The 498,371-nt window shown below is 44.2% G+C and overlaps 5 protein-coding genes and 5 non-coding genes across 18 annotated transcripts; 5 read left to right on the top strand and 5 right to left on the bottom strand.

Moving 5' to 3' along the window:
• Window positions 1-10,631: 10,631 nt before the first annotated feature.
• LOC139550913 (G-protein coupled receptor 55-like) lies at window positions 10,632-15,801 on the bottom strand. Its single transcript, XM_071362178.1, has 3 exons — window positions 15,681-15,801; window positions 14,092-14,824; window positions 10,632-12,358 (listed from the first exon to the last, which is right to left on the bottom strand). Exons 1-3 carry the CDS (start codon window positions 15,692-15,694, stop codon window positions 12,149-12,151), a joined length of 957 nt encoding a protein of 318 aa, XP_071218279.1. The 5' UTR covers window positions 15,695-15,801; the 3' UTR covers window positions 10,632-12,148.
• A 2,187-nt stretch (window positions 15,802-17,988) lies between these two features.
• On the bottom strand, window positions 17,989-28,639 carry LOC139550912 (protein SNORC-like). Its single transcript, XM_071362177.1, has 3 exons — window positions 28,431-28,639; window positions 19,628-19,798; window positions 17,989-19,283 (listed from the first exon to the last, which is right to left on the bottom strand). Exons 1-3 carry the CDS (start codon window positions 28,504-28,506, stop codon window positions 19,174-19,176), a joined length of 357 nt encoding a protein of 118 aa, XP_071218278.1. The 5' UTR covers window positions 28,507-28,639; the 3' UTR covers window positions 17,989-19,173.
• Window positions 28,640-29,295: 656 nt separating this feature from the next.
• LOC139550911 (GRB10-interacting GYF protein 2-like) lies at window positions 29,296-65,589 on the bottom strand. Of its 7 annotated transcripts, none has more exons than XM_071362173.1 (28): window positions 65,443-65,589; window positions 62,589-62,640; window positions 62,226-62,379; window positions 61,894-61,989; window positions 61,587-61,698; window positions 61,023-61,131; window positions 60,540-60,580; window positions 60,377-60,409; window positions 58,386-58,574; window positions 57,798-58,021; window positions 56,839-56,986; window positions 56,471-56,722; window positions 55,999-56,237; window positions 46,668-46,812; window positions 46,167-46,333; window positions 45,585-45,826; window positions 44,552-44,685; window positions 44,271-44,371; window positions 43,731-43,892; window positions 43,353-43,505; window positions 40,045-40,368; window positions 39,627-39,758; window positions 39,108-39,353; window positions 38,171-38,400; window positions 34,148-34,287; window positions 33,730-33,938; window positions 30,449-30,599; window positions 29,296-30,248 (listed from the first exon to the last, which is right to left on the bottom strand). In XM_071362173.1, the coding sequence occupies exons 2-28, from the start codon at window positions 62,624-62,626 to the stop codon at window positions 30,181-30,183; spliced, it is 4,239 nt and encodes a 1,412-aa protein (XP_071218274.1). In that variant the 5' UTR covers window positions 62,627-62,640; window positions 65,443-65,589; the 3' UTR covers window positions 29,296-30,180. The 7 variants fall into 7 exon arrangements, with proteins under 7 accessions (XP_071218274.1, XP_071218270.1, XP_071218271.1 ...); XM_071362169.1 differs by having other exon boundaries at window positions 57,792-58,021; window positions 60,540-60,610; window positions 65,443-65,588; XM_071362170.1 differs by having other exon boundaries at window positions 60,540-60,610; window positions 65,443-65,588.
• A 6,110-nt stretch (window positions 65,590-71,699) lies between these two features.
• On the top strand, window positions 71,700-71,771 carry trnap-agg (transfer RNA proline (anticodon AGG)). Its single transcript has one exon. It is a non-coding gene; the product is annotated as a tRNA-Pro (tRNA).
• Window positions 71,772-76,596: 4,825 nt separating this feature from the next.
• Window positions 76,597-76,668, bottom strand: trnaw-cca (transfer RNA tryptophan (anticodon CCA)). The gene has a single exon. It is a non-coding gene; the product is annotated as a tRNA-Trp (tRNA).
• A 5,704-nt stretch (window positions 76,669-82,372) lies between these two features.
• On the top strand, window positions 82,373-82,446 carry trnai-aau (transfer RNA isoleucine (anticodon AAU)). Its single transcript has one exon. It is a non-coding gene; the product is annotated as a tRNA-Ile (tRNA).
• Window positions 82,447-88,961: 6,515 nt separating this feature from the next.
• Window positions 88,962-89,034, bottom strand: trnav-aac (transfer RNA valine (anticodon AAC)). The gene has a single exon. It is a non-coding gene; the product is annotated as a tRNA-Val (tRNA).
• A 4,098-nt stretch (window positions 89,035-93,132) lies between these two features.
• trnag-ucc (transfer RNA glycine (anticodon UCC)) lies at window positions 93,133-93,204 on the top strand. The gene has a single exon. It is a non-coding gene; the product is annotated as a tRNA-Gly (tRNA).
• A 3,302-nt stretch (window positions 93,205-96,506) lies between these two features.
• LOC139550910 (glypican-5-like) lies at window positions 96,507-342,315 on the top strand. Of its 2 annotated transcripts, XM_071362167.1 has the most exons (9): window positions 96,507-96,979; window positions 125,192-125,353; window positions 168,079-168,782; window positions 194,118-194,287; window positions 197,047-197,106; window positions 198,007-198,129; window positions 241,001-241,121; window positions 282,943-283,081; window positions 339,331-342,315. In XM_071362167.1, exons 1-9 carry the CDS (start codon window positions 96,811-96,813, stop codon window positions 339,504-339,506), a joined length of 1,824 nt encoding a protein of 607 aa, XP_071218268.1. In that variant the 5' UTR covers window positions 96,507-96,810; the 3' UTR covers window positions 339,507-342,315. The 2 variants fall into 2 exon arrangements, with proteins under 2 accessions (XP_071218268.1, XP_071218269.1); XM_071362168.1 differs by lacking the exon at window positions 197,047-197,106.
• A 21,693-nt stretch (window positions 342,316-364,008) lies between these two features.
• On the top strand, window positions 364,009-475,864 carry LOC139550908 (glypican-1-like). Of its 2 annotated transcripts, XM_071362165.1 has the most exons (11): window positions 364,009-364,290; window positions 364,400-364,922; window positions 425,417-425,575; window positions 459,473-459,700; window positions 461,305-461,468; window positions 468,173-468,338; window positions 468,572-468,702; window positions 473,248-473,373; window positions 473,955-474,088; window positions 474,269-474,444; window positions 475,479-475,864. In XM_071362165.1, exons 2-11 carry the CDS (start codon window positions 364,760-364,762, stop codon window positions 475,685-475,687), a joined length of 1,656 nt encoding a protein of 551 aa, XP_071218266.1. In that variant the 5' UTR covers window positions 364,009-364,290; window positions 364,400-364,759; the 3' UTR covers window positions 475,688-475,864. The 2 variants fall into 2 exon arrangements, with proteins under 2 accessions (XP_071218266.1, XP_071218267.1); XM_071362166.1 differs by lacking the exons at window positions 364,009-364,290; window positions 364,400-364,922; window positions 425,417-425,575 and adding an exon at window positions 453,265-453,402.
• Window positions 475,865-498,371: the final 22,507 nt, after the last annotated feature.

Here is a 498,371-nt window from a genome sequence, read left to right as displayed (position 1 = left end):
GAGGGCAACAGATGCTACTGAGTCAGATGTCTGTGTGTCAGGGGAGAAGCTCCAGGTGGTATCTGATTTTAAGTACCTTGGCATCATACTTGATTCCAACCTCTCTATTAAAAAGCATGTGAAAAAGGTAATTCAGATAACCAAATTCAACCTAGCTAATTTCCGATTTATAAGAAATTGTTTGACTACAGAGGTAGCAAAACTGTACTTCAAATCTATGATACTCCTCCACTTAACATACTGCTTGACTATTTGGGCCCAAGCTTGCTGTACAACATTAAAACCTATTCAGTCTATCTACAAACAGGCTCTCAAAGTGCTTGATAGGAAGCGCAATAGCCATCATCACTGTTACATCCTCAGAAAGCATGAGCTCCTGAGTTGGGAAAATCTTGTGCAATACACTGACGCATGTCTTTTATTCAAGATCCTAAATGGCCTGGCTCCCCCTCCACTCAGTACTTTTGTTAAACAGAAAACCCAAACATACGGCAGCCGATCCACAAGGTCTGCCATGAGAGGTGACTGTATAGTTCCCTTAAGAAAAAGCACCTTTAGTAAATCCGCTTTCTCTGTGAGAGCTTCCCATGTCTGGAATACACTGCCGTCAGACATATCACACTTTCACAAAATGCATGAAGACATGGCTAAAGGTCAATCAGATTTGTGAACATAATCCCTAGCTGTGTATTGCCGCTTTCCATGTTGTCTGTTGTCTGTAGCTTGTGAGGTGTGGAAACACTGTTGCTTTTATGAATTTTGTCTTGCTGCTTTTTGTTCTATGTTGCTCTCTCTGTATGCTATGTCTTGCTTGTCCTATGTTGCTCTGTCTGTATGCTATGTCTTGCTTGTCCTATGTTGCTCTGCGTGTGCTCACTGCTCAATGATTGTCTATATTGTAATTGTTTTTAATAACCTGTCCAGGGACTGCGGTTGAAAATTAGCCGGCTGGCTAAAACCGGCACTTACTGAAACGTTGATTAATGTGCACTGTCCCAGTAAAAAATAGTTTTTTACTCAAACATACAACAACACAGAGTTACACATGAAGAAACAAACATACAATCAATAATACAGTAGGAAAATGTATATACAGCATGTGCAAACGAGGTAGGATAAGAGAGGTAAGGCAATAAATAGGCCATGGTGGCAAAGTAACTACATTATAGCAAATAAACACTGGAATGGTAGGATGTGCAGAGGATGAATGTGCAAGTTGAGATACTGGGGTGCGAAGGAGCAAGATAAATAAATAAATACATATAGTTTGGGGATGAGGTAGATTGGATGGGCTATTTACAGATGAGCTATGTACAGATGCAGTGATCTGTGAGCTGCTCTGACAGCAGGTGCTTAAAGCTAGTGAGGGATGTAAGCTCCAGCTTCAGAGATTTTTGCAGTTCGTTCTAGTCATTGGCAGCAGAGAACTGGAAGGAGAGGCAGCCATAGGAAGAATTGGCTAAGGGGGTGACCAGTGAGATATAGCTACTGGAGCGCGTGCTATGGGTGGGTGCTGCTACGGTGACCAGTGAGCTGAGATAAGGCGGGGCTTTACCTAGCAGATGCTTGTAGATGACCTGGAGCCAGTGGGTTTGGCGACGAGTATGAAGCGAGGGCCAGCCAATGAGAGCATACAGGTCGCAGTGGTGGGTAGTATATAGGGCTTTGGTGACAAAACGGATGGCACTGTGATAGACTGCATCCAATTTGCTGAGTAGAGTGTTGGAGGCTATTTTGTAAATGACATCGCCGAAGTCGTGGATCGGTAGGATGGTCAGTTTTACGAGGGTATGTTTTGCAGCATGAGTGAAGGAGGCTTTGTTGCGAAATAGGAAGCACGTTTCTAGATTTAATTTAGGAATGGAGATGTTTAATGTGAGACTGGAAGGAGAGTTTATAGTCTAACCAGACACCTAGGTATTTGTAGTTGTCCACATATTCTAAGTCAGAACCGTCCAGAGTAGTGATGCTGGACGGGCGGGCAGCGATCGGTTGAAGAGCATGCATTTAGTTTTACTTGCATTTAAGAGCAGTTGGAGGCCACGGAAGGAGAGTTGTATGGCATTGAAGCTCATCTGGAGGTTAGTTAACTTCTTGCGGATCATTGGGACGCTAGCGCCCCATCTGGCCAACATCCGGTGAAATTGCAGAGCCGGAAAATCAAATTAAATTACTATAAATATTTAACTTTCATGAAATCACAAGTGCAATACATCAAAATAAAGCTTAACTTGTTGTTAATCCAGCCGCCATGTCAGATTTCAAAAAGGCTTTACGGCGAAAGCAAACCATGCGATTATCTGAGGACAGCGCCCAGCACACAAATGCATAACAAATCATTTTCAACCAGGGAGTTGCGACACGAAAGTCAGAAATAGCGATATAATATATGCCTTAACTTTGAAGATCTTCTTCTGTTGGCACTCCAAAAGGTCCCAGTTACATTACAAATGGTCCTTTTGTTCGATGAAGTCCTTCTTTATATCCATAAAAACTCAGTTTAGCTGGCGCGCTTCAGTCAATAATCCACTCGGTTTCCTTCCTTCAAAATGCATACAAAATGAATCCCAAACGTTACCAATAAACTTATCCAAACAAGTCAATCAACGTTTATAATCAAACCTTAGGTTCCCTAATACGCAAATAAATGATCAAATTTAAGACGGAGAATCGTTGTTGTCTTTACCGGAGATAAACAAAAAGAACGCGCTCTCTCGGCCATGCGCTTGGAAACACTACAGCCAAAATGGGAGCCACATAGAAAAACTACAACTTCTCCCTCATTTTTCCAAAAACCAGCCTGAAACTCTTTCTTTCTTTCTCTTTCACATCCAATGGAAGCCCTGGGAACTGCAATCGGGGACAATTTCACCCTACTATAAAGGTGCCAGCCATTGAAATCAGTGGTATGCTGATTTATTTTAAATTTTTTATGGTTTGTCCTTGGGGTTTCACCTGTCATTTCAGTTCTGTTATACTCACAGACATTATTTTAACAGTTTTAGAAACTTTAGAGTGAGAGAAACTTTCTATCCAAATCGACAAATTATTGGCATATCCTAGCTTCTGGGCCTGAGTAGCAGGCAGTTTACTTTGGGCACGCTTTTCATCCGGACGTCAAAATACCGCCCCCTATCCCAAAGAAGTTAACACAGTGTCCAACAAAGGGCCAGAGGTATACAGAATGGTGTCATCTGCGTAGAGGTGGATCAAAGAATCACCAGCAGAGAGAGCGACATCATTGATGAGAAGAGAGTCGGCCCGAGAATTGAACTCTGTGGCACCCCCATAGAGACTGCCAGAGGTCCGGACAACAGGCCCTCCGATTTGACATACTGAACTCTATCGAAGAAGTAGTTGGTGAACCAAGCGAGGCCATCATTTGAGAAACCAAGGTTGTTGAGTCTGCCAATAAGAATGTTGTGATTGACAGAGTCGAAAGCCTTAGCCAGGTCGATGAATACGGCTGCACAGTAATGTCTCTTATCGATGGCGGTTATGATATCGTTTAGGACCTTGAGCGTGGCTGAGGTGCACCCATGACCAGCTCTGAAACCAGATTGCATAGCGGAGAAGGTATGGTGAGATTCAAAATGGTGGGTAATATGTTTGTTAACTTGGCTTTCAAAGACCTTAGAAAGGCAGGGTAGAATAGATATTGGTCTGTAGCAGTTTGGGTCTAGAGTGTCTCCCCTTTGAAGAGGGGGATGACCGCGGCAGCTTTCCAATCTATGGGAATCTCAGACGATACGAAAGAGAGGTTGAACTTTTCTAATTTTAGAAAGAGAGGGTCCAGATTGTCTAGTCCGGCTGATTTGTAGGGGTCCAGATTTTGCAGTTCTTTAAGAACATCGGCTATCTGGATTTGGGTGAAGGAGAAGTGGGGAGGTTTGGGCGAGTTGCTGTGGGGAGCGCAGAGCTGTTGACCGGGTCATATTATGTATATATATAGTGTTGTAACGATGTAGAAATGGTTAAAGTACAAAAGGGAAAATAAATAAGCATAAATATGGGCTGTATTTGTTTGTTCTTCACTGGTTGACCTTTTCTTATGGCAACAGGTCACAAATCTTGCTGCTGTAATGGCACACTGTGGTGTTTCACCCAGTAGATATGGGAGTTTATCAAAATCGGGTTTGTTTTCGATTTGTTTTGTGGATCTGTGTAATCTGATGGAAATATGTGTCTCTAATATGGTCATACATTTGGCAGGAGGTTAGGAAGTGCAGCTCAGTTTCCACCTCATTTTGTGGGCAGTGTGCACATAACCTGTCTTCTCTTGAGAGCCAGGTCTGCCTACGGCGGCCTTTCTCAATAGCAAGGCTATGCTCACTGAGTCTGTACACAGTGGTCAGGTATTCTGGCACTGTGTACTCTCTGTCTAGGGCCAAATAGCATTATAGTTTGCTCTGTTTTTTTGTTAATTCTTTCCAATGTGTCAAGTAATTATCTTTTTGTTTTCTCATGATTTGGTTGGGTCTAATTGTGTTGCTGTCCTGGGGCTCTGTGGGGTGTGTTTGTGTTTGTGAACAGAGCCCCTGGACCAGCTTGCTTAGGGGACTTCTGCAGGTTCATCTCTCTGTTGGTGATGGCTTTGATATGGAAGGTTTGGGAATCGCTTCATTTTAGGTAGTTGTAGAATTTAAAAGCTCTTTTCTGTATTTTGATAATTAGTGGGTATCGGCCTAATTCTGCTCTGCATACATTATCTGGTGTTCTACGTTGTACACGGAGGATAATTTTGCAGAATTCTGCATGCAGAATCTCAATTTGGTGTTTGTCCCATTTTGTGAATTCTTGGTTGGTGAGCGGACCCCAGACCTCACAACCATAAAGGGCAATGGGTTTTATAACTGATTCAAGTATTTTTTGAATTGGTATGTTGAATTTTATGTTCCTTTTGATGGTATAGAATGCCCTTCTTGCCTTGTCTCTCAGATCGTTCACAGCTTTGTGGAAGTTACATGTGGTGCTGAGGAGGCCAAGGTATGTATAGTTTTTTGTGTGCTCTAGGGCAACGGTGTCTAGATGGAATTTGCATTTGTGGTCCTGGCGACTGGACCTTTTTTGGAACACCATTATTTTGGTCTTACTGAGATTTACTGTCAGGGCCCAGGTCTGGCAGAATCTGTGCAGAATATCTAGGTGCTGCTGTAGGCCCTCCTTTGCTGGTGACAGAAGCACCAGATCATCACCAAATAGTAGACATTTGACTTCAGATTTTAGTAGGGTGAGGCCGGGTGCCGCAGACTTTTCTAGTGCCTGCGCCAATTCGTTGATATATATGTTGAAGATATATGTTGAAGAGAGTTTTTTTTGCCTATTTTAACCACACACTTGTTTGTGTACATGGATTTGATCATGTTGTATGTTTTTCCCCCAACACCACTTTCCATCAATTTGTATAGCAGACCCTCATGTCCCCTCGAAGCCTACCATTGACTATGTACATACCCAGCGTGCTATGTACAGTACATATCTATCTATTCCTCAGAGATCCTAGAAGGTAACAAGACTTCACAATTTCATTAGGGGTGTAGTATATCCTATAGGACACCATATTTGGTCAGAGAGCGACGCCTTCATGACACGCCGATGACGCGGGCGGCCATCTCTTGAACGACTGTATCTTTCTCAAATAAGCAACAATTTGGGTCTAACAAAGCTAGCTCGATAGCCAATGAGCTGGGCTTTACGGGAATACCCGTAAACAATGTATATGTTGTCAAATGTAGCTTCTAACCTTGTACGATAGCATGCCTTTTCATTTTGGACAAAAATTATAAGGATATTCAGAGTTATGAAGTTATGAAAACTGGTTATTTTGCAAATGTTGAACTTATAATATGGCTACTAATACTTGGAAAGCTAAATCAAAGTCCAAGTATACAGATTTGACGATATTCTTGCAGAAAAATTGAATATGAATGCGAATGTGTTTTTCATGATTTGCCCAAATGTACCTGGGGACTTCATACTAAAAGTCTTGAGGATCAGTCATACTCGAAGTTATCCATCTGAAACTTTGCACATACACTGCTGCCATCTTGTGGACACTATCGGAATTACAACCAGAGTGATGGCTTTAACAGAGACCTTTCTCTTGCATTTCAAAGATGGTGGTAAAAAAACACAGGTTGGTTTTTTCTTTGTATTTTCTTCTACCAGATCTATTGTGTTATATTCTCCTACTTTCAATTCACATTTCCACAAACTTCAAAGTGTTTCCTTTCAAATGGTAGGCCCACTGCAATTTGCATACAGCCCCAATAGATCCACGGATGATGCAATCGCCGTCGCACTCCACACTGCCCTATCCTATCTGGACAAGACGAATACCTATGTAAGAATGCTCGTCATTGACTACAGCTCAGCCTTCAACACCATAGTACTCTCCATGCTCATCATTAAGTTTGGGGCCCTGGGTCTGAACCCCGCCCTGTGAAACTGGGTCCGGGACTTCCTAACGGGCCGCCCCCAGGTGGTGAAGGTAGGTAACAATGCCAAGAGTGTGCAAAGCTGTCATCAAGGCATGTATTTTTTTTTTTTTATAACCTTTATATAACTAGGAAAGTCAGTTAAGAACAAATTCTTATTTACAATGACGCCCTACTCCGGCCAAACCCAGACGACGCTGTGTCAATTGTGTGCCGCCCTATGGGACTCCAAATCACTGCCGGATTTGATGCAGCCTGGATGGCAAAGGGTGGCTACTTTAAAGAATCTCAAATATAAAATATATTTTGATTTGTTTAATCCTTTTTGGTTACTACATGATTCCATGTGTGTTATTTTATAGTGTTGATGTCTTCATTATTATTCCACAATGTAGAAAATAGTAAAAATAAAGAAAAACCCTGGAATGAGTAGGTGTGTCCAAACTTTTGACTGGTACTGTATATATGTATATATATTTATACTCCGGACTCCGACATTGCACGTCCTAATATTTATATATTTCTCAATTCCATTATATTACTTTTAGATGTGTGTATTGTTAGATATTACTGCACAATTGGAGCTAGGAACACAAGCATTTCGCTACACCCACAATAACATCTGCTAAAGATGTGTATGCGACCAATACAATTTTAATTGATTTGATTTTTGGTTTTGATTTGACAGAGAAGAAGTCAATAAAGGACAGGGTAATGTTCATAAGGCACAACACAAAAGACAACACAGTGAAACCGGGAGGTAGAATAGTATCTCAAGTTGTGCAATATCAAATGTTTTTGTTCGTCGTTGCAACAGGTTTTGTTATGGTCTGTGCTCTAATGAGCACAACCCAGGTTCAATAAAGAACATGTTCAAATCATTAGAGGACAGCATCAAGATGGTTGAGTTTAGATGGATGACATTGTATATGTTTAGTGTTTGTGAGTGAATGAATGGACAATGGAGGAGCATCCTAAGTTGGATGCTCGGCTGGCGGGAACAGGGGACACACACACACACACACACACACACACACACACACACACACACACACACACACACACACACACACACACACACACACACACACACACACACACACACACACACACACACACACACGTGCACACACACACACACACACACACACACACACACACACACACACACACACACACACACACACACACACACACACACACACACACACACACACACAGCCTCTCCATTGAGTGTATACTGTCACGTCTGCTCCCGCTCTTCCCTTCCCCTGGCGCTTGACGGCGCCAGATTACCCTGCATCACACGCTCCTGCCATCATCACTCACACCTGCCCTCCCTCGTCACTCGCTTCAGCGTTATTGGACTCACCTGGACTCACTTATCACCTGTTATTTCCTCCCCTATATTTGTCAGTTCCCCAGCTCGGTTCCCCGCTGCTGCAGTGATTGTTTTTGTCTTTGTTTCTGACGCTGTTCCTGTCTCGTCTATGTCAGTTGTTAATTAAATGTTAACTCCCCGTACCTGCTTCGTCTCTCCAGTGTCATTCCGCGTGACTGATACAATACAAAGGAGTTAGTAGAGCCACACAATGGACATAATCATAAAGCAAAACCATGTAGCTAGTTAGTAAGACTAAGATGTGTACCTTGATTACTGAAGGAGCAGGAAAGGGATGGAAAGGTGCCACCACTGTCACGCTCAACTTAGTAGAGCAAATGAATAAGAACATGAAGCAACTGCTTTCGGGACTTACGTTTTTCAATGGATAACACTAGATGGAAAGTTCAATGTAATAGCCTACCACACATTCTTACCTTGGAAAGCAGCACATGCATGTTGTGTGTCAGTTGTCCTGTGTGTGTTCCTGTTGGTCGGAGTTCAGGAATGGGTGGTGGTTGAGATTGTCTCCCTAGCCTTCATGCACAGGTTTTAGTAATTTGTGAGCATGTTTTATCATTCGTGAGCTCGTTTTATAAATCATGAGCATGTTTATTATCAATTCATGCACGTTTTAGTAATATTGTGAGCTTGTTAAAAAAAGATCTCAGTCAATGTCACCTCCTGGGCTCCGTAGGAAACAGACAGAAAGGATTCCTTAATGATTTTGTTGAATCCACTAATTCAAATAAACGTGCACTGAGTTGCTCAAAAGCCTGTAGTGTGCAACTGAAATCATGGTTTTGGTTAATTCTGCTGCAATTACAACCCCTGCCACCGGGTGCCATTGTTATACCAAGGTTGAGGCACGAGAAATGCAGTATGGAAAACATCACAACTTTGAAGTGGCTTACACAACAACCATCCAAGCAGTTAAATGACATTGCTCATCATTATGGACGTACAGTTTGCTCACAAACAACCCCTTTCAACAGCTAGATGAAAGAGGAATCCCTCTGTATAATTCCATTAATTCCTAAAGACTGTGGGTCAGATTGGCTTAGCTAAGCATTTGCAACTGCTTTGCACCTGTGTTTTTATAATGGAATCAATAAACATTAAAGGTGCACTATGCAGAAATTACTCCGCCATTTCCTGGTTGCTATAATTCTAATAGTTTGCCTAATTTCAGTTTATGTGAGCAAGTAGGCCGTCATTGTGAATAAGAATTTGTTCTTAACTGACTTGCCTAGTTAAATAAAGGTTAAATAAAATCAATAAAAAATTGTGTTGAGAATCATTGTTCCAACTAAACCGCTGTGAAATATATTTTCCAGAACCAAAAATATTGTATTTGCAAGTGTTTGAAGCTGGTGTACAAAACCGAAAGTAAAAGACGCAAAAAACAAATTTAAGAATGGGAGGCATAGAAATAACGCTTCTTAGACTTGCTTTCAATGAGTGACAGGTCTATAACTCACATTTCTATGTGGATTTGGTCGGTTCGCCCGAAAAGTTACATATTGCAGCTTTAAGGACAGAAGAAAAACATAAAATAAAGCTTTAAGTTACAGTTAATTTTCTTACATTTCAGAAAAGTTAACTATACCTTTAAACTGACTGATGTTAAAGGTTTTTTCCCATTATGTTACTTAGATTGATGCTTGGGTGTGTCAACAGACCTTTAAGGCTTAAGAGAAAGAATAATACAGTTACAGAAAGGTTAAGAACGTTTTAGCCTTGTTTTATGTGTTAAATCCCTTACTGAAAAAACAGGTGCAAAGTGTGACCTGATCTGAGACCTTTTCTTTATGTTTTACATGAGATCTATAGTAGAAGTCCCATATACTGTATGGATCTATATATATATATATATATACACACACTATATATATACACACACTATATATAAATATATACACTATATATATACACTATACATACACACTATATATATATATATATATATATATATATATATATATATATATATATATATATATATATATATATATATATATACACTTTAAAATGATGAACTTGGATTAGATAACACAACGTGCCATTGGAACACAGGAGTGATGGTTGCTGATAATGGGCCTCTGTACGCCTATGTAGATATTCCATTAAAAAATCAACCATTTCCAGCTACAACATGAACAATGTCTACACTGTATTTCTGATCAATTTGATGTTATTTTAATGGACAAAAAAAAGAAGCTTTTCTTTCAAAAACAAGGACATTTCTAAGTGACGGCAAACTTTTGAACAGTAGTGTATGTATATGGTTATTACTTTGATTCTGATTCTGTGTAAAGTAAGTCACAAGAAAGTGAGTCATAGTAGAGGCTCATGTGGCCAACCTAGTCGGGCCTCAAAGGGAAATGGATCAGGGGTTTATTCGGAAGTGTTTATCACTGTGTTCCATTTGCGTTCTCTTTTTTCACCATGAGGGTTTAAACTGACTTTCCTTCAAAGCCAGACTAAATCAAGATCCTGAGAGTTCAGCCAGACAGCAGTCTACATTTCTGTTCATCCTCCTATCACTTTCAAAACACCAGTTAAAGGTACATGTAACGTACTGATAAGGACTGTTTTGAACAACTGTTTTTAGAAAACAGATCAAACAACACTGTTTACTTTTTACATTTGATTTCATCTAATGACAGAACAAAACATATTTTAGCGGTCAGTAACATAGGTTGCTGTTATATGAATAGACAGCTTTAATAATGTTTACTCCTGTTTGGACTGGTGTCTAACAAAGCAGTCATTAATTTACACAAAAGGGTAAATGAATGCAGCTAAAACAATAATGGGCAGGATTTTTATGCAATTTAGCAGGGTTGGGGTTAATTCCATTACAATTCACCTAAATCACATATACTAATCGTATCCATCCTGTACACTACATATGTATTTTAAATAGACTACTTTTACCTTAATTACAGACATGAACAAAACTATGATCATATAATAATGTAATACAATTATAATACACAATATTCAATACAGAACATAATATATAGTTGATGAACATATGTTTAATTATAACTCCACAGTAACATTCAGCATACTGTATACACAGATAAGGGAGATTTTTTCCCCGTATGACGGCAGTTGAAACCAGTGGCGTGCTGTCTTAGCCCACATACAGTGGAGTCCAAAATGATTGGATCCCTTGATAAAGCTGAGCAAAAAAGACTGTATAAAATAAAATATGTCATATGACCGGTTCCAATCTAAGTGCCAATGCCATTTAGCAAACTATGATCAGATGACATGAAAATAGAAGTATATGGCCACGCACGCCACTGGTCGGTTTGGCCTTCGAAGGAACAACGCATATGCAGAAAATACCTCATCTCGACTGTAAAATATGGTGGTGGATCTTTGATGTTATGGGGCTACTTTGATTCCACCGGTCCTGGGGCACTTGTTAAGGTCAATGGCATCATGAACTTTCCCAATTACCAGGACATTTTAGCCAAAAACCTGGTTGCCTCTGCTAGGAGGCTAAAACTTGGCCGCAAGTGGATCTTCCAGCAAGACAATAAACTCAAGCACACATCAAAGTCCACAAAGAAATGGTTAACTGACCACAAAATCTACATTTTGCAATGGCCAACTCAGTTTCTGGACTTGAACCCCATTGAAAACCTATGGTTTGAATTGAAGAGGGTATTCCATAAGCGCAGACCAAGGAAAGATTCTGGAAAGATTCTGTTTAGAGGAATGGTCAAAGATCCCTCCCAATGTGTTCTCCAATCTCATAAAACATTTTAGAAAAAGGCTCAGTGTCATTATCTTTGCAAGGGGAGGGTGCTGGAGTATTGAAAAATGGGGATCCATATCTTTTTGAGATTTCAAAAAAATGACTTGTGAAACAAAATCTCTTTCTCTGAGCAATTGTATTAGCATAAAATAATATAATTGTCTTTTTTTTTAAATTGAGCATACAATACAGCTCAGTATTTGTATAATTTATTTTATACAGTCTTTTTTGATCGTCTATATCAAGGGATCCAATCATTTTGGACCTGACTGTATGTCTTAGCCCACGTGCTGTATGACTTATAGAGCTCATGAATGCCTATTGTAAGCAAACTGACTTCTCCTATTCAACCTACAGTACCTTGTTGTCCTTCAACCTACCTTGTTTTCAACAATAAACACTCCTTTTTCCTTGTCGACGTCCCTTGTCCTCCAACAGTGGCAGAATGTCTCACAAACTTAGTCAGATTACAGCCAGTAACTTCCCAGTGGGCGAAAATGGTTAAAACGTCATTTCAACCAGTTTGGCTCAGTGTTTTTTCCTCCATGGGTCTCATTAGAGCTCTGAGGTGCTGGTGGTTGCTCTCTTCTGGCTCATGGACCTCCTGAAGGTGAAGGTCTGCTTGGAGCTCCTCACCTCCGTGGTGATGAAGTAGTAACACAGAGCGTCCAGACAGCATGTGATGTTGGCCAGACTCATGGTCACCTGAATGTACAAGCTGATCCTCGTCTTGGCCAAGCAGTCCTCGATCAGGCTTTGATGCACCTGGGAGGACATAGAGGATTAGATAGAGGTTATGCCTGTCAGGTCAGGTCACATGGCCAGGAAAAACTCTGGTTCTTAGCAATAACAGACCAGAGCGAAAGGATGAAGATGCCCCCAGACAATTACAGTACCAGTCAAAAGTTTGGACACACCTACTCATTCAAGAGTTTTTCTTTATTTTAAATTTTTTTTACATTGTAGAATAATAGTGAAGACATCAAAACTATGAAATAACTCATTTGGAATCATGTAGTTACCAAAAAAGTGTAAAACATTTTTTTTTTTTTTTAGATTCTTCAAAGTAGTCACCCTTTGCCTTGATGACAGCTTTGCGAACTCTTGGCATTCTCTCAACCAGCTTCATGAAGAATGCTTTTCCAACAGTCTTGAAGGAGTTCCCACATATGCTGAGCACATGTTGGCTGCTTTTCCTTCACTCTGCAGTCCAACTCATCCCAAACCATCTCAATTGGGTTGAGGTCGGGTGATTGTGGAGGCCAGGTCATCTGATGCAACACTCCACTCTCCTTGGTCAAATATTCCTTACACAGCCTGGAGGTGTGTTTTGGATCATTGTCCTGTTGAAAAACAAATGATTGTCCCACTAAGTGCAAACCAGATCGCTGCAGAATGCTGTGGTAGCCATGCTAGTTAAGTGTGCCTTGAATTCTAAATAAATCACTGACAGTGTCACCAGCAAAGCACCCGCACACCTCCTCTTCATGCTTCCCGGTGGGAACCACACATGCAGAGATCATTTGTTCACCTACTCTGCGTCTCACAAAGACAAGGCGTTTGGAACCAAAAATCTCATATCTGAACAGATTTCTACCGGTCTAATGTCCATTGCTCGTGTTTCTTGGCCCAAGCAAGTCTCTTCTTCTTATTGGTGTCCTTTAGTAGTGGTTTCTTTGCAGCAATTCGACCATGAAGGCCTGATTCACGCAGTCTCCTCTGAACAGTTGATGTTGAGATGTGTCTGTTACTTGAACTCTGTGAAGCATTTATTTGGGATGCAATCTGAGGTGCAGCTAACTCTAATGAACTTATCATCCGCAGTAGAGTTAACTCTGGGTCTTCCTTTCCTGTGGCAGTCCTCATGAGAGCCAGTTTCATCATTGCGCTTGATGGTTTTTGCGACTGCACTTGAAGGAACTTTCAAAGTTCTTGAAATGGTCCGTATTGACTGATCTTCATGTCTTAAAGTAATGATGGACTGTAATTTCTTTGTACTTATTTGAGCTGTCCTTGCCATAATATGGACTTGGTCTTTTACCAAATAGGGCTATCTTTTGTATACCACCCTTACCTTGTCACAACACAACTGATTGTCTCAAACGCATTAAGAAATAAATAAATCCCACAAATTAACTTTTTTTAAAGGCACACCTGTTAATTGAAATGCCTTCCAGGTGACTACCTCATGAAGCTGGTTGAGAGAATGCCAAAAGTGTGCAAAGCTGTCATCAAGGCAAAGTGTGGCTACTTCGAAGAATCTCAAATATAAATAGATTTTGATTTGTTTAACACTTTTTTGGATACTACATTATTCCATATGTGTTATTTAATAGTTTTGGTGTCTTCACTATTATTCTACAATGAGGAAAATAGTAAAAATCAAGAACAACCCTGGAATGACTAGGTGGGTCCAAACTTTTGACTGGTACTGTATGTGCACAAAAGATAACCGTAAGAAAGTATTTATGGCATTTCTAGCCGTATTATTAACTCACCAGGAACTGCAGCAGGATGCCCAGGTGGCTGGGCGTGAACGGGACCAGGAAGGCACAGAGACTACTGTAAATGATCTTCACGCAGCTTCTGCTTTTAGGGCTCTCCTGGCCCGACTGCCTCAGTGTCCGGATGCTTTGGGCTGAACACACCACCAGCACCAGGGCCGGCCCCACGAACCCGAAGCTCAACAGGCAGCCGATCACCTTTGGATGCCAGCCCTCCTTTGAGAACGTGTGGAAGCAGTGGAAGTACCCCGTTTCCTCCTTGCGGAACCCATAGATGGGGGAGATGCCCCCCAGCACCACCACCCAGACCAGGATGCAGGTCCCCAAGGCAGCCCGGGGGGAACGGAGCTGCTTGGCGCGGAATGGGTGGCATATGGCCACCCAGCGGTCCACAGCAATGCAGGCGATGGTATAGATGCTGCCGTACATCCCCACGAAGTACAAGCTCTCCAGGAGGGAGCATAGGAAGCGGTGGTGGGCCGCCCATTGGTGGTTGGTGGCGTGCATCTTGAAGGGGAGCAGGAGGAGGAGAAGGAGGTCCATGAGGGCTAGGTTGGTCATGTAGATGGTGGACTCGCTCCACTTGCGGAGGAAGATGCAGAAGACAACCAGGGCGAGGACGTTGAGGATAAGGCCAAACACGAAGATGGGCACGTAGATGACGAGCTCCAGTGATGTCATCAGGCGGTCCACCTCGTCGAAGGAGCAGTTGGGTCCCATGGTGTCGCTGAGGGGTCAAAGGGAGAAACTGGTTGGTGCTTTATATAGTTAATGAAGGCATACTGTAATGTATTATTGTTATGTGATTGCTTTTTAATAAAGTACCATGTATGTAAAATGTGTATGCAAAATGTATATGGAAAATGTAGCAGAAAAGCTGTAAAAAACAAACAAGATATGTGTCCTCCGAAGAGGGGGGGGTGGTGGATGGGTTAATAAAGCATAAAGAAATGTACAAAATAAAACATCTTAAGGGAAGACTTCAAAAAGGAATTAAGGTATTTTGATTGTGGATTAATTATACATAAAGGTAATAGCCATACTATCTTATAATTGTTTAGCTTTTTTCCTCAAAATCATTTTTCCACTACCGTAATATTTAGAAAGCTTGTCCCTATATACCCCAGATACCATTTGAATGGCAAGTGAAACACCCACCCACGCGCTCGCACACATACACACACGCATCATTATGCAAAACCACATTCCCTTACTTGTGCGAGCACAGTATCTGTACCCTTCTCACGTACAGAATCAGTGCCTGCCTGATTTAATGTGAGAATCCTTAACCTCTTCACTACCCGTCTGCTCGCCAAACAGACAGTATTCCAAACAAAAATGCTATTTTGGCTGGCTCTCTCTTGTAAAGAGCTCTCAATGAAAGTAAATAGGTAAAATAAAGGGTTGAAAAATGTGAACACAATTCAGACTCTTCGAATTTGAATGGGTTACGCTTTAAAGGAGTTAAAGATGACTTCTGGTTTTGTTTATTACATTGTTGTAGATAAAGTAATGAAAGCAAAAAATATTGCGCCAATTCTGTTGTAATGATGAAATAGAATACAGTACAAGTGAAACCTTACCTTATAGATGCCATTCTGCTGGTTCGTCTGTCTATCAGTCTGTCTATCTGTCTGTTCCAGACACAGTAGTTTCACAGTTCTGTTTTTTTCCCCCCATGACCACTTCCTATATGTGACATAGCCACAGTAGTCTACTGTAGCTAGATAGAGGTTCTATGCAGCAGAACATTGGGTGAAGTCTGTGACATCCTTAAGACAAAGAGATAACAGACCATAACAAACAATGTAAACAGTCACTTGAGAACATAGTATCATCCTGCTATCACATATATGAAAACATATTAATGCTGATTTTTAAAATGTGCTTATTTCTTATAGAAATATTAAAACTAAGTCAGTCTGTCTGCAGTAGTGTAGCCACACAAGGCTCCCGAGTGGCACAGTGGTCTAAGGCAATGCATCTCAGTGCTTGAGGCGTCACTACAGACACCCTGGTTTGAATCCAGGCTGTATCACAATCGGCCGTGATTGGGAGTCCCATATGGCGCCGCACAATTGGCCCAGCGTTGTCCAGGTTTGGCCGGTGTAGGCCGTCATTGTAAATAAGAATTTGTTCTTAACGGACTTGCCTAGTTAAATAAAGGTAAAAAAATAGGTCAAACAGCCACATTCCTTTGAACAAAAGGTGTGAAAACTTTTAACGTGAAAAATGAAGATGACTTAGAAACGGAGGTGCTTTTTACAATGTCTCTAATGTTGAATTCAAATGTATAGTTTATTCTTGTGGAAAAACTCTTGGTCACACCATACGTATGAAGGTTATGTTGAAATGAAGTCTGAGACACTTTGATGGCACAACAGACATGAAAGGGCTCATGATTGCGTGACAGCAGTCTGATCTTGTGTACAGTAATTGAGGATTTCCTGGTTTCGACTGGAGGCATAGAAACAATGTTGAATCAAGGTTTTCATCTCTCTCATCAAAGGGATTGAAGATGAATGATCATAATTTTATATGTTATACAAAGCTATTAGTCTCATTTTTACTGATGATACTGTAAACCATACTCATTCATGAAAAGATCATTGATGGTCAAAAATGAACGATTTAATCAACATTATTCTCCAATCATGTTGAACGTTTCTGGACAGCATTCTACTATCAATCAATCAAAAGTATTTATAAAGCCCTTTTTACATCAGCCGATGTCAAAAAGTGCTATACAGAAACCCAGCCTAGAACCCCAAACAGCGAGCGATGCAGATGTAGAAGCTACAGTGATATGAGCTATATAGAACATACCGCACCATATCAACTTTCTTATGACAACTTTGAGGAAGCACCCGATTTTGATCAAGATAACTTCAATGTTTTTACAGGGAAATAAATGTGCTTTTACTCCCCCTAGTGGAATGTTGTATTTATTATGGATCCAGCCAAATTAAGTTTTTCAATTTTAAAAACAGAATACATTCACAGATTTCACAACACACTGTGTGCCCTCAGGCCCCTACTCCAACACTACCACAGTACTAAATCCATGTGTACGTGTGTATAGTGCGTATGCTATTGTGTGTGTGTCTGTGCCTATGTTTGTGTTGCATCACAGTCCCCGCTGTTCCATAAGGTTTGTTTTTTAAATCTAATTTTACTGCTTGCGTCAGTTACTTGATGTGGAGTAGAGTTCCATGAAGTCATGGCTCTATGCAGTACTGTGCGCCTCCCATAGTCAGTTCTGGACTTGGGGACTGTGAAGAGACCTTTGGTGGCATGTCTTGTGGGGTATGCATGGGTGTCCGAGCTGTGTGGCAGTAATTCAAACAGACAGCTCGGTACATTCAACATGTCAATACCGCTCATAAATACAAGTAGTGACAAAGTCAATCTCTCCTGTTCCACTGCTCAACTTTACCACTGGTTGACTTTGAATGATAAACCATTACTATTTCCCTTTTGAGGAGCAACTGGTGTGCCATTCTAACCTTTGATCCTTGTCTGTGTCCTGATCATATACAATTGATTATATTTCCATGTTCCTGATGACATGGGTCTTTTCCAAACCAGAACCCATAGAGACAGTTCTAATCTGGAACAATGATGGAAGTTTAACATTTTTATTGTGCTCCCATGACTCATTTGTTCCAGTTTCGCTAAGAGTCAAACATGTGCTGCTGACTAGCACATCCGGCACCTGTGAGTGAGTGACTTCCACTCGTCAGTGGGTATTGTGTCAGTCCAACACAATAACTTGACACCACCTGTTTGTATTATGATTGGATGAATGAAGCCCTCTATTCTGCCTTACTGATAAACTTAGTGTACCAGTATATTACCCATAAACATTTTAAATAAATGACCAGACTAATATTTGGTTGTAGGAAGTGATTTATACAATATAAAACATAGTTCAAACAGGTGATATTACCTTAAAGAATATTTGTTTTACATAAGCATTAGTTAGTTGATTGGTAAAACGCAAGAGTAATACAGAGAAAATCGAAAATATTATACAATGCTTCCCATCAATCCCCCCCAAAAACACATCAAACACACAAACACAACAGCCATTCTGTCATTTTATACGCAAGGTTAATATTTGCTTTGCAGGTAAAAACAAACAAATTACCCTGTTTATTTATTGACGACGCCAGCATTTTCATCTTAAAATATTATAGTTTTGGGTCACTATCAATATGTTCGTTCCAATGGAAAATGGCAAACGTTTCTTAAATAAATAAAAACTACTTGCCAATAAAAGGTAGCACATTGTGTGCATTGTGAAAATATTCTCTCATGAGATATGATCATTCAAAATAACATTTGATCATATAAGTGAATTCTGTATAGTACATTTGGTAAATCATTTCATTTTTCATTCTACTGTTAATAACACTTCACTTTTAACCAAATGAGTAGGCACTCAGCAACGTAATGAACATGGTGGATTCATCTTCACAAAGACACTCATCACACCCGTTCATACACAAAGACAGACAGACAGACAGACAGGATACAGCAACACACAACATAACCGTCAGGAAAAAATTACTTCTACAAAAATCAGCAAAAACAAATCAAAGCTCGACAAAACATTTGGGCACACAATTATCAACTACAGATCATTACAAGTAAAGTAAATAAAAAGGGATTTTATTTTTCACTATTCAATCGTATTAGAGCTATGACTTTACACTGGAAGAACCTGCCAGTCTCTAATGTCCTCTTAGGGGCAAATTCTAACTTCCACTTAAGGTACATTTTCACATAGCCTCCAATTGACAATGTAATAGTGGACATGTGCGCCAACAAGAACAGCATGATTATAGTAGCTAGAGTCTGAAGGTATTTCATTGTCAGTTGCTCTTCAAGGCCAAAGGGACCTGCCACATACCATTATAGCATCCAAGGTTGTAGAGGGTTTCACTTTCACAATATGTGTGTATAAGGGAAACGGAGGGAACGTGAGAACATTTAGAGAATGGGAAAAACAATAAAGATAGATGAATGGAAGTGACAAAGTGAAAGAGAGATTGAAAGAAAGAGGAAGTGGCTCTAGGAAGCAGTAAACTTCCTGAGTGTGATGACGATGAGGGCGAGGAGGACTGAAGCCCCCAGGACGACTGCGATGACGATGGCTGTGATGGCGCCAGGGCCCAGAACACCTGGATACAGAGGCACACAGAGAACACACAACGAGCAAAGGTCAGAGGTTAGGCCACCAACCTGACACTCGAGTAGAAAGCAGGATTGTCAAGACAAGGTCGAATTTGATTTAAAATGCATCATCACAGACTCGATACACTTTACAATGGTGTGGTTTACCAATTCAGGGGTTGTGGTGTGGATTTACAGACACAAATAACCCCACCAGTGAGCTTTGGCCAATGGCTCTTCACGTGCAAATGTTTGCGGAATATACTGTTTTCTAAATCCTCTGGGTATAACCCATATTCTTTATATTAATAACATTTCTATATTATTTAACTGGTGATGGGAAATGTCTCACTTTCCTCCTCGTCCACGGCCTGTGAGTGGGTGGTGTCCTCGTATTCGAAGGTCAACACACTCTCTGTCATATCCTGGAAGGGGTCTTTGGTGGTGACTTCATATGCCCCCTCTCCGGACAGCGTGTCCTGGTTGTCTCCTTGTAAAGTGGGTGTGGGGTCTGCCACAGTCTCTGTGAACAACAGCAGTGCAACAGTGTGTGTGTGTGTTTACAATTTGGGCTCGTTCAAATAGTTAAAGAGTCTATAACTGTTTAAATGTAGCATTTTGTACATATTTGTAGTGCAAAAGTGTGGGAAACATGAGTCCATTGGAAAACAGACATTCTGACCTCAATGGGACTAACTGGTTAAACAAAACATTTCACTGAGGATAACACAACAAGCTCAGTCATACATGCAACTCCCTACACTTTCAGTTTCAGCTATTCAGATACTTTTAGTTACATAAAAAAACAACCCCGAGGTAAAAGTGTGAACTGAAAATATGACAAACGTTATACTACACGTAATAGTTTGTCTAAGGAGTAGCTTTGCTGGTTTGGCAGCTGCTAATGTGAGGGACAGAGCTGTGAATGTAAGCTAGAGTACTTACAGAGCTACATGTTAGCCCTAGTCTTTGACGCTGCAGTGGAAAGAGGCTAAGCTAGTGGTTCATTCCACGAAATAGTGCCTATGATTTGCGTCTGATATTTTAAGTAGAAATTGTGCATGAATATTTAAATTCATGATATTAAATGGCGTGCCCTTTTATAGACCACGGAAAATTCAATAAATCTGCATTTGGACAAGTCCCTCTTCAACCCTATCACTTCGAGGAAGATTTTTGACCTACTTAATCCCAAAATGACTCCAAGTTTCACCATCATTGTAAAGCTCTAGTTATTGTGTTGCTTTGACAAAAGTCATTTCGGAAGATTGATTTCAGATGAGCTGGTTCTACCATTTCCTGGTGTTTTGTGGTGGAAAACTGAGCGGTTCTAGAACAACAAGTCAACCCTGTTACCCATAGATAGACAGGCTGGAAAAATGTTAACAAAGTCATTTGGTTTGTGAAGCTTGCATTAATTTGCCACTCCCTGTTGCACACAAGCTTCCATTCCCACTGTCACAGGGGGATTTAAGAAACAAAGAGTCAACCCTGTTACTTTATTTGGCACTTACTACTGTAATTGTATTATTTAACCTCTTGAAAAGGGATAACATTTCTTATGAAGGTGAACATGTGCTCTATGACAGAATATTAAAATGAGGTGAAATTAAGTTTCTTTTTTTAACCCTTTTACACTTCTCAAAAGGCACAGAATTGGTGGAACAACTAATAGCTTTTCTGTGCTGCTCTGCTAGCAGCCTTAGACCCTGAAAGGAAGTCTTTGTAGGGGATCAGCACTATCTGTACACAGTACAGGTAGCCTCCACTGTGTGCTCGCTCAACTCCTCCGCACACCTCGCTCTTCTCTCCACCCTCCATCTCCCCTCTCTCCTCAGTCTCTCCTGCGTCTCTCACTCCTCTCACCTACATTCCACAGGTCCTAGCATTGAGGTGGTACGTGACTTTTCACACCTTCATAGTACCCATGGAATCCCGATCTCTTAAAAAAAGCTGTCTCTCACGCTACCCCAGGAGAAGGGAAGGCTCAAGAGTACTAAGAGTGGATTCTGGATACGGCCAATTAAATTGACTAAACTGCGACATGATTCTCTCCAAAGATCTGAGAAACACTGTGTCCTCGATGGCTTGTGTTAAAGGGGAATGGAAACACTAGGATTTAGAACGCCAGCTAACTGTAAACCACCGTTCCCCTTCAAATCGCACAGCTGAGCGACCTTGCTTTTGTGAATCTACGGAACGGGGAAAATTCGATCCCAATCACCAAAGAAAAACAAACCGTCCACACACACACACACACACGCATGTATGATGCACACACAAGCCCACCCATTCACTCACTGACTCAACCTACCCAAGCTCACGCTTCACATACCAACAAAACCATACAAACATATTTACACCTAGGCTATTTACAACAGACATATTTACCTTCCAGCTATGAAGACACCCACTCTAAACTTCATAACCTTACTGAACTCTGAAAATCTCCCAACCAAACATTCCCACTCACCATAGCTAATAAGTTTTATCTTGAAAATACACATAACCAAACACATCACTTCAAAAGATTGAACGTTCTTATGGGGAAGAGAATTCCAACTATCAACGATAAATACAGAATAATGTCCAACAATATGTCCATTGCGGCCCATCATTACGACTTATAATTCCAACACCACACACAAACTCGTGATAGATAACCCTGTTGGTGCTGGCCTTTGTACTCCGGTCTGTACATAGACAATCTTTTGAACTGATACGTTTGGTTGTGTATTTTCAAGATGATCAAATAAAAGGTATTAGCTATGGTGAGTGGGAATGGTTGGTTGGGAGATTTTCAGAGTTCAGTGATGGCCTGTGTACTGCGGCCTTTACCCAGGCGGGGGTACAGGCCGGGCAAGTGGGTGGGGTGAGTATTTTTGCTGCGTGTGTTGACTTGTGTTAGCATGTGGCTTCCTGTGCAGGGGCTGGCTGCAGGTACAGAGCCCTGGGCCTCTGGCCAGCCCTGCCATCAATGAGGCCTTCAGCCCATGGCACAAAAGGCAACTTGTGCGTTCAGGGAGGGCGGCTGCAGTAGAGGCAGGCTCCAACCGGTAACGGCCAGCCAGCCCCAAACCTACAGTAGCGTCAGCCCCTAGAATGGCCGGGCACTGGACGTCAAACAAGGATGTTTATCAAATAGTCTGTGTGTGTGTGTAAAAAGGCTGTGCCTCCTTGGACAGCTTTGTTTAATGAGGACGGGGAGAGAAAAAAGCGCTGTGATGTTTTTTCCGTTGGTGTTTGTTTGCCTCATCAAGGAGGGCAGGAGAAATTTGCTTCTTCGTAATTTCCAGTAATGGCTCCCAGATTTGACCGCAGTGCTACCGTTGACCAGCTGAATCCTCTGTCTTTCATCTTCCACAGATCAACACTGAGCTTCATCTATTCTCATGACGCAGTTTCCAAAGGTGTTCTCACTACCAGTTTCAGGTAATACCAGTCTACCAAACTCTTCTACCTGGGTCTACACACAACCAATCTGTGACAAGACACTAACATGGGTATCACGGGGCCTCCCGGGTGGCACAGTGGTCTAGGGCACTGCATCGCAGTGCTAGCTGCGCCACCAGAGTCTCTGGGTTCGCGCCCAGGCTCTGTCGCAACCGGCCGCGACCGGGAGGTCCGTGGGGCGACGCACAATTGGGCTAGCGTCGTCCTGGTTAGGGAGGGTTTGGCCGGTAGGGATATCCTTGTCTCATCGCGCTCCAGCGACTCCTGTGGCGGGCCGGGCGCAGTGCGCGCTAACCAAGGGGGCCAGGTGCACGGTGTTTCCTCCGACACATTGGTGCGGCTGACTTCTGGGTTGGAGGCGCGCTGTGTTAAGAAGCAGTGCGGCTTGGTTGGGTTGTGCTTCGGAGGACGCATGGCTTTCGACCTTCGTCTCTCCCGAGCCCGTACGGGAGTTGTAGCGATGAGACAAGATAGTAATTACTAGCGATTGGATACCACGAAAATTGGGGAGAAAAGGGGATAAAAAAATATAAAAAAAACATGGGTATCACATCTAGTATGAGTGAGCCCATAGGCTCTCTGTCACTCATTGACAATATGTGAACATATACATGGTTTTGCAGTTAAGTTAGGGCATCCCTCCATGTCTCATTCGCCCAGAGGAACAGGTCCAAACTCCACTAAACTACACAGCTAATCTGCCTCACATTCGAAGTCTAGCTCACTGAAAACCCATGATGATGGAACGTGCCATCTCAGTCTTATGTGCCTCTTGTCCCTGTGAGCTACTGTAGTGTGACATAGACACAGACACAGACATTAGGAAAAGGCTGATCTCAGACACTAAAAACAAAGACAGACGTTGGTGGCTTTGACCTCTCCAGTCCAGTCAGGATTTCACACGGCCCAGAGAGATGACAGAGCTTGCAAACGGGCGTATGTGAACACCACACCGCCCGGGCACCTGGTCCTGCGGCTGTGCCCACCTCCAAAAGGGGCATTGCCTGTGCCCGTGTCCTCGCCTCACCTCTTTGACTGCCTCCCAGGTGGGGTTTGCTCCACCTTCCTCCACACACCTTCTGACAAATCCCAGGGCGATAGCTACAAATATCCTGTTTGTTTGTGAGGTTCAGAATTTATAGCAGACCTGTAGGCAGGTGAAGGCCACAAGTTGGCCAGGAAGGTGTACTATGGCTGGGTCCCATTACTGTAAAACAGCTTCCTTTTCTTGTGTACTTTACTTCAGTGATCACTGGACTATAAATACATTATAGTCTAAATATTGGACTATTAATTGTGCCTTCCTGTATTATGCTGCCTTTCTGTATTATACTTACGCTAAAAAATGTATTATATTCTACTGAGCCATTTACCTTGTGTTCATATTATTTTTACTATTTCTTATTGTTGTTGTATTGTTGAGAAGGAACTAAGCATGTAATTGGACTATGTATACCATGTGTATCCTGTACAGTTGAAGTCGGGAAGTTTACATACACCTTAGCCAAATACATTTAAACTCAGTTTCCCAATTCCTGACATTTAATCCTAGGAAAAAATCCCTGTCTTACTTCAGTTAGGATCACCACTTTATTTTAAGAATGAGAAATGTCAGAATAATAGTAGAGAAAATGATTTATTTCAGCTTTTCTTTCTTTCATTACATTCCCAGTAGGTCAGAAGTTTCCATACTCAATTAGTATTTGGTAGCATTGCCTTTAAATTGTTTAACATGGGAGAAACAATACGGGTAGCCTTCCACAAGCTTCCCACAATAAGTTGGGTGAATTTTGACTCATTCCTCCTGACAGAGCTGGTGTAACTGAGTCAGTTTTGTAGGCCTCCTTGCTCGCATACGCTTTTTCAGTTCTGCCCACAAATGTTCTACAGGATTGAGGTCAGAGCTTTGTGATGGCCACTCCAATATCTTGACTTTGTTGTCCTTAAGCCGTTTTGCCACAACTTTGGAAGTATGCTTGGGGCCATTGCCCATTTGGAAGTCCCATTTGTGACCAAGCTTTAACTTCCTGACTGATGTCTTGAGATGTTGCTTCAATATATCCACATCATTTTCCAACCTCATGATGCCATCTATTTTGTGAAGTGCACCAGTCCCTCCTGCAGCAAAGCACCCCCACAACATGATGTTGCCACCCCCGTACTTCACGGTTGGGATGGTGTTCTTCGGCTTGCAAGCCTCCCCATTTCCTCCAAACATAACAATGGTCATTATAGCCAAACAGTTCCTTTTTTGTTTCATCAGACCAGAGGACATTTCTCCAAAAAGTACAATCTTTGTCCCCATGTGCAGTTGCAAACTGCAGTCTGGCTTTTTTTTATTTTTATGGTGGTTTTGGAGCAGTGCCTTCTTCCTTGCTGAGCAGCCTTTCAGGTTATGTCGCTATAGGACTTGTTTTACTGTGGATATAGATACTTTTGTACCCATTTCCACCAGCATCTTCACAAGGTCCTTTGCTGTTGTTCTGGGATTGATTTGCACTTTTAAAAAATTAATTATAGGAGACAGAACACGTCTCCTTCCTGAGCGGTATGACGGCTGCATGGTCCCATGGTGTTTATACTTGCGCACTATTGTTTGTACAGATGAACGTGGTACCTTCAGACGTTTGGAAATTGCTCCCAAGGATGAACCAGACTTGTGGAGGTCTACAATTGTTTTTCCTGATGTCTTTGCTAAATTCTTTTGATTTTCCCATGATGTCAAGTAAAGAGGCACTGAGTTTGAAGGTAGGCCTTGAAATACAGCCATAGGTACACCTCCAATTGACTCAAATGATGTCAATTAGCCTATCAGAAGCTTCTAAAGCCATGACATCATTTTATGGAATTTTCTAAGCTTTTTAAAGGCACAGTCAACTTAGTGTATGTAAACTTCTGACCCACTGTAATTGTGATACAGTGAATTATAAGTGAAATAATCTGTCTGTAAACAATTGTTGGAAAAATGACAAAGTAGATGTCCTAACCGACTTGCCAAAACTATAGTTTGTTAACAAGAAATTTGTGGAGTGGTTGAAAAATGAGTTTTAATGACTCCAACCTCAGTGTACGTAAACTTCCGACTTCAACTGTACATACGACTAATACAACTTGAAACACAGATGAGGTCTCTGGGAGGTTAGTACGGAGGCAGTGTACTATGGCTGCGTCCAAACAATTCGAAACAGCTTTCTGTCCTTATCTACATCCCTTCCGTGACCACTAAGAGATGAGGGCTTGGGTCTCTGGAGAACAGGAGTACTTTTGTTTGGGTCCAAATACTGTTAAACTGTTTTCTTTCCTCGTCTTCTTTTGTTCATGATCCCTAGGAGAAGAACGACCTGGATAGGCCATGAGTTAGAGCAGAAATAAAAATGAGAAAAGGAAGATTTTGGTGGAAACGGTTTAGTAAGCAGCTTGTTCCGGCCATGATAGAAGTCATGTGGGTGCAAAACGAGATCATGGGTTATCTTTGAGATTGTCAAATACAGATTGTGGTGGTGCTGATACTGAATCTTATGCTTGTGAGACCATAGACATATCATTGGTACAGGAAATACAAAATTATCAAAAGAACAAATCATAAATGGAAGTGCCATTTAAAAAAGGAGAATGCACAAGGTTCCAAGTTGAAATGCAAAACTGAAAATTATGATCATGTAAACATAGATCAAAGAAACGGTGAGCTCAGTAACACCTCAACACTTGTCTACAAAACCTCTCTTTATCAAACCATCCAGCTCATCCTACGATGATACAGGTGTGTAACAAATCATTCTAGCGATAGACAACGCCACCCTCGCGCTACATTCTCCGGCATGACATTGATGTCAAAAGCTCAGCCTGGTCACAAAAACGGGACGGCAGGGTAGCCTAGTGGTTAGAGCGTTGGACTAGTAACCAGAAGGTTGCAAGATCGAATCCCCGAGCTGACAAGGTACAAATCTGTCGTTCTGCCCCTGAACGAGGCAGTTAACCCACTGTTCCTTGGCCATCATTGAAAATAAGAATTTGTTCTTAACTGACTTGCCTAGTTAAATAAAGGTTAAATAAAAAACATTGTCCAGGGCATGCCAAGCAAGTGTTGTACAGGTCACCGTTTCGAGGAAGACTTCATCAAACCAACCAGCTCAACCTAAAAATCCTTCAGGTGTGTAACTATCATTCTAGCGTTAGACTCTCCGACAAGACATTGACGTCTCAAGCGCACTGCTGTCACTGCTTACTGACAGTTGTGTACAGGTCATTGTTTGGAGGAAAAAGTGGCATGCTATGGCTTTAACCCTTGCCCTGACCCGTAGGGCCTTAGGAAAGCAGCACTAAGGCCCTCACAATCCCTGGCTTTGTGAAATCCCCTTCATTCCCATGCCTCGCCTTTGGCTTATCACTTAGGTGTGAGAGTAGGAGAACGAGAGCGAATTGAAGAAAGAAAGAGAGAAGTAAACAGAGAGGAAGAGGTAAACCGAGAGAGAACTAGAAAGAAAAATAGACAGAAAGAAATGGGAGGGATATAGAGCTAGAGACAGAGAAATGGAGGGAGAGAAAATGAGAAATTGAGAAAGCAAAGGAGGGAGAAAGATTGAAAGAGAAAAACTAAACGAGAGGGTGAGACTTCCTGCTGATCAACATACAGAATCAGCAGATTCGCTGGAAGACCACACGCACAGAGGGTTCTTGTAAAAAAAACAACTCTTACACTTAAGAGGGACATCAAATAAATTCCAAGTACTTGCTCTCATTTTTAACCATTTCATCAGTGCAAGTAATTAAAATGTCAGCGGTCAGCTTTACTTTGATAAGCTCCTCTCACATTTAACAATTTTCTCTATAAAAAATGACAAAACCTTATAAAGAAGCACATAGAAAAGGTTGACGACACCTGGCAGAGCGAAACCACATCCAGATTGAGCCAATATTCAGTTTCAGAAAGGTTCTAAACACGAGGTATATATGAAAGCAAGTGAGTCACCGTGTTTGTCAAAGACTAGCTTTCAGTCTCTAAATGTCCTTTTTCTCGAACAACTGCATCATTTAGAGTGCAAGGCCTCTCGCAACAGGGCCTCTAGGTCAATAGTGGGGGGAAATGACACGTACACACACTCACCTTGAGCACAGCTAAATATGACTATACTTACCCAATGCCCACTCAAATGAGAAACATTCAGAAACAAAAACTAGAATATTCTGATTATTTGTCCACTGAAATAAAGTAGAACGTCGATTTGAATAAAATTTTAATGTCACTGAAATTGCACATAATATTAGACTACTTGTTGATGTGCTTGTTGGAGCAAAAGAAAAAGCAGGGAGTATATTTTTGCCTTTCAACTTTCCAACAAATGATCTTCAACAACCCCTGCATCTCTGGTGGCAAATCTTGAGTCTGTTTTTCACAAGCACACCCCACTTATTTCTAATCCACATCTCTACAGGTGACTAAACAACCAAACCAGTGTTCTACCCTTGCCCCTTCAATCTTTTCAACCCTTGTGCTCTTGCGGTGAGGTCTAAAGGCAACGTCTAAACACACTCATAACATTGTAATAAATACATTTACTGTAGCGTGAACTTTTTTATGATGCATTCAGACTTGGGATATTCGAAACGTGAAGACCAAATAGACGTATGTATCATATATTACACTCCTTCCCATGGCTAATACAAGGAAAACCAGGAGAGACACTGTCCGGCAGGGAGCTTACCTGAGTGGAGGGTGGCTACCCAGAGGCCGAGGAGGGCCACGAGGACGAGTCTGGAGACGCTGCTGCAGTTGGCCATGATGTTTCCTGTGTCTGTGAGGAGGATGACTGGACTGGGAGTCTCCAGAGCTCCTGATGCATGGGCTAGTGAGGGCTGGAGCGAAGGAAAAAGGGGAAGAGAGGTGAAAGAGGGGGAGGAGGGACTGTGTATGGAGACAGAAGTGTCTGGACAGTGCAGACTTTGTCAACACCTCTGATGAGGGTCCACCCACTTCATACTCCTCAGAAAAACAAGGAAATACCCCTAGATGCTGATTAAAGGTTCAACCATTTCCACCTGAACAGTTAGGGTTAGGACTGGGGCAGGGTACGCTGATCCTAGATCTACCTACAGGAAACTTCTACTTGGAGAGGAAGACTCACCATCCCAACACCTTCCCAGGCCTCTCAGTCCATCGTCCCATGCTTTCCAGTTGGTAGACATCATCGATACAGACTCAGGTATTTTTTCACAAAAGTTCGTATTGGGGGTAGTATTATCTGTGGTACTGGTAAGAGGTTATGGGGGGTCAGGTTGCCAATTGGAGATAGCTATAGGTTGTGAGAAGATATGAGCTTTGCTTCACCAGAGGCTGGTTAGAGTAGTATTGGAACTCAATGACTGGGATGAGATAAATGCACAACGTTGAATCTTACGCAGGATAACAAATTTCCTAAAAAGTGTCAATGTTTTTTTTTTTTTTTTTTTTTTTAATCTGTCTACAGTGCATCAGCATCAGAGGGGGTTGGGAGTACAAACATTGTGCAGGCAAGAAGGCAAAATGATACACTTTCATTATTTTGAAGTTGTTCATTCATACAAAAGACAGAAGTGTGAACAGCCCACACAAGAGACTGTTTTATTTCATACCGCAATAGAAAAGTATGACTCCAGTAGTTCATCATTTTCATATATTATAATACAGATGCAGAATTGAAAGTTTATTCTTTAAACAGCCTAGTATTTTACAAGAAATGGATAACTACTTGGAACTTTCGAACATGTCCTTAAAACAGGACATCAGCGGCCACACATCCTTAGCTTCTACAATGCAACCATCATCCACAAACAACTGGCAGAAAACAGGAGAGAAAATTTAACAAAATGGAAGGGGGAGGAAAAACTTTCAATAAATAAAAAACAAAAAAAAAGGTTTAACTGCCAATTTTTTTTCACCGAAAATCCCCCCGCATCCTCACCCTTATGTCCACGCATTAAAAAATTCCATGGGGAGATGATTGCATCAGGAAGTGGCCTCTCTTTTTGGGCACTTTCAGACACCAGAGACTAGAAGGGAATTGAACAGCCAACCATAGACGGGGAGAGACATCCACATCCTCCTCATCCCCTTAGCTCTGCTCTCTTCTCCGAGAGAAGTCAGATTTCAATTCATAGATTTTTTTGGTCAGTTCGTTCAATGTTTCATTGCGTGAATGTTCCGTTTGATTGTCTGGCTGCGTCATTAGCCTTCTCCCGGTCTCCCATAGGGCAAAATACTCATTAGGGATGTTTTTTGGGTGGGGGTCCTTTGGCACTGGAAAGCATCCCCAGCTTCCAATGACAAACATTAAATTAACTTAAACAGAACAGAAAGAGGATGCATTTTCAAAAAAGAAAAGGGATTGGGACGGGGAGGTGGGGGACGGGACGCGTGGGCGGGTAAAATGACAGCTGTTCAAAACGGATTGAGTCAGTGGCGGCAGAGCAGTCCCTTTAAAAGTCCTCCACCGTCTCTATCTCGCCCATATTCAACCTCTCAGACGCCGCGTTCACAGAAAAACCTGGGGAGAGGAGAGAACAGGAAAAGTTACGTTAGATTCAATGTCAAACATTTAAACGATAGAGTACTTCTTATCAACTGATGCTGTGAGTTGCCAGGTAAGGCTGTATCAGTGGTGATATAGGAATGAAGGTGATACAATAACAAATGACTCTCATACTCTTAACTCCTTAAAAAATGCAGAATTGTATTTGTCCTCACCTAGCAGGCTGGGGTCTGCCCGGACCATCTTCTGCTTTTTCTTCTTCTTCCCTGAGGTGACGGTCTCGAAACGTGCCTGCTGCTGGAGGCTTGTGTGGTTCGACTGGTACCGAGTCTGAGAGCCCGTCCCGCTCACGCCCCATACTGAATCCTGGGAAATGGAGTCACAGGGGAAATGAGGGGTGAGATAATTACTAACTAGTGGTGTTGCACAGTATACTGGTACCAAAACGTCATAATACATTTGATTCCAACATTTTTTAATACTGTTAACGTTACATATAATAATAGCCATATCTAGGAAAACCAAAGTTCCAAAGGCTGGGCCTAATATAGTGTATAAGAAGTCATACAAGAAGTTTTGTAGTGATTCATATGTTGATGATGTAAAGAATATTTGCTGGTCTGTGGTGTGTAATGAGGAGTAACCAGACGCTGCACTTGACGCATTTATGAAACTACTTACTCCAGTTACTAATAAGCACGCACCCATTAAGAAAATGACTGTAAAAACTGTTAAATCCCCTTGGATTGATGAGGAATTGAAAAATTGTATGGTTGAGAGGGATGAGGCAAAAGGTATGGCAATTAAGTCTGGCAGCCCAACTGATTGGCAAAAGAACTGCAAATTAAGAAATCATGTGACTAAACTAAATAAAAAGAAATGAAACAAATAAATTATATAAAGAATGATATTAAAAAGCTTTGGGGCACCTTAACTTAAATTTTGGGGAAAAAAGCCAACTCGGCTCCTTCATTTATTGAATCAGATGACACTCAAAAAGCACAGCACTTACACAAATGACTGATGATTGGCTGAGAGAAATTGATAAAATGATTGTGGGGGCTGTCTTGTTAGACTTCAGTGCAGCTTTTGACATTACTGATCAGTCTGCTGCTGGAAAAACTTGTGTTATGGCTTTACACCCCCTGCTATAATGTGGATAAATAGTTAATTGTCAAACAGAACACAGAAGTTTTCTTTAATGGAAGCCTATCAAATATAATCCAGTTAGAATCAGGAATTCCCCAGGTTAGCTGTTTAGGCCCCTTGCATTTTTCACTAACGACAAGCCACTGAGTAAAGCCAGAGTTTCTATGTATGCGGATGACTCAACACTATACACGACAGCTACTACAGCGACTGAAACGACTGCAACAATCAACAAAGAGCTGCAGTCAGTTTTAGAGTAGGTGGCAAGGAATGAGTTAGCCCTAAATATTTCTAAAACTTAAAGCTTGTATTTGGAACAAAACATTCACTAAACCTCAACTAAATCTTGTAATAAATAATGTGGAAATTGAGCAAGTTGAGACGACTAAACTGCTTGGAGTAACCCTAGATTGTAAACTGTCATGGTCAAAACATATTGATGCAGTAGTAGCTAAGATGGGAAGAAGTCTGTCTATAATAAAGCGTTGCTCTGCCTTAACAATACTATCAACAAGGCAGGTCCTACAGGCCCTAGTTTTGTCACACCTTGACTACTGTTCAGTCGTGTGGTCAGGTGCCACAAAAAAGGACTTAGGAAAATGGCAAAATGGCTCAGAACAGGGCAGCACGGCTGGCCCTTGGATGTACACAGAGAGCTAATATTAATAATATGCATGTCAATCTCTCCTGGCTGAAAGTGGAGGAGAGATTGCCTTCATCACTCCTTTTATTCATGAGAGGTATTGACATGTTGAATGCACCGAGCTGTCTGTCTAAACTACTGGCACACAGCTCGGACACCCATCCATACCCCACAAGAGGTCTCTTCACAGTCCAAGTCCAGAACAGACTATGGGAGGCACACAGTACTACATAGAGCCATGACTACATGGAACTCTATTCCACATCAAGTAACTGACACAAGCAGTAAAATTAGATTTAAAAAACGGATTAAAAAAACACCTTATGGAACAGCGGGGACTGTGAAGCAACATAAACATTGGCACACACACACGATAACATACACACTATACATACACATGGATTTAGTACTGTAGATATGTGGTAGTGGTGGAGTAGGGGCCTGAGGGCACACAGTGTGTTGTGAAATCTGTTAATGTGTTGTAATGTTTTAAAATTGTATAAACTGCCTTAATTTCGCTGGACCCCAGGAAGAGTAGCTGCTGCTTTGGCAACACTAGCCTATTTTACACACGGGTCCAATAACTTCCACTTCACTTCCATGCACATATTACGTGTGGCAGCTGTAATCCGCCAGCCGCATCCCCTTCCAGCCCTCACTCACCTGCTTCTCTCTGTCCGCTCTTCATGCACATCTAATCCTCCATCAGATTTGAAAATATAATTTAGCTATGACGGCGAGGGCGGACCCTGATCAGTCTTCTGTGATACATTGGAGCAGCGCGAACATAGTTGATACATTGTATATCATTTCACCACCAGAGTTGTTGCCAGATAATTGAATTTTTATTCTACCATAATGTCGTTTTAGAGAATTTGACAGTATGTCCAACCGGCCTCAAACGCAGACGATGTGTAATCACGCCAGCCCAGGACCTCCACATCCGAGTATTTCTGTCTGTAATAAAGCCCTTTTGTAGGGGAAGAAAACTCACTGATTGGCTGGGCCTGGCGCCCCAATTGACTGATTTCCTTATATGAACTGTAACTCCGCAAAAATGCATGTGGCATTTATATTTGTGTTCAGTATATATTCCTTCCTCCATTCTTCCAGCCAAATCACAGGTGGGCCTTTGCAAATATGAGCAAATTAGCCATTCTATGCAGTATTCTATCATAAAGTGAACAGTGTAAAGTAATATGTGTTGTTTTGAGTAGAAGTGTGAATATCAGTGACAGGTGTTGTATAGCACATGAGCATAACGTTAAGAAAATGTGAACAAGTGTCAGGGGACAAGGTGAACAGGACGCCAGGCATATCTGAAATGTTTCCCCGGTTGTATCGCGTTACTTGACCTTCTATTGTATCGATAATAAAATGTTACCAACGTGACAACACTAGGTAGTTCAACTATTGGTGGTGGATGAGGTGAGCATCCCCCTACTATTTAAAGCTCTTTGGGTGTTTTGAAAAGCGCAATATAAGTCCAATCGATTATCATACAACAACAAAACGGCAAACCAGGGGAGTATTCATTAGTGCACACCAAAGCAAAAGGTTTTGCAATGGAAAACAGATTGTAACAAAAACAAGTTTCTTTTGGACAAAATCAGGAAGTTCCTTCTCCGTTTTTGTCTCGTTTGGTTACTAAAAGATAGCTACACCCCAGTTGTCCAATGAACTGCTGTGCCATGTTTCTCTCACCTGCTGTTGCTGTCGCTGTTTGAGAGTCGGCTGCTGGTTCTGTGGGGCCTGGGGCTCTTTCTGTTGGTTGGCCTTCTGCTTGGCACGGCGTTCCAGGAACTGCTTGGCAAACTCCTTAGCCTCGGATGTGTCCCCCAAGTAGGCGCGCACGTAGTCGTGCACCTCGTACGGACTGTCCACCTCCTTCAGGAAAGACGCAAATGTCGGGACTAGAGGAAGAGGGTCGGGTGAGTTTTAAAGATGGGGTCACACACAGTCACGGTTACTTTAGGTTCAAGGTATCTTTAGCGTGCGTCCGAATTGACACCTTTTCCCTATATAGTGCACTATTTTGGACCAGGGCCCCTAAGGAATAGGGGGTGCCATTTCGGACGCACCTAGGTTGTTGGCGGTGTGTGTGCGTATATTATATACTCACCGTCCAGGTTGTTGGCGGTGTTGAGGGTGTGCAGGGTCTGCTCACACCACTGCATGAAGCCATCCTGCTGGCTCTTATTAACCCCCTGGAACAACTTCAGCAGCTTCTCCTCCTCCTCCACCTTCTTATTGGCCCGACTGCTGCTCACAGTTACCACACATACACACACGATTAGATACACTGGCCCCAAAACTTTATAGACTTCCTGTTAAACCATCATCCTATTTATAAGTGATTCATCATATTCAGGGATGCAAACTGGTAAGGGCCCGAAAAATGTGAAACTTGTGGAAAGTTCATATGAAGTGCAAGAATATTTGCTTATTTTCAGAGAATAACATGTACATAATACACATATTTCAAAATAGTGTCCTGTGGTAGGGGGGAGTAGGGCTCCTTGGTCTGGACTGAAAGTTTATCATGACATGCTCCTGTCTCCCCAGACAGGAATACATCAGTATTCAATGCACCTGTATTTGACAAGTTGTTCTATAGAGGTGTATAAAGACAAGTAAAACACAAATCCGGTCTCACATCCCTAATACTATATACTAATACTATAACTATTTTTATGCACTTCAGCACTCAGCTGAGTGCTGAAGCTCATAAAAATAGTTTGTCCTCGGCTGAAATACTCATTACAGAGTTCCAAACTGCCTCGGGAAGCAGCGTCAGCACAAGAACTGTTCGTCAGGAGCTTCATGAAATGGGTTTCCATGGCCGAGCAGCCGCACACAAGCCTAAGATCACCATGCACAATGTCAAGCGTAGGCTGGAGTGGTGTAAACCTCGCCGCCATTGAACTTTGGAGCAGTGGAAACGCGTTCTCTGGAGTGATGAATCTCGTTTCACCATTTGGCAGTGTAACGGACAAATCTGAGTTTGGCGGATGCCAGGATAACACTACCTGCCCGAATGCATAGTGCCAACCGTAACATTTGGTGGAGGACGAATAATGGTCTGGAGCTGTTTTTCATGGTTCGAGCTAGGCCCCTTAGTTCCAGTGAAGGGAAATCTTAACGCTACAGCATACAATGACATTCTAGATGATTCTCTGCTTCCAACTTTGTGGCAACACTTTGGGGAAGGCCCTTTCCGGTTTCAGCATGACAACGCCCCGGGCACATAGCGAGGTCCATACAGAAATGGTTTGTCGAGATCGGTGTGGAAGAAGTTGACTGGTCTGCACAGAGCCCTGACCTCAACTCCATCGAACACCTTTAGGATGAATTGGAAAGCCGAATGCGAGCTAGGCCTCACGTGTTCGTGAGAGTCTCACCTTTCCACAAAGGGTTCATATTAGTGTGTAGACCAAACTGTTCGGACGCTACAGACAGAAGTTGGCAGATTGGCTGTACCGACTTCAAACGAGTCCCAAGACGCTTGTGGGGGTCGTAGAGCAAGTGTCATACACTGTTACCCCAGGAAATCTTAAGTCTCATTAAATACAGCCGGGAGGAACTATTGGATATAAGAACAACGCTAACTTACCAACATTACGACCAGGAATATGACTTTCCCGAAGCGGATCCTCTGTTTGGTCCACCACCCAGGATAATGGGTCGGATCCCAGCAGGCGACCCAAAACAACGGTGCCGCAGAAGGGGCAGACGGAGCGGTCTTCTGGTCAGGCTCCGTAGACGGGCACATCGCCCACCGCTCACGAGTATACTACTAGCCAACGTCCAGTCTCTTGACAACAAGATAGATGAAATCCGAGCAAGGGTTGCCTTCCAGAGAGACAGAGATTGTACCGGAAACATGGCTCACTCAGGATACATTATCAAAGTCGGTACAGCCACCTGTTTTCTTCTCGCATCGCGCCGACAAACAAAAATCTCTCTGGTATAAGAAGAAGGGTGGGGGTGTATGCCTTATGATTAACCAGTCGTGGTGTGATCATAACAACATACAGGAACTCAAGACCTTTTGTTCACCTGACCTAGAATTCCTTACAATCAAATGTCGACCGCATTATCTACCAAGAGAATTCAATTAGAATATAATCACAGTCGTGTACATCCCCCCAAAGCAGACACCTCGACGGCCCTGAAAGCACTTAATTGGACTCTATGTAAACTGGACACCACATATCCTGAGGCTGAATTTATTGTAGCTGGGGATTTTAACAAGGCTAATCTGAAAACAAGGCTCCCTAAATTTTATCAGCATATTGAATGTGCGACCCGGGCTGGGAAATTCTGGATCATTGTTAGTCTAACTTCCGCAACGCATACAACGCCATCCCTCGCCCTCCTTTCGGCAAATCTGACCACGACTGCATTTTGTTGCTCCCAGCCTATAGACAGAAACTAAAACAGGAAACACCCGTGCTCAGGTCTGTTCAACGCTGGTCCGACAAATCTGATTCCACGCTTCAAGATTGCTTCAATCACATGGACTGGGATATGTTCCGGGCAGCCTCAGACAACAACATTGACGTGTACGCTGATTTGGTGAGCGAGTTTATTAGCAAGTGCATCGGTGATGTTGTACCAACAGCGACTATTAAAACCTTACCCAACCAGAAACCGTGGATTGATGGCAGCATTCGCTCAAAACTGAAAGCGTGAACAACTGCTTTTAAATCAGGGAAGGCGACCGGAAACATGACAGAATACAAACAGTGTAGCTATTCCCTCCGCAAGGCAATCAAACAAGGTAAGCGTCAGTAAAGAGACAAAGTAGAGTCGCAATTCAACAGCTCAGACACGAGAGGAATGTGGCAAGGTCTACAGTCAATCACGGACTACAAAAAGAAAACCAACCCCGTCGCGGACCACGATGTCTTGGTCCCAGACAAACTAAACTAATTCGCTCGCTTTGAGGACAATACAGTGCCACCGACACGGTCCGCTACCAAAACCTGCGGGCTCTCCTTCACCGCAGCCAACGTGAGTAAAACATTTAAAGGTGTTAACCCTCGCAAGGCTGCTGGCCCAGACGGCATCCCTAGCCGCATCCTCAGAGCATGCGCAGACCAGCTGGCTGGTGTGTTTACGGACATATTCAATAAATCCCTATCCCAGTCTGCTGTCCCCACATGCTTAAAGATGTCCACCATTGTTGCTGTACCCAAGAAAGCTAAGGTAACTGAACTAAATTACTATTGCCCCGTAGCACTCACTTCCGTCATCATGAAGTGCTTTGAGAGACTAGTTAAGAATCACACCTTACCCGATACCCTAGACCCACTCCAATTTGCTTACCGCCCCAATAGGTCCACAGACAACGCAATCACACTGCCCTAAGCGTAGTGAGGTCTGCACAACGCATCACGCAAACTACCTGCCCTCCAAGACACCTACACCACCCGATGTCACAGGAAGGCCAAAAAGATCAAGGACAACAACCACCCGAGCCACTGCCTGTTCACCCTGCTATCATCCAGAAGGTGAGGTCAGTACAGGTGCATCAAATCTGGGACCGAGAGACTGAAAAACAGCTTCAATCTCAAGGCCATCAGACTGTTAAACAGCCATCACTAACATTTGAGTGGCTGCTGCCAACATACTGAATCAAATCTCTAGCCACTTTAATAATTAAAAATTTGATGTAATAAATGTATCACTAGTCACTTTAAACAATGCCACTTTATATAAGGTCTACATACCCTACATTCCCCATCTCATATGTATATACTGTATTCTATACCATCTACTGCATCTTGCCTACGCCGTTCGGCCATCGCTCATCCATATATTTATATGTACATACTCTTATTCATTCCTTTACACTTGTGTGTATAAGGTAGTTGTTGTGAAACTGTTAGATTAATTGTTAGATATTACTGCATGGTCGGAACTAGAAGCACAAGCATTTCGCTACACTCGCATCTGCTAACCATGTGTACGGGACTAATAAAATTTGATTTGAGTAAGTGGAAAAATAGGCTTCTCCCCTTAATACCTCAAACGTAAAAAATAGCCATGTGGTAGAGAATTGTCCTGACCACGACCTTTCGAGTCAAGCAGCCAAAATAGACAAGCAGGTGTGAGCTGTAAAAGTGTCCTGAGGTCGTACCTGAGGTTGGCGTTGGCCTTGTTGTTCTTCTGAGCGTTGGGCTTCCTGGTGGGGGGTGGGGCCTGTGGCGGGGGCTGGGCCGCCTCCTTCACCGCCTCGTCCCAGAAGCCCATGTTGGAGTTTGTGCTGTCGCCCCAGATGCTGCTGCTTTCCCCGCCCCAGTTAGGAGCCCCGCCGCCCATGCTGCTGGTGGCCACCGAGCCCCACACTGAGGAACTCAGAGCAGTGGTCTGGGGGAAAAGAGATCCATGTACAAAGCCATGTCATCGTGGAATGCTCTGCTACTAGAGGTTAAAAAACAGATTAAAAAAACATCTGGCATCAGAGTGCCTATCCTCTATTGAAAGATCTAATTTAACTGTACTGTATATAAGAATATGAAGTGTGTAAATAGTATTTCTGTTGTCTTTCCTATATATAACTTATTTTACTTTCATTATTTTATTTTTAATGTAATATCTTATGTTGTTCTTGTCTATTACTGTGTTTGTCATGTATTTGTACGTTTTATGTGGTCCTCAGGAAGAGTAGCTGCTGTATGTACAGTAGCTAATGGGGATCCTAATAAACTTAACTAAAGTAAACCTGTGTCATTACGGCAAATAATGAAGGGAAGTTTTCCAACAGAGTAGTCTGATTTAGAGCAGTGTTTGCCCGACCTCTTCTCCAGGGCCCCCCAGACGTTCAATGTATTTGATTTATTCCAGCCCTAGAACACCTGATTCAGCTTGTCAACTAATCATCAAAGCCCTTGATTAGATGAATCAGGTGGGCTAATCTTTGAAACATCTGGGGGTCCTCAAAGAAAGGTTTGAGAAACACCGTTTTAGACACCACTATCAACACATAGTCAAATAAATGACATGGAAGACCTACCCAGAATGAACGCAGACGAATTAAATGAATGAACGAAATAACAAACCAACGAGTGACTCACAGCTCTGTTCTGGGCGCGGTTCTGCTGGGTGACGGTGGGGTGACTGGGCTGCTGGCTCCCACCCCCCTGCTCCTTCCTCTGCTTCACCTGCTGGGCCTCCTCCCTCTGGATCTCCAGCAGGGACTTGGTGGCGGCCGGCTGCTTGGCCACGCTGCCCCAACCAGAGAGCTTGGCCTGAGGCTGCAGGGCCTCCTGCAGGGCCTGCTGCTGCTGGAGCTTTAGGAGCTCTGCTTGCTGGCGCCGCTGCTGCATGGAGGGAGGGGAGAGTGAGATTTACTGCGCTCCTTATAAACATAGCAGGAAAACAAGTTCGGTGATTGACAGGTGATTGAGGCGAGAAAAACTAATAGTAAAGTTGGGTTGAGAAGGATTTTTAACAATTTAGAGCCTTTTTAAACAATAGATATCTAGTGAAATTGTATTATGCTATCCAAAATGCTGTTAAGCATTGTCCAGATTGGTAGCACTATACTGCAGTGCCTCCGTATCCCTCTACGAACTCAGCCCCTATGCTCACACCTCTTCTCGTGCTTGTCGTTCCCTCTCCTCCTCCACTTTCTGGATCTCAGCAAGCGACAAGGCGTTCTGGGACTGGGAGATGGCTGCTGCCGTGACTGCTGACTGCTGGCCCCACTTAGAGGACGACGGCAGCTACGAGACAGGGAAAAGGAGCAAAGGTAGTCTGGTAACCAGTACATTTTTCATGCTAAATTACAGGTACCTTAAAACACAGTATTCAGTGATGTTCTGACTTCAAAGTTACTTTGGTAGTTATATATGGTGTGTAGTTTATAAGGTACCTTCACCTGGGCTAGTGTAGTGGTAGGTGTGTATAGTGTGTGCATACTAAGTATGTTACCCTTACCTGTGCTAGTTGTTGCTGCTGCTGCAGTGTAAGGTGTATTTTGTGTTGTGTTAGTGTTATAATATTAGTCACCTTCATCTGGGCTAGCTGTTGCTGCTGCTGTTGCAGCTGTAGTCGGCGGAGCGCCTCCTGCTGCTGTTGCCTCTGTCTGGCTAGCTCCTGCTGCCTCGCCGCCTCCTGCTCCCTCCTCTTCGCCTCCTCCTGCTGTTGCCGTGCCAACGCCACCGCGGCCGCCACCGCCTCCTCCTCCAGCCGCTTCTCCTCCTCGCACCTCCTCAGGGCCTCCAGCTCCTTCTGCATCCGGCGCTCCTCCTCCTGCTTCCGGCGCTCCTCCTCCCGGCGCTCCTCCTCCTGCTGCTTCCGGCGCTCCTCCTCCTGCTTCCGGCGCTCCTCCTCCTGGGGAGAAATGTGGTTGTTAGAACATGGTCAACTTCAGTATTAACATTATGTAGCAATATGCCTTTTAGCCTTAGCAGTATTCACAAAGCAACTAAGAGTAGGAGTACTCATCTAGGATCAGGTCCCCCCTGACCATATTACTTTAAAGGAAAAAAAATCCCCATGACTGAAACTTAAGTCGATCTCCCCTTTCATGCTTTTAGGGAACAATAATAATTTTGTACATGCATTAAACTGCAAATGTAACCAATTCCAGTCCCCTTGCTTAGGGAGTACAGATTCCGATGTAGAAGTACAGAGAAACTCAGTTCCGGTAACTTTAAAAAATGTACATTCTACTCCAAAATGAATATAATTTTAGATGGTCAGAATAAATGTTTCACTCTCATGTTGTGAAGAGCCATAGGATGCGTCTAGAGAGGAATATTTATCTGGGCTATACTCGGCCTTGTCTCAGGCTGGTAAGTTGGTGGTTGAAGGTATCCCTCTAGTGGGGGCTGTCCTTTGGCAAAGTGGGTGGGGTTATATCCTGCCTGTTTGGCCCTGTCCGGAGGTATCATCGGATGGGGCCACAGTGTCTCCTGACCCCTCCTGTCTCAGCCTCCAGTATTTATGCTGCAGTAGTTTATGTGTCGGGGGGCTAGGGTCAGTCTGTTATATCTATAGTACTTCTCCTGTCTTATCCAGTGTCCTGTGTGAATTTAAGTATGCTCTCTCTCTCTCTTTCTTTCTCTCTCTCTCTCTCTCGGAGGACCTGAGCCCTAGGACCATGCCTCAGGACTACCTGGCACGATGACTCCTTGTTGTCCCCAGTCCACCTGGCCGTGCTGCTGCTCCATTTTCAACTGTTCTGCCTGCGGCTATGGAACACTGACCTGTTCACCGGACGTGCTACCTGTCCCAGACCTGCTGTTTTCAACTCTCTAGAGACAGCAGGAGCGGTAGAGATACTCTTCATGATCGGCTATGAAAAGCCAACTGACATTTACTCCTGAGGTGCTGACCTGTTGCACCCATGACAACTACTGTGATTATTATTATTTGACCATGCTGGTCATTTATGAACATTTGAACATCTTGGCCATGTTCTGTTATAATCTCCACCCTGCACAGCCAGAAGAGGACTGGCCACCCCTCATAGCCTGGTTCCTCTCTAGGTTTCTTCCTAGGTTTTGGCCTTTCAAGGAGTTTTTCCTAGCCACCATGCTTCTACACCTGCATTGCTTGCTGTTTGGGGTTTTAGGCTGAGTTTATGTATAGCACTTTGAGATATCAGCTGATGTAAGAAGGGCTGTATAAATACATTTGAGGTAAATATTTTACAATGGGGTTGTCTGTCTGTTTTAACATTACATGGCAAAAACAGTATAACTGTAAATAAAGTTACATCCTGAGTGATAAAGTACAGGATTTAAATTACTTTGCCAGCAGCAACAGTAGGCTACACACTGCTGTTTAAGTTGAGCGTCGCAGTTTAATTCACTTCTTCTAAACATCGGAGTGTCAGCAACAATCATGCACGTCAGTTCAGTGCACACAGCGTTAAGAGAGAAAATACAACCTTTGAGAATAGATTTATTTAAGAATGTATTTCGTAGAACAGACATGCTTCTGTTTTAAGGCTTTCAGCATGCTTCGCAGCTGAAACAGTTCAGTAGAGTTCGTATATACACACCGTTCAGAAGTTTGGGGTCACTTAAAAAGACATTTTTTATCCATTAAAATAACATCAAATTGATCAGAAATACAGTGTACACATTGTTAATGTTGTAAATGACTATTGTAGCTGGAAACGGCCCATTATCTTTGCGCTGTTCTTTGAAGGGAGTAGTACACAGCGTTTAAGAGCTCTTCAGTTTCTTGGCAATTTCTCACAACTAATAGCCTTCATTTCTCAGAACAAGAATAGACTGACGAGTTTCAGAAGAAAGTTCTTTGTTTCTGGCCATTTTGAGCCTGTAACCGAACCAACAAATGCTGATACTCAACTAATCTAAAGAAGGCCAGTTTTATTGCTTCTTTTAATCATAACAGTTTTCAGCTGTGCTAACATAACTGCAAAAGGGTTTAATGATCAATTAGCCTTTTAAAATGATAAACTTGGATTAGCTAACACAACGTGCCATTGGAACACAGCAGTGATGGCTGCTGATAATGGGCCTCTGTACGCCCATGTAGATATTCCATTAAAAATCAGCCGTTTCCAGCTACAATAGTAATTTACAATGTCTACACTGTATTTCTGATCAATTTGATGTTATTTTAAATGGACAAAAATGTGTTTTCTTTCAAAAACAAGGACATTTCTAAGTGACCCCAAACTTTTGAACGGTAGTGTACATTATAACAACATTTAGTGACGCTTTTGTTCGTTTTGGACTTCGGTGAGTTTTCCCCCCCGGTTGTTAAAGGCACAAAACATTTTTTCTGGAGGCAAGCTGAAGTTCGGAGCCGAAGTCTACGCCCCTTCATCGGTGATTGGTCAACAGTAGGGATTCTTCAGTAAAGTCTTTGTTGTCATTCAACGAGACGCGACTCGTGCTAAATACTGCACCAAACACCTTAGTCTGGCAATTTTACATCTAATTAAGATCTCTTCGGCAAAAACGGCAAAATTAATGACATATCTTGAGTTACCTTAGATTCATTATGACTATTTTGAGGAAGTGTATTCTGCCAACGGCGTCCCATAATGGACAAACAGTACTATTGCCATTTTTTTCAAGCTACGGTCTTAAGGGAGTATGTGAGCAGAGTTCGGCTAGGGACCAGCCGAACTGAAGCATGCTGACGCCATTTTAGGCCATGTCATCTCCAAACCATTACTGCGGATCTACAATGATCTTGAAAATAACCGTCGCAGCGAGGGAGTACTTTTACACGTGATCTAAAAATGAAAACTAATCCTAGATCAGCACTCCTACTTTGAGACGCTTCATGATTATGGGCCCTGATACTGTCTTTATTCTGAAGCCCAGTACCTGTTTATGGAGAAACTCTTCCCTTTGCTTCCGCTCTTCCTCCTCCCTCCTCCTTTCCTCCAGTCTGCGGAGGGCCTCCTCCTGTGCCTGCCGTTCCTCTTCCTCCTTCTGTCTGCGCTGTGCCTCCTGCTCCCGCTGCCTCAACTCCTCCTCCTGTGTATAGTAAAAATCCATCAAATGCATTGCATTAAACAGAAAACAAGGCCTATTTCTAGGAATTGACCGGCTACTGGGTCAAACTTGCAACTCTAGGCAAACATGTACTGAACATCAACAAAGACTAGGTGTGGTGCAGCTGAAATTCATAACGTTTCATACCAACTTCTCTAAAGCATGGTATTATGACCGTCTTATTCCAGCAGGACCACCCCCCCTAACCTGTTTATGACGTGATAGCTCCTCCTCCAGGCGTTTGCGTTCCGCCTCCTGTCGGGCCCGTAACGCTTCCTCCAGTCTTTTCCTCTCCTTCTCCTCCTCTTCCCTCTTGGCCCTCAGCTCAGCCTCACGCCGCTCCATCTCCAGTAGATGAGGAGGAGAGACCTTCAAAAAGCAAATCACATTGTATCATTTTCATAGCATTGTTTAAAAAGTAGATTCAGCGAGATACTAATTAAACAGCAATATCGGGCTGATTTCCCAAAAACTAAGAGCGTTGAAATCGCAAGGCCAAACTTCACCGCTGTTTTGCTCCGGTAGTTAACACATTGTAGCCGAGGTGAGCTGATACTCTGTGTGACTGTGTGAGAGCAAAGGGTTGAGTCGCACTCATCTCAGTATCTGTGGTGCTGAATCTAGTCTAGCTTTTATAAAAAGTGTTTAAAATGTCCCAATTCCCCCCGAATTGAGCCCAACCCCTGAGCACTACGTCTAGATCTGAAACGAAGGATTGCGTAAGTATAGACAATACAGTGCGCTTACCTTAGCAGCCTTGCTCTTCTCCAGCTGTTGCATCTGTTCTATGGTGGGGGCCTGGGCCATGGAGTCTATGGGCAGATCCCACACACTGCTGCCCTCCCACGCTACACAGGACACAAAACAGACAGTCAGGCCAGATGGCCATTATAGATCATACGATTGAGGTTTCTCTTCTTTTTGTAAATTGAGGTTCAGATCCTCAAACTACCAAAAGCTCTATATGCTATAAAACATCAGCCAAAACAAATTCTGTGCAAGTTCCTGTGTTCTGGGTTGAGACGTACCACTTGGGGCAGGTTGCTGGATGTTTGGTGTGCAAGAGACCTGAGAGGTGGGGTGCTGCATTTCCCACACAGAACCCTGGGAGTCTGGTACAGACATGGACCGCGTCACCGGAGGTAAGAGATTCTCGGATGTTCTAGACAGGGAGACCGACACAGAAACAAGTTACATTACCAACATTAACATGATCGACATTGCATTATCTGTATGTGTGATGTCATCTTGAGGGGGGGTATTGAGGTATTGCTGTGTGTGGTGTGTGTGTGTGTGTGTTCTACAAAATGACGTTTCACCTAACTACAGATCTCGGATCAGTTTCCTCTCCCCCAATTCTAAACTTAACCATTAGTGGGGAAAATGCTATACTGACCCAAGATTAGTGTCTAGGGGCAACTTCACCCTACTCTGTGTTAATGTGTGCCTGGCCTGACATGTTCTCGGACACTGGGATTACTGTAGGTGTGTGTGTGTGTGTGTGTGTGTGCTTACGTACAGTATGCCCCGCTGACCTCATCTTAAGGGCCGGGTACTGCATTAGAGGTGTGTGTGTGCTTACGTACAGTATGCCCCGCTGACCTCATCTTAACGGCCGGGTACTGCAGTAGAGGTCTGTGTGTGTGCTTACGTACAGTATGCCCCGCTGACCTCATCTTAAGGGCCGGGTACTGCAGTAGAGGTGTGTGTGTGCTTACGTACAGTATGCCCCGCTGACCTCATCTTAAGGGCCGGGTAATGCAGTAGAGGTGTGTGTGTGCTTACGTACAGTATGCCCCGCTGACCTCATCTTAAGGGCCGGGTACTGCAGTAGAGGTGTGTGTGTGCTTACGTACAGTATGCCCCGCTGACCTCATCTTAAGGGCCGGGTAATGCAGTAGAGGTGTGTGTGTGCTTACGTACAGTATGCCCCGCTGACCTCATCTTAAGGGCCGGGTACTGCAGTAGAGGTGTGTGTGTGCTTACGTACAGTATGCCCCGCTGACCTCATCTTAAGGGCCGGGTAATGCAGTAGAGGTGTGGGCGCACGGGTACGCTTACGTGTGTTCCGCTGACCTCATCTTGAGGGCCTGGTATTGCTGGAGGAGCAGGTTGATCTGCTGCTGCTGCTGCTGCTGCTGCTGGTGTGGTGCTGAGCTGAGGGCCTGGGCTTTCTGCTGGGCCAGGGCCTGGGCGTACTGCTGCCTCAACAGGTACTGGTACTGCAGCTGCTGCAGCTGGTACAGGTTGAGGGCAGTCAGCTCCTGCTGCAGTTTCAGACGCTCCTGGTCCCCAGCGTCACCCTGTGAACACAGACGGCGAGTTAGACATGGGGATCGGCAGGCGGACGACCACCTTGGATGCGTTCAACATGGCACAGCGTTGTGGAGCGCAATACATGTACAGCTAACACGCCTCTGACTTGTAGAATAAATAATTGTAACATTCACAACATTTTCCTTCTGAAGTGCAGGCGGCCAACACAAACTTGCTTTGTCTTGACAATGAGTAGACTAAAGTGGTCGAGGGTGAGTACGAATAATTTTGAATTGACTATGGAATTATCAAGATTATTTGACAATATTTCAAAGGAGGAGCGAATGCTAGAATGCTCGATGGAGCTCAGGTGTGTGTGATGGTTACCAGTAAGGGTGGCGGTGCTGGTCCAGGGGCGAAGGGGACCCTGCCCCACATTTTGATGATCTCCCCCAGGGGTTGGAAGACCTCGTCACAGCCTCTCTTCACCAGCAGGGTCATTGTGAAGTAGCCTGCCTGGAACCACTCTGTCATCTCCGGGTTACTGAACGGACCTGGAGAGGGGGAGATAATTACATTTGACAATGTCACTTTTACATGTGTCCATTAAAAAAAATATTTAAAAATATTTAAAAAGTTGCTCTGAATCTGACTATTTGAAATTATATTCCTTGGCTGTACAACCCCTTCGAATCACAGATTAATAATTTACTTCAGAACAGGAAATACAGGTGTATGCACTCTGAGCAGTCCGTGCCATTGATAACAGATAAAGAACCCAGTCTCTCTCCAGCAGTGGTGACTAGTTGAAATGATACTGGTTGCAGAGCACGCAGATTTCCATTCAAAGAAGCCCCCCCCTCCCTTCATTCTCTCCCTCTGTCTTACCCTGCATCTCTCCCTGGGGGTCTTTATAGAACCACTTCAGAGCAGCCTCGTGTGTGAGCGGCAGGCCAGCTGGTTTGGGTGCTGAGCTCTTGGCAGCCAGCCGGTTGTCACTGTCCTGTAGATACGCCACCATCTTCTCTGCTTCCTTCACAAGTAGAGAAAGTGAAAACAGGAAGTGAGAGAGATGGGGGTGAACGTAGACACCTTTATTGTACATTCAAGGGGTACAAGTAGAGCAGGGCTCGACATAATTAACACTTGTCCGGAACAAGTGAAACAAATTGTTGGACAAGTAGAATATAGATTTAAGTTATATACACTGCTCAAAAAAATAAAGGGAACACTAAAATAACACATCCTAGATCTGAATGAATGAAATATTCTTATTAAATACTTTTTTCTTTACATAGCTGAATGTGCTGACAACAAAATCACACAAAAATTATCAATGGAAATCAAATTTATCAACCCATGGAGGTCTGGATTTGGAGTCACACTCAAAATTAAAGTGGAAAACGACACTACAGGCTGATCCAACTTTGATGTAATGTCCTTAAAACAAGTCAAAATGAGGCTCAGTAGTGTGTGTGGACTCCACGTGCATGTATGACCTCCCTTCAACGCCTGGGCATGCTCCTGATGAGGTGGCGGATGGTCTCCTGAGGGATCTCCTCCCAGACCTGGACTAAAGCATCCGCCAACTCCTGGACAGTCTGTGGTGCAACGTGGCGTTGGTGGATGGAGCGAGACATGATGTCCCAGATGTGCTCAATTGGATTCAGGTCTGGGGAACGGGCGGGCCAGTCCATAGCATCAATGCCTTCCTCTTGCAGGAACTGCTGACACACTCCAGCCACATGAGGTCTAGCATTGTCTTGCATTAGGAGGAACCCAGGGCCAACCGCACCAGCATATGGTCTCACAAGGGGTCTGAGGATCTCATCTCGGTACCTAATGGCAGTCAGGCTACCTCTGGCGAGCACTTGGAGGGCTGTGCGGCCCCCAAAGAAATGCCACCCCACACCATGAGTGACCCACCGCCAAATCGGTCATGCTGGAGGATGTTGCAGGCAGCAGAACGTTCTCCACGGCGTCTCCAGACTCTGTCACGTGCTCAGTGTGAACCTGCTTTCATCTGTGAAGAGCACAGGGCGCCAGTGGCGAATTTGCCAATCTTGGTGTTCTCTGGCAAATGCCAAACGTCCTGCACGGTGTTGGGCTGTAAGCACAACCCCCACCTGTGGACGTCGGGCCCTCATATCACCCTCATGGAGTCTGTTTCTGACCGTTTGAGCAGACACATGCACATTTGTGGCCTGCTGGAGGTCATTTTGCAGGGCTCTGGCAGTGCTCCACCTGCTCCTCCTTGCACAAAGGTGGAGGTAGCGGTCCTGCTGCTGGGTTGTTGCCCTCCTACGGCCTCCTCCACGTCTCCTGATGTACTGGCCTGTCTCCTGGTAGCGCCTCCATGCTCTGGACACTATGCTGACAGACACAGCAAACCTTCTTGCCACAGCTCGCATTGATGTGCCATCCTGGATGAGCTGCACTACCTGAGCCACTTGTGTGGGTTGTAGACTCCATCTCATGCTACCACTAGAGTGAAAGCACCGCCAGCATTCAAAAGTGACCAAAACATCAGCCAGGAAGCATAGGAACTGAGAAGTGGTCTGTGGTCACCACCTGCAGAACCACTCCTTTATTGGGGGTGTCTTGCTAATTGCCTATAATTTCCACCTTTTGTCTATTCCATTTGCACAACAGCATGTGAAATGTATTGTCAATCAGTGTTGCTTCCTAAGTGGACAGTTTGATTTCACAAAAGTGTGATTGACTTGGAGTTACATTGTGTTGTTTAAGTGTTCCCTTTATTTTTTTGAGCAGTGTATATATATATACATATATATACATATATATATATATATATATATATATATAAATAAAACTACTTTGATCAGAGTTATATCAAAAGGTGTCCTCCAAATGCAATGTGCTGTGCACTGTACTCCCAATCTCTGCAGAGCGCATCAGAGTAGAATCATGTATTGTATCTACAGGCACCGCTTAGGCCAGAGAAAAAAAATATTGTAATGATGCTATTCTGTAGTCCAGGGGTATTCAACTGTTACCCTATGAGGTCCGGAACCTACTGGTTTTCAGTTCTACCTGATAATTAATTGCACACACGCCACCTGGTGTCCCAGGTCTAACAATGGTGAACAATGAAAAAACTGCAGTGGAACTGGCTTCTAAATCCAGAGTGGAGATTGAGGGCTGTAGTCTATGTAATAGTTTAAAAACCAGATTAGATCCCGAAGATGTTAATGAGCTATTTTGTTTAATTATCACACGCACATATAGCCTAGTTTGAGCGGAACGTCAACTGTAGGGCGGCAAGAGAGTGCAACTCCTCATATAGCCGATTGCTGCGTGGAAAGCAATGTGTTCAAGTAAGTCCAGTCACTGCGCAACATTCCTAAATGCAATCTCGGGAAGAGGCCGCCATCGCTTGAAAAGAACGGGATCCCAGCTTTCCAGTGCTGTATGATTTATTTCTCAACTCCAAATACTGAGCAATTGGCAGCGTTTCACAACTCAATGTCTGGCACATCGTCCATTCGCCATTCGACTGAATAAAGGCTAGGCCTATATCCACTGTAAAATTCACACAATTACACCATTTATAAATACAATTATTATTATTTATTTTTTTATCACAATTTTATTAGTGTCAGTGGTATTTATTTTTAAGCACATTAAAAACTAGCAACAAGTTCATATTTAGTGTTTGATCGAGCTTAGGGGTTCCCAAACTTTTTCCCTTGCGGCTCCCCTTCCAGCATGGGAACACTCCAGCGCACCCCCTGCACCCCCTGCGCGTGGGCCCACGCACCATGTCTATTTCTATGGTCACAGGCACTGTTCATGATACAAACTGTTAACACCCCTCTTGGTGGTGGAGAGACTTTTGCAGGGTTAAAGCTTATTTCCTGCAATTGTACCCATTTTGTCATGGGGTGCAAAGAAAATGTTGCCGTTTTAAAGCACATTTTCTTGACATTCTATACATTTTGCCATGTCTAATATGATTTCATGTGACTTGAGTGACAAAAAAAAAGACAATATCTAAAACCTTAACGTTAGCTGATATGGGCTAGTTGATCTGGACATATCTGACAAGTTATAAATAGAAGTTTGTTGTCATAAGCACATCCTTAAAAACATCAATAGTGCATTTGGAAAGTGACCCCTTCACTTATCCCACATTGTTACGTTAAAGGCATATTCTAAAATGGATTAAATAGTTTTTTCCCCCTCATCAATCTACACACAATACCCCATAAAGCAAAAACAGGTTTCTAACTTAAATATCACAATTACATAAGTATTCAGACCCTTTTTTCAGTACTTTGCTGAAGCACCTTTGGCAGCGATTACAGCCTCGAGTCTTCTTGGGTATGACGCTACAAGCTTGGCACTAGAGGTCGCCCGATTAATCGGAATGGCCGATTAATTAGGGCCGATTTCAAGTTTTCATAACAATTGGAAATCGGGTTTTTTGCACCTTTATTTTTTACACCTTTATTTAACTAGGCAAGTCAGTTAATTAAGAACACATTCTTATTTTCAATGACAGCATAGGAACGGTGGGTTAACTGCCTTGTTCAGGCGCAGAACGACAGATTTTTACTTTGTCAGCTCAGGGATTCGTTTTTGCAACCTTCCGGTTACTAGTCCAACGCTCTAACCACTTGCCTTACATTGCAATCCACGAGGAGCCTGCATGGCAGGCTGACTACCTGTTACACGAGGGCAGCAAGAAGCCAAGGTAAGTTGCTAGCTAGCATTAAACTTATAAAAAACAATCAATCTTCACATAATCACTAGTTAACTACACATGGTTGATGATATTACTAGTTTATCTAGCGTGTCCTGCGTTCCATATAATCAATGCGGTGCCTGTTAATTTCTCATCGAATCACAGCCAACTTTGCCAAACGGGTGATGATTTAGCACTGTCGTTGCACCAAACCTAACCATAAACATCAATGCCTTTCTTTAAAATCAATACACAAGTACATATTTTTAAACCTGCATATTTCGTTAATATTGCCTGCTAACATGAATTTCTTATAACTAGGGAAATTGTGTCACTTCTCTTGCGTTCCGTGCAAGCAGTCAGGGTATGTGCAGCAGTTTGGGCCGCCTGGCTCGTTGCGAACTGTGTGAAGTCCATTTATTCCTAACAAAGACCGTAATTAATTTGCCAGAATTGTACATAATTATGACATAACATTGAAGGTTGTACAATGTAACAGCAATATTTAGACTTAAGGATGGCACCCGTTAGATAAAATACGAAACAGTTCCGTATTTCACTGAAAGAATAAACGTTTTGTTTTCAAAATTATAATTTCCGGATTCGACCATATTAATGACCAAAGGCTCGTATTTCTGTGTGTTCTTATGTTATAATTAAGTCTATGATTTGATAATTGATAGAGCAGTCTGACTGAGCGATGGTAGGCAGCAGCAGACTCGTAAGCATTCATTCAAACAGCACTTTCGTGCGTTTGCCAGCAGCTCTTCGTAATGCTTCAAGCATTGAGCTGTTTATGACTTCAAGCCTATCAACTCCCGAGATTAGGCTGGTGTAACCGAAGTGAAATGGCTAGCTAGTTAGCGGGGTGCGCGCTAATAGCATTTCAAACGTCACTCGCTCTGAGACTTGGAGTAGTTGTTCCCCTTGCGGCTTTTGTGGAGCGATGGGTAACGATGCTTCGAGGGTGGCTGTTGTCGATGTGCTCCTGGTTCGAGCCCAGGTAGGGGCGAGGAGAGGGACGGAAGCTACACTGTTACACTGGCAATACTAAAGTGCCTATAAGAACATCCAATAGTCAAAGGTATATGAAATACAAATGGTATAGAGAGAAATAGTCCTATAATTCCTATAATAACTACAACCTAAAACTTCTTACCTGGGATTATTGAAGACTCATGTTAAAAGGAACCACCAGCTTTCATATGTTCTCATGTTCTGAGCAAGGAACTTAAACATTAGCTTTTTTACATGGCACATATTGCACTTTTACTTTCTATTCCAACACTTTGTTTTTGCATTATTTTAACCAAATTGAACATGTTTCATTATTTATTTGAGGCTAAATTGATTTTATTGATGTATTATATTAAGTTAAAATAAGTGTTCATTCAGTATTGTTGTAATTGTAATTATTAAAAAAATTAAAAAATTGGCCGATTAATCTGTTTCGGCTTTTTTTGGTCCTCCAATAACCGGTATCAGTATCGGCGTTGAAAAATAATAATCGGTCGACCTCTACTTGGCACACCACGACTCCAACACCATCATTAAATTTGCCGATGACAACAGTGGTAGGCCTGATCACCGACAACGAGACAGCCTACAGTGAGGAGGTCAGAGACCTGGCCGTGTGGTGCCAGGACAACAACCTCTCCCTCAACGTGATCAAGACAAAGGCGATGATTGTGGACTACAGGAAAAAGGAGGACCGAGCACGCCCCCATTCTCATCATCGGGGCTGTAGTGGAGCAGGTTGAGAGCTTCAAGTTCCTTGGTGTCCACATTACCAACAAACTAACATGGTCCCCCTCAGGAGACTGAAAAGATTTGGCATGGGTCCTCAGATCCTCAAAAGTTTCTACAGCTGCAACATCGAGAGCATCCTGACTGGTTGCATCACTGCCTGGTATGGCAACTGCTCAGCCTCCGAGGCACTACAGAGGGTAGTGCGAAAGGCCCAGTACATCACTGGGGCCAAGCTTCCTGCCATCCAGGACCTCTACACCAGGCAGTGTCAGAGGAAGGCCCTAAAAATTGTCAAAGACTCCGGCCACCCTAGTCATAGACTGTTCTGCCTGCTACCACACGGCAAGCGGTACCGGAGCGCCAAGTGTAGGTCCAAGAGGCTTCTAAACAGCTTCTACCCCCAAGCCATAAGACTCCTGCACATCTAGTCAATTGGCTACCCAGACTATTTGCATCCCCCCTCCCCACTGCCACTCTCTGTTGTCATCTATGCATAGTCTCTTTAATTAACTCTACCTACATGTACATACTACCTCAACTAACCGGTGGCCCCGCACATTGCACCGGCACCCCCCCTGTATGTATGTATGTATGTATGTATGTAGTTTTTTCTCTTCTGCTCCCCTTTAATTACTTGTTACTTTAATCTCTATTTCTTATCCGTATGTTTTGAAACTACACTGTCGGTTAGGGGCTCGTAAGTAAGCATTTCACTGTATGGTCCATACCGGTTGTATTCGGCCCATGTGACTAATACAATTTGGAGAGTTTCTCCCAATCTTCTCTGCAGATCCTCTTAAGCTCTGTCAGGTTGGATGGGGAGCATCCCTGCACAGCAATTTTCAGGTCTCCCCAGAGATGTCTGATCGGGTTCAAGTCCGGGCTCTGGCTGGGCCACTCAAGGACATTCAGACTTGTCCCAAAGTCACTCCTGCATTGTCTTGGCTGTGTGCTTAGGGTCATTGTCCTGTTGGAAGGTGAACCTTTGCCCAGGTATGAGGTCCTGAGCGCTGTGGAGCAGGTTTTCATCAAGGATCTCTCTGTACTTTGCTCTGTTCATCTTTCATCCAGATGTGACGCTTGGCATTCAGGCCAAAGAGTTCAAATCTTGGTTTCATCAGACAAGAGAATCTTGTTCGTCATGGCTGAGCGTTTCCCGCTCAGCCCAGTTAAAACTGTTCGCTGCTCTGGCACCCCAATGGTGGAACAAACTCCCTCACGACGCCAGGTCAGCGGAGTCAATCACCACCTTCCGGAGACACCTGAAACCCCACCTCTTTAAGGAATACCTAGGATAGGATAAAGTAATCCTTCTAACCCCCCCCCCCCCTTAAAAGAGTTAGATGCACTATTGTAAAGTGGTTGTTCCACTGGATATCATAAGGTGAATGCACCAATTTGTAAGTCGCTCTGGATAAGAGCGTCTGCTAAATGACTTAAATGTAAATGTAAATGTTTAGGTGCCTTTTTACCAAACTCCAAAATGAGCTGTCATGTGCCTTTTACTAAAGAGTGGCTTTTACTGAGGAGTGACTTCCATCTGACCACTCTACCATAAAGGCCTGATTGGTGGAGTGCTGCAGAGATGGTTGTCCTTCTGGAAAGTTCTCCCATCTCTACAGAGGAACTCTGGAGCTCTGTCAGAGTGACCATCGGGTTCTTGGTCACCTCCCTGACCAAGGCCCTTCTCCCCTGATTGCTCCGTTTGGCCGGGCGGCCAGCTCTAGGAAGAGTCTTGGTGGTTCCTAAATTCTTCCATTTAAGAATGATGAAAGCCACTGTGTTCTTGGGGACCTTCAATGCTGCAGAAATGTTTTGGTACCCTTCCCCAGAACTGTGCCTTGACACAATCCTGTCTTGGAGCTCTACGAACAATTCCTTCAACCTCATGGCTTGGTTTTTGCTCTGACATGCACTGTCAACTGTGGGACCTTAAGTAGACAGGTGTGCCTTTCCAAATCATGTCCAATCAATTGGATTTACCACAGGTGGACTCCAATCAAGTTGTAGAAACATCTCAAGAATGATCAATGGAAACAGGATGCACCCGAGCTCAATTTCGAGTCTCAGCAAAATGTCTGAATACTTATGCAAATAAGGTTTGTTTTTTATTAATACATTTGCAAAAATTTCTAAAAACCTGTATTGGGGGTATTGTGTGTAGATTGATGAAAACATTTATTTTAGAATAACGCTGTAATGTAACAAAACGTGGAAAAGGTGAACGGGTCTAAAATACTTTACAAATGCACTGTAAATATGATATTGGAACTGACCCATATAGAGTATGCTTCCTTAGTGTCCTTCATATTTCTTATTTCTCGTAGGGTTTTTCGGAGTATTACATTGTTATTGATTATTGCATTTGGTTGGTAATTATGTTTACATCCTCCAGGAAAGCTACTGGGTAGGCAGGCTTTTGTTTGTGCCCCACTCATTGTTTTTTAAAGCAGCAGCTCAACATGACCTTGATAAGCGGACTCTGGTGTTTGAGCAGTGCTGTATCCAAAGCCTGTACACCCAGTAGCTCTCCAGATGGCTTGACCACGTGTTTTATACATTAGCCTAACAGTGCAATTATTTTACATAATGGGGGTAAAGCTCCTTGCTTAAGGGCACAACAGCAGGAGATTGTACCTGGGATCCCAAAATGTTTGTCTAGTCCTGTAGAGCTTCATGATAGTATACAGTATCACAAAACAAACATCACTAGCTCAGCTTATCCAAGAGGAATATACAGAATGGCAATAAGGTGTTTTCGATTTCATTACAATTCAATGAACATCCTCTCCATATTCTTGACGTGTTTCAGAAGTGAACCCACACTGCACTTTTCATATCCAAAGATGCTCCAATTTCAGTTTCACCAAAGCCAGCTTGTTAACTTTCAGTACCCTGCTCAACACGCAGCTCTGCAACCAACTAACTACTAGAAACCGTCATTAGCTTTCCATTTACTTGTCCAGTCATTTCTTTTGTCAACATTTAGAAAGTCCGGATGGAAAGTAGATGTGACAATTGGCTGCCACAGTGAGTTTCCATTGAACTGTCATGTAGATCAAAACAGTTGGACGTAATGTCACACCTAAAATAAAAAAATATGCTAAAATGTTTTTGAATTTAAATAAAAATGAAGTGGTTGAAGTGTTTCCATTATCCATATAGACAAATTGTTTATTAATAAAGTGACAGCCTATATGCCCTGCCCACCCATCTGTTTCATGTCTCAAGTAGCCTGCAAAAGCCAGCATGGATAGAATGCAGGAATTTACTAATATTTGCCATACCTTATTCTAATAATTCCCATATGCCTACTTATTATGGCCAGAGTCTGTGCCATAGTGTAACTTGCAGTCATAGTAGAGATCTCAAACAATTTGATGGTCAAACTTCAAATTGCAATTCAAAGCAATTCAGGCATTCTTGAAAGTCATGATAATCGTCGTCTAAACATTATTATAGTTTAATAAATAGATTTTGCAAGCAACAGGCTTTTATAATTACATGTGTGGTGGAGCTTTATAGTTACGTGATAACATCACGTGCCCCGCTTACCTTCAAAATTATTCACCAATCAATTTGTTAGAAAAACACAATTTCCATCATTTGTCGCAATAAACTTAGACAAAAGAAATGATTCTTCTGAAAAATAATCCTACGTCTGCCGTGTCCATTACAAATGCCGCAATAATTTTACTTGCTGCACAGCTTTTGTCAAATAAACCTGGGTCAATAACAACCTGCCTACTGTTGTCTACTTACCTGTTCAAAGTGCTTCAGTCTCTCATCTTCAACCATGGTGTGGTGTGGCGGCATGACCGTGGGCCTTCCAATAGGAGCCATGAGGCCCGTGCTGGGGGCCATAATGTTGGGGGTCATGATAGACGTGTTCTGAGCCATGAGGCTGGTGCTGAAGGGCAGCGGGACGGGCATAGCCACGGGCACGTCCGGGGGCTTCTGCTGCATCTGGATGGTGGACGACTTGGCCGACACTGGAGACACTGGACAGGACAGAGGGTGTAGGGTTAGTCTGTCACAGATGGAGGTGGAGCTTCTAGATACTATGTGCAGGTGACAACCTCAAACTACAAGCAATCCTGAGTCTGTATATTTGAAGCACAAGGTGACTGGAGGAAATGCCATTGTCATTTACAATGTGTCATCAATCAGCCTTTAGCGCGCACAAATGTGGCAGATTTGACTGTACTCCTCCCCTGCTCTTGTGTAAGCCTACCTGTGAGAGTGTGTGCTGCGGTGTGGGGGATGGGGAGGGACTCCAGCATTGTGTTGGACATGGGCATCGACATGGGGACGTGCAGGGGGACTTTGTTGACCTCTGGCCTGTGTTCCGGGCCTGGGGTTCGCTCAAGTGGCCTCTCAGGCTCCTCTGCTCTGTCGGGCTGGCTGGGGGGCAGCAGAGGGGCGGAGGGCTGGGGTTCTGGAGGCGAGGGAGCAGGCGGCGCCTCCACTACCCCTCTCCCCACATCTGGGAAAAAAACCAAGACAAGATACATTCATTGATGTTCTCTCTCCACAGTCTACTATTGGGAGAAAAAATATATACAGTATGCCAGACATAGTTTCTACTCCTCTTAAACTCACCCTGTTTTCTGTCGGGGTCTCTTCTTGCCTCTCCGTCTGGGTTTTTGGTCTCCCGGGGCTGTCCGTCCTCCTCAAGGCCCTCGTCACACTCCTCCAGGGGTCTGAAGTCCAGCTCTGCCTCCTCCAGGATGGGCTCCTTGGGAGCTTTCTGTGGAGGAGAAATATATACTGTATACACACGAATTGTCATGAAAGTCTCCATATGTCCTTCGCATAGCAGCTTTGCATTCACAGTGCTCCATGTGCCACAGTGTTCCATGTGCCACAGTGTTCCATGTGCCACAGTGTTCCATGTGCCACAGTGTTCCGATGCCATACTTTTTGTAATAGCTGCAAACAAATTGACCATCGGGGAAAACAAATAATCATTGCATATCTACTCAAGACCTCAAACATGTGTGCAGGTCCTACTTAATTTCTTCAACCTTTATTTGTCCCAGCATCCATTAAAGGAATACTATGGGATTTTGGCAATGAGGCTCTTTAACAGCTTCCCAGGAGTCAGATTAACACGTGGATACCATTTATTAATGTCTCTGCGTGTGGTTTGAAGGAAGTTGCTAATTAGCGTTAGCACAATGACAAAGTCTATGGGTATCTGCTAGCAGCTCCCGAGTTGCGCAGCGGTCTAAGGCACTGCATCTCAGTGCTAGAGGCTTCACTAGACCCTGGTTCGAAAAATAAGTAAAATAATAATTTGTTCTTAACTTACTTGCCTAGTTAAATAAAAGGTCAAATAAAATTACAATAATTAAAGTCATTGTGCTAACGCTAGTTAGCATTGGCTCACGAAACTACCTCTAACTTTCTTCATACTAGACACAGAAACAATCAAAATGGTATCCACAAGTTCCTCTGATGCTGGGGAAGTAGATAAAGGGCATCATTGCAAAAATCCCGAAGCATCCCTTTAACAAGTGACGTTTGTTTGACTATATGAAGTTCACACTCACTCGAACCTTGAGCGAGAGGAAGGCTCCAGAGGAATCAAAGGTGCCCGTCTCCTCCTCAGCATCCTCCAGGCACCACTCTGGCAGGCTGCCCCCATCCTCCTCCAGGCTGCCACTGCCTGACCGGGGACGCCTGTAGCCGCGCTCGTCCTCTCTGGCGTCGAACGGGAACCGGCGCTGCCGTGGCTGCTCCCCCGGGTGCACCTCTCGCCGCACTGCCGACCGCAGCACGTCTGAGGAGAGGAGCGGTTTAGAGACACTGTCACTCAGCTTTACCCCAGCCATTCTCTCATATTGAAGCCCACTACTTTAGATCAATGTGATGCTTTTTTGGGGGGGGGGTGTTATTGTGTGTCTGAATGGATTCCAGTACTCCCTGTTGAAAACCCATTCTCTTAGGTGTCCTAAACAAGAGACATATTGACAAGCTATTTTACAGGACTGTAGTAGGATTTGAGGTGTCCGTTGTGATTTAAGAGTTCAGAATAAGACTGCCTTTTTAAAATCAACCTGTAGCGCGTTAGGCCTGCAATTAAAACCTCCGCCTGCCAACGGGACAATATGGTGGCAGCAGTGTAGGATCACTACAGGGCACACCTGGACTCGGGGGGCACCACCGGTCGCGTCGCGAGGCACCCGCCAGGAGCCAGCCCCCCTCGTCACCGTCCTCACCATTTGCTTCGTCACGGGACGTGCGCCAGTTCTCGCTCTCCGAGCGTGTAAAATCGTGCTTCCTCACAGGCAGGCATCCCACGCCGGTCCCAACATCCTCGTAGTTAGCACGGACTGGAGAGGGAAAACAATTGAATAACTTGAATTTAATTCATAACAAGGGGAACATCAAGTTCAACATGTATTTATTTTTTACTAAATTACATATGTAGGAATACATCATCTTTTAGCCTGATACTGTCTTTGATGACAATAAATAAGTGATGAGATTGTCTAAACATTTGTAGCGCTGTATCGTTGCCTGATTAAGCAAAGTACAGCGTTACAGTTAGGCCCTTGTGAAGTACACATTTACCCTCAGTTTTAGCATAGAAAATATAAACAAAAAAAAATAGAAACGTCCCTTTTTCAGGACCCTGTCTTTCAAAGATAATTGGTAAAAATCCAAATAACTTCACAGATCTTCATTGTAAAGGGTTTAAACACCGTTTCCCATGCTTGTTCAAGGAACAATAAACAATTAATGAACATGCACCTGTGGAACGGTCGTTAAGACACTAACAGCTTACAGACGGTAGGCAATTAAGGTCACAGTTATGAAAACTTAGGACACTAAAGAGGCCTATCTACTGACTCTGAAAAACACCAAAAGAAAGATGCCCAGGGTCCCTGCTCATCTGCGTAAACATGCCGTAGGCATGCTGCAAGGAGGCATGCAGATGTGGCCAGGGCGATAAATTGCAATGTCGGTGCTGTGAGGCGCCTAAGACAGCGCTACAGGGAGACAGGACGGACAGCTGATCGTCCTCGCAGTGGCAGACCATGTGTAACAACACCTGCACAGGATCAGTACAACCGAACATCACACCTGCGGGACAGGTACAGGATGGCAACAACAACTGCCCGAGTTACACCAGGAACACACAATCCCTCCATCAGTGCTCAGACTGTCCGCAATAGGCTGAGAGAGGCTGGACTGAGGGCTTGTAAGACTGTTGTAAGGCAGGTCATCACCAGACATCACCGGCAACGTCGTCACCTACGGGCACAAACCCACCGTCGCTGGACCAGACAGGACGAGTCACGGTTTTGTCTCACATGGGGTGATGGTTGCATTTATCGTCGAAGGAATGAGCGTTACACCAAGGCCTGTACTCTGGAGCGGGATCAATTTGGAGGTGGAGGGTCCGTCATGGTCTGGGGCGGTGTGTCACAGCATCATCGGACTGAGCTTGTTGTCATTGCAGGCAATCTCAACGCTGTGCGTTACAGGGAAGACCTTCTCCTCCCTCATGAGGTACCCTTCCTGCATGCTCATCCTGACATGACCCTCCAGCATGACAATGCCACCAGCCATACTGCTCGTTCGGTGCGTGATTTCCTGCAAGACAGGAATGTCAGTGTTCTGCCATGGCCAGCTAGGAGCCCAGATCTCAATCGCATTGAGCACCTCTGGGACTTGTTGGATCGGAGGGTGAGGGCTAGGGCCATTCCCCCCAGAAATGTCCGGGAATTTGCAGGTGCCTTGGTGGAAGAGAGGGGTAACATCTCACAGCAAGAACTGGCAAATCTGGTGCAGTCCATGAGGAGGAGATGCACTGCAGTACTTAATGCAGCTGGTAGCCACACTAGATATTGACTGTTACTTTTGATTTTGACCACCCTTTGTTCAGGGACACATTATTCCATTTCTGTTAGTCACATGTCTGTGGAACATGTTCAGTTTATGTCTCAGTTGTTGAATCTTATGTTCACACAAATATTTACACATGTTAAGTTTGCTGAAAATAAACGCAGTTGACAGTGAGAGGACGTTTCTTTTTTTGCTGAGTTTATATTCTTTGGAGAAACAACATCTAGTTCCCCTTGACAAGAAAGGGTGTGTATAAGTGCAAGGGCGTGGAGGGCAAACTTACTATGATTCATCGGAAAGTGGGCAGGAGCAACTTCTGCCAAGTCAATGGAGACAGAGGAGCGACAAAGAAAAATAAATGATTACCTGTAAATGCTGTAACTGGCATTTAAGTACATTACATTCATACTGCATTGATTACTTGATTAGAAAGTATTGACACAAACCTGAATCTTTTCGACCTGGCTTTTCAAACCTTCTGTCTCCCCTAGATGGGGAGAAAATAGACTCAGCGTGACTTTGAAAAAAGAAAAGGAAAAAAGACAAAAAGGATGACTGAGCATGCAGGTAAAAACAGACATAAAGCAACATGACAATACGTAAATCTCATAAAACAAATGGGTTTAGACCAGGGCTCTCAAACCCTGTTCCTTCAGAGATACCTTCCTGTTGTAACTGACCTGATTGTGCATCAACCAGCTAACTATTAGAATCAGGCTAGAATAGGGTTTGAGTGAAAACCTACATGATGGTAGATCTCCTAGAACAGGGTTGGAAAGCCATGGTCCAGACCATTCTCATTCCACTAGCCTGGAACCCAACTTAAGATGCGCCCACTCAACATTTGCATAAATCATCCAATGAAGTCAAAGGTTAATGTGCATAAAATTCCAGTTGCGCTTGTGTCTCTAGTGAGGGTAGTCCATTACCTCTCCTCCCAGCTTTGGGAGCGGTGCATCTCCCTGCCTCCGCGGCCAAAGCCTCCCTCCACGTCATCAAAACTTCTTTGGTAAAACCCTCCGTCTCCTCTACCCCGTCCTGCCAGACACACATTTTAAATACTTTATTTGAATCCACAAATCACACTACACTCGAGAAGGATTCAAACACACACACACACACACTACACTTTAATGTTGGCGCTAGCTGTTGATGATGAATTCAACCAGCTGCGATAGCTTCTACTGACAGAGGCATAATCAAGCGTAGAAACAGAGTGATACTGTTAATTCCCTTCTGTGAGGCTGGCACAAGATAGTTAACATTCTTAAGGGTGGGTCTCAGTCAATATAATCTAAAGTGGGTTCCTCTCCTCATCTCCTTTCCTTAAAATCAGCACTGACTGAAATATTTTAACAAGTTTAAAGCAACTGTATGCTTTGCCTCCTCCATACCACTTTCACCGAGACTGTTTTCAGATGAAGAAGAGACAAGCAAAGTCACATTAGACTATTGGGATGCACACATTGACACAACAAGACACTCCACCTCACCTCTTCCCCGTGAAGTACTTCGACCCCTCGGTGCCCCTGGCCCCACCGGACCCCCTCCTCTTCCCATCAGCCTGAGCACCGCTGCACTGTTTACAGACATGGAGAAATTTCTCTGTGGGGGAGATAGAGGGAAGAGGGGGATGAAGAAAGAGGGAGACACACAAGACTTTAAAAAGACATGTCTATGGCCATCAATTATACTTACTAGGTTAGCAACAAAATGGCTAAGAACACTGGGAAAGTCATAGTTGTAATTTTGCATATTCATTCTAGCATGGCCTCCTATATGAACAGTGAAAGCACCAACCTGCTCTTCCTCTGTAAAAGCTACAAGTGCCAGCGGTGGCAGGGGCTCCTCTTGTAAAATGGGCAGAAAATCTTTATCATGTAGGTCTACAGGGATCTGATGCGATGGCAAAAAAAGAAAGTCTATGAGCCATTGCAATGTCAGGTTTTAATACACAAATTACAGGAAATGGCCATTATATATTTGATTAAAAATAATAATAATAATGAATGACTCCACAGAAGGATACATCTAAATGTCACACTTTATAGAACATGGGTAAGAACTTTATTTGTATGTCAATCATATATTTCTGTATCCTTTTAGAACACATCAGAATTCCTTTGCCTCACCTCCCTATCCTTGACATAAAGTGCTAGCATTTCTTCTCTCCCGTAGCGGTAGTCCGCAAGTTTATACTTTGGCAATGCAGGAGAGAGTGGTGGTGAGGTGGCAACGCTACTGCTGCTACCACCCCCATGGCCACCCCCAGACAGGGCCCGGAGCCTGGGGAAAAGGGAGTGGGGGAGGGGAGGAATAGGAAAAGGGACAGAAGGAGAAAGACAAAAGTGAAGTTTAGAGGACAACTGACAGGCCTCAAAATGTGAGGCTCCACTGCACCTGGTGTCAAACGAAAAACCAGCCTAACAACCCAGATCCCTGTTAAATCAACCTGATACAACATTTCAGCTCAACAAGTATTCATATTTACTAACCATTCTGGTCCAAAGTTGAGTGTCTGAGTTTCTGCCATTCTTTCTAGAACTTCTATGGGGAGGAAAGGGACAACATTATTAGCCTATTACAACAAACACCACACTTCAGGTTAAATATTCTTGGAGATGTATTCAGTAATCAATCTGCCAATGCAACTGAAAATCGTATATCAATTTCTAGTCAAAGATTACAGACCCAAATTATGGTTAAAAAGTGTTTTGATGGTGTAACAAATATTGCATCAGCCAATCAATTCCCTAAACGATTCATGTTTTAGACGTAGTCCGATTGGATCTTACAGTGAGTTTGTGGTATTTCAACTCATTACAGAGGATAGCCCCATCCCTCCCTTACACAAGGAGTACAATTTCAATCGACTGAAGCCATTTTAGGAAGTTGCCCAGTTAGGAAAGAGGTTCCTCAGACACCAATAATTGACAACAGTGTCTCCTTTTCCCTGCCCAGAGAGGCTTTATTCTGGAAATACTACAATAAACTTGGATGTTTGCATGCAAATTACCATAATCACAAACAAGTAATTGTATGCTGTATACAGGCTACCTAGTTAAGGTTTACAGACCAGTTAGATAATGACCCTAGGTTAGCTGAATAAACTCCACAGTGAAGGAAGTTTCTGATTAACTCCACCAATGGAGTGGAGCAGAGACCAGGCATTGTGGAATTCAGCTCCGACTACATCAATTTGCTCAAGGTCAACACTTCAAATTATGTTAACTATGAAACTCTAACCTTGGACCTACAGTATGTTTTTCCTCTGTAGTTGCGTGCCTATGTTTGCGGCAATCCATACTTTTCCAATAAACGAGGGTGGTGGTTGCATTTTATTAAAGGAATACTTCGGGATTTTGGCAATGAGGCACTTTATCATCTTCCCCAGTCAGATGAACTCACGGATACCATGTTTATGTCTCTGCGTGTATTTTGAAGGGAGTTGCTAACTAGTCCTAGCGCAATTGCTAACTAGCGTTAGTGCAATGACTGGCGGTATTGGGGATCTGCTAACATTGAATCTGGGGAAGTAGATAAAGGGCTTCATTGCCAAAATCCCAAAGTATTCCTTTAATAAAATGCAACCACTGACTGTTTGCTCATTGCTGTTGCTCTAAAATGGCAACTCTGCACAAATGCGCCAATTAAGTCAACAAGGAAACAGGTGGTGGTTGTATTTGATTAACATTTATAGAAAAGGTATGGATTTCAGTAAACATACGTACAAGGTGAGCTTTCATAATAGATTTATTTTTAATATTGACCTTGGTTCAGTCAATGTAGTCTGATCTGAATTCCACAAAGCCTGGTCTCTGTGCCACTCCGTTGTTGATGGAGTTGATCAGAAACTTCCTTCACTGTGGAGTTTAGTCAGCTACCTAAAGGTATGTTCAAACTGCAATCTGTCTACCTATAGGATAAACAGGAAGCATGCATGGGATGGACTTTTCACCCGTTGCAAGCCACATGCGGGCTACATCCAATCAACATTCGAATTTGATTGATTATTTGTAGTAAAAAAAGAAAACTGCCAACTCCTGTAAAAAAAAATAAAAAAAATGAATCCTACACCAAAACACCCGTCACAAATTATTTATTACATTCAAAACAGTATGTCACTGTCAGTACTGTAGCCTGTGACCTCGGGTTGTGAATAGGAACAAATTGCGGCCCAAAAAATCAATTGTAAGGAAAATATTCAAGTTTCAACCTACACATTTCAAGTAGCCAAGACTATTGGACTTTTAATGTTTCATGCAGACACAATGTACTAGGCTTAGATGAAGTCTAACTATTAAACTCAAATTACTTTATATGCATGTCTATGTCTGATCAATTTTGTATAACGTTGTTATAAGACAAGGAATTTTCGCAAATGAGCTACCTGGCTAACAACAAACTTTTCTAGTGACATAACGCACCGTCATTTCATTTCAAACACATGAACTACAGTAGCTAGCTAACTTCCCATTTGGCTGACCATAATTAGCTTGCTAATCCGACTGACTCACGCACGTTCCCCATACGTAACTTTAGCTAGATGCTAACTAGCAATACTGCTGTTCATTAGCTAATGTTAGATAGTGAAACTAACCTGACAGTTAACATTTAAAAAACAACTATCGGTAACTAGCTAGCCAATGTGCAACTGTGCTGCCAAGTTGGTTGGCAAACTAACGTATCTAAACTAGTTTAATAGGTAGTAACATGCTAGCTAGCTAAGTAACAGCATGACAGCTACTGTACAGTAGATAATCAAACCGTTTTCAGAATCATTGACGTTGTAACTACTGTATTTAACCACCAATAATGATACCATGTTCAAACATTATAAGACAGTTAGCTAACTATTGGACCAGCTATCTAACGTTATATCGATAAGGTTAGCGAGGTTAGTTTGCTAGCTATAGTAGCTAACTGTTTAGCATAACTACTGTTAACCAGCTAGCGAACTTAGTTTTACAAAGCTTTAAGCAACAATCGATCATTGATGCTCAGTCATTTCTACAAAAATGCTAAGTTTCTCGAAAGGAAAACAATCAAAAAGGCATACTGTCACAAAATCGCACAGAAGTAATGAACTGACAAGTTAATCCTTAACCCCCAAACCTCCGTGCGGCCTCCGCCACAACGCTGAAATACCTCCCACCTCGCTCCAATCCAATGCGGTGCTCCCACATACTTTAGTCCCAAGCCTCAAGGCCAAGCAAACATGCTGCTATAACAACCCTCATAAACGCAATCAAATCGCTAAAACTGGGCTCTTTAACATCGTGAATGCTTGTTTCGATAGTTTAGCTTTATTTTATAGCAAAACTGTGCAATTAATTTTCGCTGTCTTACCTCTGCTTTTACTGACAGCACAGGGTTTATATTCGAGGTGTGTGGCTCTCTCCGTTTCAACAAGATGGCTGAGAATGGGTGACGACAACACATATCCCGATAAAGACCCGTATGCAGGCGCGTTCGTAAATTTACTCTGGCTATCTACTCCGATTTCAGAGCACTCTCGTCTGAGTGTGTCAGAGCACAGAATAACTGATTAATTTACAAACGCTCAACACCAGTTGAATATGGTTGTGTCGGCAAAGAAGCGTAATTAAATTGTTGCCAGCAGCACAGTTGCAGTCACCAACGCTCTGGATAACATGAAAACAGCCTAACCAGCTCTGCTAGGGCGAGTATTTGTGTCTGGAAGTAGCTAGCCAATGTTAGCTTGGGTAACGTTACCGTTCTTTATTTATTTTGTATTGAACCTTTACTTAACTAGGCAAGTCAGTTATGAACAAATTCTTATTTACAATGACGGCCTAACCCGCACGACGTTGGGCCAATTGTGCCCCGCACTATGATACTCCCAATCACGGCCGGTTGTGATACAGCCTGGAATCGAACCAGGGTCTGTAGTGACACCTCTAGCACTGAGATGCAGTGCCGTAGACGCAGTGGAACGCTCGGATCAATCCTACTCCTCGGCCAGAGGGTCCAGTCTGGCTCTGAATTTATAAATGGACAATCTGGCGACGCTCTGAATTTACGAACGCTCAGAGCGCTCTCTGGCACTCCAGATTGAATTTACGAACACGCCCTCCATATGTCAATAATATTTGCAGACTGGCATATTTTAAAAAGTACAAATCGCGCTGAAATCATCTGTATGATTTCTGTAAGTGGAATGTTAGACTTGTATGGCAGAAGAACACGTTATTGGCCTTATTCTAACCAAATGTTGAAATGTTGTAGAAGATTAAGAATTAGCTACCACCTTCAGATTTGATTACATGCATCATTGTAAACATCATACATACATACATACATGCAGGTAACTGCCAGTACCAAAATAATGGAAACAGTTGAATAAATGAGGGGATACCAAGTGTATTGAAAGCAAGTGCTTTCACCATGGTTCTGGCCCCATCCACAGGGCACAAGTTGTCACTGAATGGTTTGATGAGCATGACAATTATGTAAACCATATGCCATGGCCATCTCAGTCACCAGATCGCAACCCAACTGAACATATGGGAGATTGTGGAGCGGTGCATGAGCCAGCATTTTCCACCACCATCAACAAAACACCAAATAATGGAATTTCTTGTGGAAGAATGGTGTCACAATGCTCCAATAGAATGCCAGGCACTTGTTGAATCTATGCCCCTATGAAAAAAGATTAGTCAGAGAGCAGTATTACTTACTGCAGTTAGAGTGCAGTACAACTGCAGTATGCTGCAAATACTGTCCAAAATAACACAGTTTTTTTGTGCGGTAACTTTGCTGTGTAACTGCAGTTGCAGTGCAGTATAACTGTAGTTCAACTGCAGTTATTATGCAAGTACTGCATCCAAAACACCACATTCAACAGCAGTTACTGCAGTTTCGAAACTAAGCTTTTTAGGTGCATTGAAGCTATTAAGACACTTTATGTTGGTGTTTCCTTTATTTTGGCAGTTAGCTGTACATACCATTATCAAATACATTATGCATGACATTTACAGATTAAATACCCTATCATGATCTTCTGAACCAAAACTTAAATGAAAAGTAAAATATTTATGATTGGTGTGGGCTACAATGCAAAAATGACAAAAATAGTATCAACATTTTCCTTATGTTATGTAAAACTTTAGCCCTAGCTATCAAATATAGTCAAATCAAATCAAAGTTTATTTGTCACGTGCATCGAATGTGTAGACCGGGTGTAGACCTTACAGTGAAATGCTTACTTACAGGCTCTAACCAATAGTGCAAAAATGGTGTTAGGTGAACAATAGGTAAGTAATGAAATAAAACAACAGTAAAAAGACAGGCTATATACAGTAGCGAGGCTAGAAAAGTAGCGAGGCTACATGCAGACACCGGTTAGTCAGGCTGATTGAGGTAGTATGTACATGTAGATATGGTTAAAGTGACTATGCATATATGATGAACAGAGAGTAGCAGTAGCGTAAAAGAGGGGTTGGTGGGTGGTGGGTGGCGGGACACAATGCAGATAGCCCGGTTAGCCAATGTGCGGGAGCACTGGTTGATCGGCCCAATTGAGGTAGTATGTACATGAATGTATAGTTAAAGTGACTATGCATAACAGAGAGTAGCAGCAGCGTAAAAAGAGGGTTTGGTGGGGGGCACACAATGCACCGAGCACGCCCCCATTCTCATCGACGGGCTGTAGTGGAGCAGGTTGACAGCTTCAAGTTCCTTGGTGTCCACATCAATAACAAACTAGAATGGTCCAAACACACCAAGACAGTCGTGAAGAGGGCACGACAAAGCCTATTCCCCCTCAGGAAACGAAAAGGATTTGGCATGGGTCCTGACATCCTCAAAAGGTTCTACAGCTGCAACATCGAGAGCATCCTGACCGGTTGCATCACTGCCTGGTACGGCAATTGCTCGGCCTCCGACCGCAAGGCACTTCAGAGGGTAATGTGTAAGGCCCAAAAAATTGTCAAAGACCCCAGCCGCCCCAATCATAGACTGTTCTCTCTACTACCACATGGCAAGCGGTACCGGAGTGCCAGGTCTAGGACAAAAAGGCTTCTCAACAGTTTTTACCCCCAAGCCATAAGACTCCTGAACAGGTAACCAAATGGTTACCCGGACTATTTGCATTGTGTGCCCCTCCCCCAACCCATATTTTATGCTGCTACTCTCTGTTTATCATATATGCATAGTCACTTTCTAACTATACATTCATGTACATACTACCTGAATTGGCCCGACCAACCAGTGCTCCCGCACATTGGCTAACCGGGCTATCTGCATTGTGTTCCACCACCCGCCAACCCCTCTTTTTACGCTGCTGCTACTCTCTGTTCATCATATATGCATAGTCACTTTAACCATATCTACATGTACATACTACCTCAATAAGCCTGACTAACCGGTGTCTGTATATAGCCTTGCTACTGTTATTTTCAAATGTCTTTTTACTGTTGTTTTATTTCTTTACTTACCTACACACACACACATACATACCTTTTTTTCGCACTATTGGTTTGAGCCTGTAAGTAAGCATTTCACTGTAAGGTTTACTACACTTGTTTTATTCGGCACACATGACAAATAAACTTTGAGAAAGGGCCTTTAAGGCTATGTTCATCATTAGAACGTTCGTAGGAGCATCGTTAAGGGTGGGTTGCACCAACATGGTGTAAATTAGAGCTAATCTAGGTTTTGTAAATCTAGGTTTATAATTAATCAGAGATGTGTTGCACCACTTCATTTTAAATCTGGATCAACGGTTTTAAACTATGATTAGTGACATGTTACACCAATATATGAGGTATTTCGTGAGTTGAAACTAAGTATCTAGCCTACTTGACAAATGAGGCCACAAAGTTGCTGTTATAATATACAATGTAACATTAGACCTACTGCAACTCCATCGTGAAAGGTTCTCATGGGTTGGCTGATGTGAATTAAAATCTGTTATTTGCCAGTACTAGACAGAAAACTAATTTGTTAGCTAACATTAGCTACTGTATCTAGCTAGTTTATAAACCAAGTTAGCTAGCATACAATATTATTTATTATTGTCATTACTTAAAGTTATTTAACTATGTTTTATTTGTCCGCTTGCCACCTGATCATGGCACATCAAAGAAGTTCACATTTCTCTGCTTATGAAAAAAAACTATTGTCGGAGCTGACGATGGATGAATTTAGTAACGTACTGGAGGATAAAAAGACAGACAACATGACTGTCAAAAAGAAGGAAGACACCTGGGCCATTTTATGCGACAAATGTAATGGCTTAATGAGAAGAGGGACCCAAATCAGATGAAAGCTTGCTGGAAAAAAGATGACTGTATGAATAGATGAATACAGCAGGCTACATACAGTTAAGCCAATACCTCAGAAAAAAAATTGTAGACCTCCACAAGTCTGGTTCATCCTTGGGAGCAATTTTCAAATGCCTGAAGGTACCACGTTCATCTGTACAAACAATAGTACGCAAGTATAAACACCATGGGACCACGCAGCCGTCATACCGCTCAGGAAGGAGACACGTTCTGTCTCCTAGAGATGAACGTACTTTGGTGCGAAAAGTGCAAATCAATCCCAGAACAACAGCGAAGGACCTTGTGAAGATGCTGGAGGAAACAGGTACAAAAGTATCTATATCCACAGTAAAAGGAGTCCTATATCGACATAACCTGAAAGGCCGCTCAGCAAGGAAGAAGCCACTGCTCCAAAACCGCCATAAAAAAGCCAGACGACGGATTGCAACTGCACATGGGAACATTTTGGAGAAATGCCCTCTGGTCTGATGAAATAAAAATAGAACTGTTTGGCCGTAATGACCATCGTTATGTTTGGAGGAAAAAGGGGGAGGCTTGCAAGCCGAAGAACACCATCCCAACCATGAAGCACGGGGTGGCAGCGTTATGTTGTGGGGGTGCTTTGCTGCAGGAGGGACTGGTGCACTTCACAAAATAGATGGCATCATGAGGACGGAAAATTATGTGGATATATTGAAACAACATCTCAAGACATCGGTCAGGAGGTTAAAGCTTGGTCGCAAATGGGTCTTCCAAATGGACAATGACCACAAGCATACTTCCAAATGTTGTAGCAAAATGGCTTAAGGACAAAAAAGTCAAGGTATTGGAGTGGCCATCACAAAGCCCTGACCTCAATCCCATAGAAAATTTGTGGGCAGAACTGAAAAAGTGTGTGCGAGCAAGGAGGCCTACAAACCTGACTCAGTTTCACCAGCTCTGTCAGGAGGAATGGGCCAAAATTCACCCAACTTTTTGTGGGAAGCTTGTGGAAGGCTACCCAAAACGTTTGACTCAAGTTAAACAATTTAAAGGCAATGCTACCAAATACTAATTGAGTGTATGTAAACTTCTGACCAACTGGGAATGTGATGAAATAAATAAAACCGGAAGTAAATCATTCTCTCTACTCTTATTCTGACATTTCACATTCTTAAAATAAAGTGGTGATCCTAACTGACCTAAGCCAGGGAATTTTTACTCGGGATAAATGTCAGGAATTGTGCAAAACTGAGTTTAAATGTATTTGGCTAAGGTGTATGTAAACTTCCGACTTCCACAGTATACCTATATATTTAAATTATATTGAAATACATTTCTTGTTAATTCAAATTAGTTTTATTTAGCGTAGCTATTTGTATGTTACTGTCTGTTATTTTTGCTTCAATATATTTCATGATGTGTAGCCTACATGTGCGCAATGATGTGTCAAGTCTTTATTTAGTGTATTATTATAGGGTAAACATTAGAATAAGCCGCCTCAATAGTTATAGCCATATGTGATAATATCTCATAGGAGCTGGTCCGTTGTCAGTATTGTGGAATAATTCAAATGTTACCGTAAGATTTGAAAGGGAGAACGCTGATCTAAGAGCGGCACTGTCTTTCTTTAAATTTTATCTGTATTCCTACCATGTTGTTGTTTTGCTACCATGCTACCATGTTGTTGTCATGTTGTGTTGCTGCCATGCTATGTTGCTGTCTTAGGTCTCTCTTTCTGTCGTGTTGTGTTGTCTCTCTTTTCATGATGTGGGTTTTGTCCTATATTGTTATTTAATTTATTAAGGAGGACTTTTGCCTTTTGGTAAAAATTGTAAATAAGAATTTGTTCTTAACTGACTTGCCTAGTTAAATAAAGGTTAAATAAAAATAAATAAATAAAAGACACACTTAGCGAACGTTCTCTCTGTATGGTGCTTTGGGAAACGCGCTGCTACTCTGTTGTTATCATCTATGCATAATCACTTTAATAACTCTACCTACATGTACATATTACCTCAACTAACCGGTTCCCCCCGCACGATGACTCGGTCGCTGTACTCCCCTGTATATAGTCTCACTATTGTTATTTTACTGCTGCACTTTAATTACTTGTTACTTTTATTTCTTATTCTTATTTAACTGCATTTTTGGTTAGGGGCGCCTAAGTAAACATTTCACTGTAAGGTATACCTGTTGTATTCGGCGCATGTGACTAAAAACATTTTATTTGTTTTAATCGCTATCGGGAAACCAGGCCTAGATAATCAAAAGTATGGAAGTCAGTACGCCATTGTTGTGGCATGAAGAAAACTACATAAATCCAGGAACGTGTATCTTGGCTCGTTGGTCTAGGGGTATGATTCTCGCTTAGGGTGCGAGAGGTCCCGGGTTCAAATCCCGGACGAGCCCTCCTTTTTCAAAGGATACGTTCGTAAATATATTCTGGTTTCTACTCCGATTTCAGAGCGCTCTCGTCTGAGTGTGCCAGAGCGCAAGATAATTTATATGATTGTACGAACGCACAACACCCGTTGAAATTGGCCGGTGTCAGTAAACGTCGGCAAAAAAGCGTAATTAAATTGTTGCCAGCAGCACAGTTACAGTCACCAACGCTCTAGATGACATGAAAACAGCCTAACCAGCTCTGCTAGGGCGAGTAAAATGGTCAGAGTGAGATGTTCTCTCATTTGTGTCTGGAAGTAGTTAGCAAGCTAGCCAACGTTAGCCAGTTAGCTTAGGTGCTTCACTGCAGTTGTAATGGCAGAACGCTCGGATCAACCCTACTCTATGGGGGGTGATAAGGGACATATATAAGCCTAGGCAACCATACCACCTGAAATGACATGATACCAACGACTTACGAACTAACAACTGCATCGCGTGTTAATGAAAGTTAAAATGTGCATAGTTTATATTTATATTAATTAAATCGCAACCATAAATGTTAGAAACTTAAAAATGTTCCCTGAAAGCAGACATTCCGATGTAGCCTACGGCTTGTGTATTTCCTGTTATCCCTAATGGCCTAGAAAATATTATATCCAATCTATAGATAATCTGTCTTTCCCTCAACACCTCATGGTATAATATCTTATCCCGCTGTATACAGATCTAAATGTTGTTAGCCAATCATAGACTGTGTTGTTACCAGTTCAACATCAGACAACCAATAAGAGTTGTGTCCATGACTTTCAGAGGAGTTCATAGTTCATAGCTATTCGGGATCCTTGGGATGTCCCTTCGGTTGAATAGAGCATTTCATAGACTTTTCCAGAGGGTCCGTGCTATTCGGAATCCTTGGGCTGTCCACACCTCTATCAAGTATAAATGTAAATTGGTTAAGTTTAGTGTTAGTTTAGGGTTTAGGGTAAGGATGTCCCAAGGAATCCTGATTGCAGTGACCATTCATAGAGTGAGAGACTGGCACGGTATTTGAGAGCTCGGTGGCGACACAGACATTCATTTGTTTTTTTCAAGCGGCAGAAGCGATTTTCGAGTGTCTGCCCCAGATAGGTTCCTTATTCGAGACAATGAAAATAATTATCAAGATGTCCTTGATCCAATTTAGGAGTAAGTAGGCTATATTTAAGTTGTGATATCGTTAGAAAATATTTAGGTCTACAGTGTTAAGGGAAATTTGGTTTATTTGAAAACAATACTTTTTTGTTGATAACGTATTGTCAAAAGCACGTAGGCAATATTATTTACAGTGTCGATAGCAGAGTAGGCTAGTGTATAATAATGTAATTTGATGTGCTAGTATTATTTATTTAATGGATTAATTCAATTGTAAATGAAATAACTACTTTTCACTGAAGGGAAACGAGGTACAACATGCAACTTCGATCGAAGACCTAAAATCATGCCTGACAATATCACGACGGTATCCTAATATAGTGTGGATACAGTAGTAGCCTATTCTACAACAATGTACCTGTATGTGCTTGCTAGTATTATTTATCTAATTGATCAATTAAATTGTAAATGTGGATGGGTACGCTATTTCATTCAATGATTACGTTATTGTAAAAGGTAGATACAGGAGTAGTCTACAATAATAATGTAATTGAATGTGCTATAGTATCATTTATTTCATGGATGAATACAATTGTAAATGGGGATGGGTAGGCTACTTCATTCAGTGAATACTGAATATATTGCCATCTCTGGGAGTATGTTAATGACGGCTTTTCAGCTGTTGAACTATGGCAATGTCAAACTAATTTCTAAATCTCTTTCTTTTAGTCAAGATGTGAGCCAGAGCAACCAATCAGATTCACTGCAGGTGCTCAACCCACCACCCTCACTGTTCTCCCTCCACAAATAACCACAGAGCTTGACGAAAACCTTCAAAGGTTGTGGTGCTATGTTGCATGTTATCATGAATACCAGGCAGATGTTTGAGTACAGAATCAAATGGTGTAAACTTAACAGTCTAAACTTGTTGAGTACACTCTGTGAGAAAGGCTTTCCAACAGGGTTGTTTGGCTATCAGGAGATAACTTTTTGGTTCCAGGTAGAACCCTCTGTGGAATGTAGCCCAAAAGGGTTCTACCTAGACACAGAAGAGGTTCTACCTGGAACTAAAAAGGGTTATCCTATGGGGACAGCGGACGAATCCTGTTAGTTTGTAGATAGCACCTTTTTATCTGAGTGTAGGCCTATATTGCAGTCGGTTCCGTGGATATCTGTGAAAAATAAAATTCATTGGTGGTGGTGAGTTTTTCAGAAATACTTTGAAGCATCCCCACTTTTAGCACACATTTGCATGCAGGCAAAGTAACCTATGTGTGCTGAGGCATGTGTGCTCACTCAACATTGACAGAACCAACAAAAAAGCCATGCTTGGGACTCCTAAGCTGTGCAGCGGTCTAAGGCACTGCATCTCAGTGCGAGAGGCATCACTACAGACCCTGGTTTGTTTCCAGGCTGTATCACAACCGGCCGTGATTGGGAGTCCCATAGGACAGCGCACAATTGGCCCAGCGTCGTCCGGGTTAGGGTTTGGCCAGGGTAGGTTGTCATTGTAAATAAGAATTTGTTCTTAATTGACTTTTCTAGTTAAATAAATGTTCAATAAAAAAACATGCAAACAAGAAGATGACGTGTATAACTTGCACCGTTATGCAATTGTTAGGAGACGAGATACGCTCTTGCTGCTACATTGACCCCCCCTCCATTTGTTTTGTACACTGCTGCTACTCACTGTTTATTATCTATGCATAGTCACTTCACCCCTACTTACATGTACAAATTACCTCAACTAACCTGTACCCCTGCTCACTGACTCAGTACCGGTACCCCCTGTATATAGCCTCGTTATTGTGTTACTTTTTTATTATTTTTTATTAAATGTTTTACTTTAGTTTATTTGGTAAATATTTTCTTAAATTTCTGTAACTGCACTGTTGGTTAAAGGCTTGTAAGTATGCGTTTCACGGTAAGGTCTACACTTGTTGTATTCTGCACATATTTGAAATAGCTAATCCTGGCTACCAATGTTCTAGTATTAATTTATCGAGGCAAGCAGATCAGAGATGTCAAGGTGGTACTCAAGCATATGCCATGTGTATGTGACACACATATGCATGGTCATATTTTTTATGTTTTATTTCGTTTATTTTGCCTCCCAGGTATTTGCATTTAATGTATGTATATAATTACTGCTGCTAGGGGAGCTGTGACGTCAATGAAGTAAGTTAGTGAGATCTTTAACATTTCTTCTTCCTTATGGAGAATGACTAGTTCTGAAAACGAACGTTTCTCCGTCTCATCGTTTTACCCTATTCATTCAGGTATGTAATGTGCAAAAATGCAATATGACTAAAAATATTGAGGTAACATGGTTAATTACACAGTCCATGAGTTTGGTAATTTTTGAAGGCAGTTTTAACTGAGTGAAAAACTGCTTGGTATTTTCCCCATTGTAAGTAAGTTAATTGAGTTAGGCTAGGTTGCTAACGTTAATGGTTTACATGAACGAGAAGGGATTAACAGGGTGTCCAAACTTTCTGTATTTTTTTAAACGTTTTATATCCATTTTGTTTTATTTTCTATTAACAAAGGCTCAGTTTACTTTAGGTAATATATGTAAATATGTGATGTCACGATAAAATGTGTTAGTGTTAATATTTGTACGAAAATAAAAGTGATTGTCTGTTAATCCAGTAAATTGGGAAGTGGGTGGAAATCGAGGTCAAATCATGACATCAGTGATTTTCAGGTCAGAGAAAGATGCAGGAAATTCCGAGTTGGATGACTGTTCAAAACAAAAATCCTAGTCTGAGTTCGTTTTTTTCAGAGTTCCCAGTTGTCTTGAACGCACTGAAGTCGGAAGATCAGAAATTGCAGACTTCCGAGTTGTTTTGAATGCGCCACTAGAGACCTAGACTACCCCCAACAAAGAAAAGGAAAGGGGGATACCTAGTCAGTTGTACAACTGAATGCATTCAACTGAAATGTGTTTTCCGCATTTAACCCAACCCCTCTGAATCAGCAGGGGCTGCCTTAATCGAAATCCACGTATTCGTTGCCCAGGGAACAGTGGGTTAACTGCCTTGCCCGGGCATGTGACGTGTCAGTTACACGTTACGTGACGTGAACACCACTTGAACACTACGTCTACATGACATGTCACGTGACATGAATGCGTCGGCAGTTGTCTCTATTGACAGTCAATGTTAATTAATGGCGTTATTTTATGGCGCTAGGAAGACGTTGGGTGACTTGGTGAGAGGTATCAGTAGCTTCACGAGGCTTAATTCTGGCATGAATCACCCCCCATACCACTCCTCGACCAGCGCGTCTAGCGTGCGCTCTGAACACTCTGAGAGCAAAACGCTCTGAATTTACAAACGCCCAGAGCGCTCTCTGGTACTCCAGATTGAATTTACTAACACACCCAAAGTGTTATAATTTTATCCAAAATATTTAACAATATTTCAGATTGAATACGGCCGAAATGTGTCTATTCATATTGTTATAGATCCTTTGTAAACAGAGTACCCATTACACAGGTGCAAGCAGAGACAAATATGAGGTTGTTAAATATTTAAATATTGTCCTGGCAATGGCATGTTGTTTGCTTACGTTTGTCTGGGGCTTACATTTTGAATGTTAGATTAAATATTAAAACAGTTTTAACTTTAGTTCACGACATACTCACTGATTCTATAGTTTGGAGCTATGTGGCAACAATTCTAGTTTTTCAATTACAACAGACTTTTAAAAGATTTGACCCCGACGTGATTTGAACACGCAACCTTCTGATCTGGAGTCAGACGCGCTACCGTTGCGCCACGAGGTCTGAAACCACAGGATGGCCTTTCACGTATGTGACTGTGTTCTAACACAATACATATTCTATTGGTATGTCTAGATTGTCACAGTTTGCTATCACTAAACAGAGAATGGTGGCAGACTACAAACGAGAAGTGAAATCGACTGTTTGCTACAGCAATATACTGTTATAATTTGCTTGGAGCAACTGCAGTTTCCCACTCACTACAGATTGTAGTGTTTAGCGACTATTGCTTTTTGAGGTCTGTTCGGTTTCGGTTCAATTCTAAAAAAAATAATCACGGTTTTTGATTTCGGTTTTGATCTTTTTTTTAATATGAAATGCATTATGAAATAAATTCCAAAGCCAAAAATAGTGACCATTCAATTGCCAAAACGTTCCATTGTCTCTGTCCGGTCCACATTGGGTAGACAGCCATAGAAAAATTGGAAATGACTATGAAATAATAAAATATTTAAGTTGTGTATATAATTTATGACTTTATTATTTTTCCTTCATTAAATTAATCATCTCAGCTCAGGCAGTAGCAGTCAGCCAGCCAGGTCATCTAACATTGTGCTCCCCATACTGTACTGTCTTCAGTCATGCTATTTAGCTAGCCTGCCTAAGTATGCTGCAGAGCTGTCTGACGAAATCATTTACTAGTTCTTCAAAGTAGATAAGGTATACTTTCACAACTCATTGTGTTGTGTACATTCCTCTCTTATGCAATCTATGCGCTGTGTGTGTATCTAACCAAATGTAGCAGGCGTAAAAGTTGATTGTTTATATTTATTTATTTGTATTAACCCCTATTTCTCCCCAATAGTGTAAAAGTGTATCCGTCCAGAGACCTGTTGACGAGATTCTCATATCTATGCCCTAACAATGGGAGTAGTTGTCGCTAAAGTGGGAAGGCAGGCTACAAATTTAGGTCCAAATTAAACCCAACGAAAACGCATTGGGTATATTTTGGACAGATTTTGGCTCTCGTTTAGCCTCCTCCTCGCTGATCCCGAAAAAAATGGCGCAATGCAATATGGTCATTATAGTTAATTACCACGTTTCTGCGAAGGACTATATTGAATATTTGCGTAATGAAAACTACAACTCCCTTCAGCCCAGTGTCCCACATAGGTCTTGACTAGATTTCTCTCGTGAATTATTTGATTTCTCTTTAGAGAAATGACGCGTCAGGCTCACAAAAAAACCCGAGTTGAATTGAATTCCAAGTAATTGAACCGCCGTTTGTCAATTAGTTGTTTAATAACCCCCCCCAAAATCACTCGGCGCTAACAGATTGAAGGGTTGGCAATGAGAGAGGTTGCTGAATTTAATCCGCAGCCATGTATATAAACTGTGCAATAGGTACACAAATTCATTAGGCTCGTATGAGGGTCAAGATAACTAAAGGTGTTTTTTTGTCCTTCATGAAAGTAGAAGCATAATGACATAGACTTCAAAGTAAATTTTATGCTATTTTATTTCAGTGGAATGAGACAATTTTTCAATGTCCCAAATGCTGCTCAATCAACTTCAACGAAATTTTCATTAAATGTTATCTTAGTTTTAGTCTTTTTATGTTAAATTCTGCACTTTTTGTAAATATATTAACTATTTTCTGTACATCCTCAAAGTTGTTGTTCACTCTGTTACATTGTGGTTACTGCCACTTTAAGAAAATATATATTTTCTACAATGATATTACAAACAGGAAATTATGTCACTTCCTTGGCGGGAAAACAACTGTGGTGAACCTGCGGATTATCTAGATTTCATACTATTACATTTTCATCATTATATGTTGGTGAAGTGATGTGGGAAAGCATAACATGTCCACCCTGTTAAGCAAAAATACAAAAGATGTTAATTGAATTCCATAATTTCAAAATACATTTCTCAAACAATGCAAATTCCTTTTCAAGTGGCAGCCATTATCCTAGCTTCATCATGATGACTTGGAGCATAGTTGCTCATTTTAGCTAAAAATGTCCACCCTGTTATCCATGTACATGTAACAGGGTGGACATGCACTCAACAGGGTGGACACGTGGATGTCTTGCAGTAATGTATTGCAAAAAGTGTTTTTTGTTCATAAATTGTATTACATAATTACAGTATGTATAGCATGTGTAGTATTTTAAGAATAAATAAATATCAATTGAATCAGGTCTTTCTGAAGGAATGGCACCTCCTTTTAGTGCAGCTGAAAGACAGCGGCAATACAGAGAACGACGTAATGCTGACCCAGAAAGAAGGAGAGAGTATCTAGAGAAAGAGAGGGAGAAATGGAGGAAAGATAAAGAGACAGGGAAGAAGAAGGCAATAGTTGAACTCAGTGACAGAGTGCAGCGTGCAGACAGGAAGAAATGGAGAGATTCAAAAAGGATACTCAGAGCCAGGGCCAAGGCTAGTGCGTTGCTGCAGTGCCAAACACCCCCGCAACTCCTGAAAATCAGCCTGGGCCTTCAATGTTAGAATATGCTTAAAATAAGGCATTTAAGATTATAAATTGCTAAACTTTCTACTAACTCTAACCGTAATCCCTAACCATAACCCATAACCCTAATCCCGATCTACTAACCCTTATCCTTAACTTTATCGCTGACTCTACCCATAGAACCCTAACCATTCATTTAATGTGTTTTAGGCAACGCCAGCAAGGGGAACGCATTAGAAAAAAAACACACAGAAGACTCCAAAAAGAGAGAGAGCATTTAATATCAGAAGTGGCAAAGGAGAGGAGAAAAAAAAGGAAAAATACAGGAAGAGGTATGCAAGGGTTAGGGGAGAACAGGCATCTGTAGCGCCTCGTTCAACAGTCAAAGCATTGCTGAGACATCAGAATGTGACATCATCTATTAAGAGGGCTCTTCTCTTTCACACATCTCTCATTAAAGATATCAAAACAAAATACAGATATGCAAGGAAACAGAAGAACAAGCAAATCATTGTGAAAGTGACCTCTGTGAATATACTGAATAAGTATAAACTTCAGAAGCATGCCCAGACGGTGTTGGGCTTTTCAAATAAGAGAGCGAAGATGGAAGGGGACCTTTGCTATTTTTGACGAGGAAGGGAAGCAGAACAGAAACAGAAATCAAAAGGAAAGTGAAGGATTTCTTTCTCCGTGATGACATAAGTTGTATAACGACCGTCAGCAAACAAACCATCACATGACTAAAGAACAAAATGCAGAAGAGGCTTCTGGCTGACACAATGAAAAATCTGCACAGGAAGGTCCTGTCTGAGGAACTAGGTCAGTTGTCCTATACCTCCTTCTGCCGCCTCAGGCCATTTTGGGTTGTTACGCCCAATGACACTGATTGTGAACTTGTCAGTGTAAAAACCATGAGAATTTACAGTTCATGGTAAATTCTCTTCACAGCCTTGGGCTTTTGTCGACCAAAAACCTTGAGGACATGGTCGACCCAAGTATGTGTGACCCGAAATTGAAGCTACAGTCAAAGTCGGAAGTTTACATACACTTAGGTTGGAGTCATTAAAACTCGTTTTTCAACCACTACACAAATTTCTTGTTAGCAAACTATAGTTTTGGCAAGTCGGTTAGGACATATACTTTGTGCATGACACAAGTCATTTTCCCAACAATTGTTTACAGACAGATTATTTCACTTATAATTCACTGTATCACAATTCCAGTGGGCCAGAAGTTTACATACATTAAGTTGACTGTGTCTTTAAACAGCTTGGAAAATTCCAAAAAATGATGTCATGGCTTTAGAAGCTTCTGATAGGCTAATTTACATAATTTAAATCAATTGGAGGTGTACCTGTGGATGTATTTCAAGGCCTACCTTCAAACTCAGTGCCTCTTTCCTTGACATCATGGGGAAATCAAAATAAATCAGCCAATACCTCAGAAAAAAAATTGTAGACCTCCACAAGTCTGGTTCATCCTTGGAAGCAATTTCCAAATGCCTGAAGGTACCACGTTCATCTGTACAAACAATAAACATCAAGTATAAACACCATGGGACCACACAGCCGTCATACCCCTCAGGAAGGAGATGAGTTCTGTCTCCTAGAGATTAACGTACTTTGGTGCGAAAAGTGCAAATCAATCCCAGAACAACAGCAAAGGACCTTGTGAAGATGCTGGAGGAAACAGGTACAAAAGTATCTATATCCACAGTAAAACAAGTCCTATATCGACATAACCTGAAAGGCCGCTCAGCAAGGAAGAAGCCACTGCTCCAAAACCGCCATAAAAAAGCCAGACTACGGTTTGAAACTGCACATGGGGACAAAGATTGTACTTTTTGGAGAAATGTCCTCCGGTCTGATGAAACAAAAATAGAACTGTTTGGCCATAATGACCATCGTTATGTTTGGAGGGAAAAGGGGGAGGCTTGCAAGCCGAAGAACACCATCCCAACCGTGAAGCACGGGGTGGCAGCATCATGTTGTGGGAGTGCTTTGCTGCAGGAGGGACTGGTGCACTTCACAAAATAGATGGCATCATAAGGACGAAAAATTATGTGGATATATTGAAGCATCTCAAGACATCAGTCAGGAAGTTAAAGCTTGGTCGCAAATGGGTCTTCCAAATGGACAATGACCCCAAGCATACTTCCAAAGTTGTGGCAAAATGGCTTAAGAACAACAAAGTCAAGGTATTGGAGTGGCCATCACAAAGCCCTGACCTCAATCCTATAGAAAATGTGTGGGCAGAACTGAAAAAGTGTGTGCGAGCAAGGAGGCCTACAGACCTGACTCAGTTACACCAGCTCTGTCAGGAGGAATGGGCCAAAATTCACCCAACTTATTGTGGGAATCTTGTGGAAGGCTACACAAACATTTGACCCAAGTTAAATAATTTAAAGGCAATGCTACCAAATACAAATTGAGTGTATGTAAACTTCTGAACCACTGGGAATGTGATGAAAGAAATAAAAGCTGAAATAAATCACTCTCTCCACTATTATTCTGACATTTCACATTCTTAAAATAAAGTGGTGATCCTAACTGACCTAAAACAGGGAATTTTTACTAGGATTAAATGTCAGAAATTGTGAAAAACTGAGTTTAAATGTATTTGGCTAAGGTGTATGTAAACTTCCGACTTCAATTGTATGTGCTTATGGTGAATGTAAGGATTGCTTCCTCACCACTCATCCAACTCTGAAACCTCCTGGGAATGTAGAAGTTCCTCTGACACCTTGGAGAAGATCCAAAAAGATGAAGAGAAGTGCTCCATGATAACCGTGAAGAGGGAGGTCACAATAACAGGAACCGAACTGGTCAGTCAGTTTCAAGATAGGCTCGCCAAGTTTAGGCAACATCTTTAATATCAAGTGGCAATACAGGGCCTATAAGGAGCTTAGGGAGAGTCTGAAGAACAATGAATGCTTGCTGCACATTGACTTCAGCGAAAACTATTCATGCAAATACAGTCAAGAGATCCAGTCTGTGCATTTTGGATGATCTCACCAGCAAGCCACTCTCCACATTGGAGTGCTCTACACTGCTGCAGACCAACCACCAATTGCTTTTTGCTCCATTTCACCATCACAAAGACATGATCCACCTGCTATTTGGGCCCACCTTGATCCGGTTCTTGCTATGTTGAGCAGATTGCATGATACAAATGGTACTGTTTTGTAATATTGACCGATGCCCATTGCGTAAAACGGTAAAATTAGCCATAGCACTCAACTATGTCTGCTGAGAAGGTTCTAATCCATAACTGTTGTCCCACTACATATATGGCCGGTTAGCTCAGTTGGTTAGAGCGTCGTGCTAATAACGCGAAGGTCGCGGGTTCGATACCCGTACTGGCCACAGATTTTTCTTTTATTGTATTACTAGTTAAGGCTTTCGTGCATTTGGTACCATATGCCAATGTGTATGTGTCATTAAATGTTAAAAGCAAACGTATACAAGTTGTCCTACTAAGTGACATTGGCGAGTGATATTTGCAATAATTTATTGTTTCATTTAGAATAGATTTATTGTTTCATTTAGAATAGATCTCTCAAATTCAAATCTGGACCTTGAAGCCAGTTCCACTGCTTTTTTTCATTCTTCTCATCTAATCAAGGACTGATTTAGACCTGGGACACCAGGTGGGTGCAGATTGGCAGTCTAAGCAGTAATGTTATTTTTTACTGCTTTTTAGACAGCTACAACATAGATTACATTAATTGATGGGGAGTTCAGACATCATAAAACCAACATAGATTTACACGACTGATGTCCAGGCGATGCATTAGTCGCTTCAGTCAGGGTTCGCATCAAATCATGAATGTAAAAGGACTAATTTTGTACTTCAGTTGCACTTTTCCACACGGATGAAATACACTATATGACCAAAAGTATGTGGACACTTGCTTGTCAAACATCTAATTCCAAAATCATGGGCTTTAATATGGAGTTGGTCCCCCCTCTTTGCTGCTATAACACTCTTCTGGGAAGGCTTTCCACCAGATGTTGTAACATTGCAGCAGGGACTTGCTTCCATTCAGCCACAAGAGCATAGATTCAAGCTGACATTCACAACAGACCTGGAGAAATGCAAGGAAAACACCAACCTCACATGGCTGAAGGTCGCCACAGCACTCGACACAAGGTTTAAGCACCTGAAGTGCCTTCGCAGATTTGAGAGGGGTGAGGTGTGGGCTTTGGTCAGCAACTTGCTGAAGGAAGAGAGGCCTGCACAGCAACCTGATAAAGCAACGGAGTCAGAGCCAGCAAAGAAGGTAGCTGCCCTCTTGTTGAGTATGAGTCTGATGAAGAGGAGGAGTCAATCGAGAAACGTGTGGAGCATTACAAAGCAGAGCCCAGCATCAACACGGAGGACTGTCCACTGTAGTGGTGGTCACAGCATGCAGGTGCACACACCAGGCTTGCTTGCATTGTACCGGTACCTGGCAACGCCTGCCACATCTTTACCTTGTGAGAGGTTGTTTTCACACTCTGGGCATATCGTACAGAAGAAGAGAAGCTTTATCATCTGGAAATGTCAACAGGCTTGTCTGTCTTTGCAACTGGCTCAGTGAAGAGAAATGGGAGGACGACTGAAGTGTATGGTCACAGGTTTATGTTCTGTGGAATTCATGACATTGTTGTACAGGTTTATGCTTATTTTATCTTATGGCTGAAGCTTTAATTAACATTGTTTATGTTGATATGGCGTGCGTGCGCAGCGAGGGGAGAGCATCCAAGGTGGCTTAGCAGTTCAGACGTCTTTTTCTGTTCCGTATTGTTCGTGTCCTGTATATATATATATTTACACCTTTCTTCGCATATCTTTTATCTATTTTATTATCCAAGAACTCAACTACAAATGCTTTCCTGCAAAAGCTTTCCTGCAACCCGCTTCACCAATTACAAAAAGTATTACTTACCTCAATCTGAAAATCCATCGTGGAAGCTAGCCAGGGGCTAATTCAGAAGCTAGCCTGAAAGCTTAACCAGAAGCTACTCCGATAGCTAGCCAGAAGCTAATCTGTAGCTGCCCCGAAATTAGCCGGTTTGCTGGCTAGCGTTGGTGTTTCAGCTGCCCACGTTTAGTGGTCATCAGCTATTCCTTTAGCTCGATAATCTACCGGCACTTTTGTGCTACGCGACTCGGACCGGAGCATTCCGGGACTCTTTTTTTCTCTCAGTTTCCCCGGATTCCAGCCGCAGGCTCTGGACACTTGTACCTTGATTTCGCAGCTAGCTAGCTGCAAACCGTGTGACTATTGGCTTACGTCGACCCCGGAGCAAACTCTAATCATTCTGGAGCTAGCCAGCTGAGGAGTTCCATCACCATCCGGACCCGTTTCTTTTGTTGCTGCTGCAGATACGGAACCCCACCGGGCCTTCACGACTGACTGCCGCGACTGATTGCCGACGTTATCTGCCCGAGGGATTTATCCAACTGGCACCTCCGTCCCGACGTTACCTGAACGCTCATCTGAGGCCCGCTAATCGTTAGCTGTCTTATCGGCTGCTATTTGAACAAGTATATTGGACAACTATTATTATTATTATTATTTATTTATTTTATTTTTCCTTGGGTCACTATATCTATTTTGCCAATTTGGATTGATCCCCTCTACCATACGGAACCCCACTACACGGAACCCCACTAACCTACCGACGGAAACGCACGAGGTATCTACAAACAGACCTCCATCCTATGCTGCTACCGATAGCCATATACCCGGCCAGCTGTCTGGATCGCCACGACCCCAACCAACCTCTACTCACTGGACCCTTATTGATCACTCGATTAGCATGCCTCTCCTTAATGTAAATATGCCTTGTCCATTGCTGTTCTGGTTAGTGTTTATTGGCTTATTTCACTGTAGAGATTCTAGCCCTGCTCTCCATACCATATCCAACCTCTCAGTTCCACCACCCACATATGCGATGACATCACCTGGTTTCAATGATGTTTCTAGAGACAATATCTCTCTCATCATCACTCAATACCTAGGTTTACCTCCACTGTATTCACATCCTACCATACCTTTGTCTGTACATTATTCCTTTAAACTATTTTATCGCCCCCAGAAACCTCCTTTTACTCTCTGCTCTAGTAGCTCTAGGCGACCAATTCTCATAGCTTTTAGCCGTACCCTTATCCTACTCCTCCTCTGTTCCTCTGGTGATGTAGAGGTGAATCCAGGCCCTGCAGTACCTGGCTCCACTCCTATTCCCCAGGCGCTCTCTTTTGATGACTTCTGTAACCGTAATAGCCTTGGCTTCATGCATGTTAACATTAGAAGCCTCCTCCCTAAGTTTGTTTTGTTCACTGCTTTAGCACACTCTGCCAACCCGGATGTTTTAGCCGTGTCTGAATCCTGGCTTAGAAAGACCACCAAAAATTCAGACATTTTCATCCCCAATTACAAGATTTTCAGACAAGATAGAACGGCCAAAGGGGGCGGTGTTGCAATCTACTGCAAAGACTGCCTGCAGAGTTCTGTTATACTATCCAGGTCTGTTCCCAAACAATTTGAACTTCTACTTTTAAAAATCCACCTCTCTAAAAACAAGTCTCTCACCGTTGCCGCCTGCTATAGACCACCCTCTGCCCCCAGCTGTGCTCTGGACACTATATGTGAACTGATTGCCCCCCATCTATCTTCAGAGCTCGTGCTGCTAGGCGACCTAAATTTGAACATGCTCAACACCCCAGCCACCCTACAATCTAAGCTTGATGCCCTCAATCTCACACAAATTATAAATGAACCTACCAGGTACCACCCCAATTCCGTAAACACGGGTACCCTCATAGATATCATCCTAACAAACTTGCCCTCCAAATACACCTCTGCTGTTTTCAACCAAGATCTCAGCGATCACTGCCTCATTGCCTGCATCCGTAATGGGTCAGCGGTCAAACGACCTCCACTCATCACTGTCAAACGCTCCCTGAAACACTTCAGCGAGCAGGCCTTTCTAATCGACCTGGCCGGGGTATCCTGGAAGGATATTGATCTCATCCCGTCAGTAGAGGATGCCTGGTCATTTTTTAAAAATGCCTTCCTCACCATCTTGAATAAGCATGCCCCATTCAAGAAATTTAGAACCAGGAACAGATATAGCCCTTGGTTCTCTCCTGACCTGACTGCCCTTAACCAACAGAAAAACATCCTATGGCGTTCTGCATTAGCATCGAACAGCCCCCGTGATATGCAACTTTTCAGGGAAGCCAGAAACCAATATACACAGGCAGTTAGAACAGCCAAGGCTAGCTTTTTCAAGCAGAAATTTGCTTCCTGCAACACAAATTCAAAAAAGTTCTGGGACACCGTAAAGTCCATGGAGAATAAGAACACCTCCTCCCAGCTTCCAACCGCTCTGAAGATAGGAAACACTGTCACCACCGACAAATCCACTATAATTGAGAATTTCAATAAGCATTTTTCTACGGCTGGCCATGCCTTCCACCTGGCTACCCCTACCCCGGACAACAGCACTGCCCTCCCCTCTGCTACTCGCCCAAGCCTTCCCCATTTCTCTTTCTCCCAAATACAGTCAGCTGATGTTCTAAATGAGCTGCAAAATCTGGACCCTTACAAATCAGCCGGGCTAGATAATCTGGACCCTTTCTTTCTAAAACTATCTGCTGAAATTGTTGCCACCCCTATTACTAGCCTCTTCAACCTCTCTTTCGTGTCGTCTGAGATCCCCAAAGATTGGAAAGCAGCTGCGGTTATCCCCCTCTTCAAAGGGGGGGACACCCTTGACCCTAACTGCTACAGACCTATATCTATCCTACCCTGCCTTTCTAAGGTCTTCGAAAGCCAAGTCAACAAACAGATTACCGACCATTTCGAATCCCACCACACCTTCTCCGCAATGCAATCTGGTTTCAGAGCTGGTCATGGGTGCACCTCAGCCACGCTCAAGGTCATAAACGATATCGTAACCGCCATCGATAGGAAACAATACTGTGCAGCCGTATTCATTGACCTGGCCAAGGCCTTTGACTCTGTCAATCACCACATCCTCATTGGCAGACTCGACAGCCTTGGTTTCTCTAATGATTGCCTCGCCTGGTTCACCAACTACTTCTCTGATCGAGTTCAGTGTGTCAAATCGGAGGGTCTGTTGTCCGGGCCTCTGGCAGTCTCTATGGGGGTGCCACAGGGTTCAATTCTTGGACCGACTCTCTTCTCTGTTTACATCAATGATGTCGCTCTTGCTGCTGGTGATTCTCTGATCCACCTCTACGCAGACGACACTATTCTGTATACTTCTGGCCCTTCTTTTGACACTGTGTTAACAACCCTCCAGGCGAGCTTCAATGCCATACAACTCTCCTTCCGTGGCCTCCAACTGCTCTTAAATACAAGTAAAACCAAATGCATGCTCTTCAACCGATCACTGCCTGCTCCTGCCCGCCTGTCCAACATCACTACTTTGGACGGCTCTGACTTAGAATATGTGAACACCTACAAATACCTAGGTGTCTGGTTAGACTGTAAACTCTCCTTCCAGACTCACATCAAACATCTCCAATCCAAAGTCAAATCTAGAATTGGCTTCCTATTCCGCAACAAAGCATCCTTTACTCATGCTGCCAAACATACCCTTGTAAAACTGACCATCCTACCAATCCTCGACTTCGGTGATGTCATTTACAAAATAGCCTCCAAAACCCTACTCAATAAATTGGATGCAGTCTATCACAGTGCCATCCGTTTTGTCACCAAAGCCCCATATACTACCCACCACTGCGACCTGTACACTCTCGTTGGCTGGCCCTCGCTTCATACTCGTCGCCAAACCCACTGGTTCCAGGTCATCTACAAGACCCTGCTAGGTAAAGTCCCCCCTTATCTCAGCTCGCTGGTCACCATAGCAGCACCTACCTGTAGCACGCGCTCCAGCAGGTATATCTCTCTAGTCACCCCCAAAACCAATTCTTCCTTTGGACGCCTCTCCTTCCAGTTCTCTGCTGCCAATGACTGGAACGAACTACAAAAATCTCTGAAACTGGAAACACCTATCTCCCTCACTAGCTTTAAGCACCAGCTGTCAGAGCAGCTCATAGATTACTGCACCTGTACATAACCCATCTACAATTTAGCCCAAACAACTACCTCTTTACCTACTGTATTTATTTATTAATTTATTTTGCTCCTTTGCACCCCATTATTTCTGTCTCTACTTTGCACTTTCTTCCACTGCAAACCAACCATTCCATTGTTTTATTTTTATTTATTTTTTATTTATTATTATTATTTTTTTATTTTTTATTTTTAATTTTTTTTTTTTTTACTTGCTGTGTTGTACTCACTTCGCCTCCATGGCCTTTTATATTTTTATTTATTTATACATATATTTGTTTGCCTTCACCTCCCTTATCTCACCTCACTTGCTCACATTGTATATAGACTTATTTTTTTTTTTTCACTGTATTATTGACTATATGTTTGTTTTACTCCATGTGTTGTTGTATGTGTCGAACTGCTTTGCTTTATCTTGGCCAGGTCGCAATTGTAAATGAGAACGTGTTCTCAATTTGCCTACCTGGTTAAATAAAGGTTAAATAAAAAAAAATAAAAAAATATGGTTGTTTAGCTCTGGGGAAGAGGTGTCCAGGGGGCGGAGTGGGATTGTTTATTGCGGTCATGCAGACTTGTCCAATTAGTTATTTGGTAGAACAGAAAACGAGCAGTACTCCAGACCTCCAGGGTAGGATTTGAATACCCCAAGGAATAGATTTTTTTTCCTAGGGTGATGTAAAAAGTGTTTCCGCCCGGTCTCGAACCGGAGACCTTTTGCGTGTTAGGCGAGGGGTAGGATTTGAATACCCCAAGGAATAGATTTTTTTCCTAGGGTGATGTAAAAATTGTTTCCGCCCGGTCTCGAACCGGGGACCTTTCGCGTGTTAGGCGAACGTGATAACCACTACACTACGGAAACTGGAAATATTTGGTTAGAAGTAATTGTAATGAATGGGATTCGCAAAAATCTTGCAAACGGTTTATAGGATAGGTACATTAAGTAATTGATCTAGATTATACTGTTATTAGCCTATTGGACATGTTATTTAAAGAAATGGTCTAGGATTACTATTTGCACTCACATACATTTTCAATCTCAATCCTTTGTATCACAAGGTTAGAGAAGGCCTGCTTAGCATTTTCATGTTGCACACTAACATCAAATCAAATCAAATTTAATTATATTTGTCACATACACATGGTTAGCAGATGTTAATGCGAGTGTAGCGAAATGCTTGTGCTTCTAGTTCCGACAATGCAGTAATAACCAACGAGTAATCTGACCTAACAATTTCACAACAACTACCTCATACACACAAGTGTAAAGGGATGAAGAACATGTACATAAAGATATATGAATGAGTGATGGTACAGAACGGCATAGGCAAGATGCAGTAGATGGTATCGAGTACAGTATATACATATGAGATGAGTAATGTAGGGTATGTAAACATATAAAAGTGGCATTGTTTAAAGTGGCTAGTGATACATGTATTACATAAAGATGGCAAGATGCAGTAGATGGTATAGAGTACAGTATATACATATGAGATGAGTAGTGTAGGGTATGTAAACATTATATTAAGTGACATTGTTTAAAGTGGCTAGTGATACATTTTTCGGCTTTCTAGCCACCGCCGATCCACTTTTCATTTTCCATTTGTTCTGTCTCTCTTTTTACACCTGGTTTCACTCAACTAATGACTTGTTTATATTTAACCCTCTGTTCCCCATGTGGTATTTTGTGAGTGATTGTTTATTGTATTTTCGTTCTGTCATGGTGTGCGTGTATTTGTTATGTATATTTGACATTTTGAGTAAAAGTACGTTGATTACTCATATCTGCTGTCCTGCGCCTGACTCTACACCAGCTATACCTAGGACCCATTACACTCAGTTTGATGCAAGCCTCCTTGGCGCCCCCTGACAACCGTGCGTCGAGGAAATTTCTGGTTGCAACAACCAATCATATCGCCGTCCGCAACATAGACGTTGCAAAGAATTCCACTCGCCAACCAATCCGAGACGCCAGTGCAACCAAGAAGTAATCAATAATTAACCAATGAGGATATAGCTATAGCGGGACCTTTAAACTCTAGAAGAGGACCATGGAAAAATATATTTCCTCTCAGGTAATTTTGTTCGGGAGTTATCTTTATTTTCTGAAGTAACGTTTACTATGAGCTATGGCGGGACCTTTAAACGCTAGAATATAATCATGGAAAAACATATTTCCTCTCAGGTTATTTTGGCGAGATATCTTTCTTTTCTGGAGTAACGTTAGCTACAATTATTGTTGTCTGCCGTTTTCATTCATCATCATCATCGATCGGAATATCTAGCAGGTAAAATCAGTGTATTAGGCTACAGTACTATGTTAGCACGGTTATCAAGAGTTACAGTGTCGCTACAGTAACGCTATCTAACGCGTTAGTGAACTGGTGTTTTGACACTGACACATGTTATCGAAGTAACGTCAGCTAGCTTAACGTCCGATGACTCTGACCATCAAAATATTCTGTTAACCCAACTATTTCCATACTAAACTGGAGTTATTATTTGCTTATTACAATAGCTAGCAATCTAAACAACGTGTATTTTTATTTTTTTATGTTTATTTTATTTTATAGCTAATAGTTGTTTTTCAAACCTCTTATTTTCTCTTTTAATTTAGGTATTTGGACTAGACATAGCTATAGGGCAAACACTGTCTTGATATCAAATAGGCTAGGGTCATCATGTTAATTATGAATCAAAAGGCACAAGCCATATCCCATGCTCTTGCTTATGCTGGTGTGTCTGTTTGTGGTATAAATGTCCTTTAGCAAGTAGCTTAAGATAACACAAGTAGCTAGAGTTTATATACTTCATTTTATTGTTCCATCTATTAATCCAGTCTGCTCACTGATTAAAATGTATATTCTTTATGCTTATTAAATACAAACTTTCCCCTTTATGTTCACAGCAGACATGGAGCCCAGGTTCAGAAAACTGCCAAATGGAAGCCTTGTCTTAAAGGACAGTAAGGATTCCAGGAGTTACAGGACAAAAACGACTAAAAGTGCATAGAGCAGGGCTGTGTCTCCAGTCAAAGTGGTGGATTCAGCCAGGAGGGCTGTACTGCTCAGAGGTGGCAACCCAGCAAGCAGGGCACATTTGCTGGGTCAGCATGAGATGCAGTTTGCTCTTTAAAAGGGGCAGACCTTCAAGTGGGTGGTTGAAAATGTGCTGGCCTGGGTATTTGGTGACATCGATGCAGAAAGAATCTGCCTCAGCCAGTGAGGAGTGATTTCAAAAACCATGCTGCTAATAAGATGGCTTTCAAGGAATACATGGAGCTCTTCCCTGAGGGCCGGTTGCGACAACCAATCATAACCAAGTCCACCACCCAGCCATCCTCCACCACCCAGCCATCCTCCAACACCCAGCCATCCTCCACCACCCAGCCATCCTCTACCACCCAGCTAAAAAGACCAGATGACCACTTGTTCCCAGAGGTCCTCAACATCCTCACTCAGGTCATTGCTGGTTGGAAAACTACGCCTCTCCCAGAATCTCGACAGCACAATAAGGAAGCTCATTGTTAGCCGTGAATCCTCCGAAACACAACCCAGCCAAGCTGCACTGCTTCTTGACACAATGCTTAACCCTGAAGCCAGCCGCACCAATGTGTCGGAGGAAACGCCGTGCACCTGGCGACCGTGTCAGCGAGTACTTCGCTCGGCCCGCCACAGGAGTTACTAGTGCCGGATGGGACAAGAACAACCCTGCTGGCAAAACCCTCCCCTAACCCAGATGACGTAGGCAATTGTGCGCCGCCCCATGGGTCTCCCGGTCGCGGCCGGCTGTGACAGAGCCTGGACATAAAAGAGCCTGAACTTAAAACATGATCTCTAGCGGCACAGCTAGCCTTAGACCACTGCGCCCCTCCGGAGGCACGGTAGGATAGTCTTAATCGTAGATCGTCCATTTTATTTTCCAGTGATTGCACGTTGGCCAATAGAACGGATGCTAGTGGAGGTTTACTCACTCGCCTACGAATTCTCATAAGGCAGCCTGATCTCCGCTCCTTTTTTTGCCGTCTTCATGCAAATTATGAGGATTTGGGCTTGTTCTCGAGAAAGCAGTATATCCTTCGAGTCGAAATATATTAGCAGCAACATTATGTACAAAATAAGTTACAAACAACACAAACAAAAAAGCACAGTTGGTTAGGAGCCCGTAAAACAGCAGCTATCCCCTCCGGCGCCATGGGTTACACATGGTGTACACGGTCCAACGAAATGCTTACATGCTAATTATTACAGGGACAGGGCTAGGGGTTGAATTATTCTTTATCACAACGATCATACTCTCAGTTATGATAATTGCTTTGATGTTCAATTAATGGTCTATATGTACATGATAATAAATTGACCAATATTGAATTGACCAGTCAAAAACATTCTTGTATGATATAATTATCAGTTCTAACAGAAGCCTCCTTAGCGCAGTAGGTAGCGCGTCAGTCTCATAATCTGAAGGTCGTGAGTTCGATCCTCACAGGGGGCAGTGATTTTACCAACAGTCTCTTTAGCCCACGCGAGAGTAAAATGTAGGCAAGATAATTGAGTGTTTGTAGTTTGCCGAATGTAATTTTTTTTAAATATCAAATTCAAACACTTCAATTGGCTAATGTTAGGTTGTAGAGCTGCTATAATGCAAAGTGTTTGTTACAATGCAAAGATTGTTTAGCCTAACATTAAAATGAAATTGATCTGGTAATGTAAGACATAGGCTTTCTTTCACTTTCACTTTCAAAAGCGGACAGTTACATCTAGATACGCAGTCAAGCGTTGGTGGTATAGTGTTTCGCGTAGTTGTATTCTGATGTATGGACTCGGGTTCGATTCCCGGCCAGTGAAATACGATATTTTGTTTGAATCACCCTTTGAAATTAATCTCTTCATGTAGCTTGTTAGGCATATATTTTATGTCACTTTCAAAAACTGGATACTCCAAGTTAATTTTCAGCCAAGCGTTGGTGGTATAGTGGTGAGCATAGCTGCCTTCCAAGCAGTTGACCCGGGTTCGATTCCCGGCCAACGCAGCTGATTTTTGTGTTAATAAAATATTGAAGTTTTATTCTATTCATGTGATTTTTACTCTCTTTTACTTTGTTCTGTTGTTCTATCGCTTTCTTTTTATCCATCCAGCCCTGAGTTCTGTTTCATTGACATGGCATGCGGTGTATTCAAAGGGCGAGGATGGGGTGGCCTGAAACTACTCTGCCATGCGTTCTCTCAATGATTCAGGCTGCAGCATGTTTTTCTTTCGGTAAACAGACTTTATTTTTATTTGGACTAATAACAGTGTATCACTAACGCACATATATTCAATATTAATTTTTTAAACATAAAATGTTGATAGTCAAAAGCCCCTTGCAGGTATAGGATGTGTCTCGTTGCCCCTGACAACGGTGAGTCGAGGAAATCTCTGGTTGCGAAAACCAATCATATCGCCGTCTGCAACCAAGAGCCCGCCTGCCCGACTACTCTGCCTGTCCTGACCCTGAGCCCACCCGCCTGCTGTCCTGTACCTTTGCCCCACCTCTGGATTACTGACCTATGGCTGATTTGACCTGTTGTTACCTGCCCCTGTTGCTATAACAAATATTGTTACTTTGACAATCTGCATCTGGGTCTTACCTTGATTCCTAATAGATATAGATGATATCTGCATTTTCTGCTAAAAAGAAAGTGAAAATCTGACTAACTTATTCTATGAATGTAAATCTGTGATAGAAAAACCTTGCAAAATACTTATTTACCATTATGAACACTATCCATGTTTTTGACATGAAGGATATAATATGTTACTATTGCAATGATAACAAGACCATTGAAATTATTGGGATTTTAAACAATTATTTTTGCCAAATACTTTATTTACAACATTTTTAAATTCTATACCAAAATTACAAATATTTTGGATTGAATTTAATAATCTTAAAACATTATCCATAGTGAATAACATCTTCCTGAATCATTATGATATTTTTTTCTGAGTGAATACAATTGCACTAGAATTGTCTTTTTTTTTTTAAATAATTTTTAAATATATTTTTTAAAATGTTATTTATATGTATTTATTACTTTCTTGTTTATACCTGTGTTTTGTTTTGTTAAATGTTTGATGTAGGGATGTAAATTGTTTATTTTGTATGATGAATAAATAAAAAAATAAAAAAATATCAGAGTACAATTATTGTAGGCATTGACAGGCACAGGCGGTCTTTCAATCATCAAAGGGAGCCGCGTTTGCACTGTGTTGATAATTTCTGGTGAGTTATTTGCCAAGTTATATCATATATTTGTTCATCAATTAAAATTCTGGAAAGTTCATGGTGTGTGCATCACCTGCGTGTGCGCCAGTGGGCTGTTGTCAGAGGAGAGAGAGAGAGAGACATTTGCGCAGCAGGTCAAATAATGATATACAGACTACAGTAACTAGATAGCCAATTCAAATCATATTGTGTAGTTTGGCAGGGTTATTTCGATAGTTAACTATTTAGCTATTAGCATGTATTCATGTCGTGTCCGATGTCCTAAAATAACTTTTAACCGCAAATGGCCAACACACAGTTGATATGGGTGGCAGTTGATGAAACCAACGCTGCATACCCGGTTGTAAAACCGTCTCTCAAGCGCTCAAAATTTGCTAGGATTCTCTTCTATTCAATACTGGCCATGTAATTCTGATAAAGTTAAAAGAATATATGATTAGAATAGCCTAATTGAGAAGTAACTCCTATGCTGTCATGATCTCCCCTGAACACTGAATATTTTAACCTTACAAATAGATAAACGTCTTAGTTCGCTACCTCGCCCACCCTAGCCATTTAATCTCTGGTTCATTGAATGAGGGAATCATTTTTTATAAAGACATAAAATGTATTTGGTTGTAATTGTAGTGTTGCAGGGTGGCCAACCCTCCTGGAGAGTCCTCGGGAGATATTTGATGTGCAGGCTTTTGTTCCAACCCGGCTTGAAACCCACATTGTAAAAAAATAAAATAATCAGCTGCTCAGCAGGACCTTAAAAACTGACTCTGGTGTGTTTTGAGCAGGGTTGGATGAAAAGCCTGCACACCCAGTAGCTCTGCAGATGGAGGATTGACGGACCACATGTGTTTTAATCAGTAGCCTATCAGTGCAGTATTTTACTTTGTGGGGGGTTAAGTGCCTTGCTGGCCACAACGCAGGACATATATAATACATGGTATCAGAGACCAGCAGCCTTCCATTGTCAGTACCAGTGATAATAATTCATGTTATTTTGCGAAGTGGTTCTTTGCATCATATCACACAATTTGAAGTTACCTTTTTGGCCCATGGTGTCACAGATTTTTGTTTTTAGGGGGGGAGTGACTTGAGTTTTCGGACATGTAAAGAATCAGTCCTACTTGCCCGAATGACAAGTGGCGAAAAAAGTTAATGTAGAGCCCTGGTCTAAAGGGATAGTCCATGGTAGGCCGTCATTATGAATAAGAATTTGTTCTTAACTGACTTTCCTAGTTAAATAAAATACATTGTGTGTTTTGCTGCAATTTCACCAGCAGAGAGCAGTATAGTACACTAAACAGTCCTGTATTTGCTCCAGCACGGTTGTCAGAAAGTTCGTTTATTCCTTAATCACAGGCAAAATAGCCATTTACAGCTGCGTGTTCGGGTAAGTTTTTCACTGTCACCATTCACCAAAATATTATTCAGTCATCTGGAATTTGATTCCTAAGACCAAATAGGCCTATTTGCATAATACATCATTGTTTAAAATATTTTTATGAAAGTTGTTTTATAAAGAGCCTGATATGTCAGATTGTCAAACTCAAGTGACACTTTGAAATCCATTAAATATGTAAATGTTGAATTGATCAACCATGCACTTTATTGAATAGGATGTCATTATCTATACTGTTTTATAAACTGGGTGTTTCGAGCCCTGAATGCTGATCGGCTGAAAGCCATGGTGTATCAGACCATATACCACCGGTATGCCGCAATATTACTTCTTACTGTTCTAATTAAGTTGGTAACCAGTGTATAAAAGCATTAAAGGACCTCGGGGGTTTGTGGTATATGGCCAATATACCATGGCTAACGGCTGTATCCAGGCACTGTGTCGTGCATAAAAACAGCCCTTAGCCATTGTATATTGGCCATATACCAAATATACCAAATATAAATATGCAACCCACTGGGCATAGACGTTAAATGAACGTTTGTCCCACGTTGGTTTAACCTATTAAATGATTAAATGAAATAGCCCAACCTGAAAATGAGATATTATTTATTCATATCTGACACCCGTTAACTGATCAAAGAGGGTGGGGGGAGAGTGAACGCGTATGCATAGCTTCGGAGAGAGAAGCGCATGGCTTGGGGGAGAGAAGCATGCACGCAGTCGAACAGCGCCAGTTGAGTGTGGGACGTCTACCAATCTTCGTCTACTACAATACCGTCTCTCCCCTCCTCAAGACAATATCCTATAGGCCTTTATGCATTAAAACCAATAATGTGAGAACCCGATGCAGACCTCGTGTCATGGACGTTTAATTGTAACAACCGTTCCATTTTATTTGTGTCGTACATTTTCTTAACCGGCGGTGGAATCATCGATTTACACTAACCTACTGACACCTGGATTGAGATGCGGCAATGTTCAGAGCAGTATGCACACGTGTAAACTTCTGCTGGTTTTGGCTGGCTGTTCTGTTTCTGCTGAAAGTAGAGGATGTTGGCGCGTACAGCTGTCATGAGGTGAAGACCGCTTTCCAGGTGCGACAGATCGGTCCGCTGAAGTGGGTACCGGAGACACCTGGAACAGGTAACTAACTGTCTGCCTTTCCCGCGGGTCAACAGTGACAGGCTACGTTTACATTTAGTTCTGCACATTGCAGCGAGATCATGCCGACTGATAGTTTTGCACTCAAATAGAAAAGCATTTCTATTGCATTGCTTTCTAGTAGTGTTAGTTCATTGTAGCCTATTCACATCTAAACGCTGTTGCTCTTGTACGCTTAGCCTATTGAAATTACAATTCTGTAGGTACATGAGAAGTGTTACGCATGTTAGAAGGCTAACACAGCTCATTTGTCAACACTTTCGATCAAGAAAATGCACAGGTATGGAAAAGGAGTTCGTGAAATTTAGATTCACAGTCGGTATTGTCATTCATCATGCTCATGTCAAGAGCGCACGTGTTTGAGAGGAGTCATATGCTGAGAGTCGGTGTAAAGGAATACTAATTGACAGACACCTCCACGGTTTTGACTCAGCCCTGACAGGCGAACAGCTACAGGATGGTGTTATGAAAACATACAGTGATCTCGCCGATTAGACAGGCCTACAAACGTATAATCTGCTCATACATGTTGCACTAGAGGAGAAGGTTCTTCTAGGGCCTTTGAACAGGTGTTTTGCCATAGGCATTTGTCACTTTATCAAGAATTACCATACTGTATAAAGCACAAACATTTGGATTTCTTATTGTAAGAGCATGCAATGCAACTAACTGCTACAGAGGTATTATATAGCCTACTGAGAATTGTTTTAATTAGAATGTTTTGATATCACAGCCAAGCATCCCTGTATCAATTTGGCAATAATATTGAATAAATAACTACAATCTTAAAATATTAAAATATTTCACAGGCCCAACCAGCTGCTTACCAAGCAAACATTCTGCCTTGAGACATGAATGAATCATTTTGCTAATTTCGTTGTCAGAGCGCTCAGCAGTGAGACACATGTGACTTCTGAAGCTCAAGCTTTGAGCTGGAGAAAACCAGAGGGAGGAGAGAGTTTCTCATAGACTAGACCGCTTTTCCCAAACTCGGTCCTGCGGAACCCCAAGGGGTGCATCTTTTGGTTTTTGTCCTAGCAGTACACAGCTGATTCAAATAATTAACTCATCATCAAGCTTTGATTATTTGAATCAGCTGTGTAGTGCTGGGGCAAAAACCAAAACATGCACCTCTTGGGTTCCCTGGGACCGAGTTTTTGGAAACGCTGGACTAGAACCTCTCTAGAGACAAGGTTACTGATGTTTTCCTCCGATTTCTCCTCAGAAGTCAGATTTCTCTTAATAATTTCATGCCTGCGTGATGCTGAGATCTGATACTTTTGGACCTATTCAGAACAAATACGAAACAGATAATTGGAAGCGAAGTTGAGTGCAAGTTTGAGGCTGATACAGGATAGGCTTGTGGACATCATCTACCGTATGTCTTCATATCTGTATGGGACATCAGGCAGACAGTAGCAGTAGGGCCAATATCGTCTTATAGAGGTTTGGCTACACCACAGGTCCACGGTCAGCTTTCTTGGTTAGCATATAATGACTAAGATTAGGAAACCTGATCCTAGATCTGTTTTTTGAGGCATAAACTATCTGGTGCTCTTAAAGGGATACTTCGGGATTATGGCAATGATGCCCTTTATCTATTTCCCCATAGTCCGATTAACACGTTGCTACTTTTTTTTTATGTCTCTGTGTCAAGTATTAAGGAAGTTAGAGGTAGCTTTGTGAGCAAATGCTAACTAGCTTTAGCGTAATGACTGGAAGTCTATGCAGATACTCATAGACTTCCAGTCATTGGGCTAACGCTAGTTAGCAATTGTGCTAGCGCAGTTAGCAACTTCCTGCAAACTGCACGCAGAGACATAATAATGGTAACCACAAGTTCATCTGACTCTGGCCCAGATCTCTTAAGAAGCAAGTGGTGAAGACTGTGGTTTGGGCTTCTATCCAGCAGCTATGCTGATTTGATTCAAAACTCATTCCCTGGGGAGAGCTGGTGGTTTGAACCCAAGGATCCCCAATTGGTAGCGGCTAATTTGGGATCCTGGGGGTCAAACAGGAAACAAAACACAACAAATAATATACATAACATTACATCATCTCTGTCTCACGCTTCAGAAATAGCAGATGTCTCTTCACAGTCCCTGTTGTTCCATAAGGTGTTGCTTTATCTGTTATTTTAATCTGTTTGTATTGCTAGCTTGAGTTAGCTGGGGTGGCAGAGAGTTCCATGTAGTCATGACTCTATTTAACGCTGTGCATTTCCCAGATTCTGTTCTGGACTGGGGACTGTGAAGAGACCTCTGATTGCGTGTTTTGTGTTGTACCGATGAGTGTCTGAACTGTGTGCCAACTGCTTGAACAGACAGGTCGGTGCCTTCAACACATCAACAGCTCGCACAAAGACCAATAGTGATGCAGTCAATCTCTCCTCAACTTTGAGCCATTAGAGACTGACGTGCATGTTGTTGACATCGCCCTCCGTGTACAATTTAAGTGCAATACGTGCTTTTCTGTTCTGGACCAACTGCATTTTACCTATGTCCCTCTTTGCTGCACATGACCACACTACTGGGCAGTAGTCCAGGTGCGACAAAACTGGGGCCTGTAGGACCTGGCTGGTCGATTGAGATGTCAAGAAAGCAGAGCAACGTTTTATCATGGATAGATCTCTTCCCATTTTAGCAACCATTGAGTCTATATGTTTTGACCATGACAGCTTGCTATCTAGGGCTACGCCCAGCAATTTAGTGTCCTCAACTTGCTCAATCGCCACATTATTCAATACATGATCTAAATGAGGTTTAGCATTGAGCGAGTGATTTGTCCCATAAACAATGCTTCTCGTTTTTGAGATATTTAGCACCAGCCTATTGCTAGTTTATCCATTCTGAAACTGACTGGAGCTTTCTGTTAAGGGTGTCAGTTATTTATTTTACTGTCGTAGCTGACGTGTATACTGTTGAGTTGTCAGAGTACATAAACACACAGGCTTTATTCAAGGTCAGTGGAAGGTCATTAGTAAAAACAAAACAATTGTCCAAGACGGCTGCCCTGCGGTACACCACACTCAAACGAATTTGAATTAGAGGGTTCCATTAAAGAAAACCCTCTGTGTTCTATTCGATAGGTAACTCTCAATCCATGAATAGGCAAAGGATGCAAATCCATAACACCTACGTTTTTTCCAGCAATAGGTTGTGATCAATGATATTCAAAAGCTGAATTGAACAAAACAGCTCCCACAATCTTCTCACTATCAATTTCTTTCAGCCAATCATCAGTCATTTGTGTCAGTGCTGAGCATGTTGAGTGCCCTTTCCTATAAGCATGCTGACAGTCTGTAGTTAATTTGTTTTCTGTAAAATAACTTTGGTTTTGCTCAAACACATTTTTTCCCAACGTTTGCTAAGCACTGGTAACACGTTAATCTTGTCAACAAAAAATGCATTAAAGTGGTTGGTAATATCAAAGGGTTTTGTTATGAACAAGCCATCTGCCTCAATAAAAAATGTAGAGCACATTTCTGCAGCATTAGTAAAGATGTGATCAATACATGTGGATGACTTAGTTCCTGTTCTGTTTGTAAATACCCTGGTAGGTTGACTGAATTGCAGGCACTGGTTACAGTTTGAAGCTTCTTTTTGAGTGGACAGCTTGATGACAACCAGTCAATATTTAGGTCACCCCAAAAATATACCTCTCTGTTGATATCACATACATTATCGAGCATTTCACACATATAGTCCAAATACTGACTTTTAGCACTCAGTGGTCTATAGCAACTTCTTACGAGAATAAGCTTTAGGTGAGGCAGATGAACCTGTAGCAATATTACTTCCAAATAATCTGACATGAGACCCTCTCAGCCTAACAGGAATATGAATCTGGACATGCATGGCAACACCTCCACCATTTGCATTTCTATCTTTCCTATATATTCTACGATCATGTATAGCTACTACTGCATCATCAAAGGAATTATCTAAGTGTTTCAGATATGGACAGAAAGTACGTTGTAACTTTCAAGAACCTTGTTTCTCAGGCTATATATGTTAATATGGGCTATTTTTAATCCTTTTCTGGGTTGCTTGTATGTTATTAGTGCTATTCTGACGGGCTGATCCGAGGTAGACATGTCAGTGACATTTATATTTGAGCCGAGGAACAGGAACATAGGAACATAGATTAGGTTACTTACATTGACTGCACTTATATTTCTCTGGGATATAATACGATATCCATGTCCTCTGTTGCTTATTATGTCAGGGAGGACTGGTGCGCTACCAAACCCAGACCGTCAGTCTCTTACGCAGGCCGCAATGTTGATGTGGATAATCCCGGGAACCCCTGCGGTTAAGGTGAATCCCGTCTCTTTTAAAGAGAGTTGGTTGTTCCCACAGCAAGTCAAAATTGTCACAAAAGGAGACATTCCTGTCTTTGCATAGTTTCTTCAGGAACTCATTTAGTGCAGCGAGGCGGCTGTAACGTTCCGAACCCATTCTAAAGCACAGCAGGGGGCCAGAGAAGATTATTCTCTTCCCTCTGCCAACAAGGGTGTTCAAGAGAGTGTTGTAGTCTTTCATCAGTTCCCCAGATTGCCTAAAGCGAATGTAGTTAAAGCCAATGTGAGTGACGATGTTGCCAATACTAGAGTAGTTGGCTAGAACTGTGGGCAGGAGGGCGCACACGCGCTTGGTTGGGGCACAGGCACCTGGTTGACAGTGGACCTTGGTCGGCCCTAGGGCTGTTGTAGTGACCGTATGATTAACGCCACACCGGCGGTCACCAGTTATGAAGGCAGTCAAATTCCACATGACCGTTTAGTCACGGTAATTAGGCATCTCCAAGCTCTGAGGCTGCTTGTCATTAGTAGTCTACCAAACTTGCTAACTGCCTTGTACTCAGCACTCTATTGTTCTTTTAATCACTCTTACATCAGTGCAAATGTAATCGAAAATCGAATCAAACACTTCATGAGAGCCCATGTCTCATTTTGCGCAACATTTCTATAGGCTATGCAGTTGCGGGAGAAAACAGAGTGATGGCCTCTAATAAAAAGAGGAGGTTTTCATCAGCTTTCTATTGGCTAGGCCTACTATATTTATTACTCAACTTTCCTATTATTAAGCACATTGCTTATATTTACAACAGGAGTATAGTCTACCTGGCTGGGATGAAAATAAACCACGGGGAAAAGCGTCCTCCATTCGCTATTGAAGTGCATTGATGACATTTTTCTGCTTCCCCTGTTTTGTTACAGGTGCATGATAATGGTCCATTCTAAATCAAAATAAATGTCACACATATTATTTAGTATATGTAAAGACAAGATTAGTCAAGAATAGTCTGATGGGTGACAATACTAGCCTATGAATTATATATTATCACTTGTGAATGATGCCCAGCATAAGAAACACATTTTTTTTTTATGCGACTTGTTTGAATCATAGTCACACACCTCATGTAGCCTACCCCATAGGCCTAATCATTTTGATAAGGTTTGTATCACAACTAAAGTGGCCAAATAACTTCTTAAAATTAAGCACATTCATCTGCTTTACAAGGGGTGTAGAGCCTCACTGGCATACATAAGCAGCATGTGAGTTTCAAGTTTAGGGAAGATCATTTTCACCATAAAAATGCACCTTTATAATAAAAGCATTACATGCATAATCACATTTGCAGTCACTTTTCATAATGGTGTTTTCCGCTAATGGAACATTCACGCTTGTAGCCTACTGCCATGTGCACATTGCTGCGCTTATAATGTGAAGAAATAGTCTAATAGCTTATCAACATTTTAAGCTAAACGTTCTGATCAGTTGCGTCAGGCTCTTAGCATAAAAAAAGTTTTTGTTGATGCTAGTGGTTGTATTCATTTGGGCTCTATCGCTTCCCACAACTTTTTTGTCCCAGACTATGTTTGGAATATTTATTTCTCGCACAGAATAGAATAGGTAAACTTTTGTACTATGGGGGATAGTAGATTGACATAGGCTAGTGCTTTTGCTGTTCGTTAGGCCTACTCATCTTGTTGGCTGACGAAAAGTAAATGTGGACAGTTCTTCCAATATCTTCAATATGTACCTCGGAATTGGATGAGGACGCATGCAGTTGGGTCCCCGATGTGTCTGTCTTAACTTGTAGCCTGTGAGAAAGACCCGATCACATGACGAAGAGCCATGTGAGTGAGAGACACTTTGGATTGCACAGCATACTCAGGGAGATTTACACAAAGCAGCACTCCGGGCCGCAAAAGGCATGGATTAAAAAAATTATAATAATTTGAAACTCTGTTTATTCAGTTTTACACACAAGACAACACAGAAAAATATAAATAATATACTCAACTAGAAAAAATACAAATAAAAAAATTGCTTTAAAGATACCGTACTTTAGACAAGTTAAACACACCGGGCAGAATGCTACACAGATTAAAGGGCAATCTGTAGTACAGTGACAGAGCAGACACCTCATCATTGTTCCTGTAAACAGACAAGGTATAGGGGTGGAGAAATGCAACCACTCACAGACAGTCAAGACCACAGACCGACCATCCACTGGGCCAAAAATAAAGTTTACAATGCTTTAAATAATAATATTTTTAATTTTATGTAAGCATGAAAAAAAAACAACAAAAAAACAGGGCAAAACAAGCTCACATTTTAGTCTCTGACCCGGCAAGATGAACGAGGCATCCGCAGGTCACAATCAATAAGCACATCAACCTTAATGCCCCCCCCCAGAAAAAACACAAAGAAATGCTCATCCAGCCCTTAAGTCGCAGGGGAGTCAAATACAGACTTATTTTGGTTTTAATATGAATGCCATCAGAGGATGGACTGTTTAAAGTAAGACCGGAATGGAGCCCAAGCCTCAAAACAGTTTGGGGTTCCCACGTGAATTGAATTACATTTTTTCTAGTTTCAGAGAGCATAACACATTTCTCATAACACAATATTTATAAGACGGGGGAGCTGCCATCTTCCAGTTCTGTAGTATTAGCCATCTAGCTAAAAGAGTTGAATAAGCAACAGTGTCCAACTGGATTCGTGACAGGGGGGTACCTATGGGCAGGACTCCAAAAAGGGCTGTAAGGGGAGACGGATCTACAGTGGGGCAAAAAAGTATTTAGTCAGCCATCAATTGTGCAAGTTCTCCCACTTAAAAAGATGAGAGAGGCCTGTAATTTTCATCATAGGTACACTTCAACTATGACAGACAAAATGAGAAAAAAAATCCTGAAAATCACATTGTAGGATGTTTTATGAATTTATTTGCAAATGATGGTGGAAAATAAGTATTTGGTCACCTACAAACAAGCAAGATTTCTGGCTCTCACAGACCTGTAACTTCTTCTTTAAGAGGCTCCTCTGTCCTCCACTCGTTACCTGTATTAATGGCACCTGTTTGAACTTGTTATCAGTATAAAAGACACCTGTCCACAACCTCAAACAGTCACACTCCAAACTCCACTATGGCCAAGACCAAAGAGCTGTCAAAGGACACCAGAAACAAAATTGTAGACCTGCACCAGGCTGGGAAGACTGAATCTGCAATAGGTAAGCTGCTTGGTTTGAAGAAATCAACTGTGGGAGCAATTATTAGGAAATGGAAGACATACAAGACCACTGATAATCTCCCTCGATCTGGGGCTCCACGCAAGATCTCACCCGTGGGGTCAAAATGATCACAAGAACGGTGAGCAAAAATCCCAGAACCACACGGGGGGGGGACCTAGTGAATGACCTGCAGAGAGCTGGGACCAAAGTAACAAAGCCTACCATCAGTAACACACTACGCCGCCAGGGACTCAAATCCTGCAGTGCCAGACGTGTCCCCCTGCTTAAGCCAGTACATGTCCAGGCCCGTCTGAAGTTTGCTAGAGAGCATTTGGATGATCCAGAAGAAGATTGGGAGAATGTCATATGGTCAGATGAAACCAAAATAGAACTTTTTGGTAAAAACTCAACTCGTCGTGTTTGGAGGACAAAGAATGCTGAGTTGCATCCAAAGAACACCATACCTACTGTGAAGCATGGGGGTGGAAACATCATGCTTTGGGGCTGTTTTTCTGCAAAGGGACCAGGACGACTGATCCGTGTAAAGGAAAGAATGAATGGGGCCATGTATCGTGAGATTTTGGTGAAAACCTCCTTCCATCAGCAAGGGCATTGAAGATGAAACGTGGCTGGGTCTTTCAGCATGACAATGATCCCAAACACACCGCCCGGGCAACGAAGGAGTGGCTTCGTAAGAAGCATTTCAAGTTCCTGGAGTGGCCTAGCCAGTCTCCAGATCTCAACCCCATAGAAAATCTTTGGAGGGAGTTGAAAGTCTGTGTTGCCCAGCAACAGCCCCAAAACATCACTGCTCTAGAGGAGATCTGCATGGAGGAATGGGCCAAAATACCAGCAACAGTGTGTGAAAACCTTGTGAAGACTTACAGAAAACGTTTGACCTCTGTCATTGCCAACAAAGGGTATATAACAAAGTATTGAGATAAACTTTTGTTATTGACCAAATACTTATTTTCAACCATAATTTGCAAATAAATTCAGTAAAAATACTACAATGTGATTTTCTGGATTTTTTTTCTCATTTTGTCTGTCATAGTTGAAGTGTACCTATGATGAAAATTACAGGCCTCTCTCATCTTTTTAAGTGGGAGAACTTGCACAATTGGTGGCTGACTAAATACTTTTTTTGCCCCACTGTATATCAGTGTCATATATATCAGAGAAACATTTAAATATTAATTCCCAGAAACCTGACGGTTTGTGACAGCCCCAAAACATATGATACAGTGTGGGTTGGTTCCGTTTTACATCAGACACAGGTAGGATCAAAATCAGAGAATATTCTTCCTAGTTTGGCCCCGGACCAGTGGATGCGGTGAACCACCTTGAATTGAATGAGGCTGTGTTTAGTGCTTAAAAGAGGACGAATGCACCCTGTGCAGCACAGATTCCCAGGTGTCTTCCCCAAGTTCCTCCCCTAAATCCTTTTCCAATCGAGTCTTTAAAGGCACCAAAGAAGGGTTCTGTAAGTCATTAATGATTGCATATACATCTGAAATTGCATCCCTAGGAAGCTTGTTCAGCTCAAAGATGCTCTCTATAGCTGTATTCGCAGGTCTATGGGGAAATTCATGTGTGTTAGCTCTGACAAAGTTCCTAGTCTGGAGATAGCGGAAAAAGTGGTGTTGGGGGAGGTTGAACTTTTCCTGTAGCTGAGCAAAAGAGGCAAATGTATCATCAAATAATAATTGGGCTAGTGAGGAGAGGCCTAGTGAGTGCCAGATGCCAAAAGCCCCATAATTCAAAGATGGAGGAAATAAAATGTTCTGATTGATTGGGCCTGATAGAGAAAAGCCTCGGAGGCCAAAGGCTAAACGGAACTGATTCCAAATTTTAAGAGACCGCTTTACAATTGGGTTGACACACCTTTTGCCTAGGGACACTGGGAGAGACGAGCACAACACAGAAGAAAGTGCAGCAGGTTTACACGAATCAGACTCTATCTGGACCCAGAGTGGTCTAGAGCCAGTAGGATCAGTCTGCAGCCAGTACAAAAGGGCTCTGAAATTTGCAGCCCGATAGTATGTCTGAAAATTTGGTAGAGCTAAACCCCCCAATGCCTTAGGCTTCTGAAAATGTTTTCTACCAATCCGTGGTACCTTACCATCCCAAATAAAATAGATGAATGTTTGATCCAGTGAATTAAAAAAGATTTTGGAATAAAAATGGGTAAACATTGAAAAAAATAAACACATTTGGGCAAAACACTCATTTTAATGACATTAATCCTTCCGATAAGAGAAAGAGGTAGCGAATTCCAAAAAGTAAAAGATTGTTTCAAACGGTCTGCTAGAGCAACAATGTTTTCCTAAAACAAATTTGAATATTTCCTTGTCACTTTAACTCCCAAGTAGGTGAATTGATCCTGGACAATCCTAAACTGAAAACTTGTAAAAGAGCACTTTAAAGCAGCCTTATTTACAGGAAAAAGCTCACTCTTGCCTAGATTCAGCTTGTACCCTGAGATTGATCCAAACCTTTTAAGAACAGATAAGGCACGTGGCAATGAGGTATTGAGGTATTGTGGTCCTGGGCTGGCGTGGTTACACGTGGTCTGCGGTTGAGAGGCCGGTTGGACGTACTGCCAAATTCTCTAAAACGATGCCTTATGGTAGAGAAATGAACATTCAATTATCTGGCAACAGCTCTGTTGGACATTCTTACAGTCAGCATGCAAATTGCACGCTCCGTCAAAACTTGAGACATCTGTGGCATTGTGTTTTGTTACAAAACGGCACATTTTATAGTGGTCTTTTATTGTCCCCAGCACAAGGTGCACCTGTGTAATGATCATGCTTTTTAATCAGCTTCTTGATATGCTACACCAGTCAGGTGGATGGATTATCTTGGCAAATGAGAAATGCTCACTAACGGATGTAAACAAATTTGTGCACAAAATTTGAGCGAAATAAGCTTTTTGTAAATATGGAACATTTCTGGGATCTTTTATTTCAACTCATGAAACATGGGACCAACACTTTACATGTTGCATTTATAGTTTTGTTCAGTATATTAACAGTATTGCATTTTTCATGTAGCCTAATTTTGGCCAGCTAATAGCCTAACCTCAGATCAAGCAACTTCACGGACTGAACGTTCAAATCCTGTTGCTACAGGATTATTCTGCTGCGACAATACTGGTCAAACTAAGATCATACATCTGTATCATCACCAGGGCTAACTGCACTCCTGTCTCTTTTCTCTTCCCTGTGGTTCTGTTTCTCTTCGTGACGTGTGTGGTAACATTTGTCTGTCTTTCCTTCTCATTCCTCTTTCCTTCTCATGCCTTCACATGTGAAAATAACACAAAGGAATGTTTAGACGACAAGGTGGTTATCATCACCAAGGCCAACCCGAGCCGCTCTACTCTTTATTCTACTCTTATTAGCTATTCCATTTTTCAAATATCTGCGGTTTGGGAAACAGAAATAATGTTTGCCGTCTTGAGAAACCCCGACTGTTCTGTGTTTCTACGCCCGGATTGATTCCTATTTAAATTGAATAAGAACATTGTGGATGTAAAAAAGAGTTTTGATCTCAGGCTTGCCCTATCCTAGAAACCGTTGTGTGTCCTTTGAAACGGAGCAGATGACTAGCTGCTTCCAGAGATGACTCAGATTCATGTGACATCTAATACCGATGTGGACACAAACCACAGCCACTGGCAGGCTGTGTCTCGCTCTGCGCCACATCCAGGGGTAGAGGCCACTGCCACTTAATGTTGTCTGACTCGGTTTGCTGTAACAGGGAGAAGAGCAACAGATAGCCTCCCGCCGAACATACCTAGAGGTGCATCCAAACCACTCAATATGTTTGTTTTGGTGGCGATGGCGTCGTCCCGGGCAACGGAAGTTGCATGTAATTTCCAGGCAGAGCTCCTTGTGAGACAACGCAGGGGGACTGGGCCTTGTGAAGATGTCACTAGTCTGAGTGGAAGCATTTGAGCCGCTGCATGACAAGCGTTTACAGCATGCAGTGAAAGTGCAGCAGGCAGGGTATAGACAGCAGCTGACAGGCCTAGAGGATAGAGTGAGGTTTGGACTGATATGTGTGTTTGTGATTGGGGACAAAGTGAGAGCAGAGGCATAAGGTTGGAATGACTGGCATGTGTTGCTGTGTTTCCATCCATACTGTACTGTAGAGAGGGAAAGTCTACTGGTCTGGGTTTCCATCCATACTGTAGAGAGGGAAAGTCTACTGGTCTGGGTTTCCATCAGGCCTCTAGGTCTGACTGTCCTCTTAAATTGAGTGCTCTACATGTTTCTCCTTTAGTTTTCCATCTAATTGGTCACCTTCTATTTTTCTATCTCTCTCACTCACTTCCTCCACCTCGCCCTCAACTCCACTACCCCCAGCTAATTCAACACAACCATATTTGCTCTAAACTCTTGTTTGTTTCTTTTTATTTGGAGTGGTCCAGAAGAGATTGCTTTGGGTCAGGCCCGTTCCCTCTTCAAAGTGCTGACCAGGGGATGGGGGGGAGAATATGAGGGTGTGTGTGTGTGTACAACTAAGACTCTCAGATCAAATGCCAAGCATAGCGACGCTTGATATTTGAAGTGCCGAAACCTTCGCTTTTTTAATAATTCTGTGTTTGCTTTAGGTTTACAGTGCTGCGTTTCATTCACGTGTGGTGAACTGATTTCTCATCAAGCGCCGTAGGAGTCTGGCTGCGGGGAACATTAGAGCCAGCCAATTGGACACGGGGTAGGGATGCGCGGGCTAGCTTGTTTGTTCACTCGCACCCGTCCGCAATTGCAATAACCCGTCTGCAACCGCCCGACTATAAGTGAAAATCTGAGGCCTGCACCCGACACTGATCCACAAAAATAGAAAATGTGTCGTACAGTCAGAGATAGCGCAGCAATTTTCTTTACAGACCTTTTAAGACAGGCCTATGTTTCTGCATATCATTTCCGACATTTTGGTAGGCTATTTGTTAGTCAACTTGAATATAATTAGGTACATGCAGCTTCTCTTCTGTCATTACTTGTTGCCCTAGAATACAAAATAATCCCTTGCTCACCAGAATAATGTCATAAATCAGTAGAATGAATGCTTCAATCTAGTTGACATTGGTAAGGTTTTTCTCTTTCATCTCTGCTTCTCTCCTGCAGCAAAGACATTTAGGGACCAACGAGAAAATGCAATACATTCCAAATTACATCATTTTTAAGGAAATGAAAAGCTGTGAAAACATGTTTCTGGAAAGATTTCAGGTCAGTTTGGATGCATATTTAATGTGGTTGAAATACTATCAGCTTTTATGACGCTGATAAGGATAGAATCTTTACAGACGGTCCCTAACTGCGCATTCATTCTCTCAAGATGCTGAAAGAAAGAAATATTAGTTCCCCACTCCTGTTCCCGATTAAAAATGTACATTTGGTGTATCATTTTACTGCAAGAAATGATTAATTCTGCAGGAGTTAATATTATATTAGGCTATATGAGAGGTTACAGACCTATTGTCAGTGTCCAGATTTCATTTAACCCATCTGAACAGTAGCCTACAGTTCCCTTGACGTGCCATTTCGAAGTCCCCATCTTGTGACTGTTGAATTTGTTTAGCGCCTCACAATCATTACGCATAACGTAGCCAGCACTGCTATCATCCTCTTTTACCACTTCACCAAATCTTTCCCAATCATTAGGCTAATGTTCTGGCCCTTATTTTCAACTCTCCATTTTGAAAGATTTTCTAAAAATCCGACATTGTCCCTTTTTTCCTCAGTGGATTGACATGATCTTTTTCTGCCCAAGTTCCCAAAAGCAATTGGCAATTGGAGTGTGGCGCGGCGGTCTAAGGCAATGCATCTCAGTGCAAGAATCCAAGCTGTATCACATCCGGACGTGATTGGGAGTCCCATAGGGCGGCGCACAATTGGCCCAGCGTCGTCTGGGTTTGGCTGGAGTAGGCTGTCATTGTAAATAAGAATTTGTTCTCAACTAACTTGCCTAGTTAAATAGAAAAACACATAAAAACTAAAAAAATATTTGGCATGCTACAATAAGGCCCTAAAGCTTAGGCTTAGACTACGCACTAATGCCAGATAAAAAATAATGAAAGAAAACCCTCAATGTAGCCTATAGATATGAATTGCACAAGAATTAGACATTTATACATTTTTTATGCATTGTTTACTCTTTATTCAACCCGCCCGCCACCCACCCACTCTTCATACACAAAATATTTCATTAGCCTAAACACGCCCCGCAAAGCGCTCCATATCGATATTACGAGGGCTTGCTGATCTAGCGCTTTGGAGATATATCAATTAGAGGTCAGGCGTGGAGCCGCTCCATTCATAAGCACACACGCGCTACAGTTGGCAGCTGCTTCCTTGGCCTGTTTAGATATGGCACCTCTCATCACTGTGTGGCTCAAATAATGAAATTCTGCGGTCTACCCAGGCTGCTCAGATCACAACACAGTTGCATTTTTATTATCAGTTATGATAATGTAATATGAGAATGCAACTTACAGTCTACTTACACATTCAGTCTATGTGGTACCATGTGGGACTCAAACCCTCAACTTTGTTGCTGCAAGCACTAGTGTTCCTATCAACCGAGCCATCGGAAGTCATTGTTTAAAAAAAAAAAAATTTGAGTTTAGCATCTCTCCAACACAAAGACGGGGCACGTCATGTGTTTATGGGAAGGTATTGGGATGGGAACGCAACATGTTATCACATGTTGCCACATCTTTGCCTGGTTACAACATCAAAGCATCTGGCAGCGACGCAAAGCTAATGATGCCCTTTTATTGGCTGCAGTTATTTTAGGCTCGTTACAATAGGCCTTCTTACACATTGTGCACACACATCCCCTCCCACCCCACCCTCCTCTATACTCAATATAAAGCCTCAGTCTTCTTTGGTATGTTTTTCTCTACCCCAACTTACTGACCACCTGCTCAGTAATTATCCCAGAAATGTCTCAGCTTTATCTTTCATAAAAGAGGAGATGTGTGGCTGTAGGAAGACAACACAACAAACAAACTGCCATGAGATCGAGTTGGAGATACAGAAGCACTTCAAAAGTGTTCAATGAAAGTATCTCCACTGCCACACATTACCATCTCACATACTGTAGATACAACTTTACAGCGTCATTTGGTCAAAGGCAATATTGTTTGTTCACTGTCTGTAGTCTTCACAACGTACGTTTGGCATGTCCTCAGCAGGTCTGTTGCAGAAACAAAGGTCATGTGGTTTGGTAAGAAGAATGCCCCTCTCCCCACAGGTGTGATTACTACCTCTGAGGGTTTAGAGCTTGAGGTAGTCACCTCATACAAGTACTTGGGTGTATGGCTAGGCGGTACACTGTCCTTCTCTCAGCACATATCAAAGCTGCAGGCTGAAGATAAATCTAGACTTGGTTTCCTCTATCGTAATCGCTCCTCTTTCACCCAGCTGCCAAACTAACCCTGATTCAGATGATCATCCTACCCATGCTAGATTACGGAGACGTAATTTATAGATCGGCAGGTAAGGGTGCTCTCAAGCGGCTAGATGTTATTTACCATTCGGCCATCAGATTTGCCACCAATGCTCCTTATAGGACACATCACTACATTCTATACTCTGTAAACTGGTCATCTCTGTATACCCGTCGCAAGACCCACTGGTTGATGCTTATTTATAAAACCCTCTTAGGCCTCACTCCCCCCTATCTGAGATATCTACTGGTCTATTTTTATGTAGTTTTGTGTTGTCTCTCTTGTCGTGATGTGTGTTTTGTCCTATATTTATATTTATATTTTATATTTTTTTTATCCCAGACCCCATCCCCGCAGGAGGCCTTTTGCCTTTTGGTAGGCCATCATTGTAAATAAGAATTTGACTTGCCTAATTAAATAAATGTTAAATACAAAATAAAAATGAATTAAAAAGGACTGCCCTCAGCCCTTCTAATGTCCTCAGTCCAATCCCTGTCCCAACAGTGTCATCCCATTCTGAATCTGCTTAATAGAGTCGGGCTAGACTCAGGATCTCTTATTGGATTTCAGTCTAAGTCGGGCTGGTCTGATGGGTGCTTATTGGATACTAGCCTCTGCCGAGTCCCCAACAATCGGATGTTCTGTTTTTTAGGGGAAATGGAAAGAGAGCCTGTGACGTGACTTCCGCTTTTGGACGTTAACAAGGCGACACTCCATCTTAACTCCTCCACATTTACCAGATTGGTTGAACAGTGTAGAACAGAACCTCCCCCCAACAGTTGTTTTCTTCTTGTCAAGACCAGTATGTAGGGGATCTAGTTTCAGGCAATTCTTTTACATCTGCTACGTTAGGTTTATTGATTTACCACCCAGGCTACCTTATTGGGTGTCTGTTCTGAAGTGTGAACTGGCCAATTATTTTCCTTTGTTAAACTTGTTCCATAACATCAAACAGGCAACGACTACCAGGTAGATTTGCTTTTGTGTCATTGTCATAAGCTCCTTGTCATAACCGTTGTCGTAACGGCTGGATTTGATGGAAAGGCTGGGGTTGAAGTGATCTTTTGTTGCGTATGCTCCTTTGCTCCTCATGCAAAGGCATTATGACAGGATGAAGGTGTCGGCTGTAGAGCCTAGCAGGTCATCTGGGAGAGTAAGCCCAGTTGTAAGGCACCTCCCCCTTATGAAAAAAAAACGACTGAATTACTGCACAAACACTTTAGTGCAGTAGTGACTATGTAGAGACTTGTAGGGATTGTTTAGTGAATGTGTAGTTTATGCACTACTCAGGATACGCAAGTAGAGTTTTGTAGTGTTCAGTAGGAAAACAGTGTTTCCAGTAGTAAATAGGTAGATCTTTACTACTTGATGTTGGTAGTAAATAAGTAGTCACAAAAGAGTACACTGGCTTTTCGCGACCGCAGAAGACAATGAAGGAAGTAGTTGGTTGTTGTTAGCGAGCTACTGTTTTTGACGATCCGGAATGTAATCATCTTCCATCCTTTTATCATCCTGTCTTTCATAGCCCTTATGCTGGCAACATCTGTACGTTTAACTTTCCTTTATGTTTTATGAATACTGTCATGTCGTTGCATAGCCGTAAATCCAAGATAGCGTAGCAGTCAGGCGTCTTTGTCTTCGTCTTGTCGTGTCCCGTGTATATATCTTTTTATATCCTTTTTCTTCGCATATGTTTTTAAAAATGTTCTTAACCTCAACTTCAACATAGTCTCCTGCAACCCGCCTCACCCAATGTGGTATGGATCTGCTATTTTCTTTACTTTAGAACCGGAACCCCCAAAAAAAGCTAGCCAGCTAACTAGCTACTAGCTAGTAGTCAGTTAGCCACTGCTAGCAGTCATCAGCTAACAATTAGCCCGGACAACTCCTGCCAGTCTGCACAGCGCGCGCAGACTCCATATCTCCATATCTCCATACCTACCACAAGCTCTGAACCTTTTCACCTGGATCATCGCAGCTAGCTAGCTGCTATCCGAGTGGCTACTCCTGGCTAACGTCTCTGTCCCGAAGCAAGCACCAATTAGCCTGGAGCTAGCCTATGCTAGGCCCATCTCCCGGCTAGCTGAAGAGGTGCATCAGCCACTCCTTGGGATACAATACCTATTTTGCCAATAGGCCTGGACCGCTTTTACTGCCGATACGGAGCCCCGCCGATTCATCACGACTGGACTATCGACGTAATCCGCCCGAGTTTTTTTTTCAACAGGCTCCTCCGTCGCGACGTCCCCTGAATGCCCATCTGCGGCCCGCTGGCTGTCTAGAGCATATCAGACTGTTAGCTGAAGAGGTCCATCAGCCAATTTCTTGGGCTACTATACCTATTTTGCCAATTGGCCTGGACCCTTTTACTGCACGGAGCCCTGCTGATCCATCACGACTGGTCTGCCGACGTAACCGCACGAGGGGCCTACAGCAGACTTCTTCCGTCGCAACATCCCACTAAGGCCCTTCTGCTTGCCCAGGCCCGCTAGCTGTCTGAATCGCCGTGTCTGCAGCCCGCCTAGCTACTCACTGGACCCTATGATCACTCAGCTATGCATGCCTCTCCCTAATGTCAATATGCCTTGTCCATTGCTGTTTTCGTTAGTGATTATTGTCTTATTTCACTGTAGAGCCTCCAGCCCTGCTCAATATGCCTTAGCTAACCCTTTTGTTCCACCTCCCACACATGCGGTGACCTCACCTGGTTTAAATGGTGTCTTTAGAGACAATACCTCTCTCATCGTCACTCAATGCCTAGGTTTACCTCCACTGTATTCACATCCTACCACACCTTTGTCTGTACCTTATGCTTTGAATCTATTCTACCGTGCCCAGAAACCTGCTCCTCTTACTCTCTGTTCACGAACGTACTACACGGCCAGTTCTTATAGCCTTTAGCCGTACCCTTATCCTACTCCTCCTCTGTTCTTCTGGTGATGTAGAGTTTAATCCAGGCCCTGCAGTGCCTAGCTCCACTCCCATTCCCCAGGCACTCTCATTTGTTGACTTCTGTAACCGTGAAAGCCTTGGTTTCATGCATGTTAACATTAGAAGCCTCCTCCCTAAGTTTGTTTAATTCACTGCTTTAGCACACTCTGCCAACCCGGATGTCCTGGCTTAGGAAGGCCACCAAAAACCCTGAAATTTCCATCCCTAACTATAACATTTCCCGACAAGATAGAACTGCCAAAGGGGGCGGAGTTGCAATCTACTGCAGAGATAGCCTGCAGAGTTCTGTCTTACTATCCAGGTCTGTGCCCAAACAATTTGAGCTTCTACTTTTAAAAATCCACCTTTCCAGAAACGATCTCTCACCGTTGCCGCTTGCTATAAACCACCTTCTGCCCCCAGCCCTGGACACCACATGTGAATTGAATGCCCCCCATCTATCTTCAGAGCCTGTGCTGTTAGGTGACGTAAACAGGGACATGCTTAACACCCCAGCCATCCTACAATCCAAGCTTGATGCCCTCAATCTCACACAAATGATCAATGAACCTACCAGGTACAACCCCAAATCCGTAAACACGGGCACCCTCATAGATATCATCCTAACCAACCTGCCCTCCAAATACACCTCTGCTGTCTTCAACCAGGATCTCAGCGATCACTGCCTCATTGCCTGCGTCCGTAATGGGTCTGCGGTCAAACATCCACCCCTCATCACTGTCAAACGCTCCCTAAAACACTTCAGCGAGCAGGCCTTTCTAATCAACCTGGCCCGGGTATCCTGGAAGGATATTGATCTCATTCCGTCAGTAGAGGATGCCTGGTTATTCTTTAAAAGTGCTTTCCTCACCATCTTAAATAAGCATGCCCCATTCAAAAAATGTAGAACCAGGAACAGATATAGCCCTTGGTTTACTCCAGACCTGACTGCCCTTGACCAGCACAAAAAACATCCTGTAGCATACTGAATTAGCATTGAATAGCCCCCGCGATATGCAACTTTTCAGGGAAGTTAGGAACCAATATGCAAAGGCTAGCTTTTTCAAACATAAATTTGCATCCTGTAGCACAAACTCCAAAAAGTTCTGGGACACTGTAAAGTCCATGGAGAATATGAGCACCTCCTCACAGCTGCCCACTGCACTGGGGGTAGGAAACACTGCCACCACCAATAAATCCACAATAATTGAGAATTTCAATAAGCATTATTCTACGGCTGGACATGCTTTCCACCTGGCTACCCCTACCCCGGTCAACAGCCCTGCACCCCCCACAGAAACTTGCCCCAGCCTCCCCATTTCTCCATCACCCAAATCCAGATAGCAGATGTTCTTAAAGAACTGCAAAATCTGGATCCCTACAAATCAGCCGGACTAGACAATCTTTACCCTCCCTTTCTAAAAATTATCGCAAATTGTTGCAACCCCTATTACTAGCCTATTCAACCTCTCTTTCGTATCGTCTGAGATCCCCAAAGATTGGAAAGCTGGTGCGGTCATCCCCCTCTTCAAAGGGGGAGACACTCTAGAGCCAAACTGCTACAGACCTATATCTATCCTACCCTGCCTTTCTAAGATCTTCGAAAGACAAGTTAACAAACAGATCCCCGACCATTTCGAATCCCACCGTACCTTCTCCGCTATGCAATCTGGTTTCCGAGCTGGTCATGGGTGCACCTCAGCCACGCTCAAGGTCCTAAACGATATCATAACCGCCATCGATAAGAGACAATACTGTGCAGCTGTATTCATCGACCTGGCTAAGGCTTTCGACTCTGTCAATCACCACATTCTTATCGGCAGACTCAACAGCCTTTGTTTCTCAAATGACTGCCTCGCCTGGTTCACCAACTACTTCTCAGACAGAGTTCAGTGTGTCAAATCGGAGGGCCTATTGTCCGGGCCTCTGGCAGTCTCTATGGGGGTGCCACAGGGTTCAATTCTCGGGCCGACTCTTTTCTCTGTATACATCAATGATGTCTCTCTTGCTGCTGGTGATTCTCTGATCGACCTCTACGCAGACGACACCATTCGGTTTACTTCTGGCCCTTTTTTGGACACTGTGTTAACTAACCTCCAGACAAGCTTCAATGTCATACAACTCTCCTTCCGTGGCCTCCAACTGCTCTTAAATGCAAGTAAAACTAAATGCATGCTCTTCAACCGATCGCTGCCCGCACGTCCAGCATCACTACTCTGGACGGTTCTGACTTAGAATATGTGGACAACTACAAATACCTAGGTGTCTGGTTAGACTGTAAACTCTCCTTCCAGACTCACATTAAGCATCTCCAATCCAAAATTAAATCTAGAATCGACTTCCTATTTCGCAACAAAGCATCCTTAATTCATGCTGCCAAACATACCCTCGTAAAACTGACTATCCTGCCAATCCTTGACTTCGGCGATGTAATTTACAAAATAGCCTCCAACACTCTACTCAGCAAATTGGATGCAGTCTATCACAGTGCCATCCGTTTTGTCACCAAAGCCCCATATACTACCCACCACTGCGACCTGTATGCTCTCGTTGGCTGGCCCTCACTTCATATTCACCGCCAAACCCACTGGCTCCAGATCATCTATTAATCTTTGCTAGGTGAAGCCCCGCCTTATCTCAGCTCACTGGTCACCATAGCAGCACCCACCCATAGCACGCGCTCCAGCAGGTATATTTCACTGGTCACCCCCAAAGCCAATTCCCCCTTTGGCCGCCTGTCCTTCCAGTTCTCTGCTGCAATGGCTGGAACGAATTGCAAAAATCACTGAAGCTGGAGACTCATATCTCCCTCACTAACTTTAAGCACTAGCTGTCAGAGCAGCTCACAGATCACTGCACCTGTACATAGCCCATCTGTAAATAGCCCATCCCACCTCATCCCCATACTGTTATTTATTTATTTTGCTCCTTTTTACCCCAGTATCTCTACTTGCACATTCATCTTCTGCACATCTACCACTCCAGTGTTTAATTGCTAAATTGTAATTATTTCGCCACTACGGCCTATTTATTCCCTTACCTCCCTTATCTTACCTCATTTGCACACACTGTATATAGACTTTTTCTATTGTGTTATTGACTGTATGTTTGTTTATTCCATGTGTAACTCTGTGTTGTTGTATGTGTCGCACTGCTTTGCTTTATCTTGGCCAGGTCGCAGTTGTAAATGAGAACTTGTTCTCAACTAGCCTACCTGGTTAAAAACAACAACAACAAAAAAAAAACTTTTTACCACATTTAAAAGTTTGCTAGCCAAAATGGTATTGTGTTTAGGAGGTAGGTCCATTGAAATGTAACTATGTAACCTCTGTTCTTGTCATGCTAGCAGTCTTGTGTGTTTGTATGCAAATGTACAGTATGTTCATATTAGTATACTTACCCATTCTACTTACCTCTTTTGACCTGTTGCCAAGGAGGCCCTTGACATAAGACTGCAGGTTTTTCTGTGTTGTCTTACGCGATTTCTGTTAGCAGATGATTGACAATGACTTATAATTGGCTGTCTCTTGTGCTTGTCTTTATTTTCTAAAAGGTTCAAAGGTGGAGAAATGTGGCTGCAACAAAAAAGAGGATCTGAAGATAGTTATGTCAAAGCTGAATGAAGACTAGTCCTCAAAGGGATTAACAAAAAAGTACAAATATGTAATATAATGTCATTAATTTAATAATAATAAAAATGTGAGTGAGACTGTCATTTCTTCAAACAATCGTCTTTATTTAATAACAATTGCAATAATGGAGAGGTTAATAAATCAGATGGAGTGGTAAGAGCCCAACGAATGGCGTTGGGTCTCAGCTTATATAGCCAAGTATTCTTATGGAACGATATAACACGTGATTATAGCTTACCATAGCCTCACATCTCTCAAGCAGTTTAACTGTTGCTATGTGTGTGTGTCAAAAGAAGATATGGGTTGGGACGAGGTGGCCTTAGCTGACTGTAACGAGTGCGCTGAGAGTGGGGAAGCAAGTTCAGGGAGTGAGTGTTTCAATAAATGAACACAACTAGATACAAAACAAGAAACACGAACAACGCACAGACATGACACAGAAACAATGACGCCTGGGGAAGGAACCAAAAGGGAGTGACATATATAGGGAAGGTAATCAGGGAAGTGATGGAGTCCAGGTGAGTCTGATGACGCGCAGGTGCGTGTAACGATGGTGACAGGTGTGCACCATAATGAGCAGCCTGGTGACCTAGAGGCCGGAGAGGGAGCACACGTGAAACTGACATTGTATTCAGCTAATAGTATGAGACCAAACTCAATTCTCAGTTCTTATTTTCTAAAGAACATCTTGTTCTTGTTTCTTCGATAATGGGAAGCTACATATGGATAAGATTGTAGCTTGTGACAGCTGGCCTAGACCTTTCACATGACAACACCCCCACAGCAACTGCCACTTAGAACAACATTAAAGAGGTTGTTCTACACTTTTCCGATTTTTACAAGCTTAAAGAAGTTTAACGAGAGTTTTCCCTCACAGTTTGTATAAACGTATTATTTATTGTTTGATGATATAACTACAGTCAGAAACTTTAGGAATTAACATGTCCAATAGTCTAGTAGTGACACAGTAGTGAAACAAGAAGATGTCAATAGTGATTTTGAAGAGGCAAACAGTAATTCTAATAGTAATTCTAAAGTGAAATGAAAATGATCAGGAGCAATTCAGTAGTGATCAGTAGTGACATAACACTACACAGACAAATGGCAGTAGTAATTGAGTAGGCATACAGCAGTAACATGTTGGCATTATATAGTAATTCAATAGTGAACATGTAGGTATGTGTAGGTTTTAAGTAGTAAATAGCCAAAAGCTCAGTAGTTACACACTAGTCATTAAGGGAGACTTATGTCGTGATTTGTTCACCAGTAGTGAAATATCCCAATTTATCACTCATTACTACTTAAAAAAATGACATAAATCACTTCTGGTTAACTACACATCTCAGTAGCAATCAAGTAGTAAAACCAGTAGGTTTTGTGTAGATCTTGTGTAGTAGTGATGAGTAGTAATTCAGTAGTACTTTTTCATGAGGCCATGGTCAGTCAAACAGCTGTTTGGCAGACAGTCAGAGTGCTGTAGATAGGCAAGGCCTGTGGCTGAAGCTAAACCCTCTAACTGTTTTAATTTGTGTAGATCTTGTGTAGTAGTGATGAGTAGTAATTCAGTAGTACTTTTTCATGAGGCCATGGTCAGTCAAACAGCTGTTTGGCAGACAGTCAGAGTGCTGTAGATAGGCAAGGCCTGTGGCTGAAGCTAAACCCTCTAACTGTTTTAAAGCACCCTCTTCGCAAACCTCTCAGCCTCCACATCCAACAACCCAATCCCCTATCCCTCAACTCCTTTGACCCACATCCAACATTCCCTAGTTCCCTCTGACTCTGTCCTCAAACCCTCTACCCCCACATCCACAATTCCACCAGTCCACTAAGCCTCAAGTGGCCCCTCTACTTGAGCCCATCTGCCCCTCCCCCTCCTTCGCAATCCTCTAACCCACATCCAACTGCCCCCAGTGCCCCATAACCCTGCCCTCAACCTCTTTTGCCCCCAAATCCAATAATCCACTAGACCTCTAGCGCCCCACATCCAACAACCCAACAGTCTACCAAGCCCCAAGTGCCCCTTGGCCTCAACCCGTCTGAACCACATCCAAGCCTGCCCTGCCCCCTGGCCCTAGCCTCTGGCTCTGGACCCCTGCGCCAGTCACTGTGGGCGCTGCCAGCTCGTATGCCTGGAGAAGCCTGACATTCCAGGCGCGATTCAGGGCCGTCCAAAAATGCAGGTATGCGGCAAAGCCCCTTTTGAGCTGTGTTTTCTTTAAACACGGTCCTGCCCAAGCACAGCAAATCAATACAGAGTAAATATCCTGCAGGTTCACTGGATGGGACGACTTCAAAAGGATAGCGCTTCCTGAGGTGGAAGAGTCTAGTAGAGAGAGAGGCAGCAATATGTAGAGGACTAAACTCCTGCATTAATGACCTGCTTTCCCACAGAGTTATTCCTGCTCTCTGAAAAACATATCCAAACAGCAGCGTCAGGAAATCGCCGGCCTCCCCGCCAATACCCTATCCAAATCAAAACAACATTTCCACTCAAAACTAAATGTCCACTCCTTTTTTGATGAGATGTGTGATGCAAAAAAATTGTGCCTGGGATGTTTTTTTTAAAGGAAGTCTGGCTGCTAACCAAGGGCGCTTTTCTACCGTCAAGACTTTCTCCCGTTTTTACCCACAGGGTACCCAATGGCACTGAGACGTGGCGGAAGTAATCATGACCAACAAGTTGAGACTTTGTGAATGGAGCGGTGGCTTAATACGCCCAATTAGTCCGGAGGTATTTGTCACCTGAGGCCAATTAGGGAATTAAAGGGCTGAGTTCTGACTCGGCACTCTGAGCTGTGTGTGAATGTCTGGCCAGGCAGAACGAGCGGAGCGACGCACACACTAATCGCTAATTTACCACCAGGACCTGTGGAGTTGGGCCTTGCCCCACCAACTCTCTTGGGTCTGTATCAAATTACATTAGTGCTAAGGAACTGTAGGTATGCCCTGCAAGAGACTGAAGCATTGTTGTATAAGGGGCAGGAGTTTTGCCCTATAAGGGACTTAAGCCACATCGAGACCATGAGCTACGATGGCTGTTACCATAAAAACATTTACCATGAATGCTTTTGTTGAAAGGAAAATATTTTGTTGAGAGGAAATGTATCATAGTAACTGACTATATCTTAGATTCATCCTAGAGATTGCAGTGTTTTCAAGCTTTTGTTCGTACTACAGTATGTCTCAGATATTACGTTTACACAAAGGGAGGATTAGCAAAGGTCACTTCAATAGGCTGTGAATCACTTGCTATTGTGCAGTTCCCTTTGACGTTGGACTCTTTGCGAATTGCAAGACCTGTCCAATATTAAAGCACTTGCAACAATCTGTTCGTTACTTCACCCCACAAAATACTGGTTCTTCTCATCAGCGTTCAATAAAGTCCATAACAGCAATCTACCCACCATATGGACAACATAGATAAGACTTTGGTTATAATCAATGTTCTGGAATATTCCTGACACCGTTGACCTGTCCTGATAGCAGCGGTTGGTGGCTGTGGCTGCCAAAGTCTTTATGGGTATCTCTTCCTCCCCCGTCGCTAGACATGAAGGACTGGGAGGCCAAGCTGGATTCCACTGTGAGTCTGTGGCCTGGATATTAGTTTCATATTGGAGATAAACAGAGTGGTGAGCCAGCCAGGAGAGAAAGGGTCAGGGGCATAGAGAGAAGAGCATGGTGAAGGGTTCTGGGAAAGAGACAGAAGGAGACATGGGGTCAGGAACAGAGTGAGAGATCTGGGACAGAGGGTCAGCAACACATAAACAGGGCTTGGAGCCGAGAACAAGGACCTGGAGACAGACGGAGAAAACAGATAAAGGCAGAGGGGCAGTCTGAGACAGAGTACAGGTGGAAAGAAATAACCAGACATAAGAAGGAAGGGTGTTCTGGGACAGAAGAAAAAGGAGGGAGACAGTCAGACAGATAGAGGGAGAGCCGTGTGGAGGTCAGTCCAGTTGTGACTCCATTCCTAGGTGATTGGAAAAGATGGGGGCTCAGTGGACTCTCTCTCCCTCTGGGTAAATAAGTGACAGCCATGTGGCGCTAGGGGCATGTCAAACAAATGAACGAGAGAGGGAATGAGACAAGTGCAACCCTATTGTGTTTCAGGGGTGGATTTGGACGAGGGAAGCACTCGGCCTGGCGTATAGGCCCACACCACCCTTCCCCACTCCCCTCGCCTCTCCAACCAACCCCCAAAATGAGTTATCGTATCAGGACACAGCCTTATGAGTACCCGGCCGGAGGGGACGAGAGTGGTGGGGGACAGCAAGGGGGACGAGGGGGTGGGGGGCAGCGAAGAGGGGAACGGCAGAGGGGGAGAGTTTTAGTATTACACGTTCTGCTAACTGTGGCCAGCCTCGGTGATGTCATGGTCGTGTTTATATATGGAACTGACAGTATGAGAGTGGTAGAGGAGGGTGTCAGGCAGCGTGACACGACAGGGTGGACTGACTAATGTGGGAACTGTGTTGATGTCATGGTGCCTGATTGAGCCTCACTCAGGATCATATTAGATTACTCTTTATGTGGTTTATTATGGGCCAAGATATTATGGTTAGTGCGAGTCCAGTTTATACAGTGATGTAAAAGTGTCTCACATAGTGTGTGTGTCTGTGTGTGTGTGTGCGTGTGTGTGTGTGTGTGCGTGCGTGCGTGTCTGCGTGTGCTTGCATAGGCTATATGATCTAACACATTCACCAGCACTATTTATACTCCAAGCAGAGCTTGTGTTTTTAGTGGTAAGCTAAGCATGTATGAAATTCTACATAATCTTATATACTTTCTCTCGTTCTCTCTCCTCTTGTTCTATGCTCAGGTTGTACAGTGCATTCGGAAAGTATTCAGACCACTTCCCTTTCTCCAAATTCTGTTACGTTACAGCCTTCTAAAATTGATTAAATAATTTCCTCCCGTCATCAATACGCCATAATGACAAAGCGAAAACAGGTTTTTAGAACTTTTTGCAAATGTATTAAAAATTAAAAACAGAAATACCTTATTTGCATAAGTATTCAGACCCTTTTCTATAAGACTCGAAATTGAGCTCAGGTTTATCCTGTTTCCATTGATCATCCTTGAGATGTTTCTATAACTTAATTGGAGTCCACCTGTGGTAAATTCAGTTGATTGGACATGATTTGGAGAGGCACACCTGTCTATACAAGGTTCCACAGTTGACAGTGCATGTCAGAGCAAAAATCAAGCCATGAGGTCGAAGGAATTTTCCGTAGAGCTCCGAGACAGGACTGTCTCGAGGCACAGATCTGAAGATCCCCCCCCCCCAATAATACAATGGCCTCCATCATTCTTAAATGGAAGAAGATGGAACCATCAAGACTCTTCTCAGAGCTGTCTGTCCAGCCAAACTGAGCTTTCGGGGGAGAAGGGCCTTGGTCAGGGAGGTGACCAAGAACCCGATGGTCACTCTGACAAGATGGGAGAACCTTCCAGAAGGACAACTATCTCTGCAGAACTCCACCAATCAGGCCTTTATGGTAGAGTGGCTATGAGGAAGGTCTTGGTGGTCCAATGGTGAAGTTGCCATATGATACACCATATCCAGTCAATAATTGCTGTAGATATATATACACACAAGCAACAAAGCCCAACAATTTGCCTCTGAATTAGGCTTAACCTGTTCTATGTGAATGGACACAGGTAGAGCAAGACTGCACAGCCTCTCCTTGAGAAACCAAGTAGGATCTGCCTCACTGCACCCATAATTAAATAATGAATGTGTCGAGTTGGCGGGAGGCCGTGGCAGAGAGTGATGAGGGGAGCCGAGCGCTCACTTCACCATATATAGTCCAGTCCTCCAGTACCCCCGACTGCACACCGTGTTTGTTGTAGCCCCGAACAAAAACACCTGATTCAACCTGTCAAGGGCTTGATGATTGGTTGACAAGTAGAATAGGTATAAGACCAGAGTTGGGTAACAGTGCTCTATATGGTGATGTGAGACATGTTCTGTTTTGTAAAAACTTTCCTGCAGTCAAATGAACAAATCGCCCTATGGTGGCCTCATGGGTGGAATATTATTTATATTTTGGATAATTTCACAATGAATACAAATATTTTACCTGCTGAAGATCTGGTGTTTAACGATTTTGTTATATTTCAGTATTCTGTGTTGTATATAAAGTGTAATATTGTGATGCAAACTCTAAATGTAATACATTTCAACTCTATATCTGACATGGTACACGTGTGTTCTTTTTTTAAGCCCATAACCATCTGTGTGAGGTGTATACTCTTGTTTCAAAGTAGATTTGTTTAAGACTTACCAAGAAACACTTTTTATGACCCAGATTTAGCCCACTGCAGTAAAATGCTCACCCTGATGTGTTCTGGCTACATGATGAACAAAGGCTAGAATTTCTTTTTCAGAAAGGATTTCGATATTGCTCAATTTCTTTTTTTTAAAGCCTGAGGGAGAAGGATACGTGTATTGTTTTGTATTGTAACGTGACAAGGTAATCGATACCTGTACTTTGTTGATTTGTTAAATGTCATTTTGTTTTGTATTTTGTGCTCACGAAATAGCATCTTATAAGCCCATAAGGGCTATGCAGTGTATGACACAGAAATAAAATCAATTAAATATAGACCTAACCCTGTCCTCTCTCTCCCTCTGTCCCATCAGATGTGGACCTGTTGGTGTGCAAGCACCAGGGCCCGTCCTGCTGCACCCGCAAGATGGAGGAGAGCTACCAGGTGGCGGTGAGACGAGAGACCCTCCAGAATGTCCGCTCCTACAGCTTCGAGCTGAAGTACCTCATCTCCGGCCACGCCACCGCCTTCCAGGGTAAGGAGAGGGGAAAAGTGGGATGGGATGGGAAGGCCTTTTAGGGAATGGAGTGATAGTGGGACAGGTACGGGATTTTAACCAGGTTAGAGATAGAGGAACTCTTTCCATTTGTAAACCAATTTGGCCAAAATGTCACTGTCCTAAACCACAAGAAAGGAAATGGAACAGAGGAAGCTACTTCATAGTACTTGGATGAGGCCTGTAAACGAATCTCTTTGCTGACATACAGTTGAACTTGTCTATATTTTCCACCAGCATAAACAGTTGAAAACCAAACAGTTTTATTTGTTTTGCTAGTTATTTGTAAAAAATATATATATTTGTTGAGGAATTCATTAAAATGTTTTTATTCCAATCCTCTTGGGCCACTGTTGCTGGCTCCAGCTCTAGTTCCTGACTCTTGCTCTGGCTAGTTTTTGATTGGTCAAGAGGGCACAGCTATCTTCTTTTCCCCTCAGTGGTTTTGGCAGTAGCTGGGTTGTGGAGAGGTAGACTAGGGAGGGTAGAGAGTGGAATGGGTGGTGGGTAGGTAATGTTGGCAGTTAGCTGTATTGTGGAGAGGCAGTGGGAGCATGGAGACTAGGGAGGGTATAGCAGAGGGAGACGTTAACGCAGGATTCTGTTTTTTCAGGCAGAAAAGGAAAGATAAAATGCAGAAAAAAATATCTTGCTGCGTTTTATACACGCAGATCTAAAATGCTTATTTTTGTAAATTCTGCTCGGCTTCAGTCAAGGTTCGCTCCAAATCATGAATGTAAAAGGACAAATGATGTGCTTCAGTTGCACTTCTCCACTTGGATGAAATATCTTTGCCCTTGCCATTGGATCACCAGAAAGCACTCTGACTGATCTGTGAAGGCTACTTTTCTCCGGTACTTTCCTCCTGTGTAGTTTTTCTTCGGTAGCAAGTTAAAATGCAAGATTAACTTCAAGCAAAACATTAGGAAATGTAGCTGGCTACTACTTTTTCTCCCCAATTTCGTGATATCCAATTGGTAGTTACAGTCTTGTCCCATCGCTGTAACTCCCATACAGACTCGGGAGAGGCGAAGGTTGAGAGCCAAGCGTTCTCCAAAATGACTCTGCCAAGCAGCACCTCTTCTTGACATACTGCTTGCTTAACTCCGAAGCAAGCCACAACAATGTGTCAGAGGAAACACCGTACAACTGGCGGTCTGCTTCAGCTTGCAGGCATCTGGCCCGCCACAAGGAGTCAGTAGAGCGCGATGGGACAAGGCCATCCCGGCCGGCCAAACCCTCCCATAGCCTGGACGACGCTGGGCCAATTGTGCGCTGCCTCATGGGTCACCCGGTCACGGCCGGCTGTGACACAGCCTGGGATCAATCCCGGCTCTGTAGTGACGTCTCAAGCACCTTAGACCACTCGAGAGGCCCTAAACATGAGAAATATGATGGCCATGCATCGTTTTTTTGCAAAAAATACCTTGCTTTTTCACCGCAAGCCAATTTACTTATCTATGTGTGGCTGCTAGCCAAATAGCATTGCACTTCTGTTGTCATCTGATGATAACTATTTTCCCGGCAAATGTGTTGGTTGCACTAATGTATTTTGTTAAGTAAAACTATAGTATCACGTCCCTTATCATTCTATTGAAGCAAAACACCACGGTTGACCTTCAATATAAAACGCAGGTAAAATGGTTTATACGGCATTTTATGGTCTGCAGTTTGAAAATGCAGATTTCTGAAAGTTATGTGACCTCTGGTACCCTCTGACCCTCTGGGCTTCTGAGCCTCTGGGCTGCAGTAGTTTATGAGCGGAAGTCTGTCTACTGTGCCACTTTCTGCCTGCTTGGCTTTCTCTGAGGGCAGCAGTAGATGGATGGATGGATGGTTGGCAGGTCTGCCTGAGGGGCTAGTTCGGCTGCCAGAGGGGCCTTTACTGGGCCAAGCAAGGCCAGCTCCGGTCCAGCCCCCCCAGCCTTGTCCTCTCCGATTGGGGTGACTGGTAATTGCAATGTCGTTTGAAATTTCCTAAACTGACAGATTTTTCTCTGTAAACCTCCAGTGCTATCCCGCAAAGTCTACTGGCGAGCGGTTCTGAATGTTTTTGGTGCTCCAGGAATTTGTGTACCATGCAATTTGTTTTATAAGACAATGTACTGTGTGCATAGGCATTATGCTGGCCAGTTTTGTTTTATATGATTGTTGTTCGGATACCAGTGGTTTGTTGGACTCCTTCATGGAAATATGTGTGCATGATATATGCAAGTACGTGAGAGTGAGTCAAGTTGAGCCAATGGGTTTGTTGAGCCACCGCTTGTTTCTAGGAAACCATACACAAAATGTATCATGTGACCAAATATTTAGGAAGAGTTCATCATTTCATGGAGTCTGATGGAAGAAATCACATGGAAAAAGTGATTAGCAAGTTAGGTCCTAAAAACAGATTTTCACCACACCAAATGAATGTGTTGTTATAGGTTTCATGATGCTTGTATCTAAACCAAAGTATACTTTTTATACATAATGTAGGGTCTCTATAAGCTTCAATATGAGGTCCTAAACCTAGCATGAAAAGGCATCCTTGTAGCTGTGTGGGCTAATATAGTCAAAATGTTTGCCTTTGGGTAAGTTGAACCAATGGCATAATATGCAGATTATTTTTGCAATGTGTCATGCATATGAACTCAAGATAGTCTAGTAAAACAAGGAGTCTAGCCACCCTTGAGGTTCTTGAAAGAGCAGCCAAGGAAGTGAGAGAAGGGAAGCAGCAGCAAGGGAGGAACAAATAGACTGAAGGACACTGAAGAGGTACATTGACAATAAAGACAATGAACATGTACCTGTGTGAAAGAGGCTATGACAGAGTAGCAGAGGACATGGAGTCTCAGCTTGATAAAGAGAGGCTATGACAGAGTAGCAGAGGACATGGAGTCCGAGCTTGATAAAGAGAGGCTATGACAGAGTAGCAGAGGACATGGAGTCTCAGCTTGATAAAGAGAGGCTATGACAGAGTAGCAGAGGACATGGAGTCCGAGCTTGATAAAGAGAGGCTATGACAGAGTAGCAGAGGACATGGAGTCTCAGCTTGATAAAGAGAGGCTATGACAGAGTAGCAGAGGACATGGAGTCCGAGCTTGATAAAGAGAGGCTATGACAGAGTAGCAGAGGACATGGAGTCCGAGCTTGATAAAGAGAGGCTATGACAGAGTAGCAGAGGACATGGAGTCTCAGCTTGATAAAGAGAGGCTATGACAGAGTAGCAGAGGACATGGAGTCTGAGCTTGATAAAGAGAGGCTATGACAGAGTAACAGAGGACATGGAGTCTCAGCTTGATAAAGAGAGGCTATGACAGAGTAGCAGAGGACATGGAGTCTGAGCTTGATAAAGAGAGGCTATGACAGAGTAGCAGAGGACATGGAGTCTGAGCTTGATAAAGAGAGGCTATGACAGAGTAGCAGAGGACATGGAGTCTGAGCTTGATAAAGAGAGGCTATGACAGAGTAACAGAGGACATGGAGTCTCAGCTTGATAAAGAGAGGCTATGACAGAGTAGCAGAGGACATGAAGTCTGAGCTTGATAAAGAGAGGCTATGACAGAGTAGCAGAGGACATGGAGTCTTAGCTTGATAAAGAGAGGCTATGACAGAGTAACAGAGGACATGGAGTCTCAGCTTGATAAAGAGAGGCTATGACAGAGTAGCAGAGGACATGAAGTCTGAGCTTGATAAAGAGAGGCTATGACAGAGTAGCAGAGGACATGAAGTCTGAGCTTGATAAAGAGAGGCTATGACAGAGTAACAGAGGACATGGAGTCTTAGCTTGATAAACATGTCAAGAATCATTGGCTTAGTAGCCTCAAATGCAGAGAACTTGCCTATGGGTTGGCACATCAAAACAACATTCCTGTCCCAGACAACTGCTCAAGAAGGGCAAGTGATATCGAACAGAGAGATTGAATGTAGGCATACATTTAAGATATACAGTGAGATGATCAAGTGAATACATAATAAAGGTCTCAGTACAATATTCTAGCGGGTGGATTCATTTGTCATTATGAACATAACTTCCTGCTTACCTCATGTCTGGAGCCTTCTGAAGCAAGGTCAGGTGCTCAACATGTCTCGACAGAAATAGATTTAATCAACTATGGAACAACAATAGAAGACATGATGATGTTGGTGATGATGATGTCAGTTGCCTCGGTTCTAAGCTCAACTTGTCCCGTTGGCGTGCTGTGTGGAGATTTGGCGTGTGTTGCTGTGGAGAAAGTCAAGTAGGGGAGCGACGTCTCGCGAGGTGTTTTAAATATCCTAGGAAGTCACTGTTATGACATGACGGTGGAGCGGAGACGTGCTTGCAATGGTGACATCGGCCCCTTTCTAATTGGTGTGTGCTTATGTGTGTGTGTGTGTTTCAGACTGATTTGAAGATACTTGTGTGTTGTGTATCTATGACCCTACTGTATCAGAATAATAGACTAGAACATGTTCACCCCTCTCTCATCATCTCATCCAGTTTCAGATCTCGAAGGCGTCCTACCCCCACACACACACGCACTCACACAAATACTCCCTCAGTGCCTCAGCCTCTCCCCAGCCTGCTGCTTCAGCCTCTCCCCAGTCTGCTGCCTCAGCCTCTCCCCAGCCTGCTGCCTCAGCCTCTCCCCAGCCTGCTGCCTCTCCCCAGCCTGCTGCCTCAGCCTCTCCCCAGTCTGCTGCCTCAGCCTCTCCCCAGCCTGCTGCCTCAGCCTCTCTCCAGCCTGCTGCCTCTCCCCAGCCTGCTGCCTCAGCCTCTCCCCAGCCTGCTGCCTCAGCCTCTCCCCAGCCTGCTGCCTCAGCCTCTCCCCAGCCTGCTGCCTCAGCCTGCTGCCTCAGCCTCTCCCCAGCCTGCTGCCTCAGCCTCTCCCCAGCCTGCTGCCTCAGCCTCTCCCCAGCCTGCTGCCTCAGCCTCTCCCCAGCCTGCTGCCTCAGCCTCTCCCCAGCCTGCTGCCTGAGCCTCTCCCCAGCCTGCTGCCTCAGCCTCTCCCCCGCCTGCTGCCTCAGCCTCTCCCCCGCCTGCTGCCTCAGCCTCTCCCCAGCCTGCTGCCTGAGCCTCTCCCCAGCCTGCTGCCTGAGCCTCTCCCCAGCCTGCTGCCTGAGCCTCTCCCCAGCCTGCTGCCTGAGCCTCTCCCCAGTCTGCTGCCTCAGCGGGGTATCCTGCTCTGCTGGAGTGTTTATTTGATCATCACACTCCTCCAGGCCTCCAGGGTGTGGCCTCTGTTTATGTTCCCTTGCTTCTGGTCACTCACAGGCCAAACACTGAGGGAGATGGCTTTTGGATCTCTCTCTCTCTCTCTCTTTATCTCACACTTGCTCACTCAATCACTCTCTCTCTCTCTGTCTCTCTCTCGCACTTTCTCACTCTCTCTGGACTCATTGTTAATGTCACACTGACTAACGATCGAGACTCAGCCAAAGATTTGACAGGCCCACCCATAGGCAGATGTGAGTGTGTTTTGTTTGGCGGTTGTGTGTTTTGTTAGCCCAAACAGCCTACTGTGTCATGTCATGTATAGGTGGTGACATGTCACGAGTGTGACCCCATAAAAACGAATGTCCCATCCCGTTGACACAAATCAATTAAACCGTTTCACATCTTTTTCTCCTGTTTATGGCTAGTGAACAGAACTCGCTCCTCCTGGCCTCCTCCCTTTACCTTTAACATCGGATAGCTAAACCTCTCTCTGCCAGGCATGTCTGAATGTTCTGGTCACATGAGGAGGACTGACCAGGCCAACTTAACCCCCTAGTGACGTTTTTTAACCCTGTAATAGAGCTGGGACTATAAACCGAAAATGATCGAAGACCATTGCGATCAGTTATTGCCGGCATTTTGCTGATATCGTTTAATACAATACGTACCCTATACTAGAGAAATATGACGTTTCAAATGAATACGTTTGATAATATGTGTGATTGTTTAAAGGGTAATTGTTGGCTACAACCATCAAACTAGTTGTAGTAGTTTAAAGGATAATTGTGTGGTGCACATGAATGTTATTAATGTATCGTTCTATTTATCATTAATCGCATCAATTGAAGCAATTTATCGAAGTATGGATATTTCGTCCATATCACCCTGCTCTACCTTGTAGTCTTTCCCTCGTTTCTGGACACCACTGAGTTTATTCTCCCTTCTGACATCCCTTCTGTCCTTTAACATCAGACAGACAGGTCACCTAAATCCCACAGAGACAGGTCACACTAACTAGAGGTCAGGAGGCTAGGGGTCAGGTACTTACACACACACACAGACAGGTCACACTCAGACCGGGGGGTCAGGAGCGGTCAGGATCCGTACATAATATGCTAATTGATAGTGAGTGTTGGGACTAGAGGGAATGGGGTTTAGCCCCAGTCTAGTCTAAGTCTGAGCCGGACCAGATTAGACCCAAAGGGGCTTTAGTAGACAAGATGACCAGCCTGACCGTTAAAGTGCTCCAGCCAATCAGATCTGGACTAATCTCAAGCTTTTTATTGGCTGAGCTAGGCTGGAGCAGATGGACCAGACACTTATAGAACAGGCCTCTGTGTGATATCTGTGAGAGTGTGTGCTGGTTCCAGGAGGGTCAAGGAGTTTCAGCCACCATGTCAGACAGAGGAGTCCATCAGTGATTACTGTCCAATCACCTCTTCTTACTCTGCTTGTTTACTTGTTTACCATTAACTCTGGTAGGTTTGGCTGGACTGTGCTTCTAGGACTATAGTACAGGTGTGTGTGTGTGTGTGTGTGTGTGTGTGTGTGTGTGTGTGTGTGTGTGTGAATGACTGTGTGTGTGTGAAGATTGAGTGTGAATGATCAGATTTCCCTAACCCAGACCTTAACCTTATCCATGAGGTTGATGAAACATAGCTTACCCTATATCAGTGGCCAGGGGCATGGGGACTGGACACTCAGCTAAATGCCATTCTGCGTCCCAAATAGCACCCTATTCCTATATCGTGCACTACATTTGACGAGAGCTCTATAGGCACTGGTCAAAAATAGTGCACTATATATGAAATAGGGTGCTATTGTGGATGCAACCCATGTCAACGTATGAGTCCTGGAGTTGAAGAGCTGTTGTTTACACACTCCGCCATCACCATGGATACATACTAACACACAGGTGACATTTATTGGTTGCGTAGACAGATTTGCAGATGTTTTTGCAAGTGCAGTGAAATGCTTGTGTTTCTAGCTCCAACAGTGCAGTAATACCTAGGAATATATATATATTTTTTAAATACACACATCATCCCTTTATAATCCGTGATTTTCTGGTGTCCCTGCTACATATGTCTCGTGTCTGAGTCGTTGAAATGCGAGCTACAGTAAATGCTGCATCAGGATATGCGGTTTCCAATTTGTACATAGCCCAGAGAAGTTCCTTGAGAGCCTTTGAGATGTCGGCTTGGAGGGGAAAATACACGGTATTGTTATTGACCGAAGAAAATTCTTGCCGGAGGTAATGCAGTCGGCATTTGATGGTGAGAGATTGCAGATCGGGAGAACAAAAGGACTTGAGTTTCTGTACGTTACCACAGTCACACAATGATCATTAGCCAAAGTGTATTGGCAGCAGACCAACTTTTAATGCCATGACATTTTCAGGTTATTAATGTGTGCCTGCATATTTAGTATTTTATTTAAAAAAATGTAAATAATTTCTATTAAACTAGGCAAGTCAGTTAAGAACAAATTCTTATGCCCAATGACAGTTTAGGAACAGTGGGTTAACTGCATGTCTTGTGGGGTATGTATGAGTGTCTGAGCTGTGTTTTAACGATTGAACGTGCTGTTCGGTACTATTAACACGTCAGTACCTCTCACAAAGACCAGTAGCAATGCAGTCAATCTCTCCTCTACTTTGATCCAGGAGAGATTGATGTGCATGTTGTTGATATTTGTGCCAGAAAATGTAGCCAAACTTGAATGAGACTTTTAATTACATAAACATAGGCTGACACCAGTCATGTTTGACAAATATCATGTAAGATAGTTAACATTAATGTCTAAAGACTTGATTCTGCCGACAAAGTTGAGGCACGGTTCATTCGGATCAAATGGTCAGAAGACCAGAGCGTGAAGGACAGTGCTTGTTTTGCACCGCACATTACCCACCTTGAATCTGCGCGGAGGCGGTCAGCATTTTGAAACTTTTTAATCATAAACTTAATTATTTAAAACCTAGAAGTTTTATGTCATTTTATGAAGCATGTCTTACTTTGTTTCAAAGTAGCCTAGCCAAAATACGACCATAGAAATGTTAAGAGAAATATTTTATAAACACTTAATAGGACATTGAAACCAGCATTTTTTTTCTTCATGTTTTATTGGTTTTCAAATCAACGTTCTTTTATTGTCCAGCAGCCAAAGGCATACTCCTAGTCATATTAGTAGGCCTAACCCATGCTAGTTGATGCATGTTTATATCCCCTCTCTTTCTTCATTTCTAACTGCCTGTGTGTGCAGTGGCCTTTTTGAGAAATGTGTTTTCCCGCTAATTGCATTTTGAAACATTTGCATGTAGCCTACAGCCATGTGCGCATTGTTGAGCTTATAATAGGAAGAAATACAACTTAATCAACATTTAAGTTAAATGGTCTGATCTTTTGCATCAGACTCATTGATTCAAAAAACATTATTGTGCAGTGGTTGTATGAATTTTGAATCTGTCGTCCTAGAACTGTCCTAGAGTCTGTTTTGAACTGTAGACATATTTTTGGTTGGCCCAGGGACGATGGGACGCCCTTAATTTCGGGCCCTGGAGGGAGCTATTTTATAAAGACAAAAAGTATTTGGTTGTAGCCTAACTGTATTATTGCAATATTTTATAGGCTACCAAGAGTGGCTAACCATCCTCCAGGAGAGCCTTAAAAGGGCAGTGTTGTATTTTGAGACAGGCTTGAATATGCAAAGAAGCCAATTGACAAAGGGTAGGCTCCATTTTTGTCTGATTCACTATGGTAAAATATAGTAATACATTTTATTTTGTAAAGTGGTTCCTTGCATAATACAATTATGTAAAAATGGTGTTACGGACAATTTTTTCTTTTTTGACAAGGAAAAAGTCTGTCCTACTTGTCCGAAGGACAAGTAAAAAAAAAAAAAAAAAAGCCCTGTAAGGGTTGCAGTGATTTCACTTCCTGTGTTGGCTGACGTGTATAATGTTGTCATCTGTGTAAATAGACACAGGCTTTACTCAATCCGTTACTCCCCAATGGGTCAAAATAATGAATTTTTTTATTATATATTTTTTTACCCCCTTTTTCAATTTTGTCTCATCGCTGCAACTCTCCGAAGGCTTGGGAGGAGAAGGCCGACTCATGCATTCTCCGAAACATGACCCGCCAAATTTTGCTTCTTAACACCCGCCGCATTGAAAGATGGGACGCCCACAAGCCTGAAGTCGGTATAGCCTCTTCTGCCAACTTCTGTCTGTAGCGTACGAACGGTTTGGGCTACACACTAATATGACCCCTTTGTGGAAAGCTGAGACTCTCACGAACACAACGTTTTGCTCTAGGACGCCCACAAGCCTCACAAGACTAATCTGAAGGTCCCCGGTAGCAGTTAAAAAAGTTAATGGAAGTCAGTCGCGGTCGGTGCCGTTTAAGATGAGGGAGGCCAATTTCTTTTTCATGAGCATGGCCTTATTTCTTTTACAGCATATTGGATGACTGTCATTCATATTCCATTCACCCAGTTCATTGTAACAGCGATAGCTTTAGGCTACTAAAATGATACTTGAATTTTCCCTATACCCATCATGAGGTTGCTACATACAACCTAGCCTATGAATTAAAGTTTACAACGTAGGTACACAGGTCGAGAGAAAATGTTGTTTACAGACAGTGACGCATGGACAGACAGTGAGACAATCAATGCCGCCTTGCACACTCGTCTTCATCTAGCTGATCTAGGGTGTAATCATTAGTCCAACAGTTGCGAAAACTAGTTTCTGTTGGACAATTCAGATATGTTTATCCCTGTTTTGTTCCATTTGCTTCCGTTTAAGAAATGTTTTTTTCAACAGGATCGGCGGAATGAATACACCTCTGATCACGAGTAAACACAGTTCACTTTCATAGCAGCCAAGTTGTATTCTTTCTCACATCTATGTGCTCTCCTCCTCTCACCTTTTCCCTTCGCTTGTGGACTTCAATACACAACACATCAGCTGTGTGTGACAAGGTGAAAAACCTTTCCAAGCCAAACCAAATCATAATCGCTACAGATAGCCTACATCGTTGTCACCATATTAGCTAAAGTAACATCCTAGTCAACATAGCTAATTGAACTAATGCGTTAGTAAAACCGCTAAAATCATGCAGTACATCGTTACAGTGTACAGCCATTAAGCAGTTTAGCACTTACACCGGCCCCGGTGGCAATAAATTAGTAAAACCAAAAGTTTACCTTGACTTGGAAGAGTACCAGTGTTGTGTTGGATAGTCAGAGTCAGCTAGCTAACATAGCATCCCTCTGTTTGAGCAGGGTGTTTGCATAGGCTAAAGGATAAACTATCTAAGTAAGTGAAACTGAAAAAAAATCTCTTGCTTCTCCTTCATTTTAGAAGAAATTAATTTGTTCAAAACTGTTCAACTATTGTCTTTCTCTCTCATTGAGTCAACTACTCACCACATTTTTTTGCAGTGCTAGCTAGCTGTAGCTTATACTTTCAGTACTAGATTCATTCGGTGATCCTTTGATTGGGTGGACAACATGTCAGTTCATACTACAAGAGCTCTGATAAGTTGGAGTACGTCCTCTTGAAGTTGTCATAATTACTGTGCAAATCTATGGAAGGGGGTGAGAACCAAGAGCTTTCTAGGTTTTGTATTGAAGTCAATGTACCCAGAGGAGGACGGAAGCTAGCTGTACTCCGGCTACACTATCCTACAGAGTGCTGTTGAGGCTACTGTAGACCTTGCAAAACAGTTTGTTTTAATCAATTATTTGGTGACGTGAATATATTTAGTATAGTTTTAGCTAATAAGTATAACTTTTAAAATGTTTTACAATTTACATTTTTATGAAATTCACTGAGGAGGATGGTCCTCCACTTCCTCCTCTGAGGGGCCTCCACTGATGTTGAAGTCGGAAGTTTACATACACCTTAGCCAAACACATTTAAACTCAGTTTTTCACAATTCCTGACATTTAATCCGAGTAAAAATTCCCTATATTAGGTTAGTTAGGATCACCACTTTATTTTAAGAATGTGAAATGTCAGAATAATAGTAGAGAGAATGATTTATTTCAGCTTTTATTTCTTTCATCCCATTCCCAGTGGGTCAGAAGTTTACATACACTCAATTCGTATTTGGTAGCATTGCCTTTAAATTGTTTAACTTGGGTCATACATACCTTTAACTTCCTGACTGATGTCTTGAGATGTTGCTTCAATATATCCACATAATTTCCCCTCCTCATGAAGCCATCTATTTTGTGAAGTGTACCAGTTCCTCCTGCAGCAAAGCACCCCCACAACATGATGCTGCCACCCCCGTTCTTCACGGTTGGGATGGTGTTCTTTGGCTTGCAAGCCTCCCCCCTTTTCCTCCAAACATAACGATGGTCATTATTGCCAATAAGTTCTATTTTTGTTTCATCAGACCGGAGGACATTTCTCCAAAAAGTACAATCTTTGTCCCCATGTGCAGCTGCAAACCGTCGTCTGGCTTTTTTATGGCGGTTTTGGAGCAGTGGCTTCTTCCTTGCTGAGCGGCCTTTCAGGTTATGTCGAGATAGGACTCGTTTTACTGTGGATATAGATACTTATATGCATGCTTCCTCCAGCATCTTCACAGGGTCCTTTGCTTTTGTTCTGGGATTGATTTGCACTTTTCATACCACAGTACGTTAATCTCTAGGAGACAGAACGCGTCTCCTTCCTGAGCGGTATGACGACGGCGGGGTCCCATGGTGTTTATACTTGTATACTATTGTTTGTACAGATGAACGTGGTACCTTCAGGCATTTGGAAATTGCTCCCAAGGATGAACCAGACTTGTGGAGGTCTCCAATTTTTTTTCTGAGGTCTTGGCTGATTTCTTTTGATTTTCCCATGATGTCAAGCAAAGAGGCACTGAGTTTGAAGGTAGGCCTTGAAATACATCCACAGGTACACACACCTCCAATTGACTCAAATGATGTTTAGTAGCCTATTAGAACCTTCTAAAGCCATGACATAATTTTCTTGAATTTTCCAAGCTGTTTAAAAGCACAGTCAACTTAGTGTATGTAAACTTCTGACCCACTGGAATTGTGATAAAGTGAATTATAAGTGAAATAATCTGTCTGTAAACAATTGTTGGAAAAACAACTTGTGTCATGCACAAAGTAGATGTCCTAACCGACTTGCCAAAACTATAGTTTGTTAACAAGAAATTTGTGGAGTGGTTGAAAAACTAGTTTTAATGACTCCAACCTAAGTGTATGTAAACTTCTGACTTCAACTGTATATATGAAGATCGTTTAGTGCCTACATTTTTTTTATAAATACATACAAAAATTAATTTAAAAAGTTGCCTGATCTTTCTTTCTAATATATATATATTTTTTACTATCTTGTGCCATGTAGTGAATCTGTTATTCAATGCGTTTCTATTGGCCATTAGCATTAATGCCATATTCAATGTTTCATCCAATAATTTTTTTATATACACTAACGTTCACAAGTTTGGGGTCACTTAGAAATGTCCTTGTTTTCCATATGTTCTTGTTTTCCATATTTCCATATGAGTTGCAAATGAGTTGCAAAATGAATAGGGAATATAGTCAAGATATACACAAGGTTATGAATATAGATTTTTAATTGAAATAATAATTGTGTCCTTAGCTCCACTTACTTTGCTTTTGTCAAAGAATCCTCCATTTGCAGCAATTACGGCCTTGCAGACCTTTGGCATTCTAGTTGTCAATTTGTTGAGGTAATCTCAAGAGATTTCACCCCATGCCTCCTGAAGCACCTCCCACACATTGGATTGGCTTGATGGGCACTTCTTACGTACCATACGGTCAAGCTGCTCCCACAACACCTCAGTAGGGTTGAGATCCGGTGACTGTCCTGGACACTCCATTATAGACAGACTACCAGCTGACTGATTCATCCCTAAATAGTTATTGCATAGTTTGTAGCTCTGCTTTGGGTCATTGTCCTGTTGTAGGAGGAAATTGGCTCCAATTAAGCACCGTCCACAGGGTATGGCATGGCGTTGAAAAATGGAGTGATAGCCTTCCTTTTTCAAGATCCCTTTTACCTTGTACAAATCTCCCACTTTACCACTACCAAAGCACCCCCAGACCATCACATTGCCTTCACCATGCTTGACAGATGGTGTCAAGCACTTCTCCAGCATCTTTTCATTTTTTCTGTATCTCACGAATGTTCTTCTTTGTGATCTGAACACCTCAAACTTAGATTAGTCTGTCCATAACACTTTTTTCCAATCTTCCTCTGTCCAGTGTCTATGTTCTTTTGCCCATCTTAATCTTTTATTTTTATTGGCCAGTCTGAGATATGGCTTTTCGTTTGCAACTCTGCCTAGAAGGCCAGCATCCCGGAGTCGCCTCTTCGCTGTTGACGTTAAGACTGGTGTTATGCCGGTACTATTTAATGAAGCTGCCAGTTGAGGACTTGTGAGGTGTCTGTTTCTCAAACTAGACGCTCTAATGTACTTGTCCTCTTGCTCAGTTGTGCACCGGGGCTTCCCACTCCTCTTTCTATTCTGGTTAGGGCCAGTTTGCACTGTTCTATGAAGGGAGTAGTACACTGTGTTGTACGAGATCGTCCGTTTCTTGGCAATTTCTTGCATGGAATAGCCTTCATTTCTCAGAACAAGAATAGACTGATGAGTTGCAGAAGAAAGTTCTTTGTTTCTGGACATTTTGAGCCTGTAATCAAACCCACAAATGCTGATGCTCCAGATACTCAACTAGTCTAAAGCAGGTCAGTTTTATTGCTTCTTTAATCATGACAATAGTTTTCAGCTTTGCTAACATAATTGCAAAATGATTTTCTAATGATCAATTAGCCATTTAAAATGATAAACTTGGATTAGCTGACATTGGAACACAGGAGTGATGGTTGCTGATAATGGGCCTCTGTATGCCTATGTAGATATTCCCCCAAAAAATCAGCCGTTTACAGCTACAATAGTCATTTACATGATTAACAATGTCTACACTGTATTTCTGATCAATTTGATGTTATTTTATTTCAAAAACTAGGACATTTCTAAGTGACCCCAAACGTTTGAACGGTAGTGTATTTTTTGATACCTTAAGGGGTCTTACATTTCAAAATCAAATAGCTAAATGGTTATTGGTATGACCATCTTAACATATGTTAGCTGATAACACCCCTTCCCCGGCACTAAGACCTCTCTCAACAAACTCTATAAGGCCATAAGCAAAGAAGAAAATGCTCACCCAGAACCGGCGCTCCTAGTGGCCGGGGACTTTAATGCAGGCAAACTTGTGCAACCAGGGGAAAAAAATTCTAGACCACCTTTACTCCACACACAGGATACATACAAAGCTCTCCCCCGCCCTCCATTTGGCAAATCTGAATACAATTCTATCCTCATGATTCCTGCTTACAAGAAAAAACTAAAGCAGGAAGTACCAGTGACTCGCTCAATACGGAAGTTGTCAGATGACGCGGATGCTACACTACAGGACTGTTTTGCCAGCACAGACTGGAATATGTTCCGGGATTCATCCAATGGCATTGAGGAATACACCACCTCAGTCATCGACTTCATCAATAAGTGCATCGATGACGTCATCCCCATAGTGACTGTACGTACATATCCCAACTAGAAGCCATGGATTACAGGCAACATCCGCATCGAGTTAAAGGCTAGAGCTGCCGCTTTCAAGGAGCGGGACACTAATCCCGCTATGCCCTCAGACGAACCATCAAACAAGCAAAGCGTCAATACAGGATTAAGATTGAATCCTACTACACCGGCTCTGACGCTCGTCGGATGTGGCAGGGCTTGAAAACTATTACTGACTACAAAGGGAAACCCAGACGTGAGCTGCCCAGTGACGCAAGCCTACCAGACGAGCTAAATGCCTTTTATGCTCGATTCAAGGCAAGCAACACTGAAGCATGCACGAGAGCAACAGCTGTTCTGAATAACTGTGTGATCACGCTCTCGGTAGCCGATGTGAACAAAACCTTTAAACAGGTCAACATTCACAAAGCTGCTGGGCCATACGGATTACCAGGATGTGTACTCAAAGCATGCGCGGACCAACTGTCAAGTGTCTTCACTGACATTTTCAACCTCTCACTGACCGAGTCTGTAATACCTACATGTCTCAAGCAGACCACCATAGTCCCTGTGCCCAAGGAAGCGAAGGTAACCTGCCTAAATGATTACCGCCCCGTGGCACTCACGTCCATAGCTATGAAGTGCTTTGAAAGGCTGGTCATGGCTCACATCAACAGTATTCTCCCGGACACCCTAGACCAACTCCAATTCGCATACCGCTCCAACAGATCCACAGATGACGCAATCTCAATCGAACTCCACACCGCCCTTTCTCACCTGGACAAAAGGAACACTTATGTGAGAATGCTGTTCATCGACTACAGTTAGCGTGCTACACCATAGTGCCCACGAAGCTCATCACTAAGCCAAGGACTCTGGGACTAAACATCACCCTCTGCAACTGGATCCTGGACTTCCTGACAAGCCTCCAACCAGGGGAAAGAGTAGGCAAAAACATGTCTGCCGCACTGATCCTTAACACTGGGGCCCCTCAGGGGTGTGTACTTAGTTCCCCCCTGTATTCCCTGTTCACCCACAACTGCGTGGCCAAACACGAGTCCAACACCATCATTAAGTTTGCTGATGACACAACAGTGGTAGGCCTGATCACCGACAATGATGAGACGACCTATAGGGAGTAGGTCAGAGAACTGGCAGTATGGTGCCAGGACAACAACCTCTCCCTCAATGTGAGCAAGACAAAGGACCTAATCGTGGACTACAGGAAAAGGCGGGCCGAACAGGCCCCCACATTAACATCAACTGGGCTGTAGTGGGGGGGGTCAAGTGTGGTGCCAGGACAACAACCTCTCCCTCAATGTGAGCAAGACAAAGGACCTAATCTGTAGTGGAGCGGGTCGAGAGTTTCACGTTCCTTGGTGTCCACATCACCAACAAACTATCATGGTCCAAACACACCAAGACAGTCGTGAAGAGGGCACGACAACACAAAAGATTTGGCATGGGCCCCCAGATCCTCAAAAGGTTTTACAACTGCACCCTCGAGAGCATCCTGCCGGGTGCATCACCGCCTGGAATGGCAACTGCTCGGCATCTGACCATGAGGCACTACAGACCATGAGGCACTACATCCAGAACCTATATAATAGGCGGTGTCAGAGGAAAGCCCATAAAATTGTCAGAGACTCCAGTCACCCAAGTTATAGACTGTTTTCTCTGCTACCGCACGGCAAGCGGTACCGGAGTGCCAAGTCAAGGACCAAAAGGCAGCTTCTACCACCACAGCGTCTACCTCCAAGCCATTAGACTGCTGAACAATTCATAAAAATTGCCACTGGACAATTTACATTGACCCCTCTGTTGGCCACTGCTGCTACTTACTGTTTGTTTGTTATTACCTATGCATAGTCACTTCGCCCCCACTTACATGTACAGATTGCCTCAACTAGCCTGTACCCCTGCACACTGACACGGTACCGGTGCCCCCTGTATATAGCCTCGTTATTGTTATTCTTATTGTGTTACTTTTTATTATACATTTTTATTTTAGCCTTGGTAAATATTTTATTCTTCTTTAACTGCACTGTTGGTTTTAATTTTTTAAATATTTTTTATTTAACCAGTTTAGGCCAGTTGAGAACAAGTTCTCATTTACAACTGCGACGTGGACAAGATAAAGCAAAGCAGTGCGACAAAAACAACAACCCAGAGTTACATATAAACAAACGTACAGTCAATAACACAATAGAAAAATGTATATACAGTGTGTGCAAATATAGTAAGATTAGGGAGGTAAGGCAATAAATAGGCCATAGTGGCGAAATAATTACAATTTAGATGTGCAGAAGATGAATGTGCAAGTAGAGATACTGGGGTGCAAAGGAGCAAAAAAAATAATAACAATATGGGGATGAGGTAGTTGGGTGGGCTTATTTACAGATGGGCTTTGGTGGCAAAACGGATGGCACTGTGATAGACTACATCCAATTTGCTGAGTAGAGTGTTGGAGGCTATTTTGTAAATGACATCGCCGAAATCAAGGATTGGTAGGATAATCAGTTTGACAAGGGTATGTTTGGCAGCATGAGTGAAGGATGCTTTGTTGCGAAATAGCAACGGTGCAGATTTGTTAAGGCTCTACAGTGCCGGTGGAAAGGCGACAATGAAATGAATGCTTAGTTAGCTATATTTAACTAGCGAGATAACGGCTACAAGTTATGTTTTGAATTGGTGATCTAATTAGTCTGTCTGACATTATTTTATACCTGCTGCTGAAATACCGGCTCTCTCTCCTCGGGCAACGGCCCACTCGTACTGGTACACACGCAGCACCGCAGACATGCACTGAAGGATCAATCCGATAATGGCAGATATGTAGTTTCATATTTAAAAGTGTGCTTTCATGAATTACATTATCAACAATTATGAAACTAATTTCCATGACTTTTCATGACCTTTCAACCCTTAATTTGACAACTTGGAACAGCTCATCGTGCCATTCAGGCTGGCACATTTTCAATCTGTGCAATCTCGAACATTCTACTGTCACCCACAGATTCACAGATAAACGTGAACAAAGCAGAATCGGAAAATGATTGCCCACTCTCCATTGCTATTCAATTAAGCATTCTGCTTTGATCAAACTTTTTTGCCTCTGTGTGTGAATCTGGGCCAGCGATAGGTTACTTTGTTTTTATAGAGGAGCTTGTACGCAATTCCCCAAAAATGTGAAGTGCCAGTACCGCATTCCAGACAGCTCCGGCCCAAGTCGAGCACTTTCTATCGCAATGTCCCTCAAGAATAGGCCTTAGATGAGGCAGGTGAACCTGTAGCCATATTACTTCTACAGCGTTTGACATGAGATCCTCTCTAAGCTTTACAGGAATACGACTCTGAATATATACAGCAACACCACCCCCGTTGCCATTCCTGTCTCTTCTACCGTTGTGTCATCAAATGAATTATCTAAGTGAGTTTCAGAGATGACCAGTATATGAATGTTGTCTGATGTTAGCAAGTTAGCGATTTGATGAACCTTGTTTATCAGGCCACATATGTTAATGTGGGCTAGTTTGAGCCCTTTTCTGGGTTGCTGGTTAGTATTTAGTGCTTTCCTGGGAAGCTTATCAGAGGTAGACATGTCAGTGAGATTTACATTTGAGCTAACAAGGAGAGCTGCCCAGAGTGGGCTTCCTAGTAGGGCAAACAGACTCAGTGCTAACAGTGTTACTCAGGTTTATAGGTACAAGATCACTGATAACAACAATGCTTTAAAATCAAAACTCTGCGCGTTTAAGTGCAACAGCCCAAGCCCCTTAACTGATTTGAAAGAGAGGTCATGTGATGGTGAGACTCTTGTTAAGGTCGGGTAATGAGCTGATCTTCGTCTGTGTATGATGGGTTTGGGAACTCTCGTGTTTGTGTGTCTCCTGAGATCCTGTGAGACACAGATAAACCTATCTAGGCCGTCCCCCTGTGAACGTCTTTCTTCCTGGGCTCCCACACAGGGTGTTCAGTGTTCAGTTCAACTCCAGTGTCTTGTCTGTCATTCCCTCAGGAAGTTTCTGTCTGTGTGTCTGTCTGTCTCTGTTTCGCTCTCTGTCTCTTTCTGAGGAGCCTGTGTGTCTGTATCCTCAACAGCGGTTGTAACTCTGTTGTAGCTCTCTCTTTCTCTCTTCTCCCTCTCCCTCTCTCTCCCATCGTCTTTCCTAGGCTCCAATCTGCGGAGATAGAGACAGGCAGTCAGGCAGAGACAAAATCTCTCCCCATCCAAAGCTCTCCTCAGTCTCTGTTTACACACCTTTCTCCATCCACTATTAAGCCCAGGGGAAATTCCATTAGTATTATTGTGTGTGTGTGTTTTTGTGTGTGTGTGTGCGCAAGTGTGTGTGTGTGTTTCTGTATTTCCCGCTGGACCAATTATGATCTGCCCGGGTGGCATAGGAACAAACACATATTTTATGAGTTGGAGATGATAACAAATGATAATAAAATTATGGTGTGTGTGTGTGTGTGTGTGTGTGTGTGTGTGTGTGTGTGTGTGTGTGTGTGTGTGTGTGTGTGTGTGTGTGTGTGTGTGTGTGTGTGTGTGTGTATATATATACGAGGTTGTGAATCATCATAGGCTCTGTGTTTTGTCTTGTCTGCTGTTTTGTATTTTGTATTTTTTTTTACATAAACAGTGTTATCTTGATGGTAATCTCTCTGTCTCTTACCTTTCCTTCCCTCTGATGTGGCTCTCACGCTCTCTCTTTCTCTCTCTCTCCCTCTCTCCTTAGTTCTCTCTCTGTGTGTGGATGCTTTGAGGGGTCATAGTTATGGCGCCAGAGGACATTATGAGGTCGATATGATGACATTATTACTCGTCTACACCATGTCATGTTCAAATTAGGACTGATTTCCGGCTCCAACCCTTCATGTCCCATCCAATCATAATGGTGTGTGTGTGTGTGTGTGTGTGTGTGTGTGTGTGTGTGTGTGTGTGTGTGTGTGTGTGTGTGGGGGTGGGGGTGGGGGGGGTTGGGACCAGAAGTCCTCACAAGGATATTAAAACATGGACAATTCGGACTAGTGGAGCCATTTCGCCGGTTTAGGCTTAGGGTTTAGGTTAAGGGTTAGGGTTTAGGGTTTAGGTTAAGGGTTAGGGTTGGAATTAGGGTTTAGGTTAAGGGTTAGGGTTTAGGTCCCCAAAGAGAGAGGGAAGACTCAGTCCCCCTAGAGAACAGAGGGATGAGGGAAAGAACAAAGAGAGTGAGAGAGGAGGATAGAGGGAAAGCTGAAAGCTTCTCCCCATCATACAATTTCACTAAAGCCCTTCACAATTACCTCTCCTTTTCATTCCCCTCTCACCTCACTGAGAACGTGTGAAAACTCAGCAATATGGGAGATAGAGGGAGAGTGCCTGCCTATAGGGAGTGAGTTAGGGAGTAAGAGCGATGGGGAGGAGGGAGGGAAGGAAGGTGAGGTGTGTGTGTGCACCCATCTCATGTTATTATTTGAGTGTTTGCACAACCGACAAAGTCTGACTAACAACTAAAGGCGTCTGTGTGCTTCCCAGCCAAAACAGTTCAGAAGAGTTCATGCATATATTATGACTACATTTTGTGACGTTTCTGTTAGTTTTAGACTTCGGTGGGTTTTGTCGGCTGTTCGGTCACCCACATTTTCTCCGAGAGGCAAACTGAAGTTCAGAGCCGGAGTCTACGCCCCTTCGTCAGTGGTTGGTCAACAGTAGGGCCCTTCGTTAGGGGTTGGTCAACAGTAGGGCCCTTTGTCAGTGGTTGGTCAACAGTAGGGCCCTTCGTCAGGGGTTGGTCAACAGTAGGGCCCTTCGTCAGTGGTTGGTCAACAGTAGGGCCCTTCGTCAGGGGTTGGTCAACAGTAGGGCCCTTCGTCAGTGGTTGGTCAACAGTAGGGCCCTTCGTCAGTGGTTGGTCAACAGTAGGGCCCTTCGTCAGGGGTTGGTCAACAGTAGGGCCCTTCGTCAGGGGTTGGTCAACAGTAGGGCCCTTCGTCAGTGGTTGGTCAACAGTAGGGCCCTTCGTCAGTGGTTGGTCAACAGTAGGGCCCTTCGTCAGTGGTTGGTCAACAGTAGGGCCCTTCGTCAGTGGTTGGTCAACAGTAGGGCCCTTCGTCAGTGGTTGGTCAACAGTAGGGCCCTTCGTCAGTGGTTGGTCAACAGTAGGGCCCTTCGTCAGTGGTTGGTCAACAGTAGGGCCCTTCGTCAGTGGTTGGTCAACAGTAGGGCCCTTCGTCAGTGGTTGGTCAACAGTAGGGCCCTTCGTCAGTGGTTGGTCAACAGTAGGGCCCTTCGTCAGTGGTTTTTCAACAGTAGGGATTTCTTGTCATTCAACGAGAGAGGACTTGTTTTCATGCACATTTTTTCATTGAGAAATACTGCACCAAACATCTTAGTTTGATGTAAAATTGCACGAATAAGATCTCCTTGTCAAAAACGTAAAAATTAGTGACCGATTTCTTGAGTTATTTTGGATTAATTCTGACTATTTTGAGGAAGCACATTCTGTCTACGGCATCTCAAAATGGACAAACGGTACAATTGCCACTTTTTTCTCGTCTCTCAAGCGAAGGTCTTTTAAGGTTTTATGTGAGCGCATGCGTTCAGTTGGGCTAGCCGAGTTGAGCTAGACGCCAGCCGAACTGAAGCATGCTGACGCCTTTACTCACTAAGTCCTCTTGACTCCAGTGTCTGGATTGGCTCTTTGATGTTGTCGACACAATGCGTCGATAATGAAGGGGGCTGTGCTTCTACTGGTTGGCTCGCCTTTCTCACTCAAACACCCCCACACACAGCTACACACAGCCCCCGAGCCCCACCCCTTTCATCTTCTTATCCAAACATTTGAGAGAACCAATCAAATCCGTTGCACAATATCTGAGCGAATAATGCATTAACAAACGGCCTCTTTTCCGGACCAGTGTGGTCACAGTTCTCCCTGCCCTGTGAGCCACATGGGTCGTGTCAGCCAGGCTGGGGGCATTGTAAGTTACTGTTACTGAGTTCAGTGCTGTGTGGCACTGCAGTTGCCACTGGTAACCCCCCTACAAACACACACACACACACACACACACACACACACAGACACAGACACAGACACAGACACAGACACAGACACACGCACATGCACACACACAAACCCTATGCCCCCAACACACTCACTCTATACCCTCCTGCTTAGTCAGATCCTTGCCTCCCTATAACGAGACCAAGCTGTATCAGGCCTGGCTGGGCGAGGCAGGCATCATGCCAGCTGCTCTCCCTGGCGCGACGGGAAACCTCACGTCTCAAAGACACTGCCGCAGCCAAGATTGGCACGCCGCAAAGTAAAACTGTAAGACAAATTATTTTCCCTCCTCTCGCTCGCTCCCCGATCCCCCTCTTTTAATGTTTCTCATCATTGTTATTCTGTTGTGCCTCCAGTCGTGCTCAGCAACCGCCCAGCAGGCCAATTGTTCTGCTCTCTCCAGCCAGGCACAACTTAGGGAAGGGCCGAGAAAAACACTGTCCCGTTCACACATAGAATAGAGTTGAGTAGAATAGAATAGGATAGGATAGAATCTCAGGATTCTATTGTCCACTGTTATCCCCTCCACACCTCTCCACCTCCTCCCATCCCCTCCACACCTCTCCACCTCCTCCCATCCCCGCCACACCTCTCCACCTCCTCCCATCCCCACCACACCTCTCCACCTCCTCCCATCCCCTCCACACCTCTCCACTTCCTCCCATCCCCACCACACCTCTCCACCTCCTCCCATCCCCACCACACCTCTCCACCTCCTCCCATCCCCACCACACCTCTCCACCTCCTCCCATCCCCACCACACCTCTCCACCTCCTCCCATCCCCACCACACCTCTCCACCTCCTCCCATCCCCGCCACACCTCTCCACCCCCTCCCATCCCCACCACACCTCTCCACCTCCTCCCATCCCCTCCACACCTCTCCACTTCCTCCCATCCCGCCACACCTCTCCACCTCCTCCCATCCCCTCCACACCTCTCCACCTCCTCCCATCCCCGCCACACCTCTCCACCTCCTCCCATCCCACTGCCACACCTCTCCACCTCCTCCATCCATCCCCTCCACACCTCTCCACCTCCTCCCATCCCCGTCCCACACCTCTCCACCTCCTCCCATCCCCGCCACACCTCTCCACCTCCTCCCGCCACCCTCCCACCTCCTCCCATCCCCTCCACACCTCTCCACCTCCTCCCATCCCCTCCAGACCTCTCCACCTCCTCCCATCCCCTCCACACCTCTCCACCTCCTCCCATCCCCGCCACACCTCTCCACCTCCTCCCATCCCTCCACACCTCTCCACTTCCTCCCATCCACTCCACACCTCTCCACCTCCTCCCATCCCCTCCACACCTCTCCTTCTCCTCCCATCCCCTCCACACCTCTCCACCTCCTCCCATCCCCGCCACACCTCTCCACCTCCTCCTATCCCCTCCACACCTCTCCACCTCCTCCCATCCCCGCCACACCTCTCCACCTCCTCCCATCCCTCCACACCTCTCCACCTCCTCCCATCCCGCCACACCTCTCCACCTCCTCCCATCCCCTCCACACCTCTCCACCTTCTCCCATCCCCACCACACCTCTCCACCTCCTCCCATCCCCACCACACCTCTCCACCTCATCCCATCCCCTCCACACCTCTCCACCTCCTCCCAACCCCTCCACACCTCTCCACCTCCTCCCATCCCCTCCACACCTCTCCACCTCCTCCCATCCCCGCCACACCTCTCCACCTCCTCCCATCCCGCCACACCTCTCCACCTCCTCCCATCCCTGCCACACCTCTCCACCTCCTCCCATCCCCGCCACACCTCTCCACCTCCTCCCATCCCCGCCACACCTCTCCACCTCCTCCCATCCCCGCCACACCTCTCCACCTCTCCATGTTCCCCTTCCCCTCGATATTATATAATATTATACTCTATTCTACACTTTTATCCAAAGCCACTTAGTCATGTGTGAAATATATATGTATGTGTGGGTGGCCTCTCCCCTCTATATCCACCCAGGAGTATTAGGGGAAGCACAACAGTGAACATCAGACTGAAAAAATACACATCTTTTCAATTTCACAATTCCAATGATCTAAGAAATAGATAACGATCAAGAGGAATTTCCTGATTAATCAGGAGAAGGTCACCTCCCTGTCTAATCCTCACCCTCCTCTCATCCCCCACTTCTCTCTTTCCTCTCATCCCTCCATCCCTTCCTATAATCTGATCCCTCGATGCACGATTGTCCGCCCCATTGATGAGAGTCATCCTGTAGTTAATTAGTCCGGGCTAGGCCTCTTCCTGGAGCCTGGTCCCAGATCAGTTCTTGCCAACTCCTACGGTCATTGTCACGCCAATGGCAAGTAGAGCACAAACATATCTGAGACCAGTTCTCTTCCTGTGTCCAGCAGGACAGACCTTTGGTGCCGTCATTCACTCCCAGTTATTCCCACCAGTCCCTGTGCATTTCCTGTCCTTTCTGTCAGGAGCCAGGGAGAGGAGAGACTGGTGTGAACACTATGAGAAGAGAAAAGGGTCAGAGTCGGGGGTTATATAAAGAATGGCCAGGATGTCTGAGCAGGGAGAGGTGTTGTCTGGAAGTGTGTGTACAGTGGGGAGAACAAGTATTTGATACACTGCCGATTTTGCAGGTTTTCCTATTTACAAAGCATGTAGAGGTCTGTAATTGTTATCATAGGTACACTTCAACTGTGAGAGACAGAATCTAAAACAAAATTCCAGAAAATCACATTGTATGATTTTTAAGTAATTAATTTGCATTTTATTGCATGACATAAGTATTTGATCACCTACCAACCAGTAAGAATTCCGGCTCTCACAGACCTAGTTAGTTTTTCTTTAAGAAGCTCTCCTGTTCTCCACTCATTACCTGTATTAACTGCACCTGTTTGAACTCGTTACCTGTATAAAAGACACCTGTCCACACACTCAATCAAACAGACTCCAACCTCTCCACAATGGCCAAGACCAAAGAGCTGTGTAAGGACATCAGGGATAAAATTGTAGACCTGCACAAGGCTGGGATGGGCTACAGGACAATAGGCAAGCAGCTTGGTGAGAAGGCAACAACTGTTGGCGCAATTATTAGAAAATGGAAGAAGTTCAAGATGACGGTCAATCACCCTCGGTCTGGGGCTCCATGCAAGATCTCACCTCGTGGGGCATCAATGATCATGAGGAAGGTGAGGGATCAGCCCAGAACTACACGGCAGGACCTGGTCAATGACCTGAAGAGAGCTGGGACCACAGTCTCAAAGAAAACCATTAGTAACACACTACGCCGTCATGGATTAAAATCCTGCAGCGCACGCAAGGTCCCCCTGCTCAAGCCAGCGCATGTCCAGGCCCGTCTGAAGTTTGCCAATGACCATCTGGATGATCCAGAGGAGGAATGGGAGAAGGTCATGTGGTCTGATGAGACAAAAATAGAGCTTTTTGGTCTAAACTCCACTCGCCGTGTTTGGAGGAAGAAGAAGGATGAGTACAACCCCAAGAACACCATCCCAACCGTGAAGCATGGAGGTGGAAACATCATTCTTTGGGGATGCTTTTCTGCAAAGGGGACAGGACGACTGCACCGTATTGAGGGGAGGATGGATGGGGCCATGTATCGCGAGATCTTGGCCAACAACCTCCTTCCCTCAGTAAGAGCATTGAAGATGGGTCGTGGCTGGGTCTTCCAGCATGACAATGACCCGAAACACACAGCCAGGGCAACTAAGGAGTGGCTCCGTAAGAAGCATCTCAAGGTCCTGGAGTGGCCTAGCCAGTCTCCAGACCTGAACCCAATAGAAAATCTTTGGAGGGAGCTGAAAGTCCGTATTGCCTAGCGACAGCCCCGAAACCTGAAGGATCTGGAGAAGGTCTGTATGGAGCAGTGGGCCAAAATCCCTGCTGCAGTGTGTGCAAACCTGGTCAAGAACTACAGGAAACGTATGATCTCTGTAATTGCAAACAAAGGTTTCTGTACCAAATATTAAGTCCTGCTTTTCTGATGTATCAAATACTTATGTCATGCAATAAAATGCAAATTATTTACTTAAAAATCATACAATGTGATTTTCTGGATTTTTGTTTTAGATTCCGTCTCTCACAGTTGAAGTGTACCTATGATAAAAATTACAGACCTCTACATGCTTTGTAAGTAGGAAAACCTGCAAAATCGTCAGTGTATCAAATACTTGTTCTCCCCACTGTATGTGTACTGGAATCAGGGGTCACACTCAATCCCCATACCAGAGATAGATAATCAATCAGTGTCAGGCATGATCCGGCCCAGAGTCATTAACATCACATTAAATTGACCGAATTCCCTGTGAACCTCCGTCTATGTGGACATGGAACACTGAGAGAGAGGAGAGAGGGAGGGAGAGAGATGGAGCGAAAGAGGGAGAGATGGAGAGCTGAATGTACAGAGAGCGAGACAGGTAGGAGAGAGAGGAGGAGGGAGAGCTGGAGAGCTGGCCATACAGAAAAAGAGAGAGGAAGGAGAGCAAACGAGAGATTGAGAGACAGATTATAGCAGAGAGGGAGCGAGAGAGTGAGAGAGATGGCTGGCCAACAGCGGACGTCAGTAAAGAATGAGTGAATTAGAAAATAAAAGAAAGAAGGAGAGATGTCTGGCCAGTAGTGGACGTCAGTGGAGAGCTGTTCAGAGGCAGTTCTCTAGAAGGTGGAAGGGAGTGCCTCTGTCTCCAGAGTGTTGTTCAAGTGACTTTCACACGGTCCACTCGCAGTGTGTGTGTGTGCATTAATGCCTTTGCATGCGTGTGTATGTGTGTGTGCCTTCACGTGTATTTGTGTGTGTGTGGCCAGTATAACTATGGGTAGTGAGTCACATCATTACCTCAACTCTGTCTCAGTTGGTAGGCTCGGGAGTTGGCCCACTCTCTCTACCCCTCACCCCTCTCTCTCCCTCTCTCTCTCCTGCTCTCACCCCTCTCCCTTGCTCTCATCCCTCTGCCCCCTTCTCCCCACTCTAACCCCTCCCTCTCCCACATTTCTCCCCCTCTCTCGTGTTCTGTCTTTCTCCCCTATCCCCATCACTCTCCTCCCTCCTTCCCCCATCCAAACCCACTCACTTCCCCCATTATATTAAGCCCTGTGTCATTCCTCCTCCTCCCTCTCCCCTTTGTGACTCCGACCGTGCCGTTAAAGAGTCCCCCTGGCCTGCTTTATGCATCTGGTCATCCCCTCGTTCCGCTCCGGAGAGAGAGAAAGTGAGAGAGATGGAAAACCCCAGTTATTCGTCCCCCATGTTGATGTGTGTGGCGGGATGCTTGGTGGTTTTAGTGGCGTCCAGGGTAGATTATGATCTCTCTCTCTCTCTCTCTCTCTCTCTCTCTCTCTCTCTCTCTCTCTCTCTCTCTCTCTCTCTCTCTCTCTCTCTCTCTCTCTCTCTCTCTCTCTCTCTCTCTCTCTCTCTCTCTCTCTCTCTCTCTGCTCTCTCTCTCTCTCTCTCTCTCTCTCTCTCTCTCTCTCTCTCTCTCTCTCTCTCTCTCTCTCTCTCTCTCTCTCTCTCTCTCTCTCTGTCTATCTTCTCTGTCTCTCTGTCTCTCTCTCTCTCTATCTGTCTCTGTCTCTCTCAATTCAATTCAATTCGCTTTATTGGCATGACGTAACAATGTACATATTGCCAAAGCTTATTTTGGATATTTACAAAATGAATAAAAATGAGAATCAAAAATGTCAACAGGACAACAGTAACAACAATAACCAAGGGTCAAAATAACCATACATTCAACAATAACAATAAGCATACAGTAGAGGACATGTGCAGGTTGATTGGTCTGTCAGACACTGTCCCTCAATTTATGGCAGGCAGCAATGTAGTGCGCTGCCAACCCACAGATCTCTGCGTCCTCCCTCAACAAGACGGGTAGCCTATCCTCATCAGAGAGGTCTTTGAAACTTTGAATAAGGGTTTCAAATTTGGGAAAATGACACTCTCTAACTGTTTTATATTTTTGACATTTTGTCATGAAATGCAGCTCCGTCTCAGGTTCTGCTGTTGTGCAGTGGTTGCACAGCCTTTCCTCTACAGGGAGCCAGGTTTTCCTGTGTCTACCCTTCTCAATGTTAAGGCTGTGCTCACTGAGCCTGTACTTTGTCAAGGTTTTTCTAAGGTTTTGATCAGTAACCATGGTCAAATATTTAGCCACAGTGTACTGTTGATTTAGGGCCAGATAGCACTGCATTTTGCTTTGTGTTTGTGCTTGTGTTTCCCAATAAGCAATATAGTTTTGTTTTGACTGTGTTGTAATTTGGTTTATTCTGATTGATTGGATATTCTGGTCCTGAGGCTTCAGTGTGTTAGTAGAACAAGTTGGTGAATTCAGCCCCAGGACCAGCTGGATGAGGGGACTCTTTTCTTTGCTCAGCTCTTGGCATTGCAGGGCTTGGTAATGATATGAGAGGGGGTCACTGTATTTTAGATGTTTCCAAAACTGAATTGCTCTTTTTTGAGTTTTTATTACTAGTGGATATTGACCTAATTCTGCCCTGCATGCATTGTTTGTAGTTTTCCTCTGGACATGTAGGATAATCTTACAGAACTCTGCATGCAGGGTTTCAATGGGGTGTTTGTCACATTTAATGATATCTTGTTTTGCAAGTGGACCCCACACCTCGCTGCCATAAAGTGCAATTGGTTCAATGACATATTCAATTCGTTTTTGCCACATTTTAATAGGTATTTCAATTTGAATTTGCTATTTAATGGCGTAGAATGCCCTGCGTGCTTTCTCTCTCTCAGTTCATTCACTGCCTCATTAAGGTGTCCAGTTGAGCTTATTTTTAAACCTAAGTAATTGTAGTGTGTACAGTACTCTATATATTTGGTACAAATTGAGAACTTGGGTCTAATTCCCTGAGATCTGGATCTTCTCTGGAAAATCATTATTTTAGTCTTTTTGGGGTTTACTGCCAGGGCCCAGGTCTGGCAGTACTGCTCTAGCAGGTCCAGGCTCTGCTGTAGGCCATGTGCTGTGGTTGACAGCAGGCATAGGTCATCTGCGAAGAGTAGGCATTTAACTTCTGAATTGTGGAGACTAACACCAGGGGCTGAGGATTTTTCTAGACTAGTGGCCAATTCGTTAATGTAAATATTGAAGAGTGCAGGGCTCAGATTGCAACCCTGGCGAAGGCCCCGCCCCTGGTTAAAGAATTCTGTTCTTTCTTACCAATTTTAATGCTGCACGTATTGCCAGTATACATTGATTTAATTATGTCATATGTTTTACCCCCTACACCACTTTCAATAACTTTGTAGAACAGTCCTGTATGCCAAATAGAATCAAATGCTTTGGTATAAATCCAATTTGGCTTTTACTCAAGACATTGTGCTTATTAAGGAAGTTTAGAACTCTTACATTGATAATACTACAGAAAACCTTCCCCAGGTTACTGTTCACACAAATGCCTCTGTAATTGTTAGGGTCAAATTTGTCTCCGTTCTTAAAGATTGGGGTTATGAGTCCTTGATTCCAGATGTCAGGGAAATAACCTACACTCAGGATCAAATTAAACAGTTTTAATATAGCCAATTGAAATGTTGCACTAGTGAGTTTGAGCATCTCATTTAGGATGCCATCAGGTCCGCATGCTTTTATAAATTTGAGGGCCTGAAGTTTCTTATAGAGCTCCTGGTCAGTAATTGGGGAGTCCAATGGATTTTGATTGTCCTTCATAGCTTTTTCTAATAGCTTTTTCTCAATTAGTGTCAGCTGCTTGCTGTTGTACTGTGCTTTTTTGGTTCTGAGTGTACGTTTATAGAGTTTTAAAGTCTCACAGTAATGAAGGCGTAATGCACCATTATTTGGGTCTCTGTGCTTTTGGTTGGATAGTGTTCTAAGTTTTTTCCTTATAATTTTACAATCTGCATCAAACCAGTTGTCATCTGTGATCTTTTTTGGTTTGTTTTTTATCAATTTCAATTGTGCTTCTTTTGCCATTTGCCTGAATATATAGTTGATGTTTTGTACTGCTAGATTGATGCCTTCTTTACTGTGAGTGAATGTTGTATCCAGAAAGTTATCTAAGAGTGTTTGGATATTTTGGTTCCAACAACAAGGGTCAGATGACAATTAGGGGAAAGAAAAAATAAATCTATTGAAGCTTCCTCTGAGGAGATCTGTGGTGCTCTCCATATTATTCTGTGCTGGTTTGGGCCCATCTGTATGAATGTCTGATGTTGTACAGCTTACTGGGCTGTGAATGTCTGGTTGTTTCCATGTCTGTTCTTTTGAGGAACAAAGTCATTTGGCTGTGATCAGACAAAGGTGTTAGTGGCTTGAAAGGGAATGAGCTGAGAGAGAAGGGGTCAATGTCTGTGATCATATAGTCTACTGTACTGTGGCCAAGAGGTGAGCAGTAGGTAAATCTCCCCAAAGAGTCCCCCCGTAACCTACCATTGACAAAGTACAGACCCAGGCTTCTACAGAGCTGCAAAAGATCCCTTCCGTTTTTGTTGACGGTGCTGTCTCTGTTGTTTCTATGGGGGAGATTAAGACAGTATGGCCTGTAATAAAGCTGTCTCTCTATCTGTCTCTGTCTCTCTCTCTACCTGTCTCTCTCTCTCTCTCTCTCTCTACCTGTCTCTCTCTGTCTCTGTCTCTCTCTGTCTCTCTCTGTCTTTCTCTGTCTCTCTGTCTCTGTCTCTGTCTCTCTCTGTCTCTCTCTGTCTCTCTCTGTCTCTCTCTGTCTCTCGCTCTATCTGTCTCTCTCTCTCTGTCTGAATGCTCTGGTCACATAAGGTGGACTGATCAAGTCAACTACACCCCGTAGTGACTTTGGAGACTGTAGACTTGTAGTGAACCTAAGATGACTGAAGGGATACATCAGTTACTAGTTTGTCTGTCAGTGTGTTTCATCTACAACACCTAGCTTAATCAACATCATTGCGATGACAAAAAGGGAAACACTGTTGGAATTTTGGTTGAAATATATTTTTACAAAATGAAAAGGGTTACACACCTGTATGAACGAGTGGAAACTCCTCCATTAGGCTTCGTCACTTTCCTTTCATCTTAACTAAGTAACAGGCTTTCCCGACTTCAAACTCCTCCACTTGACAGGTCCTGTTCTGTGTTACTCCCTCTCTTTTCTCTCTCTCCCTCTTTCTCTTCACACGCACACACACACACACACACACACACACACACACACACACACACACACACACACACACACACACACACACACACACACACACACACACACACACACACACACACACACACACACACACACACACACACACACACTCTCTCTCTCTTTCTGGAGTCCAGGCAGTGCTCTGATGCCAGCCTCTCCCTGTACTGTGCTGGCCCTTCCTGAGTTAGTAGTGTCCACTCCCTGCTAGCGTTGTACAGAGTCAGCCAGTCTGCTAGCTGGCCTCTTGTCACATCTTACAGTTAGGATATGACAAAACCTGGCTGTTTGTCATAAAGGGTTACGACCTACAGCGACAACGTTTTGACATGTTTATGACAGCCTTCATCAAGTTATAGCGCAGTATTGTGTTACCTGACTTTCTACAAGGCCTTCTTAATGTCTAGATTTCCAGAGTAGAGCGTGTCCAAGTTGTGTAAAGTTATTTCTTCGTAATCTGCCTCCTGTTCAGATCCTACCCTGTCAGCAGAGTGACACCACACTACCAGAGATGGACTAGGATCCATCATATGCCAATACAGGGAAGAGTAATTGAGGTCACTTTGACCTTGTGCCATGCCACCAATCATGCCATGAGGCCAAAGCCATGACCCTGACGGTGGGTGCCTGTCGTCTGACGTCATACATTACAGACGACCCTCAGTGGTCTCTCCCTCAGTGGTCTCTCCCTCAGTGGTCTCTCCCTCAGTGGTCTCTCCCTCAGTGGAATGCCCCAGTCGCCGCCTTACCTACCCCTCCCCTCCCACGTACCTCGTCCCTCTGCTCATCCCTCTCCCCCACTAACCCCTAGCCCTTTGATCATGTCACCACGCTCCTCCCAGCCAGTGCACCTCATGTGTAGATGGGTGGACAGTCTTTGTTGCTGTTGATAATCATCATATTGTTGTTTTGTTATCTCCCTAACTGTGGCATATTAACGTATTTATTCAGTGATCTATTTCTAGCCACTGCTTTTGCTGAGTAGGTGACGGGGTGGCAGGACAGGCTACCAGAGACGCATGGCTGCGTACCAAATGGAACCCTATTCCCTATTTAGTGCACTACCATTGACCACGGCCCTTAGGGTCATGTACAGTAGGGAATAGGGTGCCATTTGGGATGCACCCCTAGATAGAATGAGTGCTGGGAAAAGACTAGTGTCTCCTAGTGTCTCCTTCCTCGTTATCACATTATTGCCGCCACCGACTCACACACACAGTCATGCAGGCTTACCTGTACACCAGTGGGGGCTGGTGGGAGGACGGGCTCATTGTAATGGCTGGAATGGAATGAATAGAACGGTATAAACAGATCAAACATATGGAAACCGCTTTTGACTCCGTTACATTGATCCCATTCCAGCCGTTACAATGAGCCCGTCCTGCTATAGCTCCTCCCACCATGCTGGCACGTGCACACATGGACGCGCACGAGATCATGTAGGTACACACACACACACACACACACACACACACACACACACACACACACACACACACACACACACACACACACACACACACACACACACACACACACACACACACACACAGATCTGTGATGCCACGTGTCTGGGCTGGCACCCCTACCATGAAGGTTTGGCCCTGGATCTTACCCCTCTCTCCCCTGTCTGTTCCCCCAGACAGGTCTGCTCCCGTTGGGGAAGTGGCTAGGAGCTCCGCGCCACACTGGGGGAGGGATGCCATAGTTGTGGTCAAAACCCATACAACTCACTGCCACTGACTGTGGTTACTTTGACCCATTTGTTATTGTGGCTGCACTGCAGAGTACGAGCCACGACACTTTAGGCGTTATTACCTCAGAAAAAGCCCTTGGTCGCCGGGCAGAATAGAAAGTAGGAAATAGCTCTAGCAGTGAATAAAGTGGAGTTGTTTATAAGAGGCTCGGCGAGGCCAGCGCTGGTATAAGACGCTGTATAATGTCTCATTGCAACGTCGTAAATATGAACTCTGTTTGGGCTACGGTGGTTGTGGTGGTGGTGGCAGTCTCCTTCATATGCACTCAATGTGGAACCACCCCTTTAACTCACTGCCCGACCAACCCTTTAAAGGGGTAAACCACCCATTTAACTCACTGCCCGGCCAACACTTTAAAGGGGTAAACCACCCCTTTAACTCACTGCCCGGCCAACCCTTTAAAGGGGTAAACCACCCATTTAACTCACTGCCCGGCCAACACTTTAAAGGGGTAAACCACCCCTTTAACTCACTGCCCGATCAACCCTTTAAAGGGGTAAACCACCACTTTAACTCACTGCCCGGCCAACACTTTAAAGGGGTAAACCACCCATTTAACTCACTGCCCGGCCAACACTTTAAAGGGGTAAACCACCCCTTTAACTCACTGCCCGATCAACCCTTTAAAGGGGTAAACCACCACTTTAACTCACTGCCCGGCCAACACTTTAAAGGGGTAAACCACCACTTTAACTCACTGCCCGGCCAACACTTTAAAGGGGTAAACCACCACTTTAACTCACTGCCCGGCCAACACTTTAAAGGGGTAAACCATCACTTTAACTCACTGCCCGGCCAACACTTTAAAGGGGTAAACCACCCCTTTAACTCACTGCCCGATCAACCCTTTAAAGGGGTAAACCACCACTTTAACTCACTGCCCGGCCAACACTTTAAAGGGGTAAACCACCACTTTAACTCACTGCCCGGCCAACACTTTAAAGGGGTAAACCACCACTTTAACTCACTGCCCGGCCAACACTTTAAAGGGGTAAACCATCACTTTAACTCACTGCCCGGCCAACACTTTAAAGGGGTAAACCACCACTTTAACTCACTGCCCGGCCAACACTTTAAAGGGGTAAACCACCACTTTAACTCACTCCCCGACCAACACTTTAAAGGGGTAAACCACCACTTTAACTCACTGCCCGGCCAACACTTTAAAGGGGTAAACCACCACTTTAACTCACTCCCCGACCAACACTTTAAAGGGGTAAACCACCACTTTAACTCACTGCCCGGCCAACACTTTAAAGGGGTAAACCACCACTTTAACTCACTCCCCGACCAACACTTTAAAGGGGTAAACCACCACTTTAACTCACTGCCCGGCCAACACTTTAAAGGGGTAAACCACCACTTTAACTCACTCCCCGACCAACACTTTAAAGGGGTAAACCACCACTTTAACTCACTGCCCGGCCAACACTTTAAAGGGGTAAACCACCACTTTAACTCACTCCCCGACCGACACTTTAAAGGGGTAAACCACCACTTTAACTCACTGCCCGGCCAACACTTTAAAGGGGTAAACCACCACTTTAACTCACTGCCCGGCCAACACTTTAAAGGGGTAAACCACCACTTTAACTCACTCCCCGACCAACACTTTAAAGGGGTAAACCACCACTTTAACTCACTGCCCGGCCAACACTTTAAAGGGGTAAACCACCACTTTAACTCACTGCCCGGCCAACACTTTAAAGGGGTAAACCACCACTTTAACTCACTGCCCGGCCAACACTTTAAAGGGGTAAACCACCACTTTAACTCACTGCCCGGCCAACACTTTAAAGGGGTAAACCACCACCTTAACTCACTGCCCGACCAGCCCTTTAAAGGGGGCTAAACTACCCCTTTAACATGGTTTAATATTGTGTTCATGACACGTTTTGGCTCCAGCCCTATTGCTGTAAACCGTGGAGTGCCACAAAAATGCAGGCGCTAGAGTTCTGTGGTGTACGGAAGCAGAAAAGGTTTGCTAGGGTCATGCTATGTGTCCAGGACTCAAAGACTGCTTGACAAATTGCTAATCATAGCTAATCATGGCCTCACATAAAAACTGATGATTACGACTTAAAGGTATTTCACCATATCCCAGAGTTCTTTCTGGTGAGAGACAGTGAAGGCATAATGATCGCCACCCAGGGAGGGATGTTTGTGTCCTAGAACGGCAGACACAGCTGTCAGACAGTGGTCAAACACAAGTTGACCGTGATGACCACTTGGTGGAGTTCTCACTGGTATTGGGTTTATATTCCCCTACTATATTCCCCTGCTCCAGAAGATGGAGGAGAGGATCAACAATGTGATTTAACACAAAGACTACAGCCAAATCCGTTAGAAGAAAGAGACAGAGACGAACTAAAGAAGAGACTAGGCCTAGTGTGCGTCTGGACTTCGTCAGAGCAGTGCCTGAGAGGTGGACAGTTGTCCCAGAGCGGTGTTTTGAGAGGGAAGTGTTTGAGCTAACAGCCGTGGAGACACAGAGACCGGTTCAGGACCCGGGGTCCTATTCAAGCCAGATGTATAGTATCCCGGTGTGGTTCAATAGGTGGAGTCCACTACGTTATACAGTAGTTGTTTTTCTCCATGTTCAGAAGTTGTTCTGGTCTCTCTAGTCTTGTTTCATTCCCCCGGAGGTGGATCGAGTGAAAACACGCACCTCTAATTTAATACAACACAGGATGTCCTCACAAAGTGTAGACCTAAATATCGAAAGGGAGTAGCCTAGATTGGTTCGCTTACTATTCCTAGCTCCCGAGAGAGTGGTCGTAAATTGTACTTTTTATATAGATTGTTCAGGTCATCTTGCTACAACCTTACCGTGGTTGGCATGTTGCGAGCAGGCTGCAGGCTTTTGTTTCAAACCAGCACTAACACTCCCGATTGAACTAGCAATCATCAAGACCTTGATTAGCTGAAGGGTATCACTACCAGAACAAAAGCTTGCACATCATGGCTTGGTGAACTAACATGTTCCTATTTTACTGGGTCGGCCTGCCTCCCTGTCTAACTAGCCCTGCTTTGAGCTGTTTGACTGAGGGTCTGTGTCACGACTGGTCTCTGCCTCCTGAAGACTACAGCTCTGTAACGCTGTAACCCAACCCTGCTGGCACGTAGTGGGGCTGAGTGCCCTGTGGGTTTCATCCCGCTGGCCAGGCCAACCAGCCTGGCCTGTAACATACTGGCACTGCCGCTGCAGCTCAACTCAACGGGCTGGGGAGGGGAGGGGAGGCTTTGAGCTGGTTACAGAGAGTTTCTCTCTCTGCTTTTTCCCTTGATCCCTTCCTCCGTTTCATCAATCTTCTTCCTGTCGTTTTCTCTCCGTCACTCTGTTTAGTTATTCTCTCTCTTTCCCTCTTTCTCTAGCTATCTTCTGATTTAGACCTCTCTCTTTCCTTCTCTCGCTTTGCTTCTCTTTCTTCCTCTACCCTTTTCATCCCATCTCTGCCCCTCCCCTCTCACATTCTTTCTCTCTCCCCCTCTCTATCCCAACGATGTATTGTTTGACTATTATCCCCAGCCCTCTCACCTTTGACTTTTAACTTTATTAATCTTCCTGATCGGGTACAGTGACAGACACAGCCCTGCCTGTCTGTCAGTCACATTCACACGACCTCAACTGTCTATCTGGTCACCTCACTGTGGCTGTTAAACCAGAGACAGAATATGACTCATTGGACGCTTGATGTGCGTCACACACACACCCACGTGCACGGATATACATGCAAAAGCATGTGCATGTACACGCATGCATATACACACACATACACACACACACACAGCCATGCAGACAGTCACATATGCATGCACTCAAGCACGCACACACACACACCCTCCCCGAAACACACACACCAAACGCCAACGCCTGATTGTGTGTGTGCGTGCTTGTATGTATATGTGACTGTTTGCTTGTGCACAGAGCTGCTGTGGTGATGATGCGGTGGAACGTTATAAACTTGGCCTTGTGGTTTTCTAGGGCCGTAGAGGAGAGTCCCTGGTGGGGTGTCCCTGTCCCTAACAGCACACTGGTATTAGGTTATGCAGCTGTTGACTGGGAGAGATGACTGTTGTTCGGTTTCACTCTGTGTGTGTGTGTGTGTGTGTGTGTGTGTGTGTGTGTGTGTGTGTGTGTGTGTGTGTGTGTGTGTGTGTGTGTGTGTGTGTGTGTGTGTGTGTGTGTGTGTGTGTGTGTGTGTGTGTGTGTGTGTGTGTGTGTGTGTGTGTGTGTGTGTGTGGGTACTGGCTTGGCAGGAAAGTGTCTGATTTAGTGTGTGTGGACACACACACAAACATGCAAGCACATACAAACATTAACAAGATATTGAGTACTGTATGTGTGTTTTTACTACAACCCCAGATCATCTATTCATCTCCTTGTAAGTGTGTTTAGTATCTTTATGTCATATTTTGCGAGTGTGTGTGTCTGTGTGATTACATGTGCTGGGTTGGCACCGTGTCTCAGTTTCTCTACAGTTGCATCTGCTGGCATGCAATATATATATATATATATATATATATATATATATATATATATATATATATATAGAGAGAGAGAGAGAGTAGAGAGAGAGAGAGAGAGAGAGAGAGAGAGAGAGAGAGAGAGAGAGAGAGAGAGAGAGAGAGAGAGAGAGAGAGAGAGAGAGAGAGAGAGAGAGAGAGATATTTCCCTCAGATTACACAGATCCACAAAGAATTTGAAAACAAATCCAATTTTGATAAACTCCCATATCTACTGGGAGAAATTCCACAGTGTGCCATCACAGCAGCAAGATTTGTGACCTGTTGCCACAAGAAAAGGGCAACCAGTGAAGAACAAACACCATTGTAAATACAACCCATATTTATGCTTATTTATTTTAACTTGTGTGCTTTATCCATTTGTACATTGTTACAACACTGTATATATATAATATAACATTTGTAATGTCTTTATTGTTTTGAAACTTCTGTATGTGTAATGTTTACTGTTAATTTGTATTGTTTATTTCACTTTTGTATAATATCTACCTCACTTGCTTTGGCAATGTTAACACATGTTTCCCATGCCAATAAAGCCCATTGAATTGAAAATTGAATTGAGAGAGAGAGAGAGCATGTACCAGCCAACGGCATGTACCAGATGCTCAGCAGGCTCTGCTCACACTTACTGGCCTGAGGCCAAACCACACGGCCAACAACATTGGACACTTTATGGAACAAAAAGCCTTCACTATATCATCCTGGAATATCCAAGGCCTGAGGTCATCTGCCTTTGGCCTAAAGAGCAGGAACCCGGACTTCACCAAAGAAATCGGTAATGCAGACATTGTCATCCTGCAAGAAACCTGGTACAGAGGAGACGGACCCACTGGTTGCCCTCTAGGTTACAGAGAACTGGTAGTCCCATCCACCAAACTACCAGGTGTGAAACAGGGAAGGGACTCAGGGGGAATGCTAATTTGGTATAGAGCAGACCTAACTCACTCCATTAAACTAATCAAAACAGGAACATTTTACATTTGGCTAGAAATTCAAAAGGAAATTATCTTAACAGAGAAAAATGTCCTCCTGTGTGCTACCTATATCCCCCCACTAGAATCCCCATACTTTAATGAAGACAGCTTCTCCATCCTGAATGAGGAAATCAATCATTTCCAGGCCCAGGGACATGTATTAGTCTGTGGCGACCTAAATGCCAGAACTGGACAAGAACCTGACACCCTCAGCACACAGGGGGACAAACACCTACCTGGAGGTGACAGCATTCCCTCCCCCATATGCCCCCCTAGGCACAACTATGACAACATAACCAACAAAAACGGGTCACAACTCCTGCAGCTCTGTCGCACGCTGGGTATGTACATAGTCAATGGTAGGCTTCGAGGGGACTCCTATGGTAGGTTCACCTATAGCTCATCTCTTGGCAGTAGCACTGTAGACTACTTTATCACTGACCTCAACCCAGAGTCTCTCAGAGCGTTCACAGTCAGCCCACTGACACCCCTATCAGACCACAGCAAAATCACAGTCTACTTGAACAGAGCAATACTCAATCACGAGGCATCAAAGCCAAAGGAACTGAGTAACATTAAGAAATGCTATAGATGGAAGGAATGCAGTTTGGAAATCTACCAAAAAACAATTAGACAACAGCAAATTCAATCCCTTTTAGACAACTTCCTGGGTAAAACGTTCCACTGCAATAGTGAAGGTGTAAACTTGGCAGTAGAAAATCTTAACAGTATATTTGACCTCTCAGCTTCCCTATCAAACCTAAAAATCTCAAATAGAAAACCGAAGAAAATGAACAACAATGACAAATGGTTTGATGACGAATGCAAAAATCTAAGAAATAAATTGAGAAACCTGTCCAACCAAAAACATAGAGACCCGGAAAACCTGAGTCTACGCCTTCACTATGGTGAATCACTAAAACAATACAGAAATACACTACGGAAAAAGAAGGAACAGCACGTCAGAAATCAGCTCAATGTAATTGAAGAATCCATAGACTCTAACCACTTCTGGGAAAATTGGAAAACACTAAACAAACAACAACACGAAGAATTATCTATCCAAAATGGAGATGTATGGGTAAACCACTTCTCCAATCTTTTTGGCTCTATAACAAAGAATAAAGAGCAAAAACATATACATGATCAAATACAAATCCTTGAATCAACTATTAAAGACTACCAGAACCCACTGGATTCTCCAATTACCTTGAACGAGTTACAGGACAAAATAAAAACCCTCCAACCCAAAAAGGCCTGTGGTGTTGATGGTATCCTTAATGAAATGATCAAATATACAGACAACAAATTCCAATTGGCTATACTAAAACTCTTTAACATCGTCCTTAGCTCTGGCATCTTCCCCAATATTTGGAACCAAGGACTGATCACCCCAATCCACAAAAGTGGAGACAAATTTGACCCCAATAACTACCGTGGAATATGCGTCAACAGTAACCTTGGGAAAATACTCTGCATTATCATTAACAGCAGACTCGTACATTTCCTCAATGAAAACAATGTACTGAGCAAATGTCAAATTGGCTTTTTACCAAATTACCGTACAACAGACCATGTATTCACCCTACACACCCTAATTGACAACCAAACAAACCAAAACAAAGGCAAAGTCTTCTCATGCTTTGTTGATTTCAAAAAAGCCTTCGACTCAATTTGGCATGAGGGTCTGCTATACAAATTGATGGAAAGTGGTGTTGGGGGAAAAACATACGACATTATAAAATCCATGTACACAAACAACAAGTGTGCGGTTAAAATTGGCAAAAAACACACACATTTCTTCACACAGGGTCCCCACGACCCTGTGTGAAGAAATGTGTGTGTTTTTTGCCAATTTTAGACAGGGATGCAGCTTAAGCCCCACCCTCTTCAACATATATATCAACGAATTGGCGAGGGCATTAGAACAGTCTGCAGCACCTGGCCTCACCCTACTAGAATCCGAAGTCAAATGTCTACTGTTTGCTGATGATCTGGTGCTTCTGTCACCAACCAAGGAGGGCCTACAGCAGCACCTAGATCTTCTGCACAGATTCTGTCAGACCTGGGCCCTGACAGTAAATCTCAGTAAGACCAAAATAATGGTGTTCCAAAAAAGGTCCAGTCGCCAGGACCACAAATTCCATCTAGACACCGTTGCCCTAGAGCACACAAAAAACTATACATACCTCGGCCTAAACCTCAGCACCACAGGTAACTTCCACAAAGCTGTGAACGATCTGAGAGAGAAGGCAAGAAGGGCATTCTATGCCATCAAAAGGAACATAAATTTCAACATACCAATTAGGATCTGGCTAAAAATACTTGAATCAGTCATAGAGCCCATTGCCCTTTATGGTTGTGAGGTCTGGGGTCCGCTCACCAACCAAGATTTCACAAAATGGGACAAACATCAAATTGAGACTCTGCATGCAGAATTCTGCAAAAATATCCTCCGTGTACAACGTAGAACACCAAATAATGCATGCAGAGCAGAATTAGGCCGATACCCACTAATTATCAAAATCCAGAAAAGAGCCGTTAAATTCTACAACCACCTAAAAGGAAGCGATTCCCAAACCTTCCATAACAAAGCAATCACCTACAGAGAGATGAACCTGGAGAAGAGTCCCCTAAGCAAGCTGGTCCTGGGGCTCTGTTCACAAACACACCCCACAGAGCCCCAGGACAACAGCACAATTAGACCCAACCAAATCATGAGAAAACAAAAAGATAATTACTTGACACATTGGAAAGAATTAACAAACAAACAGAGCAAACTAGAATGCTATTTGGCCCTAAACAGAGAGTACACAGTGGCAGAATACCTGACCACTGTGACTGACCCAAACTTAAGGAAAGCTTTGACTATGTACAGACTCAGTGAGCATAGCCTTGCTATTGAGAAAGGCCGCCGTAGGCAGACATGGCTCTCAAGAGAAGACAGGCTATGTGCTCACTGCCCACAAAATGAGGTGGAAACTGAGCTGCACTTCCTAACCTCCTGCCCAATGTATGACCATATTAGAGACACATATTTCCCTCAGATCACACAGATCCACAAAGAATTCGAAAACAAATCCAATTTTGATAAACTCCCATATCTACTGGGTGAAATTCCACAGTGTGCCATCACAGCAGCAAGATTTGTGACCTGTTGCCACAAGAAAAGGGCAACCAGTGAAGAACAAACACCATTGTAAATACAACCCATATTTATGTTTATTTATTTTAACTTGTGTGCTTTAACCATTTATACATTGCTACAACACTGTATATATATAATATGGCATTTGTAATGTCTTTATTGCTTTGAAACTTCTGTATGTGTAATGTTTACTGTTAATTTTTATTGTTTATTTCACTTTTGTATATTATCTACCTCACTTGCTTTGGCAATGTTAACACATGTTTCCCATGCCAATAAAGCCCCTTGAATTGAATTGCTCCAGATAAGAGCACACAATTGAATTGAATTGAATTGAGAGAGAGAGCACACACTCCAAGAGACTGATACACACAAGCTTAGTCGGGAAAGAGATGAGGTAGAAAGGATCCTCTCTGACCTCTTTTCTGCACGGCAGACTTGTGTTATTATTAGATAGACAGTTTAAATGAAAGTAGTGCAAAGATAAACTTATGGTGCGTTTGAATATACAGTACCTTCGGAAAGTATTCAGACCCCTTGACTTTTTCCACATTTTGTTACGTTACACCCGTGTTCTAAAATGGGTTAAATAAATAAAAAATCCTCAGCAATTTAAACACACTTCCCCATAATGTCAAAGTGAAAACAGGCTTTTCGAAATGTTTGCTAATTTATAGAAAATAAAAAACAGAAATACCTTATTTATACCCTTTGCTATAACACTCCAAATTGAGCTCAGGTGCATCCTGTTTCCATTGATCATCTTTGAGATGTTTCTACAACTACATTGCTCCAGAGTGCTCAGGACCTCAGACTGGGTCGAAGGTTCATCTTCAAGTCTCTGAATGTCCTTGAGTGGCCCAGCCAGAGCCCGGACTTGAACCCGATCGAACATCTCTGGAGAGACCTGAAAATAGCTGTGCAGTGACGCTCCACATCCAACCTGACAGAGCTTGAGAAGATCTGCAGAGAGGAATGGGAGAAACTTCCCAAATACAGGTGTGCCAAGTCATACCCAAGAAGAATTGAGGCTGTAATCGCTGCCAAAGTTGCTTCAACAAAGTACTGAGTAAAGGGTCTGAATACTTAAAAAAAAAATATATACATTTGCAAAAAAATCTAAAAAAAGTTTTTGCTTTGTCACTATGTGGTATTGTTGAGATTGATGTAGGAAAAAAACGATTTAATCCATTTCAGAATAAGGCTGTAATGTAACAAGATGTGGAAAAATTCAAGGGGTCTGAATACTTTCTGAATGCGCTCTATACTACACTGCCTAAATACTCTGTTTTGTCATTATTTTATTAACGTAAATGTAACCAGGCCCTGATGTCTTCTCCCCCCCTTTCTCCCTCCCCTCCCTCCAGACACCTTCCAGTACCTGCTCTCCTTCTCCCAGGGCCACCTCTCCTCCCTGCTGGAAGACACCTACTCTCCCCTCTCCCGGGAGGCCCTCCCCCATGTCAACGCCCTGTTCTCCTCCCTCTCCCTCTACATCGGCGGACACAACCTCTCCCTCGAAGCTGCCGTGGCCCGTTTCCACGACAACCTCTTCCCGCTCGTCTACGGGCGCCTGGTCAACCCGGGCGTGGGCGTCCATGGTGGCTTGTCCGGCGAGCGGGGCGAGTGTCTCCGCGCCACACGGCAGGACGTCAACCCATTCGGCCCCCACCCCGAAACGCTCGCTCAGGAATTGGGGCGCACCCTGGGCGCCGGGCGAGCCTTATCCCTGGCCCTCGCCGAGGGCACCGAAGTCATGAACGCCACCGAACACGTTTCCTTCACCAAAGAGTGTTTACGTGGCTTGACCAAGATGCAGTACTGCTCGCACTGCCGTGGGCTGACGCTGATCAAGCCGTGCGTGGGCTACTGCCTGAACGTGATGCGCGGGTGCTTGGCGAGCGTGGCCGAGCTGGACGGGCCCTGGCGGAGGTATGTGGCGGCTCTGGAGGAACTGACCAATGCTGTGGCCGGACAACACAGCCTGGAACTGGCCCTGCTTGGAGTCAGGGGGCACGTGAATGAGGCCATACTACACGCTCAGCTCCATGGGCCCACGCTGACCGCTACGGTGAGTAGAAGCACACACTCCCTGTGGTGTTAGCTGAGTGGTTTTACGTGAATGAGGCCATCCCACCCGAAGCGAAGTCCTTGAGTTTCTCTCACACGATCACACGAGATAAACATCAGTATTCAACGTTTGTCCAGGTCCCAAGCATCGCGGGTTCAATCCCGGTGCTAGGCACTCATTTTTATTTTTTCTGTTTTAACTTTATCCCAAACCTTAACCCTAACCTTAAACAGTTGGAATTATTGCCTAAACTTAACTGTCATTTTTTAAATGCTTAACAGTCAAGTTTTTTTCTGTTTTAACAACCTTAACCCTTACCTACTATCACTTTACCCATAGACGTTTATCCCCCCATGGACAAACGTTGAATAATGAAGTGAGTCCGGGAGATCTTGTTGCTATAACACCATTCATATGTCCAGTCTGTCTCTGGCTGCACCCTCAGGACCAGAACCACCAGACTGTCTTTATGTGGTCTGAATACCACACTGCTCCAGCAACCTTTACTGGTAACTTTTACTGTCTGACTACTGGCTTTACTGGGTCTCATATGGAGTTACATTTAGTTATACACTGAACTCTCTGTCTCTCTCCCTTCCTCTTTCTCTTCGTCTCACTGAGTTTCTATGGAGGGTGTTAGCCAACAGCTATAGTCTGTTGTGATGTGGTGTATTGGGAGTCTGGGGTTGCAGTAGGGAGAGACTGTGATTCAGACAGAGCATATGATCCTGTCTGGCTCTGACTTGAACTACAGATATCTTGACTGAACTAGCGGAGAGGAAGGAAACTGGCGGAGAAAAAGAACTGAAGTCCTTGAACTGGACATGCAGGGTAGCCTTTGTCTAAATTGCCCCCAGAGAGAGTGAAGTGGGTGAGTTGCCAGGTTTAGAGGCAGGGTCCGTCCAAGTATGCAGACCCAGAACCTGGGGTCTGGCTGCCTGCTTGGTATTCATGAGGCAACACATGCATGCACTCACACACACACACAGCCCAGCTAAGGGACAAATTGTTTCTGGCAAAGTGGCATGCCCCAATGGGACAATGACTTTGGGTCCTCGGCTCTATACACACGCACAAGATACACACGCATACTGTATATGCACATGTACACACACACACAAACACACACATACACACACAGTGGACACACAGACACAATCACTCACCCCTCTCACACACACTATGTCCCCCCCACACTCCTACGTACAGTGGGGACCCGGGGAGAGTGGAACTGTAAGGGTAGCACAAAGCGCTGGACTGTATAAAGGACTGTCCCATGTCTTTATAGAACACAACGATAAAGACCCAAACCACACGACTACCATGCCGGGTCACCTTTCACTGACACCTTTTAACCCCCCCCCCTCCCCTCCCCCTCCCACTCTTCAATATCACCCCCATCTCTCTATCCCTTCTTTTAAACATTCCTCTGTTCACCTCTATTCATTTTGCAGTGAAAAGCAAAACAATTAGAACGTTTTGTACAGGGGTTTCTGGAAGATTCACTCTGGTTTTTCTTTTCCCTCACATATCTTTCTTGATTCATTCGTACTGCAGACTGGACTGTAGACTGGACTGTAAATGTGTACTGTAAATGTGTACTATAGACTGTACTGTAGACTGTACTATAGACTGTACTGTAGACTATACTGTAGACGTGTACTGTAGACTGTACTGTAGACTGTACTGTAAATGTGTACTATAGACTGGACTGTAGACGTATACTGTAGACGTGTACTGTAGACTGGACTGTAGACTGTACTGTAAATGTGTACTATAGACTGTACTGTAGACTGTACTGTAGACTGTACTTTAGACTACTGCAGACGTGTACCGTAGACGGTACTGTAGACTGTACTGTAGACTGTACTATAGACTGTACTGTAGACTGTACTGTAGACTGGCCTGTAGACTAGACTGTACTGTAGACTGGACTGTAGACTGAACTGTAGACATGTACTGTAGACTATACTATAGACTATACTGTAGACTGTACTGTAGACGTGTATTGTAGACTATACTGTAGACTACTGCAGACGTGTACCGTAGACGTGTACCGTAGACTGTACTGTAGACTGTACTGTAGACTATACTGTTAACTGTACTGTAGACTGTACTGTAGACTATACTGTAGACTGTACTGTAGACTATACTGTAGATGTGTACCGTAGACGTGTACTGTCTACTGTAGACTGTACTGTAGACTATACTGTCAAATGTGCTGTAAACGTGTACCGTAGACTATACTGTAGACTGTACTGTAGACTACTGTAGACATGTACCGTAGATGTGTACTGTAGACTGTACTGTAGACTGTACTGTCGACGTACCAGTAGCTATGTCTCTGGGATTTCTGCCGACTCGTGTGTTATGTAGAGTTGTTATTAAATTAATTATTGTGATGCTGTGGTTTTACACTGGGAAGTTATCCCAAACGGTTTAGTAGTTGACTCACACACCACGGGCTCTCTCTCTGTCTCTCTCTCTTTCTCTCTCTAATCTCTCTTCTCTCTCCTCTCGTCTCTCTCTGTTTTACTGCTGTCTCTTCTCCCTCTCTGTTTTCTCTCTCTGCTCTTGCTCTCTCCTCTCACTCTCTGCTCTCTCACTCTCTCCTCTTTCTCTCTGCTCTCTCTCTCTCTCTCTCTCTCTGTCTCTCTCTCTTTCTCTCTCTAATCTCTCTTCTCTCTCCTCTCCTCTCTCTCTGTCTTACTGCTGTCTCTTCTCCCTCTCTGTTCTCTCCTCTCTCTCTCTGCTCTCACTCTCTCCTCTTTCTCTCTGCTCTCTCTCTCTCCTATCTCTCTCCCCTCTCTCCCCTCTCTCTCTCTCTCTCTCTCTCTCTCTCTCTCTCTCTCTCTCTCTCTCTCTCTCTCTCTCTCTCTCTCTCTCTCTCTCTCTCTCTCTCTCTCTCTCTCTCTCTCTCTCTCTCTCTCTCTCTCTCTCTCTCTCTCTCTCTCTCTAACTCTCTAACTCTCTCTCTTCTCTCTCTCTCTCTCTCTCTCTCTCTCTCTCTCTCTCTCTCTCTCTCTCTCTCTCTCTCTCTCTCTCTCTCTCTCTCTCTCTCTCTCTCTCTCTCTCTCTCTCTCTCTCTCTCTCTCTCTCTCTCTCTTTATTGGCATGACGTAGCAATGTACATATTGCCAAAGCTTACTTTGGATATTTACAATATGAAAATAATAAGAATCAAAATTGTCAACGGGACAACAGTAACAACAATAACCAATGGTCAAAATAACCATACTTTGAACAATAACAATAAACATACAGTAGAGGACATGTGTAGGTTGATTGGTCTGTCAGACACTGTCCCTCATCTTATGGCAGGCAGCAATGTAGTGCGCTGCCAACCCACAGCTCTCTGCGTCCTCCCCCAACAGGGTGGTAGCCTACTCTCATCAGAGAGGTCTTTGAAACCTTGAATAAGGGTTTCAAATTTGGGGAAATGACACTCTCTCTAATTGTTTTATATTTTTGACATTTTGTCATGAAATGCAGCTCCGTCTCAGGTTCTGCTGTTGTGCAGTGGTTGCACAGCCTTTTCTCTGCAGGGAGCCATGTTTTCCTGTGTCTACCCTTCCCCTCTCTGTCTCTCTAATCTCTCTCTTCTCTCTCTGCTCTCTCTCTGTTCTCTCTCTCTCTGTTCTCTCTCTTCTCTCTCACCCCTCTCTCTCTCCTCTCTCTCTGCTCTCTCTTCTCTCTCTCCTCTCTCTGCTCTCTCTCCGCTCTCTCTCTCTGCTCTCTCTCTCTGCTCTCTCTCTCTGCTCTCTCCCCTCTCTGTTCTCTCTCTGCTCTCTCCCCTCTCTCCCCTCTCTGTTCTCTCTCTGCTCTCTCCCCTCTCTCTCTCTCTCTCTCTCTCTCTCTCTGCTCTCTCCCCTCTCTGTTCTCTCTTCTCTCTCTCCCCTCTCTGTTCGCGGGATTTTTTTTTTTACACATTCCCTCTCTTATTGAGACTGGGGAGATGAGGAAGTGACCCTTCTGGTCCCCACAAGGATAGTAAAACTATCACCCCCCATCCACTTAATTGAAATCTTCTCCAAAATATGACAGACAGGCATCCTAGTCCTCCCCCCCATCCACTCACACAGCCCCACACTTATTTTAGACTATACAGATGACCCCCTAGCATAGTGAATAGAATCCCTCTCCTAGTCCCACTGGCCATAGTTTCCATTATCTTCAGTCCCAGCAGTTTGTTATTAGCATTCCCCCATAAGGCAGTAATGACAAGACAGGCTAAAACCATGAGGGGAGAAGGTAGACAACCACATTACACTGGCTGGCTTCATCCACACCACAGTTATTGATCTTTCTTATGTGTGTGTGTGTGTGTGCCTGCGTGTGGAGGGGTGTGTGTGTGTGGGGGGGGGGCTGTCATATTTTGGAGTACATTTAAATTGCCTCCAGACTGTGGTCTAAGGTCAGTTATGCGTTTTTCACTCTAGTGGTTGAGATGAGGATTTGGGAGGGTAAGCTGTTCCTAGATCTGTGTCTTAAGGACAACTCAACATGTTTTTCACCTTGGCAGGGAGTCGATCCCCGTCAACGATTGGTTGCTAACTCAGCAAGACTGATCTTCATTAGCTGATGATGTTGCTCTCTGACACAGGGAACATTCCTCTCCTCCATTCAGCCCTCTTCCCCCCCCCCCCACTCCTCTCTGTCTTTCTTTCCAGGTCTTCATAATGTGCTGATAGCAGCATTACCGCTGAGCAACACAAGCATTCTTCTCACACACACACACACACACACACACACACACACACACACACACACACACACACACACACACACACACACACACACACACACACACACACACACACACACACACACACACACACACCATGGAAACACAGTGTAATTGTCAACCATCATGGCTGCACTATTACTTTATAGTCCAAGTATCCATGACTGGGATCGCAGGAATTTCACAATTCGTATAATTTTCACAAATGGCATAATTTCTCAGATGCTGTTTTTAATGTCATAGAGGCACTATGATACGGCTATAGTCATTTCCCCCCTTGATATCAAGGTGAAAGCGGCCCTAAAAGGATTGTACGCTGTACTCAGTTGAAATAGCAGACAACAGCTACTGGGAGAGTAGATCCCAACCTGTCCTATCCCCAAGTCACCTCCTTGTCATTACATGACCCTTTCTCTTCATTTCCCTCTGTCCTCTCCACGCCCTGTGGCTTCACCTGGTGCCCACTAGACTGCCAACATACAATCCCCACTGTCCTCAAAAAGGCGCCAACTGAACAACCGTTAGTGTGCTTCTGGCATTGTTTTAATGTTTATAGGCATTGTTTTAATGTTTATGTTTATATTTCTTTAGTATTGCAGTTCATTCATAAGGAATTTGAGTGCAGTGGGTGCATCCATTGTGACTCAAATATGATTGGTGGTCTTTGGCGACTGTTCACTTCCTCTTTCTGATTGTGTGTGAGCCTCAGATACCGGATCACACACAGCGGCATGATGGACTCAATTGACCTCCCTCTCCCCTCTCTCTATCGCTCACTCATGCTCACTTCCCCCCTCACTCTCTCTCGGTCTCTGTCTCTCTCTCTCTCTCGGTCTCTGTCTCTCTCTCTCTGTCTCTCTCTCTCTCTGCCTCTGTCTCTCTCTCTCTCTCTCTCTCTCTCGGTCTCTGTCTCTCTCTCTCTGTCTCTCTCTCTCTCGGTCTCTGTCTCTCTCTCTCGGTCTCTGTCTCTGTCTCTCTCTCTCTCGGTCTCTGTCTCTCTCTCTCGCGGTCTCTGTCTCTCTGTCATTAAGTGCATCCCATCCTCTGAGAACCTCTGCCACGTGTATAGTTTAGGCCAAATGTGTTTACAGTCGTGGGATTGGATGACAATCCACGCAACAACAAACTCCAAAGCAACATCCGTATTTATAAAAATAAATAAAAATAAACGAGCATTTTGAAATCAAATGTGAATAATTGAATGATTACAGGATTACAGCGGAGAAAAACAGCGTCCCTTCAAGTTGTGACAAAGTTAGAGCTAGAGACTAAGACAGTTAAAGTTAGAGACTAAGACAGTCCACTGTAGTATATGAGGGGCTGGATCTGTCTTAGTCTCTCTCTCTGTTTAATTAGCCCTGACATCACTTGGTATGCAATAAGAAGAGAGACAGGGATAGATATAGAACGGGAGCGGAGGAAGTGGAGAGAGAGACATGGACAGATGTAGAAAGTGAGAGACAGTGAAAGAGAGGAGGAAGAAGAGCGGGAGAGAAGTCAAGAGTGTTGGTTGTGGAAAGAGAGGGATGGGGAAAGCTGGTAAAGATGGAACAGAAAGCTGTCTCCTAGGAGAAGTGTGGGGAGACATCCAGGCCACAGGCTGAATGGAGGAAACCCCAAGGGGTCATTTGGGTTTGCGGGCTGTACTCTACATGTACCATTCTTAGTCTATCATGGCCTCTTTCTTTCGGGTAAATCACATTTGGGAGCATATCAGACATTATTTTCTCCTTCCCTTCCATGTCATACACTTCAGTCTGATGATATACAGTGTCTTGACATGTTGTGTCACTGGCCTACACACAATAACCCATCAAGTCAAAGTGGAATTATGTGAGAAAAAAAAATGCAGTACATCAGTATATATTGTAGAAGGCTCAAGGGTGTGGGGTTTCCACGTCACCAAGTTCAATAACCGAACACGCACAAGGAGCACAACTACAATGCAAATTAGGAATTTATTAGTGACATTTGCAACGGGTAATTCTCCCGCTTCTTACCCTCTTTGTGCAGCCCGCGTCCTCTCTTATCCTCAATGGGTTAATGATCCACCGGCTTGCCTCGTTGTGGCAGGAAGTCCATTTAAGACTCTGGGGGTGGAGCCAGCGAGCTGCAAGATATCTCCCTTCAATCACCACTCCCCTCACCTCTCTCTGCCATCTGCCACAATATTAATAAAACATTTAAAGCGCAAATGTTTTGAGTCAATAAGTATAGTGGTGTACACTGTGGACGTGTCATAATACCCATAAAACCTAGCGGTCATACACAGGGAAAGGGTTCCAATCGTTTTTCCACCATTCAGTTTTCCCACGGGGGATTTAAGAAACACTTAAAATAAGAGCTGTGTTTTGTGTATACTTACCCTGGTGTAACGTTTTAATAACCGTGTAAATCTTTCTAGGACAAGGTGACTTTTATCAATATATTTAGCTCCATTTACTCTCAGATTAAAAAAAGAAATGCTAATTAGCATCAAAGTAGACTACAAATCCCTGCAAGCCCCTGCATGTCATCTTTAGCTGACACCTTTGCTAACAGGTATTGTGTACATTTAAAACTTGACCAAGAGCGTTAACAGAATTTTCAATTTAAGGAAATGTTGACAATTTATTCAATACTAAATTTAGGTAACATTAGATAGTTAATCCAGAGATTCTTACCTTTTACTCAATTTGGCAGTCTCATTCAGAACATCATGGCATTTGTAGTTCTGTATGATAGCTACATTAGCAGCTAATTAGAATTTCATTTTTGTGGAGTAAATACAGGCAAATATATTGATATATTTGATATATCCAGATTCAACCACAAAAAACAGGGAGGTTTTCCAATACCTCGCAAAAGAAGGGCACCTATTGGTAAAAAAAAGCAGACATTGAATATCCCTTTGAGAGTGGTGAAGTCATTAATTACACTTTGGATGGTATATCAATACCCCAATTACTACAAAGATACAGGCATCCTTCCTAACTCAGTTGCCGGAGAGGGAAAAAAACGCTCAGGGATTTCACCATGAGGCCAATAGGGACTTTAAAACAGTAAAAGAGTTGAATGGCTGTGAGAGGAGATAACTGAGGATGGATCAACAACATTGTAGTTACTCCACAATACTAACCTAAATGAGTAAAAAGAATGAAGCCTGTACAGAATAAAAATATTCCAAAACATGCATCCTTTTTGCAATAAGGCACTAAAGTAAAATTGGCAAAAATGTGGCAAAGAAAATAACTTTATGTCCTGAATACAAAGCGCTATGTTTGGGGCAAATCCTACACAACACATCACTGAGTACCACTCTTCATATTTTCAAGCATGGTGGAGGCTGCATTATGTTATGGGTATGCTTGTCATCGGCATGGAGTAGGGAGTTTAGGATAAAAAGAAACGGAATGGAGCTAAGAGGCAAAATCCTAGAGAAAACCTTGTTCAGTCTGCTTTCCAGAAGACACTGGGAGCCAAATTCACCTTTCAACAGGACAATAACCTAAATACAAGGCCAAATCTACGCTGGAGTTGTTTACAAAGAAGACATTGAATGTTCCTGAGTGGCCTAGTTACAGTTTTGACTTAAATCGGCTTGAAAATATATGGCAAGAATTGAAAATGGCTGTCTAGCAATGATCAACAACTAACTTGACAGAGCTTGAAGAATTGTAATAATGCGCAAATATTGTACAATCGAGGCATGCAAAGCTCTTAGAGACTTACCCAGAAAGATTCACAACTCTTATTGCTGCCAAAGGTGATTCTAACATGTATTGACTCAGGGATGTCAATCAATATGCAACGATTTCTATAAACATGTTTTCACTCTGTCATTATGGGGTATTATATGTAGATGGGTGAGAGAAAATACAGTATATTTAATACATTTTGAATTCAGGCTGTAACACAACAAAATGTAGAACAAATCAAGGGGTGTGATGATCTCATCAATGGCCTGTAAGAGGGAATGGCAATCATACCTCTTCCACCTGTATTGTAATCGCGTATTATATTTAACAGTATTGTATTGTACTTATGCATCGAAGTGGTCCTGTACATGGCTCAGTTCATAAGAGCATGGTGTTAGCAACAACAGAGTTGTGGGTTCGATTACCACTGCGGTCACATATCAAAATGTGTGGACTGTTGGCACTTTGTATAAAATTGTCTGCTACGTAAATAGCATATATTTTGGTATTACAATACTGTATTGGCCAATGCAATTTTAGTGTGAACCCACCCCCATCAAAAACACCCCAGCAACTTAATTTGGGATGTTTACTGCATAGGGATATATTTCCTTCTTGTTTTGGACTTTCTGGAGTATCGTATTTGTATTGTATTGCTATTGTATTACTGCACTGTAGGAGCTAGAAACACAAGAGTTTCACTGCACGTTCTGTGACATCTGTGTACGTGACCAATAAACATTGATTTGTTACATACAGTACATTTCTGTGCTTGTCAATATCAGATTTTTTTTAAACGTACTGTGAAGTGAAATCATAATAGTCATCATCATAGTAGTACATTCGAGTGTATATTATAAGTTTTATGTGTCTACTTTACAGACATACAAATCTGAGGGGGCACGTACCCCTGTGCCCCCTATGTGCCCCCTAAGTGTTACCAGTTTGGAGTTTCGAAAATTCACCACATACTTGTGAAAATAGTCCCAAAGAGATTACATTTTTTTATTGCTTGTTAAAATAACTAAATTGAGAAGATATCATTATGTTATGTTTCGTGACGAGAAACCAATGTACTCATTATATTTCACAGTAAACATATATTTTGGGTCAATGCGCAATGAAAGATTTTGAATGGAAGACTGGCTGGGTTACAAGTGTTACCAGTTTGGAGTTTTGTACAAAGAGTTTTGAAAATTCATCACATACTTGTGAAAATAGTACCATAGCGATTAAAATTGCATTGCCACTGAACTGAATGTATTCCAAATACATAGGAGGAAAAAGGATTCTACTTGGTAAATATAAATATTGTGTGTGTGTGTGTATGACCTCACCAAGGGGACCAGTACTTAACATCGTCGGGGCTGTAGTGGTGCGGGTCAAGAGTTTCAAGTGTCCACATCACCAACCAACTATCATGGTCCAAACACACCAAGACAGTCATGAAGAGGGCATGACAAATCCTTTTCCCCCTCAGGAGACTGAAAAGATTTGGCATGGGTCCCCAGATCCTCAAAAAGTTATACAGCTGCACCATCGAGAGCATCCTGACCAGTTGCATCACCGCCTTGAATGGCGACTGCTTGACATCTGACCATAAGGCGCTACAGAGGCTAGTGCGTACGGCCCAGTACGTCACTGAGGCCAAGCTTCCTGCCATCCAGGACCTATATAATAGGCGGTGTCAAAGGAAAGCCCATAAAATTGACAGAGACTCCAGTCACCCAAGTCATAGACTGTTCTCTCTGTTACCGCACGGCAAGCGGTACCGGAACGCCAAGTATAGGACCAAAAGGCTCCTTAACAGCTTCCACCCCCAAGCCATTAGACTACTGAACAATTATTCAAATGGCCATCGAACTATTTACATTGAACATTGAACCCCCCCCCCAGCCTGTCCATCCATCCGTCCATTTGTTTTGTACACTGCTGCTACTCGCTGTTAATTATCAATGCATTGTCACTTCACCCCCACCTACAGTGGGGAGAACAAGTATTTGATACACTGCCGACTTTGCAGGTTTTCCTACTTACAAAGCATATAGAGGTCTGTAATTTTTATCATAGGTACACTTCAACTGTGAGAGACGGAATCTAAAACAAAAATCCAGAACATCACATTGTATGATTTTTAAGTAATGAATTTGCATTTTATTGCATGACATAAGTATTTGATACATCAGAAAAGCAGAACTTAATATTTGGTACAGAAACCTTTGTTTGCAATTACAGAGATCATACGTTTCCTGTAGTTCTTGACCAGGTTTGCACACACTGCAGCAGGGATTTTGGCCCACTCCTCTATACAGACCTTCTCCAGATCCTTCAGGTTTTGGGGCTGTCGCTGGGCAATACGGACTTTCAGCTCCCTCCAAAGATTTTCTATTGGGTTCAGGTCTGGAGACTGGCTAGGCCACTCCAGGACCTTGAGATGCTTCTAACGGAGCCACTCCTTAGTTGCCCTGGCTGTGTGTTTCGGGTCGTTGTCATGCTGGAAGACCCAGCCACGACCCATCTTCAATGCTCTTACTGAGGGAAGGAGGTTGTTGGCCAAGATCTCGCGATACATGGCCCCATCCATCCTCCCCTCAATATGGTGCAGTCGTCCTGTCCCCTTTGCAGAAAAGCATCCCCAAAGAATGATGTTTCCACCTCCATGCTTCACGGTTGGGATGGTGTTCTTGGGGTTGTACTCATTCTTCTTCTTCCTCCAAACACGGCGAGTGGAGTTTAGACCAAAAAGCTCTATTTTTGTCTCATCAGACCACATGACCTTCTCCCATTCCTCCTCTGGATCATCCAGATGGTCATTGGCAAACTTCAGACGGGCCTGGACATGCGCTGGCTTGAGCAGGGGGACCTTGCGTGCGCTGCAGGATTTTAATCCATGACGGCGTAGTGTGTTACTAATGAATTTCTTTGAGACTGTGGTCCCAGCTCTCTTCAGGTCATTGACCAGGTCCTGCCGTGTAGTTCTGGGCTCATCCCTCACCTTCCTCATGATCATTGATGCCCCACGAGGTGAGATCTTGCATGGAGCCCCAGACCGAGGGTGATTGACCGTCATCTTGAACTTCTTCCATTTTCTAATAATTGCGCCAACAGTTGTTGCCTTCTCACCAAGCTGCTTGCCTATTGTCCTGTAGCCCATCCCAGCCTTGTGCAGGTCTACAATTTTATCCCTGATGTCCTTACACAGCTCTCTGGTCTTGGCCATTGTGGAGAGGTTGGAGTCTGTTTGATTGAGTGTGTGGACAGGTGTCTTTTATACAGGTAACGAGTTCAAACAGGTGCAGTTAATACAGGTAATGAGTGGAGAACAGGAGGGCTTCTTAAAGAAAAACTAACAGGTCTGTGAGAGCCGGAATTCTTACTGGTTGGTAGGTGATCAAATACTTATGTCATGCAATAAAATGCAAATTAATTACTTAAAAATCATTCAATGGGATTTTCTGGATTTTTGTTTTAGATTCCGTCTCTCACAGTTGAAGTGTACCTATGATAAAAATTACAGACCTCTACATGCTTTGTAAGTAGGAAAACCTGCAAAATCGGCAGTGTATCAAATACTTGTTCTCCCCACTGTATGTGGTTATACCACATTGGTTTGACCTGTAAATGAGTCATGATGCAAGTGTGTTCTGTTATTCTGTGCAAGATGGATTATTGTTAAAAAGGTAATTAGCAAATGGTTTTATCCAATGTGAAATACAGTAAGCACATATTCAGTATGTGACTTTAAGTGGCATGGGGAATAACCCCACAACCCTGATATTAGCAACAAATGATCCAACCAACTGAGCTATTGGATGCAGGAAAACTTTCCCTTTGAACCAGCAACCTAAGGATTGCGGTTGTATCAGCTACAGTCCTCCGCTCTAGACAGGTGAGGAACATAGCTCAGAGGTGTATGTGAAAGAGTATGTTCCTGTGTCCAAATCAAAAGTAGATGGCTGTAATTCCTACCATGAAGCCTTGAAAACATCTACCAAAGCTTGAGGATAAGGTTCTCTCCTTCGAGACCGATTTCAGCTTTTTCACCTACAGTCCTCTGCTCTACCCACTGAGCAATCAAAGGGGTGTTTGTGTGACTGTGTTTACAATCAGCATTATTGACTGTGAGCATTGAGTTGTGAGTGGCATGTGGACTTTGGCAGAGCTGGCACAGATGGGTGTTCTCATGGTTGAACACACTGGCAGTGTATGCATGGATACGGTGTGTGTGTGTGTATCCGTGCATGAGTGTGACATCTTTCCAGAATGCAAAACAGCCGTAGACAATAGGGGGCCAAACTGTCCTGAGAGCAGTGCATTTGGGGTTGAGAGGGGGCTGCACAGTGATTCCTGCAATAAGACCATCAAAAAGTCAGCCAAAAGCTGGAGGAAAAGGTTTCCTCCTTTGAGACGGATTTGAATCAGCAACCTAAGGATCTCTGTTTTCCCACATTCAGTTCTCCACTCTAACAACTGAGCTATCAAAGGGGTGATGGTGGGGGTAGTCAAAAATGTGAGCTGTGAGTGGACAATAGGGGGCAATCACTAGTGGACAATGGAGCCAAACTGTCCAGACATCCCCACCCAAAACTGAACAATGGATTACAGTTTCCCCTGGTCCATAGACTACTTTCAGGGTGAGGAACCATCTAGCATCATGTTGTGAAATACATTACGTCCCCTTCAATATGCTCTGGTCGGTCAGGTTGAAATTGTACATATAATTCAAATGAACAAGATCCAGAAAAAGGTTTTCCCCTTAGAGACAGATTTGAACCAGTGACCTAAGGAACTCTGCTTTTGTAACTACAGTCCGCCGCTCTACCAATTGAGCTATCGAAGGGGTGATTGTGAGTTAGTCAACAGAAAAAATGAAAGCGTCAACAGTATTATGTGTGCGTTGGGAGTGAACCATTGGCAGTAGACTATAGGGGCCCAAACACCCCCCACCCCTTCACCGAATGCAGTGTGTTGGGGTTGAAAGGGGGCTAGAGTTTAGATTTTTGGCCTGATCCCAGCGGGACCTGTCAGCCCAACGGGGCTGAACATCCTTGGGCTATGGGCCAGTCAGGCTTCAATTTTCAGGCCCAATCAAAACTCTACACATGATCCAAAAAAGAGCCATTGGACGCAGGAAAAAGTCTCCTCCCTGGCTCAGATGTGCTGCTGAAGGATGATGTTCCTGTGTGTCCAATTCAAAGATGGCTGGATGCGATTAATGCAGTGAAGCCATGGAAAAAGTCTCCTCCTTCAAACCAGCAACATAAAGATCCCTGCTCTTGCGCCTACAGTCCTCCGCTCTATCAACTGAGCAATTGAAAGGGTGTTTGTGACTGTGCATTTAGAGTTAGCAGTATTATAGAACGGGGTTTCCCAAACTTGGTCCTGCCCCCCTGTGTGCACGTTTTGGTTTTCTCTGCTATTGCGCCTACAGTCCTCTGCTCTACCAACTGAGCTTTCAAAGGGGTAGCTGGGCTTGAGTGACTGTGTGTTTAAGGTCAGCAGTATCATCTGAGCTCTATTGTAAAGCTCTTTAAAAGCTGTGAGTGGCCTATGCACTGGTGCACCATTCCCATGGTTTCACACACACTGGCAGAGGATGTGTGTGCAAGCACACACATGGAGCGTTAACACTGTTCAAAATGTGATAAGTGTGATAAGAGGCGCCGACAGAGATGGTCGCCTTAGGTCCTTAGGAAACTATGCAGTAATTCATTTTTTAATGTATTATTTCTTACATTGTTAGCCCAGAAAATCTCAAGTGTTGAGAGAACTACTGGATATATCAAGAACTACTGGATATAAAAGCGACGTCACCTCACCAACAGTACGACCAGGAATACGACTTTCCTGAAGCGGATCCTTTGTTTGGACCTCTACCCTGGACATGGGATTTAATCCCAGAGGCCGACCCAAAACAACGCGGTCGCCGCAGGAGAGGCAGACGGAGCGGCCTACTGGTCAGACTTAGAAGGCGAGCACACAATCCACCGCTTCCGAGCATATTACTCGCCAATGTTTTCTTCACGCATCGCGCCGACAGAAACAAACATCTCTCTGGTAAGAAGAAGGGCGGGGGTGTATGCCTTATGATTAACGACTCATGGTGTAATCATAACAACATACAGGAACTCAAGTCCTTTTGTTCATCTGACCTAGAATTCCTTACAATCAAATGCCGACAGCATTATCTACCAAGAGAATTCTCTTCGATTATAGTCACAGCCGTGTATATCCCCCCCAAGCAGAAACCTCGACGGCACTGAAAGAACTTCACTGGACACTATGTAAACTGGAAACCATATATCCTGAGTAGAGGTCGATCGATTAATCGGAATGGCCGATTTCAAGTTTTCATAACAATCGGAAATCGGTATTTTTGGGCGCCAAACTTTTTATTTTATTTTATTTTTTTACACCTTTTATTTAATCTTTATTTAACTAGGCAAGTCAGTTAAGAACACATTCTTATTTTCAATGACGGCCTAGGATCGCCTCGGCAGAAGATTTTTAACCTTGTCAGCTCGGGGGATCCAATCTTGCAACTTACAGTTAACTAGTCCAATGCTCTAACACCTGATTACATTGCACTCCACGAGGAGCCTGCCTGTTACGCGAATGCAGTAAGCTAAGGTAAGTTGCTAGCTAGCATTAAACTTATCTTATAAAAAACAATCAATCAATGACTGTCATTGCTCCAATGTGTACTTAACCATAAACATCAATGCCTTTCTTAAAATCAATACACAAGTATATATGTTTAAACCTGCATATTTAGCTAAAAGAAATGCAGGTTAGCAGGCAATATTAACCAGGTGAAATTGTGTCATTTCTCTTGCGTTCATTGCACGCAGAGTCAGGGTATATGCAACAGTTTGGGCCGCCTGGCTCTTTGCGAACTAATTTGCCAGAATTTTACGTAATTATGACATAACATTGAAGGTTGTGCAATGTAACAGGAATATTTAGACTCATGGATGCCACCCGTTAGAAAAATACGGAACTGAATAAACGTTTTGTTTTTGAGGTGATAGTTTCCGGATTAGTCAAAGGTATATGGTTTAGAGAGAAATAGTCGACGCGTTATAATTCCTGTAATAACTTGCGGCTGAACTTGAAAGGGGTTCCTTCGTTATTTTACCGTTCATGACTTCCATAGAGAAGGTCTTGATCTACTTCAAATAAGGTCTGTGTTTCGCGGAGGAGCAGACTGACAGGGGACCATGCAGACAAGCTCTGCTTTCTGCACAACCTAAAACTTCTTAACTGGGAATATTGAAGACCCATGAAAGCTGGTGATTCGTTTTAACATATGTTCTCATGTTATTTGAGACTAAATTTATTTTATTTATGTATTATATTAAGTTAAAATAAAAGTGTTCATTGTTCATTCAGTATTGTTGCAATTGTCATTATTACAAAATTGTGTGTTATTACAAAATTATTACAAAATGATATATATATATAAATACATATTTTTTATTTTATTTTTTTAATCGCCGATTAATCGGTATCGGCTTTTTTTGTCCTCCAATAATCGGTATCGGTATCGGCGTTGAAAAATCATAATCGGTCGACCTCTAATCCTGAGGCTGCATTTATTGTAGCTGGGGATTTTAACAAAGCTAATCTGAGAACAAGGCTTCCTAAATTCTATCAGCATATGTGCGACACGAGCCGGTAGCATTCTGGACCATTGCTACTCTAACTTCCGCCCTGCATACAAAGCCCTCCCCCGCCCTCCCCCACCCTCCCTTCAGCAAATCTGACCATGAGTCAATTTTGTTGCTCCCAGCATATAGACAGAAACTAAAACAGGAAACGCCCATGCTCAGGTCAATCCAACGCTGGTCTGACCAATTGGATTCCACGCTTCAAGATTGCTTTGATTACGTGGACTGGAATATGTTCCGGGTAGCCTCAGACAACAACATTGACGTGTACGCTGACTTGGTGAGCGAGTTTATTAGCAAGTGCATCGGTGATGTTGTACCCACTGTGACCATTAAAACCTTCCCTAACCAGAAACCGTGTATTGATGGCAGCATTCGCGCAAAACTGAAAGTGCGAACCACCTCTTTTAATCATGGCAAGGTGACCGGAAACATGACGAAATACAAACAGTGTAGCTATTCCCTCCGCAAGGCAGTCAAACAAGCAAAGCGTCAGTATAGCGACAAAGTAGAGTCGCAATTCAATTACTCAAAACACGAGACATATGTGGCAGAGTCTACAGTCAATCACGGATTACAAAAAGAAAACCAGCCCCATTGCGGACATTGACGTCTTGCTCCCAGACAAATTAAACAACTTCTTTGCTCGCTATGAAGACAATACAGTGCCACTGACACGGCCCGCTACCAAAGCCTGTGGGCTTTCCTTCACCGTGGCCAATGTGAGTAAAACATTTAAACGTGTTAACCCTCACAAGGCTGCCGGCCCAGACGGCATCCCCGGCCGCGTCCTCAGAGCATGGGCAGACCAGCTGGCTGGTGTGTTTACGGACATATTCAATCAATCCCTATCCCAGTCTGCTGTGCCAACATGCTTCAAGATGACCACCATTGTTCCTGTACCCAAGAAAGCTAAGGTAACTGAACTAAATTACTATTGCCCCGTAGCACTCACTTCTGTCATCATGAAGTGCTTTGAGAGAGTCAAGGATCACATCACCTCCCCCCTACCTGATACCCTAGACCCACTCCAATTTGCTTACTGCCCCAATAGGTCCACAGACGACGCAATCGCCATCACACTGCACACTGCCCTATCCCATCTGGACAAGAGGAATACATATGTAAGAATGCTGTTCATTGACTACAGCTCAGCATTTAACACCATAGAACCCTCCGAACTCGTCACTAAGCTCGAGACCCTGGGTCTCGACCCCACCCTGTGCAACTGGGTCCTGGACTTTCTGACGGGCCGCCCCCAGGTGGTGAGGGTAGGAAACAACATCTCCACCCCGCTGATCCTCAACACTGGGGCCCCACAAGGGTGCGTTCTCAGCCCTCTCCTGTACTCCCTGTTCACCCTTGACTGTGTGGCCATGCACGCCTCCAACTCTATCATCAAGTTTGCAGACAACACTGCAGTGGTAGGTTTGATTACCAACAACGACGAGACGGCCGACAGGGAGGAGGTGAGGGCCTTCGGAGTGTGGTGTCAGGAAAACTTCAGGAAACAGCAGAGGGAGCATCCCCCTATCCACATCAACAGGACCGCAGTGGAGAAGGTGGAAAGTTTAAGTTCCTTGGTGTACACATCACGGACAAACTGAAATGGTCCACCCACACAGACAGCGTGGTGAAGAAGGCGCAACTGTGCCTCTTCAACTTCAGGAGGCTGAAGAAATTTTGCTTGTCACCTAAAACACTCACAAACTTTTACAGATGCACAATAGAGAGCATCCTGTTGGGCTGTATCACCGCCTGGTATGGCAACTGCTCCGCCCACAACCGCCACAAGGCTCTCCAGACGGTAGTGCGGTCTACACAACGCATCACCGGGGGCAAACTACCTGCCCTCCAGGACACCTACAGCACCCGATGTCACAGGAAGGCCAAAAAGATCATCAAGGACAACAACCACCCGAGCCACTGCCTGTTCACCACACTATCATCCAGAAGGTGAGGTCAGTACAAGTGCATCAAAACTGGGTACAATTGCATCAAAGCTGGGACCGAGAGACTGAAAAACAGCTTCTATCACAAAGCCATCAGACTGTTAAACAGCCATCACTAACACAGAGAGGCTGCTGCCAACATACAGACTCAAATCTCTGGCCACTTTAATAAATGTAATAAATATATTTAATAAAAGTATCACTAGTCACTTTAAATAAAGCCACTTTAGTAATGTCTACATACCCTACATTCCTCATCTCACATGTATATACTGTATTCTATAACATCTACTGCATCTTGCCGATGCCGTTCGGCCATCGCTCATCCATCTTATTCATCCCTTTACATTTGTGTGTATAAGGTAGTCATGGTGAATTTGTTAGATTATTTGTTAGATATTACTGCACTGTTGGAACTAGACGCCCAAGCATTTCGCTACACTCGCATTAACATCTGCTAACCATGTGTATGTGACCAATAACATCTGATTTGATTTGAAATGCAAACCAATAGTGGACAAAATGTAAAGAGAACATCCCCAGAATGCAGTGCCATCAGGTAGATGCAGTACAACATTTCTTCTCTCAAGCCAGATTTTGAACCAGCAACCTAAAGATTGCTGTTATTTAATCTACACACCACCACTCTACCGACTGAGCTATTGAAGGGTAGCTCTGTGAGTAGTGTCAGCAGTAGGCTATTGTCTGTGCTGCCTATGCATTGGCAGATACAGGTACTCCGTTCCTATGGTTTAAAAAGTCGGTCAACCAAAAAAACTACTTCTCTGGTTGAAAGTGGCATTGATTGACCCTAGTGCCAAAATTGACTACAAAGTGTAAATAATAGAATTTTGTTCATAAAGTGAGTTTTTTTCCAAACCTCAGATTTTCTAGATTTAAGGAAAACAATTATGTTCCTAAATCATTGGATATTTGATGGTGTTGGCTTTTGATTTCAGCCATGCCTAATCATGTCCACTTGCCCACTATCACGTGATGGTAGCGCCTTGGGAGAATTGTCACGCGCGCAGAAAACAGCTGTGCTGTGGGAGTTCTGTCCAACCTTAGTAGCAGAATCAACCTGCAGCCTTCCCATTAACAGACGGCAGGAAATGACGTGGAAATAGCCATTCGCACGCATCACCTCGGACTTGTTAACGGGACAAAACAATACATAGACAGAAGGAGACTTGGTGTTTATAAAAAGGGCTTGGGGTTTTTCCAACTCAAGCATCCTCATGTTCGTCAGCTAACGTAAGCGTCGCAAACACAACTGGCATCAAAGACACTGATGCTCTTAGAAAGCAGGACATTGTCAGAGCTTTTGGGATTCTTGATCAATCACATTCGCGTTGTCCAGCCGCCTCACGCGGTTGCTAAGCCATTCGTCATGCGTATGGTGGCTGTTTGGGATATGTAGTAAAGAGGAACACACAACGGTGACGAACATAACAAACCCACTTCAAGCTCTTGTTGCTTCTAGCATTTCTCAATCGGGACGTGGAAAAGCAAGACGAAATGAGTTCAGCCCCCCTGTAACACACAAGTAACAGTGGACAAACTAACAGTGGACAATAAGGAGCCAAATTAGCCAGAAAACAACCCCACCCCGCACCCCTGAAAAGACCTTGGGAGAGTCGGCCAAAAGCAAGAGAACAGGGTTTCCTCCTTCGTACCAGCAACCTAAGGATCTGTGTTTTCCCACAGTCCTCTGCTCTACCAACTGAGCTATCCGAGAGGTTTGTGAGTGGCTGTCCAGAATGTTTGTGAGTGGCTGTCCAGAATTCAAACCAGCAGTGGACAATAGGGGGCCAAACTCGCTGGACAACCCCCCCCACCTACCCAGAATGCAATCGGAGAGGGAGGCTGAGAAAGTTACCCTGGCTGATCCCTAGATAAACAAACCAAGATGACAGCCTGGGACCACCACTGTTTTCTGTAAGGCAATACTCCCCTAGAGCCTGGGATGGCCTGGGACGGCCTGGGATGGACTGGGATAGGTCGGACACTCTCTAGTTCATTCCCTCGCTCTCTGCTCCTCTCGTCTCAACTCTCTGGCCCCGGAGTAGACCAGGGATATATGAGATGGAGACGATACATAAACACAAGTGTGGGGGATTATAGACATATAGATACACGCACGCACGCACGCACACACACACACACACACACACACACACACACGCAGGCAGGCATACAAATGCAGGCAGGCATACAAATGCGAACACACACATATGCAGGCATACAAAGGCGAACACACACACACACATATGCAGGCATACAAATGCGAACACACACACACATGCAGGCATACAAATGTGAACACACAGGTACAGAAGCATATACAGAACTTATAGTAACACACACATGCTCCCGTCACCAATTTCATCGCCCTCTTCCCAAATGTATAGAGAACGCAAGTCTTTGTTTTCCCCATAGGCTGAACAGTTTGGCATAGGGCATCAGACCATGGCATCCTATGCCATCATTCTCCAGGAAGTCACCGGAGGAATGCCTGAAATGGAATAGCTGCCATTTGAAAGATTTAACAAGGACAAACAGGTGGTTAAACACACACACGCACTCGGGCTTCCATTCCCATGCCATCACTGAGGTCGGGAGATAATTGACTTATTGTTGCATTGTAGTCTGTGCCATCCGTCAAGCTGTCCTCTGATTGGGCAATGGGATTATGAGGTCAATCCGGACATCATATCTAGCTTCTAAGGCTATTTCTCTCTGTTTGTCCCTGTTGTGGCCCCAAACTCTCTTAATATTTATTTTCCGTATCATTTCTGTTTTTAGTGGATTATGTTTATTCTCCCTACCATTACTTTTTGTTTTGTTTAAATAGCTACATGTTTAGTTAGGCGTCCGACTGATTTGTGCCCATGTTATTGTTTTGAAATGACGACCTCAGCCCGTCTCTACAGGACACTTCACTGACAGAAACCCCTTGTCTTGATCTCCTGAACTGGGTGGTATTTATTAGGGTACACCGTGGCAAAATGTTTTGTAACGGAAAGGCAAAACGAGCATTTCTTTTTGGACAAGTTCAGGCAGTTCCTCCCTGTTTCAGTCCTTTTTCCCTCAGTTTGGCGCCCAATGAACACAGCCCAGGTTTTGTTGTGAAAGAGAAAGAACAGAACACACACACGTGTTATCGACTTTCTCTTCCAACTCATATTTTGGAGGGAACGTTTACATATTTGTCTCTACAAAACAAACTTTTCATTCTGGAGACAGGCGAGACATGGCGTTTGATTCCGCCAAATTTCAACACTTATGAAAGAATGAGAAAAAAGCGAATCCCAAAAGTTATAATAAATCACTTTGATATAAATATTTACATATATATAAACATATATTGAAGATATACACTGAGTGTACAAAACATTAGGAACACCTGCTCTTTCCATGACATTGACTGACCAGGTAAATCCAGGATAAAGCTATGATCCCTTATTGATGTCACTTGTTAAATCCACTTCAATCAGTCTAGATGAAGGGGAGGAGACGGGCTAAAGAAGGATTTTTAAGCCTTGAGACAATTGACACATGCATTGTGTCTGTGTGCCATTCAGAGGGTGAATGGACAAGACAAAAGATGTAGGTGCCTTTTGAATGGGGTATGGTAGTAGGTGCCAGGCACACCAGTTTGTGTCAAGAACTGCAATGCTGTGTGATTCCTGTGTGTATCACGGAAATCCAGCCAACTTGACACAACTGTGGGAAGCATTGGAGTCTACATGGGCCAGCAACCCTGTGAATCGCTTTCGACACCTTGTAGAGTCCATGCCCCGACAAATTGAGGCTGTTCTGAGGGAAAAAGGGGGTGCAACTCAATATTAGGAAGGTGTCCCGAATGTTTTGTACACTCGGTGTATGCTTTTGGTAACCAATGATAACGTCCCTTAGTGTAGTCTAGTCTGCATAGATACATGTACAGTATTGGCTTGACTATGCCACTCTGTTCAGCTTAGCTAGGAAGTGTTGCTGTGTACGAGACTGTGTATTCAGCTGTGTTGTCTGTTTGGTTTAGTCTTTTAGTAGCTTGTCAAACTCCCTCCAGTTCCCTCTGATGGTGTCTGCGACAGATCCCCAGGCTCTTGTCCCTGTCTGGATCTGCTGTTGGACAATATTGTCCAATCGTGTGTGTGTGTGGGCGTCAGGAGAATGCCAGTCCTGTAATAGCGATGGGTATTAATACTGGGGAGTCTGGGTGCTCCTGCCCTGCCCCTCCACACACCTGCCCAGTCTGCCAGGCAAGCCAACTAGACACACACACAGGCCCAGTCTGCCAGGCAGGCCCAGACCTCCCTGGCAGTTTGAATATGTCACAACAGGACCCTGTGGTGTCTGAATACGACCCAAACTGGTCTAGAGGGATATAATCAGTAGAAAGAGGGGGTTGGTGTGTCCGTGTGTCTGTCTGTGTCTGTGCGTGTGTTTGAGCCGTAGTGGTTGGTTTGAATCCAACATGAATTAGCATGGATTTTTATAGTTCTACTGCTTGGAAAGACAAGACTTTTTACATTGTTCGTTTCAACTTGGCTTAAGAAACGATCTGGCAGTACGGCAACTGCAACAAAACCATGTGCTAATCAACAAAGAATTAAAAGTGTCTCGATCAGTACACATTAGCTTCCCTCAAGTGTTCTAGCTTGGATTATTTCATAAAACAAACAGTTTACAAGTTTACAATTTACAAGTGTTCCAACAAATGTTTGCCTTGCGGAGCGCGTGGGGGCGGTCAGTATGTAAATTGTTTTGACATTTTAATTGTTTGAAAAACTGCATGGAATAATACAAACAGAATACAATTTTAGCATTTTTGGCTCCTCCACCGTTGTTCGCCGTAAAATGGTTGCTACCTTGCATGTCGTTTGATTGCCCCTGCAGCTCTATAGTCTGTGTGTGTATGGGTGTGTGCATGCCAGTGAGTGTGCATGTCTGTGTTTGTGTGTGTGTGTGTGTGTGTCTCTGTGTGTGTGCATGTGTGCATGCTAGTGAGTGTGTGTGTGTGTGTGTGTGTGTGTGTGTGTGTGTGTGTGTGTGTGTGTGTGTGTGTGTGTGTGTGTGTGTGTGTGTGTGTGTGTGTGTGTGTGTGTGTGTGTGTGTGTGTGTGTGTGTGTGTGTGTGTGTGTGTGCTATATTTTATGGGTCCAGGGGACTTCAAGGGTAATGTAATAACACAATCATCTCCCCAATGGCCCAAGTCTGCCTCTCTTTGCTGCTCCACAGCTGCTCCTGTGTGTGTATTGACTGAAAGAGAGGGGGAGAGAAAGGCGCGGGGGAGGTAGAGAAGGGGGGGGGGGGAGAGAGAGAAAGGGGGAGAGAGAGAGAGAGAGGAGAGAGGGGGGGAGAGATAAGGGGGGAGAGAGAGGGGAGGAGAGAGAGAGAAAGGGGGAGAGTTGAAGAAAGAGAGATACAGAGAGAGGGAGAGAAGAGAGAGAAGAGTTGTAGAGAGGTAGACAATGTGCCAGTACTGTATAACTCCGTCTCTCAGTGACTCACTCCCTCACCAGGACATGGCCTGTGTCGCTCAGCAGGTCTCTGGTAGAGGCCTGCATGGTCCAGTGTTCTCAGTCAGGAATAGCCCTGCTGTTATGCAGAAACCTCCATTTCAATTGCCTTTATAGGGCACATGTGCTGACTTATATTCATAACACACACACACACGCACACACACACACATCCTCCTAGCCCCAGAGGCTAACGCTATTTATAAGCCGCCCCGTTGGCACATATGGGCTCTGACGACCTGCGGTTTTGAAGTTGTTACGCATATTTCTCCTTTTCCCCTCTCTGTTTGGTATGGAAGAAAGTGCATGTTTATGTTTTGTACATTCCATTGTTTAGTTTTCCGATAGGCACACAGTGTCTGGGAGGTCTGGGCTGGCTGGTGTGAAGAAGTGTATGTGTGTTTGTGTGTTTGCGCCTGGAGTGTTCACTAGCTCTCCTAAACAGGTCCCGTACTGTAGGAGTGAAGCGTAAATACTTCAGCAGTGTCTTTGATGTTCCCGCATCACATGCATATTGCATTAGAAAAGCCATTGCTGAAGTCCACTTAAGACGTTATTACACTTACTCTGCTCCAAGAGCAGTGATGCAAGTTTCTTCTTATGTAACAAAGAGCTGAGGCATTTATGTAAACCTACGCCAGGTGTCCGGCTTGCTTCGTCATTTGTAAGTTACAGAGCCTTGTCGTAAGGCTGTCGGAAGTGTGAGATCTGCCGTACCTCATTTTGAAAGTACACATTCAGTATAGGCGATGTATGACAGGAGGCAAGGAGAGCAGTAAGTTATAGCCTAATGACATTGGGTTGTCAGGACAGCGATAGAATGACCCCTCCAGACAGAGACAGACAGTGAGGATGATGAGGTGCTTCTCTGTACTCCACCAGACGTGGTGTTGGTGCAGCTCACCATTAGACTGTCCATCTACCTAATAGAATAACATTTAATAACACCCAAGTCTTTTAAGCCAATAAGACACCATTGATTTGGATTGTGGGGGCGGTCACTGCATGACCTGTCTGTCTCATAGAGCCATTCAGAGTTTTAATGGCCCAGTGGAGATATACTCATCGTTAACAGCACACACACACGCACGCACACACACACACACACACACACATACACACATGTCAGTCTTGGCAATAACTCTCTCATTTGTCCTTGTCCCCCTCCAACGTCTCCGTGTCTCCATGAGCCCTATGTTCATTCTGTCCCCATCGTTCTTTCTCCAACTTCCAACTCTCTGTTCTCTGCTTCCCAGTATGTGTGTGTGGTTTAGACACCATTCCCTTTATAAAGCCACTTGTTTTTTTTCTGTGACACCCGCAGGTGGACAAGGGTGTGTAGACATTGTGCCGTGTGTCAACCCCCGTGTGTTTCTCCCTCCTGCAGGTGGACAAGGGTGTGTAGACATTGTGCCGTGTGTCAACCCCCGTGTGTTTCTCCCTCCTGCAGGTGGACAAGGGTGTGTAGACATTGTGCCGTGGGTCAACCCCCGTGTGTTTCTCCCTCCTGCAGGTGGACAAGGGTGTGTAGACATTGTGCCGTGTGTCAACCCCCGTGTGTTTCTCCCTCCTGCAGGTGGACAAGGGTGTGTAGACATTGTGCCGTGTGTCAACCCTCGTGTGTTTCTCCCTTCCTGCAGGTGGACAAGGGTGTGTAGACATTGTGCCGTGTGTCAACCCCCGTGTGTTTCTCCCTCCTGCAGGTGGACAAGGGTGTGTAGACATTGTGCCGTGTGTCAACCCCCGTGTGTTTCTCCCTCCCTGCAGGTGGACAAAGTGTGTGGTCGGTCAGCCAAGGAGCCCCGCACCAGCGTCCACCCTGACCCCGCCCCAGATGTCACGACCTCCACGGTGACATCATCGACCGTCCCTCCCTCCGACCCCCCCTCCATCCCCCCACCAGAACAGCTGATGGGACAACTTGCCCACCTGAGGAGGTAAGGCCGGGCCAGACAGCTGGGACAAAAGTTCTTTTCAGATCCGAAACACCTGGGAAATCAGATTCTTTCTTCGACATTAGATTTGCAACTTTTCGGTTTCCATTATCCTCGTGTGAGTCACATTCTCACTGCATGTTAAATAGGCAGAATAACCTATTGGTTTTCTGTCAAATACTTGACATGCACTTGATTTAACCCAGTGTGCTGGGATGGCGGAGCTGTGCACGTTAAATCAAGCACATCTAATGTTTTTGAAAGGAAAACGATAGGTACTTGATCTAAGTCTGGTGACAGATGAACATCATGTGACCGTCATAAATAAACGTAAAGAAATGTACATCATGTGATAGCCAAGGGAATTATGGACTTTGAGATTCTTGGCGCGATCTTAAATGACAATTTATTCATCTATACAGTACATATAGTATAGTGATTCTGCCACATACACACTCACACAGACATACTGTGTGTTACACACTCCTCTCACACGGTCCGATTCCCCCTCTACCTCGTCCTTTGAGGCACCCGGTGCCCACAGCAGCTGGCAGGGCAGTGCCCACAGGGAGGGGGGAAGATTAATACTGACAGACCGCTTCCTGTTTACCCAGACTACCATAGCCCCAGCTCAGATCAGCTGCCCACCTCAGTGCTATCACATAGACATAGACATAGGCACACACAGACACACAGTCACACAGTCACATATTAGGCATTAAGGCACACTCACTCACTCACTCACTCACTCACTCACTCACTCACTCACCCACTCACTCACTGACACAGACACCCAGGTATTGTCACAACCGTCGTCAGGGAAATGACCGGACCAAGGTGCAGCGTGGTACATTTCTTTTTATTTATGAATGTCACCAACAAAAACAACAAAAACGAACGTGAAGCTGACTAGGGCTATACAGGCCACTAACACAGACAACTACCCACAACTAAGGTGGAAAAACAGGCTGCCTAAGTATGATTCCCAATCAGAGACAACGATAGACAGCTGTCCCTGATTGAGAACCATACCCAGCCAAAACATAGAAACAGAAAACATAGAAATAAAGAAACTAGAATGCCCACCCTAGTCACACACTGGCCTAACCAAAATAGAGAATAAAAGCCTCTCTATGGCCAGGGCGTGACAGGTATTGTGGTGCCAGTCTAGCTGACGGTCTTGCCCTGGCGCTGCCACCCTGCTCCATGCCAACAGTATCCAGCACCCAGCCCTCTGCCAGCCTACCCACAGCCCAGTGGGCAGTATCCTCATCACACACAGCAGTTTACACTGGCAGAGGCACAAGGCCAGTAGCCACTGGAGGGAATGGAAAGGAATATGATATAGTGGAATAACAAGGAAAATGGAATTTGACATAAATATATTGTAGTTTAATTGTATTATGATAACACAGAATGGAGTAGAGAGGAGTGGACACTCATTTTATGACTTATACTTTGTTTCCAGTTAAGTTTAATATATTTGTTTGTCGAATGGGATAGTTCCCTTGGTTGAAAATTAAAGGACATTTTCATTTCAGACAACAATCTAATTTCCAGACAACAATCTAATTTCCAGACAACAATCTAATTTCCAGACAACAATCTAATTTCCAGACAATCTAATTTCCAGACAATCTAATTTCCAGACAATCTAATTTCCAGACAACAATCTGATTTCCAGACAACAATCTGATTTCCAGACAACAATCTGATTTCCAGACAACAATCTGATTTCAAGACAACAATCTAATTTTCAGACAACAATCTAATTTCCAGACAACAATCTAATTTACAGACAACAATCTAATTTCAAGACAACAATCTGATTTCAAGACAACAATCTAATTTCCAGACAACAATCTAATTTCCAGACAGTAATCTAATTTCCAGACAACAATCTAATTTCCAGACAGTAATCTAATTTCCAGACAAGAATCTAATTTCCAGACAACAATCTAATTTCCAGACAAGAATCTAATTTCCAGACAGTAATCTAATTTCCAGACAGTAATCTAATTCCCAGACAACAATCTGATTTCCAGACAACAATCTAATTTCCAGACAACAATCTGATTTCCAGACAACAATCTAATTTCCAGACAACAATCTAATTTCCAGACAGTAATCTAATTTCCAGACAACAATCTAATTTCCAGACAACAATCTAATTTCCAGACAGTAATCTAATTTCCAGACAGTAATCTAATTTCCAGACAACAATCTAATTTCCAGACAACAATCTAATTTCCAGACAGTAATCTAATTTCCAGACAACAATCTAATTTCCAGACAGTAATCTAATTTCCAGACAACAATCTAATTTCCAGACAACAACCAAATTTCCAGACAACAATATCAATTTACTTTGTGAAAAAGGGGTAGTACACACATACAGTTGTGTTGTATTCTCAAATTTGAATTGAATTGCTCACTTGTATGACTTTCAATAGCTGTTTTAACATTGTCACGTGGGACAACAAATGAGTGTCTCAACCTACTGTGCGGGGTGTGTGGGAGGGGTGTGTGTGGTGTGTTTGGTGGGTTTTTTGGGGTGTTTCCCACCCTGACCTCTGACCTCTGCATGTGCATGACTCACCCTTATCCAGGGTCGTAAACTGACTATGTCTTCCTCTCCCTCCCCTCCTTGTTTTGTCTTGCCCTCATTTTGTCCCTCCCCCCGTTTTCTTTGTTTTCTCTCCCTGCACCTTTCCTGCTTGTGTCATCCCCCCCTCCCCCCCCCGGACTCCTTCCATCCTCAGTTCATTCCCCCTGAAACCCTCCAAGAACGATAAACCTAGAAGTCTGAAAAAGATCTCTAGGTAAGCATGACCAAACAACCCACCCACCCGGTGAATGACAACTACCTTTCTCTGTCTCTGCTTCTCAGTCTCACATATGTATGTCTGTCTTTGTCTTTGTCCGTGTGTCTTTCTGTCTGTGCCCTCTGTTTCTATATCTCTGTCTCTGTCTCTGTCTCTGTCTCTGTCTCTGTCTCTCTCTCTCTCTCTCTCTCTCTCTCTCTCTCTCTCTCTCTCTCTCTCTCTCTCTCTCTCTCTCTCTCTCTCTCTCTCTCTGTGTGTGACAGCACTATGTTGTCATCAGTATTGGATCAGGCTATGATGTCTCTCAACATATGTGTGTGTGTCTGTCTGTCTATCTGGCTAGTGACAGGTGATTAATGATATGGTTTAACCCTTCATAATCCCCTCGTCATTCATTAGGATCCCATTCGCGGCCCACCCCTAACGGGGGGCTCTGATACTATCATCATGACAGCCCTGACTGATGGGGTCCTAACAGCATGTGACCTCACATGACCCCTCCTATTGGAGTTCCCCTGTCTCTTGGGTGGCCGTAACAGGTGCCTGATCAGAATTATTCTCTTGTTTGGCCACCAGTCACTACAGCATATATATTATTTTCAATGTGTTTAAAGATCTATGGGAACTATATTTCTTTAGGTTCGACAGTATTCCTTTAGGTTCTGTCTATGCACCTGTCATTCTATTAACACATTCATATCATGATTACATATCATATGTAGTTGGGTGGTAACCATAGACGTTACAGTATGCTGTGTTTCTTATAACATAGCTTATAACATACCCTGACTCTCACCCCTCTGTCCTCTGTCCTCTTTCCCACCTCTCTATCCATCCTTTCTCTATTCTGTCGCTCTCCGTCCTTTCTGTTCTCTCCATCCTCTCTTTCCCTCTCAGGGAGTTTCTGAGCTACATCCAGCGCTATAAGTCATTCTTTGCAGTGCTTCCAGAGATGCTGTGTGAGGGAGAGATGGTGGTGGACGACTTTACCTGCTGGAGCGGAGACGACGTGGTGGAGAGGTAAGACTGAAGAGAAGGAAAGAGGGATGGGGGATGAGAGAGGAGGATAAAGGAGTATAGGTGATGTGTGAGACGACGTGGTGGAGAGGGCTATCTGTTATCTGGAGAGATACGACTGGAGGAAAAAAAAATACCGGGAGAGGGGGGGGGGGGGGGGGGTTAGAGAGAGGAAGGAAAGAGAGAGGGGGTCGAAGAGGTAAGACAGGGAAGATGACCACTCAGTGTTGTTTAGAAGCTCATACGCTGCCCTACTCTACTGGGTCTGCTGGTAGAGTGTGTGTTTGTGGGTGTGTTGTGTGTTGGTGTAATAAGCCTGTGTGTGGTATTATGAGGCTGTTGTTGATTAGCGAGGGAATGTGGAAGTCATAAGGAACATCTTTCCCTGTTGGACGAAGGATAGCACTGGCTTGCTTTTTGTCTGTCTGTCTGTCTGTCTGTCTGTCTGTCTGTCTGTCTGTCTGTCTGTCTGTCTGTCTGTCTGTCTGTCTGTCTGTCTGTCTGTCTGTCTGTCTGTCTGTCTGTCTGTCTGTCTGTCTGTCTGTCTCTCTCTCTCTCTCTCTCTCTCTCGTTCTTATTTATGAGCTGTTTGTTTGGTGCTGATCTTCCTGTACGTGGCTGTGTGGGATCCACTCATCACCTGGACATTAAACCACTGCCATGTGTGTCTTTGCACGTGTGTATGCATTTGTGTGAGAGAGTGTACATACGTGTGTGTGTATGAGCAAACGCTGATCTGTAACTTATTCCATCTCTGGAACGGCTTCATAAGCGTTTCTAGAACGTTCTCTTCCCTATGCAATTATGACAACACTGGGGCCTGCGGTGGCCCCTGCCTGGCTTCAGTTACCATGGTACACACACACACACACACCACACACACACACACACACACACACACACACACACACACACACACACACACACACACACACACACACACACACACACACACACACACACACACACACACACACACACACACACACACACACAGACAGACAACCCTGGCCATCCATCTGATAGTGTTTGTCCTTGCTATGCTATTGTTTTAGTTTGGCCTCGTCGTCCATACTGCTTGTCTCTTAGTCTGTCCCATGGGGATTGTGGGAGTAGAGGGCACTGTGCTTCTGATGAAAGGAACTCTTATTTTTTGTCTCTACTCTCCCCTTCTCCACTCTCCCCTTCTTTTCTCTCTTTTTTTCTTCTCTGGCACTGAGAGAGACCAAAAGAGAGAGAGAGAGAGAATGACAAAGGGAGGGAGGGAGAGAGAGAGGCAGAGAGACAGAGAGAGAGACAGAGAAAAGAGGCCCAGTTCCTGACTTTATGCACTTAAAAATGTATCATTGGCTCTTAGAGAGACCACACATTCATCATGTCAAGCATTCTGACACAGCATGTCTCTCAGTGAAAACAACCCTGGTGTTCTCTGTTACCACGAACATATGAGAGGAGAAGAGAGGGGTAGAGAGGAGAAGAGAGGGGTAGAGAGGAGAAGAGAGAGGTGGAGAGGAGGCACATAGAGTGCTGGAACACAACACCAGGCTAAACAAATGAAATCATCCCTCAGCTTTGAGAAGACATGGTTCATCTGACACTTTGAGAAGACATGGTTCATCCGACACTTTGAGAAGGCATGGTTCATCTGACAATTTGAGAAGACATGGTTCATCTGACACTTTGAGAAGACATGGTTCATCTGACACTTTGAGAAGACATGGTTCATCTGACACTTTGAGAAGACATGGTTCATCTGACACTTTGAGAAGGCATGGTTCATCTGACACTTTGAGAAGACATGATTCATCTGACATTTTGAGAAGGCATGGTTCATCTGACACTTTGAGAAGACATGGTTCATCTGACACTTTGAGAAGGCATGGTTCATCTGACACTTTGAGAAGACATGGTTCATCTGACACTTTGAGAAGGCATGGTTCATCTGACACTTTGAGAAGACATGGTTCATCTGACACTTTGAGAAGACATGGTTTATCTGACACTTTGAGAAGACATGATTCATCTGACATTTTAAGAAGACATGGTTCATCTGACACTTTGAGAAGACATGGTTCATCTGACACTTTGAGAAGACATGGTTTATCTGACACTTTGAGAAGACATGGTTCATCTGACACTTTGAGAAGACATGATTCATCTGACATTTTAAGAAGACATGGTTCATCTGACACTTTGAGAAGACATGGTTCATCCGACACTTTGAGAAGACATGGTTCATCTGACACTTTGAGAAGACATGGTTCATCTGACACTTTGAGAAGACATGGTTCATCTGACACTTTGAGAAGACATGGTTCATCTGACACTTTGAGAAGACATGGTTCATCTGACACTTTGAGAAGACATGATTCATCTGACATTTTAAGAAGACATGGTTCATCTGACACTTTGAGAAGACATGGTTCATCCGACACTTTGAGAAGACATGGTTTATCTGACACTTTGAGAAGACATGATTCATCTGACATTTTAAGAAGACATGGTTCATCTGACACTTTGAGAAGACATGGTTCATCTGACACTTTGAGAAGACATGGTTTATCTGACACTTTGAGAAGACATGGTTCATCTGACACTTTGAGAAGACATGATTCATCTGACATTTTAAGAAGACATGGTTCATCTGACACTTTGAGAAGACATGGTTCATCCGACACTTTGAGAAGACATGGTTCATCTGACACTTTGAGAAGACATGGTTCATCTGACACTTTGAGAAGACATGGTTCATCTGACACTTTGAGAAGACATGGTTCATCTGACACTTTGAGAAGACATGGTTCATCTGACACTTTGAGAAGACATGATTCATCTGACATTTTAAGAAGACATGGTTCATCTGACACTTTGAGAAGACATGGTTCATCCGACACTTTGAGAAGACATGGTTCATCTGACACTTTGAGAAGACATGGTTCATCTGACACTTTGAGAAGACATGGTTCATCTGACACTTTGAGAAGACATGGTTCATCTGACACTTTGAGAAGACATGGTTTATCTGACACTTTGAGAAGACATGGTTCATCTGACACTTTGAGAAGACATGATTCATCTGACACTTTGAGAAGACATGGTTCATCTGACACTTTGAGAAGACATGGTTCATCTGACACTTTTCAAGGCCAGCGGCACTCAGCAGTCTGTGTGTGTGTCGGTATGTGTGTGCATGCGTGTGTGTTTGTGAGAAAGAGAGTAACAGAGAGAAAAGAATGAGAGTCTTTGTGAGATTACAGACGTATCCTTTGGTTCAGTGAGCCACTATATTTATTGAAAAATGTGTGAAATTGAGTCGGCACGGCTCACCCCATGGTGCACTGTTATCCAACATCTTCTAAGTCAGCAACCTCTCGTGTGTGTGTGTGTGTGTGTGTGTGTGTGTGTGTGTGTGTGTGTGTGTGTGTGTGTGTGTGTGTGTGTGTGTGTGTGAGAGAGCAACAGGACAGGGCATGAAAGGGGGTTGCACTGTGCCCCTCTCTCGCCCCTGTGCCCCTCTCTCACCCCTGTGCCCCTCTCTCGCCCCTGTGCCCCTCTCTCGCCCCGTGCCCGTCTCTCGCCCCTGTTCCCGTCTCTCGCCCCTGTGCCCGTCTCTCGCCCCTGTGCCCCTCTCTCGCCCCTGTGCCCCTCTCTCGCCCCTGTGCCCCTCTCTCGCCCCTGTGCCCCTCTCTCGCCCCTGTGCCCCTCTCTCGCCCCTGTGCCCCTCTCTCACCCCTGTGCCCCTCTCTCGCCCCTGTGCCCCTCTCTCGCCCCGTGCCCGTCTCTCGCCCCTGTGCCCCTGGTCGGGGTAGGTAGCAGTGTGGAGGAGAGAGGGACCGGGGGGGGCAGGGAGGCCTTGGCAGGATAAAGGCCCATTGTTGGGAGAGCAGAGTGAGGCACAGCCCTGCATTGGGGACCCCCAAACCCTGAAGGGTAGAAACAAAGACCCTCCTATGAGGCTGTATGGGAAATGCTGGAGCCCTGAGGCCCTGTACTCACTGTAGGCCTGTTAGCCTGCATCTACCCTGCCTGGGAATGTCCTAGCCTACCCTGACAAAAAAGAGAGGAGAGGAGAGGAGAGGAGAGGAGAGGAGAGGAGAGGAGAGGAGAGGAGAGGAGAGGAGAGGCGAAGGGAGGAAGGGAGGAGGAAAATATATGAGAGAGGAGAGGATAGGAAGAGAGGTGAGGGAAGAGGAGAGGAGCGAAGTAGAGGAGGGGAGAAGAGGAGTCCAGATTTGAGAAAAGAGGCCAGGATGGTGTTACATGTCCAAAACAAATGGCACCGAATCCCAGTGGAGCTACAGTAAAAATGCTTCCCCATTCTATATTCTGGAGAATGGTGTTGCAGTAGGAATGGTGTTGCAGTAGGAATGGTGTTGCAGTAGGAATGGTGTTGCAGTAGGAATGGTGTTGCAGTAGGAATGGTGTTGCAGTAGGAATGGTGCTTCAGTAGGAATGGTGTTGCAGTAGGAATGGTGTTGCAGTAGGAATGGTGTCGCAGTAGGAATGGTGCTTCAGTAGGAATGGTGTTGCAGTAGGAATGGTGTTGCAGTAGGAATGGTGTTGCAGTAGGAATGGTGTTGCAGTAGGAATGGTGTTGCAGTAGGAATGGTGCTTCAGTAGGAATGGTGTTGCAGTAGGAATGGTGTTGCAGTAGGAATGGTGTTGCAGTAGGAATGGTGTTGCAGTAGGAATGGTACTTCAGTAGGAATGGTGTTGCAGTAGGAATGGTGCTGCAGTAGGAATGGTGCTGCAGTAGGAATGGTGCTGCAGTAGGAATGGTGCTGCAGTAGGAAAGGTGCTGCAATTGGAATGGTGCTGCAGTAGGAAAGGTGCTGCAGTAGGAATGGTGCTGCAGTAGGAATGGTGCTGCAGTAGGAATGGTGCTGCAGTAGGAATGGTGCTGCAGTAGGAATGGTGCTGCAGTAGGAATGGTGCTGCATTAGGAATGGTGCTGCAGTAGGAATGGTCTTGCAGTAGGAAAGGTACACTGTCCTAGTAGAGTTGTATTTCCTGGAGAGGGGCGGGTCTCACAGAGGATCTGTGGGTATGGTGCATTCCCAGAAAGCAGCAGGAAAATAACACACACTGTCCCATATCACTCTATACTCTCCAAATGCAGTACAACAGCTGGGACACCTATTCATTCACATACATACAGTATTTGTGTGTGTGTGTGTGTGTGCGTGTGCGTGTGCGTGTGCGTGTGCGTGCGTGCGTGATAATGTCCCAATGGACTAATAAAATGACATAGATGTGAATGTTTCACACCACACTCCAGAAAGGGAGAATGTACAAAGCAGATAGACTCCAAATAGATTGTACAGATGTAGGATCTTAATTTGCAGGACATGTAATATTTGTAGTGCATTCTGAGGTTTAAAAAGGCTTCTGATGTTTGTAATTTCCAGTTATAAAACGAAAAATATATGAACTCCTACAAAAATGGCCATTAATTATAATCCGCATAATAATTCACATGTCCTGTTGCTGCAGGATTATTTTCCTGCTGTATCAAACTGGCTCAAATTAAGATTAAGATCTGTACACATACATTTTATTCTTATCACTAGTATCATGACATTGTTCATCCTCATCGTCATTATTATCATCAACATCAACAACACCAACATGTACTTACTGTTTGAAGAATGTATTTCCATTTTTTTTTGTATTTTTTTAAATGTGTCACGTTCAACACCAGCACTTTCACTCAGGATAACAAGGGTTGTCAGTCCGACCACTCTCTCTGTCATCCAGAAATCCAAACACAGCATCTGGCATGGTCTGTGTGAGTTAGTTTGAGTACACTATCTTTTTTTCTACTTTCTTGTTGTATACTTTATGAGAGAGAGAGAGAGACATTCTTCTCCAAGCCATGTTCTCCAAGAGAGGGTATTTGTGCGTGCGTGTGTGTGTATGTGTATTTGTGTGTGTGGTACAGTAAGGCCAGCGAGAGGTGAGATATCTCAGAGCTGATTCCTAAACCATGTGGAGGAGGACAATGCATCTGTAGTGCTTCTGAATGCCTCACATAACTGGAAGGTTATGGCACTCTGTTTGTTTATCATCCTCACATCTGGAATCCTGATGTCAGAATCGCGGGGAGAGGCAGAGAGGGCTGCACTCTGTACTGGGTGAAGGCGTCACCCCTTTCTCCTTCCCACTGGGCACAGACGTCAATTGGTTCCATTGAAAACAACATTGATTTAACACACACACACACACACACACACACACACACACACACACACACACACACACACACACACACACACACACACACACACACACACACACACACACACACACACACACACACACACACACACACACACACACACACACACACACACACACACACACAGTAACAGATAGACCTATGTATCACACTCACAGTAACAGAAAGGCCTACATATACTGTAAACCCAAACAGCTGTGTCACCAACAGTGCCTTCACATCACTCAACATGTGGGTTCGACCTGTAGAGGAGAGGACTGCAGCCTGGCTTGCTTTGTGGTGACGGAGAGAGAGAGAAAGAGAGAGACAGTTGTTTAGGGTGGGAGAAAGAGAAGGAGAGAGAAAGAGAGAGGTTGAGAGAGCGAGACGGGGAGAGGGAGAGAGAGGTTGAGAGGGAGAGGTTGAAAGGGAGAGAGAGAGAGACAGGGAGAGGGAGAGAGAGGTTGAAAGGGAGAGAGAGAGACAGGGAGAGGGAGGTTGAGAGGGAGAGAGAGGTTGAGAGGGAGAGATAGAGACGGGAAGAGGGAGAGAGAGGTTGAGAGGGTGAGAGAGGTTGAGAGAAAGAGTGAGAGAGAGAGAGAGAGAGGGACTTTGAGAGAGTGATAGAGAGAGAGTGGGGAGGGGGGGTGTGTGGTGACGACTGAGGGACTGACAGTCAGATATATTAAGGGGGGACCTCGCCAGAGTGTGTGTGGCTGAGGCTTGCGTCTTGGCAGTGAAATTCCCTTTCATACCAGCTCTGACCAGAAGCCTGTTCTGAGACGAACTACCATGTCTGTCTGTCTGTCCACCCAGAGACACAGTCAGGCTGTCTGCAGTGTGTGTGATTTTTGGGACTGCCCCATAGTGAACTCTCTCCTCGCCCCTTCTTTTGTTCCCCCTCCGTTATCCTCCTCCCTTATCCTCCCCCTGCTTTTAACCCCTCTCCTACTCTCCGTCTCCCCATATGTGGTTGTCTTACCTAACTTAGTTGAATGCACTTACTTTAAGTTACTCTGGATAAGAGTGTCTGCTAACAGTGACGTGTCCAGAGCGTTTTGAATGGGGCGGCCAAGGTGGAGGACAGACCCAGTTTAGGGGGACAATAACATTTTAAACCGTAATCGACGGTGGATTTTTCAATATAATTCTGATGGTTCAGAGTGTGAACTGCTTCAGCTTAGGTCTGGTACCAGGATTTTATATAAGGGTATTAGCATACAGAAGTAAATTCACGTGAAAGTGCCATCCAGAATGCGAATTGTACCGCGACGTTCGGAGGGGGGTCTCTATTTTATTTACGAGACCTCCTACGCTTTTTATAGTAATGACCTGTCATTTAACTGTACAAATGTTTGACTTTTCAATGTGTCATGAACCCAGGCGGTGACGTTTTCATCTGATCGTCCAAAGAATCACTTCAAAACAAAGGCTAAGTAGGTTCGCTGCGCATTGTGCCCCCACCATTTGAATGAAAAAGGGTATCTATTACAAACACCATCAGTGTCATGGCATTCAGCCAAGAAAGTGGCGTGTGCGTACATGGATGCCAAGGGAAGCCAGGCTTCCCCCAAAATTGTAACATTTAAAAAAAGAAACAAACATATAAAATGATTTCTCATTCGTGTCTATCAGTGTTTCAATCTGTTTCACCAGCAAACAGCGCCCCTCTGTCTTACTATCTGTAGCCCATGTATCTGATGCTGTCTGGCCAAAAAGAATAATGACATGTGGTAATATTTTTGGCCAGACAGCATCAGATACATGGACTCAACATACTAAGACAGAGGGGCGCTGTTTGCCTTGCTCGAATGCTTTCTCCGGTGAGATTTACGAATCTTGCTGTTGGTGTGCGTCTTGATCAAAACTAACTTGAGGGGGGGGGGGGGGGGGGCACTAGGGTGACCAATAACATTTCCCCCTGGACACGTCACTGTCTGCTAAATGACTCAAATGTAGATGAAGTATCTTATACACAGTGGGATCAGTCATTGTCATGTTAATCGTCATGTAACTTGCGACACCAGTCAGTCTGTCATTCAGTGAGTCGATGAGACCATTCTCTCATTGTTTGGCAGAGCCCCACACACAGCCCCGTCTCAGACAAAAGTCTAGGACATACTCTCCCCCCGAACCCCTCCAACCCTCCACACTTCCTAGATCTCACCCTGCCTAACCTCGCCCTCACCTTTCATCCTTGCATCACCCCTCATCCCAACGTTGTCAACCTCATCCTAACGTAACACTTCTGCATCTCCACCCCCTATCTCCGTTCCTCTCTCCTTCCTCCCCTCCTTCCATCCCACTTTCCTTTCCAGTTATCCTCAGAGCCAGCGGCCTATCCCTTTCCCATAACCCTTAGCTGTTGGCTAGGACCCCACCATGACCTACACTGCTCACTGACAACACTCTTTCTCAGTGTGTGTGTGTGTGTGTCAGCGGAGTGCACTGTCGTTGGCCGTGGGCGAAAGAGAGGAGAGACAATGGAATGTGTGTGTGTGTGTGTGTGTGTGTGTGTGTGTGTGTGTGTGTGTGTGTGTGTGTGTGTGTGTGTGTGTGTGTTTATACACAGGACCTGCACATGTGTGTGTGGGGTGGTTTATGATGTTTTAATGATTGTGTAAGTGTGTGCATGTGTTATTGTAGGCTTGCAAACCATTTTTATATTACGTTTTTATGTTAAGTTTGTGCGGGTTCCCATAGTGTTTATGTGTGTTTGTGGGTTCCCATAGTGTTTGTGTGTGTTTGTGGGTTCCCATAGTGTTTGTCAGTCTGTAAATTTGACTATGTGCAGTATGTCTGCATGATTTGTCTGAGCGTGTTGACTCTTGGTAATAAATTAATCTACAAGCTCGTATAATGTGATGACTTGTATCTCCCTGTATAGAACCTGTATGGAGAATGTTGTAGCGTTCCGTTGAGCAGTATGCAAAGTTAGTTAGATGTGCTCAGGAAATGTAATCAACAGTATTTAATGGACCGTCAATTATATATATTTTACTAGAACATTTTACATGGGACTGAGATGCACTCACAATGTTTCACACTGTTCTCATTGGCAAGGCTTCAAACTAGTGAGGAGGGCTGGGAGGGAGTAACAGAGGGAGGGAGCGTGGAAGAGAGGCAGAGAGAGAGAGTCAGGGAGGGAGAGAGAGAGTCAGGGAGGGAGAGAGAGAGTCAGGGAGGGAGAGAGAGAGTCAGGGAGGGAGAGAGAGAGTCAGGGAGGGAGAGAGAGAGTCAGGGAGGGAGAGAGAGAGTCAGGGAGGGAGAGAGAGAGTCAGGGAGGGAGAGAGAGAGTCAGGGATGGAGAGAGAGAGTCAGGGAGGGAGAGAGAGACAGGGAGGGAGAGAGAGACAGGGAGGGAGAGAGAGACAGGGAGGGAGGGAGAGAGAGAGAGAGATACAGGGAGGGAGAGAGAGAGACAGGGAGGGAGAGAGAGAGAGACAGGGAGGGAGAGAGAGACAGGGAGGGAGAGAGACACAGCGAGGGAGAGAGAGACAGGGAGGGAGAGAGAGGGAGGGCGAGAGAGACAGGGAGGGAGAGAGAGACAGGGAGGGAGAGAGAGACAGGGAGGGAGAGAGAGACAGGGAGGGAGAGAGAGAGAGACAGGGAGGGAAGGATGGAGGCAGGAAGAGATGGAGAGATGGGTAGAAGAAGAGAAAAGGGAGAGAGATGTAAGTAGGTGGGAGGGAGGGAAAGGGATCGAGAGAGGAATGAGAGAGATGAATGGATGGAGGGAGGAATAGAGGGCTGGATGGATGGAGGGGGTGATGGGGTGGCTCAGTAACAGTAGCTATAGAGGAAGGCTGTGTCTTTGGGGTTTCATTTTGTCTATGACGTGGTTTGAAGAGCCTCACTTTGAGTCCAAGGACTCCAAGCTGCTAGCATGCCCAGGGTGCCAGCCATTGTGTGTGTGTGTGTGTGTGCGTGCGTGCGTGCGTGCGAGCGAGCGTGAGTATTTGTGCACAAGCAGTGATTGTGTGTGTGCATGTGTGCATACGTGATTGTGTGTGTGACTGTGTGTGTGTGACTGTGTGACTGTGTGTGTGACTGTGTGTGACTGTGTGTGTGTGTCCATATGTGTGTGTGCACGCAGCTCACTCTGTACTCTCATCTTTGTCTCCCCAATACACGCTACTGGAGACTGGAGAGGGGACAAACCCCCAAATATGTCCCTCTGAATGTCCCTCTGAATGGGACACAAAAGGACAGTTGGAACCACAAGACTTCTCCATCATGTCCGTAAGGGGTAATCAACGAGGGGGCTATGTGTTCTATGGAAAATAATGAACCATGTGGAAGGTGTGTTCCCCGACGCGCTAGCGGAGTGGAACCGACCTTCCACGGATTTGCATTATTTTCCAGAGAACGCATACAGTAGAGCCCAGATTTCATTATCCCTTTCATACCATGGCTATAATTGAACACATTTGTGGGAGAAGATGGAAGGAGATGGATTTTGGACGACATTCTGCTAATGTTCTCATCGAAGGAACATCTGATCTCAATACAGTTTTCTGTTCCCCAAACTAGAATCTGTTACAAACAGAGGGGACTAAGTTTTCTAGACGTTAACCTGCCAAAGTAAAAAAAAATATGGCGTTGTTTAGAACGAGTGCAAATTGAGTTATTGCACACGCCCACTTCACAGAGTAGATGTATTTCCCTTAGGGAAATATGCAAACATGTGCTAGAACGTGCCAATAGGATCTCGTTAGCTCGTGCTTGACTCTGCCCACCTTGCTTGTTCTGCCCACTATGACTCATTTGTTCCCATTTGAAACGACAGGCTGTGGTCTGTCTTGGTGTAGTTATTAAACATATTTGCTTTAGCTAACCAAACCATCAGTCCTAGCTTGTAATGCCAATAATGTTTTATAAGGAAATAATGCACGCTCTAGAATGCCCTTCAGGCCAATCAGAAACAAGTATTCAACAATGCTACTGTCACGATCGTCGTAATGTGAAAGAGAAGAGGACCAAGGCGCAGCGTGAAATGAATACATCTTCTTTATTATCAGACGAAGACGAAACTAAACGAACACTATACAAACTAATCAAAACAATAAACCGACGAACGTGAAGTTATACAAACAATAAGTGCAGACACTGGCAACTTACACATAGACAATCACCCACGAACTACCTAATGAATATGGCTGCCTAAATATGGTTCCCAATCAGAGACAACGATAGACAGCTGTCTCTAATTGAGAACCAATCTAGGCAACAATAGACCTACATAATGACTAGGATCTAGGATCCGGGTGGGCCTTCTTACGGCGGCGGCTCGGGTGCGGGACGTGGACCCCACTCCACCATAGTCATTACCCGCTTTGGTAGCGCCTCTGGAGTGGGAACCCTCGCAGCGGGTCCCGGACTGAAGACCATCGCAGAGAGCGCTACTGGACGGAGGGGTGCCTCTGGACTGAGGGGCAGCTCCGGACTGAGGGGTGCCTCTGGACTGAGGGGCAGCTCCGGACTGAGGGGCAGCTCCGGACTGAGTGGCAGCTCCGGACTGAGGGGCAGCTCCGGACTGAGGGGCAGCTCCGGACTGAAAGGCAGCTCCGGACTGAGGGGTAGCTCCGGACTGAGTGGTAGCTCATGACTGAAGGGCAGCTCATGACTTAAGGGCAGCTCATGACTGACTGGCGGCTCTGGCAGGTCATGGCTGACTGACGGCTCTGGCAGGTCATGGCTGACTGACGGCTCTGGCAGGTCATGGCTGACTGACGACTCTGGCAGGTCATGGCTGACTGACGACTCTGGCAGGTCATGGCTGACTGACGACTCTGGCAGGTCATGGCTGACTGACGACTCTGGCAGGTCATGGCTGACTGACGACTGTTGCAGGTCATGGCTGACTGACGACTCTGGCAGCTCCTGACTGGCGGGCGGCTCTGGCAGCTCCTGACTGGCGGGCGGCTCTGGCAACTCCTGACTGGCGGGCGGCTCTGGCAGCTCCTGACTGGCGGGCGGCTCTGGCAGCTCCTAGATGGCGCTGGGCAGGCGGGCAGCTCAGATGGCGCTGGGCAGGCGGGCAGCTCAGATGGCGCTGGGCAGGCAGGCAGCTCAGATGGAGCTGGGCAGACGGGCAGCTCAGACGGCGCTGGGCAGATGGGCAGCTCAGACGGCGCTGGGCAGACGGGCAGCTCAGACGGCTCTGGGCAGACGGGCAGCACAGGCGGCGTTGGGCAGACGGGCAGTGCAGGCGGCACTGGGCAGACGGCCGACTCTGACCTGCTGAGGCGCATAGTAGGCCTGGTGCGTGGTGCCGGAACTGGTGGTACCGGACTGGAGACACGCACCACTAGGCGAGTGCGGGGAGCAGGAACAATGCACACTGGACTCTCAAGGCGCACTATAGGCCTGGTGCGTGGTATTGGCACTGGTGGTACTGGGCTGGGAACACTCACCACTGGGCGAGTGCGAGGGGCTGCCACAGGAGAGCTGGTGCGTGGGGCTGCCACAGGAGAGCTGGTGCGCTGAGCTGGCACAGGACGTGCAGGGCTAGGGAGGCGCACAGGAGGCCTGGTGCGTGGTGCTGGCACAGTCTTCACCAGACTGCTAGCACGCACCTCAGGACGAGTATGGAGAGCTGACTCAGGTGACATCAAATCTCGCACACGCTCCTTCAAGCGGATGCGGTGCTTTATGCTCCACACCAGCAAATCCCTAATTTCTCTCTCCTCCAATTTCCCCATTAATTCATCCACAGTCTCAGCTTCACTCCCCTTACTCACCTCCAATTCCACCTCGACTGGCTCTGGTTCCATCTTCGGCTCCTCACAGTAAGCACGGGGAGCTGGCTCAAGTCTCCTACTTGACCCAGCTACACTCCCCGAGAGCCCCCCCCCAAGAAATGTTTGGGGTTGCCAGCCGCTCTGCCGTGCTAGCTCCTCATACCGGCGCCTCTCTGCTTTCGCTGCCTCCAGCTCTGCCTTGGGGCGGCGATTTTCCCCTGGTTGTGCCCAGGGTCCTCCGCCGTCTAATATTTCCTCCCAATTCCAATAGTCCTGCGATCGCTGCTGCTGCCTTGTATCACGCTGCTTGGTCCGGTTTTGGTGGGTGATTCTGTCACGATCGTCGTAATGTGGAAGAGAAGAGGACCAAGGCGCAGCGTGAAATGAATACATCTTCTTTATTATCAGACGAAGACGAAACGAAACGAACACTATACAAACTAATCAAAACAATAAACCGACGAACGTGAAGTTATACAAACAATAAGTGCAGACACTGGCAACTTACACATAGACAATCACCCACGAACTACCTAATGAATATGGCTGCCTAAATATGGTTCCCAATCAGAGACAACGATAGACAGCTGTCTCTAATTGAGAACCAATCTAGGCAACCATAGACCTACATACACCTAGACTGAACAAAACCCCATAAACATACAAAACCCCTAGACAATACAAAACACATACATCCCCTATGTCACACCCTGACCTAACTAAAAATAATAAAGAAAACAAAGATAACTAAGGCCAGGGCGTGACAGCTACTGTATAATGTGTTATAACACACACACACACACACACACACACACACACACACACACACACACACACACACACACACACACACACACACACACACACACACACACACACACACACACACACACACACACACACACACACACACACACACACACAAAGATGATAGTCAGCAAGGATGAAAGCCACTTTGCCTTGGATCAGTTTTATCTTCTATCAAAACAAGACATTGGAACTGTAGTTGTTCCAGTGAAATGAAGAGATGATTATAATACTTAAGTCTGAATCTTATCTAGTGTCAGAGTAGTGTGTGTGTGTGAGTGGTTCACTATAGCAAAGACAATAAAACAGGGACTTTAATAACTTACTGCTGATAAGCCATAGGAGGTTTTGTGGGTTGGGACAGACCTGAGTCAAATACAAGTACAAATAAAAATATATGAGCTGGTGTGCTTGATTTAGTTTGACCGGTACATTGGAACCAATGAAATGTCCCTAAAGTGCAAATTCCAAGCTAAATCAAGCACATCTCAAAGACGTTCAAGTATCGTATTTATTACGTATTTGACCAAGTTCTACTGGGGAATAGAGGGATTTGACATGACATTATACATTCGTGATTGCATACGTCATGGGGCTATAGGGCCAGGAGTTTTTCTGGGTCATAGCTCCCTATGTCTCGCCACGTATAGCTTGGCTCATTTCCATCGTCATGAACAATTTAGAAACCAAGACTCAGTGGTCTAGGCCCAGGGTTAGGCAGGTTGATCTGCTCAAACAGGCCCAGGCAGGGAAGCCCAACCCAGGCCTGAGATCTGGGGTGAGAGCGTTGGAGCTGGGGTTGAGCTCATCTTTTCCATAGAACACCATACATGAGCCACAATACATGATGATGTCACTTTTTTAGGACTATTTCATATGGCTCTTCTCTTCATTGGTTAGGCATGCTCCGTGAATCTATATGGTCTATGACTGTAATCGAACCAAATTATCAGGCCCCTATTGAGTGTGTGTAATTGTGTGTGGAAACGGGTGGTGGTGTGTGTGTGTGTGGGTGCTTTCACTGCGTTGATGTGCTTGGCAGCAGGGAGGGAGCCAGCAGGAGTTTGTGTGTGTGTGTGTGTGTGCGTGTGTGCGTGCGTGTGTGTGTGTGTGTGTGACGGGGACGTGACTCTACCGGCATTCCGTAGCTCATACACACACCACCCCAAACTGGCCTGGAATCCTTGGAACGCTTTCCCTGTGGGTTCGGGTTACTGTACACACGCACGCACACACACACAGACACACACAGACACACACACAGTACTCCTTCCTATGTCCCTCACACGATAACAGTGGCCCGGTGAATAGTGGTCATCGAGTAGGGTAAGTCAGATATAACTTTATTGTAAAGGTGTGTGTGTGCCTTCTTATGCGCTTTTCCCTATGACGTGCCAGGCAGTAGCCCAGAAATAGTCTATAGCCATCTATAGGGCCATAATCCCGTGTCCACCCGGCTACACACACACTCCGTGTTTGGATCAAAGCAGAGGTTTGGGAGAGCATTTGCCCAGCCCTTAGAACTGCATTAGAGGGGGTTAGAGATGTAGAGCTGTAGTGAAGTCGTACGGATCAGGGTTGTATTCATTAGGTACGAAACAGAAGACAACCGACTGCAACAGGGAGGGATCTACCTGGAGTTGTCCAATAAGAAATGCTTGCTTTCCTTTTCCGTCACTAAAACCTTTGCTGCGATTTGAAATGTGCACACTAACGAATACAACCCAGTCCTCTCATACCTGTGACTGTATTTTCCACGTCCCTGTGTGGATCACACGTGGCCTCAGCTGTTATCTTTAGCCAGGGGTAAAGTTATCTAGCCTGAGTGCAAATCTGTTTCTGCTAAAACACTTAAACACGTTTGGCTTGACAATGGCAGCAAGGAGTTGGCAAGAGCACAGGCAAATCTGGCACCAGACTTTAGGCAATACCTGACTGTGGTACTACAGGACCAGAGTTACCTGCCCATGTCATGCTATACATGCAAAAAAGCTCCCAGGTACAATGGTTAGTTGAAGTATTCAATTGATTGATTGACAGACAGACAGAGATAGTATAATATCCTCGTCTGATAAGGCCAGTCCAGGAGGACAGACAGCCTGTAAATTGGCTTTATAACAATAGTTTGCCCTTTAACAATGTACTGTCAATTGAGTCTTTTGGCCAAGTGTACATTACACTCACACAAGTTCACATTATGTCTATATAAAGTGTTGTAACGATGTGCAAATTTCTCAATATAAAAAAAGGGGAAAATAAATCAACATAAATATGGGTTGTATTTACAATGGTGTTTGTTCTTCACTGGTTGCCCTTTTCTTGTGGCAACAGGTCACACATTTTGCTGCTGTGATGGCACACTGTGGTGTTTCACCCAATAGATATGGGAGTTTATCAAAATTGGATTTGTTTTCGAATTCTGTGTGGGTCTGTGTAATCTGAGGGAAATATGTGTCTCTAATATGGTCATACATTTGGCAGGAGGTTAGGAAGTGCAGCTCAGTTTCCACCTCATTTTGTGGGCAGTGTGCACATAGCCTGTCTCCTCTCTCTATAGCAAGGCTATGCTCACTGAGTCTGTACATAGTCAAAGCTTTCCTTAATTTTGTGTCAGTCACAGTGATCATTTAACATCTCTTTTCTGCATTTTGTTAATTAGCAGGTACCGGCCAAATTCTGCTACTGCATGCATTATTTGGTGTTTTACGAGTCTCAATTTGGTATTTGTCACATTTTGTGAATTCTTGGTTGGTGAGCTGACCTCAGACCTCACAACCATGAAGGGCAATGGGTTCTATAACTGATTCAAGTATTTTTAGCTAGATCTTAATTGGTATGTCGAATTTTATGTTCCTTTTGATGGCATAGAAGGCCTTTCTTGCCTTGTCTCTCAGATCGTTCACAGCTTTGTGGAAGTTAGGCCGAGGTATGTATAGTTTTGTGTGTGCTCTAGGACAACGGTGTCAAGATGGAATTTGTGTTTGTGGTCCTGGCAACTGGACCTTTTTTGTAACACCATTATTTCTGTCTTACTGAGATTTACTGTAAGGGCCCAGGTCTGACAGAATATGTTATGAATTTCCCCAAGGTTGCTGTTGACGCATATCCCACGGTAGTTATTGGGGTCAAATTTGTCTCCACTTTTGTTGATTGGGGTGATCAGTCCTTGGTTCCAAATATTAGGGAAGGTGCCAAAGCTGAGGATGATGTTAAACAGTTTAAGTATAGCCAGTTGGAATTTGTGGTCTGTGTATTTTATTATTTCATTTAGGATACCATCAACACCACATTCCTTTTTTGGGTTGAAAGGTTTGTATTTTGTCCTGTAGTTCATTCAATGTAATTGGAGAATCCAGTGGGTTCTGGTAGTCTTTAATAGTTGATTCTAAGATTTTGTATTTGACCATGTATATATTTTTGCTATTTGTTATTTATTGTAGAACCGAAAAGATTGGAGAAGTGGTTTATCCATACATCTCCGTTTTGGATAGATAACTCTTCGTGTTGTTGTTTGTTTATTGTGTTGCAATTTTCCCAGAAGTGGTTTGATTCTATGGATTCTTCAATTACATTGAGTTGACTTCTGACGTGCTGTTCCTTCTTTTTCCGTAGTGTATTTCTGTATTGTTTTAGTGATTCACCATAGTGAAGGCGTAGGCTCAGGTTTTTTGGGTCTCTATGTTTTTGATTGGATAGGTTTCTCAATTTCTTTCTTAGGTTTTTGCATTCTTCATCAAACCATTTGTCATTGTTGTTCATTTTCTTAGGTTGTCTGCTTGACATTTATAGAATTGATAGGGAAGCTGAGAGGTCAGATATACTGTTTAGGTGTTCTACTGCCAAGTTTAACCTTTACTATTAAAGTGAAACGTTTTACCCAGGAAGTTGTCTAAAAGGGATTGAATTTGTTGTTGCCTAATAGTTTTTTGCTAGGTTTCTACACTACTTTGATTCCATCTATAGCATTTCTTAATATTACGCAGTTCCTTTGGCTTTGATGCCCCTCATGACTGAGTATTGCTTTGTTCAAGTAGACAGTGATTTTGCTGTGATCTGATAGGGGTGTCAGTGGTCTGACTGTGAACGCTCTGAGAGACTCCGGGTTGAGGTCAGTGATAAAGTCATCTACAGTGCTACTGCCACGGGATGAGCTGTAGGTGTACCCTCGAAGCCCTACCATTGACTATGTACGGACCCAGCGTGTGACAGAGCTACAGGCGTTGTGACCCGTTTTTGTTATTTGTTTTGTCATAGTTGTGTCTAGGGGGGCATATTTGAGAGGTAATATTGTCACCTCCAGGCAGGTGTTTGTCTCCCTGTGTGCTAACAGTGTCAGGTTCTTGTCCAGTTCTGGCACTTAGGTCACCACAGACTAGTACATGTCTCTGGACCTGTGTCTGTTTCTTTCTTTCTTTCTTTCTCTCTCTCTCTCTCTCTCTCTCTCTCTCTCTCTCTCTCTCTCTCTCTCTCTCTCTCTCTCTCTCTCTCTCTCTCTCTCTCTCTCTCTCTCTCTCTCTCTCTCTCTCTCTCTCTCTCTCTCTCTCTCTCTCTCTCTCTCTCTCTCTCTCTCTCTCTCTCTCTCTCTCTCTCTCTCTGGTATAGTGCTACTGGGGTGTCATGTAGCTGTGGTTATGATTCTAGATTTCCTATCTGGTATCAAATGTCCACCTCCTGCTTGCTTATCTTGGGGAGTGAGTGTGTGCGTGTGCGATCGTGCACAGGCGTGTGTTTGTGCCTATGTACATGTGTGTGCGTATGTGTGTGTGCATGCTTGGCTGATGTAGTGTGTGAAACACTAGAACTGGGCTCCCCTGTGCCTTTACAGTTGCTGAGTTACAGCGCGCACACACACACACACACACACACACACATACACACAGAGGCCTGGGGCAGACAGTTAGACAGGTGGTCCAACCACAACAGGTATTTAGTGACACCCCACCCACACATGCCCCATCTGCCCCCTCTTGGCCCCGGCTGCCTCCGCTAACCTCAGCTATACGCAGGCTGATCACTAGAAATAGACTTACATTTCAGACGTTTGAAAAGGTCCTGAGAACATCGATGGATGCCTCCCTCCACGCTCACCCCCCAAAATGAAAGAAACTATTGACCAGCACTGGTGCAAACTCTTGATGCTCAGAAGCACACTGCTCTGACCACTGCACAACCACAGTTCACAATGCAGTAGCAAGCCGGGAGAATCCTTGATGATTCCTGATGGAAACAGCGCATTGTTTGTAGTTATTAGTCCTAACCCATTTCAGTTGTTTCTATTTTAACCCTGTATCCACAGAATGAATGTGTCAAAAATCCATTTAGCTTCGAATTTCGAAGTGAAACTATGAGATCTTGTTGCTATATGTGGGCTTCTGAGTGGCGCAGTGGTCTAAAGCACGGCATCTCAGTGCTTGAGGCATCACTACAGAAACTGGTTCAATTCCAGTCTGTATCACAACCGGCCGTGTTTGGGAGTCCCATAGGGTGGCGCACAGTGCCGTTAGGGTTAGGGTTAGGGTTTTGCCGGGGTAGGCCTTCATTGTAAATAAGAATTTGTTCTTAACTGACTTGCCTAGTTAAATAAATAGAACATGTCCCCTCCTTGGCATGTGGGTGGAAGAGGCTGATGGGGGGGATAAGGGCTAGAGAGGGTGTGGGGTGGGATCTGCTCCTATAATCTCTGCTTTAGTGGGTCTCACCTGTTGCATCATGCCAATGCTGCCACCTGCTGGTAAGTTAGTAGAAACAGCCAGAAAAGAGGTGTGTGGTGAAGTTGCCCCTATACGCTGATCCTGGGTCAGTTTAGCATTTTTGGTTAGGATTGGGGGAGGAGAAGCTGATCCCAGATCTGTCATGGAAACTTCACCCCAGAACCAGTGGTTTTCCATTCACTTTCATTCGACAAAGCAGGAGAAAAACTATCTGTAAACCCAGCCCACTTCCTAAAGCTCGTCTGTCTATGTGACACACTGGCAATCGTTTTCATTTCCTCCCTCTGTTCCTCTCCTCCTCTGAGTCTAACCCTCCCACCCATCCTTCTTTCTCTCCCACCCTGTTATAATGAGGATGAAGCCTGTGCGTGAGTGCTAGTGAGTGTGTGTGTGAGTGAGTGCGTGCGTGTGCACGTGCATGTGTTTAGAGTGTTTATATGTGTGTATGTGGTTGCCTGCACAGTATGTGGTCCTGTCTGTTTATGAACATATGGGATGCGGGTGAGGAAGCTATAATGACAGCGAACGAGGGGTTAGGAGAGGGTGAAGATGTGGTTTTGGGGATGTCGTCTTTCCCTACATGGCTTTTCCCAGGAGTGTGTGTGGCCTGTAGGCTGTTGGCTCATGCTCCACTGGTATGGTCGTGCAGCTGGTGGCTTTCACAGTGAGTTGACAGTACACACCCAGAACCACAGGAGGTTGGTGGCACCTTTATTGGGAAGGACGGGCTCGTGGTAATGGCTGGAGCGGAATGAGTGGAATGGTATCAAAGACACTCCAGGAAGTACCTGCTACTTCTGCTCATGACGATCCAAAAGTATTTTTTTTATTTCATTGAACCTTAATTTAACTAGGCAAGTCAATTAAGAACAAATTCTTATTTACAATGACGGCCTACCAAAAGGCAAAATGCGTCCTGCAGGGACGGGGGCCTGGGATAAAAAATAAATAAATGATACAATATAAATATAGGACAAAACACACATCACAACAAGAGAGACAACACAACACTACATAAAGAGAGACCTAAAGACAACAACATAGCACGGCAGCAACACATGACAACACAGCATGGTAGCAACACAACATAACAACAACATGGTAGCAACACAACATGGTAGCAGCACAAAACATGGTACAAACATTAATGGGTACAGACAACAGCACAAAGAGCAAGAAGTTAGAGACAACAATACATCACACAAAGCAGCCACAACTGTCAGTAAGAGTGTCCATGATTGAGTCTTTGAATGAAGAGATTGAGATAAAACTGTCCAGTTTGAGTGTTTGTTGCAGCTCCTTCCAGTCGATAGCTGCAGCGAACTGAAAAGAGGAGTGACCCAGGGATGTGTGTGCTTTGGTGACTTTAACAGAATGTGATTGGCAGAACGGGTGTTGTATGTGGAGGATGAGGGCTGCAGTAGATATCTCAGATAGGGGGGAGTGAGGCCTAAGAGGGTTTTATAAATAAGCATCAACCAATGGGTCTTGTGAAGGGGATACAAAGATGACCAGTTTACAGAGGAGAATAGAGTGCAGTGATGTGTCCTATAAGGATCATTGGTGGCAAATCTGATGGCCGAATGGTAAAGAACATCTAGAGGCTCAAAGAGCACCCTTACCTGCTGATCTAGGAATTATGTTTACGTAATCTAGCATGGGTAGGATGGTCATCTGAATCAGGGTTAGTTTGGCAGCTGGGGTGAAAGAGGAGCGATTACGATAGAGGAAACCAAGTCTAGATTTAACTTTAGCCTGCAGCTTTGATATGTGCTGAGAGAAGGACAGTGGACCATCTAGCCATACTCCCAAGTACTAGGATTGAGCCTTGGGGTACTCCCTTTGTGACAGGCAGTGGCTGAGACAGCAGATTTTCTGACTTTATACACTGCACTCTTTGAGAGAGGTAGTTAGCAAACCAGGCCAAAGACCCCTCAAAGACGCCAATACTCCTTAGCCGGCCCACAAGAATGGAATGGTCTACCGTATCAAAAGCTTTGGCAAAGTCAATAAAAATAGCAGCACAATAAAGCTTAGAATCAAGGGCAATGGTGACATCATTGAGGACCTTTAAGGTTGCAGTGACACTCTTTTACGCTGCTGCTACTCTCTGTTTATCATGTATGCATAGTCACTTTAACTATACATTCATGTACATACTACCTCAATTGGCACGACCAACCAGTGTTCCCGCACATTGGCTAACCGGGCTATCTGCATTGTGTCCAGCCACCCGCCAACCCCTCTTTTACGCTACTGCTACTCTCTGTTCATCATATATGCATAGTCACTTTAACCATACCTACATGTACATACTATCTCAATCAGCCCGACTAACCGGTGTCTGTATGCAGCCTCGCTACTGTTATAGCCTCGCTAATGTATATAGCCTCGCTACTGTTATTTTTCACTGTCTTTTAACTGTTGTTTTTATTTCTTTACTTACCAATTGTTCACCTAATTCCTTTTTTTGCACTATTGGTTAGAGCCTGTAAGTAAGCATTTCACTGTAAGGTCTACACCTGTTGTATTCGGCGCATGTGACAAATACACTTTGAATTGATTTGATTTGACATCCATTGCCTGAGCGGAAACCAGATTGCATACCCGAGAGAATACTATAGACATCAAGATAGTCAGTCAGTTGATTATTGACAAGTTTTTCCAACACTTTCGATAAACAGGGCAAAATAGAAATAGGCCTATAACAGTTAGGATCAGCTTGATCTCCCCCTTTAAATAAAGGACAAACCGTGGCTGCCTTCCAAGCAATGGGAACCTCTCCAGAAAGGAGAGACAGGTTAAAAAGTTTGGAGATAGGCTTGGCGATGATAGGGGCAGCAACCTTAAAGAAGAAAGGGTCTAAACCATCTGACCCAGATGTTTTTTTGGGGTCAAGTTTCAGGAGCTCCTTTAGCACCTCGGTCTCAGTGACTATCTGCAGGGAGGAACTTTGTAGAAGAGCAGGGGGAAAAAAGGGAGAAGCATCAGGGATAGCGGCATTAGAAGGGGTGGGAGATGAGGAAATGTTGGACAGGCAAGGAGGCATGGCTGAGTCAAATAGGAATCCTGATTTAATGAAGTGGTGATTAAAGAGCTCAGCCATGTGCTTCTTGTCAGTAACACCCACATCATCAATGTTAAGGGACATGGGCAGCTGTGAGGAGGAGGGTTTATTCTCCAGGTCTTTAACCGTTTTCCAGAACTTCTTGGGGTTAGACCCACTGAGAGAGAACTGCTCCTTAAAGTAACTAACTTTGCCCTTCCGGATAGCCTGAGTGCACTTATTTCTCATTTGCCTGAACAATAGCCAGTCAGCCTGAGTATGCGTGTGCCGAGCCTTTCGCCAAATGCAATTCTTGAGGTGGAGTAACTCTGCAATATCACTGTCGAACAAGGGGCTGAACCTGTTTTTAATGATACTTTTCTTTATGGGGGTGTGTTTGTTAACAATACCACTGAAAATATCCAAAAAGAAGGTCCAAGCGTCTTCGATAGATTAAGCTGATTCTATACCATTTTACAGAGGCCAGTTCATGAAGGAAACACTTGCTCATTAAAGTTCAGGACAGATCGTTTCACTGAGCAGCCATTACGAACACAGGCTGTAAAACAGTGATCACTAAGGTCATTACAGAAAACACCAGACTGATACCTATCAGGATTATTTGTGAGGATAACATTGAGGAGAGTGACCTTTTCTGGGTGTTTGGAGTCATACCTTGTGGGATTGGTAATAATCTGAGAAAGATTTAGGGAGTCCAATTGGTTTAGGACCTGGTCTGGTGGTCTAAGCATGTCCCAGTTTATGTCACCTAGCAGGACAAATTCAGACTTAGTGTAAGGGGCCAGGAGAGAGCTTAGGGCAGGTAAGGTACAGGCCGGTGCTGATGGAGGACGATAGCACCCAGCAACAATCAACAAAGAGCTATTTGAAAGTGTAATGCTTAAAACCAGCAAATAAAATTGTTTGGGGGCAGACTTGGTGGAGACAACCAAGGACTGAAGGTGATCCTTGGTTAAGATTGTCACTCCCCCACCTTCGGAAGATCTGTCTTGCCAAAAACGATTATAACCAGAAAGGTTAACATCAGTATTCAAAACACTCTTTCTTTACCACGTCTCAGTAATGACCAACACATCTGGATTGGAGCTGTGAACCCACACTTTCAATGGATCCATTTTAGGTAATAAGATTCTATGTCACGCCCTGGCCATAGAGAGGCTTTTATTCTCTATTTTGGTTCGGCCAGGGTGTGACTAGGGTGGGCATTCTAGTTTCTTTATTTCTATGTTTTCTATTTCTTTGTGTTTGGCCGGGTGTGGTTCTCAATCAGAGGCAGCTGTCTATCGTTGTCTCTGATTGAGAACCATACTTAGGTAACCCTTTTTTCCACATGTCTTTGTGGGAAGTTTACTTTGTTTAGGGCACATAGCCTATAGCTTCACGGTTTGTTTTTGTAGTGTCTATTGTTTTGTTCGGCGTCATTTTTTAACCTTTTTTCCACATGTCTTTGTGGGAAGTTTACTTTGTTTAGGGCACATAGCCTATAGCTTCACGGTTTGTTTTTGTAGTGTCTATTGTTTTGTTCGGCGTCATTTTTTATTAATAAAAGAAAATGTACGCTCACCACGCTGCACCTTGGTCCTCTTCTTATAACATTCGTTAACACATTCTAGTGTTAACGTGCAGAAAACCCAGCATTTTACGGGAGCAGAAATCAGTGAAGCAGATATCAGAGCACAAGTCAGAATTGGGGCTAGGAACAGTAGATGGCCAGGGTGTACAGTCATGGCCAAAAGTTTTGAGAATGACACAAATATTAATTTCCACAAAGTTTGCTGCTTCAGTGTCTTTAGATATTTTTGTCAGATGTTACTATGGAATACTGAAGTATAATTACAAGCATTTCATAAGTGTCAAAGGCTTTTATTGACAATTACATGAAGTTGATGCAAAGAGTCAATATTTGCAGTGTTGACCCTTCTTTTTCAAGACCTCTGCAATCCGCCCTGGCATGCTGTCAATTAACTTCTGGCCCACATCCTGACTGATGGCAGCCCATTCTTGCATAATCAATGCTTGGAGTTTGTGGGTTTTTGTTTGTCCACCCGCCTCTTGAGGATTGACCACAAGTTCTCAATGGGATTAAGGTCTGGGGAGTTTCCTGGCCATGGACCCAAAATATCAATGTTTTGTTCCCTGAGCTACTTAGTTATCACTTTTGCCTTATGGCAAGGTGCTCCATCATGTTGGAAAAGGCATTGTTCGTCACCAAACTGTTCCTGGATGGTTGGGAGAAGTTGCTCTCGGAGGATGTGTTGGTACCATTCTTTATTCATGGCTGTGTTCTTAGGCGAAATTGTGAGTTAACCCACTCCCTCGGCTGAGAAGCAACCCCACACATGAATGGTCTCAGAATGCTTTACTGTTGGCATGACACAAGACTGACGGTAGCGCTCACCTTGTCTTCTCCGGACAAGCTTTTTTCCAGATGCCCCAAACAATCGGAAAGGGGATTCATCAGAGAAAATGACTTTACCCCAGTCCTCTGCAGTCCAATCCCTGTACCTTTTTCAGAATATCAGTCTGTCCCTGATGTTTTTCCAGGAGAGAAGTGGCTTCTTTGCTGCCCTTCTTGACCTCAGGCCATCCTCCAAAAGTCTTCGCCTCACTGTGCAGATGCACGCACACCTGCCAGGTGCCATTCCGTAGCAGGCTCTGTACCGGTGGTGCCCCGATCCCGCAGCTGAATCAACTTTAGGAGACAGTCCTGGTGCTTGCTGGACTTGCTTGGGCGCCCTGAAGCCTTCTTCACAACAATTGAACCGCTCTCCTTGAAGTTCTTAATGATCTAATAAATGGTTGATTTAGGTGCAATCTTACTGGCAGCAATGTCCTTGCCTGTGAAGCCCTTTTTGTGCAAAGCAATGATGGCATGTGTTTCCTTGCAGGTAACCAAGGTTGACAGAGGAAGAACAATGATTCCAAGCTCCTTTTGAAGCTTCCAGTCTGTTATTCAAACGCAATCAGCATGACAGAGTGATCTCCAGCCTTGTCCTCGTCAACACTCACACCTGTGTTAAAACCTCTCTAGGGGGTGTGGGACGCTACCGTCCCACCTGGCCAACATCCAGTGAAATTGCAGAGCGCCAAATTCAAAAACAGAAATACTCATTATAAACATTCATAAAACATACAAGTGTTATACATCGGTTTAAAGATTAACTTCTTGTTAATCTAACCACGGAGTCAGATTTTCAAAAAGGCTTTACGGCGAAAGCATACCATGCGATTATCTGAGAACAGCGCCCAGCAGACAAATCATTACAAACAGTTACCAGCCAAGTAGAGGAGTTACACAAGTCAGAAATAATGATCAAATGAATCACTTACCTTTGATGATCTTCATATGGTTGCACTCACAAGACTCCCATTTACTCAATAAATGTTTGTTTTGTTCGATAAAGTCCCTCTTTATATCCAAAAACTTCAATTTTGTTCAGTAATCCACAGGCTCAAAGGCAGTCACAACAGACAGATGAAAAATCCGAAAGTATCAGTAAAGTTCGTAGAAACATGTCAAACGATGTTTATAATCAATCCTCAGGTTGTTTTTAGTCATAATAATCAATAACATTTCAACCGGACAAAAGCTTCGTCAATATAAAAGGAAAACAAGAAAGGGGTGCTCTCGGTCGTGCGCATGAAAAACCTCTGGGACACTGCAGTGTCCACTCATTCAAAGTGGTCTTACTCCCTCATTTTTCAGAATACAAGCCTGAAACAATTTCTAAAGACTGTTGACATCTAGTGGAAGCCATAGGAAGTGCAATTTGAGTCCTAAGTCAATGGATACTGTAATGGCATTCAATAGAAAACTACAAACATTAAAAAATCCCACTTCCTGGATGGATTTTTCTCAGGTTTTCGCCTGCCATATCAGTTCCGTTATACACACAGACACTATTTTAACACTTCTGGAAACTTTAGAGTGTTTTCTATCCAAATCTACCAATTATATGCATATCTTAGCTTCTGGGCCTGAGTAGCAGGCAATTTACTTTGGGCTCGCTTTTCATCCGGAGGTGAAAATAGTGCCCCCTACCCTAGTGAGGTTAACGAGAGAATCACTGACATGATGTCTGCTGGTCCTTTTGTGGCAGGGCTGAAATGCAGTGGAAATGTTTTTGGGGGATTCAGTTCATTTGCATGGCAAAGAGGGACTTTGCAATTAATTGCAATTCATCTGATCACTCTTCATAACATTCTGGAGTATATGCAAATTGCCATCATACAAACTGAGGCAGCAGACTTTGTGAAAAATAATATTTGTGTCATTCTCAAAACTTTTGGCCACGACTGTACATGCACATTTCCAGATATCATCAACAGTAATACAATCAAGGCACGGCAGAGGACAGGGAGATCTCTGCAGTGCTGATTTATGACATCTGAATGTGCATCAGATGGCAACAAGATCATATTGTACAGCAATTTCATCAGGTAACATGATTACAAAGCCAGCGAGAGGTTGTTAGGATAGGATGGGAGCCCAAAAGTCTGTGTAACCTATAGAGAGTCAGAGTCCCAAGTGTGGGAACAAACATAGTCTGTCCCACGGTTGGGTAAAGAAAGTTTGTAGTCAACAAAGTATGCAGGAGTCATGAGGCAAATAGCAAAATGTACAATCATTTTTTAAATATTTAACAACTTGGGGCTAGCCAGTGTAAGCAACTGGTATGGCTACAGCACATTGACACAATGTCTGTGTTATATCTACTCACCACCAGAGGGCATCAATGTACTAGAATTACACCAGGCTTCATTCATACAGTCTTCAACCTACTGTGTCTTGACACTGGCTTCATTCTCACCACTCTGTAAATTATGCTCTTAAAGTAGGTATGATGGAATGATCCATACTGTCTAGGGATGTTACAATCCTTTAGTCCTGTCAGTACATGTGTTAGTGTGCAACCTTTGCGGGACAGGATATGTGTTAATTTTTATTTAACCTTTATTTAACTAGGCAAGTCAGTTAAGAACAAATTATTATTTACAATGACAGTTTAGGAACAGTGGGTTAACTGCCTTGTTCAGGGGCAGAACGCCAGATTTCTACCTTGTCAGTTCAGGGATTCAATCTAGCAACCTGGCAGTTACTGGCCCAACGCTCCAAACACTAGGCTACCTGCCGCCCCAATATGAGGACACTATACTCTAAAAGAACAGTGCTATCTAGAACCTAAAATGGTTATTCGGCTGTCCCCCATAGGAGAACCCTTTGAAGAACATTTTTTGGTTCCAGGTAGAACCCTCTAACTGAAAAAACCCTTTTTTCCTAAGATTGTACAGAAATGATTGTTTTCTTCTACCTCTGTCTCTTATAACCTCTAACAAGAGAGTGGTTTATTCCATCATGTTAACAAGCTGGGCATGACTAATGTTCAGCCACTTCAGAAGTGACTCTGCTGCTGCTGCTTGGGACAAATAAAGTCTCCTCTTGCTCCCAGGCTCATTTGGGGAGAGGCAATGAGATAGGTTATCAGGCTTCTCTACCGAATAGGGAGTGTGGGGGTGTGTGTGTGTGCATTATTTTATTGTCATTACTCTGTGTAAAGTCATTAGAGTTACCTGGTGGGGGTGTGATTATTCTTTCTCTCTTTTGTGCTACCTGCTGTGAGTTTGTGTGCTGCAATCATTTTTCTGTTTAATAGAGAGAGAGAAAGAAAACGATTGAAAGAGAGAAACTGAAATCTGTCTCCGTGGCTGCTATTCTGTTCTGCTCTGTACTGGGCTGAGGTGGAGTGAATGTCAACAGTAACCCACAGTTAACCGGAGTGAGCTATTGCCAAGGCGAGATGGAGCCAGCCCTAATAACCACACTGTACCATAACAGAGGCAGAACCTCCTCTCCTCTCTCTCCCTCCCCAATCTCCCTCCTACCCTCGCTCCCTCCATCTTTCTCCTTCCATCTCCCTCCCCCTCTCCCTCCCCCACTCTGGCACTAGGAGGGTTGACCACCTCACTTTCTCTGCCCCTCCTAGCTTGGATGGATTAGTGTGGTTGAGTCATAATGGGACAGAAGTTCGGATTTCCGTCTATACCTAGTCTCAGTCTGTCTGTCGATATGGGTGGATTACAGAGAGGAAGAATAGCAACCATCTAATACACTTGTATTACCTCCTAAAGCCTAGTGTGTGTGTGTGTGTGTGTGTGTGTGTGTGTGTGTGTGTGTGTGTGTGTGTGTGTGTGTGTGTGTGTGTGTGTGTGTGTGTGTGTGTGTGTGTGTGTGTGTGTGTGTGTGTGTGTGTGTGTGTGTGTGTGTGTGTGTGTGTGTGTGTGTGTGGTTTCATTGTCCCAAGCTATAAAAGGATCCTCGTTTCTGTCATGTCACCCCCAGGGCATCTCATCACTCATTACTATGATAGATGAGGGGTGTAAGGCAAGCCAGGGGCAGCACACACACACACACACACACCGCCCATTCCTCCCTAGGGGACCTTTCCAAGCCTTTTATGAGACCACATCGGGCAATGAGTCAGACATTTAACCTAGAATAAGTTTAAAGCACAGTCAAGGCATTATGGAATAGAAATAGAATATATAGAACAACCAATTCGAGTCATTTTAATTCTATAGCATTAGGGTCCCTGGTTACTCTCCCACATACTCATAGGTTCACAGGCCAGTGGCTTTTGAAAGAGACTATCACTCGCGACTTTCAATGTGTATCCAGTAGGAGGCTGTATTACCTTGTTAGAACCACAGGGGAGCAGTGTGGGAGCAGACTTTCTTTAACCTTTATTTAACTAGGCAAGTCAGTTAAGAAAGAAATATTATTTTACAATGTCTGCCTACCCCAGCCAAACCCGGAAGACGCTGGGCCAATTGTGTGCCGCCCTATGGGACTCCCAATCACAGCCGGTTGTGATATAGCCCAGGATCAAACCAGGGTCTGTAGTGGCACTGCTAGCACTAAGATGCAGTGCCTTAGACTGCTGCGCCACTCGGGAGCCCCAGACTAGCTCCTATTTCCCCACTGTGGTACCAGAAAGGAAACTAAAGCTTGTTCACACATTCGTAAAGTACTCTACATTACACGTACACGCACACACAAACACACACACACCTCTTACCCTACAAACCTGTTGCAAGGAGTACGTCACTTACACCAAATTAATTTAGCTTTTTCCAGTGGTGGAGAGTGGTGGATAAATCGATACTTGTTCGTTAGCCTGGAGTACACTCTTAGAAAAAAGGTGCCATACAACCTTAACGGGTTCTTCGGGTGTCCCCATAGGAGAACCTTTTGAAGAACCCTTTTGGATTCCACAAGGGTTCTACCTGGAACCAAAAAGGGTTCACCTATGGGTCTATGGGGACAGCTAAAGAACCCTTTTTTGTAGTGGTGTAGTGTTGAAATGAAACATATTCAAATCAAATCAAATGTAAATTTGTCACATGCGCCAAAAATGCAGTTTTAAGAAAAATACCTAAAAAAATAAGAAATAAAAGTAACAAATCATTAAAGAGCAGCAGTAAAATAACAATAGCAAGGCTATATACAGAAGGTACCGGTACAGAGTCAATGTGCGGGGGCAACGGTTAGTCGAGGTATTTAAGGTAATATATACATGTGGGTAGAGTTATTAAAGTGACTTATGCATAGATAATACAGAGAGTAGCAGCGGTGTAAAAGGGGGGGGGGGGGCACTGCAAGTAGTCTGTGTAGCCATTTGATTAGATGTTCAGGAGTCTTATGGCTTGGGGGTAGAAGCTGTTTAGAAGCCTCTTGGTCCTAGACTTGGCACTCCTGTACCACTTGCCGTGCGGTAGCAGAGAGAACAGTCTATGACTGGAGTGGCTGGAGTCTTTGACAATTTTCAGGGCCTTCCTCTGAAACCGCTTGGTATAGAGGTCCTGGATGGCAGGAAGCTTGTCCCCAGTGATGTACTGGGCCGTACACACTACACTCTGTAGTGCCTTGCGGTCGGAGGCCGAGCAGTTGCCATATCAGGCAGTGATGCAACCAGTCAGGATGCTCTCGTTGGTGCAGCTGTAGAGCAGCTCCCTGCAGAGCAGCTCCCTTTGTGTTGAGAGAGAAAGAGAATGGATTCTCCAATTACATTGAATGAACTACAGGACAAAATACAAATCCTCTAACCCAAAAAGGCCTGTGGTGTTGATGGTATCCTAAATGAAATTATAAAATATGCAGACCACAAATTCCAATTGGCTATACTTAAACTCTTTAACATCATCCTTAGTGCTGGCATGTTCCCCAATATTTGGAACCAAGAACTGATCAGCCCAATCCACAAAATTGCCGACAAATTTGACCCCAATAACTACCGGGGGATATGTGTAAGGATTGTCGTCTGGAGAAGGAGAGGACCAAAACGCAGCGTGGTAAGTGTTCGTCATTTTAATGGTAAACTGAACACTACAAAGCAAAACAAAGTGACAACCGAAAACAGCTCCGTCAGGTGCAACACACACTAAACAGAAATGAATCACCCACAACACACAATGGAAAACAGGCTACCTAAATATGGCTCCCAATCAGAGACAAGGATAGACAGCTGCCTCTGATTGGGAACCACACCAGGCCAAACACATAGAAAACCAATAACCTAGAAAAAAGAACATAGACTGCCCACCCTAGTCGCACCCTGGCCTAACCAAAATAGAGAATAAAAACCCTCTCTATAGCCAGGGCGTGACAGTACCCCCCCCCACCCAAAGGTGCGGACTCCGGCCGCAAAACCTGACTCTAAAGGGGAGGGTCCGGGTGGGCCTTCCTTACGGCGGCGGCTCGGGTGCGGGACGTGGACCCCTCTCCACCTCCGTCTTGGCCCACTTAGGTGGCGCCTCTGGAGCGGGGACCCTCGCAGCGGGCCCCGGACTGAAGACCCTCGTAGAGGGCACCACTGGACTGAGGGGCGGCTCCGGACTGACGGGCGGCTCTGGCAGCTCCGGACTGACGGGCGACTCTGGCGGCTCCGGACTGACGGGCGACTCTGGCGGCTCCGGACTGACGGGCGACTCTGGCGGCTCCGGACTGACGGGCGACTCTGGCGGCTCCGGACTGACGGGTGACTCTGGCGGCTCTGGACTGACGGGCGACTCTTGCGGCTCCGGACTGACGGGCGGCTCCGGACTGACGGGCGGCTCTGGCGGCTCCGGACTGACGGGCGGCTCTGGCGGCTCCGGACTGACGGGCGGCTCTGGCGGCTCCGGACTGACGGGCGGCTCTGGAGGCTCCGGACTAGAGGGCGTCGCTGGAGGCTCCGGACTAGAGGGCGTCGCTGGAGGCTCCGGACTGACGTCCTTCGTTGGAGGCTTCGTGCCATGGATCCTCACAGGAGGCTTCGTGCCATGGATCATCACTGGAGGCTTCGTGCCATGGATCATCACTGCAGGCTCCGGGCCATGGATCATCACTGGTGGCTTTGTGCCATGGATTATCACTGGAGGCTTCGGACCATGGATCATCACTGGAGGCTTCGTGCCATGGAACATCACTGCAGGCTCCGGGCCATGGATCATCACTGGTGGCTTTGTGCCATGGATTATCACTACAGGCTCCGTGCCATGGATCATCACTGGAGGCTTCGTGCCATGGATTATCACTGGAGGCTTCGGACCATGAATCATCACTGGAGGCTTCGTACGTGGAGCCGGCCAGAACAGGTCTCACCGGACTGAGGAGACGTACGAACCGGTCACATGCTCCCCACGGTAAGCACAGGGAGTTGGCTCAGGTCTTAAACCCTGACTCCGCCAATCTCCCCGTGTGCCTCCCCCCCCCCAAAACATTTTTGGAGCTGCCTCTCGGGCTTCTGTGACCGGGTCTTGTCCCCTGCCAATATCTCCTCCCCGGTCCAGCTCGTCCTCCAAGTTGGGGCACGCTGCTTGGTCTTTTTGTGGTGGGTAATTCTGTCACGTTCACTGTCTTCAAACTCCCTGTCATAGATGAGCCAAGGCGCAGCGTGCATATAATTCCACATTTCTTTTAATCGTAGTGAAACCTTCACATAAAAGAACAGGTAAACAGAAACAAACGTGACGCAACCGTGGCACACACAAAACACACACAGAAAATAAATAATTACCCACAACATAGGTGGGAAAAAGGCTGCCTAAGTATGATTCCCAATCAGAGACAACGATAGACAGCTGCCTCTGATTGGGAACCACACTCGGCCAAAAGCAAAGAAATAGAAAACATAGAATGCCCACCCAAATCACACCCTGACCTAACCAAATCGAGAAATAAAACGGCTCTCTAAGGTCAGGGCATGACAGCTATAATCTGAGTACATCGCTCAGAGCCCAAACAAGCTATACAGATATCCGCCATGCTGTGGAGTAAACAGAAGCCAGAAATAGTATTATAAATATTCACTTACCTTTGATGATCTTCATCAGAATGCACTCCCAGGAATCCCAGTTCCACAATAAATGATTGTTTTGTTCGATAACGTCCATAATTTATGTCCAAATACCTCCTTTTTGTTTGCGTGTTTAGTACAGTAATCCAAATGCGCAGGCACTAGGTCCAGACAAAGTCAAAAAATTCCATTACAGTTCGTAGAAACATGTCAAACGATGTATAGAATCAATCTTTAGGATGTTTTTAACATAAATCTTCAATAATGTTTCAACCAGAGAATTCCTTTGTCTTCAGAAATGTGATGGAATGCAGGTCGCTCTCACGGGAGCGTGCGTGTTCAGCTCATGCCAGACACCTGACTCAAAGAGCTCTCCTTCCCTAATTCTTCACAGGAGAAGCATCAAACAAGGTTCTAAAGACTGTTGACATCTAGTGGAAGCCTTAGGAAGTGCAATATGACCCCAAAGACACTGTATATTCGATAGGCAAACCTACAAACCTCAGATTTCCCACTTCCTGGTTGGATTTTTTCTCAGGTTTTTGCCTGCCATATGAGTTCTGTTATACTCACAGACATCATTCAAACAGTTTTAGAAACTTCAGAGTGTTTTCTATCTGAATCTACTAATAATATGCATATCTTAGCTTCTGACTGAGTAGCAGGCAGTTTAATCTGGGCACCTTATTCATTAAAGCTACTCAATACTGCCCCCACCCATAAGAAAATAACAGGAGCCTCGTACATTTTCTCAGTGAAAACAATGTTCTACGCAAATGTCAAATTGGCTTTAAACCAAATTACCATACGACAGACCACGTATTCACTCTGCACACCCTAATTGATAAACAAACAAACCAAAATGAAGTCAAAGTCTTGTCATGCTTTGTTGATTTAAAAAAAGCTTTTGACTCAGTTTGGCATGAGGGTCTGCTATACAAATTGATGGAAAGTGGTGTTGGGGGAAAAACATACAACATTATAAAATCCATGTACACAAACAACAAGTGTGCGGTTAAAATTGGCAAAAAACACATTTCTTCCCACAGGGCTGTGGGGTGAAACAGGGATGCAGCTTAAGCCCCACCCTCTTCGACATATATATCAACGAATTGGCGAGGGCACTAGAACAGTCTAGAGCAGCACCCAGCCTCACCCTACTAGAATCTGAAGTCAAATGTCTACTGTTTGCTGATGACCTGGTGCTTTTGTCCCCAACCAAGGAGGGCCTGGAGGGCCTACAGCAGCACCTAGATCTTTTGCATAGATTATGTCAAACTTGGGCACTGAATCTCAGTAAGACAAAAATAACGGTGTTCCAAAAAGGGTTCAGTTGCCAGGACCACAAATACAAATTCCATCTAGACACCGTTGCCCTAGAGCACACAAAACTGTACATACACTACCGTTCAAAAGTTTGGGGTCACTTTCCTTATTTTTGAAAGAAAAGCTTCTTTTTTTTGTCCATTAAAATAACATAAAATTGATCAGAAATACAGTGTAGACATTGTTAATGTTGTAAATGACTATTGTAGCTGGAAATAGCAGATTTTTTAATGGAATATCTACATAGGCGTACAGAGGCCCATTATCAGCTACCAGCCTTTTAAAATTATGAACTTGGATTAGCTAACACAACTTGCCATTGGAACACAGGAGTGATGGTTGCTGATAATGGGCCACTGTATGCCTATGTAGATATTCCATTAAAAAAACTGCAGTTTCCAGCTACAATATAAAAATAAAAAAACGTTTTTTATTCAACTAGGCAAGTCAGTTAAGAACAAATTCCTATTTTCAATGACAGCCTAGGAACAGTGGGTTAACTGCCTTGTTCAGTGGCAGAATAATAGATTTGTACCTTGTCAGCTCGGGGATTTGATCTTGCAACCTTTCGGTTACTAGTCCAACACTCTAACCACTAGGCTACGCTGCCGCCCAAGTACATTAACAATGTCTACACTGTATTTCTGATCAATTTGATGTTATTTTAATGGACCAAAAAATGTGCTTTTCTTTCAAAAACAAGGACATTTCTAAGTGACCCCAAACTTTTGAACGGTAGTGTACCTCGGCCTAAACATCAGCGCCACAGGTAACTTCCACAAAGCTGTGGAAGAGCTGAGAGACAAGGCAACAAGGGCCTTCTATGCCATCAAAAGGAACATAAAATTCGACATACCAATCAAGATCTGGCTAAAAATACTTGATTCAGTTATAGAACCCGTTGCCCTTATTATTGTGAGGTCTGTGGTCCGCTCACCAACCAAGAATTCACAAAATGGGACAGACACCAAATTGAGACTGCATGCAGAATTCTGCAAAAAGATCCTCCGTATACAACGTAAAACACCAAATAATGCATGCAGAGCAGAATTAGGCTGATACCCGCTAATGATCAAAATCTAGAAAAGAGACGTTAAATTCTACAACCACCTAAAAGGAAGCGATTCCCAAACCTTCCATAACAAAGCCATCACCTACAGAGAGATGGACCTGGGGAAGAGTCCCCTAAGCAAGCTGGTCCTGGGGCTCTGTTCACAAATACAAACAGACCCCACAGAGCCCCATAACAGCAACACAATTAGACAACCAAATAATGAGAAAACAAAAAGATAATTACTTGACACATTGGAAAGAATTAACAAAAAAAACAGAGCAAACTAGAATGCTATTTGGCCCTAAACAGAGAGTACACAGTGGCAGAATACCTGACTACTGTGACTGACCCAAACTTAAGGAAAGCTTTGACTATGTACAGACTCAGCGAGCATAGCCTTGCTATTGAGAAAGGCCGCCGTAGGCAGTCTCAAGAGAAGACAGACTATGTGAACACTGCCCACAAAATGAGATGGAAACTGACCTGTACTTCCCAACCTCCTGCCAAGTGTATGGCCATATTAGAGACACATATTTCCCTCAGATTACACAGATCTACAAAAAATAAAAATAAATACAATTTTGTTCTACTGGGTGAAATACCACAGTGTGCCGTCCCAGCATCAAGATTTGTGACCTGTTGCCACAAGAAAAGGGCAACCAGTGAAGACAAACACCATTGTAAATACAACCCATATTTATGTTTATTTTTTCCCCCTTTTGTACTTAAACTATTTGCACATCATAACAACACTGTATATATACATAATATGACATTTGAAATGTCTTTATTCTTTTAGAACTTCTGTGAGTGTAATGTTTACTGTTAATTTTTATTTCACTTTTGTTTATTATCTACTTCACTTGCTTTGGCAATGTAAACATATGTTTCCCATGCCAATAACGCCCTTAGATTGAAATTGAAATTGAGAGAGAAAGTAAGAGAGAGAGAGAGAGAGAGAGAGTAAAGAGAGAGAGAGAGTAAAGAGAGAGAGAGAGAGGGTAAAGAGAGAGAGAGAGAGTAAAGAGAGAGAGAGAGAGGGTAAAGAGAGAGAGAGGATGTGTTAATTGGCATTAATGAAGCCCAGAGGAACACATGGGTTTAGAAATCCTGAGTGAGTGAGTGAGTGAGTGAGTGAGTGAGGGAGTGAGGGAGTGAGGGAGGGAGGGAGGGAGGGAGGGAGGGAGGGAGGGAGGGAGGGAAAGACTGAGAAAGAGAGAGAGAGAGAGAGGGTAAAGAGAGAGAGAGGATGTGTTAATTGGCATTAATGATGAGAGCTGAGCTATAGCAGACACATCTAGCTTGCGGAGAGAGGGAGGGAAAGAGAGAGATAAATAAAAGGAAAGAATTGGTGTATAGAGGTGTATATAATTGTAGGTTATCCGACTTGATATAGAGACAAGGTAATTACAGCCTCAGAAAAAGGTGTGTGTTCATAATTATTTGTGATTAAGCAGTCATTAATATCTGGCTGTATTTAAAGAAATCTATTTCTTGGTTGGTTCCCTTCTCTCCTTGTCTCTCTCCATCTCTCTTTCCATCTCTCCTCCCTCACTCCCTTTACCACACAGCCGTAACCACATGGGACATGTACCACTGCCACCAGAAGTCTCAGTAATTCCTCCTTGTCCCAGCAGCCTTTGGGGAATGTGAAGTCGGCATGCCATCTTTCTACCCATGGGTCCACACCCTCCATCACGCCCCATACCCCACCCTCTTACCCCGTCTGCCTCTCGTCTCATCCGTCTACCTTCATCTCTCCTTATCTCTCCCTGTCTTTCCTCTTCTCACCCCATTTAGCTCAACCCTACCCCTCCCTGCTGAAATTGGAGGCAGACTTTAGGCTCTGAGAGAGCTGCAACGGTGTGTTTGGAACATTTGAAACTGGTTCAACAATTGTCTCACCTCCTACCCCTTCCTGCTTTCCCATTGATCGATTTAGCAAATCTAAACAGCAATATAGAACATCTTCTCAGTTCTAAATATCTCCCTCTCTCTTCCTCTCTCTCTTCCTCTCTCCCTCTTCCTCTCTCTCTTTCCCTCTCTCCCTTTCCCTCCCTTCTCTATCTCTGAGTTCATGCAAATGGTTGTGTTTGCTCCCAGTATGTGAGGGTTGAGTAGCGGCCATGTCCCTGTTTGTGATGTCCTGTGCTGCCTCCTTGCCCAAATGAAGATGGCAATGTTCTGCTGTCTGTATGTCCTGTACCTGTTAGTACTGCTGCTGGCCACTGCCCCTGTGGGGCTGAAGTCAGTCTACCCGGTGACTGATGAGTCAGAGATAGAGACAGCCCGGGACACAGCAGACATGTCATGTTATCACTCCAGACAAGAACAGAATCCCCGGACAGAATGACGACAAGCTCCTAACACTGCATCCTCAGGAGAACTGACGGCCTCAATGCGATAGCTCCTAATCCTGATGTCGGATATCATTGGAATGTTACCTGACGTTGTAGGAACGTTCACTGTTTGCTGGGATCGATGCTGTTAGCTACGTAGCAGTACTGTCACATGTCTCTCAGCTGGATCACATTTGATTTGATTATTATCTATGCTCGTATTATCCCTATTATCAGCTAGTTCAGGAGTCTTTGGTGATGTACAGTAAGCTAGGGGCCATCCTCATTACATAGGGTTCTTGCTAGACTTGCGTTGTCATACTGTATTCTCTTGTAGAGGACTGTCTGGGGGCGAGGCTAGTTCTTGTTGATGATTGGATGGTATAGGTTATAACTATAGTGCCTGGAATGTTTCCTGATCAGGTCAACCTCTCTCCCACCCCCTCGACCCCCTCAACTCACACCCCCATGTCCACAGGGTCCACCTGACTACAGTTACACTTCTTTTGTCCCACAGCTTTTCTCTGCAGCTTCTGTCTCTGTCTCCTGGCTGGGTTATGTGTTTCACCTGGGGCTAGGCACCTGTGCTGGCTTGGTTCTGTACTTCTCATGGGGAGTAAGGGTCCTCTTGAAATATAATGCCAGGGTGGCCCTGTCTAGTTGAGTGAGTAGCAGTGCTAGGCTAGCTAGAGGCTAGGTTCTAGGCTAGCTAGCGGCTGGGTGCTAGGCTAGCTAGAGGCTAGGTGCTATGCTAGCTGGAGGCTAGGTGCTAGGCTAGCATCAGTGACATCCATCCATCACTTCATTCCTCCATTCCTTTGTCATCCCTCTTGCCCACTCATTGCCATTATACATCACGAATGGGTGCGGCAGGTAGCCTAGCCGTTAAGAGCGTTAGGCCAGTAAGGTCACTGGTTGAAATCGACACGCTTGTATCCCATAGGGCGGCACACAATTGGCCCAGCATCGTCCGGGTTTGGCCGGTGGTAGGCCGTCATTGTAAATAAGAATTTGTTCTTAACTGGCTTGCTTAGTTAAATAAAGGTTAAAAAAAATGTCATAAAATAAAGAGATAAAAATCCCTGAGCCGATGAATTGCTCCTTTAAGCATCTGCTAATTGACTCAACTGTAAAAGGGAAGGTAAGAGTGAGATGGGGAATAGCTAGACATGTCTTTATTTCTTCATATCTTCACAGTGCAACCCACTCACAGTATGAACATCACTTTAAACCTAGATCGCCATTGGGCCTAAGATCTGTGGTGCCGTGGAAACAGCCTACAATTGTTGTTTGTTTGTTTGTATGTTTATGTGTTGGACGTGGTCGTGGTGGTCATGCTAGCTGTTGGCTGACCGGAGCGTATCTGATTGGCCGATAGAAACCGATTAAAGCCGAACTCGGCCCACTCTCGGCCAATAGACCGTGGTCTAGCGGAGATCGTCGCCACTGCACACAGCATGCCGGTACTTGCTCTATCCCCCATTTCATCCAGACTCAAGTGTTTGTTTGTTTGTTTCTAGCTAAAGCGCTAGAGTCATTGAGTGGAATTAAGCTTTGCTTGTGCATTGTTGTCAATTGGCCGTACACTGCTGCTGCTATCACAGCATCTACATTACAGCAGCCCAAACCCTGATAGCGCATGTGGTGTTGAGATTCTTTGAACCCGACCCTGGTCCAACCCAACCCAAGTCCAGCCACAGCCCAGCTTTGGTATGGAGCTCCACGAAAACTCTGGGTTCAGCCCAAGACCTAACACATGTTAGTGATGAGGGCTAGGATTCTGTGGGTCCATCCCAGCCCCTCTTCGGTATGCTTTAGGCCTCTTTGACTCAACTTAGCCCCAGAGAGAGACTAGGAGAAAGAGCAGAATGAGAGAAAGATAGAGAGAGAGAGCGCACCTTGTTCAGGCTCGCCTACGCATGACCTCTGGCAGCTCTCCCTCTTCTCCTTCCCCCTCTCCTTCCCCACCTCTCTCCTCTATTAAACGTCCCAGAACACTTTGACTGGAACAGTGGGGTCTTTGAAGTACTCACATTCTAGGCTGTATTGTCATTATAAGTGCATGTGTTTGTGTACGGGATGTGGCATTTTTTTAAATATTTGACTGAGTGCGTCTGAAAGAATGTATGTGTGTGTTTCGACTGTGTGTGTGTGTGTGGACTGTATGCGTGTGTGTATGTGTGTGTTTACCGTGTTATTACAGGCCTGTCTGGGGATCTTTGTTTATTAAATACTTGTCTGAGTGTCTCTTCTGCATTAGCGACTAACTTCATTTGTTTAATGTTACTGGAAGTCGCTGTGAGTGTGGTTCAGTTATCAGTGTGTGAGAACAGTGTGGCCTTTCCTAAACAAAGACTTCATTTCAGACCAGAGTATTTCAACATGTCCAACCTCCTCATAAACCCTTATAAGTCTCTCTCTCTCTCTCTCTCTCTCTCTCTCTCTCTCTCTCTCTCTCTCTCTCTCTCTCTCTCTCTCTCTCTCTCTCTCTCTCTCTCTCTCTCTCTCTCTCTCTCTCTCTCTCTCTCTCTCTCTCTCTCTCTCTCTCTCTCTCTCTCTCTCTCTCTCTCTCTCTCTGTCATTCCCTCTCCTCTCCATCTCTCTCTTGCTCTCTCTCTCCCTCTCATCTCCATCTCTCCATCTCTCTCTCTCGCTCTCTCTGTCTTTCCCTCTCCTCTCCATCTCTCTCTTTCCATCTCTCCATCTCTTTCTCTCTCTCTCTCTCTCTCTCTCTCTCTCTCTCTCTCTCTCTCTCTCTCTCTCTCTCTCTCTCTCTCTCTCTCTCTCTCTCTCACTCTCTCTCTTTCTCAGTCTTTCCCTCCCTCCCTCCCTCCCTCCCTCCCTCCCTCCCTCCCTCCCTCCCTCCCTCCCTCCCTCCCTCCCTCCCTCCCTCCCTCCCTCCCTCCCTCCCTCCCTCCCTCCCTCCCTCTCCTCTACATCTCTCTCACTCAGGACTTCTAAACCCATGTGTTCCTCTGGGCTCCTTAAACTCTTAATAGTCATATATCATAGTGACCAGAGTTTATTGCTGTGGCGAGTGCCAGAGGAGAATGGAGAAGAATTGTGTGTGTGTGTGTGTGTTTAAATGGAGACATGGTCAACAACACTCCACACTCGTTTTCAACAACCCTCCACACTCGTTTTCAACAACTCTCCACACTCGTTGCCAAGGTGACAGTAAGAGTTGACAAGCGTCATCTACTGGGAAGTAGACCCAAACAACGATAAAGGAACCCTCCATTTCAAGACCTCAGTGCCCTTCAGTGTTTCAGCGTTTTTCCCTCCCTCCATGTTGTGTGTGTGTGTGTGTGTGTGTGCACCAGGTTCCGCGAAGCCACATTTCACTCTTTCCTCCAGCCATGGCCTTTGGGTCTCCCTGTTAGCTTATAGACTTCACAGCAGCGCCATCATTAGTGAAGTGTGTGTGTGGTGGTTGTGGGTGAATGTCTTGGCCTGAGGCTATAGCTTGAAGCTTACATGGCTCAGTAGTTGAAAGGTCCAGGGGCAGGGTATCGCCAGAAAGACATCATTAGTGAGTGGTGTGTGTGTGTGTGTGTGGAGGTTAAGGTTAGATCAATAAGGCCTTTAAGTCTGTATCCAAATATAGTCTATGATGCAGCACACACACACACACACACACACACACACACACACACACACACACACACACACACACACACACACACACACACTGATTCTCTCATACAATTGCCCATTCACGCTCTTACATACATAAAGGCATCTCCCTCTCTTCACTAGTACTGTAATACTCAGTTATATAAACTATAGCTGGCAGATGTTGAGATGAATCTGATGGACTGGCCATGTAATATACTGTAGAAGATGAGATAAGATAGGACTTTATGTGAACTTATCTTTAATGATGTTTATTTGTCCATTGAAGATCATTCAAAAAGCCTACAAAAGTTGAAAACTACAAGGCTGAGGGGCAGTCACTTCCTGGTAACTTTCATAGGGTATTACACACACACACACACACACACACACACACACACACACACACACACACACACACACACACACACACACACACACACACACACACACACACACACACACACACACACACACACACACACACACACACACACACACACACACACACACACACACACACACCAACCAATCCCATCACCCCCAACTCTCATTGATACCCTATTCTACACTCTAAAATATTCCTGTTTAATTAGCTTTGTCTATCAGAATACAACCTCGTCAATACTCCCACCCCCTCCCCAGCCAATAATCCCACCCCCTCCCCCAACCAAGTCAAAGCCCAGTCTGACACTCTCTTTACCTTTCAACCCAAGCAAAGGAAGGCATTTGTCTTTTCAATTCATAATTGATGTCAGGGGAAGTGGGGATAAGTCAGACAGGCTTCAGGACCTGCAGGTGCAATTAGAGAGAGAGAGACCGAGGGGGAGGAGAGAGCGATGCAGAGAGAAGTAAGGAGAGGGTCACAGAGGGAGAGAGAAAGCGAGAGAGAGAGGGAGGGCATTAGCAATGCAAACCACTCTGAGGAGAGATGAAGGGAAGAGCGAAGTGGAGCTAGGGGAGGTTTAATACTTCTGTTGCGACTCTGTGAATCACTGTTCCATCTAGAGGAAGAGGAGGTAGAGATGCACCTTATCAAGACGTCACTGCTAAGATCACAAACCATAATCCAGTTCACCTTGATAATAGGCTTTTATTTTGGAGTACATTCTTAGGTGAACTCACCCATACGCTATACACACACAACCGGAACTTGAAGAAAAACACCATATGATTTGATGCCAGCACATATGGGAGTTTCTCTACCCAAACCCCCATAACCCTGTTAAGTTGTTTTGGATCGCTCCACCTGCTTCTCTGAGAAGGCAGGGTTGCTGACAATGTGCTGGACAAACTGTCCTCATCACTTTGAGTGGATCCAAAGTGCTTTTGTTCTACTTTAGATTTTAAAACAGACTTGAAGGGCTAAGTTGGAGAATGTTATGAATAATATAGCGGAGACATGATCATTTATTCTACAGTGTTATGCACTTTGAATGTTTAGGTTTTGATGTATATTGAATGAGGGTTGGTTGTTTGTAGACATATAATCCCGATTGTAATGTGATGCAATGTCGCTGTTTTTATTGCACACGTTCAACAAGCGAACGATCAATTAAATCACTCTCTCTCTCTTTCTCTCTCTCTCTCTCTCTCTCTCTCTCTCTCTCTCTCTCTCTCTCCCTCTCCCTCTGCCCCCTCCATCCTCTCTCTCTCTCCAGTTATACAGGCAGAGTGGTGGAGAACGGTCTCCAGGCCCAGAAGCAGAACCCAGAGGTCAAAGTTCGCAGCCCAAACCCCGAACTGGCCGAGGTGAAGAAGAGGCTGGAGCGATTCAACCAGGTAGGCCTCACACCGTTACCATGGTTACGCTAACACACAGGCGCACCACTGCCGGGCTGGCTATAGTCACATAGAGCACAAACAGATCTGGGACCGGGCAAAAGTAGTCGGTTGATACTCAACAGGTTTATACTCTTGTCATTGAGTTTCCATGTGAGACGATGGGAATTAGATTTACACGTGTAAAGGAACATGTTTTTGTTGTGTGTTGGGTGTGTTGTACTAGTATGCGTGTAGACTGTACGCTCTCTAAAGGTACCGTGCATAACTAGTCCCCTAGTGATATCTACAGAACAAACCTTCATTCGGTGGAAGTGGGGCGAGATTATTGTAGGTGGATCCAGGTCTCCTACAACAGTGTTCCATCAATGAGAGCAAAGCAGATTCCTACTGTACTGTAAATCTAACCTCGGGGCAGTTGTTGAAGAGGAGCGGAGGAACGTGTGAAACATCATACAGATGCTACAATCTATAGGTAAAACTGGAGAAAATGGTTTGGTCCTATTGGATGGTTCTGGTTATACTGTAGCCCATTTATAGTACGTTTGATTCTGTTATGTGATTATTGAACACACCGTGACATGGCGTCTGAGGCGTAGTATTTTGTCAGCTGACCTCTGGTTTACTGTCTTTCTCTCTTAAACCAACATTGTTTTGGGAGCAAACGATGAATGAGGGAGATGGAAAGATAGACAGAGAGAGAGAGAGAGAGAGAGAGAAGAAATGAACGGCAGAGAGAGAGAGCAAGCCAGACATCGGGAGAGAGCGACACTCAGAGAGCAAAAGGTCAGTAGTGAGTGACGGCCAGGCGGAGATGACACAGCGCAGCTTCCAAGTGACACTGTTGTTATGTAGATGAGGATTAGGTCCTGAAAAGGCCCCGGCATAAAGGACCCATTACCCAGGGGTCCCTAGGGGCCATTTGAGGGGACAAACGGGACAGATTCTGTTGCGCCGCTGCCCGCCAGGCCTTTTGTGGCCCCGCATTCGATACCCTCAGATAGTACACACACTGCCTATCTCTCTCCTTTTATCTCTCTCTCCCTCGCTCACTTTGTCCCCTCCTTTCTCCTTCTCCTTCTATCACTGTCCCTCTCTCTCTTCGTCTGTTTTATGACCATCTCTCTTTTCTCTCACTCTCTGTGCCTCTCACTCTCGCCCTCGCTCGTTCTCTCAATTCAATTTCAATTTAAGAGGCTTTGGGAAACATATGTTTACATTGCCAAAGCAAGTGAAATAGATAATGAACAAAAGTGAAATAAACAATAATAAAATAACAGTAAACATCACACTCACAAAAGTTCCAAATGAATAAAGACATTTCAAATGTCATATTATGTCTATATACAGTGTTGTAATGATGTGCAAATAGTTAAAGTACCAAAAAATGTATAAGCATAAATATAAGTTGTATTTACAATGGTGTTTGTTCTTCACTGGTTGCCTTTTTCTTGTGGAAACAGGTCACAAATATTGCTGCTGTGATGGCACACTGTGGTGTTTCATCCAATAGATATGGGAGTTTATCCAAATTTGATTTGTTTTCGAATTCTTTGTGGGTCTGTGTAATCTGAGGGAAATATGTGTCTCTAATATGGTCATATATTTGGCAGAAGGTTAGGAAGGGCAGTGTGCACATAGCCTGTCTTCTTTCTCAATAGCAAGGCCATGCTCACTGAGTCTGTACATACTGTAGTCAAGGATTTCCTGAAGTTTGGGTCAGTTGTGCGTTGAAGAAAGTGGAAGAAGCTTTTTCAATCACTCCCTTGAGTGCTGTTGCCACCCTTTCCTGCTGGGTCATTTGTGCCCGTGTGATTTATGATGTGGCTGGGGCACCTTAGTCTATTCTCTGACAACAGCTCCAGGGCATGCCTGGTGTTTGGGCACCAGAGTTTAGCCACTTTGTGTTTGGGATAAAGTTTATCCTCTTGAATGTATTTGCCATTTGAGTCAATGAGGTGCACAATCTCAATCAGACAGCCGTCCATCTCCACCTTCTGCCCTCCAGGTCTTGTGTGGGAGGTGTTGTTGTGCTGGTCTGTTTTGTGGGCTTGTTCTGTCTGGGTTGTGTGGACCAGCTCTCTGAGCTCCACCACGTCTCTCTCCAGCTCTGTGAACGTATCCCTCTCAATGATGGAGGAGCAGTGCAGTTGTGGGACCTGGGTGTGTTCAGTGCTGGGGGGGTGACTATCCTCGTCTGCAGGACAGGTTGAAGAGGTGTGATCAGACTTACTCAGGATGGAGGAGTCGTCACAGAGAGAGAGCTTTTCCTGCTCTGCTCTCTCTATGATCCTGTAAAAGTCCTGCTGGAACTGCATGAGGATGCCCTGCACCATTACTGTCCCAGACTTGTACACATTGACAGAGGTTGTTTCACTTTCCTCAATGTCTAGTATTCTGAGTTTCCACCCTGGGACAATACCCTCTCTCTTGACATAGGGTTAGTGTGCTCTTATAGCACTGTGGGGATGGTCTGTTCCCCTCTTTGTAGCAGTCAGCAAATAGTGTCAATGGATTGTCCTTGAGGAGCTTTTTTTTGTACTTATTCCGTGCGGTGTTATTTTTAATATCCATGGGGTACTGTATTGTAATGACCTCTGGACAGGGATAAGCCATTGGGGCTTCAAAGTCCTCTGCATTTGGGTTTTCACACATCTGACTTCACACTTCAGTGTTAATTGAAGGTGCCGCTAGGTCCGTTCTGTCCAAGCAGCTTGGTAGCTTAGTATACTTATTTACTAAGCTTTATGTAACAAAATGACCCAGAGATTAATGTCTTTTACTTTTTGGCTTCAGAAGTAGCTTCAGACTGGATATTACTCACTCAGATGTGTGTTTCTTCTGCTGGTTTTGGTTTGTTAGAAGCAATGCATTCTGGAGTGGCGAGAGGTCATTGCCATGGCAGCCCATGATAGAGCCACGATGCTGTTGACATTTAAAGAGATTAAAGAAATTCTTCCTTGATCGAGAGAGAGAGAGAGAGAGAGAGAGAGAGAGAGAGAGAGAGAGAGAGAGAGAGAGAGAGAGAGAGAGAGAGAGAGAGAGAGAGAGAGAGAGAGAGAGAGAGAGAGAGAGAGAGAGAGAGAGAGAGAGAGAGAGAGAGAGAGAGAGAGAGAGAGAACGAACAAGGGTCTGGGCTTCAGTGTTTACTCCAGATAAGAGCACAGGCAGGGTCACCCTGTTTAATCTGCCCAGTGGCAAACTGTTTAATCTACCCATAGCCACTTTCCAGGATTCACTCAGCATGTATAAACACATATGCTTAGGCACGGACACACACACATTTACGCACGCACACACATAGAAACACACACTCACCCACACACACGTGGGAGGAGAGACACATGCGAACACACACAAATGAGGGTGCACACACATACACACACAGACTTTTACAAGCCTGTCCATATCTGAGATGTGTAAGTCATTATCACAAGGCAACCTGTAGGGCTGTGTATGTTGCTAAGAGGATTGTACAGAGTGGTGCTGTGAAGTGACAGTGTATGGAACCTCCAGACCTCCACATGACATTCTCCTATTAGAGCCCACTGAGTTGGCATCAGCTGGCATCACAGGGGGCACTGTTTACACCCGGGGCACAGACACACACACACACTATTACACACACTCTGTCATTCACTTTCTCTTCACTTTCTCAGAGGAGCGTCCGCGGAGGCAAGCATTGAGCCTTCTAATCCTCTGACCCCACATAAAAAGGTCCATTAAATGCCTCGCCCATTCCAGCCCTCCTTTCTCTCTCTCTGAGGATCATCCCCCTCTCCCTTCTCTCTCTCTCTCTGAGGATCATCCTCCTCTCCCTTCTCTCTCTCTGAAGGTCACCTCACTCTCTCTCCCTTTCCTCTCCCCTCCACTCAGTAAATCCAGCTAATGTCTCTTGAAGCAGCTCTGAGAGGGTTCTGATTGCAGGCCACCAGCCCAGCTGTTTTTGGGTGGAGATGCATTCACACTGCTCTATATATCTCCCTATAGCAGCATGACCATGTCAATGTGTCTCCCTATAACAGCATTACCATGTTTCATGTGTCTCCCTATAACAGCATGACCATGTCAATGTGTCTCCCTATAACAGCATTACCATGTTTCATGTGTCTCCCTATAACAGCATGACCATGTCAATGTGTCTCCCTATAACAGCATTACCATGTTTCATGTGTCTCCCTATAACAGCATGACCATGTCAATGTGTCTCCCTATAACAGCATTACCATGTTTCATGTGTCTCCCTATAACAGCATGACCATGTCAATGTGTCTCCCTATAACAGCATTACCATGTTTCATGTGTCTCCCTATAACAGCATGACCATGTCAATGTGTCTCCCTATAGCAGCATTACCATGTTTCATGTGTCTCCATATAGCAGCATTTCCATGTCAATGTGTCTCCCTATAGCAGCATTACCATGTTTCATGTGTCTCCCTATAACAGCATGACCATGTCAATGTGTCTCCCTATAGCAGCATTACCATGTTTCATGTGTCTCCCTATAGCAGCATTTCCATGTCAATGTGTCTCCCTATAGCAGCATTACCATGTTTCATGTGTCTCCCTATAGCAGCATGACCATGTCAATGTGTCTCCCTATAGCAGCATTACCATGTTTCATGTGTCTCCCTATAGCAGCATTTCCATGTCAATGTGTCTCCCTATAACAGCATTACCATGTTTCATGTGTCTCCCTATAGCAGCATGACCATGTCAATGTGTCTCCCTATAGCAGCATTACCATGTTTCATGTGTCTCCCTATAGCAGCATTTCCATGTCAATGTGTCTCCCTATAACAGCATTACCATGTTTCATGTGTCTCCCTATAGCAGCATTACCATGTAAATGTGTCTCCCTATATCAGCATTACCATGTCAATGTGTCTCCCTATAGCAGCATTACCATGTCACTGTTCTCCCTATAGCAGCATTACCATGACACTGTGTCTCCCTATAGCAGCATTACCATGTTAATGTGTCTCCCTATAGCAGCATTACCATGTCAATGTGTCTCCCTATAACAGCATTGCCATGTTTCATGTGTCTCCCTATAGCAGCATTACCATGTAAATGTGTCTCCCTATAGCAGCATTACCATGTCAATGTGTCTCCCTATAGCAGCATTACCATGTCAATGTGTCTCCCTATAGCAGCATTACCATGTTTCATGTGTCTCCCTATAGCAGCATTACCATGTTTCATGTGTCTCCCTATAGCAGCATTTCCATGTCAATGTGTCTCCCTATTGCAGCATCACCATGTCAATGTGTCTCCCTATAACAGCATTACCATGTTTCATGTGTCTCCCTATGGCAGCATTACCATGTAAATGTGTATCCCTATAGCAGCATTACCATGTCAATGTGTCTCCCTATAGCAGCATTATCATGTCAATGTGTCTCCCTATAGCAGCATTACCATGTTTCATGTGTCTCCCTATAGCAGCATTACCATGTCAATGTGTCTCCCTATAGCAGCATTACCATGTCAATGTGTCTCCCTCCCTGCCTGTCGTCAGTACACTTCATTGGGAAGTGGAACACACATACACACACATGCGTGTGTGAGCAAACGAACAAACGAACACACACACACACAGTTTGGTGATTAGCGAGGTTGATGAAAGCAGTGCTTAGTGAGATGGACTGGGATGAAAGGATGGGATAGGTCTGTGTATCGACTCCAAGGCTCTGACAAGAAAGGGAGAGGTCTGTTAGCTATATGAATGATTAATAGACTTCTGGTCTACTGTCTGTTGGGTCTCCTCAAAATTGGATCTACTGTCTATTGACTTATGGCTCATTCACTTCTTAGCTTCTAGGTCCACAATATATAGCACACATTTAAGTACAGAGAGCAAATATCTATTTATCAATCAGTCAGTTTATCAGGGTAACTAAACTGAAAGTTACATATAGCAAATCTGATTGGAGTATGGTTCTTGCAATACCACCATCGTTTTGGGTTGTATTTCTGTACGGCAGACATACTGAATACTGCTTATAGGTTAAACATTGTTAACCCTACGGTAGGTCACCCTGACTGAACAAAAGCCTCCTCCACCGTAAATGATCGTATTGTTATTAAACCTTTTATTATAGTAAACCTCAAATGCCTTGAGGCCCGAGATGTGACAAATAGACTGTAACGTTAGTTGAGCTGGCAGCCAGTCGAAGGGAGGGACAGATTCTTTCCATTTGATGATTGAGCTAGCCTTTACAGTAGAACTAGTGCTTCTGAAACCCTGCAGCCCCGGAGTGGATCATATGAGACATTCACTGGCACCGGGAGTTCAAAGGTCTCCGAGAAATATCTGCATCTGTGATGTACTGTCCCAGTGGGTTATTGGAGACACAAAAACAGACAATGTTTCACTCCCCGTTTTTATCCACTGTCGACGTTTTTGTGTGTTTGTGTGTTTTAATAAACCTCAGTGGGAGTATATTAGAGTCCTCCTTCTTTTGTTTCTGTTATTTGTCTGTTCCAACACCTGAACCAGTGGCATGTGCCAATATGTTATTTTATTTTCATAAAGTTAATATTCTGTTGCTCAGAGCAGCAGCAGGTAGGCAGTGTATATTGAAGCCAAGAGAGGCTTGTGTGGGTTTTGGGATCATGAATAGGCAAATAGCAGTGAGGGCGTCAGCACTCCATATCAGAAATATATCCCGATTTCACTTGTTTGTGTCTGATTTTAGAATTCAGTTGTATACAATCTCAGTTGTATACAAAAATATAAACGCAACCGGCGTTCAACGATTTTACTGAGTTACAGTTCATATCAGGAAATCAGTCAATTTAAATATTTAATTAGGCCCTAATCTATGGATTTCACATGACTGGACAGGGGCTCAGCCATGGGTGGGCTTGGAAGGGCATAGGTCCACCCAATTGGGAACCAGGCCCAGCCAATTAGAATTTGTTTTTCTTTATTACAGACAGAAATACTCCTCAGTTTCATCAACTGTCCGGGTGACTGGTCTCAGAACATCCCGCAGGTGAAGAAGCCGGATGTGTAGGTCCTGGGGCTGGCGTGGTTACTGGTGAGGCCGGTTGGACGTACTACATTCCTGCAGTCAGCATGTCGATTGCACGCTCCCTCAAATCTTGAGACATCTGTGAGAGTGGGAGAGAGAAGGGAATACCTAGTCAGTTGTGCAACTGAATGCATTTAACTGAAATGTGTCTTCCGCATTTAACCTCTCTGGGATATTCGGGACGCTAGCGTCCCACCTCAACAACAGCCAGTGAAATTGCAGGGCGCCAAATTCAAAACAACCGAAATCCCGTAATTAAAATTCCTCAAACATACAAGTATTTTTCACCATTTTAAAGATAAACTTGTTGTAAATCCAGCCACAGTGTCCGATTTCAAAAAGGCTTTACGACGAAAGCACACCAAACGATTATGTTAGGTCAGTACCTAGTCACAGAAAAACACAGCCATTTTTCCAGCCAAAGAGAGGAGTCACAAAAAGCAGAAATAGAGATAAAATGAATCACTAACCTTTGATGATCTTCATCAGATGACACTCATAGGAATTCATGTTACACAATACATGTATGTTTTGTTCGATAAAGTTCATATTTCTATCCAAAAGTCTCAGTTTACATTTGCGCGTTATGTTCAGTAGTTCCAAAACATCCGGTGATTTTGCAGAGAGCCACATCAATTTACAGAATTACTCATAATAAACATTGCTAAAAGATACAACTGTTATGCATGGAATTTTAGATCCACTTCTCCTTAATGCAACCGCTGTGTTAGATTTCAAAAAAGCTTTACCGAAAAAGCACACCATGCAATAATCTGAGTACAGCGCTCAGACAACAAAACAAGCCATACAGATATCCGCCATGTTGTGGAGTCAACAGAAGTCAGAAATAGCATTATAAATATTCACTTAGGTTTGATGATCTTCATCAGAATGCACTCCCAGGAATCCCAGTACCACAATAAATGTTTGATTTGTTCGATAAAGTCCATAATTTATGTCCAAATACCTCCTTTTTGTTCGCGCGTTTAGTACACAATCCAAACTCACGAGGCGCGGGCAAGTCCAGGCGAAATTTCAGACGAAAAGTCATATTACAGTTCGTAGAAACATGTCAAACGAAGTATAAAATCAATCTTTAGGATGTTTTTTTTATCATAAATCTTCAATAATGTTTCAATGTTTGTCTGTAGAAATGCGATTGAACGCAGCTAACTCTCACGTGAGCGCCCTGACTCAATCAGCTCTTATTCCCTCATCCTTCACAGTAGAAGCATCAAACAAGGTTCTAAAGACTGTTGACATCTAGTGGAAACCTTAGGAAGTGCAATATGACCCCATAGACACTGTATATTCGATAGGCAATGACTTGAAAAACTACAAACCTCAGATTTCGCACTTCCTGGTTGGATTTTTTCTCAGGTTTTTGCCTGCCATATGAGTTATGTTATACTCACAGACATCATTCAAACAGTTTTAGAAACTTCATAGTGTTTTCTATCCAAATCTACTAATTATATGCATATTCTAGCTTTTAGGACTGAGTAGCAGGCAGTTTACTCTGGGCACCTTTTTATCTAAGCTACTCAATACTGCCCCCAGTCCCAAAGAAGTTAACCCAACCCCTCTGAAAAAGTGGCATTGTGTTGTGTGACAAAACATTTTAGAGTGGCCTTTTATTGTCCTCAGCACAAGGTGCACCTGTGTAATGATCATGCTGTTTAATCAGTTTCTTGATATACCACACCTGTCAGGTGGATGGATTATCTTGGAAAAGGAGAAATGCTCACTAACAGGGATGTAAACAAATTTGTTCACAACATTTGAGAGAAATAAGGTTTTGTGCATCTGGAACATTTCTGGGATCTTTTATTTCAGCTCATGAAACATGGGACCAACACTTTACATGTTGCGTATATATTTTTGTTCAGTATATAAGCGGTTTGTTCTAGTGTGAGGTTCGCTATCGATGCTTATTAAATGCCACTTAGACATCATAGAAAGGGATAGAGAGATTGGAGAGAGGGATAGATACACACTAACACACACCCGACCAGGGTTCAAACCAAGGTCACCTGTGCAAGTCTTCAGGTGTCAGGCAAGCTTACTCATCATGCGAGCTAGCAAAGTTCACACACACAAACTCCAGCCTCATTAAAAGAGATAAAAGCAGAGAGCCATCTCCTCTTCATATTCCCAGCCTGCCCCTAGGGTCTGAATAGAAGACACCCAGAGGGGCGACCATAAACCCCCTGTCCCTTCATCACCCCCTCAGTGACCGCCCGGCAGTATTCCATGTCAGGGGCCCCTTGGAATCCCAGCCTCAGGGAATACCATCTCTCTGTTTGAAGTCAGGCCTGAAATCTATAGCCTGCTGTGGACAGCAGCAGAGAGCATTGCATGTATTATTAACAGGGATACTTAGAGATTTTGACAACAAGGCCCTTTATCTGCTAGCATGCATAGTTAGCATTGGCTCGCAAAACTAGCTCAAACTTCCTTCGTACTGGACACAGAGACATACAAATGGTATGCACAAGTTTATCTGACTCCTGGGAAGTAGATAAAGGGCCTCATTGCCAAAATCCCGAAGTATCCCTTTGGCTAAATCCCAATGTGGGCCTCATACTACCCTGGCTACCTAAATCATCCACAGCTTCCTTCTATCCTCTGGGGTCGTATGTATCTAACGTCTCAGAGTAGCAGTGCAGATTTAGGATCAGTTTAGCCTTTTTAGATAACAATGAATAAGAACTTGGACAGAGGGGAACTGATGGCTTGATATACTGCCCCTGCTCCAAGTCTTTCTACTGTAGCAGTGTTAAATTGTCCCTGGTGGCCCCCTGGCCATATTCGAGTGTATTACATAGCATTAATCCACTGAGCCAACATTAAATCTAATTACACACACCCACGCCCACACATGCATGGAAAATATGATTCTGTTGGCCGTCTCTCTTTGGTCAGGCTTCCACACACACACACACACACACACACACACACACACACACACACACACACACACACACACACACACACACACACACACACACACACACACACACACACACACACACACACACACACTACACACACTTTTCATTTTTTTATCATGGAGACAGTGGCGTCAGGGCAATAGAATCTGTCCCTGAGAAAATGGAGAGAATGTGAGAATAGATGAGGGAAGAGAGGAAGCCAGGGAAGAAAGGACTTCTGCAGACTTTTTTAGGGATTATTATTGTCACTTTTTCCCTTTTTATCCTTCTCTCCTTCTACCCTTTCTTCCACTTGTTTCTTTGGCGGGCCAAACCGGGTCATTCCCTGCTCCTGATGAGGTGATGGTGCTGAAGTTATCAGGGCGGTCTTGTCATACACTCACATACACAGCCTGTGATAAAAGCCAGTATTCGATGTCCATCCTTTTTTGAGGACGCCGGGAGGTGACTTGGAAACCGGCCACTAGGGGCAACAGTGAGTGCTGTTACCTTCAAGTAGGTTTCAGTTTTTCTAGTGCGTTGTGGATGGGGATGGCGGATGGGCTAAGCATCTGCCTCTGTCTGTGTGTGTGTGTGTGTGTGTGTGTGTGTGTGTGTGTGTGTGTGTGTGTGTGTGTGTGTGTGTGTGTGTGTGTGTGTGTGTGTGTGTGTGTGTGTGTGTGTGTGTGTGTGTGTGTGTGTGTGTGTGTAATTAGATTTAATCCAGCGATAGAAAGTTGTTTTTGAGATTTTTGTTTTAAGCCTTTCCCAAACGTTAACCCTAACCTTAAAAATTCTGACTTAATGCCTAAACTTAACCTTAAGTAAACACTTTGACATTTGACGTTTGCAGCGACTTTGACAATTGGATGTTTGAGAAACATGGATGAACGTGTAATTCTGATGTGAGACTGTGAGAGCTACAGTTGAAGTCGGAAGTTTACATATGTAACCGATGTGAAATGGCTAGCTAGTTAGCGGTGGTGCACGCTAATAGCGTTTCAATCGGTGACGTCCCTCGCTCTGAGACCTGAAGTAGTTGTTCCCCTTGCTCTGCAAGGGCCGTGGCTTTTGTGGCGCAATGGGTAACGATGCTTCGTGGGTGACTGTTGTTGATGTGTGCATAGGGTCCCTGGTTCGAGCCCAGGTTGGGGCGAGGAGAGGGACGGAAGCTATACTGTTACATTGATGCTGTTGACCCGGATCACTGGTTGCTGCGGTCAAAAGGTGTAACCGATGTGGGGACGGAAGCTATACTGTTACACATACATCTCAGCCCAATACATTTAAACTCAGTTTTTCACAATTCCTGACATTTAATCCTAGTAAGAATTCCCTGTCTTAGGTCAGTTAGGATCACCAATTTATTTTAAGAATGTGAAATGTCAGAATATTAGTAGAGAGAATGATTTATTTTAGCTTTTCTTTCTTTCATCACATTCCCAGTGGGTTAGAAGTTAACATACACTCAATTCATATTTGGTAGCATTGCCTTTAAATTGTTTAACTTGGGTCAACCATTTCGGGTAGCCTTCCACAAGCTTCCCACAATAAGTTGGGTGAATTTTGGACCATTCCTCCTGACAGAGCTGGTGTAACTGAGTCAGGTTTGTAAGCCTCCTTGTTCGCACACACTTTTTCAGTTCTGCCCGCAAATGTTCTATAGGATTGAGGTCAGGGCTTTGTGATGGCCACTCCAATACCTTGACTTTGTTGTCCTTAAGCCATTTTGCAACAACTTTGGAAGTATGCTTGTGGTTATTGTCCATTTGGAAGACCCATTTGCGACCAAGCTTTAACTTCCTGACTGATATCTTGCGATGTTGCTTCAATCTATCCACATAATTTCCCGTCCTTATGAAGCCATCTATTTTGTGAAGTGCACAATACCCTCCTGCAGCAAAGCACCCCCACAACATGATGCTGCCACCCCTGTGCTTCACGGTTGGGATGGTGTTCTTCGGCTTGCAAACCTCCCCCCTTTTCCTCCAAACATAACGATGGTCATTATGGCCAAACAGTTCTATTTTTGTTTCATCAGACCAGAGGACATTTCTCCAACATGTACGATCTTTGTCCCTATGTGCATTTGCAAACTGTAGTCTGGCTTTTTTATGGTGGTTTTGGAGCAGTGGCTTCTTCCGTGCTGAGCGGCCTTACAGGTTATGTCGATATAGGACTCGTTTTACTGTGGATATAGATACTTTTGTACCGGTTTCCTCCAGCATCTTCACAAGGTCCTTCGCTGTTGTTCTGGGATTGATTTGCACTTTTCGCACCAAAGTACGTTCATCTCTAGGAGACAGAACGCGTCTCCTTCCTGAGTGGTACGACGGCTGCATGGTCCCATGATGTTTATACTTGCGTACTATTGTTTGTACAGATGAACGTGGTACCTTAAGGCATTTGGAAATTGCTCGCCAGGATGAACCAGACTTGTGGAGGTCTACAATTCTTTTTTGAGGTCTTGGCTGATTTCTTTTGATTTTGCCATGATGTCAAGCGAAGAGGCACTGAGTTTGAAGGTAGGCCTTGAAATACATCCACAGGTACACCTCCAATTGACTCAAATTATGTCAATTAGCCTATCAGAAGCTTCTAAAGCCATGACATCATTTTCTGGAATTTTCCAAGCTGTTTAAAGGCACAGTCAACTTAGTGTATGTAAACTCCTGACCCACTGGAATTGATACAGTGAATTTTAAGTGAAATAATCTGTCTGTAAACAATTGTTGGAAAAATGACTTCATGCACGAAGTAGATGTCCTAACCGACTTGCCAAAACTATAGTTTGTTAACAAAAAATTTGTGGAGTGGTTGAAAAACGAGTTCAATTGACTCCAAGCGTAAGTGTATGAAAACTTCTGACTTCAACTGTAGTTGTGCGTACAAACACACACACACACACTTTATGTGGGAAGTTCAGATCACTCACACCCTGTTGAAATACCAGTCATGACTTTAGGATGTCTGTAGAACTACAGCCTGACTCCCTGCTCTGCCATTGTCCCTGTGATGTGGGGTGGGAAACCCCTCCCTCTGCTGTTCTCTACCCTCACTGTGTGAAGTAGGGCCTGCTTTGGCCTGCTACCCGCTGAGCCTGGTCACAATATCAATATTCTCTGCCCGTTTCTCATAAAAAACTGGAATGTGTCTTTAGCCCCCCGCTGGGGTGCTTTAGAGTGATTTACACACACACACACTTGCGTTAGCATGCGCACACACACGAGCGCATACACACACCCACCCACACCCCCCCCCCCACACACACACACACACACACACACACACACACACACACACACACACACACACACACACACACACACACACACACACACACACACACACATCGAGTCAGCATCTTTCTCTGTCAGTCCCCTCCTCTCACCATGTAAACTCTTCTTAAGAAGGGGATTGGTAACTCCTGGCAACGCAGTCTTCAGTCTGAATAGGATAAACACACTCTCACACACACACACACACACACATACATTTCTCCGGAGCTGCCTGTTCATCTCAGACTAAAGAATGTTTTTGAAGAAAAGAGAGATGGAGAGGGTGGGGGGGGTACAGAGTGAATGAGAATATATTGCATATTTGTGAGGAGTTAGCTCTAAATTGAAAGCCCTTATGAGACTAAATACCTGATTTGTCCTCGGATGCCAGGGTATTTCTACTGGGGGGGAGAGAGACAGACTGACATGTTTTTTGTTTCCACTCTTCCACCCTCTCTCACCCACCTTTGGGCCCTTATTTTCTGTTCTCCTCTCCTCCTTTTCTTCTCCTCTTCTCCTTATCTCTCTCTCTCCTCTCTTCCCACCATTCTCTTTCCCTCCTCTATGTGTTGGTCGTCATGGTAGCCATGGTGGAGTGCAGAGCAACAGGACAGGCAACTTTTACGGCATATAAAAGCGATTATGTCCACTCTGCCATGTCATAGACTGGCCCTAGATACATACACTGGCTGTCTAAGACTGGCACAATTATTGTATATTAGGCATGTCCAAGCAAATGTTCAAAGATGCATTATGATGCATTACAAGATCAAGACATTTTTCAACAAAAATCACAATTATTACAATAACCTTTCCCATTTGCATGACAATGAATCATTCCACCTAATTCCATAATCGTCACAGCCCTAGCTGTCTCAATACTCTAAAGAGGCTTCATATCCTTCAGCTTGTGGATCATATGGGATTAAATCTTCCCACTGGGCAAAAACTGATTGAATCAACGTTGCTTCCACGTCATCTCATAGATTTGCAAAAAGTCATCAACGTAAGGGCTTTTAATCTTTTAACCTAAATCCAATGACATGGTGAATTTTTTTTGTTGATTTCACATTGAATTCACGTTAGTTGACAACTCAACCAAATGCAATTCAAAGCTAGATGTTGAACGGACGTCTGTGCCCAGCGGGTTGGCTTGCACTGATAGCTAAGAGTCGACGCAGAAGATCGCCACGTGTTAGTAACGCGTTTAACAGTTATGTAATATTCATTAAAACAGTTTGCGAACCAAGAGCCAATCCCACGGCCAAGATCTAAAAAGTACAAACACATCATAGCAAGTGAGTCACTGTGATCAGACAGATGAACACACCCACCCCTGCAGCTCTGACCGTGCTGCATCTCTCTCCAACATCCTCATCACTGATTCACTCATAACACTCTGCTAACATTGCTCTGCCCTGTGCTCTACATGGCCCGCGTCCCAAATGAAGCCCTATTCCCTGTATAGACCACTCCTTTTTACCACAGCCCTATGGGCCCCGGTCAAGTACGCCACAGGGTGCCATTTGGGACGTAGTGATGGAGAAGGCTGCATACATAACAGCAAGGAACAGTAAACCGTGTCCACAGCCAACTTGAGTCAAGATCAGAACAACTGGAGCATTGTCTGTTATGCCAAGAACAGGAGCAGGGAGAAACATGTTGGAACAGAACAGAGTAGAGCAGAACAGATCCCATGTTGTAGGTGCTGCTGACGCTTGGCATGAGATCTAAGGGCTAAAGCTAAGCATGAGGATCTCAGTCTCGCCCATGTGGTATACACTTTGTTTCCAGGGTGGCCGGCGCACTATAGCTGCACCTTACAGAGTGACCAATCAGAAGAATGCATTTTTGATTCCTCTGAAGTCTATTGGTGCGCAACTTAGGTGCACCTTGCAGCATGACCAATCGGGAGATTCATATTTGTGGTTTGTTACTTTTGAAGATTGTCGTTGACGACATCAAACAGGAAGTAAGCCCTCTATTTCCTATCCCTCCTTCACAGTGGCGTTGAATCCAAATAGCTTTATTGATCCATCGCCAAAGTAGAAATTGTTCCCTGTCCTTTGGAATGTAGCACCACATTGCCTAGCGCTAGTTCTTGTTTTTTTCTTGGAATTGTCCTTGTCATGATACACATGAGAAGGGACTGGAGTTTTTCCCAGTAAGATCTTGTGGTCAGGGAAAACTCCTCACCTTATAATGTCTGAGGAAGACTGGGGACTTGTAGTTGGCATCAAACTGGGCATCGTGGGCAGCAAACTGATGTCATGGGCATGAAATGTTACTTTCTAGTACTTCCACAGTCCCTTTTCAGAACAGGGCACATAGGCAGAGGGAAGCCTATCCCGTCAATAATACCATATAAAAGCCCCTATAAAATCATATTATTGAAAGGCTTTATCTAGAATATTCCTCACACCCGAATACAGTTTAGGTGGAATGAGAATATGGGCCTTGCCTCCACATAGCTGCTATATCACGATGAACTTTACTGCGCTTTCAAACCAGTCCTGCTCCATTGAGATTGGGACGGTAATAAACAACCATGCATCCCGACACAAACAAAAACACAACATTTTGGAATGCCGCCAGTTAACGAGTCGCCACCGTCATTGTGAAGGCGGTTGCCACGGCGTTTAATTAATTTACTTGATTTTCTCATTAATTAAAGGGGGCTTTAAAGACGACTGGGCCAAACGGTGTTGTAACACACACGCACACACACATTAGCAGGAATAGTGTTGTGTATAATGTCTTCGGAAGTTGTAGGGATATTAAAGGTCGACTTTGGACAATAACGGCTTTAAACTGATCAATGCACCATCATACCAGTTCATTTAATGCAAAAAAAATTCCCAAAATTTATGAGTAAGATATTTGGCTACAGAAGTGCCATGTCTTACCGATATCTACAGCTTCCATCCAAAAACAAATCCTGTGAAATTACATCAACATTACTGGCTAGCTAAAGTGGCTGGCTTAGCTAACGAACTAGCTACGTCAGTCGTGGCGCGCATGACCAGAATGATACATCGTGGAACCACCAAAGGCACACCCCATTTCGGGCGGAGTTGGATAGTTTTTCGTGCCTAAAGTCGACCTTTACGATAATACCTGGTCGGTGGGTTATCTCAGCCAGGTTACCTGTGATACAAGTCAGTATTAGACGTCCATCCATGTCTGAGGACGTTGGGAGATGACGTAGAAACTGGCCACTAGAGGCAACAGTGAGCGCTGTTACCTTCAAGTCGGTTTTAGTTTTGCTAGGGTGTTGTGGACGGGGATGGTGCATGAGTGGAACAATCTGCCTTTGATTCCAAAGGTTGCAAGTTCTAATCCAGCAAGAGAAAGTTTTTATATTTGTTTTAACCCTATCCCAAACATTAACCCTTACCTTAACCATTCAGAGTTAATACCTAACCTTAAGATTTCAGGGTTAATGCCTAAACTTAACCATAACCTTAAGCATTCATAGTTAATGCCTAAACTTAAGCTTAAACACTTTGACATTTGACGTTTGCAGCGACTTTGACAATGGGATGTTTGAGAAACATGGATGAACGTGTAATTCTGATGTGAGACTGTGAGAGCTAGTTGGTTATCTAGCTATATGCTGTTCAGCCCCAGACGCTTGTTTCCTCATCAACTCATGAATAGGGCTATTGAATTAGCAGTTTGATTTGGTTACTTTGCATAATTACAGGTTAATGGGTTTATTGCGCTTCCCACCACCAAGGAAGAAAAGTATATTTCTTAGTCTCTCTCTCTCTCTTGCTCTGTCTCTTACTCTCTCGCTCTAATCTACTAACAGGTTGTCCTTGCTGCTGCCAAGGTATATCACTATATCTGCATCAGTTCAGAGGAGATACAATTGACTTGAGTGTAGTTTGTAAGTTGTTTCTGGCGAGGTGTTAGTAAACTTGCCCTTGCTCAATTAACATTACCGTACAGGTTAAACCACTCTATCCCTTTAGATCCATCTCATTTTCACTCTAAATAAAGTGATTTGATTCGATAAATCTGGAACTTGGTAAATAGACAGAGTAGACCGAAAGTAGTTGAGTGTCCATTTGATAAATGACCATAAAAAACTTTACACCCACTACCCAATCTCAATAGCTTCAACCCCAGCCAAGAACGTGACTACTGCAGTGCAGTTCACAATCACCAGTATACAGTCAAGGCTGGCCCTAGCTTTTTGGGGGCCCTTAGCGAGATGTGGTTGGGGGTCTCCCACCTCACGGGCAAAACAAGTTAGTGACCTCTCTTGGTTAGGTGCCCCCTACTGGCCCACGGGGCCCTAAGCAGCCGCTTATGTCGCTTATTGGCTGGGCCGGCACTGCATACAGTACAGAGTACAGTACATGTGACTTCTGTGACAATGCAGAGACCGAGGAAATACAGACAGACAATGAAGCACCGGAGTGCCTATTATGAGTTATTATCCCTCTGGCCATGTGTGCACCTGATGCTACTCATGTTAGCCTAGCCAAGCACTTCTCACCCTGGCCTCAAAATAGGCAGGACAAAGGGACACAAGGGGACACAAATGCCACTGTCAACAGCATGCAACATGATCTGGTGCCATTACTCATTACCATAGAAACACATATCGCTAGTGATTTATATGTTACCCTTGCTTATCCTTATAGCTACTGCCTATATAACAAGCTAACGTATGATCTGGGAACTATTGTGTGCAACTTTCACCTTTGCGGGAAAAGCTGTGAAGTGAGAAGTGAAGTTTACCGTAGGTGTTACCTGATCTGATGGAAAGACTGTGGGTTAGGTGTATATAGGGTGTAGGGGTAGGACTTTTTCCTAACTATTTGACTTCACCAGGAAAACTCTGGGGCCTGAGTTATATCGTAAACAGGGCTCTAAACATTGCATATGCTCCTAAATATTTTGCTTTGCAACCTGGATTTTTTGGGGGGAGGAACACTGTGTGCCAATAAAAAAAAATCTCCCAGACAATAATTGTTGGACCATTACTACAGCGGAAACTACTTGTTTCTAACCCAAACAGTTCAAATTATCTGACCCATATTACCGGCACAACGTTTTTTTTCTTCCTATAGCGGATCGACAGGCCCGCATTTTGCCTTTATAAACCGTGTCATGGGCCGTTCTAAAACTATTCACGGGTCGTTTATCATTTATTGACACTTTGTTCAGTCGCGTTACCTCATTGGCTAGCTAGCTAACAACCTGGTAACTTTACCAGTATATCCAAACAACAGGAAGAAAGGAAAGGCCTATATTGGGCCTATATGAATTCTAGCTACTTTTGAAGCACATGTTGTCCCATATAAACTAATATATAACACCTTAAAGACATTAGAACTCATAGTCCTTAAGAACTCCTCAAATCTCCCCTCTCCCCTGTCTCCTTCTCTCTGTCTCTCCCCTCTCCCTCTCTCTGTCGCTCTCTCTCTCTCTATTGTATTGTTATCTAGTACAGAGGGAGAATAATAAGAACTTGCATTAAGTAGCTTCTTGTCTCCTGATGACTTTGAAACCTATGTCTGAAGAGAGAGAGAGAGAGAGAGAGAGAGAGAGAGAGAGAGTTGGAGTGAGAGAGAGAGGTGCTGGTGAATTCCTAATGAAAAGCTAATATTTGCCCTATAAGAATGAAACAGACTTAGATGAGGGGCAGCACTGTCATCTCTATGCTTATGGATTCTCTGTGTTTAGTCAAGTGTGGCTTTTCATTCCATTCTGGCCTCTTTCCTTTTATATTTGACATTGCCTTGTCTTGAGCAATGTACAATGTCTCAAAAAAGAAGATTAGACTACTGTCATTACATAAAGATACAGAACTGTCATATGAAGCCTTAGAGTTTGTGTGAAACCATGCATAAATTAGGAAATGGTCAGAGACTAAAATTCCTTTTGAAATACTATGTGCTTTCTTGAGTTTTTGAAGTGGTCTGATGAAGAAAGCATTGTTTGACACCAGCAGCCATTTTTCTAAATGTCACAATCGACCAAGATGTCACCTCCAGTGTCAAAGGTGTTGAGTGACCGACAGATCCCTAGTGTCATTGTGTCAAGGACGAGTGTCTCTAACACTTTGTGTCACTCCACTGTCCACTCAAACCTTCATCTCTGTGACTGGTCCAACTGCTACCAAGGTCACCTGCGTCTATGGACTGATGCTCTCAGCTCACATAAGTGTGTGTGTGTGTGTGTGTGTGTGTGTGTGTGTGTGTGTGTGTGTGTGTGTGTGTGTGTGTGTGTGTGTGTGTGTGTGTGTGCAGTACATACTTTTTATTTATTTATTTTATTTTATTTAACTTTTATTTAACTAGGCAAGTCAGTTAAGAAAAAAATCTTATTTACAATGACAGCCTACCAAATGACAAAAAGGCCCCCTGCTGGGTTGGGGGCAGGGATTAAAAATATAAATAAATTAAATAAAAATATAGGACAAAACACACATCACAACAAGAGAGACAACACAACACTACATAAAGAGAGACCTAAAGACAACAACATAGCACGACAGCAACACATGACAACACAGCATGGTAGCAACACAACATAACAACAACATGGTAGCAACACAACATGGTAGCAGCACAAAACAGCAGAGGTGGGACCAAGTCATTGTTTTACAAGTCACAAGTAAGTCTCAAGTCTTAGCACTCAAGTCCCAGTTCAAGTCCCAAGTCAAGACCGCCAAGTGTCAAGTCGAGTCTCAAGTCCTAAACTTTGAGTTTCGAGTCCGAAACAAGTCATAATGTGTTCTTCACCAGATGTAATACCATTTCATATTTACCAAGAGTAATAGTATATTAAATTTACGCAAATCATGAATGCTTTTAAAACTATATATATTTATTACTTTCCAAATAAACTTTATATTTCCATGGAAATACATGGTTAGCCATGAGAAAGAGTCATCAATATGACAACAAAAACAAAATATTCTAGTGCTCTCTCTCTCTCTCTCTCTCTGTTTTTGGTTGGACAGGTTCCTCAATTTATTTCTTAGATTTTTGCATTCTTTATCAAACCATTTGTCATTGTTGTTCATTTTCTTCGGTTTTCTATTTGAGATTTTTAGATTTGATAGGGAAGCTGAGAGGTCAAATATACTGTTAAGATTTTCTACTGCCAAGTTTACACCTTCACTATTGCAGTGGAACATTTTACCCAGGAAGTTGTCTAAAAGGGATTGAATTTGCTGTTGCCTAATTGTTTTTTGGTAGGTTTCCAAACTGCATTCCTTCCATCTATAGCATTTCTTAATGTTACTCAGTTCCTTTGGCTTTGATGCCTCATGATTGAGTATTGCTCTGTTCAAGTAGACTGTGATTTTGCTGTGGTCTGATAGGGGTGTCAGTGGGCTGACTGTGAACGCTCTGAGAGACTCTGGGTTGAGGTCAGTGATAAAGTAGTCTACAGTGCTACTGCCAAGAGATGAGCTATAGGTGAACCTACCATAGGAGTCCCCTCGAAGCCTACCATTGACTATGTACATACCCAGCGTGCGACAGAGCTGCAGGAGTTGTGACCCGTTTTTGTTGGTTATGTTGTCATAGTTGTGCCTAGGGGGGCATATGGGGGAGGGAATGCTGTCACCTGCAGGCAGGTGTTTGTCCCCCTGTGTGCTGAGGGTGTCAGGTTCTTGTTTTCTCTCTCTCTCTCTCTCTCTCTCTCTCTCTCTCTCTCTCTCTCTCTCTCTCTCTCTCTCTCTCTCTCTCTCACTATCTCTCGCTCGCTATCTCTCTCGCATCCTCTCGCATTCTCTCTCTCTCGCTCGCTATCTCTCTCTCTCTCGCATCATCTCTCTCTCTCTCATTCTCTCGCTCTCTCGCTCTCTCTCTCGCATCCTCTCGCATTCTCTCTCTCTCTCTCTCTCTCTCTCTCTCTCTCGCATCATCTCTCTCTCTTGCATTCTCTCTCTCTCGCATCCTCTCGCATTCTCTCTCTCTCGCATTCTCTCGCATTCTCTCTCTCTCTCTCTCTCTCTCTCTCTCTCTCTCTCTCTCTCTCTCTCTCTCTCTCTCTCTCTCACTATCTCTCGCTCGCTATCTCTCTCGCATCCTCTCGCATTCTCTCTCTCTCGCTCGCTATCTCTCTCTCTCTCGCATCATCTCTCTCTCTCTCATTCTCTCGCTCTCTCGCTCTCTCTCTCGCATCCTCTCGCATTCTCTCTCTCTCTCTCTCTCTCTCTCTCTCTCTCGCATCATCTCTCTCTCTTGCATTCTCTCTCTCTCGCATCCTCTCGCATTCTCTCTCTCTCGCATTCTCTCGCATTCTCTCTCTCTCTCGCATTCTCTCTCTCTCTCTCTCTCTCTCTCTCTCTCTCTCTCTCTCTCTCTCTCTCTCTCTCTCTGTCTCTCTGTCTCTCTGTCTCTCTGTCTCTCTGTCTCTCTCAATTCAATTCAATTCAATTCAAGGGGCTTTATTGGCATGGGAAACATGTGTTAACATTGCCAAAGCAAGTGAGGTAGATATTATACAAAAGTGAAATAAACAATACAAATTAACAGTAAACATTACACATACAGAAGTTTCAAAACAATAAAGACATTACAAATGTTATATTATATATACACAGTGTTGTAACAATGTACAAATGGTTAAAGCACACAAGTTAAAATAAATAAGCATAAATATGGGTTGTATTTACAATGGTGTTTGTTCTTCACTGGTTGCCCTTTTCTTGTGGCAACAGGTCACAAATCTTGCTGCTGTGATGGCACACTGTGGAATTTCTCCCAGTAGATATGGGAGTTTATCAAAATTGGATTTGTTTTCAAATTCTTTGTGGATCTGTGTAATCTGAGGGAAATATGTCTCTCTAATATGGTCATACATTGGGCAGGAGGTTAGGAAGTGCAGCTCAGTTTCCACCTCATTTTGTGGGCAGTGTGCACATAGCCTGTCTTCTCTTGAGAGCCATGTCTGCCTACGGCGGCCTTTCTCAATAGCAAGGCTATGCTCACTGAGTCTGTACATAGTCAAAGCTTTCCTTAAGTTTGGGTCAGTCACAGTGGTCAGGTATTCTGCCACTGTGTACTCTCTGTTTAGGGCCAAATAGCATTCTAGTTTGCTCTGTTTTTTTGTTAATTCTTTCTCTCTCTCTCTCTCTCTGTCTCTCTCTCTCTCTCTCTCTCTCTCTCTCTCTCTCTCTCTCTGTCTCTCTGTCTCTCTCTCTCTCTCTCTCGCGCTCTCTCTCTCTCTCTCTCTCTCTCTCTCTCTCTCTCTCTCTCTCTCTCTCTCTCTCTCTCTCTCTCTCTCTCTCTCTCTCTCTCTCTCTCTCTCTCTCGCTATCTCTCTCTCTCTCGCATCATCTCTCTCTCTCTCATTCTCTCGCTCTCTCGCATCCTCTCGCATTCTCTCTCTCTCTCTCTCTCTCTCTCTCTCTCTCTCTCTCGCATCATCTCTCTCTCTTGCATTCTCTCTCTCTCGCATCCTCTCGCATTCTCTCTCTCTCGCATTCTCTCGCATTCTCTCTCTCTCTCTCGCATTCTCTCTCTCTCTCTCTCGCATTCTCTCTCTCTCTCTCTCTCTCTCTCTCCATTCAATTCAATTCAATTCAATTCAATTCAATTGACTTTATTGACATGGCAAGTTATTATTACTTACATTGTCAAAGTATACATATCGAAAAATTTAAATAAAATATATATGTATATATATACACAAAATATATATATATTTATATATAAATAAATGGTGGGACTAACAGTAATAATAATAGTAGTAGTGGACATGGGATTACCATTAATAACAGCTACAACAACAATATTAATCAGAACAACAATACATTAAAGCAACAGTAGTAGACCAGTGTCAACATGACTGAGAAGACACATGACCTGGTACGAAAGACAAAACAAAACTAAGCTAAATGGGAAATATTATCAACATTACTTTGCATTTTTCACTGGCTGTCCCTCAGGCTGTGGCAGGAGGACACATATTTGGCTGCCAAAACTGCACATTTTGGCTTTTCACCCAACAAATATTTGAATTTTTCTTCATCTTTTATAGTTTCAAATTCTTTGTATTGAATTATAATTTTGGGAAAGAAATATGCTCTTAGGTCTGAGTATTTGTCACAGTGTAGTAGGAAATGCACTTCTGTCTCTACCTCTCCCCTGGAGCAGAGTGAGCACAGCCTGTCCTCCCTGGGCAGCCAGGTTTGTCTGTGACGACCGGTCTCTATAGCCAGACTGTGCTCACTGAGTCTGTACCTAGTCAATGTTTTCCTCAGTTTTCTATCAGTCACAGTGGTCAGATAGTCTGCCACCATGTACTGTCTGTTTAGAGCCAAATAGCATTGAAGTTTACTTTGATTTTTTGTGGTGTCTTTCCAATAGGTTATATATTTTTCTTTTTGTTTTGTGATGATTTGGTTGGGCCAGATTTTCTGAGGGCTGTCCCGAGGCTCTATGGGGTTGGTTTGGGTTGGTGAACTGAGCCTCAGAACCAGCTGGCTGAGGGGACTCTTCTCTTGTTTCATCTCTTGACATTGTAGAGCTGTGTGATGGAATGTTTTAGGGTCACTTGTTTTTAGATGGTTGTAAAATTTGATGGCTCTTTTTTCTATTCGAATGAGGAGGGGATATTGGCCCAATTCTGCCCTACATGCGTTATTTGGAGTTTTTCTTTGTACTTGCAATACAGTCTTGCAAAACTCTGCATGCAATACTTCAATTGGATGTTTGTCCCATTTAGTAAATTCATTATTAGAGAGTGGACCCCATACTTCACTGCCATATAGAGCAATTGGTTCTATAACTGATTGAAAAATTTTGAGCCAGATTCTAATTGGAATTTCAATTTTGATGTTCCTTTTAATGGCATAGAATGCTCTTCTTGCTTTGTCTCTCAGCTCATTCACAGCCATGTGAAAGCTACCTGTGTTGCTGATATTTAGTCCTAGATATGTGTAGTTTTTGGTGTGTTCTAATAGAACTGTGTCCAAATAGAATTTATATTTGGACCGGAATTTATTTCCGGACCTTTTTTGGAATATCATTATATTTGTTTTTTTTTAGGTTAACGGTCAGAGCCCAAGTCTGACAGAACCTGTGAAGATGATCTAGGTGTTGCTGTAACCCCTCTTTAGTGGGAGACAGCAGCACCAGGTCATCTGCGTACAGCAGACACTTGATTTCAGTGTTGTGTAGGGTGATACCAGGTGCTGTCGATTCTTCTAATGTTTTTGCCAATTCATTCATGTAGATGTTAAATAATGTTGGACTTATTGGGCAGCCCTGTTTCACTCCCCGCCCCTGAGAGAAGAAGTCTGTTTGCTTGTTGCCAATTTTAACCGCACATTTGTTTTTAGTGTACATTGATTTAATAAAATCATATGTTTTCCCTCCAATACCACTTTCTATTAGTTTATAAAAAAGACCTTCGTGCCAAATTGAATCAAATGCTTTCTTGAAATCTACAAAACACGAGTAGATTTTGCCTTTGTTTTGGTTAACTTGTTTATCAATTAGAGTGTGGAGGGTGTAAATGTGGTCTGTTGTACGATAATTTTTTAGAAATCCAATGGCTTCTGGCTTCTGCTCAGGACGTTGTGTTCGTCAAGGAAATGATGTAGTCTGCTATTTATAATACTGCAGAGAATTTTCCCCAAGTTGCTGTTAACGCATATTCCTCTGTAATTATTTGGGTCAAATTTGTCTCCATTTTTATAGATTGGTGTGATCAGTCCCTGGTTCCAAATATCGGGGAAAATACCTGCAGTGAGGATAATGTTGAAGAGTTTGAGTATAGCCAATTTGAATTTGTGGTCTGTATATTTGATCATTTCATTTAAAATCCCATCAGCACCACAGGCCTTTTTGGGTTGGAGATTGCATATTTTTTCCAATAATTCTTCTTCTGTAATTGGGGTATCCACAGGATTCTGATAGTCTTTGACTGCTAATTCAAGGATTTGTAATTTTTCTTGTATATCTTTTTGTTCTGGGCTCTTTGTTATATTGCTGTAGAGGTTTGCAAAGTGATTTCTCCACATATCCCCATTTTGGATAGCCAACTCCTCATGATGAGGTTTGTTTAATTTATTCCAATTCTCCCAGAAGTGGTTTGATTCTATGGATTCCTCAATTCCATCCAGCTGATTTCTAATGTGCTGTTCCTTTTTTGTTCTTAGGGTGCGTTTGTATTGCTTCAGTGTTTCCCCATATTGAAGGCGTATATTTTTGTTGTCTGGTTCTCTGTGTTTTTGATTAGATATATTTCTCAATGACTTTCTTAGATTTTTGCAATCATTATCAAACCATTTTTCATTATCTGTTATTTTTGGTTTGCTCTTATGCTTCTTTAGATTAGCCAAGGAGGCTAATTTGTCAAATATAAAGTTTATGTTCCTAACGGCCAAATTTACACCTTCATTGCTGAAGGAGAATGTTAAGGCTAAAAAGTTGTCCAGGAGAGATTGTATTTTTTGGCTACTAATTGCTTTTTGGTAGATGTCTGTACTGTTTGCACTCCATCTATAGGCTTGTTTAGTACCATGTAATTTATTGGGCCATGATGCTTCATGGTTGGGTTCTGCTCTTCTCAGATACACTGTGATTTTACTGTGGTCTGAGAGAGGTGTTAGTGGGCTGACTGTGAAGGCTCTGAGAGACTCTGGGTTTAGGTCGGTGAGGAAGTAGTCTACAGTGCTGCTGCCAAGGGATGAGCTGTAGGTGTACCTACCAAAAGAGTCTCCTCTCAGCCTGCCATTGACTATGTACAGACCCAGTGTTCGACAGAGCCTCAGGAGCTGTAATCCATTTTTGTTTTTCACTTTGTCATAGTTGTTTCTGTGGGGGTATGTGGGGAGGGAAAGGTTATTGCTTCCTGGTAGGTGTTTATCCCCATGACTGTTAATAGTGTCTTGTTCTTCTGCTATTCTAGCATTCAGGTCTCCACAGACCAGTACGTTGCCTTGGGCCTGAAAGTGACTAATCTCTCCCTCTAGAATGGAGAAGCTCTCTTCGTTGAAGTAGGGTGACTCTGAGGGGGGAATGTATGTGGCACAGAGGAAGACGTTTTTATCTGTCAAGATAGCCTCCTTGTTGATTTTTAACCAGATAAAGAATTCTCCTGTTTTGATCAATTCGATTGAATTAATTAGTTCAGATTTATACCATATTAGCATTCCCCCTGAGTCTCTGCCCTGTTTGATTCCTTTTAATTTAGTGGATGGTATGATTATCTCCCTATAACCTAGTGGACAGCCAGTGGAAACATCACCTCTGCACCATGTTTCCTGTAGTACTAAAATATCAACATCATCAATTTCTTTCAGGAAGTCTGGGTTTCTGCTCTTTAGCCCAAAAGCAGAGGACTTCAATCCTTGTATATTCCAACATGCAACGTAAAAAGACTTCATAACTTTTTTTTTCTTCTCTTTTCTTTACCTTTCAAAATGAGACAAACACTCACAATCCAAGAAGAACCATTAAAATAGGATTTTTCAATTAAAGTAAACTCTTATTTTGCAAATGTGATTTGTTTATCATTTAAGATAGAAGTTGTGTCATGCCACTTGGGTGGATGTAGTGTGAGAATGGTGGAGTTCTTGTGCTCATCTTACCATGACCCTCGGCCCATCACATGTGAGCATAGTAGACTCAGCATTTGTTTAATGTCACTCATTTGGTTGGTGGGGGCTGGGCCAGTTGCTCCTCTCACAGCCTGTGCGTAGCTCTGCCTGCTGGGCTGTGGCTCCTCCAGGTGTGGGTCTGCGGTGGGGAGGAGGGGGGTGGTAGGCCTCATCTGGGTGGCTCTGAAGCTGGGCTGGGGTGGTCTGTGCTGCGCTGGCTGTGGTGGGCATTGAGGTTGGTGGTGCTGTGGTCGTGGCTGGGGGGTCCAGGGTGCTGGTCCGGGATGTTGTCTCAGTGATCTCGGCGGGGTGGAGATTGCTCCGCTGTTCCTGGGTGGAGAGGTCGGGCTGCGGTTTAGAGCGACGTCCTTGAGAGTCTTGGCAAGGATGGGGACTGTCTCCCTGTACAGGTGAACATGGTCATAGAGACAGTCCAGATCGAGGGTGGGATGGTGGGCCAGGTGTACATTGGGTCGCAGGGCACAGTCCCGGGATAGGCTGGCATTTATTCTTTGGATTGTGGCAGGGTGGAAGTCCCTCCTCTGTAGAAGGGTTGACACTATGATTCTTGAGTTGGGGAAGATTGCGGAGGCCTTCTCAATCACTCCCCGTAGTGAAGTCGCCACCCTCTCCTGCTGAGCACGCAGGTCGTTGCTTCCGGTATGTATGATTATGTGGCTTGGCGACCCGAGATGGTTCTTATCAAGCAGCTCCATGGCACTTTGCGTTGTTGGGCACCACACCTTTCTCGTTTTGTGTCTAGGGAAAAGTTTCTTCTCCTGAACATACTTCCCATTTGAGTCCATTAACAGGACGATGTCAGCCAGTGTTTCTTCTGGACTGGGGGGGGCAGAGGGGGGGCTGGTGGGTGTTGGAGCTGGGGTGTGGCTGGTCTGTGTGGGTGCCACTGTCAGTGGGAGGCTGTTCTGTGGGTTGGGGAGGAGGGGTGCAGCAGCCAGGGCTGGGGAAGTCTGGCTGGTTGAGCTGGGCTCCTCTGCTGTGTGAGGGCAGGTCATAGGGTGGTGATCTATCTGCTCCTGCAGCCTGTCCTCTGCTCTCTTTCTCTCCTGCAGCTCCTCTCTTAGTGCGGTCAGCTCCTTATTGCTGCTCTGCCTGTCTTTTTGGAGCTCTCTCACCTCCTTTGTTAGATCAGCCAGCTCTCTCTTGAGTCCGTCTCTCTCTTGCTGAACCTCTTTCAGCTGTGTTGCAAGGCTGCTGTCCTGCTCTGTCCTCACCTTGGTTAGGAGCTCCTCTAAGGTGTGGTTGTCTGGTTGCTGTTTGCTCACGCTCTCCCTGAGCAGGACCACCTCCCCCTCCAGTTTGGTGAACTCATCCCTCATGGCAGCCATGGTGGTGAGGAGGGCCTGAGCCTGCTCTGCACTGAGGGGGTCGCTCTCCTCCTGGGGCGTGTCCTCCACTATGGTGGAAAGAGAGGTGCTGGATGTGCCTTTTTGGGTGGGGAGGGTAGGGGTGAGGGTGGAGTTTGTGTTGTGGGAGGGCATGTCACTGGTGGTGTCCTTCTCTCTCTCCGCTCTCTCCTTAATGGTCTGAAAGTCTGTTTCAAACAGCCTGATGTTACCTTGCACCATGACAGTCCCAGTCTTGTAGAGGTTGATTGTTATCATGGTGCTGTCAGGGTCGTCTGTCTCTTTGATTTTCAGCTTCCACCCATTACAGATTCCCTCTTTCTTTATGCATGGGTAGTGAGAGCAGACTGCTGAGCGCCATGCATTTGGCTGGTCAGTGAGGAAGATGAGATTACTCACGTCACCGTTTTTGTAGAGGTCTGCAAAAAGGGTTTCTGGCCTCTTCTCTAGTAGTTTCTGTTTGAAAGCTTTCCTCATTGTGTCATTTTTGACCTTTTTTGGGTAGAGAATGGATTCTGCGCTGAGGGGGAGTGGGGACATGGTGTCTGTGCGCTCTGCTACTACCGCTACTGCTGCGCTGTTCTGCTGCCCCGTTGCCATGGCAACCGATTTGTTCGTCTGCTGTTCGCGCTACTTTCAAAAAACAGCAAAAATAGTGAAAAATCCTCACACAAAAGACTGAAGATATGTTTACAGTTAGTCCGTGCTCCTTTTTGTTTTACTCACTCAGTTTGGTCGTTTGATGTAGTTGTATTAACTGACCTTGCTAGTTTTGTTCTAGCTCGTTTCTTATGGCTAGCTTGTTAGTCTGCTGGCTGGGTCTTTGTTGTGTAGCTAGCTAGCTAGACTCAAAACTTCTTAACTTGAGGCGCCAAGTTACTTTTTTTTCTATTCTGAATGTATAGAGTTGTTGTTCATCACTTCTTGTCTGGAATTCTTCTTCGATTAGAGTGTTTATCTCATTCTAAAAACCAAAAAAATCAAATATATCAGGAGCTCATGTTGAGCATGACTCTCTCTCTCTCGTTCTTTCTCTCTCGTTCTTTCTCTCTCTTTCTCTCTCTCTCTCTCTCTCTCTCTCTCTCTCTCTCTCTCTCTCTCTCTCTCTCTCTCTCTCTCTCTCTCTCTCTCTCTCTCTCTCTCTCTCTCTCTCTCTCTCTCTCTCTCTCTCTCTCTCTCTCTCTCTCTCTCTCTCTCTCTCTCTCTCTCTCTCTCTCTCTCTCTCTCTCTCTCAATTCAATTCAATTCAATTCAAGGGGCTTTATTGGCATGGGAAACATGTGTTAACATTGCCAAAGCAAGTGAGGTAGATATTATACAAAAGTGAAATAAACAATACAAATTAACAGTAAACATTACACATACAGAAGTTTCAAAACAATAAAGACATTACAAATGTTATATTATATATACACAGTGTTGTAACAATGTACAAATGGTTAAAGCACACAAGTTAAAATAAATAAGCATAAATATGGGTTGTATTTACAATGGTGTTTGTTCTTCACTGGTTGCCCTTTTCTTGTGGCAACAGGTCACAAATCTTGCTGCTGTGATGGCACACTGTGGAATTTCTCCCAGTAGATATGGGAGTTTATCAAAATTGGATTTGTTTTCAAATTCTTTGTGGATCTGTGTAATCTGAGGGAAATATGTCTCTCTAATATGGTCATACATTGGGCAGGAGGTTAGGAAGTGCAGCTCAGTTTCCACCTCATTTTGTGGGCAGTGTGCACATAGCCTGTCTTCTCTTGAGAGCCATGTCTGCCTACGGCGGCCTTTCTCAATAGCAAGGCTATGCTCACTGAGTCTGTACATAGTCAAAGCTTTCCTTAAGTTTGGGTCAGTCACAGTGGTCAGGTATTCTGCCACTGTGTACTCTCTGTTTAGGGCCAAATAGCATTCTAGTTTGCTCTGTTTTTTTGTTAATTCTTTCTCTCTCTCTCTCTCTCTCTCTCTCTCTCTCTCTCTCTCTCTCTCTCTCTCTCTCTCTCTCTCTCTCTCTCTCTCTCTCTCTCTCTCTCTCTCTCTCTCTCTCTCTCTCTCTCTCTCTCTCTCTCTCTCTCTCTCTCTCTCTCTCTCTCTCTCTCTCTCTCTCTCTCTCTCTCTCAATTTAATTTAATTTGCTTTACTGGCATGACGTAACAATGTACATATTGCCAAAGCTTATTTTGGATATTTACAATATAAAAATGAGAATCAAAATTGTCAACGGGACAACAGTAACAACAATAACAAAGTGTCAAAATAACCATACATTCAACAATAACAATAAACATACAGTAGAGTACATGTGCAGGTTGATTGGTCTGTCAGACACTGTCCCTCAACTTATGGCAGGCAGCAATGTAGTGCGCTGCCAACCCACAGCTCTCTGCGTCCTCCCCCAACAGGACTGGTAGCCTACTCTCATCAGAGAGGTCTTTGAAACCTTGAATAAGGGTTTCAAATTTGGGGAAATGACATTCTCTAATTGTTTTATATTTTTGACATTTTGTTAGGAAATGCAGCTCCGTCTCAGGTTCTGCTGTTGTGCAGTGGTTCCTGTGTCTACCCTTCTCAATGACAAGGCTGTGCTCACTGAGCCTGTACTTTGTCAAGGTTTTTCTAAGGTGTTGATCAGTAACCATGGTCAAATATTTAGCCACAGTGTACTGTCGATTTAGGGCCAGATAGCACTGCATTTTGCTTTGTGTTTGTGCTTGTGTTTCCCAATAAGCAATATAGTTTTGTTTTGACTGTGTTGTAATTTGGTTTATCCTGATTGATTGGATGTTCTGGTCCTGAGGCTTCAGTGTGTTAGTAGAACAGGTTAATTGCTCTTTTTTGAGTTTTTATTATTAGTGGATATTGGCCTAATTCTGCCCTGCATGCATTGTTTGTAGTTTTCCTCTGGACATGTAGGATAATCTTACAGACCTCTGCATGCAGGGTTTCAATGGGGTGTTTGTCCCATTTGATGAAATCTTGTTTTCCAAGTGGACCCCACACCTTGCTGCCATAAAGTGCAATTGGTTCAATGACATATTCAATTAGTTTTAGCCAAATTTTAATAGGTATTTCAACTTGAATTAGCTTTTTAATGGCGTAGAATGCCCTGCGTGCTTTCTCTCTCAGTTCATTCACTGCCTCATTAAGGTGTCCAGTTGAGCTTATTTTTAAACCTAAGTAATTGTAGTGTGTGCAGTACTCTATATATTTTGTACCAATTGAGAACTTTGGTCTAATTCCCTGAGATCTGGATCTTCTCTGGAAAATCATTATTTTAGTCTTTTTGGGGTTTACTGCCAGGGCCCAGGTCTGGCAGTACTGCTCTAGCAGGTCAAGGCTCTGCTGTAGGCCATGTGCTGTGGGTGACAGCAGGCATAGGTCATCTGCGAAGAGTAGGCATTTAACCTCTGAATTGTGGAGACTAACACCAGGGGCTGAGGATTTTTCTAGAATAGTGGCCAATTCGTTGATGTAAATATTGAAGAGTGCAGGGCTCAGATTGCAACCCTGGCGAAGGCCCCGCCTCTGGTTAAAGAATTCTGTTATTTTCTTGCCAATTTTAATGCTGCACGTTTTGCCAGTATACATGATTTAATTATGTAATATGTTTTACCCCCTACACCACTTTCAATAACTTTGTAGAACAGTCCTGTATGCCAAATAGAATCAAATGCTTTTTGGAAGTCGATAAAGCAAGCGTATATTTTGGTATTATTTTGGTGGACATGTTTATCTATCAGGGTGTGTAGGGTGTAAACATGATCAGTTGTGCGATGTTTTGGTATGAATCCAATTTGCCTCTGTAATTGTTAGGGTCAAATTTGTCTCCGTTTTTAAAGATTGGGGTTATGAGTCCTTGATTCCAGATGTCAGGGAAATAACCTACACTCAGGATCAAATTAAACAGTTGTAATATACTGTAGCCAATTGAAATTTTGCACTAGTGAGTTTGAGCATCTCATTTAGGATGCCATCAGGTCCGCATGCTTTTATAAATTTGAGAGCCTGAAGTTTCTTATAGAGCTCCTGGTCAGTAATTGGGGAGTCCAATGGATTTTGATTGTCCTTCATAGCTTTTTCTAATCCATTCAACTTCTCATGAATTTGGCGTTGTTCTGCGTTTGTGTCAATTTGAACGGTGTTGTAGAGTGTTTTAAAATGGGTTGTCCATATGTCACCATTTTGTATCGCTAATTCCTCTTGTTTAGATTTTTTTAGTTTTTTCCAATTTTGCCAGAAGTTGTTTGTGTTTATGGACTCCTCAATTAGTGTCAGCTGCTTGCTGTTGTACTGTGCTTTTTTGGTTCTGAGTGTACATTTATAGAGTTTTAAAGTCTCACAGTAATGAAGGCGTAATGCACCATTATTTGGGTCTCTGTGCTTTTGGTTGGATAGTGTTCTAAGTTTTTTCCTTATAATTTTACAATCTGCATCAAACCAGTTGTCACTTGTGATCTTTTTTGGTTTGTTTTTTATCAATTTCAATTGTGCTTCTTTTGCCGTTTGCTTGAATATATAGTTGATGTTTTGTACTGCTAGATTGATGCCTTCTTTACTGTGAGTGAATGTCGTATCCAGAAAGTTATCTATGAGTGTTTGGATATTTTGGTTCCAGGTTGCTTTCTGGTATTCTCCTGTGCTGTTTTGGGCCCATCTGTATGAATGTCTGTTGTTGTACAGCTTACTGGGCTGTGAATGTGTGGTTGTTTCCATGTCTGTTCTTTTGAGGAACAACGTAATTTGGCTGTGATCAGACAGAGGTGTTAGTGGCTTGACAGTGAATGAGCTGAGAGAAGGGGTCAATGTCTGTGATCATATAGTCTACTGTACTGTGGCCAAGAGGTGAGCAGAGGTGAGCAGTAGGTGATTCTGAAGGGGGGATATATATTGCGCAAAGGAACACATATTTTTCTGTCAGTACAAGTTCTTTTTTCAGATTTAACCAAATGTGATATTTACCAATTTTGAGGGGATCAATTCGATTTTGTAGTTCGGATTTGTACCAAATGATCAATCCTCCAGAGTCTCTGCCTCTATTGACAGAGCTGTGTTTCTGTGATGGCACAAGTACCTCTCTGTAGCCTGTGGGGCAGTGAGTGACAATGTCAGCCTTACACCATGTCTCCTGCAGAATGATGACGTCAACATCTTTAAGATTTTTGTTGAACTCCAGTGCTAAACTCTTCAGTCCAATGGTTGATGAGTTTAGGCCCTGAATGTTCCACATGCTAACTGATAGCGATTTCATGTTCCAAAAGAAAGAATAGCAGTCAGAAATACAGTAACTACTAACTAATAAGTTGTTAAGAGTGAGATAAACAGGATAACAGCTAACATTCTTTCTGTTGTATAAATACATATTCCTATTCATTGAACAAGTAAATTCTAGTACAATGTTTGTGTGTATGTGTGTGTGTGTGTGTGTGTGTATGTGTGTGTGCGTGCGTGCGTGCGTGCGTGTTTAGTGCAGTTTAGTGCTGATGTATTGGAGGAGCTGTTTAATCTCACTTAATCCTCTGCGTAGCTGCGCTGGTCCTGCTGTTGGGCCCTGTGGAGTGGAGGAGGGCCAGTTCTGGGCCGTGGGGCTTCCTCTCTGGTCTGCTAGGGGTGGTTTTCTGGTGCGGGGTAGTAGGCTGGGCCCGGTCCGGTCTGGCTAAGCCGATGGAAGTGGTGATGCTCTGGTGGTGGGTGGGGCCTGTGGAGTGCGCTGGGTCTGGTGGGGCGTTGAAGGGGCCTGGGGCTCCTTGTTGGTGCAGTGGTCTGGTAGGGGTCTCTGGGTGGTCCTCTGTCCAGTGCGGCATGGGGTGTTTGTCTACCAAGTGCCACGTCCTTTAGAGACTTGGCAAACATCCCTACTGTCTGCTTCCTCAGATGGGAGTGGTCGTGCAGATGCTCTGGGGTGATTGTTGGGTGGTGAGCAACGTGCACATTCGGGAGTAGGCCACACCCTCTGGTGATGTCAGCGTTGATTTTCTGAATGGTATGGAGACGAAAGTCTTTGCGGGGCAGCAGAGTGGAGATGGTGATGTGGGAGTTGGAGGAACCACTCAGAGGCCCTCTCTGCTACTCTGTTGACCAGGCTGCCTACTCTCTCCTGCTCCTCTCGCAGGTTGTTGGTGCCGGTGTGAATAATAATGTGGCCTGGTGTGCCAAAGTCAGGCTGGGACAGGATGTGGAGTGCATCCTGTGTTTTTGGGCACCATATTTTGCACACCTTGTGTTGGGTGAAGAGTTTATCTTCTTGGATGAATTTCCCATTTGAGTCAATGAGGATGGCCACCTCAGTGGGTTTTACCAGATTAGTGCGTTTACGGTCTGGGGCTGGAGTACACAGGGCCTGTGTACATGGAGGGGTGTGTGGGGGTGTGTCATGGGGGGCCAGAGAGCTTCTCTCTGTAGTAGGTGTCCCCATGTGAGTCTCCTTGTTGACTGGAGGTGTGGGTAAGGTGTTGTCTGTTTGGGGGGGGGGGGGGGGGGGGGGGTTGTGGGTAAAGGTGGATCAGTGGTGAGGGGTTGCAGCTTAGGGGTGGTGAGGGGTTGCAGCTTCTCTCTGGGAGTATCTACAGTCTGTTCTCTGTGCTGTAGCACTCTCTTGATGACAGACAACTCTTTTTCCATCTCCTCCTTTACCTGCACCAGCTCTCTCCTCATGGTGGCCTTTACCTCCTCAAGAGCTGTGGTAAGGCTCTCTCTCAGCTCCTGGACAGAGTTCTTCAGCTGGGTCCTGCACTGGTTGATCTGGTCCTGTAGAAGCTCTGTGTCTGGGCTGGTGGTGGTGTAGCTTGGGGGCTGCTCCTTCAGCTCAGTAACCCATACCTCTATCACAGCCAGCCTGTCTCTCAACAGGCTGATGGTAGTGTGGTCTTGGCTCTGGTGGTTGTAGGCAGGCAGGGGGGAGGATGGTCCTGCTGTTGGGGTGCCTGAGGTGAGGGGAGATGTCGGGGTGCTGTCCTTGTCTTTTTTGCTTTCCGCTATCTTCGTTAGGGTGGGGAAGTCCTGCACAACAGAGCTGAGTGCAGCCTCACTGCCCTGGACCATGACAGTACCGTTCTGGTACATGTTTACCGTCAGAAACCTGTTTTCCTGGTCCTTATCGCTGTCCTCAATGATGTGGATTTGCCTTCTATTGCAGATGCCTTTCTTCGTGGTATAGCTGAAATGCCTGGTTCCAGCTGTATGCCAGGCAGTAGTGTGGTCTGTGTAAAATAACAGGTTTGTAACAGTCCTGTTTTGTGAGCAGTCGGCAAACAAAGTTTCTGGGTTCTCCCTCAGAATTCTGTGTTTAAAATTGATTCTTCCCTTCTCTGATTTGATTTCTGCTGGATATTCAAAACGGGGGGGGGGGGGGGAGTCTCTCAGTCTCTGCTGCTGCTGACGCTGCTAGCGCTGCCTCAGTGGCCATGTTGCTATGGTTACCACCAGTAAACAGTTAGAGCTAGACGGTAAGCTAGCTGACATATTTGAATTTGGCTAGCTAGCACGGTTAAGATTGGTCTTTTAAACTTCTTATGGCTGCAGTCCCGATATCGGGACCAATATGACAACAGCCAGTCCAATTGCAGGGCGCCAAATTCAAAAACCAGAAATCTCATAATTAAAATTCCTCAAACATACATGTGTCTTATATCATTTTAAAGGTAATCTTGTTGTTAATCCCACCAAAGTGTCCGATTTCAAATAGGCTTTTCAGCGAAAGCACTACAAAAGATTATGTTAGGTCACCACAAAACCAAAAATAATCACAGCCATTTTTCCCAGCTAAATATAGCTTCACAAAAACCAGAATAGAGATAAAATGAATCACTAACCTTCGATTATTTTCATCAGATGACACTCATAGGACTTCATGTTACACAATATATGCATGTTTTGTTTGATTAAATTCATATTTATATCAAAAATCTGAGATTACATTGAGGCTACAAGATTCACTAAATGCAAAAACATCAAGTGACTTTGCATAGCCCATCGTTACAACATGAATACTCATCATAAATATAGATGATAATACAAGTTATACACATTGAATTATAGATATACCTCTCCTTAATGAAACCGCTATGTCAGATTTCAAAAAAACTTTACGGAAAAAGAATTGCACGCTATAATCTGAGACGGCGCTCAAAGTACCATACCACAGCTGCAAAGATAGCGTCACTATAAACAATAAAATACATGATAAATATTTCATTACCTTTGTTGATCTTGATCAGAAAGCACAGCAGGAATCCCAGGTCCACCATAAATGTTTGTTTTGTTCGAAAAAATCCGTTATTTATGTCCAAATACCTTCTTTTGTTAGCGCGTCTAGTTTACATATCCAAACGCTAATTCTGGTCAGCGTTATATCGGACAAAAACGTCAAAATGTGATATTACCGGTCGAAGAAACATTTCAAACTAAGTACTGAATCAATCATTAGGATGTTTTTAACATATAGCTTCAATAAAGTTCCAACCGGAGTATTCCTTCTTGTCTGCGTGAGCAATGGAACGTCAGTGCCTTGCATGAAGAAAAGACATGATCAGGGCATGGCTGCTTGATGGACACCTGACTGATTCTGCTCTCATTCTCTCCCACAACATCATAGAAGTCTCATTGGAATTTCTATTGATTGCTGACATCTAGTGGAACCCCTAGGCAGTGCAACATCAGTCATAACACAATTGGATTTCTTAAGGGACTCTGGTGAATACAGACAAGCTCAGATTTCTGACTTCCTGTTTTGATTTCAACTCAGGATTTTGCCTGCCAATATGAGTTCTGTTAATCTCACAGACATAATTCAAACAGTTTTAGAAACTTTGGAGTGTTTTCTATCCAATACTAATAATAATATGCAAATATTAGGAACTATGACTAAGGAGCAGGCCGTTTGAAATGGGCACCTTTCATCCAAGCTACTCAATACTGCCCCTGCAGCCATATATTCAAAACAAAGGGGGGGGGGGGGGGGTCTCTCAGTCTCTGATGCTGCTGTCACTGCTAGCGCTGCCTCAGTGGCCATGTTGCTATGGTTACCACCAGTAAACAGTTAGAGCTAGACGGTAAGCTAGCTGACATATTTGAATTTGGCTAGCTAGCACGATTAAGATTGTCTTTTAACTCACTCTCTGTTAATATTTTGCTCCTGTGTCGACCTTCAGTTGTACAATTTGATTACCTATACATTTTTTGCTAATTTAATCGTGTCAATCCCGCTCTTAACAACAAAAAAGTTAAAACAAGTCAGGAGCCGTTCTTCTGCATGACCTCTCTCTTTCTCTCTCTCTCTCTCTCCAGATATACTCTACACACCTAAAACAATCCTGCCATAAAGTTACAATCATTTATTATAAGGTACATCAAAACAACTGATACTGAACTTCAAGTAGGCCTACAATTTGAACACTGGCCTGAATGTCTGAGAAAACAATACAGATCCCAAATATGGGAGATAAAACCTGAACATGGAGACTACGTATGTGTAATGCATAGACAGTTAAAAAAAATTATCCTATCTCAGGGCCCTATGATGCATTGTATTTGCAAAAGACCAAATTCAATAAAAGTCTGTCAGTCATTTGTGCACGATGAGGCCGCAGTATGATGCCACCAAGGCTGAAGAAACGCTCCACCGGAGCACTGGAGGCAGGCACTGCCAAGACCCTGATGGCCACTCGGGACAGTGAAGGAAGATGCTTCATGTTCATGGCCCAGAACAGAGGGCATTCTGTCCATCGCATATGTCAAGGTAGTGACTTAGCTGTAGTGCTGGAGTGGTCCCATCAGCTTTCTTCTGCCTCTTACAGTATGCTGCAAACAGCCCTTCTTCTTGTCCAAGACTATGGTCCTCTCGCTCTTCCTCATCAACAAGAGGTACAGCTTGCTCAGTCCCTGTAGCATCTTGCAGAATCAGTTCTGGCAGAACATGTAAAAGCATAGCAGAAACAAAAAGGCCGGTATTAGAGTATCAATGATGCAGTTGGTTAAACTGAAAAAGTATTATTGTTGCAGTCAATTGGATTAAATTATGAGAAAATGTTACATTAAACTCAATAATATTTACCTTTCACTCTTTGTGCCAACTCCTCCTTGACCTCCTCCTTGACCAGCACATGGTGCTCCCCCACATCAGAGAAAAAGCGGATCCAAGGCAGCTGCTTTGAGGTAGACCGGATCTGAAAAGGGGGCAGTGATTTCATCTTGTGTCCTGGCCATTTTCACATTGATGAAAATTCCCAAAGATCTTTTGTTCAGGGATGCCTGGAGACTTCTGAAAAGGCCGCTCAGGAAATGGACTTGAGGCTTCCGCTGCTCCAGGTGGTGATTCAGGGACAGGACCGAGGCAACAACAGAACTGATTGTGACTATCTTCTCCCCCTGTGTCTAATCTGTTGCTTCTCCAAATGGCTTCAGGATGTCCACCAACTCCTTCAACTTATTCCACTCCTGTACTGTGAACAACAACTCCTTGTGCCCAGCCTTTTCTTTAAGATGACAGAGCTTTCGATGGTCACGTTGGATAACTGCCTTCACTTGTCTCAGTGTTGAGTTCCATCTTGTGTTGACAGCAGCAGGGATGCCTCTTTCCCCAAACTCAGCCTCAAACACCTCTTTGAATGTTGTGCTTGTATGTAGCAGTGAGCTGATTTTTGATAACTTTGAAAGAGGAGTCATCACTTTTGTTTCTTTCAAGCCATCTCCCACCACCAGATGGAGAGTGTGGGAAAAAAACTGCAAGTACTGTTTTTTGTTGCAATAGCAGCATCCACTGTTTGCTGGTCTTCCAGGGTTAGGTCATTCCAGAGCTCTGGGTCATCAAGGTGATCTTCGTCATGTACTTCATCTTCTTGTTCAGTGGGGACGCACACCGTGAATGCTTTTCTCATGGTGGCAGCATTGTCACTAATGATATTGTCCAATTCATCTTTAATGCTGTACTCACCACATATGGCCTCAAATTGCTCACAGATTCTTTCGAGTCTGACTCGAGTCCAAGTCATGTGACTCGAGTCCACACCTCTGCTAAACAGGGTACAAACATAATTGGGCACAGACAACAGCACAAAAGGCAAGAAGGTAGAGACAACTGTCAGTACGAGAGTCCATGATTGAGTCTTTGAATGAAGAGATTGAGATAAAACTGTCCAGTTTGAGTGTTTGTTGCAGCTCGTTCCAGTCGATAGCTGCAGCGAACTGAAAAGAGGAGCGACCCAGGGATGTGTGTGCTTTGGGGACCTTTAACAGAATGAGACTGGCAGAACGGGTGTTGTATGTGGAGGATGAGGGCTGCAGTAGATATCTCAGATAGGGGGGAGTGAGGCCTAAGAGGGTTTTATAAATCAGCATACTCTAGCACACATACAAACTCTACATTGTTCACGTTACCTTTCTACTCCAAAGTCTTTTTTTAAGTTGTGACGTTGTGTCAGGAGATCCTTATCTCAGACATGTTCTGATGAAACAAAAAAGACCTTGAACAGTACAAAAATAACATTCTTGGAATGGCCAGCGGGGCATCCAATTAGACCACCCCATGCTGAGAGGGAAGAAGGGAAGAGCCAATCAAAATGCAGATTGGATGGGCAGTCTCTCTAATCATCGTGGCTAGCCTTTCATGTTGCAACTCAGTACAGGAGAGGCTTCTTTTGCAGTGGTGTGAAGGTGAAAGAAGATGGTAAGAGAGAAAGGAAAGTGGTGAAGGATGTGTGCCAAATGGCGCCCTATTCCCTATGTAGTGCAATTCGACCATGAAGGCCTGATTCACACAGTCTCCTCTGAACAGTTGATGTTGAGATGTGTCTGTCACTTGAACTCTGTGAAGCATTTATTTGGGCTGCAATCTATGAGTCTGGTAACTCTAATGAACTTATTCTCTGCAGCAGAGGCAACTCTGTGTCTTCCTTTCCTGTGGCGGTCCTCATGAGAGCCAGTTTCATCATAGTTTTTGCGACTGCGCTTGAAGAAACTTTCAAAATTCTTGAAATTTTCCCGGATTGACTGACCTTCATCTCATTAAGTAATGATGGACTGTCTTTTCTCTTTGCTTATTTGAGCTGTTCTTGCCATAATATGGACTTGGTCTTTTACCAAATATGGCTATCTTCTGTATACCCCCTCAAAATGTGTTTAATTAAGGCACACCTGTTAATTGAAGTGCATTGCATGTGACTACCTCATGAAGCTGGTTGAGAGAATGCCAAGAGTGTGCAAAGCTGTCATGAGGGCAAAGGGTGGCTACTTTGAATAATCTCAAATATAACATATATTTTGATTTGTTTAACACTTTTTTGGTTACTACGTGATTCCATACGTGTTATTTCATGTCTTCACTATTATTCTAAAATGTAGAAAATAGTCAAAATGAAGGTAAAAACCCTTGAATGAGTAGGTGGGTCAAAACTTTTGACTGGTACTGTATGTATAATTATTTAACTACAGGTACCGTAGATGTGAGCGAAAATAGCTGTAAGTAGCAGTAAAAGTATTGTTGTCCGTTCAGGGTAGGGATGGTATGGCTGGGCGAAAAAGTATAGAGCAAAAAAAGGGGGGGAAAAGGGGATTGGAAATGATGCAAATAATTAAATTGATTTAACCTACAATCTATCTGCAATATTTAAGCTGATCTCCCGCCAAAAAGTAATTAAAAGATTTCTAAAAGAGTTTTACAGAGAATTCGAATAAAGTTTTACAAAGCTTGGCTTCAGTAAGAGAATATCCCTAATTATCTCAGCCTGTTCTTCATTATCCTCCATTTAGAGAACATTCAGTCTTTCTTTCTATTATTACCACCCCCCATCCCCCAGTACGTCAATCGTTCCTCGTCACCTTGCGGGCACTTGTTGTCATTGGTCGTGATTGATGTGTCAGCGAGGCTACAGGGAAATGAACCATAGGGCCACACACACACACACACACACACACTGGTCCCCACAAGAATAGTTAAACACGTCCACACACACACACACACACACACACACACACACACACACACACACACACACACACACACACACACACACACACACACACACACACACACACACACACACACACACACACACACACACACACACACACACACACACACAGTCGATTTAAAGATCACACAGTGTTCTCCATAAAGACCCTTGGGTCCTCTGGAGCAGAAGGCTGTCGCTGGCACGACGCTGTCACACGGTGGGGTGTGAAGGGATATGCTGTTGGGGCGGCAGGAACCAGAGCTAATATGCTATCGCGCTGATGCTACTGACTGCTTTACTCCCAATGTGTTATGATGTGGCTAAGAGGGATCCATTTGAAGATAGACAGAGGAATAGAGTATCTTTGGGTGTAGAAGACTGACACAACCTTTGAGACTTGTTTGAGGTTCCAGTCTGATTCTGCTACTGACAAATAATAATTATCTTGGCAAACACTTGAGTTGGACCCTGTTTCAATGATTGTCTGTTTGGTTGTGTTGATAAGCATCTGATAGGGGATGGTTTGGATAAAGGGTTCGAGTGAGAGAAAAGTAGAGAGGCTGTGCAATGGTATTATCTGTATCCTGCATTCAGGTACTCCATAATCACAGAAATTCATCCATTGGCACACCGTTGTGAGTGTTTATTCCTGTCTTATAACACGATGCTTTGTCTGTCCACCAGGAGATTCAGGACATGCTGCCAGGGCTGGGCCAGAGCGAGTCCTGGGGGGAGCTGGGTAGTGGCGACACAGAGGATGGCAGCGGAGACTGTGACGATGAAGACGGGTGTCAAGGATCTGGAACGGGGGCGGTCAGGAGCTGTGAGTCGCACATGTACACACACACACACACACACACACACACACACACACACACACACACACACACACACACACACACACACACACACACACACACACACACACACACACACACAGAGGTCAGAGGTCTCTGTTACAGCTTTGTTTTCACGTATACGGCCCGACTGCCAAACTATTTACTCTGCACCTTGACCTCTACAGCTATGTTTACAAGTCAACAACCCACTGTAATAACCCTCATAACACCAGTGTAGATGGAGGGAGGGAGGGAGGGAGGGAGGGAGGGAGAGGAAGAGAGATGATCTGGTGATTCTGTGCCTACAGCAGCACCTAGATCTTCTGCATAGATTCTGTTAGACCTGGGCCCTGACAGTAAATCTCAGTATGACAAAAATAACGGTGTTCCAAAAAAGGTTCAGTTGCCAGGACCACAAATACAAATTCCATCTAGACACCGTTGCCTTAGACCACACAAAAAACTATACATACCTCGGCCTAAACATCAGCACCACAGGTAACTTTCACAATGCTGTGTACGATCTGAGAGACAAGGAAAGAAAGGCCTTCTGTGCCATCAAAAAATACAGGCTAAAAATACTTGAATCAGTTACAGATCCCATTGCCCTTTATGGTTGTGAGGTCTGGTCCGCTCCCCAACCAAAAATTCACAAAATGGGACAAACACCAAATTGAGACTCTGCATGCCGAATTCTGCAAAAATATCCTCCGTGTACAACGTAAAACACCAAATAATGCATGCAGAGCAGAATTAGGCCGATACCCGCTAATGATCAGAATCCACTCTGACTGACCCAAAATTAGGAAAAGCTTTGACTATGTACAGACTCAGTGAACATAGCCTTGCTATTGAGAGAGGCCGCCATAGGCAGACCTGGCTCTCAAGAGATGAGATGGAAACTGAGCTGCACTTCCTAACCTGCCAAATGTATGACCATATTAGAGACACATATTTCCCTCCAATTACACAGAGACACTTTTGTTGAACTCCCATATCTATTGGGTGAAATACCACAGTGTACCATCACAGCAGCACTATTTGTAACTTGTTACTACAACAAAAGGGCAACCAGTGAAGAACAAACACTATTGTAAATACAACCCATATTTATGTTGATTTATTTTCCCTTTGGTACTTTAACTATTTGGACATCGTTACAACACTGTATATAGCCATAATATGACATTTGAAATGTCTTTATTCCTTAGGAACCTTTGTTTGCCAAAACGTTTTATTGTTTATTTCACCTTGCTTGGGCATCCTATCTTTGGAAAACATCTGAGAATGAGAATAGTCCATCTGCTTCACTGGCCAACCATGTCCTGTTCATGCCCTGTTTCTCTCTCTCCCTCTTTCTCTCAGTCAGTGCCAACACATGGCCACAGCTGCTACAGAGCTTAACTCTAAATCCTCCAACCTGTGGAAGGCAAAGAAACAAACTGTTCTCAAACAATCTTCCCTCTGTCCCTCACTGATACGATTTATAGTCTCCCTGACACACACACACACACACACACACACACACACACACACACACACACACACACACACACACACACACACACACACACACACACACACACACACACACACACACACACACACACACACACACACACACACACACACACACACACACACACACACAGAGCCTTGGGCAGGCCTGGGGAGGATTGCGATGGGATTATTGAGAAGACAGAAAACCTGATGACTTTGATTTTCTCATTGGCTACCTAATCATCCAACTGACTCCTTCCTCCTCACCCCTCCACTCTCCTCACCCCTCCACCCTCCTCACCCCCGCACCCCTCCTCACCCGTCCACCCTCCTCACCCGTCCACCCTCCTCACCCGTCCACCCTCCTCACCCGTCCACCCTCCTCACCCCTCCACACCCCTCCACCCACTTCCATGCTCCTCGACCCTCGACCCTCCCCTCCTCAACCCTCCACCCTCTTCCACACTCATTCACCTTCTTCCACCCTTCTTCACCCTCCTCACCCCTCCACTCTCATCCACCTTAATTCACCCTCCTCACCACTCTACACTCCTCACCCCTCCACCCTCCCCACCCACCTCTATTATACAGTGTGCTGGACTGTCCAGTCAACTATTATAGAGGTGTGGAGATATTTGATTTGTGGCACAGGAGAGAATGTGTTGTTGTGGGTGGAGGTCAGGACTCTTCTCCTCTATCTCAGTAAACATCTGCTTTGACCTCGATGGTCTCTTTCCCTGCTGAGTGGTTGCTATGTAGGGTGTGTTCTTGTGTGTGCGTATGTGCATGCTCTTTGTTTGTGTGTGTGTGTGTGTGTGTGGCAGTATATTGATGTGCCGGTGAGTTCACAAGGCCACTGGACCTGCCTCTGGGGCGCTGTTAATTTACAGGGATGACCTCTGACCCAGGAACTATTAATTAATTTACAGATTTATTCCAGACACACACACAAAATAGAAAATGAAAAGTTGAAATGTCTGTGGCAGTGTCTTTGGCAGTGTTTCCCAAACACCTTCCATCGGGACCCCGAGGGGTGCACGTTTTGTTGTTTGCCCTAACACTACACAGCTAGCCAACTAATAACCAACGAATCATCAAGCTTTGATTATTTGAATCAACCGTGTAATGCTAGGGCAAAAACCAAAACGTGCACCTCTTGCGGTCCTGAAGACCGAATTTGGGAAAGACTGATCTATGGCAAGACAGAATAATGAGCAAATGTTTCACTATCCAGGCGTGGAAAGCTCTTAGAGACTTACCCAGCAGGACTCCTAGCTGTAATGACTGCCAAAGGTACTTCTACAACGCATTTGCTCACGGGTGTGATTACTTATGTAAATTAGATATTTCTGTATTTCATTTTCAATACATTTGGTTACATCCCAAAAAAATGCTTTCACTTTGTCATTATGGGGTATTTTGTGTAGATGGGAGAGAAAGAAAATCGTTTTAATCCATTTTGAATTCAGGCTGTAACACCGGCGGTCACGAGTCATGATGGCAGTCAAATTCCATGTGACCGTTTAGTCACGGTAATTAGGCTTCTCCAAGCTCTGATGCTGCTGATGGTCATTAGCAGCCTACCAATCTTGCTAACTGCCTGGTACGCCGCACTCTATTGTCCCTCTAATCTAAAATCAAATCAAATACTTCATGAGAGCCCATGAGCTCATGTTGAGCCACATTTCTATAGGCTATGCAGTTGCGTGAGAGTACAGAGTGATGGCCTCTATTAAAAAGAGGAGGATCCCATCAGCTTTCTATAGGCTAGACCTACTATATTTATTTCTCAACCTTCCTATTATTAAGCACATTGCTTCTCTGTAAAACAGGAGTATAGCCTACCTGGCAGGCATGAAAATTAACCATGGGAAAAGCATCCTCCATTCGCTATTTAAGTGCAAAGATGACATGTCTTTTTTCCCAACTGCCCCTGTTTCGATACAGGTGCAGGATAATGGTCCATTCTAAATCAAAACAAATTTCACACATATATTATTTACTATATGCAAAGACAAGATTAATCAAGAATAGTCTGATGGGTGACAATACTAGCCAATCACTTGTGAATTATATATTATCAATTGTGAATGATGCCCAGCATTAGAAACAATGCCTTTTTTCTGCGACTTGTTCGAATCATAGTCGCACACCTCATGTAGTCTATCCCATAGGCCTATACGTTTTAATAAGGTTTGTATCACAACTGAAGTGGCCAAATAACTTCTTAAAATGAAGCACATTAATCCTCTTTACAAGGGCTGTAGAGCCTAACTGGCATATATAAGCAGTGCGTTTGGGGAAGATAATTTCACCATAATAATGCCCCTTTATAATAAAAGCATTACATGCATAATCACATTGTGGTCACTTTTGAGAATGGTGTTTTCCGCTAATGGAACATTTACTCTTATAGCCTTCTACCATGTGCACATTGCTGCGCTTATAATGTGAAGAAATAGCCTAATAGTTGATCAACAATTTAAGCTAAACTTTCTCATCTGTTGCGTCAGGCTCTTAGCGTAAAACCTTTTTTTTGATACTAGTGGTTGTATTCATTTGGGCTCTATCGCTTCCCACAACTGTCCCAGACTATATTTGGAATATTTATTTCTCGCACAGAATAGAATAGGTCAACATTTGTACTATGGGGGATAGTAGATTGACATAGGCTAGTGCTTTTGCTGTTCGTTAGGCCTACTCATGTTGTTGGCTGACGAAAAGTAAATCTGGACAGTTCTTCCAATATTTCCAATATGCGCGTGGACACGTGCAGTTGCATCACCGATATGTCTGTCTTCACTTGCAGCCTGTGAGAAAGATCCGATCACGTGACTGAGAGCCATGTGAGTGAGAGGCGTTTCTGCACGCAGCGGGGGGAGATGGGAATTAATTCTATTCAGCCCAATGCAACTGAATGCCTTCAACTGAAATGTGTCTTCCTCATTTAACCCAACCCCTCTGAATCAGAGAAGTGCAGGGGGTTGCCTTAATCGACATCCAGAGTACCTGTTTCTTTGTTAATCGCTCAACGCAAATATCCTTTCCATTTTATTCAGCTGTGTTCAATTGTATTCTTCATACTATAAAACTATAACTAGTGTAGCCCACAGCCATATGGCATAGCCAGATCAGGACCTAACATAAGGACAACTCAGAGTATGCTATTCTGCTCTTATGAAATAGACTACATTTTCTTCACATCATGTTTATTTAGACCTGTCTAAAATAAATAATGGATTTATTGTGATGGTGTAGGCTATATTAAATAGATTTATTGAGATGTCCACATCAGTGACTTGTAGGCTATGCGTGGAAGTGTTTATGTTAATTAACGGTCAATTACCGTGAGACTGACAGTTATTTGCTTGACAATCACCGGCTGACAACATGTCATGACCGCCACAACCCAAGTAACAACTAAATGTGGAATAAGTCAGTGGGTATGAATAATTTCTGAAGGCCCTGTACACTCTCTCTCTCTCTCTCTCTCTCTCTCTCTCTCTCTCTCTCTCTCTCTCTCTCTCTCTCTCTCTCTCGCTTTCTCTCCCACACACACACACACACACACACACACACACACATACATAAACACTCAAGCACACACAACGCACACACACCCCATCCCACACACACACCCAACCATGCAGTGTGACTGCACAGTTCTGACGAAAGGTCAAGCGTTAAAGGGTTATTTAAGTATGCCACGTCTCAAAGACAATGAGAGTCCAAATCTCCTTTACCCCAGTGTTTCGCTCTCTCGCTCTCTCACACACACACACACACACACACACACACACACACACACACACACACACACACACACACACACACACACACACACACACACACACACACACACACACACACACACACACACACACACACACACACACACACACACACACACACACACACACACACACACACACACAGCCAACTGCTTAGCAATGGTACTGGTGATTGGCCAGATTAATCCCTATTTGCTGTGAAGCAAGTGCATCCTTGTTGTTTAGGCCCTAGCTGCGTTTTCACATGAATTAATGCCATTAAAGGAACTTTAGCCATTAGTTGCTGCCATTGGCATAGACCGAACAGTCTCTTTCCATCCACTCTGATGTGCATGCTTATTGACAGTAAAAACTCTGGGCCCTAGTAAGTGGCTATGACTAAGGTCCAGAGTTTTTTTTCCTAGTCAGGTTTCATTGTCAGGAAAAACTCCTGGGCTTAGAGTTACAGTATGTTGCAATTGTATCCATTTGCACATTGCACTCTTGCCCTGGCAGTGGGATTCGGTACTGTATACAGAGACTAGATCATCACTCTAAATCTTTCGAGGCTTGGAATGGGAGAATAAAGGAGAAACGTGTGAAGTCAAACAGAGAGAGATAAAAGCACGCTGCTTTCCCAACCTTCTCTGTATAACAGCCCAGTCAGGGATTCCACTCTGAAGACTTCCCAGAAAAGTAGAAAGCAAATGGCTCCTTAAGCTGCCATTACTATAAGCTCCTCATCCTTCTGCACTTCCTTTCACTCCTCCTCTCCTGAAACTGTACCTCTCTCTCTCTCTATCACTGTCTTTCTCTCACTGTCTTTCTCTCTCTGTCTTTCTCTTTCTGTCTCTCTGTCTTTCTCTTTCTGTCTCTCGATCTCTCTCTCTCTCTCTTCTCAGAGCCAAAAGGAGAAAGAGAGAGAGAGAGAGAGAGAAAAGCCCATTCACACAGCTACTTCATTACTACCCATCAGTCTCTGCGTTTCCCTTTGTCTAAAACTCACACTTAAAGGTTAACTAAAAGCACCAAGGAGGGAGAGGGTGACCCACTCTCTGTCCCCCTTCCTCACCCCCAGCCTCCCCCTTTTCTGAGAAACACCCTTTCTCACCCCTCTTGGCCCCTCGTTTGCAGGCAACCCGAGTGGGAAGAATCTGGGCAGGATCAGGGGTTTCCCGCTGGAAATGCAAGGGGTATGGAAGCAGGGGAATACAGAAGGGAAACTAGGAGGCACAACCTACCATGCTTTAGAGAGGGTCACCTAGCAACAGGCGCTAGCGTGGAAACAGCACGGCAGGGGCCTGGGTTAAGGAATCAGGAGGGAGCGAGGGTGAGAGCGAGGGTAAGGTTGTGTGCTTTACTGGGGTACGGTTAGGGGGTAGGGGGCATAGCTCAGAGGGGTACAGTTTGAGTAAATGGGCTTAAGAGAACGTCACCCACCAGTTGGCCAGTTGATGTGACAAGAACCCAAGATGGAGGAGATTCCTGAACAAGAGAGCTGGTTCTCTGGGAGAGGAGAGGACAAGGGGCCATGTCCTGAACACACACACATAACTCTTTTAACACTCGAGCTAACTGTACTGTAGCTTTGGTGATCTTCCTTAAATGAGCTGGTGTGTGTCATAATCACCAAGACTCACACACACTCACACACACACTCCAGGTGCCTCTCCGAATCGGCAGGTGTGTGTCAGACCACTCCGAGATAGTAACTATCAACGTCAGTTACAGGCGTCCAGGGAACAGGCACGTATTAGGTGTGTGTGTTTCCTGACTGATGTTTCACACCTGACACACACGCGCACACTCACCTGCGATGCTTTGTGTTCTACCCATGGTCTGCAGCCCAGCCGGGCGATCGATAGAGGAATCTCAAGGTGGAGCTTTCACCTGCTTTTCTGTAACCTGTCAGCTGGTAAAGAGAGAAAGACTGGATATCACACACACTCTACTCTGCTCTTTACAGCACTGCAGAAGAAAGCCATTTTCTGACAGCACGTCTCTATTCAACAACCCACTCTCTATTTAATATGTAGTCTTACGGCCTTCAGGTAGAGAGGGAGGGAGGGAGAGTGTTTTCAGTGTGTAAACTGTTATTAGCCTGTCGTTGGCTCAATGAAGGCGGATACAGGGGGATGGCTACTGTATTGGCTTTTCAGTGATGCTAACAGTAGGACTGTGTGGTACAAGGCCTTGTAATGCTTCGTTGAGTGGCTGTAGTCTAAAATGCTCCTGTGCAATTTTCTGGGTGAAAGTGTTGGCAGGATGTTGTACAAGATTAGCACAGCAGTTAGCTACCAGTCAGAGAGTCAGCCTGAGAGGTCAACATCCTGCCAACACAAGAGAAGGAGAAAGAGACAGAGACAGAGCGAAAGATGGATAGATAAAGTGAGCGCTCTACTGTAACTGTAGCCTAACTGTTCCCAGCTCAGATCACCGGCACCACAGAGATCATTTCTCCTCTAGTGTAACTGTAGCCTAACTGTTCCCAGCTCAGATCACCGGCACCACAGAGATCATCTCTCCTCTAGTGTAACTGTAGCCTAACTGTTCCCAGCTCAGATCACCGGCACCACAGAGATCATCTCTCCTCTAGTGTAACTGTAGCCTAACTGTTCCCAGCTCAGATCACCGGCACCACAGAGATCATCTCTCCTCTAGTGTAACTGTAGCCTAACTGTTCCCAGCTCAGATCACCGGCACCACAGAGATCATCTCTCCTCTAGTGTAACTGTAGCCTAACTGTTCCCAGCTCAGATCACCGGCACCACAGAGATCATCTCTCCTCTAGTGTAACTGTAGCCTAACTGTTCCCAGCTCAGATCACCGGCACCACAGAGATCATCTCTCCTCTAGTGTAACTGTAGCCTAACTGTTCCCAGCTCAGATCACCGGCACCACAGAGATCATCTCTCCTCTAGTGTAACTGTAGCCTAACTGTTCCCAGCTCAGATCACCGGCACCACAGAGATCATCTCTCCTCTAGTGTAACTGTAGCCTAACTGTTCCCAGCTCAGATCACCGGCACCACAGAGATCATCTCTCCTCTAGTGTAACTGTAGCCTAACTGTTCCCAGCTCAGATCACCGGCACCACAGAGATCATCTCTCCTCTAGTGTAACTGTAGCCTAACTGTTCCCAGCTCAGATCACCGGCACCACAGAGATCATCTCTCCTCTAGTGTAACTGTAGCCTAACTGTTCCCAGCTCAGATCACCGGCACCACAGAGATCATCTCTCCTCTAGTGTAACTGTAGCCTAACTGTTCCCAGCTCAGATCACCGGCACCACAGAGATCATCTCTCCTCTAGTGTAACTGTAGCCTAACTGTTCCCAGCTCAGATCACCGGCACCACAGAGATCATCTCTCCTCTAGTGTAACTGTAGCCTAACTGTTCCCAGCTCAGATCACCGGCACCACAGAGATCATCTCTCCTCTAGTGTAACTGTAGCCTAACTGTTCCCAGCTCAGATCACCGGCACCACAGAGATCATCTCTCCTCTAGTGTAACTGTAGCCTAACTGTTCCCAGCTCAGATCACCGGCACCACAGAGATCATCTCTCCTCTAGTGTAACTGTAGCCTAACTGTTCCCAGCTCAGATCACCGGCACCACAGAGATCATCTCTCCTCTAGTGTAACTGTAGCCTAACTGTTCCCAGCTCAGATCACCGGCACCACAGAGATCATCTCTCCTCTAGTGTAACTGTAGCCTAACTGTTCCCAGCTCAGATCACCGGCACCACAGAGATCATCTCTCCTCTAGTGTAACTGTAGCCTAACTGTTCCCAGCTCAGATCACCGGCACCACAGAGATCATCTCTCCTCTAGTGTAACTGTAGCCTAACTGTTCCCAGCTCAGATCACCGGCACCACAGAGATCATCTCTCCTCTAGTGTAACTGTAGCCTAACTGTTCCCAGCTCAGATCACCGGCACCACAGAGATCATCTCTCCTCTAGTGTAACTGTAGCCTAACTGTTCCCAGCTCAGATCACCGGCACCACAGAGATCATCTCTCCTCTAGTGTAACTGTAGCCTAACTGTTCCCAGCTCAGATCACCGGCACCACAGAGATCATCTCTCCTCTAGTGTAACTGTAGCCTAACTGTTCCCAGCTCAGATCACCGGCACCACAGAGATCATCTCTCCTCTAGTGTAACTGTAGCCTAACTGTTCCCAGCTCAGATCACCGGCACCACAGAGATCATCTCTCCTCTAGTGTAACTGTAGCCTAACTGTTCCCAGCTCAGATCACCGGCACCACAGAGATCATCTCTCCTCTAGTGTAACTGTAGCCTAACTGTTCCCAGCTCAGATCACCGGCACCACAGAGATCATCTCTCCTCTAGTGTAACTGTAGCCTAACTGTTCCCAGCTCAGATCACCGGCACCACAGAGATCATCTCTCCTCTAGTGTAACTGTAGCCTAACTGTTCCCAGCTCAGATCCCCGGCACCACAGAGATCATCTCTCCTCTAGTGTAACTGTAGCCTAACTGTTCCCAGCTCAGATCACCGGCACCACAGAGATCATCTCTCCTCTAGTGTAACTGTAGCCTAACTGTTCCCAGCTCAGATCACCTGCACCACAGAGATCATCTCTCCTCTAGTGTAACTGTAGCCTAACTGTTCCCAGCTCAGATCACCGGCACCACAGAGATCATCTCTCCTCTAGTGTAACTGTAGCCTAACTGTTCCCAGCTCAGATCACCGGCACCACAGAGATCATCTCTCCTCTAGTGTAACTGTAGCCTAACTGTTCCCAGCTCAGATCACCGGCACCACAGAGATCATCTCTCCTCTAGTGTAACTGTAGCCTAACTGTTCCCAGCTCAGATCACCGGCACCACAGAGATCATCTCTCCTCTAGTGTAACTGTAGCCTAACTGTTCCCAGCTCAGATCACCGGCACCACAGAGATCATCTCTCCTCTAGTGTAACTGTAGCCTAACTGTTCCCAGCTCAGATCACCGGCACCACAGAGATCATCTCTCCTCTAGTGTAACTGTAGCCTAACTGTTCCCAGCTCAGATCACCGGCACCACAGAGATCATCTCTCCTCTAGTGTAACTGTAGCCTAACTGTTCCCAGCTCAGATCCCCGGCACCACAGAGATCATCTCTCCTCTAGTGTAACTGTAGCCTAACTGTTCCCAGCTCAGATCACCGGCACCACAGAGATCATCTCTCCTCTAGTGTAACTGTAGCCTAACTGTTCCCAGCTCAGATCACCTGCACCACAGAGATCATCTCTCCTCTAGTGTAACTGTAGCCTAACTGTTCCCAGCTCAGATCACCGGCACCACAGAGATCATCTCTCCTCTAGTGTAACTGTAGCCTAACTGTTCCCAGCTCAGATCACCGGCACCACAGAGATCATCTCTCCTCTAGTGTAACTGTAGCCTAACTGTTCCCAGCTCAGATCACCGGCACCACAGAGATCATCTCTCCTCTAGTGTAACTGTAGCCTAACTGTTCCCAGCTCAGATCACCGGCACCACAGAGATCATCTCTCCTCTAGTGTAACTGTAGCCTAACTGTTCCCAGCTCAGATCACCGGCACCACAGAGATCATCTCTCCTCTAGTGTAACTGTAGCCTAACTGTTCCCAGCTCAGATCACCGGCACCACAGAGATCATCTCTCCTCTAGTGTAACTGTAGCCTAACTGTTCCCAGCTCAGATCACCGGCACCACAGAGATCATCTCTCCTCTAGTGTAACTGTAGCCTAACTGTTCCCAGCTCAGATCACCGGCACCACAGAGATCATCTCTCCTCTAGTGTAACTGTAGCCTAACTGTTCCCAGCTCAGATCACCGGCACCACAGAGATCATCTCTCCTCTAGTGTAACTGTAGCCTAACTGTTCCCAGCTCAGATCACCGGCACCACAGAGATCATCTCTCCTCTAGTGTAACTGTAGCCTAACTGTTCCCAGCTCAGATCACCGGCACCACAGAGATCATCTCTCCTCTAGTGTAACTGTAGCCTAACTGTTCCCAGCTCAGATCCCCGGCACCACAGAGATCATCTCTCCTCTAGTGTAACTGTAGCCTAACTGTTCCCAGCTCAGATCCCCGGCACCACAGAGATCATCTCTCCTCTAGTGTAACTGTAGCCTAACTGTTCCCAGCTCAGATCACCGGCACCACAGAGATCATCTCTCCTCTAGTGTAACTGTAGCCTAACTGTTCCCAGCTCAGATCACCGGCACCACAGAGATCATCTCTCCTCTAGTGTAACTGTAGCCTAACTGTTCCCAGCTCAGATCACCGGCACCACAGAGATCATCTCTCCTCTAGTGTAACTGTAGCCTAACTGTTCCCAGCTCAGATCACCGGCACCACAGAGATCATCTCTCCTCTAGTGTAACTGTAGCCTAACTGTTCCCAGCTCAGATCACCGGCACCACAGAGATCATCTCTCCTCTAGTGTAACTGTAGCCTAACTGTTCCCAGCTCAGATCACCGGCACCACAGAGATCATCTCTCCTCTAGTGTAACTGTAGCCTAACTGTTCCCAGCTCAGATCACCGGCACCACAGAGATCATCTCTCCTCTAGTGTAACTGTAGCCTAACTGTTCCCAGCTCAGATCACCGGCACCACAGAGATCATCTCTCCTCTAGTGTAACTGTAGCCTAACTGTTCCCAGCTCAGATCACCGGCACCACAGAGATCATCTCTCCTCTAGTGTAACTGTAGCCTAACTGTTCCCAGCTCAGATCACCGGCACCACAGAGATCATCTCTCCTCTAGTGTAACTGTAGCCTAACTGTTCCCAGCTCAGATCACCGGCACCACAGAGATCATCTCTCCTCTAGTGTAACTGTAGCCTAACTGTTCCCAGCTCAGATCACCGGCACCACAGAGATCATCTCTCCTCTAGTGTAACTGTAGCCTAACTGTTCCCAGCTCAGATCACCGGCACCACAGAGATCATCTCTCCTCTAGTGTAACTGTAGCCTAACTGTTCCCAGCTCAGATCCCCGGCACCACAGAGATCATCTCTCCTCTAGTGTAACTGTAGCCTAACTGTTCCCAGCTCAGATCCCCGGCACCACAGAGATCATCTCTCCTCTAGTGTAACTGTAGCCTAACTGTTCCCAGCTCAGATCACCGGCACCACAGAGATCATCTCTCCTCTAGTGTAACTGTAGCCTAACTGTTCCCAGCTCAGATCACCGGCACCACAGAGATCATCTCTCCTCTAGTGTAACTGTAGCCTAACTGTTCCCAGCTCAGATCACCGGCACCACAGAGATCATCTCTCCTCTAGTGTAACTGTAGCCTAACTGTTCCCAGCTCAGATCACCGGCACCACAGAGATCATCTCTCCTCTAGTGTAACTGTAGCCTAACTGTTCCCAGCTCAGATCACCGGCACCACAGAGATCATCTCTCCTCTAGTGTAACTGTAGCCTAACTGTTCCCAGCTCAGATCACCGGCACCACAGAGATCATCTCTCCTCTAGTGTAACTGTAGCCTAACTGTTCCCAGCTCAGATCACCGGCACCACAGAGATCATCTCTCCTCTAGTGTAACTGTAGCCTAACTGTTCCCAGCTCAGATCACCGGCACCACAGAGATCATCTCTCCTCTAGTGTAACTGTAGCCTAACTGTTCCCAGCTCAGATCACCGGCACCACAGAGATCATCTCTCCTCTAGTGTAACTGTAGCCTAACTGTTCCCAGCTCAGATCCCCGGCACCACAGAGATCATCTCTCCTCTAGTGTAACTGTAGCCTAACTGTTCCCAGCTCAGATCCCCGGCACCACAGAGATCATCTCTCCTCTAGTGTAACTGTAGCCTAACTGTTCCCAGCTCAGATCACCGGCACCACAGAGATCATCTCTCCTCTAGTGTAACTGTAGCCTAACTGTTCCCAGCTCAGATCACCGGCACCACAGAGATCATCTCTCCTCTAGTGTAACTGTAGCCTAACTGTTCCCAGCTCAGATCACCGGCACCACAGAGATCATCTCTCCTCTAGTGTAACTGTAGCCTAACTGTTCCCAGCTCAGATCACCGGCACCACAGAGATCATCTCTCCTCTAGTGTAACTGTAGCCTAACTGTTCCCAGCTCAGATCACCGGCACCACAGAGATCATCTCTCCTCTAGTGTAACTGTAGCCTAACTGTTCCCAGCTCAGATCACCGGCACCACAGAGATCATCTCTCCTCTAGTGTAACTGTAGCCTAACTGTTCCCAGCTCAGATCACCGGCACCACAGAGATCATCTCTCCTCTAGTGTAACTGTAGCCTAACTGTTCCCAGCTCAGATCACCGGCACCACAGAGATCATCTCTCCTCTAGTGTAACTGTAGCCTAACTGTTCCCAGCTCAGATCACCGGCACCACAGAGATCATCTCTCCTCTAGTGTAACTGTAGCCTAACTGTTCCCAGCTCAGATCACCGGCACCACAGAGATCATCTCTCCTCTAGTGTAACTGTAGCCTAACTGTTCCCAGCTCAGATCACCGGCACCACAGAGATCATCTCTCCTCTAGTGTAACTGTAGCCTAACTGTTCCCAGCTCAGATCACCGGCACCACAGAGATCATCTCTCCTCTAGTGTAACTGTAGCCTAACTGTTCCCAGCTCAGATCACCGGCACCACAGAGATCATCTCTCCTCTAGTGTAACTGTAGCCTAACTGTTCCCAGCTCAGATCACCGGCACCACAGAGATCATCTCTCCTCTAGTGTAACTGTAGCCTAACTGTTCCCAGCTCAGATCACCGGCACCACAGAGATCATCTCTCCTCTAGTGTAACTGTAGCCTAACTGTTCCCAGCTCAGATCACCGGCACCACAGAGATCATCTCTCCTCTAGTGTAACTGTAGCCTAACTGTTCCCAGCTCAGATCACCGGCACCACAGAGATCATCTCTCCTCTAGTGTAACTGTAGCCTAACTGTTCCCAGCTCAGATCACCGGCACCACAGAGATCATCTCTCCTCTAGTGTAACTGTAGCCTAACTGTTCCCAGCTCAGATCCCCGGCACCACAGAGATCATCTCTCCTCTAGTGTAACTGTAGCCTAACTGTTCCCAGCTCAGATCACCGGCACCACAGAGATCATCTCTCCTCTAGTGTAACTGTAGCCTAACTGTTCCCAGCTCAGATCACCTGCACCACAGAGATCATCCCTCCTCTAGTGTAACTGTAGCCTAACTGTTCCCAGCTCAGATCACCGGCACCACAGAGATCATCTCTCCTCTAGTGTAACTGTAGCCTAACTGTTCCCAGCTCAGATCACCGGCACCACAGAGATCATCTCTCCTCTAGTGTAACTGTAGCCTAACTGTTCCCAGCTCAGATCACCGGCACCACAGAGATCATCTCTCCTCTAGTGTAACTGTAGCCTAACTGTTCCCAGCTCAGATCACCGGCACCACAGAGATCATCTCTCCTCTAGTGTAACTGTAGCCTAACTGTTCCCAGCTCAGATCACCGGCACCACAGAGATCATCTCTCCTCTAGTGTAACTGTAGCCTAACTGTTCCCAGCTCAGATCACCGGCACCACAGAGATCATCTCTCCTCTAGTGTAACTGTAGCCTAACTGTTCCCAGCTCAGATCACCGGCACCACAGAGATCATCTCTCCTCTAGTGTAACTGTAGCCTAACTGTTCCCAGCTCAGATCACCGGCACCACAGAGATCATCTCTCCTCTAGTGTAACTGTAGCCTAACTGTTCCCAGCTCAGATCACCGGCACCACAGAGATCATCTCTCCTCTAGTGTAACTGTAGCCTAACTGTTCCCAGCTCAGATCCCCGGCACCACAGAGATCATCTCTCCTCTAGTGTAACTGTAGCCTAACTGTTCCCAGCTCAGATCACCGGCACCACAGAGATCATCTCTCCTCTAGTGTAACTGTAGCCTAACTGTTCCCAGCTCAGATCACCTGCACCACAGAGATCATCTCTCCTCTAGTGTAACTGTAGCCTAACTGTTCCCAGCTCAGATCACCGGCACCACAGAGATCATCTCTCCTCTAGTGTAACTGTAGCCTAACTGTTCCCAGCTCAGATCACCGGCACCACAGAGATCATCTCTCCTCTAGTGTAACTGTAGCCTAACTGTTCCCAGCTCAGATCACCGGCACCACAGAGATCATCTCTCCTCTAGTGTAACTGTAGCCTAACTGTTCCCAGCTCAGATCACCGGCACCACAGAGATCATCTCTCCTCTAGTGTAACTGTAGCCTAACTGTTCCCAGCTCAGATCACCGGCACCACAGAGATCATCTCTCCTCTAGTGTAACTGTAGCCTAACTGTTCCCAGCTCAGATCACCGGCACCACAGAGATCATCTCTCCTCTAGTGTAACTGTAGCCTAACTGTTCCCAGCTCAGATCACCGGCACCACAGAGATCATCTCTCCTCTAGTGTAACTGTAGCCTAACTGTTCCCAGCTCAGATCACCGGCACCACAGAGATCATCTCTCCTCTAGTGTAACTGTAGCCTAACTGTTCCCAGCTCAGATCACCGGCACCACAGAGATCATCTCTCCTCTAGTGTAACTGTAGCCTAACTGTTCCCAGCTCAGATCACCGGCACCACAGAGATCATCTCTCCTCTAGTGTGACTGTAGCCTAACTGTTCCCGGCTCAGATCACCGGCACCACAGAGATCATCTCTCCTCTAGTGTGACTGTAGCCTAACTGTTCCCGGCTCAGATCACCGGCACCACAGAGATCATCTCTCCTCTAGTGTGACTGTAGCCTAACTGTTCCCGGCTCAGATCACCGGCACCACAGAGATCATCTCTCCTCTAGTGTGACTGTAGCCTAACTGTTCCCGGCTCAGATCACCGGCACCACAGAGATCATCTCTCCTCTAGTGTGACTGTAGCCTAACTGTTCCCGGCTCAGATCACCGGCACCACAGAGATCATCTCTCCTCTAGTGTAACTGTAGCCTAACTGTTCCCGGCTCAGATCACCGGCACCACAGAGATCATCTCTCCTCTAGTGTAACTGTAGCCTAACTGTTCCCGGCTCAGATCACCGGCACCACAGAGATCATCTCTCCTCTAGTGTAACTGTAGCCTAACTGTTCCCGGCTCAGATCACCGGCACCACAGAGATCATCTCTCCTCTAGTGTAACTGTAGCCTAACTGTTCCCGGCTCAGATCACCGGCACCACAGAGATCATCTCTCCTCTAGTGTAACTGTAGCCTAACTGTTCCCGGCTCAGATCACCGGCACCACAGAGATCATCTCTCCTCTAGTGTAACTGTAGCCTAACTGTTCCCTGCTCAGATCCCCGGCACCACAGAGATCATCTCTCCTCTAGTGTAACTGTAGCCTAACTGTTCCCGGCTCAGATCACCGGCACCACAGAGATCATCTCTCCTCTAGTGTAACTGTAGCCTAACTGTTCCCGGCTCAGATCACCTGCACCACAGAGATCATCTCTCCTCTAGTGTAACTGTAGCCTAACTGTTCCCGGCTCAGATCACCGGCACCACAGAGATCATCTCTCCTCTAGTGTAACTGTAGCCTAACTGTTCCCAGCTCAAATCACCGGCACCACAGAGATCATCTCTCCTCTAGTGTAACTGTAGCCTAACTGTTCCCAGCTCAGATCACCGGCACCACAGAGATCATCTCTCCTCTAGTGTAACTGTAGCCTAACTGTTCCCAGCTCAGATCACCGGCACCACAGAGATCATCTCTCCTCTAGTGTAACTGTAGCCTAACTGTTCCCAGCTCAGATCCCCGGCACCACAGAGATCATCTCTCCTCTAGTGTAACTGTAGCCTAACTGTTCCCAGCTCAGATCACCGGCACCACAGAGATCATCTCTCCTCTAGTGTAACTGTAGCCTAACTGTTCCCAGCTCAGATCACCTGCACCACAGAGATCATCTCTCCTCTAGTGTAACTGTAGCCTAACTGTTCCCAGCTCAGATCACCGGCACCACAGAGATCATCTCTCCTCTAGTGTAACTGTAGCCTAACTGTTCCCAGCTCAGATCACCGGCACCACAGAGATCATCTCTCCTCTAGTGTAACTGTAGCCTAACTGTTCCCAGCTCAGATCACCGGCACCACAGAGATCATCTCTCCTCTAGTGTAACTGTAGCCTAACTGTTCCCAGCTCAGATCCCCGGCACCACAGAGATCATCTCTCCTCTAGTGTAACTGTAGCCTAACTGTTCCCAGCTCAGATCACCGGCACCACAGAGATCATCTCTCCTCTAGTGTAACTGTAGCCTAACTGTTCCCAGCTCAGATCACCTGCACCACAGAGATCATCTCTCCTCTAGTGTAACTGTAGCCTAACTGTTCCCAGCTCAGATCACCGGCACCACAGAGATCATCTCTCCTCTAGTGTAACTGTAGCCTAACTGTTCCCAGCTCAGATCACCGGCACCACAGAGATCATCTCTCCTCTAGTGTAACTGTAGCCTAACTGTTCCCAGCTCAGATCACCGGCACCACAGAGATCATCTCTCCTCTAGTGTAACTGTAGCCTAACTGTTCCCAGCTCAGATCACCGGCACCACAGAGATCATCTCTCCTCTAGTGTAACTGTAGCCTAACTGTTCCCAGCTCAGATCACCGGCACCACAGAGATCATCTCTCCTCTAGTGTAACTGTAGCCTAACTGTTCCCAGCTCAGATCACCGGCACCACAGAGATCATCTCTCCTCTAGTGTAACTGTAGCCTAACTCTTCCCAGCTCAGATCACCGGCACCACAGAGATCATCTCTCCTCTAGTGTAACTGTAGCCTAACTGTTCCCAGCTCAGATCACCGGCACCACAGAGATCATCTCTCCTCTAGTGTAACTGTAGCCTAACTGTTCCCAGCTCAGATCACCGGCACCACAGAGATCATCTCTCCTCTAGTGTAACTGTAGCCTAACTGTTCCCAGCTCAGATCACTGGCACCACAGAGAGCTGGAGAGATCATCTCTCCTCTTAGCCTCAGGTATAGCACTCCGTTCCAGGGCAGACTTAATTGGCACATCAATTATGTATCAGAGAGAAGCGCTTTGTCCCCCTCACCACCGGAACGACCTCTTGCTCAATAGGTGTGTGTGTGTGTGTGTGTGGCTCCTGGCCACTCAATAGGATAGAGCTTTAATTAAGTGGCTAGTGCACACGCTCAGTCCCTGTGGATTCCCCCTGGTCCCAGTCGATACACAGATCTGGCCCTCTCTCTCTGTTCTACACCTCTATTACCTGGGCATGCACACAATAGGCTGCTAATAATGCATTTAGACAACGTTGTGAGGATGTTTTGGATATGTTGTTCCTTAACAATACACTTTCATGTGTATTAGTGGTGAATCTGCTTTGGTGGATTGTGTAGTAGGAGACGATATACTCCTAAGTCATTGATTGTGTGTGATAGAAGCACCCTTCTAGCCGAGAGAGGAGAGAGAGAGAGAGAGAGAGAGAGAGAGAGAGAGAGAGAGAGAGAGAGAGAGAGAGAGAGAGAGAGAGAGAGAGAGAGAGAGAGAGAGAGAGAGAGAGAGAGAGAGAGAGAGAGAGAGAGAGAGAGAGAGAGAGAGAGAGAGAGAGAGAGAGAGAGAGAGAGAGAGAGAGAGAGAGAGAGAGAGAGAGAGAGAGAGAGAGAGAGAGAGCGAGAGCGAGCATCAGTACATCATTTCCCCCGGTCCGTTCCAGTGTGAATTGAGAGACAGCGCAGCAGAATCCCATTGTTATACCTCTACTCTACTTGTCCTCATGCTCCTCAATAACTCAGGAATGTCCAGGCTTTATTCGCCCAGTTACAGCAGGAATGCCTGTCTCTGGCTGTGTGCCAAATGGCACCCTATTCCCTACTGTATATAGTGCAAAGCTTTTACAGGCCCTGGTCAGAAGTAGTGCGCTATGTAGGGAAAAGGGTGCATTTGGGACGTCAGAGATTCAGGGGCTAGAGGTAGCTCATCTATCTCTCTACCCCACGTAGGGCAGCCCGAGCTGGCTTAGTGATAAAGCGGAGCTCCCTGGCCCATCTAAATAAACCCGGTCCCTCTCCAGGAGTCACTCACACCACCGGTAGTCCTGTCGATAATGCTAATCTAATTAGGTGTGTGTCAAATCAAATTTGATTAATCACGTGCCGAACACAACTGGTGTAGACTTTACTATGAAATGCTTTCCAACATTTAAAATAGTAACACAAGAGGAATACAATAAAATACAGAAGAATGGAACTATGTACAGGGAGTACCAGTACCAGATCAATGTGCAGAGGTACGAGGTATTTGAGGTAGATATGTACATGAAGGCAGGGTAAAGTGACTAGGCATCAGGATAGATCATAATAAGGTATTTGAGGTAGATAGGTACATGAAGGCAGGGTAAAGTGACTAGGCATCAGGATAGATCATAATAAGGTATTTGAGGTAGATAGGTACATGAAGGCAGGGTAAAGTGACTAGGCATCAGGATAGATAATAATAAGATATTTGAGGTAGATATGTACATGAAGGCAGGGTAAAGTGACTAGGCATCAGGATAGATCATAATAAGGTATTTGAGGTAGATAGGTACATGAAGGCAGGGTAAAGTGACTAGGCATCAGGATAGATAATAATAAGATATTTGAGGTAGATATGTACATGAAGGCAGGGTAAAGTGACTAGGCTTCAGGATAGATAATAATAAGATATTTGAGGTAGATATGTACATGAAGGCAGGGTAAAGTGACTAGGCATCAGGATGGATAATAATAAGGTATTTGAGGTAGATATGTACATGAAGGCAGGGTAAAGTGACTAGGCATCAGGATAGATCATAATAAGGTATTTGAGGTAGATATGTACATGAAGGCAGGGTAAAGTGACTAGGCATCAGGATGGATAATAATAAGGTATTTGAGGTAGATATGTACATGAAGGCAGGGTAAAGTGACTAGGCATCAGGATGGATAATAATAAGGTATTTGATGTAGATATGTACATGAAGGCAGGGTAAAGTGACTAGGCATCAGGATAGATAATAATAAGGTATTTGATGTAGATATGTACATGAAGGCAGGGTAAAGTGACTAGGCATCAGGATAGATAATAATAAGGTATTTGATGTAGATATGTACATGAAGGCAGGGTAAAGTGACTAGGCATCAGGATGGATAATAATAAGGTATTTGAGGTAGATATGTACATGAAGGCAGGGTAAAGTGACTAGGCATCAGGATAGATAATAATAAGGTATTTGAGGTAGATATGTACATGAAGGCAGGGTAAAGTGACTAGGCATCAGGATAGATAATAATAAGGTATTTGAGGTAGATATGTACATGAAGGCAGGGTAAAGTGACTAGTCATCAGTATAGATAATAATAAGAGTAAAATAAAGAACAGAGTAGCAGCAGCAAATGATGAGTGCAAAAGTGTGTGTGTGTGTATATATGTGTGTTTGTGTTGTGTCGGTTTTGTGTGGAAGTGTCAATGAAGTGTGTGTGAGTATATAGTGTGTATACGGTATATAGGCTAGTGAGTGTGCATAGGGCTAGTGCAAGATAGAGTCAGTGCAGATAGTTCTGATAACCATTAATTGACTATTTAGCAGTCTTATGACTATTTAGCAGTCTTTTGGCTATTTAGCAGTCTTTTGGCATGGGGGTAGAAGCAGTCTCGGAGCCTGTTGGTTCTAGGGCCGATGCTCCGGTACCGTTTTCCGGACGGTAGCAGAATGAATAGTCTTTGGTTTTTGTGGCTGGAGTCTTTGGAAATGTTTTGGGCCTCAATCTGACACATCCTGATATAGAGGTACGGGATGGCCGGGAGCTCGGCCCCAGTGATGTACTGGGCTGTCCGCATCACCCTCCGAAAGCCCTGGCAGTCGAGGGAAATGCATTTGCCATACCAAGCGGTGATGCAGCCAGTCAAGATGTTCTCGATGGTGCAGCTGTATAACTTTTTGAGGTTCCGAGGGCCCATGCCAAATCTTATCAGCCTCCTGATGGGGGATAAGGCGCTGCCTTGTCCTCTTCATGACTGTGCTGGTGTATGTGGACCATGTTAAGTCCTTAGTGACGTGGACGCCTGGGAGCTTGACGTTCTCGACCCCCTCCACTACAGCCCCGTCAATGTGGATGGGGACGTGCTCCACAATCAGCTCCTTGGTCTTACTGACATTGAGAGAGAGGTTGTTGTCTTGGCTCCACACTATGTCTCTGACCTCCTCCCTGTAGGCTTTCTCATCGCCGTTGGTAATCATGCTGTCGTTTTTGTCAGCAAACTTAATGATGGTGTTGGAGTCATACGTGGCCATGCAGTCATGGGTGAACAGGGAGTACAGGAGGGGACTGAGCACACACCCCTGTGGAGGGTCAGGGTGGCGGATGTGTTGTTGCAGAGGGAGGGGTTCAGTCCCAGGGTCCCTAGCCTGGTGATTAGCTTAGAGAGGACTATGGTGTTGAATGCTGAGCTGTAGACTATAAACATCCTTCATTATTTCCCCTCTTGTCCAGGTGAGAGACGTCAGTGTGACGTGCAGTTGACATCTGTGGATCCGTTGGGGCGGTATGCGAATTGGAGTGGGTCCAGGGTGTCTGGGATGATGATGTTGATGTGTGTCATGACCAGCCTTTCAAAACACTCCATAATAGGGATTCATATTTTCACGACAATCAATCAAGTGTCAATACCGGGATAAATTCATATTTATCTTGAGACTCCTGGGAAATCCCACAAAAATCAGAAGTGGCCATTTGAAGCATTTAAAACTAAGGTATGGTCACTATGCCAGGGTTCTCCCCAAATAAGAGGGATGCAACGTCACCTTGTCAGCTTGACTGCGCCCCTATGTAAAGATTTCAGAGCAAATTAAACTGGGATTTACGAATGATAGAGTAAGTATATTTGATCGCCAATAACATTGTTGTGAATTGCCAAACAGGCCGTTCATAAATTCAGAGCGTTATCATGTTCCTCAATTCATTCAGTGCATTTCAGCAGTAGGCCATCTCGACACAGAGCACGCTCAGGACGCACAGTGCGCATCCCAAGTATAACGTTGTGGAATCATACGAACGTTGTGATGGCAGTCAAATGACAAAAGTCAAATGACTAAGTTGCTAAGCTTGCTAGATAATTACAGCGGTCTCCAGCGAGACACGTGTGTATGTGTCTCAGGAGACCAATAAGACGAGTGTCATCCATTGAATATGCAGTGCTGCTGAATAGGAATGCAGCAACAGTACCTCAAAATTACGGAAGCTAGGACAGCAGAGTCCCTGTCCATCTTTCGAAAGTGTCTGAGACCCTACTTCTTCAACGAGTATCTTCACTGAATCCTTACTACCACTGACTTATTGAGGGAAAATGTACTTGCTAGGACTGTGATTTGTGGTTGTCTCACCCAGCTATCTAAATATGAATACACTAATTGTAAGTCGCTCTGGATAAGAGTGTCTGCTAAATGACTAAAATGTAAGTGAGTACTAAAACACACACTGGCTTTAATGGTTGCTATGGAGGTGAAAACAGGGACCTGCAAATCCATTTGAAAGCCAATCCGCTGGAACCTGTGGAATGGTTCAACAGCAGCGGACACATTAAACAATTCTACAATACCAAACTTTCAAATGAATGTACACTTCTAAATGGGATTTAGAATTTTTTCTTCAAATGAATCTGATTCTCTCTCTGTAAACTAGAGTATATGCTGTTTTACAGGACATTTAGGTGCTATATACCTCTATATATGCTGCTTAGCTAGCTAACTGAAACCCACTGTATCCCACAGGCTAGCGTCTGCTAGCATCCCAGAGGTGTACTAGTCCATGTCTGCATCCCAAACAGCACCCTATTCCATAGTGCACTACTTTTGACTAGATTTGACCAGAGACCTATATGCCCTGGTGAAAAGTAATGCACTATCTATTGCATTTTTGGGGGTATTTTATTAGGGCCCATAGAGTATTTATTAGGATATTTTAACATGGTTCCATTTGGGACGCACCCCATCTCTCCTGTAATAGTACATCTCTGCTGTAATAGTACATCTCTGCTGTAATAGTACACCTCTGCTGTAATAGTACATCTCTGCTGTAGTAGTACATCTCTGCTGTAATAGTACATATCTCCTGTAATAGTACATATCTGCTGTAATAGTACATATCTCCTGTAATAGTACATCTCTGCTGTAATAGTACATATCTGCTGTAATGGTACATATCTGCTGTAATAGTACATATCTCCTGTAATAGTACATCTCTGCTGTAGTAGTACATCTCTCCTGTAATAGTACATCTCTGCTGTAATAGTACATCTCTCCTGTAATAGTACAGCTCTGCTGTAATAGTACATCTCTGCTGTAATAGTACATATCTCCTGTAATAGTACATATCTGCTGTAATAGTACATATCTCCTGTAATAGTACATCTCTCCTGTAATAGTACATCTCTCCTGTAATAGTACATCTCTGCTGTAATAGTACATATCTGCTGTAATAGTACATATCTCCTGTAATGGTAAATATCTGCTGTAATAGTACATCTCTGCTGTAATAGTACATATCTCCTGTAATAGTACATATCTCCTGTAATAGTACATATCTGCTGTAATAGTACATATCTCCTGTAATAGTACATATCTGCTGTAATAGTACATATCTCCTGTAATAGTACATATCTCCTGTAATAGTAAATCTCTGCTGTAATAGTACATATCTCCTGTAATAGTACATATCTCCTTTAATAGTACATATCTGCTGTAATAGTACATATCTCCTGTAATAGTACATCTCTGCTGTAATAGTACATATCTGCTGTAATAGTACATATCTCCTGTAATAGTACATATCTGCTGTAATAGTACATATCTGCTGTAATAGTACATATCTCCTGTAATAGTACATATCTCCTGTAATAGTAAATCTCTGCTGTAATAGTACATATCTCCTGTAATAGTACATATCTCCTGTAATAGTACATATCTGCTGTAATAGTACATCTCTCCTGTAATAGTACATATCTGCTGTAATAGTACAGCTCTCCTGTAATAGTACATCTCTGCTGTAATAGTACATCTCTGCTGTAATGGTACATATCTGCTGTAATAGTACATCTCTGCTGTAGTAGTACATCTCTCCTGTAATAGTACATCTCTGCTGTAATGGTACATATCTGCTGTAATAGTACATATCTCCTGTAATAGTACATCTCTGCTGTAATAGTACATCTCTGCTGTAATAGTACATATCTGCTGTAATGGTACATATCTGCTGTAATAGTACATATCTCCTGTAATAGTACATCTCTGCTGTAATAGTACATCTCTGCTGTAGTAGTACATCTCTCCTGTAATAGTACATCTCTGCTGTAATGGTACATATCTGCTGTAATAGTACATATCTCCTGTAATAGTACATCTCTGCTGTAATAGTACATCTCTGCTGTAATAGTACATATCTGCTGTAATGGTACATATCTGCTGTAATAGTACATATCTCCTGTAATAGTACATCTCTGCTGTAATAGTACATATCTGCTGTAATAGTACATATCTGCTGTAATGGTACATATCTGCTGTAATAGTACATATCTCCTGTAATAGTACATCTCTGCTGTAATAGTACATATCTGCTGTAATAGTACATATCTGCTGTAATAGTACATCTCTGCTGTAATAGTACATATCTGCTGTAATAGTACATCTCTGCTGTAATAGTACAGCTCTGCTGTAATAGTACATCTCTGCTGTAATAGTACATCTCTGCTGTAATAGTACATCTCTGCTGTAATAGTACATCTCTGCTGTAATAGTACATCTCTGCTGTAATAGTACATATCTGCTGTAATAGTACATCTCTGCTGTAATAGTACATATCGGCTGTAGGAAGGAGCTCCATATGGAGGAAAATATGTCTAATGAAAAACATTTCCTGGCCTGACGGCCTCCTATTCTGTCCAGGGACTCCTTAACATTAATACCCTCTAACAGACTCATAAACTCCTCCAGGGAGGACCATGCCAACATACATAGAAACTACCCAGACCCAGAGTGACTGTTGGAGGCTGGGTTGGGGTTGGGATACTGTGTGAGGGAGCAGCCTGGTATCAGTTTATATGCATCACATTTGGATGTTTTTCCACAAAGATACGCAAGGGAGGAATAACTTACATAAGGTCCCAATGACCCCCTGAAGTCGACTTTATGAGAAACATTACGGGGGATGATGTAAGGTGTTTTCTGATGGCGAAGTCCCTACTCGTACCACATCCTGGCCCGGCCCAACCAAAGCCCCTTCCATAAGCCTCTTCGATCCCCCTGTCCAGTCCCCACCCTGCCAGCCCTGCCTTGCGGAGCTCTGCTGAGCCTTGGATGAAAGGCCAAGTGAACCAGGGGAAATGACAGTCCTGCTGTAATATCCTCCATCCTCCACCCAGGGCCCAAACATCTGCTATACAGACCCAGACATAGAAGGTCCCACAGGGCCAGAGCAGAGCCTCAATGGAGGATGGTAGCTACAGTATGTTTAGTCTGGTAGAGAGTGGCACTCCTAAATCCTCCCTCGTCTTCACCATGCCTCTTCCCCTTACCTCTCCACTCTCTCGCCTCTCTTTCCCCTCAGCCATACACTGTACTCATGCATCCGCACTCATGTTACCTCTCCACTCTTCCTATATACACCTGATCCCCCCCCTTCTCCATTCCTTGTGCCTCTACGCTCATATTTCGTCCTCGTTTCTCACTTCATATGGAGGTGTGTTATTGAATGAAAGGCAGGTGCGTGATTGGGCGCAGGGCAGACCGGTTCTCAGAGAAGATCCAAGACAATCCTCTATAATCCTAGTAACACCGAAGCAGGTCCGCAGTGTCCTGTGCAGGCTGGCGTGTGCGTCAGGAATGTGCTCCCCGTTCCAGGGGGAACAGCTGCTGTGCACCTTTAGGGCCTTATGGGCTTTAAAGAGATTCTCCCCAACGGGCCTGCTTGCCTCTCATACTCAACCATGGAGAACAGAGACAATGCTCTTCCTGTGATGTCTCTGACAGGCATCTCGTTGGTTTGTGTGTGTGTGACTGAAGTTTGCCCGTTTCTTGAAGACTGAGACGGATCCAGACCAAAGCACTGGGCTCTAGAGAGAAAAGGCTTGAGGTCTTTTCGTATTTCTCTGAGATGTCCTGCTTGCTCCTTTCTGTCTCTTTGTACTACTCTCCCACATGGCCCAGTTCTTCAGACCCATGTTCCACAATGGTGAGAGTTAGCTACTCCTCTTTCCATCCGGGCCAAGAGCTCTGCTACCCGACCCGAGCCGGATGGGCCCTGACATTATACACCGGGTTAGGGCCGGGTAGGGCCTGTTTCTTCATCAATAAACAGGGTACGGGTAGGGCTCGGGTATCACTAAATTGATCCTCAACATTTTGAAGCTGAGCCATTTGCTCGGCTCTGCTGCGCAGTAAATATCATGGTGTCAGATGACTGGAACATTGTACGAGTCCACAGGATAATGCACCTTGAGTTTTGTCGGAGTTTAGAGTGACGAAAAGTAGCTGAAACAGTTTGCAGCTAGCTGCTGTATGTCTCGTCATTGAGCAGAACAGCAAGCAGAGGTGTTGCTATGGCTACTCACACAAACAGAGCCATGCACAGAGCGCACGCAGCGCTTGGAGCGAGGAACAGACAGATGAGCAGCTAATGGATACTAACGGAGGGAGTTATTTATGATTTCAGGCCTGGGTAGGTTAGGGCCTGAACATCGTGGGCATTGGTAGGGCATGGGCTTAAAATTCATGCCCGTACAAGGCTCTACACATGACAGAAACCAGGTCAAACACATTCCCTCTCTACCAGATTACATTTACAACCCATAATCTGTGTGATCGAAGGATTAAGGCAGGAGATGATCCATAATCTGGGTGTAATTAATCTGATGGGTCGAGGTTGATGGATGTGATAGATATGGACTGGTATTAGCCCAGCTCTGGGGTGGGGGACTGTAGGTAGGTGAGTGGTTGGCTTGCTCTAAGGAGGGAGGAAAGGGGGAGAGTTATAGAGTGTACAGTACAGTACAGTGGTGGTGAGTGGTGGACAGTGATAGATGTGTTAGTCTGACGTCCTTCAGTCCTCTCCGCCGCACCAACCTGCTGACTAAACACATGTTTGATGGGTGGGGTGCTTTCGGAGTGTGTGTGTGTGGGGGCGGGTGGTGTCTTCTGTCTCTAGGGATGAACCTACAATGAGCACGCACATACACAAGGGACCTGCTTCGGCATCCAGACACCATGACAGATATGAATAAGGCTGTCTGTGTCCCTTGTGACCCCCCCCTCACACATAGACTTGCACACTCTTCTTTGTAGTTGCCGCTCCCGCGTCACGCTTGACCTAACCGCCGGTGGTTTCCGCTGTGTGAGCACAATAAGACATGAGGATATCTATCGGTCCTTCACTCCACCTTCACCTTCTGAGAGCAACACGATTTTCACGGTTTGACATCAGTATTCAAGGTTTGTCCAAGTTTGTCCGAGTTTTGACGGTTAAGTTTAGGCATTAATTACGATGGGTTAAGGTTGTGGATAGGGTTAAAACCGAAATAATTTGATGGTTAAGGTTAGGCATTAATTCAGATCAGTTAAGCTAAGGGTTAAAACAACAACAACAAAAAAGAACAAGTGCCTAGCACTGGGATTGAACCCGCAATCCTCTGAGCCAGAGTTTGCGGTTCATGCCCATCCACCATCCCCAATGCCCTTGCAATCCACCAGCCTACTTGATGGTAACAGCGCTCACCATTGCCCATAGTGGCTGGCATTGAAAGCATCTCTTGATGTCCTGGGGACTTGGACAGACGTTGAATATTGCATTGAAGAGACAAAAGGGAGAGACAACCTAACAGCAGGACCTGGGGGATTCTGAGGCTGCTACACACACCGCACACACGCACACACACACACACACACACACACACACACACACACACACACACACACACACACACACACACACACACACACACACACACACACACACACACACACACACACACACACACACACACACACACACACACACACACACTGAGTTCTGCCACTATTCCTGACAGATGGTGTTTGCTAGAACAGGAGAATTGTACTTTCACGGCTGAACACATCACTTTTTCTCGCACCCCTCTTCCGCCCCGACCACAGGAAGCAGTTTATTCATGCATTTCCTTCTCAGCTGTGCGGGCCAACACAGTGACGGATAATCTGACTTCTCCTTCTCGTCCTTTTGTTCCCTTTCAGTCAGTACTCTCAGTACAACACATCACTATGGCGAGAACTTCTATCACGCCTGACAAGGCCAAACCCCGACTTTCACAGGTGATAAACACTGAGTCAGGGATTCACTCCTTCAATTCTTCCACTTCTCACCTCGAGCTGAGTAGTAACAATTCACGCTATTATCGTAAAATGGAATGCGAGAATCAAACTTTGCTCCAACTAAACTGTTCCCATTTGTGGTTGAGCGTTCTCCCCCCTTGGCTGTGGTGCGTTAGAGTTTGTGTTTTGTTTTCGTAGTAATTATTCTTCGGGTTGCTTAGCTCGGCTATAGAAATGAGTAAGATGGCTAATGTGACCGAAACGACGATAGCTAACAAGCCGGATTCATGCGGTTGCATCTTATTTGTATTTGTATCTGTATTTATTATGGATCCCCGTTAGCTGCTGCCAAAGCAGTAGCTACTCTTCCTGGGGTCCAGTAAAATTAAGGCAGTTTACACCATTTTAAAAACATTACAATACAAGACTAAAAGATACTAAAGTGTGTTGTCTTATATGTCTCGGTTTGGTGCATGCTCATGCTGCCCTTGCTTGAACCAGTTCGTGTGCACTTGTCACCAGCTTCTTGGTGTTTCCAATAGTGACTTACTTCTCCCGGAGGACTGTACCTCGGTGAGTTGCGGGACGCGGGATGGATTTGGGTCTTTGGTCGAATCAAATGTCTTGTTTCAACCTGATCTCATAGTTTTACTTCAGAATTTGCTGTATTATGGATAAACGTCAATTTTTGACCCATTCATTATGCGTGGTTACTGATGGATCTAAATGTACAGATTGGTTACCTGGAGGAAAATGGGGGAGGGTCATGCTTTTTCAATTTCTGGGGAGGGTTTAGTATTTTTTTTTAACTAGTCCAGGAGAGGGTCATGTAATTTGGAATTGTTGAAATTTAAATATTTCTCAGTGCCACCCCTCATCCCTGATTCTTCGCTGGGCGTGCAATATCAAGTGTGCTTATAGTCTATTTAGTGAGGTCTCAATAAAATTATCCATAGCTTAAAGGCTATAGGCTATGAAGTGCATGCTCGGAGAAGCACAGACCAAAGTTACATTTCTTAAATAGCTGCTGGCATGGTGTAAATAAAACTAGGCTGCATTACACACTTTAATGGGTATTCCAACCCTGAGCGCCTGCCTGCTCTGCTCTTGCTGATCAGAAATGTTTTTGTGTGCTCCCTAACCAATGGCTGTACTGTGTAGACGTACAGCGGCAGTTCAGGAGGAGAGTCAAAGGCTTCTTTCAAAAATATTTTGGGATTAGGCCTACAGTAGTCCAAAAATATATATATATTGCGCGCAGACTAGCCTATTGCCTATGTTCTGTTCAGTTTAAGAAGGAAGGCACAAAGATGAGGAGGACCGGAGGTCAACTTTGATAGCGTGCTACTACTATAATAGATGTTATTAAAAACAATATGTTTCTTGCCCATGATGTATTTATCAGAGTTATTGATCTCTCAGCCAGATTCGAGTAACTTACATTCTGGTGCTGAAACTTGAAGCAGCGGCCGTTGCACAATCAATCGGAAATAGACAGCTCATGGTGCTGAATGTAGGCAAATTCAAATAGGCATAATTCATTTCAATCGTTTTAATTTTAATTAGACTTTACTAACAACAAGAGGGCATTGTGTTGGAACTTATTTCTTCCTATTTAAGAAATAAGAGGTTAGCCTACCTGTTTGACAGACGGCTGGCTATAGGCAGTTATATCCATAGATGTCTTGGTCAATTCCTCCACCCACCATGCAATCTTAAAATAGCCTACCTCCGTGTCAGTGAATGGCTGTTAAGTTAAAACCAAGACTCGAATTGAGGGGGAATGAGAGGGTATGCCATAGGCCTGTCTTTAATTAAAGAAAATGGACAAAAAGCACGGGCCTAACCTTTGTTAGCTTAAGATTTTAAAGAAAACAAGACGGGTTCGGTTATATAAAGTGATCAATAATAGCGAATTGGTCTGCGATACTTTATGCTAGAATCAAGCTGTAAAATACCCAGGAAAGACGTGACTCCGATGCATATGGGGATATCATTGTTTAGTTTCTTTGACATTCAGAGGCTGACCTACATACAACCTCCTATAGCCGTGGTGACAAAACATTTACTTTGCTTGGGAAGTAATCTAATTCGGTCACTATCCATTGATTAAAATATTCACTTTCTGTACAATAGAAGATGTTTAAACTCAGACAGCTTTTAGGAAAGGTAGGTCTACTCTGTCTGGGGTGGAAAGGTAGGTCTACTCTGTCTGGGGTGGAAAGGTAGGTCTACTCTGTCTGGGGTGGAAAGGTAGGTCTACTCTGTCTGGGGTGGAAAGGTAGGCCTAGTCTGTCTGGGGTGGAAAGGTAGGTCTACTCTGTCTGGGGTGGAAAGGTAGGCCTACTCTGTCTGGGGTGGAAAGGTAGGCCTACTCTGTCTGGGGTGGAAAGGTAGGCCTACTCTGTCTGGGGTGGAAAGGTAGGCCTACTCTGTCTGGGGTGGAAAGGTAGGTCTACTCTGTCTGGGGTGGAAAGGTAGGACTACTCTGTCTGGGGTGGAAAGGTAGGTCTACTCTGTCTGGGGTGGAAAGGTAGGTCTACCCTGTCTGGGGTGGAAAGGTAGGTCTACTCTGTCTGGGGTGGACAGGTAGGTCTACTCTGTCTGGGGTGGAAAGGTAGGCCTACTCTGTCTGGGGTGGAAAGGTAGGTCTACTCTGTCTGGGGTGGAAAGGTAGGTCTACTCTGTCTGGGGTGGAAAGGTAGGCCTAGTCTGTCTGGGGTGGAAAGGTAGGACTACTCTGTCTGGGGTGGAAAGGTAGGTCTACTCTGTCTGGGGTGGAAAGGTAGGCCTACTCTGTCTGGGGTGGAAAGGAAGGTCTACTCTGTCTGGGGTGGAAAGGTAGGTCTACTCTGTCTGGGTTGGAAAGGTAGGCCTACTCTGTCTGGGGTGGAAAGGTAGGCCTACTCTGTCTGGGGTGGAAAGGAAGGTCTACTCTGTCTGGGGTGGAAAGGTAGGCCTACTCTGTCTGGGGTGGAAAGGAAGGTCTACTCTGTCTGGGGTGGAAAGGTAGGACTACTCTGTCTGGGGTGGAAAGGTAGGTCTACTCTGTCTGGGGTGGAAAGGTAGGCCTACTCTGTCTGGGGTGGAAAGGAAGGTCTACTCTGTCTGGGGTGGAAAGGTAGGACTACTCTGTCTGGGGTGGAAAGGTAGGCCTACTCTGTCTGGGGTGGAGGGGTAGGTCTACTCTGTCTGGGGTGGAAAGGTAGAACTACTCTGTCTGGGGTGGAAAGGTAGGTCTACTCTGTCTGGGGTGGAAAGGTAGGACTACTCTGTCTGGGGTGGAAAGGTAGGTCTACTCTGTCTGGGGTGGAAAGGTAGGTCTACTCTGTCTGGGGTGGACGGGTAGGTCTACTCTGTCTGGGGTGGAGGGGTAGGTCTACTCTGTCTGGGGTGGAAAGGTAGAACTACTCTGTCTGGGGTGGAAAGGTAGGTCTACTCTGTCTGGGGTGGAAAGGTAGGACTACTCTGTCTGGGGTGGAAAGGGCGGTCTACTCTGTCTGGGGTGGAAAGGTAGGTCTACTCTGTCTGGGGTGGAAAGGTAGGTCTATTCTGTCTGGGGTGGAAAGGTAAGCTTACTCTGTCTGGGGTGGAAAGGGCAGCCTACTCTGTCTGGGGTGAAAAGGTAGGTCTACTCTGTCTGGGGTGGAAAGGTAAGCTTACTCTGTCTGGGGTGGAAAGGGCAGCCTACTCTGTCTGGGGTGGAAAGGTAGGTCTACTCTGTCTGGGGTGGAAAGGTAAGCTTACTCTGTCTGGGGTGGAAAGGGCAGCCTACTCTGTCTGGGGTGAAAAGGTAGGTCTACTCTGTCTGGGGTGGAAAGTTAGGCCTACTCTGTCTAGGGTGGAAAGGGCAGCCTACTCTGTCTGGGGTGGAAAGGGCGGCCTACTCTGTCTGGGGTGGAAAGGTAGGCTTACTCTGTCCGGGGTGGAAACGTAGGCCTACTCTGTCTGGGGTGGAAAGGTAGGTCTACTCTGTCTGGGGTGGAAAGGTAGGTCTACTCTGTCTGGGGTGGAAAGGTAGGCCTACTCTGTCTGGGGTGGATAGTGTGGCCTACTCTGTCTGGGGTGGAAAGGTAGGCTTACTCTGTCTGGGGTGGAAAGGTAGGTCTACTCTGTCTGGGGTGGAAAGGGTGGCCTACTCTGTCTGGGGTGGATAGTGTGGCCTACTCTGTCTGGGGTGGAAAGGTAGGCTTACTCTGTCTGGGGTGGAAAGGTAGGTCTACTCTGTCTGGGGTGGAAAGGTAGGCCTACTCTGTCTGGGGTGGAAAGGTAGGCCTACTCTGTCTGGGGTGGAAAGGTAGGCCTAACTTTTGAAAGTACCATGCTCAGATTCCTAATGACATCTCAGATGTAATTATTTTGTTACAGTGTTTAAACAGAAACCACTCATAGGGTCAAGTTTAGGTATTCATTCTGGGTGGTTAAGGTTAGGGCTATGGTTTGGGGAAGGCTTAAAACAAAATAATTTTAAAAAATGAGCTGTTTCCATCAAGTATCATCAAGTCCTCTTCTTGCTTGCTAGAACATTGTGAACTGCTGTGGTGCAGTGGTCTAAGCAGTGCACTCTAAATCTGAGCCTCATGAGTGTGCTATTGTTTTTTTGTGTGTGTGTGTGGGGGTGGGGGGGGGGTTTAGGGGGCACCGATGAAGGCATATACAGTACCAGTCAAAAGTTTAGACACACCTACTTATTCTCTGGTTTTTCTTTTCTTTATTTTGACTATTTTCTATATTGTAGAATAATAGTGAAGACATCAAAACTATGAAATAACATATATGGAATTGTGTGGTAACCAAAAAAGGGTTAATCAAATCAAAATATATTTTATATTTGAGATTCTTCAAAGTAGCCACCCTTTGCCTTGATGACAGCTTTACACACTCTTGGCATTCTCTCAACCAGCTTCACCTGGAATGCATTTAAATATACAGGTTAACAGGTGTGCCTTGTTAAAAGTTATTTTGTGAAATTTCTTTCCTTCTTAATGCATTTGAGCCAATCAGTTGTGTTGTGACAAGGTAGGGTTGGTATACAAAAGATAGCCCTATTTGGTAAAAGACCAAGTCCATATTATGGCAAGAAAAGCTCAAATAAGCAAAGAGAAACGACAGTCCATCATTACTTTAAGACATGAAGGTCAGGCAATCTGGAAAATTTCAAGAAAGTACGTTCGCAAAATCCAGCAAGCTGGCTCTCATGAGGACCGCCACAGGAATGGAAGACCCAGAGGATAAGTTCATTAGAGTTAACTGCACCTCAGAAATTGCAGCCCAAATAAATGCTTCACAGAGTTCAAGTAACAGACACATCTCAACATCAACTATTCAGAGGAGACTGTGTGAATCAGGCCTTCATGGCCGAATTGCTGCAAAGAAACCACTACTAAAGGACACCAATAAAAATAAGAGAATTGCTTGGGCCAAGAAACACAAACAATGGACATTAGAAATGTGGAAATCTGTCCTTTGGTCTGATGAGTCCAAATTTGAGATTTTTTGTTCCAACCGCTGTGTCTTTGTAAAGACTCATAGTAGGTGAACGGATGATCTCAGCATGTGTGGTTCCCACCGTAGAGCATGGAGGTGGTGGTGTGGGGGTGTTTTCTGGTGACACTGTCAGTGATTTATTTCGAATTCAAGCCACACTTAACCAACACGGCTACCACAGCATTCTGCATCTGGTTTGCACTTAGTGGGGCTATCATTTGTTTTTCAACAAGACAATGACCCATAATACACCTCCATGCTGTGTAAGGGCAATTTTGACCAAGGAGAGTGATGGAGTGCTGCATCAGATGGCCTCCACAATCACCCAACCTCAACCCAATTTAGATGGTTTGGGATGAGTTATGCCCCTCGACTTCATCTCGGGCCTAACAACACCCGAGCCAATATATCCTCCAAACACCGGCTTCTCGAGCATTATCACTTAAATATATACTGTATTATTATTATTATTTTAAAAATTCTGGTGCGTGTGTCTGTGTATGTACCTGCCTGTGTGCAGGTGTGTATTTTGGGAGGGTTGGGTTCCCCCCAGAGGTCGGGCCCCCCAGATAACATATGAACATATCATAAGACATTCTTTTTTGGGGGGAGTGGCAGAATGTGTAGAGTAGCAGGAAATGAGCTCTAAAACAGCTACTTTTTCTCTCAGCCTCATGGCAAAATGTGTAAAATAGCATTTTCTCTATGCCCCATGGTAAAACTGTGCCACTGGAACGTTAGTTATAGTCGTAACGTTACGTAGTCATAACGTTACGTAATCATAACGACTTCTACTGCACTCAGTCGGTAGTCATAGCAGCTCAAGTGGAAGACAAAACAAATAATAACACGGCTTTCAACAATCATAGAAACATGGCAATTATAGTTGGTATTGCCTACATTCCAACTCTTGCCTCCCCAAGGTATTCCAGAACTGGGGTCTACATTTCATTAGAAGACTTTAAAGCTGTATTTCTCTTGCAAAATTATTACTTGTCCAGAAAAGGCTATCTTTGAAGTGTTCCACACAAAACAACTAAAAACCTCATATCTGCTTCTCTGTTCCGCAATATACATAGGTGCACAGACATATTGGAGGATATTGGGCTTGGGGCAGGCAGAGACATAGAGAGGTAGGCTTGTCTTTTAAGATGCCTGCACGTGCACCCCCCCCACACGTGCACGCACACATTGAAAGGAGAGCATCCGCCTTTTAATCCTTTCTATTCTTGGTGGGTAGATTGGGCCTAATGTGCCACTGTGGGTCCATTAGGGGCTCATAGGCTAATTGTCTAGCCAAATGAATAGCCCCTTCAGAGGAGCAGCCCTACAGCAGTCTAGTCCCCTTCCCGGCTATTAGAGGTAATAACCAATGCGCTGCATGCTCTTTCGCCCCCAAGGTAAGGGAGAGATAGGGCTCATTAAATAATGACTGATCTATTTAGCTGCGTGTCATTCTTTCGTTGTGGCTAGAGTTGGTTGTGGTCCATGCAAACATCAAGTGAGAGAGAGAGACAGAGACATAGACTCACACGGACACACACATTAAATCATACATGACTAGGCCTGGTTACAGTGGCATATACTGTACATGGTATAGACTCTAGGAGAGAAGGGCCTAACCAATGATGATATCAACATAAAATGCTATATTACACACCATCTCAATAACATTTAGGGGGTAGGAACCTGCTTTTCTTGCAGAATCTACATTGAATCTATACTGAACAAAAGAATAAACGCAACAGTTCTTAAAAGGAAATCTGTGAATTTAAATAATTTCAATAGGACCTAATCAATGGATTTCCCATGACTGGGCTGGAGCGTAGCCATGGGAGGGCATAGTTACACTTGGTCTGTGGTTGTGAGGCCGGTTGGACCTACTGCCAAATTCTGTAAAACGACGTTGGAGGCGGCTTATGGTAGATAAATTAACATTACATTCTCTGGCAACAGCGCTGGTGGACATTCCTGCAGTCAGCATGCCAATTGCACGATCCCTCACAACTTGAGACATCTGTGTCATTGTGTTGTGTGACAAAACTGCACATTCTAGAGTGTAATGATCATGCTGTTTAATCAGCTTCTTGATATGCCACACCTGTCAGGTGGATGGATTATCTTGGCAAAGGAGAAATGCTCAATAACAGGGATGTAAACAAATGTGTGCACAACATTGAAGAGAGATACACTTTTTGTGCGTATGGAACATTTCTGGGATCTTTTATTTCAGCTCATGAAACATGGGACCAACACTTTACATGTATATATTCATTCAGTATACATGAATCTATATTGCTATTCATGCAATGTAACCAGTTGAGTCCGTCAACTCAATGTAACTCCCATATCAGACACACATTTTCTTACCACTCCTTTGGGAAGAGTGAATTGATCACTTTAGGCACCTTCTATATGGTCTGCAATGCATTCTGCAATGACAACTCCAGTGTATCATGCCCTTATTTCTCTCCAATGTGACATGAGCAATGTGAGAATAGCATTGTGCCATCCAATCAACTCCATGGACATGCCTAGGTCATACATGCAGTAACTAGGTCCCCAAGGTTTTCCTGGACTGGTCACATAGTTCACTTATGTTCTCACTTATCAAGAGAACATCCCTGGTCATCCCTACTGCCACTGATCTGGCAGACTCACTAAACACACATGCTTTGTTTGTAAATCATGCCTGTGTTGGAGTGTGCCCCTGGCTATGCATAGAAAAAATGTATAACAAAAGAATGTGCTGTCTGCTTTGCTTAATATAAGATATATGAAATTATTTTTAGTTTTACTTTTGATACTTGAGTATATTTTTGCAATTATATTTACTTTTAATACTTAAGTATATTCAAAACCAAATACTTTTAGACTTTTACTCAATTAGTATTTTACTGGGTGACTTTCACTTTTACTTGAGTCATTTTCTATTAAGGTAGCTTTACTTTTACTCTAGTATGGCATTCGGGTTCTTTTTCCACCACTGGCTGTAACCCAGGGAATGGTGAGCAGATAGAATATAGAATATGATCATTTTCCGTCAGTCACAGTTCCATCTGCAATGAGAATAATAACCTGACGCTGCAAAGACTAAGAGATCGGGAGAGAGAGATATAGCGAAGGAAATGAGTAGAGAAGACGAGGCTAGAGCTGATATCTTCCCTCCTCCCTCTCCTGGATCTGTTCCCAGTGTAATCTGAAATGTAATACGCAGAGCAGTGTGTGTGTGTGTGTGTGTGTGTGTGTGTGTGTGTGTGTGTGTGTGTGTGTGTGTGTGTGTGTGTGTGTGTGTGTGTGTGTGTGTGTGTGTGTGTGTGTGTGTGTGCCTTTGCACGTACTGTATGTGAATGCATATGTCCATCCATCCATCCGTGTGTCCTTGACCCCCCCCCTTACCCATATATGTGTAAATATTTTACATTACAATTCAGTAATTTAGCGGAAGCTCTTTATCCAGGGTTAAGTGCCTTGTTCAAGGGCCCATCGGCAGATCAGGGATTCGAGTGATCTTTCGGTTACTGGCCCAATGCTCTTAACCGCTAGGGTACCTGCCGCCCATCCTTAGCTAGCATTATCCTGGCTGCTGTTGCATCACAGTGTGCAGGGTTCATCCCACTAGATGAGTATTGTTGATCAAGCCTATAAGGACGTTTCAAATAGCACTCTACCAACACTCTAATAACCCACAACACACAAGCAGGCGGATGGGTGCACACACATGGACGGATGCATGCGTTCATATATGTATGCGTACAACCCTCTAGAACATACAGAGCCTACAGAAACCTGCCCAGGGAAATACGCTAACACAATCACTGCACACAGGTCACAAAACTGGAAGGGCTAAAGTTCTGTTAGCAAGAGACAAAACAAGCTTTATCAATCTGATGGACAGAACATTCTCGCAAACAAGCTTATTTTTGCTTTCTTATAGATATTGCAGCGGCGCTTTGGTTGTGATATGAGTGCCAGCTGTCTGTGCAGTAAGGGATGCAGGTGTAGGCACCGAGGTGTCTTTGTGTGCGCGTGCCTCTTTGTGTGTGTGTGTGTGTGTGTGTGTGTGTGTGTGTGTGTGTGTGTGTGTGTGTGTGTGTGTGTGTGTGTGTGTGTGTGTGTGTGTGTGTGTGTGTGTGTGTGTGTGTGTGTGTGTGTGTGTGTGTGTGTGTGTATGACTGTCTGCAGGTGTGTAACAGGGAATGTAATAGCTATTGATTGGTGTATTAGCAGCGTGGCGCTATGGATAGGCTTTCTGCTGCCAGGGACAAAACTGCACTTGTTTACTTCACCTTTCTGACAGCACACTGAGACACACTCACACACACACATCCCTCACAGTAGACTGCACAGTACCTCAGACCGGTGGGTGTGGTTGTGTGTATGTGTGTGTTTGAGAGTTTGTACGAGAGAGTTTGTGTGTGTGTGTTTGTGTGAGGAGGGGGGCTATATCTGTGTGTGTGTGTGTGTGTGTGTGTGTGTGTGTGTGTGTGTGTGTGTGTGTGTGTGTGTGTGTGTGTGTGTGTGTGTGTGTGTGTGTGTGTGTGTGTGTGCGTGCGTGCGTGCGTGCGTGCGTGCGTGCGTGCGTGCGTGTGTGTGTGTGCGCTAGGGCTGGGTACTCCTGTATGGTTAATTTAGTTGTTCTACGAATGTTGGGCTATATGTTTGGATTTTTAATACATTCTAAGGCTGCATGATGCGACTCTAATGATGATTTGAAAAAGTTTATTGAAAGGCATGAGCTCTGCTATATTTTTTGCGCAGGTTGAACAAACTTCATCTGTCACAATTTGACAAGCACTTGATAATGCCTCAAATTTCCCGGCTGCATCCCCTATGTGAGGCCATAATCCCCCCTTTAAAAAATCCATGCCTTTTGCAGCCTGTGGCCGTTGTGCTCTTGGGCTGAATATAATAATTACAATTTCCTTCTCCCTGAGTGCTGCTTGCTCCGAAGCACCTCTCACTCACATGACTCTCTGTCACGTCATCGGGTATTTCTCACAGGCTACAAGTGAAGACAGACACATTGGTGATGCAACTGCATGCGTCCTCATCCAATTCTGAGGTGCATATTGAAGATATTGGAAGAACTGTCCACATTTACTTTTTGTCAGCCAACAAGATGAATAGGCCTAACAAACAGCAAAAGCACTAGCCTGTGTCAATCTACTATCCCCCATAGTACAAAACCTATTCTATTCTGGGCGAGAAATAAATATTCCAAATATAGTCTGGGACAGTTGTGGGATGCTATAGATCCCAAATTAATACAACCACTAGTATCACAAAACCTGTTTTACGCAATGAGGCTGACACAAAACCTGTTTTACGCAATGAGGCTGACACAAAACCTGTTTTACGCAATGAGGCTGACACAAAACCTGTTTTACGCAATGAGGCTGACACAAAACCTGTTTTACGCAATGAGGCTGACACAAAACCTGTTTTACGCAATGAGGCTGACACAAAAGATCAGAACGTTTAGCTTAAAATGCTGATTATAAGCGCATAATTAAAAATGATGATTATAAGCACAGCAAGGTGCACACGGCAGTAGGCTATAAGCGTGAATGCTCCATTAGCGGAAAACACCATTGTCAAAAGTGAGCACAAATGCAATCATGCATGTAATGCTTTTATTATAAAGGGGCATTTTTATGGTGAAAATTATCTTCCCCAACTTGAAACTCACGTGCTGCTTATGTATTCCAGTTAGGCTCTAAACCCCTTGTAAAGTGGATTAATGTGCTTCATTTTAAGAAGTTATTTGGCCACTTTAGTTGTGATACCAACCTTATCAAAAATGTATAGGCCTATGGGATAGGCTACGACTTTGATTTGAAATATTCACCCAAAAAGTGTGATAGGCTAATATTGTCACCCATCAAACTATTCTTGATTTATTCTTGACTAAATAATATATGTGTGAAATTTGTTTTGATTTAGAATGGACCATTATCCTTCACCTGTATCGAAACAGGGGCAGTTGGGAAAAAAGACATGTCATCTTTGCACTTAAATAGCGAATGGAGGATGCTTTTCCCATGGTTAATTTTCATGCCTGCCGGGTAGGCTATACTCCTGATTTACAGAGAAGCAATGTGCTTAATAATAGGAAGGTTGAGCAATAAATATAGTAGGTCTAGCCTATAGAAAGCTGATGGTATCCTCCTCTTTTTAATAGAGGCCATCACTCTGTTTTCTCACACAACTGCATAGCTTATAGAAATGTTGTTCAACATGAGCTCATGGGCTCTCATGAAGTGTTTGATTTGATTTTCGATTACATTTGCATTGATGTCAGAGTGATTAGAGGGACAATATAGTCCTGAGTAGCAGGCAATTAGCAAGTTTGGTAGGCTAGTAATGACCATTAGCAGCATCAGAGCTTGGAGATGCCTAATTACCGTGATTTTACCGGTCACATGGAATTTGACTGCCTTCATAACTAGTGACCGCCGGTGTAGTGGTAATACAGTCTCCGTAACAACCCTATGTGTACCCAACTCATAATGTGTGTGTGTGTGTGTGTGTGTGTGTGTGTGTGTGTGTGTGTGTGTGTGTGTGTGTGTGTGTGTGTGTGTGTGTGTGTGTGTGTGTGTGTGTGTGTGTGTGTGTGTGTGTGTGTGTGTGTGTGTGTGTGTGTGTGTGTGTGTGTGTGTGTGTGTTAGTGTGTCTGAGTAAACGTATGGAGGTGCGCTGGCAGAGCTTAGCAGAAAGCGCTGATTCAGCACAGCTCCTTCGTCTTGCAGCAGCAGCCAGGGGGGCAGCCTAGCAGGAGGGGGGCTGTTCTCCCCAGAGACACTGTCATCATGGGGCTTGTCTACCGCTGTTTACTTGCATGCCTCCACATAGTTCATTAAAGCCTGTTCATCTCTTGCCTGCCATGTAATAATCCTTAATCCTAATTACTGCTGATGCAGTAATGGTGTGTGTGTGTGTGTGTGTGTGTGTGTGTGTGTGTGTGTGTGTGTGTGTGTGTGTGTGTGTGTGTGTGTGTGTGTGTGTGTGTGTGTGTGTGTGTGTGTGTGTGATTCCCACAATGAGACTCCTCTACACAGCCTGGGGATAGCATACTACGTATGTATCACCCAGTGGTTGTCTGTCTGTCAGTGTGTCTGTCAGCACGTCTGCAGAAACAGCAACATCCTAATTCTAGGTGATTCTAAACCGAGGCGGGCTGGGAAGGTTCTGGGAAGGATCAAACGGTTTATATCAAGCTGTAACACCTCCCTGAGTTACGGTACAGTACTGTCAGCCTGCAGCACTGGAACTAGCTGTCTGTTCACCCAGGTTTGGGGGCCTGTATTCACAAAGTATCTCATAGTAGCAGGAGTTCTGATCTAGGATCAGGTCCCCCCTGTCCATATAATCTTATTCAATTTGATATGAAACTCCTACTCTAAGACGCTTAATGAATAGGGGCCCAGAAGAGCCTCAGTTGCTGTGTTTCTTTTCTCACTATCTGCTTCCTGGATAGAACACGAATTGGAATGACACTGTGCTTTCATGTGAATTCCTCTTGGATACCAGACAATTCATGTCGTTCATGGATGTCATTCCAATTTCTAGTAGTAGAGCTGAATGTAGAATGGAGTGCGGCCTTGCGGTGTCCTTAAGTACCGATTCAGACGTGTAGGAGAAGCACCCTTCCTGTCCATTAAGGGAAGACGTGGCCTCGGGTAGAAATAGGATCCTCCACAAAAGGAATAATAGATACCCAGCTGCTTTACGATCAGCTTTAAGAGGACTGGGTTTGAATCATGTATCTATCTTGACCTTAGAATGACAAGTAAATAGACCTATTTTGAATGCTTATTTCCCCCAAGCCCAGTGGCCCAGTGGCTTGTTATGCCACTAATATACACTATATATACAAAAATATGTGGACACCCCTTCAAATTAGTGGATTTGTCTATTTCAGCCACACCCATTGCTGACGGGTGTATTAACTCGAGCACACATCCATGCAATCTCCATAGACAAACATTGGCAGTAGAATGGCCTTACTGAATAGGTCAGTGACTTTCAACGTAGCACAGTCATAGGATGCCACCTTTCCAACAAGTCAGTTGGTCAAATTTCTACCCTGCTAGAGCTGCCCGGTCAACTGAAAGTGCTGTTATTGTGAAGTGGAAACTTCTAGGAGCAACAACAGCTCAGCCGCGAAGTGGTAGGCCTCACAAGGTCACAGAACCTGACCGCCGAGTGCTGAAGTGCCTAGCTCGTAAAAATCGTCTGTCCTCGTTTGCAACACTCACTACCAAGTTCCAAACTGCCTCTGGAAGCAACTTCAGCACAAGAACTGTTCGTCAGGAGCTTCATGAAATGGGTTTCCATGGCCGAGCAGCCACACACAAGCCTAAGATCACCATGCACAATGCCAATTGTCAGCTGGAGTGGTGTAAAGCTCGCTGCCATTGGACTCTGGAGCATTGGAAACACGTTCTCTGGAGTGATAAATCACGCTTCACCATCTGGCAGTCCGACGGACAAATCTAGGTTTGGCCCCAATGCATAGTGCCAAATGTAAAATTTGGTGGAGGAGGAATAATGGTCTGGGGCTGTTTTTCATGGTTCGGGCTAGGCCCCTTAGTTCCAGTGAAGGGAAATCTTAACACTACAGCATACAAGGCCAGGCCTAATCACCCAACCTCACTAATGCTCTTGTGGCTGAATGAAAGCAAGTCCCTGCAGCAATGTTCCAACATCTAGTGGAAAGCCTTCCCAGAAGAGTGGAGGCTGTTATAGCAGCAAAGGGGGACCAACTCCATATTAATGCCATGATTTTGGAATGAGATGTTTGACTAGCAGGTATCCACATACTTTTGGTGATCTCGTGTAGCTGACGGCACCGGTGTGTGTGTGTGCTCATAGGTCTGTGTCGGTGACTGCAGGTTGGTTTGGAACACAACACAACAGTGCAGTGTGTGTTTGTGACAGAGAGAGAGTGTGTGTGTGTGTGTGTGTGTGTGTGTGTGCGTGTGCGTGTGCGTGTGCGTGTGCGTGCGCGTGCGCGTGCGCGCGCATGTGCTAACCTTGAGGCCACCTGCTGACAAACTATCCCTTTTCTTTACACACATACTCTCTGTCACACACACACTCTCTCTCTGTCAGACACACACATAGAGAGACACACACACACATACTCTCTGTCACACGCACGTACTCTCTCTCATGCACGCACACACACACATAGAGACACACACACACACACACACACACACACACACACACACACACACACACACACACACACACACACACACACACACACACACACACACACACACACACACACACACACACACACACACACACACACACACACTCTCTCTGTCACACACACACATACTCTCTCTCTCTCACACACACACACACACACACACTAATAGAGACACAAATACACATACACACACACACTCTCTCTTTCTCTCTCTCTCTCTCTCTCTCTCTCTCTCTCTCTCTCTCTCTCTCTCTCTCTCTCTCTCTCTCTCTCTCTCTCTCTCTCTCTCTCTCTCTCTCTCTCTCTCTCTCTCTCTCTCTCTCTCTCTCTCTCTCTCTCACACACACACACACACACACATACTCTCTCAGTCACACACACACACACACACACACACACACACACACACACACACACACACACACACACACACACACACACACACACACACACACACACACGGCACACACACCCCATCCTCCCAGCCCCAACACCCCTGACATTGAGCTCTGTGTGACTGTCCTGTCTCTCTCTCTCACTGCATCATCAGGCACAGGCACACATATGCTATAGTACTTACAATAACATCCCGCTGGACACACACTGGTTAAATCAATGTTTTTTCATCGTCATTTCAAGGAACTATTTTGAACCAACATGGAATAGACAATGAATTGACGTCTGGGCCCAGTGGGATGCAGCACAGCTTCTATAGCACTTACCGTGACATATAACTACAATGGTTAAATGCCACTATTTTGACATAATTGTCATGAGACCAGGGTTTAACCTCTACAGGATCGATGTCGCAATACCGGGACGGTTGATGCTAATGTGACTAGAATGACGTTGTAAGTAGCAGCAAACTTTCCAGGACATAGACATGTCTTATATGGACAGAAAGCTTACATTTGTGTTAATCTAACTGCACTGTCCAATTTACAGTAGCTATTACAGTAAAAAAATAAAATGATCAAATGCAGCATAGTTTTGTTTGATAAAATCCATTATTATATTCAAATGTAGGAACTGGGTTCTACAGTATGAACCCCTGCTGTCTCTGGCTCCACACCCACCCTGCCCGGCCATCTAGATGTGTGAAAGTTAGTGTATAAGCTAATGATCCATCATGTATGACATTCCTGGGAGTTTGTAAACTTAAATGTTGTATTACCATATCATTTTTGTATGTTCTCTATAGTTATGCACTTGAAAATGTATCAATTGACCAATTCGGCACATTTGGGTAGACTTGATACAAAATACTGTCCAGTATTGCAGCACTTCACTGGATCAATCTGAAACTTTGCACACAAACTGCTGCCATCTGGTGGCCAAAATCTAAATTGCGCCTAAACTGCAATATTATATTATGGCCTTTCTCTTGCATTTCAAAGATGATAAAAAAAAAATTGTATTATCTTTTACCAGATCTGTGTTATATTCTCCTTCATTCATTTCACATTTCCACAAACTTCAAAGTGTTTCCTTTCAAATGGTATCAAGAATATGCATATCCTTGCTTCAGGTCCTGAGCTGCAGGCAGTTAGATTTTAGGCAAAATTGGAAAAAAGTGTCAGATCCTTAAGAGTTTTTTTTAAGGTAGATTTAATTTCTACTATGTGAGCATGCGCTTGCACACAAAAAAATAGTAACGACATGTCATTTAACTGTAAAAATGGATTAGCTTTTAATGGGGCAGGAACGCAACCAGGCAGTGGCGTTTTCATCTTATTGGCAAACAGTAGGCTAGGCTACCTAAGCGCGTTTGTCTACTCGATTGTCACGAGGCCCACTTGTAGCCTGAATTGATTGATGCGTCCACTGATGTCCGCCGCGCGTCTCGGTCCCACCCAGTCATCTCTGCAAAATGTCAGTGTTCGCGCCGAGCCCCACCGCATATACCACCCGTTTTCAAGTCCATTCGTAAATATCTTATGCGGGTGACAGGCGCTAATGCTAAATTATGGTGTCGTTACCTACAGTTTTCGCGCCACCTTCGTTTTAATTATTAGTTGTAGGTTCATGTTTTACCGGCAAGCTTTACCGACACTATTTATTTTGCTGGTACCAGATGTGCAGGTTGCACCTCAGCTTTTATACATAGATAGCGTAGCACAGCTTTTATACATAGATAGCGTAGCACAGCTTTTATACATAGATAGCGTAGCACAGCTTTTATACATAGATAGCGTAGCACAGCTTTTATACATAGATAGCGTAGCACAGCTTTTATACATAGATAGCGTAGCACAGCTTTTATACATAGATAGCGTAGCACAGCTTTTATACATAGATAGCGTAGCACAGCTTTTATACATAGATAGCGTAGCACAGCTTTTATACATAGATAGCGTAGCACAGCTTTTATACATAGATAGCGTAGCACAGCTTTTATACATAGATAGCGTAGCACAGCTTTTATACATAGATAGCGTAGCACAGCATTAGGCCTTTACTTCTAATATACAGTAGATGTTCACATGTTCACATGCATTGATGTCAGTGTTATACACTGAGTGTATGAAACATTAGGAACACTTTGCGAATATTGAGTTGCACCCCCTTTTTGCCCTCAGAACAGCCTCAATCCGTAGGAATATGGACTCTACAAAGTGTGGCCCGTTTTGACTCCAATGCTTCCCAGGGTTGTGCATTTTACATGGATCACACCACACTTACATAAGACTTTAAAGTAACACAGTGACGGTAGTCTTGGTCCACATGATGGGATGGACTGGTTCTTGTTGGTGAAAATGAAAAATGAATATCCGTTTCCTGTGGCTGACTAGTGATGATGCATTTATTCAGCCCCCTGCTGGAATGCCAGATCGAATCTTCGCAAGGTTCACTGGTCTCCTCGCCTCCTCTCCAACCATACCTCTATCTTTCTCATTCTCCCTCTCTCCATCCTTGTTAGAAGGATTTTAGAGCGAGACAGACGAGGCAGCTGAGTCCTGCCCTATCTGTTTAGATAACCATAGCATCCCATTTTCTTCTCTCTTTCTCTCTCTCTCTCTCTCTCTTTGTCCCTCTCTCTCTTTCAAATACGTTTAATTTAAAGTGCTTTATTGGCCTGACAAAGATACTTGTGTTGCCAAAGCAAGAAGGTTATACAATTCAACATTGAAAAACATAAAAACATAATCTCTCTCTTAATTCAATTCAATTTAATTCAAGGGGCTTTATTGGCATGGGAAACATGTGCTTACATTGCCAAAGCAGGTGAAGTAGATAATATACAAAAGTGAAATAAACAATAAAAATGAACAGTAAACTTTACACTCACAGAAGTTACAAAATAATGTATAATGAAATGTCATATTATATATATACACAGTGTTGTAACGATGTGCAAATGGTGAAAGTACAAAAGGGAAAATAAATAAACATACATTTGGGTTGTATTTACAATGCTGTTTGTTCTTCACTGGTTGCCCTTTTCTTGTGGCAACAGGTCACAAATCTTGTTGCTATGATGGCACACTGTGGTATTTCACCCAGTAGATATGGGAGTTTATCAAAATTGGGTTTGTTTTCAAATTCTTTGTGGATCTGTGTAATCTGAGGGAAATATGTGTCTCTAATATGGTCATACATTTGGCAGGAGGTTAGGAAGTGCAGCTCAGTTTCCACCTCATTTTGTGAGCAGTGTGCACATAGCCTGTCTTCTCTTGAGAGCCAGGTCTGCCTACAGCGGCCTCTCAATAGCAAGGCTATGCTCACTGAGTCTGTACGTAGTCAAAGCTTTCCTTAAATGTGGGTCAGTCACAGTAGTCAGGTATTCTGCCATTGTGTACTCTCTGTTTAGGGCCAAATAGCATTCTAGTTTGCTCAGTTTTTTTGTTACTTCTTTCCAATGTGTCAAGTAATTATCTTTCTTTTTACTCATGATTTGGATGGGTCTAATTGTGTTGCTGTCCTGGGGCTCTTTGGGGTCTACTTGTGTTTGTGACAGAGCCCCTGGACCAGCTTGCTTAGGGGACTCTTCTCCAGGTTCATCTCTCTGTAGGTGATGGCTTTGTTATGGAAGGTTTGGGAATCGCTTCCTTTTAGGTGGTTGTAGAATTTAACGGTTATTTTCTAGATTTTGATCATTAGCGGGTATCGGCCTAATCGGCTCTGCATGCATTACTTGGTGTTTAACGTTGTACACTGAGAATATTTTTGCAGAATTCTGCATGCAGAGTCTCAATTTGGTGTTTGTCCCATTTTGTGAATTCTTGGTTGGGGAGCGGACCCCAGACCTCACACCCATAAAGGGCAATGGGTTCTATAACTGATTCAAGTATTTTTAGCCAGATCCTAATTGGTATGTCAAATTTCATGTTCCTTTTGATGGCATAGAAGGCACTTCTTGCCTTGTCTCTCAGATCGTTCACAGCTTTGTGGAAGTTACCTGTGGTGCTGGTGTTTAGGCCTAGGTATGTATAGTTTTTTTGTGTGCTCTAGGGCAACGGTGTCTAGATGGAATTTGTATTTGTGGTCCTGGCGACTGGACCTTTTTTGGAACACCATTATTTTGGTCTTACTGAGATTTACTGTCAGGGCCCAGGTCTGACAGAATATGTTATGAAGATCTAGGTGCTGCAGGCCCTCCAGGCCCCCCTTGGTTGGAGGCAGATGCGCCAGATCATCAGCAAACAGTAGGTTTGACTTCCGATTCTAGTAGGGTGAGGCCGGGTGCTGCAGACTGTTCTTGTGCCCTCACCAATTAGTTGATATATATATATGTTGAAGAGGGTGGGGCTTAAGCTGTATCCCTGTCTCACCCCACAGCCCTGTGGGAAGAAATGCGTCTGTTTTTTTGCCAATTTTAACCGCACTCTCTCTCTCTCTCTCTCTCTCTCTCTCTCTCTCTCTCTCTCTCTCTCTCTCTCTCTCTCTCTCTCCGTCCACCCAGCCCCATCACCCCTGACATTGAGCTCTGTGTGCCTGTCCTGTCTCGCTCTCTCTCGCTCTCTCGCTCGCTCTCTCTCTCTGTCTTTCTTTCTTTCTCTCTGTCTCCATAGCCCCAGCGTTAATACAGTCTGTTCTGTTTTCCCTGAGCTTTCACCTGACACACTCATCCCTGGGGTTACAATAACTCATAAGACATTCCTGATTACCTTGTATATCTCAAGGTTTTGATAGTTTGCTCCTTTCGATATTAATGTATTGTATCTCTCATATTCCACACATGTTTTCCTGGAGCGGCGTCTGGCAACACGAATCAAACGTCCACTGCTTCAAGAGGAATTCACAATTTCCTCCCTCAGCCTTTTTTTCAGACAGAATGCCGCTAAGAGGATTTAGTTGTGGAGCTCAGCTGAAGGAGAGAAAGAAGAGAAGAGAGGGAGAAAAAGAGAGAAAGAGAGGGAGAGAGAGAGAGAGAGAGGAGAAGGAGAGGAAAGAGAAGAAGAGAGCGAGAGACAGGGAGAGAGTAATAGGGAGGAAGAGAGAGGGACAGAGAGAAAATGGCAGAAAGAAAGAGAGGAGAGGAAAAAGAAAGACAGAGACAGGGGTGAGTGAATGAAAAAGAGAGAAAGAGAGAAGAGGGAAAATAAAAGATTGATAAAGATAATAGAAAAGAGCAAGAGAGAGAGAGAGAGAGCAAGAAAGAGAGAGAGCAGGAGAGAGAGCAAGAGAGAGAGAGAGCGAGCAAGAGAGAGAGAGCGAGAGAAAGAGAGAGAGAGTTCAGCACCAGACCTCTCTTTCAGCTCTAGACTGCATCTTTGTGCACCGGGGTTATGGCTATAACCCCAGCTTGTATGAATTGACTACGAATGCAGTGTGTGTGTGTGTGCACGTGCATGGGTGTATGTGTGTGAATTGTACCTGCAATGCTCTGCAGGTATAAATCTGCCCTGGCAGTGACCTGAGCATGTTTCATATAGAGGGATGAAATGAGGAATGCTCTGAGAGAGAGAGAGAGAGAGAGAGAGAGATAGAGAGAGAGATAGAGAGAGAGAGAGTGTGAGAGAGAATGTGAGTGTGAGTGAGAGAGAGAGAGAGAGAGAGAGAGCGAGAGAGTGTGAGAGAGAATGTGAGTGTGAGTGAGAGAGAGAGAGAGAGAGAGAGAGAGAGAGAGAGAGAGAGAGAGAGAGAGAGAGAGAGAGAGAGAGAGAGAGAGAGAGAGAGAGAGAGAGAGAGAAACACAGGTCTTTCCACTGTGAGAATAATAGGCTCAATGAGGGGTTTCGCGCCTCTGCAGATGGGACAGATGGGAAAAGTTTGCACCCAGAATACACCTAGCTCTGGATGGATGCTGCAGCATTGTACACACACACACACTGTATCCTAAACCATCGCCTTGTACCTCGTCGTTGATTTCCCAGTGGTTTGCGGTTAACGCAACAACGACCATCTCCGTTAGGCCCATATATCACATTATATAGAAGCTGTAGAAACATCTTATTACATGAGTTCTAGTGATCAATCTAATTACCTGAATCATTTATTTCATCCACCACCCTCTCACTAGCTCTTTGTCCTTCTGAGACAAAAGTTCTGAGAAACTCCCAGAATGCATCACGTTCTGCAAACTGTGCTGGTGCAAGACACACACAAACAGGATGAATGTATAGGCAATGGGTCGCTTTCACTAGGCACAAAACGGACAAACAGAACTATTTTAAACGAACATATTTGATCTATAACGAGAACACTTGTCCAAAGTGTTTTTCAAGTGATCGTTACAGAGTGGTGTAGTGCCTTAGACCACTGCCTCACTCGGGAGGCTTACTAATGGAAGAAAACTGTTCCGGAGGATTCCCAGGTTGACGCTTACTCTGTCTACAAAATAAAAAATGTTGGTATAGAAAAATAATACTGTACATCAAAACTCCTGACATCCAGTGCTACATGAGTGTTCCTTTAACAATTGGGGAATGGGAAAAATAAGCCCACACTTATAACAGAACTGGAGATGAGAGAGAGAACTTCAGGCTCTCAAATTTAAAAAAGCATGCGGACCTGATGGCGTCCTAAATGAGATGCTCAAACTCACTAGTGCAACATTTCAATTGGCTATATTAAAACTGTTTAATTTGATCCTGAGTGTAGGTTATTTCCCTGACATCTGGAATCAAGGACTCATAAACACAATCTTTAAAAACGGAGACAAATTTGACCCTAACAATTACAGAGGCATTTGTGTGAACAGTAACCTGGGGAAGGTTTTCTGTAGTATTATAAATGTAAGAGTTCTAAACTTCCTTAATAAGCACAATGTCTTGAGTAAAAGCCAAATTGGATTTATACCAAAACATCGCACAACTGATCATGTTTACACCCTACACACCCTGATAGATAAACATGTCCACCAAAATAATAACAAAATATACGCTTGCTTTATCGACTTCCAAAAAGCATTTGATTCTATTTGGCATACAGGACTGTTCTACAAAGTTATTGAAAGTGGTGTAGGGGGTAAAACATATGACATAATTAAATCAATGTATACTGGCAATACGTGCAGCATTAAAATTGGCAAGAAAATAACAGAATTCTTTAACCAGGGGCGGGGCCTTCGTCAGGGTTGTAATCTGAATTTTGAATTTGGGTAAAACTAATTGAATATGTCATTGAACCAATTGCACTTTATGGCAGCGAGGTGTGGGGTCCACTTGCAAAACAAGATTTCATCAAATGGGACAAACACCCCATTGAAACCCTGCATGCAGAGGTCTGTAAGATTATCCTACATGTCCAGAGGAAAACTACAAACAATGCATGCAGGGCAGAATAGGCAAATATCCACTAATAATAAAAACTCAAAAAAGAGCAATTCAGTTTTGGAAACATCTAAAATACAGTGACCCCCTCTCATATCACTACCAAGCCCTGCAATGCCTAGAGCTGAGCAAAGAAAAGAGTCCCCTCATCCAGCTGGTCCTGGGGCTGAGTTCACAAACCTGTTCTACTAACACACTGAAGCCTCAGGACCAGAACATCCAATCAATCAGGATAAACCAAATTACAACACAGTCAAAACAAAACTATATTGCTTATTGGGAAACACAAGCACAAACACAAAGCAAAATGCAGTGCTATCTGGCCCTAAATCAACAGTACACTGTGGCTAAATATTTGACCATGGTTACTGATCAACACCTTAGAAAAACCTTGACAAAGTACAGGCTCTGTGAGCACAGCCTTGTCATTGAGAAGGGTAGACACAGGAAAACCTGTCTCCCTGTAGAGGAAAGGCTGTGCAACCACTGCACAACAGCAGAACCTGAGACGGAGCTGCATTTCCTGACAAAATGTCAAAAATATAAAACAATTAGAGTGTCATTTCCCCAAATTTGAAACCCTTATTCAAGGTTTCAGGCAGCACTACATTGCTGCCTGCCATAAGTTGAGGGACAGTGTCTGACAGACCAATCAACCTGCACATGTACTCTACTGTATGCTTATTGTTTTTGTTGAATGTATGGTTATTTTGACCCTTGGTTATTGTTTTTACTGTTGTCCCATTGACAATTTTGATTCTCATTTTTATTTTTATATTGTAAATATCCAAAATAAGCTTTGGCAATATGTACATTGTTACGTCATGCCAATAAAGCAAATTTAATTGAAAAAAAAACATTTGAGAGAGAGAGAGAGAGCTGGTCCTGGGGCTCTGTTCACAGACCCCACAGAGACCCAGGGCAGCAACACAATTAGACCCAACCAAATCATAAGCAAACAAAAAGAGAATGATTTGGCACATTGGAAAGAATTATCTCAAAAAACAGAGCAAACTAGAATGCTATTTGGCCCAAAACACCGAATACCTGACCACTGTGACTGACCCAAACTTAAGGAAAGCTTTGGCTATGTATAGACTCAGTGAGCACAGCCTTACTAATGATAAAGGCTGCCGTAGGAAGACCTGGCTCTCAAGAGAAGACAGGCTATGTGCACACTGCCCACAAAATGAGGTGGAAACTGAGCTGCACTTCCTAACCTCCTGCCCAATGTATAACCATATTAGAGACACATATTTCCCTCAGATTACACACATCCACAAAGAATTTGAAAACAAACCCAATTTTGATAAACTCCCATATCTACTGGGTGAAATTCCACAGTGTGCCATTACAGCAGCAAGATGTGTGACCTGTTGCCACAAGAAAAGGGCAACCAGTGAAGAACAAACAGCATTGTTTATATATCTTCCCTTTTGTACTTTAACTATTTGTGCATAATAGGACATTTGAAACGTCTTCATTCTTTTGGAACTTTTGTGAGTGAAATTTACTGTTCATTTTTATTGTTTATTTCACTTTTGTTTATTGTCTACTTCACTTGCTTTGGCAATGTTAACATATGTTTCCCATACCAATAAAACCCTTAAATTGAACTGAGAGAGAGAGAGAGGAATGTCAATAACACAAAAACATGGAGACTGTAGAGATATGGAATATTGTGAAAAACATGACTGTGTTTATCAGGCCCACGGCTGATATTGAAGTGTCTTTTCTTACGACCTCCTAATCAGATGCATCCCATTCATTGTGGTCAAAACAATGGCAGCAGTCTGATTGGGGATACGTGATGGCTTTGTCTATTGTGTTCAAAGGGAACAATAACCATTGGCGTTGGAGTCCCATTTCTGTCCTTAGAGAGTGTCGCCTCGCTCCTCTCTTCAACCCTCAGCCTCTGTGAAAAACATACAGATGCATACACGAAACACACACACACACACACACACACACACACACACACACACACACACACACACACACACACACACACACACACACACACACACACACACACACACACACACACACACACACACACACACACACACACACACACACACAGAGACAAATGCAGGCATGCACAGAGAGAGAGAGAGAAGGTTTTAATAGCCCACAGATAGCCCACACATCTGTGTCAGTTTATAACAGTTCTGATACATGGTTTTTAGCCAAGAGCTGATGACCTGACAGCTACCCTCTCTCTCTCTCTCTCTCTCTCTCTCTCTCTCTCTCTCTCTCTCTCTCTCTCTCTCTCTCTCTCTCTCTCTCTCTCTCTCTCTCTCTCTCTCTCTCTCTCTCTCTCTCTCTCTCTCTCTCTCTCAATTAAATTCAATTCAATTCAATTCAAGGGGCTTTATTGGCATGGGAAACATGTGTTAACATTGCCAAAGCAAGTGAGGTAGATAATACACAAAAGTGAAATAAACAATACAAATTAACAGTAAACATTACACATACAGAAGTTTCAAAACAAGAAAGACATTACAAATGTCATATTATATATATACAGTGTTGTAACAATGTACAAATGGTTAAAGCACACAAGTTAAAATAAATAAGCATAAATATGGGTTGTATTTACAATGGTGTTTGTTCTTCACTGGTTGCCCTTTTCTTGTGGCAACAGGTCACAAATCTTGCTGCTGTGATGGCACACTGTGGAATTTCACCCAGTAGATATGGGAGTTTATCAAAATTGGATTTGTTTTCAAATTCTTTGTGGATCTGTGTAATCTGAGGGAAATATGTCTCTCTAATATGGTCATACATTGGGCAGGAGGTTAGGAAGTGCAGCTCAGTTTCCACCTCATTTTGTGGGCAGTGAGCACATAGCCTGTCTTCTCTTGAGAGCCATGTCTGCCTACGGCGGCCTTTCTCAATAGCAAGGCTATGCTCACTGAGTCTGTACATAGTCAAAGCTTTCCTTAAGTTTGGGTCAGTCTCTCTCTCTCTCTCTCTCTCTCTCTCTGTCTCTCTCTCTCTCTCTCTCTCTCTCTCTCTCTCTCTCTCTCTCTCTCTCTCTGTCTCTCTCTCTCTCTGTCTCTCTCTCTCTGTCACTCTCTCTCTGTCACTCTCTCGCTCTCTCTCTCTCTCTCTGTCACTCTCTCTCTCTCTGTCACTCTCTCTCTCTCTCTCTCTCTCTCTCTCTCTCTCTCTCTCTCTCTCTCTCTCTCTCTCTCTCTCTCTCTCTCTCTCTCTCTCTCTCTCTCTCTGTCTCTCTCTGTCTCTCTCTCTCTGTCACTCTCTCTCTGTCACTCTCTCGCTCTCTCTCTCTCTCTGTCACTCTCTCTCTGTCACTGTCTCTCTCTCTCTCTCTCTCTCTTTCTCTCTCTCTCTCTCTCTCTCTCTGTCTCTCTCTCCGTCTCAGAGTTATGTGCAGTAGTCATCTCTAATCTTTTTTGTAATCCTGTATTAGGGGAACTGAGGTCTAGGTGGATCCACAGAAGGAGAAATTGGGAGAGGGAGAGAGGAGGAGAGGAGAGAGGAGGAGAGGGAGAGAGGAGAGAGGAGGAGAAGGGTCAAGAGGGATGCAAAGAAATGAGATGGGAAGAGAGGGAGTAGAATGGGTAGAAAGAGGGGTGAGAGGGGTGGAGAAAGGACAAAAAGAGAGAGGAAGAAGGGAAGTGCTAGAGAAAGGAAAATGATGGAAGTGAGGGATGGGGCACTTGAGAGAGATCTCCTCATTCAGACAGCTCTTGCTCAAAGTGGAACGAGGGTGTGTGTGTGTGTGTGTGTGTGTGTGTGTGCGCGCTCGTTCGCACGCGTGTGTACGTGCGCACGCGTGTGTTTGTGCATTCCCTGTCTCCCACCCCCTGATTGGATGTAATGACATTCTGAGGGCTATCCATCATCAGGCTGGTCACTACAAATAGACAACGATTTCTGACGTTTGAAAAGGTGCTGAGAACGTCGATATGTGCCTTTATTCAGGCACAGCACTGGGCGCGAACTCATGATGCTCGGCGCGGAGTGTGCTGTTTAGACCACTGCGCTACAGCAGTTCACAATGCTCTAGAACGCCGTGGAAATACTATGAATATTGATGATACCTCACACATCGTTTTTGTATTATTTTGTATTAAGCCTTCCTCAAACCATAGCCCTAACCAGAACCACAACGCCTAAAAACGTTGAGATGTTTCTGTTTTAACTCTGTAACCTGCGCGGAATTAACCCTATAATCATGAGGAATTAATGCGTCAAAAGTTGAATTTTAAAGGGAAACTCTGGGCTCCTGTTGGATGTGTGTGGCAGGGTTGGGGTCAATTCCATTTCAATTCCAGTCAATTCCCTTCAATGCTTTTTCAATGTGGGTGTAGGTGTGTGTCGGCGTGTGAGGTTGTGTGTGGGAGGGATTGGGTTATGTAGGTGTGTGTTGGTGTGTGAGGTTGTGTGGGGGAGGGATTGGGTTATGTAGGTGTGTGTCAGCGTGTGAGGTTGTGTGTGGGAGGGATTGGGTTAAGTAGGTGTGTGTTGGTGTGTGAGGTTGTGTGGGGGAGGGATTGGGTTATGTAGGTGTGTGTTGGTGTGTGAGGTTGTGTGGGGGAGGGATTGGGTTATGTAGGTGTGTGTTGGTGTGTGAGGTTGTGTGTGGGAGGGATTGGGTTATGTAGGTGTGTGTTGGTGTGTGAGGTTGTGTGTGGGAGGGATTGGGTTATGTAGGTGTGTGTAGGCGTGTGAGGTTGTGTGTGGGAGGGATTGGGTTATGTAGGTGTGTGTTGGTGTGTGAGATTGTGTGTGGGAGGGATTGGGTTATGTAGGTGTGTGTCAGCGTGTAAGGTTGTATGTGGGAGGGATTGGGTTATGTAGGTGTGTGTCAGCGTGTGAGGTTGTATGTGGGAGGGATTGGGTTATGTAGGTGTGTGTTGGTGTGTGAGGTTGTGTGTGGGAGGGATTAGGTTATGTAGGTGTGTGTTGTTGTGTGGTTGCACGTAGGCCTACAGTACATTTCAATCACTGATTACACTCCCATTCAACTATGGTTACAAATAGCAGCTAAAAATTGCTTTACTGTGTATGTCTTTTATTATCTTATCTTGTCTTCTCTCTCTCTCTCTCTCTCTCTCTCTCTCTCTCTCTCTCTCTCTCTCTCTCTCTCTCTCTCTCTCTCTCTCTCTCTCTCTCTCTCTCTCTCTCTCTCTCTCTCTCTCTCTCTCTCGCTCTCGCTCTCGCTCTCGCTCTCGCTCTCGCTCTCGCTCTCTCTCGCTCTCGCTCTCTCTCCTCCAGCCCCTGATGGTCGACCAGAGGTTTCCAGCGACAAACCCATAAGAAGTAACCCTGGTGGTCGTGCTCCCCCGGTGGTGAGGGTGAGAGGTGCAGGGTGCCCCCCTGCCTGTCTGTTTCTACCCACGGCCCTCACCCTCCTCCTGGTCACTCTGGCTCTACAGTGGAGCATGCTGTGAACAAATCATAGTGCCCCCTACTGACCTGGCCCCATCCACACACACAGTAGAGACTACACCCCTACACCACCTCCTATGTACCCCAACCCCAATGCACAGACTGGACTGGGGTAGAGGAAGGAGGAGGGGTGAAGATATGCGAATAGGACGGAGAGAGAGGGAGGAGGGGGTGAAGAGAAAAGTAGAGAGATGTGTGCGTGTGGGGGGGGTCAGTGTGGATGGGGACGGACAGGGAATGTGTTGTCCCCATAGAGACGTGAGTGTGTGTGTACGAGCTCCTCACAGGCAGATTGTTACAGTACTCAGCCTGCTGCTTCCTGTGTGTATGCTGTGGACTAGGCTCCTCCACAGCTCTCCTGCTCTCTGCTTTAACAATGCACTCACATTCTCTGCCACTGGGACGGACTACCACGCAGTGGGACGGACTACCACGCAGTGGGACGGACTACCACGCGGGACTTCTGGGCCTCAATATGCAAAACTCGCTCACATACTCACGTGCACGCTTTCACAAACACACACCTACACTAACACATATGCAGGCAAGCATGCATACACTCGCGCGCGCACACACGTTTCACTCTGCTGCTGGTTTTCTGTGTTGTCAGCTACAGTACTTACCTCTGTGGATACTTTTCATCTTTAGCCAATCTTATCCTGGGTTTCAACGCCATTGGGCAGAGTTCACATAATTTTAAAACCCTCAACTGTTTATATGCTCTAAAGGATTAATACATAAAAGAAATGCATGCTGGATTAATAATACAATCACTTTCCACCAGGCCAGCGTAGCCGATTGGACCCACTCTAATTGATTAATCGTAATCCACATCATCATTTTGTATTGCCTGTTGCTGCAGGGTTATTTTCCTTCTGTAGCAAACTGGCTCAAATGAAGATCCCACGTCTGTATGCAACAGTAGAATGTATCGATCTCATTGGTAGAGAAGGACAGACACGCACACGTTCGTCAGATGCGGCATGATTTGTTTGAGTATATTTAGATATCGTTCTATTGAACTCTCCCAACAGCAGCCCTTTATTGATGGAGTTGAATGGATGAAACGTGTCTGAATAGATTCTATTTTGTTTCTATTTTGTTTCCTGAATAGCTTTGAATGAACTGTGCTTTTCCCCGTATTAAATGAAACGCAATGCAATAGTATCAGAGATATATTTTGTATCACGACTATACCAAGAATGTACACGTGTCTTTTCATACACCAACATGCTATATGAAGTGTTGGCATCTTTCTTTCACCAGAAACCATCGGTCAAAGCCTGTTTGTACATTGTTGATTTACTATTGTTCGTCGTTCCTCCATTTTTTGTTGTTGTCTGTGTTTCGCTCTTTGAATTGCACATATGTATGTCTACCCTTCATATAGTTATCATTGTTTTGTTACGTTAGTAACTTGAGACCGTGTACTGTATTACATTGCAACAGTCTGTTACCTCTACGGAAAAACAACAACATTGTTTATGTTTTTAACAGCCTGATACTTAATTTCATGCTACTCTGCATCTCTCTCTTTATCTCCCTCTCTCGCTCGTTCTCACTCATCTGTCTCTCTTTTCCATAACCCATTCAATTACTTTACTTCTGTTTGGACAATGTGATCAAAAGATGTAACCAGCTTATTCTACAGTTCCCATATTAACCCATATTTAGGATAATAACCGTTGAGCAATACATTATATCACTAATGCAGAAACATACACAATGCAGTTACATACATGGCAGGGCATTTCTATCGCTTCATCAAAATATTCAATCAAACTTGTTGTTTGATTTAATATTTTGATTGAAGTCTGTTGTATTTTTATTTTATTTTTTAGAAGGGAATGTTTCTTTGGTTGGTACTGTAGAGGTTTGTACACTTGAAGTGATTCAAACCAGGAGAATGAATGTCTCAAAAAACACAGATGTTTATAATGTTTAGGCCAGTCGGTTTTTGCTGACCACGGGATCTGACGAGTGAAAACTATGCTACATTTAGCCTACACCTGGTTCATGTTCAATAGGGCACGCAAAGGAAAGTGAAAATGAGACGTTATCATGACCTCTTTTTTTAGTTTTTTTCTTGCTGCCTAATGAACACAACCCTCGCCTCCTCTTTCTGCTGACAAGGGCGTGACCTATATTGGGCGAAAAGTACTTGCTGTGTCTCCAAAGTTGGAGTTGTGCATTGCTTCCCGCAGTTTCTGTATCGAACTGATTTGGCCTAATGCAAAGTTGGCCGTCAGACATTTTGTTTTCAGGCCACATTCAGAGCTGTACTGTCTACACATCACATGGTCACTGTCCTCTCTGCTGCATTTCTCATCTACCATTTCCTTAACTCGCATCCAATGCATTTAGATCACTTACTATAGCATGTGTATAAATGTATATATTTTAAGTCCCTCTCAATTTGTGGTTTCATTTCCTTTCTTTTATATTGGAAACATCACAGTGTAAGAAATGTGGTGTAGTAAGGTATATCACATTTATTCTACTATAATGCTGTGCTGAAGATTTTCCCCATCAGCAAGTTTACTATCGTAATGGCCATTGAGTGTGAATGCAGTGGACATTTGCCTGACAACTGATATGGGCTCTTTCTCAATTCATCTTTCTCCTATTCCTTGTGTCCTCTCTCCACGCCTCATTCTCAAACCGCTTTGGAGAAGAAAGCGAGCGGAGGGACCTTGGACCTTCTCCAATAGGGTTGAGAAGGTGGTGAGGAATCCCGGAAAGACTAGTTAAGATAGAGCCATTGTTTTCATCCTATATGACTTATTGCTTATTAAAGGGCTCCCACTGTTACTGCCGAGTCAACATAGCCTTCTATAGAAATTCATCAACACAAGCATGTCAAAACCACAAGAGTCATTCCAGTGGTTGACAGGTATTGAGGCAAGTCCTCCAGGGGTGCGTGCGTGCGGGTGCGCTAATGAGTGTGTGTACGTATAGTCGTGTGCGTGAAAGCCTATGTGCGTGTATGTGTGCGAGCATGCTTATAATGTGTGAAAATATGAGTGTAAGTACAAGCATTCCTTCATCAGCGATGCAGGTTTTTAATTCAAAATGTAATTCAATTAGGTCAGGGTTGCCAGCATCCCACGTAGGCCACCCATGGCAGCTGTGGGGTGCTGAGACGTGTTGGGTAGTGTGTAAGTAAGGACCCTTTCTTCACCACACACATTTATGTACTTCTGTCGTTGAGCTCTTCTTGTGTATTCATGTTCTGTATTGTGTCATGTTTCATGTTTTCGGTGGACCCCAGGAAGAGTAGCTGCTGCTTCAGCACCAGCTATTGGGGATCCTAATAAAATACCAAATACACATACACACCGCCAGGTGCCCAGAGGAGAGAACATCCTCACACTGTTAACCTGCCCTCTGTAGCAGACGGCATGATGGGAAATGGAACTGACAGGTGAGACAGCCAATCAGTGAAGAGGAAAGGAAAGGGGGGAAGACAAAGAAGGAGTACGGGGAGAGGTGAGGAGTTTCTTCTGACACGTTCTCAATGTAAAAGTCTTTCAAATATTATGTCGTCATTTTCCAGAAATGTTGATAATATTAGATATAATGTCAGATATACAGTAACCTCAGGGGTAAGACAGTCAGGTCAGGTCAAGAGGTTTCTAAAATGAGAGTTGAGAGGGTTGATCTGTGGATGTGTGTGGGCTCCCTGTGAAGGAAACAGTAGACAGCAATGCACTTCCACCCTACCACCTGTCTGGGTGTTCTTCAGACAGCGTTAGGTTGGTTAACTCCCGGATAGGGTTACACTATGCTAAAGACTGTCTGTCCTAAAGACTATCTGTCTGTCTTTTTCCACTGCAGTGGACCTGAGCCCTCTGCTTCCTTCTTGGTCCTTCTGAAGAGTCACCCAAGCTGAGCTGCTTGAGTCCACTGATTTGTTGACCTGATCTTATGTCACAGACATCTCCAGTTCTCCTCCTCTCTCCACCCCCTTTCCCCATCCGTTTGGTAGTGAAAGAGCACAGTCTCATGTTGTGTGTGTGTGTGTGTGTGTGTGTGCAACCAGGCCAGAGACTAATATAGCTGGTGCCACTGAAGCGCTGATGTGGGCTGCGGTTGAAAATAGACCAGACAGACCAGGCAGGGAGCAGCTGTGACCCTGGATCCCCCTCACTCTCACTCTTTACATGTACACGGTGTGTGTGAGTGTGTGTGCATTAATATGTGTGTCTGCCCATTTCTTCTGGCCTGAATAGTCAGCACTGCAGAAACCCAGCAAGTCAGCCATCTGAACACAATGTGGGCTCCATCTTTAATTGGATTGCAATATACTGTCTTTGATCAGCTGTGTGTTTTATAGACTAGGAAAGGAAATGGAGATACCTAGTCAGTTGTACAACTGAATGCCTTCAACTGAAATGTGTCTTCCGCATTTAACCCAACCCCTCTGAATCAGAGAGGTGCAGGGGGGCTGCCTTAATCGGCATCCACGTCTTCGGTGCCCGGGGAACAGTGGGTTAACTGCCTTGCTCGGGGGCAGGACGACAGATTTTTACCTTGTCAGATCGGGGGTTCGATCCAGCAACCGTTCGGTTACTGGCCCAACGGTCTAACCACTAGGCTACCTGCCGCCCCTAACTAAACTGCTTACGGACACACATTGCATTCACTTGCGTCAGTATCAAGCTGTACCCTCAAATAAAGTCATTAGTCATGTCTCGTCTCTCTGAGTCCTGTCAGAGACCAGTCAGAGTACTCATCCAGAGATCTAATACTCATCCGTATAGATCAGCACCCTGTTTCAGTGTGGCGCTCTGGACTAATACAAATGTAGAAACTTCATTTGAGGCAGTTTGCTACAGCAGGAAAATAATCCTGCAGCAACAGGACATGTTAATTATTATTTGGATTATAATTAATGGACATTTTTGTAGGAGTCTGAAAAAAAAAAAAAAAGGAAAAAATAATCAAGTCTGAAATGTCATAGTGGAAATTACAAACTTGAAAAGCCTTTTTAAACCTCAAATACACGACAAGTTCTCCTGCAACAGGGTGATCAAATTAAGATCCTACTCCTCTCTCGCTTTCTCCATAGACAAGTATTTAGGCATGCACACACACACACACACAGATCTTCTACTCATGTGTGTGTGCGTCAGTGTAGGTGAGATGACAGGGACGTTCCCAGGCACAATGTAGTCCAATTAATGTTGAGCCTGTGAAGTGTCAGTATGTGGCCTTGGACTGTAGACTGTCCTCTCTCCTCTCATCCTCCTCTCTCCTCTTCTCTTTATTCCTCTCCTGTCTCCTAGCTAGACACTGACTCACTGTCTCTCAGTAAGAAGCGTGAAATAGAGTCACGTTTGTGTGTGTGTGTGTGTGTGTGTGTGTGTGTGTGTGTGTGTGTGTGTGTGTGTGTGTGTGTGTGTGTGTGTGTGTGTCTACATGTGTTCGTGTGCAGTGTGTGGGCACACATCTGTGTGTGTGTGTGTGTGTGTCCAGTCTCAGTGCAGGCCAGGAAACTACCATTACTGATCTGTTTTCACACTGATGGTTTTAACAGTGGGAGGTGTGGTCAGGCTACAAATGTAGGACCTTAATTTGAGCCAATTTGCTACAGCAGGAAAATTCTCCTGCAGCAACAGGAAATATGAATTGTTATGCGGATTATAATTAATGGACATTTTTGTAGGGTTTGATGCATTTTTTTGTAAGAGAAAATTAAGTCTGAAATTTTAAAGTGGAAATTACAAACTTTTTAAACCTCAAAAAGTTCTCCAGCAAAAGGGTGATCAAATTTAGATCTTAAATCTGTAGTGTTGCCCGGCCATCTAATGCGTTCACAGTTACAGTGGAACGATGGGGAATGTAACTACTGTCGTAAGGCAGTGAGGAGTGTTGTAAACGATGATGATGGCGATGACAATTAAGTCAACGACGATGACGAAGATGACAGTGATCATAATGCATGATGATGATAATGACAAATGACAATCAGAACTTGTTTGCCTGATTTAGTGTTGTGAGTGTAGGACGTAAGCCCTGATCCCGCGTGCTCTAACGTTGGCCACCCCTAGCGTTGCAAAGGGAGGTACTGAAAACATTCAAAGTTCACCAGTTAAACTACCAGAATTTTGATATCTTTCAAGAATTTGATGTAATCTATCACAAGACATCTAATGGCCCTTTTGTACTTCAGATTATCACAGTTGTCTGTAATAATTTCTGGCCCTCTGTGTGGCCTCATCACATGTGAAATATATGAAAAAAAACTAATAGATAGTAAAACATTATCCTAAATATAAACCATCAACTTAGTGAATACCATTGGTGTTTAGTATGATGGTTTCAGCATGAAATATCCTTTAAAAAATATGTTTTACAAACTTGTATTTATTTTACTATGTCAATATGTATTTGTTTTCAATGTTTTGGCGTCAAACTTGTGGCAGTTGTGAAAAAAGCAAATAGTTGGAAGAATTACAGAGTTAATTGAAATAATCTCGTTGTTCATTAATTAGGCTATTTTCTCTTAACCATATGGTCTATCTACTAGAAACTCATGGACAATATGGACACAGATATAATTAATTAATTAATATATTAATATTAATATATATTTTTTTAAGTTATTCAAATACAAATGACCAAAGTTACGATAGATTGCTGTGGTTTTCTGTTAACTACCAAAATTACCGTTAGCTTTGCAACCCTAGTCGCCCCAGCCCGAGCCAGGACAGAACGACAGTGGGTGCACCATCACGCCACATGTCTCTAAGGACACATACCTCTGCCATTACTCTGGCTGTGTGTGTGTGTGTGTGTGTGTGTGTGTGTGTGTGTGTGTGTGTGTGTGTGTGTGTGTGTGTGTGTGTGTGTGTGTGTGTGTGTGTGTGTGTGTGTGTGTGTGTGTGTGTGTGTGTGTGTGTGTGTGTGTGTGTGTGTGCGTGCGTGCGTGCAGGTGCGCGTGTGCGTACATGAGTGTGTAGATCGAACACCACTGGCTAATTCTGGGCAATTATCTTCCATAAATAGCAACATTTCCTCCATTGGAACTTCCATCCAGCCAGCCATACAGACTCTGAACTAGCCAGCCAGTCACATCAGCTGAGAGAGCTACAGTAGCTGTCAACATCGATGCCAGTGTCACCACCACTAACTCACTACTGGGACTATCCTTCCAGCAGCAGTGACTTTTCCAGCCAGAAGTGTCTTTAAAGTATTCCTGGGGCTGTTGGCACATGCTGCTCTCTGCTCTGTTGTCACACAGACACACAGTTACGTTTAGCCAGAGGCTAAAGGAGGAAACGGGACTGGAGCTCTGAGAGTTTCTACCCTGGTCCAAGATCTGTTTGTGCTGTCTTGCCAATAGCACACACAGATCTGGGACCAAGCTACAGAGTTTCTGCTCAAACTGATCAAGCAACCACTTTGCTCAAACTAACATACTGTGACATTCTCCAACATTCACTTTTGCTGCAGTATATTTAGAAATAGATCACAAATGCTGTATGTATTAATACACTACATTGACTTCATGTCCTTTGTAGTCTGATCCCACTTGGCACAGAAGTCAATTCAACCTCTATTCCACGTTAGTTCAACGTGGAAACATTGTGAAAACAATGTCGATTCAACCAATGGATGCCCAGTGGGATGTGGCATTGCAAAGAGGGGATGGGAACAGGTAAAGGAACTGCCCACTGGGCACAAACCGCTTGTTTCAATGTCATTTGTCAACATATTGTAACTTGGAATCGACATGGAAAATACAGTACATTACATGTAAAAAAAGTCATCAATGTAAACTGTTTTTTTGATGGTAAAATTTCAGCCACAGGATTAATTCATCATGGTAACCAATTTTCAACATAGACATACCTTGAACAAAATATGTTGAATTTGTACCCTTGGAACAATGTCAGATGTCCAACGTAATATCAATTATAAGAGAAAAGACAATAGCCTGGGCAGCACCTATAGCTATCCCTTCAGTCTCCCATCCAGTGTTTCAGCCCTGCTTAGCTTTGATATATGTCACCATCTGACTATTACCAATGTGCTATCATGATAATGATTGTTGTGAAATGTCCACTTAATAGATTGATTGTTGCTATCGAAGTCATTCCAAAGGCAGGTTCAACAGCTCAAATGAAATGTAAACATTTGTAAACAAGTCATGAACAGCTATTGTTTAAATTCAGCCCAGGATTAACCTACAATTAGACAATACATATAGGCCTAGGGTTTCAAACTGTGGTTGATTTCAAATGGAATCTACATGTTCATAATAAATATGTTGGATTCACGTCTCTATCTCAACCAAGTTGAAATGGAGACTCGAATCCAACATATAAATCATTCATTTGTAGACAAACTGGATTTAAATCCGGACTCAGTGGCACAGATAAAGTTATCCAAGCAGATAACTTCATCTTTAAAAGTTGATATTTGGTTCCAATGACAACCAAACACAATTCAATATCACTTTTTGCAATACGGTAAATACCCTATTAACTTGTCGAAAAGTTAACAAATGACACGTCTCCATTTGAACCAAAAACAAAAGTTAAAGAATAAGATTAAGCCAGGGGCTCAGATGGAACTATCCAAGCAGTAGATACATCTCCTTTAAATGTTGATATTTGGTTGAGTTGTCAACCAAACACAATTTAATTACTTTTTGTAAGACAGTAAATAGCCTAATGTTAAGGTTATCTTACAAACTACTATACAGTATTTATTTAACTTTAGAATGAGCAACACATTTTAGGTGTCACGTTCCTGACCTGTTTTATGTTATTTTTGTATGTGTCTAGTTGGTCAGGGCGTGAGTTGGGGTGGGCATTCTATGTTTTGTGTTTCTATGTTTAGGTCACTTGTAATTAGCCTTATATGGTTCTCAATCAGGGACAGGTGTTTGACCTTTAATCTGATTGAGAACCATATATAGGTTGGCTGTTCACACTGTTTGTTTGTGGGTGATTGTCTTCTGTGTCTGTGTATGTTGCACCACACGGGACTGTTTCGGTTTGTTTGTTCGTTTGATGTAGTCCGTTCCTGTTCGTGAGTTCTTCGTGCATTTATGTAAGTTCCATGTTCAGGTCTGTCTACGTCGTTTTCTTATTTTGTAGTTTGTTGAAGTGTTTTCGGTTTTCGTCAGTACTTTAATAAACTTCATTATGTCCAAATATCACGCTGCACTTTGGTCCAATCCCTACTCCTCCTCTTCGTCTGAAGAGGAGGAGGACACCCGTTACATTAGGTTACTGTAACAATACATTTCTTCTTATGTAATCATAGAAAGTGTACATGTTCAGGGTTGCAGGTCTGTGAAAATCTACAAAAGTGCTCTAATAATCTGCACAGAATCTCATTGACAATTTGCTCCATGTACTTTCATAATCTCAGTTGCTATCAAGATCATTTGGTTGTGCTATCAGATATAGCACAGTGACAACACAATCTTGTTGTTGTACAAATGAACAAAACATCTGACATTGTATTCCCATTCGAACTTTGTTGTGCTATTAAATGGTTGAAAACGCAGTGATAACACATTTTGGTGACAACTAAACCAAAATTCCGACATTGATTTTCAATTGGAATTTGGTTGGGCTTTCAAGTGGTTGAAAGCGCAGTAATAACAAATTGGGAAATCAAAAACTTTTGTCTGTCTTTATGAGTGGGTGAAAATAGGTTGGAATCTCACTGATCAACGTATCCACCAAATATGATCAATTTCTCCAAGTTTAAATGGATGTGCCTGGTGGGAGGTTACCTTGTGTGTGTTGAAATACTAAATAGAAGTTTCTTTATCACTGTATGGAAGTTGGCTTTTGCTTTGCCTAAGTCTCTGTGTGTGTGTGTGTGTCTTTCTTGAGATGCACACACACACACACCACAGATTCCAAATAGCAGCTTGGTCCAATACCCAGTAGAGCCTTTTGGCGAGTCATTAGAAAGTATCTTGAGGAGGACAAGCATAGATGATTATGATCACAATAAGGCTGGTACACACACACACACACACACACACACTACGCTCCCTGCAATAAAGCTGTATCCCAGAGGAATCCACAGTTATTCTGGAGGTTATTAAAGGAAAATAGAGAGAGGCACGAACAGCCCTGTAACTCAAAGCCTAGTCTGGACCCCTCACTGACTGACTGACCGAGGCAGGGACTGAGAGGGGACAGAGGGTTGAGGAGGTCCTAGTCGCCCCCCTACTTAAGTGCCTACGGGTGGGTTAAGGCAAGGCGACAGAGGTGCATGAGAGTAGAGAAGGAGGTTTAAATCACTTCCTGTTCATTGTACACGCTTTGACACGCACACACACCCTCATACACACACACGCACACACACACACCCTCACACACACACACACACACACACACACACACACACACACACACACACACACACACACACACACACACAGCCCTACCCCCTCACACACACACACACACACACACCCCTACCCCCTCACACACACACCTCTACCCCCTCACACACACACCCCTACCTCCTCACACACATACACCCCTACCCCCTCACACACACACACACCTACACCCTCACACACACACACACACACACACACCTTACATCCCAATGCTCCTCTCTCTCTTCTCTCTAGTGGAGTGTAAAGTGAGCTAGTTGTCATTAGAGTATATTGTGTCTTAATAAGGTGGAGAGTAGTAGGGCCCAGGGCATTACTCACAGTGAAGCGTGACTGTTAGGGAAACAGATTAGTCGCATCGCCCTGATGAGAACGGCCACGCCGTGGAGATATGTGGCCCCGCAAGGCGTCCTCATCCTCACCAATTCCAATTAAACGCTAGACTGCGCTAAGGGTAGGTTGGTGTGTGTGTGTGTGTGAGCGTGAGAGGATGTGGGGCCAGTGGGGGGATGGGAGGGTCTGCCCTACCGTCCGCATCGTAAGCTGAATCACTGAGGAAATGGTACAGTGTTCTTTCTCTGTGTGTGTGCAGAGAAAGTGAAACGTGCAGTCTGGTGCAATCCGTGTTTTAAGTCAAGTTAACAATCAGTGGCATGTCACCCTTACAAACAATGCAGGCGGCAAAGGAAATAACAGACGTCTGCAATACAGGGTGGCCCAAAACAAGCTCCTCTTGTCACTAAATCACATATGAAGACCAGTAGATCATCCCTGCAGATGAAATGATAGAAACCTGTAAGAGGTCGTTTCTCATCTTCTATCCATCAGACGGAACCGACATGCTCTGTTTGGCGTTCTGCCCTGTTCTCCTTCCTTCATGTCTAAAATCGAGGAACGCTTCTGTGAACGCTCCTCCCGTCCTCCTCTCCTGCCTCCTCTCCTCCCTCACTCCTTCCTTTCTCCCCTGGGTGCTATTCCTCCACCTAGACCACTGTTAAATCCCTCTCTACCTTTCACTCTCTCCCCCCCTACCTCTTTCTCTCTCTACCTCTTCTCTCCCTCTCTTCACCCTTCTCCCTATTCTTCCCCTCGGACACTTCTCATCTCTAAGGGTAGAGATCGTAGGGGAGTGTCGGAACCACGATTGATGTGTTTGTGTGTACGTGTGTGCCCATGTGCACTTCTGTGTGTGTGCGTCACAGTGTGTGTGCGTCACAGTGTGTGTGTGTGTATGCGTGTGTATTACATGATGGATGTGTGTGGAGATACGGGGGGGGGGGGGGGGGTCATTGATCCTGTGTGTATCCTGTGAGTGTCTGACGGTCCCATGCTGCCTGACCAGTGTGGAGATTGATGCTGCTGTGGCTCTCTCCTCTGACTCATAGGGACAGGAGTTTATACTGACTACATAAGCTGACCAGTAAACAATCTGGGTCCTAGGTAAAGCATCAATAGTCATAGCAGGACAAGGATGAACACTCAAAAAGAAAATGCTGGGTTAAAAACATCCTTATTTGGGTTATTTGGTAACCCAGCACTGGTTAAATATTGGACACGGAACACACTCTGGGTTATTTGGTAACCCAGCACTGGTTAAATATTGGACACGGAACACACTGGGTTATTTGGTAACCCAGCACTGGTTAAATATTGGACACGGAACACACTCTGGGTTATTTGGTAACCCAGCACTGGTTAAATATTGGACACGGAACACACTCTGGGTTATTTGGAGCAGTTGGGTAGCGTGAATAACCAAACATGTTGGGTTGTTTGGATAACACAGTCAGAAAGGGATTTAACCCTCTGGCTCATATGTCATATCTCAACAACCCAGCATCAACAACCCAACCTGGCTCTTTTTTAAAGACAACAACCCAACTAAGTGACCCAATGCCTGCAGCCCAGCAGTTGGGTCATCCTAACAACCCAGCATTTTTTAAGTGAGGAGGCTAATGGCGATTGAACTGAGAGCTAAACCATAGCAGAGACTGGGGCAGTGGTCACCAGCAACTGGGTTTCACGGCGTGCTGGAGAAAGTCTTTCCCTATGCCCATGCAGAACACAGCACATAAGGAAAACGAACCACTTATTGCTGGTATGAAATATAGCCATATGGTACGTAACTCATTGTTTCCCATGTAATTGCCCATAGCCTCATACACACCCATGTACTTTGTAGCCTTACTAAATGGAGCTCCAGTCAAGTGGCCTCTATTGTAAATCAATAGAAAGCACACAACACTTTCCATCCCCAGTCCCCCGCCTGCCTACAGGAAATGTACCAGCGTATTGCAGCCTTATTTGATACGCGACCAAAAAAACTGAATGTTTTTCCCCTAGACAGCTTTACAAGATTTGTTTTACAATGCAGTTTACAACACCAGATGAGGAGTGTGCTGAAATGACTTAATCTAAATGCCAATTCACCATTAGCCAGGCACTGCTCTGGGCTCGTTTGCTGATAGTGATGGAACTTAGGATTTTAACAATGCATCGTTCTTACAACCGCCGAAGATGTAACTTGCATTTCCCAAAACACCACTCAGAGAGAACGGCCGCTAAGTGGAGCACGTGTCGATAATGATAGGATCGTAGAGAAAGGGAGCGCTGCTCTTGGATCAGCTTTCCCCATTCAAATGTTTCCTTAACATTCAAATGATTTCACAGTACTGACGAAGGATCAGCTCCCAGAGAGATATTACCACCTACAGCTGCAAATATTGAGGCGGCTTTATTCTAATGCTTACCCCAATAGAAATTCACAAAATCACAGATTTGGCACGTCATTGCACTGCGCACATGCTACACATCATGAAATATATTGAGACGAATGACAGACCGCAGCCTGCACGTAGCAAAATAGATCTCAATTGATTGAACGCACCTTACTGTTTATATTTTAATGCAGTTACCTTAATGCAACATACTTGTATATGTCACTTGTTTGTGTCAAGACATTGGCAACTTTGTATTTATAGTCAAATTTGTTCTGAAGCTATCCCGGTCACAGAGAGACGGATAAACGAGGTGATTTTATGTTTTGCGGAGATCTGTGTAGAAACCACGTTCTTAGCTGTTCTACGAGTTGTTTAAGGCAGGCGTTAGATTACGAGTTGTTTAAGGCAGGCGTTAGATTACAAGTTGTTTAAGGCAGGCGTTAGATTACGAGTTGTTTAAGGCAGGCGTTAGATTACGAGTTGTTTGAGGCACGCGTTAGATTACGAGTTGTTTGAGGCAGGCGTTAGATTACGAGTTGTTTGAGGCAGGCGTTAGATTACGAGTTGTTTAAGGCAGGCGTTAGATTACGAGTTGTTTGAGGCAGGCGTTAGATTACGAGTTGTTTGAGGCAGGCGTTAGATTACGAGTTGTTTGAGGCAGGCGTTAGATTACAAGTTGTTTAAGGCAGGCGTTAGATTACGAGTTGTTTGAGGCAGGCGTTAGATTACGAGTTGTTTGAGGCAGGCGTTAGATTACGAGCGTTTTCAAGTGCTACGTTAATAACGATGGTTTTTGAGAAACAGCTCAGAGATTTAACAATGGTCATATGAAGGTTCTAACGATGAACTTAGCCTTGAGATGCATTTGGGAAACCGGGCCCAGATCACTGTGGATTGTAGAGGCTGGTATGCCAGGCCCCATGCCCAGATGCCCAGATCACTGTGGACTGTAGAGGCTGGTATGCCAGGCCCCATGCCCAGATGCCCAGATCACTGTGGACTGTAGAGGCTGGTATGCCAGGCCCCATGCCCAGATGCCCAGAGCACTGTGGACTGTAGAGGCTGGTATGCCAGGCCCCATGCCCAGATCACTGTGGACTGTAGAGGCTGGTATGCCAGGCCCCATGCCCAGATGCCCAGATCACTGTGGACTGTAGAGGCTGGTATGCCAGGCCCCATGCCCAGATGCCCAGATCACTGTGGACTGTAGAGGCTGGTATGCCAGGCCCCATGCCCAGATGCCCAGATCACTGTGGACTGTAGAGGCTGGTATGCCAGGCCCCATGCCCAGATGCCCAGAGCACTGTGGACTGTAGAGGCTGGTATGCCAGGCCCCATGCCCAGATGCCCAGATCACTGTGGACTGTAGAGGCTGGTATGCCAGGCCCCATGCCCAGATGCCCAGATCACTGTGGACTGTAGAGGCTGGTATGCCAGGTCCCATGCCAAGATGCCCAAATCACTGTGGACTGTAGAGGCTGGTATGCCAGGCCCCATGCCCAGATCACTGTGGACTGTAGAGGCTGGTATGCCAGGCCCCATGCCCAGATGCCCAGATCACTGCCACCACTGGGAGAAAGGAAGAGAGGGATGGGAGAGAGAGAAGATAGAGAGAAAGTCCCCAGGGAGAGAGAGAAAACTACTAAAGCTTGAATGGAGTGAAGGAGAGAGAGAGCTCTCAAGTCGAGAGAGAGAGAGAGAGAGCGAGAGAGAGAGAGAGAGAGAGAGAGAGAGAGAGAGAGAGAGAGAGAGAGAGAGAGAGAGAGAGAGAGAGAGAGAGAGAGAGAGAGAGAGAGAGAGAGAGAGAGAGAGAGAGAGAGAGAGAGAGAGAGAGAGAGAGAGAGAGAGAGAGAGAGAGAGAGAGAGAGAGAGAGAGAGAGAGACCCAGGGCAGCAACACAATTAGACCCAACCAAATCCCGAGCAGAGAGAGAGCATACCTATACCATCTATCACCACCAGGGCTGAATTGAAGACGATTTCTCCCAGAAGGTCAGTCCATTATGAAAACAAACAGACAGAGATGGAGGAAAGTTGGAGTAACTTGATAAAACGGAAGAGCAAAGTATTGGAATGTTGTAGGAATGTTCCGGAGTTCCCAGCGTTCCGGGAGAGGCTGTGGGAACATAATTAAGAGTTCCACACAGGGGTCTGAGAAGCTCCCAGAGATATGACCCCCCCCCCCCCACACACAGTGAACCGATCCCGGACATGGATAAGGTGCCAATTGTTCCTGTTAGTTTTGGGTTGAGGACGAGGTTACTCCTAATACTTCGAGCTGGACACAACCGATGGCGTGGGATATGGACTTGCAGCTTGACTTGAGAGCTCTTTTGAGGTATGAAAATGTGTGACGAACGACCCTTTAACCACTTTCCATAGTGAAGCTATGCAGGTGCAGAGCCTTTGTTACGGCAATAGGTTATAACACATTAACAAGCACTGCATTGCAGCTTCGTAAGCGCTGCATTGACGTTCATAAATGGTCCCGTCAACAAGGCAGAACGGCAAACTTGTAACATGTCACACGATACCGCAAAACGTAGGGCCCTAGTCGCGCAATCTACATCGACCTGCAGTTCTTCACTTCGGCATGCTTTTTAATGGTCTGAGTTGTTTGTATTCATGGCTTGCCATGCGAAGGCCCGGAGTGTGGTTTGTATTCATGGCTTGCCATGCGAAGGCCCGGAGTGTGGTTTGTATTCATGGCCTGCCATGCGAAGGCTCAGAGTGTGGTTTGTATTCATGGCTTGCCATGCGAAGGCCCAGAGTGTGGTTTGTATTCATGGCCTGCCATGCGAAGGCTCAGAGTGTGGTTTGTATTCATGGCTTGCCATGCGAAGACCCAGAGTGTGGTTTATATTCATGGCTTGCCATGCGAAGGCCCGGAGTGTGGTTTGTATTCATGGCTTGCCATGCGAAGGCCCAGAGTGTGGTTTGTATTCATGGCCTGCCATGCGAAGGCTCAGAGTGTGGTTTGTATTCATGGCTTGCCATGCGAAGGCCCAGAGTGTGGTTTGTATTCATGGCCTGCCATGCGAAGGCCCAGAGTGTGGTTTGTATTCATGGCCTGCCATGCGAAGGCCCAGAGTGTGGTTTGTATTCATGGCTTGCCATGCGAAGGCCCAGAGTGTGGTTTGTATTCATGGCTTGCCATGCGAAGGCCCGGAGTGTGGTTTGTATTCATGGCTTGCCATGCGAAGGCCCAGAGTGTGGTTTGTGTCCCCTGACTCCACTCCCCAGCCTGCCGTATCCTCCTCACTCCCTCCCCAAGACGTCATGAGTTCTCAGTATTTCTCCAAGGCAACCGCCGAGAGGTTCATTTATCCACCAAGACGCATGACAAGCTGAAATATGTATACGGCTACAGAAGGGAAGCCAACGAAAAGAGTCATTGGATGAAGGGGTCGGTGGAGGAGTGGAGAGCCAGATGGGTATAGTAATGCTACAGTATGTAGGTGTGTAAGGAAAACCAAAGGAAGAAAGAGAGAGGGGGTTATACTGTCAATGTGAGATAGACGTTGATGCTGTATAGGGTTTTGTGTTTCCTGTGCTAGTCTATCATCTCTCTCTAACCAAACAGCCGACCTCCATCCATTCTCATCCATTCCTAACCGCTTTCATTCTGTCCCTCCTCTACGTCTCCCAACAACTTCTCCCCGTCCATGCCTGCAGTCACAGTACTGTACCTGACTTCCATTAATTTCTCCACTCTGTCACATAAACGCTTGCTACCGACACCCGACACGGAAAGACCCAGTTGAGCTGATGAGGTGATTGATTGAAATATTTATAGCCTGGAAGCCGGTTTAATGGGATGTGTGGAATGTGTTCAGATTGGTAATTACCTAGGAGACGTGGTGGTTCAGAGTTACCAGGCTACCCGCAGGGAGAGGGAATGGCAAACAGACCTCTACCCACACTCCCCCATGGGGCATCACTCAGCCCCAACAATGGCCCTCCCACTAGGACAACAACAGAATATCTGGGAAAGGAGTATGTTGGCTGGTGTTGGCTTCTACTCCTCCGCTCCTTTCCCTCTTTCCTTTCTCTCCTCCCTCTGTTTTTCTCTCCCTCTTACGTCTCTGTCTATAGGCGGTTCATTGGTCTTTCTGTTTTCTGTGCTCTCACTCCACCGTTCTAGTTTCTCTCTCTCTCTCTGCCTCCCCATTCTATGTCTTTCTATTCTTTTCTCTGCCTTCTCTTTCTCCTCCCTCTACCTTCATCGATATTTCTCCCGTGCTGCCTCAGCCTCTTTCTGTCAATCTCAGGGCTCTGTGTGGAGGAGAATTCAGATCTGGTATTTGTGTAGACGCTGTGGTTACAGACACCGTGCCAATGGAATCGCCGTGTGATAATAGCACAAGTATCCAATGGCCCAGAGACTGGAGAATGAGAATCCTGAAAACATCCCTTTGAGTTATACATGACCTAGAGAAAGAGAGTGAGAGTGAGAGGAAGGGGAGAGCGAGCGATGGGACAGAGACAGAGATATTTTTGTTATTATTATTTAACTTTTTTCTTTATTTGTATTACTATTTGCTACCATTTTATATTCTTCTTCTTTATTCTTCATTTTATTACAATGTATATTGTATACATTGTTGGTTTGGCAATATTGACGTAATGTTTTTCATGCCAATAAAGCAGCTTGAATTTGAACATTTGAGAGAAGGGGGGGGGGGGGGTGATGTGACAGAGAGAGAGAAAGAGAGTGGAAGAGGGTTGGAGGGAGAGAATGGGATGGGGCAGAGAGAGCGAGAGAGACAGGGTGAGAAAGAGGCAGAGGAAGAGAGATAGAGAGAGACCATATTAGAGACATATTTCCCTCAGATTACACAGACCCACAAAGAATTCAAAAACAAACCCAATTTTGATATAACTCCCATAACTATTGGGTGAAATACCACAGTGTGCCATCATAGCAACAAGATTTGTGACCTGTTGCCACAAGAAAAGGGCAACCAGTGAAGGACAAACACCATTGTAAATACAATCCATATTTATGTTTATTTATTTTCCCTTTTGTACTTGAACTATTTGCACATAATATGACATTTGAAATGTCTTTATTATTTTGGAACTTTTGTGAGTGTAATGTTTACTGTAAAATTGTTTTGTTTATTTCATTTTTGTTTATTATCTATTTCACTTATTATCTATTTCAATGTAAACATGTTTCCCATGCCAATAAAGCCCTTAAATTGAATTGAGAGAGGGAGACAGAGATAAAGAGCGAGAGAGACAGGGAGAGAGATTTGAAATACCACAGTGTGCCATCACAACAGCAAGATGTGTGACCTGTTGCCACAAGAAAAGGGCAGTCCGCGAAGAACAAACACCATTGTAAATACAACCCATATTTATGTTGATAGCTACTTACGAGTAGCAGGATGCAGAGTGTGTGTGTGTGTGTGCGTGTGCGTTTGTGTGTGTGCGTGTGCGCATCTGACTAATCCTAAAATGTTTTTAACTCTATGACATAGAGTTTACTAGAGCAGTCTAATTTATAAAGGACAGTATATCACTCCCTAAAAATGCCTGTCATGTAATAACAGCGTGGAAGATGTGTGTTCCCTCTCACCCTCTCACCCCCTGGGCCTCTCTCCTCCCGCCTCTTCCCCCTCAACCCCCCTCCAACCAAACACAAACACACACACACACACACACACACACACACACACACACACACACACACACACACACACACACACACACACACACACACACACACACACACACACACACACACACACACACACACACACACACACACACACCCTGCATCCTGCTACTCGTTAGGAAGGCTTTTATGGTCAGGCCCAATAAAACTTCAATGGTGGAGCCTGGAGACAACATGCCTGTGTTGTGGCTTTAACCCACGTTAATTGCATAATCCCCATACCAGCCACTGGAAGGCTTCCCTATCAGGCTGTCCATATATACCACAACCAAGGGCCAGCCTAGGGCCGGCCTAGGGCCAACCTAGGGCCAACCTAGGGCCAGCCTAGGGCCAGCCTAGGGCCAACCTAGGGCCAACCTAGGGCCAACCTAGGGCCAACCTAGGACCAACCTAGGGCCAACCTAGGGCCAACCTAGGACCAACCTAGGGCCAACCAAGGGCCAACCTAGGGCCAACCTAGGACCACACGTGTTTGATAAACACTCACATGTACCTGCAAACACACTCTTGAGCAGATTTCCATTTCCATTTGAGTAATTTAGCAGACGCTCTTATCCAGAGTGACTTACAGTTAGTGCATTCATCTTCAGATAGCTGGGTGGGACAACTGTAGTAAGTACATTTTGCCTCAATAAAGTAGCTCTCAGCAAAGTCAGTGCTGGTAGGAAAAGACAAGTGACATTTTCGATGAGGGGAGGACGGCTCCTAATAATGCAAACCATGTGTGTGATGTTCGATAACATTTCTTTGCTTCTGTTCCTGCCGATACTATGAACCCGTCCTCCCACCAGAAAGCAGAGACACCAACCTAAGGCCGTATGTGAGACACTCTGATAGGGTGGTACGTCACACAGGATGAATCGGGGGAAAGGGAATAACAAGGAGAAAGAAGATGTCTTGACTGTACCCTGCAGCATTTTGCTCGGTCTACAGTCGCCTATGTGGGGTAACTAGGACTATCTAAGGCCCGTGTGACACAGAATATCTAACTACAAAGTAAAACAATGCAATGAGGCATTACAGAAGAGTTAACATTACAATAGCAATTCATTTCCACTAAGAATAACTATTATGTGTTATAGGAGAGGGGGGTGAGGGGGTGTGACTATTTATTTGTGGGTGTACTGTGATATGTGAGGCCTGTAGCTAATGTTAGGAGTGATCAAGTCACATGGAACACCTAAGAATAGAGTGACCGTCGCTAATGTATACCTAAACATTATCAGATGATCACAAATAGATTCATGAGGTAGAACGGAAATGACTATTTATGGCATATGGATCTGTCTCTATCTCTATCTCTCTCTCTCTCTCTCTCTCTCTCTCTCTCTCTCTCTCTCTCTCTCTCTCTCTCTCTCTCTCTCTCTCTCTCTCTCTCTCTCTCTCTCTCTCTCTCTCTCTCTCTCTCTCTCAATTCAATTTCAATTCAATTCAATTCAATTTGCTTTATTGGCATGACGTAACAATGTACATATTGCCAAAGCTTATTTAGGATATTTACAATATAAAAATAAAAATGAGAATCTAAATTGTCAACGGGACAACAATAACCAAGTGTCAAAATAACCATACATTCAACAATAACAATAAACATACAGTAGAGGACATGTGCAGGTTGATTGGTCTGTCAGACACTGTCCCTCAACTTATGGCAGGCAGCAATGTAGTGCGCTACCAACCCACAGCTCTCTGCGTCCTCCCCCAACAGGACTGGTAGCCTACTCTCATCAGAGAGGTCTTTGAAACCTTGAATAAGGGTTTCAAAGTTGGGGAAATGACACTCTAATTGTTTTATATTTTTGACATTTTGTTAGGAAATGCAGCTCCGTCTCAGGTTCTGCTGTTGTGCAGTGGTTCCTGTGTCTACCCTTCTCAATGACAAGGCTGTGCTCACTGAGCCTGTACTTTGTCAAGGTTTTTCTAAGGTTTTGATCAGTAACCATGGTCAAATATTTAGCCACAGTGTACTGTCGATTTAGGGCCAGATAGCACTGCATTTTGCTTTGTGTTTGTGCTTGTGTTTCCCAATAAGCAATATAGTTTTGTTTTGACTGTGTTGTAATTTGGTTTATCCTGATTGATTGGATGTTCTGGTCCTGAGGCTTCAGTGTGTTAGTAGAACAGGTTTGTGAACTCAGCCCCAGGACCAGCTGGATGAGGGGACTCTTTTCTTTGCTCAGCTCTTGGGATTGCAGGGCTTGGTAGTGATATGATTGTATTTTAGATGTTTCCAAAACTTAATTGCTCTTTTTTTAGTTTTTATTATTAGTGGATATTGGCCTAATTCTGCCCTGCATGGATTGTTTGTAGTTTTCCTCTGGACATGTAGGATAATCTTACAGAACTCTGCATGCAGGGTTTCAATGGGTTGTTTCTCTCTCTATCTAGCCCTCCTTCCTCTCTCTCTCTCTATCTAGCCCTCATTTCTCTCTCTCTCTCTCTCTCTCTCTCTCTCTCTCTCTCTCTCTCTCTCTCTCTCTCTCTCTCTCTCTCTCTCTCTCTCTCTCTCTCTCTCTCTCTCTCTCTCTCTAGCCCTCCTTTCTCTCTCTCTCTCTCTCTAGCCCTCCTTTCTCTCTCTCTCTCTCTCTCTCTCTCTCTAGCCCTCCTTCTCTCTCTCTCTCTCTCTCTCTAGCCCTCCTTTCCTCTCTCTCTCTATCTAGCCCTCCTTCCTCTCTCTCTATCTAGCCCTCCCCCCCCTCTCTCTCTCTATCTAGCCCTCCTTCCTCTCTCTCTCTCTCTCTCTCTCTCTCTCTCTCTCTCTCTCTCTCTCTCTCTCTCTCTCTCTCTCTCTCTCTCTCTCTCTCTCTCTCTCTCTCTCTCTCTCTATCTCTCTCTCTCTATATCTTGCCCTCCTTCTACTCTCTCTCTCTCTCTATCTAGCCCTCCTTCCTCTCTCCCTCTCTCTCTATCTAGCCCTCCTTCCTTCCTCTCTCTCTCTCTCTCTCTCTCTCTATCTAGCCCTCCTTTCTCTCTCTCTCTATCTAGCCCTCCTTCCTCTCTCTCTATCTAGCCCTCCCCCCCCTCTCTCTCTATCTAGCCCTCCTTCCTCTCTCTCTCTCTATCTAGCCCTCGTCTCTCTCTCTCTCTCTCTCTCTCTCTCTCTCTCTCTCTCTCTCTCTCTCTCTCTCTCTCTCTCTCTCTATCTAGCCCTCCTTCTACTCTCTCTCTCTCTCTAGCTAGCCCTCCTTCCTCTCTCTCTCTCAGCGAGGGCCAGTTTTCAGACTAGGACAGTTATATGACACATCCCCCTTTTAGAATTCTGTGATCAAACAAGGAAAAGAATGTTCCAATTCAATGATAGACATTTATATCATTATACAGTGCACTTCAGAGTATGGTTTTGTGCAAGTAAGCCAGTAGAGATGTATTTCATTGTGCTTCATTGGCCATTGAGTCCCATTAGATCTGTTAGTTAAAAATGATACAACCGAGAAAGAGATGTGGTTGAGTAAGACCGGCTTTAGAGAGGAAGGTGTGAGAGGAACGAAGGACTAAAGAACTGAAGTGTGTGATTACACAGCCGGCTGGCGAGATAACCAGTGGGACGCTTTCTCACTGACGCACCCGCTCACACGTGTACTGCCCTTAAAAATACACGGACATCACACTTACATAACCACACAAAGGGATACGCCGCCAAGAGAGGGGCATGAGAAGAAGAGAGAGAGAGACAGATGGTAGGAGAAAGAGACAGACAGACAGACAGACAGACAGACAGACAGACAGACAGACAGACAGACAGACAGACAGACAGACAGACAGACAGACAGACAGACAGACAGAGAGAGAGAGAGAGAGAGAGAGAGAGACACGGACGGACGGACGGACAGATGATGAACATGAAGGACATTTACTCTCACTTGTGAGACAAAAAATAACTATCTGAAAGCCACGCCCCCAATAGGCCATGCCTTTGGATTACTCAAACTGTCACGTTCTGACCTTAGTTTCTTTGTTTTGTCTTTTGTTTTAGTTGGTCAGGGCGTGAGTTGGGTGGGTAATCTATGTTTTCTATTTCTGTGTTGGTTTTCTGTGTTTGGCCTGATATGGTTCTCAATCAGAGGCAGCTGTCAATCGTTGTCCCTGATTGGGAACCATATTTAGGTAGCCTGTTTTCTGTTGGGTTTTGTGGGTGGTTGTCTTCAGTCTTTGTGTGTCTGCACCAGATAGAACTGTTTCGGTTTCCACTTTGTTGTTTTTTTGTATTTATTTAATAAGATGAACAATTACCACGCTGTGCATTGGTCCTCTGATCCTTCAAACTTCTCCTCCTCAGACGAGGAGGAAGACGACAGCCGTTACACAAACATGTGTTCATTTAACCATCAGTTGGGTTTTTAAACACTTTCATGCTGGGTTGACCCAGCAGATTGGTATTTTTTAAAGCTACAATATGTAACCTTTTGGGCGACCTGACCAAATTGACATAGAAAGGTGAGTAATAGATATTTAATTCCCGTTTAAAGCAAGTCTAAGAAGTGGTAGATCTGTTCTATGTGTGATATTTTTATGCTTCCTGTTCTGAAGTTTCCTTTTTGTGTCTTTTACTTTCGGTTTTGTACACCAGCTTCAAACAGCTGAATATACACTATTTTTGGTTATGAAAAATATATTTCACAGCAGTTTAGATGGTACTATGATTCTCCACAAAATGACTGCTTGTTTTGTCACATAAACTGAAATAAGGCAAACTATTAGAATTTTTGAAACCAGGAAATGGCAGAGCGATTTCTGCAAAGTGCATCTTTAATGTAATCCATAGTTTATTTTCAGGAGCTGTGGCCCCTCTGTCTCGCTCTCTCTCATTCTGACTCTCCGCCACCTCTTCCTCCTCATTTGACTGTAGCAGCGCCGGAAGAGCATCATTAAAGTGACCTAGACTGGACGATCTCCGTTACTGCAATTTCACTGGACGCTCCTCTGCTGAACGCTTTCAAATAGGTATTGTGGGCCACCCATGAGAGTAAATGTAATTACTTTTCATCATGTTTGTACACTGCAAGTTGACATTTCCCTTAAATATTTTTGTACATGACATATTTTAATATACAATTAATAACATTATTATTTAAATATCATATCAAAGTGGTAACTATCCAAACATTGGCACACACATACTGTAGGTACTTGAGGAACTCAACTTGTGTACACCTCATTATGCTACAGAAGTGTCAGTGCTCAACATGTGTTGACAATGCAACAGAACAGATTAACCGACATTTACTCTCAAGGTTGGCCAAAAAGAAATATAGCCCCTACTAAGCCACACTTCCAGTCGTCTGATCTGACCTTGGGCTGTTGAGCTATGATCCACAACTAAGTGACTAAGAACCTAACGTGTCCACTATTTACCCAGCACTTGGTTGTTTTTAACCCATCTTTTTTTGAGTGTACTTTACACATGCATGGATAAGTCCACATGTCCAATGTAGCCTCAGCTAATGTATTTTCTTTATTGCATTTAATCATTCAAAAGACGTTATATTGCGTAAAACATCCCTAAAAACGAACTTGATCTAGGAATGCACCCAATTAGACCAGACAAGTGAGTAAGGATAGCCTGGTGCCCCAAGGAACAGCTAACTAACTACCCATCATTAGGGGCTATTGCTGATCTCAGAACGGTTTAGCCTCCTCATCGCCAAAACAAGTCCGTTTCGCAAGTCTGTGGCACACGCCACCGGAGGAATGAAGTCCGTTTCATTGGCCCGATCAACGGTTGGTTTGATGCAACATCCTGTGGGGAAGCTCCGTTGCAGTCACAAGCTCCGTGGTGTCCTCCTGCAGTCGGTGCCTCTCTCTTTCTCTTTCTCTCCCTCTCCCCCTCTCTTTCTTTCTCTCTCTCTCTCTCTCTTTCGTTCTGACTCTCCGCCTCCTTCTCCTCATTCGACTGAGTGGCAGCGCCGGGAGAGCATCATTAACTTGAACTAGACTTGCCGGTCTCCCTTACTGCCGTTTTACCGGTCGCTCCTCCGCTGAAAGCTCGCTGTTGGGCTGTCATCGCCGGTAATACCATAAAGAGACGTTATTTTCCATTCATGTCACCTGTTGATTTTCTGGAATTTTGTAAATTCATGTTTTGGCTACTAATCATGTTTCTATTGCCTTTCCTCAGGTGACTGCACATTGTTAACTGAACTGTCTACGAGGAGGCGCAGATAATTTGTGTGAAATTGCTCCAGTGGTTGATTTATCTACACCGCGACCAAAAAGGCCTGCAAGCTGCCCAGAGAAGAGACGGGACTGCTCTCCCCCTCCACACACACACTCCCTCTCATTCCGTGCAGCACAGCGCTGAGACTGGACGCAGCGAACCAACCACGACAGTATAGCGAAGCCCAACGCAACTGAGAAGTTTTGACGAACGCCTGCTATCGGGCAGCGGGAGTGGATGTCTCCCGTTGTTTAGGACTTAACTCAATCACACTACACCCCTCTCTCGGATTTGCACTTGGCCGTGTGGCTGTAATACTGTATGATGGATTTCGCGGTGGTTACAGCTCTGGTGCTTTGCGCCCTGACGGTGCCGGGATTCGGGGATACGGGGAGCGGAAAAGCTCAGAGTTGTTCGGATATCCGACAGTTCTACAACGGCAATGGTTTTAGTCTGAAAGGAGTGCCCCAGTCTGAAATATCAGGTAGGTTAGTCGATCTCTGTCACTATAATGATGCTTTGCGCACCGAATTTACTTTATTTGTGTACGAAATATATGAATCTTGTAACGCCCCTGACCATCAGCAACTATGGATTGTTAACCGTTCTGAGAAATAGCTAACCTATTAGTAATTACCTGTCTGATAAAAATGATGCTCCAATAACAGACCCCCAAACTTCCCATCCCCTGCAAATAGACTAGGCTACTTAGGTTCACTCAGGTTTGCAGGTTCAGTTGATAGTTATTGTGCTTCAGCATTCCTTGTCACGCCCTTATAAACGGTTGGCTATGTTCAGTGGTGTTATTGCGAGGATATGAATTGTCGTATATGACAGTGGCACAAGTTAAACATGCGACAGATTTAAAAACTATGTACAGTAAATATTGTCCTTTACATTTTGTAGCCCACTGAAAATATTTCAGTGTAGCAGAACATTTCAGTTTCAAGTTGAGCCACACCTTGGATGAATATAAACAGTAAGTCAAGAAGCCCTCATTGACTTCTTATTGCAATCGGTGTCAGCAGTACGTCTTCTGATCTAGCCAGTATTGATCATGAATATCCTTCATCTTGCTGAGGGAAAAATCTCTCTCTCTCTGTCTCTCTCTCTGTCTCTCTCTCTGTCTCTCTGTGTCTCTCTCTCTGTCTCTCTGTCTGTCTCTCTCTCTCTGTGTCTCTCTCTCTCTGTGTCTCTCTCTCTGTGTCTCTCTCTGTATCTCTCTCTCTGTGTCTCTCTCTCTGTGTCTCTCTCTCTCTCTCTCTCTCTCTCTCTCTCTCTCTCTCTCTCTCTCTCTCTCTCTCTCTCTCTCTCTCTCTCTCTCTCTCTCTCTCTGTCTCTCTCTCTCTCTCTCTGTCTCTCTCTCTCTCTGTCTGTCTCTGTCTCTCTCTCTCTCTCTCGTGTGTTTCCCTGGAAACTCCCGCTAGCCAGACGATCACTTGACCACAAGCATAACCACGCAAATATGATGATACACACACAGAGACAACACACACACACTAACCTCACACACTGACTGTGGTGTGTGTATTGCACTATGTGATGTCAGAGCTAGCTCTTTTCATAGACACAGTCACAAGTCAGCATTCAGCACAGCTGATTATATGTGTGCCTTCCCAGGAATTCACCATGCATGGGCTGTCACAAATGGCACCTTATTCCCTATATAGTACACTACTTTTGACCAGAGTCCTATGGGCCCTGTAGTGCACTCTATATGGAATAGGGTGCCATTTGGGACGTAGACATGGTGGTTAGTTACCACACTGTGCTGGCTCCGCAGTCCACACTCGAGCCACATTGTGAAAGCAGTCACTAAATAATATACAGTAGGCTAAAGTCAGCTACCATTGGGAGTAATACTTTTGTTTTTTTGCTGTCAACTGTGTTTTAATGCAACACTGTTCAACCTACTTTAGATACAGTAGGCTACTGTAAATCCAAGAGACAATGTGCCACAATGCAGTACACTTGCAATAATAATTAAGTGATAATTAACAACACGGGTGTCTATATAACCCGTGTCTATATATCCTCCAAACACCGGCTTCGAGGGCATTATCACTTTTTTACAACGGGTTACCAACATATTCAAATCATGATTGACATATTTTCATTAAAAACATTATTTTGATGAATTTCTTCATTCTAATTCATCCTTCCACAAGAAATAGTCCCGACACAAATCTAGGGTTGCTACCCAAGCTGCCGGTTGTTCGTTCTATTGGTTCGGTTCCCAGAGACGCGACCCGGTCGTTCAGTCTTTTTGTTCTGTATCTATGGAAGCGACCCAGTCGTTCGTTCTAAATGTTCCATTGACATACTGGCTGGCAACATTTTTATCCTTTGCTTGCAAGCTAGCCAACTACGGCTAACTTACAGTCACATCAAAAAGTGCAGCCAGAATAACAGCAAAGTAGCTGCCTTTGTTTAGGCTGTTTTCTAGTGAAATTTATTTGGATACATCCATAACAATGAGCTAATGAGGTGTGATTTCACCTGGCATAGAAAATGTGCTCTCTCGTCAAGACACTGTTGTTCAGAGGAGCTAGCCAACAGCACAGCTAACAATCACTTCAAACTGAAGGTGGAAAGACTGCAAACTAGCTGCACTTTGATTCATTTTACCTTTTTTCAATTGACATTTATTTGTATTTATCCATAAAAATGATGCCAGCTGATTCATAATTTCGACTAGCTGAGAAACATTGCCTGCCTGTCGGTCTCGTCCCGACTCGTTCATGGGACAGCTGGAGATCGAATTTTAATTTTGAAACAAAGTTGCAAATGTCGGAGAGATAGACAGTAAGGTTTATACAAATCTCCGCTGTTGAAAATTTTATTTTATTTTATTTTATTCTATTTCACCTTATTTAACCAGGTAGGCCAGTTGAGAACAAGTTCTCATTTACAACTGCGACCTGGCCAAGATAAAGCAAAGCAGTGCGACAAAAACAACAGAGTTACACATAAACAAACGTACAGTCAATAACACAATAGACAAATCAAATCAAATTTTATTTGTCACATACACATGGTTAGCAGATGTTAATGCGAGTGTAGCAAAATGCTTGTGCTTCTAGTTCCGACAATGCAGTAATAACCAACGAGTAATCTGACCTAACAATTTCACAACAACTACCTTATACACACAAGTGTAAAGGAAGTGTGAAGAATATGTACATAAAAATATATGAATGAGTGATGGTACAGAACGGCATAGGCAAGATGCAGTAGATGGTATAGAGTACAGTATATACATATGAGATGAGTAATGTAGGGTATGTAAACATTATATAAAGTGGCATTGTTTAAAGTGGCTAGTGATACATTTTTTACATCAATTTTTCCATTATTGAAGTGGCTGGAGTTGAGTCAGTATGTTGGCAGCAGCCACTCAATGTTAGTGATGGCTGTTTAACAGTCTGATGGCCTTGAGATAGAAGCTGTTTTTCAGTCTCTCGGTCCCTGCTTTGATGCACCTGTACTGACCTCGCCTTCTGGATGATAGCGGGGTGAACAGGCAGTGGCTCGGGTGGTTGTTGTCCTTGATGATCTTTATGGTCTTCCTGTGACATCGGGTGGTGTAGGTGTCCTGGAGTGCAGGTAGTTTGCCCCCGGTGATGCGTTGTGCAGACCTCACTACCCCTGGAGAGCCTTACGGTTGTGGGCGGAGCAGTTGACGTACCAGGCGATGATACAGCCCGACAGGATGCTCTCGATTGTGCATCTGTAAAAGTTTGTGAGTGCTTTTGGTGACAAGCCGAATTTCTTCAGCCTCCTGAGGTTGAAGAGGCGCTGCTGTGCCTTCTTCACCACGCTGTCTGTGTGGGTGGACCAATTCAGTTTGTCCGTGATGTGTACGCCGAGGAACTTAAAACTTTCCACCCTCTCCACTACTGTCCCGTCGATGTGGATAGGGGGGTACTCCCTCTGCTGTTTCCTGAAATCTATGTACAGTGTGTGCAAATGTAGAATATTAGGGAGGTAAGGCAATAAATAGGCCATAGTAGTGAAATAATTACAATTTACCATTAATGTTAGTCTAAAAGAAATGTGAGATAATGTCTAGATGCTTTTTATAGTGGAGATCAAGTTGATAAATTGCCTGGCTAGGCTGATGAGACAGTGGATTGCGCAGTCAGATGGAACAGAGTAAATAGGCATTTTAACGTCATAGATCTAGCCGGTGGTAACTTGTGGAACAGACCTTTAATAGACTTTTGCGCTTTTAACCAATCAGCATTCAGGATTAGATCCATCCGTTGTATAATGTAGGCTATTGGTACATACAGTATTCCATATATACCGATACCCATAGTTTACAGTAGTATTAGCATTATAGAGGTAATATTAGGTACTTTCTTCTAATGCTAATATATTTTCAAGTACTTCTCTTTCTGAAAATATCTTTACCGCTATGCTCAATCCATAGCCTAATGCTTAAGTTAATCACTATGGGGCTGCGTTTCAAACTCATAAAAGACACACCCTCCTCCACTTACCCTCGTCTTATGCCCTTGGGGGAATCCCCGCGGCCATCTTTATCGTTGGACAAATGATTAGCCAAGCAAGGGAAGTTGGCAACATAAGCCCCTAAGCCCTTGTTTTTGATCGAGTTTGCGAGTTTGCGAATTCTGTTCACTCCGGGGCCTAAAACGCCCCATAATTCAACTCACGACGATTGTACGTCCGCTAAGAAAAGTCCGGCAAAACTTAAAACCAACATTAATATGGCGAAGTCAACATACAAGTGTAAGTAAAAACAAATGTAAATATGTTAGAAATGGTGCTACTTATACACATGACGGCTCAAACACGTATCATAAAAGTAATTATGTTTTTGTTTGGTTAGCTTTTGGAAACGTTAACATTGCTCACTTTCCCTGACGTCACAATTATACATTGTCATTTTCAATTGACCTGTTATAGTAGGATGGCTAACATTCAATGTCTGCGGATGCGTTGTGTTCTAGCCGAGATATGAAATGCAAACATAATTGACTGTAGCGCATATAAGGCACACAACAGTTCCACGATGACTGAAAATACGACTGTGGGATGAACGAGTGACACATTTCCGGTCAAGAGCGGCCCATTTTTAAAATGAATTCATTCTTCCCTCGCCCCTTGCCCTGCAAGTGTCAACTCGTCAGACGTCATGATACGTCATCAGAAGTGTCCACTTAATTTGAGGGCGTGAGGGGAGAGGGTGTGTCTTTTAAGTGCTTGGAATGCAGCCACTATGTGATTGGGATTGCTTACAGGAGTCATGTGATGTGATTGCATAAAGGAGTCATGTGATGTGATAGATAAAATGGGATCGTGAAGTGATTGTAATGTTGCTGTGTTGACATGTGGAGGGAGATGTAATGTGGTGAATATGTCAGCAGCCATACATCATAAAGCCGGGAGGTCGCTGTGCTAATGGGACAGTCTTAATCAAGTTGATTAACCATACCGTGTAAATCAATGGGCGGATTTAACGCCAGTGACAACCCCTTTTTCTTTGAAATGTCTAGTCCATAGGGTGTTGAGAACAAATCTGTCTTGACAGAACGTGATTTATTTCTTATTTCTGGTGCTGTGGACTTTACTCTAGTCTGAGGTCAGAGAGAGAGAGAGATGAGATGAGAGAGAGCGAGCTTGTGGGAGAGAAAGAAAGGAAGAGAAAAGGAGGAAAGAAAGAAGGAGAGAGACTGCAACAGAGTGGGCAAGGGAGTGAGAGAGAAACAAAGAGAAGAGTAAGAGTGAGAAAGACAGAGAGAGAGAGAGAGAGAGAATGAGAGAGATAGTTTATATCAGTGCCCTCTGTGCTAACAAAAATAATGTCTTTCTCTGGCATATTAAACAGCTCAGTGAAGTAGTCTCCCAATTATGAGACACCTGAATGTTGCATCTTGGCCATTCTTTCTTCCCAGGCAGGGACAGTAAGACTGTGGGCTTGATCAGACTAATGTATTGGCTGAGACTGGCTCAAGGTTGCACACCAAGTCCATCATTGTGATTCACTCTGGGAGAGAGAGGAGAAGGAGTGGTTCAAATCAAATCAAATGTATTTATATAGCCCTTCTTACATCAGCTGATATCTCAAAGTGCTGTACAGAAACCCAGCCTAAAACCCCAAACAGCAAGCAATGCAGGTGTAGAAGCACGGTGGCTAGGAAAAACTCCCTAGAAAGGCCAAAAGCTAGGAAGAAACCTAGAGAGGAACCAGGCTATGAGGGGTGGCCAGTCCTCTTCTGGCTGTGCTGGGTGGAGATTATAACAGAACATGGCCAAGATGTTCAAATGTTCATAAATGACCAACATGGTCAAATAATAATAATCACAGTAGTTGTCGAGGGTGCAACAGGTCAGCACCTCAGGAGTAATTGTCAGTTGGCTTTTCATAGCTGATCATTGAGAGTATCTCTACCGCTCCTGCTGTCTCTAGAGAGTTGAAAACAGCAGGTCTGGGACAGGTAGCTCGTCCGGTGAACAGGTCAGGGTTCCATAGCCGCAGGCAGAACAGTTGAAACTGGAGCAGCAGCACGGCCAGGTGGACTGGGGACAGCAAGGAGTCATCATGCCAGGTAGTCCTGAGGCATGGTCCTAGGGCTCAGGTCCTCCGAGAGAGAGAGAGCGAGAAAGAAAGAAAGAAAGAAAGAAAGAAAGAAAGAAAGAAAGAAAGAAAGAAAGAAAGAGAGAAAGAGAGAATTAGAGAGAGCATACTTAAATTCACACAGGACACCGGATAAGACAGGAGAAATACTCCAGATATAACAGACTGACCCTAGCCCCCCGACACATAAACTACTGCAGCATAAATACTGGACGCTGAGACAGGAGGGGTCAGGAGACACTGTTGCCCCATCCGATGATACCCCCGGACAGGGTCAAACAGGCAGGATATAACCCCACCCACTTTGCCAAAGCACAGCCCCCACACCACTAGAGGGACATCTTCAACCACCAATTTACCATCCTGAGACAAGGCTGAGTATAGCCCACAAAGATCTCCGCCAAGGCACAACCCAAGGGGGGGGGGGCGCCAACCCAGACAGGAAGACCACGTCAGTGACTCAACCCACTCAAGTGATGCACCCCTCCTAGGGACGGCATGAAAGAGCACCAGTAAGCCAGTGACTCAGGCCCTGTAATAGGGTTAGAGGCAGAGAATCCCAGTGGAGAGAGGGGAACCGGCCAGGCAGAGACAGCAAGGGCGGTTCATTGCTCCAGTGCCTTTCCGTTCACCTTCACACTCCTGGGCCAGACTACACTCAATCATAGGACCTACTGAAGAGATGAGTCTTCAATAAAGACTTAAAGGTTGAGACCGAGTCTGGTTATAGGAGCTGGTGGCTGGGTCTCAATACTGTAATATGGACGCCTTTGCTTTTTCTGTTTCTTGTTTGTCATCATTAGGACCTGGAGTTTTTTCTGGTCAGGTCATGGGGTAGGAACAGGGAAATCTCCTGTCCTTATTCTTCATCTCTGGTTGGTGAAGGGACTAGAATAGGTTTCCACCATGTTGCTTAGACCTGGCAGGTGTTGTCAGATCATTGATTGTGGAGTAAAGGACACAAGGAAAGGAGGGTAGTTAATACTATTGAGACACAGCCGCTCTCCTTCTCAGTTTTGATTGGAAGAGGCATCGTCAGACGACAGGATAGGCAGCATAGTTATGAGCAGTGGGTTAGCAGATGTCTTGAGGAGTCCACTTTCCATTACGCACCTAGTAAAAACACTGAAATACACATGTAGTAATACTGTAAATAATAATTACATATCAATAAATTCTACTTTAGTGTGGATTTCTAGTGTTACTAGCCTACTGTGTAAGATTTATGTAATGTAAAGTGCACATTATCATGCCTGATTATCATCACAGATGTTCACTGTGTTTACTGTGAGTGGAGGTAATGATTTTGTGTGGATCATTCCTCATCACACACACACACACACACACACACACACACACACACACACACACACACACACACACACACACACACACACACACACACACACACACACACACACACACACACACACACACACACACACACACACACACACACACACACACACACACACACACACACACCCTGTCCCTCTTTCTCATTACCCTCATGATGGCTTAACGATTGTTTTGTCTTTGAGAAGATGACATTATGACGTTTATCAAACTGATCGACGGAAATTAATGAGATTTCAGACCTTGATTCATCAAAGCTGTCATTGGGTGTCTGGTCGATTTTGTTTAGCTCTTAGTCACCTCTGGTGTTACTTGATGTAACCTTGTCTTTGTTGTTTTTGTGCCATTCTTCAAGCACTTATGCCCTGACTATCACTAAACAAGTGTTTGGAAGGCTAAATGCAATTGTCAGCTTTTCAGGATAGCGCCCCCTAGCTGAGACAGTAGCCTTGGGAGAGGTGTGTGTGTGTGTGTGTGTGTATGTGTATACATGTGTGTATGTGTGTGTGAGGCGTGTGTGTGTGCATGCCTTTGTGAGCAACAAGATGTCATAGTTTCCCTTCGAAATTCAACGTATTATGGAAGAATAGCTATTTTTGACGCATTAGTTCTGCATAGTTACAGGGTTAATTCCACATGTTTACAGGGTTAAAACAGAAACAACTTAAAAAGGTTAAAAGTTTATGTATTCATTCCGAGTGGTTATGGTTAGAGCTATGGTTTGGGGAAGGCTTAACAGAATTTTTCAACTTCATATTCATCATCTCCAGCACCAGCCCAACATCAATGTAAGGACATACGCTGGGAGACAAGAAGCAAGTACAGGGAGTGAACATTTAATAAACAACCAACATGAAACAGAACACGGACAGCATCTGGACAGGGGAAACAAAACGACAATTACACTGACACGGGGATGAAACAGAGGAACAGACACATATAGGGAAGGCAATCAAAACCTGAAGGAGTCCAGGTGAATCCAATGAGCGCTGATGCACGTAATGGTGGTGACAGGTGTGCGTAATGATGGGCAGCCTGGCGCCCTCGAGCGCCAGAGAGGGGGAGCGGGAGCAGGTGTGACTATCAACATATGTAAAAATGGCTTGTTTCTATGTTTTGTAGTAAAAAGAGATAGAGAAAGATAAGTGTTTCCAATGACATCATCAACCAATTTGTAGACAATTAGTAGGCAAGCCCACTCACAATTGGTCAAAATCACAAGATGCACACCGATGATGTAATTGGAAACACAAAGCTAGTTTCCCTTTAACCTTTTACTGCGGTGGGCTAAATTTAGGGTCACACAAGGTCAAACAAAAGTATAAACCTCATCACAAGAAGACACCTGTACCATGTCAGATATAGAGTTGAACGGTATTATATTTTGAGTTTGCATCCCAGTATTACACTTTCTATACATGACAGAAGACTGAAATATAACAAAACCGTTTGACATTAAAACACCGGACTTTCGGAGGTCAAAAAATAAATACATGTTTATTAATGATGAAATCCTGAAAAATATTACAAAATTATATTACAAAATATTAAAAACATTCCATGCACGCTTCTGGTCATGCGACTGCAGGAAAGGGCTACAACAAAATAATAAAAAACGACGTGTTTGGTATCATCAGTATTCATAATATTTTCATGGCTTTGTGAACTGCCGTAGCGCAGTGGTCTAAGCAGCACGCTTCGTTCCGTGCCTCATGAGTTCGTGCCCGAAGCAAGGCCTTTTTTTTGTAAGCGACTACGAAGGCATATATTGACGTTCTTAGGACCTTTTCAAACGTCCGAAATCGCCGTCTATTTCTAGTGACCAGCCTGTCTGTGCGTGTTTGTGTATGCACGTGACGTGTGTATGTGCGTGCACGCTTGCGCAAGCTTGTGTGTGTGTGTCTGTGGTGTGAAGCATGAAGGAACAACACACACACTCCCAGTGGGCAGCTCAATTTCACCTCTTAGACTGGGGGCTAATGATATGCTAATAGTGTCTGTGTGTCTGCTGCCCTTACACACTGCTCTCAGCCCAGAGGTTAAATACAGACATTTGGAACACTGCACACTGGCGCAACAATGAGGACCAGCTGACGACTCAGAACTAGTCAACTACAACATGCTATGAGGCAAATACTACTAAGTATTGTAGCCTACGGATGTTGTAGAGCTTTTAAACTACTGTAAAATGTATTTTGAAAGAAGATTTCCTCAACTGACTCTCCCTTCTGTTTTGTGAGTGAAGATTGCTTAGACTCTTTGAAAAGAAAGGTGCTAAGTAGAACCATGTAGGGGACCTCTTTTGGTGCTAGATAGAACAAATGATTTACTATATGTATTCACAAGATGACTGAAAGGGGGCGCTGTTCAGATGTCACCGTCCGCCATTATGTTACTCCCCATAAGGAACAGCCTCCATAGGAATTCATGGGAATTTACAGTATTTCAATGTAATGTTTCAAAAATACATGCATTTCAGTATGTCGTTGTTGTAGTGGGGACTGAAACATAAGAACTCTATATAAAACATTTTCCATTTTTATTGAGAAATTATGGGCTTCTGTTTTGTTAATACAATACTATGTATTGTTTAAAAAAAAGTATGTATAAGTGTCTGTAAGGAAGAAAAACAAACATATTTATCTTCCCAAACCTGTAGCTATTGAAATGAAAACATGTAGCTCCGCTCTCTACACGACAAAGCAACACAGGGTTGATTACTAGAATGTAAAGCTGGAGAAGTTAATGCATAATCCCATAATAACATGTTTTCAATACTGCAGACCAATTTAAGATCAATCTGATTTGAAGTTACTCCCCCATGAAGCCAGTAAAGTCCAGATCAATAATTTACTAAGTACAATAAACCTAGGAACTGTCCATTTTACATTCGCATCATTTAGCAGACACTCTTATCCAGAGCGACTAGGGTTAAGTGCCTTCCTCAAGGGCACAGACAGATTTTTCACCTAGTCAGGTCTGGGATTTGAACCAGCAACCTTTCAGTTACTGGCCCCAACACTCTTCATCGCTAGGCTACCTGCCGCCGTCACACACAGACTGAAAAACACTGTTCACTGGGGCCCGTTTTGTATACATCATGTCGTGTAGTACTAGGCTGGCTGCTAACGTTTTATACCACTGACTGTTAAGTTAATGTAACTCCTGAATCAACAGTAGAAATGTTACACAGATAATTCAACACGGGGTAAATCTGGCCAATTTGCTGTCTACCATATAACACACCGGTAGTTCAATCATACTCCCTACTATACTACCACTCTCACAGAATGAAAAATCACAGAAAGTACATTACAATAAAAAAGTTTATTCAGACTCAGAAGGGGTTCTATGTAGAACCCTTCACGCTTTCCAAAGAATCATCAAAGAACACTTTCTTCCAAAAAGGGTTCTTAGGATGTTAAAGGTTGAAGGTAAAACCCTTTACCTTACAAAGAACCCTCGTCTTCCAAAAATGGTCCTTCAGATAAAAAACAGAGTAAAACCCTATCCCTCTGCAAAGAACCCTTTTTTCTAAGTGTACTTGACTTCAAGATAAGGATTAATGAGGACCATTTGAAGGTTAATGTTAGCATATGGCAATGTGTTCGGCTATAGACATCTGATAGATAGATGTGTGTTAGATAAAAGGACTTGTGCTATCTCACTGTCTGTCTGTTTGTCTGTCTCACAATAAATCCTTCAGCAGTTGAAAGTCTGTGAGCTGGGCGTTGATGTGTGTGAACATGGGTGTTTGAGCATGTGTGCGCGTACGTATGTTCGTCTGTCTCGTAATAAATCCTCAGCAGTTGAAAGTCAGCATGCTGCTGGCTGTGTATTGGTGTGTGTCTATGTGTGTGTGTTGAGACTGTCTGGTGCTGCTGGCTGAGTATTGGTGTGTGTCTATGTGTGTGTGTTGAGACTGTCTGGTGCTGCTGGCTGTGTATTGGTGTGTGTCTATGTGTGTGTGTTGAGACTGTCTGGTGCTGCTGGCTGTGTACTGGTGTGTGTCTATGTGTGTGTGTTGAGACTGTCTGGTGGACGTGCAGGACTTGTTAAAATGCTGGAGTCAGTAGTCAGTCTCTTGAAGCATTAAGCCGTGATGGTGTGCCGGGAGCATGAAACAGACCACCGTGTGTTTGATGTTCTCCAGAGGGGAACACAGGAGGTTGGGGAGCTCTGCTCTGCTTGGCCCTGTACCTTGGCCAGGCTATGACCTGAATATTGGGGAAGAGAAGACAGGAGGAAGAGAGAAGGGGGAATGGAAGAGGAAGAGGAGGTGGACGATCCTTGATTGGTCCTGCTCTATGTTCCACATTGGCGAAGAGAGAGGATAGGGGGAATAGATGAAGAGGAGGGGTGAAGAAATGTTGTTTGGCATTACACTGGGGTTCTTTAACAAAATAAAGAGGTTATGGAGGTGGTCAATTTAATTTAATAAGTTGGTGAACTTATTTTAAGTTGGTCATACCAAGGATTATTTAGCTGGTTGATTTGGAATTTTAAGACCCCTTAAGGTATCAAAAAAATAGATAAAACAAATATTGGATTAAACATTGAATTTGACATGACTGTTATTAGCCAATAGAAACACATTGAATAAGGGATTCACTACATAGGCAAAAAAAAGGAATCAAAAGGAAGTTTGTTCTGAAGTGTCTGTCCTATATCTGAGAGATACAGTGCATTCGGAAAGTATTCAGACCCCTTGCCCTTTTCCACATTTTGTTATGTTACAGCCTTATTCTAAAATGGATGAAATAAAAAAATCCTCATCAATCTACACACAATAACCCATATGACAAATAAAAAAACAGAAAACAGAAAACAGAAAACAGAAATACCTTATTTACAACTTGATTGAAGTCCACCTGTGATAAATGCAATTGATTGGACTTGATTTGGAAAGGCACACACCTGTCTATATAAGGTCCCACAGTTGACAGTGCATGTCAGAGCAAAAACCAAGCCAGGAGGTCGAAGGAATTGTCCGTAGAGCTCCGAGACAAGATTTAGTTGAGGCACAGATCTGGGGAAGGGTACCAAAACATTTATGCAGCATTGAAGATCCTCAAGAACGCAATGGCCTCCATCATTCTTAAATGGAAGAAGTTTGGAACCACCAAGACTCTTCCTGGAGCTGGCCGCCCGGCCAAACTGAGCAATCGGGGGAGAAGGGCCTTGGTCAGGGAGGTGACCAAGAACCCAATGGTCACTCTGTCAGAGCTCCAGAGTTCCTCTGTGGAGATGGGTGAACCTTCCAAAAGGACAACTATCTCTGCAGCACTCCACCAATCAGGCCTTTATGGTAGAGTGGCCAGACGGAAGCCACTTCTTAGTAAAAGGCACATGACAGCCCACTTGAAGTTTGCCAAAAGGCACCTAAAGGACTTTCAGACCATGAGAAGCAAGATTATTTGGTTTGTTGAAACCAAGATTGAACTCGTTGGCCTGAATGCCAAGCATCACGGCTGGAGGAAACCTGGCAGCAGCCTCACGGTAAAGCATGGTGGGGGCAGCATCATGCTGTGTAGATGTTTTTCAGCGGCAGTGACTCCGGGGATGAGTCAGGATCGTGGGAAAGATAAACTGAGCAATTTACAGAGAGATCAATGATGAAAATCTGCTTCAGAGCACTCAGGACCTCAGACAGGGGCGAAGGTTCACCTTCCAACAGGACAACGACCCTAAGCACACAGCCAAGTCAATGTAGGAGTGGCTTCGGGACAAGTCTCTCAATGTCCTTGAGTGGCCCAGCCAGAGCCCGGACTTGAACCCGATCGAACATCTCTGGAGAGACCTGAAAATAGCTGTGCAGTGACGCTCCCCATCCAACCTGACAGAGCTTGAGAGGATCTGCAGAGAAGAATGGGAGAAACTCCCCAAATACAGGTGTAGCCAAGCTAGTAGCATCATACTCAAGAAGACTCAAGGCTGTAATCACTGCCAAAGGTGCATTAACAAAGTACTGAGTAATGGGTCTGAATACTTGATATTTAAGTTTTTTATTTTAGATAAAACAGCAAAAATGTCTAAAAATAAGTTTTTGCTAAGTCATTATGGGGTATTGTGTGTAGATTTATTAAGAAAAAAACGAAACAATTTAGAATAAGGCTGTAACATAACAATGTAGAAAAAGTCAAGGGGTCTGAATACTTTCCGAAGGCAAGGTATGAGAAAGATCAGGAAACTATTTATATATTCTTTGACATGTATTTATCCTCTTATATTAGGTGTAACAGTATAACTTTAAACCGTCCCCTCGCCCCGACACGGGCGCGAACCAGGGACCCTCTGCACACATCAACAACTGACACCCACGAAGCGTCGTTACCCATCGCTCCACAAAAGCCGCGGCCCTTGCAGAGCAAGGTGCAACACTACTTCTAGGTTTCAGAGCAAGTGACGTAACTGATTGAAACGCTACTAGCGCGTACCCGCTAACTAGCTAGCCATTTCACATCCGTTACATAGGCACTAAACTATCTCCATATATACTTCCATTCATTTCTTTAACCGGGACCTTAAGACAAGTCTTTTGAGGCTTTTGGGCATCCTAGAGCAAAACGGCGAACACCATCGTGTAGGCCAAACCGTTAGGACGCTACAGATGTTTTGTGAGAAGACCGATTTTTGGGGATATCTCATGGTCTGACAAAACACCGCTCTAGCCACCTTTCACCGCAGATGCGGAAGGATGATATCGGCGGATGCGGTGGATTGAGACGCAGCCCATGCAAAAAAAACAGATATCTATAGCTTAAACAGACAGAGCTTGCTGGGGATTTGTTATTATGTTAATTCGATTTCCACAGGCCGTGGAAATGGTAGGTTAAAGGTTAACTGACAAGTGGCCTGTACAAAGCTGGACGCCTCAAGGTCTGCTACTGTTCTCCCCTATTTCTTTTCTCTTCTTTTTTCCTTCAATCTCATTGGCCCCTGTTGCTCCTCATATGTGAGAGGGGGAGTTCACCGATACTGTTATGCCCCCTGCAGATACAGATACACACACACACACACACACACACACACACACACACACACACACACACACACACACACACACACACACACACACACACACACACACACACACACACACACACACACACACACACACACACACACACACACACACACAAAGCACAGAACAGCCCCCTGCAGGGTCACAGCAGTTCAGAGGAGCTGCCCAGCATGTCTCACTTTGTGTGTGTGTGCGTGTTTGTGGTTGGGTGTCAGCGTGTTTGTATGTGTGTCAGTGACTGTGACAGGGTGTGTGACTGTGACTGCATGTGTGTGTGTCTGCGGGGGTGGCAATGTGTCTCAGCTTTTGTCTTCAGAGGAATGGGTTCTGTCAAACGCAGAATTGTAACCCCTCATTACAGCAAGAGGGCTTGTGTCAACCCTGCTCCTCTCTGCCAAAGGCTTTGTGTGTGTGTGTGTGTGTGTGTGGTTTGGTTTAACAAGGATAATAAAACAAAGAAAATTTACACAAGTGGGGACATTTCGCCGGTCCCCACAAGGAAAAAGGCTTTTTAGGTTTCGGGGGTTAGGATTAGAGTTAGAATTAGGTTTAGGGGTTAGGTTTAGGATTAGGAGTTAGGGTTAGTTTTAGGGTTAGGATTAGGCAACCTTCAGGGCCGACGTTTTCCATGGAAAGACTTGCTGCCATAAAGTTGAGATGTGGGGGAAGCAGTAACTAGGTAAAGGTTCCAGGCAGGTTTAGAAGTGAATAAAGTTTGAGGATTGGAGCACATGCCAGAGCAGTAAAAGAAAGGGAATATAAAAGTAATACAGCCAGAGGAAATTAATGTAGCTTCTTGTCACTTCAGACGTTCCACTGACAATACTGCTAGCAAGGACATGATCCACAAAAGATTGACTTGGTTGGCTTAAATGCATGTACGCACACACAAACACGCAAACAGCAACATTGCAGCGACATTGGCTAAGGTGACCCAGCCTGGCCCGCCCCCTCACGTGGGTGATGTCATGTTTGATGGATCTCCTCTGTACTGACAGCAAAAGAAGGGATGGCAGTGAGAGGTTGAGAATTGTCCGATCTGTACATCAGACTATATGATGTCTCTCTATGGTTGTAATAGGGTTTGGTCTGTGCTGTGTGATCTGATCACTGTACTGCTAGCTGACAGGACGACTGAGTGTGTGTCGGCCAAATCCCCCCTCTGTGAATATATACACACTTTCACTAGGTTAGCCATGTCAGCTTAGCACTACAAACCTCCCATTGGCAATCCTTTTTTGCTTTCCTCTTTTCATCTCTCTCTCTCTCTCTCTCTCCCTCTGTTGCCTTGCCCTAGAGAGTGCCTTGGCTCTCTCTCTCGTTCTCCTGCCTCTCCGCTTTCACCTCTCCTTCACTGTCCTCTGCTCTCTCTCTCCTTTTCTCTCTCTCTGTCCTGCTCTCTCTCCCCTTCTCTCCATTTCCCCATTCCCTCTCTCATACAGACTGCAGAAATTGAATCAGATCGTAGGTAATTGTTCTGGGGACGATAATGTTGCCAGTGTGATTGATGATCTATCCTCTCTTTTTTATTTTCTTCTACCTGGCTACATGCAGGTCTGTATTGAACACCTTATGTTGTAGGTACCTGAATGAAAACGGGGCTAGATTGTGTGTAAATAAGACTATGTGCCATATTCACGTAGTGTCTCAGAGTAAGAGTCCTGATCTAGGATCAGTTTCGCATTTCCGATGAATAAGATCACATGGACAGCGGGGACGTGATCCTAGATCAGCACTCCTACTTTACCCAACCCTTGATTCCATAGTCTAGACAGAGCTTGTATACAAATTGTTCTATTATGTAGATTGCATGTAGAACTCGACAGATTACACAATACATGCCCGCACGCACGCACAGACACACACACAGCATATGTTTTACTATCCTTGTGGGGACCTAAAAGGTATTTCCATTCAAAATCATATTTTTTACAAGTGTTGTATTCGAGATCACCTAAAGCGAGACCGGTTCAAGACTAAGACCGGGGGGGGGAACAATCTCTTAAGATTCAATCAGGATTTTTCTTTGTTGGTCTCTGGGAGATAAATCTAGTTAGCTAAATCAGTCATTGGCTAGGCCATCAGAAGCTAGATAAAGGCATCTGCCATTTGACTGTATTAGGGAATTATTTTGGAGTGACATTGGAATCAACCAATCACATTTTGACTTAATGGGTGGGACCGTTTTTCCAAAAACCTATGGAAACGTCTGCCTTCTTGAAGGCCAACAGGTCACTGCGCAATAGCAAGCAGTAGTTTTCCCAAGGTCTAGCTAGATAGCTTTTGTTGTCGGCTAGAAGATATTGTTGCTAATATGTTTGCTTCTCCCAATTCAATTTGAACTTTCATCAACAAGTTCAGTTTCAAATGATCATCATCTGGTGAGTGGAACTGTGTTTGTTATTGCAGCTCGCTTGCTGTTGTTCGCCACCTCTTTGAAAAAAAGTGGAACTGACAGCATTGTAGCAACATAAAATCTTATTAAAATCTGTTCATTTACATACCCTTAAGGAAAATTTTCTGACAAGCGACCACTTACAGTTGAAGTCAGAAGTTTACATACACTTAGGTCGGAGTCATTAAAACTCGTTTTTCGACCACTCCACAAATTTCTTGTCAACAAACTATAGTTTTGGCAAGTCGGCTAGGACATCTACTTTGTGCATGACACAAGTCATTTTTCCAACAATTGTTTACAGATTATTTAACTTATAATTCACTGTATCACAATTCCTTTAGATGTCAAATGACATCATTTGAGTAAATTGGAGGTGTACCTGTGGATGTATTTCAAGGCCTTCTTTCAAAATCAATGCCTCTTTGCTTGACATCATGGGAAAATCAAAAGAAATCAGTCAAGACCTCAGAAAAAAATTGTAAACCTCCACAAGTCTGGTTCCTCCTTGGGAGCAATTTCCAAACACCTGAAGGTACCACGTTCATCTCTACAAACAATAGTACTCAAGTATAAACACCATGGGACCACGCAGCCGTCATACCGCTCAGGAAGGAGACGTGTTCTGTCTCCTAGAGATGAACGTACTTTGGTGCGAAAAGTGCAAATCAGTCCCAGAACAACAGCAAAGAACCTTGTGAAGATGCTGGAGGAAACAGATACAAAAGTATCTATATCCACAGTAAAACAAGTCCGATATCGACATAACCTGAAAGGCCGCTCAGCACGGAAGAAGCCACTGCTCCAAAACCGCTATAGAAAAGCCAGACTACGGTATGCAACTGCACATGGAGACAAAGATGGTACTTTTTGGAGAAATGTCCTCTGGTCTGATGAAACAAAAATAGAACTGTTTGGCCATAATGACCATCATTGTATTTGGAGGAAAAAGGGGGATGCTTATAAGCCAAGGAACACTGTCCCAACCGTGAAGCACGGGTGTGGCAGCATCATGTTGTGGGGGTGCTTTGCTGCAGGAGGGACTGGTGCACTTCACAAAATAGATGGCATCATGAGGCGGGAAAATTCTGTGGATATATTGAAGCAACATCTCAAGACATCAGTCAGGAAGTTAAAGCTTGGTCGCAAATGGGTCTTCCAAATGGACAATGACCCCAAGCATACTTCCAAAGTAATTCCAAAATGGCTTAAGGACAACAAAGTCAAGGTATTGGAGTGGCCATCACAAAGCCCTGACCTCAATCCTATAGAAAACGTGTGGGCAGAACTGAAAAAGCGTGTGCGAGCATGGAGGCCTACAAACCTGACTCAGTTACACCAGCTCTGTCAGGAGCAATGGGCCAAAATTCACCCAACTTATTGTGGGAAGCTTGTGGAAGGCTCTCTGAAACGTTTGACCAAAGTTAAACAATTTAAAGGCAATGGTACCAAATACTAATTGAGTGTATGTAAACTTCTGACCCACTGGGAATGTAATGAAAGAAATAAAAGCTGAAATAAATAATTCTCTCTACTATTATTCTGACATTTCACATTCTTAAAATAAAGTGGTGATCCTAACTGACCTAAAACAGGGAATTTTTACTTGGATTAAATGTCCGGAATTGTGCAAAAATTGAGTTTAAATGTATTTGGCTAAGGTGTATGTAAACTTCTGACTTCAACTGTACATATGGTCATTTTCACTTTTTCATAAATTCTTAGAATGTTTGGGAATTACGTATGCCAAGGCATTTGTGAAAATTCTCTATCGATATAGAGTGGGTAAGCGGCCGTGCGTTTGGACAATTAATACACTGCAGTAAATAAAACCGAATAAAAACATCTGTCTTGTCCAGGACCGGAGTCTACACAGACCAGTGCCCTATAGCCAATCAGAGCTACAGTAGGTCTTTATACAACAAGCCATTTGCCACAAGGGCCTGCCATCATTCACTTTGAACTGGACTGTGTGTTTACAGGTAGTTGGACCTGCATCATTCACTTTGAACTGGACTGTGTGTTTACAGGCAGTTGGACCTGCCATCATTCACTTTGAACTGGACTGTGTGTTTACAGGTAGTTGGACCTGCATCATTCACTTTGAACTGGACTGTGTGTTTACAGGTAGTTGGACCTGTCATCATTCACTTTGAACTGGACTGTGTGTTTACAGGCAGTTGGACCTGTCATCATTCACTTTGAACTGGACTGTGTGTTTACAGGCAGTTGGACCTGTCATCATTCACTTTGAACTGGACTGTGTGTTTACAGGCAGTTGGACCTGTCATCATTCACTTTGAACTGGACTGTGTGTTTACAGGCAGTTGGACCTGCCATCATTCACTTTGAACTGGACTGTGTGTTTACAGGCAGTTGGACCTGTCATCATTCACTTTGAACTGGACTGTGTGTTTACAGGCAGTTGCAACAGCACAACTTTAGATCATTGGAACACATTCACTAAAAGTCACAAAATACACCTGAATAGATTAATGAAAATATGTCAATACCACAGGAGTCCTCTTACATTTGGGAACTTTACTGTCCTATTGATGAAACAACCATGAAAAGGTAGGGTTCTTTCACTCAGTTATGCACATCAACAATAATCAGATCAACAACTAACGTTAGTTCTAGCCAGAGCAAGATGAGCTAAAATCTAACGAAGGAACATTAGATAAACCCTCTAACATTTTCAGCTATTTGGCCATCAAAATTGCGCTGATAAATGATGGGTAATTGTAGCCTTCTTATTCCAGGCTGTATCATAACCGGCCATGATTGGGAGTCCCATAGGGCGGTGCTCAATTGGCCCAGCGTTGTTAGCGTTTGGCCGGGGTAGGCTGTAAATAAGAATTTGTTCATAACTGACTTGCCTAATTAAATATAGGTTAAAATAAAAAATAATTCTACCACTTGCCTGCCAGTAAATGCTTGTCCCAACCAAGCACCCAAGCTAAAGTTGGCTACCTTGCTAGCTAGCTACTTCCAGACACAAATGAGAGAACACCTCACTCTAACCATTTTACTCGCGGTAGCAGAGCTGGTTAGACCGTTTACATCTTATCTAGAGCATTCTTGACTAACTGTAATTTTCCCCCCTACATTTACTGACAAGGGTCATATTCAGCGGTGTTGCGCGTTTGTAAATTCATCAGTTATTCTACGCTCTGTTACACTCAGACGAGAGTGCTCTGAAATCAGAGTAGATAACCACAGTGAATTTGCGAACATAAGAGATATTCTAACTGGATAGCAGTCGTTCAAGACCCTCCTAGCTAACCAAATGACATCTGTATCTCTAGCTGTGTACAGCCACCGAAAAACGATATGAGGGGAAAAAGTCACCCACTCCTTCAATGGCATCCTCCTAGCAGCTAGCTGGGTATAGTCTAATTTTGCCAAAATGTTCCCAAACGGCCCACCCAACAAAGGAAAGGCACCCTGTGCGAAAAATCCTATGTTTTCCTATAGTTTTTATGAGTTGTCATACATTTTCCAGATGATTTTCACTCTCAAAATCATACTTTTGTCAATAGAATAAAGACAAAATATGTAATGATCTAAGTCCACAACAATGCTTAATCCACATCAATCTGATCGGGGGGCCTCTCAGGGCCTGGCTCCACAGTGGGTGGGCCTGTGTCCACCCAGGCCCATCCATGTCTATACCCCTGATGCAAACAGGGCATGATAACAATTGTGCATCACAAATAGCCTACTGACCAACAGACTGAACTTTTTCAATACCTGGTTTGTTGACTTAGTTAGCATTTACTGGTAGATATCATAAGTTGAAACGTCTTTCCTACCCTACCGGCTACTGATGTCATAATTCTGTGAGCTGCTCCATGCCAAAACCAGCTGAGAGCTGCTCCATGCCAAAACCAGAGCTGCACACTCTTGCTGCCTGCTGATGATATTCCACTGAAACCAGGCTGTGTGCGGCGCGCAGGTGAATATATTTCACATGCTTTGTGATTGTGTAGGCTACTTTGTGCATTATTTCTCTATTGTACTACATCATTGATAAGTCGTATACCTCCACTACACTACTTTGATACACATCAGTAGGGATTAAGAAGTGAGTATACGCAACGCCCACTGAAGAAAAAGTGGGTACACGGTTTATACCTGCGTATACCCTCCACTACACCACTGGCCCTTTGTGTTTTACAATAAGTGCGCTCTCCTACGTTAGTGCACTGGTATTACACTGGTATTACGGCTGCTGTCCTTTCAGAATCACGAACATGTCACACACTGAAGTCCTATAGGACAAACATGTCTATAATAGATATAAAGGCTGTTAAGATATTCATGTTTCAAGAAAGACGTGTATATATTTGGGCTGGAGAAGCAGTTTTATGCGGAGACTTAATGGAAGCTGATAATTGAGTTTTTTACTCCGCTGGTCTTGGGAAGCAATTATGAGTCTTCACTGTCCGATACGGAGTCAAGACCGAGTACAAATGTATCTGACTAACTTCTAACCATAACAATAACAATAACCTTAACCCCTAAACCTAACCGTAGTTTTAACCCTAACACTGATTCTAGCCCTAAATCTAACCCCTAAGCCATAAAATAGCCTTTGTCCTCATGGGGAGAATTTTGCATGTTTTACTATCCTTGCCGGGACTTTTGGGGATTTCCAGTACAAGCCAACACACACACACGGCCATCATTAGAGGAGTTGTAAAGTACGGACTCTCTCAGTTCCTAACCACTACTAGCCCCTCCCCTCCTCTCTAAGACGACCCACGTCATTCCCTCAGTGTACTCTCTTTATTTAGTGTTGGTGTGTATGCCAAGCAGCTCCCCTCATTTTATTGAGTGCAGTCACTGTGATCCATCCCCCCCCCTCCCCCCCCTCTTTGTCTCGCTGTCTCCCTCTCTCTCAATTCTCATCAAGTGTTGATGAATATTGTCGTTGTGTGTGTTCAATTGAGTGCATTCAATTAAATTACTAGGTGGGTATTGTAGACGAGAATAGATGACTTACCTGGCTAAATGTATTTTATTAAAAAAATTATTTGCAGGATTAAATCTCTTGAGATGCACCATCTCGTTTTCAAGAGTTTCCAAATGAAAAACAAACAAACAATACCTGGTAACAAGAATAATATCACAATATGACGCTAAAAGAGTAAATTAATAAAGAAATGTGGGTGTCTCCAGTAGAGGTCGACCGATTATGTTTTTTCAACACCGATACCGATTATTGGAGTACCAAAAAAAGCCGATACCGATTAATTGGCCGATATCTTAAAAAAAAAAATGTATTTATTTATTTGTAATAATGACAAATACAACAATAATGAATAAACACTTTTATTGAAACTTTTTATAGATTTTTTTTATTTCACCTTTATTTAATCAGGTAGGCAAGTTGAGAACAAGTTCTCAATTACAATTGCGACCTGGCCAAGATAAAGCAAAGCAGTTCGACACATACAACAACACAGAGTTACACATGGAGTAAAACAAACATACAGTCAATGCATGAAGCATTGCGAAGAGCTGCTGGCATACCCACGAAAGTGCTGTTTGAATGAATGCATACGAGCTTGCTGCTGCTCAGTCAGACTGCTCTATCAAATATCAAATCATAAACTTAATTATAACAAAATAACACACAGAAACGAGCCTTAGGTCATTAATATGGTCAAATCTATCATTTCGAAAATATAACGTTTATTCTTTCAGTGAAATACGGAACCGTTCCGTATTTTATCTAACCCGATGGCATCCCTAAGTCTAAATATTGCTGTTACATTGTACAACCTTCAATGTTATGTCATAATTATGTACAATTCTGGCAAATTAATTACGGCCTTTGTTAGGAATAAATGGTCTTCGTTGGCATCCCTACGTCTAAATATTGCTGTTACATTGTACAACCTTCAATGTTATGTCATAATTATGTACAATTCTGGCAAATTAATTACGGCCTTTGTTAGGAATAAATGGTCTTCACACAGTTTGCAACGAGCCAGGCGGCCCAAATTGCTGCATATACCCTGACTGCTTGCACGGAACGCAAGAGAAGTGACAATTTCCCTAGTTATAAGAAATTCATGTTAGCAGGCAATATTAACTAAATATGCAGGTTTAAAAATATATACTTGTGTATTGATTTTAAAGAAAGGCATTGATGTTTATGGTTAGGTACGTTGGCGCAACGACAGTGCTTTTTTCACAAATGCGCTTGTTAAATCATCACCCGTTTGGCGAAGTAGGCTGTGATTCGATGAGAAATTAACAGGCACCGCATCGATTATATACAACGCAGGACACACTAGATAAACTAGTAATATCATCAACCATGTGTAGTTAACTAGTGCTTATGCTAAGATTGATTGTTTTTTATAAGATAAGTTTAATGCTAGCTAGCAACTTACCTTGGCTTCTTGCTGCCCTCGCGTAACAGGTAGTCAGCCTGCCACGCAGGCTCCTCGTGGAGTGCAATGTAAGGCAGGTGGTTAGAGCGTTGGACTAGTAACCGGAGGGTTGCAAAACAAATCCCCGAGCTGACAAGGTAAAAATCTGTCCTTCTGCCCCTGAACAAGGCAGTTAACCCACCGTTCCTAGGCCGTCATTGAAAACAAGAATGTGTTCTTAACTGACTTGCCTAGTTAAATAAAAGTGTAAAAAAATAAATAAAGCAAATCGGTGTCCAAAAATACTGATTGTTATGAAAACTTGAAATCGGCCCTAATAAATCGGCCATTCAGATTAATCGGTCGACCTTTAGTCTCCGGGACACGTGGGTCTCCGGGAGCAGGATTTGTGAACCTTGGTATAGTATACTGGAGGACATGTGTTCCTGCTGTGTGATGGATGAGAGGAACAGGTTCAGACAGACACACCCTCTGGCTCAGGAACATACAGACATATAGTACAGAACTAGTGCACATAGACCTGTCTGAATGGACACAATTTACGTCTTCAAATGGACATTTCAAGAAATGTTCTTTCATGTGTCAGTATCAACTTTTTTTTACCGGAGGTCATTCTATTTTAATCTTTGCCTTTCACTTTCTGTCTCTCTTCAAACAGTCTCTCCTTAACAATGCAGGCATTTTTTTGTATCACTATCAAATCATTTTTGAGTAACAATTAAGTACCTTACTGTAATAGATTTCCATTAAAATGTTTTTTTTTAGCAAAAAACTATTTCTCAAGCAGGGATTTTGCTAGGACTGTCTGGGGGTGGTCTGAGGAGGGAGGGGAAACTGAAAACGAGTTGTTAATGGCAGAGAGGTTTGGAACTCTCTTTGTTATTGTTTTATTAACCAATTTACCGCATGGTGATGTCACCAGGGAAAGCGTAAACTCCCACCCATGCTAACCTGCTGATTAGAAGGTCCTGTGTAGATTGTATTTTTAACCAGCCACTATCAGGAAATAACACTGATCAAAATGTTGTCACACTTTTAACATGCTACTTATACCAGTTGTGAAACTGAATTTTGACTGCACTGGGCCTTCAACATATATCCAAAGTGTGGATCTGGGTCTTGGAACCCAATGTCTAATTCTGGTATGGATGGTCACATGGTTTTAGACATTATTCAGTATACAGAGAAAGAAAGCTGACGACATGCCTTCAAAAGCATTAAAAGGGTTCTCTCCCGCTTTCCCCACTCCTTTCTCCCTCTCCCCTCTCTCTCTTCCCTAAGTAAGAGGCGAGCATTGGTCTAATGAACGTGAAATGCAACAAGCTCTCACAGTCTCACGTCGGAATTAGACGTTCATCCAAATGTCAAATTCTGGAGTTGTTCCACACGTCAAATTTCAACGTTTTTACGGTCAAGTTTAGGCAATAACTCTGAATTTTTAAGGTTATGTTTAACTTTAGGCATTGACTCCCAAATCTTAAGGTTAGGCATTAACCACAAATGGTTAAGGTAAGGGTTAACGTTTGAGACAGGCTTAACTTCTCACGAGTCACCAACCCTGATCCGGTAGCACCCCCCACCCCCCCCCCCCCACTGAGTAGCATAGCTAGCATAGCGTCACAAGTAACTTGTAGCATCTAAATATCATTAAATCACAAGTCCAAGACACCAGATGAAAGATACAGGTCTTGTGAATAAAGCCACCATTTCAGATTTTTAAAATGTTTTACAGGGAAGACACAATATGTAAATCTATTAGCTAACCACGTTAGCAAAGGACACGATTTTTTTACTCCCAATAGTTTTTTCCTGCGTCAGTAGCTATCACTAATTCGACTAAATAAAAATATATATAGCCACTAACCAAGAAACAACTTCATAAGATGACAGTCTGATAACATATTTATGGTATAGCATAGTTTTTTTGGGGAAAAATGTGCATTTTTCAGGTATAAATCACAGTTCTACATTGCAGCTGCAATCTGAAATAGTGCTGACCCAGCCAGAACAATTACAGAGACCAACGTCATATAACGAATTACTCATCTTAAAACATTTCAGAAAAATACACAGCGTACAGATATTGAAAGCCCAACATCTGGTGAATCCAAACAATATTTCAGATTTATTAAATGTTTTATAACGAAAACAAAATGTAGCGCTAAATTAGCATAGCTATACCAGGCAGATTCGGCTAGGCGCCCACGGCCAGTTCACATGCACAACAGATATGATATAACATCGTAAATTGGGTCTTACTATGGCTGATCTTTCATCAGAATGTTGATCAAAGTGTCCTTTGTCAAGATGAGTCGTTGGTTCCGTTCAGAATTGTTCCTTTCCCACTCCATTTAGCACAGGTACTGGTCGAGTGGCACGGATCTCTCAAACGTAAATAAAATCAGACAACGGAACACCACAAAACTCCCGAAAAAATTCAAATAATCTGATTAAACTATATTGAAAAAACATACATTACGATGATATGGTCACATGTATCAAACAAAATTCGACACGGAGATAGTTTTCATCCATAACGCCAGCAAAACAGTACACAATCGCAGCTCCAACTCGTGCGAATCAGAAAACCGGAAGTTGTCGGTCACGCCAAAGAAATAGGTCTTATTTCACGTCAGTACCAGATAAACAAAGAATTTCTCCTCTGACGGCCTCTTGACACCCAGAGGAAGGCGAATGAAGTGTGTTTCTGGTCATAGGGGTCATGACCATATATAGGCAGAGCGTTGAAGCGAGCATAGACTTCTTGCATTCTACTTCTTGGTCAGGGAAAGTGCTGTCAAATGACTTGTGTATCACTCAGAGACAAAATTGAAACGGTTTTAGAAACTAGAGATTGTTTTCTTTCCAATGGTATTATTTATATGCATATAGTAAGAGCAATAATTGAATAAGAGGCAGTTTAATCTGTAGAGCAAATTATGCTAATGGGAAAATAGCACCCCCTGTATTCTCAAGAAGTTAAAACAAAAATCTCAAAAACAACTTTCTATCACGGGTTTCCAACACAACCTTTTGCCCCAGATGCCAAGCCACCATCCGCGTCCACAACATCCTAGCAAAACAGAAACCTACTTGAAGGTAACAGCGCTCACTGTTGCCCCTAGTGGCTGGTTTCCACGTCACCTCGCGACATCCTCAGACATGGATGGACGTCTAATACTGACTTGTATCACGGGTGACCTGGCTGGGAAATGACAATGACTTATTCAGCGTTCATACAGTATCTTCTACTGTAACGCAGGGCATCTCAGTCTCTCTCTCTATCCCAACCTCCCTCCCTCCCAGTTCCTCTCAATTTTCATCTCATCTCCCCCCTGCAGAATTGTCTCTCATAAATATTTGACTTGTCTAAAACGAACCCCCTGAACTCAAGCTTTGTGCACAGCTGGGTGGCCTGTGTGTTTTCGGTATCAGTGCGTGTGTGTTCGATGTGAAGGTGTTCTACTTTCTTCATTTCTATGCCTGTGTGTTTTTGGTATCAGTGCGTGTGTGTTCGATGTGAAGGTGTTCTACTTTCTTCATTTCTATGCCTGTGTGTACATGTAAGATGTTTGTAATGTCCCATGTGATTGTAGCATGCATCTCTGTGCCACTTCACAAGTATGTATGCAGTGTATATGCCATTGGCATGGTGTTAGAGCATCTAGGGAATGTGTGTGTGTGCGCATTTGTGTGCATTCGTGAGTCTTTCAGTTCGTGTGTCTCTCCTACCCAGTGACTAGGCCTATATTTTTTTTGTGGTGGGGGGGGTGTTGCCAGCTCTGTATCGGGAGTAGCTGCTATGTCGCTCAGCCAACCCTGCCCAATATGTGTGTGTCTTAGAGGCCTTACTAAGAGCCTGTCTCTGTAAATCTTTGATGCTCTCGCTGCCTCCCTCCTGAGACACATGGAGCGAGGGAGGAATGGAGGAAGGTAGAGAGAGGGATGGAGGAAGAGAACGAGTTGTGGCTCTGGCTCATGGTTTGGAGACAGCCTTTCACTACCAAGCTTTCTTTTTGTCCTTCTCTCCATCTCACCCTCTTCTCTCTGTGTCCCTCCCTCTACCCCTCTCTCCCTCTCTCTGAATTTTTAATCTTCACTCGCTCTTATCTTTCACATAATCCCTCCAGTTTTATCTTTCTCTCTTTCGCCAATTGTTCTTTTCTCTTACATTCTGTCCATCCCTCCTTTCTCAATCCTCCTTACCCTAGAGAGTACTGTATATCTACCCTATAGCCCTCTCTCTCTCAACCTATCCTAATGATATTCCCTTTCTGTCTGCTTTTCTCTGATCCAGGATGAAATAGTTTACTATTCTAGTTCTCTGACTGTTCTGTGGGACTATTTTAACTCTGAACTGTGTGTGTGTGTATGTGAAAGTGTGTGTGCGTGCACATACCTGTGTGTGTGTGTGTGTGTGTAAATCTTATTTCCTCTCCTCTTCTCCCTCGGACTATAAACCAGTGCTGTCCTTTTACCCTCGTCCCAACACCCCAATCCAACACCCCAACCCAACCCAACAACCCAGGCCTGAGGACATCACTCAGATAAATTGAAATCCAGAGCTGTGCTAGAGGCAGAGAATAGAAAGATGAAAGGGCCTGCTGGTCTCACTGTCTGACGGCTGCACTGACGGATGGCTGGGTCTAGAAGGTCTTGGCATACTACTGAGATTTACTGGGGACTTTGCTGTAGGACTACTGAACTGTACTGTTTGGAGGTACCCGGCCATAGGGAACAGGCCCGCAGGCTCAGTGGCTAGGTTGGTTGAGAATTACAGTTTGGATGAGTAATAGATGTCTCCATTACTCTATCTCTCTATGTGGGGCGGCAGGTAGCCTAGTGGGTAGAGTGTTGGGCCAGTAACCGAAAGGTTGCTAGATTGAATTCCCGAGCTGACAAGGTAAAAATCTGCCGTTCTGCCCCTGAACAAGGCAGTTAATCCACTGTTCCTAGACCGTCATTGTGAATAAGAATTTGTTCTTAACTGACTTGCCTAGTTAATAAAGTTAAAAATATTTATATACATTTGAAGTCGGAAGTTTACATACACTTAGGTTGGAGTCATTAAAACTCATTTTTCAACCACTCCACAAATTTCTGGTTAACAAACTATAGTTTTGGCAAGTCGGTTAGGACATCTACTTTGTGCATGACACAAGTAATTTTTCCAACAATTGTTTACAGACAGATTATTTCACTTATAATTCACTGTATCACAATTCCAGAGGGTCAGAAGTTTACATACACTAAGTTAACTATGCCTTTAAAAAGATGGAAAATTCAAGAAAATTATGTAATGGCTTCTGATAGGCTAATTGACATCATTTGAGTCAATTGGAGGTGTACCTGTGGATGTATTTCAAGGCCTACCTTCAAACTCAGTGCCTCTGCTTGACATCATGGGAAAATCAAAAGAAATCAGCCAAGATCTCAGAAAAAAATTGTTGACCTCCACAAGTCTGGTTCATCCTTGGGAGCAATTTCCAAACGCTTGAAGGTACCACATTCATCTGTACAAACAATAGTACGCAAGTATAAACACCATGGGACCACGCAGCCGTCATACTGCTCAGGAAGGAGACGTGTTCTGTCTCCTAGAGATCAACGTACTTTGGTGCAAAAAGTGCACATCAATCCCAAAACAAAAGCAAAGGACCTTGTGAAGATGCTGGAGGAAACCGGTACATACTGTAAGTATCTATATCCACAATAAAACAAGTCCTATATCGACATAATCTGAAAGGCCGCTCAGCAAGGCAGAAACCACTGCTCCAAAACCGCCATTAAAAAAAGCCAGACTACGGTTTGCAACTTCACATGGGGACAAAGATTGTACTTTTTGGAGAAATGTCCTCTGGTCCGATGAAACAAAAATAGAACTGTTTGGCCATAATGACCATCGTTATGTTTGTAGGAAAAGGGGGGAGGCTTGAAAGCCGAAGGACACCTTCCCAAACGTGAAGCACGAGGGTGGCAGCATCATGTTGTGGGGGTGCTTTGCTGCAGGAGGGACTGGTGCACTTCACAAAATAGATGGCATCATGAAGCAAGAAAATTCTGTGGATATATTGAAGCAACATCTCAAGACATCAGTCACCAAGTTAAAGCTTGATCGCAAATGGGTCTTCCAAATGGACAATGACCCCACGCATACTTCCAAAGTTGTGGCAAAATGGCTTAAGGACAACAAAGTCAAGGTATTGGAGTGGCCATCACAAAGCCCTGACCTCAATCCTATAGAACATTTGTGGGCAGATCTGAAAAAGCTTGTGCGAGCAAAGAGTCCTACAAACCTGACTCAGCTACACCAGCTCTGTCAGGAGGAATGGGCCAAATTCACCCAACTTATTGTGGGAAGGTTGTGGAAGGCTATCTGAAATGTTTGACCCAAGTTAAACAATTTAAAGGCAATGCTACCAAATACTAATTGAGTGTATGTAAACGTCTGACCCACTGGGAATGTGATGAAAGAAATAAAAGCTGAAATAAATAATTCTCTCTACTATTATTCTGACATTTCACATTCTTAAAATAAAGTGGTGATCCTAACTGACCTAAGACAGGGAATTTGTACTTGGATTAAATGTCAGGAATAGTGAAAAGTTTCATGTATTTGGCTAAGGTGTATGTACATTTCCGACATCAACTATATATATATATATATATATATAGACAAGGAGAGAAGTGAAAGACAGGGACAGATATATACTGTATATATACTGTCCCTGTCTTTCACTTCTCTCCTTGTCTTTCTACTCTCCCCACCCCCCTGTTGTTATCAAAAGTTTAAGGAGGTTTCTGTTCACCAACGGCTGATACCTCTACCCTTTCAAATCCCTCTCTCTCTCCTGTTCTCTTTCTCTCTCTCTCTCTCGCTCAGTCTCCCTCTCTCTTGGCTTTGTTCACTTGATTAAGCCCAGCTGTCACCGTCATCCGAAACCGTTCTTGTTGCATTGTTACATAAATTAGCTGTGGTTCTCAGGCTCCTAGCTAGCACTGTTGATTTGGCCTGACGTCACTCTCCCTTGTTTATGCATTTGACACACAGCTCATTTGCTTTCCACTGCACTTCGTCTCGGGCCAGCCAGTGTGTGAGTCTGAGTGTGTGTGTGTGTGTGTGTGTGTGTGCGTGTGTGTGTGAATGTGTCTAACTGTGTTGTGTGGCGTACGCCAGCCATTAAACTCAAGTCAATCATGTCCTCCTTCTCCAAACACGTCTCTTCCCTCCATTGCTTCTCCCAGAGTTGATTATTATCTTTCATATTTTGGCAGGCCAATAAAATCAAACCCTGACTAAAGGATTGGTCTGGGTGGGTAGGAATAGATTTGGCTGGCGCTTCTGCTGCTGCTGTGTTTTGCCTTCTCAAATCTTCCAGGCAGAGGTTTGTGTATGTGTTTGTGCGTGTGCGAGAGATATATAGAGCGAGGGAGAGTGTTTATGCCCACTCTGTGTGTGTATAAGTGTGTCCGAGTGTGTGTCTGTCTTTAGGGTGCCTACAAGAAGATCTCACAGTTTAACAAATTTGACTTCCGATTACGACGTTTGTCCATTGCTATCGCCTACGCCTCGCGGCTGGTTAAGTTTAGGCATTCATTCCAAATGGTTAAGTTAAGGGTTAAAGTTTCGGAAAAAAATAATAAAATAAGGGCCTATCGCTGGCTTAGGCCCACTCGACACCACTGTACACAACGCCCAAATCTACTTGGATATTACTCACCAATTTACCAGCATCGGACTGTCTCTCGACAACAACGCCGGATTCCTGCCGTAATCCCTGAGCCACTACTTCTGATCCTCACAGCTAGCTTGCAGCTAGCGCAGCTAGCGCCACTGCCACGAAGCTAGCACCAGTTAGCAAACACAATTCTACAATTCACAACCTCTCTTTCGCCATCCGGCTTGGATTCTCTGTCGACACGACCACGTCTGAGCAGACCCCCTCCGTCTGAGCAGACCACCCCCCGGGCTACTAACTTTAAACGCCGCGTGCTAGCTTAGTGGAGGCCTCCCTGCTCCATCTACGGCTGCCCCCTGGACACTATGATCACTTGGCTACATAGCTGATGCATGCTTGACTGTCCACTTATTCACTGTACTCCATTCTGTTTATTTGTGTTTTATCTGTCGGCTCTGTGCTTTAACTCAGGATCTGTGTGTAGTTAATCCGACCCTCTCTGCCTAGTCGTCGCCATTTTTACCTGTTGTTGCTGTGTTAGACTAGCACCCTGTTATTGCTGCTGTTATCTTACCTGTTGTTTTAGCTAGCTCTCCCAATCAAGACCTGCAATCACTTTATGCCTTATTGTATGTCTCTCTCAAATATCAATATGCCTTGCATACTGTTGTTCAGGCTAGTTATCATTATCATTGTTTTGGTTTGCAATGGACCCTGTAGTTCCACTCTCCGTACCTCTGATACCTCCTTTGTCCCACCCCCCACACATGCGGTGACCTCACCCATTGAGACCAGCATGTCCAGAGATACAACCTCTCTTATCATCACCCAGTGCCTGGGCTTGCCTCCGCTGTACCCGCGCCCCACCATACCCCTATCTGCACATTATGCCCAGAATCTATTCTACCACGCCCATAAATCTGCTCCTTTTATTCTTTGTCCCCAACGCTCTAGGCGACCAGTTTTGATAGCCTTTAGCCGCACCCTCATCCTACTACTCCTCTGTTCCTCGGGTGATGTGGAGGTAAACCCAGGCCCTGCATGTCCCCAGTCACCCTCATTTGTTGACTTCTGTGATCGAAAAAGCCTTGGCCTCATGCATGTCAACATCAGAAGCCTCCTCCCTAAGTTTGCCTTACTCACCGCTTTAGCACACTCTGCCAACCCTGATGTCCTTGCCGTGTCCGAATCCTGGCTTAGGAAGGCCACCAAAAATTCTGGGATTTCCATACCCAACTATAACACTTTCCGTCAAGATAGAACTGCCAAAGGGGGAGGAGTTGCAATCTACTGCAGAGATAGCCTGCAAAGTTCTGTCATACTTTCCAGGTCTATGCCCAAACAGTTCGAACTTCTAATTTTAAAAATTAATCTCTCCAGAAATAAGTCTCTCACTGTTGCCGCCTGCTACCGACCCCCCTCAGCTCCCAGCTGTGCCCTGGACACCATCTGTGAATTGATCGCTCCCCATCTAGCTTCAGAGTTTGTTCTGTTAGGTGACCTAAACTGGGATATGCTTAACACCCCGGCAGTCCTACAATCCAAGCTTGATGCCCTCAATCTCACACAAATCATCAAGGAACCCACCAGGTACAACCCTAAATCCGTAAACATGGGCACCCTAATAGACATTATCCTGACCAACCTGCCCTCCAAATACACCTCTGCTGTCTTCAATCAAGATCTCAGCGATCACTGCCTCATTGCCTGTATCCGCCACGGGTCCGCGGTCAAACGACCACCCCTCATCACTGTCAAACGCTCCCTAAAACACTTCTGCGAGCAGGCCTTTCTAATCGACCTGGCCCGGGTACCCTGGAAGGATATTGACCTCATCCCGTCAGTTGAGGATGCCTGGTCATTCTTTAAAAGTTACTTCCTCACCATATTAGACAAGCATGCTCCGTTCAAAAAATGCAGAACCAAGAACAGATATAGCCCTTGGTTCACTCCAGACCTGACTGCCCTCGACCAGCACAAAAACATCCTGTGGCGAACTGCAATAGCATCGAAGAGCCCCCGCGATATGCAACTGTTCAGGGAAGTCAGGAACCAATACACGCAGTCAGTCAGGAAAGCAAAGGCCAGCTTTTTCAAGCAGAAATTTGCATCCTGTAGCTCTAACTCCAAAAAGTTCTGGGATACTGTAAAGTCCATGGAGAACAAGAGCACCTCCTCCCAGCTGCCCACTGCACTGAGGCTAGGTAACACGGTCACCACCGATAAATCCATGATAATCGAAGACTTCAACAAGCATTTCTCAATGGCTGGCCATGCCTTCCTCCTGGCGACTCCAACCTTGGCCAACAGCCCCGCCCCCCCCCGCTGCTACTCGCCCAAGCCTCCCCAGCTTCTCCTTTACCCAAATCCAGATAGCAGATGTTCTGAAAGAGCTGGAAAACCTGGACCCATACAAATCAGCTGGGCTTGACAATCTGGACCCCCTATTTCTGAAACTGTCCGCCGCCATTGTCGCACCCCCTATTACCAGCCTGTTCAACCTCTCCTTCGTATCATCTGAGATCCCCAAGGATTGGAAAGCTGCCGCGGTCATCCCCTTCTTCAAAGGGGGAGACACCCTGGACCCAAACTGTTACAGACCTATATCCATCCTGCCCTGCCTATCTAAGGTCTTCGAAAGCCAAGTCAACAAACAAATCACTGACCATCTCGAATCCCACCGTACCTTCTCCGCTGTGCAATCCGGTTTCCGAGCCGGTCACGGGTGCACCTCAGCCACGCTCAAGGTACTAAACGATATCATAACCGCCATCGATAAAAGACATTACTGTGCAGCCGTCTTCATCGACCTGGCCAAGGCTTTCGACTCTGTCAATCACCATATTCTTATCGGCAGACTCAGTAGCCTCGGTTTTTCTAATGACTGCCTTGCCTGGTTCACCAACTACTTTGCAGACAGAGTTCAGTGTGTCAAATCGGAGGGCATGTTGTCAGGTCCTCTGGCAGTCTCTATGGGGGTACCACAGGGTTCAATTCTCGGGCCGACTCTTTTCTCTGTATACATCAATGATGTTGCTCTTGCTGCGGGCGATTCCCTGATCCACCTCTACGCAGACGACACCATTCTATATACTTCCGGCCCTTCCTTGGACACTGTGCTATCTAACCTCCAAACGAGCTTCAATGCCATACAACACTCCTTCCGTGGCCTCCAACTGCTCTTAAACGCTAGTAAAACCAAATGCATGCTTTTCAACCGTTCGCTGCCTGCACCCGCACGCCCGACTAGCATCACCACCCTGGACGGTTCCGACCTAGAATATGTGGACATCTATAAGTACCTAGGTGTCTGGCTAGACTGCAAACTCTCCTTCCAGACTCATATCAAACATCTCCAATCCAAAATCAAATCAAGAATCGGCTTTCTATTCCGCAACAAAGCCTCCTTCACTCACGCCGCCAAACTTACCCTAGTAAAACTGACTATCCTACCGATCCTCGACTTCGGCGATGTCATCTACAAAATAGCTTCCAATACTCTACTCAGCAAACTGGATGCAGTTTATCACAGTGCCATTCGTTTTGTTACTAAAGCACCTTATACGACCCACCACTGCGACCTGTATGCCCTAGTCGGCTGGCCCTCGCTACATGTTCGTCGTCAGACCCACTGGCTCCAGGTCATCTACAAGGCTATGCTAGGTAAAGTGCCGCCTTATCTCAGTTCACTGGTCACGATGGCTACACCCACCCGCAGCACGCGCTCCAGCAGGTGTATCTCACTGATCATCCCTAAAGCCAAAACCTCATTTGGACGCCTTTCCTTCCAGTTCTCTGCTGCCTGCGACTGGAACGAATTGCAAAAATCTCTGAAGTTGGAGACTTTTATCTCCCTCAACAACTTTAAAAATCTGCTATCCGAGCAGCTAACCGATCGCTGCAGCTGTACATAGTCCATCTGTAAACTACCCACCCAATTTACCTACCTCACCCCCCATACTGCTTTTATTTATTTACTTTTCTGCTCTTTTGCACACCAGTATCTCTTCTTGCACATGATCATCTGATGATTTATCACTCCAGTGTTAATCTGCTAAATTGTATTTATTCGATTTATTGCCTACCTCATGCCTTTTGCACACATTGTATATAGATTCTCTTTTTTTCTACCATGTTATTGACTTGTTTATTGTTTACTCCATGTGTAACTCTGTGTTGTCTGTTCACACTGCTATGCTTTATCTTGGCCAGGTCGCAGTTGCAAATGAGAACTTGTTCTCAACTAGCCTACCTGGTTAAATAAAGGTGAAATAAAAAAAATAAAAAACTTGATGGTAATAGCGCTCACTGCTGCCCCTAGTGGACAGTTGAAGGCATCTCTCAATGTCCTGGACTGACGTCGGATTTCGAAGTTGATCTTGAGCGACCTGGTTGGCCAATACAGTGTGTGTGCATTGTGTGTGTGTGTGTTGTGTGTGTGTGTGTGGTGTGTGTGTGTGTGTGTGTGTGTGTGTGTGTGTGTGTGTGTGTGTGTGTGTGTGTGTAGGTCCACAGCAGGGTGCCAAGACAGTTAGAGCATGGTGCATGGGCCAGGGTGGACGTGGCTGTGACATTGAGGTGACGGCAGTGTAAATCATTTGTTGCTCTCCCAGGCTGGGGGTAAGAAGTTTGACCTCTGGAGAGAGAGAGAGAGTCGGAGGGAAGAAGAGGGAGAGAGAAAGATAGAGGGAGAGATGTTGCGTCTGTGTAGGGAGAAAGAGAGTAAGGCTCTAACATACACAGTCATTTTGAGCCAGGGCCAGGAGATTGTCCTGACCACATGACTCGACAAGGAAAAACTCTGTACCCTAGTGTTGCTGATGAAGTTATATGTCCAGGGAAAACTCTGTACCCTAGTGTTGCTGATCAGGTTACATGGCCAGGGAAAACTCTGTATCCTAGTGTTGCTGATCAGGTTACATGGCCAGGGAAAACTCTGTATTCCAGTGTTGCTGATCAAGTTACATGGCCAGGGAAAACTCTGTACCCTAATGTTGCTGATCAAGTTACATGGCCAGGGAAAACTCTGTATCCCAGTGTTGCTGATCAGGTTACATGGCCAGGGAAAACTCTGTACCCTAGTGTTGCTGATCAGGTTACATGGCCAGGGAAAACTCTGTATCCCAGTGTTGCTGATCAGGTTACATGGCCAGGGAAAACTCTGTATCCCAGTGTTGCTGATCAGGTTACATGGCCAGGGAAAACTCTGTATCCCAGTGTTGCTGATCAGGTTACATGGCCAGGGAAAACTCTGTATCCCAGTGTTGCTGATCAAGTTACATGGCCAGGGAAAACTCTGTATCCCAGTGTTGCTGATCAAGTTACATGGCCAGGGAAAACTCTGTACCCTAGTGTTGCTGATCAGGTTACATGGCCAGGGAAAACTCTGTACCCTAGTGTTGCTGATCAAGTTACATGGCCAGGGAAAACTCTGTACCCTAGTGTTGCTGATCAAGTTACATGGCCAGGGAAAACTCTGTACCCTAGTGTTGCTGATCAGGTTACATGGCCAGGGAAAACTCTGTATCCCAGTGTTGCTGATCAGGTTACATGGCCAGGGAAAACTCCTGGCACTAGTCTGAGTTTACTGTCCCTCTGAACAGTCTGTAGAGCATGAACCTAAAGCAGTGTGATTTCTCTTGCTGCTTTATTACACAGTGTCTGTTTCTCATTGAGTCTCTGGGTGGGTGTGAGCAGCATGCGGATGCCGCAGTGTTGTTGTAGACTACAGCGTTAGGCAGATAACCAAAGAAAACCTTCATTAAGTAGGACACTGCTACAACGCGATGCGAAACCAAACCACTCAGACGTCTAGTGAAGATACTCTCCACAATGAACAACAACAAATACTCTACCTCTCTTTCCCTACCTTTTTTCACCAATCCTTTCTTTACCTTTCCCTTAGTCCACTCTCGTTTCTTCGGTTTTTAACGGACACGCGCGCTTATTGTATTTGACGTCCTCAGTCTCCATCGTCTTTCGTCTGACAGACGACACGCAGCCGCTGTTAGGAGCGGGAGGGTTGAACGCCACCCGAGGGATGTCTCTTCACGCTGTAGGCTTCAATGTGAAGAGACATCTCGTGGGAACACAGCGCCTAATGCACCGTTATACAACTAAATATACAGCAGACACAGACCCTAGATGACACTTAGACGCTCTCTGGTATATGCTGCTGCCATTAGATAATGATTCATTTCACAGTCCAGACCGATGTTCAGTGCTCTTCAATCCTGGGATGGGCCCACTTCCACTCTCTGTCTGTCTCAGATTATGTTATTGTAGAGAGAGAGAGAGAGAATGAGCGAGAGAGAGAGAGAAAGAGTGTGTGTCTGAGTGTGTGTTTGTGTCTTAGTATGTGTCTGAGTGTGTTTTTGTGTGTGAGTGTGTGTGCGAGTGCGAGTCTGTGTCTGAGCGCGTTTGTGTGTGTGTGTCTTTGTCAGAGTGTGTGCCTGTCTTTGTCAGTGTGTGCCTGGCTTTGTCAGAGTGTGTGTGTGTGTGTCTGTAAGAGAACGGTAAAGGGAGAGAGTGAGCGAGAGACGGAGAGAGAGAGAGTCTCCCTGCAGTTCTCACTATTGTCCAGTCTGATTATTCTCAAAGTTGGACGGCAGTGGAGATTGGTTAGTGTTTTTCTTAACAGCCCCCCAGGGGATGAATAAAGTTTGTCTTGTATTATACTGTACTGCACTATATAATGTGCTTATGAGTTATGTTGTTGTAGTACATTTTTGTCAGTGTAGCACAGACAGGCAGTGAAGGTCCGCAGGCTCATTCCCATCTCAGTAGCTAATTCTACTTAAGAAAAAGGAAACAAGGAAAGAAAACACACACACACACACACACACACTGCGTTGGGTCAGGGAAATTGCCTGGCCACTCAGTCCATCCAGTGTTTACCATGGGATTAGACGCTCCGTTTTCATAATGGAATCTTCCTGGGAACGCCACGGCTATAATCTGTGTCTGAAACACAAACTTCACCCACCGCAGACTCACCCGAGGGTGCAGAAGTACCTACCTCATCTATTATTGGTGTTTCTGGACCCAAACGGATATTGGGTTGTTGGGTTGTAATGAGGTTTTAATGAAGAAATCTGTTTTGTATGTGTGTTTGTGTGTGGTGTGTGTGGATGTGTGTGTGTGTGTGTGTGCGTACTTGGTGTGTGTTTTGTATGTGCTGTGTGTGTGTGTCTGTGTGTGTGTTTTGTATGTGGAGTGTGGTGTGTGTGTTTTGTATGTGGTGTGTGTGTTTTGTATGTGGTATGTGTGTGTGTGTGTGTGTGTGTGTGTGTGTGTGTGTGTGTGTGTGTGTGTGTGTGTGTGTATGGGGTGTATGTGTGTGTGTGGATGGGGTGTATGTGGATGGGGTGAGTGTGGTGTGGATGGATGGGGTGTGTGTGTTGATGGGGTGTGGGTGGTGTGTGTGGATGGGGGGGGTGGATGGGGGGGGTGTGTGGGTGGTGTGTGGATGGGTGTGTGTGTAGTGTGTGTGGATGGGGTGTGTGTGTAGTGTGTGTGGATGGGGTGTGTGTGTGGGAGGTGTGTGGATGGGGTGTGTATGTAGTGTGTGTGGATGGGGGGTGTGTGTGTGTGGGTGGTGTGTGGATGGGGTGTGTGTGGATGGGGTGTGTGTGTGGATGGGGGGTGTGTGTGTGTGGGTGGTGTGTGGATGGGGTGTGTGTGTAGTGTGTGTGGATGGGGTGTGTGTGTGGATGGGGTGTGTGTGTGGGTGGTGTGTGGATGGGGTGTGTGTGTAGTGTGTGTGGATGGGGTGTGTGTGTGGGTGGTGTGTGGATGGGGTGTGTGTGTAGTGCATGTGGATGGGGTGTGGGTGTGTGTTAAAAGCACATACTGTCTCCCTTTCCTGAGTCTGACCTACTGAGTACAGCATTTCTACTCTCTAATGAAAAGTGTCCTTTCTGTAAAGAGAAAGTCAGTGCTGCTGTAAAGGAACTCCAGTGGACTTTTAGGTAATAAAGACATCTGTCTTGGCTTGCTTGGTGTAGTTAAGGACTACTGCTGTTACAGTGATACAGTGGTGTAGAGCTGCTGGGAAGGAAAGGAACAAGTCACTTCGATGGCTGTACTGTTAATGAGACTGTCCCTGGGCTGAGAAAGTTAAAGGAAGAGGTGTTCTTTTTTTGTTAGGACAAGACTGTTAAGGATCCGCCGCTTTTTTCAATTTTCGCCTAAAATGACATACCCAAATCTAACTGCCTGTAGCTCAGGCCCTGAAGCAAGGATATGCATATTCTTGATACCATTTGAAAGGAAACACTTTAAAGTTTGTGGAAATTTGAAATGAATGTAGGAGAATATAACACATTAGATCTGGTAAAAAATAATACAAAGAAAAAACCAACTGTTTTTTTTGTACCATCATTTATGAAATGCAAGAGAAAGGCCATACTGTATTATTCCAGCCCAGGTGCAATTAGATTTTGGGCACTAGATGGCAGCAGTGTATGTGCAAAGTTTTAGACTGATCCAATGAACCATTGCATTTATGTTCAAAATGTTGTATCAAGACTGCCCAAATGTGCCTAATTGGTTTATTAATAACTTTTCAAGTTCATAACTGTGCACTCTCCTCAAACAATAGCATGGTATTATTTCACTGTAATAGCTACTGTAAATTGGACAGTGCAGTTAGATTAACTTTCTGACAATATCAGATATGTCTATGTCCTGGGGAATTTTCTTGTTTCTTACAACCTCCTGCTAATCGCATTAGCCTACGTTAGCTCAACTGTGTTGCAGGGGACCCACAGATCCTGTAAAGGTTCAAATCTGTTCTCTCTAACTCTCGTTTCTGTCTTTCTTCCCTTGTCTACTTGATCGTTTCTCCCACATATTTTCTCTCACTTTTACCTTTCTGCTTCTCTGTTCCACTCTCTATCTTTCTCTCTGCCCCTCTTCCTCTCTCTCTCATGGGCGTGGCCTGCTGTAAGCCAGTGCCCTTTTCCCCCTCTCCTCCCATTTCTTTCTCTCCCCATCTCCCTCTGTTAGTCTTTGATCTCCAGTCCCTCTCAGCACCTCTGCTTCACCTCTGTACAAAAAAAAGGTTTCTCTCCAATTTAAAAGCTGCAGGTGGGAACAGACCTGTGCTTTATGGCTGGCCTTGTTATATGAGGACTGCTATATTATTCACACAGCAGGAGTGTTAAACTCAGGTGGAGCTATTGTATGCCAGAGCATTTGGTACCCTCATTATTTCTGGGCTGTTGGAGAAAAATGCATGTAACACTCTGTAGTTATGATGGCAAAACTGGAAAAAGAGATTTTTAACGCAAAAGGTCACACCAAGCCAATTTGCCTTTCTTACAACTTACCCCCCCTCTTGCATGACTGTAAAGTTCAAACACTTAGGGGAAGTGTTACAAGGAGATACATTGTGAACCTACACACTGAAGAAGGCTGTAAAGCCGAAATGTCTGTGTACTCTATCCCCGATGCAGTGAGAAAATAAATAAAAAGTAAGCTTTATGCAAAACATTTTTTTACTACGGACCCATTACATCCTTTTGTTTGTTTCACGGGTTTTACTCACCAGCCAAGCTTCTGGGAGAGCCTTTTGATTAGATACAATGTGAACCAACACAAATTCTCCTCATCTCCTGTGTTAGTCGTTTGTATAGTAGCTTGACAAAGTGAACGAATGCGAATTTAAGTTAATTGAATGAATTGAATGAATGAATGTTCGTAAATACCCAGAATACTCTCTGTGTTGTTGTGGATGATGGTGTTGATGGTCACTGTGTCTCCAGGACCTGTAATTGGTCTGAGCGTGTGCTGACATGCAGGTGTGTCTGTTTCTCAGTTGACACACTGCTCTTTGTACAGTTTCATCAACAAATGTTAAGCTTTCCTCACTTCAAATGAACATGGAAATTATCCCAGTGCGTTAAATCAAACTGTTCCTGTACATCCGCCCACCTGAGTCCCAGTTTCTTTTTACAGATATGGGCTATCTCAGCAGCAGATGGTTTGTACTGACCCACCAATACCCTCATTTCTGATGAATATTTCACAGCGTCCTTACTTGGGTCTGGTAGGTCTTCTACAATGTCTTTGATTTCGTCATGTCAATACACCTCCTCCTGTCTTAATGGTCCAATGCAGTCGTTTTTATCTCAATATCAAGTAATTTCCGGGTAACAATTAAGTACCTTACTGTGATTGTTTTTAATTTAAATTGTCAAAAATTAACAAAAATAGCTTCTTATCAAAGAGCAATTTCTAAAGCAAGAATGTTTCTAGGACTATCTGGGCGTGGTCTGAGTGGGGAGGGGGAAACTGAAAACCAGCTGTTATTGGCATAGAGGTTTGGAACTCTTTCTTATTGGTCTATTAACTAATTTACCACCTGGTGATGTCACCAGGCAGACCAAAACTCCATCCCACCAAAACAGGCTGAAATTTCCGGCGGTCTATTTAAACAGCTCTTATACTGAAAGAGCATTGTCATAATTTTCACAATTCCACAGTATTATTCCAACCTCATAGTGTTGAACTATAAAGCACAGGACAATCGTGTTCTTGACTGCACTGGGCCTTTAAGTCATTTAATGTAGCCGATAATGGCATTGATTGATGAACATTGTATAGAAAGTCTGGCTAGTTATCAACAAAGCATCAGTGAAGTCAGAGTTATGCAATCCAGTCTGGACATGTAGAAAGAGGCTGCTGTTTGAAGACATGTTCATTACTGTACTGTAGACACAAAGAGAACCAACCACACACACACACACACACACACACACACACACACACACACACACACACACACACACACACACACACACACACACACACACACACACACACTTGTGCCTGTGGGCATATTTTTGTGTTCATTGAAATCAAGTGCAACAATATAACCTAAGTAACCTATACAAAAGAGATCGACCACAGCAATCTCTCACTGGTCATGAGACTGTATGAACTTCCTGGTTGACTTTCGAATCACCATCCCATCCTGCTCTCCCATAGACTCCCAAAGATAAAATGCCCCTAAAGATCAAATGTTGCATGATCTGACATGCACTTTCTGGCATGGCTTGTCGTGTCTGACAGATAAGAAGTTAATTAAACGTGCTATTCTGTCCATTCAGTGTCATTCTCTGATGCCAGTGTGGCATGATCTCAGGGAGCGACTGGCGAGCCACGGTTGGAGAGCTTGACACACAAAGGAGGGCTTTGTGGCTGGCTGTGATGCAGGGGAAAGAGTGCAATGATGTCAGAGGAATACACGCCCGTTGTGTGTGGCCACAAGCAACGGGCGATTCTCACGCCCACTCAAAACACACTCAGACACACTTTCACTCTGCATCTCAGAGTGGTTGGGATGAAGATGATGATGATGATGATAATGAGGATGATGATGGTGATTTCATTATGACAAGGATTAACAAGATACAGTTTAGAATACTAATGATGATGATATCAGTTTGACATGGATCAGGAAAAGTACTTTTCCCACCCTGCACTGTGAATGTTTACACGGTGTGTCCAATAAAGACATGAAAACGTAGAATTGAAGTTCAGAACAAATTGTATGACCAATTTATGCAGAAATCCGGGTATTTCCAAAGGGTTCACATACAGTGTGGCAAGAAATAGTATGTTTGGAACATCGAATCACAATAAAATCTTAGTATCGAATCACAATACATATAGAATCGTATTTACACCTAAGTATCGTGAAGTAGAGGCTCCTCAGAGGAGGAAGGGGAGGACCATCCTCCTCAGTGAATTTCATAAGAATAAAATGTGAAACATTAAAAAAGTTATCCTTTTCAGATAAAACTATGCTATATTCACGTCACCAAAGCATTTATTAAAATACACTGTTTTTCAATGAAGGTCTACAATAGCCTCAACAGCACTCTGTAGGGTAGCACCATGGTGTAGCCGGAAGACAGCTAGCTTCCGTCCTCCTCTGGATACATTGACTTCAATACAAAACCTAGGAGGCTCATGGTTTTCACCCTCTTCCATAGACTTACACAGTATTATGACAACTTCTGGAGGACGTCCTCCAACCTATCAGAAATCGTGCACCGTGAACTGACATGTTGTTCACCAGAGAATGAATCTAGTACTGAAAGCATAAGCTACAGCTAGCTAGCACTGCACTGCATAAAATGTGGTTAGTAGTTGACTCAAAGAAAGAGAAAGACAATAGCTTAACATTTCTGAACAAATTCATATCTTCAAAAAGGAGGAGAGAAAGAGAGAGAGCTAGCTATATTTTGTTGTATTTTTTAGCTTTCACTTTCACTTAGCTAGCAAATGCAGCTACATAGTTTAGCCTACTCAAACACCCGGCTCAAATAGAGAGGGATGCTATGTTAGCTACCTGGCTGTGGCTATCCAACACTGGAACTCTTCCAAGTCAAGATAAGCTTTTGGTTTTATTAATTTATTGCCACCGGGGCCCGACGGTGTAACTGCTTGCTGTACACTGTACTGCATGATTGTAGCGGGTTTACTAACGCGTTAGTCCTAGTAACTATGTTGACTATGACGTTAGCTAATATGGTGACAACGATGTAGCCTGTGTGTGCTGTTAGCAGTTATGGTATGAAGGTTTGGCTTGGAAAGCTTTTTCCCCTGGTCACAGACAGCTGTTGTGTTGTATACTGAAGTCCACAAGTGAAGGGAAATGGTGAGAGGAGCAGAGCGCGTAGATGTGAGAAGGAATTATACAACGAGCAAAGTGATCGTGCTGTTGTATGTGGCTGCTTGAAAGTGAACTGTGTTTGCGGGGGATCAGGGCTGTATTCATTCTGCCAATTCTGTTGAAAAACGTTTCTTAAACGGAAGGAAACGGTACGAAATGGGGATAAACATATCTGAATTTGTCCAATAGAAACTCTCGTCTGCAACTGTTTGGACTAATGATTACACCGTAGATCAGCTAGATGAAGGCAAGAGTGTCCAATGCGGTATTGAATGTGTCAATGTCTGGCACCTTGATTACTCCAATTTGTCTGGCAACCTGTTCATCTACGTTCTACATTTTTATTTGTAGGCTAGGTTGTAGCAACCTCATGATGGGTATAGGACAAATTTGAGTATCATATAGTAGCCTAAACCTGTCAATGTTACATTGACCCGGGTGAATGGAATATGAATGACAGTCATCCAATATGCTGTAATAGAAATAAGGCCATGCTCATAAAAAAAGACATAATCCCCCCTCATCTTAAACTGCACCAACCGCCACTGGTGTCGTGGTTATATCGTATCATGAGGTTCCTGGTAATTCCCAGCCCTACTGTCTATTCCTCTTCTCATCTTTCTCTCCCCTACTCTCTCTCACACTATTTCTGTCTCTCTCTCTCTGTCACTCACTCACTCTCTTTAGGTAAGGATAACCATCTACCCTTTCAGCAGAGGCCAGCTCTCTTTCTTTCATACTTTCTCCTTTCCCTCTTTCTCCCTCCGCTACCGCTCTCTCTCCTCTCTTTCCCCCATCTCTTTCCCCCAGTAGAGAAAGTACAGAGGTAGATAACCATCTACCCTTTCAGCAGAAGCCATCTCTCAGTAATGAGTGTTTGCAGCATGGTAGTGATAGTGGAGAATACCACCTTTGTCCTCTCCACTGTGGTGCATTCTAACAGCTCAGGAAAGGGGAGGTTATTTTCTGATTAATATTTGGGCAGCAGCGAGATAAGTTTGTCTAATTTTAATGTGTTGGTTGGATGAGAGGGCGTGCTGTATTAACAAGGCTGATTGGTCTATAGTTGAGCCTCTCATGTAATCATTTTACAGGTCATTTTCAGAGGACAGGCTAGCATTGTTAGCATGGTTGCGCAGGTTTTGTCAGGTAGGCAGTAATGAATTAGCCTCATGGCTAACGCCTTATTCACCAGATGCCATTGGAATCTCAGTTATGTTTCATAAGCTAAAATAAAATGCACAGAAAGCTTATTTCTCTCAACATTTGTGCACACATTTGTTTACATCCATGTTAGTGAGCATTTCTCCTTTGCTAATATAATCCATCCACTTGACAGGTGTGGGATATGAAGAAGCTGATTAAACAGCATGATCATTACCCAGGTGCACCTTGTGCTGGGGACAATAAAAGGCCACTCTAAAATGTGCAGTTGTGTCACATAACACAATGCCACATATGTCTCAAGTTGAGGGCATGTGCAATTAGCATGCTGACTGCAGGAATGTCCACCAGAGTTGTTGCCGGAGAATTGAATGTTCATTTCTCTACCATAAGCCTCCTCCAACGTTCTATTTGAGAAATTGGCAGTACGTCCAACAGGCCTCAAAACCACAGACCATGTGTAACCAAGGCAGTCCAGGACCTCCACACCTGGCTTCTTCACCTGTGGGATCCTCTGAGACCAGCTACCCAGACAGCGGATTAAACTGAGTATTTCTGTCTGTAATAAAGCCCTTTTGTGTGGAACATTTTTGGGTGGACCCGCTCCCAGTGGGTGAGCCTATGCCATCCCAGGCCCACCCATGGCTGAGCCCCTGTCCAGTCATGTGAAATCCATAGATTAGGGCCTAATTTATTTATTTCAATTGACCGATTTCCATATATGAACTGTAATTCAGTAAAATCGTTGAAATTGTTGCATGTTGCGTTTGTATTTTTGTTCAGTATAGTTACTTCATGCATACATAGCCAGGAGTTTTTCCTGATCACACACGGTCAGGAAGAACTCCTGGCCATAGTCATAGTCAAACAAACATAGTGGCACACAAATGCCTCTGTTAGCTCGCTAGGAAGCATCTCACATTTTTTACCAGTGAGATCTATTCATATGTATTTCTATAGGGAGCAGGATCTGAGTCAGAAAGACAACCAGACACTTTGGCACAGCAAGCACGTCCTAGCATTTACTCTGCCGGGGGAAGGCAGCCACCTGGCTGTCAAAGTGCTAGATCAGACAGCTTGACAGGTACAATGAGTAAGGGGGAGGGAGAAAGAGAACGAGGGGGGTTAAGAGAACGCAAAGCAAAAGAAACCCACAACAAAGGTACAGACCGAGATAATTCTATGTTTGGGAAAGATTGACATGAAACAAGCTGGAATAAAGGGACATACTGTATAGGGATACAGAAAGAGAAAGAAGAGAAAGAGAGGAAGGTTTGGAGACACAAATGCAAAAGAACGAGAAACAAAGTTAGCAGAAAGAGCGTGTCACAAGGGAATGAAAGGAATTGTGAACAGAGGAGAACGAGGGAAATGAACGAGAGAGCGAGGGAAGAGCGGGCGAGGGAAGAGAGAGCGAGGGAAGAGCGGGCGGGGAAGAGCTGTGTTGTCATCCAGGTTCAGAATGAGTGCAGATTTGACAGAAGCATTTAGTTTTTTTTCATCCTATGTTTTCATCCTTTCTCCGAAGAGAGCTCTGTGAAAAGCGTCTTTCAGTACGCCGTTGAAAGGGCGGATTAGCGAGAGACTATGCCAAAGAAAAATGCAAACATTCTTCTGCACACCTTGTGCATTTACCTTGTCATGGTGTCTCAATAAAGTTGGATTCGTGTGGGCCGCAGGCCAATCTTTTGAACTCTATAGACTCGACAGAGATTTTCTATGGTTTGTTTTGAACACGGCTTTCTTTAGCCTCAGCCTGCTTTTCCCTATCTCCAAGTTGATGGAGAGGTCTTTGGCCCATGATCCTCGTGTGTGTGTGTGTGTGTGCGTGTGTGTAGACATGTTGAACTATACTTGTGGGGACCAGAAGTCCCCACAAGAATAGTAAACAAACACATTTGACCGACTGGGGACATTTTGTCAGTCCCCACAAGGAAAAGCTATTTCAAGGGGGTTTAGGGTTAAGTTTAGAATTAGTGTTAGGTTTTGGGGTTACGGTTAGGATTACGTTTCGGGTTAGGTTTGAGTTTACGGGTTAGGGAAAATAGGATTTTGAATGGGAATCAATTGTGTGTGTCCACAAGTTTAGTTAAACAAGTGTGTGTGTGTGGCGTTAAGACCATTCCAGGTTGTGTGTGTGTGTGCGTGCCTGCGTGTGTGTGTGTGTGTGCGTGCCTGCGTAGGTGTGTGTGATTGCTGTGGAGTAATTTGGTGTTCCCTCCAACACTACTGTATTCAGGCGTATGCAGGCTGCAGGCCTTAACAAATGGTTGAGTGGTCAGGACTCGGGGGGATTTTCCCTGTGGAATGTGCAGGTCTTTTCTTCCAGGCAGGGCACACGGGTCTGGCTCTGACAGGTCAAAAGAAAGATTAACCACCCCCGTTTGAGCTGCTGCTGCTGGGCTGGCTTGCTGCTGCTTCCAGGGAGGTGGTTGGAGCTTGTTTTCACTCAAATATAATTACAACACCATAAAAACATTTGGGAGGAGGACTTATGGTCACTGAAGAGATTTCCGAGCAAACAACTGCAACGTATGTGCAGACTTGAGCTATGTAGGCCTAAACCTCATACTAAAAATAAGGAATACGAACTTACCAAAACAACAGTGACCGTAATGTACGATTCCCATTGGTGCTCCCATATCAGAGAAAGGAATTGCAATGTTGAGAGCAATATCAATGGACTTTCCCATATGATGATGTCACTCTATGCCTTACATGATCACACTACGCCAGGGGTCTCCAACCCTGTTCCTGGAGAGAAGCCCTCCAACCCCAGTTGGAACTAACCTGGTTCAGCTCATCAACCAGCTAATTATTACAATCAGGTGTGCTAGATTAGGGTTGGAGTGAAAACCTACAGGATGGTAGCTCTCCAGGAACAAGGTTGGAGAGCCCTGCACCAAACGATCTAAACAACAGAGACCCAACCCAACCCAACCCTATCCCATCCAATCCCCCTACTGCTACCAAAGGTCAAATGACTCATCTTCCCAATTTTGCCTGGTATTTGCTCTGTGACCGTGGGGGAAGCTGGGAGTTGCGGTCTCTGATACATGATTTTGAATTACTGGTCAAGCTCAACGCTGCTCTGCAATGAACAGGAAATGTTGTGGCCTACATTGAACAATGGGCAGTGGTGGTGGCCTAGTATTCAGAAGTAGCTGCTGTACTGTGATGTTGTGTGCTGTTTTGGGGTTTGTGTCATTGTGGATTGGATGGAAAATATGGTGGTCTACATTCTAAATGATCACTCTCTTTTTCTGTCTTTCTTTCCCTCTCTGTCTGTCTCTCTCTGTCTGTCTCGGTCTCAATCAGTGTGACCAATAGAAGCCTGGAGAACTAGCCTGTCCTGACCCGTTTAGAAATGAGACCACCCAGCCTGCTCCTCATATGCGACACACTCACAACATTCTAACAACATTATTGTCAGTGTGAAACATGATTTCCCGTGTCAGTGAGTCTCTCTCAACCAGAGAACGCTGCATGGGACGCTGCATGTTAGGATTCATCCTCTACGACTGCTATGTAGAGGAAGCCACAGTACAACTGTACACAGACGCGTTGAAGACCTTGTCCGTCAAAGTGGTATGTAAAACACACGTTGGTAGTACCAAGACCGTTAGAGCGACTCATTTATTCATGCTTCATTGTTTTCCCTGTTTAGGAATTGATTTAGGTGTGTTGTATTCTGAACAGAGCTGCAGACTACAAAACACTGACAGCACTGCTACTTACAATATATTGACCCAACTCAAACCAAAGCATGAATTTCAATTTCCAGGTCTCCTTTGGGAAAGAGGCCTGATTGACAATTGGACTTCCTGGTGTGGTTAAAGAAAAGTTCAATATATATCCGGTATATACACTGAACAAAAATATATATGCAACATGTTAAGTGTTGGCCCCATGTTTCACGAGCTGAAATAAGATTCCAGAAAATGTCCATACAGACTAAAAGCTTATTTCTCTCAACTTTTTGTCTGAAACCAGCCACCCGGACAGCTGATGAAACTGAGGAGTATTTCTGTCTGGCTCCCCAGTGGTTGGGCCTATGCCCTCCCAGGCACACCCATGGCTGTGCCCCTGCCCAGTCATGTGAAATCCAGGGCCTAATAAATGTATTTCAATTGATTGATTTCCTCATATAAACTGTGGACACTCCTTCAAATTAGTTGATTCGCTATTTCAGCCACACCCGTTGCTGACAGGTGTATAAAATCGAGCCCGCAGCCATGCAATCTCCATAGACAAACATTCACAGTAGAATGGCCTTACAGAAGAGCTCAGTGACTTTCAACGTGGCACCATCATAGGATGACATCTTTCCAACACGTCACTTTATACCATTTCTGCCCAGCTAGAGCTGCCCCAGTCAACTGTAAGTGCTTTTATTGTGAAGTGGAAACATCTAGGAGCAACAACAACTCAGCCGTGAAGTGGTAGGCCACACAAGCTCACAGAATGGGATCGCCGAGTGCTGAAGCACGTAAAAATCATCTGTCCTCGGTTGCAACACTCACTACCGAGTTCCAAACAGCCTCTGGAAGCAACGTCAGCACAATAACTGTTCGTTGGGAGCTTCATGAAATGGGTTTCCATGGCAGAGCAGCTGCACACAACCTTAAGATCACCATGCGCAATGCCAAGCGTCGGCTGGAGTGGTGTAAAGCTCACCGCCATTGGACTCTGGAGCAGTGGAAATGCGTTATCTGGAGTGATGAATCACGCTTCACCATTTGGCAGTCCGACAAACGAATCTGGGTTTGGCAGATGCCAGGAGAACGCTACCTGCCCCAGGTTCGTGCTAGGCCCCTTAGTTCCAGTGAAGGGAAATCTTAACACTACAGCACAATGACATTCTAGACGATTCTCTGCTTCCAACTTTGTGGCAACACTTTGGGGAAGGTCCTTTCCTGTTTCAGCATGACAACGCCCCAGGCACATAGCGAGGTCCATACAGAAATGGTTTGTCGAGATCGGTGTGGAAGAACTCGACTGGCCTGCACAGAGCCCTGACCTCAACCCCATCAAACACCATTGGGGTGAATTGGAACGCCGACTGAGAGTGCCCGACCTCAATAATGCTCGTGGCTGAATGGAAGCAAGTCCCTGCAGCAATGTTCCAACATCTAGTGGAAAGCCTTCCCAGAAGAGTGGAGGCTGTTATAGCAGCGAAGGGGGGGACCAAATCAGGTCACCCTACCAAACTTCCCTGCTAAAACATACCGTAGGTCTGTCTGATGCCTTTTTGTTGTCACAGCCTAAATGCCAATCACAAACGAGGGGATTAATGCAAATGTGGATGAAATCGATTTTCGTACAAGCTGTCAAGAGGCTACATTCTGAAATAGGGACAGGAGTAACAGCAACCTAATTTTGTTGACAACATTGTACATAAAACAATGCTACCGCGGTGCTCGTTTTACAGTTTTATAAACTCGGCAGAGAACGTTCTCCCTCCTCATTCAGCTCCACTCTTATCTTGAGGGGCGTTTCTTTAAAATGCGCATCCAATCCTCTTTATCCCTTACATAACTAGACCATTCATATGCTTCAATGAGCTGCGTTTCACAATGCTGTGGCAAGAAAGGACAATTATAGTGGGTCTGCTCGTAATGTTAAATTGCAGGCGCAGATGCTTCTATTTTAAAACGGTTTGGAGCACAGTTGAAAAGGTAACGCACTGACTATACAAAGGATTAATTCGACAAATGAAACCAGTACTTTTCAATGCGTGAGATATAAGAGGTGTGGCGTGTAGGCGTGAGAAGATGGCCAAATACTTGTGTCTCACCACCAATGCGTGAGAGTTGGCAGCTCTGTGAGTTTGCTGCCAGCCCAAACTATTGGATTGCTTCTATGACAGACTGTCCCCAGTCATGTGACAGGGGTGTTCAGTATGAAGCGTGTCAACCTGTGAGTCATGCTGTCTAAAGACCAGAGAACCAGTCACGCCATTCAACAGGAGGAAAACAGAAATTAGGTCATCACAGGCGGTTGTTGTCTTGCTTGTTAAATGACCCAAGACAGACCGAAACTGTTACTAGTCACACACACACACACAGATAACACAGACACACACACTTGCACAGTCATGTCTATGACCCAGAGGTTTGTTTATGAACGGGCTAACTAGTACAGGATGGTGATTCGTCTGTTTTGGTGATGTTGTAGAGACCTAAGAACCTGTGTTGCCACCGTGTCTTCTTGGTTCACCAACAATACAATACGACAACACACTAGGGGACCTCATTGATGTTTTCATGCTGCTGTGCGTTGTGCCTGGTTCCTGTTGTGTTTAGACACTAGACATACGTACCGCATGGCAATTTGTGAGTCATGCTGTCTGACCCAGACCAGGGCTGTACGTTTAGACAGAACACCCAAACACATGTGTGTCAAACACTTTAGAAGCCCGAGGAGCCCATTGACTGCGCACATGCTGTACACACACACGTATCTGTAACAGTGTTGCCTGCGCGGTGATGTTCACAGTCCCAGCTCATACACTCATTGGTTATTCATCGGGTGACACTACCACTGGGACGTGTGTGTGTCTGTCACATGCCTGTCATGGAAGGCAGCCATGCCTGTTTCTGCAGGCTACAGCAACTTAATTACAAAACCTGTTGTAATCCATCATATTCCTGATCATTCTGCCTCCTGTGTTTGAGCCAGTGTGTGTGCGTGTGCGTGAGTGAGCAAGTGAAGCGTATTGTGAGTGTGTGTCTGTCTGGGTCTCAAGTTGTTGGTGGGTACCTAACAGCAACATTTGAGGAGCCTGTGGGAGTCTCAGCCCGGCAGACTGCGGACGGACATAAAACGAAGGCGAAGCAGCTATCGAGGTACTGCTCCTTGTCAGCAGTCATGGACAGCCTTGCTGTCCGGAGAACAAGGTGCTATCTCTTTCCCCAGGTGTCCAGATATCCCTTTCCAGAAATATTTGAATCATTATTGTATGATTTGTGATTTATGGATTCAAATGAAGTATGTAAAATGTGTATGTTCCGGTACATGGTGTGTATGGGTGTCAGGTGGCCTGTGAGAAGGTGGATTGGTTTAGGAAGTACATAGCCCAGAGGTCAGCCAGCCCCCAGTAGTCATGTGTTAGGACCTGCTGCTATTGCTGCTGGAGGGAGGAAGCTATTTCTGTTGCCAACCTCTAGATCACATTACAATACCAACCTGGTGATCAGACACATGCACCAAGGGGATATTATTGCCTGGGTGGGCTGAAGACGTGTGTGGGTGTGTGTTTGTGTGTGTGTGAGAGAGAGAAACAGAGAAAAATAGAGTCCACTACACTAACCTCTCCACACTATATCCCAGTGATTTCCAAATGTCAATTCCGAACCCACTTATGAGTGACAGCCAGTCTCTCTTGGGCCGCGGCTAAGGTCTAGGGACTGAGTTGTGGTTAAAATCATTTTTTATTTCTATTACGTAGGTCACAGTCGCAGGATTATTGGACAGTCTTTAGGTAAATCCCAGGATTATTGGACAGTCTAGGTAAATCCCAGGATTATTGGACAGTCTTTAGGTAAATCCCAGGATTATTGGAAAGAACTCTAGGTGGGTCACTGTGCAACAAGCTCAGTGACCACTGCTGTAACTTTCTATCAACCCTGTGGAGTTTTCACCTGGCTTGTTTTATAATCCTCAGCAGTGCACTGTGCTTCTACATCTGCATTGGTTGCTGTTTGGAGTCCTAGGCTGGGTTTCTGTATAGCACATTGTGACATCGGCTGATGTAAAAAGGGCTTTATAAATACATTTGATTGATTGATGGTGTCATCATCTCATCCCTGGTGATGTTGGGTAGTTCCCCTAGCAGTGACGTCAATGTGCCCAGCTGTGGATTACACACACACTGGCAAGAATGTTGGGAAAGTTACCGGAATTTTGCATTTAAAATAAAAATATTATTATATTTTTTACCTTTATTTAACTAGACAAGTCAGTTAAGAACAAATTCTTATTTATCAATGACGGCCTAGGAACAGTGGGTTAACTGCCTTGTTCAGGGGCAGAACGACAGATTTTTACCTTGTCAGCTCGGGGATTCGATCTTGCAACCTTTCGGTTACTAGTCCAACGCTCTAACCACTAGGCTACCTGCTGTCACAGTTTAGAGAGTATTACCAAATATTTTTACGAGTAAACAAAGATAGGCCACAGCCTGTCGTTTCCAATGGGAACAAATTAGTCATAGTGGGCAGAACAAGCAAGGAGGTGGGCAGAGTCAAGCACGAGCTAACGAGATCCAATTGGTGCATTTTTGCATACATTTGCATATTTCCGTTAGGGAACGCCTACTCTGTGAATTGTGCATTTGCAATAACTCAATTCACTTTTGCATTCCCTCTAAACAACTCAATAAAAATAAAAATAAACTTTAGCAAAGGGTAGTCTAGAAAACTTAGTCCCCTCAGTTCGTAACAAATTATAGTTTTGGGAACAGAAAACTGTATTGAGATCAAAGGTTTTATCAATGAGAAAATTTGAAGAATGTCGACCGAAATTCATCTCGTTCCACCTTCTCCCACTGCCGGCCACTGGGCTTCCTCTCACTACCATATTTGATAGTGAGAGGAAACACTAAGTGGATGCTTCACATTGGCATATGGCTTTTCAACCTCTGCCATATCATGGATTCAGAGCTTTCTATCTAATAGAACTCAAAGGGTTGTCTTTAATGGAGGCGTCTCTGTCAAACATCTCAATTTTGGTGTACTGCGGTGCAGATCTCTAGGCCCTCTACTCTTTTCTATTTTTACCAATGACCTGCCACTGGCATTAAACAAAGCATGTGTGTCCATGTATGCTGATGATTCAACCATATACATACACATCAGCAACCACAGCTAATGAAGTCACTGAAACCCTTAACAAAGAGTTGCAGTCTGTTTTGGAATGGGTGGCCAGTAATAAACTGGTGCTGAACATCTCTAAAACTAAGAGCATTGTATTTGGTACAAATCATTCCTTAAGTTATAGACCTCAGCTGAATCTGGTAATGAATGGTGTGGCTGTTGAACAAGTTGAGGAGACTAAATTACTTGACGTTACCTTAGATTGTAAACTGTCATTGTCAAAACATATAGATTCAATGGTTGCAAAGATGGGGAGAGGTCTAGCCGTAATAAAGACATGCTCTGCTTTTTTGACAAAGAAAAAGCAAAAAGCAAGTTCTGCAGGCTCTAGTTTTGTCTAATCTTGATTATTGTCCAGTTGTGTGGTCCAGTGCTGCAAGGAAAGACCTAGTTAAGCTGCAGCTGGCCCAGAACAGAGCAGCATGTTTTGCTCTTAATTGTAATCAGAGGGCTGATATAAATACTATACATGCCAGTCTCTCATGGCTAAGAGTTGAAACATGAAATGTGTTGAAAATCCCAAATTGTTTGCATAGTCAACTTACACACAGCTCTGACACACACACTTATCCCACCAGACATGCCACCAGGGGTCTTTTCATAGCCCCCAAATCCAGAACAAATTCAAGAAAACGTACACTATTATATAGAGCCCTTATTGCATGGAACTTCCTTCCATCTCATATTGCTCAAATAAACAGCAAACCTGGTTTCAAAAAACAGATAAAGCAACACCTCACAGCACAACGCCTCTCCCCTATTTGACCTAGATAGTTTGTGTGTGCATTGATATGTAGGCTACGTGTGCCTTTTTACAAAATGAATGTAGTTCTGTCCCTGAGCTGTTCTTGTCTAATGATGTTCTGTATTATGTCATTCTGTATTATGTTTCATATTTTGTGTGGACACCAGGAGGAGTAGCTGCTGCTTTTGCAACAGCTAATGGGGATCCTAATAAAATACTAAATACCAATCGTCCTTCAACAAAGACAAAGGATTTTTCGGTAATCAGCGTCTGAGACAGTCCGTTTCAACAGGTCGTTTTTTTGTAAATCTCTGAGTAATTTGTCACAACGGGGCATCAGAGATAGGACACATTGAAGGACAGCTCTGACAAATTGCTCTTCCTGTAATTTGTAGATTCAAGCAAAAAGGCAGACTGCTTGTGAAGGCGAAAGACAACCATTTCTAAATGTAGGCTATAGCCAGTGTCACTCCTTCAACTTTGTGTAATTTGTTCAATATGGAAGTTCTATATTGACAAGTATTATTCCTATCGTTTTTAGACAGCCTACTTGACTGGCCGTCTCAGACGGTGGTCCTTTCAAACGGGTCATTATTTCATTGTGGATCTCCCTTGGGCACCGCCTCCCTCTCTTTTCTCTCTATCCCTCTCTCTTCCCTTCCTCTCTCTCTTTTTCCCCTGACTCTTGTGTTAACCTCTGTCACAGCAGGCCAGACCGATAATTGAAACAATCCGGCAATGAACCGCTTTGATTCTCTCTTTATTTCTCTCTTTTATTCCCCCCAACATCCTCCCATTCTTTAAAAGCCATTTCTATCTGTTTCTGGCCTGGGTTTATTGGAGTGTGCGCAACATTATTTAGCTTCCGCCCCGATTGGTTTTTAATAGGTGTTTTCCTCCCTGGTGGCCTATGATAAGTTAATGGCCTGAGAATTGTTCCCTCTTTAGTGACTCTGTGTGTGTGTGTGTGTGTGTGTGTGTGTGTGTGTGTGTGTGTGTGTGTGTGTGTGTGTGTGTGTGTGTGTGTGTGTGTGTGTGTGTGCAAGGAGGAAGTGAAGTGGCTCGGGGGGAACAAGGAAACTTAAGTGCTTCATAACATCCCTCCTCTCGCTCACGCCCCCTCTAACACCCTTTCTCAGGGGGCTAAGGGGTGAGGTGGGGAGACACAAGGACATGGGAGTCTGCTTTGCTGGGGTGTGTAGGAAGGGTCAGACCAGGTCAAGTTTGTGTGTCTGTGTGTGTGCGTGTGTGTTTGTTGTCATTACTCTAAACATAAATAACGTGCATGGCTGGCACCACATCTTTGTGCTTATTGCCCCAACATTTGCTGTTAAATATTTAAGAAGAGAGGTCACTTTTATAGAGCCATTCCATATACCCATCCCTTATCCTCATTTTCCCTGTGCCTTCCGATAGGGTAATTCCACATTATTCAAAAGAATATAACTTTCCACAACCAATACCTCCCAAGCACTATACCTCCCAATACCCTTTGAAAGCACTATCAATACCTCCCAATACCCTTTGAAAGCACTATCAATACCTCCCAATACCCTTTGAAAGCACTATCAATACCTCCCAATACCATCTTAAAAGTCGTGTGACTCTACGACAGTAAAGTATGGGTTCTTCAGTAAGAATACTGTTGTGATTGCCCTAGTGTCCTCTGGGAAGGAAATGGAGTGTGAGTGATGACTGGCGAGGAGGGGACAGAGAGTACCGTTAAGGAACGCTGCTTCTTCAATCTGCTCTACCGTCTGATTGAAAGTGATTTGGCTGGCTTGCCCACGCACAGGCACAGGCACGGACAAATGCACACGCACTCTCATACACACTCACACACTCTCATACACACTCACGCACTCTCATACACACTCACACACACTCATACACACTTTTGAGTGTGTATGAGTGTAATGCGGAGGTCTGTTCTGCTTCGAGACAAACCGACTGGAGAAACAACACTATTACGGATGAGCTGTGCAAGGCGGAGGTTTAGGAGGCTGTGTGTGTGTATGTGTGAGGGTGTGTGCCAACTCACTTAGTTCAGACGTCCTTCAGACAGCAGGCAGCAGGCAGTAGACCAGGCAAACACACACCCACGCACAGACACCCAACCCCCTCCCCCCCACCACCACACACCTTCACACACGAGTCAGAGGAATGAGTGTATGAGTCTGCTGTGGTCTTGATGTAATTGCGGTGACATGGTAAGATGAGGGCTGCTCAGTGTCACTCTACCTTCCATACTGAGGCAATCGCCTCGCCAGTACCTCAAGAGGAAAATAACAGCTAATTCATACACTGACATAGGACTGAAGAGACACTCCAGGACTATATACACACACCGTGGCAACAACAACACATTCGCTCACATGGACACACAAGTCACACACACACACACACACACACACAGTCTTGTTTAACTAACCTTGATTCTCATTCAAAATCCTATAACCCTAACCCAAATTCTAACCCTGACACTAATTCTAACCTTTACTGTAAACCCCCTAGAAATAGCCTTTTTTCCCGGTTGGTCAAATTTTGTTTTGTTTACACTCACGGAGCAGCACACACAGTCATAAATGTATAAACACCCACACACACATATCGATTAATGGCAGGCTACAGCTAAATAAGGGCAAAATGCTTGGCTTTAACAGTTGAGGTCCTGCACAGCAGATCAATATCTTTGATCAGTGAAACTGTTGGGCTATCATTCTGATATTCCCCTCTGTGGGCCAAACATACCCTTCTATAGATGCCAGCCTGGTCACTAGAAATAGACGGCGATTTCAGACGTCTGAAAAGGCCCTGAGAACGTCGATATACTGTATACCTTCCTCAGTGCTCACAACAACAACAACAAAAAACATTGCCCAGCACTGGTGATGCTCGGAGCCGGAGCACTCTGTTTAGGCCACCGCGCCACCACAGTTCACAATGCTCTAACAAGGCGCGGGAATACTCCATGATAGTTGATTGGAAAACAGCGTGTTGTTTTTAAATGATTTCCTTTTAGGCCTTTCCCAAACCATAGCCCGAACCTTAACCCCTCGGGAATGAATACCTGAACTTAACCCTTTGAGTTGTTTCAGATGAAACCCTGTCAACCACGCAGAATGAATGCGCCAAAAATAGACGTATGTCCGTAATACGTGGAATTTCGAAGGGGAACTATGAGATCTGGTATCAGCATGTGCATGCTAAATGGACACTATTGGACACCTGAAAGAAAATCACTATGACTAGCACTTAGTGTGTGTTTTCTACGTCATATTCACGGTGTAACGTCGTGTAATAGACTATCATTGATCAGTGTGCAGCCAGGTGTTACTCAATCGACAGGCATTCTCTGCGTGTCGGTCCCGGTGTGAGTGTGTGTGTGTAGAGCTTTCTGTATACACTATGAGTGACAGAATAAAAGATTTCCAGTCATTTAAGAGTTGTTGGTTAGTCAAACCTCTCTCTACTTTAGCGAGAGAGAGAGCAGCATGATGTGAATACAAAATGGTTTTCTTTGTTAGATACAGCCCACACTCTCTGTCTCACCTTGGCAGGACTAGAGCAGTGATCAGAGAGAGAGAGAGAGAGGTTTGTGTGCCAGAGGCTTAATACAGCCTCTTAAGAAAGGGAATGTAATTAAACAGTGAAAGGATGTTGACATGCTCCATCTGACAGTATGCATAGCGTGTGGGTAGATGTGAACACGTTCGGAATGTGATAAAGAATCTATTCAGTTGAACCTCTTAAATATTGTATCTATTTTTGATTGGCTGATAACTGTTCCCAATCTCCACACTGTGTGAGGCCTATGTGTGAATGTTTGCAGAAGGTTTATTGCCTGGGGCCAAATAACAGCAACGTGTATAATACGTCATATACAGTTGAAGTCGGAAGTTTACATACACCTTAGCCAAATAGATTTAAACTCAGTTTTTCACAATTCCTGACATTTAATCCAAGTAAAAAGTCCCTGTCTTAGGTCAGTTAGGATCACCACTTTATTTCAAGAATATGAAATGTCAGAATAATAGTAGAGAAAATTATTTATTTCAGCTTTTATTTCTTTCATCACATTCCCAGTGGGTCAGAATTTTACATACACTCAATTAGTATTTGGTAGCATTGCCTTTAAATTGTTTAACTTGGGTCAAACGTTTCGGGTAGCCTTCCACAAGCTTCCCACAATAAGTTGGGTGAATTGTGGCCCATTCCTCCTGTCAGAGCTGGTGTAACTGAGTTTTTCAGTTCTGCTCACAAATTTTCTGTAGAATTGAGGTCAGGGCTTTGTGATGGCCACTCCAATACCTTGACTTTGTTGTCCTTAAGCCATTTTGCCACAACTTTGGAAGTATTTTTGGGGTCATTTGCGACCAAGCTTTAACTTCCTGACTGATGTCTTGAGATGTTGCTTCAATATATCCACATAATTTTCCTTTCCCGTGATGCCATCTATTTTATGAAGTGCACCAGTCCCTCCTGCAGCAAAGCACCCCCACAACATGATGCTGCCACCCACGTGCTTCACAGTTGGGATGGTGTTCTTCGGCTTGCAAGCATCCCCCTTTTTCTTCCAAACATAACGATGGTCATTTTGGCCAAACAGTTCTATTTTTGTTTCATCAGACCCGAGTACATTTCTCCAAAAAGTACCATCTTTGTCCCCATGTGCAGTTGCAAACCGTAGTCTGGCTTTTCTATGGCGGTTTTGGAGCAGTGGCTTCTGCCTTGCTGAACGGCCTTTCAGGTTATGTCGATATAGGACTCGTTTTACTGTGGATATAGATACTTTTGTATCTGCTTCCTCCAGCATCTTCACAAGCTCCTTTGCTGTTGTTCTGGGATTGATGTGCACTTTTCACACCAAAGTACGTTCATCTCTAGGAGACAGAACGCGTCTCCTTCCTGAGCGGTATGATGGCTGCGTGGTCCCATGGTGTTTATACTTGCGTACTATTGTTTGTACAGATGAACGTGGTACCTTCAGGCGTTTGGAAATTGCTCCCAAGGATGAACCAGACTTGTGGAGGTCAACAATTTTCTTTCTTTGGTCTTGGCTCATTTCTTTTGATTTTCCCATGATGTCAAGCAAAGAGGCACTGAGTTTGAAGGTAGGCCTTGAAATACATCCACAGGTAGACTTCCAATTGACTCAAATGATGTCAATTAGCCTATCAGAAGCTTCTAAAGCCAAGACCTAATTTTCTGGAATTTTCCAAGCTGTTTAAAGGCACAGTCAACTTAGTGTATGTAAACTTCTGACCCACTGGAATTGTGATACAGTGAGTTATAAGTGAAATAATCTGTCTGTAAACAATTGTTGGAAAAATTACTTGTGTCATGCACAAAGTAGATGTCCTAACCGACTTGCCAAAACTATAGTTTGTTAACAAGACATTTTTGGAATGGTTGAAAAACGAGTTTTAATGACTCCAACCTAAGTGTATGTAAACTTCCGACTTCAACTGTACGTCCATACCTTTTTCATGTAAAGAACAATGTATTCATTTCAAGGTTGTAGTTGAAGCTTTTCTTGCCCGTATATCCCCGTTGACATGAGTTCCTGACCCTATCCCATCCATCCATCTCACTCCGACGCTTCCAGAGATGAAGCATCTCAGAGTAGCATTTCACCTTTTAGATCACAATGAATAATAACGCCAGGTCCTAGATCAGCACTTTTACTCTGAGACACTTTGCGGCTACGGGCCCTGATCTTGGTGTTCGGTATGCCGTTCCTGCTTCATCGCTCGACGAGCCCTCGTCTAGGGCTAGTGAATAGTAAACAAGGGCTCGTCAATAGCGTACGTATCGCAGTGCAACTTGCTGTCGCTTCAGTAAGCCTCTTGCCGTGCTGTATGTCCTTAGATATAACGGAAATGTTTTGTGTTGATCTGTGGACGGTACCAGATAATCAATCAGTCAATGACACTGACAAGACTAAGCAACTACAGTGTGGCCAAACCGTACCTGTCAAACCTGTGATGCTAAGTGACCTATAGTGTTAATCGACTCTCTACTCCCTCTCTCCCTCCACTAGGAGAGCACCTGAGGATCTGTCCCCAGGGCTACACGTGTTGCACCAGTGTCATGGAGGACAGCCTATCCAACCTGAGTCGCACCGAGATGCAGGGCCTGATCAGAGACGCTGGACGAGCCCTGCAAGCCTCCCTCAACGGACAGTACAAGGCCTTCGACGGTGAGTGAGGGAGATTGATCAAGGTAGGGGGAGGGGGGCAGGGAGACAGAAGGAGGGAAAGAGACAGATGGAGGGACTGGTCAAGCATCCCTTATTGGCTTTACAAGCCCTTTGACGCTGAGTAGGAGAAAGGGAGGGAAGAACAGACAGAGAAACCCTGTGTCTCTTTCCTTCCACATCTCTGCTATCTCAACCATCTCTGTTCTCGTTAATTAGTTTCTCCATCAGTCTGATTGGCTCTATCACTGTGTGTTGGTTAACCAAGAAGATGTCGGAAGGTGTGTGTGTGTGTGTGTGTGTGTGTGTGTGTGTGTGTGTGTGTGTGTGTGTGTGTGTGTGTGTGTGTGTGTGTGTGTGTGTGTGTGTGTGTGTGTGTGTGTGTGTGTGTGTATGACAGTGAGAGCGGGGGTGTTTGACTGCATGTATATGTTTGTATGTGTTTGCCTGTATGTGTGTCAGACTGAGTGTGTGTGATTGCTTTGCATTCATGTGCTTGTACGTCGCGGTATGTGTCTGTATATAAATACAACCAGCTGGTTGTCAGTACATCACTGTGAGCTATTTACTGTGGAACCAGTCAATTTATTTCAGGGGAAGTGTTTTTCCTAGCGCACTCTTTGAGTAATGCTGGTACGTGTTGTTCTTGGTCCTCAAGTCCAGACAGGACAGCTGGGCTGTCTCCCCCTCCACTCCCTCCATCCCTCCATCCCTCCGTTCTAACCCGCTCTCCATACACAACACACTTGACAAATCATCCCTTGCTTTTCCTCTCCTACGCCTACTCAAGTCACTCTCAACTGTCACTCTACTATCAAGCCACATAGGATTTCTATTAATCGCCTTGTGTCCTATGGAGGGAAATCCCCCCCCCCCCACCCCACACACACGCACGCACACTTGCTCCAGAGTATTCCTGTGTGTGAGAAGATAATATTGCTTTAATCCTCCCTGATTGATGAGGAATCTCACACACACACACACTCATGGTCCTGCGGCATTACTAACTGATCAATGCAGTGTAAAGAGGTTCCATAATATTAAGCCATCTAAAGTACGAGAGAGAGAGAGAGAGAGAGAGAGAGAGAGAGAGAGAGAGAGAGAGAGAGAGAGAGAGAGAGAGAGAGAGAGAGAGAGAGAGAGAGAGAGAGAGAGAGAGAGAGAGAGAGAGAGAGAGAGAGAGAGAGAGAGAGAGAGAGAATACATGCGTAGTTCTCCAACCAGTTTACAATACAAAGTTAATGCTTCTGCTCACTTGGGCAGTATCAATATACAGTAATATCATAACAGACACCATTTCTATTTGTGAAGTAAGAGTCTATTTGTGTAGCATGTACAGTATACCGAAGTATGATATCATGCCATATTAAATACATTGATATCCTACCATTTTATATACATTCCTATGATTACTGTATGTTTAATGAACAGTTGTGTATTTATTTTTAATGAGGGTGGAAGTCAAGCTGTTCTGTGATTCAGGGGTCCGACTGAACCCAGATTAAAGTGATTAGAACGTACAGTGGTTGGGACATTGATGATGTGATTATTTACGTTTAATGTTACAGTACAATCTGTTCCAGTTGACAGGAAGTGACTAGCATCTGCCTCTGCTCTACTCGTTCCTCTGGTTGATTGATCTGTCCTATGGATCTGTTTGTCAGCCTGACCTTTCTGGTCCCATCCTGATTAGTGGCTGAGTGACATCTGTGTACAGGGCATTCTCTCTCTCTCTCTCTCTCTCTCTCTCTCTCTCTCTCTCTCTCTCTCTCTCTCTCTCTCTCTCTCTCTCTCTCTCTCTCTCTCTCTCTCTCTCTCTCGCTCTCTCGCTCTCTCGCTCTCTCTTTCTAGCTCGCTCTCTCGCTCTCTTTCTCTCTTTCTAGCTCTCTCTTTATCCTCTGACAGAGTAACTTTCCTGGGGGTTGGAAGGTGTAGTGTGCGCAATGGCTTCTCAGCCTAGCGCGGAGGAGACGCTGTCTATACAGCATGGATTCAGGTGTGTTCCTGAGAACGGAGTTAAGGTGGAGGAGGTTCTGCTCGCGGTCGGTGAACAGGTAGGAGCTGAGTTTATACATTCTGCTTCTAGAATGAACAAAGCTGTGGTTGTGTTCATGAAAAGGGCTAATTTGGTCGGTAGGCTAATTGCTAGCGGAATATTTGTAAGGGATGTGTTGGTGTCAATTTCACCTCTCTCTACCCCTTCAACAAGAGTTGTAGTGGCAAATTTGCCTCCGTTTATCACGGATGATCAAATTAGGAAAGAGCTGAGTCGTTTTGGTAAGTTTGCTAGCGGTTTCCGTGTACTGTCAGCAGGGTTTCAGGCAGATGCCGTTAAACACGTTGTTTCGTTCCGGAGGCAAGTGTTTATGTTTCTGAACAACAACGAGCAACAGCTAAATGTGCATTTTAAAGTGAGGCATGGGGAGGGTCTCTATGCAGGTTTTGCCAGCACAGATAGTCTACGGTGTTTTGAATGTGGGGATTTGGGGCACAAGAGCTTTGCGTGCCCACATAAAGGCCGTAGACAAGGTGAGGATACAAGCGCAAATGGGGAAAATCGAGGTCAAAATGCAGGGGGTAAGGAGATGCAGACAGCAGAGGCTGGGCCTAGTCAGTCTAGAGATGGTAGGGTAGTGGAGGCTGGGTCTAGTCAGGCTAGAGATGGTGGAGAAGCAGAGGCTGGGTCTAGTCAGGCTAGAGATGGTGGGGAAGCACAGGCTGGGTCTAGTCAGGCTAGAGATGGTGGGGTAGCTGAGGCTGGGCCTAGTTATGCTATGGAGGGTGGTGTAGAGGGTGCTGGGTCTAGGCAGGCTATGGATGGTGGTATAGCAGAGGCTGAGTCTAGTCAAGCTATGGATGGTGGGGTAGCTGAGGCTGGCCCAAGTCATGCTATGGAGGGTGGTGTAGATGATGCTGGGCCGAGTCATGCTATGGAGGGTGGTGCAGATGATGCTGGGCCGAGTCATGCTATGGAGGGTGGTGTAGATGATACTGGGTCTAGTCAGGTTATTCTAGTGGATGAGGAGAGTATAGTGGGGAAGTGTAAGAGATTAGGGGGGGAGGAGGAGGGTGTCAAGCGGAAAAGGAAAAAGGGTGTGGACAAAGGCACCATGGAAATGTTGCCTGTTGCTGTGGGTGAGGCCCTAACCAGAGAGAAAGGGCAGGTGGTCAGGGTGGGAGATAGAGAAGAGGAGGAAAGTGAGTCTGAGGAAGAGGATGAGGAGTTATTTTTTTCAGACTCCTCTTCAATTGGCCCGGAGCTGACAGCCAGTCAACCAGAGGGGTCTAAGTACACGTTGAGAGAACTGACAAGGTTCCTGAATGAGACTAAGGGGAAAAAAGTTAATCTTGAGGCTTTTTTTCCTGATTCTAGAAAGTTTGTAAGATCAGTACAACATGCTATGAGAAATGAGGGGCATGGTGTCCTCTCACCCAAGAAACGGTTTAGGTTGAGGAAGTGGGTCACAACAGTGCGTAAAGGTTTACCTTCAGACACTGTTTAAATGTTTTATTTTCTTACTGACACTGGGGCTTTTTGAGCTTTCCTATTGGTCTATTTCTCTGCTGGCTTTTCTCCCACTTCTTATGGAGACTCTTTGGGTAGGCTCGCTTAATATAAATGGTGCCAGAGATGCGGGAAAGAGGAGTGTGTTGGGTGAATATGTAAAACAAAAGAAAGTACAGGTGTTGTTTCTGCAGGAGACGCATAGTGATGTGGTGAATGAAGTTGATTGGGGGCTCTGGTGGAAAGGGGCAAGTGTGTTGAGCCATGGGACAAATCTTAGTGCAGGGGTGGCAGTCCTTTTTGCACCGGGTCTGGCTGTAAAAATTTGCTCCTCAAAGGAGGTGTGTAGGGGCAGGTTGCTTGTTGTTAAAGCAGAGATTAACAACATGGGTTTTGTCTTTATAAATGTGTATGCGCCTAACACAGGGAGAGAAAGAGGGGTTCTATTTGGGAGTCTTAGACAGGAACTCTCACAAGTAGCGCCTGAGGAGACGCTGGTGATCGGAGGTGACTGGAACTGTACAATGGATTTTACAAAAGACAGAAATGGGGAAGAGCCTCATTCAGTGTCAGTGGGAGTGTTAAGGGACATCTTTAATCAGTTTGACCTAGTGGATGTTTGGAGAACTAAACATCCAAACACAAGACAGTATACATGGGTGAAGGTTTTTGGGGCTAGGGTGAGTGCAGCACGACTTGATCGTTTTTACATGTCCAGGAATCAGAGCAATAGGCTGCTGGGTGCTACCATTCTCCCAGTGGGGTTTTCGGATCACCACATAACCATGGCTCGGCTGTCTATTTCACCAGGGCCCCGGCAGGCATCTTATTGGAAGTTCAATGTAAAGCTCTTACAAGATGCCACTTTTTGCTCAGGTTTCCAGACTTTTTGGGAAAGATGGGGGCAGCGAAGAGAGGAGTATGAGTCTCTGAGTCAATGGTGGGATGTGGGGAAAGTGCAAATTCGGCTTTTCTGTCAACAGTACACAGCTCTCTCATCCTCAGAGGCTAGGAGAGTATTGGGGGAACTAGAGCGGTGTATTAGTGAGATGGAGGTAGAGATGGTGGGGCAAGGCAATGTAGGCCTCCAGGCTAACTTAGCCGAATTACGTAGAGACCTGGGTAGTTTTTTCCAGGTTAAAGCAAAGGGAGCACTTGTAAGAGCTAGGTTCTCCATGCTAAAGGAGATGGATGCTCCCAGCTCCTTCTTCTTTGGTTTGGAAAGACAGAGCAGTGAAGCCAAGGGTATGCATTGTCTACGGCTGTCTGATGGGCGGGTGACCTCTGTGGTGGGGGAGATGCGGGAGCGGACTGTGGAGTTTTATACTGAATTGTATAGGGCAGAAATGTGTGATCCTATGTGTGCTCAGGTCTTGTTCGCAGGACTCCCTAAGCTCTCTCGGGCACAGAGGGATGAAATGGACATTCCTCTGTTGTCACATGAGCTGGCAGAGGCCGTAACCCAGATGTCCCCCGGTCGTGCACCCGGGGTCGATGGACTTCCAGTGGAGTTTTACAAAAAATTCTGGGGAACTATTGGACAGGATTTCTTTTGCGTGTTGCGTGAATGCGTCGAGGTAGGAGAGTTGCCGATGAGCTGCCGTCGGGCGGCACTGACTCTCCTGCCCAAAAAAGGGGACTTGTGTGAACTTAAGAACTGGAGGCCTGTGGCATTACTCTGTGCGGACTATAAGATATTTGCCAAGGTCCTCTCTAACAGACTGAAGTCCCATCTGGACTCTATAATACACAAGGACCAGACATATTGTGTACCGGGACGCTCAATCACGGACAACTTGTTCTTGATTAGGGACATGTTGGACTTGTCGAGAGGTTCTAATGTGAACTTTGGACTGGTCTCTTTAGATCAAGAGAAGGCTTTTGATAGAGTGGATCATGAGTATCTGTTTAATGTGATGTCTGTGTTTGGGTTTGGGAAGAGCTTTGTGAACTGTGGGAAGCTGTTGTATGCTGGGGCGTCATGTATGGTTAAGGTGGGAGGGGCGCTCAGTAGGCCTGTCTGGGTGAGACGGGGCATTAGACAAGGATGCCCTCTATCTGGGCAGCTGTACACACTAGCCATTGAGCCTTTTTTAGGACTGCTACGCAGGAGACTGCGGGGAGTGTGCTGGACAGGCATGGAGGTGGTGACAGGAATAGCAGTCTCAGCATATGCAGATGATGTTTCTGTGATGGTCAGGGATGGGCAAGATATGCAGGAGCTAGAGACCAGTCTGAAGGTGTACGAGGGAGCTTCATCAGCTAAGGTAAACTGGGGAAAGAGCAAAGCTCTGTTATGTGGGGCATGGGGGGATAGGGCTCCTCCTCTGCTTCCAGGGGGTTTGCAGTGGGGTTGTGAAGGGCTTAAAGTGTTGGGGGTGTACCTGGGCTCGGAGAGGTGGGTCAGCAAGAACTGGGAGGGGCTGTCACAGGCAGTGGTGTCAAGACTGGCCAGGTGGAGGTGGCTCCTGTCCCAAGTGTCATATAGAGGGAGGGTGCTGATAATCAACAACCTGGTGGCATCTTCCTTGTGGCATAAACTGGCTGTCCTCAACCCCCCCGCCGGTCTGCTTGCAGACCTGCAACGCAAGCTGGTGGACTTCTTTTGGTCGGGCCATCACTGGCTGAAGGCAGCAGTGTTGTACATGACCGTCCACGAAGGAGGACAGGGCCTGGTGGAACTGGAGAGCAGGATGGCTGCTTTCCGGCTAAAGGCGGTACAGAGACTGCTGTACCATACTGATGTTGGCTGGAGGGAACCAGCATGCGCGCTGCTGAGGAGAGCTGGCGGATTAGGGTTGGACCGGCAGCTGTTCCTCATGAAGCTGGAGAGGCTGAGTACAGCAGGTCTCTCAGAGTTTTACTCTGCGGTGCTGAGGGCCTGGCAGCTGCTAAGGCCCACACGAGAAGGGGGTGTGGAGCCTGGGCAGTGGGTGTGGGAGGAGCCTATTTTCCACAACCCAGCCATCCCTTTGAGATCGGTTCAGTCGGCCACCCTGCAGAGGCAACTGATGGCAGGGGGTTTACAAAGGCTAGGTGACCTGAGACTGCTGGGAGAGGAGGGGTGGAAAACCCCGGAGGTCTTGGCGCAACAAACAGGAATAACGTCTCTTAGGCTGCTGGAGAGATTCCTGGAGGAGGTCCAGGAGGCACTGTCTGAGCCGGTAAGGGGGGTGTTTGAGAGGCCAAAGGGAGAGGGGCCACCAATGTTTCCGCCACTGCAGGTGACGGCAGAGACTGGAGACTGGCAAGGGGGTCTGGAGGACTTGTTAGATTTTAACACTCCGAGCCTGGGGGAGTTTGAGGGGGTGGGAGGTAAAGCCCTCTACAACCTCTGCGTTAAGGTTAGGAACATTAGAAGCCTAACAGGAGTGAAGGCACATCAGTGGCAGGGGGTATGTGGGGCGGAGAGTATGGTGGGTTTTAGATGGAGGGCGCTCTACAAACCCCCAGTACCAAAGAGGTCAGGGGACCTCCAGTGGAGGGTTCTTCATGGAGCCCTGGCCACTAACAGCTGGTTGGCACGGGTTGATCCGGGAATTGGGCAGGGGTGTCCTTTCTGTCAAATGAATGAAACTGTGATTCATGTGTTTTCTGTGTGCACCAGGTTAATGCCATTAATGTCTCTGTTGGAATGTCTGTGTGACAGGTTGGGGGTGGTTTTTGCTGTTGGGATGTTTATAATGGGATACAGGTATTCGAGTAAGGAGAAAGAAAAATGTGTTTTGTTGAATTTTCTGTTTGCTCAGGCAAAATTAGCTATTTGGCTAACAAGGAGAAACAGGGTCAAAGGTGGGGGGATAACAGACCCTTTACTACTGTTTAATGGGATGGTCTCTGCGCGCCTTAGGGTTGAGTTTGAGTTCTATAAACTGATCAAATGTGTGGAGATGTTTGAGGAGATATGGTGTGTTGGGGGGGCTGTCTGTATTGCTGGGGAAGATGTTTTGGATATACGGTTGTAGGAGAGGGTATTGTTTTTGTGTATGGTGATGGTGGTTTGTATCATGTGGTAGATGGAAAGGTGAGTATGGTACATGTATGCAGTACAGGATATATTTTTGTTTTTTTATTTTAGGGGGGGGTGAGTTTTAAATGAAATGAGAATGTTTCAATAAAGAAAGACAAAAAGTCAAACTCTCTCTCTCTCTCTCTCTCTCTCTCTCTCTCTCTCTCTCTCTCTCTCTCCTCTCTCTCTCTCTCTCTCTCTCTCTCTCTCTCTCTGACAACCTGTCCAAAACACACAAACACCCAGCATGCAGGAAACAACTCTTCCACAATCACACAGCCCTGATAAACTACACAAAGCACACAGAAATGCTCCGTCAAGCACCACTCACTCAGATACGTAAACACACTAACGAAGTGCTTCAAACACACACACACACACACACACACAAGGTTTGGAGTGTTTCCTGGCCATGGACCCAAAATATTGATGTTTTGATCTCCGAGCCACTTAGTTATCACTTTTGCCTTATGGCAAGGTGCTCCATCATGCTGGAAAAGGCATTGTTTGTCACCAAACTGTTCCTGGATGGTTGGGAGAAGTTGCTCTCGGAGGATGTGTTGGTACCATTCTTTAATCATGGCTGTATTCTTAGGCAAAATTGTGAGTGAGCCCACTCCCTTGGCTGAGAAGCAACCCCACACATGAATGGTCTCAGGATGCTTTACTGTTGGCATGACACAGGACTGATGGTAGCGCTCACCTTGTCTTCTCCGAACAACCTTTTTCCTAGATGCCCCAAACAATCGGAAAGGGGATTCATCAGAGAAATTGACTTTACCCCAGTCCTCTGCAGTCCAATCCCTGTACCTTTTGCAGAATATCAGTCAGTCCCTGATGTTTTTCCAGGAGAGAACTGGCTTCTTTGCTGCCCTTCTTGAACTCAGGCCATCCTCCAAAAGTCTTCGCCTCACTGTGTGTGCAGATGCACTCACACCTGCCTGCTGCCATTCCTGAGCAAGCTCTGTATTTGTGGTGCCCCGATCCCGCAGCTGAATCAACTTTAGGAGACGGTCCTGGTGCTTGCTGGACTTGCTTGGGCGCCCTGAAGCCTTCTTCACAACAATTGAACCGCTCTCCTTGAAATTCTTAATGATCCGTCCAGCGTCTCTCAGCCTATTGCGGACAGTCTGATGTGATGTTCGGATGTACCGATCTTGTGCAGGTGTTGTTACACGTGGTCTGCCACTGGGAGGACGATCAGCTGTCTGTCTTGTCATCCTGTAGCTCTGTCTTAGGCATCTCACAGTATGGACATTGCAATTTATTGCCCTGGCCACATCTGCAGTCCTCATGCCTCCTTGCAGCATGCCTAAGGCACGTTCACGGAGATGAGCAGGGACCCAGGGCATCTTTCTTTTGGTGTTTTTCAGAGTCAGTAGAAAGGCCTCTTAAGTGTCCTAAGTTTTCATAACTGTGACCTTAATTGCCTACCGTCTGTAAGCTGTTAGTGTTTTAACGACTGTTCCACAGGTGCATGTTCAATCATTGTTTATGGTTCATTGAACAAGCATGGGAATTATTGAACACAGAGTGAGTTCATGCAACTTATTATGTGACTTGTATTTTACTCCTGGCTTACCACAACAAATGGGATGAATACTTAATGACTCAAGACATTTCAGTTTTTATTTAAATACATTTCGCTTTGACATTATGGGGTATTATGTGTGGGCCAGTCATACACAATTTCAATGTAATGCATATTTAAATTCAGGCTGTAACACAACAAAATGTGGAAAAAGTTAAGGATTGTGAATACTTTCTGAAGGCACTGTATGTATTAAGTCTTGCAAGACTTTTGCCATTCTGTGTTATTATTTTATTGTCACAATTTATTAAACTTATGGGTCTGTAATCAGCAGGGAACTCTTCATATTTTCCTGGTTTTAATATAGCTGAAATAACTGTATAACACATGGAAGTAGAAAGCACTGAATTGAGTGACATGTGTAAATAGGGTGCTTTTTGTGTAAATTGGGTGCTTTTCTCTGTGCTAATGTTGTGTGTCAAATTACTGACTTGTTGTAAAGGTGGCATCCTATGACGGTGGCACGTTGAATGTCACTGAGCTCGTTAGTAAGGCCAATCTACTGCCAATGTTTGTCTATGGAGATTGCATGGCGGTGTGCTCGATTTTATACACCTATCAGCAACGGGTGTGGCTGAAATAGCCAAATCCACTAATTTGAAGGGGTGTACACATATTTGAATATATTGTACAGTGCATTCGGGAATTATCCCATGAAATTTGTTTTGATTTAGAACGTACCGTTATCATGCACCTGTCTCGAAACAGGTGCAGGGAGGACGCTTTTCCTGTGCACTTAAATGGCGAATGGAGGACGCTTTTCCTATGGTTCATTTTTATGCCAGCCAGGTAGGCTATACTCCTGTTTTACAGAGAAGCAATAATATTGCTTAATATTAGGAAAGTTGATAAATAAATATAGTAGGCCTAGCCTATAGAAAGCTGATGATATCCTCCTGTGTGTAATAGAGGCCTTCACTTTGTTTTCTCGCGCAACTGCATAGCCTATAGAAATGTAGCACAACATGTGCTCATGGGCCCTCATGAAGTATTTGATTTGATTTTAGATTACATTTGCATTGATGTCAGAGTGATTAGAGGGACAATAGAGTGCTGAGTACCAGGCAGTTAGCAAGTTTGGTAGGCTACTAATGACCATCCGCAGCATCAGAGCTTGGAGAAGCCTAATTACCGTGACTAAACAGTCATATGAAATTTGACTGCCTTCATAACTAGTGACTGCCGGAGTGGCGGTAATACGGTCACCACAACAGCCCTAACCTACACCCCTGCTGTTACTACAGTATGTGTTAGCATAGGCCTTTCCAACCCAGCTCCTCTTTAAATTTAAAATTTCTCCTTTTTTGAAATGTAACTCTTACAAGAAAACCACATCTGCTGACAATCTCTTTAAGTGTTCACATTCCATGCAATAAGTTAGATTTTTTTTGGTCTTCACTTGTATACAATCAAAGTTAAACTGTTCCGTCTATCATTGAAGAACCTGACAAAACATTTTAGTAGCGTTCAGAGAATGATCTAAGAATCTTATTTAAATCAAATCAAATTGTATTTTTGTCACATACACATGGTTAGCAGATGTTAATGCGAGTGTAGCGAAATGCTTGTGCTTCTAGTTCCGACAATGCAGTAATAACCAACAAGTAATCTAACCTAACAATTCCACAACTACTACCTTATACACACAAGTGTAAAGGGATAAAGAATATGTACATAAAGATATATGAATGAGTGATGGTACAGAACGGCATAGGCAAGATGCAGTAGATGGTATAGAGTACAGTATATACATATGAGATGAGTAATGTCGGGTATATAAACATAAAGTGGCATAGTTTAAAGTGGCTAGTGATACATGTATTACATAAAGATGGCAAGATGCAGTAGATGATAGAGTACAGTATATACATATACATATGAGATGAGTAATGTAGGGTATGTAAACATTATATTAAGTGGCATTGTTTAAAGTGGCTAGTGATACATTTTTACATAATTTCCATCAATTCCCATTATTAAAGTGGCTGGAGTTGAGTCAGTATGTTGGCAGCGGCCACTAAATGTGGTGGTGGCTGTTTAACAGTCTGATGGCCTTGAGATAGAAGCTGTTTTTCAGTCTCTCGGTCCCTGCTTTGATGCACCTGTACTGACCTCGCCTTCTGGATGATAGCGGGGTGAACAGGCAGTGGCTCGGGTGGTTGTTGTCCTTGATGATCTTTATGGCCTTCCTGTGACATCGGGTGGTGTAGGTGTCCTGGAGGGCAGGTAGTTTGCCCCCGGTGATGCGTTGTGCAGACCTCACTACCCTCTGGAGAGCCTTACGGTTGTGGGCGGAGCAGTTGCCGTACCAGGCGGTGATACAGCCCGACAGGATGCTCTCGATTGTGCATCTGTAGAAGTTTGTGAGTGCTTTTGGTGACAAGCCGAATTTCTTCAGCCTCCTGAGGTTGAAGAGGCGCTGCTGCGCCTTCTTCACAACGCTGTCTGTGTGGGTGGACCAATTCAGTTTGTCCGTGATGTGTACACCGAGGAACTTAAAACTTTCCACCTTCTCCACTACTGTCCCGTCGATGTGGATAGGGGGGTGCTCCCTCTGCTGTTTCCTGAAGTCCACAATCATCTCCTTTGTTTGGTTGACGTTGAGTGTGAGGTTATTTTCCCGACACCACACTCCGAGGGCCCTCACCTCCTCCCTGTAGGCCGTCTCGTCGTTGTTGGTAATCAAGCCTACCACTGTAGTGTCGTCCGCAAACTTGATGATTGAGTTGGGGGCGTGCATGGCCACGCAGTCGTGGGTGAACAGGGAGTACAAACATTTCGTTCTCAGCATCAACAAACTCTCTCTATCTTGTTAAGTGTGTTCAAGTGGGTTGGCTGCAACCAGTAATTGGCCACACCTGATCTTAATGAGTGCTTGTTTCCTTTGAAATTTGGTATGTTTGAATAGTCTAAAATGAACAGCTTTGTATGAGTAAAAAAACATGGCATGCTAGCTCCACCCTGGTGGCGCCGTGGACTAATTCCATGGATAGAGAACAGAAGATCATAGGTTTGAATCTCACTGAAGCTGTGCCACAATAACAAATAAATGTGTTTGCAAGATTAATGCCTAAGCAACTGATTTTTCATGTGCCATATCTGTGCTTGGAGTTTAAAACAGTTAACCCAAACTAAGCTAGCAGTGTTAGTAAAAGTCTTATTGAAACATGTTCTCGGAACGTCAGTACAGGTGCATCAAAGCTGGGACCGAGAGACTGAAAAACTGCTCCTATCTCAAGGCCATCACTAGCTGGCCTCCACCTAGTACCCTGCGCTGAACTTAATCACTGTCACTAGCTGACTACCACCCAGTTACTCAACCCTGCACCTTAAAGACCCTGCCTTATGTACATAGACATGGAAAACTGGTCACTTTAATAATGTTTACATACTGTTTTACCCATTGCATATGTATATACTGTATTCTAGTTAATGTCATCCTATTCAACAATTCCTGTACATTCACTATTCTATCCTACGTATTCTTCAGATGTACTACATATTCCATCCACATACTGTCCATAATATCTATACATCCCATCATATATATATATATATATATATATATATATACTACCGGTCAAAAGTTTTAGAACACCTACTCATTCAAGGGTTTTTCTTTATTTTTACTATTTTCTACATTGTAAAATACTATTGAAGACATCAAAACTATGAAATAACACATATGGAATCATGAAGTAACCAAAAAAGTGTTAAACATATCAAAATAGATTTCATATTTGAGATTCTTCAAATAGCCACCCTTTGCCTTGATGATAGCTTTGCACACTCTTGGCATTCTCTCAACCAGTTTCATAAAGTAGTCACCTGGAATACATTTCAATTAACAGGTGTGCCTTGTAAAAAGTAAATTTTTGTAATTTCTTTCCTTCTTAATGCGTTTGAGTAAATCAGTGGTGTTGTGACAAGGTAGGGGGGTATACAGACGACAGCCCTATTTGGTAAAATACCAACTCCATATTATGGCAAGAACAGCTCAAATAAGCAAAGAGAAATGACAGCCCATCATTACTTTAAGACATGAAGGTCAGTCAATATGGAAAATGTCAAAAACTTTGAAAGTTTATTCAAGTGCAGTCGCAAAAACCATCAAGCGCTATGATGAAACTGGCTCTCATGAGGACCACCACAGGAATGGAAGACCCAGAGTTACCTCTGCTGCAGAGGATAGGGTCATTAGAGTTTCACAGAGCTCAAATAACAGACACATCTCAACATCATCTGTTCAGAGGAGACTGTATGAATCAAGCCTTCATGGTCAAATTGCTGCAAAGAACCCACTACTAAAAGACACCAATAAGAAGAGACTTGCTTGGGCCAAGAAACACGAGCATTGGACATTAGATCAGTGTAAATTTGTCCTTTGGTCTGGAGTCCAAATTGGAGATTTCTGGTTCCAACCGCCGTGTCTTTGATCTCCGCATGTGAATTTCCCACCGTAAAGTATGGAGGAGGAGGTGTTATGGTGTGGGGGTGCTTTGCTGGTGACACTGTCTGTGATTTATGTAGAATTCAAGGCTCACTTAACCAGCATGGCTACCATATCATTCTGCAGTGATACGCCATCCCATCTGGTTTGGGCTTAGTGGGGCTATCATTTGTTTTTCAACAGGACAATGACCCAACACACCTCCAGGTGGTCTATTTTACCAAGAAGGGCTATTTTACCAAGAAGGAGAGTGATGGAATGCTGCATCAGATGACCTGGCCTCCACAATCCCCCGACCTTAACCAAATTGAGATGGTGTGGGATGAGTCGGACTGCAGAGTCAAGGAAAAGCAGCCAACAAGTGCTCAGCATATGTGGGAACTCCTTCAAGACTGTTGGAAAAGCATTCCAGGTGAAGCTGGTTGAGAGAATGCCAAGAGTGTGCAAAGCTGTCATCAAGGAAAAGGGTGGCTATTTGAAGAATCTCAAATATGAAATATATTTTGATTTGTTTAACACTTTTTTGGTTACTACATGATTCCATGTGTTATTTCGTAGTTTTGATGTCTTCACTATTATTCTACAATGTAAACATTTTAAAAAATAAAGAAAAACCCTTGAATGAGTAGGTGTTCTAAAACTTTTGACCGGTAGTGTATATTTATATTTATACTCCAGACTCCAACATTGCTTGTACTAATATTAATATTTTTCTTAATTCCATTGTTTTTGTTTTTAGATTAGTTTATTTGTGTGTGTTGTTGTGTATTGTTAGATATTACTGCATTATTGGAGCTAGGAACACAAGCATTTCGCTACACCCACAATAACATCTGCTAAATATGTGTATGTGACCAATACATTTGATTTGATTTATTTAATTACCTTCAAATAACTGATAATTTCCGTTCTTAGAACGTTAATAAAACCTCCCAGGAAAACTTTCAGGGAACCATAGTAAATCGTTCTCAGAACCTCTCTGCAACCTAAAAATGTAAGTTCCCAGAACAGGCAACATTTTATTTAAATGTCTATTTTACCAGTCAGCAAACATATAGCTTTGTTCCCAGAACCAATGGGAAACCAAAAACGTACGTTCCCACAACTAAATGTTCTAGCTGGGACAGTGGCAGAATATTAACACAGAAATAACACACACACACACAGACACACAGCCCAATTAAAGCCCACTCAAGCGATCAGTAGCTCAAAGCAGGAGCGGGGTTGCATCAGTCCACTAACACGGTAGAGTTCTTATTGGGATTGCAGTGTACTGCATACACCAGATGAGTGATGGATGTCAGAATTTTGATTTGGTTTGCAGGTCAAGTCAAGGTCGTTTTCTCTCAGTTGATGGTTTTTGTGTCGTGTTCTTTCAGAGTTCATGTAGTGGTTAAAGTGTACAGCCCTGTCCATTCTCTCTCATTACCTCCAGTCATGCGATCTCTCACTTTCTGTGTGCCCTCTCTCTGCTTGTTTCTCCCCAATGGATTGTGTGTGCGTGCCACTATTCTCAACATTAAAATGCATCATTACGAGACATCCTCAACCTCCCTAACCTCCCCTTTCTTCCCTCTTCTTCCTTCATTCCTAACTGGCATACTTTTCCCTTCTCTGTGAAAAAGAGTGTTTAACCCTACCTGACCCTAAACAGTGACCAGACCAGACCCATCCCCTCCACCCTCCTTCCTACCCCCTCATCTATCTCACTTCCCTGAGCATCAGAAGTAGAAGACAGCAGGATGGGGGGGATCACAGAGGGATGGAGGGATGAGAGCAGAGAGAGAGAAAAAGAGAGACGGTCAGATGTAAACCATCTGTTGTTGAGTATCTTTTATTATAAGATTAGAAGTGGAGCGTGTTAATTGGAGTGTGATAAGCCACATTAGATACAGTATCACAGCTCATCACTTCCCTGCCTCCTAGTTACCTCTGTGAACATATCAGACTGTCTGGATAGACATTTGATTCGACGATTTTGAATAGATTAAAATGTTACACCAGGCAACAGATACAGATACCAAAATAACATAGGACTACTGCATCTATATTTATGTAGCCAAAGTTTGGGAGGAAAGACCACACCCAAAACATTCTCAATCCCTCCCCTCTAATCATTGCCTGCATTTATACATTTTCTACCACTAACCTGTGTGTTTGCTTCCTGCGTTATACCAAATGTTGCAAGCTTTCGTAGTTCGCTACTCTTGCCTGCCCGACAGATTTTGTGATTGCCATTTACCAACTAGCCACTTTAACCGCTAGGTCCTTGTTTTCACAGTTTCTGCTTAGTTATTCAATAATGATTAGTTTGTTTGTTACTCACCACCTCCGCCATGGAACAGCTCTCTTCTTCCGATGAAGACCTGCTCTAGGATACCCAGTTACAGCGCTCAGCCAGACCGAGCCAGCCGGTCCAACCATCCACTGGCTCCCCCACTAAACAAAACCGACTTCAAGACCCACGCTCCCGTCACTCCAGACAGACACTGGGAGCCATGCTCCGCCGACTTCTTCTGAGCACCACTTCTGAGCACCTGGGACCTCAGGCCCAGATACCCAGCCAGACCTTCCAGACCCATCCGCCGGCCCCGTGAATCCCTGTCGTCTCAGAGCGACTCCCAGCCTCCTCCACTTGACTGTCTTGCCAACGCCGCACATCCCCGGTGTCGCCTGACAAGCACAATAAGGCCCACCACACCAGCTACCTTGGCTAACTCCTCTCGCTACTTTCGAGGGCGATCTGCGATCTACAGCGGCAACAAGTGCAAGCCACTAGCCATCACAGACTGGATGGTGGTCGGCTTCAAGGGGTTCCTCCGCGAGCAGGCAATCAATTTTTACAGGGGAGATCCCAAAGCGGTGCTGTTTTCGTTCTATACCAGGTCCCTCGGCGGAGAGGGCCCCACAAGCACATGCAGCGTCGAACAACGGACTGCCGACGATGATATCATGCCCCACAATCCCATTCGCTGTGAAGTTACCTACCAGTCTCCAGATGGCAGCGCCGCAGCGTCTGCTTCACTTGCTAGCCTAGCTGTTTCCACCAATAACTCCACAGCTCCCTCTACCGGTCCGGGATGCAGGATCCCTTCCTGACGATTCTGGAACTGCTCCCCCTGCTGGAGAGGGCCCCAGATTGCAGACAACACATCGGTGTCCGTCTTCCCCTGCTGGGTCAGAGGGTGCAGTCATCTCGTTCTCATGCCCGGAGGCCACAACTCCATCCTTCCCCACCCCCAGCACAACACGCAACACCCCCGAACCCCAGTGCAAACACCCCCCAGCGCAATGTGCAACACCCCACCCCAATCATTAAATATACCTCTCTTCCTTCCAATCTCTCTCGGGTACGGTTCCTGACACCACCACCGCTCCAGCCTTCCTCCCTCCATCCCCTGCCTATCCCAGCTCTCTCTGTCCCTAAACTCGCTATATCCAACCTCCCCCCTCATCCCTTCTTCACAGGCACCCTCCACGCCGGTTGGGCCGGAGACCTGAACCCACCACCGCCGCCATTCCATCCACAGCCGACTTCTTCAACATGGAAGTGAACAACACAACAACAGCTTCACTATCCCAACCATCTCCCAGCTCACCTACGTCTTTGACCCAGCCTTCACCAGTCTTCAACCCAGCCCAGTCTTCCACACAGCCTCGTCGGCGTTCGACATCAGCCTCCAACCCGGCCCCACCAGTCTTTGTCCCAACCTTTGACCCTGTCTCATCAGCGGTCGACCCAGCCTTCACCAGTCTTCGTCCCAGCCATCGACCCAGCCTCATCAGCCGTAGACCTAGCCTTTAGCAGTCTTCAACCCAGCCTCGTCGATGTTCAACACCAGCCTCCTCAGCCTTCGAACCAGCCCCGTTGGCCAACAATCCAGCCCGTCATCCTTCGTGCCCACAGCCTCCGAATTAGCCTCCAACGCAAGCCCACAGGCTCGGATTAGCCTTGGATACGACCTCTAAGTTAACAACCTATTCCCTACTCCAGCAGGCCACACCGCAAAGCAACTTCCTCTGCTCCACGTACCAACCATATCCTGTCCGTTTGCGATCACACTCCTCGAGCCTTCAACCTCCCAACGTCCTCCTCACACTTCACTGAAGCCTGTCCATCCTGTTCACCCGGTTCACATCCGATGAGCGACGGCGTGTCCCTCCATTCCCCCACACAGCTCACCACCATCCCTCAGCCTTCAGCCGGCCCCTGTCTCAGCCTCCAAAGCCTTCTTTGTGATGGCTTCATACCAAATCTTACATCATCTGTTGCCCTTGCTTGCAACCTGCCAGAGAACCACACCCCTCCACCAAAAGTGCCTGCTCTTCATCGTCCTACGGACAACCACGCACCTCCACCAAAAGAAACTGGCGCTCTTCATCGTCCTACGGATAACAACACCTCGATCATTACGATCCCCCCTTCACCAAGCTACCTCAACTACCACCACATTCCCTTACAAAACAATCCTTAAAACTATTATGTTAAAGGTGTGGTCTATATCTAGTGAATATACACAAAAGAAATCAAAAGACTTGTTTCCATTGTGGACCTCTATTGGTAGGCAAGGGCCCCCTTTGACTTGTCCAGGCTTGTCCAGCTGTACCCTACCATTACTGGACTGTCTATTGGTCTTAGCTGTGCCCTCCCATGATAACAATACACAATACACATTTGTCTTTTTGAATGTGCAGAGGGCATGAATTGTGTGTATCATGAAACGTATGAGGTTTGAGGACTTCAGACTTTTACTCTATCAGAGCAATTCATAATCTGGTAATAGTTGAGTATTTTAGCTGAGGTGATGGTTAAGTAGTTAAATGACAGAAGTGTTGATGGAGGAATGTACAAGTGCATAAGATTACAAGTGGCCTAGTCGGTTGTTTCCACATAATTTCAACCAAACAATTCAATGTGATGACATTGAATCAACTAAAACTAACATTGACATGACGTCTGTGCCCAGTGGGGAAGTGTATGACTTATGTTCTAGTCCCGTCTGGAGTCTCTCCTCATCAGTGTGTGATTAGCTGGGTGTGGGCCTGTGCCATGTGGCTAAGTGTAGGGTGTTACCGTCCCAGCCGGGATAGGCAGGCAGGCTGTACTGTAGACCCAAAGGACTGTGGAGGTCTAACTCTAACCCATCGAGTTAAGAGCAGAGCACATCTGTTTCAGAAGACGCTATTCCACACTGCAAGTGTGACTCTCACCAAGAGGAAATATAGATGTGCGATCTTAAATTTGACCCTGCTTCTCACAGCAGGAAAATAATTTTGCAGCAGCAGGAAAATAATTTTTCAGCAACAGTAAATGTGAATTATTATGTGGACGATTTGCATCTCCTGCCACGCAGGAAAATTCCCTGTGACAACAGGCCTGGGCACATATATCTGTTGAATAGATTTGCACCGAAGCATCAGCTTAGCCAAAACCTCTAATTCTTCATAAATGAGGGGTTTATCATAGTTTCCCTTCTCAATGACTCCTCATATTTTCTACTGGAAAAGCACATTTTCTGCCTGGAGCCGTGGAGTCAGAAGAGCGTGTGTGCGGGCATGTGTGTGTGGAGACAGAGCAGTGGGAGCTACCAGCTGCCAGCTGCTAACAATGGAAAGAAAAGGACAGTAGGGGTCTGCTTCCACTGCCCGCAGAAGAAAGTGGGTTGGAGCTATGTGACGAAAGAGAAAATGAGAGAAAGAGAGAAATAAATCACGATAGAGGGCGAGTGTGTGTGTGTGTGAGGATGAGAGGGAGTCAGAAAGTGACAGGTGAGGCCGAGTGACAAACACCTGAAGAGACCAAATGAAAGTTGGGGGCTGAAAGTCAACGAGAGAGAGAGGTGGAGGAGTAGAGGTCAAAGAGGACGTCAAGGAAAGACACCTATGGGAGAGGTGTTGGATGGCGGGCAGCTGTGCCAGACAGAAGGTGCCGTTATCCTAGCAGGTGGTGGAAGGGCTAATGGTGTCATGCCAGGCATCTGTGTGAGAGTGAGTGAGTGGGTGAGAGAGAGAGAATGCGACCCTGGCACTTTGAACAGCAGCCCTTCATACACACACACACACACTCGACAGACACAACACTCCAGTATCACTAGCCAGTGGGTTATTGCCTTGTGTATGTCAGCCTATTTTTTTTGCCTGCGATGCAGATTACTCCTCATTTAAGTAGATTTGATCACAGAGCTCTGGCTGACGGGCACACTCAGTTCTACACTTAGAATAAAGGGTGACTCCATGAACCTTGGAGATGTTCAATGCTTTGAGCGCGTTCCACATCTAAGGCGAGATGACGCGACAACTAATGGTCGCGTGCCACGCCATCGACTGTGTGATCGACTAACAAATTGCTATAGCATATGATGTGGCTAGCTGATACTTAAAATAACCATACAGGCGTTCTAAGATCTGTCAGGCGTCAGCAACGTCTAAGCTCTGGAACACGGCCCTTATTAAAGAAGGTTCAAAATGAAACCCCTCGCATTACATAAAGGTTCCGTTTTGAACCTTTACACAGGGGTTTCCCTGAAGACCCTTTTCAGAGTTCTTCGAGGAACCTTTTTGAACTGGAAAGATGACCCCGTGTGACTTTTACATTCATGATATGTAGATATTGATTCAGGAAGGTTATAATTTAGAAATGCCTTACAGGCTTAGTTCAGCTGTCTTACCCCTATCAGAGCCCCCAATATCAGCTTGTTTTATTCCTTTGTTTGTAAACAATGTAGGCCTAGTTGTAAACAAACACAGTACAGCCTCAAAAGATGGTTCAAAGTATAATGCTGATATCATGGATGGTCAGCAATTGCATCCGTAGTTCTGTCTGTGAATTTGAGAGGGGTTACATTTCCAGCCCCGTCCCTCAGTTTTCTTTTACCGAAACAGTGATGGGGTAACCACTGTGATATTATTTAAACCGCAGATTGCCCCTTTAAGAAACTCCGTTTCAAATTGGGTTGGCTGGGATTGAATGTCCCTAAGAAGTTGTTTTCATGGTTGTCTGAACAAAACAGTAGGCTTTTCATCTAATGACGAAATTGTTATACAGTTCTAGGATTATATCACCTGAAAGCAGAAAGAATCCTATCATATCGTAATCTGTTATGATTTATGAGCAGTTCATTGAGGTTTAATACATGAATTTAAGTGTCTTGGGACCATCAGTAAACATTAGGATTGTCCACATAACGTGATATTTTCCCCCCTAAATTAGACCCAGCATGGCGTTTATTTTGTCCCCAATTCTTCCCATTTATAGACAACATATTTGATTAATTCTCAGACAAATGTCCTGCTTTCAGGGTCACCTCTGCTGATGTCATAAGTGCCAAGGACATATGCTCCATTATGCCGCCTGATTGGCTCGTGGTCTCAGCATGCAAATCACGTCGGGCAGCAGCCAGTGTTACAGCTTTCTTAATACACCAAACACATTACTTACTGTGAAAAGAGGATGGCGGGAGAGAGAGGAGGGATGCAGGCGGGAGACAAAGAGAGGAAAGGAGGAGAGAGAAAGATGGAGAGAGGGACGGGAGAAGGTTAGAAGGAGAAGGGGGAAGAACGGAGAGACAGGAGAGGGAGAGAGGGGAAAGAGGTAGAGGAGAAGGAGAGAGTTAGAAGGAGAAGAGCGAGGGGGAAAGGGATGGACAGCGAGCAATGAAGGGGGAGAGAGATGGAAAAATATGAGATTTTGGAGAGGGACAGTGAAAGAAAGAAGGAGTGGAGAAGGGGAAAACAGATGAAAAAAGAGGAGGGAGTGGATAGATGGTAAATAGTGCATGAGAAAGAGAGACAGAGAAACACAGAAATAGAGACAGAGTGAGAAACATAGTTTGAGAGAGAGAGAGAGACTGAGGCATCGGAGTGTGGTGTGTCAGAACAGCTCTCCATCCATCACAACACTTATCAGCGGTGCGGTTAGCGCCATTATCCGAGGAGGGCAACGGCCCCTTAAGAAGCATTTAAACGCCATTAAAGACCACTATATTAAACAGACACACACACACACGCTGAGAGACACCATTCATCAACTGATGTCTGCAGGCTAACATCCCTCTGTTGTCTCGCTCTCTCTCTATTTATCTCTCTCCGTCTCTCACCACAACATCCTCTTCCACTGTCTGACTATGGCCTTGGGAATGTGGTCCATTGTTTGGGTAATGGGGAATATACAGCTGGAGGTAGTTGAGACTCATTGATATGTATGATTTGACAGAACTATGAGGGCGTTGAAGCATCAAGGGTCATTATGGTAGGCTGTTGTGATGGAGTGTTTTGTAACAGAATAGGTTACTTTTGGGCCCAACCAAGGCCCAGAGTAAATTTGTTTGTTGTGTTTGTTGTGTATGTGATAGGGAGTGCCCTGAGTAACAAGGAAAGAGAGAGAGAGAGAGAGAGAGAGAGAGAGAGAGAGAGAGAGAGAGAGAGAGAGAGAGAGAGAGAGAGAGAGAGAGAGAGAGAGAGAGAGAGAGAGAGAGAGAGAGAGAGAGAGAGAGAGAGAGAGAGAGCCATAGAGGAAGGGTCTAGAACAATCTGCTGTTGAGGGGACTGGGGCATCAATGAAAGGCCAAGCTAGCCAGGCCTAAAGCAACCACATGCATCCCATCCAACTCTCCCTCCTCTCTTCCCTCGATCTCCTCGCTGACTCACTCAGTCCATCTCGCTCCCGCCTTCCCTCAGCCAAGGAGCGTACTGTTAATCTGATCATTCACTTGTCAAACTAGACAAATGCAATTAGGAGGACGGGATACATTGGCGCCGAGGCCTCGACAGTTCACTCCTCCTCCCTCTCTCCATTTATCTCTCCCTCCCTCTGTCTCTCCATTTCCTGCCTCACCACAAATTAATACACAAGCTATTCGTGTCCAGAACCATACAGAGCTATTACAGTGTGTGTGCAAATGTGTATGACAGTTTGCTACAGCTGGAAAGCAATCCTGCAGCAACAAGAAATTTGAATTATTATATGGATTATAATTCATGGACATTTTTGTAGGGTTTGAAAAAAATGTTGTAAGGCAAAACCTAGTCTGAAATGTTTAACTGGAAATCACAACGTTCAGAAGCCTTTTTAAACATCAAATACACTATACATTTTAAATGTCCTGCGTTGCAGGAAAGTTCCCCTGCAACAGGGTGATCCAATGATGATCCTACATCTGTACGTGTGTGTGTGGTGAGATGGAGAGGTGTCAGATTACCCTCATTAGTGGTGTTCTGTATAGGACAGAGTCGGGAGAAGGGCCTAACAACAGATACAGCTAGTCTGTTTCTTATCCAGAGAATGACCTGAGAATGACCCAGGAGGATAGCATGCCTTGTGCTGTCCTATTTTCACTCGAAGTTACACACACAAACGCAGACACGCACACACCCCTCTGGATATAGCTCTGGTGGTGGTAATGTCACACGGTATCATGATGTCAGAGTGGTGAGTGATCAGATTGGGATCATCAGGTTATCACATCAGGATCACTGTGTATAAGGCTCCTGTGGGGGACAGTAATCCAGGATCATTAGGATGAATAGCAGTGGTGCAGTACACTGAGCCCCCTGTGTCAGAAACTGATTCAAGATCAGTTGTTTGTAGCCAGGCCACAGTAAGCCCTCTGAGAGAGAAACTGATTCAGGATCAGCCTGCAATGAGCAGAGGTGGTACAGGGTAGGCCCAGTAAGCTTCCAGTAGGAGTAATTGGTAGTGGGAGGAGGATCAACATCAACTCTTAAACACAAAGGCACTGAATCCCACATCAATACCAAGGCTTATCTTGTGAGGGGAGAGAGAAGAGGAGAGGAGAGAGAAGGGAATGGAGGAGAGAACGAGAGAATCAACAGGATTATGGAGAAAGATAGAAGCGTAAACTACTGAGAACACTGTGTGTGTGTGTGTGTGTGTGTGTGTGTGTGTGTGTGTGTGTGTGTGTGTGTGTGTGTGTGTGTGTGTGTGTGTGTGTGTGTGTGTGTGTGTGTGTGTGTGTGTGTGTGTGTGTGTCCGTCCGTCCGTCCGTCCGTCCGTGGGTGCATGTTTTTGTGGACTATGCAAAGTGGCTGGTATTGAGTATATGGTTTCCAGTAGTCAGGTATGAAGGGTGAATATTTCAAACAGAGAAAGGGAGTTAGAGTTACACTACCATTCCAAGGTTTGGGGTCACTTAGAAATGTCCTTGTTTTTGAAAGAAAAGCAAAAAAAAATGTCCGTTAAAATAACATCAAATTGTCCAGAAATACAGTGTAGACATTGTTTCAGAAGAAAGTCTTATTTTCTGGCCATTTTGAGCCTGTAATCGAACCCACAAATGCTGATGCTCCTTATACACCAGCATCCCGAAGTCGCCTCTTCCCTCTTGACATTGAGACTGGTGTTTTGAGGGTACTATTTAATGAAGCTGCCAGTTGTGAGGCGTCTGTTTCTCAAACTAGACACTCTAATGTGCTTGTCCTCTTGCTCAGTTGTGCACCGGGGCCTCCCACTCATCTTTCTATTCTGGTTAGAGCCAGTTTGCGCTGTTCTGTGAAGGGAGTAGTACACAGCATTGTACGAGATCTTCAGTTTCAGCCTTAATTTCTCGGAACAAGAATAGACTGATGAGTTTCAGAAGAAAGTTCTTTGTTACTGGACATTTTGAGCCTGTAATCGAACCCACAAATGCTGATGCTCCAGTTACTCAACTAGTCTAAAGAAGGCCAGTTTTATTGCTTCTTTACTCAGGACAACAGTTTTCAGCTGTGCTAACATAATTGCAAAAGGATTTTCTAATGATAAATTAACCTTTTAAAATGATAAACTTGGATTAGCTAACACAACGTGCCACTGGAACACAGGAGTGATGGTTGCTGATAATGAGCCTCTGTACGCCTATGTAGATATACCATTCAAAATCATCAATTTCCAGCTCCAATAGTCATTTACAACATTAACAATGTCTACACTGTATTTCTGATCAATTTGATGTTATTGTAATGGGCAAAAAGGTGTGCTTTTCTTTCAAAAACAAGGACATTTCTAAGTGACACCAAACTTTTGAACGGTACTGCACACTGAACATAGAAACGCAACATGTAAAGTGTTGGTCCCATGTTTCATGAGCTGAAATAAAAATATCCCAGACATTTTCCAAACGCATAAAAGCTTATTTCTCTCAAATGTTGCAGACAAATTTGGTTATTTTCATGTTATTGAGCATTCCTCCTTTGCCAAGATAATCCATCCACCTGTCAGGTGTGGCATACCAAAAAGCTGATTAAACAGCATGATTGTTACACAGGTGCACCTTGTGCTGGGGACAATAAAAGGCCACTCTAAAATGTGCAGTTTTGTCACATAACACAATGCCACTGATGTCTCAAGTTTTGAGGGAATGTGGAATTGGCATGCTGACTGCAGGAATGTCCACCAGAGCTGAATGTTCATTTCTCTACCATAAGCCACCTCCAATGTTGTTTTAGAAATGTTGGCAGTACATCAAACCGGCCTCAAAACCGTAGACCATATGTAACCACACCAGAACCTCCACATCCGGCTTCTTCACCTGCGGGATGGTCTGAGACGAGCCACCCTGACAGCTGATGAAACTGTGGGTTTGCAGAACCAAAGAATTTCTGCACAAACTGTCATAAACTGTCTCATGGAAGCTCATCTGCGTGCTCATCGTCCTCACCACAGGTCTTGAACTGACTGCAGTTCGGCATTGTAAGCACCTTCAGTTGGAAAATGCTCCCCTTCGATGGCCATTGGAACACTGTAGAAATGGGCCATTCACGGATTAATCCTGGTTTCAACCCCTCTTTCCTTTCAACAGGTAAGTTGACTGAGAACACATTCTCATTTACAGCAATGACCTGGGGAATAGTTACTGGGGAGAGGAGGGGGAATGAGTGAGCCAGTTGGAAGCTGGGGATGATTAGGTGCCAGATTGGGAATTTAGCCAGGACACCAGGGTTAACACCCCTACTCTTACGATAAGTGCCATGGGATCTTTAGTGAACACAGAGAGTCAGGACACCCGTTCAGCGTCCCATCCGAAAGACGACACCCTACACAGGGCAATGTCCCCAATCACTGCCCTGGAGCATTGGGATATTTTATTTTAGACCAGAGGAAAGGGTGCCTCCTACTGGCCCTCCAACACCACTTCCAGCAGCATCTGATCTTCCATCCAAGGACCGACCAGGACCAACCGTGCTTAGCTTCAGAGGCAAGCCCGCAGTGGGATGCAAGGTGTGTGTGTGTATATATTTAACCTTTACTTTGACAGGGAGTCATGTTGAGACCAAGGTCTCTTTTGTAAATGAGCCCTGTAATTACAAAGATACACATCAACTACAAAATGCAAAACAGGAATACAGAACAGGATCATAGAAGAACACATTCTTCATCAAAAAGGTCTTCAATCTGCAGTGTACTGTCCTCCTTGAGGTGTTTCTAACCAAAATTAGACAGCCAGCTAAACGACATGGGTCAGAAAATAGCCTCCTACCTCCAGTGGTTTATTGAAGTCATACAGGAAGTCAATGAATACGGAGTGAAACCGAAAAGATAGATACAGCTCTCTATACATAACAGGAATTGCTTGCGCCAAGTACTGTTAGATTGAAAAGCTTAGCTGACAGCTGTATTTTATACAGAAATACAGCATATAAGTTCAAGTGCACTGTTCCAAGCACCTAACATGCTAAATACAACACTCTGCTGATGTGAAATAATAGGCTATAACAATGGTAGCTAGCATATGTACACTGGACGGCAAACAGCTAACATATCTAGCAATGTAAAGGTACATAATCACAATGTTCTAAGCATTAGAAATGCAAAATACTTCCTAATATAATTAGATGAATAGCTAATTAAACATTTTAATATTCACAAGCCATGCTTACGCAGGCATAAAAGAATGGCAGATAATCATGAGTCCATTGCTGGCCTGACAAATGTGCTTAATCAAATGAAACACTTCCTGCTTCCTGTTTTACAGCGCCACAGAACAAAGTACCATAGAAGAAATACGATTAAGTAGGTGCCATACATGATATGGGCAGCAGATGGCGCTAAATCACAAAGTGCGTACAAAACCTGAATGAGAGGCAGAACAAGTCGTCTGAATTGGCCTAGACGTACCAAAATGTAGAAGTGTGTGAGCAGGTAGACGTGCGGGTTATTATATGCATGTGAAAGAATATTCCTAATAGTACATTATACCTGGGTTATTGTGTTAGCATATGCCCAGTATAGAGCAGCGTATAGCTTTACAGCACCTACAGCCACTGCTCTCCTATCCCTCTGGTCACCACAACCTGGTGCTCTGTCACTGGGGATGATTATCCCTCAACCCCCCCCCCCCCCCCCCCAACGGAGGTCATGGTGCTGATGAGGGAGAGGTGGAGGGGGAAAGGTTGAGAGGGGGATGAAGGGGAGTTGGAGGGCTAGATTGTGGTCCCTCTGGGGTCCCTTAGAAACAAAATGGAAGAGCAAGGTCATACACACACATGTTCGTGCCCGGGCACACACACACACACGCACACACTGTGTCATGTTAATGATGGTCATTAGTCACCAAGGCTGAAGGGCACTGGCTGGGGACTGGCTGCCCTATGGAACAGTAGGAGATTACTAAACACTCGCCCTGTTCTGGAAAGAAATGTCTAGGATTTCTGACATGCCCATGTGTAAATCTTATCTGAAGGGATACCATGTATTATCTGACTGCTATTTACTCTGTTGTATAAAAAATATACATGTCTTTGAGCCAAAGCATGGCTTGTTCTGTCTTTTTCTATTTTAGCCAGTGTGTCTTCCAAGCCAGCTAAGACAACAGTATAGCCCCAGCAACAGTCTGCTCGTGTCACAGGCTGTCAGTCTGTAAGTACTGTTTACTCTAGGACAGGGGTCTCCAACAGGTCTCGCAGCCCACCTATGAGGAGCTCACCAAACAATTCTGAAAGTGCATGGAATTTTCACATGTTCCACCACAAACTGTCATAAACACATCTCACGAGTATCAGACACAGCCAGGCTCGCAGCTACTATCTAATCAACGCAACATTGACGTTATCCCACCCCTGTTCAGCCACTATTGGCTTAAAAAGCCAAACCTAACACAATATCTGCCAATTAATTTCCAACCATATTTCCCCTGTATGTCTGTGTGGTGCGCGCCTTTGTCTATCACTCTGTGTAAAGCCAGTTGATGTGATAACCGTCTTGTGGGTTGACAGAACTACTATCCCCAAAACCTTAAATGTTACCTGCAAAGTAGGCTTACCTGGCAGAAGTATATCATGAGTAAGTATATCATTTGTATCTATTATTTGTTATTTGCTAACTTTGCCATGAAATGAGCAGCAGCAGTACAGAACCATCACTAGACCGGCACAGTAGATGCACATTCCTCACTTGCTAGATGTGCAATTAAAGGGGAATTACAATCAAGAATCAAAAGTCTTCTGATGTGATTTAAGCGTGGACATGGACTCAGAACATCACATTTCTGTTGTTTCTCTATGAACAATTGGAATTTTAAGAAAAGTAAAACTGAGAACAGAATTTGTGAAAATATAAAACAGAATTTGCAGGGGAAAATCACAGATTTTATAGGGGCCTCCTTAGAGTTGTTTATGAACCATTATTTTACGAGGTATATTTGCAGAAAATTCTCTTGTACACTAAGGACCCGGAGAGGAGTTGACAACATAATGCACTACTTTCTCTTGTACACTAAGGACCTGGGGAAGAGTTACAGGGGAGAGGAGACGAGATGAATGTGCCTATTTGAAAGCTATATATCTTTTTTTTTCATTTTAAAAAGTAGCTCTCATGCTAGAAAAGGAGACCCCTGCCCTAGGATAAACACACAGACAGTGTCAGTCTCTCTGAGATTTTAGTGTATGTGTGTGTGTGTGTGCGTGCGTGCATGCGTCCCTGCCTGTGTGTGTGTGACAGCAGAGCGGCACTCCCGGCTAATCCTAACAGACACAGAGTTCTGGAGAAGTCCGTCTGACTGGCATTGGGTCAGGTGGCAGGGGAGCGATCTGTCATCCAGTCAGAAACACAGCGGCCAAGCACTTTGCTCTGCTCAGAAAGGCCTGGAATATCAGGCTTTTTGTGTTTTTTTACCCTGAGCGTTCAGGTAGCTGCTGGGGATGTTGGTATTGTAGGTCTTCTCACGGTGTCTGTGTCTCACCCTCAGTCGGCCACCTGTCCCACTGTGTAGGCATTTGGTTGAATTCAAAACAAAAGCCTTTAGCGATGCTTACTGCTAGCTTAGAATCCGCTACACATCAGTTGCATTATACAGCAACGTTTGCATTGCCTTAAAAAGCTCAACTTTAGTCCCCCAGCTAGCCCTGAAATGTCACCATAACAAAGCCCATTATCAGTAAAGACTTCCAGTAAACACTCTGTTCGCCTCTAGTCATTATTTCTCTCTGTTGTGTTTACTGGCAGTGTTGGCTTTAATGAGGATACTTTGTTTTTGTAATGTTTCCCAATCATTCCCCAGCGAAACAGTAGAAAGCACATATTCCCCAAAATATAACGCTCCCCCCCTTTAATGTCTAGTAATAATGAGTAGAACTATAGGAGAATAGTGACACATCATCAGACAAGGCCATGCTTAGATAACGCTGAGCAATGATTACCATTATATTCTATAATTTATTCAACACTGTCGTATCATCTTCAGGCAGTGTGTCTGCGTGTGTACTGGATGTGTGTGGTGAATGTATGCTGTGTGTGTGTGTGTGTGTTTGTGTATGACCCCATAGGGACCACAATCTAACGGGGGGTGAGTGAGTGAGTGAGTGAGTGAGTGAGTGAGTGAGTGAGTGAGTGAGTGAGTGAGTGAGTGAGTGAGTGGGTGAGTGGGTGAGTGGGTGAGTGAGTGAGTGAGTGAGGGAGTGAGTGAGAGAGAGAACAAAACATTACTATAGGTGAGGCAATGTTTTTCCACTCCTCAATTGTCCGGTGTTGGTCTTCCTGTGCCCACTGGAGCTGCTTCGTCTTGTTTTTAGCTGATAGGAGTGGAACCCGGTGTGGTTGTCTGCCGCAATTGCCTGTCTGTGACGGCTCTTAAATACAAGTAAAACTAAATGCATGCTCTTCAACCGATCGCTGCCCGCACCTGCCCGCCCGTCCATCACTACTCTGGACGGTTCTGACTTAGAATATGTGGACAACTACAAATACCTAGGTGCCTGGTTAGACTGTAAACTGTAAAAATGTAATCTAGAATTGGCTTCCTATTTCGCAACAAAGCATCCTTCACTCATGCTGCCAAACATACCCTCGTAAAACTGACCATCCTACCGATCCTCGACTTCGGCGATGTCATTTACAAAATAGCCTGCAACACTCTACTCAACAAATTGGATGCAGTCTATCACAGTGCCATCCGTTTTGTCACCAAAGCCCCATATACTACCCACCCCTGCGACCTGTACGCTCTCGTTGGCTGGCCCTCGCTTCATACTCGTCGCCATACCCACTGGCTCCAGGTCATCTACAAGACCCTGCTAGGTAAAGCCCCACCTTATCTCAGTTCGCTGATCACCATAGCAGCACCCACCCGTAGCACGCGCTCCAGCAGGTATATCTCACTGGTCACCCCCAAAGCCAATTCCTCCTTTGGCCGCCTTTCCTTCCAGTTCTCTGCTGCCAATGACTGGAAATAACTACAACAATCACTGAAACTGGAGACTTATATCTCCCTCACTAGCTTTAAGCATAAGCTGTCAGAGCAGCTCACAGATCACTGCACCTGTACATAGCCCATCTGTAAATAGCCCATCCAACTACCTCATCCCCTACTGTATTTATTTATTTATCTTGCTCCTTTGCACCCCAGTATTTCTACTTTGCACATTCATCTACTGCACATCTACCATTCCAGTGTTTAATTTCTATATTTTATTTACTTTGCCACCATGGCCTATTTATTGCCTTAACTCCCTTATCTCACCTCATTTGCACACATTGTATATAGACTTGTTTTTCTACTGTATTATTGACTGTATGTTTGTTTACTCCATGTGTAACTCTGTGTTGTTGTATGTGTTGAACTGCTTTGCTTTATCTTGGCCAGGTCGCAGTTGTAATTGAGAACTTGTTCTCAACTTGCATATCTGGTTAAATAAAGGTTAAATACATTTTTAAAAAGAGGCAGAAGGAATCCTGTGAGGATGAGGCCTGGGATTCAAATTAAAATGTTGAACAAAACGCACATCACAACAAAAGACAACAACACAACATGGTAGCAACACAAACATGACAGCAAAACAAAATGGTAGCAACACAAACATGGCACAAACACTGTTAGGCACAGACAACAAATACATATATACAGTTGAAGTCGGAAGTTTACATACACTTATGTTGGAGTCATTAAAACTCGTTTTTCAACCACTCCACAAATTTCTTGTTAACAAACTATAGTTTTGGCAAGTCGGTTAGGACATATGCTTTGTGCATAACACAAGTAATTTTTCCAAGAATTGTTTACAGACAGATTATTTCACTTATAATTCACTGTATCACAATTCCAGAGGGTCAGAAGTTTACATCCACTAAGTTGACTGTGCCTTTAAACAGCTTGGAAAATTCCAGAAAATTATGTCATGGCTTTAGAAGCTTCTGATAGGCTAATTAACATCATTTGAATCAATTGGAGATGTACCTGCGGATGTATTTCGAGGCCTACCTTCAAACTCAGTGCCTCTTTGCTTGACATCATGGGAAAATCAAAAGAAATGAGCCAACACCTCAGAAAGAAAATAGTAGACCTCCACAAGTCTGGTTCATCCTTGAGAGCAATTTCCAAACGCCTGAAGGTACCACATTCATCTGTACAAACAATAGTATGCAAGTATAAACACCATGGGACCACACAGCCGTCATACTGCTCAGGAAGGAGACGTGTTCTGTCTCCAAAGGATGAACGTACTTTGCTGCGAAAAGTGCAAATCAATCCCAGAACAACAGCAAAGGACCATGTGAAGATGCTGGAGGAAACAGGTACAAAAGTATCTATATCCACAGTAAAGTGAGTCCTATATCGACATAACCTGAAAGGCCGCTCAGAAAGCAAGAAGCCACATCTCCAAAACCGCCCAAAAAAAGCCAGACTACGGTTTGCAACTGCACATGTGGACAAAGATTGTAATTTTTGGAGAAATGTCCTATGGTCTGATGAGACAAAAATAGAACTGTTTGGCCATAATGACCATTGTTATGTTTGGAGGAAAAAGGGTGAGGCTTGCAAGCCAAAGAACACCCTCCAAACCGTGAAGCACAGGGGTGGCAGCATCATGTTGTGGGAGTGCTTTGCTGCAGGAGGGACTGGTGCACTTCATAGGCATCATGAGGAGGAAAATTATGTGGATATATTGAAGCAACATCTCAAGACATCAGTCAGGAAGTTAAAGCTTGGTCACAAATGGGTCTTCCAAATGTACAATGACCCCAAGCACACTTCCAAAGTTGTGGCAAAATGGCTTAAGGACAACAAAGTCAAGGTATTGGAGTGGCCATCACAAAGCCCTGACCTCAATCCTATAGAACATTTGTGGGCAGAACTGAAAAAGTGTGTGCGAACAAGGAGGCTTACAAACCTGACTCAGTTACACCAGCTCTGTCAGGAGGAATGAGCCAAAATTCACCCAACTTATTGTGGGAAGCTTATGGAAGGCTACCCGAAACGTTTGACCCAAGTTAAACAATTTAAAGGCAATGCTACCAAATACTAATTGAGTGCATGTACACTTCTGACCCACTGAGAATGTGATGAAAGAAATAAAAGCTGAAATAAATCATTCTCTCTACTATTATTCTGACATTTCACATTCTTAAAATAAAGTGGTGATCCTAACTGACAGGGGATTTTTACTCGGAGTAAATGTCAAGAATTGTGAAAAATGTAGTTTAAATGTATTTGGCTAAGGTGTATGTAAACTTCCGACTTCAACTGCATATATAATAGAGAGAGGGAGAGAGTAAGACAGCGAGAGAGACACACAGAGAGAGACAATACTGTTGAGCAAAGGGAGTTCTCTAACCCATACTTGGGGGTTTCATAGAGGCTCAGTGATTCCTCTCCTCAGCTGCTCCCCATCTGGGGTGTATGGCGGGCCGGAGGAGATAAGAACGCCTTCAAAGAAAACGACACAGTCAGACAAATGGACACGCATTAAAGACGATGCAATGAAAATGTATTCTTGTATTCTTCTTGCTTTTGGTCAGAGCCATGGTACTGACAGATTGGAGAGTCCCATTCCAGCAGGACTGGGTTTGTCTGCTGTTGATGTTGCTCTCTGCTTTTGTTTGTGTGTGTCTCTGCAGGCCTGCATGTGCCTGTGTCTGTTGGTGCCAGTTTATGCTGTATGCCTCTGACTGTGTTTTCTCTGCTGTCTCTGTATCCCACTCATTGTGTTTTATGTGTTTGGCAAGAGTATCTTCCACAGCACATCCTATCCTTATCCTGAGAATACATTTAAACACTTCCTCTCCGGGTTCATCTCTGTGGCATCTTTCATACGCAGTACAAAGCCATGAGACACAGAGAGAGAAGTGGTGTAAAGTTTCTGAGAAGTCGGTGCAGAGCCCCAGTCCTCACAGCTAAACTACACTAAACGGCAGGGAGCTGTATCATAGGCAACACCGCTCTTTGAGACTGACCTATGTCCTACTGTTGTTTGTCGCAAGGGGGATTCTGAAAAAAAAACACATAAAAGGGAAATTATACCCTTTCATTTTTGCATTTACTTTGCTTCCAAACCCCCTGTGAAGAGACTGTGTCATGTAAAGAGGGTGAGAGAGAAAACAGAAGAAGAACGAGAAAAACATCGATCAACAGCTCAGCTAAGAACCACTAAAGCTATGCACAACAAAGTAAAGCAATACCACTGCCTGAAAGTGAAGTCTGAAGAGAACATAGACTGCCTATCTAAATCCTCCTACTAGGACGGCTAGTAGCCTAGTTCACTGGTTCTCAATCCTGGTCCTGGGGACACATTTTAGTTTTACCCTAGCACTACACTGCTGATTCAAATGATCAACTCATCAAAAGGCTTTGATGATTTGAATCAGGTGTGTAGTGCTAGGGCAAAACTAAAATGTGCCCCCTTTGTGTCCCCATGACCAAGGTTGAGAACCACTGGCCTAATTGTTTAGAGCATTGGGCCAGTAACCAAAATGTTTCTGGTTTGAATCCCCAAGATGACTAGGTCAAAAATCTATCAATGTGCCCTTGAGCAAGGCACCTATTCCTAGTTGCTCTGGATAAGTGTCTGCTAAACTGTAAATGTAATCCCACCAGATTGGACTTCCTGTTTTACACTTCCTGTTTCCTGTCACATTCCAGATTACCTCCTGGAGCTGCTGAACAGTTCGGAGGTTCTCCTGCAAGAGTCCTACCCCCCGGTGCTAGGTTTCCTGTACACCCAGAACACCCGCGTGTTCTCTGACCTGTACACGGAGCTGAGACGGTACTACCGCGGTTCCAACATCAACATAGAGGAGGCGCTCAACGAGTTCTGGGCCCGCCTGCTGGAGAGGCTGTTCAAGGGAGCCAACGGACAATACCTCATAGGTACGTAATCATTACGCATTGAACTTAAATATGATCTTTGAAATATTTAACTTTTACAATCTCCATTGAAAATAAATGCTGCTTTTTTCCCAACTCATCCAAATATTAAGTAGAATAATAATAAAATGATTTCATCAATCTGACTCCAATGTTATGTGAATAAATGCAACCGGCCCTATGCGTCTCTGGAGGATCTAGCAAGATAGCGAATAATTGCATCAGTGACTCAGTATGTCTATAATGAACATGTGTCTGTCTTGCACCGTTATGCAATTATTAAGAGGCTGGGTACAAATAGCTAATCCTGGCGACCAATGTTCCAGCACTAATTTATTGGGGCAAGCAGCTCAGGGATGTTAAGTTGGTACCCAAGCATGTGCTATGTGTGCAGTGTAGTTAATTTAACAACTATCAAATTATAGGCATATAGCCAATCAAATAATTACTCTGTGAAAGGAGGAATGGGTTTACTAATAGAATGTATTAGTCACAAAATAATTGACACTCAAACAATTACAGTGTACATGAAATACCTGATACATGAAAAACTATTCAGAATAAATGACTATCACCAATAGGCTAAGACTTTTATTTAACAAGTCAGTTAAGAACAAATTATTCTTTTCAACGAAGGCCTAGGAACAGTGGGTTAACTGCCTTGTTCAGGGGCAGAATGACACGATTTTTAACTTGTCACCTCGGGGATTCGATCTAGCAACCTTTCGGTTACCTGCCTAACGCTCGAACCACTAGGCTACCTGCCGACTTAACGTGGTTACACGTGTCTTCAGTTCAGAACATACTCTAAGACAAAAACAAACGATGCGCGTCTGACATACACAGGAGCTTAGTAGCAAGTTCTCAAAGTATGAGCGAATTCACGGCTCTTTAAACCAAATTTCAAATAACTCAAGTGGGAACCCAACGTGAATTACCATTTCTTAACACTTTGCTAGTGAAAACAAAAGACAGCAAAACACCAGGCAGATTCTAATCTAATCAACTCAATTTGAGTGTTATGACCAAACAACAGGAATGTGCCTGACAACCAGTCAACCCAACATACCATTTCAATTCCAGTCACACATCAACCAGAAAACACAATTCAATAAGACATATTAACATATGCAGCTCTTTATAGGCTCTTGAAACAAACCCAACACGACAATTTAATTCACACGGTAACATGAATTTAATTTGTTTGAGTTTTCATCAGTCATCACACCTCTCCTAGCGCCAATGACCCCAAGGACCTCCGTGGGGACGTCTCTTTCCCGAGGTTGCCACGGCGAAGGTGTGACTCTCTCTTATGAGATGCAAATATACAGCCATCCATCCAGACAATGCCACATTGTATGAACATGCCAGGCTGGCGTCTATCACTGGCCTTCGTCACCGTTCACATTTGTTCACTCTCTATTTTTCGCCCCACAAACTCTTGCGTTGAAATTGAATTACCTCAACCCTGGTAAATATTGTCATGATTTTCATCTTGTTTGCTTTCAACTTTTATTCTTAACTATGTGAGGTTGTTATATTGCTTTAGCTATCATTATGAGGGATGTATGAAGGGTGTTTAACTAATAAAGTTATTTTGATTGTAGGTGATGACTACCTGGAGTGTGTGTCCAAGCAGTCGGAGACGCTGCGACCCTTTGGTGACACCCCCCGCAACCTCAAGTTGAAGGTGACACGTACATTTGTGGCGGCACGCTCCTTTGTCCAGGGACTGGTGATAAGCGGGGAGGTGGTTCGCAAGGTGTCACAGGTAAGACAGACTATCTTTCTCCCTCTTATGTTTGTCAGTGTCTTTCTCTCTCTCTCTCTCTCTCTCTCTCTCTCTCTCTCTCTCTCTCTCTCTCTCTCTCTCTCTCTCTCTCTCTCTCTCTCTCTCTCTCTCTCTCTCTCTCTCTCTCTCTCTCTCTCTCTCTCTCTCTCTCTCTCTCTCTCTCTCTCTCTCTCTCTCTCATCCTGTCAATTAAACCTACTGTACATCAATCTGGCACTTTATACACCAAGTATCTGGAGCTTTGAGATACGTTTTGAGAAACATTCTACCAAACTAATGCTACGGCATGAGAGAAGAGTCCCTGGTGCCTCTTCTTCTAATGTAAACAAAAACCCCCACACTACAAGCAGCTAAATGGACGGCTCAAATCCTCCACGAATCCTACAGCATCCGGCATTTATTTTGTCTTGTCATGTTGTCTGTGGCTCCAGACCTTTGTAGCGCTGTGCGTCACACTGTGTACAGTAGTTCTCTGGCGGCTCTATACTGCTTCTCTAGAACAGTGTGTGGTAAACACACTCAGTCACGGGGCCCATTAACAGCCTATAAATAGGGCTGTGCGTCTCATTACTGGCCAATTAATCTCTGATAGAGTTACAGCGCATCAGAGGAGGGAGAAATCTAAGAGCAGAACACTAGGTCGTTCACACATACAGTGTGTACAGGAGAGAAGGGAGAGAGTGAGTCACAGCTCTGGACAATGTCAATGGAGCTACATGAGGCAGAGGAAGGGAAGGTAGTAGAGGATGAGTGGAGAATATAGGAATGGAGGAGAGAGGAAGGTGAGAAGGAGAAAGGGGAGATTTATGCATTATGTGGAGTTTCGAGTCTGATTGGACCAGCCAGGGAGGCAGCGGGCTGAGCAGAATGCCAGATGGCATGCTGGGATATGGGTACGCCCCCCCCCCCCTCTCTCCTCCCTGTAGTTGCAATCAGACTGTAATTGGGATTGTGTGGTTAGGAGAAAGGGAAACGGAGCGAGAAAGAGCGGGTAGAGAGGGTTTAGACGAGGTAGAGAGGAAAGAGTGAATGGAAGAGATACGGTAACAGAGGAGGGAGCGTCGAGAGAGTCGGAGTGAAAGGGACACTCATGTACACACATGTTGACCTTGGCTGTGACAAGAGATCACTGTGAGATGTACACCTTCTCTCCCCCCTCCCCTGCCATCAAATCACACTGTATCCAAGAGTAGTGTCTGTGTGCCTGTGTTAATGCGTGCCAGAATACTCCCTGACCTCATTGAGAATAGCAGCGCTTGCCCTGCGCCCTGGCATTAGTGCAAGGATGACATTTTGTAATTTGTAAAAGCCGCACTAATTACTTACACATTTTCCCCAGCCAATGTCATTTAATGGACACATCGCTCAATGTCCTTCAGCAGCAGCAACACGGCCACAATCAGCAAATATGGATCAGATCAGGCAGCTCTGGGGGAGAGGAGGAGAAGGGAGGGGAATAGGTAGAATAGGTGTGTGTGGGTGAGATAGCTAACAACTGCTTATCAGCCTGACACCCTGCGGGCTGGCAGTGCTCTGTAGTCCAGCCTGGCAGGTCTGGAGAGTGGATCCACAGGGCATACGTCATAAATAGAAATGCCAGCTTAGCGTGTCTGGCTGTCTGCCCATGCTAATACTATTCTTGTTCCCCTGCTAGGCTAGGCTACACTAACTGTTGCCATGCTAATGCCTGGCCTTATTCCCTTAAGCCCATGATAACTCTAATGCCCATTTACAGTATGCCCGTGGCATGGCGAGGCTAACTTCTGCCATGCTTTCCCTTATTCCCCCGGCTACGCTAGGCTACACTACGCTAGCTGTGGCCATGGTAATTCTGGGCCTTATTCCCTTATGCTCGCGGCTTCGCTTCGCTAGGCTTCGCTAGGCTTCGCTAGGCTTCGCTACCTGTGGCCACTGTAATTCTAGACTTTATTCCCTTATGCTTGCAGCTAGGCAATGCTACGTTGTGCGCTTAATTGAGTTACCCGAAGGTCCCTCTGTGTGGGCGGCGTGTCTTATCCCCTCTATAGGGACACACAGAGAAACTGAGGCTGAGAGAGATGCATCACGCTAACACGCTAACCTTCACATCAGCACAATACTATTAACCCTCACCTTGCCTTATGGAGAGGACAATTATATAGTAGTGAACACACTTTTAGTAGGCTATACCTCCTCATGACTGTTGCAAAAAGATGACCTCAAACAGTTTATAAAAGCCTAATATCACTTTAATAACCCTGCACTTTCCTTATTTCAGAATAGGAGAGTGTGAACTGTATCTTTTGCTATTGCGGTAATATCAACAAATGTCATTGGTGCGCTGATTTTAACACTCAAAATTGACACCCTACAGAGCGGATGTTTCTCAGCAGTAGTGCTCTGATTTGAACCTTACTCTTGTCTTGTGTGTGGAGGGGGCCATTTCTCACGGATGCGTTGACATTAACTGCTGTAGCAGGAGCTGATTGCCTGAGCCCAGGGCTGTACTTTATGGTGCCTCTCCTTTCCAACCGCCTGCAGATGTGTGTGTGTGTTAATCTGTGAGTGTGCGTTACTGTGTGTGTGTGTGTGCACAGATAAAGGAACGGGAGAGATTGAGGAAGAGAGAGACAAAGAGAGAAACGCTTTTGCTCAGAGGTAGATCTCTCTCCTCCCTGTGGTATTCCCTACCTTCCAACATCACCACCAGTTTTCAGGGACGCTCTCTGTCCTGATGGCACAGTACAGTAGGAAGTAGGCCACAGCACGCGCCACATATATCACTACGAGGCTTGGAGTCTAGTACAGCTAACGCAGGGGGAAGAGGCTACTCATATATCTTCATTAATTACACAATGAGAGAGAGAGAGAGAAAGAGAGAGGCCACCCTATTCCCAGGACCTCTCTGACATGTGTACAGTATATGGAGATGTAGTGTAGTCAGGGTCACAGTGGTAAGGTTGAATAATGTACTGTTTACATGTAGTACTGATAATGTCATTGGCGTGGCACGCGCACACACACACACACACACACACATTTGCTCTTAATTCACAATTCTCCAAAGGTTACCTAATTAGTGTACGGTCGGTGTGTAGAACTGTGTAGTTTGTGTCGGTTAGCCAGGCCCAGCATCTCTCTCTCTCTCTCTCTCTCTCTCTCTGTCTCTCTGCTTGGTGTGCATCCACAGAATTACAGGGAGGGAAACTGTGAGCATTAACCTCAAGCAATCAGGGCATGGATGATTTGCTCACTCCATTAAGCCTATTGTCTATGGTTTGGGATGTCAGAGCTACAGTATGCTAGCCTGAACCCAGATTTGTTTGTGTCCCTCTCATTGCCTCATTGTTTGGCATGACAAAGTGTTAAGAGAATTATGTTCTCAATGTTCATAAACTGAACTTCAATTAAACTACTCGGTTTGTTACCAAGAATTTGTAAGGTTCTTGTTGAAATGAAACAGACAGAGGCCAGTCTACAATAGTCAGAATGTTTATTTAAGAGAGCTCTCCTTATCATTTCCTGTACATTGGTTTATATACCTCACATTTTGTCATAACTGTCCCTCCTCCTCTCAGACAATATAGTTCACAAGTCTTCTCCTACTCATACATTGCCTGCCACCTGTTATACAATGTACTACAAGCCCAAGGTTTCTCCCCTCCCTGTGTGGGGAGACTTCCTTCCCTGTTATCAGTTTCACAGTGGTCACACGTTGTCTACCACAGTTCCTCTTCTCTTATGGACAAACATTCTCCATCATTATACAGAGGCAGGGTAGAATTCTGTTAGTTATAGTTATAGTTAAGTTAAATGTATACATCATTTAGTCATTATTCATAAAATTCATAACACAATGAATGAAAAGGAGTTGACAAGACAGCACAAACAGATCTGGGGTCAGGCTAACAGTATAGCGTCGCTGTCTGATGAAAACCTCTCATCTTTGACGGTTTACATTTTTAAAAAACATTTATTGAAAGCAGTGACTCCCTTCCATGTACTCTGAATATTGCAAGACTCTAGGACCAAGAAAATGTATTGAAAATAGCTTCAGAATTGTATGTTCTGTAATGGGAAAATATTTCTCCATTTCCTGAAAAGTTTCTGTTTTGGAGATAAGAGTTTTCCATCAGACAGTGACGATAATAGGCTTCTCTGGCTGCAGTCGTGCTATAAAGCCCTCACTTCATTGAATGTGTGCAGGATGATAATATTAACTCAAATGAAGGAAAATTCCTTCCTTTCAAATATTCTGTCTCTTCCTTTGTGTCTACTCCCTGACTCTAGGTCTTCATGTTCTCTCGCCCGTCTCTCCGTTTGCTTTCTGGAACTTTATTATTTACAACCCTTTTCTTTGGGCTCTATATATGTCTTTCCACCCCCCGCAAAAAATGTCTCTCTCTCATTCAAACAGTGATTGCCTGACTCATTCTTTTGCCTAACGAGTGGAGGAGAAAAGGAGTGAAGGAGGAGCGGAGGGGGGACGCGGGGGCGTGCTGTAGAGTCAGGATGCGAAACAAACACTATTTTATGTCATCACCAGAACCCTGCATTCCCATTGATTCATATTGACTGTTTCCTAATCAATAGATAGTCACTGCCTGCTGTCAACATCAATATCATCAACAGTCTATGGATGTAAAGTGAACTGTCTCCTGGTACGATATCAATAGCAGGTTAACAATCCCATTATAATTAGTAGATAAGGAACCTAACCTAGTTCATCAGTGCCATTAATGTCAGGTATCATTAGAGGAAGAGGCTTCTGTCGGTGGTCCTGAGACCATTTTCATTTTGTCTTTAACATTGGATACTGTTAGCTAATGTCTGCATGTTTCTGCTAACTAGGCTTTGTCTGACTTTGATATGACAAGGGTGGCGGTTTCCAGGAAAAGCATCACACCGCCCCAGATGTCAGCTAAGAGGAGTTTGGTATTCCGAGCTGAGCTCTCAGTCTCCCTCTCACACAGATACACACACACACTTCTACTGGAGTTTTGTATGCGTAGCCGGGGCTCTCTTGCTAGCAGGGCTTACTGGTATTAACCCAGTTTCAGTTATAATGCACCAAGGCCCTTTCCTGAGGGAACAGCCCAGTGGGATAGCGAGAGAGAGAGAGGCGGAAGAAAAGAAGGATGGAGGGATCTGGTGGAAAGTGAAGACGGATGTGTCATGCAGAGGGAAAAAAAGCTCATTCTCTCGGCTGATCGGTTTCCACGGTAACCAGGTTGACTAAAACCTACAAGCGCGGCGCTAGCGTAAAGGGATGGCCATGGGAAGTGACCTCCCGCTGTATTGTGTGTGTGTGTGTGTGTGTCGTTTGTTCGCCCATCGCCAAGGAAACTCACGCGTTCACAGGATCTTAAGCTGTTCTCCTTTCCACATATCTCAGGACCCATGATAGTGAATGACAATAATGGAACTATTGTAGTAGTGGCAGAAGCAGTAGTAACCGTTGGAATGGCAGGGACAGTCACTGAAGGGCCTAATGCATTTCTTTCAGTCTTGTTTGTCATTGGAACATATGCTATTGCTCATAGAGGTGTTGGAACGGCCAAGGCTTTGTATGAAAAGAAAACCATAAGAACTCACAGGGACATTCATTTCATGATTGAAGGGAAACATGTCGGTCTGTATTTAGCCTGGATGCCAGGCTGTTTCTACCTCTGATTTGTCAATGCTCACAGGGGCATTTGTGTCTTTCCTACACCGTGTAAAGTACCTCAATTGAGCGTATGCATTAATATTGAGAGGTATTTATGATATACAGTACCAGTCAAAAGTGTGTTGGGTCATTGTCCTGTTGAAAAACAAATGAGAGTCCCACTAAGCGCAAACCAGATGGGATGGCGTATCGCTGCAGTATGCTGTGGTAGCCATGCTGGTTAAGTGTGCCTTGAATTCTAAATAAATCACTGACAGTGTCACCAGCAAAACACCGTCACACCTCCTCCATGCTTCACGGTGGGAACCACACATGCAGAGGTCATCTGTTCAACTCCTCTGCGTCTCACAAAGACACGGCAGTTGGAACCAAAAATCTCAAATTTGGACTCAACATTGCTCATGTTTCTTGGCCCAATAAAGTCTCTTCTTATTATTGATGTCCTTTAGTAGTGGTTTCTTTGCAGCAATTTGACCATAAATGCCTGATTCACGCAGTCTCCTCTGAACAGTTGATGTTGAGATGTGTCTGTTACTTGAACTCTGTGAAGCATTTATTTGGGCTGCAATCTGAGGTGCAGTTAACTCTAATGAACTTATCCTCTGCAGCAGAGGTAACTCTGGGTCTTCCTTTCCTGTGGCGGTCCTCATGAGAGACCGTTTCATCATAGCGCTTGATGGTTTTTGGGACTGCACTTGAAGAAACTTTCAAAGTTCTTGAAATGTTCTAGATTGACTGACCTTAATGTCTTAAAGTAATGATGGACTGTCGTTTCTCTTTGCTTATTTGAGCTGTTCTTGCCATAATATGGACTTGGTCTTTTACCAATGAGAGCTATATTCTGTATACCCCCCTATCTTGTCACAACACAACTGATTGGCCCTAATGCATTAAGAAGGAAACAAATTCCACAAACTTTTAACAAGGCACACCTGTTAATTGAAGTGCAAGAAAAACTTTTGAATGAGTAGGTGTGTCCAAACTTTTGACTGGTACTGTATATATCATCTGTTTTGTTGTGTGCCTCCTCTCCCAGGTGCCCCTGAGCCCAGAGTGTGTGCGTGCCATCATGAAGATGTCGTACTGTCGCCACTGCCGTGGCGTGCCCTCTGCCAGGCCCTGTGCCAACTACTGTGCAAACGTGCTGAAGGGCTGCCTCGCCAACCACGCCGACCTGGACACAGAGTGGAGAAACCTGGCTGGTGAGACATATAAACACGCACCACACACACACGCACACGCACACACACACACACACACACACACACACACACACACACACACACACACACACACACACACACACACACACACACACACACACACACACACACACACACACATTTGCACACTCATTTGCACACTCATTTAATTTAATTTAATGCTTATAAGCATGCATTCACATTTTAATATTGTATTCCCCCCGTCTCTGTAGATGCCATGCTGCAGGTGGCTAACAAGTTTGAGGGTGCATCCAGTGTGAATGTGGTGTTCCTCTCTCTCCCCAAGCGCATCTCAGAGGCTATCACCACCATGATAGAAAACATAGACACCTTTAACACCAAGGTCAGTACAGCAGTCAGCACACGCACACACGCACACTGACACACACACACGCACAGATATACTACCGCCAGTCCACACTTTAAAATATTATTACCGATCACACTAATACGGTGTTGATCAGGGCTCATATCACATATTCAGAGCCTGATGTTGAATACCTGTGCTGATTTAATGTAATAATGTTCCACATACCTGAACAGGGACTCATAACACAGTCTCAAGGCCAAACATTAACTTCTCCTTTTAATGGTGTACGAGCACCACTTTTATGTGCCTGTTAAAAAGCATAAGGAGCCATGGAATCTTATTTTTTTATTTAGTGAAGGTGGGAAAATATGTAAATAGTGTTGGGGAACAAATGCTTCTCTGTACTGCGCAGGTGTCGAGGCCAGATTTGGCCTGAGGCTCTGCCATGACCTGGCAGACTAGCCTTCACAACACCAGCCAGGATCAGATTACATGATTCTAACCTTAACCACTAGGGAGGAAACCAACTGACCTGAGATCAGTGTCTAGGGACAGCTTCACCTGCTTATTGACAGTCTTCTATAGATGATGTATAGGCCTATTTGTCCTACCAGGTTTAGAAAGTCAGTTTGATTCATAAAGTGTTTCAATATGCAACTACTGCTATTGCAGCTGCTCTGGTTTCATTAGTTATCACGTGTCAACAGAGTTACAGTTAGGATTGGGAGTAGGACAAATTTGTTCTACATCCGTGAGTAGGGGCACCTTCTACCTCAGGTTAGTACCATATATGATAGATGTGTGTGTGTGTTTACGTGTTTTATAGAACAGTTATTTATGCAGGAGAGGCAGAGAGCCTCAGAGCTATCCAAAACAGACTAAACAAGAGGACAGTTTAACTTAAGTCTGAAGGAGCATAGGAGGTGTGTGTGTTCTTGGCATTGAAATTCTTAGGTTACTATATGATGTTAAATCTGAGTCCTCTGGCGTTGTAAGTAGTGCTAACTACTGTAAGTGGTGCTAAGTAGTGCTATGTACTGTAAGTGGTGCTAACTATTGTAAGTAGTGCTAGTAGTGCTAACTATTGTAAGTGGTGCCACAGTAGTAGTGCTTAGAGGTGCTAGTAGTGCTAACTACTGTAAGTGGTGCTACAGTAGTAGTGCTTAGAGGTGCTAGTAGTGCTAACTATTGTAAGTAGTGTTAGTAGTGCTAACTACTGTAAGTGGTGCTACAGTAGTAGTGCTTAGAGGTGGTAGTAGTGCTAACTATTGTAAGTAGTGTTAGTAGTGCTAACTACTGTAAGTGGTGCTACAGTAGTAGTGCTTAGAGGTGCTAGTAGTGCTAACTATTGTAAGTAGTGTTAGTAGTGCTAACTACTGTAAGTGGTGCTACAGTAGTAGTGCTTAGAGGTGCTAGTAGTGCTAACTATTGTAAGTAGTGTTAGTAGTGCTAACTACTGTAAGTGGTGCTACAGTAGTAGTGCGGGGTGTAGGCACAGGTGGTAGTAGTGCCCGTAAGGGGCTACGTGTGGCTGAGGGAGTAGGCTCGGGGTTAGTAGTGCTAACTACTGTAAGTGGTGCTACAGTAGTAGTGCTTAGAGGTGGTAGTAGTGCTAACTATTGTAAGTAGTGTTAGTAGTGCTATCTACTGTAAGTGGTGCTACAGTAGTAGAGCTTAGAGGTGCTAGTAGTGCTAACTATTGTAAGTAGTGTTAGTAGTGCTAACTACTGTAAGTGGTGCTACAGTAGTAGTGCTTAGAGGTGGTAGTAGTGCTAACTATTGTAAGTAGTGTTAGTAATGCTTAGAGGTGCTAGTAGTGTTAACTATTGTAAGTGGTGCTACAGTAGTAGTGCTTAGAGGTGCTAGTAGTGCTAACTATTGTAAGTAGTGTTAGTAATGCTTAGAGGTGCTAGTAGTGTTAACTATTGTAAGTGGTGCTACAGTAGTAGTGCTTAGAGGTGGTAGTAATGTTAACTATTGTAAGTAGTTTTAGTAGTGCTTAGAGGTGCTAGTAGTGCTAACTATTGTAAGTAGTGTTAGTAGTGCTAACTACTGTAAGTGGTGCTACAGTAGTAGTGCTTAGAGGTGGTAGTAGTGTTAACTATTGTAAGTAGTGTTAGTAGTGCTTAGAGGTGCTAGTAGTGTTAACTATTGTAAGTAGTGTTAGTAGTGCTAACTACTGTAAGTGGTGCTACAGTAGTAGTGCTTAGAGGTGGTAGTAGTGTTAACTATTGTAAGTAGTGTTAGTAATGCTTAGAGGTGCTAGTAGTGTTAACTATTGTAAGTGGTGCTACAGTAGTAGTGCTTAGAGGTGCTAGTAGTGTTAACTATTGTAAGTAGTGTTAGTAATGCTTAGAGGTGCTAGTAGTGTTAACTATTGTAAGTGGTGCTACAGTAGTAGTGCTTAGAGGTGCTAGTAGTGCTAACTACTGTAAGTGGTGCTACAGTAGTAGTGCTTAGAGGTGCTAGTAGTGTTAACTATTGTAAGTAGTGTTAGTAGTGCTAACTACTGTAAGTGGTGCTACAGTAGTAGTGCTTAGAGGTGCTAGTAGTGTTAACTATTGTAAGTAGTGTTAGTAATGCCTAGAGGTGCTAGTAGTGCTAACTATTGTAAGTAGTGTTAGTAATGCTTAGAGGTGCTAGTAGTGTTAACTATTGTAAGTAGTGTTAGTAGTGCTAACTACTGTAAGTGGTGCTACAGTAGTAGTGCTTAGAGGTGCTAGTAGTGTTAACTATTGTAAGTAGTGTTAGTAATGCTTAGAGGTGCTAGTAGTGTTAACTATTGTAAGTAGTGTTAGTAGTGCTTAGAGGTGCTAGTAGTGTTAACTATTGTAAGTAGTGTTAGTAGTGCTAACTACTGTAAGTGGTGCTACAGTAGTAGTGCTTAGAGGTGCTAGTAGTGTTAACTATTGTAAGTAGTGTTAGTATTGCTTAGAGGTGCTAGTAGTGTTAACTATTGTAAGTAGTGTTAGTAGTGCTTAGAGGTGCTAGTAGTGTTAACTATTGTAAGTAGTGTTAGTAGTGCTAACTACTGTAAGTGGTGCTACAGTAGTAGTGCTTAGAGGTGCTAGTAGTGTTAACTATTGTAAGTAGTGTTAGTAGTGCTTAGAGGTGCTAGTAGTGTTAACTATTGTAAGTAGTGTTAGTAGTGCTAACTACTGTAAGTGGTGCTACAGTAGTAGTGCTTAGAGGTGGTAGTAGTGCTAACTATTGTAAGTAGTGTTAGTAGTGCTTAGAGGTGCTAGTAGTGTTAACTATTGTAAGTAGTGTTAGTAGTGCTAACTACTGTAAGTGGTGCTACAGTAGTAGTGCTTAGAGGTGGTAGTAGTGCTAACTACTGTAAGTGGTATTAGTAGTGCTAACTACTGTAAGTGGTGCTAACTTCTGTAAGTGGTGCTAGTAGTGCTAATTACTGTAAGTAGTGCTAGTAGTGCTAACTGCTGTAAGTCGTGCTAGTAGTGCTAACTACTGTAAGTGGTGCTAGTAGTGCTACCTACTGTAAGTGGTGCTAGTAGTGCTAACTACTGTACATGGTGCTAGTAGTGCTAACTACTGTAAGTGGTGCTAGTAGTGCTAACTACTGTATGTGGTGCTAGTAGTGCTAACTACTGTACGTGGTGCTAGTAGTGCTAACTACTGTACGTGGTGCTAGTAGTGCTAACTACTGTACGTAGTGCTAGTAGTGTTAACTACTGTACGTAGTGCTAGTCGTGTTAACTACTGTAGTGCTAGTAGTGCTAACTACTGTAAGTAGAGCTAACTTCTGTAAGTGGTGCTAACTATTGTAAGTAGTGCTAGTAGTGCTAACTACTGTAAGTGGTGCTAACTATTGTAAGTAGTGCTAGTAGTGCTAACTTCTGTAAGTGGTGCTAACTATTGTAAGTAGTGCTAGTAGCACTAACTACTCTAAGTAGTGCTAACTATTGTAAGTAGTGCTAACTACTGTAAGTAGTGCTACAGTAGTAGTTCTAGTAGTGCTAACTACTGTAAGCAGGCTAGTAGTGCTAACTACTGTAAATAGTGCTAGTAGTGCAAACTACTGTAAGTAGTGCTAGTGGTGCTAACTACTGTAAGTAGTGCTACAGTAGTAGTTCTAGTAGTGCTAACTACTGTAAGCAGGCTAGTAGTGCTAACTACAGTAATAGTGCTAGTAGTGCTAACTACTGTAAGTAATTCTACAGTAATAGTGCTAGTAGTGCTAACTACTGTAAGTAGTTATACAGTAATAGTGCTAGTAGTGCTAACTACTGTAAGTAGTGCGTTTGGGCTAGTAGTTTTAACTACTGTAAGTGGTGTGTGTTTGTGTTGTGTGAGATGTTAAAGAGATCACACACAATTCTGTATTGTTCCGTCATGTATAAGGTGGCTAAGTACTTTGTTTAGAGTTTTCTATTCAGAAGGGGAAGTTTCAGTACTGGAGAGTAAGAGTTTAGAGGACAAAGTTTCATTACGATGCTGAAGGTTGAGTTCAACTGTCATTTAGACTTTGTAGTTTTTGTCACTAAATATTCAACTGAATATTTTGCTCCCTTTCTCTCCTTCTTACTCTCCCCATTATCTCGTTCTCTCTATTCTCAGGTGTTTCAGGCCTGTGGGAACCTGAGGGAGGAAGGAACCAGCAACATTGGGTTGGAGGAGGTGAAGAAGAGGTGGAAGGTTACAGTGCAGGACAGCCCAATCTCTGGGGCCAGACCGGAGAAACTGGTCAGTGATACTGTCAATAGTGTTCTCTCTCTCTCTCTCTCTCTCTCTCTCTCTCTCTCTCTCTCTCTCTCTCTCTCTCTCTCTCTCTCTCTCTCTCTCTCTCTCTCTCTCTCTCTCTCTCTCTCTCTCTCTCTCTCTCTCTCTCTCTCTCTCTCTCATTTCTCAGTCACTTGAGATATGATACTGTTCCTGTTTAGTCATGTTTATTCTTACTCTGTGAAGAATGCATAAATAGCAAAGCTGCAGTCAGGAATGCAGTGAGTCAGATGCATATCAAATGTGAGGGAATGGAAACAACCATCATTGTTTTCCTACAATAAACAAACAGTTTGTTGTTGTTTGTTGCTAACACAGAAGCTGTCTGCAGAAAATGTAAATGCTTGAACAAACTTGATATTGAATAGCTTTTGATAGCAGTTTCCAGTACACAGGTTGTTTTCATTAGGCACCAAACGAAAGAAAAGGGACTGAAACAGGGAGGGTCTACCTGAACTTGTCCAATAAGAAATGCTCGTTTTCATTTTCCATTGCAAAACGTTTTGCTACTGTATGTACTAATGACATAATGTCATGGTCCCCAGGTTTCTGATGTGTCGAGAAGGCTGAGGGACATGCAGTCCTACTGGGTCTCGTTACCCAGCACCCTTTGCAGCGACAGAGTGGCCACCAGGGGCCAGGGTGACGACAAGTGCTGGAACGGGATGGCTCGTGCCAGGTATGACCTTAAACCACGTCTGCGTGTGTGTGTGTGCGCAAGCATGCTAAATGTATGTGTATACTGTATGTATATGTGTGAGTGTGCATGCTTTCGGGTGTCTCTGCGTGTGTGAGTGCGTGCATGTGTGAGTGTGTGTATTTGAGTGCCCACCAGTCACCCTCTCTCCTTGTCGCCCAGGTACCTTCCAGAGGTGATGGGTGACGGCCTGGCTAGTCAGATCAACAACCCTGAGGTAGAGATCGACATCACCAAGCCAGACATGACTATACGCCAACAGATCATGCAGCTCAAGATCATGACCAATCGCCTCAGAAACGCTTTCAATGGCAACGATGTAGACTTTCAGGACACCAGTGAGTACAGACCTAGGATCAGCTAATACAATGCGAATACTGATTCAGGTACAACGTCATCCAGCTGTGTGGAGTTCAGAGATGGTCAAAACACTATGACAGAGATTGCGTCATGTTGACATCATATGACTACTGGAAATATTTGAAATGCTGCTTTAATTGTCTCCAGCTTGTCGTTTTATAGCTATTCTGAAAGCTATTGTTCTACACGATAAAGGAGGCCTAGAGAAAGAGAGAATATTTAACAGTGAAGAGCTCACTTTCCTACTTCTGTGACGTGTGTTTGATTTAAATAGACAGTGCAATTTCAGTTTTTATAGGATTGAGCTGGAATGAAGTTACGGAGAAAAGAACTTGGCCTAAATTGTGATGCCGTTTCTAATAATTGAGGTCAGAGTTTTGTGCTGCATTATGTCAGTCTTATTTCCTTATATCTGGGGCCTGAACCTGAGTGCCCTCTTCCTGCTTCTGAGGTGTCTATCAAATGCCTGATTTAAATGCTGTTTGTAGTTACTAGGAATTATAACAGGATAAGGTATTAGAGAATATATGTCTTCATTTTGGGAGTCCAGCCAATGAAGTATTCTATATGTACAAAGAGGGCTGCAAATGGAAAAGCACTTTTCAGCCAGCAGAGCCTGCATGTGTTATCAACTCTTTAAAGAGCAATTCCACCACTTTTCAACTCATATTCATTATCTCCAGCACAATATCAGTGTCTTCATATGTGAAAACGGCGCATTTATATGTTCTGTGGTTAAAAAGGTAAGAAAGGTCCTTAAAAGGTACTTCTCAATGACATCGGAGTGGGATTAAATGTAAAAAACTGGGATTTTTCAAACCTGTAACGAGTCTCTTCACATGTAGACCCTGGTATGGTGCTGTGAGATAATGAATGTAAGATTGAAAAGGGGTGGTATTGCCCTTTCGACTTAGTGCTTACTGGCACATAAGGCAGAGACATTTTCTTGCTATACCATACAGATCAGATTCTTTCTCTAAAAATGTATTTTATTTTTCTGCTCTGTCCCCAGGTGATGATGTCAGTGGTTCAGGAAGTGGGATGTGCGCTGACGATAACTGTGCTCGGGGCCCACGCCTCATGGCCCCAAACACAGACAGACCCAAACTCTATGCCTACCCCCCGGAGAACAAGAAGGTTGTGAAAGCCTCAGCCAACCACAATCTCCCCTTCATCGCCCTCTACCTGCTCTCATTGGTCACGTTGTTGCTCCGGCGGTAATTGACAGGGGATTCCAGGGGATTCCACCAATCGGGACTGAGTTTGGTACATGGGGGGCAGGACGAGGGGTGGGAGGAGAGGCGAGGAGAAGATGTCGGGGGTTTACCTAGTTAATTTGCCAAAATAAAACTAAAATAAGGAAAAATACTTCCTTTTGGTCTCAGATCAGAACAAAAATGGAGTAATGAGTATTATATTATTCATAGATTTTGGGGTTCTGTTCTTGTCTTTTATTTTACGGTATACGGCACCACTACAGCTGGTCTTTACACATTTTTCTTTAGTTTTGCTTTCTGGTGTTTGGGTGCTCGAACATATCTAAGACATGTTAAGAGTCAGTCTATAGACCACAGCGATATAGAGGATGTAAGTGTTGGTTGACACTGTGTAGGGGGGACTTTTCAGCCACGCTGAGTCAAACATTTGTTTTCCCACTCATTTAAACAGTCTTTATGTTGGAGGACATTATTTATTATAAACAGAATATAAACCCCCCTGGAGTGTCTTTGGGCGAAAAAGTATTTCTACCCCAAACTCAAATGAAATAAAGTATTGATGAGTTTTAAGGAGGATAATCTGGCCCGGGGGGTTTTGGTAAGACCCTGAAAACCTCTTAGCGTTAAACCCACACAACATCACATGGCACAACAGTGAGAAAATGAAAGCGCTTTGCATCACCAGTTCCCTCTGCTTGGTAATGTAAGCTGTAATATTAGTCGTGATCATATTCACAAAGACTTGATCCTCTGCTGTGGGAGTAACATGACCCTTCCATCCCTCTATCCATCTTTCCTTCCATCCCTCCACCCCTCGTTCTATCTTTCCCAAAGCAGATATGTTTCTCTAGGCTTTAGTTGGATTGGGGAATTTGTTGGAAACATAAAACATATTTGTGTCAATGTGACCACAGTAGTCCTCAGTATCGACACTATATTGGCAGTATATGGTAGAACCTATATTTAGGTTGAAGTTTGTGCTCTACCTTACAGAGAGAAGGGAAACTAGGAGAGGGCTGGGTGTGTGTTTGTTCTGTCTTCAGGTAATGGAGCTCAGTTAGCATTATAATGTGTTACTTTCTAGCTAATGACTGAGTTGTTATGGTACAAATGACCAATATTTTCAGACCGAGCCAGTCAGCTACAGTGGAGGGGTTATACTGCACTCGAACCACTTGTTGCAAAGCAGACTGTGTGCATGTCTGAACGACCGCTTCTTTGCTTAGACTAGTTGACTTAGCGATTGGAACTCCGTGGCGCTGACTTTTTCTCGTGTTTGTTTCTAACACCCCTCTCTCTGTCTTTCCGTTGCATTCTCCCACCTCCCTCCGTCCCCGATCTCGCTCCCTTCCGTCTTATCTCCTACGTTCTTCTTCCTCTTCTCCCTCACACCCCCCCTCTCTTTTATCTCTCCCTCCCAGGCTGTCCTTCATGGCATACTATTCATTTGCTATGACGACCTTCTGTGTTCTCTGACGCTTTGACGTGACAGCGTGGCTTGGTGACAATGACACAGTGCTTCATTATACTGCAAAAGTGTGTGGTCGCATGATAAAGAAGGTCTATTTGGGCTTATTCAACACGATGGAAACAGATAGAAACATTTTGCATATAGAACTGATTCCATGTTTTACTTCGCATGATATTGAAAGCATTGTCTCTTGATACAGCAATAGATTCCTACACAATGTTGTGGACATTTCCGTTAGACTGAATAGGCCCCCTGAGGGTCAGATGGAGAGGTTTTGATACTGTCTGTGCTCGTCAATAGCCAACATCGAAAGTGCGATGAATGAGGAGATTGGGGAGAGTTAGGGCTCCAGAGATATGATCATACACTATAATTGAGGGTCTTCAGTCTATGGCTGTACACCAGAACCGAGGAAGCTAAGCGACACGTCCGCTATGCCTATACTTCGGCTTCTGAGGCAGAAAATGCTGAAAATTCAGGAGGAACACACAGGAAATAACATGACCCCATTCAGAACCATAGAGTTCAGAGCACTCAAGCAGGAGGACTGCAGCTGTTATCAAAGCCGGTCCTGGCGGAGTCCTTTGCATCCAGGTTTTCCTTCCAGCCTTCACACAATTCTATTCCATTGATCTGATATGCACTTCATTATTCAATCAATTGGCTCAATTGAACATAATTAAGTAAAGGTTGGGTGAAAACCTACAAGAGTCCTCTTGGACCAACTATGAACCTTGGTCTCAGAACACATCTATTGAATAGGTGAAAATGCCTAGAAACAAGCATTATGATAGTGACACAGGGTAGTGATCTGATGAACAGGTTACTATGTGAGTAGGCATAGGGTTCCCTGGAGCGTACCATGTGAACTGCCCGTGGCTGCCCCACAGTGACATTCCAATGCAAAAACACAGTTAACCACTCACCCACGCCTACTTCACTCACTTTTAATGGCCACGCCTCTCAATGCCACTGAACAAAATTTGCACAACACCCCCCCCTCCCCCAGCACCCTTCCTCCCCCTCTCCTGTCCTCCTCTAACTCCTCTCCCGCTCTCGTCTGTATAATTCAAAATCCCCCCTCTTTTTAAACGCTGCACTTTTATGACGTAAGAGGCCTAGGAAGTCGATAGGATGGTATTGTCTGCACAAAGACTGAGATCAGAGATCACAAGATGACGGATCGATAGGTGAGTCGAAACTCTCCATAAACGTCTGTTGATGAGTATTTGTGTATGCAGATAAATATGGACCACTGAGATGGCTGCAGTTTGAGAAGGGTGAAATAGCATAATGTATAACTTGAACCTGGGTTCAACTACTATTTGAAATCTTTCAAACACTTAGTGTTTGTTCTACCCTGCCTTGGGTTTGCAGATGGGTGGGGGTTGCAGTTTTGGGTCTATTCTATTGGTCCTAAGCCAGGCCAGCTCAATCAAGCACAGATAAAGTATTTGAAATGATTTCAAATAGTATTCGAACCCAGGTCTGATATAACCAGGGGTCCTGGACATGTTTATTTCCCCTTCATGTGTTGAATGTGGCAGGCATTTCTGAAAGGTGCCAATTTCAAAGAAAAACATTGGAATTTAATTTTTTATTTTTTTGGTTCTATTTGTTTTCAGAAAAAAACCTATGGAGATGTTGTGTTTATGGTGACGATAGATGCAAGAAAAAACAGGTTGAATAAATATGTGTAATTTGCTGTTGTTTGTTCCTGGAACCTTGTGTCAATTATATGCCTTGTAAGATTTTAAAGATGCCCTGTGTCATGTTCATTTTGTGGTGGATGTTTGTGTGATTGATGAACTCATGAATGAACTTCATCAACCCGCAGAAGGGAATTCCAAGACAGGACAAACCAACAGGAGGACAGTCAAAGAAAAGCAGGGTTCACACAGACACAAAAAATCTGTACGTTTGTTCGTCAACAATGCATTTTATTCTGGGCCTTTTTTGAGGGAGTTTGCCAGCCTCACTCTAAACTATACTGAACAAAAATATATAAATGCAACATGTAAAGTGTTGGTCCCATGTTTCATGAGCTGAAATAAAAGAGAAGAACGTTCCATAAGCACAAAACGCTTATTTCTGTCAAATTTTGTGCACAACTGTATTTACATCCATGTTAGTGAGCATTTCTTCTTTGCCAAGATAATCCATCCACCTGACGAGTGGCATATCAATAAACTGATTAAACAGCATAATCATTCTAAAATGTGCAGTTTTACCACACGTCACTGCAACAGATGTCTCAAGTTTTGAGGGAGCATGCAATTGGCATGCTGACTGCATGTCCACCAGAGCTGTTGCCAGAAAGTTGAACGTTAGAGAATTTGGCAGTACGTCCAACCGGCTTCACAACCGCAGACCACATGTAACCACGCCAGCCCAGGGCCTCCACATCCGGCTTCTTCACCTGTGGGATGGTCTGAAACGAGCCACCCGGACAGCTGATGAAACTTTGGGTTTGCACAACTGAAGACTTTCTGCACAAACTGTCAGAATCCGTCTCATAGAAGCTCATCTGCGTACTTGTCGTCCTCACCAGGATCTTGACCTGACTGTAGTTCAGCGCCATAACTGACTTCAGTGGGCAAATGCTCACCTTCGATGGCCATTGGCCTGCTGAAGCAGTGTGCTGGTCACGGATGAATCCCGGTTTCAACTGTACTGGACAGATGGCAGACAGCGTGTATGGCATCTTGTGGGCAAGCGGTTTGCTGATGTCAACATTGTGAACAATGGTGACGGTGGGGTTATGGTATGGGCAGGCATAAGCTACGGACAACAAACACAATTGCATTTTAACAATGGCAATTTGAATGCACAGAGATAACGTGACGAGATCCTGAGGCCCATTGTCGTGCCATTCATCCTCCACCATCACCTCATGTTTCAGCATGATAATGCACGGCCCCATGTCGCAAGGATCTGTACACAATTCCTGGAAGCTGAAAATGTCCCAGTTTTTCCATGGCCTGCATACTCACCAGACATGTCACCCATTGAACATGTTTGGGATGCTCAGGATCGACATGTACGACAGCATGTTCCAGTTCCTGACAATATCCAACAACTTCGCACAGCCATTGAAGAGGAGTGGGACAACATTCCACAGGCCACAATCAACAGCCTGATCAACTCTAGGTGAAGGAGATGTGTCGAGCTGCATGAGGCAAATAGTGGTCACACCGGATACTGACTGGTTGTCTGATCCACGCCCCTACCTTTTGTTTAAGGTATCTGTGACCAACAAATGCATATCTGTATTCCCAGTCATGTGAAATCAATGGATTAGGGCCTAATTCATTTATTTCAATTGACTGATTTCCTTATATGAACTGTAACTTAGTAAAATCTTTCAAATTCTTGCATGTTGCGTTTATATTTTTGTTCAGTGTACATCACCATCTCCTATCAGACTGGGATGAGCACTGCAGTTAACATTATAAGAGATTATTTTGCCTGTAACAGGAATCCTTAAGCCCTTTTCCAATCTGTCTTTTCTGTCAGCGACTCATCACATGTCAGAGAACAGTTTCCATATCATTACAATACAGCTACTATACACCGTGTTGACAGTAAACTGGATTGGAACGCAGTGTACGTTTCACTGCCTTGGCGTGGTGAACTAATAAACCCCATACAGTCTGATTGAATGTGAAATGCACTTTGCCATTTTAATAGCACTGCAGTCCTCACCTATGACATATTTTGATATCCACAGTAAGGTTACCGACAAGTATTTACTTGGATGTAAGAGAGAGAATGAGAGATATATAACTCAAACCGTAGAGCTCTATGGGACATCCCAGACAGCCCTCGCCACCATAAACACAAGCGACCAGAGAGGGAGAGAGAGGAAAAACAGATCAACGTCTAGTTTTGCTATGCATTTGGTTGAGTTGTCAACTAACGTGAATTTAACGTGAAATCAACCAAAAAAGTCACCATGTCATTGGATTTAGGCTAAAAGTTGGGTGGGAAAAAATACGATATGCCCTTACGTTGATGACTTTTTGCAAATCTAATCAGTTTTCCAAGTTGATTCAATGTCATCACAGATTGTATGGGTTGAAATGACGTAGAAACAACGTTGATTCAACCCCTTTTGCCCAGTGGGAACAGCGAGGGAGACAGGAACACAACACACGTCAACACACGCATCCGCTCAGTGGATGATGTCAGAGATGACATCTGCTTTAAGGTCTATCTGGTGAACAGGGACTTGCCGGTAGCTACGCTGTGTGCTAAGTGGTTTGTCTTATCTGTGTGGATGGACACTTAAGTGGCCAGTCAAGCCACTCGCTTTCCGTTCATCCCCAAGGGAAGTTTTAGCACATTTTACTAGTCGATGATGCTCTGAGAGACTAACAAGTTCTAGTTCATAGAAAATGTATTCTCGGTATTCCTCTGAGAACCCAGGAGAATAAAAACGTGTGCTGTTACTCAGTGGAACATTGAAGAGCTTAGATACAGGTTCCTGAGCGTATGGACACTCTCATTAAGTTTGATGAACAAATGTCTGAACGTAACCTAAACCAGCTCTCTATCTGCTAGTGAGAACATATCAGTCCCTCCCAAGACAGATCCCAGGACAGATCCATTGCTCACAGCAAAGAGAGACATTGTTTGATGTCACAACACCAAAGGAATTTGAACGAGCCAGACAGAAAAAGACATCTAAAACCATTACACGGAGACTTACCACACCAGCTCCATACCCTTTGGTTATTTTTCTCCCAGACAGATGAGACAACCTCTGCGTGACCCTGGCCAGGCCCAAGGGAAAGAGTAATATCCACTCTTCTGTCCACCAGTAGACAAGACGTAGGGTTGCAACATTGTAACTTTCCAAACATTCTTAGGTTTTCCAGAAATCGAGTTTTGGAAGATTCCCCGGGAATAAGCAGGACATCCGGAGTCTTCCAACCAGGATTTCTGGAGAACCAGCGAATTTAGGGAAAGTTACCAGCATTTGCAACCCGAGACAAGAATCACTCATGACAGGATCAAGCTGAGTCTTCTAAAGCCTAGATAGATTATTTGATGGGAACGCATGTCGGCTCTAACCACGTTCTGCTACAAAACATGATCAACTGCAGCTCCATTAGATGTAAAGATATTCAGGTACTGATAATAATACCTTCCCACTAATTCTGTCCAGCTGTATTGATTACTGACCGCATATTAAGACGATTGGACATTCAGACAGGAGTGTGCGTTCACGAACACGTACACACACTACCCGACTAAACTATCTCTCTCTCTCTCTCTCACTAGCCCTCTCTAACTCACAACTGGACCCTAGTCGTGCTCTGAATGACTTGAGTGTACTGGAACTTGAAGAGTGGATTATACAAGTGCACAAGAGGATGAAGGATTCTACCCTATTAAAGGAGCTATAAAAGGGATGTTACGGAAAAACAGGTTTACCATTGTTATTTTTTGATATATTTTTTATTTAGCCTTTTTAAGGTTGACGAGGTCAGTGATTTGCGTAGGCTTCAAGTACTGTGCTTTTCAAAGCAAGGTAAGTCCTTTAGTCTACAGGGGAGTTTCAAGATGCTGTGTCCACTTATGAACAAACTATGCGTCTCTTTCAATCCCTCTGCTCAGAAGGACACTGTTCCATTGTAATCGTCATTGCAGTTCATTGCGTTTCGCAACAGGTGCGTGGGGGTGTGGCTACAGCTGTGATCTACTGTATATCAGATGATAGATCTCCAATCATCTGATCTAGGATTAGTTGTGATTTTTTAAATCATAAGACTGGTCTTAGATCAACACTCCTACTCTGAGAATGTCTGTGAATACAGGCCCAGTGTTTGATACAGTTATGAGCTCAATTTATTGTTTCAGTCCTTCATTCGCATCTGTCTTTGAGAGAGGGTTACAGAGTAAACAAACAGCCATGAACTGTAATGCCACAGATTCATAACTGACTCAGAAATCCCCTTTTAAACATTCACTTCAGAATCAAGAGATAGGGCCAAAGGAAGCAGTTTGTTTCAACTAAATCTCCTTAAAGGGCCTGTGGACTCACAGCACTGTGTCTCTTGGCTCGGAAGTGTGATATTTCTCCTTTAATATGTCATGTGTTAGATGTTTTTTACAATAACACATGTTTATAAATTACATTTAGGGAATTCCAATGGCCATCTGTAGGTCATTTGGTCTGTCTGTCTGTCTGTCTGTCTCTCACACACACACACACACACACACACACACACACACACACACACACACACACACACACACACACACACACACACACACACACACACACACACACACACACACACACACACACACACACACACACACACACACACACACACACACACACACTCTCTCTCTCTTTCTAGATGACACAGGTCAGATCAAGCTAAGTGCTGTTGATCCAGCCCTCAGCTTAAACTGGCGTCAGAGAATGAAAATAGCCTAATTAGTTTTCTTTATCAAAGATGTAGTTTTACTCAGTAATTTATCTCTCTGTCCTGTTTCCTAACCATGAGTCATCATTTGATCATCTATGTTTCATGTAATCAATCTACAGCGCTATCTCTGTTCTCGTTTCCAAAAGCAATGCTGTCGACCTTGAGTTGTATCATCTGGGAGGTAAATTAAATCTTGCCTATCATCAAGCCAAGATCTCTGTCCAAAACTTCCACCATATTGGATTCTAGGTTTTAAACTGTTTCAGTCCTAGTTTAAACGATAACTCAGTCAACCACATCAACACTGATGTTTTTAGCCATGTATATACCTCCACCTTGTGGCTGCTTTAGTTCATTACAGCATCCCTGCACAGAGAGTGTACCTTGAAGAGCCAAATACAATCAAAGTCAATACATGTGAAGCACGTTTTTTTTATGCATTACCAATATGAGGGTAGTAAGGGTTCAGGTTCAGGGTTGAGGGACACACCGTGGGTGTCAGGGGTCAGATTGGGGGGTGAGGGGTGACTTTGTCCAGTCCAGACACAGCCATTTCAAAGGTATGGATGACCTCAGAGCGAGTCATGGTGTCCTCTTCATTCTACAATAAGAATGACATATCTGTCAATAATGGGGCATAAAGCTACTTGAAGCTGTTTTATAGGTAGCATAGCTACATTCTTTCTACAGTAGTAAGGGCACTGCCGCCCCTTACTGAAATTCCTATAGATCGGATTAAGCCATACATTCTGTAACACAACACAACAGTACCACCTTTAATAGGACACTAGTGAGGTCTTACAGGACAGTCATGTAGAACTTACACTGGTCTCTGAGACCAGTAGCTGGCACAGAATCCTTTTCCTGTTTCCTGAGTCAGAGGGAGAAAGGAGCGTCATCAATACAGGACAGTGTCAAGCATGCTTTTGTTAACTTTCAGCTACTAAAAAAGACCCCCAAAAAAGGCAAAGATACATTCGGGCAGAGGGTGACACGAATATATACAACATAAAAAATGTATTATCAACATTGTTCTCATATTGAAAAGGAGTGATACCATTATGTTAACTTCAGAAACATCTTGACTAACATAAAAGTGGATATGTTACACAGAGCATTATGGGTACTGTAGTCCATCCTACTACAGCTCTCAGTCAGAAGGACTTGCGAGGTCTTAATAGAGGAGATGTATGTTACTGTAGTGTTGGGAAGGTTACCTAGCTGAAGTTTTCGTAGCGCTCGTCCAGCTTCCTCTGGTAGAGTGGGTAGAGGTCCTGGGATTAATTGCCCCACATGGTCCTCCAGTTCCTTGGGTTGGGTCACAGAACGCTCCTGGGCCTGGATCAGAATGTCCCTCAAGGAAGGAACACTGACCGTGATGTCATATATGCATATGAAGGTCCAAGAATGGCTAAAACAGGAGCCTTCACACAGGGAGAGAGTGGGGAGGGGGGAGAGGGAGGACGTGAGAGAGAGACATGTAATTACTGCCCCAGAGGACTGTTGCCTTACACGTTACTCCACCCCCCAGTACATTACATGGGACTGGAGGGGAAGGGGGAGAAACAGTGGGAATGAGAGAGGTATGAAAAAAAGAGAAAGGTGAGTGTGTGTGTGGGTGTGTGTGTGTCTGTTTGTGTGTGTGTGGCTGCGCACGTATCTGTAACAGTGTTGCCTGCGCTGTGATGTTCACAGTCCCAGCTCATACACTCATTGGTTATTCATCGGGTGACATTACCACTGGGACGTGTGTGTGTCTGTCACATGCCTGTCATGGAAGGCAGCCATGCCTGTTTCTGCAGGCTACAGCAACTTAATTACAAAACCTGTTGTAATCCATCATATTCCTGATCATTCTGCCTGCTGTGTTTGAGCCAGTGTGTGTGTGTGTGTGTGTGTGTGTGTGTGTGTGTGTGGGTGTGTGTGTGTGTGCGTGCGTGCGTGCGTGCGTGCGTGCGTGCGTGCGTGCGCGTGTGTGTGTGCGTGTGTGTGTGAGAGCGAGTGAAGCATATTATGTGTGTGTGAGTGTGTGCATACAGTGTGTGTGAGTGTGTGCACACAGTGTGTGTGTGTGTGTGTGTGTGTGTGTATCTGGGTCTCAAGTTGTTGGTGGGTACCTAACAGCAACATTTGACGAGCCTGTGGAAGACTCAGCCCCTCGAATAGGCTGGTCCCCAGTGGCAGTGCTCATTTTCTGTGTATGTGTTAGTGTGTGTGTGTGTGTGAGAGAGAGAGAGAGTCTATGTAGAGAAACCACTAGCTACATTTGCTCTACTTCCTCTTACCAAATTGAGACAGAGAGGTGTACCTTCTGAGACTGATCTGCTGCTGGTTGTGTTAACTGTGCTTTTAGATGGCTGGCTCCAGAGTGGTGTGACTACACCTACCCAGCAATGAATGACCTCTGAGAAACACAAGATACAGCATCAGCAATGTGTGTGTGTGTGAGTGTGTGTGTGTGTGTGTGTGTGTGTGTATGTGTGTGTGTGTGTGTGTGTGTGTGTGTGCGTGTGTGCGTGTGTGCGTGTGTGCGTGCGTGCGTGCGTGCGTGCGTGCGTGCGTGCGTGCGTGCGTGCGTGCGTGTGTGCATCTCACTGGGTTCTCCCTCACTCTTTCCCATTCCTCTCATTCCCAGACACAAAATCTACATTAGTGGCCTCCTCTAGCTCCAGAGTCTCAAAGTCCCACTTCTTAAAGACATTGGGGGCTGGACAGATACCTGGTGTGATAAAGAGAGAGAAATAAAGAGAAAGACCAAAAAGGTAAACCATTCCTTTAATGGTATTCCATGACAAAATGTACTGATTACTACCCCATGGAAGTGGCAATCTTCCCTTTCTCTCTGGGTGTTATTATCTGTAATTGCTGTAATTTCTGTTTGTTTAATTCTCAGTGAGGGTGTGCAGCGTCACTTCCTGCCCACTGGTAGGCAGTGAAGCACACCGGAATGAGGAAGGTGTCACTGCGGATGGTGCTGCAGGACTGGGGGAATCAACAGCAGAAGCTGCTGTACACGGTCTGGGCCAGGGTACTGGAGAACTCCGATATAGGACAGAGACGAGGAAATACTACTAATACTACTATTTAGAATGATGTTATAATATATACTGTATAATATCAATATGGAAAATGGTTTGATCATATAGGCCACAGGTATCTTAGTGGTTATGAGCATTGGGCCACTAACCAGAAGGTTGCTGGTTTGAATCCCTGACTATATGAAAAATCTGTTGATGTGCCCTTGAGCAAGGCACTGAACACTAGTTGCTCCGGAAAAGAGCATCTGCTAAATAACTAAACTGTAAACATAAAAAGTATTGTGCGTGTGCTCAGTTGAATCGTACAATACTGAATGTTGTGTGCGTGATTATTCCTTTGTACACAGGAGAGGAACAACTACGGGTTCCACATCAGTAGACTGCAGGGACCATCAACTAGATTCAGCAGCGGACCGATTTACTAAAATCTTGAGCGGATATTTTTCCACACAGATACTGTATAATAGTTGACAAAAAAACATAATCATTTAAAAACTTTATTGTCACATATCCCCCTATTATGCGTAGGAATACTTTGGAACAGATTTCCAAAATTCAAATCACTTGGAGCTGATTTGCTGGTGTTTTCACAGTCTTTTGTGTCCAACGAGTAAAAATCAAAGACAATCTCCTCCATCATAGAAAGAGGATACTTTGGAACAACACCACCTTGTACCTAGACTACAGGAAAGGGTTAAAATTGGTTCAAAATCCACTGTGGAATATTGAACATTAAAATGAATGTTAAAGAGCCTGAGTATAAAACTACTGTTTCAGATTCAACACTCCACAATTGTCTCACAAAAGCAAACATATTGGAAAGAGCAGAAAAGACTCAAACCTTCTTAAATTCAGGAAGTCATATTTGAGTCTGAGGAGCTTCCTGACAGACGGGGCAGTGCTGTATCTTGTGGGTGAGTTGTGGCTGTGCCCTCACTGCGTGGATGACAATGGTAGAGAAGGCGGTGCTGTGCGGCAGGGGCACGGGCATGTCGTCTCTGAAGCCTGGGTATTGATACAGCTCCACCAGCTTGGCATGTCCTCCTCACGCTGAGGGTTTGAGAGAGAAAGCAGAAAGATACACATCGTATCTCAACGGGCACAATTGGAAAATGATGTAATTGGGACTTCCCATGCCCACTTTTACCTGCTGGACAACACGCATTGCTATTTGAACACAAACACAAAAGATTATCAGTTGAATTCAGTCACAAGGCTGTTGAACATGTTACATATGTTACATATGAGTTGAATTACGTTTTGGGTCAGAAGGGCCTATTCCATTAATTCCATGATGTATATAGGATAACACCATTGACTAGTCAGCCTCAGGTTGTGGCCTACTTATCTTATAAAAACACAATTTACATAATAGGCAGTTGACATTTGGGTTTAACAGGCGATACATCACTCCTCATCATTGTGACCTCTAACCCCTGACCTTTTCAGCTGGCATGTTGCTCATGCGGTTCTGCAGCGACATGGAAGATTCCTGTTGGGAGGTCAGCTGTGTGAACTTTGACCCAGCCTCGTGCTGTCGGCCTTTTTTTACTGTGATTGAAACCATAAGAATACATAAGCTTTGTTTAAAAGATCATGAACCCATGGGCAGAGGTGTAAAGAAGCTAATTACAACTACTCTTTTTACTCTCATTTTTCCGAGTGCTTTTTTTCTCTCAAAGTCAGTCATTTTACTTTCATTAAAGTAACAGCGGAACAACGGAATTTGTGAGTGAAAGAGTTTGTGTGAGAGAATAAAAAGGAGTGCGTGACTGAGGGAAAGAGTGTGAATGGGTGAGTGAGTGAATGTCAGCCAGTCCCATGGACAAGTAGCAAGTAACAGAGGGGTGAATGAGGGATTGAATGGGTGAAAAAAAGTCTGGCAATTTTATTTTGTATTGCTTTTTTATTGATCAATACATTGTAATTGTTTTGATTGCTTAATTTATGTTCAAATGTTAATAGCATATTTTTGACAAATCGTTGTAGTATTGTTTTACATACAGATGTGCCTTGTTGCAACTCATAAAATAAATGAACTGTTCCTACTGTACATTAATTTCCTCTCATCCTTTATCAATGTAATGCATGGAGAAGATCATGTGTAACAATGTTTAGGTAACCTCTGTGAAATTAGCTAATTATCAAGGTCAGTGTTTTTATTCGTAAGGTTTGTCAACAACTTTTACTCTGTGAACTTTTGTAAATGAGCTACTTTTTACTTTTAATTGATTCTGTTTTTTTTTACACCATTAGTTTTACTTCTATGTGAGTACAATTGAATTCAATTAAAAGTAGCCTACTTCTAATTGAGTAGGATATTTCAGTCCTCTTTCCACCCCTGCGGCCATAGAAAGCCAAGCATCCCATACTTGGCCCTCTGCAATAGCAGCTAGGTGAATATGCAGCATTGGCCTCTGGTCATAAAACACAGACAGCATCCAGTTCATGATACAAATACTAACTATGTGTGTGTGTGTGTGTGTGTGTGTGTGTGTGTGTGTGTGTGTGTGTGTGTGTGTGTGTGTGTGTGTGTGTGTGTGTGTGTGTGTGTGTGTGTGTGTGTGTGTGTGTGTGTGTGTGTGTGTAGCTATACACCGAACGCCTCTCACGAGTGAAGAGAAACAGCTTAGAGGGAGCAGATCGACGGCAGTGGATGTTTAATTAACAAGGCAGCTCAGCAGCTTTCGCCATGTTGGTGTTGTAACACAGGGGGCTTGGAGTCACATTTTGATTCAGGTAGCACACATCACACCAGGTAGCCCCCAGCAGCAGGCCTCACTGTAGTGGAGGGAACCATTACCCCAAAGCCTCTAGTTTCCTCTAGTTCCTCTCACAGGCACACCTTTGACTGGGAGAGGCTAACCGTGAGGTGTTTCACACAGGTAATCAAATCCAGACGCTAACGGCTGTGTGTGTGTGTGTGTGTGTGTGTGTGTGTTTGTGTGTGTGTGTGTGTGTGTGTGTGTGTGTGTGTGTGTGTGTGTGTGTGTGTGTGTGTGTGTGTGTGTGTGTGTGTGTGTGTGTGTGTGTGTGTGTGTGTGTGTGTGTGTGTGTGTGTGTGTGTGTGTGTGTGTGTGTGTGTGAGGGTATACTCAAAGAGCTGAAGAGGGGAGGTAGACGGACGATCCTTTCACTGACAGTCCCCATGGAACCCACCAAACAAGCTGTCACACCTCGTTAAGGCCAAACAAAAAGTCAAAATGTAACGCTCTATTATTTAAATATTTATCTATAATATTGTCGTGGAAATTCTACACAGGGACACCTAAAGTCAATCTTAAATAAATCACTATTTATTATCAGCAATATTACTTGCTGATAAGCAGTAAAAACAAATGTAGTAAACTACAGACCTGTGTCAATCCTCAGCACATTTTCCAAAGTGGTTGAGAGCTTCGTTTTTAATCAATTTGAGGGATACTTTCTTGAGCACAAATGTATTTATGAACTACAATCTGGCTTTAGAAAAGCTCATTCCACTGGTACTTGCCTTATCCATCTTTTTGACCACATTAAGCAGGAAAGTGAGAAGGGGAACAATACAGGTATGGTCATGTTAGACTTACAGAAAGCTTTTGACACTGTGGACCATGATATTCTGAAATGACACTGAAATGCATGGATCTAAATTGTGTAGCAGTGAATTGGTTTAGGTCCTATCTGACCAACAGAACACAAGTATGTAATGTTGGTGATGTTCTGTCAGATGCCAAAGAAATAGCCTGTGGAGTACCACAGGGATCCATTTTAGGGCCTCTCTTATTTCTTATATACGTTAATGATATGCCAGATACAGTAAAGTGCAAACTCCTGCTTTATGCTGATGATTCAGCCATACTGGTATCAGGGAAGGATACAGTTTACATAGAGGAGACCCTGAGTAAGGAATTGCATTTTGTTAGAGATTGGTTGTCTGACAACAAATTGTCACTACATTCGGGAAAAACTGAATCTAAAACAAGTGTATCTTATCTTGGTGTGTCCCTAGATCAATCCCTTTCTGGAGACCTGATTGCTGCTAAAACTCTTTCTAAAATGGCGAACAAATTGACATTTTTATATCGTAACACCAGATATTTTAACATTAATGATAAGAAACTGCTTGTCTCAACCTTGATTCAGTGTCATTTTTATTATGCCTGCTCTGCTTGGTATAGTGGGCTATCAAAAAAGCTGAAAAGGAGAATGCCAGTCATGCAAAATAATGTTATCAGGTATTTGCTGAATGTCCCCCCTACGACCCACATGGGGGTGCAGGAGTTCCGGGAGGTGGGCTTGTTTCCTTTGGAGTCCAGAGTGGACCAACTTAAGCTTCGTCATATGTTTGACATCTTAAATGATCGTGCCCCAGGTTACATGAAAAACCACATTGATATGGTCTATAACCAACACAGTCACAATACCAGAGCTAGTGTTATGTCTTGTAAAATCCCAAGAGTAAACAGTCCTGCGAGGAGCACATTTTTCCATACAGGCATTTGTCTATGGAATAGCCTTCCCTTGGAGGTCAATCAAAGAAAAAGTAAAAAGCAGGCAAAGGTTTTCATTTGGACAAGGTTGTTTAACTTTTACTGCCTCAGAAACCCGGATCCGGGAGCACCCCCCACCCCCCACACACTGATTAGCATAGATAGCATAGCTTCAGAAGTAGATAGTAGCATCTAAATATCATTAAATCACAAGTCCAAGACACCAGATGAAAGATACAGATCTTGTGAATAAAGCCACCATTTCAGATTTTTAAAATGTTTTACAGGGAAGACAAAATATGTAAATCTATTAGCTAAACACGTTAGCAAAATACACCACTATTCTAACTCCATCAGTTTCTTACTCCTTCAGGTGCTATCACCAATTCGGCTCAACTAAGATATTGATAGCCAATAACCTATAAAAAAAACCATCAGATGACAGTCTGATAACATATTCATGGTATAGGATAGTTTTTGTTAGAAAAAAGTGCATATTTCAGGTAGAAATCACAGTTTACAATTGCACCGACCATCACAAATCCACTAGAATTACTAGATAGAGCAACGTGTATGACCAATTTACTCATCATAAAACATTTCATAAAAATAGACAAAGCATAGCAATGGAAAGACCCAGTTCTTGTGATTTCAGACCATATTTCAGATTTTCTAAGCGTTTTTCAGCGAAAACACAATAAATCGATAAGTTAGCATACTACATGTTCCAACGTTACCAGAGCATCGATTCCAGCCAAAGAGCGCTATAACGTAACCACCGCCAAAAGATATTAATTTTTTCACTAACCTTCTCAGAATTCTTCCGATGACACTCCTGTAACATCATTTTACAACATACATATACAGTTTGTTCGAAAAGGTGCATATTTAGCCATACAAAACCGTGGTTACACAATGAAAATACTAGGAAATCAAGCCTCAATATGTCTGACGTCATCTATCAGAGTGATCTAGTTTAATTAAAAGCTAATCATATACTTGACTAAAAAATACAGGGTTGACAGGAATCGAAAGACAAATTAGTTCTTAATGCAACCGCTGATTTACATTTTTAAAATTATCCTTACTTTTCAATACAGGGTTGGCCAAGTGAAGCTATACCAAACAAAATGGCGATGTATGCGTTTAAAATATTTCGACAGAAACACGGTTTATCATATTAAATATTGCTTACTTTGAGCTGATCTTCCATCATATTCTTGGGCAATGTATCCTTTCTATGTTATAAACGTCTTTTGGTCGATAGATGTCCTCTGTCCTTCGAAATGTCCATCACCAACGACCGACACCCTAAAGCGTGTCCAAACTTTCAGAGTGCACGACAAAGAAATTCCTCAAAATCGCACTAAACGGATATAAATTGATATAAAACGGTTAAAATTCACTACATTATGATGTTTTTAACAACTATAACGACTGAAAACATGACCGGAGAAATACTGCTGGTTAGAAAACGATTTGGAACGAGGCAGGTCCGATGGCCTTCACGCTTGAGGCGCACGTTGAGAAAGAGGGGTCTCTGTACATTTTTGTCATTTATAATGGCTGTGAACGTCCCATAGACTTCATTGAAAACGTGATGACGTACAGACACCCAGAGGAAGACGTAGGTAGTGTCGGTTTCTTCATAGCATTCACTGTGGCCTTATAAACAGACCCCAGATCAGAGGTAAAAATTTCTGAAATCTGAACCCTGTCATGAAAAGTGCTGTAGAAATTGTTCTGTACCACTCAGAGACAAAATTTCAACTCCTATAGAAACTATAGACTGTTTTCTATCCAATAATAACAATAATATGCATATTGTACGATCAAGAATTGAGTACGAGGCAGTTTAATTTGGAAATGTAAAAAAAAAAATAATGCTAACAGCTCCCCCTATTGACAAAAGGCTAAGTAAGAGAAACCACTCCACTGCCTCTTGTGACCCCTACTGCTGCTCAGGTGTATTTATTTGAAGGATGTGCAATTAATATATTCCTCCTCTACACCAGTGTTCTATTCATACACTGGTTTAAATATTCACTTGTGTTCTATTTAACAGCATATTCAGGAATAATACTCTCTTCTTTCATATCTCCATACATAATCCCTATATAACGATATAAATAGAAGTGGTGAAGGACCATACTGAACGCCATTGTCATCATTGCTTCAGCCGGTTAGGGAAGGTTGAGGTTCACACAGTTCTTGGTCAAATTATCCCTTCCATGCATCTAGATACCATCTGTGGTCACCTTCGCCATAACCTTGAGAGAGGACAGACCAGAACAACAGTTTAGTTTAGGGCATTTATGATTCAGGAAATCCAGACAAATGATTTACTGTATGACAAATTATTACTACTACCAATATTCTTAATACAAATTTCTAACACAAATGTCAAAGAGAATAACAACACATAGTTTAAGAAATATATCTCCCAAATTGGCCTATACTCTCCTATCACCTTGGCGATCTCACTGCAGAGTTACAGGGTCAGGGAGTCAGAGGGCTAATCCTCAGGGAGAAATCCCGACCATCCAGCAGACCCAATCTGGGGAGATTTGTTTCTGAAGCAAGACAAAAACAAAGAAAACAAAAGAAAACAACAACAGCAAGACACATACTGTATATCACTTGACAACTTAAATCCATTTTGAGTAACTGTCAACCATTACCAACATATATTTTTTCCTTTTACAGGCAGGCATGTGAAGAAAATCTATTTTCATATTTACCAAAGGGCCCCAAGGGACTGGTATTTCCCTCTTTGGACACATGACTCCCAAAGAATGCGCATGGCATCATTTCAAGTTTTCCATCAAATGCAAAGCATATCAAACACACTGTATCAACACTTGAGCAGAAAAAAACTGCACAACATTGCCATTTATTTTTGTAATCGCTGCAAAGGGAAGGGAATACTGCCACTACCTCGCTCTCCAACCAAGGTGTATGAATTGAGGAGCAAACTGAGGAGCAACTCTTGGAGGGCAGTAAAGGTGATAAAGATGCTTATTTGTTGATAAACCCATCACATTTCGGCCCCTCATCCTTACTTTCAAATCAAATCTAATTGTATTGGTCGCTTACATAGTTAATTGGGGTTTACAGAAGGGAAATGAAGGAGGCATTTTACGCATTTTACGTATCAGCTAACACAATAATATATTACAGAAATCTGATGCCCGACGGCACAGTCCATGACGTGGCACGCAACCATTGGTTGATGGATGCAGCATCTGAGTAGGGGAATTCCCATTGGGCACGTTCCTCTGCCCAGGCGTTGCTGATGCATGCCAGATCCTTCAACACCTAGGTAGGTACTTTACGTATCAGCTCACCACAGCATGGCCGCGTTCCCCTGCTCAGCCGTTGCATGCATCAACCAACGGTATGGTTCCATGTCATCGACTGTTTCATTGGCTGACAGATTGCTATGACATACACTACAGTATATGGTATGTGTACACCCTTCAAATGAATGGATTCGGCTATTTCAGCCACACTCATTGCTGACTGATGCACCGTCATAGGATGCCACCAACAAGTCAGTTCATAAAATGTCTGCCCTGCTAGAACTGCCCCAGTAAACTGTAAGTGCTGTTATTGTGAAGTGAAAACATCTAGGAGCAACAACGGCTCAGCCACGAATTGGTAGGCCACACAAGCTCACAGAACGGGACCGCTAAGTGCTGAAGCACGTAGCGGGTAAAAATTGTCTGTCCTCGGTTGCATCACTCACTTCCGAGTTCCAAACTGCATCTGAAAGTAACGTCAACACAAGAATTGTTTGTCAGGAGCTTCATGAAATGGGTTTTCATGACTGAGCAGCCGCACACAGGCCTAAGATGACCATGCTCAATGCCAAGAGTTGGCTGGAGTGGTATAAATCTCGCCGCTATTGGACTCTGGAGCAGTGGAAACACGTTCGCTGGAGTGATGAATCACGCTTCACCATCTGGCAGTCCGATGGACGAATCTGGGTTTGGTGGATGCCAGGAGAACACTACCTGCCCCAATGTATAGTGCCAATTGTAAATTTTGGTGGAGGAGGAATAATGGTCTGGGGCTGTTTTTCATGGTTCAGGCTAGGCCCCTTAGTTCCAGTGAAGGGAAATCTTAATGCTACAGCATACAATGACATTCTAGACGATTCTGTGCTTCCAACTTTGTGGCAACAGTTTGGGGAAGGCCCTTTCCTGTTTCCGCATGACAATTCCCCCGTGTACAAAGCAAGGTCCATACAGAAATGGTTTGTCGAGATCGGTATGGAAGAACTTGACTGGCCTGCACAGACGCCTGATCTCAACCCCATCGAACACCTTTGGGATGAATTGGAACGTCGACTGCGAGCGGAAAGCCTTCCCAGAAGACTGGAGGCAATTATAGCAGTAAATGAGGGACCAACTCCATATTACAGTTTTTTCCAATTGCTAACACACTAAAATGACATGCACAGCACAATTATTTAAACTGACACACAGAGAGCAAAACCTCTTCTCAAGTCTCCAAAAGTCTAAACACATTTTCTACATTACACACATTTTGCAATTCAAAATGGCACTTTTTAAATGCACTGCACACGGTTCTCTGCATAAGACACAACAATCTGACATGAAGTCACATGTTTGCCATTTCAAAACACTGCCATTCAAAATGACACTACATGAGCTAATTGGCCAATACGTGTGCCACCTGGCCAAACACCTCAATGGTTAATTGTTACCACTTCAATCAGGAAGTAAGCACTATGAATAGACCACAGGTGAGCACCTTTTGTTTTACAACAACAATGGAAGCTGTTGCAGAGAGAGGAAGAGGAAGAGGGAGGGAGAGAGAGAGAATGAGAGAGAGAGAGAATGAGACAGACTGAGACGGGGAGGAAGAGTGAGAGGTAGGGGTAGAGCTGGTAAGGGAGTTCATGGCCAAAGAAGACAACAACTTTCAAATGAAATCAGAGCAACCTTAGTTGATCATGTCATCAACCATGGGCTGACAATGCGAGAGGCTGGACATAGAGTGCAGCCCAACTTGAGCTGTTTTACTGTCGCCTGTGTCATCCGGACATTTAGACTGGAGTACAGGTATGTAACCAAAATGTATTTCACACTATGTAGTACACCCCATGTCGTAGTGTATCACCTGTTTACTTCATGAATGGCTGATGTCATACACTAACTGCACAAATTTCCTGTAGAATTTACTCTACTGTGGGGGAAATATCTTTAGGCTGCATTGTCCAAGCCCTATATTTTTGTTTTTTTGTTTTTCTAAAGGACTGAGAGACGCAACCATGGTGGAGGAAGGGGCCAAATATTCACCAGGGTACAGGAAGCTGCCATTGTAAACTTGGTTTTGGAAAATAATGAAATCAGATTACGAGAAATTCAAAGCCACATCATCCAAGACAACACCATATTCAACAACATTCAACGAGTCAGTCTGTCAGTACTGGAAATGGATGCTCATGCAATCCCACATGAGTTAATCTTTATAGATGAGGCTGGGTTCAACCTAGCAAAGACCAAAAGAAGGGGGAGAAACGTCATTGGCCACAGAGCCATTATAGATGTTCCTGGCCAACGTGGTGGGAACATCACAATGTGCGCTGCCATCTCCAATACGCATGGTGTCTTCCACTGTCATGCCAACCTTGGACCATACAACACAGCCCATATTCTCACATTTCTGGACAGACTCCACAACATTCTCATACCACCAGAGCGTATGAATGATGCAGACCATCAAAGAACCCAGTACGTTGTAGTATGGGGCAACGTGAGCTTTCATCGTGCAGCCCCAGTCCAAAACTGGTTTGCTGACCACCCACCAATTCTCATGCAGTACCTCCCACCATACTCACCATTTCTGAACCCCATCGAAGAGTTATTTTCGGCATGGCGGTGGAAGGTATACGACCGGCAGCCCTTTGTGCGCATGCCTCTTGTGCAGGCTATGGAAGAGGCATGTCATGAGATTGATGTGGGTGCGATTCAGGGATGGATAAGGCACTCAAGGCGCTTCTACCCTCGATGTCTGGCAAGGGAAGATATTGCCTGTGATGTGGATGAGGCGTTGTGGCCAGACCCAGCTGTGCGGCAAGATGCTGCCTAAGAGATGCTGCCCAATTTTCTTTTTCAGTTTACTGTTTTTTTTGTGAGCATATTTTTGTTCAGTCCAATGTAAATATATCTGCTGTGCATATGTTGCACTGACTTGTTTGGTGAAACATTTTAAATAAAATGTTTCAACAGCATGTGTGTGTATCTGCAAATATTTCTGTGCATCTGAAGAATTTTCTACAATTTGAACTATTCTAGTATTCTGGCAAAGCATACTAAAGATGAGAGTGCTTTTCATTATGCCCAACAGTGTGTAGTTGGTTAGACAAAAATCTGGTAATATGAATGAAGTGTGTGCCATTTCGTGCAAACGTTTGATTTTGATAATGCTATATGTAGTTTTGGTTGCAGTGCTTAATTTTGCAGTTTGGGTGTGTGGTTTTGTGAATTGTGTTAAGTATTTTGATAAAACCAGCCTAGTTTGCAAAATTGTGTTTTAGTAATTGGGAAAAACTGTAATGCCCATGATTTTGGAATGAGATGTTCAACGAGCATGTGTCCACATACATATTTGTAAATGTTTGCTAATTTATTGAAAATTAAATACAGAAATATCTAATTTACGTAAGTATTAACACCCCTTTGCTATGACACTCCAAATTAAGCTCAGGTGCATCCAATTTCCTTTGATCATTTTTGAGATGTCACTACAACTTGATTGGAGTCCACCTGTGGCCAATTAAATTGTTTGGACATGATTTAGAAAGAAACACACCTGTCTATATAAGGTCCCACAGTTGACAGTGCATGTCAGAGCAAAAACTATACCATGAAATCAAAGGAACTGGTTGTAGAGCGCCGAGATATATCCCTCATCACAATTCTATCTGGGGAAGGGTATAAAACAATTTATAGTGTTGAAAGTTTTTTGGGAAATTGAAAAAATATGGAACTACCCAAACAGCACCCCTGGATTTCGCAAAGAATGCATGTGAAAGACTCTGAGATAAGGCAAAAGATTCTGTGGTCTGATGATACAAAAATGTTACTCTCGGCTTGAATGTGAAGCGGTATATCTGGAGAAAACCAGGCACAGCTCATCACGTTGTCTAACACCATCCCTACTGTGAAGCATGGTGGTGACAGCATCATGCTATGGGGATGCTTTTCAGCGGCAGGGACTGGGAGACGGGTAA

Source organism: Salvelinus alpinus, chromosome 23, assembly GCF_045679555.1.
Source record: "Salvelinus alpinus chromosome 23, SLU_Salpinus.1, whole genome shotgun sequence".
Classification (NCBI taxonomy): domain Eukaryota; kingdom Metazoa; phylum Chordata; class Actinopteri; order Salmoniformes; family Salmonidae; genus Salvelinus; species Salvelinus alpinus.
Note: the sequence above shows the minus strand (reverse complement) of the source record. Positions and strands in the feature narration are given on the sequence as shown.

Excerpts from the sequence above, each read along its gene's own strand:
- LOC139550911 (XM_071362169.1), bottom strand. The coding sequence starts at position 62,626 with ATGGCAGAAACTCAGACACTCAACTTTGGACCAGAATG. Across the intron at positions 58,022-58,385 it reads GTGGTGCCCCCCGAGTCCAG|ACGTGCTGCGGTCGGCAGTG; the intron begins GTGTGCCCTGTA and ends TCCTCTCCTCAG. Across the intron at positions 43,893-44,270 it reads AGAAGAGCAAGGCTGCTAAG|GTCTCTCCTCCTCATCTACT; the intron begins GTAAGCGCACTG and ends TGCTTTTTGAAG.
- LOC139550913 (XM_071362178.1), bottom strand. Across the intron at positions 12,359-14,091 it reads GCATCCTGCTGCAGTTCCTG|GTGCATCAAAGCCTGATCGA; the intron begins GTGAGTTAATAA and ends ATGTCCTCCCAG.
- LOC139550908 (XM_071362165.1), top strand. The coding sequence starts at position 364,760 with ATGATGGATTTCGCGGTGGTTACAGCTCTGGTGCTTTGCGCCCTGACG. Across the intron at positions 459,701-461,304 it reads CAACGGACAATACCTCATAG|GTGATGACTACCTGGAGTGT; the intron begins GTACGTAATCAT and ends TTTTGATTGTAG. Across the intron at positions 461,469-468,172 it reads TGGTTCGCAAGGTGTCACAG|GTGCCCCTGAGCCCAGAGTG; the intron begins GTAAGACAGACT and ends CTCCTCTCCCAG.
- LOC139550910 (XM_071362167.1), top strand. The coding sequence starts at position 96,811 with ATGTTCAGAGCAGTATGCACACGTGTAAACTTCTGCTGGTTTTGGCTG. Across the intron at positions 96,980-125,191 it reads ACCGGAGACACCTGGAACAG|ATGTGGACCTGTTGGTGTGC; the intron begins GTAACTAACTGT and ends CTGTCCCATCAG. Across the intron at positions 194,288-197,046 it reads CAACTTGCCCACCTGAGGAG|TTCATTCCCCCTGAAACCCT; the intron begins GTAAGGCCGGGC and ends TTCCATCCTCAG.
- LOC139550912 (XM_071362177.1), bottom strand. The coding sequence starts at position 28,506 with ATGGCCAACTGCAGCAGCGTCTCCAGACTCGTCCTCGTGGCCCTCCTC. Across the intron at positions 19,799-28,430 it reads GGTAGCCACCCTCCACTCAG|AGACTGTGGCAGACCCCACA; the intron begins GTAAGCTCCCTG and ends TGTTGTTCACAG. Across the intron at positions 19,284-19,627 it reads GGCCGTGGACGAGGAGGAAA|GTGTTCTGGGCCCTGGCGCC; the intron begins GTGAGACATTTC and ends CTCTGTATCCAG.